Source organism: Globicephala melas, chromosome 10, assembly GCF_963455315.2.
Source record: "Globicephala melas chromosome 10, mGloMel1.2, whole genome shotgun sequence".
Classification (NCBI taxonomy): Eukaryota; Metazoa; Chordata; class Mammalia; order Artiodactyla; family Delphinidae; genus Globicephala; species Globicephala melas.
The window spans coordinates 51,957,292-52,534,007 of NC_083323.1; the positions used below are offsets into that span (position 1 = coordinate 51,957,292).

Genomic DNA, 576,716 nt, shown 5'->3' on the forward strand with positions numbered 1-576,716 from the left:
GTTCTGTACTCATACTTTGCCAGCAGTAGTGTAAATTTGTGCAGACTTTCCGGAAAACATGTTGGCAACATTTATCATGAAATTTAGAGATGCTTATACCCCCTGACCCAGTTATTTCATTTTTTTGGATTCAATGATAAATTAATGATCCAAAATGCAGACAGTGATTATGTACAGAGCTGCTTACTACAGCTCTGTAGAACATTCAGTTGAAAAAAACCCTGCAAACAGGCTCACTGAGAGGAAAATGATTAAATAAATTATGGTATGTTCATATGCTAGAATATTAATGCAGTCCTTAAAAAATCATGTTTACTGAGACTTGTAATAAGAACTGATACGAAGGAGAAAAACCTGACAAGGATACACAATTATATGCACAATATAAATTCAACTCCACTAAAAATAAGCACAGTGTAAGGATTAGAAGACAATATACTAAAATGCTGCTGTGGATTATTTCTGTCTGGGAAATTAAGGCATTGGTTGATGATTTGTAGAAGTCTAGTAACTGAGTTTGAATTAGGATCAGATAATAGACTATTGTCGTATTTGAAAATTTTCCCTCCTCTCCTAATGCATCTGCTAATATTCAGTTACTAATGCAATAATCATCCTTTGCTCACGGTCCATACCTTCTATTTGAAATCCTGACCATGTTGCCTTTAAAAAAAAAAAAATGGATGCAGTCCATCCATCAAAGGCTTAGAAAGCCAAATCTCATTTTCAAATTAGTTAATATCATATCATTGTATAATTTCGAATATGCCACCAGACTATTGATGACGCCTCCCTCTCCCCTAGCTTACAGACATGATCGTTCACTTTCATTTAGAGAGGCAATTTTTACACAAGAGATTCCTTGGATATGTCAAAGACGAAAGATTAGTATAGTGCATCATCACTGGGAGGATAATTCATCAGTAGTCCTCCCTTCAGCTGCACATCCAAGCAGCTAAAAGAAAGCCAATCATCCCAGGAGTGCACTTGACAGCGCACTCTGATGCGTAGGAAGGGGGCACCCACTATTTGCCAGAACTGGACTGCAAATATCTTAACTTCCTTCAAGATGTTAATGTTGAATAAAGAATGTTGTCTCAGGGCTCCAGGAGGACCAATCTCTCTCTCTTAAACACACAGACACACATTTTGATATCCAACCTGGTTCCAGCTCTCCGGCCACTCTTGCTAAGGACTCATCTTGATAAAATCACCATTTTTCACTGTAGGAGGCAAGTTTTCTATCTACTATATAGATGGAAGTCTACTGAAGAATGGTGAACCTCACCATGATTACTTCTCAAAGGTATCTTAACCCTATTTTCCAAAATCCAAGAGGGGATATATGGCCCATGGCACAGAATGTGCCGTAATTTTTGGCTTCCAGGACCTGTTGGGCATTTTAGATCAAGTTTGGGAATTTTCTGCTTGAGTCCCAACTACTCGAGATAGAAGCTGGAAAACTCCCTTTCCCTGCCTTCCTAATATTCTTACAGGGTGCTGGCCTGTGAACAGTGGGAGCTGACAACCATACTCACGTGGGACTCTAATTCAGGCGTGAGGGATACAGGCGCACGTGGGGAGGGTTGTGGCAGAGGCTGAGGCTCGTGGATTTGCGGATAGTAGTGAGGGAGATGCAGGACAGTGGGGCTTTCCTGGAACAATCCTATAGTCTGACTTGGGCATTTGTTCCCATGGGGCAGCCTGTAAATCCAACTCTCAGGTCCTAAAATGGTACCTACCTGCTTTTAGATAGGCGTTCCAGTCAATGGCTTCGTTCAAAGTCATTCCATCATGTTTGGGGAAAAGATTTCCTTTAACAGGTGGGTCTTTTTTTTTTTTTTCTTCCCATTAATTTGTCCATGTTTAAAGATTTCTGCATATAATACCCAAAGTATAATCAGGAAATACTAAAATAAAACACCAAGCACATTCATATAGAATTCTATACAGCCATGCATACAATACCTAAAGTTTAATTAGGAAATACTAGACTATACATATTCATATAGAATTCTATACAGCCCTGAAAAATGTAGAAAACTACCGTCATATTTAACAACATGGACTCTCCCAAACATAAATTTCAAGAAAAGAAGCCAGACAGAAAATCTACACACCACGAGTCTGTTTGTAGAAAGTTAAAATGACAGGCAAAACCAAACTATGGTGTTATTCGTCAGGATGTTGATAACTTTGAAAGCCTAGCTTCTAGGAGGCTGTTAATGTGCTATTTCTTGATCTGGGGGGTGGATAAATTAGTGTATCACTTTGTGAAATCTCTTACACTAATGATTTGTGTACTTTTCTCTATGTATTTTATGCTTCAATAAAAGTTTTTTCCCCTCCATTTATGTCATTTTTTTTTTTTTTTTTTTTTTTTTACAGCTCATCAGTATTCAGTCTGGTATATTGCTGATACAATCTGCACATTGCTGATACAGTTTTACAAAACTATATTATGTATTGCCAGTCCTCAAGAGTTAGGAAAAAAAGCTAAGTTTGGAGATAAAATATCCATACATGGGGGAATTCTAAACATAGTCTATACCTAAGGATTGCATTTCAATGGATTCAAATGAAACCAAAAATCAGCTTGACAAGGTTTACTACGTCAGAAACTCCTCAAAGGAAAGATTTCAGTCTGGAGTGTTTAGGAGGACTGTGCTCTCTCAGCCTCTTACTTAAGACTCTCCCAGCCCCATCTCTCTTATTACAGAGGGGTCTCCAAACTATGCCTCTGAAAAACCCTGGCTTCATGGACATAGGCCCTGTGCATGAGGCCTCATTTTCAAATTCACAAACCAAAATCAAAGATGAAAACTTTTTTTTTTTTTAAAAAAGGTAGTTTCATACGATTTAACGATTTAAGGCAACTCAGCTCTGGTGGTGGTGGGGGGCATTAAATAGTGATTAGAAATAGAAAGGAATGAAAACACGGCAGAGAATCAGACCATCGGAAGCCGACAAAGGCAGCCAGAACTATCTTATTTATTATAAAGATACACCATGAAGAACAGACCTGACTGTATACTGAAGCCTGGAATGGTACATGCCAAACTGTACAGTACTTATACATAAAAGTGCATTGTCACAACAGATTAACAAAACTTTTTTTCTCTTCCAGAACTAGAAAAGCATCCCCCTTTACTTTCACTTCAGAGAGGAGGGAATGTCATGGGAAGAGGCAGTACAGAGCAGAGGCGAACAGGATGGCCGTCAGCAGCACGTGAGCAGGGGAGGGGAGGGGGGCGATTTGCGGGGGACCCGGAGAGTGACTGTGGGGAACGAAAGGCACAGTCACGGCTAAGAGGAAAACAACACGTCTGATGACCATGACCTGACCATGACCGACAAGAATGCAAGACAGGACAAGGCTGAGCACCGAGGCATGAAAAGGTGCGGGGGTGGAGAAGCAGCTGGGAGAGAGGGAAGGAAATTTCAAAACAGTCAAGTGGATGCAGGAATTGGGGTGGCACTTGGGGGAGGAGGTGGGCGGGGCAACAGTAAAGAACAAGGCTAAAACTCCTCTAAAATAGAAAGGCACTTTCACATGTACATACTACGGATGTACATTGACACGATCAGGTAACAGTCACAAGCAGGAAGCCACCAATACTGCAATTAATCAAACCGACAGGAAAGGACAATACTGATTTAATTACGTGGGCAGGAGTTACCCTTAAGTCAGTAGGTAAATAGCAGTCTCTCCTGTCACACAGCCACTTACTATACTTCAAACATCTATAATAACCATCGCACTACACACTGAACTTGGATGAATGTTCTAAGGGGGGGGCATTCACAAATGCACGGTTTATATATTTTCTTTTACTAAACAGTTTCTAAGATAAGCATTATGGAACCCAGAACAATTATTTAAGCATACAAAATTCCCTACGTAATTTTAAGATACAGGTACCATTTTGATTATACTACGTAGACTTTTTTTTGTTTTGTAAAGTATACTAGGGTGGGTGAGTGAAAGCTCAATTTCCAGTTTATTTTTACTGATTTGAACAAAGCTGTGCCAGTCACCCTGCCCCATGCCTGACACCCCAGCCCAGCTGGAGGTTGGCTTTTAGCTCAGGGGCCAGTCTCCAGTCGTGAGCTCATTCATACATGGGAAGAGACTTCACTTCTAAGCTGCCCGTGCCTTGGGGCCTATGTGGCAGGTAACTCAGAGCGAGACTCAGCCCCAAGCGCATTTCCTGAATTCATGGCCCCTCACTACTGTGGTCAGGAATAAATGTCATCCCAAATCTGAAGTCTTGTAAACCCAATAGAACCACAGGCTCTTTAACCTTGGATTTCAGAGGCTGTGATTACTAAAGTTTCTTCAGTTTACAGACCCCAGAGGCTATGCTTCATTCCCAAACGCTAAGGAGACCACCGTGTCCCCCCACTTTTTTCTTAATTAAATTATAAACCCATTTTTGGGAATGGCAAAAGTACACAGACAGAAAACTCATACAATTTTGACCCTTGGCGCTCTATATCCATTGATCACTGTTCATGTTCATTGCTGTAGATGAAGTGGGACCCCGCTGTACATTATTCTATGGATTGCTCAAGGGGCACCAAAGTCAGATTACATTGTGTGAAAAACTGTTGAACAATGGCGTTTACGCCACACTTGAACATGGAGCTCTACAAAGGGCCATTCAATGGATTGAAATAATTTACAGAACACTCATCAGGAAACAGGTACTAAGAGCCGTTCACTCTATCCTAACGACCTACTCCAAGCATCCCCACCCAAACAGAAAGGCCAATTTGGTAAATCTACTTCAGTGAGTTCTGTGGATGGGACGTGAACATTCAGTTATATCAGCTGTGAATACATATTCTTGTGTAAGTGGAGTCAGGTAATCTTTGTAGAACCATAATTTACTCATCATCAAAATGACCCACTTCCCAAACTGCACATGAACCGTTAAGATCCTTGAAACTGGGGCATAACACCTCAGGGACTTATTTTCTTTCTTCTCTCCCCATTCCTTGTGACTTCCCACCTCCCCACTGTGGGCTACACCTGTGGCGGTAAAGAGGCCCACATACAGGTGAACCCTCTCAGCTGCTGAAACTTTTAAGGAACTTACTGGGTGTCATTCTGGATCCTTTGTGAAGTGGCCACTTTGTCTTATCCTTGGAATCTGAAGGCTTTTACTAAACAAAGTAAGGATTAGTGAGTCCTTACTCACTCTGAGGTCACATCCTTCCCTGGGAATTGGAAAAAAAAAAAAAGCCTCAGGGTGACAACAGAGTTATAGAGAGAAAAGACAGAGACAGGTAAAGAAAGGGAGCGATGGGAGGGTATTCGGAAGTGTTTCCTGGAAGAAGGCACAGCCTCTGAGGCTCTGAGGTCTGGAGCAGCATGTCCTCTGCCGTGCGAGGCAACAGAGTCCTGATCTGGAGGGTGGAAAGGCAGTCCTCGTTCCATCGCAGGTGTCAACAGCAAAGAGAGGAGACACTGGGGAGGATTACCAGGGAGAAGTCTGAAGAAATGAGTTTGCAGGGGTAAGATCTGAAAAGCTAAAGTTAAAGCTTGTAGAAGAACCCTTCAAAAATTAGTAAGTTCAAAACGCCTCTGCCCTTGTGACGCCCTCTGTTAACATCTTACTCATCCATCAAATAAGGAAGTGGTTTTTAAGAATCCTCTTTAATTTCTAAAAGATTTAAAGTCTCCTCCCCCATTGCTCCCACCCTTTTCTCTGTTTCTGTTTCCCCGTTAACAACAGAGAATTAGAGACCACAGTGGAATCTAGAAAGAACTGGGAGATTATCTTAAAAGTTTCAACTTCCTAGAAATTTGGGAAGGTTGTTTAAAAGGGTTCGTGCTATTCAGAGCTCAGTCCTGGCTGGGTTTCCATGGTGCCCAAAGGTGCTGAAGGACCACTAAAGCTCAAGGGGGAGAGGGTGGGGGGGGGTGTTGCACAAGATGCCGAGCTGGGTCTCTTTTTCAAAATGGGCAAGAAGGATGTTGTAAAAATTCAGAGGTTTACAATACCTGGAAATATTATATTTGAAATAATTTTTTTCACTATTTAATCCATTTGTGAAATCAGGCTGCAGGCAAGCCACCAGCAGTGTGACTTGGAAAGGTAACAGTATCTCACAAATGTCATCTCTCTTTGCATTAGAATGATTAGACTGGCAAACTGAGGTAGAGATCAAAGTAATGTCTGGATTTTAGTACAGATCCCCATTTTTTCCACATTGATGCATTCACCAATGAGCTGAGAAATCAAAGCCCATACTGTAACTCTTAGGTGGGCACGCAGTTGGCTGCCAGTTTGAAATCAAAGTGGTCCAGAGGGGTTAGTTCTGGCCACCCATTTTTCTGAAAACAAAACAAAAAACACCCCCAAACCAAAAAACAAACAAAAAAACTCTTCCTCAGTAAGTTCAACGACAGGGTAGATAAAATGCTCATAGGTTTACAGATGGTATAAGCTGCTGCTGTTAGGACAGTGGTGATCTGTACCTTAGTAAAAACAAATGAATTCAAAGCAAGCTTTTTAAGATAGAGGAGAAACAGAGCATAAATATGGGCTAAAGAAAAACTGTCTGTGGGTGAGGATGTCAGAGAAAGAGGGTGTCAGTGGAGTTCAGCTGACTGTGTGAGTGATGTAGTAGAGACCACACGGAGAAAACAAAAAAAGCCATGGTTCCAGGATGCACAACCGGGAGGAAGTCGTCCTGGAAGCATGAGGTCATCGTCCCACCTCGGCTGCTCTGGCTCTTACGCCAGTACCGTAGCTCAAAGAGACAAATGCCGAGGGGAGCTGGGGATTCAATTTAGGATCATCAGGCCTCTGTAGCACGTTTAAAGGAACCCAGGTCATCTTGTCAGGGGAAGGGAAGGCCGGCGAACCAAGGACTTGTGCGCTGTCTGCTTTCTCCGTTGCCACAGAGGAAGACACGGGGGCTTAGGGGAGCTAGAAGTTGTTTTCTAGGCAACAACAGACCTCTGAAGGGGTTCATGGAGTAGTGTAACCAGACAGTCTTTAAAATTAGACTGTTCTAGTCTGCAGTGAACGTAGGGGATGGACTTGGAAACCCTCCGGGGCCTGATCAGGCTTGGGGAAAGAGTCACAGCAATAGCTCTGGAGGACTGTCCCTTCCCAGGTTCAGTTCAAGCAGTAACTGCAGAGGTTCTACCCGCTCCCGCTGAGACTTTCACCTGGACCCAGGGAAACGACTGTTAAGAAAGTCAGCCGGTGGGCTGCAGCTCGCGCTGGGAACACCCCACTGTGACAACAGCAAGTCTGTAGCGAGAGCCAGCCCCCTGCCCCACTGCATGGAATAAGAGGTACTCACTGTCAGCTACCAAAAAATCCATTGTCACCTTTCAGCCTTACCCCGAGTGCCAGAGACCAACACTGGTTACATTCCAAGGCCTGGAACTCAGATCCTCCTGCCTTTGGATTCAGACGCTTCTGACTCATCCAGGCTACACTAAGCCTGAAGCACTGTGCAACGTGCAGGGCAGAGCGGTGATGCCTTCATTACAAATGGTGCAGCATTGGATTTTCAAGTAAGTCTAAGTGTTTCTATTGTCTTTAAAATGACACAGGATATGTCCAGTTATTAAAAAAAAGGATGAAATTACAAAATACAAATGCCCGTGTTAATTTAGCTAGTCTCAGACATTACATTCGAGAACACAGAAAAGCCAAAGGGTCTCCAGTTAAAAGCACACGACTAAGGAAAGTTAAGGATTGTTGACTTTTGTCACTAATCCGTTTTCTCTTTCTAATCACCTCCCCATATGCTCGCTCAGTTGGTTTTTACATTGTGCAAGACTTGTCTGCTGGACCCTGGGAAGGTGGGGTGGGCCCTACTGTAGGGTTTGTTTTTGGAAGAACAGCAGGTTTCGGCCGAAGGGCTGGGGGCTTCAGCTGCACGCCCATTCTGGGCGCCACCATAGGCTTGAAAGTACTCATTGTGTCACTGGAGGAGCTAGTGCTACGTCGAATCTGAGGCTCCGAGCTCCTGAGGGCAACGTTGTGCAAAGGGCTGAGAGATTCCGTGGACGTGGCAGGGGTGGGAGAGTTTTTCACTTGTTCTAAGGTATCCAGCACCACATCGGGGGCGTGCTTTGCTGTACTCTGTCTCTCCAGTTCTCGGAGTTCATTCAAAGCAGTGTTCATTGTCTCTTCAATATCCTGTTGAAAAAGAACCAGAAGTGAGAGATGGTAACTAAACTTATTCTGGTGATCATTTTGAAATGTATAGAAATATCGAATCACTATGTCATGTGACGGGAATTAGCAGTGTTGTAGGTCAAGCATACTTCAAAAACAAACTCATAGCAAAAGAGATCAGATTTGTGGTTCCCAGAGGCGGGGGGTTGCGGGGATGGGCAATTGGATGAAGGCAGTCTAAAGGGACGAACTCCAGTCATAAGATGAATTAAGTACTAGGGATGTGATGTACAACGTGATAACTATAATGAGCACCGCTGTAGGTTACATGTGAAGGTTAAGAGAGTAAATCCTAAGTTCTCATCACAAGGAAAAACATTTTTTCTTCTCTTTCTTTAATTTTGTATCTCTGTGAGATGCTGGATGTTCACTAAATCCACGGTGGTAATCATTTCATGATGCGTGCAAGTCAAATCATTATGCTGTACACCTTAAACTTATATGGTGCTGTGTGTCAATGATAACTCGATAATTAGCTGAAAAAAAAATAACCAGCAAGAGAGACAGACTAGGCTGATAATGAATACTAATGTATAGAAACCATATACTTCACTTCAAAGCAGGCAGACCAGCAAAAGCATGACGGTTTTAACACCAGCCTGTGGAGTGTGTAAACCTAATGCCATCTCACACGACCACCGTGACTCAGGATGTGCAGGAGACAAGACGTGCGATGGCACCAGTGGCTCAAAGAGCCACAGAACAAGCACTGGCCATTCTGAGGCACGTGGCAGCCCTCTGGTGGGTTTGACCTTACATGCTGACATCTTAGATGGAATTCTATTTCAATCTGTGGTAAAAGATGGCTTAAATTTAGCGCAACAATTTTTAAGAAATGCGTATAGGCATGAAAAATCAGGCTTCTTTCATTCATTCAACAGATAATTTTTGAGCACTTTTATATACTTGACTAACTCCTAGCAGTTCTTCAGAATTCATTTTAAGACTCCCCCTGACGCTTCTGTCCAGTGGATCTCAATGGAAGTGGTACTGCCCCATGGAGGGCATTTCTGTAATATGGTGTACGTGTATGTGTAGTTTTAAATGTCAAAATAACCAGGTGGCATTATTGGCATTTGGTGCGCAGGGGCCAGAGATACTGGATACCTTACAAGTGTCCTGATAATTTACATGCAATGAATTGTCCCATATCTCGTTCAACTTTTAAATGTCCTCCAGACATTTATGTAGGTGAAAATTTTTTTATAATAGTCTGAGTCTAGAACCTAACTTTCTTATATATAAACACAAAATATATTTTTCATGGTGTCTTCTAGGAATGAAACTATCATGTAAATTATACCCTGCTTTGATTAGAACTGTATGACCGAAGGTGGTCCACCATTTTAGAAAAATCATAATTTTTTTCCACAATGGGAACACCATTATGGAAACTGAGTCGAAACTAATTAACTTAATAATACTCTTATATCAACATACATTTTTAATTGTATTTATGGTAAGTCTACATGTAGGTGAAAGCATCTCACTACTTCATTTGTCTTCTAATGTAGTTAAGCATTCTGAAATACATTTCTTTTAATACTAATCTCCTTTTGTTTTTCCTTTACATTGTATTTAGGGCTTTATATGTTTTAAAAAAATTGGCATATCATCAGTTTTTCAGATAATAAAGGGGGAATTACAAAATATTTGTTTTAAAAACGTGAGGTGTGCACCATCGACAGATGAATGGATAAGTGAAATGTGCTGTATACGTACAATGGATTATTACTGGGCCTTAAAACGGAAATCCTGCCACATGCTACATTAAAGGCATTATGTTAAGTGAAGTAAGCCTGTCACAAAAAGAAAAATACTGCATGATGCCACTTATACGAGGTGGGCACATTCACAGAAGCAAAAAGTATTTAGAATAGTGGTGGCGAGGGCACGGTGGGGAGGGGAAAAAGGGAGTTGTTCTTAGATGGGTACAGAGTTTTAGTTTTGCAGAATGAAAAAGTTCTGGAGATCTGTTACACAGCCATGTGAATACACTTTACTGACCTATACACTTAGAAATGGTAAAGAGGGTCAGTTTTACATTATGTTGTTTTTTTTAGAATTAACTTATTTTTGGCTGGGTTGGGTCTTCGTTGCTGCACGCAGGCTTTTCTCTAGTTGCGGCGAACGGGGGCTACTCTTCATTGTGGTGCGCGGGCTTCTCATTGCTGTGGCTTCTCTTGTTGCAGAGCATGGGCTCTAGGCACGCCAGCTTCAGTAGTTGTGGCGCACTGGGCTTAGCTGCTCCACAGACTGTGGGATCTTCCCAGACCAGGGATCGAACCTGTGTCCCGTGCATCGGCAGGCGGATTCTTAACCACTGCACCACCAGGGAAGTCCCATATTATGTTTTTTATACACTGCCCCCCCCCCCCGCACCAACACACACACATGGTGGAGTACTGTGTGAGATAGGGTGGGTGGAGAACCACTGCCCTGGTCTCATGGAAATACCTCTTCTCCATATTCCCAGGCTTCTTCCACTCACCTGGAGCATTAGCCTGTGGCCCTGCACAGCAGCAACTGATTTCCATATCTGCCTCCTCCACTGAATTATGAGCACCTTCATGCAGCGGCTTACTGACCATTGATTTAACTCTGTGTCCATAACACCTAGCATGGGAGCTGCCATACAGTAAGTGCTCAGTAAAGACTTGCTAAATGAATAAATGAAGATCCAGTGATCACATGTGGATATGTCAATTTTTTTAAAAAAGCTCTATCAGGGATTCCACTGATTTGTTTACTAAAAGAAATTGCATGTTTTTGGTATGAACACCATGATGGCAGGCTTACTTGTCCTCATGGGAAAATCTGAAGATGAGAGATGGAAAGATAAATAAAGGACACAGCTGGAAGCCATATTGTGAGGATGACATCACTTTTCAAGTAATTATTTTCATATGTGATTTCCATTTGACGCTAAATATATGGATTTGTTTTTTTACAAGTATTTGCGCCAGAGAGAACGTGTAGAGCCTGGTTTATCTGTCGAGTTTTTGTTTTTATGATTTACAATGAAAGGATTTTGGTTCTAGAAGCAAAAGGGTTAAAACAGACCTTATTATACCTTCCCACCACTAAACTCCTACTCCCTGTCTCTCTAACCTAAATGCTGTTTCACCTACTTATTACAAGGAATGATGTTATGGATTATAGCCAAATATCATTGGTTCTAAAGAGACCTCAAAGGACTCTGCATTGCACTTCAAATAAAAAAAAAAACCCAAAAAGGTCAAGTCTTTTTGGTTTTTGCTGAAAAACTGTTGTGCACTTAAAATTGGTTTAATTTTGTAAAAACACATTAAACTCTCCACACAATCTAATTTGCTATCCAAAATTCTTTTTAGTTAGGACAATGAAAATAGCTTGGAAATTTGTCATATCAAATGCAGGTTTCCTTGAGCACTTTTTATTAAAAATAATCCATCTTTAATACTTCCCCATGTTTGTTTCATTAATTTCTCACTTCCTTTTTTGATCTATTCCATTTTTAAGCTTCAGTGATACCTGGAAGACACTTTACTGAAATGGTGAACCCTGAATCTATTCACCTCCTTTTTCACTGGCCATACACATATTTTCTTCTTTTTTTTTCCATTGAAGTATACTCGATTTACAATATTGTGTTAGTTTCAGGTGTACAGCATAGTGATTCAGTTTTTTTTCCTGTCATACTATTTTTAAATTAATTAATTTTATTTATTTATTTTTGGCTGCATTGGGTCTTCGTTGCTGTGCGTGGGCTTTCTCTAGTTGCAGCGAGCAGGGGCTACTCTTCGTTGCGGTGCGCAGGCTTCTCATTGCGGTGGCTTCTCTTGTTGCAGAGCATGGGCTCTACGTGCGCGGGCTTCAGTAGTTGTGGTGCATGGGCTTAGTTGCTCCGCGGCATGTGGGATCTTCCCGGACCAGGGTTTGAACCCGTGTCCCCTGCATTGGCAGGCGGATTCTTAACCACTGCGCCACCAGGCAAACCACTGCGCCACCAGGCAAACCCTACTTTGTCAATTCTGATCATTAGAAAAAACTACAAGGCCCTTCTCTGCAGTCACTATTGGGAAGTAAAGACACACATCCATTCAGGAGTGACAGAGGAGCCAAACTTGCTGTTCTTCAAACAGCCAACCATCATTTTCTCACTTCATTTACTGAGTAATCCACCATGTCCTAAGATGAAAGTGTCACTTTCATCATACACTACAAATGTTGTTTCAGGGCTCTCCATTCCATTCCATCTGTTTGTCTGTTTTACTAGCTCTGGCATGCACTTCGGATCTGGTAGGGCTAGTCCTTCCTCATTCTTCTTCTTTTTTAGAATTTTCCTGGCCATTCAGCAAGGATGTGTTTGACTGTCCTGGGTCCTAAGTTTCTGCCGTGTCTTTGTTTAAATCACTATGAACCTAATACACTTGGGCCCTTCCAGTATCACATGGACTTAAATTGAAGAATGGGTTAATTTCTTTTCTGTTGTCTTTAGTTGATTCTGTACAAAAGACATGGCTCCAGAAAGTAACTCCTGTACGCCTCCTTCGTCACACACCGGTACTTACCATGCAATATTCTATCCAAAGCAGCCTACCTGAGCGATTGTCTCTGGGTCCAGTGGCTTGTGGTCGTTGAAGCCTGTATATTGCCCTGATGATGTGGACCTTCTAATAGGAGGGCTGTCAATCTTCTTGAGGGAGTCGTGGCGGCTGATGTTGGTCAAGCTGCCGTGACCCGGCCGACGCCTCCTCTCGGGACTGTCATTATTGAGGCCACGGTTCTGTAGTAGGCCCCGGGGGTGACTGCCCAGGCTTGGGGACCCCAGGTCAATTGAGGAGTTGGAAAGACCATGTGGGGGATGGAGAGGGCAATGGCCATCACTGGTCCTGCCAGGACGCCTCATTGGAGGGGGTGGCTCTCCTCTTTTTCTTTGCCTAGACAGAGACAGAGCGCGAGAGGATAGGAGAGGTTATCACACAGGGTAATTCTGCAAGGCTGTGGATGACACGGCCCCTCAGAGCCCCTGGAGAAGTGGAGGTTCAGGAGCCTGGTGACCACTCCACCTACCTGGCTAAATAGCCATCAGGATGACGGTCTGTTGGGGAGTTCATGTCCTTGGATGAAGACTTGTCTTCAGTCACGGGCCCACTGCTGGCCTCACTGTCGGCTTTTTGGCTTAGAGTGTCTGAAAACGTATCATCCCTGAAACGATGAGAATCAAGAGTGAGGGTCTTTTGCTAGACGAATGGGGACAAAAGAATAAGTGATGGCATTTATGTATGTAAGTCTTTCTCTTACTAACGTCACTTTTTTCTCTTCACTATAAGAATAATAACGTTTCATGGCAGATAAATTGGAAAATTCCGAAATTCCCATAAAAATCACCCATAATATAACGTAACATCCAGAGACAACTACTGTTCGAATTCTAGAAAATATCCTTCTCTGCTTTTCTTCGCTGCCTGGGATACATATCTACAAGGATGTCCACAGGTATGTACAGTATTTATACTATAGATATTTATATGTTTATGTACTTTAGATATATATGACTGTATGTCTGCATACACACACATCATATTTCTTGCATTCTGAGAGACACATTTTAACATTTTAAAACTTAGGCTCAATCAGTCACTGTATACATTTTATGTGGTATTTTCCCCTTTTCCTTGAAGAGCTGTTCATAAATTGGTGCTGCATTGTGAAATACTGCAGTCACAAAATTAAAATTACACTGTACATGGTATTTTGTAACTTGTTTCTTTCACTTAAAATTATGACCAGACGGGAAGATGTCTCTTTAAGTATTTTTTTGAAAGCAGAGCTTTCTCATCAGCAAAATTAATAAAAAGCCTGAAGATGATTTTCTTTAGACTTGAAGTCAGCATCCTCTCTCTTGGGAATGTGGAATTGAAACAGTAGACAGGCACCAAGAGAAGAGCCACCACTGTTTCTGGAATCAGCAGGGCCACTTAAGCTCCTAAAGCCATCCTCCGCACAGGGTATTTTTCTAAGAACCTGAACGCTTCAGAAGGTGTGTCTCTCACTAGTCCTTGGCTCCAGACCTTCTAGGAGAGTTTGGGAAATGAGAAGCTGTTGGCCCTGAAGTGCTGTTAGCAAAGACCCATTAGTAAGGTGAAGAACTGTGCCCAGCTCAGAAATTTTTGCTCTGTAATCCCTTCTGCTCGCTTCTCACGAGACCAAAGTCATTTTAAGAACAATAGCTGCTGGGCTTCCCTGGTGGCTCAGTGGTTAAAAATCCGCCTGCCAATGCAGGGGACAAGGGTTTGAGCCCTGGTCCGGGAAGATCCCGGAAGATCCCACATGCCGCAGAGCAGCTAAGCCTGTGTGCCACAACTACTGAGCCTGCTCTCCAGAGCCTGTGAGCCACAACTACTGAGCCCGTGTGCCAGAACTACTGAAGCCCGTGCACCTAGAGCCCATGCTCCGCAGCAAGAGAAGCCACCACAGTGAGAAGCCTGCACACTGCAACTTCTGAATAACCCCCGCTCGCCGAAACTAGAGAAAGCCCACATGCAGCAACGAAGTCCCAATGCAGCCAATAAATAAATAAGCAAACAAATAAATAAATTTATATATATAAAAACAGTGGCTGGAGTCTTCTCTTGGGAGCGTCAGGTGATGGAAGTTGGGACTACTTACATGTCCTGCACCACTATGTACTGGTGGGGCACAAGCCCGTCGATCCCGTTGTGTCTTCCTTCCCACCAGTCCTCGGATGCGCGGTGATACAGCAGCAGGGAAGCACCCTTCTTGAAGGACAGCTCTCTGGCAGACCGCCCAACATAGTCAAACTTGGCTATTGCTTCTATTGGCTCATTTTCTACAAAGAACACACCAGAAGATGGTGAGAGCCAGGGTTCTCAGGAAGGCATGATGCACTAACTGAAAGGTCTATATGAGTCTTTAGAAATAAACAAGGTCGTTTTAATATCCAGACTGAACAAGGTAATAAAATCATCAAGACAATGAGAAAATGATGCTGTTAAAAGAGATACAGAAAAATATTCTCTTGCTGTCATCAGTTTTTCAGGCCAAGAAAAACTGAACATTAGCTCTTAGTTTCCACAGCCTCTTACTAGCGATACCATGACGGTCTAATAAAAAAATATTTAAAGTTTTGCAATATGATATATAAAATCTCTCCTTGGGTTGTAATATCTTCTGCAACAGCTCCAGTATTATCTTGACCAATATTATTTGATCAAGTTCCCTGGCAACATGTTAATACCATTTAGAACATGGAAGAATCACTATCTCAGAACATTAAGAAGTTTATGCTTTATTTGCTTATTTAAAAAAAAAATCAAGTTTACAGAAATCACCACATTAAATACTATTTGAATACATTTAATTTCCTTATGTATTTTTTTGGCACTATCAAATCTTGAAACTACTACCAACAGTAAAGACAACTTTATTTTTTCTAGTATCAAAAACAAATTCTGCATATCACCTGTGAAACAAGCATACCTACTCAAACGACCAGATTCAAAAATTATATCTTCTAGAGATCAAAAAATATTCAAGGGAACAATGGTGAGTGAAAAAAGCCAACCTCAGAAAGTTACATATTGCCTGATTCCATTGATACGGCATGCTTGAAATGACATAATAATTGAGACGGAGAATAGATTAGTGGTTGCCAGAGGCTGGGGTCGGGGGGAAGTGATGGAAGGAAACAGCTAAGGCTATTAAAGGGTAGCACGAAGGATCCTTGTGATGGAACTGTTCTTGATCTTGACTGTGGTTGTGATCACACAAATCTACACGTGTGGTAAAACTGTACAGAACTAAGTAAACACATACACGAATGAGTGCATGTAAAACTGGTGAAATGTGAAAATGGTGGAGGGAGTATATCAATATCAGTTTCCTACTTGTAACATTATACTACAGTTATGTAAAACGTTACCACTGGGGCAAACTGGGAGAAGGGTGTATGGCATCTCTCTGTTGCGTTTCTTACAACTGCATGTGAATCTGCAATGACCTCAAAATTAAAAGTTGAAAAAAGCTATCAAGCTCTGGGCCTAGAATTGGAATTTCAGCTCTATTCTAATTCTGACCACAAATATTAAAGGCAAATAAGAGGACAAACTACTCAAAACAACTACAAGAGTTGCTTTTTGTGATCCAGCTCATTGCAAAAAGCCCTGAATCGGGGGCTTTATGATCCTATCTCCCCTCTCCCACCATCACCCCATCCCTGCTACCAACAGTAGGTGAGTAGGGCTTCCCTGGTGGCACAGTGGTTAAGAATCTGCCTGCCAATGCAGGAGACACAGGTTCGAGCCCTGGTCTGGGAAGATCCCACGTGATGCGGAGCAACTAAGCCCGTGTGCCACGACTACTGAGCCCACGTGCCACAACTACTGAAGCCCGTGAACCTAGAGCCCGTGCTCCGCAACAAGAGAAGCCACCACAATAAGCATGCGCACCACAACGAAGAGTAGCCCACACTCTCCACAACTAGAGAAGGCCCGCGCGCACCAATGAAGACCCAACGCAGCCAAAAATAAATAAAATTATAATAGGTGAGTAAACTGCTAATTAGCAAGAAACAGAACAAAAAAGGGTCAGTACAAGTGGCATATGCTTAGAGAAATCTGTCTATGCAATGAACGATACCTCATTTGCTAAAAACTGAGCATGTATCACTTTCCAAATACTCTAGAATATATGCACACGTAATAGATTAAAACCTGCCTGTCAAATATTTTGTAAGGAACTTTTATCTTCTATTTCCCTTGGTAACAAACCTTTCCATTTAAGAGTTTATTGCTTCCCAAAGTTTACTGCAATATCTTCAATATCTGTTGTACTTCTATGAAATAACTGCACAAGAAATCCTTGGATAGCCAGCTAAACTTTCTCACTTGATAAATTCAAACATCCTCTGGGATGGCAAGAGCATGAAAATCAACAAACATACTGAAAAAGCTTAGGGTTTACCTTATATGAAGGGCCTGGGTGAATTTCAGCTCTATGTTTAAAATAAAGACACACAAAAAAAGCCCCATCTTTTTGCTAGTGGATAATATTTAAGGTGAATGATATTTCATATGGCAGAACCACAACACGATCTGCACATAGTATACTTCTCAGCAAAGTAGGTGTAAAAATAATTTTAAAACAATAGTTTAAGTCCTTTAATAACTGATAACTTTTAGATCGTATGTTAACACTCTGATAGTCCATCCTAAAATTATATTTTAATAAAACAATAGCAGCTTTATGAAATATCCATAAGTCTGCTCACAGAGGAGGAAACAGAACTTTTATTCAAGGAGACTGACTTTATAGTCTGTTCTAAACTTGCATGTAAAGAATAAATCCTGCTTGAACTGAAATGACAGATGCCAATTTTTTTTACCCCAGTTCTCCCTGGGGAAGGGGTCCCCAACCCCCAGGCCACGGACCAGTACCTGTTAGGAACTCGGCGGCACGGCGGGAGGTGAGCGGCAGGTGAGCGAGCAAAGCTTCATCTGTACTTACATCTTCATTGCTCGTACTACCACCTGAGCTCCGCCTCCTGTCAGCATTATGGTGAGTTGTATAATGATTTCATTATATATTATAATGTAATAATAATAGAAATAAAGTGCACAATAAATGTAATGTGCTTGAATCATCCTGAAACTATTCCCCCGCCCCTGGTCTGTGGAAAAATTGTCTTCCACGAAACCGGTCCCTGGTGCCAAAAAGGTTGGGAACCACTGCTCTGGGGGACAGAAATCAACCTGTCTGTGGTACAGGGGACACAAATAAACATCCACAGAGGAGTGAAGTCATGCCAATGAACTCATGCCAAAAAGAGCTTCGTGATATGTAGTTTGCAAATTCTTATGTGACACACCCATATGTTTAAATTGTTTTACTGAAAGAAAGTGGAAAGATAACAGCAAAACATAGCATACAACCTATGTACCTGTCAAAGGGAAAAGAAGAGAGAACTATTAATATTCTTTAATGCCATTCAGTCTTACACTGTCAACACTGGCCAAGGGCGATTTAAGACTATTTAATAGATATATACAAATTTTATCATAATTTCATCATCATGCCCTCTATGCTCATTATCTCTTTTTGTTTTTGGAAACAACTAGCAACAAGATTATCAGACTCTGCTTATATAATTCAAATGTAAAGACGTTTTAAAAGAATGACCAGATGGATCAGAAGTACACTTTACTGGTAATCCTACTACATCAACTAGTAATTCTGAGCAATTTCATTATTTTGACTCTTTCCACTCCCATGAGAGAAATTTCACAGTCAAGTGTCAATAAGCTATTTATACACATCTGAGTCTCATCATTGCAGAGCAAATCGATCTCAGGGCATGGAGACACACCATACCCCTTTCATATAGGGTTACACAGTCCTTTAAGGTCCTGCAGAGACTTTGTAGAATGCTACTGCTACCAATAACAACATTAATAAGGGTGAACACGATAACTTCATTTTCCTACAAGGCAATTACAATTTTGTGCAAAGGGAAAGAAAATTCAACAAAGCTGATTTTCTGACTGCCTGGTGCTATCAAGTCTTATATTTCCATTTCTTGTAATTTTATACAAAGTGCTAGTACATCACACTACCCCTTTGGGACCTTGCTGTCCCTGACACTTTCTCTCCTAGATCTGTTACCCACTGCCCTTGCGGACGATGATTCTGTTCTGTGACAGCCTGTCTTTTGGAAACAAAAGCTACTCTCTAGTGATACCATGACAGAGAAAAGAAAACACAATACCTAGATGATCAAAAAGACAATCAACACTCCAGTTAATTTAGTTACAGGACTTTCTGGCTGCGGGCAAGGGTCTCTGTCCTTTGTAAGCAATGCTTTTCTTTCCAGCAAAATCAGGTGAACATGATCAAAATATTATCTCAAACACAGAGCCCTCAGCAAAGCTGCTCTTTTGTAGCCAAGAGGTAAGAACAACTGCCAGATGGTGCGGTGGTAAGACAGATGCTTGGAAAGAGAGATGGCTGGGGCTTTGTCTTGGGCTTTTCCTGCCACTGGGGCAAGCAAGGAAACACTCACAAGTCATCAGTGAAAAAGGAATGAATCACAAAGAAACACAGAAACTCAAGACAGAAGAATGGAGAGTGGCCGAGGGAGGGCTCAGAGACCTTCAAAAGCAATACCACAGAAATAGAAGCTCTCACTTTAGTTTCTTCTAACTTAAGTTCTAAAAATGTCAATTTATCCTACTTTTAAAAACACAGGGGCTTCCCTGGTGGCGCAGTTGAGAATCCGCCTGCCAATGCAGGGGACACGGGTTCAAGCCCTGGTCCGGGAAGATCCCACATGCCGCGGAGCAACTAAGCCCGTGCACCACGACTACTGAGCCTGCGCTCTAGAGCCCATGAGCCACAACTACTGAGCCTGCGTGCTGCAACTACTGAAGCCCGCATGCCTAGAGCCCGTGCTCTGCAGCAAGAGCAGCCACTGCAATGAGAAGCCCGTGCACTGCAACAAAGAGTAGCCCCCACTCTCCACAACTAGAGAAAGCCCGTGTGCAGCCACGAAGACCCAACACAGCCAAAAATAAATAAATAAAATAAATTAATATATATATTAAAAAAACACACAAATAAACTTTTTTTTTTTTTTTTTTATAGCACAGGGTAGACCTAGACATCCTGAAAACCCTCCTGCTGAAATCAACTAAAAATGCTGGATTAAAAAAAAATCTTTGTAATCACATTAATTATGACTGTGAGGAATATTAAAGACCAAAAACCTGGTGAATGTGGGAACCCACCAAGGTAAACAGAACACTAGAATATGTTAAGTCAGAGTTTGCCTGGAGGGAATTTTCCCTGCCTGGTTAACTTAAACTTTATTCTGCACAAAAGACTAGGTCCAGGGGCTGCCCAGTGTGGAGAATCTAAGCCCCACCAAAGGATCAAACTCTCTGTGTCACAGTGGACTTCTAGTTCTGAAATCTTCCTCCCTTCTCACTCTCCATACTTCTCCATAGATGTAACCACACCAACTTTGGACTTAAGGAAATAATCTATCTCAAGCCTTGGGAAACAAATCACCTTAGAGAATCCCAACCACGTTTCAGTCCTCTGGCAGGTTTGCAGTTTAAGTTCACACTACCTGGGTGGTCTGAAACAATCTCAGACTAAAAATCTACTGTGGTCCCAGGCTGGTTATGCACCAGGCAGAAGTATATGAAAACCCTCTCTGGAGGGGACATACCTTCAACTCAACATAAAGGAATTCCATGAAGTTCTAAGAAATAGGTAAAAAAATTTATAAAACACACTGGAAATAAGATTCAATGAGCAAAGCCGACAAAAACAGATCCAGGAAGACTTCAGCTATTAGCATGATTAGACACATAATCTAAAACAATGGAAAGGATTAATATCGTAAGAGCAACCGACCAAGTAGATGTGAAAGTAAACTGAACAGAACTTGTAGAAAAAAAAATTAAAAATAAAAGCACAGTAAATGGGTTTAAAGCAGATTAGTCACAGCTAAAGAGAGAATAAAAGGCTTATGCATACAGCTAAAGAGGTACTAAGAAAAAACCGACCGCTTTATATGTTCACATTAAAAAAGTGTCAAAAAGTAATGTTAAATATTAAAGTTAAGAAGTCAGAGAGACAAAAAATGATTACTACAGAGAAAAGTATAAAAGTTTAATGGGAGACATTAAGTAACTAGAAAGGTGTTTGTGGATTGGAAGACTAAATATTTTAAAATATCAATTTTTTTCATATTAATGTATGTAGGATCAGTGCAATGGCAGTCCAAACCTCAACAGGTCTTTAGGTTTTTTTTTCCTTGTTTGTTTCAAGAACTTGAAAAACTGAGTTTAAAATTTAAGTGAAAAAGGCCAAGAATTGTTAAGAGGAACAAATTCAGAGGTCTTGATTTGCCACATGTTAAGATTTATTAAAAGGTATCAAAATTAAGACAGGGGTGTAGGGATAGACAAGTGGACCCATGGAAAAGAACAGAGCCCAGAAACAGATTCATGCAGAGATGACACTTGATTTATGATAAAGGTGTGGAGCAGTAGAGAAAGGACAAGTAAGGCTGGGACAGTGGGGACAACTGTGCACCCATACGGAGAAAAAAGGGAACAAATCCCTACCTCACACCATACCTCCAAATAAATTCCTGGTAGAATTAAGACCTGTGTGTGAAAAACAAAACCTGAAAGGATTTAGCAGAGGATATGGAAGAACTTCTTCATTAACCTCAGGGCACAGGATTTCTTAAAGGAGATGCAAAGTGAAACAACCATGAAGGAAAAGATTGGTAAATTCAGCGCCTTTAAAATTAAGATTCTCTGTTTGGCAAAAGATACAATAAGCACATGAGAGACAAACTACAGAGCGGAAGATATTTTCAAATCATATATCCAATAAAAGACCCGATCCAGACTCACAAAGAGCTCTTATAAATAAGAAAAAAACAAAGCCAAACTAAACTAAACTAAGCAAAAAAAGCCCAGAGAAAATGATAGTGGGCAAGTGGGCCCTAAATGGGCAAAAGATAGGAATTTTACGAAGAAGAAATCTAAACATACAAAAATTAGTATATCTGTATTAACCATGTTTTTCATTTTCTGTAGTGTGACCTCTGAGGCCTTGCTGCCCCTGGAGGGACTGTCCCTCCCAGGGTTAGCCAATTCCTAGGGACGGTCAACAACTCACCTGGAATGTGCTTTTCAAATACAAACCAACCAATCCAGAGCCTATATCCCAACCACCTTCTCTCTGGGGCTCTCACACTTTGGGCCACTATCTGTCTGCCCCAATCACTTCAGAGCCAGGTACCAGACAACCAGAGACAGCCCCAGAGCCCACTGAAGTTATTCAAACTAGGCAATCCTAACCCTGCTTACCCTGCCTCTCATGTTCCTTTCTGTGGAAACCACAATAAAAGCTCTTACCCAGTTGTTCCTCTCCCTCTGCCTCCTGACTGACCCTGGTGCTTTCCTTGGCTCCCTCAGGTGTGATGTGTCCCCTCCTCTTAGGAACTGTATCAAATTATCTTTTCAATGGCGATCATCTCCCAATCTGCTGGCCTTACCATACCTCAAATTTTCTATTAATACACTATATTTTAAAACAACATCTTCGTCAGTAATCAGAGAAATGTAAATTAAAATCACAATGAGATGCCATTACACACTGACAATATTGGCAAAGATTACAATATTTTATAAAGTCAAGTGTTGGTACTTCCCTGGTGGTCCAGTGGTAAAGAGTCCACCTTCCAATGCAGGGGACACAGGTTTGATCCCTGGTCAGAGAACTAAGATCCCACATGCTGCGGGGCAACTAAGCCCATGGGCTACAACTACTGAGCTCACGTGCCTCAATGAGACAGCCCGTGTGCCGCAAACTACAGAGCCCACGCGTTCTGGAGGCTGTGCGCCACAACTAGAGAGAGAAAACCTGCACACTACAACTAGAGAGAAGCCCCAGTGCTGCAACGAAGAGACCACACGCCGCAATGAAAGATCCCACGTGCCTCAACGAAGATCCTGTGTGCCACAGCTAAGACCTGACACAGCAAAAAAAAATAAAGGAAAAAAAAATCAAGTGTTGATGACTATGTACAACTGAAAGGCTGCGACACTGCTGGTGGGAGTGGATATCCTTACAACCATTATCAAAAATAGTTCGGCAGTATGTAGTAAAGTTGAAGACATGCTACTCCTATGTGTGTATATCCTAGAGAAACTCTACATTTGCAGTAGGATACATGTTTGAAATATTCATAGGTACACTGTTTTTAATGGCAAAAAAATAGAAAACACCTCACATATTCATCAATAATAAAATAAATACAATGGAATATAGGTAAATAAATGATTATAACTGCATGCAACAATGGATGAATTTCAGAAACATAATACTGAGTAGAAAAAAATCATGAAAAGTATATACATATGATTCCATTTATGAAACGTTAAAGAAAATAGAAAATGAAACAATAAATCACTTAAAAGTACAAACATATAGTGGTTACCCTGGAGGGGTAAAGAAGGCAATGGGTTCAGGAAAGCGCAAAGGTAATGATACCTTTTTCTTAAACTTGGTGGTGGTTCCACAAGTGTTCATTGTAATGTTATTCTTCGCACTTTACACATATGTAGTAAGTATTCTTTTGTATCTACTGAATTCTTATCATAAGCAATTCTTAAAAAATGGATATAAAGACTAATTTTATAGTAGCATGGGCACAAATGCATACCGTCTTCACTGGTGTGGGGCTCTGTACCAGCGTCCTGATCCACTTCCTCCAATGTACCGTGCTCACTGTATGGGCTGTCGCTGAGGAGCGGAAATAGAAATTCATATGAAGCCAAAGTGGAAAGCATTTCAAAGATGAACAATTGCTACTGTAAAAAAAAAAAAAATAAGACTTTGGAATGGCAAAGGAGTTACTGGACAGCCTTTCAGTGGAATGCTGGAGCCTCTAGGATTCTCTAATGCTATGGGAATGTATGTACCTTCACCTTTAACACATTACAAATCTGTAAAGACAAAATTAACTTGTAGGAAGTTGATAGTATTACAAATAATTCTTATCCATAAAAATGAAAATTTGTTGAATTCTAGTGGAATATGATTATTGCCCCATGGATACACCAGTTTTTGCAAATTCATTTCAATATTCCCTACTGCATAAAAATGGATGGCTCTTCGGTTTCTGCTTTGAATTGATTGTAGTATCTTTTTTAACTTTTCTAGACACATGTTCATTTTTGTATCCGAGAGTCGGATTTTATCCTTTAACATTACCACTATCTCTTCTCAAATGTATGCTGATAAATGGAATGCAAATGGTTACAAATACAAACCTGACATTACTGTAAAAGCCCACTTATATTGCTGGCATTGGGGAACAGGGATGACTACTATATTACTGACTTTCTGTTTAAAATGAGCGATACCCATAAAAAACACTATGTATGGGAGAAGGACATAATCAAGCACGTGTTACTGGCTGCAAGACTCTTCATTATGGGGCTTTTACCCTGTTTGTAAAAATGCAGCAACCACAAAAGTTCTAGAATACAACGCATCAAGTAATATCGACCAGACATCCACATACTTGCTTTGTGATACAATGAACAAGACAACTTACTGACATAGCTCTGAATATTTGGAAATACCAAACATGACTGACACTGGCCTTGAAACAAATACAACTAGGAAAATAAAATTCTGAATCTCACCAGGGCTGAGTTTTATTCATTTATCTTCCCAGAGCCAAGCTTAGTCAGTATGTGCATGTAGTAAGTGCTCAAGTAAATATTTTAAAATTGAGTTTCACATAAAATTGCTAGATATACTATAAAACTAGAATCTATCATGCTTTATTGTTAATTTAGCAGTACTTGTGGAAATAGTCAACTCTCAATTTTCTTAAGGCATAGGATATGTGGTTTAAGAATATACTGTCGTTTAAGTAAAAAATAAGTGTACTCTGAGTTATTTAGATCTTTCACTTACTTATTCTACTTCTACTTCATCTCCAGGAAGGCAGTGGGAAACAAAGTGTCCCGAGGAGGGTCCAGAATGAAGGACTTAGACAAATTTATTTCCAGCTTCTCCTTAGTCGGAGCTGCACAAAGCAGTTTCCGAGGTAGGCTGGGAGGCAGCTGCTGAGTGGGAAGACTCGTGTGGACTTTGGAATCAGACAAGACTTGGGCTGCGTCCAGTAACCACTAGCCATTGGACAGGCTCCTCGGCCTCTCTTAACTTACTTGGTAGAGTGGTTGTGAGGAATAAAAGAGATCATATGCACTGAGAAGCTGGCACGCGGTAGGGGCTCAAGGAGTCAAAACCACATTGATTGTATATGATTTCTTAGAAGCTAGCACTCATATATCAAACAGTGAACATAAACATTTTAGGGTTCCTTACCTTTGGGATTGTTCAATGGACTATATCTCTCATTTTTATACTTCATTGGGAGGTGACTACAATGCCATGTTAAAACATTTTTATCCCAACAATATAATAATAAATTTGCTCAGAGTGACCATAACTGGTTAGGATGACATTTATTTGTAAGAATGAAAATAAGGAAGAATGAAAACACATTTGGTTGACGGCGCTCCTTTTAAATGAGAATTTTGAAATACTTTATATAGAATCAAAACTATTTAGGAATAAAAATAAAATCTGTCAATTCAATCAGTTATCTTTTCTTGATATAATAGTAAAAATTAACAGAGCTCTATATATCAAAATCATTCTCTACAAAAGTCATGATAGGATGGATATATCTATAAAGATGTCATGCTTGGGGAAAAGAGAGGGATGAATATGAAATTCCATAATAAGAAGCCAGTGTTGTCATGGATTTTAGTATTCTAATGTATCTCAAGTGTTCTTGCTGCTGCTGCTTTTGTTTTTAAATTGGAAGCACTGGCAGCCTATAGTCAGTGTTCTTTTTCTTAATTAAGTTGATATCTGTACTTCCATAATTCTTCCAGGGGGAGAAGGACTAAAATTCTTGGACTTACCAATAGTCATCTCCAGCCATACATTTCTCATAAACAGGGCCATCCAGCTCTTTAGCATCTGGGAAAATAGTCTCATGGTGGATGATGATGGTTTTGACAATCTCATTCACATGAGCCTGGCAGGACACTTGATCCTGTATTTCTGGGACAGGCATCAATGTGGGTCCAAAGCAAATGGCCAGGTTATAAGGGTCCATCATGTTCTCATCACTGTACTGTGAAAGACTACAAAGAGAGGCAAGAAAGGAGTTAACATGAGAAAAAAAGAAAATCAATGTTTAATAAGATACTTCCTATTCTAAAAATACCGATCTAAAAGATTTTATTTGGTTTTTATTATTAGAATAAAATGATATTCCATCCTGCTTTAAGGTGGCTCAGCAAATTCCAAAGTAAGTAAAGCGACTTACCTTTCAACTTGGTAGAAACTGAAAGGGGAACATAAATCCTGTTTGCTTAAGTGGTATTTTTTAAAGCCACAAGGGAGTTTAAGATAATCTCTACTACAATGGAGACAAGGATCAAGTAAATGAGTTTCATTTGTAAACATTATGGTCCGGCTGTAAATGCTGCTCAGGTAAATCTGGGAGGGGCAGCAGTGATCTCTATAAAGCTTTATGGAGATCTTTAAAATTGTTCTCCAACGAACCGAAAACATCTCAGATTTCAGTTTTTTCCCATAAATCTTGAGGAGAGTCTGGAGGAAAACAAATCGCCTTTTCTTTGTACCCGCTGTGAGAAAGCAAGCAACTCCAGGCTTTGTAATTTGCTTTTGGGTAAGACTACCAACACTAGGTGACAACCAGTGTCATAAAACACACAAGTGCAAGAGAAGGGGAACAGAATCCTCAATTCTTGCATTCCACTTAAAGCTGGTAAGCTACAAACTCTGAGGAGATTTCCAGTTGCCTAGTACTAATTTCTAAATCCAATCCAATGGCTATTTGTGAGATATTTCCCACAGGTGACTGAAAATAAGCCAGCCCTTTACTGCTATGCCTCGTAACACATGGGCAAGGTACTGCTCCAGGGAGAATCCAGAGAATCTACCTTTCAGTGTATAGAATGTCAACATTGAAAGGAAATGTAAAATCCAGGTGAACAGATGACAAATGGAAGGAGAAAAAAAGAGACTCTATATTTGTGAGATGTTGACAGACACAAAGAAACTGAGATACCATGTGACATGATACTTCACCCTGTTTTGGAAATAAGATAGCCTAGAAAGTGGAAAATACAAAAGCATGATTTCCACAGGTAACATATGTCTTTCTCTTCTGCCATTTCTCCAACATAAAATCTTAAAAACAGTTCACAAATAACAGCCAGTGATCATGTTACAGATCATCTTGAAAATGAATGCAGGAAGGAAAAGTGAGATTCAGAATAAGAATGGTCTAATTTTCAAAAGACCCACTTAAGCTCAATGGGGAGAGTCACAGTCTTTCTGGGTCTTTAATTTTGTGCTGGCTTGAAGAGCAAAAACTTGACATAAAAACGTTACATACATGTTTTGATTTTACAATTGAAAGAGAATAGTTTCTTTTCCCAAAATTCCTGTCCCGAGCATCCTATCCTAGAGGCTGGGCCTTGCCTCTGCATGAAGGCAGATGCAGGGGACCAAGGGGCATCTTTGGGCAGAAACGCTGGAAGCAATGCCAATCGTCTGACGAATGGCACGGTGGCCATTCTGTTGAGATACACGGTGAATTAGATTCAGGTTTTGAGAACTTTCTTGGTTCATGGTCAGTCTGCTTTCCTAATCCATTGTGGTTTATTCGTTCACAGTTGGTTTCGCTCAGGTGTGTCAGGAAAATTTGGTAGGGACAGCATGGAGAGGACCAGCAGGGATGCAAGGTGCTCCATGTTGGGGAAGGAGAGGCACATGCAATCTTCAGATTTTTACAATTGCCTGGGTGACTTGGCTTATTTAAAGGTAAAAATTTACAGGATGTATTTAACCTAAACTAGATTATACCCATCTCTCTAGATACTGCTAATTTCCAGGGGTGACTTCTGTACAAATGTCATTTGTGAATGCTTTAGCTCCATTCTGTATGGTTCCTTGCCAGCATTTCCCTATTTTAGGATACTTGGCTTGCAGGGGGTCAGCCTGAATGGGTGTGACTTCAGGAAGAGTTAGCAGGGTTGTAATAAATCCCCATGGCTTTTAAGAACTTAAAACTTCCAGTGAAATAGAGAAGAGAAAATATCCTAATTTTAAGAAGGGAGAATTCATGCTGGAGTGAGAAAGCATTTGCCCAAGCTTACTCTGCCTGGATTTTAAATTTCCAGTTATTTAACTGAAACACTGAAGTGCAAGGGGGCTCTTAGATAGGACCTGGGGAAGATGTTCTTATAATGGAGCCCATGTATCTACAAGTGACACAACTGAAAATCAAGTTGCCTAAATTAAAAGAGTAAAGATTCCTTGAAAATAATGCAGTGAGTTTTAAGATTTCTGTTACATTGTTTTAGAGAATGTTTTAGAAATATCATCTTTTTGACAAGGTCTCATTATACTGAATTTGCAGAAAATTCTTTTTTGGATTTGTGTATAAATCTCACCTACACTTTCCCTCCTTCCCTGACTACAACTTTAAAAATCACAGAAATTTTCTGCAGTGAGCAGGTGGTTTACATCATTTTAACAAAACATTCATGACATTGGCTTTGTATGGAAGTTGGAAAAACAGGTAATTCACTGAAAAGTGCTCTTTTTAGTAATACTTGTATATTTTTGCAATTATGGCCACAGTTTCTGCATCTGGTGACAGGCTTATTTAAGGTAGGTCACACAATGACTTTGATCTGCTGAGGAAAAATGTACCTTCAGTCTCTATTCAATCATTTCCTCTTCAACTCTGCTGATAAATGGAACCCAACGCACATGTTACAGAATCCAAGAACAAAGAACTCAGAGGGGTGCAAATGGAATTAAGATGAGCATTTTGGCAGAGAATTATGGTACTTACTGATTGAGGAAGGCAAAGAGGTACCTCATCACTATAAGGACCGACCTGGGCAAGGTCAGGAGGAGTTTGCGGATGTGAAGCGCCCTCTCATAGAGATTATCTATTCCTATAGACAGAAGAGCACATGATCAGGATGCTTTCACTGGCCACATTTAAAGCAGAACACTCTAGCACCCAAATTTCAGGTACATATCTGAACATAAGCAATGCTTTTGCCTTTGGGTGAGATGCAGTCGTAACCAATAAAGCAAATAAGTGATCAGCTTGGGTGTACCACCATTTCCGAGGGTGTCTCCTCTGACCCATCACTGTTTTCTGATGTCCGTGGTCTTGGCCTTTAGCAACTTAGAGTCTTCTGAATTTAAAAATCCTTTTTCACCTGCTGCTATTTCTACATTTTGCATCTGATATGGTTTAAACTCCTTTTTGCTGCATATTAACTCAGGTGACTTTTTTGGGACATGACACCTCTCCCTCTCCACGATTCATTAATTCATCATATATTTGTCTTTTACTATTATTCACGCAATGTGCCAGGTTTTGAATCTCCTCTTCCTCAAAACTATCCGAATATTTTATTTATATGACCTTTTACCTTGTATTACTTCATCAAATTTTAAAAATAAATATTTTAGGAGAGCCTACTAGGTTTCAAGCACTAAGTTAGGCATTGGAAATACCTTAGTGACATGATTCCTGCTCTCACAGAACTTTTGCCCTGGTGTTTATAGTTATGTATTTCCTTATCCTGTTTTCCCTGTGGGATGGTGAGCTCCCTGAACAGAAGGTGACCTTGGACTTCCTAGTATTATTTTACCTCTTTATTAGGAATATAAATTGTCCAAAGCTTCTCAATACTAAAGTGTTGTGAATAACAGCAAAAAGGTTAGTGCTAATAATCCATTTTCTGTATACTGGTCTACATTTTACAACACATTTTCACATCTGTTATCTAATTTAATGCAAAAAACAATACAGTGGAGTAGGCAGGGCAAGCACTTAGCATCGCCATTCACTGGGCTAGCAAAATGAGCACTGGGTAAGTGGCTTACCCAAGGTCAGCTGGCTAGAAAGGTGGAACTAGAATTAGAAACTGTTTTCTATTTCATAAGTCTGGTTATCTTTCTTGGATTTCAAAGTACCTTTATAAAGTATAACTTTTTAAAAAAATTATTTATTTTTGGCTGTGTTGTGTCTTAGCTGCTGTGCGGGCTTTCTCTAGTTGCGGCGAGCAGGGGCTACTCTTTGTTGCGGTGTACAGGCTTCTCATTGCAGTGGCTCCTCTTGCTGTGGAGCACGGGCTCTAGGTGCACAGGCTTCAGTAGTTGTGGCTCCCGGGGTCTAGAGTACAGGCTCAGTAGTTGTGGCACACGGGCTTAGTTGCTCCGTGGCATGTGGGATCTTCCTGGACCAGGGATCGAACTCGTGTCCCCTGCACTGGCAGGTGGATTCTCAACCACTGTGCCACCAGAGAAGTCCCTATAAAGTATAACTTCGAAGATACCCAATAAACATACATTTGAGAGAAATATTTCAGAGACTATTTCAAAAACATTTTGAAGCTTACTATGATTTAATGTTACTACACTGTTCTTAATTGCTCTTGAGATAATCATATATCCTACTTGAAAATCTCAGGCCTCAGCTTCTACCACTACAGCCAATTGATTCTCCTCCCACTTCTCAGGTTTTTGGACCCTCTCCCATCCATGAATGTAGTTATCCTTTAAGGATCTCTTCTTGGTTCTCTTCCATGGCAACCTCATCCAGTCTCAAGGTTAGGACCATCACGTCTATGAAGATGGTATCTTTGCTTCATTTTTCTCCCTTGTCTGGGACATAAGTCCTGTTGTTTTTACCACTGAATATCTCACTGCTAACTTCCTAACTGAAGTCTTTATTATTTCTAACTTGGACCATCATAATACTCTCCTAACTCAAGTTTCCCTTTCTAATTCCTCTTAAACCAGCAGTTCTTAACCTTGACTTGGAATCACTTAGGAAGATTTTATTAAAAGGCTGATGCCTAAGATTCTTTTATGCAGCCAAGGTTGAGAACCACTGCCTGAACTACTCACGCCAAGCCTCATTTCCCTGGAATCTTGAGTGCTGACTCCAGCTGCTTTCCACTTATTATCAAACCACCACGTTAATAAGGTATTTTCATTTATTTTCCACGGGTGAAAAGATGGGGAAAAAATATTAGGAATATTCTCACTTAACCACTGAGGAGTTTGCAAAACAACAAATAGTTTATCAGAATTCCTGGGAAAAATCACTTTCATTCCCAACTTTGAGTATGCTGTAGCTGGAACTGTAGCTAACACCTTTGAGAAAATGGATTTCAGAAACTCTCAAAAAGAATGTAAGTCAACACTCTATGACATAAATCACAGTAAGATCCTTTCTGACTCACCTAGAGGAATGGAAATAAAAACAAAAATGGGACCTAATGAAACTTAAAAAAGCTTCTGCACAGCAAAGGAAACCATAAACAAGATGAAAAGACAACGCTCAGAATGGGAGAAAATATTTGCAAACGAAGCAACTGACAAAGGATTAATCTCCAAAAGATACAGGCAGCTCATGCAGCTCAATATCAAAAAAAAACCCAATCCAAAAATGGGCAGAAGACCTAAACAGACATTTCTCCAAAGAAGATATACAGATTGCCAACAAACACATGAAAGGATGCTCAACATCACTAATCATTAGAGAAATGCAAATCAAAACTACAATGAGGCATCACCTCACACCAGTCAGAATGGCCATCATTAAAAAATCTACAAACAATAAATGCTGGAGAGGGTGTGGAGAAAAGGGAACCCTCTTGCACTGTTGGGAGGAATGTCAATTGATATAGCCACTATGGAGAACAGTATGGAGGTTCCTTAAAAAACTAAAAATAGAACTACCATATGACCCAGCAATCCCACTACTGGGCATATACCCTGAGAAAACCATAATTCAAAAAGAGTCATGTACCACAATGTTCACTGCAGCTCTATTTACAATAGCCAGGACATGGAAGCAACCTAAGTGTCCATCGACAGATGAATGGATAAAGAAGATGTGGCACATATATACAATGGAATATTACTCAACCATAAAAAGAAATGAAACTGAGTTATTTGTAGTGAGGTAGATGGACCTAGAGTCTGTCATACAGAGTGAAATAAGTCAGAAAGAGGAAAGCAAATACCGTATGCTAACACATATATATGGAATCTAAAAAAAAAAATGGTTCTGAAGAACCTAGGGGCAGAACAGGAATAAAGACGCAGACATAGAGAATGGACTTGAGGACACAGGGATGGGGAAGGGTAAGCTGGGACGAAGTGAGAGAGTGGCATGGACATATATACACTACCAAATGTAAAATAGATAGCTAGTAGGAAGCAGCCACATAGCACAGGGAGATCAGCTTGGTGCTTTGTGATCACCTAGAGGGGTGGGATAGGGAGGGTGGGAGAGAGATGCAAGAGGGAGGGGATATGGGGATATATATATATGTATAGCTGATTCACTTTGTTATACAGCAGAAACTAACGCAACATTGTAAAGATATTATACTCCAATAAAGATGTTAAAAAAAGCATAAAAAAAAAGAATGTAAGTCAAACACAAGGACCTACTGTAGAGCATAGGGAACTATATTCAATATCTTGTAATAAACCATAATGGAAAAGAATCTGAAAAAGAAATAACCGAATCACTTTGCTGTACACCTGAAACTAATGCAATATTGTAAATCAACTATACTTCGATAAAAAATAAAGAGAAAAAAGAATGTAAGTCAAACATTATCATCCAATGAACATTTTTGTAACACAAGTTTTCAACATAAACCTATAACTAATAATAGTGTAATTTCAGTAATATTGAAGTAAAACATTTATATTCTGTTTTATTTGTAAAGTATTTCAAAATGGACAAAATTACAATACTACGAACAAGGTCAGTGTCACATCTATCAAGTATAAGCACTTTGTTTAATATACTTTCCAGACAACGGTCTTGACTTTTTTCTGAAAAAGGGGAATGAGACTTTAAAAGAAGTTGTTAAACAGGTGCATAAGTTTACTAAGGTCACAAAAACTCAGTAATCAAGTTATCAACATTTCCACCTAATTCAGTCTCAAGAGTGTCAGTAGGACCAAAACATGTCCCAGGGAAATTGGTTTATCTTTCATGACAACTTCATGGGACACCTGAAGAACCCACATTGTACGGAGAGGGAAGATGAAATACCCACAGATGATTTGCAAGGCATTGAGAGTTTGGTGGAGTGAATTTTGCATCTATAAATGCTATATAGGTTTAGGCATAATTGGATTATTGTTTCATATCTGAAATTAACTGGTTAAAAGTTTATTATCTAAGATAACTGACTTTTTAAAGTATGACTGTTGTTGCTGCTTTAAGTTAAAGATAAAAAGATGATTTAGCATGCTTGTATATAGAAAGACTATCTCAAAAAACAAACAAAAACTCTCAAAGGTGAAATTATACAGATTATGACCCATTATTAAAAGTAAACATTGAGATTATCATCTATTCCTTTGGTCATTAAAAAAAATTTGAATAATTTTATATCATACCTCAAGCCAAATAATTACAATGTTTAATATATATCTGTAAATATTAAATTGTAAAAAGGAACTGTCCCATTAATGGGCCCCCTGATTGGCAATGCCCTTTACTCTCTTCCAACCACATACAAAGTCATATAGGGGTTATGATTAAGAACAAAGTAGCAAAAAAGTTTTACTATTGTTTACAGAAGATCTGGAGTGTTTCAAGAGTTAAGTCTACTGATTCTCCAACTAACCCTCAGTTTAAGGTTAAGGTCAACTATCAGGGAGAGGGTTTTAGCATCTTAAAGCTAGTTTTGGGGTCCTAGAGTTAAAGCACAAAAGGAAAGGAAAGAATGCAAAAGGAACCACTCAATGTAGTATTCATCTTTAATATTTGTCAAATTCCATAGGGGGCCTGTCATTTTTAGGCTAGAAGAGAATACAGGTATTACTTCCAAGAGGCTTCATCTTAATTCAAGATCCTATTGTTTCTCTTTCTGAGTTCTAAACTCAGTTCCCCTGCTCCTTAAAGGCAGTTTTGTTTTTGTTTTTTTTGTACTTAAAAAGAATTGGGGAACAGATATTTACATACCAATTTCATAGTAGCATTATTCATAACAATCAAGAGGTGGAAATAGCCCAAATGTCCATTGATGGATGAGTGGATAAACAAAATGTGGTATGTACACACAATGAAATATTATTCAGTCTTATAAAGGAAGGAAATTCTAATATACGCTACAACAAGGATAAACCTTGAAGATGCTATGCTAAGTGAAGTCAGACACAAAAAGCCATACATAAATACTGTATAATTCCACTTATATGAGGTCCCTAGAGTAGTCAAATTCCTAGAGACAGAAAGTAGAATGGTGGTTGTCAGAAGCTAGAGGGAGGGAGGAGTTTAATGGGTAGAGTCTCAGTACAGCATGATAAGAAAAATTCTGGAGATGGATGGTGGTAACAGTTGCAAAACAATGTGAATGTATTTAATGCCACTGAACTGTACATTTAACAGTGATTAAAATGGTAAATTTTACATTATGTCTCTTTTACTGCAATAAAAAAAAGAATGGCAGAGGGGTGCTCTGTGAGATGCAAAGGAAGATTTCAGGAGAGAAAAGCAATAGGAATATAAAAAAGTGACACCAAGAAGACTAAATAAAATCATGTGAGGCAGGCATTCATAAACGAAAGCAAAACAGAATTGCTGGCATTCCTGAAGTAGGAGCAAATCAATGCCTCCCAAAGGCCAGACCACGACGGCTGTGAGCAGGACTCAGATGTTACCTGGCTGGCTGCTTAACAGGCTTGCGGCATGCATCCTACAGGAATCGCACTCTTGTGTAAATGACTCATTAACTTTCCTGAGTCCCGTTAGCGGGTCAAAATTTATGGTTGCTACAGATACTCTGATTAACGTGCATCCCCCCTGGCTCTGAGTGTGGCAATACATGGTCTTTCACAATTTTATGCTGCATGAAAAGATGGGTGTTTTCTTCTCCTCAGAAAAGTCATCAGTGAGGAAAATCAGTATTTCATCTGGATTTCTTTTATGATGGCCTTTGTTTCCACGTTTCAGCATCTCATGTAATTAGGTAAAAGTGGCATTCATCCAATTTCGGTCACATGCTCAAAGCTCCCTAGGCTAATTTATGTTCTTTCCCTAGCATTGCAAGGTTCCCATGTCAGGATGCCAACTTCACAGCATGGGGGTTTGACACGTCTATGTAAACGTGCGTGGAAAATTCACCACCAAACACAAGTGGATTCAGAAAACGACAAAAAGTTCAAATGGCCATTCCTCTGAAAATATCAGTTCTTCTGTGGCACTATCTGTAAAAGTGTGTGTCAGAAAACAAGTAAGATAACACAAGATGCAAATTTATCCTTAAGTATAAAGACAGGGAAGGAAATTCCTTGATGGCCATATTTAGAAATGGCTTATGTAAGAGCAGGTACACAGATATTTCTGAGCTCCAAAGCCCAACAAGCAGTAATCAAGGGGAATTTAACAGTTCCAGGGTATTTTTAGGTTCAGTGTTAGATGCTAATAATGTCAGGGTATCAATCAGTTGTGTGTAATAGTGTATGTGTGCGAATGAAAGGAAAAGAAAAACAGATGTTCTCGTACATGTGGATGGATCTTAGCTTAGCCTTGAGATGAGTTACCAGCTGTTCTTCTAGGTAAGAAATGAACTGCCTGTAAATCTCTCTAATTAACCATTAATAGATTTGGATTCTGTGAATTGAGCCACTGTGCTCTTTCCTAGTTAACTAGCAACACTGTAGATATAAATATATAATGTCTCTCCTTCTGCTGAATTACCATATTGAAGTTAGTGAAGAAACTGAGTCTTAGCCTAGGAAACCTTACCTGTTCAGTTCCAATACTGAGCCTATTAAACATTTTTAAGGAGAAAAGGAATCTTTGAGAAAATCATTATAAGGCATGAAACAAATTTATAGAGTTCAGAGAGAGAATTACCATGTATGGCAGTAAAGCCAAAAGAATTTTTAGCAACAAAAACACACACTGGAGCGCCAGGAAAAGAGTTCAAAAGATTTTTACATAAAACGATCAGATATGGGCAAACCAATTTATGTACCAAGAGGTTCATCATGGTATTTTTGTATAATTACAAAATCACTGGAAACAACCTAAATTTCTAAAACTAGGGGATTTGTTAAATAAAAACCATTATATGGACACTAAAAACTATGTTTTGAAAAATACTTAGTGATGTGGGAAAATGTTAATAACATCATTAAATTTAAAAAGTTTAAAAAAGCAAATATGTTATAATTTTTAATAACAGATTTATTGAGATACAATTCACGTATTTGAAGTGTATTAATTCAATGGTCTTTAGTACACTCAGAATTGAGCAACCGTAACTTCAGTCAACACTTTCATCATCTCTAAAAGAAATCTTACATTCACTAGCAGTCATTTGGTATAATACAGTTTTTATCAAAAGTATGTAGTTATGGTATATCTACATAATGGAATATTATTGGACAATTTAAAAAAGTGCTGACACATGCTACAACATGGATGAACCTTGAAAACATGCTAAATGAATTAATCCAGTCACAAAAGACCACATATTGTATAATTCCATTTATATGAAATGGCCAGAATAGGTAAATATAGAGAAAGTAGATTAGTGGTTGTCCAGCGCTGAGGTTGTTGGTGGTTTTGAGTAAACGGGAAGTGTCTGCTAATTGGGATTTCTTTTTGGAGTCAGGAAAGCGTTCTAACTAAAATTGATTGTGGTGATTTTCATAATCCTGTGAATATACTAAAACCACTGAATTGCAAACGTTAATGGATAAATTGTATGGTATGAGAATTGTGTCTCAATAAGCTGCTTTAAAAAGTACATAGATATATATATATATAGAAAAAAATCTGGGGAGATATTAAAAAGGTTAATATTATCTTTGTGCAGAAGAATTATAGATGATTTGTTTTACTTAGTTTCTAATTTTCTATAGTAATCACATATTAGTTGCATATTAAACAATTATTTTTAAAAAGCACTGATTGGCTATTTGATGATTTTAAGGAATTACTGTTATTTTTTTAAGGTATGAGAATAGTATTGTGGCTATGTTGTATAAAAAAAGAAAAGAACTGCCATTTCCCAGAGACACACACACAGATGAAATGATCGATGTTAGAGGGATGATATAAGGGGTATACGTGGGACAAGACTGGCTAAGAAATGGAAATTGTTAAAGCGGGGTGATTATATTATTTATACATAAATATATCTTTCTGTATCCTTTTGTAGATGTTTGAAATTTTCTACAATAAATAAGTCAAAAAGAAGGTAGGTTACAAATAGGAGAGTACAGTTCCACTTTGTTTTTTGTTTTTTTTTAAAGTGGTAAAAGAAGATTTTATTTAGAAGCTATTGCAATATGGGTAAAGAGACCTCAGTCTAGAACTGGGGTCAATTCCAAAGACAGCATGGGCAAGTGGGGATTTATACCACTTTGGCTTTTAAAAACAGTTGTGACCTAAATGTCCATGGACAGATGAATGGATAAAGAAGAGGTGGTACATATACACGATGGAACACTACTCAACCATAAAAAAGAACGAAATAATGCCATTTACAGCAACATGGATGCAACTAGAGATTATCATACTAAGGGAAGTAAGTCAGAAAGAGAAAGACAAATACCATGTTATCACTTACATGTGGAATCTAAAATATGACACAAATGAACCTATTTATGAAACAGAAACAAAATCACGGACATAGATGATAGACTGGTGATTGCCAAGGGGGAGGGAGGTGGGAGAGGGTAGGAGTGGGAGTCTGGGATTAGGAGATGTAAACTGTTATATACAGAATGGATAAACAACAAGGTCCTACTGTATAGCACAGGCAACTATATTCAATATCCTGTGATAAACCATAATGGAAAAGAATATGAAAAAGAATGCATATATATGTATAACTGAGTCACTTTGCTGTACAGCAGTAATTAACACAACAGTGTAAATCAGCTATACTTCAATAAAAAAATAAATTAAAAAAACAGTTGTGTGTGTATATGAATATAAACGATCAGAATGCGTACACACTATTGATTCTCTTTGGGTAGTGGCATTATGTATGACAGTATTTTGCTCTATGTGCTCTTTAAATATTTTTCAAGTTTTCTACAATGACTACATGTTGGTTTGGTGATAGGTTAAAAAATCTGCCCTCCTAATAAAAGTTTGCTTGTGTCCAAACAGTCCCCTAAATAATAACACATAATGATAACACATAATGAAGTGCAAATGTTTCCTCTGGGTTCACAGCCCCAAGGCAGTCAGGAAAAACCATGAATTGCTTGAGCATGTCTACTAGAGCAAGTCACTTGGATCTATGCCCTAGGGAACCTCAGAGCCACAGTACACGGACATTTCAGAAGCTGCCCAGACTGTGTGGGTATGATCTGGAGCATTCACAAAACCATTCACAAAGTGGATGGTTTACCAAAAAAACAAAAACAAAAACAAAATCCTTGGGTGAGAAATGGAGATACTATCAAGCTTATTTCAAATTTAGACTGCCTTTGATGTCTTCATCCAGATAAGTAATTTTTAAAAAGAAATTTATAGTGAATTGGGGATGAAGAGTGCACACTGAAAAAAAAGAAAGAGAGAGAGAGAATGCTAAGACAAATTCCCTTTTACTACACTTGCAAGCAAGCTTCCAAAGAACATGGTATTTAGGGGCATAAAAATGGCACAATAATAACTCACCACACACACACAAAAATCTTTCCCCAAACAATTCAAAAGTAGGTAAGCAAAAGGTAGTAGGTGTTCCAGAGACTTATGTAAACTCTTAGAAAAGATGAAAAGGAAAGTTTTTCTATACGATATAACTATCACATGAAATTACCTTAATAGGGAAAATCAAATCCAATTATGGTGATGCTAGAAGATGACATGGACAAAGCAATCAATCTCCATGAAACCTCTCTCTCTCTGCTAACATTTCTAAATCTTTTGCTTCTATCACATACTTAGATTGCATTTATTTGTAAATGTCTTATCTCCTGCAGTAGATTTTAAACCTCCTGAATGCAAAAATCAAGTCTTTGAATCCTGAGAAAGTTTTGCAACATTGCAGGCAATTAATCAACGGTCCAAATCATTAAAAGTCTGTAATATCAACGAAAGGATATAATCACGAATGACATATACCATTTTCAAATAATTCACAGACAATCCAAGAGAAAAGATATATCATGGTCACATGGTAAGAGAAAATGCATGCCTAAAGATAAATCAATAATAGCCAGGAACCCCCTTTTAAACAGATTAGATGTTGGAAGAAAGGGGGTTGTTATATATAGTGCCAGTAAGTGTTCTTGAAAAACATCCCATTCTGCAAAATTACGCACTAAAAATAATAGGACTTATAATAATGTAGGGTTGGGACAGACTATTCAACATCTACTAAACTCTGTAATTAGAGCATGAACAAAAACATTAAAAATACTACTTAAAGGGCTTCCCTGGTGGCGCAGTGGTTGAGAGTCTGCCTGCTGATGCAGGGGACACGGGTTCGTGCCCCGGTCCGGGAAGATCCCACATGTCGCGGAGCGGCTGGGCCCATGAGCCATGGCCGCTGAGCCTGTGCGTCTGGAGCCTGTGCTCCGCAACGGGAGAGGCCACAACAGTGAGAGGCCTGCATACCGCAAAAAACAAAAACAAAAACTACTTAAATTACTAGCAAGTTAAATCTCTACTGGTGTGTGCACCTAGCATTAGTGGCCTTAATCCCCGGGGGGACTCCTGATTCTATGAGATGTCGGTCCTGGAGGGTATTCATTTCCACTAGAGACTATTTTCATAAAAATTAGCCCAAGGATATTAACCCATTTTTTCCCATTAATCCATTGTTTAAATACAGGGGGAAATGTCTCTGCAGCTTCTTTATTTGCACCTGCAGCATTTCATATAAGGCACTCCTCGCATAAAAGAAAGATATTTCGAGAGTTTAGAAGGATGGGACTGGAGTCCCAGAGCACCCTGTTCACTGTTCCACATTAGATGCTTAGAGGGCTAAATCAAGAGTGTTGGAGGAGGAACTGTAGAGCTGGGCTTCTTCCTGGACCTGGACTTACCTCTTCAATGGCTAGGTGGCTGACAGAGTCTTGGTGCTCCAGCCGGGTGTCAGGCCTGAGCCTCTGAGGTGGGAGAGCCGAGTTCAGGACATTGGTCCACCAGAGACCTCCCGGCCCCACGTAATATCAAACGGCAAAAGCTCTCTGAGATCTCCAACTCAACGCTAAGACCCAGCTCCACTCAACGACCAGAAAGCTACAGTGCTGGACACTCTATACAAACAACTAGCAAGACAGGAATACAGCCTCACCCATTAGCAGAGAGGCTGCCTAAAATCATATTAAGTTCACAGACACCCACAAACACACCAACCGGACGTGGTTCTGCCCACCAGAAAGACAAGATCCAGCCTCATCCACCAGAACACAGGCACTAGTCCCCTCCACCAGGAAGCCTACACAACCCACTGAACCAACCTTACCCACTGGGGGCAGACACCAAAAACAACAGGAACTATGAACCTGCAGCCTGCAGAAAGGAGACCCCAAACACAGTAAGATAAGCAAAATGAGAAGACAGAGAAACACACAGCGATGAAGGAGCAAGGTAAAAACCCACCGGACCAAACAAATGAAGAGAAAATAGGCAGCCTACCTGGAAAAGAATTCAGAGTAATGATAGTAGAGATGGTCCAAAATCTTGGAAACAGAATGGAGAAAATACAAGAAACATTTAACAAGGACCTAGAAGAACTAAAGAGCAAACAAACAATGATGAACAACAGAATAAATGAAATTAAAAATTCTCTAGATGTCATCAATAGCAGAATAACTGAGGCAGAAGAACGGGTAAGTGACCTGGAAGATAAAATAGTAGAAATAACTACCACAGAGCAGAATAAAGAAAAAAGAATGAAAAGAATTGACGACAGTCTCAGAGACCTCTGGGACAACATTAAATGCACCAACATTCGAATTATAGGGGTCCCAGAAGAAGAGAAAAAGAAATGGACTGAGAAAATATTTGAAGAGATTATAGTTGAAACTTCCCTAATATGGGAAAGGAAGTAGTCAATCAAGTCCAGGAAGCACAGAGAGTCCCATACAGGATAAATCCAAGGAGAAACATGCCAAGACACATATTAATCAAGCTATCAAAAATTAAATACAAAGAAAAAATATTAAAAGCAGCAAGGGAAAAGCAACAAATAACATACAAGGGAATCCCCATAGGATTAACAGCTGATCTTTCAGCAGAAACTCTGCAAGCCAGAAGGGAGTGGCAGGACATATTTAAAGTGATGGAAGAGAAAAACCTACAACCAACATTACTCCACCCAGCAAGGATCTCATTCAGATTCGACAGAGAAATTAAAAACTTTACAGACAAGCAAAAGCTAAGAGAATTTAGCACCACCAAACCAGCTTTACAACAAATCCTAAAGGAACTTCTCTAGGCAGGAAACACAGGAGAAGGAAAAGACCTACAATAACAAACCCAAAACAATTAAGAAAATGGTAATAGGAACACACATACTGATAACTACCTTAAATGTAAATGTATTAAATGTTCCAACCATAAGACACAGACTGGCTGAATGGATACAAAAACAAGACCCATATATATGCTGTCTACAACAGACCCACTTCAGACCTAGGGACACGTACAGACTGAAAGTGAGGGGATGGAAAAAGATACTCCATGCAAATGGAAATCAAAAGAAAGTTGGAGTAGCACTTCTCATATCAGACAAAATAGACTTTAAAAATAAAGGCTATTACAAGAGACAAAGAAGGACACTACATAATGATCAAGGGATCAATCCAAGAAGAAGATATAACAATTGTAAATATTTATGCACCCAACATAGGAGCACCTCAATACTTAAGGCAAATACTAACAGCCATAAAAGGGGAAATTGACAGTAACACAATCATAGTAGGGGACTTTAACACCCCACTTTCACCAATGGACAGATCATCCAAAATGAAAATAAATAAGGAAACACAAGCTTTAAATGATACATTAAACAAGATGGACTTAATTGATATTTATAGGACATTCCATCCCAAAACAACACAATACACTTTCTTCTCAAGTGCTCATGGAACATTCTCCAAGACAGATCATATCATGGGTCACAAATCAAGCCTTGGTAAATTTAAGAAAACTGAAATCATATGAAGTATCTTTTCTGACCTCAATGTTATTAGACTAGTTATCAATTACAGGAAAAAATCTGTAAAAAATACAAACACATGGAGGCTAAACAATACACTACTAAATAACCAAGAGCTCACTGAAGAAATCAAAGAGGAAATCAAAAAATACCTAGAAACAAATGACAATGAAAACACAACGACCCAAAACCTACAGCATGCAGCAAAACCAGTTCTAAGAGGGAAGTTTATAGCAATACAATCCTACCTTAAGAAACAAGAAACATCTCAAATAAACAACCTAACCTTACACCTAAAGCAATTAGAGAAAGAAGAACAAAAACACCCCAAAGTTAGCAGAAGGAAAGAAGTCATAAAGATCAGATCAGAAATAAATGAAAAAGAAATGAAGGAAATGATAGCAAAATCAATAAAACTAAAAGCTGGTTCTTTGAGAAGATAAACAAAATTGATAAACTATTAGCCAGACTCATCAAGAAAAAAAGGGAGAAGACTCAAATCAATAGAATTAGAAATAAAAAAGGAGAAGTAACAACTGACACTGCAGAAATACAAAGGATCATGAGAGATTACTAAAAGCAACTCTATGCCAATAAAATGGACAACCTGGAAGAAATGGATAAATTCTTAGAAATGCACAACCTGCCAAGACTGAATCAGGAAGAAATAGAAAATATGAACAGACCAATCACAAGTAATGAAATTGAAACTGTGATTAAAAATCTTCCAACAAACAAAAGCCCAGGACCAGGTGGCTTCACAGGTGAATTCTGTCAAACATTTAGAGAAGAGCTAACACCTATCCTTCTCAAACTCTTACAAAATATAGCAGAGGGAGGAACACTCCCAAACTCATTCTATGAGGCCACCATCACCCTGATACCAAAACCAAAGATGTCACAAAGAAAGAAAACTACAGACCAATATCACTGATGAACATAGATGCAAAAATCCTCCACAAAATACTAGCAAACAGAATCCAACAGCACATTAAAAGGATCATACACCATGATCAAGTGGGGTTTATCCCAGGAATGCAAGGGTTCTTCAATATATGCAAATCAATCAATGTGATAAACCATATTAACAAACTGAAGGAGAAAAACCATATGATCATCTCAATAGATGCAGAAAAATCTTTCAACAAAATTGAACACCCATTTATGATAAAAACGCTCCAGAAAGTAGGCATAGAAGGAATCTACCTCAACATAATAAAGGCCATATATGACAAACCCACAGCCAACATTGTTCTCAATGGTGAAAAACTGAAACCATTTCCACTAAGATCAGGAAACAAGACAAGGTTGCCTACTCTCATCACTCTTATTCAACATAGTTTTGGAAGTTTTAGCCACTGCAATCAGAGAAGAAAAAGAAATAAAAAGAATACAAATCGGAAAAGAAGAAGTAAAACTGTCACTGTTTGCAGATGACATGATACTATACATAGAGAATCCCAAAGATGCTACCAGAAAATTACTAGAGCTAATCAATGAACTTGGTAAAGTAGCATGATATAAAATTAATGCACAGATATCTCTTGCATTCCTGTACACTAATGGTGAAAAATCTGAAAGAGAAAGTAAGGAAACACTCCCATTTACCACTGCAGCAAAAGGAATAAAACACCTAGGAATAAACCTACCTAAGGAGACAAAAGACCTGTACTCAGAGAATTATAAGACACTGATGAAAGAAATTAAAGAGGATACAAACAGATGGAGAGATATACCATGTTCTTGGATTGGAAGAATCAACATTGTGAAAATGACTCTACTACCCAAAGCAATCTACAGATTCAATGCAATCCCTATCAAACTACCACTGGCATTTTTCACAGAGCTAGAACAAAAAATTTCACAATTTGTATGGAAACACAAAAGACCCCGAATTGCCAAAGCAATCTGGAGAAATAAAACCGAGCTGGAGGAATCAGGCTCCTGGACTTCAGACTATACTACAAATCTGCAGTAATCAAGACAGTATGGTTCTGGCACAAAAATAGAAATATAGATCAATGGAACCGGAATAGAAAGCCCAGAGATAAACCCACACACAGATGGTCACCTTATCGTTGATAAAGGAGGCAAGAATATACAATGGAGAAAAGACAGCCTCTTCAATAAGTGGTGCTGGGAAAACAGGACAGCTACATGTAAAAGAATGAAATTAGAACACTCCCTAACACCATACACAAAAATAAACTCAAAATGGATTAGAGACCTAAATGTAAGAGAATGAGAAACCTAAACGTAAGGCCAGACACTTAGAGGAAAACATAGGCAGAACACTCCATGACATACATCACAGCAAGATCCTTTCAGACCCACCTCCTAGAGAAATGGAAATAACAACAAAAATAAGCAAATGGGACCTAATGAAACTTCAAAGCTTTTGCACAGCAAAGGAAACCAAAAACAAGACGAAAAAACAACCCTCAGAATGGGAGAAAATATCTGCAAACAAATCAACAGACAAAGGATTAATCTCCAAAACATACAGGCAGCTCAATATCAAAAAAACAAACAACCCAATCCAAAAATGGGCAGAAGACCTAAACAGACATTTCTCCAAAGAAGATATACAGATTGCCAACAAACACATGAAAGGATGCTCAACATCACTAATCATTAGAGAAATGCAAATCAGAACTACAATGAGTATCGCCTCACACCGGTCAGAATGGCCATCATCAAAAAATCTAGAAACAATAAATGCTGGAGAGGGTGTGGAGAAAAGGGAACCCTCTTGCGCTGTTGGTGAGAATGTAAATTGATACAGCCGCTATGGAGAATAGTATGGAGGTTCCTTAAAAAACTAAAAATAGAACTATCATACGACCCAGCAATTCTACTACGCGGCATATACCCTGAGAAAACCATAATTCAAAAAGAGTCATGTACGACAGTGTTCACTGTAGCTCTATTTACAATAGCCAGGACATGGAAGCAACCTAAGTGTCCATCGACAGATGAATGGATAAAGATGTAGCACATATACACAATGGAATATTACTCAGCCATAAAAGGGAATGAAATTGAGTTATTTGTAGTGAGGTGGATGGACCTAGAGTCTGTCATACAGAGTGAAGTCAGTCAGAAAGAGGAAAGCAAATACCGTATGCTAACACGTATATATGGAATCTAAAAAAAAGAAAGAAAAAAAATGGTTCTGAAGAACCTAGGGGCAGGACAGGTATAAAGACGCAGATGTAGAGAGTGGACTTGAGGACATGGAGAGGGGGAAAGGTAAGCTGGGAAGAAGTCAGAGAGTGGTATGGACATATATACACTACCAAATGTAAAGTAGATAGCTAGTGGGAAGCAGCCACATAGCACTGGGAAATCAGCTCGGTGCTTTGTGACCACCTAGAGGGGTGGGATAGGGAGGGTGGGAGGGAGTCGCAAGAGGGAGGAGATATGGGGATATATGTTTATGTATAGCTGATTCACTTTGTTATACAGCAGAAACTAACACACCACTGTAAAGCAATTATACTCCAATAAAGATGTTAAAAAAAAAGAAAGGTACTTCTGTAGATTTTCCTTTTTTTCCCTTATGTTCTTCCTATTTTGCTTCGTATTTAATTTTGAGAAAGCTTGTCTTGGATTGTTAGAAAACATTTACTGTGCTGGGAAAAATCATGCTGGAACCAACACAACTTCTGGGTTAAGCTAACATCATTTCTAAATGCACGTGAAGTAATTATGGCAGAGAAACACATATGTTGCTGGACAGATAGATTGGTAAATGTCTGACCCAGGTACTGGCATATGTGACCCGAGTTTGTAGTAGGAGTAGTTGTAATAGTTGTGATGGTGACAGCTAGCAACATATACTTAGGCTCATTATGTGCCAGGCATGATGCTATAAACACTTAGTATGGACTGTCTCCTTTATGCACACAGACTCTATGAAGTAGATAAAGAAACAGATATTTTAAAAGATTAAATATTTATCTCTGCCCCAGGTTACAACGTTGTTAAGTGGTGAAGCTCGGATTTGAACCTAGATCTTTCTGACTCTAAGGCTTCAGCTTTTAATAACCACAATAAAATAATATTTCTCATCGAATGAAAGTGTGATGTGATTTTGCAGTAGTAAATGACAATGCAGCCCCCTGGTCTTTATCCAGCTGGCATATGTAAACATAAATGTTGATGACGTATGTACCTAGAAAACCACTGAACATTAGAGAGTGCTTATAATTTTTGCAGATTTAGACTTCCTGGCTAAGCTGGTGAGGGAAATCTTTGCATATGGCCAAAGGAGAATTCCAGAAGTGTGACACCTTCTCAGTTCTTTCCAGCTGAGTCAGAGGCTGCTGTGATGACTCAGGCTATGCGAGGGCCTTGGAATGGACACTCAGGCACACTTCTGAATTCCACACACGCATCAGACTGTATGGGGCGGGGGTGGAGGTAATTATCACCAGGGAATTCACACTCAGTGAGATCTAGGACTTCAGGCATGGATGCCAACCAAATAATTTTGGTGGAATTTTGAATTTTCATTTAAATTCTATTTAACAACTATGAATTATTCACTCACCACATGTCTGGAATTAACTATGCCAAGTGTTGGAGCTACGAAACGGAATAAACTATCAAGACCTCACACGCCCATGGAGCTAAATGTAGGCATTTCATTGAACACACTCCATGCTGGGCACTCTTCTTGGCACTTTACATGTATTAACTCATTTAATTCTCACAACCCTATTATATACGGACTAATGTTCTCCCTATTTTATAGATGATGAAACTGAGGTGCAGAGAGGTTAAGAAACTTGCTGAGCAATTTGGACCTAGGATTTGGACCTAGGCTGTTTGAGTCTGGAACCTACGTTCTTAGCCTCTTCCCTAAACTCTCTGTAGTAGAGGGAGACAGAGAGGTTAAAAGTAATTGTAATGCGGGGCTTTAAGAAAAATTATAGACATATGTATACAATGGACTATTAGTAGAGGAGAAAGTGACTAATGCTGCCTCGGTACTAGGGAGGATGGCAGCCTGGGAGGAGTGCCAGTTCAGCAAATCCTTCCTAGTGGATGTCAAATGGCTGTCAGGGACAGCAGATGAAACAGCACAGGCAAAGGCACGGAGGTGGGAAATGGCCTGGCGTGCCTGCAGGTTGCTACTGTTGAAATCGAAAGGCAATAAGGGGGCTTCTCTGGTGGCGCAGTGGTTAAGAATCTGCCTGCCAACACAGGGGACATGGGTTCGAGCCCTGGTCCAGGAAGATCCCACATGCCGCGGAGCACGTAAGCCCATGCACCACAACTACTGAGCCTGCATTCTAGAGCCCGCGAGCCACAACTACCGAAGCCTGCGCTCCTAGAGCCCGTGCTCCGCAACAAGAGAAGCCACCGCAATGAGAAGCCAGCGAATCACAAAGAAGAGTAGCCCCCGCTCGCCACGACTAGAGAAAGGCCACGCGCAGCAGCGAAGACCCGACGCAGCCAAAAATAAATAAATAAAAGAAAGGCAATAGGGTAGACGGCAGGAGATGAGTGCACAGAAGGAGAGAGATCAAGGAGAGGAAGAATTTCATTCTGTGAGTTGGCCATACCAAGGGGTTTGTTTTCAGGTGGGCAATATTGAAATAGGTTTTAAACGGGGTGGTGAGGTGGTGGTAATGTAACACTCGATTTGCCCTTTTGAATCTAGCTGGGGTTGAGAGGTAAGGAAAGAGGGTAAAACCTACACGTAGGGTCTCCCAGTGAGAAACCAAGGCCCTGGTGACGGGAAGGGGGAAGGAAGGGTGAGTGGAGAGATTTTCTGAGGTCCACTGGACCTGTTGATTCAGGGGGGTGGTTTGGGAGAGGGGGTTTGCTCATTATGGTAAAGCTTGATTCTCATGGAAGCCCTCACTATGTGATTTAAGTCAGCTCTACACCCTTGCCCAGGAATTTGGACTTAAAGGACACTACATTTATAGATGTATGGGACGTGACTGAGGTTAAATACCGAATTCTCAGTATCATTATTTTCACCTTCCTTCCTGTAGTGACAAAAGCTCCCCACCCCCTGCAGAAAACAGCAATGCTTTACTCTGCTGCTGACTATGGGTTTCATAGTATATCATACATGGTCCCAGAGCAACTCTGACTATTAGCTGGGGATGCCCACTGACAGATAATTACCACCTGCTGTTCCTGCACTGTAATAATGATCATTTATCTCCTTTTACCTTATTTCTTTAAAAAAAAAATTACTTATTTGGTTGCACCAGGTCTTAGCTGCAGCACGTGGGCTCCTTAGTTGTGGCATGCGAACTCTTAGTTGCGGCATGCATGTGGGATCTAGTTCCCTAACCAGGGATTGAACCCAGGCCCCCCCGCATTGGGAGTGCAGAGTCTTATCCACTGCGCCACCAGGGAAGTCCCCACCTTTTACCTTGTTTCTTGAAGTAACATTCGAAGATGGATAAGTTACCCTACTCCTAAGATCAGTGGAGAAAACTAAGAACCAAAAGCCAAAAAGGAGTTATATTTCCATGCTTACAGCCTTCTCCTCACCTTCAGCTGGTTGGTACCTGCCTCTCTGCTCTATCCCACATACTAACGGGGAAGCTCTCGGGCTCTGTGGAGCCCGAGGGATGTTTAGGAGCAGAGCCCACTCAGCGAAGGGCGAGGCCACAGCTGGGAAGATGACTCACGCTGGATCCAGAGAGAAAACAAATGGTCTCAGAAATTTGGTGGTGATGGGTAATGGTGGGGGAGGAAGATACAGGGAGAGGGGCCACTGCCTTTTCCAGGAAATTGGTTAGTGAAATAATTCTAGTGGGAAAAGAATTGTTAAAAAAAAAAAAAAAGCCCACTTACTGACACAAGAAATCAGATCATTAAATCTTTCCTTAGGAAAGAGGGGGTTTTCCAGCCCACGGAAGTAGAGCTTTAGAACGCCAGCAACTGAGTTAATATCATGGTTACTCTGCTCGTCAGCCAAAGGGTTTTCACCTAAAAAAAAAAAAAAACAAAAAAGAAAAATTAGTTACATACACATTGCCTCTCTTTTTATCTCTGAACAAAAATGTTTCTATACTCACACACATTTCTATATATACATGTATCTTTTAATTATGTTTTATGGAAGATTATATGCTACTAAAATTAAAATAACTGGTTTAGATATCCTACCCCATGATTAACCTAAAAATAGTTGGTTAAAATAAAGCTTTTTTTTTTATCATATGCTACCAAATAATCCCTTACAAATTACCTAAATCTTAAAATAAAATATTGTGGGATTTATAATTGGACCCAACTTTTTTTTTTAAAGCTAAAATCTGTTATATTAGGTTGACATAAATTCAAATACTATATTCTGTGTTTCTTATTCTACTGGGGGAAAGAAACAATATAGGTCTGTCTGGCTACGCTATATGGATCAGCAAAATGTATCAGAAATACTACAGGACTCACCTAATTGTGAATACCGACAATTAAATAAATACTTCTCAAAGTGGCATGGTGGTGTTCACAGCAGACTTGAAAGCTGCTTTCAGCAGTGGGAGATTTTGAAATCAGAGAGAGGAATTTGAAAATGTACCTTAACAGTACCAAGGAATTTGCATAGAAAGTGGAAAATTTAAAAATATATCACAAACATGAAATTATATTATTCTTTATGCTAAGCACTTTAAAATGATCAGGTAACTGACCTGGCTTGTCCACCTCCCTGAGAATCAAACTGAAATAAAATCCTTAAGAAGTTCAACATGATGTGCAGCCTTAAATCAAACTCCGTCTTTTTATTCACAGGTCTGCTCTTCTAAAGTTCACAAAAATTGTACATTGAATTTTAAATTTTTTTTTTTTTTGCCTGTTGGGGCAGCTTATTTTCAGGGACCTGTGGTTCCTTTTTCTCTGCTTCAAGGGTAGGAAATCATTGAACACGAATTCACCAAAATATTTTTTTTTGGCCCACTGTGAGAAAGCCTTACCCAAAGGGATCACAAACAAACAACATACTAGGGGAATGTTCAAGGAAAAAGAATAAAGCATTTTTGCTTGCAGTGGCTGGCACAGGAACCTGAGGCTTTACTGCATTTCAATTTATCTTGAATATGGTCCATGTAAGAGACTTGGACACTTAGCCCTTGAGAGGGGAGGCTGCTCGGCTCTATGCACACTGTAAGAGGCTTTGGAAGAGGAAAAACAATCCGGCTCCAAGTTCACCTCTTTACCCAAGGTTTCAAACTGCCTCTGTGTCAAGCCTGGGTTAGGGCAAATGGGACCAAGAGGCGCTGCCTTGTCTCCAAGCCTTGATGCCCCTCCCTCTGCATCCTTGGCTTGACTTCCAAGCAGAGGCAGGAAGGTGCAGATGCATCCAGAAGCAGACACAATACAAATCATTATAACTGGAGAGCATTATTAGCTAAGACCCACTCCTAAAGAGTTAGGCATGGGCTTCCCAGGTGGCGCAGTGGTTGAGAGTCCGCCTGCCGATGCAGGGGACACGGGTTCGTGCCCCGGTCCGGGAAGATCCCACATGCTGCGGAGCGGCTGGGCCTGCGCGCCATGGCCGCTGAGCCTGCGCGTCCGGAGCCTGTGCTCCGCTACGGGAGAGGCCACAACGGTGAGATGCCCGCGTACCGCAAAAAAAAAAAAAAAAAAAAAAAAGGTAGGCACTTTCATGGATTATACCCAATTCTCACACCAGTCCTGGGATTCTGCAGATGAGGAAACCGAGGCCAGAATAAGAGATGAGTCACTTGACCCAAATCACATGATTAGTGAATGCAAGAGTGTGATTTGATTCTAGGTCCGCTTGATGCTAAAGTGTACGGTTTTGCTAATCATAATGTTCAGGAGGACTTATTTAGCCAATTGGGAATAAGAGTAAGGCACCAACTAAGGTCACAGGGAAGGAGTCTGGGGATGGTAATAAGAGGAAGGAGAGTTCCTGACAAAGGAAACAGACATGAAGCTGGGATGAGTCACCTCAAACAGCTGCTATGCAGGCCCAGGGCTGTTCTTGCCACTCTTCTAGAACCTTTCATGAGCCACCTTTGACAACGTGCTGAGGATTATCAATGCCAGTCCTAAACCAGGACACAAAACTCATGTGCTCTTCTAGACTTGATAACAAGGTCTTATGATTTTGGCTTCATTTCTTAGCTATTCTAAATAGACTCTTAACTCAACATCCACAATGAAATAAATGCAGAGAAAGGTTGTGAAGATATACAGGATAAGTATGCCACTCCACTCTACAGAAAATGATGACTTTTTAACAAGGTTTGCTTATAGGTGCAGACACGCAAGTACCTCTCTCAAATGAATTTTTAATATCATTGACTTCCACCTGGGAACCAGACACTCTGAAAATCCCCTGATGCTGAAGACCTAAAGAGAACAGAAGGGAAAGAGCATGAAAGACCCATCATGTCCTCCAGGTCCCCCTTTTCCCAACAATTAAGTATTAAAGGGAAAGACATTTACTGAAATACTCCTAGTAATTATTGTTTAAAATAAGAATATTGCAGTTTAGGGCTTACCATAGAGATTGATGAACCGAATACAGCTTTCCACAATGAGGGGGATGATCTGTCCTGAGTCCTGGGCAAAGAGATGGAAACCAGTTGACCGCAAAGAAGAGGCACAAATCACACATAACAATAAAGCTCATAGTTTAACCCTAGTTAAAGACTGACTTTTACTCTTTCAGATGATCATCTCCAAACACACTCCCTCTAAAATATTCCACAAGGGCCAAATATCAAATTATATTTAACTGAAGGTATGTTTCAGTTCTGGGGCAAACCAAATTAAATACATTGAAGGCAATCATGTTTCAACTTACTCTGCTGTGCCTAAAGATGTCAAGCGAATTCATCTTTGCTACTGTATGTAGGCTTACATATAGAAATGAATATATAAATCACTCAGTTTTTAAAAGGTTATTTATACAAGTAATTGATCTAATGGACCTGAAAAGAACTCTGTGTATTTTAAGCACAGCATCTTAGGACTGACTGACTGTACTAGTCACCAAACACAACCATTCAGCCATCTCAGGATCTTCTCTGTGGCATCCCTGAGAGTCCACCATCTAGAGGATGACAGTTATAGAAGGGCTTACGTGTTTCCAGATCATAACATGAGAATTGCTTTAGAGCTGCTCATAACGTGTCATGTATTTATTTAGTTGGCATCAGAACTTACTGATCCTTAGAGATTTTTCACTGTTATTTTTTCATGTTTTAAGGATGGAGAAAAAAATGGCACCAACGCACACCCCATTAGATTTCGTTTTCTTAGAAGGACCATCTCTTAGCCTTCTTTCTCCACATCTCATAACATAGTCAGTGCACTCTACTGAGCAAATGTGAATTCTGGAAACGTATTAAGACATGTACAGGATGACAAATGAAATGAAGGAGCTGCTTAGGTCACAGTTAAATATGTATCAATGCCATGCACCCCATGTAGTTAAAAAAGGTTACTGACTATGGAGTTATTTTTCATGTTCTTTTCAGGCTCTGCTCTTTCAGGAATTAGAGCTTTAAGGTTAACATGGAGGTTCAAAATGATTAGCTGAAATCAGGCACTAATTCATGAGGAATTTTATTCTGCAACACAAGAAGAATTTGGTTGTCTCAATCTATTAGAACAATTCAGAATCCACTAACCTTTCCAATTAATCAACAGGGCAAAGGAATAATGCAGTCCAGCAATCTAACTTTTTACCATTCCTAGAATGGGTAATATACTTCTTGAGGAATGATTTCATTTTCGGTTTTAAGACAATCTCATCAGTGTATAAACCAGTTAATGGTTCAATTACTTCTGGAGACTGCATTAAGTTTCTCTAATTAGTCAATTTGTTTCAGGAATGTAAACTTTATTAATTGTGGACCAGTTGGCTCAAGGATAGCCATATAATTATATCAAAACTTACTAAATATGAGAGGGGATTTTTCTTTAGGATACAACCTTTTTTTATGTGAACAATTCCTATAAAACTGTAATCTAAAAGAGCAACAAATATTTAAATGTAAATGATAAAAGAATATTAGTTTGCAACAGCTGAACTTAGGATTAAAACAAAAAGAAAAACCAAGATTAAAAGGTTATTAAAAGGAAAATGTTTGCATTCAGAAAGTTCTAAATAAAAATGTGTTAGGTTTGTGTATTATTTTAAAAATATTTTCGTCTTCACATTTGCTTAGGCAACTGCTAATCTTTCAGCTATCATCACTATTTCATTCAGATATCATGAATTTTGGAGTCAAAAAGTAATGAATGTGCATGTTTTAATTTAATTTCATGGATGCCAGATGCTTTGGTAGAAAATATTTTACAAGAAGTGAAGCAATGGGCTGTGCTCCATCAACCATTCAAACGAATCCCTTTGTGTCTCAGTTTCCCCATGGGAAACAGGAAAAGTGGTGTTTTTCTCGCAGTGATACTGTGGGGACCTCAACTGACTGAGCACTTTTCAGTGTAGGGATCCCTGTATCCACTGTTTCACTGCTAGGACCAAAGATTCTTTAATATGGCATCTGGGACAAAGAGGAGCTCACATAAGTGAATTTTCCACGATAAGTGGTTTACTCCCACTTTCGTGCCTAAATTTGGTTTCCTTTAACTGTTCTTAATGAAAAATCTTTTAAAAATATAATATGTGCTTTCCTATGACCTTAAGCAGTCATTCTTGTACTGTGCTATCAAATATAATGGAATCACACATCTGCTTCTTTGAGCTTTTTCTATATTCTCCTTCTCTGCCAGGCAGTTGCATAGCCCAGTGCTTTCATTTTATCATTCCCTTCTCTCCATCTAGTGTGCCCCCGCTTGTGAGCCCTGGGCTGGGAAACCAGATAATCAAATTTGACAATAATTTCATATTAAATTAGAGCCAATAAGGCTCTTCTGGGTTTAAGGCTAATGGCATTGGATTCGTGATTGCTCTGCAGGTTGTCCGGTGACTTTTCACTCAATTCCAGGGTTAGGGCTCAGTTTTAAGGTTGCCAGATGCTTTTAATCTCTGGATGTATGCATGTGTCTCTCTGTCCGCGTGCATGCGCACACACACATACATTTTTTAACGATTAGGGTACATATCCAATAAAAGATCTGTCTTTAAAGAAAGCAAGACAGCTGTAACATATTGTTAAGGGAGGTTATCAATGATGTGGTTTCCTGTATAAATTTAGTCTTCAGGAACACTGCGTCCCATGTCATAAAATGTTAGCTATGAAAGAGTAAGTTCTTCTCTTTTTTGTATAATTTACATGAGGGTCCAAAATCCAGTATTAAATGTACATTTGGTATTTAACATTGACTCTCCTTAATAAAAGCCCCTGACCCAAATTTAGTATGTTTGCCAAATACATAATGTAAAACTTAAGAGTTTATCCAACTCTTCCTAAATCAGTGTCTGAGTTCTATGATTCTTTTCTAAGTAAAGCTATTTATAAACCTGTCTAATTTCCAATTGCAAACACTTTTCTTTTAAAGACCTTAAAAAATCTAATTAAAGCCAAGCATGACTGTGATTTGAAAATGATATCAAGAGCGAAAGAGGCTGTGCCCTCGCTTCCCTCGAGCACTATACCTGATGTCTCGCGTGTGAATTCCTTCGTCCTCGGCTAGAAGCGTTATCAGAAATACAGGATGAAAAAGACAGAGTAAACATAGCAGAGATCCAGATACAGACCACAGGGTCCTACAATTTATCCAATATAATGAATTCCTCAAGTCATGGGAAATCGAAACTCGTTGTGCTTCAGAGCTAGCTTAGCGATGGACTTTAGATATATTTTGTGCCACCTCATTTGCATGAGTAGAAACAAAACATTTTATCAGGTAGCTCTTTTCCTTTTTGTACAAATTATGGCTTTTTTTTTTTTTTTAAGAAAGAGGGCTTTCTCTTTTGCCAGTATAATAATACCCACATTTATTCCCTCTTCTGAAGGCACTCAAACCAAATATTCTTTCCTCTCTCTGACTTCAGGAAATATTATATTGATTTTCTGGGAAAGCAAAGAGCCCCAGGACAGACTTGGACATAATGACCTGCCTCCTTTTATGAGAGGCTGAGACCATTATAGTAAGAAGCGTGGAGATCAGCCACCCAGATGGCTGGTGCCAGTACCTTGATGAATGTTTCCAAATCCCCATTAAACAACTTAGCATTATACTGTGAGCGGGGTCTGGACTTCCTGTGTTTCTGGGGCTTAGGGGGAACATTTGGAGGCCTAAGAGAGGGAATATAATTACTGAGCATGGCAGAAATCAAACAATAAATGAAACACCCATAGGTCACATCAAAATTACAAAACACAGGAATTCTTGTGTTCCTTCCCCACCCCTACCCACAGAGGAAAACAGTCCTCCCCTTTCCCATTTATTTACTTTTAGTTATATATCAAAACCCATACCAGCTATTCAATCAGACTATTCTTTTCTTGTAGTTGTAGTTGACATTTGTTTGCTAGTTTGTTTTAAAGCGGAATTATCACCAACAAATGGAATTAACTGTGAGCTATTTGGCCAAGAGTTACGAACCGAGGTTTGTGTTATTCGGCTTACAAGTGACACAGAAGACAACAGGTCATAAAAATTAGGACTCTGATAGATCCCAGTAGAGAAATTAAATATAATATTTTTAGTTACAACATAATTCTTCAATGCAAATAACATGACATCTGTTTGCTATCCCTCAGGTAATTAATGGGATTTTATTTTATGCAAAAGTAGCTATTAATGGGTCACAAGTGAAAAATAGAGTTTTGTTTCAGTGCTATTTCTGGGGGGCAGTGGGTCCAGGCTCACACGAATTGTTATTTCTTTAAAACAGACTAGCTCATCACCTATTTGTAGAGCATTAAGATGCACCCATTTATTATTTTCTGGACTCTCTCCATCTCCAGTCTGCTTGCTTTGATGGATAAGTCAGTCTCTCTGGCATATGGACATCCAGGGTACCAAGTACCATATTTAGAAGCCCTGCATCATCTTGCTCTGTAACTGGAGAGAGGGAACCTCTTCTGCCCTCTCCCTTTATGGCAAAGAGGGCCAGGATTACGTGACTCAACTTCAACAACTGTGCTGCAAGGAATACATGCAAGAAGAATCCCCAAACTTCTCTCTGGACATTCCAATCTAAACTCCTTCTTAAAAGGGAAGGCTGGTTTGAGGATGTACACCACACTTGGAAATCGGGTAAAGCCCTTTATTAAGCTGCAAACTCTCTAGGAAGAATTGCCTTTTCAGTTCATTAAAGTTCTGAAAGACCAGTTTAGAAACAAAAGCCCAAGAGTTTATGTAGAAGCCTGGCTAGCTTCCTAAGGTATTATCATAGCAGTCAAGAGAGGTAGGGGAACAAACTTGCTGATAACCGCCTTCCATAGCCAAATTCTAAGGCTCTCCCAACAGCTGGGCTCCTATGACTAATGGGGTATAAGGCAAGCAACACCTGAAGCTCCACGGCGCTTGAGAGGTTAAAAGGAGCCCTTGCAAGTGTCTAGAAGCAAACATGTCACCAAGCAAGTCACAGTCTGCCACTGCTGAAGTTTCTGAAATCTTGTTTATACACTGAATAAGATTTGCACTGAATTCTATGCCATTCACCGAGGAAAGGATCTGGTAGGTATAAACAAACAAAACAACTGCCCACCAAGGAATTTAACCGTATGTGCTTGATTTCATCCACTCTTTTCATTACTTTAGAAGTATTTTAAAATATAGACTTTATTTTTACTCAGATATGGTGAGGCAACAGATCAGAAGACAACTGTTATTGGGAAGACGGTTTGTTACTCACAGTTCCCAAGAGTTGGGGGCATGCTACTACACGGGGGAGGGGGGCACACGCAGAAGCACCAAGGTCGCTCAGGAGGAAGGAAAAATGAGGGAAAATGTGAGCCTTTGTTGCAGTTCCCACGGGAAGGAACAGGCAAGGCAGGGTAAGCGGGTTTAGGATTGGCTAGTCCTTGAATAATTTTGGTGGGCCCTGGGGGCACGGGAGCTGTCCCTATTTGGTACCTGGCCTTTGGGTGACTGGGGAAGAGGAATGGTGGCCCTGAGGTGAAGACTTGATAAAGGAGGTGGCTGAGAGTCTGGGCTGTGGACTGGTTGTTTTATACACAAAAGGCACACTTGTAAGCAAGCCCTTTACTATCTCTAGGAATTGACTGACTCTCAGAGGGGCAGTCCCTCCAGGGTCAGTAAGGCCCCAAGATACCAAAGCATCAAATACAGAAACTAGAAAATGTGGTTATTACAACAAGGTCCAAAGAACTTCACATTTAATGCTATCTGGAGCAGTTGATGAAGCTAAGGGAATAGGAACACAGGCTCATTTTGTTTGGTTACTGATTAGTGGGGACAAGCAAATGTTGTAGCTAGAGCTAAAGAAGCCCCCAATGGCACTGGATAATTACTCCTGCATCACTGAGAGATGCAGAGAAACTCCTGGCTGGGGCTAACGGAGACATGTCTTTTGAGTCTTCTCCCCAAAGCCTGAAAATTGCCTCTCTTGACACATCAGAAGTATGAGACAAATATGAAGCTACTAAAGCTGTGAGAGGGATCTGAGGTTAAAATAAACTGCCTGAGTGCTTATCAAGGTACTTTGCACGGCAGAGTTGGCTCGGCAGGCAGACTGGTGCACGGATGGACCTGGCTCTGCCACGTACACATCAGGTGAACAGATTCTACGTTCATTCAACATTCGAATTGTATGACTCCTTCTGGTTGCGTGCCTGCCACACAACTTCCAGATAATCTGGCTTTCTAGGTAGAATGCCCATGTGGATGAGAGGAAATACCAGTCAGGGTGATGTGAATATCAAGTCTGTTGGGCAAGTACAGCTCTCATTGCAAATATATATTTGCACTCCTTCCTTTAAAAAAACTTTTAAAAAAGTGCCTTATGTTAATTATAATTTAGAAACAGGTAAAATAGTTGATAATGCAAAGGGACACTATATGTGAAAAAAACCACATATTACTATGCAGGAGTAATATGCCTCTTTGTCACTGACACAGGGAAGAAAAACCTCAGTATTTTCATAAAGTTTAGACAAGTCAGTAGCTGTATCTTTCTAGTTGGTTCACCGAGAAGTAAGAGGGGTTTCCTTTTGAATAAACTGCCTAGCAGGAACATTGCAGAACCTTAAAATCAACTTGCCAACTACTGCAACAGACACACCAGTGTTCTAAATGCCTCCTACCTCAAAGAGAACTCAACTTTAAAAGTGTGAATTCTTGCTATGTCAATTAGAATAATTTCTGGCTGTTGTACAAATGTTGACAGAGAAAAATAAAACTTGCCACAAACTTTCCCCAACCCAAATCAGAACCTGCTTCCAAAAAGGCTTTTCCTTCTCAGCAGTAGCATCAAAGTCCTTCTAAGAATTTTAAAAAAGGGGAGAAAAAGGAGGAAAAAAAGAAAGAAAGTGCAATATGATACTAGGCATTAAAAGTTAAATTTTTAAAGTAAACCAAACAGGGGCAGAGCTAAAATCCTAAGAGTATTCAACATAGCCCTAGTTTTTATACACCATACAGGAGCAAGAGGTAACTAACACAGTAGATATTTGCATAATATTGCTTGCTAATTAAATTATCAAATCAAAAATCCTATCAGACTCTTTCTAGAAACTTAAAGTGTTTTGGATTAGATAAATCAAACCCATTCAATTTATGTCTTTTTTTTTTAAACTGAGTCTGCTCATTAAAGAGCTTTACAATTCCACTGGGAAACCCTCAGATCTTCCAGAGCAAATCTGGTTTTGTGAGAACCCCCAACACTTCATGTTACTGTTTTGTCAAGCCCAAACTATCTTCCATGTTCATTAACAAAATATCTTCATTCTTGCAGCATTTAAATGGTTGCTTGTTAAAAGAGATAAGACAGTGAGATGCAATGAGTTATGATAAAATATTTTCCTACCTTGTAGTCATATATTCAGTTCTATGACCTGCAGAAAAAAAAAATTAAAATAAGTCAACTGAGTGGCATCCGTGCAATGCATTGGGCAATCTTTTGTATCATCTGTCCCTTGATTTATGATGCTGAGTTTATAATAACTTACACATTTTATGGTGAGGAGCATGAAGACAGTATATAAAGATAGATAAAATATTCAAAGTAAATATTTCATAAAATCTATACATAAAATTTAATAAATTCTATAGATTAGAGAAACGTATTTCACTTGGCAATATGAGGCAGGGAGTTTTAATTAATTAATTTATTTATTTTTTGTGGTACGCGGGCCTCTCACTGTTGTGGTCTCTCCCGTTGCGGAGCACAGGCTCCAGACGCCCAGGCCCAGCGGCCATGGCTCACGGGCCCAGCCGCTCCACGGCACGTGGGATCTTCCCAGACCGGGGCACGAACCCGCGTCCCCTGCATCGGCAGGTGGACTCTCAACCACTGTGCCACCAGGGAAGCCCGGGGAGTTTTATTTTTTATTAAATAAAGAAATAGCTGCGTAATCTTTTTTTTTTTTTTTTTTTTTTTTAGTTTTTTGGCCGTGCCATGTGGTATGTGGGATCTTAGTTCCATGACCAGGGATTGAACCTGAGCCCCCTGCAGAGGAAGCTCAGAGTCTTAACCACTGGACCACCAGGGAAGCTCCTGCTTGATCTTAACTGTAAGTTCAAAGATGAAATACAAATAAAACACAACCAAGATTTGAATGTTAGTTATTCCCCGCCTTGACTGATACTTGTGAGAGAGAAGCAGGGGGTCACGTAGGGTTAGGAGAACTCAATTTCCTTTTCCTTTAGATTAAATTGGTGTTTATTCTATAATATGAAATCAGGGAGAGAAGTTGCATTTTATAGTCGGAAATGACATTTGCAGATATTAAAGTACAAGGACATTAAACTATGCTACATTCCACCAACTTGTAAGCTAAAAGCCTTTCACAGAATTCTCTGTCACTTAAAACATGAGTTCTTATACATTCAGGCTTCTTGATTTGTTTTAAATAACAGCTCTGTATTTTTGTGGTGCTCCTACAAACTGAGGTAATTCCAAGTTTGAATATGTCTATGGGTTGCTGTCTGTTCTCTCTTATATTTAGGGTGGAGCAGTGGGAAGGGGTGTGGGAGAGTTAAACCATTCAACTTGTTTATTTGCAAAATGATGATACGGTCCTGAAACAGCCTGAAAATACAGCTGGCAGAGAAGGGTCATGTTGCAGCACAAACAGGTGAGACCAGCCCATAGTATCACAATGCGGTGATTCAGGCTTGTAGGGCAAGGCCAATGTAACAATCCGTAGAGAGAGCCGCCTGGTTGGGAATGGTGAATGAACACTGCCAGGCTGCAACGAGTCTTTTACTCTATCATCTGCTTTTGAATAACAAGTGACATAAGGTATTTTGCTAATACCCATTTACTAAACAAGGGGCACCAGTTCATATCAGAGAATACCTTTCTCAAACAGATCCAGGCTACAGTTAAGTCTTGGTAGAATCTGTCCTTGGCCATGACTTGGGGTTGGGGTCGGGGGAAAGGAGAAAAATCTGATTTTTCCTCCATTACCCAGTTCTACCTATCATTTAACTGGAAGTCCCCTCCTTCTGCTGGCCTTCTGCTATTTTGGGGAACAAGAAAAAAGAGACGGTGGACACAGAACTCCAGAAGAATTTATAGCTATTTCTAAGTGGGAGAGGTCTATCAGAAAGCGGAGAGAGCAGACGGTGAGCTGAGTGTGATGTCTTACAGGATAGCCTTCAGCAGGAAGCTGGCTATACAGGGTTAAAGCACAAGGAGAAGACAGTGCTGGAGATTAAGATTTAAAGAGTTACCACTCTTTAGGTTGTGCTGGGGCCATGGGAGCTAGCTGAGATCACCCAGTGGGTCAGTAGAATGAACAAAGGATGGAAGGCAGAGAAAATAGCTGGCTTGTGCTGTATTATATTCTGCCATTCTGCATACTTTATTACAACATAAAAGTATGACATAAACTATATATGTATCAATAACAACAATAAAAACAGCAATGTCTAATATTTATTAGACACTGTTCTAAGCACTTTCTCTATAGTAACTCACAATTTTCACAACTTTATGAAGTAGGTACTATTACTATTTTTATTTTACAGAAGAGACTGAGCATAGAGAAGGCAAGTGACTTGCCCAAGGTCACATGGTCAGTATGTGGTGGGTCTGGCACTAAGGCTCAGGTTTGTTTTAATTCTAGATCTGAGCTCCCAAGTAATACTGGGCGGGCCAAAAAGTTCGTTCTGTTTTAAGTGAAAATAAAAGACATTTTTCATTTTGCCAAGAATTTTATTGCACAATGTAGTCACTAACCGAATGAACTTTTTGGCCAATCCAATATATTGTAAAATGTTAAGTCTTTTGTTTTCCCCAGCAAATACTCCGAAAGATGCGAGAAGACAGGTAGAGACTATGGCTTACATATCTGTCCACCTCATATGGCTAAAGCCAAATACAAAATACTGAAGATTTAATAAATTAAGTAAATTATTAAACAAATCTAATATCTACCAAATTAAAGAGAATTACAGAGGTTAATAACTTTCAAGTGATTCGATGATAAAGATGTTAATTCCTTAGAAATGAAATGCTTTATAATGTTTAAGTTTTGCTATTTTGTTAAAATATCCCAACTGAATATTCACTAGAGTTAGAAAATGATTATATAAAATGGCTTAAAATCATTTTGCTCCATCCATCCATGGTTAGTAGTATTTGATAAAAAATTAAAAACCTATAAAAGATACATTTTGATCAACGAGTCAAGAGCAAGCTTTGCAAGGACTATCATTCACAGTATAACTGCCACCACCGCATCCATCGTTTTTTTCTGCTAATAGTACTGAGTGTGTCTTAACTGGTGAATGAGGTTTTCTTTTCAATCAGTATCATCATTAATAGATCAATAACACGCAAGCTTAGAAGAATCTGTTTCCCAGAGAAATGTGAACGCTTCCAGTGGTCTGAGGATTAAATTTCAATCACTTTCTTTGGAAGGCTACTTAATTATTAAGAACAAAGAGAACTCCTCCTCCCACCCCAATGCAAGCCATTTGGAAGAGAAGAATGACCCGTGACCCAGAATTATCTTGTTCTTGGTACAAGCACCTACTTTGACTACTTTTAAAATTTTACTTGAGAATTAGTTTTCATGCCCAAATGTGTTTTATGTCCACAGAGTAAAAGGAAAAACCGAAATATTAATTTGGTTGCAATCTGAGTCCCCAAACTAGATAAAATATTTAAAATGTGCGCAGCTCAGACTGAATGGAGGTACCCTAGATTTTGTCCCTAACGAATGACGGATACGGACTCCCGGTGTTACTTTCCAGCCCTTTTTCTTCCTTAAAAATACCAACTACCTGCAGTGCTTTTCTAAAAAACATAATTATTCACAATCAGCTTCTCTTTTGAAAGTATATTTGTACTCTTACTCAAAGACAGACAAAGGATTAAGTGAGGATCATCTATTCAATTCCTTTGTCAGAAACCTTATGCCTGGGTCTAGAAACAATGTAACATGGAACTCAACTTCCAGTATTAGATTTTCTACGTTCAGCAAAAATTACACTGATATTTACACCCCCTTAACTCCAAATGCTGCACTCAAAGAAGCCAATGTGAACACTAAGGCTCATTACTAAAACAGAAAAGAAAAAAAATGTCAGTGCCTCAGTTTATATAGCTCATTAACCGTGTTCCACTGAACATCTCCAATTTAAAAACAAAGACATCACAAAATGATATAATGGTGCTGCTGAAGGATGATGAAGATGATGAGGACGATATTGGTCTTAACAACGCATGATGTGTTTCCTTCTATTTCGGTTGTGTTCAAAGATGTGGAATTCTGAATTTTGACAGCGCCACTTTAAGAGCCCAATCCAGTCGCTTTGCAGTGCTGTAAATCAAAGGACTTACTGGGCCACTGGTAGCCTGCCAAAAGTGAGCAAGACAGGCCAAACACGTGTCCGCAGTTACAGTTTCAGCTGTGTACGATCAACTGCTAAATCCCTGAGTTAGGCTCTGTTTCTTTTACTATGAAGGCAGTTTTTGTAGCAATGAGCCTAGTATAACTCGGAGATGTGATTTCTACATAAAAAGTCAGGACTGTCCCCAAACACATTGTTTAATACTGTGCTACTAACCTTAGTTGGCCAAACCCAGAGTCGGATCCCTTCTTAAGGGCTCACCATTGCATAATCTCACTGTGGTACAGGCGCCATGAACTTGCCTGGTCTCCTTTGGTGTAAGCCTATTAATGTGAACAGGGCTTGCATGGAAAGTCAAAGGGCTCACAATGGCCGAGCTAAAAGGTGGGGCACGGCCCCCATGCTCTGCTTGTCTCTGGGCAAAGCCGCCAGCAACAAGCCCATGCAGCACAACTGTGTGCTGCCAAGCCTGCATGGGGGGCAGGGCTGGGGAGCAGAGAGGTCTGCAGCCAGTGGGTCTGCCGGCACTGGGTGAGAACCATCCAGTTTCTTGCGCAGAATAAACCCAGTCCAGCGAACGCCTGGTACACGTGAACAAGCTTGTGTCGCTAGGACACCAGAAACCATTGAAAGTAATTACAAGATGAAGACATCCTGGCATGGAGCTCACAAGGTACGATACAGCTTTACACAGTTCAGCAGCTGAAGACGGAATCTGGCGTACGGATTCAGTGAACTGGCTGAAATAGAGCCCTAGCCAAAATGGCATGTAAAATAATATCAACCGGGGGGGCTTTCTCTCCAGGAGACATAAGGGAATCTACATAGAATGAGTACCACAAAAGTTTCAGAATGGGATCCCAAGAGTATTAACACGTGTCTACATGCAGTGCCAAGAATGAATTCACCCACTACTAAATTCCCTCCAACTCACAATTTCTTAAATGGTGTCTCCAGTCGTGTAGGGAAGGACTTTGTGCCTATTAAGTATTCATCTGCACTGAAGATTATTTATGCTTTGGGACTGGCAACAGACCTTAGGGCATCACTGCAATATCAGGCATTTGTGAAAAGTGGAAAAAAGAAAAAAAGACTTTACATGATATAATGAGGAGAACAAAGAAAAAAGAGGACATAATTGCTGAGGTAAGTCAACTATTCAAAGAAAAAAAAGGCTTTTTTTTTTAAGGTTCAAACTTCTGTTACAGAAGAACTGAAAGATTAGTACAGGGAACATTCCTACGCCCTTCACTTAGATTTCCCAACGGTTAACATTTTGCCATAATGGCTTTATTTCCTTCTCTCTCCCTCTCTTATATATATCTTTTCTCCTGAACCATTTGAAAGTAAGCTGCAGACATTATGACACTCAGCAAGCATTCCTTAAGAATAAGAATGTTCTCCTTCATAACCATAATACCATTATCGTATCTAGGAAAGTTAAAAATTCATTAAATAATAGCATATAATATGCAGTCTATATTTAAATTTCCCCAGTTGTCCCTAAAACGCCTTTTATAACTTTTGCTTTTTTTTTTTTTTCTGGTACGCGGGCCTCTCACTGTTGTGGCCTCTCCCGTTGCGGAGCACAGGCTGCGGACGCTCAGGCTCAGCGGCTATGGCTCACGGGCCCAGCCGCTCCGCGGCATGTGGGATCTTCCCCGACCGGGGTACGAACCCGTGTCCCCTGCGTCGGCAGGCGGACTCTCAACCACTGCGCCACCAGGGAAGCCCAACTTTGCTTTTTGATTCACAGTCTAATGAAGGTTCACATACTGTATTTGGTTATTTTATTTTTAAAGACAGTTCTTAGCACTTTAAATGTTATTTGTTTTTTTTCTAAGTGAAATTGGCCTTTTATCTTAGAGTCTGTCCTCCTAACTGCAATACACGGAGTTTCAGGTTATGATGATCTTTCTCCATGTGGACATTCCCAGAGGATAATGGTCGCTTAGAGGAAACCAGGAGATAAGGTGATGGAAACCCTGCTTTATGGCTAAGGAAGGTTCTAAAATGGTAGGAGGCAAGAGTTTAGGTCAAGGGAGCAAACTCTTTTTGGCCCAAGTTATTTACACAACTCAGTCCCCTGATTTCTCTCTCCCATCTGTATTCTCTTTCATTTTTTATAACTTCCAGCAAGATCTAGTGTGAATAAAAGATAATTAAATGTATTACAGATTATGAGGTACTTATGACAGGAACTTCATTTGTGTTTTTTTTCCCCTTTTAAATTTCATGAAGATGAAAAGGGAAGCAATAACATCTACACTGTACCCTTAACTTTAATTCTTTTTTTCCTCCTCAGTTTTCCCATCTGTAAAAATGGGGAAATTAATAGTGCCCAGTTATATATATACAGCTCAGAACAATGCCTGGCACAGAGAGGGCCTTGTGTTAGTGGTAGCTACTGTTGTTTTTGGCACCATTAGATACAGCAATATGCTTAATAGAATTCGTTTGCTTCTCAAGTAAAACCAATGCCTACTGAAAGAAAAGAAAATCACCCAAACTGGTTTAACTGGTTTCTAGAGTCCAAACAGGCATTAGATGGGACAACAAATACTAGTCCATTTAAACAAAAGGGGTGGGGCTGGAAGGATGGGGAAGTCCAAGAAGGAAAGGAAGAAGTGACTGGGGGGCGCGGGGTCAGCAGGTGGGAACAGGTGCGGCTCCTTCTGACTTCTCTCTTCCTAGGAGCACGGTGCTCTGAAGACCCTTCCTCTGGAGCTCTGTGTTGGCTAGATTTCCCTGTTCTGCTTACCATCAAGCTCATAAAGAAAACAGTTCCAGGGAGAACTTGATTCTTACACAGATAAAGCTACATCTCAACATACAGTGTTCTCTGCTTCTTCCAGCACAAATTCACAGTTCACACTCTTCATGGAATACATACATGACACAACATATAATCCAGGTCATCTCCCCAACTATGTCAGATAACTGACCTTCTCCAAGGGTCCTCTGCAACAAGTCATGCTTGGCTTGAAGTTTTGTGATGAGATTACTACCCTCCAAATATTCTCTGAGTTTCTGCAAAAGCAAAGATGTTTTTAACTTTTAAAAAAAGTACTCAGTGTCCAGGAACTTCCCATAGGATATCTAAAATCCAGCCACTTTTGTCTTTTAGATCATAGAACCTTGCTAAGCAAAGTGTTTTGGCATCAGCCTATTAGAGATATGGGCTCTCAGGTGCCTCCCTCCCCAGACCTACTGGAATCAGAACCTGCATTGTAACAAGCTCTCCTGGTGACATGTATGTTCATTAAATAATCCAAAAGTTCTGTTTCAGAGCAGTCCTCTTTAAATTTGTCTGCATATCAGTACTATCTCCGAAACCCTATCCCAGACCTACTGAATTGGAAACTCTGATCTTAGTAAAGAATCCCAGGTGATTCTGATGCAACTCCAGAAACAGTACTTGGGGCCCCCAGATCTGAGCCCCAAGAGTGGCTGGGGAAGCAGCAGGCATACCATGAAGTAGAACTGCTCGGTCTCCTGCTGGTTGGCTCTTCTCTTGGCAATACTGGGCTTACTCAGGTAGGTTTCAGAGACAGTAGACTTCACAGACTCTGTGGAACGACTGTGCTGGAAGCATTCAGAAACATCGTAGTCCTCGATGGTGACCATATCTTGTATCGTCTGCAAGGTGGCCTCAGTCGTTTTCTTAACCTGGGAATAGGAGCACATTTCTCAGGTTAGTACCTTATTTCGTGAATCCCACAAACAGTGAGAAACTGCTCTGTCAGGTACAGATGGGGGCACAGGCCCTGCCCCCACCAAAGTTCAGAGTCTATTAGGGGAGAGAGACAGGTAAACGATACCCCATGTCACCAATATAAGGAGAGGCTTTATTCAAAATTATCCTGAGGAGGATATAATTGAGTTCCTGTAAATCACATGTATCACTGAGTACTCTCTCAATTACATTTTCTGTTTTTTTTTTTTTTTTTTGCGGTACGCGGGCCTCTCACTGCCGTGGCCTCTCCGTTGCGGAGCACAAGCTCCGGACGCGCAGGCTCAGCGGCCATGGCTCACAGGCCCAGCCGCTCCGCGGCATGTGGGATCTTCCCGGACCGGGAAAGAGGAGTTGTGGAGCACGGGCTTAGTTGCTCCACGGCATATGGGATCTTCCTGGACCGGGACATGAACCCGTGCCCCCTGCACTGGCAGGCGGACTCTCAACCACTGCACCACCAGGGAAGCCCACACTTTGTTTTGAAGGACCTTTTAAACTGAAGTGAAATTACATACAGAAAAATGTGCAAACCGTAAGTGTACAGCTTTATGAATTATCACCAACTGAACACACTCATGTGACTACCACTCAGATCAAGAAATATAGCACATTATGAGTAACCTGTGCTTCTCCCAGTCACCACACACACTTTCCTGCTCCCCAGAGGTAGCTACTATCCTGATTTCTAACCTCATATATTAGTTTTACCCTTTTAAAATACTTTATATAAATAAATGGATTCTTACAGCATATATTATTTTTGTTTTGTTTCTTTTGCTCAACTTTATGTAGTAAGATTTATTCATTTCTTGTGAGTACAGTATTTCACTGCTGAATATTCATTGTAAGAATACATCATAATTCATCCCTTTTACTGTTGATAGATGACTTATTTCTGGTTTTGGGCCACTATGAATAATACTGCTAGGAACACATTTTTGTTGGGCCACACATACTTGAGTAGAATTGCTGCTTATTGGGTATTCCAGACTGTTTTCTAAAATGATTGCTCTAATTTGTATTCCCACCAACACAGGAGCATTCCTATTACTCCACATCCACAACAATTGGTATTGTCAGTTTTAAAATTTTAAACCATTGGGAATTCCCTTGCGTTCCAGTGGTTAGGACTACATGATCTCATTGCCGAGGGCCCGGGTTTGATCCCTGGTTGGGGAACTAAGATCCTGCAAGCCGTGTGGCATGGCCAAAAAAGAAAAAAAAAAATCAGCTAAAAATTTAAACCACTGTGTTGGGTGTGTAGTGGTATCTCAGTGTGGTTTTAATATGTATTTCTCTGATGGTTGAGATTGAGCACATTATCATATGTTCAAGGCAATTTAGATTTTCTCTCTTTGAAACACTCTGTTAAACCTCTTGCTCAATCTTCTGTTGGGTGACGAGCCTTTCTCTTTACAGATCTGTAATACGTATATGAGTCTTTTGTTAGTTATATGTGTTGCAAATATCTTTCCCCACTCTGAGCTCTGGTTTTTTACTCTTTCTATAGTGTCTAGATGAACAGTCTCTAATTTTAATGTAATCAATTTATTTGCCTTTATAATCAGTGCCTTTTGTGTCCTGTTTAAGGAATATTTTCCTATCTCATGGTCATAAAGATACTGTTCTATGTTATCTTCTAGGAGCTTTTAAATTTATCTTCCGCATTTATCTTCCACAATTAGGTTGTACTCCACCTTTGCTTATCAAAGTCTAATGTAAATCAATAGCTTTATCTTTTTCCCAGACAATGTACAGAGTTTAGAACACCTTAAAACCATTTACTTTTCCTGACTTATATGCTATTTTTGTAATGTTTTATAATAGGATGTATTATATATGTAAATATTTGTATACATTTAAATACAAGACATTATTATGATATAGTCAGTATTCATTTAGCTTTATCCATATATTTATTAAATTCTTTGATCTCTATACCTTATATTTTTAAGAACACCCTTTAGAAATTCTTTCTTTTAAAAATATAGTTGATTTACAATATTATGTTAGTTTCAGGTGTACAATAAAGTGATTCAGTTTTATATATATACACACACACACACACACAAACACATGTATACTTTTTCAGATTCTTTTCCATTATAGGTTATTTCAAGATATTGAATAGTTTCCTATGCTATACAGTAAATTCTTGTTGTTTATCTATTTTATATACAGTAGTGTGTATCTGTTAATCCCATACTCCTAATTTATTCCTCCCCTTCCCCTTTGGTAACTACATTTATTTTCTACATAGAAATTCTTTTTAGCATGAATCCTCTAGTGGCGAATTTTGCTTTTGTTGATTTAAAAATGTCTTTTATTTCACCTTCATTTATGAAAGATATTTTTTCCTGGTTGGTGGTTATTTTCCTTCAGTACATTTAAAACATCACTGTACTTTCTTGTGGCTTCCATGTTCCTGTTGAATGAGAAGTTTACTATCAGTCTATCACACTTTGAATGAACCCTGCTTTCTTTCTCCAGCTGGTTTTAAAGTTTTCTACAGTTTCACTATAATGTATCTAGGTAAGGATTTAAAAAATATATTCTGCCTGGAATATTTTTGGACTTCTTGAATTATGTGATACTTTTCTTAAGCTCTGATAAGATTTCAGCCATCATCTTTACAAATATTGTCTCTACTTTCTTTATCAATATTTTCTGGGAGTTTAGTTAGTATGCTAAAAATCACTGCATTCTCTGTATCTTATCTTTCTCTTCATATTTTCTATCCTTTTGTTTTTCCATGCTGCATTTTGATTACTTCCTTCTGCTTTGTCTTCTAGTTTGATAATTCACTCTTCAGCTGTGTCTAATCTGATGTTAAAACCATGCCTGATTTATTAATTTGGGTTACTGTATTTCTCAGCTCTAGAATTTCTGTGTGGTTCATTTTCAAATCTGTTATTTCACTGTTTATAGGTTATAAGAGTGCCCTGCTGAAATCTAAGCTTGACTTTTAACTTCTTGAACACAGTAAATAGCTCTTTTACAGTTTTTTTCTGGTAATCCCAATATTTAGTTCCTGTGGGTATATTTCTATTGTCTGTTATGTATTCTGGCTATCACTCATGTTGTCTTTTCTCCTTATGTACCTAGTTATCTTTGCTGGACAGTTTCTGTAGAGTTATTTGAGGTCTAGGGTGAGGTTATCATCCTGAGAGAATGTTTGTTTATTTTTCCAAGCCATTAGGGGCACTAATAGTTCAGAATCACTGGATTTTATTTCTGTTCAAAACATTTGATGCTCTTCCTTTTGGGAACATATGGCTCCGTATGTCATGGGTTTCAGGCTTGGTCATGTACCTTGTCCTGGATAATGAAATGTGCGAGAATCAGCTGAGTGACTCAGTCCACCACTACAGGAAGTAGAGATATGTTCGATTGTTTTTTTTGGTTTTTGTTTTTTTTTTTAAAACAACAAAATACTGTTTAGGGAAGAAACAATAACAATCAGTGCTAGTTTAGAGGCTTAAAGAGGTCACGTGATGGAGCAAATTTTAAAAGGAGGCAAAAATTAAACAGATTTAGTCATTATTCCTGAGGATATGCAAATTGCAAAGGACAGACACTGGAAAAAAGCACATTAAAGGTGATTTTTAAAATAACATTATAAGTACTTTGAGAAAGTCATGATTATATATCTATAGGCTGAATGAAGAGACTCACTATCCTGTAGGTGACATCAGTAAGATGGTAGAATTAGAGGTCCCCTATTCATACACTCCCACAACCACAATTTGGCAGCCATCCATGGACAAAAGTGCATTTGTGGGGGCTTTGGGATCCAGGTAGGAGCTGGTAAAACCTTGATGGAGCCCACAACTGCCAAGGACCAATTTGAGAAAGCTGGCCCACGCCCAGGTGGCAGGCTTGCCAACTTTGGCCCTGGCTACAGACCCAGAAATAGCCTGTCCGCTTGTAGACGCAGCTACAGTCCTGTTTGGCCTTGGGCCTGCCACCAGCACTATTTGCCAAGGGACGCGAGAGGAGTCACGCCCACCAATGTCCCAAGTAACAGGCCCGCTGACCTTAGTCCTAGATTTGGACCCTGTAGTAGCCCATGATGCAGTTCCAGTCCCTCTCAGCCCTGGTCTGGGAGCAGTGCTATTGCCCAGGGACATGCTGGGAGGCACACCTGTCATTGCTCCCAGAGGCAGACCTGCCGACCTTGGTCCAACTGCAGATCTTGAAGTGGTCCTGTAACCTGGCTCCAGATGAGCCCCGCTGCAGTCCAGGGGGCAGTTCTGCTTGACCAGAAACCAGGCTGAAGACACGTCTATCTGTGCCCTGGGGGCAGGCCCGCCAACCTCGGTCCAACTGTGGATAATGAAGTGGCCCTGTAACTTGGCTCTAATACCTCTTAGCAATGGCCTATGAGCAGTCGTAGCCATCCGAGGGACCCAACAAGAGACAAGCCCATTTGTATGCCCAGAGTCAGGCCTGCCAAACTCTGTGCAGTTTTGGTTTTTGAAGCAGCCCTGTAAGTTGGATCCAGTCCCTCTCGGTAGTAGTCCAAAAGCAGTCCTGCCCACCCAGGGACCAGGAGGGAGACATGCCCATCTGTGCCCCCAGAGGCAGGCCTGCAGAACTTGGTCCCGGCTGTGGACCCTACTGCAGACCTGTGACTTAGATCTAGGACTGCTCAGCTGCAGTCCAGGGCCAGTCCTGCCCACCAGGGACCTGTCCAGTGACTTGGCAGGTGCCACACCCACCCAAGTCCTCAGTAACAGGCTCACAGACTATGGCCCATACTGTGGACCCAGCAACGGTGAATGTGATTCCTTGTCAATCGCTTTTCTTTTTTTTCAACTTCCTTCTCAGAAACAAGAGTGTCATGGTTAAATTTGGAATTATCGGGAAGAATAAAGGATGTGACAGAAGCCACCAGATACAATGGCTGGGACTATGTATTATCCCATGGGACACTCCCGATGAAGAATAACACCAGCTCTGACACACACACACAAGCCATGTTCATAAGTCACAAGGGGGAACATAATGAAGCAGATATGAAACAGCTCATATGAGGCTTGCAATGACTCCCCATTAGTAGCAAGGAAACACAGTTGGGTTTGGTAGAAGGAGAGGCCAAAAACATGATAAGGAATTATGAAAAACCCAAAGAACACGCTGTACTGGAGGAGTGTCCAGGTGGCCTGGACTCTGACAGCAGATTTCTGCAGCCTTCTGTAGACCACCTCTTTTGCCTTTCTTCTCCCAGGACATTACAATTATTAGAGAAAACAAGAAGTTTCCTTCTCCAAACACACTGATTTAGTTTTCTAGGGCTGCCATGACAAAGTGCCACACGCTGTGTGGCTTAAACAACAGAAATTTATCGCCTCATAGTTTTGGAGGCTGGAAGGCTGAGATCAAGGTGTGGCCAGGGTTGGTGCCTTCTGAGGCCGTGATGGAAGGAGCTGTTCTAGCCCTGCCTCCTGGGCTTATAGACAGCCGGCATCTTCTCTCTCTGTCTCTTCATATTGTCTTCTGTGTTTCTGTGTTCAAATTTCCCCTTAGCATAAGGACATCAGTCACACTGGTTAGGGCCCACCCTAATGACCTCACTTTAACTTGATTACCTCTGTGAAGACCCTATGTTCAAATAAGGTCACATTCTGAAGTACTGATGGTTAGGACTTCAACATATGAATTTGAGGGGAACACAATTCAACCCCTAACACACACCACGTTATTTCATGGCACTGTGCCTTGTACCTTGCACCTGGTGCAGGCCTATTCATCATTTAACACTTATCATTCCATCTGTGAAGGTGACCCCAAGCCCTGTCCTCCCCTCCCCACTTAACTACTCCCTCCTTGCTACCACTGACCTTGTATGTATTTCAATTAGAGCACTGTATCCTTTCAGGTGTATTCAAAATTAGCAGAAGGAGACCACACACATATAAACTGGATTAATGCCATAGTTAATTAGCCAGGGGTACAGAAACTTCTTGCCAGCACAGGCCACAGAAGGCAAGAGCAGCGGCAGAGCACTTCCCTTGCTCCTGGTACCTTAACAGGGGGGTACAGGTGCCAGTGACCCTGTCACTGCTGGGTAAGGTGTTGCCAGATTTAGAAAAACAGTCTGATTTTTGCTGCTCTTCCCCCTGCTTTTGGGGAAGGGTCGTGCCACCATTCCAGAGGAATTCACACTAGTAACCTACACACTTGCATTTAAGGCGATGTTTACAAATACCAGGCTCTCCTGACTTCTGAACAAAATTCATTCTCAGCAATGATACAACTTAATCCAAAGAAGAGAACATCATCATTGCTTAGAGCCCTCTGAACAACATTTCTGCTTTAGTCATGTCTCAGAAAGCCTGTTTTCTTGCAGCCCATCTGGACTCTGACTTAATGACCCTTCTGGGTGGACCCTTTGCTAAGAGTGGTCTGAGGAGCATGATCCCAAATCCATTTCTCAACAGCACCTACACCACACTGTTTAGAGGGCCTCTGTTTTCTATCTCCAGCGGGAACACCTTGAGGTCAGGGGCGGCTTATTAACTAGCACAGTGCATGGAATACAGCAGATTCTTAAGATGGCGGTGAGAATGAACTGAATGAACGGTGGAAGTTGGAGTCCTCCTCCTTCCAAATTGCTGAGACGCCAGAGGAGTGCTCAGCACACACCAACAACGTGGGGTCTCCTTGCTGACAGTCATCCTGAGCTCTGCCATTTTCTTCCAGATGCCCTACCCCATCAATCACTTTTAGACACTTTCTAGAAACTCTCCTCATTCCGCTTGGTATTCTTCTGGATCAAGGCCCTCCCTTCAGTGAGTTAAGGCTTTATTTGAAACAAACAAACAAACAAACAACACACGCACGCGCGCACGTGCACACACACACAGAGCTTCTAACAACAGGCGTTTCCAGTGAGAAACAGTTGATCCTGTTTTCAATTTTGGCTGAGATGATGCTATCATTTAAGGGATAAATGGCAGTTTTCTTTTGTTTGGGATTTTACTGTCAACCTCATCAGTAGAAGGTTTCAGACAAGTAAGAAACACTTAAGTTAAAATGAAGTTAAAACCACACAAGTCATCAGACATAGCAATAATGATTAAGTGGTTATCAAGCTTCACTTCTTAAACCAACTGCCCCTAAGGGTTTGATCAATGATGTATATGACTTGAGATTCTGCCGCAGTCATCGATTGGTATTATGGGAAATTTGATGGGGGGAAATGTGATTTTTCTACCCTAAGTAGAAATGTAAGCAGATAGGTTAGCGGGTCCCTGGAGAAAGAGAACCAGGAATGGACGGCTTTCTTGACATAAGAGAAGCCATTTTAGCCTAAGCCATTTTGTGATCTAAGCTGGCCACAATGCTTGCCCTTGAACAGGTCTCAGTAACCAAGGATCTCAAGGGAACAAAGGAATGCAGGAACAGAGAAAAGGCAGCCAAACAATAGACAGTGATAAAGCAGAGTCCTAGTTCCTCCTCAAGGGATATACATAATATATCTTTGAGTTCTGCAGGAACTAAGGCCCCTACCCAGGTGGAGGACGGAAAGAGGATGTTGACCCTCCTGACCTCAATCAACTAAACTTGGACTCTGTTGACTTTTGCCCCCAATTCTATGCTGAATTCTCCTCTGCTCAAACCTCTTCAGGAATATGCATGTACCTTTAGCTTAAAAATTCCCCAATTCTCGCTGTTGGGGAGTCATTGCTTTGGGAAAGATGCCCGGTATTCTCCTTACTTGCTGCAAGTAATAACAAATCCTTCCTTCTCCTGCGCTTTGGCTTGGTTGTGTCTTTTGGCTACACTCCCACCAAGAGGTGAACCCAGTTTTCGGGTAACAGAAAGTAAAACCAAGATATCTCTTACTTCCCTCAATTACCCATGCCGTGAAAATTATCTCACATGTTTGCCTAAAATCTTGTTCATTATTGTTGAACATATCCTGTGTAAGGATTATATTTGGGAATAGTCTGCGAAATACTCCCTAGTAAACTGTTGGTGAAAGATTTTAAGTGGTGCTAGGAAAATTTATATGTTCATTAAACATTGTTACAAATTAACTGAGGAATTAATTACAGACTACTCTCTTTTCTATTTCCTTCAGGGGGATAAATCTACTATAACTTAAGAGAAATTAGTTGTTTTATGTGTGAGAAGGTTTTACTCATAGCACAGAAGTGACATGCTTACGAAAGCTCTATTTTCTGGAGCAAATATTGGGACAAATGGTCTGAAAATGGGGCAAACTACTTAAAAATAAGGCTGTCCTAAAGAAAAGAAAGGCCTAATTGCTTTACTTATGCAATTCATTTTCCTTTTCTTTGGCTTTGATAAAGGTGAGACAGGAGGGAAGGGGGCAGGGCACAACCGTTAAAAGAATGACACAGCCATTGAGGATATGACAAAAACTGGTTAGAACCAACTAGGCCCAAGATGGCAGAAGATACAACTCCCAGTAGACCTTGAGCCTCATTAGATGCTCACTGTAATACACTAGCATATGCCAAACAACACACCCACAGGCGCCATGACACTTCTGAGGGCTACCATAAAGGCCAAAAGGTGGAAGTGCGTGGTGGCCCAATTCCTGGGAATCCCTGCCCCTTCCCCAAAATAGAATATCCCTCCCACTTCTTAGCCTATGAAATTACCCAGCCCCAAAAAACTAATCATCCTGGGCTGCTTCTGAGACAACAGCATTCTGCCTATGGAATGTGCATCTCTCTAAATAAACTCTTTCACTTTACCTTGGCTCACTTTTGAATGCTTTCCTGTGTGAAGCCAAGGACCCTCACTTGGCAGCCTGTCCCAGGAACTCACCTGAAACCTGGGACATGACCATCCTCTTGCACCCCATTCTCCTCCAACAAAGGGAGGAATGAGGAACTCTAAGGAAAGGGAAATGTGATCTATGGGGAATTACTCCAGAGGCTAGCTTTGAAAGAAAGGAGCCACAGCAATGACGCCCTAAGCTGAAATCCCTACAACAACGGTTAAAAGTAAATTTTTTCCTTCCTTTCCCTTTCCTTCCTTCTTTCTTTCTTTTCCCTTGCAGTTTTATTGAGATATAATTGACAGGGCAATAACAAAGTCTACAGCATACTGATTTGCCTTAAAATACATCACGAAATGATGACCAAAATAAGTTTAGTGAACAGCCATTATCTCACCGATACAAAATAAAAAAAGCAAAAAGGATTTACTCTCAACAAATTTTACACATAACACACAGCAGTGTTAATTATATTAACCATGTTGCACATTACATCCCTAGTAATAATTTATCTTATAACTGGAAGTTTGTACCTCTTGATGACCTTCATCCAACTCCCTCTCTCCCCCACCCCCCTCTCTTTTTCTATAAATTTGGTCTGTTTTTGTAGTATAATTGACATACAGCACCATGTTAGTTAGTTCCTGGCGTACAACATAGTGATTTGAAACTTCTACACATTACAAAATGATCACCATCTTAAGTCTAGTTACCATCTGTCACATATCACAAAGATATCACATAGTTATTGACTATATTCCTCATTCTGTACATTTCATCCCTTTGACTCATTTATTTTGTAACTGGAAGTCTGTACCTCTTAATCTCCCTATTTCACTTGAACGGTAAATTTTCAGAAAGTGGACATGGCTGTGTAACATTAGGTTGGACTTTGGAAACTGTGTATAGTGAGAAAGGTATAAATGATCATTTAGATTTAGGTTGCTTTCAAAGTGTTGCCTTTAAAAATAATGTTTATTAAGGTTTCACTTCAAAGTTTTAATAAAAAGTTATACTTTTAAGTAAAAAAAAAAACAAACCGGGGGAATAGAGTTGTGTGGGCAGCAGTCCCTGCTCTAATTCTATGGGCACAATACACAGCGAACCTAGTAATATATATTTGTGGACCGGCTGACTGGAAGTTGGAATCATAAGGCTAAGGTATCACTGATGCAAGTTCACAGCATAATGAAACTGAAAGCTCATTTTAAAAGGTTTAACAGGCAAATGTAAAGTTTTTTACATTTGAACTTCACAGTTCATTTACTGTGAAGTGACAGTAAATGTCACAATCCATTATGAATCTGCATCAACCACAAATTTTATCAAGCCCTTCTCAGGCCTTTACTTCCAACTTTTACTACTTACAAGTATACTCAGGCCATTTTACAAATGCATACTGCTCTCTTCTCTTTGTTTTAAGGCAAGTGCTGCAAAATCAACTATCTTCCAGGGCCAAGTAATGAAAATAGGCAAGTGGGCTGAGTGGGGCGTATGGCAAATAGGAAGCACGTGCTCTGCGTCTAAGGGGAGTATGTACTCCTCAGCTCAAGCCAGTTATTGTCCTATAGAAATGCAGGTCTAGTATGAGAAGATCTAATTTTTTTGAAGCTGAAAATCCACATTTTTATGCAAAACTTCCATTTTTTTTTTTTTTTTTTTTTTGCAGTACGCAGGCCTCTCACTGTTGTGGCCTCTCCCGTTGTGGAGCACAGGCTCCGGATGCACAGGCTCAGTGGCCATGGCTCACGGGCCCAGCTGCTCCGCAGCATGTGGGATCTTCCCAGACCGGGGCACGAACCCGTGTCCCCTGCATCGGCAGGCGGACTCTCAACCACTGCACCACCAGGGAAGCCCCAAAACTTCCAATTTTTAAATGACAATAACAATTAAAAAAATCAAGCACTGTAGAGCAAACAAAATTTGTCCATGGCCAGACATGGTCTGTGGGCTCTTAGCATGGAAACTCCCTTCTTAGAAGGCCTCCTACAGTTTCAAGGGGTGTCCATTATTTATAGTTGTCTAAGATTTGGTGAAAAGGTTCATGTTCTATTTAGCTGCCCTCTCTATGCTTTTGTAAGCTTGGATGAAATTTTCCCTCAACTTTGATCTTTTCACTGGGCAGTCATAATTATTTTTAGTTAATTAAACTCTTTCCAATAAATGTTGGACTTTATGAGTATGTGTGTGTACACACACACACACACACACACACACACACACACATAAGTTTGTGCAGAGGCAGAGAATTACATAAATTATGCATGTGTTTCTTTACTTGTATATTTTGCTTTGACACCAAGGTGTCAATTTTCTGTCCTCCTATCAGTGGAAGATCAGAGGCAAATTCCTTATTCATGGTGGAGAAAAGTGCTACACAGGGGCTCCAAATCAGCAATGATTGCTATGTTGTTCCCAAGTTAGGTCTCTTATTTTTCACATTGTATAAACGACTTGTTATAGACTACTTCTCCACTAGACACATGCTAACTGTAACTTATTCATCTCTGTACTTTCCACACCTGGCAAAATATGTGGAATGTATAAGTTGCTCAATAAATATTTATTTTACTGAAATGAACTGACCCACAGCATCAAAACTCCTTAAGTTTGTTCTCAATGCCTCTCGTCACACAATTTCAGCTTCACCTTCAGCTCATCCCCAAGGAGAACCTGGGTGATAACCAAACTGCTCTGTTCTCCAACCTTGAAAATATATTAAAACCTCTTTCCCTCTTTCTATACCTATGAAGTCTACTGGTTGCCACAAATCCAATTTAAATCTTACTTTCCTTGGGAATCCCATTCTACTACAGTGAATCTGTTCCACCTCCCAGAATCATAAACCACTTGTCATGCTCAGAAGAAACATCAGGACAATCCAATTCATTTGTTTCTACAGTAAATTTTGAAAAATTAGTCCTCAGAAAGCACTGTCTGCCCCTATCAGGTTATAAAGATACTGTGCTTCTCCACATTATGCCCAAAGAGGAAGACTAGGGTCACAAACTCAAAGGGCTGCAGAGGCCAGACAGGTTACATAAATGGACTAGTCCAATGTAAGAAAATCAGGACTGAACGACTATGGCAAAGTGGAATTCGAGTACCCCAGCATTTCCCTTCACGAAGCAACACAGGGGCTAGAGTTCCCACACTTCCCTGTTTTTAACAGGCCCAAATTGTGTGGAGCCAAACCAAACAGGTCTGTGGGCCGCCAGTCTCGACCTTGTGTATCATACACTATTTTCCTAGAGTTTAGAGACCGTTTCCAAATAAAACCACGAGAGCCTATGCATGAAAAAAAAACTGGAAGTCACTAGGCATACAAACCCTAGGTCTAATAGGATCCAGTAAACTGCATTAAGTGAGTATTTTGTGATGCCTTGCCAGAGCCCTGAGCTCTAACGACACCTCAAAGAGAGCAACAGCCTTCCTTCGGGAAGTTTCATTAGGGGGACTTTACCCAGAGACTGAAATCGTAATCACATTGGTTGCATCTTATATACACATGTTTGAATAAGGGGTGGTTTGGTTTTTCCAGAAAGACCAGAAACCAGAAAGGCTGCAATGGGTTTTCACCAAACTCTACTGGTCTAGAAACATGACACTCTTTCTTAACAGAAACAAACACACATTCACATAATTCAAAACATCTCAGTGGAATCAGAATAAAAGAGGGTACTAAAGTGAATTTTGACCATTTATTTTATCAAGGGCAAATTGTTGTTTTTTTCCTTTCTGTCCCACACTTCTTCTTTTGGAAATTGTTTGTCTCTAGAAATACGTATTTCTGCTGGGGCTGTCAAACGGTTCTATGAATGGGCACAGGCTCTAAGCTGGCCAATGAAAAAATCCCATTTCCTGGCTATAATAGCTGGTCCAAAAGTATGCATGACTTAAGTCAGGCCAATGAAAGACCTTATTTCAGAGATAAGGATGTTGGGATGAGGTGAGATGGTAAACTGTAGGGACCATGTAGTCCTGGATCTCCCGATACAGGACATGGGGAGAGACTTCCTACCAACACACGTGAAGATACCACTTCAAAGTGATGAAAAGAGATTCCTGATAACTATCATCTGGACACAGATCCAATCACCACTGAGGCTACTGCAAACATTGACCAATACGTAAACTTTGTGACTTGACTAAGTGTGATTTGGGTTCCTGTAAATTACATTTGAGTGCCTTGACTAACACAAGAAACATTTGTGGTTCCTATTTTTATTTAAGTAGAACATGGACCCAATAAATCAATTTCAGAAACAGGCAGCTGAATTGTACGACTGCTTTCTGGCTCAACATATATTTATAATTCACATTTTATGTTCTATCCATTTAAATCCAGTAATGTCAGCAAATAAACAGTTTTATATTCCCATTCAAGTACTATGATTTTTGTACTCATAATTATATCAGTAATGCCATATTCAGTACCAAAAACCTAGAAACTACAAAAAAGCATAAAAACGGACTAATTTCAAAAGTTAGGATTAAATGAACATGTCAGACATCTCTTTCCACACATTCATGTAGATTCTTGAACACATATGTTGAATTTGATAATCTATTGGGAACTACTTTCAGTATTTAAGAATTTAAGAATAAAAGGTGTGTTTACATGTGTATGCAGTGAATGCTGGTAAAGTATTCATTTATGGTAGAATACAGAACCTTTGCATTTATCTTCTACAAGGAGTACTTCAGGAACTATGATCTAGCTGAAAATGCAGGATGGAGAGATTGCAGTTACAATGTTAAATTCCCTTAGGTCGTGTGAAACTGTCTTCCAGTTTACATTAGAATTCATTTTACTTGTGAGGGCAGAAAGCATGCTCACCTCCTCGTTCTCAATCTTGAGCGTGGCCAGTCGGGACTGCAGCTGCTGGTACCTGAGCATAAGCTCTGCCTGGACCGGCTGCTGCGCGCTGACCTGACACACCTGATGGGGAATCAGAAACCACAGTTACAACAGGGAGCCGTCCAGCCAGCCTCCAGGTGCACAGTTCTCCCATTTAAAGGCTGCATGAATCAGGCGGATCCCCTCAAGATTCCAATTACATATTTTACTTTTAACAGCCACCTCAAAACTTCAATCTTAAATATGAACTTGTTATGTAAGTGGCAAGAGCAGAATGCAGCTGCTTGGCCTGGATATGACTGGGAAAAAAGCAGCAGTAGGAAGCATCCCTCTAAGAAGGTGGCGGTTGCTGGAGATGGAGCTCTGATGCTGCCGTCTACCTGTGGAATAAGTTATTGCGCAGAGTGTGACGGATGATCCAAGTGTACGGTCGTGCAGGCCAAAGTAGGGCAGGCAGCAGAGCCTGCTGGTTACAGTCAGCTGGGTGACTACAGTAAGTTACTAAACCTCAGTTTCCTTATCTGTAAAATGGGGATAGTAAGAGTACCTATGCCATAGGGCTGTGGTGGGGATGAAACGGGATGATGTACATAAAGCACTTAGAACACTGCCTGGCACACAGTGAAAACTCAGAAAAAGTGAATAACTGTTTTCTGTATCTTCAACCATGGCTTGTCTTGCCAATTTTCAGCCAAATCATGTGATTCACCGTGAAACTGAGGAAGCCACTTGTCTTAGGCTTTGGTAGAAAGATATCTTGGCCATGATCTCAATTATGGATAAGGTCAAAATTAAGAGCCTTTTAACTATATTAAAATCAGACTAGAAATGAACAATTTCTTTTCATCTTTCTCATCACAGAAATGGTCTCAGCAAATGAGAGTTTCCTTTTATGGAGTCTCCAAGACATCGTAGAGATTATTGCTTCCTGGCAGAACTGGCCATAAAAAAGGGCAAGAGACTTACTATATTAAAATAATAATAGTTAAAAAAAAGTAACAACTTTTAACCCAAATGAAATCACTTGTTTGTGACATTTTATCATTCTGTGTTTAACACATCCATCCATAACTGAAAGATTAAAACCATGTGGTTTTAGAAACATAACTCTGGGTGGGATAAGCCACTCGCCTGTCAAATTCGTGTGCTATTGGCATAAAGACTGCTTACCATTTTTAATCAAGTAATTCACTCTATCAAATCAAGCAAAAATAAAATTAGGTTAGAAATATATCAGGTACATACATATACATCTTATAAGTCTTAACATTAGGTGTTTCAGAGAAAATATGACATTAAAGAAGATATCTGCCATGGAAATTATAAGTACGTCTATTTTTAAAAACATACTGTCACCACAATAAGCTAAAATTGAGTTTTTAATCTATGAGTACTGTTTTGCACCGCTGGGACACCAAGTGCTATAGAGCATGCTCCATTATTGGTTCTTCTTGTTTCCCCCTGTTCACAGACAATAAATATATCTCTGTAACTCATAAATGGTTTAAATGGAGTTTTTCCCTTGCATAAAATAGGATAGAAAGCTAAACTCATATAAAGAAGCTAAGATATAATACATCCTTTCTAATGCTCGTTTTACCAGTTTGGAGATAACTTGAGTCTTAAAAAAATGGTTTGTATCTTTTTTCCTGTCTTCCATTTTCCTGCCATTTATAATTATTTTTCTTTACAGAGATCTTTAAATCAGGATTATAAGAAGTCTTCAGACAGATTCTATTGGGCCAACAGAACGCTTTGTTTTGAACTTAAATCTGAATGTCTTGTGGTGGAGAAAGAATTCTTTAACTATCCTGCAACAGTTTAGTGCTTACACCCAGGTGAGTCTGCACCTCTATTTCTTTGGCCTCTGGAGGCATTAGAGTGTTTGATCATTGCTTTAAAAGGTGGTAGTGGCTGATTGTTGAGAGTATTGTGCTAAGATCCCATGCAAAGGCAGCCATGAGAAGACAACTGGGAATTTTTACAACTGCTGGGTACAGCAGGGGAAGAGTAATGTAAGTTAAGAGACAATGCATTAGTTTTAAGATAATCAATTACTGACCTCATCACCCATGTGAGACTGAAACTCAAACTTCATTGGTGGACAGAACGCAGCAGGGTACATCTCCATGAATCTCTGCTTGTCACTCCTGGGCTCCAAGTTGTCAACTGCATTCTCAATAATGTCTAAGCCTTCGTGTCTGGAGGTTTCAAGGTTATACTCCGCAGAGAGATATGTTCTCAGGGCTCTGTTTAGACTTGCATGGTAGCCAAGATCACAGCACTTAAAAAGTAAGAGAACACCACATATAAAAATTAACTCAAAATGCATCACAACTTAAATGTGACAGCTAGAACCATAAAATTCTTAGGAGCAAACCTTCATTACCTTGCATTAGGCATTGGTTTTTTGGATATAGTATCCAAAGCACAAGCAACAAAAGAAAAAATAAATTGGGTTTCATCGAATTTGAAGACTTTTGTGCTTCAAAGGGCACTATCAAGTAAAAAGATAACCCACATCACGGGAAAAATATTTTGCAAATCATGTTATCTGATAAGGAATTTGTATCTAGAATATATAAAGAACTCTGACAACTCAATAATAAATAGACATATAGCCCAATTAAAAAAATGGGCAATGGATCTGTTAGGTATTTCTTAAAAAATACATATACAAATTGTCGAAAGCATATGAAAAGATGCTCAACATCATTTGTCATCAGGGAAATGCAAATCAAAACCACATGTGATACCACTAGGATGGTTAAAATAAAAAAGACAGGAAATAACAAGGATTGGGGAGGATGTGGAGAAACTGGAACCCTCATACACTGCAGATGGGAATGTAAAATGTTGCAGTCACTTTGGAAAAGAGCCTGGCAGTTTTTCAAAGGTTAAACATATGATTTGGCAATTCCATTCCTAGGAATATATAAAAAAAGAGATAAAACATATGACTTGGCAATTCCATTCCTAGGAATATATAAAAAAAGAGATAAAACATATGACTTGGCAATTCCATTCCTAGGACTATATAAAAAAGAGATAAAACTTGTACATGAATGTTTCTGGCAGTATTATTAATAGCTGAAAAGTGGAAACTAAGTGTCCATCAATAAATGAATGAACAAAACATTTTCAGCCATAAAAAGGAATGAAGTACTGATACATGCTACAACATGGGTCAGCCACACATTGTATGACTCCATTGATATGAATATCCAGAATAGGCAAATTTATAGAGAGAGAAGGTAGATTAGTGGTTACCTAGGGCTGCGGGATGAAGGAATTAGGAAGTGATGGCTAAGGGGTGCAGGACTTTTCGGAGTAATGAAAATGTTCTAAAATGGATTGTGGCAACATATACACAACACTGTGGATATAATAAAAGCCAACTGTGGATTTTTAATGGGTTAAATGTATGGTATGTGAATAATATCTCAATAAAGCTATTAAAAAATAAAAGAAGCAAAATCAAATACAGAAAAGAAATAATGAAAAAATAGCTTTCAAGTTTGTTCATGCATACTGAGATTGATACAGTGATCTACTGAAATCCTTCTGGGATGCAAACATACTAACTGTAGTATTTTGATGTTTGTATAATTTACTGAAGACAACAATAATCTGTACTCTTTCTGAAATGGGAAAAACAGGTTTGACTCTGCCAAAATAGCCCAGTCATGCCTTCTGTCTTATCTCTAGAATAAAATTTTTCAATAAGAAATGACTGGCCAAAGTCCTTTTATCAGAGACAGAATTTTGTTTAGTATTCCTAGGAATACAAGGGCTTTGGGCTTCGATCTTCACTATCTTTAATTTGTATTTATTTATTCATATTGCAATTTAAGAGAATATAATTTTAAAAACAATGTAACTCTGGATACTAGTCAGTTATAAATTACTGACAGAATTTTACATTTGTACATAAAAGCAATATAAATCTCTTAAAGAGAAAACAAGTGGTTTTAAAGGTACAAAATCAGGTCATCCCTATATTGTTCTAATGAAGTTCAATTAATTCAATTTGATTCAATTCAACTCAGCTCACTAACTGGCCATCTACAGATGCCTGGGCATTTGCTAGGCTCCAGGAATATGAAAACTGGAACACAGTAAAATATAATCTCCATTCTCAAGGAATTCAAGTATAAGTTGTTCGTCAGTTTGCTACTAAAAGAGTAGTAGAAGGGTGCAAAGGACACAACTTGTCTTATGTTTTATGAAGGTACAGATTTAATCACTGACCTGTCCTTACAAATGCTAACACATTTAATTCCACCCTCACCCTCCAATTTCATAATGCTTAAATTTGGGATTTTTACATAAACATATTATAAAATCTTGGTTTTCAAAGTGTGGTCTGTGGACCAGCAGCAAATGCAGACTCCTGGGCCCCACCCCTGACCCACTGAATCAGAATCTGAAGTTAAAAAAGAAATAACGCATGTTGATTCATATACACGCTAAAGTTTGAGAAGCACTGCACTGAAACAATCAGGTAAAAGGGTCTTGAACCCTGTCCTTTAGGGGTGCCATTTCTCCAAACAGGCCAGAGAATCGACTTGATTAAAGATTACTTGATTTAAAAAAGCAGACAGTAGCTGCCACATCACAATTACAAATATGAGCAAAACATAGTTGCGAGATGCAGCAGTCTCCGCGTTAATACATTTCCAGCGGAATCAGCTGCACTCAAATACAGAGACTGATTTTCAGTTAATTAAAAAATTCTAGCCCCAGATGAGCAAAGTCCTCTTTTATTCCTCTTACTCCTCAAAATCCATAATGGTTCTGTGTAGCAGCTTTATACACCTCAGAGGAACTGAAAAATTATTCTTTCAGTAACACCTCATCGTATGAAAACATAAATTTGTCAAGGAAATGGCCTCATTTCTTTGAGATGTACCAGTGCTTCAAAACACCCTACTATTCTGAAAGAAGGCAGATTCAACTTGATTATAATGAAGCAGATCACACAAGCTCCTTTACTTTATGAGTACTGATCCCAATGGGACTTAATAGAAAATTGATATTGAGAGGAAACAACCCAGAGAAAAGCCTTTTCTTCCCCCCAACAAAAACCAAGTCTCTTTTCAACTTAAAAGAGAAAGGAAAAAAGAGAAGAAGAATGAAGGAAAAAGAGGAAGAAAAAGAAAGAAATTCAACCCCAACTATCCACTTGAATTACAGCTCTGAAAAATACATACCAAATTTTCATTACTTCCAGACTTAGTTCACTCCTCAAATTTCTAAGTGTGGCTTCTTTGGGGAATAAATGCCAAGATTTCAGAAGTACCAGTGCATGTTTCCACACGCAGTTCAGCCACACAAAGTTGGTGAGTCTGGTCCCAGTAAGACACCCCTTATTTCACTGTTGTTTCCTAATAATTTGGGGAGAAGCATGCATGTGGCTTCATAATCAACCCAGGGGCCTTCCCTGGGTGTCTTCTGGACTTTGAGAACTTAGTAGGTTTCTGTGATGAGCTTTGATGGAAAATTTCCTTGTCTGACCTCTAGCAATACTTTCCAGTCTGTGAGGTCATGTAACTGGCATGATTTTGTTACTTGTGATATGCAGCTTTTTCTACACTGTAGGCTTTTTAACCATCCAGAATTTTAAAAGAAACAAGAAACAGCAATAAAATTCTTTTTCAAGGTCTCCTGAGACAGCAAGACCTGTCACAGCCATTTTTTTTTTCTAAACTGGAAGCTAAAATGACACTGGATATGTTAGGATTCAAGATACTTGGTTAAAAGGCCTAAAGTAATTCTACGGAGCTTATGAATTATTAATGACAACACGAAGAGCCAGCTTCTACACAAAGAGTTGAATTATAACCCAAGTGCCCAAGTGCATTTAATGATGAAAATACATAAGAAACCAATAAAATATTTCATGAAAACAAAATAGTGTTGTTCTGATGGATGAAAAACTCTGAATGGATATATTAAATTATGGATTAAAGCTGGGGAAGGAAAGACTGTTAGAAGTCGAAGGCTGTATTTTTTTTTTAATATCCTAAGAGCTGCCAAGATAGATTCCACTAGGCATTAGTCTGTAGCACCACAGTAAGGCTAATTTCCTTAGGCAAAAGTGTTACAAATAGTATAAAAAAAATGAAGATGAAATCTAGGTACTGAGGCCAGTGACAAATACTTTTTCTTGTCCCAAAGGCTGAGAGATTGGTTCAAGTATACTTGGTGGGTATAATGTCAGGATGTCAGGTATAACTGGATCATAGCTGTTCCGGGAGACAACTTTTTTTTTTTTTTGAAATAAACTCCATGACATGAGAAGCCCTAGTGGGGTAGAAGTTTGGGCCTAGATGGGATTACCATAATGGAAAACAAGTCCTACATACATGCTTCCAGAACAGTAACAGCCAATGTCATTTGCAGGGCAGCCCAGGAAGTGGCTGGAGGGCAGCCCCAAGCCTGTATGTCACTCCAGAATTAAGTGGTTGTCATGAGAATGGAGAGGGAAGAAATCCTGAAGTATTCGGTCTTAACTTCATCACTCCTGCCTCTGTCTGAGAAGCTTCCATGATCTTTTCTTGTGGGTCCTATCCCTGGCTTTTAATAAGTTTGGCTTTGACCATTCCAGAACCATGGATATTGTGTAAAGACTCAGTCTGCCCCTTCTTTTCGGTCTTTCTGAAAAATAGTGCAACCCAAGCAAACTGAACTGCAAAATACAGCTTTCACATGACCATGGGTAGCTTTCAAAGACCAGAAATAGACACTCTCAGAGCTTTTACAGTAGATGTCAAGAAGAAAGTTGATTTCTCCTGTGTAAGTATCTTTGTCCTTCACTAATTTCTTCTCTAGCTATTCAGTACCTCAGGCAAGATACCGCAAACACATTTTGTGAGACAGAGGCATCTTGTAGAACTGAACTGTATGTCTAAATTACAGGCAACTTTTACACACCTGCTTTCACCTCTGGGCTCCTGATGGTCCCTAGCTGACAATTTAATTTTTGCTGCTACTTTAACTGCAGCTGAGCATTTAGCCAAACTTGTTTTGAGTTTCTCTTTAGCATGGAAAAGGTCAAAATGGTACATCGGTGTGATACCAATGGATACAAAGTAGGAAACAGGAGAAGGAGAACAGAGGTTGCATAGCCTGAGCCAATGAGTAGGCTGAATAATCTTTTGTTGCCTAATACAGCTCCCACCCACAGGGGCAATTATTTCCTTCAGAGGAGCTGCTACTGGACTCATTTTTTCCCCAGGCCAAATCTCTGTAACTACCCTGAATCAAATCACAAGAGAGGAGAGAGAACAATAAACCAAGCCTCAATTAATACAGGTCAGGTGATACATGCTATGGAGAAAAGAGTCAGAGGTACACGGAGTGCTGGGGGAAGGGCATTGCTCTTTTATATAGGACAGCCGGGTGTCACATGAATGTAAAGGAGGAGTATTGTAAAGCTCTGGAAGAAAGAGTGCTCTAGACAAAAACGAGAAAGGCCCCAGGCAAGAAAAAGCTTAGTGGGTCTGGGTAAGAGAAAGGCCTGTGTACCTGAAGCATGGTGACTAAGGGGAAAGTTGCAGGAGATGACACTGAGTGGCAGGTGGGTGCCAGTTCACATAGCGTCTTAGTGAATAGTTTGGATTTTATTCTAATGGAGAGTTTTAAATAGGGATTACAGGTCTGATTTATCTTTTTTAATACTTTGGTTGCTTGGGAAGAGAATGAATTATTGATTGGAAGGTCTTAGTGCTCAGTTGGACATCTTAGGAAGCTGTTGCTTCCTAAGTGCAGGCAAGAGATGAAGAGGCTTTGTCTCAGAGACTGAGAGTGCAAGTAGTGAGAAATACCAAGGTTTGGGATATTTTGGACGTAGAGATGGTAAGATATGCTGATGCGTTTATACGTGGGGAATGAGAGAACTGGGTTTTTGGCTTGGGCCACTGGGTGGAAAGTGGTACCATTTTCTGAGATGTAAACAATGGATAAGAAAAAGTTGTTACATGTGTGAAGGATGATGATGACAGTAGGGGCAAATGTTCAAGGTGTCTACAGACATCTGGTTAGAGATGTCCAGGAGGCAGTGGATATGCAAATCTGAAGCCCAGGAATATGATTAAGGCTGGTGAAAAAAAATCTAGGAACCATCAGAGAGTATTTAAGGCAAGGGACCAAGAGAAAAAGAAACACAAAGGATCACGCCTTAGGCAACTTTCACAACATTCAAAGGTACAGCCAAGATGGAAAAGCAAGCACTGGAGCCTGAGAAAGTGCAGCCTATACGGCAGGTGGATGCAGTTTCTTTAACAAAGGCCCACAGCATCTCCATTGGAAGGAATGTTTAAAGCCATCCACTTTGGTCAACCAACTCATTTCAGTTTTTAAATACCCTTTCTTCCATGCAGGGATAAAAACACGCATACATCAGTTTACATGATAACTACACTGTCCTAACCCATCTAACATCACCTCTTTATAATCTTCCTGATAAGAGTTCAGGCCTAATGGAGACTACAATATTAAAATTCGGCAGGTTTTCGTGGATAAATTTTAATACTATTATGTAGTGGGGGAAAAGTCAAACTAATTAAGAAAAATCTGAACTCTGAATAAAATGCTTTTCAAATAAAAATATGTCCCTAGAGACAAAAGGATAGCTGATTATTTAGAAGTGATAAAAAACATGGCATGCGGTATACAATGTAACCTAACTTCAATCTTATTCTGTAGAAATGGCTAATAAAACACATGACAGAAATCTCTACCAAGAAAATTAGCTGGAACAGGGGATTTTTTATGGCAATATTCCATAATAGTAACAAAGATTTATCCTTCAAGCTTCAAAGTGACCTGCAAACGTTTACAGGGAGTAATTGGAGACTGTGAAACTGTACTGTAAGGATGACAGATACTTTATTATTATGGGGCAGGTGCTCAGGGACAAAGCACTAATAGAATCTTACTGTTGAGGATTTTGTTTCTCTGACTACCTTTTGAGGGTGGGTAGGTGTGGAACTGGACTGAAAGAGGTTATATTACCAGTTCTGCAATCTTAAAACCAGTTGGTTTAAGAATTTCAGATATACAGACTAGTGAATATGATTATAGATCAGAGATTCCTAGCATTAAGACTTGTACTCTCCCCAACTCTTTTTTCTTAGCAAATCATAATCACTTGAAAATTTCAGCATTCAATCACAAATATATTTGTTGCCTGTATGATTTTTCTTCTTGTTGTAATACATCCTAATTTTTACAGAATAATAGTTATAGTCTCTTCTGCACTTAATGTTGGGAATATTTAATGATAACAGATACAAAATCTATTATTTACAAAACTACAATCTATTTTACCCTATAATTATGCCTTTATTCTCCCAAACCAATTAAATTTCCTTTGGCCAATACTTGCAATTCATATTAATTTTTTAGAATGACATAATAAAAACCTCACTGTGAAATTAACTTTGTTCACTTCCCACCTGATTCCAAAGTAAGAGACTGTTACTCTACAAACTAAAATTTACTTAAAACTTTCTTCAGAGACAGAGGAAAAGCCATCTCAACAATCTTCTGCTTAAGTGACACTCTGGATTAACTAATACTCAGTTCATTTTATAAAGCAGAGGTTGGCCAACTATGCAGCCTGTGAACAAAATCCAACCCATGGCCTGATATGATAAATGAAGTTTGACTGCCACATAACCATATCCATTTGCTTACTTACTATGGCTACTCCTGCACTATAAGGCTCACAAAGCCTAGAATATTTACTACCTGGCCTTTTACAGAGGAAGTTTGTCAACTCCTGCTCTAAAGCATAGTGACCAATGCCACTGTGAATATACACAGTTAATAGGCCCTCTCTAATACTCCTGTACAATTCTGCTCAAACAATTAGTCTGTATGCTTTCAAGAGTTGATTGTACAGGGACTTGCCTGGTGGCTTAGTGGTTAAGGATCCGCCTGCCAATGCAGGAGACACGGGTTTGAGACCTGGTCTGGGAAGATCCCACATGCCGTGGAGCAAATAAGCCCATGCACCACAACTACTGAGCCTGCGCTGTAGAGCCCGTGAGCCACAACTACTGAGCCCACGTGCCACAACTACTGAAACCCATGTGCCTAGAGCCTCCGCAATGAGAAGCCCGCGCACTGCAACAAAGGGTAGCCCCTGCTCACCGCAACTAGAGAAAGTCCACCCATAGCAACGAAGACCCAACAACCAAAAATAAATAAAATAAATTTATATATAAAAAGAGCTGATTGTATAATATCTGTGCCATTTATATTTATTATAATTTAATTAAATATTAAATAAACTGATAAAATAATTGAGAAAGGAGCTGTTGGAAGATTTAAGAGTAAACAAAATTGTTATCAAATTAGGCACAATTGCCAACTGTGCAAGACTGTGAAAACACTGTATATATCTAAAATATTTTTTCTTGTGTGTTAAAAAAAATTTTAAAGTAGAAATCATAGATAATACACAGTGGGTGTGGTTGTACATAGGAAGACTGACTATTCAAAATTCTGTACAAAAAGATAAATAATAATTTAAAGATTAGCAAGTTCAAGTACATTGGTATACTTTAGATTAAAATATCTAAGGCATGGTTTTAATCATTTTTTATAACTCCCTGCATTTTCCGTTTCTAAATACAAAACATGCCAAACTTACAGATAGGTGCAAAATATATACAGTCGGCCCTCCATATCCACAGGTTCCACATCCATGAATATGAAGGACCGACTGACTTTAAAGGACTTAAGCATCCTTGGATTTTGAAGGATGCTCCTGGAACCAATTACCTGTGGATACGAGGGACAACTGCATACTTTTAAATAAATAAAATATTACAGGTATTTCATAAGTCCTCTAACCCCGCCAATTGCAACCCCCTCCATTCTCCCTAAAGATAACTCAGTATCTGGAGTATCCAAACTAACATTGATAGGTAAAGGTGAAGTTTATCTAAAACAGATAAAATTGGAATTATTAAATAAAAAAAAACATTAGATCACCTCCAAATCTATAGGAAAGACTTGAACTAATCTATCAAATTGTTGCAGTATTAGTTTTTAGATCTGTAGTCGTTAACAAAAGAGGATTCCATTAAATAGGGTGTCAGTGATATATATGTAAATTTATACTCTGAAGTGCCTGAAAATATTTTCTTAAATTATCATTCCTGTTTAATTTACATTATTAATTTGTACTCTAAGAAGGCATTTTGCTGACCAAAAGTAAATTATCGCCCAGATGTTGCTGAGTTCCAAATTAGTAGATTTTCAATTTAATAAAATCCAAATTCAAGAGGTTTTAGAATATCCATAGTTTGTTGCAAGGGAAAAACCTTAACTATATATGATGAAGGAATCAGAGCTATATCACCATACGCTAGTGATCAATTTCAGTAACACTATCAATGGGCCAAACATACGTTGTTACATACCTACATAAGACACAGCAATACCACCCATGGTGTATTCCATTGCAAAGTGCTTAACTTGAATCCATAAAGCCTTTATGTAGTGTTTGCTTTGTAGGAAATATAAGGGATGGAGAAATGGGCTAAATAAAAACACAACAAATTATCAGACAAATTGAGAAGCTGAGATTTTCTCAGGAACTCCTGTCTCCTCAACAACTGTCTCTTTAACAAGGGACTTGGCTGGATAAAAAAAGACTAAAGGGACACATCACACAGATCCAACATGTGATCTAAATTGGATCTAGTCTAGACATACCAGCTGAGAAACATTTTGGGGAGGGGGGTCCGCAAATGGGAATGTAGCAGTTATTAGACGAGGTAAAATTTTTCTGAAATGGAAGGATGGGAGATGAACGACTGAAAAAAGGGAGTTGAAAAGCTATATGTAAAATGTGATTTCATACTCTCTGGTCTAAAAATGTGTGTGTGGACACAGAAAAAGTCTACATTTTAACAGTGACGATCTCAGGTGGTAAGAATGTGATCATTTTATTTTCGTTTGTAGTATTTTCTAGATTTCTACAATGTAAATGTAGTGCTTCTATAATAAGACTAGTTTTAAAACAAATTCTATGGAAAATTTATATGACTTTTTTATATCAATAGATCCATTCATCATCATGTATGATAGAAAAATTTTAAGAAAGGCGACAGATACTGACTTGAGTAGAAGCCAAGAGAAACTGGAGGTTTGTATAAAAAAGGTCTCAACTTGAATTCTTTGACTATTTATAATGCTTTGATTTAATCAAGATACATTTAGTATCTTCCATGTCATTTCACATATAAAATGTTTTTGATGCTGTATTAAGTGTCTTAAGACAGCATTAAAAATGTTGTCTTAACTTTTTCTCACTAGAGGTATAATAATTATTATACCTTCTAATAATTATTAGCTCAGTATAAAAGGTATTTTGCTAAATAGGCTCACACGGGAGCATAAAGGATTCTAGGTGCCTTTGCATAATAATCCGTTTCTTTTTCATCATGAAGGGTCAAGCTTAATCGTTTTTAAGATCACCCCCGTATATGTAAGTTGGATTCCTACAAAATAAGCAGCCATTTTAGAATGTACATATTCACATTCTGATTGCCTTGAAAGTGGGTCAACGAACTTGAAGCATGCTTTTCACTAAAAGAGTACTCAATTTCTTTTGAATATGACAACATACCAATTTCATAACATTTCTTTTAAAATTCATATTTAAGTTGTATCCTTTTAGAATTGTATAACATTTCTTTTAAAATTCATATTTAAGTTGTATCATTTGAGAATTGTTTACATTTTATTTTATTTATTTATTTTTGGCTGCGTTGGGTCTTCATTGTTTTGGGTGGACTTTCTCTAGTTGCTGCCAGCGGGGGCTACTCTTTCACTGCGGTGCGCAGGCTTCTCATTGCAGTGGCTTCTCTTCCTGCAGAGCACGGGCTCTAGGCGCACGGGCTTCAGTAGTTGTGGCATGCAGGCTCAGTAGCTGTGGTTCACGGGCTCTAGAGTGCAGGCTCAGTAGTTGTGGCGCACGGGCTTAAGTTGCTCCGCGGCATGTGGGATCTTCCCGTACCAGGGCTCGAACCTGTGTCCCCTGCATTGGCAGGTGGATTCTTAACCACTGCGCCACCAGGGAAATCCAACAATTTTTAGTCCATTTCTACTTTTGGAAGCTTGCTGGCCCGCGCGGGGCTTGCCCTGGGGTGCTCTCCTGAAGAAGGAGGTCCTGGCGGTGAAGAAGTCCTCGGCGTCTTCCTCCAGGCTGCTGTAGCCGCTGCTCATGCTGCTGGTCCCGTCGCGCGCGGGCCGCCTCCCCGGGGCGCTGGCACCCAGGCAGGGGGTGCCGCGCCCGCCCGCCCCGCGAGGTTCCTGGCGCACGCGCCCCGAGCCGCTGGCGGGCTGTCCCGCTGCAGCTGCGGCCGTCGCTCAATCTACATTTTAAATTTAAGGCTGATCTTTAAAAAATTCAGCTTTCTAAAAATAAAATTGAAAATACTTGGCATATTTAACTATTTATTTATATCAGAATTATTTTGATCTGGAGGTTAAAATGTCTGAGTTTGAAACCTAACGTAACAGTTGTGTAATGTTTGGCAAGTTACCCAGCTAGCTAAGCCTCCGTCAGTTCTTTTAATCTATAAAATAGAGAAAACAGTATTTACCTCACAAGGTTATGATGATTAGATGAAATTATGCTTAGAAACCTAGATGCCTGTCACATAGTAAGAGTTCAATAAATATCCACAACCATGATGGTGACTCACATAATCCTGACATGCTCTTCTTGTCCTATATATACTAACGGTACCAAGGACGCTACTGTACATCTCCACACAGGTGCCCCACAGGTATCTCAACCTTACTACGTGTAACAGAACTATTGCTCCTCTTCAGGGTCCCTATCTCAGTAAAGTGTACATCATTAACCTAGTTATTCAAGACCTGAGCCTAGGAGTCACTTTTTTTTTTTTTTTTTTTTTTGTGGTACGCGGGCCTCTCACTGTTGTGGCCTCTCCCGTTGCGGAGCACAGGCTCCGGACGCACAGGCTCAGCGGCCATGGCTCACGGGCCCAGCCGCTCCGCGGCATGTGGGATATTCCCGCACTGGGGCACGAACCCGTGTCCCCTGCATCAGCAGGCAGACTCTCAACCACTGCGCCACCAGGGAAGCCCTAGGAGTCACTTTTATCCTTTTTTTTTTTAAACCCACCACCCCAGTTTTCTTTTAGCTTTATTTTCAATATATTTTGAATTCAACCACTTCTCACAGGTCTATTGCTACCACGCCAGTCCAAGCCAGCATCATCTCTGGCCTGGACAATTGCAAAAGACCCTAGATATAGCTCGCTTTTTTCACACTTGTCCTCCTCACCTACCTCAGTCTATTTTCCACCCCATGCCAGAGTAAGTCTTTAAAATGGAAATCACGTGATGTCACTTCCTTGCTTCAAACCCCTCACTGGCTTCACACCAAACTTAGAGCAAAAGCTAACCCCTTTTCCCTGTCCAAAGGCCCCTAAGTGATTGGGCTTCTGCCCCTCCTTCTCTCCCAGAACCTTTTCCTCGCTCGCTCCTCTCCAGCCATACTGGCCTCTGCTATTCTCGAGCATCTTGAACTTGCCAAACACACCTCCACCTCTGTACCTGGAGCCTTGCCAGTGCTTCTATATGAGGGACATCTTGCTATCCTGGAGCATCTTGAACTTGCCAAACTCACCTCCGCCTCTATACCTGGAGCCTTGCCAGTCCTTCTATATGAGGGATTCCTTCCCCATTAGCAAATATAGCTCTGCAGCTCACTTCTCTGCTCAAACGTCAGGCTTTTCTGACATGCCATCAACAGAAGCACCCCCAGAGCTCTGTTTTATTTTTCTTCATGGCACTGTTACTACTACAACAATAAGTTACTACTTACATACATATTAAATATAAATATTTAATATATAAGCATATAATATATTACATATATTACATACATATATTATATATGTGCAAATGTTTTTATGGCTTGTCTCCCCAACTAGTACATAAACTCCATGGAGGTGAGCACTCTGTTTTGTTCATTGCTGGATCCCCATTATCAAGAATAGTACTTGGTACCTTGTACGTATTAAAGAAGCACTTTTCAAGATACAGAGACTTATCTATCCTCTTGTTAAATTGGCTTGGGTTTAGTGAAGTACTCCAATCACTACTAAAATAAGCCCTAAACAAAAAAAGCAAGCGGAGCTGTTACAAGAATTAGTTCTTCTATATTCCATTCATTTTGCAGAATCCTTACAGATCTAAGTTTGAAAGCAGGGGTCATAAAATTTTTTATTTTTATTCAGGAAAACTAGCAGCAATCAAGCAGAAAAAAATCCTTTTATTTCATCAGAGTGCTAGAAGAAAAAAAAAATTTTTTTTAAAGCTTCTGTATTTAAAACAATTAAGTGATTACTTACTTGGTTGAAATACTTGTAACAAAGGAAAAGAGAAAACAGTTTTCCCTGGTTTTATTTATTACTAACTGGTTTTGTATAAAGAAATTATGATATTATATGAGATAAAATTGTTTTTACACTTAAATAAAAGGAAAAAGTCACATCAGAGTGTTAATGAACTAAAAATGAACTAAAAAATCTTTTGTAACAATTCTTAGCAATTCTTTTGTAAAAGTCCCCAACTGTGGCTCTAAAATAATCGCTAAATATCTGAGACTTAATGCACCATAAAAATAGCTGTTTTAACCTACGATATGACTAAATTATGACAGACACCATAAGCCATAGAAAATAATCTTATATTATCGGCTAACTGTTGAATTCAATCACTGCAAAGCAGTATACAAGTAAAATTCCCGCAGATAACTCTCTGAACTTCCCACTTCATCTGTGTTTTCCTTATGACACATCACTTTTTATCTTCTATTTGCAGATCTTGGCGTTTTTGGACCCAGGATTTTTGTCTGTTTTATTTATATCCTACAGTATTAGCACAATGACTGGGCTACTCAGTGGATGATTTCTGAATGAAAGAATGAGTGATGCTGAGGGTCAAAGTTGGGGAATAATGGCAGTAAACACTGCACAAATATAATAGTAGACATACACTTGGCGTGTTCTAAATGAGCCTGATTAGTGCTTTTTTTATATCATATCCTATAAAAGTAAAGAGAGTTAGATAATAAAAGTGGTTTCTGTGTATCCTATTTTGCTTCACAGTATTTATCACAACTGTCATAAAGCAATCATTTGTGTCGTCATTTGCTTAACATTTTTTTTTTCCACTTTAAATTCCACGGGGTAAGAACTGTTTATCTATGGCTTCACAGAGCCTCAGCATCTCACAATAGTAGGGGTCCAATAAATATATTTCGAATCAATGAACACAGTTAGGGCTGTGCCACTGCATCATTTGAAAATGCCTGGACCCCCTTCCTAGCTGAGTCTTCCAGATACTCACAGCTTCATAGAACTTCATAATTCGTTTTTCAGTGGTTTTAGGATGCACAGTGTTTCACATGCATCTTACAATTTATTGTGTCTTAGTATTCTGTGTAGTTTAATTGGCAGCGTTTTTTTCCTGACAATTACATAAAACAACATTGTTTTAATAAATGATGGTGTTTTAGAATCAAGGAAATGAGATTACTGCTAATTCCATCTTGGTATGGAAAGTATAAAAACTTTAAGTACTTACATCAATTAAATCTGAAAGATCATGAATATAATACTTGAAAACTGAGGCATTGGTTGCTTCAAGGGTTAGGAGATATTCATTCCGTGCCTTAATCGACTTTAGCTTGTTTTCCGAATACTTTGCTTGTCTCTGGAAATGAAGAAGATCCAGGCATTGGGGGAAATCAATAAAGTCATTTTAAAACAAGACAGGGAAACATACATGAATTTCTATTCATCTAAACAATTTATTCAACATATACAAATGACCTTCGAAGTCCTTTGAGAAAAGTACATTTCGAATCTGAATTAAATAAATGAAAATTACCCAGCGATGAGGAAAAACAACAACGTATACGGGCGCCAGGCCCATTTGCAATGAAATCTCTTTGTTAATATTCAAAGTTCTCTACATTGTGTATTGGATACTTGGCATTCACCACTAAATGAGGTCCAGCTGTTACTACATGATTTTTATGTTTCTAACACATTTTTTCATTCCCGTGGGAGGAAATGCATGTCACTTCACAGTAATTTACAATGTGTGTCTATCAGCTGTTGCATCAGCGTTACTAGGTTTGTCACCTCCAGTGAGGACAGAAAGGCTCTGCAGTCTTTTACTTACTTTTTCCTTCATTTTTTCAATTTTCTTCACAGAGCTTCGCCGCTGATGTCTCTCTTCCAGTCTGATATGAAAGACTGGGTCACTGGATCTGCCAATTTGCTTCTCTTCTTGTTTCTCAGCCTCTTTCAGCTTGCTCTCTGCGCTGATGCTCTCTGCATGATACATATGGTATGTTTTCATCACCTGTGAAAATGTGACCCACATTGTTAAAAGATGTCTGTCTGTAACTTAGAAAGTGAATGGAAACCATTATATGACATAATATGTTAAAGATATCACCTTTCAACTGGCAGAGAGCCAGATTGTTAGTAAAATAAAGTATATACTATTCCTTCTACATAAAGCAAACAGAAATATGCAAATTCACCTGCCAGGAAGAGGCACTTAGGGACAGGCTGTGATGAAAAAAATGATTTACAGAGTCTTGTGTGTGCTTTCAGTGTACTTAAAAAGTTCCCTCAAACTTAAAAGTGTTTCTCTAAAATCTCCTCTGCATTATTAATTTGAAGAATAAACCCTTATGCATGGATAAATTTTAGTCAAACCTTGGAATTATAAAAAACTCCAAATAAATATATAGCCCTTACTAAAGGGACTTTATTGCTTAAAATGTACTTGTCAAAATACAAAATGTAAATATAAGGTTCATATATAGTTGTAGTTAAAAAAAAAACTTTTTATGAGCACAAAGTAATACTTTATGTTCAATGTAGAAAACACGATACAAAAAAGAAAGTAAAATATAAAGCAAGTAGAAAATAAAAAGCATAAGATTTTGGTATACAGCTATCCAGTCTTTTTCCTATGAAAATACACACACACACACACATTCATTTTAAAATGACACATATCATTTCTCCTTTTAAAAAATCTGGATTACACTATATTTACAATTTTTAATCTCCTATGTCCTTTTCCACTTAAAAATATCAACATTTTCCTATACCACAAAATAGTCTTGTAAAACATAATTTTAAGGGCTGTATAATATTTCTTTATATGACTGTGCTATAACTTACTTAACTAATTCCCTACTGTTGAACATTTTAGAATATTTCAACTTCTTGCTTTTTTATAAATAAAGCTGTGCTGAAAACCCTTCATATATAGAGTATCTTGTTTCTTCTCCTAGAAATGATACAGGTAATTTGCATTTTGATAGATTTATGAATATACAGGAGATGAAATTTTGTAATGTATCCTTTCCATATATATTGTAAATATATAATCAATCCTCAATTAGATATTGTTTAATTTAGAAAAATTTAAAGGTGTGATGACTCCGATGCCAACTGATGTCTCAGGGTTCCTTCAGGTACCAGAACTCAGCACCCAAGTAATCAGTACCGGCACATTCTCAAAAATTATGTCAAATTCTCCTCCACATAAAATGGATTTTATTTCATCTGTAAATAACTGTTATTCAGAGTCAATTTTATAACTAAGGAATAGTTGTGTTAAAGAGATTGATGTAATGTTTTAAAGTAAGGAACTTGATTTTTCTCATTTCAAAAGATGAGTTTTAAAATAGTTTGAAGACTGGAAGCAACACTGGAATAAATATATTTATTTTGGTTGAACCAAATTGCTGTTTTTTGTAGGTTATATGAAAAAGGTAGAAAATCAGCACTTATGGTTCAACTTAATACACACTCTTAAGATGACTATTTTAAAGAGTAAAACAGAGTTAATGAAGAGCTTTACTTTTCATAAAATCTGATGATGCCTTTCCTTAAAATCATAAGCTAGCTAATTACGTCAAAGGCACTGCTGAACAAGAACAAAGTGCGGGCCAAACTACGAAGTCATGGCGGCTTTCTGTGAGCTGTGTGTAACTGCAAAGTTGTCTCTTCTTAGTAATTATCAAATCTGTCTGGGGGTGTGGTTTGGTTGGCTACTCCAGTTTGAAAGAAAAATAAGACAGCATTAGGAAGCAGCTGGGGAATGAAATGGGAGTCCCCGTGCAGCTGGGCAAACAACGAGGTCAATGAATCTACTGTACACCTGGCATTTCTAGGCTTGGCTCTGTTTATATTCCCCACCTGAAGCAAACCCACAGGCTGTCTGGGTCCTGGTTCCAGTTACATCTTTAAATGAGAGGGTGAAAAAAACCAATCTCACACACACTCACAGACACACGCACACACACACACAGACACACAGATGCTCGGCTGTCTTCTTGCTAGTTGACAGGAAGGAAGAAATGAGAACACGTGCCTCCCGTCATAGTTGGATGAAAAGGCATCCCAGACAGACCTGGGTAACTGAGAAATCTTGCTTTTAAATACATCCTGAAGAAAAGACCTGAACTCCTGACTCTTGCTTTACTAAGATGCTGAGGCCTACTGTAAGCAGGTAATTTGCACAAACTAAGCTTTAGGCACTAAGGATTCTGAGCTGGCTGCTAGCATGATGTTTCTGGTTAAGTAGGCTGGGTTAAAAGGAAAACGTTTGAGTCTGACCTAACACTAGCAAGAAGAGGGTATAAATATTTCATCACAATGTGCTTCAGCACAATAGCTGAGGATTCTCCACCCGGTTCAATAGTAATTTCCAGAAAGGTAATGTCTTTGTTCCGTTTTTCCAATTTGACTTAGGGTTTCCACTGTTCTCCAAAATGTCAACAGTTACAATGAATGAATTTTAAAAGTTGGAGAGAAAAAACTAAAAGCTTCTTGAGAACTCTAATTGCAGACAATGAATGCCAGTACAAACTGCATTATTTAAAATGTACGCTGTTGACAGAAGTTAAATGTGTTTTGTATTTAAAATAAGAGACAGTTCTCTCTTTTTCAGAGAAGTAAAAGAAAGCTTTTGAATATATACTGCAAAGAAAATAACAGCTTCTCCATCAGCTTAATGCAAACACAAGCCTTTGCATACCAAATGACATGATAGGTATATATCCATTTAAATGTACTCCAATAGCATATTTTCCTATTTGAGTTCTTTTCTACTAAAACCTCAGGCATAATTCTCCATTGAACACGCTCAATTTATCCCTGCTCTGTCTTCAACTGCAAGAAGAATATAGTCAAGTAGAAAGTGACCACATCATGGATTTCTTTGTGACACTTGACTATTGCCAGAGTATTAGCAAATCATTGATTCCAGAATAAAGGGAATATTAAGCTGGACTTTGTTCAGATCCTCTGCCCTTACCAATCTCTCTTGACCTCATGTACCTCTCACCTCATGTGAAATCCTATACAAAAACTTTGGACAGAAACTGTATATTTCTTACTGACAGACCCTATATAATGGATCTGACACTACTCTTGTACTTTAAATCAAAGTAATTAAAGTATCTATAGTAAATTTCAATATTCAGTGTCAAGAAGTCATGGTGTATCTGAAAACCATCCATGTGTTGGAGATCAGTCGATTAAGGGTATAAATTCTACTTTTTGACTTCCGGCTCAGAAGTTAGAAGACATGGTTCCAGGAATGGATCTACCAGTTACGAGGTGTGGAGAGTCATTTAACACTTCTACTCACCTTACAAGGTTGCTGCGGATACCCAATTGTACATGGTCCCTGTGTGTGGGTACAACTGTATCTTTACTGAGTACTTACTACATATGTGTGTATATATATGTATATAATCTATACCACTAATATATATATATATGTGTATATATATATATATATATGGAGATATATGTAATGTGTATCTATTTAGCTAAACAAACATTATATAATTCCTACTACATGCCAGACATTGTTCTAAGCATTTTACAAATACTGGGTTGGCCAAAAAGGTCATTTGGGTTTTCCCATAAGATGTTACGGCAAAACCCAAACGAACTTTTTGGACAGCCCAATAATAGCTTATTTAATCCTTCTAAAAATGCTTATGAGGTAGGTACCTTTATTCTCCCCGTATTACAGACGAGAAAAGTGAGGCACAGAGAGGTTAAGTAACTTGCTGAAGGTCACACAGCTGATAATCGGCAAAGCAATGGGTAGTACCCCAGCAGTCTGGCTCCAGATTCAGTGCTCTGGACTGCTATGCCGTGACCTTCAGAAGGTCTAATGCATTATACAAATGGAAGGCCTCTTTATCTGGGGGATATAGTTACTCTTGGTCATATTTAGGAATGGAGGAAAAGAAGGAATGAAAGATAATTATTTATTCATTCAACATTTGCTTGGTGTTTAGCACCTGTAAGGCACTGATGGGTATAAAAATAAAGACTTGGTTTCCATCTTCTAAGAGTTTAAGTTTTTAGAATTTAAAAAATGGGCCTTGGAGATTCTCATGGACACTGATGAAGTGAGAGGGCATTTGGGCTGAGAGGACAGTATCAGGAAACATGTAATGGGGTAGGCGACCCACACAGGTGAGGTGGGCATGAGGAGACCAAGACGATGGAGAAGGTCCAGGGTAGTGGATGATGGGGTAACGGAGCTGAAGAATAAGACTGGGCCAGATGAGGAGAGCCTTGAAACCCCAACTAAGTAGTATAGAATTTACTCTGAAGGGGGTTGGTGAATCCACAGAGGTGTGAACAGTATGGTCAAAGCAGTACCTCAGCAGTAATTCGGTGAAGATAGGCAGGATGGTTTAGGGTGTGAAGCGACCTGATTTAGCATGAAGAAGAGGGAATGGAAAGGAGGAAGGAGAATCCAGAATGACAGCTCCAGGGCCTTTTCTCTGTTCTCACTCTCTCTGACCTTTTCTTAAACTTGACACGACCCCCTCCACCACGGAGTTCAAATGCTCTCACGCTCTGCTCCCAACACCAGCCCAAGCAGCACTCTATACTACTGAGTCAATCACTTAACTCCCTCCTCAAAATTTGTACTTTCCTGCCTCCGTGGCCTTTTCCCAAGACAATCCAATCCCACTGCCTGGGATGCCCTCCCCCAGCATCCCCTGCTGTTACCATTTTGACTCACCTTCCAGGGCAAGGTCAAAGCTCACCTATTGCTAAGTGTTCCCTGGGTCCCCAGCCAGAGTGGTCTTGTTCTTCCGACCTCCAAGACCTACTTACTGATAGCACTTCAGACTCTGTGCCGTGTGTTACAGATATCTGTGTACCACTCAGTATCATGGATTGTCCTGTAAGTTCAGTGAGGCCACCAATAATATTTTAGGCAACTCCAGGTCCTTAATATTGCCTTATATACAGGAGGAGTAAAATAGGCATCTGGTGAGAAACAAATGAAGGACAGGAATCCTTTTATATTCAGCTTGCCCATTCATTTATTCATTTAACAAATACTATGTGACTAGCATTGTTCCTCTCCATCCCTGGCACCCAAAACAGTACCACCAATAAATACCTGGGACAGGACTGACGGGATGGCAAACATTTCTAAATCATTTGTGAAATACTGGGATAGTATAGCACTGGGATTTATGGCATCTCAGAAAAAAAGGGTGTTGTGGTTCGCGGGTGGGCTGGTAAAAAGCAGTATGTTAGTGACAGTATTTCCTAATTCCACACACAGCCTGCTGTTTTACTAAATCCATCAATCACAAAAAGCTCTCCTGAGAAACTACATTCTTTAGGTCTCCTTAAATACCAACAACCTAAGAGAAAGATCTCTTTTCTATAATCAATACAGGAGAGGGCTCTAACTGTAACGGAGTTTCTGCCGGTGCCAGATTAACAAAACCATCAGGGTAGGACCACCACCTTGGAAGTCCATTCCCACGAAGCTCTCAGGTTCATGGGGAAGGCAGGGCTCCCGGGCCACCCTAGGCTGAGCCCCAGGAGCTGTGCTGTAAGCTTGGCTCCTTCAGGGGCTCACACAGCCTCTGTTCCTCTGTGTAGACTATAGTCTCTGCTGAGCCAAGCTGTGTCCCTGGAGCTTAGTTTAAATAGGGGCAGTGGGCAGGAGCTACTTTTCAGACAGCATCATAACACTGCATGCTGTGATCTTTACACCAGCAACCTTGAGCTTTCCCGCCCTTTAGTATACTGAGCCAACCTTGGCGACGAATACAGAGCCAGGCAGACCTGGATTTGAGTTCTCGTGCTACGCGTATCAGCTGGGCAAGTTTCTTAACTTTCCTGAGCCCCAGTTCCTCTGAGGTGAAATTGGGATTAAGTGATGCAATGCCTGGGAAGCACAGGAACAGGGTGGGCAGTTCTCTTTCTTGACAGTTTCTAAGGTATGATGTAGAAGTGAGTACACAGGCTCCGCGGCCAGACTAACTGGCTTCATGTTCTGGCTCTAAGCAGAGAGGTGCAGGCCAGTGCCTCCCAAAGACAAAGCAGCTGGAGAACTGAGTACAGCAAAAGCAGACCTGACGGAGGCCTCTCCTGCTGTTTCATATTACAACTCGGGACAGCCAAAACCTCTTAAAAATTAATCTAATATACCAGTGATGAGTACCCAGGAGTTGATGGCATAGAAACCTACATGTTCATAAAACACACCACCTGAAGTCACACTTAGGAAGGCTTCTAGCCTCTCTGCAATGTTCATCTCATCATTAGCACCCTTTTTGATGTATGCTGACAGTTACTGGAAAATTAAGTGTAATTTACTGGAAAATTACCCAGGTTTCGGGGAGCAGTGCATAGTGATCTGCATTTACTCATCCACCAAACAGCTACTGAGTATCTGTAAGCCAGGCACTGTGCTAGGCTCTGAAGCTAGAGATGAAAGACACAGTCCCTACCCGGTAAAGACACAAAGGCAGGCCTACTCTTACTGAAGACAAATAGGAGGTGGGGAGGGAAGCACCCATGGACTTCAGGGTAGGTAGGCTGAGTGCAAGTCAGGTGGAGAAGACTCCTAGGCTTCCTTTTAATCAGCTTCTATTTAAGTCTGGGAGCTCACCTGGAGAGAAAGTTGGGGTGGGAGGGGGGATATATTTTATTTATATACAGATGTAAAGACAGGAGAATCCCACCCACAACATGAATGCTACTCAGTCAATGCCCACAATGGATCTCAGTTCCCACCCCAATGCCCCAACTCCCACTTAAGGCCTGTGAGGGACACTTATCAGTATATTTTATTCTCATTTGTGGCATCAGGGCTGGAAAAGCTGCTGATCCCCGAGGTAATGAGTGGTCAATAGGACTGTTACAATGATGAACTTTCCCACTTCCTTTCCCCAGGCTTGTATGATTCACTATAAGTCAATGAAAGCAGAATTTACAAAACTTAATTATATTTGAAAAGTAAGAACTCACTTTGAGAGGTAGTATACTGGCAGTTAAGGGCTTAGACCCACAGAACAGACTGCTTGGGCTCAAATCCTGCCTCTGCACTTGCTGTGTGATCTTCAGCAAGCAACTTAACCTTTCTGTGCCTTCATTTCTTCACTGTAAAATGGGCATAACATTCTTACTCACTGCGTGCATAGGGTAGTTGGAAGGGTTAGATGTGTCATGACATGTAAAGAGCACAGAAAAAAGAGCTTGACATGTAATAAGTGCACAGTAAATGTCAGCTATTGCTATTTGAAAAAATTACCACAAAAGATTTCCTTTTAATAATAGGTAATGATTTCTCCATGACTGGAAAGACTATCATTTCCAACAGAGGTAAAGGAAAGGAAAGAAGTGATACTTCCATTTATGTGTATGGGAAGAATTTTAGCAAAGCACTTTAGAAATGAGCAGATAGTTCAAGATGAACGATTAAGTAGCATGAGATCCCGTCTTTATAGCTAGTTTATCAAAGAAATCTTGAGGTATGTTGTGGCTCCATGAAATGAAATCAGTAAAACAGTATGAGTTTATCATCGAATTATATTTATAATCCAAACAAATGCTTTGAACAAAAGGCATTGTCTGGGACTCCGGACCCTGCTGGCTGCTAACCACCCAAATGACAGGGCAACAGAGACACAGAGAATAAACAAAACAAAGGGAAAAACAGAGAACACATACGCAAAGGGAGAAAGTAAGGCTAATGAAAGTCCCCAAAATAATTCTGTTCTGTTCAGCGTGGTGTTAAAGGTTTTGTTTCAGGAGTAATTACAAAGAGCAGCATTTCGTAGGTCTATAAAATCCAACAGACCTGGAGTTTGGTCCTAGCTTTGCTGCAAAACAGTTCTGTAACCTCAGTCTTTTTGACCCGCAGTGTAACTTTCATCTATTAGAGATGGCAACATGAGGCCTCCGGACAGGACCAAAATTAGGGAACCAATCAAATAAAACTATGAACCTCAAACACTTTGAAAACTGTGGAATGAAAGAAAAAGCACAAACTACAGGTTTGACCATAGAAAAAACTGATCATGTAACTAAAAGGCCTCTTTCCATGAGAATTTTAATACATCCCCTGAAATTGAGAATATCTGATGATGCTCAGAGGAAATAACATAGGATGGCATCTAGCAGTCTATATGAAAAGAGCATCCGGACTGTCATTCATGTTTTGTTTTCTGTTGGAGATTTACTTTTTTCTTCTCCATCTTCAACAAGAACCTACAAGAGCCTGTGATAGTGGAAGGAGCTTTCAGGTCCTAAATATCCAAGAGTGTGAACCCTCAGTCTGCCAGGCCTTGACTGTGACCTTGTGGCAAGGCTCTGTCTAACCCTGCTGGCCCAGAGCATTCTCACCTATAAAGGACGTGGCACTTGGAATACATATTAAAGTGCCATATAAACTGGCACTTGGAATACATATTAACCAGGGCCATAGTGAACGCAGTGGCAGCAGAAGTGGTGAAGGGAGAGTTTCAAGCAGTTGGCAACGTTGAGGGGGAAAATACATGTATAATGAAAGGCCAACAAATTTACTAGAATTTCAAAGTCACCGGCATTAATTCTTTTCAGGGAAATGTTTCACATGTCTTCAACATTACACGTGTGTATTAGACATTTAAGTTATATGGTTTAGTATATGAAATATTTAAGCTGAGGACACCAGACACTTAGAATTTTAAAATCATAAAAGACCTGAAACCCTTGGAATTGTAGCATCAACTAAAATGGAAAGAATGATATGGAATCCTTTCCTTTTAATGGAAAATGGTTTAGAACTTGACACAAACACCTGTTTCTCAAATTCAATACCTCTCACTCCACTTATTAAAAAGAAGAGAAAAAAAAAGAAGAAAGGTGAGAGGCCTTTGTTAATCTATGCAAGAAAGATTTCTGAGCTTTCTAATTGCTTTTGACCAGATGTCTAACCATTTTTTGCTGCTTATGTCGTTTAGAATCTCATTTGGTACTCTCCTGAAATCTTTCAACTTCTGATTTTTTTTCCTTTCTCTCTAGATATGGCTCCAGAGGGAAATTCTATGAATATGCCTGTGTTCGTCCTAATTGGATGCCTTGGCTCACACTGCTATTGCCTCAAAAACCCTCCCCAACTTCTCTCCGTCTGTCCTACTCGTAAAATCCTGTCCATTTTCAGACCCTTTCCTCTCTGAATTTTTCTTAATCCTCAGGGTGGACCTCTCTCTTTGAAACTCCAAAGCCCTCTAGCTGAACCTTTCTGTTGGTACATAATGGTCTGCCTTAAGTTATAATCACCATTAAAAAGGGAGTACTGGGTCTTCCTGGGTGGCGCAGTGGTTAAGAATCCGCCTGCCAATGCAGGGGACACGGGTTCAACCCCTGATCCGGGAAGATCCCACATGCCGCGGAGCAACTAAGCCCGTGTGCCAAAACTACTGAGCCTGCGAGCCACAACTACTGAGCCCTCGTGCCACAACTACAGAAGCCCGTGCGCCTAGAGCCTGTGCTCCGAAACAAGAGAAGCCACCGCAATGAGAAGCATGCCCGCGGCAACGAAGAGTAGCCGCCAGTTGAAGCAACTAGAGAAAGACCGTGCGCAGCAACGAAGACCCAACACAGACAAAATTAAATTAATAAAATAAATAAATCTATTAAAAAATAGGGAGTACAGTGTGCGAGCTGAGCCTTTTGACTCTGCTTGGTCTGAGACTTCCTAGCTGTGTGACCTTGGGCAAAGTACTTAACCTTTCTGTGCCTCATCTACCCTGTAGGGCCATTGGAAGAATTTAAAGAGCTAATTATATAAATTGCTTAGAATAGTACCAGATATAGGTTAGCTGTTGCTATTTAGTCCTTGTTTAGCTTTTATTTGCCAGACTTCTGGTACTGTCTTGCCTAAAGCTCCCATCACAGTAGCACATACATAGTAGGGCCCTATTTACTAATTTGAATTAAAATAAAAACCTGGGTTACAGTTCCAACCTGGGACTTTAGTTAATCACTTAATCTGAGTCTCTGTGATGGTCTCCCTAAATGAAGAGGTTAAGTTGATCATTTCTAAAGGCCCATTCAGTGCTAAAATTCTATCAGATAATCAAGTGAGTTAAGATATGTTGAAATGGATCACCCGGCTCAACAGATTTAGATCTTCATTCCCTTCACATGATTTTTACTGGTCAACATTTCTAGTCCATTTTGAGACAATAAATCTAAGGAAAATGCCCATGATTTATTCTATGTATATGTATTATATATTTGGTTTTGATGAATAATGATAAACAAAGCTAAGTACCTTAATTACCCAATACAAATGAAACATTCTGATTGTCTGTTATTAAAGCATTCTAATCATTTAAAAGTCATACTACTATATTTCAGAATGTAATAGTTTGGATAAAATACTCGGAGAAGGATTCTTGATATGAAACATGCTTTAGAAATGTTTTGTTTTTACTAAACTATACTTTCTAACACTTTTTTGTTCTTTCATTTCTAAGCCAAATACTTGTTTTCGGTTCATATTGTTCACTTCTTTTAAAAGACAGTTTTATTTGTAGTTCATAAGCACCAACCATAACTAATTCTCAAATCTCAGAGAGAAAAGAAAAATTCCAAGCAGGAGTTAGCGAGCATTTCACCTCATTAATTAGCAGGGTACCCTAAAAGACATCTACATATAAAGTTCTTATCAAACGGATGTCCTGGCGGGGGTAGGGATAAATTAGGAGTTTGGGATTAACATATACACATTACTCTATATAAAATAGACAACCAACAGGGACCTACTGTATAGCACAGGGAACTATACTCAAAATCTTGTAATAACGTATAATGGAAGAGAATGTAAAAAAAAGAATATATATACTATATAAACAACTGAATGGCTTTTCTGTACACCTGAAAATAACACAACACTGTAAATCAACTATATTTCAATAACTTTTTTAAAAAAAATTAAAGAAAAAAACAACAGCTGTCTTTAGAGAGTCTTCCAATGGAAATTTTATTAATCTCAATCGTTTTGGCAGGAAGAGGAATCCAGGTTAAACTATCGAACCTGGTCTCTAAAGTCAGTCTGCGTCAAGGCCAAGATTAGAATTCAGAAGTTGGCAGGGAGTCACGTGATCCCAATACCTCTCTTCCTTTCCATCTAAGTGTCTAGTAATAAAGCCAGGGCAAGGATATATGGAAACACTTTGTCAGCCCAAGATCTCTAAATAGACTGCTTTTTAAAAGTTTTCCAGGTGGCATCACGGAGAATGTGGTATTCCAGAGAGGTTTTCATTTGGGGGAGCCTTTTACATATCCTTATGCCTTATTTTTCTTTGTTCAGTGTTTTTTTCCGAGACCCAGACCTCTTTGTAGTCCCTCTCAAAGCAATGAATTTGCATTTTCACTACAGAAATATATATTTCAAATACTTCAAATGCCCTTGAGCTAAAATAAATACTTAACCAGAACAAAACAAAAAAACCCCAAAACCTCTTGGAGGCACAGAGAAAAATCTTCTGATAGGATGTGGCAAGTATCTTGGGCTTTTTCAGAATGACCTTTCAACCTTGCCTGGGGCATGTTTCTTCTTATAGAAGAATGCATTAGCTCCTGGTTTGTGGGAGGCTCACAAAGCCAGCCAAGGAAGCTTTCCTCAGCAGTCCTCAGAGGTGGAGTTTTCTAAGAAGGGCTTGAAATAATAAACAGTGTCTTCCCTCCCATCTCCTCTAAAAATAATTAGCTTTTTATTTTAACATTTTAAACTGGTTCAAAGATATGTAAAGGCCAGCGTGGATACCTGTGTGCATTCAGAAACCCTGTTTTCCAAATAACTCCTGTACACGAGGCTCAAAAGACTTGGGTTTGTACTGGGACGGCTTCTGTTCTCTGTTTGCATTTGTTAGGCAAATTAGAGCTAGAGCTCAGAAGGCAGAAAACAAAGGTGCATGGAATAGCCAGTAATGGATACTTAGCACTAATCACCATGTGAGAACACACAGCTAAACAGGTAGTGTTGACACATAGAACACTACAGCTATATGAAAAGCTATGTTTTAAAGAGGCTGCCCCCCAAATGAACATATCCTAATGTTAAAGCTGAGTGTGCAAACCCAAAGCCGTTTGGGTTTGCCCATTTTGTAACCCACATCAACAATGTGGAAAGCTCAATCAAGTTTTTACAAGTGGCAATCAGAGCGTGCAGTAGAAAAGTTTCAACTCTGAGGTTTACCTCTTAGATCAGGCTCCACCCTTCTTCTCCCCACCTGTCCTGCACATCCTTCCCGAAGGCGGCTGTGCAGTGGGGAACTGATGGGCCTTGGGGATGGAACTGGGCTGAGATTTTGGAGCATTCATTTACTATCTGTGTGACCCTGAGCTATTTATCTGGAGCCCCGGCTCCCATTAGTAACCTTGGGATTAGGAATACCTGCCTCATAGGACTGCTGTGAGAAATGAATGGGATCCTGCATGTGCCTCACGGTAAGGGTTGGATAAATCTTCATTTTCTCAGTTCTTTCCTCTTAATTTAATGGAGTTTGAAGATGGATTATCTCTTGACTCTGGCTAGCCATGTGTGTCACTGATGTATGGAGAGAGTAATCATCAATTACACATAATTAACAATCAATTTCACGTGGATTTACCATGACATCTGTGTTAATCTCCGTTAGAATTTGCTTACTGAGGATGGTAAGCGCCTTGTTTTTCAAAACACTGAGTATAATGCTGTAAAACCTAGGCAAAGTAAAGAAATATTAATATAGGACAAATAATTGTTTTCCCCCTAAAATACAGCATAACCTTTTGAGATTTTGGTCTGAGGGGACAGGCTTAACACTTCAAACCACTGTTTTATGATGAGCCCTTTCCCAGACTGATGAAGGCCAATTTTGGTTTGAATGTTCCTTTTAACTTTTTGTGTCACCATTTTTCCATTTTTGCCTTTTCACTTCTCCACTAACCCAGTCACAGCCCTGTTCACATTTACTATTGATTTGGTTTTCTTACAGGAAGTTACCATCCTTTTTCTTTTTGTACAAAACGAATATATACTGATTATAAGGAAAAACCATGTATATATATATAAACCATCTGAAATTACTATTAATATCATCCCTGATCTCCACCTTTACGCTGAGAGGCAGACAAGGAGCTGTTGCCATCCCCACTTCACCGATGATGAGGAAGATGACAATGACAATGGGGATGACACTAACTATCTCCATTTATTAAGCATTTACTATGTGCCGGGCACTGTTCTGATTGCTTAATCTGTATTAACTTAGCTTTATTTTTTCTCTTAGCACTTACACCTGCCATACTATATATTTATTTGTTTATTGTCTGTTTCTCCTCCCTAGAATATAAATGCCCTGAGAGGAAGTAACAGGGTCTGTTTTTATTCACATCTATTATACATCCCCAGTACATCTACAAGTAGCTGGCATGGTAGGAGGCATTCAAAAACTGTGGAATAAATAAACTAGTTTTCCTAACAACATGGGTGAGCCTTATCCAATACACTGAGGGCCTGAATAGAATAAAGAGCTGAGTAAGAGAGCATTTGCTCTCTCTGCCTGTCTTCGAGGTGAGACATGGTCTTCTCCTGCTTTGGACTTGAACTCGGGCTGGAACTTACACCATCAGCTCTCCTGGTTCTCAGGCCTTTGGAAGGACTGGAACTACCTTCTAGCTCTCCAGCTTGCTGCCTGCTGATTTGGGGACTTCTCAGCCTCCACACTGCACGAATCAACTCCTTATAATCAATTTCTCTCCCATATTGATCTATCTATCTGTCTATCTATCTATCTAATCTCCTATTGGTTCTGTTTCTCCCAGACTAATACAGATGCCCAGATTGGCTAAGTGAACTGAGATTCAAATTCAAGTTCAATGAGTCCAGTCAATTCTGTTTCCTTAAAGCACAGCAGTCTCCCTGCTTTCTTAACCCTACTTTAGTTCTCTTTCACATGTTAAACTGAAAAGGAAGTTAATTAGTGGATTAGACTTAGAAAGGGAATTTGAAGATCTCGGTTCACTCTTACTTTTTAGCCAATGAGTCCCATCTGTTAGATCTTTTTTAAAAATTTTTAACTTCTTAGTTTTTTCTGTTGTTGGTTTTGTATTTTTTCATTTTATTTCTTTTTCCTTTTTGTTAGATCATTTAAATGAACATTTCTAAGAAGTGCAGGTTGCCAGTGAGACACATGTTCAATTTTTCACCTATGTTTTTGTTAAAGCAACATTAATGCCATTGATTTAAAAAAAATACAAAGGAGCAAGTGATAAATGGCTTAGGTGCTTTGTGTTGTTAGGGTGGCATTAACATTTAGAGATCTTTGTTAGAGAATGGTTTCCCAAAACTATGGCAACAGAGATAAAATGACAGACCCACAGAGGCTCTGGAGCCAGCCCTGGACTTGAGATCCCACTCTACTACTTATTGTGCAACCTAGGCAAGCCTCTCTGAGCCTTAGTTTCCTCATCTGTGAAATGGGGATAATGATAGTATCTGCCTCATAGAGACACTGTGAGGATTACATAAAATAATGCGTGTGCTTAGCACAATAACTAGCCGTATATAATAAGCATTTAATAAATGTTAGCTACTTTGAAAGGCATGTCTAGTTACCTAAAAAATATCTCCCTTTCTCTCTCAAATTAACAAAATCCTCAATTTTTAACTGGCTGTCAATGAGTTGGCCAACTAAAAGACTGTAACTCCCAGACTTCCTTGAAGCCTGTGAAACTGTGTTTCTAAGTTCTGGCCAATGAGATGTATATGAAAGTACTATATGGAACCTTCATTAAGTCTTCGTAAGAGACAGAGGACCTGCCCTTCTTTCCTTTCTCCATTCCGTTTCAGGAAAGCAGATGTAATGGCTAGAGCTCCAGCAACTATCTTGAACTCTAAGAACAAAGATACAATTATGTTTCTCTGAACAGTGTATTAGGGGGAGCCTGATTCTTTGATGGCTTTATGTAACCTCCATACCAGTCCTGTGCTGCCAACCTCTGAACTCCTTTTATGTGTGAGAGAGGTTAAACTTCTATCTTGTTTATGCCATTATTCTGAGTACCTCTGTTACTCAAGGCCCAAGTAATCCTAACTGCTGTGGCTGGCCCATGTGGTAGGTTCAAAACCACTCTGAGGCCCTGTTTCTGTAAATAAAGGCAAGGTTGAGGCAAAAATATAGAAAAGGAGATGCATGTCTTCAAAGCCTTTCCTCTCCTTCCAGACGGCACTCAGATGCCACCATCCTCTCTCTCCTGCTCAGAGGTCCAGGCCTTCATGCCCCATGGATACAACCCATTCTCAAAGAATCTGATGAAACTCAGTTCATTTTAAGGTAGAAATGATCATAAGGCATCTCTTTCTATTTGTCCTGGGCATTTGTATTTTATTTAAGACAAAGCCTTCTGATAGAATGCTTGGAATAATCAATAGACCTGTGAGAGAACTATTTTGGGGCAGGGAAGCCCACGCATAAGGCTACTGCCCACCACTAAGGTTGGACTGTAATTTAATAATAAGCATTCCTCTGGTTTAAAGAAGTTAATGTACTTCTCAAAAAGGAGCTCACCTTCAACTCCCAAGGAGTATCAAGGGTTGTGAGAAAGGGAGGAGTGAATATTTGTTTGAAAAGGCAATTAAATTGCATCCTCAATTCACTCAGGCTACATATTTTACACCTTACTTCAACAATCATTATTACGTCATCAGTTGTAAAAAAATTCTACGCATGATGCAACCCAGAAGGTAATTTATTCGTGACCAGTCAGTGGATGAATAAAGAACCTAAACCGCATTCCCCCAAACCTTGGTCCCCTGTTCAAACACTCCTCACTTTTTCTTCCTTTCTGAATGTAAACTGAATATATATAATGGACAGATTTCATTTGAACATGACAGAATTTATGTATCTGAATTTAAATTGCAAGAGAGACCATCTTTCAGAGTAAAAAGTGTGTGTGTGTCTGTGTGTATGATAAGATGGTCTTTCCCCACAGAACATGACGTCTGACCTCAAATGTGCATGCTCTCTGGTTTGGTTAAAGTAAAATTATCTCCCAAGAGCTCAAAGTGATCTACAGACTACCTAATTAAAACCTCACTGCCTGTCTCCTCTATGCCTTGATTCCTCAACTGATTCAGAGATTAAATGACTGACAGGGTTATTTAAACTCTGGTGACCTTTTCTAGAATCTGGCTCCTTCAGGCTTTCAGACTGATACTGATGAGAGGTTTGAGGAGTTATCAACTTACTTGATTCAACTATAGCGTCTCCTAGATATCTAATTCCACTTGATAGGCTGAATCCAGGAGAAATTTCTCTATACACAGCTCTCACTGAGATAAAATTTTCATGACATTCTACCAAATTTTCTTGTATTCAACAGTCAAGTTTATCTTCTCCAGTGTTGCTCTGACTAGTATTACTAGTTCCAGACCATAAACAACAGGCTCTTGTTTATGATGCCATGACAACCAGCAGATTTATTGTTTAAAGTATTAGAGACTGATTTATATTTCTAGGTAAAACAATGCCCAAGCGAAGGGAACCAGAAGGAAGGTGCCAGGAAGCCCTCATCTTAAAATAGTTCAATGGAAGAAGACAGAGTTTCTTCTGTGGAAGTCTCAGAGGCACAATGCTGATTTAACTTTTAAATGCTACATCCAGGATTTCTAGAAATGGTTGATACCTTAGGTTATCAGAAATTAATAAATCACACCAAGCGTGGGCTAATAAATGGCCTTTTATATGGATATGACCTTATAACATGAGGCTTTTGCACATAAAGTTAAAGGTTTCTGAAGGAGGAACAAGCAATTAGAAACTGTCAAGTTAATTCAAAAGCACAGGTGTAGCAAACATGCTGCATAAAAACACAAATTTATCACACATGTAGAATAAAACTGGAAAGAGGATTTTATAAGAATATCACTCATTTTATAAAGTTTAAAACTACAGGTTCTTTTAATTAGCAAGTATCAGTGGAGCATTAAAAGCAATTTAATTCACAAAACTGTACTTTACACACTTGCTTTTTAGGAACAAATGAATTTGTAAATCAAGAAACCTATTTTAATAAGTTTCAGGTTTAATTTGCCTGTAAAGAAAAATTCAAATAATCTTGTGTAATGAAAATGCAAACATCTATAGTTAGAACAAATTAACATTACTCAATTCTCATTATGTTGCTCTCTTATAAAATAAAAACTCATCCAATTCCTCCAAAAGGAATTTGTATTTAATAATATGATCATTAATTATAAAACAAAATATACATAGGCATATGACTAATCACTGATTTTGTTTTTTTAATAGTTCATCATTTAATTTCTTCTGATTATATGCATTAACCTGAAAAAACTTAAATTCAGAAAAGCAAACTATTGCCAAGAAGGAAAAATAGATACCCTTCCCCCTCAATATTCTGGAACTGAATATATGAATAGATCACATATAATCCAACCACATAAAAACATTCTTTTTGGGACAACTATAGTCCAGTTTCTTAAAGTGTTCTGACTGCATATACATATTTACTTGAAACAGTCTCGTGCCATCTATTCACTCGGTTCCACATTTCTACCAGACAAGCAACCATCAACACTCTAGCTTGGAATGAGTTCTAGTAAGAGAAGTGTTTCTGCAAACCAGAATTCTACACCAGATTTTTCCAAAAGAAAGATTACAGTGCTTACCGTATAGAGCTCGTTAAGAACCTTCATTAAGTCCTCATGAAGTTGGAATGCAATCTCTTTGCTCTGCAATGAGAAAAAATTAACAATATTAAAAACTGTAACAGAAACTTGTTTCTAGATGACTTACATCTTAAGAAGTCCACTGGCTAAAAATAGAAGAATGTGTATAGCACAATGGAAGGCCAGCACGACCCTGATACAATAAACATCTTTGATCAAATGGCCCTTTCTAAATACCAGATGTGTGCACCAATGGTTACCACTGGCTGGACAGAAGCAAAGAAGTGGACAGTGTGAATGGCTCTCCCACCATCCAAATCAGACTTTATCAAGAGCGAGAAAAAGGAGGGTGAGGCGCCATGCTTGCTCAGAAGTTGAGCTGCAGAACTTAAGGCATGAAAAGATGAATTCCAGCACCTTGCTTCCCATCTCAGTATCATCACAAGGGAATTTTGCAGTGTTGAGTCCCCAGAAGTTAAGTTAGAAACCAAAACGGAAATTTACTCTCCCTTTCCAAAATAACTATGTGACTGACTACAAAATTTTTTTTTAATTAACGCATAGTTCATTTACAATGTTGTGTTAGTTTCTGGTGTATAGCAAAGTGATTCAGTTATACATATACATATATATATGTATATATAGTGTATATATATATGTATGTATGTGTGTACATATATATATGTTCTTTTTCAGATTCTTTTCCATTATAGATTATTAAAAGATATTGAATATAGTTCCCTGTGCTATACAGTAGGATCTTGTTGTTTATCTATTTTATATATAGTAGTTTCTGTCTGCTAATCACAAACTCCTAATTTATCCCTCCCCACCTCTTTCCCCTTTGGTAACCATAAGTTTGTTTTCTATGTCTGTGAGTCTGTTTCTGTTTTATAAATAAGTTCATTTACATCACTTTTAAAGATTCTACATATAAGGGATATCATATGATACTTCTCTCTCCCTTTGACTGACTACAATTTTAATTTTAAGAAAACACTTTCACAGTAGTGAGTTGGTAAGGCCACTTATGCTCCACATACTTTTTGCCTCTGCATTTATTATTGTTATTTTTTCATTAAGACAAAAAAGAGTTTTACTTTTCCACTCAGTGGGTAAATGACAGCATTTAAGATATCCTTCCCTAGGCTAATTCTGAGGGTTTGACAGAGGAGTATTTGAATTTTTTTTTTCAGCAAAATCTGTAAGTTAACTTTAAAGGAAATCATATATCCAAATTACTTTTCTTTTCTTTTTTTTTTTTTTTTTTTGCGGTACGCGGGCCTCTCACTGCTGCGGCCTCTCCCGTTGCGGAGCACAGGCTCCGGACGCGCAGGCTCAGCGGCCATGGCTCACGGGCCCAGCCGCTCCGCGGCATGTGGGATCTTCCCGGACCGGGGCACAAACCCATGTCCCCTGCGTCGGCAGGCGGACTCTCAACCACTGCGCCACCAGGGAAGCCCTTTTTTCCTGTTTTGAGTTCAGTATTTAGTCAGGTACAGAAAATGGAAAAAAATGTGTAGCATGGCTTAATCTATAGTTTGAGACAATAACAACAGCATCCATGGTTCATTTATGTGTCTCCTACTGGGCTGTCAGGACTGGGAGTAAGGGCCATATCTGTATCAGCTCTGCGACCCCAGTGTCCTGCACAGTGCTTGGGCATGAGGCCAGAACTAGGGTGAGGCAAGTGGGGTGCCGAGGGTATGCAATTTAAGAAGACACTAGTCCAGGTCCCGCTTGGGCACAAAGGAAGCTTCCAATCAGCACTTGCTAAATGAATCTGCAAATAAGGTGAAATACTGTTGTTTGTGTGATTTGCTGAAGTAGTTACTGCCTTTGGTGAAGGCTGGCCACTGGTGAGAGGGCAGAAAAGAAAGGCCCATAGACCACCCTTAATAAAATCAGAGGATCTAGATGAAACACAGTCCATCTGCCAACACTAGGTCATTGGGTTAGGCCTCCCTTAAAAAAGGCCACATGTGCTGAAGCAAAAATTGTGAACATAAAATAGTGTGGGAAGATGACATCAGAGCAATAGCTAAACTTTGAGAAATTCAAGTTCGTTAGCTGCATTTGCCCCTGGGTTTTCTTGGAGCGATAAAGGGTGCTGGTGTTTATCGAGCTCTGAAAGATTTAAAATCCCTACACTTGAGTTAGAGATTTTTATGTTTTGCTATGTCCCTGCTATGTGAAGAGGTGGGTTAAGAATCACTGAAGGGTGAAAGGGAAGTCACAAGTGAGCAAATGAAGCCAAATGAAACTCATTTTATTTCCCTTAAATCTTGGCTATTCTGACTATATACATTACACTGCAATCTCCTATGACTTCAGCTTGGTGTTATTTTAATATCATATTTCATTCAAGGATCTGAGCTACCAATTCAGAACTCTCTAATGGGATCAAAGGCTACCAAGTAACTCTGCTCAGCTGCCCGCATTTCAGGTAGCAAGTCCAAAAAGAAAATATTTCTTGGCTAAGACTTTAGAACAATAACCTCCAAAATCCCTTAGGTCCAACTAACTGCAAGCCAAGAATATTTAGGATCATATTGAACACTTGGGTTTGGGGCGATAAGGGCCTGCTAAACCAGCCAAGTCAAATACCTTACAACAGCAAAAAGGTTCTTCGTACATTTCACATTTTATAAGATTTTAGGTAATGAGGTAGAGGAAGTCTGGCAAAACAGACATACTGTTCTCTGCTGAGCACACTCTCACATTTTTGGTTCACCTTTCCTCGGAGGCCCTGAAATATAAAACATCTGTCTGGGAGGCAGTATAGAATAACACTTCGAAGCAAGGACTCTGGAGTCACAATGCTGGGACTGAAGTCCCAAAGGCTTTGGACTCCCCTGTGCCTGAGTTTCCAGATCTATAAAAGGAATGTAGTCATGGTACCTACGTCATCCGGTCGATGAGAGCATTAACCAGATGACACATACACAGAACTCAGAATGGTACCTAACACACAGTAAACATCCCACAAATGTTATAATTATTTAATTCTTTCCCAGACACTCTAACGGTTAACTCCCTTGAGTGAAAAGCCCATATGGTATTCTTCCTTCTTTTGGTCTCTACGGACACTTATTCCATTGACTTCCACATAGGAAGTGCTTGGCAGATACCGGTTGAATTGAATTGGATGTCCTTCACCCCACTCCCCATTACCCTGGCCTTTAGATCCACGCAAGTGACCTCTGATTTGGAAGGGCCTCGAGTATTGTGCTCCAGCCCTTGAGCCCTTCTTACATCCATACACCCTTGCCGCACATGTACACTGAACTTATCTATGTTCCATTTTCGTGGGTATACTACTGGTGGTACCAGATGAATTAATCAAACATCTACTAGGAAATGGATAATTCCTCAAGCCAATGGGATAAGATATATACAACTCATGAAAGAGGCCGTTAAGGAGCCAGGCTTCAGTGGGAACTTTAAATTCTGTGAGAAGTTGGTGGCAAGTTATTTTCAGGTAGGTAGAGCCCCAGCTACCCTCATGACACATCACCGAAGTTTCCGCCTGGATGTTCGCTTTGAATGACAGTCTAAACTCTCCGTGGCCTAGTCAGTAGCCTCGAAATTAACCATTTTCTCCCCGCCCTGCACCACTCCTTTTGCCTGCAAAAACTGTTAAAAGAATTGGGCTGTGCTCTGAAACACTAGACCATGTGACTGAAGGGTGAAGCATGAATTTGCACACCCTTTTGTTCACAGATACCCGGGCCAGACAACATCAAGTCCTAGTCTGAGTGCTGGGGGCTTGGTCCCTGTCCCCATGGCATAGAAGCAACGACAAGATCACCTCATGTTATCCCCACCCCCAACTTTAAACATGTCTCCAATTTATTACAGTAACAGTGAAAAACAGTCCTTTCTTCTAAATACGACTCTGGACCCCAAGAGAAGCAATCTTAAAACAAAACACATCTGATGTGGCACACAGGATGCTGACATACTCAACTAATGCACTGAAACCCTTTAATTAGAAAATATCTGGATTATCAAAAGTCCATCAAAATTCAATAGGTTTAAGTATACCTCTGGATTCTATTTCATTAAAAATTTGAAAACAGTGAGAGCAGACCCTTGACCCTTGACCCTTGACCAAGAGCTGCTAGGTAAGAAAAAGGATACGGGTATTAAGGAAAGCAATCAATGCTCCCTTTGTACAAGAGAAAAAAATAACGTTATGAAATGATATATGCTTGAAATAAAGTATTTTTCATGTTATTTGCGATTGGCTGATTAAAATTACTTTTGCCCAGGGAAGGAGAGTCCCCTCCAACTGCAAGGTATGGAGTTGAAAAAGCGAACAGGTTTTTTCCCCCATTCTGTGGGCCTATATAAGTTCAAATGATGGTAAAAACTTCTAATGCATTGCAATAGGATTCTAGGATTCTGACCCAATAGGATTCTAGGATTCTGACCAAGGGGAAAGAAAATGGTTAGAACCTCCATTCAGTTGACATTTATTAAATGTCTCCAATGTGTAAACCCAGAGTTGAATACCAAGTCAATTTCTAACTGTTTCCTATTCATTATCGCTTTGATGTTTCAGACAATTCAAATAAGTCCAAAATGAACAGTCCCAAAGTTTCCACCTTTTTCATTATAAAAATGAATTAAGTATATTGAATAATATTGGAAAAATAGAGAACAGAAGGCCAAAACTACCACCATTATAATTTGATGGGTATATTTCCTTCAAGTTTGTTTATCTAAACAGAGGTCTGAGTTGTAATCATTCTATAATAATAAAGTATCTTTTTTCTACTCTGCTTTCTTCCAGTTATCATATATTTTCCCATGTACTTATATAATTTTCAGAACATTATTATTGATTAAAATAACTACACAGTGAATGTATATTAACCATTCTTCTATTATGGTTTCCAATGTTTCCACTATTTTCCATCAATCATTCAATTACTTACTTATTCATTCAATTTCACCAATATATTTTAATCACCCTGAACTATTATCATGAATGCTGTTCTAAAGTCATACCTTGCATTCTGTGCTGTTGCCTCAGTGTCAATTCCCAGACATGAAATTACCAGGATAAAAGTACTGACATTTTAAAGACCCTGGATTCACATTGGAAGATTACTTTCTAAAAGGGTTATAATGAATTTATATCGCTTCCAGGACAATAGTGTCATTCATGTCAGAATCTGGGGTTCATCCAAGACTTGCTTCTTCTCCTTGAAAGAGAAGCCACCAATCCTATCTATTCTGGTTGATCTGTTTTTCTGTACGTCATGAGAATTTTTTTTTAAAGATAAAGACCTAGGGAACTCCCTGGCAGTCCAGTGTTTAGGACTCTGCCTTTCCACTGCAGGGGGCACGGGTTCAATCCCTGTCGGGGAACTAAGATCCTGTAAACTGCGTGGTGCAGCACCCTCCCCCCACCAAAAAAAGATGAAGAGCTAATTATGTCCTTCCTCTGATTAAAACCCATCAAATTCTTGCTATATTTTTTTCAGGATAGAGTTACAATTTCTTAAATCACTCATAACTTCCCCTGTCAAACTAGTCTACCTTACCTTCCACAGCTCTCAAACCACATCCTTTAGCCTGATAAGATGCTCAGTCCCAGGTTCTACCTTCACATCTCTGCCTTCCCCATGCCGTCCTCATTGCCCAGACTCTGCTTCCTTCTCTGGCCTAGTACAATCCTACATGCTACTACTTTGTGAAAACTTTCTTGTAACTTTATCTTGTCCTTCAAATAAAGAAATTAGACCCTCCCTTCTTTTTGACTGTATAATACATTCATTCATTATCACTTCTAGGCTGTATGATTTAGTGGTTAGTTGTTCAAACTCTAAAACTGGATGCCTGTTTTCAAATTCTCTTGTCTGTGCATAAGTTAAATAATTTTGTGAGTTTCCTCAATGGCAAAAGAGAGATACCAACAGCCTCTACATCACAGGGTTTTATCGGGATGGTCCTTATTAAACACTTAACACAAAACCCAGCACACAGTTGAGTGTTAAACAGATGCCGCCCGTTATTATTACGCTCATCATGTTTCTTTTTCTCTTCATAAACAGAGGGTTTCTTTGAAAGCAGGGACTGTGTCCTAATCATTTTTGTGTTCCCAGGGCCTGCTGTGGTGCCTGGCACACTGTAGGTGCTCGATATACCTTTGATGAATGAATGGGACCCAGAGGTGAGTAAGGTGTGGCTTCCTCCCTCCAGAGTCCACAGTCTCATGGAGGAGCTCGATGTGCCCAAACAGCTTCCTATACAGAGCACTGTGATAAGTGCTACACTGGGTGGACCCTGGCCAGTATCTCTATTCCTGGAGAACAGCAGGCTTGCTCCCTGGAACCTCCCAGAAAGGGGAGAAAGGAAGGCAGAAGAAAGAGCATAATTAATACAACCATAATTGAGTACATTGGGCAATCGATCAAGTGATCTATATGGTTGGATTAAATGACCAATTCAGAGGGCCTCTGGCCTCTCACAGAGTTATTTTTAAAGCAAATCTATTGTGATGACCAGTCAAGGAATCCTGACCTTATGCTGAGTCAGAGTGAGACTAAGAGAGAAGAAGGAAAACCAGATTAAATATTTAATGAGAGGCTTGCAAATGATTATAGTGTCTCACGCTCAGTGAGTTTTGGATGGAAATTCTGGTTAAAAGGGTCAGGCCACACCTCTACAGTGCGTGTGCTTTCACATTTCCAAAACCTCGTGTTCATGTGTCTTTATAATAATAGATTCTCTTAATTCATGTAAACTCTGAAGACAGCAGCAACAGCATCCCTCAAAATGCCTAATGCAAAAATTGGGGCTGGGCTTAATGGCCTGAAGCAAACTATAATATTGATAGTGTAGTTGCACATTTCCTTTCTATCTGTCAAGGGACATGGATTTGTACTTATTAAAATCACAACTAAGTATCAGTGTATGGAATTAGCTTCATGATCTACTGCATTCCCAAGGCGAAAAATAATCAACATTCTTTTAGATAAAACTCCATGTCACTAGAAAATGTGGGAAAGTTAGAAAAAAAAATCATAGATACAGGGGAACCAGAGCTTCATTCTGAAACAAGACAAAACTTAACCTTAAAGGAAATATCTGGGGCATCTCCTAGAATATTTACTAATGTAACTGCTAGGCAAACGTGGCCTTCGACTGTGCTCAGCCTGTGAGCAGGCAGAAGTGCAAAGTCACGTACACCAGTGTCACTCATAACCACCCAGGTATAAAGAGCACTTGAACAGATTAAGTAACTCAAGACTGAAATGTTAAGTCCTACAGGGAATAAAGTAGATGAAACAATTATTATCATTTTCAGCTTGCACTTCCTTAACTCTTCAAGAAACACAATTTTTCATGCTAGGGATACTTCTCTACTCAAAATGGCGATACACTGGAAACACCATTTCAGTGCCTCTAAATGAATAATCACTTAGGCATAATTCTCAGTAGCGGATATAAACAAACCTACCTAATTAAAATCAGAACGTGTTATGAAACTCCGGTTAAGACTGTAACATAATTAACTAAAAACTATCAGAAATACATTTCCAGACCACTTTTCAATACGCTGAACTTAACAAAAATGTAATAACTCAGCTTTATTAACAATTCCTTAATATAATTCCTTAACAATTATCATAATAATACATCATCTTTAGTACATGAACCTGAGTCTACTAATTTATCACTAAAGACAACTGTCTTTCTCTCCTGTGACAGATGTGATTGTGCAAAGATCCAGTGTGACCAAAAGCTCACATCTATGGCACAGTGGGCTGGGGTTATGAGTATAACCTGTGGTCAAGCAAACTAGACCATATTGTGTAGGGAACCCATGACCTCAGTCTTAATGGCACTGTGGTAAAAAAAAATCCAGGGACTGTTTACAAAACTAAATAAAGTAAGTAGGAGATTTGCTCATTTATAAGTCATTCATTGAGTTAGTAAGCAAAAGGCAGAGATTCTTTGAGATACTGATAAAAGTTCATTTATTCATGTGCACACTCATGCATTCAGTCATTCATTCCACCAGTTTATATGAGTACCTTCTATGTGCCAAAGATAGAAAAGTGGTCTTACATTTTAGTGAGAGAGGTAAACAAAACAATTTCAATTCAGTCTGATATATGCTCATTCAAACAATTTAAACCAAGTGAAATTTCTCTATATAACTCTTGAACCAAGCCCAAAATTTAATAAACCAATCTTCAAGAATTTATCCTAAATCAGAGATTTCCTTTAAAGATATATATTTATCCTAATATTAATAGTACCATCTCAGAACTACAACTCATTAATTTGTCTATAGAATTAACCATGTATTTAAGTAAAGGTAGCTTACGGAATAGAAAAAAACCCAAAAAACAAATTCCCATGGGCTAAGTGTCCTGTTCACCAAGAACTTGGTTCCTTGAATACTACCAGAGAATTTGAGAAAACACCTATGGCTAGTAGGCAAATGTACATGGGGTGACAGCCTACTTGAAGCAGGAAAAAACAAACAAACAAACCCCAAACCATCAACATAGATCCAGATTATTTATCGGTCAGATTATTTAAATATCTTTACTTCCCTGAGCTGTTTCCTCATCTGAAAAATGGAGAAGATTCCAATAATATACTCCCTAGGGTTCTTAAGAGGATTAAATGAGATATCCATTGTTACGTGCGTAACAAGGTGCCTGGCACATACCAAGCACTCCATAAATGTAACTGTCATGACGCTATTATCAGCTCAGCATCATATCCTTGTTTCATTTCATGAAGTCACCCTCCATTTTTCTAAATGCTAATGTAACAGTCTACTCATAGCAACTTTCAAATCAGTATGTCTCAGATGGTCACTTCAACCTAATTCAAGATTTACTTTCTAGAATACTTGTGTTTGAGGTACTATTATACCAAGGAGGATAAAGTCTATTCCAGAGAACACTGCAAAGCTACAAAGAAGCAGAACTCTTAATTCTGAGCAAGCCCTTGCTGACTTTAGACTGTTACGTCTTGCTTAGAATAAAGTAAAACTTGTCTCCACTTAAGTTCTACCAGTCAGTCTTAACTGTTAGAGACTTGTAGAGCTAGTTAATCTAAGCCATCTTCTACATGACAGGTCTTCAAATATTTGAGACAGTTACTATGTCCTAGCTAAGGCTTACTTTCTCTGTACCAAACATTCCCACTGTCTTCAACTGTTCCTTATATGACACAGTTTAAAGAAATGAAGAGAGAATTCTCTTTGCCTCCCAGATAATTTTCACTGTCTTGGAGCCAGTGGCAATAAGGACACTTTCTTTATACTTCAAGGGGTAGAAGCTAAGATCTTGGGAAGATTAGGAGGCAACACACACCTCTCAGTGACTTGCATTTGCTTGCAATCACCCTGTTTTGTGGTGGCAGTCCAAACCCACAACTGCACAGTTAAGGTAAGCCCAAGAATCCTGGAATCACTGTTAGCTTTTTTTTTTTCTCCAACAGGCTAAAGAGCCATCAGATAAAGGAGTAGAAGCCTTACAATCTGATTAGGATGGACTGAATAAGAATGTCCTGGCTTTGAATTTCCAACAGATCTTTCATAAAACAACAAAAAGCCATTTGATTCATTCTTGATCTACATGGATGAGATCTTTTTGAAGACAATATCATTATAAGTATGGAAATAACTCATGGTAGAGCAAAAATCATCACCCAGATTACTAATGCACCAGCTTCCTCACTAGGTTCCCCAAGACTGGTTTCTTCTCATCCCAATTTACTCCTCACAACGCTCTCAAAAAACAAAGCTGATTATGCCATATCCCTGACGCAAAATCTCTCTTGGCTTCCTTAGTTGTTTAGATGAAAACATACCAGTTCCTCAAACTGAAAATCAAAATTCTTGCATGCCTGCAGCCCTCACCCCCAACCTGCCTTTCTAGATCACAGGTAGCTGTTATCCCACTATGTACACTTTGCCGTGTTATAGGCTATACTCCTAACCCCAGCCAGCTGTGTAACTGATGTGAGCTTTAGGTCCAGGCCAAAAAGAGGTGGCCTACGATGACAATTCACTTCCGTTAAGAGTTGTGAAGAGGGGGCCAAGAGCCCCACCTACCGTCATCTTCCCCTAGCATCATTTCCTGGATACGTGCTAGTCCTGATCAGAACCCCAGGCCCTGGTCCTGTGCCGTTCTCTACATACATATAGAAGGATGCACTTCCCCTAATTCCTCTGTAAAACCTCACCAAGTTTAAGACGTTGATCAAATGCCGCTCTCTCTGTGAAGCCTTTCTCCATTTTCCTAGGCAGTATGCCTTACTCAATCATCTGTGCCTTTGGTGCTCTTGGGTCCTATTTCTGTAAGAGCAGTTGCCAACTTATAACGTAATTTTTATCTCTATACTTCCTTTCGTTACTAGATTATAAGCCCCTCTGGAATACTAATTGAGGATTTGTGTCTTACTTTTGTGACCCTAGAACCCACCATTGTGCCTGTCACATAACGATAATCAATAAAGGTTTGATGAATGAATAATGAAATAGAATGTCTACTCTGTTTTGGAAAAGAGAACTGATTTCAGTAAAGCTAGGTTTCAGAAAAAAAGGAAATGAGAGGAAGAGTAGAAGTTGCAATGAATTTGTCATGACTGGTCAGTGTAATTGTAAGACCTCGCCAAAAAATGAAAGATTATTTTAGCAGCCCCTTGCAATCTCTATCTTTAGAGCTAAAGAAATGAAATTTTAATGGCCATGTTTACTCAAGCCAGTGCACTAAGCCAATTATGGTTCTGTGTTCACTTGAAACTACCAAAGTGTAAAAAGTAAAAGTGGTGCATGTATTTATTTACTACTGTTATTGAACATTAGTGGGTTTTCTCAATCCATATAGTTCATATAGCCAGTGTCAAATTTTGTTAAGTTTCTAGATTGATCTGACAAAGTATTTAGTTGGTAAAATTTCTGCTTGTTTCTATTTAATTGCCTCTCTAATAAGAAAAAAATGTTTCCCTTTGACTGAGATTTAAAAGGTACTGAAATCAATCTGACAGCCACATTCAGTATTTGTTCGCAACTGCATATTTTTGGGTTGCTATTACTCAAGGTATCACAAGTGTTTCTTAATCCAAATATTTGCTATATGTGCAATATCCCCTAATATGGCATTTCTCGCAGCTGCTGGAAATCTTTTAGAATCCTACCACATGAAATTAAACAAAGTCTTCAAATGCTAAGAAACACTGGCTAGCAACCAGAATACTGTTCTCAGGTTGCTTCAGACTTTGTTGATCTCAACTACAGACACCTCGACCTATGGTATAGGAATGTTCTCTCATCAGTTCTTTTAAGAATGTAGTTTCCTTCTTGGATGAGGAGAATGGGTAAGGATTCAGTGTTCAAGGCTCTTTGAAAATGAACTTTCTTAAGTGCTGATCTTTTATGAATGACTGAACCTAAATAAACCTGGTACTGAATATATATATATATATATATTTTAAACTTCTCTTGATGGGAGATGAGAGACTGGGTGCCTTTGACCTACTCCATATTTGTTAATTTAATCTAGAGTTGTAAACCCTGTAATTGAAATGTAAACCAAATTGGAACATTTCTTTTAAAAAAATGTTTGGAAAAATGGAAAACTCAAGTTGGATTAATGGTTCTCAACTTGGTCCAATTTCCCCCCCAGGGGACATCTGGTGACATCTGAAGGAATTTTTGGTTGTCAAAACTAATAAGGTGCTACTGGCATTTAGCAGGTAGAGAAATCCACAGTCATCCAATTGTTCTTCCATCGGTAGTGTGTCATTTTTCTCTGGCCGCTTTCAATATATTTTTCTTTGTCTTTAGTTTTTGGTTTGATTATGATGAGTGTAGGCATGTACTTCTTTGGATTCATCCAGCTTGGGTTTTGCTGGCTTCTTGAATGGGTAGGCTTATCTTGTTTGCCAAAATTTGGGAAGTTTTGTTGTAATTATTTTTTCAAATGTTTTTTCTACCCACTCGCTTTCTCCTCTCCTCAGAGACTCTGCTGACGTGAATATCAGACCTTTTAGGATTGTCCCAACGCTCCCTGAGGCACTGATTATTTTTTTCCCAATCTTTTTTTCTGTTGCTCAGGTTAGATAATTTCTGTTAATCTATCTTTAAGATGAACTGAAACTCATCTCTTTCCTCTGTTATCTTTATTCTTCTACTGAAACCCATCTAGTGAGTTTTTAATTTTGGTTACTGTATTTTTCAGTTCTAAAATTTCCATTTGGTTCTTTCTTTTTTTTTTTTTTTTTTGCTGAGACTTATCTTTCCATTCGTTTCAACAGTATTTGCTCTCACTTCTCGGAACATTTTTATCATGTTTGCTTTAAAAGTCTTTGTTAGCTAATTGCACCATTTGTGTCCTTCAGGATCGGCCATTTATTGGTTGTCTTTTCCCATGTCAGCTGACGTTTTCCTGGTTATTTGTATGCTGAGTAATTGGGATTATACTCTGGATAGTTTGAATATTATGTTATGAGACTCTGGGTTTTATTTAAACCACATGTAGAATGCTGATATTTTTGTTTTATCAGGAAATCAACCAAGTTGAATTCAGGATACAAATTCTGACCGGCCTTCTACGGGGTGTGGTTTCAATATCCATACTGTTGCCAACACCTGTGTAGCACCCTTTGGATCTGACTTGCATATGCACCATTCAGTGGCCAGTCTGGAGCCCAGGCAGTGGTCTATCCCTTAGTTCAGCTCCCGAAGTCTTTGGTAGGTATACTGCTTAAGATCAAACCCAAGCATGTGCAGGTCAGGAGAGAGCCCAGGAGTTAACAAAGAACTTCATGAGATTGCTTTTTAAACCTACACCCTCTCTGTAATCTCCCTAGTACTTTTTGGTCCCTTTGACACCCCCTTTCAGTCCTCAGCCCAGAAGCCTGGCACTTTAGTTATTCCACCCTGCCACAGACTTGCCATGACTCATTCCTCCTCTGATTTCTCTCTCTTAGGAAGTAGACAGCATGTGATAGTGCTGCTTAAATCCAGCCCTGTCAATACTGGGTCTTCTGAAATGCCTTGAAATTTCTATTATGTGGCTGACACTTACCTCTGATTTCTAATACAGATGTAAGTATTCATTATTTATTCATTCAATAAATATTTACACAGTACCTACTATGTGCTAGTCACTGTTTCAGTGAACAATACAAGATTCCTCCCCCTCAGAAACTTACATTTAAATTGAGGGGAGACAGAAAGTAAACAAATACTGAGTAAATACAAAATATGGCAGAAAGGGATAAGTGCTGGAGAGAAAAATAAAGTTAGGGAAAGGAGATGGGGGTAGAGACTTCCTTTCAGAGTAGGGTGGGAACGAATAGAGTGAGCAAAGAAGTATGGGATCTGCTTGAAGGTAAAAGGACTGTTCCAGTCTTTCCTATTTGTACATTTGATTAGTCACTGCAAAGAGAACTTGGGAGGTAAGGCTGTTGCAGCCCTTGTGCATGCCGCCATCTTGCTCAGAAGTTCCCTGATTTCATGTCTTCATTTTAAGCACCTGAATACTGTATATTCAAAGCACAGTTTTCAAGTGCACTTGGAGAATAGGCTAATTCTCCATTAATAAACAGCCTTTAGGGCTGAATTAGTTCCTGGATATAGTTCCCCACTTCTTTGTGGTAAACACTGACTGGTGTACTCGGGGCCAAGTTTCTTTAAGGTTTTAGTTTACAATGAATAATTGTTTTCTTTGTGTCTTATACAGTATGTTCATTGTACAAAAATCAGAAATTACGAATAATCAAACAGAAGAAAATAAAAGTAACTTAGAGATACCCATTTAAAATAATTTTGGTCTATATACTTTCAGATTTTTTTTTTTTTTTTTACCATAAATAAGTTTCAAGTGCTTTTTGAAAACCATTCTCAATGTAATTATGGGTTCAACTACTACATCAAGCTGTGTGACAAAACGTCCAACTTAGCTGACCTCACTGACCTCAGGTTTTGTAACATTATATCACTTTCCAGGAAGATAGACACATAACATCTGCTTAATATCATATTTAAAAGTCTTTAATGAAGCCTCTAAACTGATGGGGGATGCTCTTATCTAGTAACTCAGCTGCTAAATTTATGGCTAGGTCAATCACATATGTCCTGTTGTCACTAAATAATAAAGGCAACAACATAAATGCAAGAACAGCAGCACTGACAACTGCCATTTATTTATGTGCCAGCCATCCTGATAAGCAATTTATAAATACAAATTTAAAATAGTTTCTAAAATATTTCAGAAAAGCGCATCACTCTAAGAAACGGTAGTTTGGTTTTGATTTACTTCTAGAGAAACGAGCTAACCATAGGGTTGATAAAACTCAAGAGAACCAGCTAGTAGCATTAGCTTGAACGACTCTCACTTATTTAACCACTCCCCATCAATTATTAAGCTGTCCCTTGAGGCCACCAGAATACCATTTAATTCTTCTGCTACACTGCACTGAAATCCTTTGAAAAAGTTCCTCTTGTTATATTATTTACCACTGTCGCATCAGCATACTAAATCACATGTGGTAGCTCTCTGCTAATAAGTAGTCAGTTTATTTTTCAGGGGACAGATTGCTCCTTGGTAAATCACAGCCATGACCATCTTTACTCCAGAAAGGCAGAAAGTAAGAATTTCATCCAAAGCATGAAATTCTAATGCCACCCTCTGGCCTAATAATTCTACTTCAAGGAATGTAGCATAAGAAAAATATCAAAGATGTGTGAAAGATTTAAATGTCCTACAATGGGAAAAGCAACACGGCCGTGCTGACAGTGAAACATTATGCAGGCGCGAAGTATCCTATTTTAAAAGATTATTTCCAGACATGGGAAACGCTAACGATATGTTCCATGAAAAGGGCAGGTTCCCAGGCTATCTGCAATGAAATCTCAATTTTGTAAAATACATATGTATGTATGTTTATGTAGTATACATGTATGCTTATACATATGAATGCTGAAAAGATATAGCCAGAAATATTACCAGTAGGTAGTATTAATATGGGTAACTCATTTCCATTTTTATATTTTTTGGTGTTTTCTAAATTTCTACAATGAGTATGTATTTTTATATTCAAAAAGAAATAGACTCTCTTTTATATATAGATTTATATAGATTTGTACAATAGGAAAGACTTTTATTTATAGATCTGTAAAGTTTTCAGATTTTTTTTAAACTTAGGGACTTTTTCTTCAAAACAAGGTTAGAGCCTTAGAGATCTGTACTAGATTAGTATCATTTATTAACTCAAAGCATCTGCTTGAATATTAACTTATTTTAAATGGCCTAATTGAAAACACAGTGTTTTTTTTTTTTTCTCCCATGAAATGTCTTTGTTTTCTTTCATACTAGGGTATTTAAATAGAATATGATTAGTTTTGATAAAAATTTTAAAATGACCTCAAATTTCCAAATCTTACTAGTAATTTCTCTTTCCTTTCAGATTAGGCCATACAATCAACAATACCAAAAGTGGGTTAATTTAATTCCTGTGAGTCTGAATCTGATAACCTACGGCATTTAGGCCAAAGTGAGGTCATTCTCAGTGGCTTGCAGCCAGTCTCTGCTGCTTTGAATCTCTGCCTATAACTTGGATGACTGACAGATTTTGCTGCCTCATCCAGAACGATCATTCTTCAGGATTTTCATTAGAAATGAATGGGGCCAAGACCCACAGTGTCCCAGTCTCAGAAGTTTCTAACCTGTGCATTGTGTAACATCTCCAGTTACCACTGAAAAACACCAACACAGTTATAGTAACTACGAACTACCTAAGACGTACAGGCAAAGACAAGAAGACGTACCAGCCAGCCCAGCTCTGCAAATTATATCTGAGCCTTTTGTTTCCTCATCCCTGAAATGTGCCTTATAATCCCTGTTCATTGGGCAGCTGTGAGGGTGCATGAGTTAATGTGTGAAAAACGCTGGGCACGGTGCTGGGTGCACAGTTAAAATTCAGTTAAGTGGTAGGGTTATGTCATTATTATTGGTGAAGAAACAAAATAAATTATATTTGTACACATATCTATGCAAACCAAGAATAAAAACATTAATAATTTGAAAACAATCCATGGGGAAATGAGAGACTTGTAGATAATTTAAAACACACAGAGATAATTTAACATATTCAAAGGCTGCCATTTTATGGTGCTCCCTCTAAACTACATACTTCTGTTAATATTCGTAAACTTGATACAGAAGATCATGTGATAAGGTGCTTAAATAAAGTGATTATTGCAAGCTAGCTGTGGTCTTTCCTACATGGTGACTGCTGACGCTAATTACTTTATGTGTAACATACAAATCACACAATTTCTGGCTGCAGCGCCAACCCAGATGCAGACCACTCTTGAGTGTGAGTAATGGAAAGAAGGTGGCAAAATCTCATCACTCCAGCAGGCAGGGCTGGAGAACAGGGCAAGAGGCACCTCACTGCCTCTTGTTCTTTGGGAAGGACAGTAGGACTGATAATGAAAAACCCCTGTGTACAAGGAGTCTCCAATTTCTGACCTTCTCCTAAAACAGTAAAGCAGAAGGTATGAGAGTAAAAGCAGAGTCCTACTCTGTGCTCACATTGTCCATACCTAACAGAGGGTGTGGAATTGAATCACGCATTGTTGAATGAACGAAGAAATCAGTGAAGCCTCAAAGTTAAGACTGTCTATGTGAAACAGCTGTGGGGGACCTGAGAGGCACAGGGGGTGCTGCCCAACACAGGTATGCACTGTGTTATCCCCTAAGTTCCCATTAATTGTTGAAATGTGAGGACCAAAATTTTAATTCAGCTCCAAGCAAGGATGCTGGAGCATTTCTCAGAGTCTGTTTACAAACATGGTTTGGAACTTCATAATAAGTGATATACAAATACCATGTGATGATCTGGACGGTGTTCATCACAGTTGTGCTACGTAGTCTCTTTAGAATGAGGACACATTTAAGATAATGTCTGGTGTAATTTCACATTACATAATTATTGCAGGTGTAAGGAAAAAGTGTTTACAGTATAGATAATAACAAAGATAACAGCTAAAAATTAGTTAGACCATATTAGCATTAAATCTGGACACTGGGGTTAAGTAGCTTTCCATGCAGGACTCGTGAATCTCCACACAGGTGTCTGAAATAGGTTACTATCACAGATGCAGAAGCTGAGACTTGAATTAAGAGGTTTACAAACACTCCCAGGCCCACAAAGATAACAAGAGTGACAAAACTAACACTCATACGCAAAGTATCTGATGTCAGAGACTTAGAGATGAATCACTATATTATTCTGACCAACAGGCTTCATCTACAGCTCTAAAGACCTAAATTTGAAATAGCTGATACTTGAATAATTGGGTATTATTATTTTTTTAAAGCTTCCCTTTTTTTACCCGTTGAAAACTGGCAAGCATAGGCAACTATTTCTAAAACTGGTTCTGATGTGATTAAAATTTAAGTCTTGAAGCTGCTGCCTATACCTATGCCTGGAATTAGGTACTCTTGTAAGTGTCTTCCTGATTATTATATCCATTTGGAAACAAAAACATTCCTAGAATTACCTGCTCCGAACTCCTTATTTGATAGAACAGTCTGGGCAAAAGGATTCTTGGTCAATGACTACACTGAATACGACACAGCTGTGTAAGAGGCTGTACCTGTCAAGCACCCAGCATCTAACTGGATCTCCATACAGACATGGGGTTATTTTTGAAAAACGAGTAAGTTGCAAAATCCCCTCCCAAGAAGAACAAGCATTATGCTCACTAAGGACTCCACAGAAGTTCTAAAGGTCAATTCAGACTGGTTCTGATCATTTCCTTCTGTTTTGATAAACAATATGCTTCTGGAACCATAACAGTGGAAGAAGAGCTGGAGAAGGAGACGGCTTGATGATATATATATATATATATATATATATATATATGAAATGGGTCCTGGCTTCCTATCTTTGCAGATGACAAATGTGTCCTCGTGGGCTGATCTGGCTCCTCAAGAAGTTCCAGTCTCACCCTCTCTTATTCTTAATTTTAAAAACATGGAAAGGTGAGGCATGACATCTGCTGGGTCTGCTTGAAGAAGTGGAATTTTATACCTGTCACTGTAATGACTATTAACTTTCCAGCTGATCAGCAATAGTTAGCGGTGAGAAGACTGTTCTCCCCACTAAATGCTGAAGTAACCAGGAGTCTGCTATAAATAGGCAGCTTCCAAGGATTACAATTCTTTGAGTCCCAGAAAATCTGGATAAGAAGAGAACTTCTAGGTAGCGAACAAGCAGGCATGGTGTGTGTGTACTTACTGTACATTCCTCAGGCCCTCTTTCAAGAACATATTTCCCCAACTACTGGGAATATTGGCTGCTGGCTGTTGAAACTTACAGCTGACCTCTCTCTCGGAATCACCCTTGGGAACTACCCTCCACCAAGGGGAGCTGCATCACCCCAAGGTTACTTAGCCCCTCCCCAAGGGCAGCTCAAATCCAATGTGTGCAAAACAAAGGCGAGGCCTCCTTGGCGACAAACTCCAAAGGGCCATCCCAGCCCCAGAGCTCCCATAGGCTCACCTTCCCCTTCTGCCAGTCCAGCCTTCTCCACTCCCTTAGACAGAAGAGAGCACTCTCTTGAATCATCTCCCAAGATCACAGCAGCAGAAGAGTTGGGATTCAAGTCCAAATCCACTTGACTCTCAGCCCTAAGTTCCCATCAACTTTATGAAGCCCTTGACTTTGACATACAAAACACAAACCCTTACAGCTTCGCAAGACATGCAAAGTCCCTTTTGATATGACAGTCCTTTCTAGCCTCACACCCCATCACACACTCCCATACAACCCCTGGTCCAGTCACACCAAAATCTTTCCTTTCCCTGAATGTGTCACGCTTCTGCTTTCTACCTGGAATAGTTCATTGTTCTCATCTGCTTGATGACCACCTCCATCTCCTACAGGTCTCACTTCAGGTGTCCCCTCCTCTATGAAGAATATCCTGGCCCCTCAGTAGGGTTAGGATTTCCAGCCTTCAAGTTTCTACCACAGGTTGTGTGTTCCCTTATTGTGGTGACTGTTAATTATTGTAATGGATTCTTTGTAGGCAGGGAATGTGTCTTTTAACTCTGCTTCCCAGCCTGGCATTTTAAAGATGTTTTGCTGGATGGATAAATAAACGAAGTCAATTGAGGTGCTGGTCCCAGAGGCCCTGGCTGAAAGGTTGCCAGCATCCCCATGACTGGGAAGCATCATATAGCGTCATACAAATTTGGATTAACTGTGACCTCCTTGAGCACGGGGACTAGTTTTTCTTCATCAAAGTAACCTTTCCAAGACCTGACACCATCTCTCACTCATAGAGGACAAGACACAAAAAGCCCATTGAACCAAATGAGGTCTTGGCAGAAAGGGCCGACGTACGAGAAAATTACTTACTTTCCTGGCTCAGTCTAAACTATTTTTTAAAAATCTCTATGTTTTAAGATACATAGGATATTTCTCTACGTGGTCTCTTCTTAATATGTTCTTATTTCCAAATTTTAAAAATTTCTCCTTTGTTTGAAACTTTTTTTTTTTCCCTATTTAAGAGAGCAAAAGAAAACTTCGAGTTTGCTAAATTCCATTTCTAGGTCAGAAATCAAATCTAATGTGGACACATCAAACATGACTAAGAAGTTTCCCAGATGGCCTGCATGACACAACTTTGTTTTAAGGGGTCCCTTTGAAACATAAATGTCTTTAATCTACAAGGTGGTTTCCCCCCCCACTTTCTGAAACTAATAATTACTTACTGAATAGATGTACAGATATTGGTATAGGCACCAAACACCCTGAGTATGAAGCTGAGGAGGTGGTGGAGAACCCTTGTCCTATAAACATAAAAACCAAAAGCCAGTCTTATTGAGCAAGTAGCTGCATTCCCTACACAGGAAATGGTCCAATTTTGTTATTGTTCTCAACAAAGATGTCCAAACAACAAAAAAAATTGCTGAGAGCTGGCTGAGACTGGTAACAATGATATGAAGCCTTAAAAGCCCAGTTCCTTTTTTTTTTTTTTTTTTAAAGTGGATTTGGGAAGGAGGAAGCTCTCTGGCATGTAAGGGACTGAATTTTCCATGCCCTGGGGAATTTTTTTCCTGTCACTCTCTCACAGCTTCTGCTGCTAGTCTGGTGGGAATAAGAAAAAAACTGTGATAACATTTTCCCAAGAGAGCAGCGATTTAACTTTTTGTTCTGTGTCTTTAAAATACTTGTTCATTTATTTATTTTTTGAGCCTAATATTTATTGAATACAATTAAGTCATTAAGGCAGCAGACCCTTCTCAGTCTTGGTTATGGGCTCAGTGGTTATAGGGAAGCACACTCTGGCAGGATTGATGGAGGATACCTTTTTAAACATCCTGGTGGAATCCTCACTTATCTGCATGAAACGCATAATCACATTGTTCAGATAGATGTCACTCAAGGTTGCGTGGTCTTTGCTTTCTCGTCTCACTTGGTTCAGGAGCAAATACCAGCAGTTCACTGGAGACAACAAGTTCTGGTCTTTCCTAAGGAGTGAAGAAGAGAGAGAATTACCATCAAGTTCAAAGCTGCCCCAATCAGCTAAGGGAAAGTCACCAAGGCAAACTAGGAGCCACAACAGACGGGCATCGTCCCTGTTCTTTCTTCTCTGAGCATTGCTCATAGCAAGACACTCGAGAGCCACAGCCTTCCAGGCTGGGAAGGCACCCAGCCAGCAACTCCCCTAGGCTTGGAAGAAAAAACTTGAACCGAGAACACCAGTCAAAACCCACACTCCTGACAAGGGCATGGGACCCTAACATATACAGTACTAAGGCAGGCTTTTAGCTTTAAACACCCCATTGAAGAAAGCAGTTTATGTTTACATAAAAATCTATTGACTACTGTGTCACAGACAGACTGTGGTTTGCCACTGAACGCAAAGCGTGCTCTGAATGTCCAGTCTGCTGTTGGAAAAGAAATTTGGCTAGGTATACTTTCCATGGAACATAAATGTGACGATGATTTGCTAATCCCCTGACACTTAACCTCCAGTCTCCCAAAAAGTGTTCCTGGGAAGCAGAACTTTCCAGCATTGTCTCAGGGCTTGTGAATAGAACCAAGAAGTTTACTGGCTTATGACATGTCACATCTCCTTTTTAAACCCATTAAGTTATTTCAGATTTGTAACCACTTCTTGTTTTATTCTACATAATAAAGTGAAAAGTGAATATAAACCACAAAGGGCAACTTGTAAAAAGTTTTAAAGAAAAACTCCAAACAAAAGCAGTGACCGACAGGGATATTACTGCTTTAAAAAAAAAAAAAGTACAGTGTTTGTTTTTTTACTTTAAAAATCTAACTCTAAAATGGCAAAATGGCACAGAATGTTTATCCTAACTCAGGGACACTAGTGCTATTGTTTGTTTGTTTGTTTGTTTGCGGTACGCGGGCCTCTCACTGTTGTGGCCTCTCCCGCTGCGGAGCACAGGCTCCAGACGCGCTGGCTCAGCGGCTATGGCTCACGGACCCAGCCGCTCCGCGGCATGTGGGATCTTCCCGGACCAGGGCACGAACCCGTGTCCCCTGCATCGGCAGGCGGACTCCCAACCACTGCGCCACCAGGGAAGCCCCCACTAGTGCTATTTTATCAGACATGTTATCCTCCTAATATTCATGATGATTTATGATTCTGAATACTAATTAAATTAGAAAAATGATTAAAGAAGGACTTTCAGCCCTTACGTCCCTCGGATTCAGGATTTAACCCTGCATCAGTCAAAACCCTCTCTAAAAGAAAGAAGAAGTAGACCACAGAAGTATGGATGGGTGTAAGGGAAGAAACCCCTGATCTAGGGTCCCAGCACTTATACCCAGAAGAGAAGCCTCCCACTCTCCCAGCTGGCACACTAAGAATTACACCCCCAACCTAAAGAACCCTCCTTTTCTCTCAAAGCCATTGGGCAAGGGGCAATGGTTCTATGGAAGAATACTGAAGCCTTTCCACTGACATTCTCTAGCCGCCCAGCCCAAGAGGTAAGCGTTATCTTAACTTTTCTGTATATCCTTTATGATGAAGTAACCCATAAGTTCTTTGAGAACATTTCATACTTTTTTGTGTCCGCAGGGCCCTGCCTGTGGTCAGCATTAAATAAATGTTATTTCATTCATTGAACAAACCCTTTTTATTGCCGTAATAGTAAGTGATAACAGTGTCGACAACAACAAAAACAGCAGAGGCAGCTAAGCTATCATTTACTGAGCACCTACTGAGCACACAAGGCGAGAGCATGGAATATGGATCTATACTGTCTCGCTTCAAAGCCCGGAACAATTACCTAGGAGATCTTGGCCAAATTATTTAAATCTCTCTGTGCCTCCGTTACCTCATTTGTAAAATGGGTAAAGCAACAGTACCGACTTCATAAGATTATGAGGATTATTTGAGTTAATATATATATTTTTAGGGCTTACTAGAATGCCTTAGATTCATAGTAAGTGCTGTGTAAAGTTAGCGATTTTCATCTAGCGGCTGGTCTAAAGACTTTACACACATTAACTCTACCTAATCCTTACCACTACAACTTAAGGCAGAGATGCTTTGTATCCCCTCTATCAATAAGGGAACTTAAGCTTTAGCAAGGCACGATGATTTGCTCAAGACCAGAGCTGGTGTCAGAGAAAGTCTCTGAGTCCAGGGAGGCTGATCCAAGCCTTGGTCTTTCTACCATGCTGTGGCAACTTTAGGCCAAGGATTATCCTGCACAACAAGCATCCCAAAACTGAGTAAGAGCTTAAATGATTGGTAAAGTAAAGGTGCTAAAGATTTAACATTTGTTTCGTGAAGAGAAGGAATACTGAGTGCATACCCCATGTCAGCTATTAATCACATCAACAATTTGTTACGTTTCTCATTTACTGGTCACAAAATCTCATTTTACAAGTTAGGAAACCAAGGCTCAGAAAGGTTAAGCAATTTGACGAAAGTCACACAGTAGAGCCAGTATTCAAACCAGGTCTGTGTGACTCTTTCCTAAAGGGCTGTCTTTGATTTATTCCCCCCTAAACCTGGTTTGTCCTTTCTGTAAACTTATTACCTTATCTTCATTTCTGTAGTCAATAATAAACTTACTCAAGGAAAATTCCGAGCTGCCTACCTTTTGAAGAAAACTAGTGAAAAAACCAGGAGGAACAAAAGGTGGCAGCTGATCCACTCAGGGATCAGACTAAGGTGCATGGGTCCATTCATGTTTTCAGTTCACAAGAGATTACCGAGTATAGAACACAGAAGGAGACATTCAAAAATATTTACTGAATGTACAAATGGGCTGTCTTCTTATTTGCAATCACTTTTAAAAAGGAACAGTTTCTATAAATGAGGATCTAGTACTGGCTCCAGTCTCTGTCAAGCACATTTGATATTTGCTCACCCTGAGAACCATCACCAAAATTTATTTCTATGCTGACCAACACTAGAGGTTAAAGTCACCCAAAAATAAAAATTAAAAAACTATTCCCTACCCAGAATAGTTCTGCATTTGCTTCTGCAAAAGGACCCCTACTTCCTTTTTTCTTCAAAAGTTCCTACCTTTTCTTTAAAGGTTAGAAAAATTTTTTTTATTGACGTAGAGTTGATGTACAATATCATATAAGTTACAGGTGTACAATATAGTGATTCACAATTTTTAAAGGTTGTACTCCATTTATAGTTATTATAAAATATTGGCTATATTCCCCGTGTTGTACAATATAACCTTGTAGCTTATTTTATACGTAATAGTTTGTACCTCTTAATCCCTTACCCCCTGGTTGCCCCCCCCCCCCACTTCCCTCTCTGCACTGGTAACCACTAGTTTTTCCTCTATATCTGTGAGTCTGCTTCTTCCTTATTTATATTCACTAGTTTGTTGTATTTATTTTATTATTTTTTTTGCGGTACGTAGGCCTCTCACTGTTGTGGCCTCTCCCGTTGCGGAGCACAGGCTCCGGATGCGCAGGCTCAGTGGCCATGGCTCATGGGCCCAGCCGCTCCACGTCACGTGGGATCTTCCCAGACTGGGGCACGAACCCATGTCCCCTGCATCGGCAGGCAGACTCTCAACCACTGCGCCACCAGGGAAGCCCAGTTTGTTGTATTTTTTAGATTCCACGTATAAGTGATATCATACAGTATTTGTCTTTGTCTGACTGATTTCACTTAGCATAATACCCTCCAAGTCCATCCATGTTGCTGCAAATGGCAACATTTCATTCTTTTTTATGGCTGAGCAGTATTCCATTATGCATATTTAACACAGCTTCTTTATCCATTCATCTGTTCAGGGACACGTAGGTTGTTTCCATACCTTGGTAATTGTAAATAATGCTGCTATGAATATTGGGGTGCATGTATCTTTTTGAATTAGTGTTTTTGTTTTTTTTGATATATACCCAGGAGTGGAATTGCGAAAAAGGAAATGCAGATGGCCAACAGGCACATGAAAAGATGCTCAACATTGCTAATCATCGAGGAAATGCAAATCAAAATTACGATGAGGGGGCTTCCCTGGTGGCACAGTGGTTGAGAATCTGCCTGCCAATGCAGGGGACACGGGTTCGAGCCCTGGTCTGGGAGGATCCCACATGCCGCGGAGAAACTGGGCCCGTGAGCCACAACTACTGAGCCTGCGTGTCTGGAGCCTGTGCTCCGCAACAAGAGAGGCCGCAACAGTGAGAGGCCCGCGCGCTGCGATGAAGAGCAGCCCCCGCTCGCCACAACTAGAGAAAGCCCTTGCACAGAAATGAAGACCCAACACAGCCAAAAATAAATAAATAAACAAATAAATTAAAAAAAAAAAAACTACGATGAGATACCACCTCATTGTAGTGTCAGAATGGCCATCATCAAAAAGAACACAAATAACAAATGTTGGCGAGGGTGTGGAGGAAAGGGAACCCTCCTATACTGTTGGTGGGAATGTAAATTGGTGTAGCCACTGTGGAAAACAGTATGGAGGTTTCTCAAAACACCTACGCTTTCTTTTTTTTTAAATTTTATTTTTGGCTGCATCGGGTCTTCATTGCTGTGCTCGGGCTTTCTCTAGTTGCAGCGAGCAGGGGCCACTCTTCGTTGTGGTGCATGGGCTTCTCATTGCGGTGGCTTCTCTTGTTGCGGAGCATGGGCTCTAGGAGTGCAGGCTCAGTAGTTGTGGCGCAGAGCCTTAGCTGCTCTGCGGCATGTGGGATCTTCCCGAACCAGGGCTCGAACCCGTGTCCCCTGCATTGGCAGGCGGATTCTTAACCACTGCACCACCAGGGAAGTCCCTACCCTACTTTTTATGTAGGATCCAAGGCCACAGAAGGGTGTAAAATGAAACTGTAAAGCCAATGGTGAAAGCTAAGATGCGCTTCTCTGCAACCCCCTTCCCTTTGGAGCCCCGGCTGAGCAGACGGGCCTCCTTGTTGTCCCCTGTGTGGGTGGGCGAGTGGCTTTCTGTTCTACCAGTTCACTGAGATAGTAGTTCTGTTGCTCCTGACTTTAGGCTGTGATGCAGTGCAATAGGATTGGCAATGGGGAAGTCCTCCCTTCCAGCTCCCTACCTTGCATTAGCCTCATCTTCTGTCCCCACGTGGGACTAAAGGGTGATATAATCACCACTCAAGTTTTCAATTCCCTTTTCCTTTTTTGGCCCCTGGAAATTTCCCTTACTTTCCTGAGTTCAGTTATACATTTAAAGTGATGTCTATTATATTTTAGTCAGCATTTCCAGGAGTTTTACAGCACAAGTATTTTTCATATTATCCAGTTCATTGTATTTCCAGAAATGAAAGACTGGGGGGTCTTTTTAGTATCTCCTAAACAAGTCTATTTCTTTCTACCTGCAGTGTTGACAGTTCATGCCATTATGGTGAGGGTCCTCTACCTGGTCTCCCGCCCTTGACTGTGTCCTCCTCCAGCCCCCAATCCTATCTACGGTCTTTGTCATCATCTCAAAATGCAGGTGTGAGCTGGTCTTCTTTCTACTTAAAACTCTACGAAGGTTTCTCAGGCCCTTAGGATAACGTCCAAACTTCCTGGTATGATTCACAGGCCTCCATGATCTGGCACAAGGTACAATGGGCGCCACACAGCTCACCACCTTGCTACTCACTCCCACCGGCCTACTTTCTGCTCTGCAAAGCTACCCTACACCCCTTCCCTTCTGGTCTCTTATGAGTGATGTTCCCCTTGCCTGAACCTCTTGCTCTGGTCCCTTTACTGGCCAACTAGTCCTTCGGGTCTTCACTTACGTATCACTTCTTCCAGGACCTTTCCTGGACCCTGCTGTCCCCACCTCCACTGCAGAATGGATTTCTGTCAGGTCTGTCCCTGGCATCTACCCTGTCAGAGCCCTTGTATACTCTGTTGGAGTTGTCTGCCTACTTGTGTCTCAGATTTAAATTCTAAAGTAAATCTCATCAGAAAAACCTGCATGTATTTTTTTTTTAAACAAATGAAGTACAGTTGACAGTGAACGTAGGTTTGAACTGTGCAGGTCTACTTACAGATGTTTTTCAATAAATATAGTCCCTGTGGGACTTCCCTGGTGGCACAGTGCTTAGAAGTCTGCCTGCCAATGAAGGGGACACGGGTTCGAGTTCTGGTCCGGGAAGATCCCACATGCCGCGGAGCAACTAAGCCTATGCGCCTCACCTACTGAGCTTGCACTCTATAGCCCGCGAGCCACAACTACTGAAGCCCGTGAGCCTAGAGCCCGTGCTCCGCAACAAGAGAAGCCACCGCAATGAGAAGCCCATGCACCGCAACAAAGAGTAGCCCCCGCTTGCCGCAACTAGAGAAAGCCCGCGCACAGCAACGAAGACCCAGCGCAGCCACAAATAAAAAATAAATTTATATGAAAAAACATAGTACCTCTATTTTCATTACATCCTTAAATTAACTAGATGCGGGGGAAAGTTTCTGTTCAGTTAGAGATCACAATATGTAGAACTTGGGTTTGAGTCCTGATCTGTCCATAACTGTTTCAGCTTCCTGCCTTTAGGTGACTCATTTATCAATTCCTTTATTTCTGAGGCAGAGATAGCAGTATGTGGACTTTCGACTGTGCAGGGGATTGGTGCCCCTAACTCCTGGGTTCTTCAAGGGTCAACTGTGCAATTAATAGAAGGTTTAATTAAGCTAGATTGTACGCATTTTACCAAAAGCCCTTGTTTTAAGTCAGTCTCAACTGCAATGACCACGAGCATGACTGGGGGGTGGGATATAAATTTAAGCAACCCTCACTGCTTATTTTCATGTAAGATCACTATACAGAAATCTTGAGGTATTTGCTTGAAGAATCAGCTATTTAAAATTTGCCCATCCCAATATCTACCTGTGTTAAACAACAACTCTTAGAGTATTTATTGGAAAGAGAAACATGTCAAGAGAATACTATTAGTTTAAAATGTAATACATTTATGCTCATAAATTATAAATGCAGAGGGTTGCTTTTATCTATGGGGATATATCAATCAACAACTTTTCAGACAAAAATGGAAAATTCTAAAACCAATAAGGGTGGTAAAAAGATAGGATATCCCCTTGGAAAGGTGAATTTGAGTCAAGTCCCTCTTACTTGTACTGTTGATGATCCTTAGTGCTTCTTGTTTTTGCCATGAACCTTTCTGCTAACTTTTCTAGGTTCCGAGAATATTCCGTCTCAATTTCGGCTTTTTTCCGGAAGAAATCTTGCAGGTCCTGCAGAAGCTGAACTCGCATCTCTGTTTGCTGCTCCAGGCATTTCTGTTGTTCTACCAGTTGAGCTCGAATTTCTAAGGAGAGAAGAGAATCCATTTGATGATTTCATGAAAATCACTGAGGTGTGGTGGTATGTGCAAGATAAAAATAATGAATCCTATTATACATTTAGCTCTGTATTGGACCTTTACGAGGCTGCTGTGCTCAGGTTGGGTCTTTAAATAAGATATCTGCTGACCCTGTAAAAGAATGAGATAAGCCTCCGGAAAGAATGTAACAAATTAGAATAGAGGGCTTCCCTGGTGGCGCAGTGGTTGAGAGTCCGCCTGCCGATGCAGGGGACACGGGTTCGTGCCCCGGTCCGGGAGGATCCCACATGCCATGGAGCGCCTTGGGCCCGTGAGCCATGGCTGCTGAGCCTATGCGTCCAGAGCCTGTGCTATGCAACGGGAGAGGCCACGGTGGTGAGAGGCCCGCGTACCGCAAAAAAAAAAAAAAAAAAAATTAGAATAGAAACATGGATTACATTTGCAATGCCACAAACATGCGTGGAGTCATGAGGGGAAAAAAAATGAAAGCCTTTCAGATAACAATTTGTAACGCGTGACATCTTTGGGTAGCTGAGGACCCTGTAGTTTTTTAAACAGCATTTTACCTCAACTATCCTTTTAGAGTTTGAATGGCAAAGAAGTGAGCATCATTTCTTCCAGACTTCTGAACCTTCTCAATTTCTTTGCCAGTTGGCACATACAAACACTGACATCTGGTAATTTTTATTTAGTGCATAAATTTCTAGTTTGTAAAACACATAGCTTCAGGGTTTATAGGAATGCCACACCTAAAAATAATTTCCTTTTATATCCAAATAATCCATTCATTATGGGGCAATCCTTGGATTCCACTTTATTATTCTGATCACAAGATCAAGAGCTCTTCACTTGGCTTTCACTTTGTCCCCATTGCTCAAACTAAGCCTTATCGACACATTTATCTGAAAAGAATCCTTTGACAATTTTAATACAAACGGGAAGGTTAGTCATTTAGTGATTTAGCAGAAACACAAAAGCAAAAGTGTGTCATGCAAAACTATCTGCAAATGACTGTAACAATGATCCATGTGTGTTTTGGAAAATAAGATACAGTAACTATTAACTACTGACTTGTTTTTGTTCTGAGACTCAGGGCTAACATCCAAAGACAAGAATATTCATACTGGAAAACTTCTTTATTTCATCCTTCCCAGTGTCGGGTGCATGATTCCCTAAAAGTGAGGGCTGAATCTAATTCAGTGGAGTTTAAGAAACTGATGTCCGAGTAACAGCTCCTCAATTTCTTCCCATGCTTCTTCTCAAATAGAGACTGAGCTGACAGTACGTATGCACATACTCGACCATGTGTAATCAGGCTCATTAACAGCAGGGCCATCCAGTTCTGAATGAGGAGTCAGGAAATTTGCTCAACTTAAGAGCTAATAACAATCGAATGCTTGCTGTTCTACACCCTAATGAAGTGGATACTAGTATTATCCTCATTTTGCAAAGAGGAAACTGAGGTTTGATGAGATGACATACTTCACATAGAGACTTCAGCTTGTAAGTGGCACCCGCAGGACCTCTAACCCAGGTCCGTCCGTCAATTAATTGAACGCTTCTGCCTGCCTTTCATCCGTGCAACATGTTTTAAGTACCTACAGTGTGCCAGGCCTATATCCTGGCAAAGAAGATACAGTAACTATGAAACAAGGTCTCTGATCTCAATAAGCTCATGTCCAAGCAGCATGGTTTTGGGGGAGTCCCGGGAGAAGATAGGAAAGCATTTCTCAAGCGTCCTCTCTTGGTTTCTCCACTTGGAGATTGGGGGAGCCTATTATTAATCTCATAAAAGTGTGGTGAACACCAAAGTGAACACATTATTACAGGCTTTTAACTACCACGAACAGCAGCTGGTTTTTAGTCCATCAAAGTAAATATTTTTCAATACAGTATTATAATCAGCATGTCTGCCAAACCCCCCCCCCCCACAAATACAGACCTAGTTTTGTTTCATAAAGAAAAAAAAAATCAAGGGTGGGGGCATTTCTCATCCAGGAAGTCTTTCTTGATGAAGTAATTTTAGCACATCTTGCTGTGCTAAGTGAAAAAAAAATCAGACGTCTTTGGCTGTCAATGAGTTCTGTTTTGTTTTGTTTCTCCCCCCCTCCTTTTTAAAAATTTTATTATAAAAAACTTTTATTATAAAAACATGTGTATATTATTTAAAAGTTTAGCTCATGGTGTGTCAAAGTATTACTTGCTTTATTCTTGCCTTTTCTTATTAAATCCAGTATGTGGTGAATAGGCTATTTCCTTTTTATTCTTAGGTTTTATAACAATATGTAAAGTTACTATTCCATTGTTCTTTTTGTTTTTGTAGAAGTACACAAAAATTATACGGGCTTCCTTCTTGGATCTCATTCTTAGATTTAAAATCAAGAACTAGGGAGTTTTGAGAAGAAGGACTCTATTTTATTTTATTTTTTGGGGGGTACGCGGGCCTCATCACTGTTGTGGCCTCTCCCGTTGCGGAGCACAGGCTCCGGACGCGCAGGCTCAGCGGCCATGGCTCACGGGCCCAGCCGCTCCGCGGCATGTGGGATCTTCCAGGACCGGGGCACGAACCCGCGTCCCCTGCATCGGCAGCGGACTCTCAACCACTGCGCCACCAGGGAAGCCCCAGAGGGCCGTATTTTAAACAGTTACAATCCCATCCTCATTTTGCAGGGAGTAACTGTTATTTCACATTATCTGTAATTTTCCAGTCAAAATAGGACGCTGGCAACATTTTCAATAGTGGAAAAAGTGGAGGGACAGAACCTAGAGAAAAAGTATGCTCCAAAAATCGGAGAGAATTTGTTTGATTATCTTTTAATTTAGAAAAGTTTAGGACAAATGAGGAAAAAATCACAAGGAAGTCAAAAGCAAAATGAGATACCACTTCACATCCACTAGGATGGCTGTAATAAAAAAGACACAAGTGTTGGTGAAGGGTGGAGAAACTGGAACCCTCATACACTGCTGGTAGGAATGTAAAATGGTACAGCCACTTTGTAAAACAATGTGGCAGTTCCTCAAAAGGTTGACATAGACTTAACAAATCTACTCCTAGGTATACACCCAAGAGAAAACACATTTCCCACAAAACATATAGACAAATGGTTATGGCAGCATGATTCTTAACAGCTGAAAAGTGGAAATAATCTAAATGTCCATCAATATGGAACAGAAAAACAAAATGAGATATAGCCATACAATGGAATATTATTCATCCATAAAGAGGAATGAAGTACTGTTTCATGCTTATATTGAAAATATAAACGTAGTGAATAAAAGTAGTCACTAATGGAAAGTGTGATTACATTAATGTGAAATGTCCAAAAGAGACTAATCTGCAGAAACAGAAAGTAGATTCGATGTTGACTAGGGCTGGAGGTGTTGGGGAAAATGGAAAGGGACTGCTAAGGGGTGCAGGTTTTTTTTTTTTTGGCGGGGGGTGATGAAAGTGTTCAAAAAGTGATTGTGGTGACAGTTATAAAACAGTGAGTACACTAAAAAAACAGTTAATTGTACACTTTAAATGGGTATATTGAATGATATATAACATATCACAATATAGCTGTTATATAAAAAACAACAGACTGCCATATCACAATTCATTGAAATGTTGGTTGAGACATTTCTGAGAAGGATAACAGTAGTAACAACAAAATGACTCCTTGGGACTTCCCTGGCGGTCCAGTGGCTAAGACCCCGCACTTCCAATACAGGGGGCCCGGGTTTGCTCCCCGGTCAGGGAACTAGATCTCACGTGCCGCAACGAAGATCAAAGATCCCGCTTGCCGAAACTAAGACCCGGAGCAGCCAAATAAATAACTAAATAAAATAATAATTAAAAAAAATGAGTCCTCCTATTTCCATACCTCGTACTTTTTAGCAGTTTATCAAATTAGACAACATATGGGCAAGCCCTTTAAAATGATGTCTTCAAAAAATGGCTCTTGCTTCAATATTTTAATTTCATCCTGAATTTATCCGTGAGTCAGAATAGTAAATTTAATTACTGGCTAGCATCCTTTGTACATTAATTATTACAAGTTCTAATGGTATAGAAAAGATTTACCTAATAGAACATCAGGAGGGGCTTGTCACCATGACTCCCAGACAACTGCATAAAACAGCGCAAATTCTTTCAGGCAGAAAAATGCCATCTCTGAGGAGGCTCCAAGCAGCTATTATTTAAATCTAGGGCAGGACCTACTAAATACTAATAATGGCCATTTTAAAGGAGCTAAAATTTACTGGGTTTTTTTTATGACTTATTTAATTTCTGTTCTACCAGAGCATCACCACAGGATGAATCAACATCAATAATCCAACAAGAATAACACACAAAAAGACTATGCTTTCAAACTACTCAATTTGTTTAAAAAATTGAAATAGTTCCTCTAAGCTACAGAAATATTGACTAATACTTACCAAATAAAATGGAATTGCCTAGGAAAGGAGGAAACGGAGGCATTTCTTGCTATTGCTCTGATAAAGGGAAGTCCTAACCCTTAAAATAAATCTGTGTGAGACCACAGAGTGTGATGCATGTTTCACGGAAAGACTGAGGCCAGGCTGGGCTGTTTCTCTCGTATGTTACTGAATGGTTAGGACTAGGGCATAAAACTGATAGACTGGGTGTGATACTCGTGACCATCCAGCAAAAAATAAAAACACAGCAACACTTCTAAAGCATCACAGACCATCTCAATTATTTCATAGTCTTGTTTCGTCAGACTTTCCTTATGATGTCAAAAAAGTCTACATCGTGTGTGGATTTATCAGTACCTTTACCTGTGGGCTATAAGGAATTCTCCCAAATACCAGGTAAGAACCACTGGAATATCTTTAAAGAGAAGAACCCAATTAGACTAACTGGTTCCATCAATCGTTCACATAATCATTGCTGATGTGAATATTCATATAATCTTGCAGCTACTGATTAGCTAAACACTAGGTGCAAACTTTTGTGAAACATGCTGGGACTTCCCTGGTGGCGCCGTGGTTAAGAATCCGCCTGCCAATGCAGGGGACACGGGTTCAAGCCCTGGTCCGGGAAGATCCCACATGCTGCAGAACAACTAAGCCCATGTGCCACAACTGGTAAGCCTGTGTTCTAGAGCCCATGAGCCACAACTACTGAAGCCGGTGCACCTAGAGCCCGTGCTCCGCAACAAGAGAAGCCACCGCAATGAGAAGCCCGCGCACCGCAACAAAGAGTAGCCCCCGCTCACCACAACTAGAGAGAGCCCGCGTGCAGCAATGAACACCCAACGCGGCCAATAAATAAATTAATTAATTAAAAAAAAGAAATATGCTAAAAAGGCTAGAAATTTGGAGCAAAAAAAAAATCCATAAACGTGAAAGAACTTTATTAATTTCTTTTTGTGTGTGAATAGACTGAATAAGCAAAGGCCGTTTCTTCATTTCACTAGAAATCTGAACCCAAGATTTATGCTTCTTTTACACTCTGCACGTTACGGACCCATGTTGGAGTTACGGTGTCACCTATTACAAGTCACATGACATGGGGCAAGTTGCTTAACATCTCGAAAAATACGAGTTCCACCTCACGAGGCTGTGGTGAGAGAATTAAATGAGATGATGTAAGTGGAAAGCCTGCTGCGATCTGTAAACCACTATGAAACAGATGGAGATGTTATTATTACTAGTATCAGCAGGCTTTCACTAGAAAAATATTTATTGACTATTTCCTTGTGCCAGACTCCCTTCTAAGTGGCTCTAATAACAGACTGGAAATCATAAGCCCCATCCCTCAGTGAGAAGACAGCCAAGACAAACAGTGAGAGCTAGTGACCTTCAGGGCCTTGATCTACCAATGTCAAGGAGCAATGGGAGGAGGTGTGTCGGGAAACGAGGCAAACGCTGCGGGGGTGATCCTGAGGGGGACTCAGCAGTGTGTTGGCAGACACAAAGGGGAAGGGCATCCCAGGCTGAAAGAACACAAGCACAGGCAGGAGGAGAGCACAGGAAGAGTATCTTGCCAAGTGCTTCTCTGTGCTAAAACCTAACTCTGGCTGGGTAATGGGTCTAGTCATGGGCTAGGTCAGAAAGGATCCCACACGGTAGACTGAGGAGTAAAATGTCATCTTTTAGGCCAGTTTCCCCAACTGGCTTGATGATAAGAGCCACCAGGGGTGATTACTAAAAATACCTGTGTCCAGGTCCCTCAGCTGGATATTTTGATTCTGTTGGTCTGACAGGACCGGGAACAGAGGATCTTAACTAAGTACCCAGGTGAATCTTACCACTGGGCAACTGTAGGAAACACCAGTTGGGAGAAATTGAACAATTTTGAACAAGAGAGACACATGATCAGATTTGCATTCTAGAAAACAGCACAAATAGATGAAGAAATAAATGAAATGACAGGCTACGTGTCCTATACCTTATTAAATTGTTTCCTTTGTAAGCTATAGGGGTCCTCATTTGAAGTACGAATTACTGGGCAAAACAAACCAACACCACCGACAAAAACCCTCACAAGAATGAATGGTATCCATGTTTTTCTCTGCCTAAGCCTATTATTTTAATTAGTTATGAATCACTCATTTCTGTCATCTGGTGTGGAACTAATGAGTATGTCCATGTTATCTGTTATCGGAGAGGAGAAGCTGATTGTCAACCACATTGTAGGAAGAAAGCTGTGCTGCCCAATATGCAGCCATCTGTCACGCTGAGCACTTGAAATGGCTGCTCCAAACTGAGATGTGCTCTAAGTGTAAAATGCACAGAGGACTTCAAAATCTTGGTGTGGGGAAAAAAGGACATAAACGTGTCTCATTAATATTTTTTACATTAGTTAATGTTAGAATTAAAAATTTTAGACATTTTGGTTATAAAAAGATGTTAAAATTAATATCACCTGTTCGTCTCCTTTTTTTTAAAAAAAATGTGACTGCTAAAGAAAATTTAAAATTGGAAATGTGGTTCATCTATAGGACAATTCTCCTCTAGTACATGAGTGAATTAGCAACGAAGTTTCTCATAAGTGGAATCTGGACTGTGGGGTTACCATCAGAAAAGGTCTTTGAAGAGTTAGCGGACTTGAGATCAGAAGACAAGATTTATGCACAAGGCAAACATGGGGTAGAATACAGAGTATCAGGACGTCAGTTCCAGTTAGAAGTAGGACCTTGGAAGAGTAACCATCTCTGTGGAACTCATGTTTCCTCAACTGCAAAATGATCGCTAATCATAACTGCCATATTCGGCTCCCAAAGGCAACAGAAGGCTTCAATGAGATGAGATATACAAAGACTTCCTCATCATGTCAAACACTGTTTTGGCCAATTATCATATAATATGGATTGAGAAAAGGAAAATACAAGTTCTAGATTTGATGGTGTCAACTACACAGACTAAAGGACTTTCAGAAAAGAAAAGACCATAGGCCAGAGCTGGGGTCTTCATCAGTGATAGCTTCAGAGGTAGTTGGCCCTGCACTGCATTTAAAGGATATGTAAAATTTGGAAGGCTATGCAAATCTGCGGAATGGAAAAGTAGTTCTTTAAATAACTGAAAATGGTAATTCTTTTTTTTTTTTTTTGCGGTACGCGGGCCTCTCACTGTTGTGGCCTCTCCCATTGCGGAGCACAGGCTCCGGACGCGCAGGCTCAGCGGCCATGGCTCACGGGTCTAGTCGCTTCACGGCGTGTGGGATCTTCCCGGACCGGGGCACGAACCCGTGTCCACTGCATCGGCAGGCAGACTCTCAACCACTGCGCCACCAGGGAAGCCCGAAAATGATAATTCTTGATACCCTGGCCCAGAAGAGTAAGGTTCTAGGGAAGGAAGTTTAGCATGGCTGGACCAGGTTACTGCCTCATGGAAAATATAACTCCCTAAAGTCTTTTTCTACTTCTGACTTATGAAATCACCAACGACTTAGGCAAACTAAATACCATAGACATATATGAAACAGGTTTGCTTCCATTCTAAGCTTGAACCATGGCTGCATCCTAGAACTCCAGAGATAATTAGCACATTTGGGAGGGAGTAGAGTTAATGATAAAACCTTTGGGAATAAAATAAGAAAGTGTCCTCTCAGCACAGTTAATCCTCACCGTATGGATATGAAAGTAAAGTCAATTTCACAACATTTCCTGCACTTAAAGAGAGGCTGTGTCTGTTTTTCTAAGTTCTCATAATAATATCCTCATTTGAAGTGACATTTACCTCAGTACTATTTTAGAATAAAGCTTACTACAAAAGCATCAGTTTTCATAGCGTTTGAAAGCCAAATATTATATTTTGGTCCAGATAACATTTTCAGGAAAAGTATGGAAAACAAATTTGTACTTTTTTTTTTCCAGATGAAAACGAGCTAGGATAAAAGGCAATAAATTAAGTTGATCAATTATTGCAGTTTAACTACATTGTAGGAAAGGCCAGTTTAAGGAAGTACAGATCTGAAGGATTAGCTTTAGTGCTTTTATTTAGAATGCACAAGAGGCAGGACTTCATTACCTTCCCTATAATTAAGCAAGAACACTTAAGACCACATTAGTAGATTGATTTTTACTACTAGAAAAAGACAGTGTATGGAAATCACTGATCTACAGAGAGTCCAAAGATTTACATTTTGGAAGGGCTGTGTCACTGACAAAGGTTCAAGGCATTCTTTAAACGTTGACATTCTTTCCTGAAATTACTCAACATGGAGTCTCATGGAGTAAACATGTTACACATCTTTTTCTCTAAATAAGTTTTAAGAATAAACAACTTTTAAACTAGTTTAAATCTTCTGTATTGAATTAATTACAAATTGAGGCTTTTTTCAAATTATAATTTTAAAGCATCTACTAGAACACAGTTTAACCCCACAAGCAATTTACCATTTATGTCTAACAGCAGAATATTTACTGAGTTCCTACTATGTTCCAGATGCTGTGATAAGTACTTGATGTAGTTTAGCTCATTTCATTCTTACAGCAAACCTATTATGTAATGCCTCCATTACATACATGAGGAAATTGAAGCAGGAGGTTAAGTGTTTGGTCCAAAGTTATACAATGATTAAGTACTAGAGCTTAGATTCCCACTCAGGTTTGTCTGACTCCAAAGTTCATGATGCAAAATTATAACTCTCAACAATTACACATAGTGTGCAATTACACAAAGCAAGCCTAAGTGATCTAGGCCTAGCCTTAGAGATAAGTTATTAGAACGTATATAGATGCTGTATATAACTATTAATGTATCAAGTAAAAGTTTAAGTGTCAAATGTCTAGCATCATTTAGAAAAGCAATAAAAATTGCATTTACATCTCTTACTTAAAGAAAGCCAGGGCTTCCCTGGTGGCGCGGTGGTTAAGAATCTGCCTGCCAATGCAGGGGACACGGGTTCGAGCCCTGGTCCGGGAAGATCCCACATGCTGCAGAGCAACAAAAAGTAGCCCCCAGCTCGCCGCAACTATAGAAAGCCTGCGTGCAGCAGTGAAGACCCAAAGCAGCCAAAAATTAATGAATGAATGAATGAATAAATAAATTAATTTTTAAAAAAAAGAAAGCCAAAAGCCAAAAAAAAAACCCTAACATTTTACAAAACTAGCTAAGTGGCTAATGCTAATTAATTTTTAAAAAAAAGAAAGCCAAAAGCCAAAAAAAAAACCCTAACATTTTACAAAACTAGCTAAGTGGCTAATGCTAATTCCCTAATACCTCCTGAATGTCACAGCTTTACAGGAAACCATGTATTTCGGTCAATTGCTTTCATTTTAAATCATTACTGTACTACTGCTATTATGTTACAATGACTGTAGAGCTCTGAACTATATAGCTTATGAATGAATCCCTTGAATACCAATATCACGTCTCTGAATTTACATACAGCACATAATAGATACTCAATAACTATCTCTGATGAATGCTTGCTTCAGTAAAGATAATTAGTTACTAAAATGCTTCGTTATCCACATCTGGACATAGGACTCAAATTCTGCTCATTCATAAAATGTGTTTCCTGCCTCATCTCCCTGCAACACACCACCCCATCACTACACCTCTTCATTCTCTGCTCCATGTGGTTCTGCTGGCATCCAGCCCTACAAGCTTTCCCACAAAAACAATGTTCTACTCAGTCAACAGTTGAAAAGAACTCCAGTTAAATCCAGTGAAAATCATGTTTTAAACATCTCTCAGTTAAAGGTATCTTTTTTGTGTGTGATACGCGGGCCTCTCACTGTTGTGGCCTCTCCCGTTGCGGAGCACAGGCTCCGGACGCGCAGGCTCAGCGGTCATGGCTCACGGGCCCAGCCGCTCCGCAGCAGGTGGGATCTTCCCAGACCGGGGCACGAACCCGCGTCCCCTGCATCGACAGGCGGACTCTCAACCACTGCGCCACCAGGGAAGCCCTAAAGGTATCTTTTATATGTCCGTTTCTAACATAAGTGAAAACCTTCATCTAGGAAAATAACAAAGGAAGCACTAATCATTTCACTTAATTTTCCTTAGACTTCTATTAGAGACTTTGATTAGATTGCTATTGGCAACTTTATATCTTATTTTTATTTAACTACAGTTCAATAAATGAGAGCTCCAATAACCTCTGGCTCCAAGTGAACTACCTGAACTCTAACTCAGGAGCTGAAACAAGGAAACTGGAAAGTAGCCTAGTTACCTGTGCTTCCTTAACATTCATTTCACAGCTGAAAGCCACAATTCTGGATCACAGAATAAATACCTTTCAATCCTAGGCTACAAAATCCTTAAAGAGATGGCAATTTAAAAACTCATACATAGCTCTATACATCTATTATGGAAACACACACATATATATTATATATATATGTATATTTTTGATGATTTTTTTTAGGTCTAAGCAGATACTTAGATACAGCAAATACTGAACATCAACCAGCTTGTGAAAATGTCAGAGATAATAATTCTCTTCTTCATTTCATCTCTTCAAAGTACCACAGAAAATGTCCAATTTGATACGCAACCTATGTATTAAAGTAACATTCTTCTATTTTATCCTCAGATGAAAGCCAAATTCTATAGTAAAAGTTACTTCTGGTCCTGCACGCTCAATCTTTACCCACATAACCTGCAGAAATCGAATTCAACGATGTTCTCTCATTGTTCAACAAGCCAAGGAGTGAGTACCCTTTTCATCTGACACACATTTACTGAGTAACTTTCAGGTGCTGGGCCCTGGAGAAGAAAAGATAAACCCGTTGCTTTTTACCCCCAGGGCCTCCCAAGGTAGCTCCTGGTCTACACACATGGAAACAAGTAACTTATTTTTATAACTATCATCTCCTACAACGGCAATGTTGTAAAACCTATAATGGAAGCATGAGGAAAGTGCTGTGAGGACACAGAGGAAGGAACAATAAATTCTGCCCAGGGTAAATCAGGGAAGGCTCTGAGGTGACACTAAGGCTCTGAATAGCTCTTAGTGCATTGCTGAGTAATGCTACCCTCCTCCCTCCAAATGCCCAAGTAGAAGTGTCAGATTGGGGGTGGGTGTGGGAAGGGTATTACAGGCAAAAGGAGTAGCCTGTGCAAGGCCCCGGGGTATGAGTATCTGGAGAGTTCAGGGCATTTACAAGAACGGCGGTTTGTTACATATTGCAGGGTCTAAGGTAGACAGGGGCTGGATCAATTATTAGGGAGGGGACTTAAAAGTAAATATTCTATAATGATAAGGGGTGTTATCTTTACTCAGCTCTCATTATAGGGAATGCTTCAATTTATTGATTTAACAAGTTAAAAACAAAGGCATGTCCTCCCCTCCCATCTGGGGATGTAATGTACAGCATAGGGAATTTAGTCAATAATCCTGTAATAACTTTATATGGTGACAGACGGGTACCAGACTTATCATGGTGAGTTTTTGGTAATGTATAAAAATATCGAATCACTAGGTTGTACACCTAAAACTAATACAATATTGTATGTTAACTATACTTCAATTTATTTTTAAAAATGCATACTATTCACATTTAGAAAGGATAGCTGTAGAAATATGTTCTAACTGGTTAAATGATCAGAAAATGACATTTTCTGCCAAATCTTTGACAGATTTTTTTTAAGTGTTTAATGCCAATTTAGATAAGAGAAGGCAGTGTCAGCTATATTTAACAGAATACTGAGGCTATGGAGCAGAAGGATTTATAAGTACCACAATGTGCTCAGAATTGCCTTTTATTTCACTATAATTAGATTTGTATCTAATTTTGAGTTGAAGTAGCTTAAAATGGCAAATTACTTAAAACACCTATCTTCTACCTTTCTTATATACTTTGTGGTCCATTCATCTTGCAATTTACTTTGAAGAGGTATCATTTAATCTTTATAACAAAGCAGAAGTTTAGAAACTAAGGTGAAAATGCTAGGATTTTCTCATCTTATACCTCTTTATAAGCTCTTCACAGGATCTCAAACACAGTATTAGCTTTATTGCCTCTGCCACACCCCCTCTTACACAGCTGCTCTTATCTGGAAGAGATTCATTTTTAAATATGATCAGATGCACGAACAGCTCTTAGTGCATTGTTGAGAGATACAATCCTCCTCCCTGCAAATCCCCAGGACCAGCTATTTTCTCTGGGCTTCTGCCCCTACTATGCATCTACCATCTAAATGTTGCTTTTGACTGAAACTTCCTTCCCAGCTCTCTGCTCACACACTGTCCCCTCTGCTGTTAAGCTTCCCCAAGGCTTGGGTAAGAGGTACTACGAGAAGAATGCGGGAGACAATGGGCTGATGGGCGGAGGGAAAGAAGGCAGGCGGGAGTAGAAGAAAGATAAAGGGAAACGTAGCTTCCTGAGAAAACAAAGGAGAAGAGAATCAAGGAGAGAAGAGAGATAAGAGAGGAGCAAGGAGGGGTAGGTAAGGGAGGAAAGGGGGCGGGTGAAGCAAATGAAATAAGTGTAAAGTAAATTCCGAAGGTCTCAGGAAGTCACTGGATCAGACTTGGGCACCAGAGGGCCTTGGAGAGAGGTTCAGTCTCCTCCTGCCTGTGTTCAGGCTCTCAGATTTTTTGAAGAGTACATTTTGCTTTTAATAATGCCAGATATCAGACTTCAGTCTTGGGCCAGCATAAGAACAAACTTTCGGCGTCAAACATAAAGCACAGTTTTTTCCTTATTAGAACCGAAGTGTAGGTTGTTCAGATTTGTAAGATTTCCCCCGCCTCCACCACCCCCTTAAGCCTTTGGAAACCTAAGTGAAATCCAAATTGGTCATGACGGGCAACTTCAACTTTAGTGGAATTTGCCATAAGGCCCATCCGTGCTTTCTTCACACTACCCTAATTCTAACACAGCTCTCAGACCAAACTATAGCAATTCTTTGTGTTCATTCTATTGCCATGGTTAGGTTTAGCAGTTCCTTGAGCATTTTAACGATCTTGGCACCTCCGGGGTAGAAAGGAAAGGCCACGAAAAACAGGTAGAATCCCTCAGAATTCTTTGCGCCATCTTCCTTCTCTGTAAAAATGAGCCCAATTCAGTAAGGCCGAAAGCTTTTCCACAGCGACCCACAGTACAATTTTCTTTTCTTTCCTTTGAAGTTGAGAAGTTTCTGGCGGGAACCCACACTACTCACAGGCACAGATGATGTTCTCTTGGCTGCCGGGATTCATAAAGCTGTCTGAATGGATGGCACGGAGCCTTCTGCCACTCCACTGGATCCTTCCCTGGCACAGGTGCCAAGTCACCCTGAGCTTAGGCAAGCCACAGTCTGCAGGGCACTTCAGGCCCCGTCTCCTAGACTAGGGCTCTCCTGAACGCCAGCGGCGCGGTTCAGGATGAATAGTTTTTCTTCTCCCCTCTGGTTACAAGTTGGCAGGCCGGCATCACCCCAAAAGCAGAACACTCTGCCCAGATCCAGTGAAAAACTTTCCCTTATTCTGCAGTCCCTTCCTGAGGCTGAAATAATAGCTACTTATAGTCTTAAGACCTGCACATGAGCATTACTTATAGAGGAAGGGTCACAAACCTAAATGCCCTCAGAGCCCAGACTGGGCCCATAAATGAGTGAAGCGGGCAGGGCATAAAAAAACAAGGAGGGCTTCCCTGGTGGTGCAGTGGTTGAGAGTCCGCCTGCTGATGCAGGGGACACGGGTTTGTGTCCCGGTCCGGGAAGATCCCACATGCCGCGGAGCGGCTGGGCCCGTGAGCCATGGCCGCTGAGCCTGCGCGTCCGGAGCCTGTGCTCTGCGACGGGAGAGGCCACAGCAGTGAGAGGCCTGCGTACCGCAAAAAAAACAAAAACAAGGAAAGGTAAGGATTGCTTAAGCAGGAACACATGCCTCATCTAGCCACCAAGCTCCAGATAATGCTTGCTGTGTAGCGAAGTCTGATGCAGTTATGCCAAACCCGATCTTCTGGAGAGAAGCCAGAAATCTGATTTGGGGGTAAAATCTCCAAATTTTTAAATATCAGCAACTAATTAAACAAAATCAAACCCCGTCCAAGCCAATGAAAACCCATCCTTGTGCCAGATTTTGCCTCTGGGCTACCATTTTGTTATTTCTGACAGAGACGGCTTATTGGACAAAATCAACACCTTGTCCAACTGTCAGAAATAGAAGAGAAACAAAATTCAGATTAATTATAACTTTTGGGACCTCATGAATGAGGCTACAATGTAAATGATGTGTGGAAAACCAATCAAAATAATTTAAGGTGGCATATTTAGTGAGTAATATTATTTCTTGGCTTTTAAGTGAATTTATTTGTCACCTGGATATGAATAGTTTGACCATTCTAAAACTCTCACACTAGTTTTCTCAGAATTGAAAATGCTAGAACATTTTCTCCTCGTCATCATATCTCCTAGGGCTCAGGCTAAATCTGGAAGATGATCTGCAGTCCAATCTTATTGGAACAGTTTCTCAAGACGAGAACTATCCATGCTGACTCGGGAAATCAGAGAAAAGCACTTCTGCTTCCAGTGCTGATACAAACCCCATTAACCATCATTGCTATCAAAGGCTCTACCGGATGATCTGTGGTTCCAATTTATGTTTTGTTTCTCTCCTCTTTAGACACATGTTAGAGAAACAGAAGAATCACAGAATCTCAAATTTACCGTAAGCCTTAGAAATCATTTAGTCCTATCTACTGTCTGGTAATCAAACTCCCCCAAGTCCATGCCTGCACAGAATTCACTACCTGTCTCCCAAGAACAGTCTGTGCTACTGTCAGGCAACTCCATCCCTTAGAAAAGTCTCCTTGAACTGAAACAAGAACCCCTCCATTGGTTCAACAAAAAACATATCAAATGCCAACAATACTACTCATGCTAGTTGCTTTTACATAAAGATGAATAAACTGGGGCACCCCACCCCCTCTGCAAAGAATTCACAGAAATACTTTTTAAATTAAATATCAAACTTCCAAAAAGGTACTGTGTATGAGTCAGTGCACTTGAGAGACAGGGCAAAGTCAACCAATTAAAAAGCCCAGGATGTCAGACAACTCATGAGAAGCGAATACTTAAAAGAAAGGAAAGGTTTAACAGTTATGAGGAAATGGTTACGAAAACTCATATGAAACTTCCTTCAAAACCTAACATCTCTTCCTAACCACTCTGGGAAACAAAGGCTAAAGGAAAGACAGTTGCCAAGTTCATTACCCACTACAATAGGAGCAGATTTACCCATAACCTCCATGCTTGAAGTGGTACTATCAAAATAGGTTTCAGTATCACCACGTGTTTTCACTTAACAAACCTCACCCCTTATTGATACCTGTACTCTTGTTCTGCTATGCTCTCCCTTAAGCCTAAGTCAAGTAAAAGATATTCAAGCAACACCATTCCCATTTTTCCCCAACCCCAAGTTGCCCAATTAAAAAATTGAGGAAAAAAAATCAGTATATGGTAGTTTAAAGTTGGCCTGACAGACAGCTGCTGAGAAGACTTGGTCCTATACAAACTTGGTCATAAATTTGGTGGAAAGCTTTATTTCTCCAGCTGAGCATAAGTGAAAATTTCCTCTGTTACTATGATCATGTTACTATGATTTTTTTTTTTTCTTTGAAAGTCACAAGGTTAAATTCTGAGTCCTGAATTTGGGTAATTTATATAATCTTAAATCTCAAGTAAAACCAATCTCATTGGGTTGTTATGAGGATTAAATTAGATAATGCATGTAAAGAATTCAAATTGAGCCTCACATAGAAAACACTCAAACAAATGGTACCTACGGTTATTATTACTACATCTGTTGGTCCTAGAATATCTTCACACATTTCCAAAGAATTCATATTTTCTGTAAGTTCTAATGTACTGTAGATTCTATGTGAGGGTGGTGATCATGCATATTAAGAATGTACTTTTATTTTCTCCATCATTCATACAAACATACTCATTTTAGAAGATTATAAAAGTAGAAAGAGGGGAAAATTATCCGTCTTGGGAACACACCTGTTAATATGGTGCAGTTACTTTTTGTGCTTTTTAAAAATATATGAATGATTCTTTTAACTTAAAAATAACTGTTTATTGCTACAAAAGCAGACATGTATATTATAATGTGTTAGAAAATGTAAGTTTAAAAACCCACTTGATTTTCTATCACCAAGCGATAAATATTGATAACACTTTGTTGTATACTTCCCCAAATATTTTCTAATATGCAAAGCTCTAGGTTATATTCATTTTGATTTTCCAACCCCTAATGATTTCTTCACATGCAGTTTCTGGTGTAGAAGATACAACTCCACTTGTACACGGGTAAAAATTCCAGAGCATCTCTAACTACCATCACTTGTCCCCTCTTAAGGGCCAGGCCCTTTATTATGTTACTTCAAATCTTTACAAACGTCCTGCAAAATACACTCCAATATCCCTATTTTGCAGAGCTAGGTTTCAACCCATCTTTGTCTGACTCCAAAGCCTATATTTTCTTAAAGTTATTGTGTATCTGAAAACAATTAAATAAGCTCAATCGATCCAGATCCTTATTTTGGGAACACAGTAGTATGGTTCTCATTTTACAAAATTTTACAAAGTTACACAGTAAACAGGGATAAGGTTGGGTCTTAAAAACAGTTAAGTGTGTTGTGTGTTGAGGACACCACCATTTTAATGCAAAGATAACCCTCTGCTGTGAAATGTTTAAATTTAGAGTTCGCTGGGATTTTACATAAAATAAACACACCCTAAAGCCATCCACAAGCAATCACTGGTGTGCTGTTACTGGGTTATAATTCAAAGAGAAAACCCACAATTTAACTAGGGAGTTGCAGAGCCTCAGTGTATAAACCACAGTGTAACTTTCCCTGGGGTTTAAAAGCCTTGCTTATCGGGCTACTGGTAAAGATAAACTGGTAATCCACAGACATGGATGAGATTCCCAGATCTGTCACTAAATACTTCAGTGACCTTGGGCAAGTTACTGACCCTCTTCTGGGCTCAGGTGACTTCATCATTAAAACAGGTATAAAAAATACCCATCCTCTGGATAAACAACAAGGTCCTATTGTGTAGCACAGGGAACTATATTCAGTATCTTGGGCTAAACCGTAATGGAAAAAAATATTAAAAAGAATGTATATATGTGTATAACTAAGTCACTTTGCTATACGGCAGAAATTAACACAACACTGTAAATCAACTATCTTCAATTAAAAAAGTAAATTAAAAAAAATACCCATCCTTACGGACTCACACTATTGTCAGAAGGATGGAGGTCTGAATGTCAAAGGGCTTAGAAAATATAATGTTACATTCATATGTAAGATATTTAATAAAAGTAATGACAATAATGTATTACTATAGTGAAATTTCATTGAGTGCATATAATGTCAGGCATTGTTCTATTTTATTGATATATGAATTAACTCATTTAATTCTCATACCATTTCTATTAGGTAAGTACTATTATTACCTCAATTTTACAGACAATTAAACTGAGGCAAAAAGAGGTGAATAACTTGCCCATGGTCACTTGGCCAGTAGGTAAAGCTGGATTCTGAACCCAGGCAATCTGACTCCAGTCCAGGCTTTTAACTATAAAAAGAAGGTTCCTGAATTCTTTTTTAAAAAAATTCATTTTATTGAAGTCTAGTTGATTTACAATGTTAACTTCTGTTATAGTAGAATTCTTTACTTCCTCCTTCTCACTTCCAACAGCCCCTGTGCCAAGCCCCCCGGGGGAAAAAATAATACCAAAATATTTTCAATTGCTTCGGCAACTTTTGCTGTTTCCAATTATATAATTTTCTTTATAAAATAAATAAAACAAGTAATCTTGAAGCTACTCTGAAAAATCTGTTGATTAAAAAAAAACACAAAACAGATTTGTCTTTTCCAGCAATGTTATATATATTTAGGCATACCAGGTAATATCATTAAAAATTTTTTTTTAAGGTTTACAATTCTTTCAAATACTGAATACTGCTATTTTATTTTATTTTATTTTTTGCGGTACGCGGGCCTCTCACTGTTGTGGCCTCTTCCGTCGCGGAGCACAGGCTCCGGACGCGCAGGCTCAGCGGCCATGGCTCACGGGCCCAGCCGCTCCGCGGCATGTGGGATCTTCGCGGACCGGGGCATGAAGCCATGTCCCCTGAATCGGCAGGCGGACTCTCAACCACTGCGCCACCAGGGAAGCCCATGAATACTGCTATTTTAAAGATGGTTTTCATTAAAATCTTTCCCCAATGATCCTGAAAAATTATACACCTGCTCTGAAAGGGATGATACACACTATCTTAAATTTTCAGTTCTGGGAAAAACCTAAAAAGAGGAAAAGTATGCAGTGGAGATAAAAATCTAAAGTAGGTAACCGTCACATTTCAAAGAAACTCAATCTACTGAACAGCATCATCTACTGAGTCTTCGCTTTTAACTAGGGCTTCCTATGGAGTTAAATATTATATGAGCTAGACATTGGTCTATGGCTGTTGAACATATTCGTCCCCCCACATTTTAATTCTCTCCCCAAGGCATCACAGCCAGATGATATGCCCAACTGCAGACAAGTACCCTCAGAAAGTAAGCAGGTAGAAATTGAATATGAACCACAAATGTAGGCCACATATGTGATTTTAAATTTTCTAGTGGCTACATTGAAGAAAATAAAAGTAACAGATGAAGTTAATTTTTAAATATATTGTATTTAACCCAACATATCAAAATATTATAATTTCAACATGTAATCAATATAAAAAGTTAATAATGAGATATTCTGAAATTTCTTGTATTAAGCCTTCAACATGGGGTGTGTATTTTAACCTTACAGCACACTGCAATGGGAACTAGCCACCTTTCGAGGGCTGAATAGTCACCGATGGCTAGTGGCTGCCATATGGGCCAGTAAAGTTCTACAGAGCGGTTTTAAGAGTATAATGAGGATTAGAGAATAAGCCAGTTTCTCATCCCCAATCAGCAAAGCATAGGTCAAGGAGAAAACTCACAATAGGTTGATAATTCTGTACTGTTTAAGAGGTACACAGTGTTTTAGTGTAAAGGTCCTCTTCAACTAGAACTTAAAAAGCTTAGATTGTAAGTATGTGTATACATACAAACACACGATTTTAGTATCTAAATAATAACGATCAATAAAATAATAAAATTGTGGCCAGTGTGGACACCCAGTGTGACCGAACAAAGGGAAGCACTGGGAAAGAATGCGGGAAGTGTACTACTGGGGGACATGGAGTTCTGAATGACAGCGATTAAAACTGCACCCCATATCAAAAAACGAAAGCTCTAATTCGAAAAGATACATGTACTCCAATGTTCACAGCGGCACTAATCACAATAGCCAAGACATGGAAGCAACCTAAATGTCCATTGACAGATGAATGGATAAAGAAGATCTGATATATATACACAATGGAATACTACACAGCTATCAAAAAAGAATGAAATAATGCCATTTGCAGCAACATGGGTGGACCTAGAGATTATCATACCAAGTGAAGTAAATCAGACAGAGAAAGACAAATATCCTATGATATCACTTATATGTGGAATCTAAAAAAAAAAAAAAAAGTACAAATGAACTTGTTTCCAAAACAGAAACAGACTCAAACACATAGAAAGCAAACTTACGGTTACCCAAAGGGGAAGGGGAGGTGGTGAGGGATAAATTGTTATTATGGAATTAACAGATGCACACTACCATATATAAAATAGATAAACAATAAGGACTTACTGTAGAGCACGGGAAAACTACATTCAATATCTTATAATAAACTATAATGGAAGAGAATTTAGAAAAAGAATATATGTATATTCTTTGCTGTATATCCGAAACTATCACAACATTGTACAACTATACTTCAATAAAAAAACTGCACCCCATATTGATTTCCTCTTTTCCTTTCTTCCCATGTCCCCTGTCTCACTTCATAGAGGCCTATCCTCAGATGTCACCACCCCTGAAAGGTTTTATCCAATTATTGATATCAAGTATACCCACCAGCCCCCAGCCCCCACCAATCTATCCCATTGCTACATTTTTCTTCATGTCACTGATTATTCCCTGACATTAGAGTACACATTTATTTACTGGTTAATTAGCTATTCCTTCCCCTAGAATGTAAGTTCCACGAGGACAGGGAAGTTGTTTTATTCACTGTGAAACCCCAGCACGCACAGAACGCAGGGCATTCACTGGTTTTCAACATGTTTACTCAACACAACTGTGCATCTACCATCCATTTTAAGCCACTGTGACAGGTACAAAGAGGATACTCTTAGACTTGGGCCAATGGTGCCCCTGTGCTGGTAAGGAGTTCTGGGGACCTAGGGAGTGTTCTCACACAGATCCCGCCCTACAGGTAGAATGTGCTCTCAATTCTCTGTGCATACAGCCTGAGCCTGCTTCCACGGCCTGCTCCAGATCCAGCCACGGCCCTTTGCAGTGAAGGACAGGGTTAGGGGGTGAGAACAGAAGAGGTGAGCACAATTCTTGTCCTAAGCAGTTCAGTTCAATAGAACACGCCGCAACCATGAAAGTGTAATAGAGCTATACTGGCCAATACAGTAACCACTGGCCACATATGGCTACGGAGTACTTAAAATGAGATGTAATTAAGGAACCGAAAAATCTAATTTTTGTACCTAATTTTAAAGTGAAATTTAAACAGCCACTGTATTGGACAGTGCAAGTCTAGTGGAAAAGAAAATGAGTGATTACAGAACAGGTTTGAATCAGTTTCCTACTGCTGCTGTAACAAGTAACCACAAATTCAATGGTCTAAGAGCACAAATTTATTGTTACTGTTCTAGAGGTCAGAAGTCCAAAGAAGTCTTCTGGGGCTAGCATCAAGGGTATCAGGAGGGCTAGCTCCTTCTGGAGGGCTAGTTCCTTCTGGAGGCTCTAGGGGAGAATCTATTCCTTGCCTCTTCCAGCTTCTGGAGACTGCCAGCATTCCTTGGACCTGTACTGGAAACCCGCTCCAATCTCTGCTTTTGTTGTCACATCACCACACTCTCTCCAGTTAACCCTCCTGCTTTCCTTTTATGATTTCACCTTGTGATTTCACACTAACCCCATCTGGATAATCCAGGATAACCTTTCCCATTTCAAGATCCTTAACTCAGTCACATCTGCAAAGTCATTTTTTTTTTTTGTTTTACCATATAGGGTAACACTCACAGGCTCTGGGGATATGGATATCTTTGGAGGACCATTATTCAGCCTACCTAGTTTACTGAGTGCTACAGGAGATAAGGAGACTCAAAGAGCAAAAGAGAACCAGAGAAGGACTTTGATCAGGAAAAAGATCACTCTGGTATAGCAGAATGACTGGAGGGATGTCAGACTGAGGGCAGGGAGACCAATGACGATGCTTACTGGAAGGAAAGAGAAGAGGTGAAAAAGGAAGGCTAGAGCCAGTTAGTGGAGGTGGGCAAGGAGAAGAAAGGATGAGGATGAGAAGTATTAAGGAGGTAGCACCCCCAGAGCCCCCAGTGGGGAATCCTGGCCCGAGGGGATGTTGGAGGGAAGGACAAAGTGAGTGAGAATTTTAATGCTAACCTCTTGGAATTCCAGCTGGGGATTCAGAATATTTGTATCATTTTCCTGTCTATCAATGTTACCTTAAATTAATTCCACTAACCGACCAATATACAAGGGCATTTTCCACGATATGAGGTGTTTTAAAAAAGCTGATTCATTTTGTGAACACTATGTAGAACTTTCACTGGATGTTCAAAGATGCAGATGCATACACTGTACAAGAAGGCAGGAGGGTCAGTCTGGCCTCCAGAAGATTTTTGGTCATTTCAGCTTAATGCCAAGGCATGTTCATTGGAACTTAGGAGTTTTTCAAAGGTGCAGTATGGAGTTTTAAAGCCAGAAGATAAATCTAGTGGATTCATCTGAATACAGGAAAGCAAGCATGTGTGTGGGCTTTGATACCTCATAGACCTGGGTTCAAATACTGCCTTTACCATAATATTAGCTTTGACCTTTGAGGAACCTACTTAATCCTCTGAACACCAGTTTCTTCATCGTTAAAGGAGAGAAAATAATGCATATTATAGGGTTGCTATGAGGGTTAAGTGATATCCTCTTTCATGTCCAATACAATTTAGGTAATCAATAAAGGTAATTATTCTTTAGTAACTGATAGCACTGTTTGCAAGAATCATCATCAGAAAAACACATTGTTTCTTACTAATAAATCTGGTTAGGCTCTCCTAAATAGTAAAAACAAAAACAAAACCCAGAAAACAAACAAAAAACTCACACAAATAGAAATTTCAAATCTGGAAAGAAAACAAATCAGCAAATCCTCGTGAAATAACTATGGATAATCTAATGACATGGATTTAAAGCTTCAGGATAAATGACAGATGAATCGAAGTTTTTAGCTTCTATCTCAGCTTTAAATGATCCATCAGGCTTCACTAGTGTTTTAAGGAACATAGTAAAACTCACCTAAGTTAATCAGCACCAATACATTAGGGAAAAATTAAATATACAGGCATCCTCCATTTGTGGACTAGCTATATCCCTGAAAAAAATATACATCTTGCAGACTAGATTTTGGTAATCAGAACTTATTTTCCCAATGGTAATTTCAGGAATTTATTTCTCTGGAAATATGCAGTAACATTTTTTGGAAACCAGCCGTAGGATTAGGATAGACGGTATTTGGTATTCTGGCACAGATGAAACTAAACAGATTGCTCCACGTTAAATTTGGGGTCTTGCCAGGGTCATGTTTTGACTGAAGTGGCAAAGTAATCTCTACCTTCTGGTAATGAAAAAAACATCCCATCCTGTAACTGACAAACTGGAAGATGGTCTATCTAAAGTACGTTTATCTATATTACCTTCCTGGGGCCAAGACATTTCATTTACATTGAAGACAGCAATTCCCCTCCCCAGTTAACGTTTTAGTTGAATGGGACGACTTTATGAACAGACACACCATTAATCTGATACACAGGGACAGAAAAGACTGGGGAGGGGACATCGGAGCTTAAATACAAGAAATTGTTAAACTCAGCATTCTGTTGATGAGGCCTATAGTAGAGTGTGGTGTATGCTTTTTAAGACTGGATTCAAATTCATAGTTGTGTTTTTAAAAATAAGGTAACAGCTACAGAAAGCTAGTAAACAACTTAAGACACAGGCTGCCAAAGTAACACAATTTGCCCCATTAGCCTTCATTTGCAAACCCTAACTACCAAAGGATAGCAAATTAAATGCTCATCTTCACTGTCCACAAACAGTACTTTTTTGTTTTTGTTTTTGTTTCTGCGGTACGCGGGCCTCTCACTGTTGTGGCCTCTCCTGTTGCGGAGCACAGGCTCCAGATGCGCAGGCTCAGCGGCCATGGCTCACGGGCCCAGCTGCTCTGCGGCATGTGGGATCTTCCCGGACCGGGGAACGAACCCGCGTCCCCTGCATCGGCAGGCGGACTCCCAACCACTGCGCCACCAGGGAAGCCCCACAAACAGTATTTTTTTAATGATATCCTCTGGACCCTACTTCACCTTATTAAACACCCAGTGAAGTTGCTCATAAAGTCGTCATTCGACAAGGACGATCAATCACAGTTAGCGGTCACTGAGAAAACCAGACTGCAACTCTTAAAGACAATTTCACAGTTAGGAGCAAGCATGGGACACAGCCTTCTGAGGAGGAGGGCTCTAATTCCCCAGTCTTCTGGGGAGTGAGAAGGGAGTGATGGGAAGAAGGTGGTAAGCCGAAGTACGGCTCAAGACAGCTAAGCACGCTGGCACAGTGAGCGGCTGGAGGGTGGCACTGAGGACGGGCAAGCAGAAGACTTTCCAGGGCTCTTCAAAGTTTCTGAAAAGGAATCCAAGGGCCCCAGTGACTCCACTGGGTGCCAGGGTGTTTTCTTGGAGTTGCCACTCACCTAACCCCTACCAAGCATGTTCCGAACCGTTTCACAGTGACATTTTGGGAAAACTCAGTCCCTGTGTTTTCCTAGCATAAATTCGGAGTCAGAAAAGAAGGCAAGCTCAGAAGATCTCAAACAGGGACTCGGAGACTGCTCTGCATCCCCCCCCCCGAAACTGTACCCTCGTTGCTGTGGGGAGCAGCTTCCAATGGCACCATTCCCTTTGTCCTCTTGGGGGTTCACACTGGCCACTGCGCTTATCCTTTTCCAAGACTCAGCGCCCACTGAGTCATGGAGAATGGAGATGCAGTGCCAAGCAAGAAACCATTTCCGGAGATTTTTTTATACCACGTCTCACTCAAGATTAAATCATGCAGGGGCTTCCCTGGTAGCGCAGTGGTTGAGAGTCCGCCTGCCGATGCAGGGGACACGGGTTTGTGCCCCGGTCCGGGAAGATCCCACATGCCGTGGAGCGGCTGGGCCCCTGAGCCATGGTCGCTGAGCCTGCACGTCCGGAGCCTGTGCTCCGCAACGGGAGAGGCCACAACAGTGACAGGCCCGCGTACCGCAAAAAAAAAAAAAAAAGATTAACTCATGCAGAGGCCAAAAAAAAAAAAAAAAGCCAAGCTTCCAAGAAGAAAACTGATGAGGGAAAAAAACGAATTAAGAAGCCGGCAGACAAGTAACGAAGACAGGCAGCAGACAGGTACCGCAGCTCCGTCTCTCCCCACCTGTATGTCTTACCTGACACCCACGTGCTCACTTTCAGTTCCCATATGGTTTCTCTTTCTCAGTATGAAGGTGGGGGTGGGGTGTGGCAGGAACAAGCACACATCCACTTTGTTTCTACAGAAGTTACCACAGAATCCCACAACATGGTAGAAAGGAAAGCCCAGTTAAACAGAGGCCCCCGCCAGGCTGTGGGAAGCCCCTGACTCTGCTTCCCGCTTTCTATCTCTGCTCAGGGTCAGGTACAGAAGATGTTCTATCACAGGCACAGTTCCAGGCTCTTTGGTCCAGCTGTGGACATTTGCTCTTGTCCAAGGGGATCTCCTGCCTGAGGCCTGAGCAGCAGACTGACAAACAGCAGCTGGCCAAGGAGGAAGAAGCCCAGAAAAGTCACCAGCGCCAACTGGCCTGACGTCCAGCTCCTCACCTGAACCGGTTAGGGTAACGGCCTAACCTCCAACATGCCAGGAGCCTGTGGTTCCTAATTCTTGAGAATAACGTGACCTGGCAAAATACTGTGCCTTCAAGTGTTCAGAGCCTTGTTTATAATAACTGAAAACAACCCAAATGTCCACCAACTGATGAATGGATATATAAAATGGGTATGCATACAATGAAATATTATTTAGAAGTAAAAAGGAATGAAGTGCTGGTACATGCTACAACATGGATGGACTTTGAAAACATCACGTAAGGTAAAAAAAAAAAGTCACAAAAGGTCAAATACTATATGACTCCATTTATATGAAGTGTCCAGAATAGGCAAATCTATAAAGACAGAAAGTAAACTAGTGGTTGTTTAGGGCTGGGGGGAGGGGGACAGGATAGGAGATGATGGCTAATGAGTATAGGGTTTCTTTTTTACTTTTTTTTTTTTTTTTTTGCGGTACACGGGCCTCTCACTATTGTGGCCTCTCCCATTGCGGAGCACAGGCTCCAGACACACAGGCTCAGCGGCCATGGCTCACGGGCACAGCCGCTCTGCGGCCTGTGGGATCTTCCCGGATCGGGGCACGAACCCGTGTTCCCTGCATTGGCAGGCGGACTCTCAACCACTGCGCCACCAGGGAAGCCCTGAGATGATGAAAATGTTCTAAAATTGATTGTGGAGATAGCTGCCCAACTTCGGATGTACTAAAAACCAATGAATTGTACTACTGTAAATGGTCAAGTGTATGGTGTGTAAATTATATCTCAATAAAGCTGTTACCAAAAAAAATATTGTACCTTGTTTTTTGATCCTCAAAATGCACATCTGTATCCTATCAATATGAGAGCATGTCGAGAAGCTAGGGCTAGATGGTGGGAGCTCCCTTATATTTTTGTTGTATCAGGACATAGTTTTTAAAAAGACTTTTGTTTTTTAGAAGAGTTTTAGATTCACAGAAAAATTGAGCAGAAAGTATGGAGATTTCCTACATTCTTTCTGTCCCTACACATGCATAGCCTCCCTCATCATCAGCATCACTCACCACAGTGGTACATTTGTTACAATCGATGAACCTACATTGACACATCATGATCACCCAAGGTTCATAGTTTACAATAGGGCTCGCTCTCATTGTTGTACATTCTATGCGTTTCGACAAATGTATAATGTCACGTATCCACCGTTTTAGAATCATACATTTTCACTGCCCTAAAAATCCTGTGTTCTGCTTATTCATCCCTCCTCCAACTCAACCCCTGGCAACCACTGATCTTTTTATTGTCTCCATAGTTTTGCCTTTTCCAGAATATAATACAGTTGGAATTATACAGTATATAGCCTTTCAGGTTGGTTTCTTCATTTAGAAATATTCATTTACGTTTTCTCCATGTCATTTTATGGCTTGATAGCTCATTTCTTTTTAGTGCTGAATAATATTCCATTGTCTGGATGTACCAGTTTATTTACTCATTCACCTACCAAGGGACATCTTGGTTGCTTCAAAGTTTGGACAATGATGAATAAAGCTGCTACTATAAACATTCACATTTTAATTATTTATAAAATAATTTTCCTATTTCTCTTTCAGTTTATCTCTTGCATACGCTTCTCTACTATCAAGCACCTGATCATCTTGAGCTATCCTTTTTTTCCATTTTAAATGAGTTCATGACAGTGGGAACTGTTTTGTTCATAGCTTTGGTTTTGACTGACCATTATGACTCCTTGAATAATTTATGTGCCTGCATCTTTGAAAATATGATGCATGTTAATAGCTACATAATGAATCGAGTTTTTAATGACATATTATATTGTGAAAAATGTCTTAATGCTTTGCTCCATGAAGATCTACAAATGTCACTCTAGAGTAGATCCTTGTCATCTAAGATCTTACCAATTAAAAAAAATTATTTATTTAAATTTTTATTGAAATATAGTTGATTTACAATGTGTTAGTTTCAGGTATATAGTAAGTGATTCAGTTATACATATATACGAATATTATATATATTCTTTCTTTACACTTGCTTCCATTATAGGTTATTAAAAGATATTGAGTATATTTCCTTGTGCTATACAGTAGGTCCTTGTTGATTATCTATTTTATATATAGTAGTGTGTATATTTTAATCCCAAACTCCTAATTTATCCCTCTCCCCCCTCCCCTTTGGTTACCATAAGTTTGTTTTCCCTGCCTCTGAGTCTATTTATGTTTTGTAAATAAGTACATTTGTATTCTTGTTTTAGATTCCACATATAAACAATATCATGGATATTTGTCTTTGTCTGGCATACTTCACTTAGTATTATAATCTCTAGGTCCAGCCACGTTGCTACAAATGGCATTATTTCATTCCTTTTTATGGCTGAGTAATATACCATTGTATATATGTACCACTTCTTCTTTATCCATTCATCTGTTTATGGACACTTAGGTTGCTTCCATGTCTTGGTTATTGTAAATAGTGCTGCTTTGAACATTGGGGTGCATGTATAAGATCTTCCCAATTTGAAGAATGTCTTCGTGTGATTTTCCCATTAACCTTCATTTGGATCTCTCTGAAGGCCCATCTTGAAGCCACTGTGGGTTGAAATGAATGTGTGTGCATCTCCTCTCCTGAATTCTAAGCTCCACAAAGACAAGAACTGTATCTCAGTCATCTGTGTATCTTCCCTATCAAGCACAGTGCCTGACACATAGCAATAAACCAGCAAATGCACGTTATACTGACATGGCCATGCCACTGCTGTTCATGAATGATGCGCATCCTACTTAAAAAAAAATTTAAGTTTTTTAAAAAAACTTCAAAAAAAATAAGCTCTTTTAACCTACAAAGAAATTGTGGAGGGCTTCCCTGGTGGCGCAGTGGTTGAGAATCCACCTGCCAATGCAGGGGACACGGGTTCGAGCCCTGGTCCGGGAAGATCCCACATGCCGCAGAGCAACTAAGCCCGTGCACCACAACTACTGAGCCTGCGCTCTAGAGCCCGCGAACCACAACTACTAAAGCCCGTGCGCCTAGAGCCCATGCTCTGCAACAAGAGAAGCCACCGCACTGCAACGAAGAGTAGCCCCCACTCGCCGCAACTAGAGAGCCCGTGCACAGCAACGAAGACCCAACGCAGCCAAAAATAAATACATAAATAAATTGTTAAAATAAATAAATAAATTGTGGACTCTTCACTGACTAAACCTAATAAGCAAAGACCTTCAATTTTATTTTATTCTTCGGCACTTCACTTTTAGAAATGGTAAATCTGCATTTCAAAAACTGGTGAAATTTCGTTGAAAAGAAAACCTTCCAGGAAGTCCTGCAGTCAGTCCTTCCAGGAAGTCAGTCAACCTCAACTCTTAAATCTTCTCCATCTGTCATATCCATGAATATCTTCACAGGTTAATATAAAAACCTGAACAAATGCTTGATGAACACTGGGTCCAGGCTGATCATCACAAGGCACTGAAAATTTTATTTTTTTTAATGCACTATTTTTACAAAGACACTTCACTAAAACAATTGACTGTTATCACTATAACTGTATTTAGTAAATCAGGAAAGGGTCCCCTTTCTAGTCTCTGCTCTACAGAGTCCAAAGTGATCAAAACACAAAATCCAGAGTGATATTTTCAAACAGAAAATAAGATCATGTCACTTCTCTGTTGAAAGTCCACACCACTCAGGGTAAGAGCCAAGATTTGTCTCATCCACTGTCCTGATACACCATTTCCCCAGGGCTCCTTCTCTATAACTCTCCGACCTCATTCCCTACACTCCAGCAAGGCCAGGCATGCTCTGACCTTTGTACTGGTCATTCCCTCCTCCCCTGGAAGGCTCCTCCCTCAATGTCCCAACGACTTGCCTTCTCACCTCCTTGACATCTCAGCTCAAACCTACCTTCTCAGTGAGATCTTAACTGATCATCATATCTAAAAATGCACCAACATGCCTGCCTATAGGAACTCCCTCTCCCTTCCCCTTCTGCTCAACTTTTTTTTTTTTTTTTTTGCGGTACGCGGGCCTCTCACTGTCATGGCCTCTCGCGTTGCGGAGCACAGGCTCCGGACGCGCAGGCTCAGCGGCCATGGCTCAGGGGCCTAGCCACTCCGCGGCATGTGGGATCTTCCCGGACCGGGGCACGAACCCATGTCCCCTGCATCGGCAGGCGGACTCTCAACCACTGCGCCACCAGGGAAGCCCCTGCTCAACTTTTTTCTATAGCACTTAGCATCATTTGACACACCATATAGTTTACTTATTTAACTATGTATTGTCTATCTTTCCTCCTCTGAAATACAACCCCATGAAGGCAGGAATATGCGTTCTGATACATGAAACACATTTTATAAAAAAATGTCAACAACTTAAGTTTTCTGGTATTCAAGAGAGATTTCTGGTTAATCTCCTGGTCTATAATTAAACATTATTGTCAAAAATTTCAAAGCATATTGCATGTTTGCGAAATAGCATACCATTTTTAGTGGTTCCCATTCCTTACAAACCTAGGTTGCCTAAGAGTATGAGTCATTCCTATGTCATGCAAATGGGGCTAAAGACAGCAGTAACTTGTCAAAGTCATGTTACACAATCGGTGGGTCAATCATAACAAACCCCGAAGCACATGTTCGCGTTTGCACGGGGTCTTTTTAAAGAGGCGCACTATCTTGGCTAGGCCTCTGCCTTCTTTAGAGGGAGAACACAAAGTTCTTTAGGGCAGTGATTTGTAATCAGACCTATACATCTTCAAGTGATTTTAAATAAATGAATCCAGGCAAACTAATAATTACCAAAAGAAATGAATTTGCTACTATTCTAAGTTTTGTTTTTTCCTTACCCCAAACTGACATGTCCATGAACAGTTCATTATTTTAATTCAAAGACAACTCAGTTTCAGGTACCTCTTAATAAATAAGTAACTAAATAAATAAATAAAAAAGAAGCAGGACTGTCACCCTTTCTACCATCTGGTTTTATTTTATATTTCAATGGAGTTTCTCTTAAAGTTACATTTTAACTTATTCAATTTAGCAGGTATTTATTAAGCCTCTTACAAAGAGCGGCACATGGGGTGTTAAGACCAACTAAATTAAGTATTTAGAAAGAAGAGAAAAGGGAAGGAGTAAAAAATATTAACAACTATTGACATTTGACATAAATGACCTCACATATTCTTGTTTTTTTTAATTTTTTTTTTTTTTTTTTTGCGGTACGCGGGCCTCTCACTGCTGTGGCCTCTGCCGTTGCGGAGTGCAGGCTCAGCGGCCATGGCTCACAGGCCCAGCCGCTCCGCGGTATGTGAGATCTTCCTGGACTGGGGCACGAGCCCGCGTTCCCTGCATCGGCAGGCAGACTCTCAACCACTGTGCCACCAGGGAAGCCCTAAATTTTTTAATTTAAAAAATTTGTTTACTAATACAATCTAGGAAGCTACCTCACATATTCTTTTAAACAACCTTGGAGGTAGTTTCTATACTCATTTTAGAGATTAAAAAAACCAAGGATCCAAGAGCACAAGTGACTTGCTTCAGGTCCCCACAAACTAGAAAGCAGCAGAGCTGGGTTCAAGCCTACATCTATGTAGCTTGAAAATCTTTCCATGGCAACAAACTGTCTCTGCTAACACTGAATATTGCTTTTCTCTTTTTAATGAGAAAGATGGGGGCAAGTCCCATCAAATAAAGCAAAAAATAAAAGAAAATTACTCAAAAAACTGCTAGTCCAAGAAAAGTTTTTTAGGAAAAGCAATTAAGTAAACAAAAAGGAAAAATATTAAATTTCCTGGGACACTAATATGTTGACCCATTAAAACTGCTTCTTAATAGAAATATATAGAACTACCTCCTTTTTTCCTAGGCAGAGGGGGAAAAACATTTCATATGGAGCTACTCTCAAAGCACAGCTTGACGAACAAAATAAAACAGGAAAAATTTTTTTGCAAGATTTTATAGAACATTCAGACTCCATATATCGGGGCCTGTGCTAGCAAGAAGACACGTCTGCAACATATTAAAAAGAATTAGTGAAATGTCTTAAATAACAAAAATGGCTGACAACGAAAAAAAAATAATTTTCTCCCGTATTCATACATGAGAAAGGCTGGTCAGTGATATAGTTTAGGGCTCAGAAATAAGCCAATGAAAAAGTCCCCAAATGCATTCATGCTATTAACAGCAGCACCATTGCTCGAAGTGCCACCACAAAGCCAAGTTCCTGTTATTTTAAATAAATGCTGGGATGGCAGCTGTAAGGATGAAAGTCTTGGAGGAACAGGTTCTCTTTAACTTCATGTGGAAGAGTATAAACTAGACCAATCTTTACAAAGTGATAAGGCATCTTTTCCTTCTTTACAAAGATGGAGAGATTGAAGTTTAAAGAGATTATGTACAATGTCAAATTCTCTACTTCTGGTTCACCCTTGGTCTCCCCGAGCCCTGGGGCAGACATCACTAACTGATGGAGGCATCCTTTCTCGCACTGTAAACAGCCGCCAACCATAAACCTTAGGCAATGTGGTGTAATGGAAGGAGTACAGGCTTTGCTCCCATGGAGATGTAGGTCTGAACGTCACCTCTGCCACTGACTACGTGACTTCAGGCAAATTACTTATCCTCTTAGTGTCTGGGTTTTTCTTCTGGAAAATGGGAACCTGCCACCAAGGTTGTTTTAAAGATTAAATGAGATAATATATGCAAAGTGTTTTTAAAATGTTATCACCTTTATCTCCTTTTCCTCCCCCTCTTATCCCCTGTTAAACACTTAATTTAGCTTTACTCAATACCCCAATAACTCACACTGGGGCTCTCTGTAAAGGCTTAATCAATACATTTCCATTCCCAAAGTCACATAAGACAAATTGATCACCCTGGGGCTAACTTCCATTTGATATTCCAAATGCATTATGCCTTTTTTTCTCATCCAGAAATCAGAAGGCAGGCTCAGTAGTGTGGGTTTTATTTAACAATCCCAGTTCACACATTTTGATCCACAAGGGCAACAGAAAGCAGAATAGTGTGTGTGTGTGTGTGTGTGTGTGTGTGTAAGAGAGAAAAAGAGGAGAGTGTGTGTTTAAAGTCAAGAGGACACAGATCCTAAAACTGCCACATGTCCTAGATCAGGGGTTCCCAACCCCGTTAGGAACCAGGCCACACAGCAGGAGGTGAGTGGTGGGCAAGCTAGCAAAGCTTCATCTGCTGCTCCCCATGGCTCGCATTACCGCCTGAACCATCCCCTCCCCCAACCCCTGCTGGTAGAAAAACTGTCTTCCACAAAACTGGTCCCTGGTGCCAAAAAGGTTGGGGACCACTGACCTAGATGATAAAGATGCTGAAACATCTGGGTCAACAAAGGTCATTCTCTTCGTGAGCTATACGATAGCAGCTGCCCCCTTCCTACTCCCAGTGACATGCAGAAAAGTTGGCTAAATCACACGTAACTTACCAAAAAAAAAGTTGGATTCACTGAATAAAGGTATAGTCTCTAAGAGATAAAATGTTTCTAAAATTTCTATAAATAGGTACACATGTTTATCTGTTACTAAGTCCAAAAAACAGACTCCTTTCCCCTCCCCCAACTGCAAGAGTCTTTAAATGAGAAACTACGGAGCATGCCTGAGGAACTAAAGTGTCTGTAAAAAAGTTCATCTTCATACCATCAACATAAACATTCTGAAAGTCAGGTTAAAAAATAAATTAAAATTCTGATAAAATGAAGAGCCATGGTGGAAGAAGCTTTCTTTTTAAGTTTAATCTGTTTTTGTAAATAAGATGTATAACACTCTTAATATCTGCCAAAATTGCAGTAAGAATGCTATACGAATTTGAGAAACAGAATCATATTTTTCAGATAAGGTTCACTGTTATGGCTGCTGGCACATATAATTAACCCAGCATATCAGGTGATGGCAACAGTTAAACTAGTTCTAAATGGAAGGGACTGGTCCATTCACAAACATGGATTAAATACCTACCATGTGTCAGGTACTTGGATAAGACACCTGAGATAAAATAAGAATGTGAATGGCTCCTCTCTGACCTCTAGGAGTCCTCCTAATTAAAAAAACATCAATCCGACAACAGGGTAAGCACCACAGCAGCAACAGGCAGAAAAGGGTAAGAAAACACAGATGTGGGACACTTAACACAGAAGGGAGGGATGGGGGATGCAGCATAGGCAGGTGGGTCATTCTAGAGGAGATGACACTGTGTAAGGAACATTCAGGAACGGTTCACTGTTTGAAATGATAAATCCCAGACAAGGCTTCCAACACACCTCAAATGTCTCTGCTACATTGATAGAATGTCAAAAAAAAAAAAACACCCCTCTATGGAATGTGAAGGTTTGTACAGCCTTTATCCCTACCTCACTTAAACGCCAAGACTTTGGTTAAGACGGTGAGCCCTGGGGTGAAGGGAGAGGATACAGAAAGGGGTGAACCTCTCTCGAGACTAACAATGCTGTCCCAAAGAACCGCTGTGGGAGAAACCACGTGCATGTCGTGAGCGGGTGATATGGGGTCACCCGAGGAAGCATGTACTGTACATACGCACATTAAAGCCATGTCATGTGAGGAACCAGAGATGGAACCGAATAAAAGTCAAAGAGAAACAGCAGAGCTGCAAAAAGCACAAAGGCTTGCAGTATTTGCACGCTTCCTGAAAGAGGGAAAAGTCAGAAAGAAAACCACACTCTTGGTGCGGGGATTTCACAAAGAATAAATCTCTCAAGTTGAGGATTACAAGGAAGCAATAACTTTCTAGTTCCTTCCTGAGTTTCTGAGAATCTAAAAACATCCCTCTAAAAGAGACTGAAACATTAAAAAAAAATAAAAAATAAACAATAAATAAAAATATCCCTCTCTGACACTTGAAGAAAAGGTAAGCAGAGGCTGGGGGTGGGCAGACAGAAAGGAGGACATTAGTAGGTTGAGGATTTTATTTGTCTCCTTCTTTGAGACGATATGTCTCTCTTTTAATAGGAAGTTTATTCACATTCTAGCCAGCTGCAAAACAGGGTTGAGAGCCAAGTTCTCATTGCCAAAGTTCACTCTTCAAACCGGCAGCCTGAGGTCTGATAACCAGTTAAAATGCTCAACACAATCACTGCCTTTTGGTGGAAAACAGAGGCTCCATTGTTTAGAGATACATTTTCAAGTCTAACTCTTCTAGAATTATGAAATTCAAAACAAGAGCTATTAGGTTCAGTCAGTATCAGTGGGAAGGGAATATTTTTTGTGCTGTAGTTTGGATTCCTTTCTTCTTTTTTCCCCGCCCCAAAGAATAATTGGATTACTCTGATAATAGTCAGAAAAATAAATTGTCAGTAACTATGAGTACTTTATAAACTGAAAAACTGCTTCAAAGTCATAAAATTCCATTTATGGGACCCATCACATTTCTAGAATACCTTATATCCTTTAAAATGAAAACATCTGATTCAAGACTCTAGGATTCCTAAACACCAATGGCAAAAAATCCCCCCCCCAAAAAAAAACCAAAAACAAGAAACACTGACCCAGCAGCTATTACAGAATTAAAAAACACTTAAAAAAGTGGAAGTGGGAGGGCTTCCCTGGTGGCGCAGTGGTTGAGAGTCCGCCTGCCGATGCAGGGGACACAGGTTCGTGCCCCGGTCCGGGAAGATTCCACATGCCGCGGAGCGGCTGGGCCCGTGAGCCATGGCCGCTAAGCCTGTGCGTCCGGAGCCTGTGCTCCGCAACGGGAGAGGCCACAATAGTGAGAGGCCCGCGTACTGCAAAAAAATAAAAAAAAAAAAAAAGTGGAAGTGGGAAAATAGTCTCCGTTTGTACTAACGATATATCCTCTTATTTAGTATTAAATATGTATTTGTGGAGATTAAATGTTATGTTCATCTATTCATTCAATAAACACATGACGTGCCTGTCACAAGGCACTATATCAGGGAGGCGCTGTGGGCATACAAAAACAGATACAACATACCTTGTATCCTCAGCTGTCTACAATCTTGGGGAAAATATGAAATATACACAGATGTGGAAAAAAGTGTGATAAGTGTCCTATGGTATAAGAACCCAGATATGGGAGATGACCATATTTAGACTGGATCAAGAAGTGGGGGAATGGGCTCTTCCTAGAGAGAGATGGATTGTGGGAAACACTGACCTCCTTACTGAGCAGGTGAATCTTATCCTGAGGGTAACGAGAATCCAGTGATGGTGTTTGTTAGGAGAACAACTAACACCATGACCAAAGGTGTTCTTTAGGAAGGTTTTTCCCAGATCAAGACAGGAAGGGAGAGAGACTGGGTGGGAAGAACAGTTAGAAACTAGTCTACTCATCCAAATTAGAGGTTATTAAGGCCAAAATTAGGATGGTGACTATGGTAACCAAAGGAGAAAATGGAAGCTAGGTCTTTTCCATTTTGTTAGTTATTCCTGGTTTTACATTAAGATAAACTCCATTTCATTATGCAATTTACGGCAAAAGAAATCAGGTGGTATTTTCAGTTGAAACGATTCCTTATATTGCTAAGGTGATGTCTACAGAATAAAGCAGAAAAACTGTATCATCATCTTAATAAATGGAGAAAAAAATCATTTGACAAAATTTAAATCCATTCATGATAAGAACTCTCAGCAAACTAGGAAGAGAAGAAAACTTCCTCATTCTGATGAAGCATCTATGAAAAATTTACAGCTAAAACTATTCTTAGTGGTAAAAGACTGCACGGTTATTCCCTAAGGTTAGGATCTCTTGCTGTTCTCACTGCTTTTATTCAACATGGAACTGGAGGTTCTGGCCAGTGCAATAAGCTGATTCTAAAACTAATGGGGAAAAATAAAGTAACTAAAATAGCCAAAACAATTTGCAAAAAAGTTATAACAAAGTTGAAGGACTTACACTACCTGATTTCAACACTTAATATAAAGTTACAGTACTCTGAAGTAAGGAATCAGCAAATAGACATAAAGATAAATGAAACAGAATAGATTCCAGAAATAGGCACACACGTAGAGTCAACTGATTTTCTATAAAGGTTCAACAGGTAAAGAAAAATCTTTTCAGCAAACAGTGCTGGAACAATAGGTATCCACATATAAAAAAAAACTAAACCTTTACCCCAAACCATAAACCAAATCAACTCAAGATGGGCCACAGACCTAAAGTAAGCACTAAAAACATACAACTTTTTTTTTTTTTTTCTGGTACGCGGACCTCTCACTGTTGTGGCCTCTGCCGTTGTGGAGCACAGGCCCTGGACGCGCAGGCTCAGCGGCCATGGCTCATGGGCCCAGCCGCTCCGCGGCATGTGGGACCTTCCCGGACCGGGGCACGAAGCCGTGTCCGCTGCATCGGCAGGTGGACTCTCAAACACTGCGCCACCAGGGAAGCCCAAACATACAACTTTTAAAAGAAAACTTAAGAGAAAAAAAATGTAGTGAGCTTGGGGCTAAGGAAATGCAAGTTAAGACCACAGTGAGGTATCACGACAGACTTAGCAGACTGGTTAAAATTTAAAAGACTCATACTACCAAGTGTTCATGATGTAGAACAAAGGTAACCCTTACACTCTTGGTGGGACTGTGAAATGGCACCACCATTTTGGAAAACAGCTTGGCAGTTTCTTGTAAGTTAAACACAGACCTACCATGTGATCCAGCCACTCCACTCCTAAGTGCCCAAGTGACAGTGGATGTCCACATAATGACTTGTACACACATGTTTACAGCACTTTTATATGCAGTAGTCTAAAGTGGAAACAACTTAAATGTCTATCAGCTAGGTCAACGGAAAAACAACCTGTGGTCTATCTATACAATGGAATACTACTCAACAATAAAGAGAAACTATTGATACATACCAGCAACATGAATGAATCTCAAAATAATTATGCCAAGTGAAAGAAGCCAGAGCCTCTACTTAAAAAAAAAAAAAGGCTATATGATTCCATTTATATAAAACTCTAGAACAGAAATCTGGTGACAAAAGCAGATGAGTGGTTGCTTGGAGTGGGTAGAGCCAGGAGAGGCCAAAGGGAGAATTACAAAGGGGCATGACAAAATTTAGGGGTGGCGGTGATAGAAATGTCCACTGTCTTCACCTCACTTCATAGGTGAATGTTCACTTCATAGGTGTGTGCATATGTCAGAACTCTTCAAACTGCACCTTTTAAATACGTGCAGTTTATTGTATGTCAATTATATCTCAATAAAACTGTAAAAAAATTTTTTTAAAGAAGGTGGTAGAGGGAGAAGTTAATCCATGAATCTGAAGAGAGGTAATTAAGGCCAAAATTAGGATGGTGACAATGCTAGTTAATAAAGGAGAAAATGGAAACCAGATCTTCCCCATTATGATGTTGGCTTGTTTTTATTGTTCATTACAAAGACTTCCAGTTCATAAGGCAGTTTAAGGCAAAAGAAGATAGGAGGTATTTTTTAGTTGAAAAGACTCCTTATTTTGCCAAGATAATTTCTATAAAAAAGACGTCAGGGGGCTTCCCTGGTGGCGCAGTGGTTAAGAATCCACCTGCCAACGCAGGGGACACAGGTTCGAGCCTTGGTCCGGGAAGATTCCACATGCCACGGAGCAACTAAGTCCGTGCGCCACAACTACTGAGCCTGCGCTCTAGAACCCACGAGCCACAACTACTGAGCCTGCGCACCTAGAGCCCATGCTTCGCAACAGGAAGAAGCCACCGCAATGAGAAGCCCGCGCACCGTAATGAAGAGTAGCCCCCGCTCGCCACAACTAGAGAAAGCCCGCGCGCAGCAACAAAGACCCAACCCAGCCAAAAAAAAAAAAAGACGTCAGCGCCTGAAGAGATCAGGGTGTGATGACTGGACAGAAAGGCTGTTGCAGAGGATGCTGTGTTTTTGTCCAGATCCCCACTCTCGGGTGAAGTGCTCACCCCTCCAGCTGCCAGGAGTGTTGGCTGTGGATGGCCCACAGCTGAGCCCCTCCCCAGTCACTGCCCTTGGCTAAAATGGAGCCACCTTGCCCAAGAAGCTACCCCCTTCTGACGGCCATCCCAGCTCCTGAGCTCCCTGTGGGATCAGGGCAAGTTTTCTTAAAAGGTGCTTATTCCCAAAGCACTACCCAGTAAACTACCTGCATACAAATCTCCATCTGTTTCCCAGGGAGCCACACCTAAGACAGCAACCCAAAGTGGCGTGAAAGGAAAAGCTGAAATATGGGCGAGGGCTTAAGATGGAAAGGAAGAATTTTTTTAAGTTGGTCAGAGAAAAGGAAGAGCATTCCAGAAAGCACCCTTTTCAACAGAAAATCTGAACGATCCTTATTACAACTGACAGACAATAACAGTGAAGCCCATAAAACGGAACACACGTGTACTACAGTGACAGTGTCCTTCAACAGTTAGAGATCCCTAGAGTAATAATGAGTGTAACAACACTCTGCAGGTGGTGGGTCCATAAGCTGAGTCAGCAGAGATGTGGCACAGCAAGAGTCCTGGGGAGAAGATGGCTATTAGGAACGCGGCTGAACACCAGAAATAACAAAAGGGGCGAGGGAGAGAGAGAGAGAGAAGCCTTTGGCCCCCAAGAAGAATCCCCCATTAATATTAATGTCAATAAAGAGTTAGAAGTGCTGAATCCAAATTTCTGCTGTCTTGCAGGGAGGGGTGGGCAGAAAGAGGATGTCAAAACAGGGGAATAGGAAGAGCTCTGTTTGTTTTGTTTCCTGGGGCCCGGGTCGGGGAGGGGGGCTTTCCTGAGGGCTCTGCCAGGAAGTCATCCTTTCTGCCTGAATAACTGGGAAGTGGGTCAGTGGCCCGGCCACGTCACTGCACAGTCAGGGAAGGCGAGAGGCAGTCTGCCTAGGAAATGGCGCTCGCTGCCTGGGTGGGAGGCCAGCAGCCTGAGGACAGGCAAAGGAGCTGGGCAGGGGGGCACTTTGTGGTCGCTCACCCAGCAAGCACCTGGGTTCTTGCCCTGCTCCAAAGCACATTTTCCACTACCATGGCTGTTGTAGGGTTCTTTCGTGAGTGTGACGGAATGCTGGTAACACTAGTCCTCAAAATCTTTTCAGATGGACTATTTCTTCCATGTACTACCAAAGGCAACTACAGGCCTTCAACGGCATGTCTGGTTGCATGTCTGTCAGGAGAGCCACACCTGTTTCCCCAGCAAAGCTTTCACACCCACTGCTGTTCTTGGGACCCCACTCTGTGCAGCACAGGCGGAAGCACAGAGCAGACACGAAGCCCTGGCTTTAAACCCTAGCTCTACCACTTAGTATACTGGGCAACCTTGGCAGTAAAAGGGGGATAACAGCACCTTCCTGGAAAGCATTGGGAGACCCAAGGTAACATGTGCCCCCAATACATTGTTGGCTATTACAAGATGAGAAAAATGCTTACCACTCATTCTTAGCTTAGAATTAGCTAAGCTCAGTTCTAGCACCTAACATATATACATCCATCCAACTGCCAGAGGGTTACAGATCTTCACCTATATTACATGAACTCCTATTAGTGGTATCTTTACTGAGCTGTAATTTATGTTCTTGGACTTTTCTTCTGAGGGTAGATGTTTAAATGTATTCATCTCATAGGCTTTCTCCTTATGGCTTCGTATGCCAACCATGTGCTGCTGGCACTTAAAGAATCACCTAAATGTTGGCCCAGATCTCTCTGTACACCCCATGGCATCTACGTTTTTGATACTGTCGGACAGCTCAGATGCAACACATATTCCAAACCAATCATCTCTACCTACCTCCAGTCCCCACAAATCTGTTCCTCTTCCCTTTCCTATACCCCTAGAGAAGCAATATAGAATAGTTGTCAAAAAGTGTGGGTTCAGGAGCCAGTCAGCCTTTACATAGGTTCAAATCCTGGCTCTTATCACTTCCAGGTAATAGGATCTTGGGGAAATTATTTAACCTCCCTTTGCCTCAGTTTCTTCAATTGTAAACTGGAGAAATAACAGTACACATAGGATGTTATAAGAATTAACAGGCTAGGGCCTCCCCGGTGGCACAGTGGTTGAGAGTCTGCCTGCCAATGCAGGGGACACGGGTTCGATCTCTGGCCGGGGAAGATCCCACATGCCGCGGAGCAACTGGGCTCGTGTGCCACGACTGCTGAGCCTGTGCTCTGGAGCCCGTGAGCCACAACTACTGAGCCCACATGCCGCAGATGCTGGGGCCCGCGCGCCTAGAGCCCGTGCTCCACAATGAGAGAGGCCACTGCAGTGAGAGGCCCGCGCACCGGAGCGAGGAGTGGCCCCTGCTCGCCACAGCTAGAGAAAGCCCGCGTGCAGCGGTGAAGGCCCAACACAGCCAAAAATAAATAAATAAAATTAAAAAAAAAAAAAGAATGAACAGGCTAATACATGTACACACTCAGGCGCCTGGCACACAGCTCACAGCTCAATGAATGCTAATTATTATTACTATTAACTCACTCTGTGGAACATAATAAAAGAAAGACCTTCCTTTGATGGTAGAGACCAGGCATTTCTCATTCACCTTTGTATGATTAGTTCCTGGCACTGTACCTTGCATGTATTAAATGCTTGATTCATTTCTTTTAACCGAGAAGAAAAATGTCTGCACCTTATTGTAAAATTACAATGAGACTGTCAATTATTTTGCTGAATGAACAACCATATATACAGAAACAAGTTTTCAGGAAAAAAATTGTTTCTCCTGGTACACTGGCATGCTTCCTTCCACCAGACAATGAGTGATGACCAACTCACTGTGCTTCCCTTTCTGAAACCTTCAAGAAAGACAGAGTTAAATCTGGGACTCATTTGTAGTAACCAGATTTAGTCTAGATTTCCTGGTACCTATAATCTCCCAGTTACTTTGCAGGGCTCCTCTTTTTCTTATTTTAATGCCTTTATTAGAAGGTGGCTAAAATAATTTTTGGATGTATCCATTCATTTAAAAAGATCTGTCTGTCCATCTATCTAATGATCACTTTTATACGTCAGGCATTGTACTAAGAAGAGTAACAAATGGATGAAAATGGAAAGAGTGCATGCTGGGAGGTGGCATCAGGAGAAGGAACACATGGAAGGCAGTGTGGAGCAGTGCGGAGGATGGGAGGAAGGATGGGCTTAGAGAAGAAAAAAGCACAAGCAAAGAGCACTACTGATGCTCAGTGGCAAGCTTCAGTGATGGTAATAATGGTTCATTAAGATACTTGCTGAGGCAGCTAGTGCGTAACTATGACACTCATTACAAAGTGGAAAAAACTACTCTGAAGACCCAGCCCAGCTGAGCCAACCAGAAAAATCACCATGGCCCGACTAGGACTGAAAAAGAACAGCAGCATCTGGTCAGAAATCGGAAGCAATGAGCAAGGAAAGGAATGTCACGTTACCTAAAAACTAAAGTTGACCCTTGAACAACACTGGTTGGAACTGCGAGGGTCCACATCTATACACAGGTTTTTTCTTCCAATACTACAGTAGTGCACGATCCACAGCTGGTTGAATCTACAGTTATGGAGGAACCACAGGTACTACATATGTGGGTTTTTGATTGTACAGCGGGTCAGTGCCCCTAACCCCCCGTCCCCATTGTTCAAGGGTTAACTGCATTACTAAATTTTCCAAATAATTTGAAATTGCTTACAATAAAAGGCAATTAAAATTTTAATTCACAGTTATATACTTTATTTAGACATGTATGTCATGAGCTTAACTGTTTGGAAAGTCTACATGTAAGTCATACTGTATATAGCTATTTTCAAGTATGTCCTTTCTATTTAATTAAAGAACTACAATAGGCGAGGTTCTTTTTCTTATTGTTGTTATAGTGTAAATGACAGTCTTGGGGTCTGCCAGAATTCTCTGGTCATTGTACTGATGTCCATAGAAAATCTTTTCAACGAGGCTACCTTCAGTACTTTCTTACTTCAGGGCGAGTAAAGGGAGCTAAGAAGGGGAAACATTTGCAGAACTGATGGAATGGGTTATAAATGCACAGAATTGCAGAGTCTTTATTCAGAGGAGTTCCCACGGGGTTGCTATTAACATACACCTACTCTTATTTTACAGAGAATTCTAATACACTCATCTGATTTACAAACCTGTAATGGAGGCAGTAAGTTAACTGTGGAAAAAGTCAAGAAGTGCGAACACAGAAAGATAACTTAATAATACATTTCCTAAAAAAAGCAGACAGAAAAGCTCAGAAATCACAGCCAGGTGGAGTCATTCCGTTCAGCAGAATCTAGACTCACTGGCATCACGACACTAGAGAACAGAGTTAAATTGTTTTCAGCAAAACAAGATATTAGGCAAGAAAATGGCTAATATGCTAGAAAGGGCTTTCCACTCAAAGGGGTCAACTCTTGGGACTTCCTTAGTGGTCCAGTGGTTAAGACTCTGTGCTCGCAATGCAGGGGGCCCGGGTTTGAGCCCTGGTCAGGGAACTAGATCCCTCATGCAGCAACTAAAAGATCCTGCATGCCGCGACTAATAAATAAATAAATTCTCGTGCAGTCAAGTAAATAAATAAATAATTTTAAAAGGGGGGGGTTGTCAATTCTTTTTCTTTTTTTTCTTTTTTAACTGGTGTGTTGGGAAAAGGAGGATTAAATCCTTCACTATGAAAAAACTGGGCCATATTGAGGGTTTTGCAAATAATGTTGACACATTTTACTGTTAAAGGCCAGATTTGATGAGATCTAGGTAAAATTCTGAAATAAAATCCCAATTATAATTTTAGAGAAAACCATGTGCTTCACCCTTATGTAGTTAGCTTATTAGTATTAACTACAGATCAGCACTGACATTCTTAAGATAAGTCACTAGTTGAGCTGACAGTCAAATCCAATGGGCTTGCCTAATATTTTTTAACCCTATCATCCATATCTCCAGTTCAAAAAGAATAATTACTTCATTTTTTCGCATGTTGGCAAGAGCTAATAACAGCCATTCCTTTTTTTATTCAAACAGGCGGACAAGGGATTATAGTTAATCTGGGCAGATGCACCAAACTGCCCAAGTGCAAACAGTAGAAGAAAATGTGTTTGAGGGGAAGAAAGCAGAATAATTTAATGTGTATTTATCACACCTGAACTAGACCTCAAATATCTTATTTACCACAATGAACTTATCATTTATAGACCAGCAACACTAAATGATACCAAAGCCTCACCATGCAGAAGCCATTAAGGTTCTGACAGTCTCTACAGAGCACATGGAAGAAACAATCACAGCCCCCATCTAGCAGAAAACTGCCCCAAGTCAGGTCATAGGAAAGCAGCACAACGATGGCAATGACAACAGTCTGGTCGCTTCCTCAGGCAGCCCCCACTCCCCGTAAGTCGATGGTGCATAATTGGTAGGGGATGCCACATGCTGTCTAAAGCGGGTGCCCTTGTGAGCCTTATGGTGACACTTCGAGGCATGTTGCCTCCAACTATGAAAATACTGGGACATGAGAAACAGAGGCACAAACAACTTTCCTAAACACTGTTTTTAAGCTGATACTGTGGTTAGTGGTCTGCAGACACAGAAGAATGCAATCAAGGACAATTAACCATTCAATCACGCTACCAGAGACAGTGCTCCTTGTGGCCTATATTTTAAACAAAAAGCTGAGCTTCCAAGCGCAATACCCAACCATCCTGCAAGTGAAGGAAGCATAAACACTGCTTCCTGTTTCCTGGCCGACCTCAATTCCAGACACTGACACATCGCTCACCCCCTTCCTCCCTCGACACATAACACTCTGTGGTCATAGCTCCTCTGCTCAGTTTTGTGTTTTTTTTTTTTTTTTTTTTTTTAAGTAGGGAAACTAGATAAGCAGCTGTCGAGAAGACAAGTTTGATAGACTGTCAGGTTAGGCAACAGCAAAAAGAGGGTTGGAGAGGAGGATGGAAGGACAGTGTAAGTTCAGGACAGTGTAAGAAGAATGTTTCGCTCTCTAGAAGAAAAACTGATCAGGAGTAAAGAGAGCACACTCTTTGGACTTGAGAGTTGCAGGGACTTGACAGATCTTTTAGTTCAAGCTTGCCACTTTATAAAAAGGAAGTAAGAGTGGAGAGCCATTCAGCTGCCTTCCCAGGGTCACAATGTCAGGCAGTTAACATAATTAGGGCTCTTCTAACTATGAGCACCCTTGGGAGAAAAATGCTGTCTTAACAATGAATATTCTTCTCCTGAGAAACAACATGTTTTTCACTTCACGGCTGCTGTGAAGTGTTTAACAGACCAGTTTTCCCTGTTCACTGGAGGAGACCAACCTTCATGGGAAGCCTGGGTCCCTCGTTAATCAGGCAGAATGGGCATTTTTAACTAATTTCTAGCTCTCTTTCATGCCTTCTTTTCCCCCCCTTTCTTCTAGGCCTTCCCTTCAATATCTTTGTTTTCCTGTATTTTATAGATCCTTGCAAACTCCCTTTTTGCTCCTTTCTGAAACAAAATATATACATATATATATTATAAATACTTTATAGAATACTTGCCCTTCCAAGGAACTTGGTGTGTTTCACAGGCATGTGTTCATCTATTCTCACTGGAGTTTGTAAGGGACGGAGGTCAAGTATTACTGTTCCACTTTACATGGTCGTATCAAGAGTCTGAGATCAGTCTTGGGATTGGCACGCTCAGACCTATTCCCTTAAAACATACAGGTGACCTTGAACAATGCAGGTCTCAGGGTCACCAACGCTCCACCCATGGCTTATGGTTGGCCCTCTGCATCTGTCCTTCCTCCGTATCCACAGTTTTGCATCCAGGGACTGTGTAGTATAAACTATTGGAAAAATCCACGTATAAGTGGACCTGCATAGTTCAAACCCATGTTGTTCAAGGGTCAAGTGTAATTCCTCCTGAGTAATAATTGTTGGCATATTAACTGAAAACTCAGTTCCTATTTTTATATATACATTTTTAAAGTTTATCGTATTTTACTTAGATTAGATTGAGAAGTACTTTAGCAAACCTTGCATTTAAGGCACATTTTCACTCAAATTAAAGACATGTCAGGCTGAAAAGAAAATGCAATACACTTCTAAAGGATTTTCACAAACAGTATCAGAAGGTGCCAATGTGTTTCGCTCCATTTCCACAAATAGCATAATAATTTATACCACCTTCCATCTGTTCGGCTGCCCACGGCAGCATCATTTTTATTTGTACAATACTACCTAGGGAGGAAAAAAAATAAAGTTCAACAGAGAAAGTAACCAAGTATTCTTTTCTACTCCATTGCTCATGAAGATGGGCTTGGGACTGGATTTGAGAGTCTCTATCAAGCTTCAGGACACAAGCAACCAAAGAGTAAGAACACACTACGGCTCAGAGTAACAGGTGACAGGTGAGCACAAACAGACACCCTTCCAAGCCTGGATGATTCCACCCCAAAGGAGGGTGGTGGCATCTGCTCTTCCACACCTACAAGGGCTCTAAAGGGCCCTACATTATTTATGTGGTTTGAGGAGAAGTGAAATGTGAACTGACTTAAATGTAAGCATTTAAATTTAGAAGCAGAGAAGGCACCAAGCCAGGCTTACACATGTAAACACTATTAAAGGCCAGGCCTCCACGAGGCCCTGCAGCTCCCGCCTCTCATTGCCTGTGCATCCCCACTGTTCTGGTTCCTTTAAGAAGGCTGTCTTCTCAGGCCACACAGCCAGCTTTTGGTCCTCCTGGTGCACTCATCTCCTTAGAGAGCTTCCAGCATCCCTTTCTGGAGACTATTATACATTGCCCAGTCCACATGTGTGCTATGCTAATGTGCAAAACACTCATCTGACTTTTTGGCTGACCTGGTAATCCAGGGCAGCCTGCTGCTGTGTGGGGAGATCATTGGAGATTCCAGGCTAACCGTGCCAAGGGGTGCTTCTGGAACTAGCGTGCTGTTTCCACATGCTGTGAAGGGGGACTTAACATCGGGGGAAACAGAGGCTGCCGATGTGGGTGGAAAAAAAAAATAAAAAGAAATGCTATGGTTTTCCACTTTGTGCTCATTTTATTAGTTATTAATGAGGAAGCACAGTTTTAGGCGAGCTCCTGGCTGTTCCTATAGCATGCGACACCTCTCATTAAGAAGTTACAAATTCCTGGGCTTCCCTGGTGGCACACTGGTTGAGAATCTGCCTGCTAATGCAGGGGACGCGGGTTCGAGCCCTGGTCTGGGAAGATACCACGGGCCGCGGAGCAACTGGGCCCATGAGCCACAACTACTGAGCCTGCGCGTCTGGAGCCTGTGCTCCGCAACAAGAGAGGCCGCGATAGTGAGAGGCCCACGCACCGCGATGAAGAGTGGCCCCTGCTTGCCACAACTAGAGAAAGCCCTCGCACAGAAACGAAGACCCAACACAGCAAAAATAAATAAATTTAAAAAAAAAAAGAAGAAGCTACAAATTCCTGTTTATTGTCCTCATGCTAAAGGCCCACAGAGAAATCAAAATGTCAGGATTTTCCCGTGTTGGTCTTAAGGGCGGTCAGTCTTTGAAGAAGATATCAAACCATCCAAGTCCAGCATTCCTGCTTTAATTAATCTACCATATGGGGCCCAGGTGTCATAGGAAACTTATATTTGAACTAAGTAATCCATAAAATAATAATAAATTTCTTTTGAGGTATGGATAATGCTAAAACTACCCACATCCAAAAAGAACATTCTTGATGGTGTCTGGATTTTCTTTATTTCAAGTTCTATGGCAAATTGTATATAAAATTGTATGTAACAATTTAGTAATTGTCACCAAGATAAAAGGACGTTTTAAGATCCTCCTCTCTGTTTTTGGTTCTACATGATTCTGGGACGTTATCATCAATATCACAGTTTTCCCACCATACAAAAGACATCAACTAGAACTCTATTACAAGTAAATTATCCTTATATAGTCATTCACAGTTAACATAAGTATGCTTTATAGTTTTAAAAAAGCACATCATATGCATAAAGCTAAAAGTCTTGTCTGCTGTATCGAATCACAGAACTGCCTCCCTCTAAAACAGAAAAGAGGTTATCAATCACTTGTATCATTATAATGTATTTGCTTTTGGATGTTTTTCTGTATAGAACAGAAAAAAAATTTTTAAAGAAAATTTACTCTTTAGCCTGGAATTCTTAGGTCTCCACAATCTGGTACCAACTTAACTTTTGGATCCAGTAGTCATTAACCACCAACATGCAACACCCGCTAAAGCCAATGCAAGACATCATGAACCAAACACTGAGCACATTCTCACTCTTCACTGGTTGTCTTTTCCTTGCCTCGTCCACTTTGAATCCCTGGCTCCTAGAACATTGCTTGGCATAGAGCAGGCATTCAATCTGTAACTGATGGATTATAAGAACCACATCTCTTATTCACATGAAGATGCTTTTCCATTTGAAGAGCATAAAGAAGGTAGAAAGATTTAAAATTACTAACTTGGATTTGAACCCTTAGGCAAGTTGCATCCTCTTAACTTTAGTTTCAACATCAGTATATGGGAATAATAATGGTTAATTCTGTGTGTCAACTTGGCTGGTCCATGGTGCCCAAATATTTAGTCACATACTATTCTGAATGTTTGTGTGAAAGTGTTTTCTGGATGAGATTAACATTTATATCCATGGACTTTGAGTAAAGCAGATTACCCTCCACAGTGTGGGTGGGCTTCATCCAATTAGCTGAAGGCGCTAACAGAACAAAGACTGTTAGAACAGAAGACTTGCTTCCTCCAAGCAAGAAGGAATTCTGCCATCAGACATCCTTAGGACACAGACCTCAACTATTTCCTCAGCCTGACAGCCTACCCCATCTGATTTTGTACTCTCCAAGCCTTCACAACCACATGAGCCATTTCTGTACACTCAATCAACCTGTCTCTCTCTCACACACACACACACGCACATGCACACCCTGTCGGTTCTATTTCTCTGGAGAACCCTGACTAACACATCGACTTACCACTTCACAGAGTTGTTGTTCAGATTAAAATCAATATTGGATATGAAGAGATTAGCAAATTATAGAACTGTATCAGTGAGGATGGTTTCAGCCCAATCCAAACTGGTTTTAAACAATAAAGAAATTAGTTAAGTTATAAACCCATAGGTAGAGAAGAAACTAGTTCACCCAAGGCACACTGGCTGAGTAATGGGATTCATGACCTTGGTTCCTTCTCCTTCTACATTCCACTGTCCTGAATCCGGTTCCTCTTGTGGATGTAAAGAGGTTCCCCTTATGCAGCAGCTCTAGGTGTCATATCACACACCACAGGCAATGGTGTGTCCACAGGCAATAAAGGATCATCTCTTTCAGTGTCTGAAGAAACTTTCCCTGGAGCACCTGAGCACACCACCCTTCACCATCTCATTAGCCAAAACTGGGTCACATGACCAATTTTAAACCAACTGATCCTTGACAACTAGAAAAAAGCCATCACGAGTGAAAAAAATTGGGACTCTTCCAACAAAGGAAGAGAGAATGCTGACGGAGGAGGCAACCAGTCTGATCTAAAAGTAGCACATAAGTTCAAGATATCATGATTGTTATGCTATTATTTACTCTAAGACCCAGCTCAGGCCTCAACTCTTCTGGGAAACCTCACTACACAAGCCCGAGGAAGCTCACTCTCCTTGCCCCTTCTATTCGTGTCTCTTATTTGCTTTCACTGCACGTTTTTGGGCAGTTTCTTTTTAAAATAATTTTTAAAAATTATACCAGTAATATATGTTCACAGAAGAAAATTCAGAAATATACAAATAAAAATCACTCCTAGTCTCATTGAGAGAGAACCATTATTAATATTTCAGAATGTTTTCTTCCACTTTTTTTTCCTATTTAGGTGTGTTTATATGTAAGAGAAATATCTTTTTTTTTTTGGTATAACCGTTCCTGGTTTTCCCAAATGAAATTTAAACTTACTGAGGACTGTGATTCTCTGTGCTTCCTTCCATCCCCCATACAATTACGGGATCTTAAAAGACAGTGATTCAGATTCTATGGATCGTACAAAGAAAGTTTAAATAAGCTGTTCTTTTTCTTTGGGGGACTAAGAAGGAAGATTTAATAAGACAACATTCCAAAACGTGTCCACTAATTTTTCAGATGCTCATTTTTCACCAAGACATGTAATAAACTTATTAAACTTTCTGGCAATAAGATTTCTAACAATAAAATATCTAGCAATAAGATATACTGTTTTCTGTGAGTAAATGTTGTTTTTAGACCAGAAACTATTGGGTAATTTCCCTGATGTCTAGAAATTTCCTTTATACCTCCATTTAAAGATACAACAGCAAACAGCAAACTAGGTAGGATAAATATAATTTTAGGAAGCATGAGTCTCAAATTCACTTCATAAAAGATAAGATCACTAACACGTTTGTGTAAAGCAATGTTTCTATACACTTAAATCATATTTTCAAAGCACTGGAGTGGCTATTTGAAGGAAACATAGCATAAATATATAAATATTAAAAAAATAGTCTACTAATTTATCTGCTTTTCGGTCTCTGATTTTGTCAAAGGATTTTCTTAAATTGAGGCACAATTCTATGTGGCATAAGAACCATATGATAAACCTTCTATTGCTCAAACCCACCATAGGATTGTATGGTCCTGTTTTCATTTAACAAGTATTTATTGATGTTTACTGAATATCTACTATGGGCCAGGCCACGTGCCTGGCGCTGGTGATTGAGTGGTGTGCCGAAACAAAGGCACATCCTGTTCTCGTGGTGCTCACAGGGTGGTGGAGATCCAAGGACACTGCTGAAAGGGTTTACAGGAAATTTAAGTCTTTTTGTCCCAGTAACAATCTCCAGTGACAAAGTGTCTGATCTTACCATCTTCATTTTGCCTTTCTAGTCTCCATCGTCACTAACTAAACAAGAGCAAGCAAACAAGTCTGAACTAAAACACAAGGAATTTAAATTAAAATAGTTCCTGGGGAAAAGTGGGGGTGAAGTGGATGAGTTACAAATGCTTGGGTGTGTTGTAGGACCTCTTCGGGAAATGCATGAAAATATGTGGAACAACCTGAAAGCCCAGGAGGAGAGGGACGTGCAGTGGCTGAGATGACCCCTCAAGTCCCCTTTTACCCTTGTCAGTTAACTTACTGCAGTTAGTATCTTCAAGGTATCCAAGGAATCTGTCAGCCTACAGATACTGATTGAGGACAGGGAGGGCTTTGTGCCCAGATCTCGGAAGAATCACAGATGATAAAGCAACAAAGGGCAACAGAAGCTTACATTATAATGCATGGGAACAGACAAAAATATAACTTTTGTCACAAGGTGGGTCAAGAACTAGAAAAAAATGGAACAGTAACGAATTCTATGAGTTCAGAAGAAGGAAGGACTCCAGTGGGCCAATGCGTATTCCAACGACTTAACGTGGCAGGAGAGCTACTGGGCCTCTTAACGATGGGGCAGAATGGAGGCAGGAGAGAGATGGGGGAAGCCACTCCTAGTAGGTGGAATGGCCTTGGGAGGCCAACCCAATGGAACAGACTCAAAAGCAGCTGACAGTATGGGAGCAGAGCTCAGTCAGGAGGTCTGCGTTGACTGACTCAGGAGTCACGGGCAGAGAGATGACAGCTGAAGCAGCACACTGGATGGACTCTGAGTTTATAAGCCTTGACAAGAACTGAACTTCAGTGAAAGCAAAAATTAACTGAAAGAAGTAGAAAAAGTCTTCCCGTCTTTTCAGGTTAAAATTTCTACCCTCATGAGGGTTGCATCTTAGGGCAGAAAGACAATATTTCTAAGAGCTTTGGACACAACTTCTGTACCTTAAGCTTTACTTTTGCAATAAAAAGCTTATTTAAAGTGACAGTTGGACTTCCCTGGTGGCGCAGTGGTTAAGAATCCGCCTGCCAATGCAGGGGACACGGGTTCAAGCCCTGGTCCAGGAAGATCCCACATACCTCGGAGCAACTAAGCCCGTGCGCCACAACTACTAAGCCTGTGCTCTAGAGCCCGTGAGCCACAACTACTGAGCCCACGTGCCACAACTGCTGAAGCCCGCACACCTAGAGCCGGTGCTCTACAACAAGAGAAGCCACTGCAATGAGAAGCCTGTGCACTGCAACGAAGAGTGGCCCCCGCTCGGCTCAACTAGAGAAAGCCTGCGCGCAGCAACACAGCCAAAAAAAAAGTGACAGTGATGGTTTGTTCCTTGGGTGCCTTCCCACATATGCCAGAATTACTTATATTTACAGTACGTGGCTTGTCCTTTGTGTTAACATTGCTGTAACACCACTGATTTCCATTTTATCCTAGGTAACACTAAGAACTTCCATGAATTACCACTGGTTCACTTAAAACGGCAAGACTGCCTCATGAAACCTGGTTACCAAAGTTTTATAAGCTCCATGAGTTTCCCCACATTAGATTCAAGCTCTAACTACTCGAGCTTTTTGTTCTAACTGGTTTACTTTTAGTGTACTTGTGCATCCTTTTTAACAAGTCATGGAAGAAAAAGATGGCTTTTTTCAGAGTCCTTTATATATAGACCCAAAGTGTAGCAGAATGTTGTCTTTTTTTCTATCGGTTCTCAATAGCACTGACTCGATAGGATATTCTCAGTACTAGTTAACTAGCTTTTTGTTTCTGCATGCTTCTGATCCCAGTTAGGTATCTGATGTGGATCAGATGTGGATGTGGATATGTCTCCAATTTGCTGAATGGAAAATGGTTTCCTTCTCCCCACCCCTTTCCCCTCTCTAACACTTATAATGTAGGTACGTGTAGTACCTGTATCATCCCTCTACTCTTGCATTTTTTGGGTGCCAATGAATGAACCCCTCTTCCAAAATATGGTCTCCCAAAAAAAGCAAAACTATTGTCTACAAGTAAGCATGATTCTTCCTAGCAATAACATAGAAACATAGTTGGCTGCTAGGTGATTATCCACTTCTACCAGGCTCATGTCAGAATGGAGGAAAAAATGCAAAAGGATGAAGGGAAGTGAACAGGGGCCAGGAATGCAGGCTCTTTTCCCTTGCATACCCAAGAAATCACAGTATAAGTGAAATCTTAAACACCAATGGTAAAATCAAGTTGCTTGGGTCTTCTGCTGACTAGTACACTACTAACATTCAGTGCATTGGGTGCCTATGAGTATATTTCAAGGACTTTGGAACACAGTGCAAAAGATTCATTAAAAGAATTTTATATATTTGTTTATTTTTTATTAAAAGAATTCATGATAAATATTTCTTGGTATGACCACCGTACGTATCAGCAAAAACTTGAAATTTCAATTTGCGTAAGATATGAATATGAAAATATTCATATCTGCATTACTTTATTCTTTGCATGGGCTTTTTACAAATCTAGAAAAAGTTTAAAGGAGCTAAAGACAAATCTCACAACTATATATGGTTAGAATAGAGTATGTGTCTGATTTGACATCGTCAACTCTTTTCAAACTCAGAACTTCTTAACATTTGCTAGTACATGTCCCTGTGCCTTCACTTAAATCTCACATGGACAGGTAGATATTTACGCAAAGTCTTTGGACTGACAACATTCAAGGCATTCAATAGCCTGGCCTTATCTTATTTTCAGACTTAACCCTACATTGTGCGCGCGCGCACGCGCGTGCGCGCGTGCGTGTGTGTTCTATACAATGTATACTCTAACCCCCAGTCAAGCTATACCTCCTGATCAGGGCCCTGTTTTCCAGCCCTCATTCCTTTGCTTATGCTATTCCTTCTTCCTAGAATGTACTCTCCACGTGCACCTGTTAAAAATCTCATCCACCCTATTTAAGGCACAATTTAAATGCCTTCTACTCTGTAAACTATTCCTTGATCTTGAGCCCTCTCCAATATAGCATGCTCTTCATTTTTTCTGAACACTCAGAGCATTCTGGCCTTAATCATCTTGATAAGACCCACAGTGCCTGGCATCACGTCTTGTCTATTGAAGGCTCAATAATATCTGCTGAATAAATAAGTGAACAATTCTGGCGAGCCAAGTAGAAGCCTCTCAATTGACATGTCTTGTTCACAGCATTAACACAGCACTTCGTCCATACGCATTAGTGACCATTCAATAAGTATTTGTTAAAGGAAGGAGAGAAGACAGAAAAAACTTTATCTTTTAACTGCAGAATGGAAATGCAATCGAACAGAAGTCAACAGTTAATTGCAGGAGAAAAAAAAAATGAAAGCAACTGGTTTCACCAACTGATCAATGGTACTTTGGCTATGACCTTCTTTTGCTCAAAAGGAAAGCCAGGGCTTCTCTGGTGGCGCAGTGGTTAAGAATCTGCCTGCCAATGCAGGGGACACGGGTTTGAGATCCCACATGCCACGGAGCAACAAAGCCTGTATACCACAACTACTGAGCCTGCGCTCTAGAGCCCGCGAGCCACAACTACTGAGCCTGCGCGCCCAGAGCCCATGCTCTGCAACAAGAGAAGCCACCACAATGAGAAGCCCATGCACCACAACGAAGAGCAGCCCCCGCTCGCCACAACTAGAGAAACCCCATGCTTAGCAACGAAGACCCAAGGCAGCCAAAAATAAATTAAATAAAATAAATAAATAAAAGAAAGAAAAGAAAAAAAAAAGGAAAGCCATTTTAAAGATGTAGTAACCGAGGCCCAGAGTGGTTATGAGACAAGAAAAGCAGAGAAGAACCACTAGGCTCATTTCGAGTGTATTACTCTACTGTCCTCTATCACCTCTTGCCCATTACTGATGGATGTTTGAGTCTACCCAGACACAGTGCAAATGTAAATCATCTGCCAAAAACTACAAAAATAAAGCTACCAACATTACCTCGTCATTCATGAAGAAACACACTGCAGTAATTACAAGAGACTTCCTCTACATGACTGGGGGTTCTTTCTCACTTACAAACAAAAGGTGGGGGAGGGTGGAAATACACTGGCTGTATAAATGCAGTGGGATTGAGAATCATAAACCAGTCCATAACTGGACTGATTATCAGTAAGAAGCATGCAAGTATAAACAAAGAGCAAACATTCATAAAGGGAACAAATCAGACATTTATGCAAAAACTCAGCTGGCTAGATTCATCTTCAAAGGTAAAAATAGCATTGCAGTAATACCTGAAAATGGTTGTCTATTCGTCTAGTGCCATATGTGGCTTTTTCACTGGCGATACTCTTGACACTTCTTGAATTTTTTCCTTCTTATCTCAATGACTATAAATCATCTTTTCCATTAATGCAATCCCAAACAATTCGCTCAGTCACTCCCAACAAAAGTAAGGTACTTTGATTTCTTTCTTCGGAGACACTAAAAAGTTGATGTAACCTATCTCCTCATATTAATCAGAGACTCGTGTCCTTCCAGCCCTGCCTGCATTCACAACTACAAAGAGAGAAAAGTGACACCTAACATTTATAGAGCTCTGAACAGAAAGGGCAAGGGCCTCACAATTTGCATTTTGAGTGTTTTAAAGTGCCTATGCCTTATCTCAACTTTGAGGAGTGATTTTTCCCCTCAAGCCCTTTAGATATTTAATATTTCATTCTGAGAAAGAAAAAAAATGATTTAAGTAAAAAGAGGAGGGATTTCAGGGCTCCCCCTTGAATGTTAGGATTTTCTGTTATTTCTCCATGGCAATATAATGAAGTGATCAATAATTCTTATGGAAGTTCGTTATTAAATTGGTCTTTTTAGTTTTCTCTGGAAAGGCTTCCAATGCTACTGGAAATGAAGCAAATAAGTCCACCTGTTACACAGTGCCGTAATTGTTGGAAATAGGTAATATTATTATAACATATAGCATTCCTCATCAAGATATAGTTTTTTTAAAAAACTAATGGATTGCTATGGTTTTCACTTAGCTATATATTAGAATCACCTAAGGAGGCGAGGTGCAGGGAGGAAGGGAAGAAGGAAGAAACCCTACAATGCCCAGACCCCAGCCTAGACCAATTATAGCAGAATCCCTGGGAATGGAGCCCAGGTATTTTTATTTTTAGAAACCTTCCCAAGTGATTCTCATGGGCAACTAGGGATCAGATGATTAGGGGTATTGTCATGAAGGTCAGAGTGTTTAATTTTTAAATTTCATTTAGCAAAAACCTAAAGAGCACTGACAAACAATCTAACTCATTTATTCTGTTACAACTTTATAAGGTAGTTACTAATTTCAGTCACATTTGACAGATGAGGAAACTGAAGCAGATATTTAGGCGATTCACCAAAGGTCCCAGAGACAAGGAACGGTAGAACCAGGATTTGCATCCCTGCCATATGGCTCCCAACCCCAGGCTCTTTAACTGCTGTGCTGGCCTGATTCTCCCAGAGATAACTTACCTACAATAAAACCTGAGGCATTCAGTTCAATGAGTTTTGACAACTGTATACAGCCATGTAACTACCACCCAAAACAAGATTTCAAACACTTTCATGGTTCTGAGATTCATCCATGTTGTTGCGTGTCTGAATAGTTCTTTGTCTGTCTCAGGTCAAGGTAGTATGAATACAAAATTTGTTTATCCAGTCACCTGGTTCATGAACATTTTATATTCACTGTTTCCATTTCTTGGCTATTATGAGTAAGGCTGCTATGAATATTCTCGATCAAGCTTTTCTGAGGATCTATGTTTTCTCGTGGTTAAATGCATAGGAATGAAATTGCTGAATCATATGGTAGATATACATTTAACTTTATAAGAAACTGTTAAACTATTTTCCAAAGTGGTTGTACCATTTTACACTCCTATCAGCAATGTGTACCCTAGAGTGCCCTTTTTTTAAAGGTCTACATTTTTATTATTTATGTATTTATAAATTTATTTATTTTTGGCTGCATTGGGTCTTCATTTGTGTGCGGGCTTTCTCTAGTCGCGGCAAGCAGGGGCTACTCTTTATTGCAGTGCACGGGCTTCTCATTGCGGTGGCTTCTCTTGTTGTGGAGCATGGGCTCTAGGCGCACAGGCTTCAGTAGCTGTGGCTCGCGGGCTCTAGAGCACAGGCTCAGTAGTTGTGGCACATGGGCTTAGTAGCTCTGCGGCATGTGGGATCTTCCCGGACCAGGGCTCGAACCTGCATCCCCTGCACTGGCAGGCAGATTCTTAACCCCTGAACCACTAGGGAAGTCCCTACAGTGCCTTTTAGGAAGAACATTCTGCAATTTTCATAGTGCAGTCATCCAGGAGAAGGGGAAGTTTGGAATTTGACAATGATTCACTATTTGACCAAAAAAAAGGAAAAATAGAACCTAAACACCACCACAGGTATTTGTCCTGTAGCAGCATGTTTACAGGTGGGCACTTGAAAACATCGGTTCTGTTAGACATCAAGGGAGACAAAAGGGGGGAAAGCCCACTATAAATACAGCACGCTCCTCACTGAAAGATTCACAATGAATCCCAGAATATTAAATGCCCACTGGCTCTGAGCAGTCCAGTAATAAAGAAACAGTAAGGAAATCAGTAAACTGATTAGTCATGTTAAACCCAGCTGATCAAGGGTCCCCCAGTTCTCTAAGAAATACAAGGCAGATTATGGTGTTCCCAATGTTCTAGTGTTTGGGAGACACAGTTAAGAGCAATTACCTTTGTCTGAAAACACTGGGTCTGAGTCCATGGAGGAGATAATATTTTATACAGGTCTTGCTAGACAGTAAGGTTTTAGACCTGTAGAAATGGATGGAGAGAGCAGAAGGGCTCTCATTCTGGACTCAGGATAGAATGTAAACTAAAGAACAAATGAGAAGTGTGAAGGGCATAAATGAAAATTCTGCCGAGAGGACTGGGTCACTCTGGCTGAGTTAGGATATAGTGGGGTCAGACATGAGGGAATCTACAGTTTCCCACGAAAACCCGAGGATGCTATCTCTACGCACTGGCTGGCCGCCTGCTGGTTGGCAACAGTATAAGGGTAACAATCAGTCTGTCAACAAATATTTACCAAGTACCTAATCTGGGCCATCCAGGGACCACACTCAGCATCAGGGTACAGTGATAACCTGCCAGACACAGTGTCTGCTCTCATGGACCCTGCAGTATAGTAGGGGTGTGCAGCTGCTTACAAATGCCAAGTTCTAGAACTCTAGAATAGGAATGGATGACATCCAAAGTCCCCTGAGCTTTAAGAGCAGAATCCATTCAATTCAAGAATTTCTGAAGAAAACAGTAACAGATATAAAAATGAAATATGTATATATTTCATCATTGATCCCTCATTACTATATATTTGGGGCAGGGAGAGTAGGGTGTTGAGATGAGGATTTGGAGGTACTGGAAAAAATATCCAGGTAGAGATGCTTGGGAAATAGCATAAAGTTCTAGATGAGAGGTTTGGGCTCATTAATATGCAGTATGACAAATGGAATAATTTCAATACTGACAACTCTTTATTTAAATCGTATGAAAACCGTGAGGATGTTAGACTCTGTAAATAAAAAGAGACATAAGCCTTACCCACAAAGAAGGCAGAGCTCAGTCTCAGGAGGTAGACAAAGTGGTCCAAATCCCAGCTGGACCACTTGCAACCTGGGTGACCTTGACCAAAGAACTTAACCTCTCTCTGAGCCTCACTCTCCTCGTGTGTAAAACTGGGATGATAACTCCATTCACATCCCCCTCCCAAAGATGGTATGAAGGCTGGACGACATCGAATGGCACAGTGCCCAACACCCGGCACCACCTCAGCAACTCTTAGCTATTATTATTTTTTTTTATCAAAAAAAATCCAGGCTTCCCTGGTGGCGCAGTGGTTGAGAATCTGCCTGCCAATGCAGGTGACACGGGTTCGAGCCCTGGTCTGGGAAGATCCCACATGCCGCGGAGCAACTAAACCCATGCGCCATAACTACTGAGCCTGCACGTCTGGAGCCTGTGCTCTGCAACAAGAGAGGCCGTGACAGTGAGAGGCCCGCGCACCGCGATGAAGAGTGGCCCGCGCACCGCAATGAAGAGTGGCCCCCGCTCGCCGCAACTAGAGAAAGCCCTCACAGAAATGAAGACCCAACACAGCCAAAAAAAAAAAAAAAAAAAAAATCCACATTAGCTTGCTGTTAAGAGATTAAATTAGAAGGATTTTTGAATATCAAAAAAGTCTACATAATTGATGGTGTGAAGAAGAGAGAATTATAGTCCTTAAACCACTGGTACAATAACAAAGGACTGTAAATATACATTATCCAATAATTTTTAGAACATGAAATAAAATTGGATTTAGAGGAAAGAGAAATCCCCTTGAAACAGGCCAAGCTGTGGTCCTCTTCGGTTCAAATTGATTTTTCACTTGCCACAAGGGGCCATCTTACTAGTGCATCCAGTGCTTCATACAAAAATTATTTTTACTCCTTTCCTTCTCCCTTAACTTTCCTCCATTCTCTTTTCTTCCTTGCTGGGATTTTTCTGCTTTGGATACTAACATGCTGGTGACTGTGAAAATTCAGTAACATAAATGCTCAGTAAATGTTAGCACTTTGCTCGGTTTTTCTTTGCTGTAACACCTCCTAGAAATTTTGAATTCTAGGACGCTGAGAGTGACATAATGATGTCACTTATACATTTTAATTTCCGCACTGCAGGGATATCCTAATTGACATAATTTTAATAATGAAGCTTTTTAACGTACGCAAATATTCGCAATTTTTCTTCCTCTAATTTAACTTAAAACTCATCAAAATTAAGATGCTATACAACTCACTTATTTTTCCAAGTGACCATGAAATAAAAACATAAAGGCCAAGCATTCAACTGCCTTGGTGAGAGACTGAGTCATTGATACTGGAAGCTAATAGTTCATAATAAAGAAAGAATGATGTCAACAATAGATTCACCTTGAATATGAATGCTGGTATGATATGCATCTAAAGCTGTCTGTCTTTGATTCTAGGCTAGAGAAGGTGGGCCACTTATCCTGTAAGGGCTTCTGCTGCTAATCAAGATCCAGGCAAAAAATTACACCTACTTTAAATCATCTGTTCTAGTAAGCACTATGGACACATAGGATAACATCAAGCACGGTGACAGTCACCCCTCCTGTACCATGTCAAAATGATACTGCTTAAGAGCTATAAATAGCCTTCAACCACATGGCATGGCTTGGCTTAGGTTCTTAACTCATTTTTTTAAACAAAAGTTTTAAAATAATTCATTCCTTAAGCAAATGTTTATCATCCCAGTACTATACTGGAAAGGCAGTGGCTAAACGTGAGAGGTCTCTTAAAGACATTTGTACATTTTATAAGCTGGTTCTCAAGGACCAAACCACAAGGCAACCAAATGACCCTCAAGAGGACGATCCCTCTGGGATTTCACCAAACTGCTCCCTCCTCGATCCTCAACAAGAGGTGGCACCATCCAAAAGAATAAAGACAAAGGAACCCCTAGTCATTTAAGAAGTGAAGGTCCTTAAGGTAGGAATTTGCTCGGTCCTGTGATTATCAGAATGATGGCAAATATTCCTTTTGAAAATCATACAATAAATCAGATATTGCTTCTCCAAAAAAACTGTTCATGTCACACCTAAATTAGAGGATCTACTGAAGTATGGAATCAGGGAACACAGTATAATCATGGAAAGTTATATAGAATCTATTTGTGATCTGCTTAACTCTTGATCAAATGCAGCATAAGGTTGGGGTGGGCAGTGCCTTATAAATGCCCAGCTCATCTATAACAGACCAAAAGAAAGATGGTACCCACTTTCTCTGAAACTGAATCGGAACAATCTAATAAACTGAAGATCCTCAGGTAACATTAACATGGCAACGAAAATCTCAGGACAAAGGAGCTCATACTTTTATAGAGCTCACACTTTTTTTTTTTTGCAACATATCAACATTGTATAAATGTTTGAGTGTTCAAGTTAACAATTAGTTCAGTGCCTTAAGAGTCAGTGGTAAAGGGGCTTCCCTGGTGGCGCAGTGGTTAAGAATCTGCCTGCCAATGCAGGGGACACGGGTTCGAGCCCTGGTCCGGGAAGATCTCACATGCCGCGGAGCAACTAAGCCCGTGCGCCACAACTACTGAGCCTGCACTCTAGAGCCCAGGAGCCACAACTGCTGAGCCCATGTGCTGCTTCGACTGAAGCCTGCACGCCTACAGCCCGTGCTCCGCAACAAGAGAAGCCACCACAACGAGAAGCCTGCGCACCTCAAAGAGTAGACCCCGTAGAGAAAGCCGGCGTGCAGCAACGAGGACCCAATGCAACCAAAAATACATAAATAAAATAAATTTTTTTTAAAAAGAGTCAATGGTATATAGACTATAGCCTTTTCTTAAGTGACTTCCTCCTGAAAGGAACAAAATTTTGACAGCCATCTCGTATACTTCTTGTACAAAACTAAGAAACTCAAAGGAGACTATTATCAAAGTCTTACTTAGTCTAACAAGGGAGGAAATTATCTTGATTATATTGTGCAGTGACGGAATTTTAAAAATCAGTATTCGGAGGTAGATAATTTTGATTAGAGAGACAGAATGAGGCTAGCTATTAAATACCATCTTAATTATGTACCCAAGAAGCTATAATCTCAAATTTTCTTTCCTTCATATAAAATCATGTGAAATTTCTTTGCTATGACTGGATAAAAATATTAAGAGAGAACTATTTTCTTACCCTAATCATCCCTTACATAAAAAAGTACAAAATTATTGATAAAATACAAAAGTATGAACAAAATATTTAGAAGCGTTTATAAAATGATGTTGTAAGCATGTAAGAATAATAGTAACACGAATAAGATCTATATCTATAAATATATCTCTATCTACCTACCTATTTATCTATATTATATATAAAGAGAGAAAAGTATGTTACCAAAAAATGGCACAGTTTGATCCCATTTTAGGAAAATGATACATATAGGCACAGATGAATGGCTGATAGGGTATTAGAAAATATTAAGTGTTTACCTCTGAGTGATAAAATTAGCATTTCAGTTTATGGATTGCTCAGTGTATGATTTCAGACTTAAGTAGGTGAGTCTTCAAGAAGGGTAGTGGGAAGCACAATGCAGACAGATGTCCTAGAGCAGATGCCATAAAATGTTCTACCATTACCCAGTTACCCTGTGGGTTACCCTAGTTGATCAGCTTTCTACACAGCAACTCACTGAAGTCTATTTAGTCCCACAGCCCAGGCCAAAGGTTAACCTCAATGACGTCAATGAGAGGAGCAGACACAGACAGAGGAAGTTCTTGATGATCAAGTAAGTCTTCAGTGAAGTATTGATCAAGTGGCTAGTCTTAGGGTGCATGCCCCCTTTTAGTCATCAAACAGATCTACTCCTATGGCTGTTGACTACAAGCAAATTCATCAAGCATTGACTGAGTCCCTACCAAGTTCTGTACTACTGGGGCTGAGTATAAAAAAGAAATGATGGTATTTCTTCCCTCTGAGAGCTTGCAGTCCACTGGAGAGACAAGCAAACAGAGCCCACCGTGCAACGCATGCCCAGAGTATTACAGGAGCACAGAGGAGTAGCACCTGATCTAACCTGGGGCAACTGCTAACAGTCCGGTGTTGCTGGAAGGTGATGGATAACTTGAGAAGTGGTGATAGCTGATCCTGGAAAAGTAGGTTAGGATAGGATCCTGGAGGCCTAGTTTACCCGGATAAAGAATTAAGACTTTGTGTAGATAATGGAAAGTATCTGAAAGATTTTCCTGGTGAAGTAACATGCTATACAAAGAGAAACTTCATTCACTTCCAGATATCTTTAATGCAAAAATACTTTGTAACCTGTAAATGTTACTGAAATACTGTTTACTACTATCCTCCATTATACCCAGGCATTTGCTCAGGAATGATGAACAAAATATTCTCAGCTGAGTTAAAATTCGTCCACAAATTCCTTACTCTAAATTAGATTAGGGACTTCCCTCGCAGTCCAGTGGGTAAGACCTCGTACTCCCAATGCAGGGGGGCCCCGAGTTCAATCCCTGGTCAGGGAACTATATCTCGCATGCATGCCGCAACTGAGTCCACATGCCGCAACTAAAAAGAAGATCTCACGTGCTGCAACGAAGATCCCGTGTGCCGCAACTAAGACCCGGCACAGCCTAAATAAATAAATAGATAAACAAATAAATATTTTTAAAAAGAGCAGCACACCTCATTTCTCAAAAATTAAAATAAATAAGATTAGAAATCAAATTTCTTAGTGGATAAACAACAAGGGCCTACTGTATAGCACAGGGAACTATATTCAATATCCTGTGATAAACCATAATGGAAAAGAATATGAAAAAGAATGCATATACATGTATAACTGAGTTACTCTGCTGCACAGCAGTAATTAATACAACAGTGTAATTCAAATATACTTCAAAAAAATACATTTAAAAAAGAAATCAAGTTTCTTAGATTAGAAATAATCAAGTCTTTACTTCATGTACAGTACACAGTGAATGAAAAGCTGAGACTGCTAAGGAAGTCTAAAACAGAACTAGGATATTCCCAAGCAAGTAAGAAAGAGTCTATCATAGCTGAAAATGTCTTTCTCTTAGAAAGGCCTACAAAAGTCAATTCAGATACTGAGCGTGGCTTCCTCCTTCCTTCACTGATTCACTCAGTAAATGTTCATTAAATGCTTTCTATGCACCAGGCACTGGGCCAGACCCTCAAGATACAATGGAGTACAAGACAGAGTCTTATGGGCCTCGTAGAGTTCACCTTCCAGGGAAAGAGAAAGATATTAATAGCTATGCAAATATATAAATATATACTGTATAGCTGCTATGAAGGCAAAGCAAGAAATTATATTCTTTAAGAACATGAAACAAGGAAACCTAAGCTTGTTGTAGCAGAGCAGGTGTAGGGGTGTGTGTGTGTGTGTGTGTGTGTGTGTGTGTGTGTGTGTGTGTGTGTGTGTGTGTGTGTGTGTGTGTGTGTGTGTGTGTGTGTGTGTGTGTGTGTGCGCGCGCGCGCGTGTGTGCGCGCGTGCGCGCGCGCGCGCTGGGGTGGAGGGGTAGTACATATGGCTTCCTTAAAGAAGTATCATTTGAGGTAAAATCTGAAGGATGACATTACGGGGGGTGAGAGGCAGTATTCTAGGAACAGTCTGTGCAAAGGCCCAGAAAGGGAAAGGAACAGGGGCCTTCAAGGAACTAAAAAATACCCATGGGGCTGGGGGCGTGGGGTGGAGTGAGACAGCTAGAGATGGGACTAGAGAGGGGCCTGAGCAGGGCCCTGCTCATCCACAGGTCATATTATAGATTTGGTCATATTATAGATTATAGATTATAATCTATATTATTATTATAGATTATTATAATAATATTATAGATTATTATAGATTTGGTCATATTATAGATTTATCCTAAGAGCAATTATAGATATATAATTAGATTTATCCTAAGATTTATCCTAAGATTTAGGATAAATAGATTTATCCTAAGAGCAATAGGATTTATCCTAAGAGCAATTTATCCTAAGATTTAGGATAAATAGATTTATCCTAAGAGCAATTATCCTAAGAGCAATTATAGATTTATCCTAAGAGCAATAATCGTTTAAAAAAAAGACTTTGAAGGGTTTTGAGCTTGGGGGTTCAAAGTAAGCTGGTTGCAGAGTGGACGGTGGATTGGAGGGGGACCAGAACCAATGCACTGAGGAGGCTACGGCAGCACTCCAGGTGAAAACCGATGGTAGCCAGGACTGGGGTGGCTGTGGCAGAGATGGAGAGAACGGCACAGATTCCAGAGACATTTCAGAGGTAAAGCTGGCAGGCTGTGGAGATGGAGTGATAATGGTGAAAAGCCAGAGGGAGGTAGCAAAGGTGACTCCCCATTTCTGGCTTGTCCAACCAGATAGATAATCTACCACTCAATGACACAGGGGAGAGGTCCAAGAGTGGGATGACACAGCACCCATGTTTTATTGGAGACACTTCTGAGACATCAACAGATGACACATCAAGTAGATAGCTACCTATGTAATAAATATTTATTCTCCATATGAAAAATCTTTGTATTTTCACCCCAGCACACCCCATGTGCTGCTTCTCTCCACAGTGTCTTTCCCATTCCAGTTAATGGACCTACATTCTCTGTTATTCACTCTCAGATCAAGGTATCATCCAATAACTCTCTTCCTCACACCTCTATCCAGCCATCAACAAGCCTCACCCAGCCTTAACTTCAAAATATGTCCTAAATCCAACTTCTCACCATCTTCTCCACCAACACCCTGGTCAAAGGACCATCTCTTAACTTCTGCATGCCTCCAACTCATCTCTATGCCTCTGTTCTCATCACCCCCTAGTGTCTATCCACACAGAAGCCAAGGGGATCTTTTAAAAGCATCAATCAAATGTTTGTCCCCTCCCATGTCTTCCCGTAACGCTTAGGATAAAGTCTAAAGTACTGTGCTTACCTGTGTGTTTCCAGGCCCTAGGAGTCATGCCCCTGCCTTCCTTCCAGACCTCATCTCTTCTGGCTCCCTTCTGTCTCATCAAAACCTCTCTCTTGCTGCTCCTCGGACACTTCAAGAAAGTCTCTGCCTCTGAAACGTTGTCTTGGAACGTTCCATCACAGTTTTGCATTGGTTGTTCCTTCACTTCCTTCAGGTTTCTGCTCAAAAATTACCCTCTCAGAGGCTCAATCTCATTACTTACCAAGGAAATACCAATGAAGACCACAATGGAACATTATCTTATACCCAACAGACTGCCAAAAAATTAAGATGTCTCATAAAGCCAAGTGGATCAACTCTTTTTTTTTTTTTTTTTTTGTGGTACGCGGGCCTCTCACTGTTGTGGCCTCTCCCGTTGCAGAGCACAGGCTCCGGACGCACAGGCTCAGCGGCCATGGCTCACGGGCCCAGCCGCTCCGCGGCATGTGGGATCTTCCCGTACCGGGGCACGAACCCGCGTCCCCCGCACCGGCAGGCGGACTCCCAACCACTGCGCCACCAGGGAAGACCCCAAGTGGATCAACTCTTAATCACTTCTGGGTGGGAAGGTAAATTGGCACCACCCCTTTGGAAAACAATTTGATTTTATCATGTGAAGTTGAACGTTGACCCAGCGATTCCAGTCCCAGGAATGTCATGGAGAAACTCCCATACATGTGCATTAAGAGGCACACACAAGAATGTTTAGCAGGACTGTTCTAAGAGAAGAAGGCTGGAAACAACCCAAATATCCATCCACAGGGCAATGAATCAACTGGCTTTGCTCATTAACCCACCAACCGTAACTCAGCTGTTAAAATGAATCAACTGCAGCTACATGCAACAGTGTGGGACAATGATGCTATTTTTATAAGGCAAAAGGAACAAGCAAAATCAAACAATATGGTACTAATGCATATAACCATAAGTGATAAGTATTATGTTTTTTTAAAGGCAAGAGAGAAATAAACAAAAAATTTAAGAAGTGGTCACTTCAAAAGACAGGCAGGTAGACGGGTTAGGACAGAGCACAGGAAGATGAAACAGAACTGGTAATGCTTACGTCTTAGATTAGACGGTAGGGTCACAGGTGTTACACTGCTATGCTTCATAACTTACAAACATGTTAGCATGTATATATTAAATGTTAGGCAATATAAATTAAAATACAAAGTAATGGCTGAACCAAAATGAGGGGAAAAGTTACTATTTTAGGTAACTTTTTAGTTTGTTTTCCCTGACTATGTAAAATGACTACTGCACCTCTTCTCTGGATTTTATTTTCCTCCATAGCACACATCGCTCCCAAAGGTATACATGTGTATATACATACATACCATGCACATTCATTTTCTTGTTTAAGTCTCTCTAGAATGTAAGCTCCATAACTGTGGAGTCTTGGACTTCTTGTCCATCACAAAATCACCAAGGCCTAGAAGAGTACCTGGCATACACTATAAATATTTAAGAAATACATGGATAAAAGGATGAAGGAATGGCCGAGATAGCACTAGCAGAGCAATAGGGCATAAAACATTTAGTGTGTGCACTCTGCAGTCAGACACCTCTGGGCTAAAATCCAGGCTCTAGTCAATCTTAGCTGAGTGACCTTGAGTGAGTTACTGATCTTCGTTGGGTCTCAGTATCCTTACCTATAAAACCTGTAATGGGAGTGGTTCTGACGACTAAAGCAAAAATTTAGCACTTTGTCCAGCAGAAAATTATTATTATCATACAGTCACAACGTAATTTCCCCACAAAAGATGTCCATCTTGGTGGCTGCAAGCAATGTGAATTCTTTAGGCAGTTCTTCTATGACCAATTTCCTCCACACTCAATTTTAAACCGTGGACCAATCTGGAATCCTCTAGTTATTTCTGTGTTTGGTCAAACTAAAGAGATGTGCTAGGGAAACCTTGTAACCACCAAACCTCCAGTGAGGATGGCACGATATAATCTTGCATCTGCCCTAGCCACCAGCTCAGGAGATCAGCCAGATGTGAAGAAGAAAAATAGCACCTGCTGTTGATTGAGGGCTTTCTCTGTTCTAAACAACTCAGATACATCATCTGGCTCATTCTCCACAACTAGCTTGGGAACTTGGTATGTACAAGAATTCCACAAAGCGGGCATATTGGAAACTGTTTTCCACTTTGGGCCCGAGCAGATTCTGGAGTGGATAATATTCAAATAGTAACTCACCGTTCTTGTACTATCAGCTGTAATACATCCTTTTAAAACCAAACCAAACCAAAACACAAAAAGCAAAATCTGCTTTCACATCCTAAATAATGTCTCATTTTATAGCAGTAAACCCAGGGCTTCCACTGCTGTGAAACCCATGTAAAAATTACTATCAACACCGCTCCCTTCAAAAAGGACCAAATTCTACAGGGCTGTTGGCTCACAGCACACACACGATAAAGATGAACCTTTCAGTGAACTCCCACGTTTTCCATCTGGTTACAGCCAAGGACCAGGGCTTCCTTCCCCTTGGAGGAACCATCCCCTTGTGGAGAGCTCTAGGTCCTTCTGGGAGATCTGCTCCAGCTCTGTTCAGGCTGCAGATCTAGAGCCCACTCCAAGGGTTCCAGTGGCCTGGGAGAACCGCAGATTAATAATAATAATGACTCATAACAATAACAACCCTTTATCCAGTGCTTACTGTGGATCAGGCAGTATTTATCTGAAGAGTTTTACATATATTTGTTCATTTAATCTACTTAACTACTCCATGGCTTAGGTATAAAGCTTGTAATCTGACTAAATCCCTATAAGTGAGACCAGAAAAATGACCTGACCTTGCCGAGCAAGGTGAGACCCAGACAGAGCAGAAATCCCAAATGGTCCCCAGTAGTAAGAGACAGCAGCTCCCAGTGGCCTGACCTCCTGGTTTTGATCAAGGGAGGGTATCCCCTCTCCAACCCCTAATGCTATTTCTGCAGAATTAACCAAGTAGAAATAAATGAGGAGGGGGCGAAAGGAGAGCATACTTACTTCTCATCAAGTCTGCAGACTGGCACGCAATTCCCAGACCTATCTTATATCCCATGACCTTTACATCATCCTGGGTACCTTACCTTCCTTCTTGGCTTTCAACACAGCCAAAACTTCCTCTTGGAATTTCTTCCTGACTCAAATGTCTCCCTGTCATCTTCCTCTAGTCCCTCTCTGCTAATAACACTCAGTACACATTTCCTGTGACATGTAATTACTGTTTTCATTTTTATTTTATTTTGCCCATTTCCCCTTTAAACTTCTAGCATCTTGAGACCACAGGTGACATTTGGTTTCCCAGTGTCTGATATAGAGCCAGCTGGGCTGCTGCAGACAAGCAGTAAATGTTTACTGACTGAGTGAACTAAGGAAACCACTGCTCTTGGTGAACAGCACAGCGTTTCTCACCATCCACCTAAACAATGCCCTGGCAGGACCAGTGGGATGGAAGGGAGGAGTCCCTGCACAGGCAGGGAGCTGCCTGATTAGTAATGAAGGACTTACAAGAGACCCCTTTCTGGGAGCTTTGATTCCAGCCCTAGAATTGAAACTTGCATCTTTTTCAGTGAAACAATAACCATCACGACCACCTACAACCAAGGCTTGCATTTAATCCTTGGGACTTCTCACTTCATTAATATCCAAGTTTCTGAATAGCTTTTGAAGCTTAGTGAAAAGCTGCTCACAATGTTTTGAGCAGACTTTCTGTTCTGAGAGTTACTTTTTCTCTGCAGGGCAAATCACATTTGGTTTTCCTTTATCCTTCTGATAAATGCTGTTTAAAAAGCTGGAGGCATGGAAGGTGAAGAGAGAAAGATACATCTAGAAGTTGTTCATCAATATGGAATTTCTCTGCGCGCCTGTGTGACCTCAGCGTTTTCTCATTTCCACAGGTCTCCTTGGAGATGGTTGCTATGATCACTCAGTGTCCCCGGCTAAAAATCTTCAAAATGTGGATGGCTGCTTTTATTCTCTCTCATCTCCCCTTTATTTGCTGGTTTTCCTTCACACACAGTTTATTTCTTCATGAATGCAATCTGCTCATAATTTTTTTTGATTGTACAATATTCCATACAAACAGAACACCCCCATTCTTCTGGTTCCTCTGGAAATGTCTTTGATTTGGTTTATAATATTAGGCAGTCCATTAGGAATACCATTTATACTTTTATGTTTCTTGGTTCCCTGAAAATAAATTGACCATATGGCAGTCCACCCTGGCTACCTCCTCTTTTTCAGAACTACTGATCTGCACTGGAAGAAACTGAACACTGCCAATAAAAATATCCAACCTGCTGATTCTTCTCATGCTATTTACTTAACAAGCTCTTGGCTTGGAATATCTCAAGATTAATTTTAAAGTGTATGCAATTTTCTATTTCCCCCTTTGACTAAAGATAACGTAAATATACTTTTATTTGATTACACACATATTATTCACATTTCCAATACCTAAATGATTTCATGATGGCTGCTTCTTACAAATATATAAGAGGAAAAAGAACTTGAAATGCTGAGTAAACTAAAACAAAATCTAAGTATTGCACTAAGTATCCTGATAACTGGAGAAAGCTAAAATACAACATCCAAAAACAATCTCAGCATTCTTCAAGCAGGGTTAGCTGCCTTGTTGAAATCTAGGCTTCCAGTGTAAATTATACAACAGATCCTTCAGGGGGTTTCCAAAACCCTAATTAGGTAAATCTGCAGAGAAGGGAACACTTCTAGAACACACACACACACTCGTAAATGGATCATAGGGAATGGTTTCTAGACAGAAACCTGTAAGATTTTACTTTGCAACTCAGGGACAAGGACAAAAATTCACATCTTCAAAGGTGGAGATCTGCACAGCAAGATTACAATCATGTGAATCAGTGGCAATGTAATACAGACGCCTTTTATTAGCACAAGTAACAGATAAAAGAATGTAAAGCTCATTTTGTTCATGTGAAGAAAAAAAAGTGCTACTTAAATTTAGGCCAGTAATTTTGATTTTTAACAATATTATAGAAGTAGATTTTATACATGGTTAAACATTAGAAATTAATTCTTCTGAAGCTGTTTTAGACATTTCCTTAAGATACAGGGTTAAATCATCAGGAATCTGCAGAGCCTGTGAATTTATGAATCAAGTGAGGTCACTGAAAACAGAAATAAATAAATTCATTTGTTCATTCAATCAACAATGCTTATCGAACATTTACCCTATGCTAAGTACTATGGTCGGCATTTGGGATGCAGAAGCGATTAAGACCTGGTGTTAATTATCTTTGAGGATTTGGTGGAAAAGATAGAACCATAAATAGATAATTACAATGTGATACTATAAGTACAATCATTGGGGCATAAAACAGTATAATTCAGTCTTTTTTATTTTATTTAACATCTTTATTGGAGTATAATTGCTTTACAACGGTGTGTTAGTTTCTGCTTTATAACAAAGTGAATCAGCTATACATATACATATATCCCCATATCTCCTCCTAATTCAGTCTTTTAAAAAGGACAAGTGTCTGGTATGAAAAAACATTTTATGAGAGTGGCAGTTTCATTGTTCTACATGTCAAACACATTATTGTTGACACAAAATACTGTCATACAAAGATGAACCTTCTAGCACAGGGGACAGGTAAGAAAAAAATGACAACTACTACTTCTCAAACTATCATGGTGAAGGACCAGTTTTGTAAAAATTTGAATCCTTCACAGACTGATACTTTTGTAAAAAAAAAAAAAAACAACAAACAAAAAAGCTAAAAACAGTAATAAAAGCTTGTTTCATGGAGGAGCAGTAACACATTTCAGTCCACAGACAAGCACTGCAATGAAGTATTACAGGTGCTAAGAGCATGTAAGTTGCTGTCACATAGGAGGAGGTGATGTGATCAGTTTGTGGGGAGAGGGATAGAGTTAATCTAAGAAAAAGTTTTATAGAGGATGTGACCCTTCAATTGGGTCTTTAAAAAATGGAGTAGGATTTGCCAGTAAAATGCAGTGAGGGGTAGAAAGAATGGCATTGCAGGTAGAAAGAGAAACACATAGAGGAAGGAAAAGCAAGACTGTCTATACAACTGAGTAATGAGGGAAGAGAAAGGCCAGTGGAGGAGGGTCTTATAAGCTGAATGTGAGCTTTGTAACAGCCCTCTCCCCATTTGGTAAAATTTCATACTGAAGACTGAAAAAAGAAGGCAGTTGATTCTCTTCCTCAGTATTTAAAATACTGTTACAAAAACAACAATAACTCCAGCGACAGTCACAGTGAATGTAATACCTCTGGCTGGAGCTCATTTAAGACCACCTTATATTTATATGACCTCCTCTTTCTTTAGAGCTAGTATGCAGCTAATGAACCCTTGTCATAGCATCTAAAATACTGGAAAAGAATTCCTACCATGCCAGACCTAGAGTGCTTTCGGATGGGAGGGGCAAAGTTTATATTCCTCCTACTGGTTTTTTGTTTCATTCTGTTTTTGTTTTTCTTTTGCCATCTCTCCTTGCAGATAAGAAAGCCGTCAAGAGGATGGGCTCTGCCCAGGGCTGACTTTTACTTGCTCCATGACCTTGGACAATTTATTTACCCTTCCTGTTTCCTCAACACTGAAAGAGGGGCATGACAGTCCTACCCCACAGGGTTATTGTACTGTAAGGACTGGATGAGTTCATACAAGTAAAGCACACATAAGAGTGCCTGACAAACTGTGGGTGATCAATGAGTGTCACTGAGTTAGTCATATCATTAAAAATAAAAGGAAAAGGAAATGGAAATGGAAGGATAGATAATATCCCTCTTCTCCTCCCAACCCCAGCAGTGTCACTCATATCAGCTTCCGAAAGTAAGACTGGGAATGACACATATACACTATTGATACTATGTATAAAAGAGACAACTGATGGGAACATACTGTATAGCACAGGGAACTGTGCTTAATGCACTGTGGTGTCCTAAATGGGAGGGAAACCCAAAAGGGCGGGGGCAGATGTATATGTACGGCTGATTCATTTTGCTGTGCAGTAGAAGCTAACACAACATTGTAAAGCAAATACACTCCAATAAAAATTAATTAAAAAAACAAAACAAAAAACCAAAAACCAAAAGTAGGATGAAGTAGGCTCCCTAAATTCTAACCCTGTAGATCCCCCACTGTTTCCCCAACATCACTGTAAAGCTAAACACGTATTACAGGTGGTGAAAACAGAGCTAATTATAGGCCTCTAGAGTAACATGACTAAGGAAAAATCCATAGAGAAGAGCTTATTTTCCGTCCTGATCCTACCTTAGTTATCCCTAAAATTAGAAGCCAGTAGTTTTGGGTTATTGAAAGACACTTCCTCTGTGAGAGAAAACCGGAATGAGACAACACTGTTTAGGCAGGCTTTATTTAAAACATTTAGCACCTCTTAGCAATGTAAAGCAATCTAGTCGATGCTTAAATATTTTAAAGTCTGAGATGGCTGTCCGGAGTTCACTGAGAGTTTGACGACAACTGGAGACTACGGAATAAGCATCGTGGTGCCTCTTCAAGCAGAGGCTTAGCAAGGGGATGTAGTAATTTTGGGTCAGGAATGTAAGAGTTTATCTTAATTTAGCAGCTGTAGAGCTGGTAGCAGCCAAATCGAGTGGAGTCTTTTCAGGAAGATCAGCTGAGGGCACAGCCGCCTAGACAAAACACCACCACTACATGGATGGGCGCAGCGGCCCCCCTAGTAATGGCACACATTCCAGAGATAGAACCAAGGTTGTCTTAGATGTGGCGGGCACATCAGTAGAAACATGAAGGAATCTAGAGGCCCAAGTGTTCTGGGGGTCACCTTCAGGATGCTAAAGGCACTTGTGCAAAGGCATCCAGCAGGCTGTTAGTATCCTAGATAAAGTTATTAAGCTTTTTTCCTCCTTATATTTCACATTTATTGTCAAGTATATTGTTTCTGCTATTCCTTTCTCCTCTCTTCTCCAAACAGTTCCGCATGTTTACTCTGTAGCTGTCAGGACAAATGGAAGACCTCTTCGAACGTGAAGGAGGCCCTGTAAGACCAGGATGGGCTGACCTCTTTACTGCTCCCACTTGCCAAAAGGCTGACCTACAGGAACTTAGTATAAGCACTGTCTCTTAAAAGCAAAAAACTATTTAATTTTACTGTCACTTGCAGAGAGACTATAAAAGGTCAAGAGAAAATATTATTATGGTATCTATAACCCACAACCTCTGTACCCCATATCTGCTTTCATTATGTTTTAACCTCTGAATTCTGCTTTGTTTCCATGTCTTACAGCTATTACTAAAACACTGCTGTCAGGTTCTATGTAATCTTTTTCTTAACAACAATGTATCATGACTTCAGTGTGTTTCAAAATACCCAGTATTATTGTACCTACAGAGAGAGGAATATGGGCAGCAGCATCTCAGGGCCTGCGAGTCAAACATGGAGCAGAGGAGGGTGGGAAAGGAATTGTGCTGCACTGTGTTACTCTTGAATGCGGAACTTATTTAACAGTCAAGCAGACTCAGAAGGATAGTCAAGTAAAGAAAATAAAACAGTAGTTTAGTGTATCAGCAATGTTGAAGTAGCAAAAAACCCAAAACAGAAGGCACAGACATACTTAGTTAAAATAATTAGGCTGCCAAAGATTGAGGAAAACAACTTCCTGTTAATATCTTACAATACAAAACACCTGCTAAGCAGCAATAACCTTACAAAATGACAACTCGCCATTCTTCAAATTGGATTTTGGACTTAACACTGTTCATGCCATTCAACCATCTAATCCAGCATTTATAAAACACCTACTGATTATTAGCATTGCATTTGACTCCCTGGAGCAAATAAAAGATAAAACGGAAGACACAAACCCTTTCCTACAGAAATTTATACTCTGATGATTAATTTTGTGGGTTAACTTGGACAGGCTTATGACAACTAGTAATTTAATCAAACACAAATCTAGGTGTTGCTCTGAAGGTCTTTTATAGATGTGGTTAACATCTACAATCAGTTGTCTTTAAGTAGATTACCCTCCATAATAAAGCTGGGCCTCAATCACTTGAAAGGCCTTAAGTGCAAAAACTAAGGTCTCCCAGAGAGAAGGAGGAATTCTGCCTCAACACTGCAGCATCAGTTTCTGCCTGTGTTTCCAGCCTGTTGGCCTGCTCTACAGATTTTGTACTACAGATATACGAACTACATCCTATTTGTTCCGTTTCTCTGGATAACTCTCATACACACTCTTTTTTTTTTTTTTTTTTTTGCGGTACGCGGGCCTCTCACTGTTGTGGCCTCTCCCATTGTAGAGCACAGGCTCCGGACGCGCAGGCCCAGCGGCCGTGGCTCACAGGCCCAGCCGCTCCACAGCATGTGGGAATCTTCCCGGACAAGGGCACGAACTCGTATCCCCTGCATCGGCAGGCGGACTCTCAACCACTGCGCCACCAGGGAAGCCCCTCATACACACTCTTATAAGCAATTCTAAGCAAATAGTAATGGGAAGAACAAATCGGTTCAAAGATGCCTTGCAAAGGTCATGTCCAAGAGTGCAGAGACACTCAGATTATTCCAATATAAAAGTAAATTTCTGGGACTTCCCTGGTGGTCCACGGGTAAAGAATCTGCCTTACAACACGTGGGGGACGTGGGTTCGATCCCTGGTCAGGGAACTAAGATTCCACATGCCGCGGGGCAACTAAGCCCACAGGCCATAACTACTGAGCTCACGTGCCTCAACTAGAGAGCCCGCATGCTGCAAACTACAGAGCCCATGTGCTCTGGAACTTGCGCACCATAACTACAGAGCCCACACGCCCTGGAGCCTGCGTGCCACAATTAGAGAAGAGAAAACCTGCAGACCACAAGTAGGGAGAAGTCTGCGTGGCGCAACGAAGGATCCCACATGCCTCAACGAAGGTTCTGCCTGCCGCAACTAAGACCCGATGCAGCCTAAAATTAATAAAAAAATAAATCTTTTTTTTTTAAAAGTAAATTTCTATACTGAAGCCAAGTGCAAAAGGCAGTAGGAACATAGAAGGAGTGTCTATATTTGTCTGGGGCAATCATGGAAAGTCAAAAATATCTGAGATTTGAAAGAAGGATACAGAGGGAATTTGTTACAGGAAAAGGAAAAACACAATTGAAAAGAGATGTTAGAATACAGAGTATGTCTGTTGGAGCATAAAGTAAAAAGGCAGGACGAAGGTCAGGGGATAGAGCAAGTGATGTGGTAGGAAATAAAGTGAGCTGCAAATGGAGGACCATGTCTGCAGTGAGAAAGATCAGATCCTGGAGGACAAGGCTACCCTCATAAATTTCACAGCTATTCAATTAATTTTTCTTGATATTATAAATGCATAAATGAATGTTATTGGATTAGCATTATTGTTATTGTAAAGCTATGTAGTTAAGAAGAGAAGTAGAATAAGTTCAGCAATATGGCAGGATATAAGATCAATGTACTAGGATCAATTTTATTTCTATATACTAACAACGAACAATCTGAAAATAAAATTAACAATCCCATTTACAATATGATGAAACAAAAAGAATAAAATTTAGGAAAAGCTTTAGCAAAACAAGTATAACAGTACACTGAAAACTACACAACACTGTTGACTTATTAAAGAGATCCAAATAGTGGGAAAATATCTCATGTTCATAGATCCAAAGACATACTACTGTTAAGAAGGCAAGAGTCTCCATAATGATCTATAGATTCAATGCAACCCCTAAAAGTCTGAGCTAGTTTGATTTTTTTTGGTAAAAACTGACAATCTTAAACGTCATATAAAAATGGAAGCAACCCAGGATATCAACAAGAAAAAACTTGAACAAAGTTGGAGGATTCATGCTTCAAAAACTTACCACAAAACTACAGTCATTAAGACATTGTGGTACTGGCATAAGAATATACATATAGAGACTACCCTGGTGGCGCAGTGGTTAAGAATCTGCCTGCCAATGCAGGCGACACGGGTTCAAGCCCTGATCCGGGAAGATCCCACATGCCGCGGAGCAACTAAGCCCATGCGCCACAACTACTGAGGCTGCGCTCTAGAGCCCACGTGCCACAACTACTGAAGCCCGTGCGCTTAGAGCCAGTGCTCCACAACAGGAGAAGCCATCACAATGAGAAGCCCGTGCACCGCAATGAAGAGTAGCCCCCGCTTGCCACACAGCTACAGAAAGCCCATGTGCAGCAACAAAGACCCAAAATGGCCAAAAATAAAAATTAATTAATTAAAAAAAAACATACATATACACCAACGGAATAGACCTGGGAGTCCAGAGGTAAACCCATACATTTATGGCTAATTGATTTTCACCAGGGGTGACAACAGGGGTGACAAAAAAAAGTTAATGGGTAAAAAATAGACTTCTCCACAAATGGTGCTGGGCAAGTGGATATCCACATGCAAAAGGATGAATATGAACCTCTACCTCGCACTTTATGCAGAAATTAACGTAAAGTGGATCACAGGCCTAAATGTAAGAGCTAAACCCATAAAACTCCTAGAAGAAAATATACAAGTAAATACTTATGACCCCGTGTTAGGCAATGCAGATATGGCACCAGAACCACAAGTGACAAAAGAAAAAAACAGGTAAGTTGGACTTCATGAAAATTTAAAACTTTTATGTCTCATAGAACACCAAGAAGAAAATGAAAGGACAGACCACAGAAAGGGAGAAAATATTTGCAAGGTATATTATCTTACAAGGGATTTATATCCAGAATATATAAAGAACGCTTACAACTTAACGGTAAAGATGAATAGCTCCATTTTAAAATGGGCAAAGAATTTGAATAGACGTTTATCCAAAGAAGATATACAAATGGCCATGAAGCACATGGAAAGATGCTCAACATCATTAGCCATCAGAGAGATGCAAATCAGAGCCACAAGATACCACTTCATACCCATTTGGATGGCTAAAGTAAAAGAGTCAGATAATAACAAGTGTTGATGAGGATGTGAAGAAAATTAGCACCCTCGTATATTGCTGTTGGGAACATAAAATGGAGCAGCCACTTTGGAAAACAATTTGGCAATTCCTCAAAATGCTAAACATAGAGTTAGCATTGTGGAATCTCAGCGATTCCACTCCTAGATATATGCCTAAGAGAGCTGAAAATATATATCCATACAAAAACTTGTTCACCAACATTTATAGCGTATCATTCATAAGAGTGAAAAGATAAAGAAAAAAGAACAATCCCAAATGTCCATCAACTGATGATGAATGGATAAACAAAACTGGTATACAATGGAATATTATTCAGTCACAAAAAGAAATAAAGGACTGATCCATGCTACAACATGGAAGAACCTTGAAAACATACGCTGAGTGAATGAAGCTAGTCACAAAAGGCCACACATTGTATAATTCTATTTACGTGAAATGTCCAGAATAAAACTAATCCATACAAACAGAAAAAGGATTAATGATTGGCTGGGGCTGGGGTGGAGGTAGAGGGTGGCAGGGAGGAGAACAGGAACTGGGGTGACTTCTCATGGGTTAGGAGTTTCTTTTTTGGGTGTGAAAACAATGTTCTAAACTGAGATTGTGCTGATGGTTGCACAACTCTGTGAATAAACTAAAAACCACTGAATCACTTTACCTCTGTGACCCTTTTGGAATCTGGAATAAACCTCAATAAAGCTGTAAAAAGGGGAAAGGACAGGAAGTAGCTGGATAATCAAACTAGCTTAAGTAGAGGACCTTTCCAAAACAGAGAAGATATGTTAAAGGTAAGGTGCTCCCAGAAAAGGAGAGACGTAAGCGTGGGAGCTTGATGTTTCCTCAAGGTGGGTCTCTTGCGGCCCGTCCCCATGCTCCCCGCTTCAGGAATAAACAGGCAGTCCAACCTCCCAGGAATTTGATATTTAGCATAGTCACACAGGGACTGAAGGCCTTTGGAGTTGAAATATTAGAATGTCAGCACTCCAGACACTGTCCTTGAATCCTTTTAACTTTGCTCCCCAGAGCTACCCTGGATACTGGTTGTTCAACACTGCTTCAATTCTGTCTCCCATTATTAGAATTAATTCCAATAAATGCCCCCTTTCTTAAGTTATCCCAAATCAGTTTCTGTTGGGAAGAGGTCAGAAGAGATTTTTGATATTCAGGGAAGGTCAGAGGATAAGTCCCAGGACCATGAGATTTACAGAGGCAAAGGGCAGGATATAAACTAATTTCCCTTGAACAATTTCTGATACAGAATAAATATTCCTCTAGGCATCCACCTAATGTTACTGATAGGTTACTCTAACAAACAGTAGTTCTAACTTTAGGAGGCAGAGATCAAAGAGATTCTTTTCAGTGATATAGTGTTCACCATGCAGTTAAGCAAACCATATAGAGAGATATAAGTATTGTTATGTCTAACACTTTAAAAGGGGAGAAGTCCTGTCACTAGGATACTGCTCATAAATCTGATATGTCTAAACAGTGTTTCTCCAGTTTGAATAACGGAGGGACCCTTTTAATACCAGAGTCCTGGAAAATCTAAAAACCTCAAACTGAGAAATCCTATATCGTGATTTTTAGCTTCATGATGGTTATTTGTTACCAATTTGATTGTAAACATAAAAGTGAACGTGAATGGAAATAATCCAATGCCCATCAGCGGAGTGAATGAACAAGCCACCTGTGGACTCCATACAATGAAATACTACTCAGCAAGCAAAAGGGATCAACTAGTGACACATGCTACAAAGTGATGAGCCTCAAAGACATAATGCTAAGTGAAAGAAACCAGACACAAAATACAAGAAGAAAATATTGTTTGATACCATTTATCATATGAATATCTACAAAAGGCAAATTTGCAGAGACAGAAAGCACATCACTGGTTGCCTTGGGATAGGGGTGGGAACAGGGATTCACAGCACAAAAACCTGAGGAAATAACTTTTGGGATAATGGAAACGTCGTAAACCTAGACTGCGGTGATGTTTCCATACCTCTAGAAATTTACTAAAATCATTAAAACATACACCTACAGCAAGTGAGTTTTATGGTATGTAAATTATACCTGAATAAAGCTGTTTAAAAAAAAAAGAAATGTGAGGTAAGAATCTGAAAGGAGGTCGTCATCATATAATCCAAAATATGCCTTTTTAGGATCACAAAGAAGATTTTTAAGGCATCTAAATTAAAACTTCCATAGAATTCAGGGACTTCTGAGAATGCCTTCACAGACCCCTACATGGTTATTAAGAAAAATTGCCCCAAGGGTATAAGATATCCTTGGCAAAGTTTTCTGGGGACCTAAATATTCTTACCCTTTTTGCATGTACACACAAAGACAACACATACCAGAAGTGTCTTATACTCATTTTGACAACAATCTTTCTAGAATGCCTTGTACAAAGTTCTGTGCCTTTTCTACTTTCATTTATCCTCATATGCATTTATTAAAAAGATCATAAAAATACATGTTTTGAAAAGTAACCAACAGTTCTACACCCTTGTACAAACTTTTTCTTTTCTTTTTTTAACCTATCAGCTGCATGAACTCTCCCCTCTTCTAGTAAAAACTCTGGACCCCTCTCTAGGTTATAATATTAACCCCGTTTACCTGATATAAACAGTAGAACTAGTTTCCCCAGTCTGTTGTTGTCTTACGGTTTGTTTTGCATGTGCGTGGAGAGTTATTAATCTTGACATAGTTGCATCTGTTAGCCCTCTGGTTGTCTATTCTATGGTTTCAAGGCTGCAAGTTACCATTCCTCTACGGGTCTGATTCAATAAAATAACTTTTTAAAACCCAGTGCACTGGACACACCGTCTTGATGTGATGACTCAGGCTCATCTCTATAAACACTAAGTGTTGTGCTTCTCTGAGTATAGCTCCAACACGGCAAAAGGGCTTACAGAGGTATGTGGGAGTGTCTGTCCCTCCATTAAATGGCCTCAGACTGCTGTGTCTTATGTCCTTCCTGTGTTGTCATCCTGTCTGCTGTTATTTCTTGCTTCTGTCTGTGGGCCTGCTTATATATAAATAAGCACCCTTTCCCCTCCCCGCTTTTCCCATGTACTGACGCCATTGTTCTAGGAATTAGGAAGCAGATTTATTTAAGCTTGCTAGTTTAGGGATGTGTATAAACCAAAGCTGGCGTTTGAGGGTTTTTTTTTTAATTGGAGTATAGTTGATTTACAATGTTTCAGGTGTACAGCAAAGTGATTCAGTTTATATATATATATATATTCTTTTCCATTATAGGTTATTATAAGATATTGAATATAGTTCCCTGTGCTAGACTGGGGTTTGAGGTTTTGAGTAGAACTTTTAGGCTCCCCAGTATGTAAAGCACATGAGCTTTGGTACATGCACTTGGCAATTAAAAAAAAAAAAAAAAAAAGACCTAGTGCTTTCCATGATGCTTGGGCCGCCCACTACTGTGCTGGAACTCCTCCTACTTGCTCAGTTCTCATCGTCAACTCAACTCTTAAGGAATTTGAAGAGAATGACAGCTTAATCTGAACACATGCAGCTACTATGCCTAGACTCTGATAAATGGTCATAACCTTTTGTTTTTTAATTGAACATAGCATGCTTCAGAATTCTTTGGCAATCCTTTAGTAAGACACTAGCAATATCAGAATTGTCACTTAAGGTAAAACCTAGAACCATGGCCCAAAGCAGGGGTCCTCAGATACTTCTTGCTTAGGAACTGTAGCTATTTCCAAATTCTTATAACTGAATTATATTTAAAATACATAGTACTATATAAATTTCTCTGGAAGGATGTAAAAGAAACTGGTGGTATTTGCTTTGAGGGGAGCGTGGCAGAAGTGAAATTTTTCACTCTATACCTTACTACTTGTGGATTTTGAACATGTGACTAGTTTATAAAATCCTTTTTAAAACTGCATAGTATAAGGGAAACTCACCAGGGCATATTCAAAGCCAAATGAACAGGGAAGTGTCCTGCACAGCCTGCTCTGGGCTGGGAAGAACAAAACCTACTTCAATCTTTTTGCTTTCTATCCTCAACACCCAGATTCTATCTCATGGTCTCTAAGATGCTGCTTCAGCCAACCAATAAAAAGGGAAGGAAGAAAAGAGCACAATCCTTCCAGGAACACAACACAGAAGTCGCACATATCATTTCTGTTCACATCACAATGGTCAGAACTTAGTTACATGACACATAAATAACTGAAAGAGAACATGGGAAATAGTCTTCAGAAGGCGTATGTCCAGCTAAAACATGGGAAGCTGTATTACTAAAAGAGAAGGGAGCACAGGTGCTGATCCACAAATAACCGTGGCAATTTCAGCCTCAAATGATGAACATAAAATTCAGTACAGGAGTTATCTTTGGAGGGAGGGGAAAAAAAATGCATTCCAGGGGCTTTAAGGGCAATAACATTTATTTCTTAAGCCACGTGATTACAACATGGGGTTCAATTTTTCCTTGTTATTTCTTATACATATATATATAATAATAGAATATTTATTATGTATATTTCACAATTTAAAAAACATTAAGATTTGTTGAAGCTGGATATGGGTGCATGGGGATTTATCACTATTTTCTCAACTTCTAAGCATACTTAAAAAATTCTAGAATAAAAAGTTTACACACATACACACACTCTTTATATACATATACTTTCATCTTAATACCCTCTCATATACACAATACTTATTAAAAACCCACTCTGTAAAAAGTACTGTCCTAAATGTTGTGTTACACACATACACTATATGTATATGAAAAATAAAGGACGGGGCTTCCCTGGTGGTGCAGTGGTTGGGAGTCTGCCTGCCACTGCAGGGGACACAGGTTCAAGCCCTGGTCTGGGAAGATCCCACATGCTGTGGAGCAGCTAAGCCCGTGCGCCACAACTACTGAGCCTGTGCTCTGGAGCCCGCGAGCCATAACTACTGAAGCCCGTGTGCCTAGAGCCCGTGCTCCGCAACAAGAGAATCCACCGCAATGAGAAGCCCGTGCACTACAAGGAAGAGTAGCCCCTGCTTGCCACAAGTAGAGAAAGCCTGCGCACAGCAACAAAGACCCAATGCAGCCAAAAATAAATAAATAAATATTTTTAAAAAAGAAATAAAGGACTATGCTATCCTTAAAATGTTTATAATCTAATTGGGATGTTGAGACTAAAATAATGCAGTGTGTGATGGAGTGACCAAATGAGAGGTATGGACAGAATCTAGAGAAAGATCAGTTTGGTTTAGGAAGGATGAGATTGCCATAACCCCTGGAATTAAGCAAATGTGACAAATAGAGTAAGCATTAATAAAAACAATAATAAACATGCAAACTAATTTTAAGCAATCAGATCTGTGCAGGTCTCTTCATGAAGCTGTCATTTTGTTTCAAAGTTTAGAATTAAGTTAAATGAAATCTAAGGAAACAGAAAAATAAACTGCTGTTCCACTTTCACACATTATAACCAACTTTGTTCCTTTATAACCAAACCAAGGCAATCATTTTAGGGTAGACCTTTGAGCAGGTGCCTTCAGTCCCTCTGAAGAGGCAGTAAAGCATACATCTGTAATCTGCCTGCATAGGTTTGGGTCTCCCAGCCACTGTCTGCAGGCTGTGGGATTGTGGAACTGGTTGCTTAACCTCTGTGCCTCAGTTTCCTCATCTGTAAAATCGAGATAATAATAGCACCTACTTACTAGAGGCACCGTGAGTTCGTACTGTCCTTGGAACTGTGCATGGCACAGAGTAAACACCCAATAATACGTGCCTGCTGCTGCTGTTGTCATCTGCCTTTGCCATGACTATGAAAACGAGCTAGTTAGTTTCCCTTAGAGTTCACTAGGGTGGGAGAGGTTATTTCAGACAAAGTAGGAATCTGAATTTTTGTAAGATTTCCTGAGTTTTTCAAATACCATGAAGGTCAAACAAGGCAGCTTGGCGAGCTAAATCTAGTGAACAATGTTAGGTAACTTATTGCATAAGAATGCTGTTAAAATAAATTCAGGCAAGTTCTAGGGTTTAAATTATTCTAATTTAAAATTCTAATTTACAGTTGGTTATTCCTCCTATGGGTTACATTCCTTGAGGATAATCCAGTTAATTTTTAATCTCAGGCTTTCTCTTGCCACCCCTCAGAACCTTGAGTCCAGCTTTCTCCTAAAGTAGCTGGGAATCCAAGGTGTGGTCAGGAATAGCTCCCAGCAAAACCCAGACAATCAAGTTGGGGATGTGTGACTAAAACCCCACTGTGCAAACCAACATGTGATTTAAGTGCTAAACTGTGAGATGCCAACTATGGACAGTCCAGGATTATGGAAGCTCAGTGTGGGCAGCAACGACCAGAAAGAAACAGCCTTATGCATGAACAAAGGAAGATCTGGCTCAGCCTTAAAGCACATGTACAATAGAGACAGAGGGGAAGAGGGACAAGGAGTCGTATAAACAGAAAGACAGGGTGAGCTCTGCACGTGCTGCGATGAGACCAGACCAGGTAACTCAACAAGAAGAGTGGACACTGTGGAGATCTGGGGAAGATAAATTCACATAGCTAAACACGGGCCCAGACTATGAATAGCTCATTTTTTCTTTAAGAATGTACCCACTACTGGAATTATTTGCTCCAGGGTTCCTCATCACTTAGTGTGGAGAAGAAAGAACAAACCACGTTAGGAATAGTGCTTCTGAAGAACAACTGTGAGATTTCTCCAGGACAAGCTTTCGTTGTGTTCATCTGGGAATTCTTAGCACCTAGGATAGTATCTGGCACATAGTGAGTGTTCTAAAACTGCTTGGCAAGTAAGTGATTGAACAATAGCCTCATAGCAATAGCCCAAAACAGCAGGCCTGGACTGTCTTTAACAACAAAAAAGGATGTATGAATCTGGTTGAGAGCTCACAATCTATAAACACCATCAAACAGATCTGTTTTATCCCTTCCCCACTCACTCCTGTTACCTTTAACCGTCCTTTTACTATGCACAATTTCTTATTAAGCTTGATGGTGCAAAATTCTAAATAACAACTTATTCTTTGTAATTTATTTATTTATTTGTTTTTATTTTTGGCTGTGTTGGGTCTTCACTGCTGCACGCGGGCTTTCTCTAGTTGGGGCGAGTGGGGGCTGCTCTTCATTGTGGTGCGCGGGCTTCTCATTGCCGTGGCCTCTCTTGTTGCAGAGCATGGGCTCTAGGCATGTGGGCTTCAGTAGTTGTGGCACACAGGCTCAGTAGTTGTGGCTCACGGGCTCCAGAGCACAGGCTCAGTAGTTGTGGCACAGGGGCTTAGTTGCTCCGCAGCATGTGGGATCTTCCCAGGACAGGGATCAAACCCATGTCCCCTGCACTGGCAGGCAGATCCTTAACACTGCACCACCAGGGAAGCCCTGCAATTTATTTTATTTTTATTTTTTTAAAAGGCAAATGGAGATATGAAGCGTTGCTTAGTTCATACCTACAGACAAGAGTTGTTCCCATCAGCATTATTTACCAAACAAGAGTGAGAATGGTCCATTGCAGGTAACCAAGAATCCTATGGTAAATCACTTTAGACCATGATTTATTACATATCTTTTTTTCCCAACCTGTTTCCTAATACTCAAAATAAAATAAACCTGCCCTGTTAAGAACTCTATCGAGATCCTAGAAAGTCCTTTAACACTAACTTCCCCTTGGCACTGAGTTCACTGCCTCACGTTTATTAATGAGTTCTTTCTAAAGTCTAATATACTGGAACAAAGCTAGCTTAAATTTATTATATAAGGAGACACTTCATAGTTACTTATTTAGACACCTATGAACACACAGAATAAGGAGATTAATAAAAATCATGTGTACACACCAATAAAAATATGACTTGTAATATTTCTATTATGTAGCAAACCTGGTCCTGTTTTTGAGAAAGCGAACTTCATTCTTGAGGAAGTTTTAAGGTATAGCATATTATACATTATACACAGCTGGTTCTAAATAAGTTGGCAAAAACAAAAGTGAAACTCAACCACTGACATGGTCAATGAGGAAAACAATGAAATACATATAGAAAGACTCTTCCAACTAAACTAGTCCAATCTGAAGAGAGTCAAGTGGCTAAGGCTTCCTTAGCATTCCTTTTGCCAAAAGGTATACCTGCATTCCAACTTACTTATATATTTTCCTCTTTAAAAAAAAAAAAGATATCTAACAATGGTAAATATGAAGATCCCAAAAAGATTAACTACAATAATATCAATATACACCTCGTAACTATTGCTTTGAGTCTTGATATATACTACTATTTCAAATGATTCCGATTGAATGATGTTTTTTGGTGTCTACTTCAATTCTGTAATATTCATGTAATGTACATCTTTTAAAAGTGTTAGCAACACATCGAGTTTAAAACTCAGCATGATTTCAATTTAATTTGAGGAAATTTCTCATATTAAAACAGAGACTAAGGAGCCCACTAAAGTGTCCGTTACATCTGGCAAAACTACATTTTAAAATTATCAAAAAAGAATACATGAAATGTTCAAGGAAAAAGTTCCCATACAAGATATCATGATTGTTTAGAATGAATATAGCATGCATAATTTTCTTATAAATGAGAAATGGGATGTACTGAGCTGACTGTATTATATTAGATTAGCTTCCGTAACTGCGAAGCCAAGCTCTTAACGGCCATTATCTAGTCTCCACGTTCCTGAATGAATTAAAGGTTTCCACCGAGCTTCCTTTCCAACACAGGAAATCCTGTTGGAGTCCCCCCTGCAAGTATGCGTCATGCCCACAGCTTTTCATTTTGCAACCTCTGAAAGGCCAACATTAGCTGTATTTTACAGGAAGTTCTTCCTTTATTCCCCCAGTAGTTTGCAGGGTAAACTTTGGTTAGATACAAGATCAGCATAAATTGAGCTCTGCTTTCTTATCACAGTGAAGCAGCTGTGCTGAGGGTGAGACTTTCCCCCCAACCCCATGTGCCCAAACCTTTCTTTTTCTCAGCATTTGAAATATATTCAGCCTCAGGTGCGTGGGCCTGCTGTGCCCTCTTGTTTCTCTGATTTCTATATTAATATCTAGAAATACCTTTGAAAAACATCAAAGAAAAAAAATCTATTTCCCTCCCCCAAATCCAAATCCAAACCAAAATGAAATCCCCAGAAAGACTTGTATTAGTTAACTGTGCTCCCAAATTGAATTTAAGACTCAAAATAAAGACACATGAAAATGCAATTAAATGACATCTAATGCAGAAACATTTTACTAGGTGGAGAACACCACAATTTTAAGAGGACTGTGGGAAATCATGCTATTTTAAGACACATCTGAAATAGCAGGCAAGATAAATTGGGGTTGGTACCCAAGGAGTTCTTGAGAGCACGTCCAAGAGTTAATGCCTAATTAGAAAGCTCATTGAATTCCTTTTAGAGGAATTTTTTTCACCTCCTCCCACAGACAGTGCACAGGTGTCACTGATGAGAGTGAAAATATCCCTTTGTTCCAAATAACCAAACCATTATAATAAAGTAGCAGTAGGAAAGTTGAGAGCACATATGGTATGTCCAAACGTGATTCTCCTAAGTGTTGCTGCAGTAGCCTTGGTTCATATACTATTATCTCCCCCAAATTTGGCTGCACAAATCGTTACGGAGCACATTAGAGCCTAATTCCCAAACAAAAGTATTCTTCTCAATTTTATTCCTATCGAAAACACATCAAAATAGCACATATGTCCTAGTAATAGGCTTTAGGGTGATGAGATCTTTTATTTAAAAACAGAAAATCTGACCCAATTCAAGGATTCTATTTACATTACAAAAGAGTTAATTAGTAACATGATGATGATCTCTTCCTCAGTGTTAATTAAGATTCTATTTACATCTATGGTCTAAAGAGAGGTCCACCAGTTCAGTCCACCCTTACCACCATTCCCCAGAATACTGCCACCCACACTGTATGGTGACAATGAAAGGTTCATACAGTTCATGGGGAACAGGGCTCTCAGATCAACTAAGTCTGGGGAATCAAATCCAGTGTGAAGTATTTTCTAAACATTTTTGGTCCTGGAACCAAGGTTCCCCAAAGTTATTTGACTACAGAATCTTCTTTTCAAGTAGTAATTCCAAATTTAACAACTCCAACTTAGCATTCTTGGGAAGATATTAGAAAATGTTGCTTTTTTGAAAAGATCATAAAATAGTGGCCATTGGCCAATTAATTCCTACCCATGGCCGTATTCTATCTCGCACGTATAAAGTTGTAAATAAAACTTCAGCCAATAGTGGAAATTTGGAGATTTCACATAAACATCTAGGTTTACGGATACTCCACTCCCGCATGGTGATGCTGGCTGAAGCTTAGCAGTGGATTGAGACCCTTTAGACGGAGTACAACACGTTCTTCAGTTTGATAAAGTCCTCTTCATTCTCCACAGTCTCTTCGAATTCACAGTCTGCTTTGCGCATGGACGTTACCTGCCTGCCGCTCCCAGGCATTTATCTGCCTTGGAGACTCAGTGAAGAAGAAAGGGGGACATGACGAAGGCACCGGAAGCCTGCTCCCCTGAGTCGATCAAGTGTAGGTATAATGAGAAAGCTCATCCCTTGTAAACTTCGGAACTTTTCATGTCACACCTTCTCTCCTCCAGTGCTCAAGATCTGTACCTAGACTGTGTACTCCCACCAGATAGTTCAACCAGAATGTCCTGCAATATATCTTCTATGCTAAATTCTCAACGTCATCATGCTGTTATTAACAAGAACAAATTATTGAGCACTAAGTTCTAGACACTGGGCTAATAACCTAGTACTATACCATTTAATTCCTATAGCAACTCTATGGCCTAAAGTCCTTTCATTATCCCCCCATTTACTGATGAGAAAACAAGGTTAGACTGGCCAAGGCAGAGCAGAGCAGGCCAACTGTTGCCGGAGCTCGTGGTCTTAACCATTACACATTACACAGCCTTATTGAAAAAACTGGCTCCGGTGAAGAGCAGACCTGAGGAAGAAGTCTGGCAGAAGGCAATGCCTTATGGTAGACCCCGGAATAAAGAAGACAGTTACCTGCTGTTGCAGGGTCAGAATTCACTCACAGGTGAATCTGAGACACCACACATGCTTGAATTCCCCATGAAGCAAGCAAAGAGGCAACACCCTCAACTGCAAATACTTTTCAGTAGCAACCAAGCGAACAGCTCTAAGTTAACAATTTCTTTCTACCTTTATATGAGCTCTTCAGGCATAACGTGAAGCAATTCACAGATGTTGCAGGATATGTCTCATTTTACGCAAAATGAAACCAGAGCTCTGTTCAGCTTAAAGGACTTGTCTTAGACCTTATAGCTTATGTAACCGGGTAAATGGTGAATGTGGAGTTCAAGTTCAGATCTCTGGATTCCAGATCTAGATTCATAGTAAGTAACTCTGGCATGGAAAGGGGTAGAAAAGCATTGTCCAATAGACCTTTCTATGGTGATGGGAATATTTTATATCTATGCTGTCCAATTCGTATCCAAATGTGGTTGTGTGACTGAGAAACTGAATTTTTAAGTATACTTATTTAAAATTAATTTTTATTTAAATTTAAACAGTCAGCTATCTATCTAGAGATAGCATCAGACCCCACGGGTTAAGGGCTCAGTCCTACAAGACTGCTCCCACTTCAGATGCCAACTGCAAATCCAGGTTGTCACCTGGGCTTCTGACCAACCAGCTGTCAACAGGCTACTCCCAAGACCCCTATACATTTAAATTTAAATACTAATTAGTTGCTACTTGTGATATTGTGATTTATAATAATATATATTTTGGTCCTTGTCCAGGGTTCCTGACATGTAGCTCCTAAAACCCTTGGAATTTCATACGTGATAAGAGCAATAAACTGAAATGAGAGTCTTTTGTTATTCGTGAGCCCCTTTCAACCACACCTAAGTTTATGTTAATGAGGTGACTTCTGTAATGCTCCCATGGTGGGGACTGGTAGCAGGGGAACCAATCTTGTGATCAGTGGGTTGAAACTTTCAATCCCACCCCGCTCCTCACCTCTGGAGGTGGGGGGCAGTGAGAGGGATAGAGGTTGAACATTCATTGGCATCTGGAAGAACCGCCAGCTTGGATGTTTTATACATCCAATTACAATAACAATCCAACAGCGGAATGTTATTAGTAGTTAAGGTCATCTCCTTCTCCCCCCACCCCCCGCTTGTGTGCTTGTTTTAAATCAAGGGCTAAAATCTTCCCCTCTTTTGGACGTGAGAGAAGTAACTGAGAAAAGCTATTGCCAATTATAATTAGCTTTTGAGGACAATTAAATGTTGTTTACAAGTTAAAGAATAAAGGTATATTATGAACTCTTAAAAAAAAAAAAAAGGCCAGTGATTTAATCAATCATGCCTATGTAATGAAGCCTCCATAGAAACCCCAAAGGAAGGGATTCGGAGAACTTCCAGGTTGGTGAACACATGAAGATGCTGGGAGGGTGACCCACCTGGAGGGGGCTCATAAACGCTGCACTCCTTCCCCCTTACCTTGCCCTCTGCATCTCCTCCATCTGGCTGTTCCTGAGTCGTACCCTTTTATAATAAACCAGTCATCGAGTATGTACACGGTTTTCCTGAGTTCTGTGAGCCATTCTAGCAAATGGTTAAACCTGAGGAGGGGGTTCAATGGAACCCCCAATTGATCGCTGGCTGGACCTAGCCCAGGTGACTTGGAATTGGCAGCTGAAGTGGGATGGGGGCAGACTGTGGGGTCTGACGCTATGTCTAGGGAGTGTCAGAATCGAGTTAAATCGTAGGACACCTAGCTGGCATCTGAGAATCGCTTGGTGTAGGAAAAACCTTCACACATTTGGTGACCAGAAGTATAGAGAGCAGAGCGTAGAGAAGAAAAAGCAGAATTTCCCCTTACATTGCTGAACTGTATGACAGAGGGCTAAAAGTTCTATAGATCTTTTTAACCACAACTACTACTGTGTGTGGACCATGAAATATATTTTCATGGAGGCTCTACACCTCCCATATGGGATAAGCAAATGATCAGTCTTGGTTTGAACACTAAGTTTTATATTATGCTATCAAGCCATATCTTAAAAAGCAAGAGTGTTGTGAACACAGTGAGTGCTCAATAAATGTTTTCTTCAGTAAACAAATGAAGCCTTTTGTTTCCTGGTGCACAAAGAACTCAATAATATCAAATGCAGCTTCAGTAACAAAGTTCTAATGAATATTAAAATGCGTTGAAATGTTCAGAGCTAATAAAAATTAACATAGCTGACTTACATGGGGATTTGCCCAAGGTCACTTAGCAAGGGACTTTAGGCAAGTCACCTGGCCTCACCAGTTTCAGTTTTCCCTTCTGTGGAATGAAGGGGTTGGCCCATTGATTCCTAGTCATTTTCAGCTGTCACATTCTGTCACACATGTCATGAGCACTCAGTAAACCTTTTCTATTTAATAACTGTAGCTGAGTACACAGCTTAAAGTGATAAAATCAGATCTAGAACCTTTTTTATTCTTTTCACTGAAACCCTTTGCCACCTTGCAGTTATTAATGCAGGAAAGTACATTTTGATCTCTTTTTAGCCAGAGATGCCCCCTCTCCCCGCTGCTACCTACCATACATATAATGACTTGTAAGCCCGACATTTGCCGAGCCTCATTTTCTTATGATAATGGGCCCAGCATTGTTCTTCTCAGTTCTTCAATTTCCTTATTCATTCAATTCGGCTTGAAATAGAAGCCTCCTCCATTTAAGCCCCAAAATGACACCCTGTTTTTAGTTGACATATACAACATGCATTTTCCAATAAACTAAACAACGTCTGATCGGGGAATGGGTCGGGAAAGCAGAATAATCGCAGTCCAAATAACTACAGCAGCAAAAGACTGGATTCACTAGGCAACAGCTCGGATGTACAGCACGGGGGCTCCAAAGATCCTAATTTTGTACTTGGGTTTACTATGTTGCTCTTCTTCTAAATGCCTACGTAACTGGCCAGCCAAGCTTAGTCTTAGACGGCATGCAATCAAAGTTACTATGTTGCTCTTCTTCTAAATGCCTTCGTAACTGAGCAGCCAAGCTTAGTCTCAGACGGCGTGCAATCAAAGTTACTATGTTGCTCTTCTTCTAAATGCCTTCGTAACTGAGCAGCCAAGCTTAGTCTCAGACGGCGAGTAATCAAAGGAAACAACGGGCCACAGCAAACAACTTCAAAGCCTTGGCGCCACTTAGGTTAATAATATATAATTGCTACACTTTCTTTTAGCACGGTACTTTTAATTAAATGCACTGAAGACTCTATCTACCGACTTATTTTCAACCATAGGCAGCCATTTTGCACTCTGAAATGAGGCATCTACAATGTGCCTTTTTTCAAGAAGTATTCCTCTCCTCATGACATTTCCTGTAACACTCACTGGCTTTGAGGTAGGAACAAGCCTCTAGTTTCTAAACCCACCTTCGGAGATAGCATTCAAAGACAGAGCGAACGGTAGCTTTAAAGAGCTACACAAAGCCCTTATCAAGGTGGTATAAATCAGGTGCTATCAACTTGCCATACTGTATCCCCAGGGGATGAAAACAGCAAAGAGCCACAAGAGGCAAAAACACATGGAAAAGAAAAAGGGTTGGGAAAACATCACTTTTATTCTATTAAAATATACAAAAACTATACAATATACCCCAAAATATCAAAAAATCTTCCATTCCTAACACTAAACAGAGACAAGTGAGAGGTGAAAACTTTGATTCCACAGCATCATGATTTAAGACTTTTGTCTAGAATATTTTTCAGTAATTTTCATAATGAAATTGGTAACAATGATTCAGCGTGAACAATAATTCAGTGTTACATAGTCTAGGACTTCATTAGTTTTAGGGGCTGCTCTTCACTAGCCCTATTTGAGATTAAACCACAGCATTTAGAAATTTGCCAGTAACCACCAGATAAACTAAAAACCGAAAATTTAAAAATGGTTGACCCGGGGCTTCCCTGGTGGCGCAGTGGTTAAGAATCCGCCTGCCAATGCAGGGGACACGGGTTCAAGCCCTGGTCCGGGAAGATCCCACAAGCCCATGCGCCATAACTACTGAGCCTGCACTCTAGAGCCTGCGAGCCACAATTACTGAGCCCACGTGCCTAGAGCCCGAGCTCCGCAACAAGAGAAGCCACGACAATAGAAGCCCGTGCACCACAACGAAGAGTAGCCCCTGCTGGCCACAACTAGAGAAAACCTGCGTGCAGCAATGAAGACCCAATGCAGCCATAAATAAATAAGTAAACAAACAAACAAAATAAAAATGGTTGACCCTATAGTTCAAGACTGGAGGTAGGGAGAGGATGGTTGATTTTCATTATAAGCTAGTTTGTTCTACTTCTTTTTTAATTATGTGCATAAACTACTTTGATAATTGTTTTTTTTAAGTTACAAGACTAAATTTTGGAAAAGAGAGTCTACAAGAGAACTTCCAGAATACTTTTTTCCCCTACCATCTCCATAGCTATACCATACTTTTCGGACAGGAGGAAGGCAGATTTACCTCCTTTGCCAATATTTTTTCCTGAATATACTAACATCCTTCACATGTTAACAACCCATCAACAGCTTCAACCAGTTCAACAACTTCCCTCCACGTCAGCTCTAGGTGAAGAGATGTACCAAGTGCTAGGGATCCAATGATCACTGGAACGAGAGTAATCCCACTCAGCTGTAAGGTCTTCCACTGACGAAGGGAACTATGCTGCCAGACACAGGAGGGATTCAGAGGAGGGCGTGATCAGCTTTGATGGGGGTCAAAATCAACCTCCAGAGAAAGGGGTGAGTGTGGAGATGACGGAAAGAACAGTGGGGAGTCAAGTGGCTGGGTGGGCGCATCACCTACGGAATGGGTGGGCTGGGGGCGAGCAAGCAATAACACTGGAAGAATGAGGGGCGGCAAGAGAGCAGCTGTCTGGCAGCAGAGGAGTTTCCTCTGGTAACAAGGACTCAGGCATGGAGGTGAAGGCCCCTGGACTTGGGCAGTGAGGACTTGCAGAGAGGTATTGAAGGCCCCAGTGACTGTGTAGGAGCGGCCCAGAACCAAGCACAGGAGAGTCCCGAGGAATGACAGAGGGAGGGGTCTAGCAGGCGGCCTGACCTCCGGGAAGAGGGAGGCCTTCTGTACCAAGAAGGAAAAGAAGGAGTCTGGAATCAGCAGTGTGGAGCCAAGCAGGGCCTTTCCTGCTTCCCAGGCTGGGAGAGTGCAGGGCTTCCTCTAGAGAAGGCCACGGAGGATAACACGGAGGATGTGTTATCCTTGGAGATGAGAGGAGATGGCAGAGACAGAAAGTTCTGGACGAACAGCCTAAGAGGTTCCCGAGGCTGGGGCATTTACTTACAATGCAACTGCCATCAGTTTTCCACAGGGCCCAGCAGAAGAGGACGGGAAAGGGGCAGAGCAGAGAGCCACGCTGGGAGGACGGCATCCTGCCTTCTGGGGGGAATGAAACTCACTGGTCACGTGGACGTGCCGTAACCCAGGTGAAAAGCTTTCGTTCTGCCAATATGGGTGCTCAGGCAGGCGGGTCCTGCAGGAGCGCAGGTGGTGTTACTTAGGTCTGGTCTGTTCTCCCGCCTCATCCTGGATACAGCTGAGCATCAGAGGCGGGATGTCAGTGAGGGGCTGTGGAGGCAGGGGCCACACCCCCAGCTTCACCATACACTGCTCATAGCACAGTCCTCTTAAAGAGCTCCAATTTCAGGGCTTCCCTGGTGGCACAGTGGTTGAGAGTCCACCTGCCGATGCAGGGGATGCAGGTTCGTGCCCCGGCCTGGGAAGATCCCACATGCCGCGGAGCGGCTGGGCCCGTGAGCCATGGTCGCTGAGCCTGCGCGTCCGGAGCCTGTGCTCCACAACGGGAGAGGCCACAGCAGTGAGAGGCCCGCGTACCACAAAAAAAAAAAAAAAAAAAAGAGTTCCAATTTCAATGGTCAGCTACTCTCACAAATTCCCACAATCGGAAAATGCAAACTTTTGCATTAACATGGATTATTTTTTCTACTGTGGAAACAAAACTCAAATTTGTGCTAGTAGCCACTGCAGCAAGTGGCATGAAGGAGGGAAAACACACACCTCAGGAACATTCCCTCACGCCGTCCACTTACATACACCCTTTCTACCGGCTTACTCTCCCCTGCCCTTTGGCCTCTGTCAACATCTGTTTCTACAGTGTTAAGTGTGGCTCTCAAACAAACCCGTCTACTCCTTTCCAATAAAAACAGCACTGGCCTCTTGGGGTTGGGGAGGAGAAGGGTGATCTAAGATTAACGCTGTTATTCTTCCCCTTCTCTGGGGCAGGTATCAGGGCCTGGAGTACTCCAGAAGTACCTGCAAAGTCAAGAAACCTATTAAATGTGAACCTGCAGCCCTCTGAAAAAGAGACCGAAGGGAGGGAAACTACAGGCCAGTTAGGAAGAAATACCATGGAAAGACCGCATAAAGCAAATGAAAGATTAGCTCGTCGTAAATGCACAATAACCTCAGACATTCTCGTACAACCTATAGCTAAGCAGTATTTAGTCTTTACCGTACTAGTTCATTCAACAAATAGGTATTCTGGGCCTGCTGTGCGAGAGGCACCAGTTAGGTGCTTGGGCTAAGACACAACTATCTGGTATGACACAGGCATGACACCCACGAGGATTCAGGTTCTTTGGAGGGAAAAGCCCGTCTGGTTGTTACCTGTGTTCTTCCCACACTACCCACTCACGCCCAAATAACAAAGGTCTTCAAAAAACAAAAACAGAAAACTCTGAAGCCATTGTTATTTATTTTTTTTATAGCACAAGCTCTTGCATTGCATTCCATTATTTTTACAGAGCAAATCTCTCAAAAGCTGCACGGCATTACATTTCTTAATAGTAGCCGCAGCTGCTGCGTGTCTCTTTATTTGACTGGGCAATTCACACGTGATAGGCTGTTTGAAAACCTACTTGAGAGGAGGAGATCAGGAGCCCAGTCCAGAACTGCCACCACCTCCTCTACTCTCTACATCCCAGTTTGGAATTCTGAAAGGAGTTTAAAGTTTTTTTTTTTTTTTTTTGCGTTACGCGGGCCTCTCACTGTTGTGGCCTCTCCCGTTGCGGAGCACAGGCTCCGGACGCGCAGGCTCAGCGGCCATAGCTCACGGGCCCAGCCGCTCTGCGGCATGTGGGATCTTCCCAGACCGGGGCACGAACCCGTGTCCCCTGCATCGGCAGGCGGACTCTCAACCACTGCGCCACCAGGGAAGCCCTAAAGCTCTCTTGCAGGGGCCCGCCAATGAGTCAGGGAATCTTCAGGGATGGCAAACGTGTCTCTGTCCCTCTGTCATTCCCTCCCTCCCTCACTCCTTCATTCCTTCCACAAACGTGTGGGGCACTGAGCATCCGCTCTGAGCCTGGTCCTGCCCTAAGCACTTGGGTCGCAGGCATGAGGAGGTTATAAGATAGATGTTGTTCCCATGCACACAGGGAGGGGAAGGGCTTTCAAGGCAGAGGGCATGGCAAGTGCAGAGGATGGGGGGAGGCTGGTAGGGCCACAGGAAGCAAAGTTTAGGAAAACAAGACGCTGTGGGCAGGGTTGAGGGTGTGTTTTTCTTGGACCAGTCCTGCACCCTCCACTGGCCCTCTCCATTCATGGTCCATCCCAGCCACCAGGTACAAGCTTGGTGCCAAGCAGAACCCTGCCTGGTGTTTGCAAGGGCCTGCTGTGGCCCAGGTGCCCATGAGGACCACGGGGGACTGGGTGGCAGGTTGGGGGTACCATGGAGGGGCTTCGCCCTGTCATGAGCTGTACTTTTGGCCAAAATGTAATTCTGCTGTTCTGCAGCAGAATTACCTAACAATGTGGGGCCAGTCTCATCCTCACGGGGTAAAAATGGAAGAGAGTGACATGTGCCTGGATAGTTGGAAGTGGCCCATTCTCTTAGTTTTAGGCAGAATTTTTCAGTCAGTGAAAAAAAAAAGTCTCTCTAATACAGAGAGACAAGAAACATGCCATTAAAAGCTCAGCATTTTTCTAGTTTTAGAAAAATGTCAAGGAGTAGTGGGCAGGGTTGAGGGTGTGTTTATCTTGGACCAGTTCTGCACCCCTGCTGGCCTTTTCCATTCATGGTTCATCCCAGCTGCCAGGTGCAGGCTTGGTTCCAGGCATAATCCTGCCCCGTGTTCACCATGGTTCTACCCTGTGGTGGAAGAAGATGAAAGCCCAGAAGTGCCTGATGCCTTGGACATGTTACCCTGTGATTTGGTCCATCTTGTGCTTTATGGCAAACCAACTTGGAAAAGAAAAATCTCCTTGTTCCAAACAAGATGAGTCAATGTCTGATGCTGCAAGGGCCAGTCTCTATAAACAGAAACTAAATCCATAGACACGGAAAAGCCACCACAAACTCAACACTATTCAGGGCAACAGATGAAAAAGTCAGGATCTCCACACAGGGCTCTAGAGTCTCTGTGGAAATTCATATCAGAGCTGGAGGAATGCGTGTGAAAGGTTAAAGACGTGGCAGCATCTGGAGACAGCTATGATGCTAATGACCAGGCAAGAGGAGCTAGGAGGGAACTGACTGATGTTGCAAAGTTAAGTGTATATTTCAACAACCAGAATACAGAGAAAAATCAATTCTACACCAACATTTCTAAAAAAAGAGGACACAAAGCAGACTTGACAGATCATCTCAAATGTCTTCAGATGGTGTGAGCCTCAAATGAAAGTACAGTTTGAAATCTTCAGGAGAAGGGAAAGGAAAAGGCTGAACTTTGTCAAGAACGAACAGAACTTTTCAGGCTATTATTACCTTCGAGGCAGATCATGAAATAAAGCAAGAGTAGGAAAGTTCTGGAGCAGATGACAGGATGAGTCACGTGGATAAAGAGCTGGAAGCCTTAAAAAGCCATTCAAACACCTTGAAGGAAGGCTGGAAAGAGCCACTTCTTCTTCTCAAAGCAAACTCTGTTCCTTGAACTAAAAGTTCACCATCACGGGGTGAGGGTGTGGGAGGATATTCTCATCTCAAGACAGGAGGCTACAGACCTGAGACTACTCAACAGCGATTAAACTCGAGCTCCTGAAGTGGATCCTCGTGCATCTGATGAGCCAGGTGGCACAGCTGCTCCCACCCCTGGGCACCGGCTGCTACTCCTTTTGAGACAGGAAGGTCTCAAACCCTTCCCTCTCAGATTCTCTCCTTGGATGCCAAACCTTTTGCTGCCTCCATTGCCAAATCCGAAGTTTTCAGTGGAGGGACTTCCCTGGTGGTCCAGTGGTAAAGAATCTGCCTTCCATTGCAGGGGACTCGGGCTCGAGCCCTGGTCAGGGAACTAAGATCCCACATGCCGCGGGGCAACTAGGCCCGCGCGCCACAACTACTGAGCTCGTGCGCCTCAACGAGAGAGCCCACGTGCCGCAAACTACAGAGCCCACACACCCTGGAGCCCACACGCCACAGCTAGAAACCCACACGCCACAGCTAGAGAGAGGCCTGCGCACCGCAACAAAAAAGATCCCACATGCCTCAATGAAGAGCCCGCACCACAACTAAGACCTGATGCAGCCAAAAATAAATAAATAAATAAATTTAAAAATAATAATAACAAAGTTTTCAATGCATCCAAAGGTGGCATTTATGGGAAGAGGATTTCCTCTTCCTCTTCCTCCTCCAGAAAGCATGGATAACCCCTGTCTACCACCTGCCACCCTCCACGAGCACAGGCTGGCTTTCCATCAAGGGGCTCTTGTCCTTATCCTTCTAGTGGTTAGGGACACCCCCATGCAGAATATGGAAGTCTGCTCCCTTCTGGGGGATGGGGGAGGGAGGTGGGGTCACTGAGCTACCCCATGACCCCACTGGTCAAAATTCTGACATACAGGACTTTGAGTCATTTTGCATCTTTTTCTTCTGATGTATGATTGAGTTATTTACACTGAGTCAAAACACAAAACAAAACAAAACAAATCTCTTTTACATAGTGGTTATGCTTTTGCCCAATTGCAATGTGATATGATGTTTACACAGTATTTGGTGAAAAGAGATAGTTTAAATTATTCTCTAGTTTAAATTATTCTCATTATTATACATTCTAAAAAATATAAGCAGCAAAATTGAATGTGACGAGCCAGGCCATTACTCCCTAATGATTTGTTCTCCACAAGCAGTTCAGCCACAGGGGACATTTGAAATAGGAAAGTGCTGCTCTTCCTGTCAATGGCTCTACAGGCCACAGTAGTAAGAGAAAGGTCAAAAGTTCCCTGTTGGCCTCTGTAAACTTTAGTTGCTTTAAAAAAATCTACTTGAATAATGTAGGAGTCAAACCTAACAATGATATTCAACTACAGCATGTAAAAATCTCAGTGACTAATGCTCTCCATACCTTTTGCTGTATGCATTCAAAAGGATTTCCCTTGAAAGGAAATGTCAAAATCAAAGGATGTCTTGTTGAACGGTGAGCAAGCCCTGGGTGGGGTTGTCAGCGTGAAGACTGTATTCTGGTACTAGAGGCATTTATACACGTTCAGCAATTTTGTATATGCAAAATGTCATCTACTTCTAGTCAGAATATATATTTTTTTAAGCTTCCAATTTAGGAAGATGTTTGGTCATAGGAGCAAGAGCATTTGCAATGAGATACGTGTCAGAGTGCACCATATGGAACACTTCAAACAACAATGAAAAACCAAGTTTCTTTCTAACTTCCCGTTAAAAGATGTACTTTGGTAAATTACATTTGCTACTATAAAAATGTGTTCTGTTTCAAGAGAAGCTTTGGGAATAGCCTGGGATGGACAAAGGGCAGGTCCATCTGTGACCAAGAAACAGTCCTATCATTTAATAAACTGAGGCAGGTTCAATCACACCACCATGTGCCCTGCTGAGTTGTTCATTCTCCTTTGAAAACTTCGTGAAAATGAAGACATTCAGGGCTAAATGGGAAAGATCCCTGCTGGCCTGACCCTAAATGGGGATAATGGTGTTGGCAGGTGGGCCCACACGCCCTGCTAGACAGATGTCAGCTTGGCAGCCTGTCACCCTGACTGGGAAGGATACCTCTCTGATCGCATGATGAACCAGATCTGTACTTTCCCTGGGTTGTAATTGGATATCTCCACACATGCTTCAGGAGCCAGTGATGGTCTCTAGGTAGCCCTTTAACAGATCACAGAAGTTTCTGCTGCTGACTGCCCACTGGCCTTGGAAATTTCCTCCATGAAATGTCTACAAAATGTCATGGACTAAGAGTTTCAAGAGAATTGTTCCTGGTCCTGTGAGGCTATGCCATTAATATTTGGGTACCTAGTAAATAAAACAAAGACACCCTGTTTGTTTTTAGCCATCCAGAAAGTTAGTTAATTTGCAAAGCAGTTGCTTGATTTTAGCAAACATTCTGTGAATAAACTGAATAAATTTGCTAGCTATAATAAAAGACTTAGATTCAATGTGACTTTTTAATGTCTGTCATTTTGAGCAATTAGAGTGAATAACAGATGTTTGGTCTTTAAATTTTTTAAATGATAAAAGCCTTTTAGCAGAAACAGACTCATAGATAGAGAGAACAAACTAGTGGTTATCAGTGGGGCGAGGGAAGGGGGTAGGGTAAGAGAGGGATAGGGAACTAAGAGGTACAAGCTATTATGTATAAAATAAATAAGTTACAAGGATATATTATAAAACACAGGGAATACAGCCAATATTTTATAATAACTATAAATGGAGTATAACCTTTAAAAGTTGTGAGTCACTATGTTGTACACCTGTAACTTAGATAATATTTGACATCAACTATATCTCAGTTAAAAACAATAAATTGAAAAAACAAATACCTTTTAGCAACATTATAAGCATTGGAAAGTGAAGGGAAAAAGAGGCATCCTTAATTCCAACACTATAGCATAGTGATTATTCATCTTAAGATGCATGATTTACTTAATTTTATATTATATATTATATAAATTATACTCATGCTATACATATAACTCTATATTCTGATTTTTCATTTCATTTCTTTTTTTTTTTTGCGGTACGCGGGCCTCTCACTGTTGTGGCCTCTCCCGTTGCACAGAGCACAGGCTCCGGACACGCAGGCTCAGCAGCCATGGCTCACGGGCCCAGCCGCTCCGCGCCATGTGGGATCCTCCCGGACCGGGGCACAAACCCGTGTCCCCTGCATCAGCAGGCGGACTCTCAACCACTGCGCCACCAGGGAAGCCCCTCATTTATTTTCTATATTGCTAGTTTTCATATATTGTATTCCACTGAATTAGCAGAATTTGTTTAATGGTCTGCTTATTATTTTTGCTAGAGTTTTAGCAATTTGTTTTAATAAACTATAAATCACCTCTCAATGTTAAGTGTTAAAAAGTTAGATAACTTTTATTACAAGAATTCCAGAAGAATAAATTAACATATATAAAATAGTTAAGAAGGGCAGAAATATGTAAATTAGTACTCTGCACATATAAATAGTTTTCAAATACAACTGCTATTGAAGGCTGTCATGTCTTTTCAAAAGTGTAACTACACCAACAAACAATCTATACACACTTAAGCGGTAATAATGCATGCTAAAGAAATACTGACACCACTAAACACTGTACATGAATTGTCACATTTAATCTTCATAATCATCTATGCCTCCATACTATTATTACTCCCATTTTACAGATAAGGAAAAGTGAGGCTCAAAGAGGCTAAGTAACTTGAACGAGGTCACAGAGCTAAGATGGGATTCAAGCATCCTCATCCAAAGCCAACATTTAGTCAAGATGCTGTTAACTTTACTGGTCCCCCAAAGAAAACATAACTGCCAAAAACCTAATCTATTACTGTAAGATATCAACTGATTTTTAAGTTCTTTTTCCTTGAAAATGATTGTTACCATACAAATGATTCTGATCCCCTTTTCCATCCCCATCACAGTGATATTATTCTGTATACATATCATAAAAGATCCATAAGTGGTTTACTGTAATGTGTCAATGACCCATAATAGCCCATGCAAGAACCTGGGTATATTCCAGCCCAGTTCACACACCATTGTGTCTACTTCAGAAAAATCACTATCTATAATCTCAAGAGCTCAATGCCACTGAATTTCAGCTAGGGTAAGGTGTGGCCCTGACAGCTTCCAGAAAGTCACTGTGACAGTTTTGAAGGTGGTAGCATCACTGTTGACTAATTTCCTACAACCTTGTTACACAGTCAGCACCAAAAAAATGAGGAATGAGAAAAAGATGACTTCCCAAAATACACAGTCCATGTTCTTCTGGGTTATGGGCATGAAAAAAGTGTTGGCAGCTGTGTGCTGCTCTGGAGTGACCCCCTTCTCCTCCTCCACCCCTCCCAATCTGGTTATGTTTTTGAGAGGAACCCTAGCAAAGTGAAGAGCGTGCAGATAAAGGATGTCAGCCTGGTGAGAGACCTGGACAGCATCGCCTACTCATCCATTCACACATCAGTACATTTTCAAGGTACACCTAGAGTGTGTCAGGAGCCAGGGAGCCAAAAAGAAAAGAAAATAGCTCTTATCCTTATAAAGCTCATAGTTCTCTGGGGGAGTCAGAGAAAATAATGGTGGTATAATAAAATATGTGGTTTAATATAAGTAGTGGGAGGTGCTGTCAGATCGCAGAGGATGGAGGGGAAAGTGAGGGGCTGAGATTCCTATATCCACACTCCACGAGGTCTAAGCTCTTAGGATCAGCACTGGAGCCACTGGGACCCTCCTGTGAGGGAGATGCGCCAAGGGAGTGTCATCCTGACCTGGAGCAAACCATCAAGGCCTATTCCCTGATGAGAACCTCTGGTTACCTCAAACCAAACCATCTGACTGGGCAGTGGAGAGGGGTTGTGTTGAACAAAGATTTGGGTAAGTAAATAACGTTCACTTGCAGTTGGTGACTACTTTTTAGGAAGGGGGAAACTCACTGTTGTGGCCTCTCCCGTCGCGGAGCACAGGCTCCGGACGCACAGGCTCAGCGGCCATGGCTCATGGGCCCAGCCGCTCCGTGGCATGTGGGATCTTGCCGGACTGGGGCACGAACCCGCATCCCCTGCATCGGCAGGCGGACTCTCAACTACTGCGCCACCAGGGAAGCCCTGGTGACTACTTTTTAAGAAGGGGGAAACTCACTGTCTATTTAGTGGCTAATTCTATTCAAGAGAGACTGATGCCGGTATTTTAAAAGAATTCCCATGAACTGGCTTCCTCCTAAACCAGTGATCCTAAAACTGTGGCCAGTACAGATTTACTAATTATTTATTATTTATTAATTTATTATTATTTAATAATAAATTATTTATTAAGTAATCTACTAATTATTTCCCAAAGAAATAAGCAGGCAAATTAGAGTAAGCATTTAGAAACTTGATGTATTTGTTGGATCTCATTTAAAAAAAAATAGGGCTTTGCATGTGTTCTGTTTATTTCATTTTTATAATAAATTCATTTTATTATATTTTATGAAAGCATTGGTTCATGACAGATAAGAAAAAAAAGTCTTTCAGCACAAATAGTTTGAAAGGCACAGCTCCAAATAAGTTTGAGTGCTTAAGTACACAGAAATGCATCTTCCCTTTTAAAAAAGAACAAGGAATGTAAAATAACAATGAAGTTTTTAAAAAGCATGTAGCCTTCAGGATAAGATTCTCACCCAAGTTTTTAAGAACTGCTGTTTATTTGTTTTATCTTTTTCAAGCACTGGGCCCCGACACTTTAAATGCATGGGCTCATTCAATCCTCAGAGCAACCCAGCAAGGTAAGAATTATTATTTTACCAATGAGTAAATCGAGCCTTAAGAAAGCCACGTCACAAGCCAGTGACCTATGGCTAGGAGGGGGCAGAGCAGCAAGGTGAACCTATCCAATTGCAAAGCCAAACCTGATACTGTCCAATAGAACTCAAAATCTACTCAGTTACGAATAAAATGGTGTAATGTCTGTCTAATCTCTTAGGCAATCAAGGTATTCCCCATCACCCCACCTGTTCCTAGAGATGTGAGAGAACTAGCTAGAAAACTCAATTGCCATACAGCTTCAGAGATCAAAGGTCGACAGTTTATCCTTTTAGGATAAAATTATAAACAAAAAGAATAGAAAATTATAATGTGTATTTATTTTTTTGGCCAAGCCGGCTTGCAGGATCTTAGTTCTCGACCAGGGATCGAACCCGGGCCCCTGCAGTGGAATCTTGGAGTCCTAACCACCGGACAACCAGGGAATGCCCTGTAATGTTCATGTAGATTTGGATAAACTAAATAATGGACAACTACAACCCTGACAGCAAGAATTTATCTCTGGTTCTAAAAAATGAGACACCAACTTAACGCTCAACTACCTGTGCCCAGGGGTTGGCAAACCACAACCCATGGGCCAAATCCAGCCCACAGGCTGTTTTTATAAATAGAGCTTTATTGGAATACAGCCATTCCGTTAATTAAAGTATTGTGAATGGCTGGTCTTGGCTAAAATGGCAGAGCAAAGTAGTTGTGACAGAGACTATAAAACCTACAAAGCCTAAAATGTTTACTTCCTGGCTTTTAACAGAAAACGTCTGTCGACCCCTGTGCCAATAAGACGGGCAACAGCACAGAGCGCAAATCAATAATGTGAGCCTCCATCTCACGTTATGCGTTAGGATCAAGAGGCTGATATATCAAAAGTTCTCCAACATTGTTATTAGGCATAGAGAGCTGACTTGCATTCTGTGTATGTTTCCCTTGTCAACTTTTTAAAGGAGAGTGTACCCACTAGCTAATTCACCCAAATAAGGATGGTGGAAAGACAGAGGGTTTTAAGAGACCCCCAGCATAAAGAGGCTCTATCATCAACTGGGTAATAGCAGTGTATAAGAACTACCACTGACTCCAGACACACATTTTTAGCACGTTCCACATAGTTGTGAGGATTTCAGGTAATCCTCCCAACAACCCCATGAAGGCGCGGCCACTGAGACCCAGCGAGGTTCAGAACCTGATTAGAACAACAGTGTCTAAGTTAAGTGAGTGCTTGACCTAGAGTTTGGTCTCAACATAATCTACAACTCTAGGACTTCCCTGGTGGCGCAGTGGTTAAGAATCCGCCTGCCAATGCAGCGGACACAGGTTCAAGCCCTGGTCCGGGAAGATTCCCACATGCCGTGGATCAACTAAGCCCGTGTGCTACAACTGCTGAGCCTGTGCTCTAGAGCCCGTGAGCCACAACTACTGAGCCCGCATGCCTAGAGCCCACGCTGCGCAACAAGAGAAGCCACCACAGTGAGAAGCCCGTGCACCACAACGAAGAGTAGCCCCCGCTCGCCGCAACCAGAGAAAGCCTGTGCACAGCAACGAAGACCCAACACAGCCAAAGATAAATAAATAAATAATAATAAAAAATATATTTTAAAAACATAATCTACAACTCCAAAGTTCACTCTCAGAATCACTTCTCTGTAGTGTTGCAAAGACAGCAACACCCAAATTAACCTAAATTAATCTAAATTCACCTCAAAATGTAAAGTAACCAGATATGCCCACATTTTATGAAATGAGAATTTGTTAATATTTTAGACAATCAAAATGAGAAGAAAGAGACATTTGTAACCTTGCTATCGCCTGTGAAAACAAATGCTTTACCCACTGACAATTTTATTTACTTAAATGAATCCATGTTTCTGTTTTAACAAAAGACAGGAAAAAAATGTGACTGAGACACATCTTAATTACAGGCTTTTCTGGTTCTAATATGAACTGTATCTTCCTATTAGATTATACTTTCCAGAAGAACAATGCGCATTTAAATCCTTCTGAAGGGAAAAATACCTTTTAGTGGGTTTATATTTGCAAAGAAATAAGAAAGCATTGGCAGAGAGTCAATATACATACACACACACCAAATACATACACACACCCCAAATAAGTACAGATTACAAAACTAAATAGGCATTTACATCCATTATTTTCATTTCAATATTACTGCTAATTTAGGAGGAGTTGCTCAATTCCAGTCTGGTTCATATAAAAAAAGGTTCATTAATTATTTCCAAACAGATATGGATGCAGTCAACCAAATTGATATAAACTATAGTGAGAAAATAAATTGTACTTAATCCTAAAAAGTTAAAATACTCCAGTTGGTCATCTATTTTTGCATAAATGATAAATGAACTGAATCACGTGTGTCTTCAGAGTCAATTTTGACATACATCATTCTGCTTGTCACAGAATTTTAGTCAGAAATACATGTCCCATAGTATACAGACAACTGCTAAATGGCAAAAACATCCTGAATTTTATAGTATTTAAAGATAATTCTTCTCCATCAAAGGGTTATATGCTTTTTGGAATTTGAGTTTCATAAACACTGTAATTTCACTGTTAAACATATTTACAGGGTCATAAATATTCAAATTATGTAACAAAGATAGTGCAAGCGGCTGATAAAACGTGATTAACATTCATTTACAGTAGCGTAGCAGGCTTTGCCAAATGCTATTTCCCATAACAGGCTATGAGGTTCTGATTGCATTAGGCTTCCTGATTATTCTTTTCTATCCTGTGGTATTTCAACACTATTTCTGAGATTCCAAAAATCATCAACAAGTGGATTTTAATGTTTTTTGAAGTTCACAAGGTCTCTGGTTCATATTAATATTTTCCCTAAATGCCTATGTTTTCTGAGTTCATACGTCTGAATTTCTCGTATCCAAAAACAATACTTTCCAATTCTGCAATCTTTCCAGTTTAACTCTGTAAAACTGAGACCTCCAACAAAAGATTCTTCAAGCTTTTCATGTTGGTTTCATGTAAATAAAGGCACTTTTTTTTTAAAAAAAAAGCACATTACTCTCAATTTTCTCTGGTATATTTATGATATATTCTGTCTCAGAGAGATACAATAAACATGATTATTATGTTTTAAACAGTAAACACTGCTGTCAGCACATTACTTTCATTAAGTGAATTCTATCGTTTGGTTTCATAAACAGCAGCTGGTAATTCTTGCTGAGTTTCATTACTTCTTCAGAGCCATCAGCAAGCCTTGGGATGTGACTATTTACAATTAAGAAACTTTGTATATTACAGAGACCTCTAAGCTTGTAATCAACTACAGATTCAAATTATGTCCTTTTATAGAATCATAGATCTTTGTATAACCAAATATACTCCTATTGTCCCACCAAAATACCTTCTAGGCTATTAAAAATGTGCCTATTCTTGCCTAAACTTGTAAACTTAGGGCCAGTCTAAAAGGATATGGAAGCAGCTTTGTCATAGTCTTATTCGAGTTCTTTGTGTTCTAAAGTTTGAAAACAACTTTTGGAAAAATTTTAAAGAATCTTGGCGCCAATCTGTACATAATATATGCCAATAAACATATTTCTGGTTCAACAACATACCATTTAGCACAGTGCAATCTCCTCGTTTACATATCTTTCAGCACTCATAAGAATATAACAATTCTCAGTTGGAAACAACTAACATTTTAACAGCTTTCACGCTGGTGACCTTCCTGCTAAGAAACTGAAATAAGAGAAAACATTTAAAAAATCTGATTTTTGAGGGTCCATACAATTATTTAATGAGCACTTACTCCATGCCAGGCACCACACTATGTGCTGAGGCAGAACCCATACGCGACAGATAATGGGTCACAGTCTATGGAGGACAGATATTAACAAGTGGTCACGCAAATGATCAATTACAATTAGAGTGGGCTTAAAAATTTCCTTTTATTATAAAAGTAATTATCACAGCCACAGTAAAAGCTCATATTTGGGAGTACATGATGGGGCCAGGCGTCATTCTAGTATTTATACATATTCATTTAATCCTCAATGTAACACATACATATAGAAAATTTGGAAGATACAGAAAGATTTTTAAGTTGTCCCATTTACTCAGAAATAATAATGGTAATATTCTGAGGTATATATATCATATTTTATTCACAGTAGATTTTTTTCCCTACTTAATGAGACACCTTGAATAGTTTCCCTTGTCTTTTTTTATTTTTATAAATTTATTTATTTATTTTTCTTTTCGGCTGCATTGGGTCTTCCCTGCTGCGTGTGGGCTTTCTCTAGTTGCAGCGAGCGAGGGCTATACTCATCATTGCAGTGCGCAGTCTTCTCATTGCAGTGGCTTCTCTTGTTGAGGGGCACCAGCTCTAGGCGTGCGGGCTTCAGTAGCTGTGGTTTGCAGGCTCAGTAGTTGTGGCTCGCGGGCTCTAGAGCACAGGCTCAGTAGTTGTGGTGCACGAGCTTAGCTGCTCTGTGGCATGTGGGATCTTCCCGGACCAGGGATCGAACCTGTGTCCCCCGCATTGGCAGGCGGATTCTTAACCACTGTGCCACCAGGGAAGCCCTCCCTTGTCTTTAAATACTTTTCAGAGTCGTAATATTAGTGCTTGCATAACATTCCAATACTTATGCATACCATAATCAATTTATTTCTTGACTCTTGGATATTTATGTGGCTTATAATTTTCATTAAAAAAACAAAACTGTGATTAGCATTCTTATGCCTAAATCCTGATCTCTGATTATTTCCTTCGGATAGATTTCTAAAAGTAAGATTTGCAGGGTCCAATTATACTCCAGAAAGAGTTGATCAATTTACACTCCCTAGTGAGGAACTGGCTGCATCAAATATTATCCTAAAAAAATATATATATACATTTTCCGACTGAAAAGTAAAATCACATCTCATTTGTGTATGGTCAACCTGTGTAGCAAACATTCCTCAGTTCTGGTGACATGTTACACATTTTTTTTAAGAAGACAATTTAATCATATTAAATAGCATTAATATTCAGCAAACCTCACATGACAAACATTACACACATATTTTCCTAGAACTCAAGGAAAAGTCAGTAAAAACTGGAGTTCCCTAATGTAAATATTTCCTGCCAGAAGTCAGGACATTAGGATATTTTCTCAGATTAAATTCATGTTGAGGACTCTAAATGCCAAAATGGTAGAAGAAAAGAACTACGATTCAGCACACAGAATCTACTGATTTAGAAACAGTGACTAAGATAAAATAAAATGAAGAGTGAAGCATTTACCACCGAGAAATGACCGTAACAAAAATGAGGTATGTGAGCAACTCCACCACGGAGAGAATACACAGAATGCATAATGCATCTTTCCCAAATGATTCATTACAACTTCTGGAAAAAAGTCAAAGTCATAACTGGAGACACCCTCACCCACACTGTATCTGGCCTTGAATTCTTTTCTCCTAATATCCCTCAAGAGCCCAGGAAGTTGCTAGAAAATGGATACAACAGATAACAGACTCACTGCACAGATGAACTTACTGGGGAAAAAAAATGAAAAACAAGAGATGGGGAAAGATTTCTTCTCTGTATAAATGTGCTACTGGACTAAATTTGAAGAGGAGATATAAAAAGAGAAGAAAGAAAGAGAGAGAGGGAGGGAGGGAGGGAGGAAGCAAGCAAGCAAGAAAGAGCTGCTCATTGTTGGTTAAAGGTGGACTGCAGGGCTAGACTTTTGGATGAGAGACATCTCATATGTACCCTGGACTGGGTAAGTTCAGCTAGTGCCCACAGCACCACCCCCATCACCAAAGTGTTAGAGAATATGCATTCTTCAAGAAGGAAAATTCTAGGGAGGTCCAAAGAAAAATAACATTGACAACAAACAGACTTCTGGCTGTCAAGGGGGCTGGGGGCAGGGATGGATTGGGAGCTTGGGATAAGCAGGTACAAACTATTGTACATAGAATGGATAAACGACAAGGTCATACTGTAGAGCACAGGCAACCATATTCAATATCCTATGATAAGCCATGATGGAAAAGAATATATATATATATGTATAACTGAGTCACTGCTGTACAGTAGAAATTATCACAACATTGTAAATCAACTATACTTCAACAAAATAAATTTCTAAAGAATTGATAAGAATGTATTTCCAACATTTCTACTGTCTATATAATAGAAAAAGGCACTCATTATAATTCTATATATCTGTGAAAAAAAATTGATGTCATATAAAATTAAATGTTTTTAAAAGTGTCAAGGCAGGTTTAACATTTTTTCTCAATAAAAACAGATTAAATTTCTTTCTGATAATGCATCTTTTCATGACTTTGAAATAATAAACTTCTTTTTTAAAATATTAAGATAACATTAATGATTATTATGAGACAATTAAGAAGACAAATGAGAGGATTAAGTTTCAAAGTAGGGACTTCCCTGGTGGTCCAGTGGTTAAGACTCTGCGCTCCCAATGCAGGGGGCCTGGGTTCCATCCCTGGTGGGGGAACTAAGATCCCACATACCACAACTAAGCCCGCACGCCACAACTAGAGAAGCCCACGTGCTGCAATGAAGACCCAGCATAGCCAAAAAAACAAAACACCGAAAAACAAAAAAAGCAAAGTAGCCTCCATTAGCTCCTCAAAAAATTAAAAATAGAAATTCCAAAAGAAATGAAATCCCTGTCTCAAGGAGATATCTACACCCCCATGTTCATTGCAGTATTATTCTCAACACATGGATACAACCTAAGTGTCCATGGATGGATAAATGGATGAAGAAAATGTGGTGTATATATACAAAGTGGAATATTACTCGGCCACAAAAAGGGCAATTCTGCCATTTGCAACAATATGGATGAACCCTGAGGACACTATGTTAGATGAAATAAGTCAGACAGAGAAAGACAGATACTATATGATCTCATGTACATGTGAACTCTAAAAAAAAAAAAAGTCAAACTTACAGAAACCGAATAGAATGGTGGTTGCCAGGGGCTGGGAGGTGGGGAAATGGAGTGATATTAGTCAAAGGGTACAAATTTCCATTTATAAGAATATAAAACTTAACACAGATAAACATCATGCTGTACACAGATTTTTAAAAACTTATTTCAAACAAGATGGGAGAAGCAAGTAAATTCACATCTGTTGCACACCTAACTCTGAGCCAAGGTTTTATAATGACTCTATAAGAGTCATCTAATTTCATCTTCCCAACAGTGCTCTGCGATGGATAGCATTATCCTTATAGACAAGAAAACTGAAGCTCAAAAAGGCAACATAATTTGCTAAAGGTCTTGTTATTAGAAAGTGATAGAACCAGAACTGAAACTTAGGTCAGATGGCTCCTGGTACTTCAATGTCTTCTATAGAATATGCAAATAAGGCATGACAAATGTTTATAGGGAAAATAACTAGGATGCTTTTCCATGGGACTATAATCTCAACTGCCTCATTTCTTCAATCAGAACAAACACATACCTGCCCACTCCATAGAAGAGTTGTGAGCATCAGGTGTGACTGTGCATGTATGCATGCTTGGTAAACTGCAAAGCACCAGGTACGGTTTTACTGGCTCTGTAACTTTTTTCAATAAAGGAAAAGGACCAATGTGTAGAAGTTGCATATGGGGAAGCAAACTGATCCTTGTAAAAGGAAGAACTTTCCTCCAATTACATCTGCCCAAACTTCCTTATGAAGGGTTGAGTTGCCTACCACCTTTCAAAGGGTTCAAGCACAAGCCCAATGACTGACTACTTGTCTGAGATTCTGGATGGGTAGGAAGAAGATGGATTAGACAACCTTAACATCCGGTCCACTTCTCACATTCTCCAATGCTAACAACATCTTAGAACAGACTCTTTTCCAAAGGAAAGGAATACCTTTCCCCCTTTAGCACCTCTATCCTGATTATTGGGGGTTATTCTGAAATGCAAAAGACAAATGGCTGAAAGGGAGAGAAAGAACTTAAAATGATCACCTGCAGAAGTAAAAGTACAGGTAGTCATCTTTTCGCCTCCCCTATTCAATCTTTCTTGCCCCAGTAGCTGGCTTACTTTGTGATCTCTTGGATAAATGTGAATCAGGAGCCTCCAAACGTTTTTAATGGTACACTCCATAAAGAAAAAAGTGAGCATACTCTCAGTGTGCTTCCATTTCTACATTATGCGCATTCACTACTGTACTAACATATATTGGGTATTGTATACAAAACCAAAAAAACACGAAGTCTAAAAGAAGACAAAGAATATATATGACATTTTCTTCCAGAGCATCACTGTGTACCTTGTTTTCCCCTTTGTAAGCCTGATCACTCACTTCTTTCTCCCAAGGGTCATCAAGGCCTCTTTTTTTGGTTGTTTGTTTGTTTTTGATTTTAATAAATTTATGTATTTTTTAAAATTCATTTTTGGCTGCGTTGGGTCTTCGTTGCTGCGCGCAGGCTTTCTCTAGTTGTGGGGAGCGGGGGCTGCTCTTCTTTGCGGTGCTCGGGCTTCTTATTGCGGTGGCTTCTCTTGTTGTGGAGCACAGGCTCTAGGTGCGCAGGCATCAGTAGTTGTGGCATGCAGGCTCAGTAGTTGTGGCTCGCAGGCTCTAGAGCGCAGGCTCAGTAGTTGTGGCACACGGGCTTAGTTGTTCCGCGGCATGTGGGATCTTCCCAGACCAGGGCTTGAACCCGTGTCCCCTGCATTGGCAGGCGGATTCTTAACCACTGCACCACCAGGGAAACCCCATCAAGTCCTTTTGATTCCACCTCTCATATCTCCATCATATTTCAACATTTCCACCTCCAAGGTCAAGGCCAGAACTGAGGCCTTCACTATGCCATGGTAGAATACGAGAAGACTTTTAAATTTGCCTCCCTCCACTCAGGGTCTTCCACCCTTACATCTGACCACATCACCCTCAATGGCTCCCTACTGTCCACAAAGTCTAAACTGCTTTAATGACTTAAAAACATAAAACATAATGATCATCATCTCACTAACTATGTCATCTCTCACAAAATAAACTTTCCTCAACTTTCTAATGTGGAAAATGGTACTAGTACAGTCTACTTCATGTGTTTCTTGTGCGATTCAGACAAAATAATGTGTGCAAAGTACACTTACACTGCCAGGCACATAATACACAACCAATAGCTATAAGCTATTAACAGCATTACCTTCCTATTCTCATCTTGTTATCCTGCTCAAAGTATTTAAAACATTAAGCTAATGATTCCTAAAAAGAAAAAACACAGGACTTCCCTGGTGGCACAGTGGTTAAGAATCCACCTGCCAATGCAGGGGACACGGGTTCGAGCCCTGGTCCGGGAAGATCCCACATGCTGCGGAGCAACTAAGCCCGTGCGCCACAAATACTGAGCCTGCACTCTAGAGCCTGCGAGCCACACTACTGAAGCCCGCGGGCCTAGAGCCCATGCTCCACAACAACAGAAGCCACTGCAATGAGAAGCCTGCACACCTCAACAAAGAGTAGACCCTGCTTGCCGCAACTAGAGGAAGCCCGCGTGCAGCAAGGAAGACCCAACACGGCTAAAAATAAATAAATTTGTTTATTTATTAAAAAAAAAAAAGAAAAAACACAGAATCCTTGGAGGAGACTTTCCTTTACCTGGAATGCCCTTCCTTTCCTGGAGAACTCCTACTCATCCATCAAAGCTAGCTGAAACGTCTCTCCCATGACTCTGTATTAAACTCTCCCAGGCAGAACTAATTTCTTCCTGCATAATGTTCCCATAAATTTAAAACACCTCTAACATACTATATAGCAAATCTCTGTTTACTTCTCCATCTCTAAATCTAGGACACAATCCATAAAAAGACATGGGTGTGTGTCATTAGTTATCAATTCAATGAACACCACCTAAGCAACTACTATAAGGCAAAGCAGATGTCTTGACTAAAAAAAAAACTGCCCTTGGGGAGTCTACAGTTTGATGAAGGAGGTATTTAATAGCTGTTTGTTGAATGCATGAAGAATGAATGAATGATATTTAATTCCAGCATGACTGTAAAAGAATTTAAACCAGAGACCCAGAATCAAATGTTTCAATTATCTTAACAGATAATGCAGTCACATTATAAGCACATTTATTAGAATTTAACTACAAGTTCATAGTTATTAGGAAGGGTCCAAGGGAGGGAAGGAAAATCTTATTTTCCCCAACATCCTTTCAGTCTTTCAACTAGACCTTAGCCTCATGGAAGTGTGAGGCCACAGTCTATGAGCAAAGAGAAACACAATTTCTGCCTTCTGAGCTTTGATGGAAGCAGTTCTTGGTAACACGGTGACTTGGAGATTTTCAAGAATAATTCTGTTTAATTTTTCTCCTTATGGTTTGACTTGAGATCCTAACTTACAGCAAAAATTGAAATTGCCCTGTAACTACTGCTATAGCACTTTCATGAATTGTCAGTGGACCTAGGGTTTTAAAACAATCAAATAAAAACTCTCATGAAACATAATAAAATTTCCTATTTATAGAAAAAAATCCCTTCCTTACAATAACTTGAATTAACCATAACCCACAAAACAACATGCACTTCAGCTGCTCCAGAGTTAGGTGTCAAGGCTCCTGACGGTCCTAAGAGCTGGCAGTGACAGTGGAAAATGGAAAGGTGCTACAGGAGGTCCTAAAAGGGGTACCTTGCCTGGTGCTCTTTCTCCTTAATTCAAAAGCACATGCAGATGTGCAGGGAAATCGAAGCTTTATTCCTCCAGGGCTCATCATGTTCCCACTTTAGTTTTCAATTTACTCAGGTGTGATGTGAACAGACTCTTTACAGTTTGAGAAACTAACAAATTACGAAGATTGGGGGTGGGGGGATAGAAACTAAGTAAGAAGCTGGGGGCGGCATGCATTTTCTATACTCTTAGTTTAAAGTGCCATGATTTGATGTCCATTTACAGGAATTGAGAGCAATTGCAAGAAATGTAAAGATTTTAGGGAAATTTGGGAGGAAAATTAGCATCAAAACTGGCTCATTTAAAGAAGTTACAAAATTGCTTTGATTTTTCCAGCAATGGTTCCCAAAGTGTGGTCTCTCATCCACAGCGTCCACCTCCCCTGGGAACTTGTTAGAAAGGCAAATTCTAGGGCTTGGGGCGGGGCCCAGCAAACTGCTTCCACAAGCCCTACAGGTGATTCCGATACAGGCAGTCCTAACACCACTCAAAAAGGAACAACAGCAAGAGATAACCCAAATCTAATGTAAATTTAGAGAACCAGCTAAAGAGCTACACCTCCTTTCTCAGGAGAAATCAAGACAGGTCAGGGCCTCTTCACTGAGGGACCAGTGGGGCGGGGCACGGGAACGACGACAAAAGAGCTGAGGCAGCAATTCTTATCCCCAAGACTAGGGCACTAAATTTCGCAAGAGTATTCCAATTTAGGACTTAAAATTTTTTTCTCCCCCCAAACGCCTTCTCTGCTGCATACAAAGAGGCAGCTCCACCGTGAGTTTTCTTACCAAGTAATCCACTAAGAACAACAAAAAAACGGACTTTTTATCTGAATTGATACAAACTCTGCTTATTAAGATAAAAACGGCAATCATTCTTCCTGACTGGAAGTTTTAAGAGAGTCTGTGAAATGAAACTAAGCATTTAATCTTTTATAAGGCATTGTCCTTATGTAGCTCTACAGAACTAGAACAGAGGTTTGAACGTCGGTGGCTCCACCGTTTAGTAGCTGTGTGATCTTGGGAAAACTATTTCAAGTTTCTAAGTGTTCAGTTTCATTTTTCCCAACCGTAAGGTAACAACAATATAACCTCCCTCAAAAGGAACACACCACAGATGTTAGCTGCTAGAACTGTAGGCGCTAACAGTAATAATTGCAGGCAACATTTATAATATAACCAGTCATTTTGCATCAGGTCGCAAGCAAAAGTCTGGACCCAAGCCTTATTCTGATTCATTATGAGGGGAGACTAGATCTTAGCTTAAAACGATCAAATGATAAAAGACTTGAAGGGCACAGTGAATACCTGTAGGGGAACACAGAGGAGAAATCAGACCGAAGTTTTGAAAGACTTATAAACAGCTGACGAGGGACATTCAAGGAGTCTCTATCTTGGGTGTCTTTAGGAAGGGCGCTGCTCTGCTTAAAGAGAGGAGAGAAACAGACATGCATACACACACTGTACAGATATATCCCATTTGGAAGCAAATGAGAGGAGTATGCCTTTTACAGCAGCTAGAATAACTATGGTTCTCTGCATTTGTTTGGCAGATTTATTTTTGGCAACCCTTAACGAACAACGAGCACAGGTTAATGGTAGAGCAATCTACATCTACAGCTGCAATCATACACAGGAAGAAGACAGAATTCATTATCTCTCAAGGTTCTCCAACGATGACGATGAAAGGAATGTAACAAAGTGCCTCTGTAGCTAAATGTCCTAGGAAGCCTACCAACACAATTCTTTTAAGATTGGGTCCAGTATAGCTTCTGGTGATTGGCTAAATGTCTCCCATTGCTTTTCTAAAGAACCATTAAAATCCCCATTTTTAGTGTTTGCTTTGTAAAACTGAAGTCTGTTTAGTAATTTTAATCTCTCTGGAGATGAGTGAGTTTTAAATTATTTAAGAAAAAAATCCGTTACTAATAAAGACAATAGCTTCAGGTACAGTAGTAAATAATAATCATTATTATTATAGCAGCTCATTTTTATTGAGCCCTTACTACTTGCCAAGAGCAGTGCTAAACTCGTCACAGGTATAATTTCATTTAATCCTCAAAACAATTTTATAAAACAGACATAATCATCATATCCATTTTCAAATTAGAAAATTGAGTTCCAGAGGAACCATAATTTGAATTGGACTTATCCGAGATATTAACCTCAACAACTGTGTTGCCCTTCTAAAGGAAGCACACTGGTGATTAAAGTACATAGGTGGCCACTGGTAAATGTCACCACTGTTCCATCTGAAGGGCAATCTTGTCTCTAAATCAACAAAGAACAACAAGTAACAGTAACAGCCATTAAAGGAATAAGGCAGCTCTCTATATACATCTATGGAATGGTGCGGACCAGCATTACTCAAAAGCAGGCCACAGAACTGCTGGCTGCAGATGCACAATGAGATAAAGAGCTTGTGCCAGAACCTAAATCAGCACATCACTAAGCACTGTTTAGTTTAGCTGACATTTGTGTGTAGCAAGACTTTCTGGATAAAGGAAGCAGGGCCATGATTTACCTTATCTCCTCATGGACCGGTAATAAATAGCTCTGACCAGCCCTGGTCTACGAACCAGTTCTGAGCAGCATGGGTGCAGACAATTTATTGTTGAACAAAAGCGAATCTATAGTAACGATTCTGCAAATGACCACGTTTGTTCAGTTTATAAACAGATAAGTAGATAAATGTTATGAATACAAATACCAATGATGCCACTGGAAGGATATACTCCAAACTATTTGAGAATTGCCATTTTTTGCCTTACCAATGCTGTACTTTACCCCCCAAAATTTTGAAAGTTAACATGAGTGGGATTTTTTAAAAAGATAAAATGTTTTCTTTTCCTATTCTTACTAAGTATTTTTAAAAATTAACTAAAGCCCATACTTTATTTGGATTTCCTTAGCTTTTTTTAAAAAAAATAATTAATTTATTTTGGCTGCGTTGGGTCTTCGTTGCTGCGCACGGGCCTTCTCTAGTTGCGGTGACCGGGGGCTACTCTTCGTTGCTGTGTGCAGGCTTCTCATTGTGGTGGTTTCTCTTGTGCATGGGATTCAGTAGTTGTGGCACGCAGGCTCAGTAGTTGTGGCTCACGGGCTTAGTTGCTCCACGGCATGTGGGATCTTCCCAGATCAGGGCTTGAACCCATATCCCCTGCATTGGCAGGTGGATTCTTAACCACTGCGCCACCAGGGAAGTCCCTTAGTTTTTAACTAATGGCCTTTTCCTGTTCCAGGATCCCATCCAGGATTTCGTCCTCATGTCTCCTTAGGCTCCTCTGGGCTACTAAATCTTTTATAACTTAAAGTTTATTATTATTGCTTCCAGAGCCAGAGTTCATAAAAGTGGCAATACACTAACATTTCTTGAGCACTTCCTGTGTGCCAGACAGTTTGTTTGTTCAATACTCTGCTTGTCTTACCAATGCTCTGAGTGAAGTACTATTATTATCTCCATTTTACAGGCAAGGAAAATGAGGCAGGATGAGAGTAAGTAATTTGCCCACAGTTCAATAGCTGGAGAGTGGCGGAGCCAGGATTTGGAGGACCCCAGGCCAGCAGTCTGATTCCTGAGGCCACGCTACAAACTACTATGCTACACAAAACACGTATAAATTTATATGAGTATGCTTATTTCAGAGTGTTACCTGGTACCTGAAAATGGGATGTGACATTATGAGAATGTCAGAAACTGGCAAAAGATGACTGACCACAAACACAATCAAACTCATTTTTATTGTGTTGACAGTGCACAGCGCTTTCTGTACATTATTTCACAATTTAATTCCAAGACCGACGGAGGAAATGAGATACGCAATAGAAAAGAGACTAAAACATTAACCTGACTGTAGGAAGTAGAGTTCCCAGTTTCAAACAAGAGATATTTATTTGTATATTAGGTATTTGGAGAAAAACATGTATAATTTAAACTCTATAAAAATACAGTCTGGGGGACTTCCCTGGTGGCGCAGGGGCTAAGACTCTGCGCTCCCAATGCAGGAGGCCCGGGTTCGATCCCTGGCCAGGGAATTAGATCCCACATGAATGCTGCAACTAAGAGTTCTCATGCCACAACTAAGGAGTCCCCATGCAGCAACTAAGACCTGGCACAACCAAATAAATAAATAAATTAAAAAAAAAAAATACAGTCTGGAAATCTTTCAAACATACTTTTGGTGACACATTTGAGAGTTTCCATAAACATTTTTAATATAATTGCAATGGAAGGTCAATTAAAAATGGAATGGGCATTTGAAAAGGCATTTATTACCTCTCTCTCTTTTTGTAGTAGTGCACTCAGAAAACTCTCTTTTCTAAGGGACATGAAATCTAACAAATTCTCTTTTCTAATTTCTCGGAATTTACCAGCTTTCTGTTCCATGTTTTTTTTTACCAGGGAATGCATCCACTGTTGTAATGATGAAAAGAAAGGTGAAAACTGAGCACAGCAAAGAAATGAGAGCAAATTATTCGAGTCAGGGGTCAGCCCAGAAAACATTCCTCCACGTTCTAGGGTTGCTCAACCAGTCTTCTAAAGAGCTGCTCTTTTTACCTACCCGTCCTTATCTCTCTGTCCCCTAAAGACACGGAGCAGGCAGCTCCCTGAAGCAATGGGCACACCTTTGGCTCTGAGTTCCAGAATTTCTGCTGGTGCTTGGGGGTTATAATTTGACTGAACTGTCCTAGAAGTGTAGACCATCAATACGAGCACAAGGAAACGCCAACAATGATCCTCAAGGAGAACTTCTGTTCACTGGACATTGACAAGACATCAAAATATGCCACACCGCCATGATACACGGAAAACGAGATGAGCAGAATGACTTCTTCCTGCTCTCTCTTCTTTGGTAAATAATGTTTGGAGGCTTAATTCTATTTTTCAAACATGCTACTTTCACAGCCAGACTAAAACTTGGACGTCCTCAGAAGTGAAAAGTGCCTGACTTAAATAAGATTAGCAGACACCTATTGTTCTATCTTAACTGCTGGAGGTCTGAGGGAGGGAGCTGTTTTTGTAAGCCGCACCTTCAGAATAATAAAAGCAAAGGGCCAAAGTCCAGAGGTCTTCCACAGACCAGTTGAGAAGGAGTTGGAAGTGACAGCCCAGAAACTGGGACATCAAGCACTTTAAGAACTGCTGGAACCTTTGTAAATACTGCTTATGCTGCATCGGCTATTCTGCTGTGATGCCAAGGCTAGAGGGTGCTGCTACCTCTTCTAGGAGGTCACTGCAGCCAGCTTTCGAGTAGAATTTCAAGGGATAAAATGGTAGAAACAGCTCCACAAGAAAACAAAAGTCCAAACTCCAAGAAGGAAAGACAGGACTCTGGATGATTAGCAACAGAAGCAGAACTCCAGATTTCCCAACAGCATCTCAGACTATTCAGAAAAGTGTGGATGTTTTCACGCTCTGCCCATATCAAAGCCTTTCACTGATCCTCACTACACATTTTCATCCCTAAAATCCATATATCCTGGATTTTTCCACGCGTAAACATAAACCTATATATGAAGAACTTGAAACTGTTAGGGTAACGTTATTTGCTCTCATCTATGTGTATCCTCTTCAGTGTGTGGATCTTGGGTTATAAACATCATCCTGGAGAGCAAGGGACTAAAACACACAGACTTATTCTTCCCAGTAACTTGAACTGTATATACTTTTGGGTTCTCTTGCTAAAACAGAACTTCATATTGGATAAATTAAATAATTTTATGAAAGTTACTAAGAGAGTAGATTTTAAAAGTTTTCATCACAAGAAAAGAAATTCTAACTGTGTAGTGATGGATGTTAACTAGACTTACTGTGGCGCTCATTTGGCAATATTTACAACTATCGAATATTATGTTGCACACCTGAAACTAATATACTATTATAACATTATTATGACATATAATGTTATAATATATGTCAATTATATCTCAATAAAACGATGTAATATACTGATGGGCCCCCATAAAAACCAAAAACAAACTACTGAATATTAGACTTCTGTTTCCTACAGTATAGTAAATTTAAATAGAGTAAATTTAAATATTTTGGATCATCTTTCTTTGAACATCAAAACCATTTCCTTTCAAATTCCTTTAAATTCATTATCATTTTGGTCTTAACTCATACTTATTATATATGTCAGTAGTTCTGACATAGATTTTGAACCTGACTTTTCAGGTTGAAACTAAAATGCTGGATAAAATATTTTTAAAATATAATTTTAATCACATCACCAGCTTTCACATAAGTAATGAACTTTAAAAGTCCCCAAACAAGATAAGGTCAGTATAAAGCAGATCAAATGATAAGAGCGCTATGGAGAGATAGAAAGCAGGAGAAGGAAGATGGGAAGAGCCAGGAGAGGTTGAGGCTTATAATCTTAAATAACATGGTCAAGAAAAACATTTCAAAAGATCAACATAATCAGACGATGTTCTATGATGACAATGCAATTAAGTTAGAAATCAGTAATAAAACAATAAATGAAATAACTTCGTATATCTGAAAAATTTAAAACACACTTTTAAACAGATTATGAGTCATAGAAAAAAAACATAATGGAAATTAGAAAATACACAGAACTGAAAGGTAACACAAACACTACATATAAAAATTTATAGAGACTTCCCTGGTGGCGCAGTGGTTAAGAATCCACCTGCCAATGCAGGGGACAGGGGTTCGATCCCTGGTCCGGGAGGTTCCCACATGCCACAGAGCAACTAAGCCCATGTGCCACAACTACTGAGCCTGCTCTTTAGAGCCTGTGAGCCACATCTACTGAGCCTGTGTGCCACAACTGCTGAAGCCCGCGCGCCTGGAGCCCGTGCTCTGCAACAGGAGAGGCCACTGCAATGAGAAGCCTGCGCACTGCAAGGAAGAGTAGCCCCCGCTCACCACAACTACAGAAAGCCCGTGTGCAGCAACGAAGACCCAACACAACCAAAAATAAATAAATAAATAAATTCAATAAATTAAATTGATTCTTTAAAAAACAAATTTATAGAAATACACGTTACTATATATAAAATAGATAAACAGCAAGGACCTACTATATAGCACAGGGAACTATAGTCAATATCTTATAATAACCTAAAATGGAAAAGAATCTGAAAATATATATACATATTACATATGTAATATATATATTCAGTTATATATATAACTGAATCACTTTGCTGAATACCTGAAACTACCACAACATTGTAAATCAACTATACTTCAATTAAAAAAAGAAGAGCTACATTTGCTATGCCCCCAAATTAAACAATAAACATGTAAAAAAAAATTTTTGTAGAATGCAGGTAAAGCAGTACTTAGAGAAACTTTTATTACTTACATGTTTACATTAGAAAAGAAGAAAAGAACTTGGAAAATAAGAATTTTAAAAAGGATCAGCAAATAATGCTCACAAAGAAGTAAAAGGAAGGGAATCACAAGGAGGAAAAACTAACAAAATAGAAAACAAACATACAACACAGTAACTCAAAGAAGCAAAATCTAATTCTTTGAAAAGACTAATAAAATAAACATACCTGTGGCAAAGTCAATCAAGGAAAAAACGGGAGAAGGCACACATACAAACAATTGTTATTAACAGAAAAGAAGTATAACTGCAGACACCGCAGAGACTAAAAAGATACAATACTATAAACAATTCTATGTTAGTAAATTAGAAAATTTGTGGGGCTTCCCTGGTGGTGCAGTGTTTAAGAAGCTGCCTGCCAATGCAGGGGACACGGGTTTGAGCCCTGGTCCGGGAATATCCCATATGACGTGTAGCAACTAAGCTGGTGCACCACAACTACTGAGCCTGCGCTCTAGAGCCTGTGAGCCACAACTACTGAGCCTGCGCGCCACAACTACTGAAGCCCACACACCCTAGAGCCACAACTACTGAGCCCACGTGCTGCAACTACTGAAGCCTGTGCTCTGTAGGGCCCATGCGCCACAACTACTGAGCCCGCAGGCCACAACTACTGAGTCTGTGCTCTAGAGCTCACAAGCCACAACTGCTGAGCCCGTGTGCTGCAACTCCTGAAGCCCGTGTGCCTACAGCCCGTGCTCTGCAACAGGAGAAGCCCCCGTAATGAGAAGCCTGCATGCTGCAAAGAAGAGTAGCCCCCGCTCACTGCAACTAGAGAAAGCCCATGCACAGCAACGAAGACCCGACGCAGCCATAAAAAAAAAGAAAATTTGTAAATTTGAAAGCAATGACAGATTTTTTTCTTTTTCTTATTTAAAATTTTATTTATTTTTTGGTCATGCCACGCAACACGTGAGATCTTAGTTGCCCGGACCAGGGATTGAACCTGTGCCCTCTGCATTGGCAGTGCGGAGTCTTAACCACTGGACTGCCAAGAAAGTCCCGACAGATTTTTTTTCTTGATGAAAATACTAAACTTGGATAACTTTACTAAACATTTAAGAGTGACATAATTCCAGTCTTACATGAACTCCTCCAGAGAACAGTAAGAGGAAATAATCCCCAACTAATTTCAAACACGATTACTCTCAGATTGCAATGTAGTATATATTTTTAAAAAAAGATAAATATCTTCACTTAAAAATTTTTTTAAAATTAATTATTTATTAATTTTTGGCTGTATTGGGTCTTTGTTGCTGTGCACGGGCTTTCTCTAGTTGCGGCGAGCAGGGGCTACTCTTCGTTGCGGTGCGTGGGCTTCTCATTGCGGTGGCTTCTCTTGTTGCAGAGCACGGGCTCTAGGTGCACGGGCTTTAGGAGTTGTGGCACGTGGGCTCAGTAGTTGTGGCTCGCAGGCTCTAGAGCTCAGGCTCAGTAGTTGTGGTGCACGTGCTTAGTTGCTCTGCGGCATGTGGGATCTTCCTGGACCAGGGATCGAACCTGTGTCCCGTGCAGTGGCAGGCGGATTCTTATCCACTGTGCCACCAGGGAAGTCCCTTCGCTTTTTTTTTTAATGTAAAGTCACACTCCTATATACCTCATGGGGCAAAGGAGAAACCATTATAAGAAATTCAAAATACTTAGAAGTTAATTTTAATAAACTTTACACATCAAAACTTTCTAGATGAAGCAAAGATGGTACTCTAAGAGGAACTATCACAAATATTTATTAGGGGAGAATATTTATTGGGGAGAAGAACAGATGCCTTTGTTAAGAATGATGCTTTTATTAGAAATAACATTTACATTAGAAAAGAAATTTATTGCCTTAAATGCTTACAGTAGCAAAGAAGGATAAAAACAAATGAGCTGTATGTCCAACTTAAAAAAAAACAGATAAAGGACAGAATAAATCTGAAGAAAATTTAAAGGATGAGAGTAAAGATAAGAGCAGAAATCAATAAAAAAAAACAACAAAAAGAGACAACCCCCTTTTAAGATTCAGCAAGAAAGAGATAAGGCAAAAATAAATATTCTAAAATAATTTTTTATTTTTATTTTCTGGCCCGACTGCATGGCTTACAGGATCTTAGTTCCCTGACCAGCTGCCCCTGCAGTGAAAGCGCCAAGTCCTAACCACTGGACCACCAGGGAATTCCCTACAATAATATTTTAAATTAAATACAGATCAGCCCATATTTTTAAAATATACTATCATCAACATTATGTCAATATATTTGAAAACTTACACAAAACAGAGACATTTCTAGAAAAACATAACTTAACAAAACTGACTTCAGAAGAAATATAAAGAATAAATAATCCTATCAGTAGTAAAACTAATGATTAACTGCTGATTAGCAGTTAAAAGTTCTTCACACAAAGAAAATAACTAGGCCCAAATAAGCAGTTTTACCGACCTTTCAAGAGAAGGAATATTCCAAAATTTCAAACTCCTTTACAAAATAGAAAGAGAAGCAATGCTCTCCAATGCATTCTGTTAGGCTAGTATAACTGAAATATGAACCCAGACAAGAACATTATCTGAAAGGAAAGCCATGGGTCTGTTTCATTCAAGAATTTAGAGACAAAAAACAAAAAACAACAACAAAAACACCTGAACTAAATATTGGCAAACTGAATCCAACTATTTACATATATAATACAATGATGAAGATAGGTTTAATTCTGGAATACAGAGATGGTTCAATATTAGAAACTCTGTAAATATTTCTCATTACATTAACAGATCAAAGAAGAAAAAATAATATCAATAGATGCAGGGACTTCCCTGGTGGTCCAGTGGTTAAGAATCTGCCTTCCAATGCAGGGGATGCAGGTTTGATCCCTGGTCCAAGAACTAAGGTCCCACATGCCGGGGGCAATAAGCCCGCATGTCTCAACTACTAAGCCCACATGCCACAACTACACAGCCCACATGCCGCAACTAGAGAAGCCTGTGTGCTGCAACGAAGAGCCCATGCGCCACAATGAAAGATCCCATTGTGCCACAATTAAGACCCAATGCAGCCAAATATATAAATAAATAAATATTTTAAAAAATCAATAGATGCAAAAAGAAAAAAGGATAGCTTTCAACCAACTATTAATGATTAAAACTTCAAGTAGGGCTTCCCTGGTGGCGCAGTGGTTGAGAGTCTGCCTGCTGATGCAGGGGACACGGGTTCGTGCCCGGTCCAGGAAGATCCCACATGTTGGCGGAGCGGCTGGGCTCGTGAGCCATGGCCGCTGAGCCCGCGCGTCCGGAGCCTGTGCTCTGCAACGGGAGAGGCCACAACAGTGAGAGGCCCGCGTACCGCAAAAAAAAAAACTTCAAGTAAACAGAGAATACATGAAACTTAACCTGATAAGAATATCTATAATAAACTGAAAACAATCATTATCCTTTATGGTAGAAGAGGCTTGAAAACACTCCCTTTAAATCCAGAACAAGAAAAGAATGACAATTCACTACGTTTATTAACTTCATACTCAAAATTCTGCCTAGGGCAAAAATAGAAGAATAAATTAAAGCCGTAAGGTTTGGAAGGAGGAAATATAATTGTCTTTATATTTGCAAATAATAAGATTTTTTTAACCAAAATATGAACAAATTATTTGAAATAATAATAAACTAGCAAAGTGGCTGGATATAAGACCAATATGCTAAAGTAAACTGCATTTCTGTATACCAGAAAGAATTAGAAAACAATTTTAAAAGAGATCTCATAGGGCTTCCCTGGTGGTGCAGTGGTTGAGAGTCCGCCTGTCGATGCAGGGGACGCGGGTTCGTGCCCCGGTTCGGGAGGATCCCGCATGCCGCGAAGCGGCTGGGCCGTGAGACGTGGCTGCTGGGCCCGCGCGTCCGGAGCCTGTGCTCCGCGACAGGAGAGGCCCGCGTACCGCAAAAAAAAAAAAAAAAAGAGATCTCATAAACATTAGTAACAAAAGTGAAATAAGTCTAACAAAAAACAGAAAATATAAAACTTTACAGTAAGATATTTAAAAACAACTAAATAAATGGAGAAATATTCATATTCATGGGTAAGTAGAACTTATAATCTAACATACAGTTGCCAATTCTCTGCTAATTGCTTTATAATTTCACGCAGTTTCAATCAAAATGGCTATGGGCTTCCCATGGAAGGAAAACTGATTCTAAAATGCACATGAGGGACTTCCCTGGTGGTCCAGTGGCTAAGACTCTGCACTCCCAATGCAGGGGGCCCGGGTTTGAGCTCTGGTCATGGAACTAGACCCTGCATGCATGCAGCAACTAAGAGTCCGCATGCCGCAACTAAGACCTGACACAGCCAAATAACTATTTTATAAATAAATAAATAAAATGCACATGAAAGAGAAAGGACCACGATCACCAAGATACTTCTGAAAGGGTATAAGGAAGTAGAATTTGGCCTACCAAATATAAGACTTATTATAAAGCTATAGTAATTAAGATAGTGTGGTATGTGCAAGAATTTATAAATTAACCAATGGAACACAACAGAGTGTCGAGATAGACACATGTATACATGAAACTCTGATCAAGACAGAAGTAGCTAGTAGATTACTTTTTAAAAGAAGAAACTATTTAGCAAGCGGAATGAAAAAAGTTGGTCATCCACATGAAAAGAACTAAAAATATATCCCTAGTTCACAATATGAAAAATAACTTCAGATAAATTAAAAACTTTTATGTCAAAAGCAAGATTTTAAAACATTTCTAAGATAATATAGACAAATATCTTTCTGACCTTAGAGTAGGGAAGGATTACTTAAACACCAAATATAAATAATTGATACATTTGAACAAATGAAAACGAGCAACTTCTCAGAGATATCTTTTTAAAATATGAAAATACGAACTACAAACAGGGAGAAGATATTTGCAACAGATATAATTGACAAAAGATCAATATTAAGAACATACCAAAACCAAACCAAAACAAAATGCACAAATCAATAAGAAAAAGACAAACCAACAGATAAATGGGCAAAGGTATGAATAAGCATTTTAGTGACAAAAGCAAATGGCTCTTAAATATGTGAAAAGATGCTCTATCTCATCAGCAATCAAAGACATACAAATTAAGCCAAAATACCATTTTACCCCAGTAGACTGCCTCTCCAGAAAACCTTGTCTTCATGCTGACTACTGGTTGTCCAAATCTGTTCTCTCCTTTCACGGTCATGAAGTTGTAGCTGAAAACAGGGCTGCCCCGGGAGACTACATTTGCCAGCCTCCCTTGCAGCAAGCTGTTGTCCTGTGACTAAGTTCTCACCAGTTAAATGAATGGAAATTCTCTGTATTATTTCTGGCCTGGATTTTAACACATTGGCCATATGCTCCTCAAGACTCATTTTCCTTCCTGTAAGTCAGAACATGGATATACTTAAGACCCAGTTTCAACCAGGCATACAAGTTCAGTTCCCTAGGTGATGGCAGAGGAACGAGATGGAGAAAACTCAAATAATTTAAGGAGGCAAAACTGTCCTGGTAGCCTGGACTGCACACCTCCAGACTGTTATGTGAGAAATTTCTACATTTTTAGGTTATTGTCTTTCAAGGTTCTCTTTATTATTATAGTTTAGCCTTTACCTTAACTAATACATTGGCCCATACTAAGTGTTTTTCAGGATGTGGAATTCTCATTCACTGCTGGTAAGAGAATAACTACCAAGCACTTAGAGAAAAGTCTGACATTAGTAAAGTTGACCATGCACACTCCCTATGACCCAGCAAGTATACATAGAGAAACTCATGTACACGAGGAGACACTCACAGCATTTTATATATTATTATTAATCATGATGGCAAAAAGTGCAAATAACCCAAATGTCATAAAGAATGAATAAATAAATAAAGAATAAATAGCTTCCAGGATTTTCATGCACTGGAATACTATATATCAGTGAAAGTAAACTAATGATAGCTACACACATTAATGTAGATCAATCTTAATATAACATTGAGTGAAAAATGGAAGTCATAAGAAGGCATACTTACTTTGAAAATTTTTTATTAGAGAAAATTTTAAACATACACAAAAGTAAAGAGAATAAAATAATGAACCCCATGTACCCAACAATTATCAATTCCTGGCTAATCTTATTTTACCCATATTCCCACCTACTTCCTCCTTCCCCCAGATTATACTGAAGCAAATCTTAGCCATCCCCAAATACTTCAGCACATATATTTAAAAGATAAAGATTTGTTATACATGCCAAAATACTATTATTTTTAAAAATTAACATCAATTCTTTTTCTTTTTTTTTTTTTGCGGTATGCGGGCCTCTCACTGTTGTGGCCTCTCCCGTTGTGGAGCACAGGCTCCGGACGCGCAGGCTCAGCGGCCATGGCTCACAGGCCCAGCTGCTCCGCGGCATGTGGGATCCTCCCAGACCGGGGCACGAACCCGTGTCCCATGCATTGGCAGGCGGACTCTCAACCACTGCGCCACCAGGGAAGCCCAACATCAATTCTTTAATATCATTAAAAAATCTGGTATGTGTTCAAAAGGGCTCTGTATTTTTGATGCATGTATATAACATACATCAAAACTATAAAGAAAACTATAAAACTATCATAAAACTTTAAAGAAAACAAGGGAATGATTAATACTAAATTCAGAATTGTTATTGAGGGGGCAATAGGATGAAGAGAGATCTGTTAGAAAGGGGACAATGTGGGGGTTTCTAGACACTGCTAAAGTTCTATTTCTTAACCTGGGTGGCTACTAACCAGGTATTCATTTTATTATTATGCATTAAATTGTAAATAATTTTCTGTACCCACTTGTATATATATTTCACCCAAGAAAAGAAAAGAAAAAGAGAGGCTGCTTCTCCCACCCTCCCACTCCCCAACCTACGAACTGTTAGCTGAATTCAAAGCAAGAAAAAACCCAAAGTATATCACTGAGCTGTAGGCAAACAGGAAGTTTGAAATTGTCCTGTGAACAAACCTGATCAGCAGAGGTTCAATCTCGCCTGGATGCACCTTGGCCCACCCCCATCCTGAAGGAGGGTGCGTCTCAAAGTGAGATTCCTGCGTTAGGCCAGGAAATTTACCAAGGAGAGGATGTACTGAGGTCCAAAAGTACAGGAAATACAACCTATACCAAACAGGAAAAATAACCGGAAACTCCTCCCACCACGCATTATAGTTTGGTATGTACATAGAAAGCTGAGTCCACCCATGCAAAGCAGCTATGACAGTGACTGGCACACCCCGAGCGCTCAATAACTGTTAGCTGCTGTTACGATTATTTTTCATTATTATTATTTCATCATCCTTTTTTCCCCCCCGCCATGGAAGTTAACTTTAATTATAAACTTTTGACTTCACAGAACATCTGACTTGGAGGGAGTGATGTTTTATTTCATTTGTTGGTGACATATAGACTGAGGTCCAACTACGGTTTCTCCTCATGCTGAAATCCCACTACCCAGTATGGCTGACACACGTGTATGTACGTACCTATACATCAATTTAGCTCTGTTTTAGCTTGTCCTAACCATGCTTTTTTTTTTTTTAATGGTCTCTCTTTTTCCCAATTATTATAAAATATTTCTCCATACCATAAAACGTTCTTCAAAAACCACTGTTAATGACCCCATAACATTCCATGTGCACAAGTTAGTTAACCATTCCCCAGTGGAATTTAGTTAACTATTCTCCATTGTTGGACACTCTGACTGTTTCCAGCTCTGTGACTTTCTAAATGTGTGTAACTTACACATTTGAATTCAGTTTAATTTTGTGGTAATACTTCATTGGACACCGTAGATAATTCTGAATGATCGCCATGTTAGTTTATACTATAAAGGAATGATAATTCAAAACAATTACTCTATTCATTCAATTAATGTTTAATGAAGCCCTATACCAGGAGGTGTGGGAAATATATAGACAATAGTTTTTTTTTTTTTTTGCGGTACGCGGGTCTCTCACCGCTGCGGCCTCTCCCGCTGCGGAACACAGGCTCCGGACGCGCAGGCTCAGCGGCCATGGCTCACGGGCCCAGCCGCTCCGCAGCATGTGGGATCTTCCCGGATGGGGGCACGAACCCGTGTCCCCTGCATCGGCAGGCGGACTCTCAACCACTGCGCCTCCAGGGAAGCCCTAGATAATAATTTTTAATATCAAAGTGCTTTCTGTTATATGTCAAATATATCTCAATAAAGCTGGAAAAAAATCAAAGTGCTTTCAAATGAAGCAAAAGCAAATTAGCAGGTACAAGTGAAATTTTTCATTTCTATATTGATTTTAAAACAAAATATTTTGCTCAAAACTATGATATTAAGTCAGAGACTTTATCTGACATCATAAGAATCCTTTTCACCATGGGTAAATAAAATCAATTGATTGGACTGCAGTTTTCATTTTCCATTTGGCATCATTAAAGGTAGAGAAAATGTAAAACAAAAGTTGTAAGCAAACACATGGCAGCCCAGGAAATGTGCTTTTCAGCTGTTACTTGTACTTGGATAAAAAGGAATGACACAATAAAAAAAAAATCCACCTTATAAGGAGCTGGGAATCTCTCTGGTCTGCCTATCACATATCCCTTTTTAATCCCACCATGAAACTCACTCCATTCTAAAAGTACAGAGGGCTTTATCAGGATGATTTAAGAATCGTCCACTTTTGCTATTTAGGCAGCAGATTGGTGATTATGTATTTGAATTTCAAAAAGCTTATCTAAGTCAGAATATAACAAGAAGCAGTTGAAACGTAAAGAAAAACAAAATGAAACAGATAACAAGGCCTAATTTTTATAGACTATTTATCAGTGCCAAGCGTGTGATAAAGGCTTTCCACAAATCACCTCACAGAAGTCTCACAAAGGCAAGGAAGTAAGTACTATTATTATCCCCATTTTACAGATGAAGAAGTTGACTGTTAGGGCTCAAATATATTATTAGTGGCAGGGCTGAATGGCTAACACCAGTTTCTGCTCTTAAACACTATGTTCTGTTTTTTTCCCATCCTGACATACCAACAGGTGAGCATATATATGTTGTCAATAAATTAGAAAGTAATTTGGGTCCAACGAATAAAAATACCTTCAAATAACTAAAAATGTCTTCTAGTAACTGTCTCTATTCCCAGCTTCTGCCTTCAAACCACTAAAACAAAGGTAGACTGAGTGATTAGACATACAGTTTACTCCGTATTTTTTCTTAATCTTAATTCTCAGTTATGTAACTTGAAATAAAAAGAGTTAGCATAAAAAAGGGTCTGCTCAGTCCACAAAGTAGACTCTCAAATTGGACCAGAGCTGAGGATGTGAGGTTCCTGACCTGGTCATCACACAGCACAGGAGTAAGCAAAGCAATCTAGACAGAGCTCAGATTTACCATCCCATAGCATACTCCAACCCTCACTGTATTTCGGAGCATGCTTTGCTTAAACATTTCTCCAAAACTATTTCTTAAGATACTTTGAAGTTCATGAAACAAATCAGGTTTTCTGGACAACATAAGAGGGCTTATTGCAGTAGCTTCACTTAGTATGACCAAAATTTCAAGTGCGTTACATTTGTACATATTCACCATATTTTTTTCCCCTTGATCTTTAAATCACCTTGTGAAGCTGCTGCCTGGGCATTGTGGTTTCTTGAAATGATCTTGGTGAAAAAACAACTTAGTTATGGTTAATCAATTTAATTAACTCCTCCTGTTAACGGACCAGAGTTGCCGTTCTCTAGTCCATCCAACTATGATTCCTTCAACGAATGTAAAGTCTAAACAGGTAAGTGTTCTATCTCCTACTCTTCTTTGTGAGGAATCTAAAAGTAAACCACTGTTACCAAAAAGCAGAGGACCTGGGTTCCAGTCCCACATTTGTTACAGTTACTTGTGTAACTGACATTATGCCTCCTTGCACCGCTGAAGTGGGCTGGACAGGAAATGTTTAAAGTCCTTCCCAGCTATAAAGTTTTAATTCGTAATTTAAATTGTTGTTTTCGATTGCAAGTTAAATGAAGAACATTAGAGGTAGACACAGGTTCCCTATGAGTGACAGTAGCACTTTTAATTTCCCTATTGAAACCTATCACATGACGGGAGGTCATATTAAATTGAACTGGCATTTCCTTATGCTCCATCTGCTACCAAAATGTACTATTTGTAGTTCAGGCAGCAGAGCGGTTGAAAAACACCAGATTTTCTTGGCACTTCCTGCACGTATGGCACATAGATGAGTATGAGATTATCCTCAGGAAAATACTGCAAATAATAGCTGTCAATTCTTAGCAACTAACAACACGCATTATTAAAAATAAACACAACCTCCCATCCATGAGTTCCACCTCACAAAATGTGTCTTTTGTTTCTTCTGACTCTTATATGTGAACCAATATTTTTTACATGGGCTCCATAATATTTCTGCTGCAGAATTCAAAAATTACTAGATCTCTAAAATCTACAGATGATCCCCAAAACTTCTGTTAGCCACTTGCTACGATCTTGCCAGAGATGCTAAAAGTAGTGTAGTCAACTGGTTTGAGTTTCATACACTTTTCCAGACAATCTTGCTGTTTAAGGGTCCACACAAATAAGAGCTTAATTTCTCTGGATTCTAAATCTTTGGGAAGTTGACCAACACGCATGAAGCAGTCTTTCTCCTCCTATAGTTAACACATTACCTAACACATTAATCTTAAATTATTGCTTGGGGTCCTTTTGTCCTCGATTTAAACCTATCTATTCCTTTAACTGCTTGTATAATTCCCAATTCTTCCCCCTCTTACAATTCTATGCTCTACTTTTCTGAACGTGGTTTTATTATTTTTCTGTATTTTCTGTGGTATCACATTTTAATTCCTTGAGAAATCAGATAATACATAGTGTTTGTGAATTATGAAAAAAGTTAAAGCAAAGGTAACCCTCCTCAAGACAGGGCAGCCAAGAGAAAACGCAAAAAGCTTGAAAATTTTACTGCATAATTAATGTGAACTGACATGACATCTTCAATTAGACTCAAAGACCCTTAGGACTGAGAGAATCTAAACTCCTTATCTTACAGATAAGAAAACCAAAACCCAGGAAGAAGCTAAGTGACTCGCCCTACATGATACATCTAACTGGATACATTTATGGTCTTACCCATAAAATTACAGCATAAAATTACACGTTACACCTAGGATGGTTCTTTTCACACTGAAAATAGCCCCATGAAGTCTGTTTCCTAAACACATGCAGGCAGCCACAGTGGCTAAATCCCACATCTGTGGAGTCATTCTTTTAAATCAAACCCTTACCTCAGAAATTCTGAGATAAATGCAACTGGTATTAGGGGAAATGGGAGAGAATAAGAAAGGACAATACTCCAGAATGTTAGATTCAAGTCAGAAGGTAAAAAAGTCACATATAATCAAAAATGACTCTTGATACATTTAAGTGTATCACAGATACACTTAAATCACGCAGAGAGTCCAATATTTACGTCTTTATTCATTGGGAAGAGACCAACGGCTTCTCTTAATGAGTCCAGCACAGCTAGGTTTTCCTCCAGCAACAGAATAAGCCACTTTCTTTTGTTTACCGTCAGATGAAATACCTGTTAGAATTGAAAGAGTTGGTTGCTCCAAAACCACCTACCTTTAAGCAGTGGACTAGCATCTGCCAGGGTGAGATACTCACCTTTAAAGAGGGGCTCAGGAAAAGAAACGGAAAACCAGGATCCTACCTCTGAAACTATCCTTAAAAAGGTACCTATTCTCACTGCACAGGACAGCGGGCCTCATGCTCTATTTAACTATTTAACTCATTTCTCTTCCACTGCCTTCTTGATTTTGCCTAGTAAATTCAGGTGAATGTGTGCCATTCAAGGTGTATATGATCCAATTCCATTGTATTGATATTTCCCTCTTCCCATATTTGCATATGAATAGAAGGATCTGGGTTAGACACAGGATGTGTAAGTATTACAGGGGAAGTAGATGAAGTGTGGACACAGGCTCTGATGAGAAGGGCAGGTCAGGTGTAGTAAAGAGCCATAAAGCAGCCTGAGGACTCACAGGTAAGTGAGGAGGGTTGAAGGGAATAGACAGATCACTTTCTATGGGACAGAATTTGTTCCAAAAGTAATTTTTACTATGTTTGTGATTTTTCCTTGGATTGGATTTGATGGACACATTTTAAGCATTGCAACACATCCCATTCTATTGATTTTTATTTTTTTTATTTATTTTTGTTGTTGTTGTGCCCCACAGCATGTGGGATCTCAAGCTTCCGGACCAGGGATCGAACCTGCACCCCTTGCATTGGAAACATGGAGTCTTAACCACTGGATTGCCAGGGAAGACCCCATTGTATTTATTTTTAAATCCATATAGACGGCCTATACCCTCAAAGCATATAAGTAAGCGTATAACTATAAAATTCATACTCTGAAAGAGATTAATCATGAGAATATTTTTCAGATAAAGACTTGATCATGGACAAATGACCTTAGAGCAGAAATACCGAAACCAATACTTGGAAATACATTCTACAAGTCAGTGCTCCAAGCAGCAGGAAAACCAGACTGCTACCCCTTGAAGACCTGCCACAAAGAGCCATGTGGAAAAACCGCACAGAGAAATGGTGATTGTGAACAAGAGTTCTACCTCAGTATGAAAGACTTTTGGCTGTGTTGGACCGTTAAGAAAAGAAAGGTTATGCTCATTAGAAAGTTTACCTGTCTCGAAGCAAATAATTACTTCTCTGCTAACATAACTTCCATGTCAGTGTAACCAGTTCCTACAAGTATAAATTATCTTAACTGCATGCAGATAAAAATCTGTGTTTCCTGAACAGTGTTCATCTTAACTCCATTACTGGAGTCAACCTAAAGGAAACTTAAGTCTCTGGGCTTGCATAGTGTGTTTGTCTCTGGCCATGATGAGATGGTCCAGATTCACACTGATTGACAGAGGGTTTCCCCACCAGGTCCTCTCACAGGACTCCAAGCATTTTCACAACTTGACCACACAAAAGAACCCCCAGTCTGCTCCTGCTATTCCCAAGACAAGTACAGGAACGCCTTTCTCTGCAGTCCTTTCATAAGATTGTGTCTGTACAAACACAGGTGTCTACAAAGCAATTTTTATCAACTTTGCTTTGAATATTCCAAAGAACAGCAGTGATCTCAACACTCCATCCATTGTCTCAATGGATGGGAAAAGCTACCCATGAGAGACCATAAAGGAGGGAAAAAAAAAAAACCCAAATATATGTTTATTAAACTCTTCAACAGCAACACAAAATACTTGTACTGGAGAGAAAATATATTTTTTAAACCACAAGGCACGTTAAGTAAAAATGCGTAATCAACCTTAATTAGATTCCTTCATCAGTTGACAATGTAAATGGATGGAAACTACTACTCAAATATTCAAACCTTCATTTTACATGCAAGTGGCCTCCAACAAATGATAAAGCAATATTCCCGTGTGAGTGTGAGAGATTAAAAGGAGGAGTCAGATTCCACTAGTCCTTGCTTGGTTTAACTGCCCAGCTTTTAGGGAGCTATTTTATAAAAGCGGGACTCGCCCTGATAAATTAGTGAACAGTGCGAATGTCAAAAATTGCCTGCACTCAATGAAGCTCTAGAGCACTTCGGAGCCAGACTTCAAAAAATGACTCCTTAAAAAAAATTACGTTGTGACAATGGTATCGTTTAAAAAAAAAAAATAAGGATGACGGTGATGATAACTGGGCAGGAACCACTGCTGCTGCCTGCCTCCTATGTAAGTTGCCCGGCTGAAGGTGGTTAAGTTAAAGCCAGTTCTCCCCTATTGGAGGGGCGCCCTGGCAGCGGCGGAGAGCCACCCGGTTTCCAGCTCCCTGTGGGCTTGACGGGACTGGGACTGGGATTGGCTTCCACGAAGCCCCGGGTGGCTCAACGAGGCGCTCTAGCTGTCCCTCACCACCTCCCTCCAACACAGACCCCAAGTGAGAAATGCAACTCCCAGAGCACAATGACAAGAAAGCACACAAAAGGAGCAAGGCAGCCGCTCCCTTCCTTACCTTTGACTTGACTTTCATACTCGGCTATGATCTCTTTGTCCTTTTTGAATCTGCTCGGAGTGGACATTATCCAGCTGTTCTGGGTTTGCTCTCAGCGGGCAAGTTCTGTTCGAGGGTCACCGACCAGTCTCCTCGGAGAGGCAGAGAGTTGTACTCCCACACGCCGGGAACCCAGAGGCAGCACCGACAGGAGGGAAAGGGGGAGGGAGAGGAGGAGGAGGAGGAAAAAAAGGAGCGAGCCGAGGACTAGATTAACCCGGGCGCTGGCACCATACTCTCCGGATCGAGCTGCCGTCGGTGATGCTGAGGGGAGCCCAGGGCTCGGGGCCGGAGAGGCCCGGCGCGCCAGCAAACTCCAGCAAGCGAGTGGTGGGGGGCGTCTCCCTGCCCACCCCACCCGGAGCCCGTCCACTTCCTCTACGACCGCTGGGCGGACGCGGGAATCGCGCCGGCGCTCCGCACCATTGTTAGCAACCCGCACGGGGCGCGCGGGGCAGGGCCAGCCGGGGAGGGCGGGCGTCGCGACTCTCCCTTCCTGCTCCAGCCGCCGGCTCCGGCGCTCGGGTGTCCCGCCCGGGCTGGGGATGCTACTGCCGCTCCTCTGTCGGCACACACGGTTGCTACTGCCCCGGGCAGGCAAGAGGAATCGCGATCCTAAAGCAAGTCCCGGGCGCCGACCGCAAGGGCGTCTGCCGCACCGTAAGAACGCGTCCTGGGCACAGCCCCGGCAGAGTTTAGGTCTCCACCGCCGGCGCCTCGCGGGGCCTCTGCCTCCTGGGCCACCGTGCGCCGAGGCTGCCTCTTTCTCCCCCGACCCCCTTTCCGCTGCTGCCCCCAGGAGGCCGCCGGCGACAGACACACTCGCACACGCACCCGGAGGAGCCGCGCCCCCGGAGGCCGCAAAGTTGCCGGCACGTTCACGGCCCGCAGCTCCCCGGCACCTGGGGAGCGAGCTACGGGCGGCAGCGGCCGGGGCGGCCGCGCGGGGCTCGGCGAGGCGGGGCAGGGCTCACGGGAGGGGTCGGCTCGGCAGCGCGTTCCCTTCTCCGCCCTCGCCCCCTCCCGGCGCGGTGAGGAAGCGCCGCGCTCGTCCGGGAAGATGGACGCCTCTTGTGGCCAACCACAGCCCGGCCCTGCGCGTCGAGCCCGGCGGCCGTGGGCAACGCCCCCAGCTCCTCCCCGAGCTGCGCAGCCCCAGCAGCTGGGAAACCCCTCCCGACCCGGCGGTCTGTCTTTGGCCGAGGGCGAGCGCTGTGGTGGGTGGGGCTCTTTTAAGTGTACAGTGGGGAAATCCAGACTTTGGATGTCTCCATGGAAGAAAAGGATGTCACTCCAAGATGTCACTCCAAACCCCAGAAGGAACACTGGAGACTGAATTGTGAACGTCTTGGCTGTTAAGAATCAAAGAAGAGCTAAGCTGCTTGATCAGGCAGAGAAAAATACCCATCTTGAACACCATTATTCTCCCCATCCTAGAAGCAGCTGGAGGGGGCTAGGATGGCGGGAAAGGCGTGGTGGGGAAACAGGTCACACTTAGGATGTCACCAGGTTTTGACGGACACATTTAGCGTTTGGGACCTTCCTTCTCCAATATTATGGGCCTGATTTACCAAAGTGATTTGTCCAAAGGCGTGTCCAGTATCAAATGTTTTCCCTGCTAGATCTAAAGAAGAGTAGGGACTTCGAGACTTTAATCATTCATTCATGTATCCAGTGATAACATTTCTTACTGCGAACCAAACACCAAGTAAGAGCTAAGGCTTCAGAAAGTAGAACCCTGCCCTAAAGGATCTCACGGTCTATTGTTTTACAAAGTAATTACAAGCGGTACTGTGATGCTATAAGAGAGGTACTGCCGGCTTTGCGAGCCCTGAAGAAAGAAAAGTGGCCTGCGTAAGAGGTTTGGGGAGAAAGGCTTCCCACAGAAGTGGTATTTGAACTGCATTTAAAGGGTGAGTAGTAAGTAGTTTGCCACCTTAGAGAGGGAAAGTGTTGCATTCCACGGAGAAGAAGGAGAATCCTACTCTGGGAGAATTGCAAATGAGTTACAGGATGCCCTCCTCTAAAATACCAGATCTCTGATGGGAGGTGAAAAATATTTTTAAAATTTAAATATATGTGTGTTTCAAGTGGTAGTGTGTGCACGTTGTTTTAAATTATATGGCCTTTTAAAATTTAATTAAGCAAATCTTTTTAGTTTATAACGACAGAATAGAATGTACGGAAAAAATGTAAAAAAAAAAAAGTTTTGTTTCCATTTTGCCACACAGGAGGTTAACTACGGAATCGCAGACTGCCCTAATTTCACGTGGGGCTGTCTTATGTAAGAGTGTAGCGTGAAGAGCCAGGATATTCCAAAGCAGAGGCTGAGAAGGAAGGTCAGGGCCAACTGGGAGAGGCCTCCTGTGCTGAGCTCTAGGACACAGTTCTGCAGACAGCAGGGAGCCTTTTAAGTAGAGAAGGGTCATGATCACATACATGTTTTATGAAGATAACTGTTGGCAGCATGGAAGGATGAGTTGGCTATGGGGGTGGAGAGACCAGAGGCAAGCAGCACACTCTGGCGATAATTGTAGTCAAATCTAAATGTGATTCATGTCATCCATCCATGGTGCTACTGGGATTTATTTCATATTTGCACTTGGGAAATACAACTTGGTGCAGAGAATGCAGCCCCTGGGAATGAATTGTTGGCTGAGTTTAGACCTAAAGCACCGTGGTAGTTACAAGCCCCAAAGACAGTGTACCCAGAGGTGAATCATATATCTGCGGCTTCCTAAGTGAGCGGATAAAAATTACTGCATCTCTTGGGGCCTCAGTCTCCTTATCTGTAAAATGGGTTAATGCCTAGTTCCTGGGACTGTTATAAGCACTTACTGAGATAATCCTTAAAAATTACAAGAACACCACATCTTTGTACCTACTCAGTTATCTTCGTTACTGTTATCTCAGTTTTAATCTTGGAGAGAAAGCTATTTAAAAATTGGAGACAGTATCTTAATCATCTCTGATTTTATCATAGTGCCCAACAAACCGTCAATAAACTTTTTTTTGAATGTTAATGTCTTAATATTAGTAAGCCACCATTTTATTGTTGTAGAAGGTTGGGTCCCAAATAAAACAAAGCATTTTGCATACATTCTTATAAGAACCCTACAAGGTGAATACTATTGTCCTCGTTTTACAGAGAGAATCTGGAAAGTTCAGTAAATGTGTAAAGTCCTGGCTGGGCCAGAATTCCAGCCCACATCTACTTGCCTCCAAATTGGGTTTTCCCAATTTGCTGTTCTTCTGCCTACGAACTTATGATTCCTTTAAACTTGTGAAGCAGGATCACATACAGTGAACTGTGTATGACTGATCGATGGTTTTCCCTTGGTGGTTTTCTTCTGATCCAGCCAATCAGTGTGATTCACAAGTCAGTTCTTCTTTTCATAGTTTTATCTCTTCAGGTTATCCTTATCTTTCCCATATTTTGCCTCACAAAGCTTATATGGAGAATGCCTATGAGTTAAAATCCAGAAAGCCCCCAAAAAGTCCAATTTGGGAGACAGTCAACTGAGTCTAATTCTGTGACTTTGCTCTCCCTTGTGGTAGCTGTTTTCTTAGCTATACAACAGGGATGGCTGCACTTTGCCCCCTAAAACCTACCCCTCCCCTGCCACACTGTCATTCTTTAGGGGCAAGTGGTGAGAAATTTGGAGCGCCTGAAAGTGGGACCCATACTGCAGATTAATCCACTCCATTATATAATATTCTCCTTTTAGGACCACTCCAAATTTCCAGAAGTAGAAGTTAATTCATTATCTGATCATAAACCCTGGGAGTAGGTAGGAGAACGTACCTGGCGCCTTGCAGCCACAAAATAAATCATGCACCTTACTGCAGCATCACTTTGTCCTAGTGGTAAATAATTTAAGTCATTTAAAAAGTTAAATACAAACACATTAAGGACTCAATGCCAAATCGACACAATTTTTTTAGTTATGGTTTTAGTGTCTAAGAATTTCATGTCTGAGGTGGACCAGTCTGCTACTCCTCTTCATATAAGGAAAACGTTCTCCTCTGCCCGTTGGGATGAAAAAGTTGATGAAGCCCGGCCAATATCCTAGGTTTTATTCTTGGATCCAGCCTGAGTATCAGAACACCAGCTGTTGTGCATGCATATCTTACATTGTCTTGACTCTGGACCCTTTAGCTTCTCAAATTGCTTGCAGTAGTGCTTTCCATGGACTGCATTTTGGTATTGTGTCCTGGGGCAGAGTTTTATAAAGTATGAGCTCACCCTTGATCACCTACATCAGAATCACCTTGGGAGTCTGTTTGGAATTCAGACACATGGGAGCTCTTCTACACTTAAAGCCACACTTCTTGACTTCAATGTGCATACAAATCACCTGGCAATCTTGTTAAAATAAGGTTCTGATGCCTTCTGGAGTGACACCTGAGATCCTGCACGTCTAATAAGCTCCTAAGCCATGCCAATAATTTTGTCATAAAGACCATACTTGGAGGAGCAAAGACCCATAAGGTCCAAATTTTGGCTGAGGGGAAAGTCCTCCGGTGATTCTTATGCTTGAGAATATTTGCCCAAGGCCCAAGAGCTATTTTAAAAAAAGAGCATCCTTATAAAAGATTTGCTACATTTACTCAAGTGATGCCGATGACATTAAGATTTTTTTTCAATTTAATGTATCTCTAAGAAACTGGACTGTTTTCACCTTCAAGATAATAAAACGTTTAACTTCTTCATCTGTAAAATGGGGATGGATAATAATTTCCCTAATAGGTTTGTGGGTTTCGTAGGGATTAAATGCAAAATGTACATAAAGCACTTAGCACCAAGCCAGGCACAGAGTAAGTGCTACATAAATGTTGCTTGTCCTTGTCATTGCCATTATTGTTTTGGTGCAGAAAGTTAACTTCCAAGCTTACACCAAACTGTTGTAATTGTGGAGGACCTTATAGTGTGTTTATCTGTGTCTTATTTACCTCCCTGTTTAAACCTCCTATGCTAATTGAGAATTTCTTTGTTCTTAATAGGTTTGTTTTGTAGTTTATTGGTTTACTGTGTGTCTGTATTTCTGATACACTACCTCAAATTTTTATAGAATGATTTCTATAGTCTATTCAGTTCTAATCAACAAATATTTATTGTCTATTAAGCTGAACCATATGACAGTGCGGATATTTGACCATTTTTGACGTAATAAATGGCAATGCCGTATGACTCAACCCAATACTATCAGCTCAAACTCTGCAATTAGTGTAAACAAAAGTCAATAATAAAAACCCACTTCCGAATATCCAAGTGAAGCCTCTGTTGAACCCTGCCCAGATCTAGGGAAATCCCATTCACTCATAGGTTGGATTAGTCCAGTGCAGTCTGCCAGGTAGTCAATCAAGAAATATTAACCACTGTTGTAAAAGAAACTTGGCCCATAATTTAACAGCAGCTTGTGGAAATGGACCATATAAATAGCCATTTTCCCTTTTCTGGCAACAGAGTAGTAAAGACAAGCTGTTAAAAGATCTTGCCAATTTCATTCTGATGCACTTTCCCTGGCAGGGAAGAGGGTAGAATGTTACAATAAAGATGAGTTTAGATGAGGCCCTGGAGGGGTCAATGCAAGAGATACTAAGGACAGTAGGAGAGAAAAGATGGAAAAGGAAGAGGTAAAGACACTAGTCACAGGGAGAGAAGCTGCAAAAGAGAACAATAAAATGAATGATTCTTCTAAAATGTTCATTTGTATAATTTAGCTCCCCTCCCCTCCAAAAAAATTCTCCGATTTTCAAGAAAACTAAAGCTAAAATAAATCAGGACTTTTAAATGTCTGTAATTTTCTTTGAATAAAACTGCTTTATAATATTTTTAACCATCTGCTTAAAATCACATTTCCATTTTGCACAGATCGTTAAAATAGAATTTACTTTGTTTAATCTCATATTCATAACTTCCAAACACCCACACATAACAGTCTTCTCATCAGAGTTACTATTTTCTGCTTTGAAATCCTACTACGACTTCCCATGTGGCTGCTGCACAATATAAGCAGAATATGAATATTCAACGAGCCCATTCTGATGAAAGTATTAAATCCCATCACTTAGACAAAAGAAAAAAAAAAAGGTATTGTTACTCAGAGGAAAACAGCCAAAGTTAGGCGAAAAATGGCAGCTTCAACTCAGTTGTCAGATTCAGAGATGGATTAATATGTAGAGCAAATGCTCATAAAAAGGTTGACTGTACCGAGAAATACGTGCATCTCTAATGCTTATATTTTAGGAAATGAACGATAGACTCCTCCCCTTCTTGCCATTATACTTTGGCAGCAGACATTTTAAGACTGCCTAATTTTGTCTCGTCTTCTACAGAGAAACAAGTCTGCATACAGTTATTCCTCATTTTAGATATAGATATGCTCCTGGTGAGTATACCAGGGAAGTAGAAGGTTGGTAAATGGAATCTTATTTAAATATAATGGAGACCCTTGCTATTTAAAAGAATCTCAAGGTATAGCCTTTTGTAAATCAAAGAATATTTTTGGAAAACAATTATCATCTGCTCTAATTTTTTAATATAAAATTGAATTTTTATGTAGTAGGCCTTTCTTTAAAGCAGTGGTTCTCAAACCAATTGGAACCAGTGTTGCCTTTAAACTTTTAAAAATTTATTTATTTAAAAAAAATTTATTTATGTTTTGAGCAGTTTTAGGGTTACAGAGGGCAGAAAGCACAGAGAGCACTGGTATACCCCCTCACCCCTGCCACTTCCCCTTTATTAACACTTCCCTTATTATTAACATTTTGCATTTGTGTGGTACCTTTGTTACCATTGACTAGCCAATATTGATATATTATTATTAGCTAAAATCCATAGTTCACATTAGGGTTCACTCTTTGTGTTGTACATTCCATGGGTTTTGACAAATGTATAATGACTGCATTCACTAACATAGTAGCATACAGAATAGTTTTACTACCCTAATTGTCTCTTTTTTATAATAAATATTTTTGTAACACCTCACTTAACTATCCTAAAAGAAAATAAAATTTACCCACACTCATAGTTTTCTTTATGCAGTCAGTGTATTATCCTACCTGTAAAATGAAGGAGAAATAAAAACAAAGTAAATCATAATGAAGTGATATAAATTTCAATATGTAAATACTTGGACCCAACTACACGAGAGGGATTGAAGTAGTCAGATAAATTTAGATGTAAGAGAAGTAATAAGACCAGAAGATATTCCATACAAGATGTACAAACTTCATGTCAATTATATCTCAATAAAGCTAGGAAAAAAGATTTACAAGTCAATGAATACAAGTCAAAAGTATGCATGAATGTTAGAATAAAAACTAGCATACTCAATATATATAAAAAAATACTGTGTGTTTAACAAGTAAAATGGAGTAAGACTAAAGTTTCAGATAACTTAAATCAATATTTCACATATATGAACGCCTGGTGGGATAATTCTTCATTGGTAGGAGACTGAGCTGGGCATTGTAGGACATCCAGCCTTGGACCTGTTCACTAAATGTTAACATCATCTCTCCTCTCTGAATATGAAGACAAATCAACTCCTGACATATCCAGAAGCTTCCTATGCATCAATTCAGCTTCTACTGAGAACCACTCTCTTAAAAATCTAATGCGATTACAGGACCTGGTATCACTACTGTCTCCTTGGGGCTTTTCTTCTGGAAAACTTTTCCTGCCTCATCTTCTGAATTTTCCTTAAAAGAACTCAGAATTAGATGCATGTCTGAAGGCAGGCATTCTTGACTGTGAGGAACTTTCACCCCAAGAGGTGTAATATGATCTGTTCTTGGGGTTTGGAAAAATATTATAATGTCTATATTCTTTTAAAATTTCCTTTTTTGTGCATTTTATATTTTGTAAAGTCTTACTACAGTAGTATATGTATATAATTTATTAAAAATAAACAGATATTGAAGTTGAATGCTCAAATATTTTTACTGATGGGGTTAATAATAAAAAAAAAAGTTTGCAGATCCCTATCTATAAATACAGTCAGATACAAAGTAGCAGATAGCACTTGTCTTCAACTTTGGTCATATCTGACATCCTTTCAGAATCCTGAAGTACTAACAGTGATCCTTACCTATTACTTGGTTAAGGTGCATTTGGGACAGACCTAGGATCCTTCATGATCAGCCTTCATGGCAATATAGCTTCACCTCTTACCATACCCCATCCCTTCCCTTGCTTCAGCTGCACTCCACCTCTCACTGCTCTTCAGATGCATTTTGTCTCTCTCACACCTTCACACTTCTGCACGCGCTGTTCCTTTGCTTGAAACTGTTGGGGAGGAAAACTTTTCCTCCACCCTCTTAGGTTCAATTTCTGAGGGCCTGTGAATTAAACTGACATAAGGCAGATTGATAGGAGAAATAAGGTGTATTTGTACGCCTACAGAGACTAACAAAAGAAGTAGCTAGCTTGCTAAATGGTTAAAGTTAGAGGCTTATATACCTAACTTAGTAGCGGAAAAAAGAGGGAAGAACAGCCTTCTATAGAAAGAACAAATAAATTTCTTTAGGAAAGACAAATGGGTTTTTAGAAGAACAAACAAGAGATGAAAAAGTCTGTGATAATGTTTGGTTAGGCAGGTGAGAGTGGTCTTTCTATCTTCTTCATGGCCATGAAACCCCCTGGAGAGGGGGTTTATGGCAGCCTCATTTCCCAGAAGTTTCTGCTTTTAGTCAGGTAAGTGAAGCTCCAAGAAGGCTTCTTTCTGCATCTGTTGAATTTCAAATGTTTTCAGCTTAAAATAATCTTCATATCAACTCTGGGGTTGTGAGTGGGTCGCCATAGAATACACACAGTCATACACACGTGAGCACACTGTACCTGCCCCTCTCCCATCCTTTGCCTGGCTAACATCTCAACCTTCATAACTCACCTAGAGCATCATCCTAGAAAAACCTTCCCCCCAACACCTTCTCCCAGGCCACATTAAGTCCCCTTCTCATGTCCCCGCACCTCACCCTGAACCAGCACCTTGTGCTTTCTTTGGGCAGAGCACTTACCACTCTATGTTTTGATTTATCTATTTGTCTGATCACCCTTCTGATCTGTATGGTAATGGAGCATGCTTGAATACTGTTCCTGGCATATAGTAGATGCTCAATAAATGTCTGTTGAAAAACGTGAATGAATAATGACATCATTTGACAAATTGCATAATTTGGACATTGTGTTGCTCTTCAGTGGAAATTCCTTGTATCTGAGGATCTTCCTTCATTAATTTTGATGAAGTCAAATTATCAAAATGAAGAATGATGAATGAAAATAAAAGATGGAGCTATGACACCAAGAATGAAAGTAAGAAGATTGCGTTTTAGCTGAGACACCTTTAGGTGAAGTCTCTGAGAGTAAGATCTGCTAAGTTTGAGGCAACCACGGTGTAATGGAAAGAGCCCTGGATTTAGAGGAGACCTGGGCTTGGGTTCCAGTTCTGTTGGTTTGACCTTTCTGACCTTTTGTTTTCTTGCTTATGAAATGATGGAAAGAATATGTAATTTAAGAGCTGGAGAGAGAGAGAGAATGTATTTGAAATGATGTCATAAACTCTAGAGCTCTGTACAGTGTGAAGTGACCTGTGAAGGCAGCCCAGGAGAACCTGACTTAATCAGAGACAGAGATTCCAGTGTGTTCAGACAGTGGGAGCATCTCCTGTGGGGGAACATGGTGGGACATCAAGACCTCCAGCCATCCACTCGGGCTGGGAATGAATTCTTCAATTTCAAACTGGGTTCACTGGCTTCCTGGAAACACCAGCTGAGTTGCATAAACCCAGGGCAGCCTATCTGGGTGGAATTGGGGTTCCTAGATCCACTTGTTTACCCAGTTTGGGCACAGCAATAAGCTGTGGATTAGTACTACGGATCACAGTGGGGTACAAGGAGGCAGAACAAGTAACTGTCCAAGTGGTGTGACTCAGGGGAACCCCCGGGAAGCTCTCTGGCCAAAATGGCTTCCCTACTGGTCTCTCCCGTGCTTGAAATTCCTATATTACTCCATCTCTTTGATGGGGTCTGGCAGTCCATTTGGAATAAGAAAACTGTGACTAGAGTCTGTTATTATTAACTAAGTCTCCACAGAGATCTTTGTTTCCCTTCCCACAATAGCAATAACGATAGCAACAACAGCAACAATACCAACAACAGCAACAACACAGCAGCAGCAACAACAGCAACAACAGCAACAGCAACAACAGCAGCAGCAGCAACAGCAACAATAGCAGCAGCAACAAGAGCAACGGCAGCAACAAGAGCAACAACAGCAACAGCAGCAACAACAGCAACAACAGCAGCAGCAAAAGCAGCAGCAACAACAGCAACAGCAACAGCAGCAACAACAGCAGCAGTAACAGCAACAACAGCAGCAGCAAAAGCAGCAGCAGCAACAGCAGCAACAGCAGCAGCTACAGCAACAACAGCAGCAGGAACAACAGCAGCAGCAGCAGCAACAACAGCAGCAACAGCAACAACAGCAACAGCAGCAGAAACAACAACAGCAACAGCAACAACAGTAGCAACAACAGCAGGGAACACTCGTTCAGACTTGTAATAGTGCAGCTCCAAGAAGTTTACACGCATAACTCATTTAATCCTCGTCACAGCCTTGTAGGCTTGGTGCTATCATTATCAGCCCCATTTTATAGAGGAGGGTATTAAGACACAGAGGGTGACAAGTTTTGTTTTGTTTAATATTTACTTACTTATTTTTGGCTGTGTTAGATCTTAGTTGCGGCACGCGGGAACTTTTCACAGGGGCATGCAGGCTCTTTGTTGTGGTGTGCAGGCTTCTCTCTAGTTGTGGCGCCCAGGCTCCAGAGCATGTGGGCTCAGTAGTTGCGGTGCGTGGGTTCAGTAGTTGCGGTGCACAGGCTTAGTTGCTCCGCAGCGTGTGGGATCTTAGTTCCCTGACCAGGATTGAACCTGTGTCCCCTGCATTGGAAGGTGGATTCTTAACCACTGGACCACCAGGGAAGTCTCAAGGGTGACAAGTCTTTCCCAAGGACATATAGCTAGTAAGTAGCAACGCTAGAATCAGAATCAGGGCAGTCTAGCTCCAGAGTCTAATACTTAACCACTAAGCTGTTGCCTATATATTTGTGGCAATGGAACACAGTATGCAACAGTTTCCTAGTTCCCTGTTAAAAACTGGTCCCCAATCCCCACTTTTATTGGAGAGATTGTGTTTGCTTTCTTTTTAATGTTATTATTATAGAATAGGGGGAAATAACCCTCCCCTCAGTGCTCCCAGGGAAATAGTGATTAGATGTCATGATTTAGCCCATAAAGTCTCCTCTGAAGAAAGCAAAAAAGAGGCCAAACCTCTCTTCCCCTTCCCCCCAAAACACTTTGCCCTCTTTTCAGTGGTCACCCACTTGTGTGGACAGCAGCTCAGGGGCAGGTAGAAGATGGCCCCTGTCTCATCTGCCCCCAAAGACCCGTGAATGGAGCCAGTTCTGAGCCCTGGGCCATTTATATCATTGAAGGCAGAGGGCGAGGGAGAGCCAGGAATATCCAGGATTCTTGGTGGTCTTGTTTCAAGAAATAAAAAGAAGCTAAAGACTTTGGGCTAGTCTCTCCCTTTTTGTGTCCCTTAATTTCTATCTAATTGTAATTGAAAAACATCAAAATAAAGTGGCTCTGCAGGGGAAGGCACGCCTAAATCTGGCAGATTCTGAAATACTTGGTCCTTGTATTAGTTAGGGTTCTCCAAAGAAACAGAGCCAAAGTATATGTATTAAAAGGTACTTATTATGAAGGATCAGCTCATGTGATTATGAAGGCTGAGAAGGCCCATGATCTGCTGTCTGCAAGCTGGAGACCCAGGAAAGCCATGGTATGGTTCTAGTCCAAACCCAATGGCCTGAGGACCAAAGGAGCAAATGATTTAAGTCCCAATCTGAGTCCAAAGGCCCAAGAACCAGGAGTGCCAACTTCTGAGGACAGGAGTAGAGGGATGTCCCAATTAAGCAGAGGGAGCAAACTCACCATTCCGTAGCAGGCCAGATCTGGAATGCAGCCTTTTGCTTGGGAGAGCAGCTATGGGAGGACTTTGGCTGTGATGTAGAATTCCATTGCATGTGTTCTTTGCCGACTGCCTCTTAAAATTACATTTAAGAAGTGCAATCGTGTAGCTGCAGGTTCCTGTAGTCTGTGCAGTTTCATTAGTTTCCTACTGAATGACTACACCATATTTTATTTCTCTGTTCTCCTGTTGATGGACATTTATGCTGTTGGACAATTTTTTGCTGTTATAAATAATGTTGCTATGAATATTTTTGAATTTGTTTCCCGATGCACATGTGCAAGTTTCTTATAGGGTGATGGGTTGATAGCCCACTGGGATAATGAGTTTAAATGTGCAGCCAGTTTTTCAACTTAGGGAATAGAATTGCCGGATTGCAGGGTATATGCATCGTTAACTTTATTATATGTGCTAAATTGCTCTCCAATGTGGTTTTACCAGTTTAAACTCTTCCAGCAGCGCATGAAGGTACCCATTTTCCAACAAACTCAAATTTTACATTAAAATTTTTGCCAATATGATGAGTCTAAAATGCTGTCTCCTTTTTATTTCAATTTGCATTTCCCTGATTACTGGCAAGGATGAACATGTTTACATATGTTTATTGGCCATTTGTCTTTCCTCTTCCTTGAATTGTCTGGAAAATGTAAAACAATATAGGAGACAGTTCCCATTTGCACAGGACATGCTGCATATGAAAACATAATTGGACCCCGATAGGCCTTGATGGTTATTTAAGTAGGATTTATTCAATTTAAGTAAACTTAAGTGAAATTTATGAGGAACTAATAAATTTATTACATTTAATAAAATATAAGTAATCATATTTGTCTTTTCACATTAAAAAGAATGAAAAACTACTAAAGTTCTGAGAAACTTGAACACTGATTTTTTTTTTTTTAGAAGATGTTGGGGGTAGGAGTTTATTAATTAATTTATTTACTTTTGCTGTGTTGGGTCTTCGTTTCTGTGCCAGGGCTTTCTCTAGTTGTGGCAAGCGGAGGCCACTCTTCATCGCGGTGCGCGGGCCTCTCACTATCGTGGCCTCTCTTGCTGCAGAGCACAAGCTCCAGACACGCAGGCTCAGTAGTTGTGGCTCACGGGCCTAGCTGCTCCGTGGCATGTGGGATCCTCCCAGACCACGGCTCGAACCCATGTCCCCTGCATTAGCAGGCAGATTCTCAACCACTGTGCCACCAGGGAAGCCCTTGAACACTGATTTTTGACAAAAATTTCCTACTCTTTAGATTTCTGATTGTACAGTCAGACTTCAATAACACAAACCCATTTTTCATTAAATGAACACATTCTAGATTCTAATCATTTCACGTAAAAAGAATGGAATGCTTCTAACAATAAGGATATAATCTTAATTTTTAGGTTGTAAAGGAAAGGGACTTGACAGATAATCATGCCTGGGCACTGGTGGCTGGGTGTTCTGCTCAATGGTTCCGAAGCTTCAGTGTGGGATACAGTCGCTCACTCCAAAGACTTATTTGTCCAAATACCAACAGCCCTCCTTTATCCAGTCCCAGAGTCTCCTAAGGCTCCTTAGCTCAGAAATATCCGAAGCAGTCAGAAGAACCATGATGCTATTTGTGGTTTTAGATCGCCCTCTTCTGGCCAAAGCCTAAACTTGCACCGTGAAAGTAATTCACTTTCCACTGCATAATATAATTATTGATAAAATGTTTCTCTATTTCTACTTTTGTAACCTAAACTTCCCCAAATATATATAACATGTAAAGATTCATAATGAACATATTTTATCTATCTATTATCTATTTTCCTGTCTACCGTCTAATCCAACTGTCACAGGCAGATAGGCACAGATAGTAGGTGATAGAAAAAAGGAAAACAAACCAAGCTAAGTCTTTATGACATGGAAATCCCCTCAATAAGGTATTTTAAAGTGTTATCAATTGATAATTTACCCTTGACCTTGATGTATTTACTTATATTCCATTTATTCTGTACCTTTTAATCCTGATATTTATCTAGTTCTCTGAAGTGATTTTTTCCTCCTGAAAGTGAAGTTGGCTAAGCCCAAATCACAAAATTTATTATATCAGCCCATGTTTCTTTCCTTTCCTTTCCATTTATCCCTCCACTCCTTCCTACCATTCCTCCTTTTTTCCCTCCTTAAAAAAAATCTCTTATAATTGCTTAAATGAATTTTAGTGCAATGCAAGGAATATTGGGGAACCCCAATATGGGGAAGATGATAGTCATCCATAATATATTCAGAGGGTTTCTCTATTTTTTATAATTGAAATATAGTTAATTTACAATGTTGGGTTAGTTTCAGGTATATAGAGAAGTGATTCAGATATGTGTGTGTGTATTCTTTTTCAGATTCTTTTTCATTATAGGTTATTAGAAGATATTGAATATAATTCTCTGTGCTATAAAGTACATCCTTGTTGTTTACCTATTTTATATATAGTAGTGTGTATATGTCAATCCCAAACTAATTTATCCCTCCCTCCCCTCTTTCCCCTTTGGTAACCATAAATCTGTTTTCTATGAGTCTACATCTTTTGTAAATAAATTCATTTGTATCACATATGATATTTGTCTTTCTCTGTCTTACTTCACTCAATATGATAATCTCTAGGTCCATCCATGTTGCTGCAAATGACACTATTTCATTTCCTTTTTATGGCTGAGTAATATTCCATTGTGTGTGTGTGTGTGTGTGTGTGTGTGTGTGTGTACCACATCTTTATCTATTCATTTGTCAATGGATATTTAAGTTGCTTCCATGTCCTGGTTATTGTAAATAGTGCTGCTATGAACATTAGGGTGCATGTATCTTTTCAAATTGGAGTGTTTGCTGGATATATGCCCAGCAGTGGAATTGCAGGATCATATGTAACTCTATTTTTAGTTTTTTAAGGAACCTTCATACTGTTCTCCATAGTGGCTGCACCAATTTACATTCTCACTAACAGTGTAGGAGGGTTCCCTTTTCTCCACACCCTCTCCAGCATTTGTTATTTGTAGACTTTAATGATGGCCATTCTGACTGGTGTGAGGTGATACCTCATTGTAGTTTTGATTTGCATTTCTCTCATAATCAGTGATATTGAGCATCTTTTCATATGCCTGTTGGCCATCTGTATGCCTTCTTTGGAGAAATGTCTATTTAGATCTCCTGCCCATTTTTTGATTTTTTTTTTTTGATATTCAGCTGTATGAGCTGTTTGTATATTTTGGAAATTAAGCTCTTGTTGGTAGCATCATTTGCAAATATTTTCTCCCAGTCCATAGGTTGTTATTTCATTATGTTTATGGTTTCCCTTGCTGTGCAAAAGCATTTAAGTTTAATAAGGTCTCATTTGTTTATTTTTGCTTTTGTTTCCTTTGCTTTAGGAGGTGGATACAAAAAAATATTGCTGCAATTTATGTCAAAGAGTGTTCTGCCCATGTTTTCCTCTTGGAATTTTATAGTATCTTGTCTTATAGTTAGGTCTTTAATCCATTTTGAGTTTATTTTTGTATGTGGTGTTAGAGAGTATTCTAATTTCATTCTTTTACCTGTAGCTGTCCAGTTTTCCCAGAATCACTTATTGAAGAGGCTGTCTTTTCTCCATTGTGTATTTTTGGCTCCTTTGTCATAGATTAATTGACCATAAGTGCATGAGTTTATTTCTGGGCTGTTTATCCTATTCCTTAATCTATATGTCTGATTTTGTGCTAGTACCACACTGTTTTGATTACTGTAGCTTTGTAGTATAGTCCTAGGTCAGGGAGCATGGTTCCTCTATTATTTTTGTTACTCATTAAGTTGAGCTAAGGTTTTGTTGGATTTACTTTTAATTAATTCATTTGTTTGTTTATTCATTTGGAAATAATTGCATATGATGAAAAATTTATGCAATACCAAAATGTATACAGTGAGAAAAGTCTTTCACTTGTCAGCTTTCCTGCTGGGGGAGCAATCTCTAATGTCAATTCCTCAACACATGTATTTTATAAGAGAAACTCTCTGCACATGCTTAACAAAATAAAGAAGAATTTCAGGGTGATGACATATTACTTTCCTCATTTAATAAGAGAAAAAAGCATATGCCCTCAAATGCCCTTCTGGCATTTTCTACTAATCCTTCCTACACACACTTTGAGTGGTTCTTCAAGTGGGTAGGAACCCAGCAACCTCATCACCTGGGAAACTGTTAGAAATGCAAATTCTCAGCCCTCTCCCAGACCTACTGAATCAGAAACTCTGGGGGTGTTTTCCCAAACTCTTCAGGTGATTCTGATGTTTGCTAAAGTTTGAGAACAATGGCATTAGAATATCAATGCCTGAGCCCCACCCCAGACTACTGAACAGAATCACAAAGGTGGGTAGTTTAAATTTTCCTCAGGTAATCCTAATGTACAGCTAGTATTAAGAACTTGGGCTTGCTTAACTGAAGACATCCTGAGTTTCACCTCACCTCAAGCTTTTCTGATTCTTTACCTTTTCATCCTGTTATCATCTGCCTTGGGTGCCCAGTCTTCATTCCCATTTTACAGATAAGAAAGCTGAGAGTCAAAGAGATTGAGTTACTTATTCCAGAAAAGTAACTAGATATTGGTAGAGCTAGGTCTCAAAATCAATGTCCTTGGAATCCCTTGTCAGCGCATTTTCTGTTTGTCATGCTGCCAGCTCTAGTTAATTTGTACATGTTTTCTAAGAGGCTGTAAGCATTTAAGTGACTTATAAATGTCAGTTAGGAGATGACATCTAAATGTAGGGTGAATGAGTGAATGAATACAGGCCCTCTGCTGCTTCAAGTGGGTAAGAGTTCAACCATTTATCACAGACATGCTGATCATGCTGTAAGTCAATCACTGAGCAACTAAACAATGGAAAACCAAAGCTACCAAGTATTCAGAAAAGATGGGGTTAATGGATTTGATGTATAATTACAACATCTGGCATTTCACACTTTTTTGAATGGATTTGAATCTCTAACACTATAGTGTTTCTAAGAGACTTCTCATAATTACCTGTAGGTGCTGTCAATTTTAATTGGCTGTGTCCATCCTGGGTCTTCCTGACAATTACTTCCTTTTTTTTTTATCTATAAAAAAGAACAATTGGTCCTGTTTTTATTCACATCAAAGGCATGACTTTGGGATAGAGGAAGACTCCTCTAAACATGAAAAACTTACCCTTTTACTCCATAAATATAGCAAACATTCAGCTTAGAGTTTTCTTTCTAGTCTAATCCAAAAGTTGCTCTGTTTTTGAATTTGCATCACTTAGTTCACTTAAATAAAAAATAGATTTCAAGATTGTGGATTTGTAGGACCCAGGTAGGGTATCGTGATTGAGCGTAAGCTCTGGAGCCCAACTTTCTGTGTCTGAGTCCAGCTCTTCCAGGTAATCATGGTGAACTTTTGGGCAGGACATGTAGGTCTGTCAAGCATTGCAAGACCTGATTACTAATGAGATTTATGGGCCATTTATCTTTTTCTTTGGGGCTAATACCATTTCTTTCCTTTGCCCATTTTTCTATTAGATTTTTTTTTCTTTTGAATCACAGTTATTCATATATTCTAAATCCCAATCCTTTGTCAGTTATATTATTCACTACATATAACTTCTATTTGTAGATTTTCTTTTGCCCTCTCCTTATGGAGCCTTTTGATAACTGTAAAATTTATCAACTTTAAAAGAAATGGCTTCTGTTTATTGTATCATTTTAGATGAATCCTTCCCTTTCCTGAATTTAGAAAGTTATTTTTCCTATATTTCTAAAGAGTATGTATTGGTTAATAATTTTGCTTTTTCATACTTTCATCTTTAATCCACCTGGAATTTATTTTTGCATATGCTGTGAGATATAGTTTAATTTCATTTTTTCCCATGGGGATAGTCATCCCAAAACTACTTATTGAAAAGTACATTGTTTCCAATGATCTACAATGTCCCTATGTCACATAAGTTTGCATACCTTTCACTTCTTATTCATTCTTGCCTTGGCTACTCTTGATCTTTTACTGTTTTGAAGAATGTCTCTCAATTTGGTTCTTTTTAATGTTTCTTCAGGATTAGATTCTGGGGATACATTTTTGCCAGGACTACTGCAGAAATGATATGTCCTCAATGCATCCTTTCAGGAAGCACATGATATTTATTCCTCCTGTTACTGATAATATAAATATGATCACTTGGTTAAGTTGCTGTTTATCAGGTTTCTCAACTATAAACTACTATTTTTTCCCCTTGTAATTACTTTGAGAATATGTAAGTCTCCTGTTTCTTACCAGACTTTCACCCACTAGATTTAGAAGGACTGGTTTAACCTATGAGGGAAGAGTGATTATCTTTTGTTTCATAGCAATGCATATGTCAGACTATAAGAAGGGGAACCATCAGTGAAAGCCAAATGTACTAGTCAGGATGGGCTAGGTTATGCTTCTACAACAAACAACCCTCAAATCTCAGCAGCTTAACATAACAAAAGTTGATCTATTTTGTTCTCCATGTTCCTTTGGTTGTCAGGGGGTTTCTGCTCACTCGGGGACACCGTCTGACTGAGGTTCATCTTGACACAGATTTTCATAACTGCTGAGGTAGAAAAAGGTAACAAGGTCAGTTGTGCATTGCCTCTTAAAGCTTCTACCTGGAAGTGAAACATCACCTCTACTACACGTCACTGACCAAAGTAAACCTTCAAGTGGGGGCAGTGAGTACAATCCTATAATGTGCTCAGGAGAGTAGAACTGGAATGGTTGAACAGGCCCCAGGACTCTAACACTATATATCCCAGAGTTCAGGTTTTAGCTAAATAGATTGCAGTAAATTGAACTGTTCTTCTCCATTTTTTTCTCTCTTTTGGAAGGCAAAATGTGTTGATATACTCCCTCCTCCCCACCCTCCCTGACTTCAGGCTTGGCCCTATGACTGCTTTGACCAATAGAACATGAGCAGAGTGACAGGATTTCAGCTCTGGGCAGAAGCTTCAAAATCTAGGGCAGGGGACTTCCCTAGTGCCCCAGTGATTAAGAATCTACCTTCCAGGGTCTTCCCTGGTGGCACAATGGTTAAGAATCCTCCTGCTAATGCAGGGGACACAGGTTCAAGCCCTGGTCTGGGAAGATCCCACATGCTGCAGAGCAACTAAGCCCGTGTGCCACAACTACTGAGCCTGCACTCTAGAGCGTGCAAGGCACAACTACTGAGCCCACATGCCACAACTACTGAAGCCCACGCGCTTAGAGCCCATGCTCTGCAACAAGAGAAGCCACTGTAATGAGAAGCCAGTGCACTGCAACAAGGAGTAGCCCCCGCTCACCACAACTAGAGAAAGCCTGCACATAGCAACAAAGACCCAACACAACCAAAAACAAATAAATTAAAAAAAAAAAAAAAAAAAGAATCCACCTTCCAATGCAGGGGACGCGGGTTCGATTCCTGGTGGGGGAACTAAGATCCCACATGCTGCGTAGCAAGTAAGCCTGTGCGCCACAACTACCAAGCCCGCATGCTCTGGAGCCTGTGCATCACAAGAGCCCACGTGCCGTAACGAAAGATCCCACATGCTGCAACGAAGATCCCGTGGGCCGTAACTAAGACTCGATGCAGCCAAATAAAATAAAGAAATTAAAAAAAACAACAAAAAAAATCAACCTTCAAACTAAACTAAACTAAACTAAAATCTAGGGCACAATTCATCCCAGTGTGTGGAAGTAATCGCCCCTTTGCTATGGACTGAATGTTTGTGTCCCCACCTCCTGCTCCAAATTTATATGCTGAAGCCCTAACCCTCAATGTGATGGTATTTGGAGGTGAGACCTTTGGGAATAATTAAGTTTAGATGAAGTCATGAAGGCAGGGCTCTCATGATAGGATTAGTGTCCTTATAAGAAGAGGAGGAGACTGGAGCTTACTCTCTCTCTGCCATATAGGGACACAGTGAGATGGTGGCCATCTGTAAGCCAGGAAGAGAGCTCTCACCAGAAGTTGACCATGCTGGCAACCTGATCTTGGACATCTAGCCTCCAGAATTGTGAGACATAAATTTCTATTGTTTAAGCCACCCATTTTATGGTATTTTGCTATGGCAGCCCAAGCTGATTAAAATATCCTTCCTCTACCCTCTACCATGAGAATACCCCAGAGAAAGGCCACTCCTTTATCTTCCATGGGTTCTGGAAAGGGAAGACACGTAGAACCAAGCTGAGCACAGCCCATCTGAGTCCATCAAAGTTGAAGCTGACCTGTAACCCCAAAGAAATATGAAGAAGAAATAAATATTTTTGTCCTTGTAAGCCACTAAGATTTGAGGTTGGTTGTTATCTAGGGTGATGGGAGTAAGACACTCTTTTTGAGTGCAAAATTCACAGGGTTTCAAACAACTCAGTAATCAAGATGAGTGATATTTTTATGCAGTGTTTTCAAAAAGGTCACAATTAATGCAAAAAGAATCCATGATGAACAAAATATCAAAAGTTTGAATAAAGACAAGATCAAAAGTGCAACCTGGCCAAAGCTCACTAAAGGAAAGAGTTTTGATGCAATGAAAACCCAAGTGGAATTTCAGCAAATGGTAATGGACAGAAAACTGGTAAGACATAATATATAAAATGTCAACATCAGTTAGAAACATGTTTCTGAGTTAATGATCCATTATCACATTTCCTGCTTTGTTTTTAGTGAGTTTTAAAAAGCTTTAAACAAATCAAACCTTTTAAACAACAGATTGCAAAAGAAGAGCAAATCAAAAAGAGAAAAAACAAACAAGGGACACATTAGGAATCTAGGCCCAAACTCTACCTCCCTGGAAAGGATTAGGAGCCAACATGGAGGGGAAGGGTGGTATAGGGATGCCCCTCCCCAGCCTGGCAGGGGGAATTCCTTTTATGCTGTATGTTTTTCAAAAGCAAGGCTTCTGGACACAAATATAATTCAAAAAGATACATGCACCCCTATGTTCGTAGCAGCACTATTCACAATAGCTGACATGGGGAAGCAACCTAAATGTCCATCGACAGATGAATGGATAAAGATGTGGTACATATATACAATGGAATACTCCTCAGCCATTACAAAGAACGAAATAATGCCATCTGCAGCAACATGAATGGAACTAGAGATTATCATACTAAGTGAAGTCCAAGAGAAAGAGAAATACCATATGATATCACTTATATGTGGAATCTAAAACACGACACAAATTAACATATCTACGAAACAGAAACAGACTCACAGACATAGAGAACAGACTTGTCGTTGCCAAGGGGTGGCGGTGGGAGAGGGATGGAGTGGGAATTTGGGGTTAGCAGATGCAAACTATTATGTGCAGAATGGATAAACAACAAGGTCCGACTATATAGGACAGGAAACTATACTCAATATTCTATGATAAACCATAATGGAAAAGAATATATACAAAAAAAGAAAAGATATGAATCACTTTGCTGTATAGCATAAATTAACACATTGTAAATCAACTATATTTCAATAAAAAAATTAAAAACAAAACAAAAAAACAAGGCTTCACTGTAGGCATACCCAGGTACACTATGTATACCCATAGTATGCATAGTATATGTTACAAAATATCTAATGTATGAATGTATTCTACTGCCTGGCTACTTCCTGAGATGGAAAATTCTCTGGTACTGACAGACAAGCAACCAGAAATAGTGGAGTCCCATTCCAACATTGGCCTTAGACTGTATTTCTGGGTTAGTGAAGCTTTGAATTCAGATCTTGATAGGTTCTGGAGCTTGAGACTTTACAGACTCAACTTTGTCATGCAAACCTCCAGAACTATGTAGGGAGACTTCCATCTAACTCTAGAGGCAACGGATAGCTTAGAGTTTGCCTCTAGGTAAGTTACCAACAAACTCCATGTGGTAAGAAGGGATGTTGATGGATATTGGCAAATTTCTTTTGATATGATTCACTTGTGTCTTGCTCCATGGTCTTGACATTTCAAAGGTTTTGTTGGCAACAAATACACCAATGCAGAAAGCACTCTTTGAAAGGATTATGGACAATAATAGCAAGTACCACATTAAGAGAAAGATGGTCTAGTCTTGTTCGTAAAATTTAGTACAGAGACTCCTTTAACTTAGTCAAAGGAGAATTCTGTTACAACCTTGGACCTGGCATGCACTTCTGTTCAAGGCAAAGGCAAAATGGGGGCTCTGAAAGATGAAGCATCTTGTCATTGTTTTGGGTAGGCTCTTTTGGTTTGGAAGTCAGCTCAAGTAACCAGGGGCAAGGAGGGATGAAAGTTGAAGAAAGAAGATAATTCTGAGGATATACAATGGGGAAATAAAAAAGAAATCTCGAAGTTCATGGGAGCGGGAACTGAGAACCCATCAGGCAACATCGCAACAGCTCTGGGGTCAGGTTTCTCTCTCCTTGAGCTTGTTCTCAGCATCTCTGCTTCCCTCATAGCCCCGACACTAGTTTATATAGCTTGTATTCCACTGCGTCCTTTCCATTTCTGCTCCTGTAGCTGACTCCCAGTTTCTCAGTATTTCCTAGTCTAAAAAGGTTTTGAACTAGCTGTTTGCCTCAGTTATTATTCTTATCTTTTGGTATCAACGTCCAGGGTCATCAGGAAGCCTATTAAAAGGGTGCCCTTGAATAAAGTGCCCATAGCTGTCACCTGAAGTGTGGGACAAAGAGGAGAGACACATGGTATAAAATGGCTCCCTGTGTGCAGTTCCTTTAGCAGGGGCTATAGGAGGGGCAGTTTCCTCAGAACTGGATAGGGTTGTGGCAGGCACCATGACGATTCTCCAATATGGTGCAAAGATGAGGTTCTTTATATCGAGGCTGCCAGACCTTCTGGTGATGTGGACACCCCTGTGGGAGCTCCAGGTATAAGAAAGTGTGGGTAGCTTACACTTGTTCAGTATCTATGGCCATTCATATAATGAGACAAAAAGCTCCTGGAAGGAATAATGATGTTAATTCCCTGATTTCACAGGAGTTAAGCCATAGGATTCCTGAGTAAATAAGAAGCCAGGCAAAGCAACTGATTGAGCCCAAAGTCAACTGTATCCTTTCAGGAGCCCAAGGTCCTGAAGATACAAGACCACTCTCTCAGCCTTAATCAAAGCCACTGCTCCCCGAGGGCATGAGACAGCCTTTGCACCAAGCACTCTCCTTTGAGTTGGCTAGTCCTACTCCATACTTCAACGACAACTTCTGTTGAGTTTAGATAGTAATTTTCTGGCTCTTGACTGCCCCCAGTCCATGTTTTGTATGGATTATGACCAAATTCTGTATCTAGGCACCTACCTCAACATATGTGATCCAACAAAACTTGAGTAATCTAAAAGTCTAACTCTGTAAGATTTGTCCACATACATTCCTATCATGACATGATTACTCCACAATTGTGGAAATGATCATATGTTAAAATATTTAAATTTAACCCTATTATTAACTAGTAAGGAATGAAAAATGAATTGGAAGTTATTACAATTATTGAGTACTTTACATATTATTTCATTTCATATTTACAACCAACCCTATGAGGTACCATTATCTCCGTTCTACATGGAAAGGAACCAAGACTCAGAACAATGAGGTGGCTTTGCTCAAGGTCCCCAGATAGTAGGTGCAGCGGTAAGGTTTTAACCCAGGTTTTGTCTGACTCCAAAGCCCAGTCTTTCCACTATCAATGCTGCTTCTCTAGAGCGGGTTTAAATGAATGAGAAGAGTTGATTATGCTGAATCACTCAACTTCATGCAAATGAGTTTGAGTAACATTTTAACTTTATTTTCAGGAGTGGCCCAATAAGGCTGTACTTGGTCAATACTACAGACATAATCTAGGGTCTAGGGGTAACTTAAAGAACATTAATAAATACACAAGCACACACACACATACCCAGTATTAGAAATGATTTAAAAAATCAGATCTTAGCTCAAAAAGATGAACTACAATTAACCTTTATTGTTCTTTAGAAATGAACTTTCCACAATATTAATAAATCTCATTTTTAGCTCTGCTTTGAAGTTTTGATACCAGTGAAGTAACCTTTTTCTTCTTTGAATCTTTTCTTGTAAAATTATAGTTTTCTCTTTTTCTAAAATAGCAGGAAGTTCCTTCCAGTTCTTAATAAAGATAAAGGGAGCATTCATGGACTTGAGTAACTGCAGAGGAGCATTATGGTAAACAGATGAATTTCCACAGCTGCCAGCTGTCATTACGTCTTCTACCACAGGAACGGAGCCATAGGAGCAAGCCTCATATATTCTGTAACACTCCGTGTTTACTCCTGCTGGGCACAATGTGAGATCACTCTGACGCAGAGCATCTTGATAATTCTTAAGGCTTTCATTTGTTTCTTGAGGCTGCCACCTAGAAAATCAGAAGAAAACCTGAAGTTTTCACTTTACTAAGCATATCTTTTGTGGAAGAAAATATTTTATCTTTTAATGTTGGTTACAAGAAATGGTAAACACATTATAGAGATGGCAGGCAGAAGAGATGAATAAAATCTTGCCCAAATAGATTTCTTGAAAATATTTAAGAATTTGAGAAGTTTACAGCTACACATTAAAAAAAATCTAGTGGCCATACAATTTCTGAATGAAATTGTAATCAGCCAAAATTTTGTGAGTGCTCGTCTTCTCTCTCTACCTCACCCTCCATCCAAATTCCTGCCCTTATGGAGCTTATTATCACAGTTCTAGTGGTGGAGACAGATAGTAACCAGGTCAAGTCAGTAAATTATTTAGAAGGTGTTAAGTGTTGTGTGGAAAAATAAAGCAGAGAAGTGAGGAGGGAGTTTTTGGTAGGATGGTATTGCAACTGTAAACAGGTGACCAGGGAGTGTCTCACTTCATGGGCATCTGAGAGGGGAGCCAGAGGAGAGGGAGCAAACCACACAGATATCTGGGGGAAGAAGAGAGCATAGAGTAAGCATAAAGGCCATGACATGGCATGTGCCAGGCATGCTCAAGGGACAGCAAGGAAGCCAGGGTGGCTAAAGCAGGGTAACTGAAGGGGAGAGGTGTAGAAGATGAAGTCAGAGCACCCATCACACAGGGTTTTGATCAGAGGGGTAACTGACTTCATCTATGTTTTATCAGAATCTATCTGGCTGTTGTGTTGAGAAGAGATTGTATGGGGCAAGGGTAGGAGCTGAGAGGCTAGTTAGAAAACCAGACGTTCCCTCCTGACTGTTCCTATTTTCTCAGTGAAATAAGCAATAGAGTCATAAGGTAAGAGCAGTTGGGAAGAGAGAAGAAGGTATGAAACAATCTTCCAGGAGAGAGGAAGAATACATGGACAAGGGAGATGGATGACTGCTGGACACTCAAGGGTCAGGGTCATATATATATATATATATATATATATATATATATATATATATATATTTTAATAAATTTATTTATTTTTATTTTTGGCTGTGTTGGGTCTTTGTTGCTGTGCACGGGCTTTTCTCTAGTTGTGGCGAGCAAGGGCTACTCTTTGTTGCGGTGCACAGGCTTCTCACTGGGTGGCTTCTCTTGTTGTGGAGCATGGGCTCTAGGCACGCAGGCTTCAGTAGTTGTGGCACGCGGTCTCAGTGGTTGTGGCTCGTGGGCTCTAGAGTGCAGGCTCAGTAGTTGTGGTGCACGGGCTTAGTTGCTCCACGGCATGTGGGATCTTCCCGGACCAGGGCTCAAACCCGTGTCCCCTGCTTTGGCTGGTGGATTCTTAACCACTGCGCTACCAGGGAAGCCCAAGGTCATATATTTAAAGTGAGATCAATTGGCACCTTTCTCCAAGTGTGTTTGGCTGCATGGGTGAAGGTATGGAGCAGGTAAGAGAGCTGGATTTAACCAGAGTTAGTGTTTGCTAGATTAAGGAACTAGGGAGCTGAATGTATATGTGGTCATGATTGATTATGAAATTTAAGTGGGTAAAGAATAAAGTAAAGATGAGGTGGGTGAAGGACAATGAAATGGTATTAGGAACAATGAACTGTAAGTCCCAGCTAAATTGCTGAAGTCAGATTATTACAGGGAATGAGCTGGAATGATAGAAAATGACGTTTACAGAGAAAGAGATGCTGGAATTTGAGATCATGCAGTATGTGTAATCATAAGGTCCAGGAAATGACCATGACAGTGAATGGCTGAGGTCAAGTGGAGACCCAGATTGCTGGGGGAGAGGAAGTAAAGGAACTGCAAGACCAACGTGATGGAAAGACCATCTATGTGGATTTGGGAATCACTAAGAGTGAGGCTGGAAAAAATGTCGGAGAGACTGAGAGTAGGCCAGGAACTAGACTCTTCAAAGAGTTAAGGGGATAAACCCAACGGTCAGTATATGATTTCTCTTTTCTTTTAGGAGTTTTCTTAAAATTAATTTTGTATTGGAGTATAGCTGATTTACAATGTTGTGTTAGTTTCAGGTGTACAGCAAAGTGAATCAGTTACACATATATATACCTCCACTCTTTTTTTAAGATTCTTTTCCCATGTAGGTCATTACAGAATATTGAGTAGAGTTTCCTGTGCTATAAATAGGTTCTTATTAGTTATCTACTTTATATATAGTAGTGTGTATATGTCAATCCCAATCTCCCAATTTATCCCTTCCCCTTATGATTTCAAAGAGAAAGAATAATGGATAGTTTTGTCTGCTGGTATGAGATTCAAAACTGGAGGTTTTAGGGAGGGAAAAGGGAGAGTGGTCTGGAAGCAGCAATGAGAAGGAGGACACCTACTCCACCTCCTGGCTCAATGGTAGGAGAGAGATTTCAAGAATAATTCTGTTCCCACAGTAAGCTTTGTTATTTTGCCCTCACTCATTCCATTCTAGGCACACTGTCCCTTGTTCCTCACACATGGTAAGCATGCTTCCACCTTAGGCCTTTATATTTGCTCTTCCCTCTGCCTGGGCAACTCTTCTCCCAAAGAGACATGAGGCTCACCCCTCTGCCTTTTTCAGTCCTGTGCTTAAATGCAAACTTCTAACTAGCACTTTCCTTGGCTATTCTAAAATATCAAATGCTCCACTCCTGACCCCAAGTCCTCTCTACATCCCCCTCCTCTGCTCAATTTTTTTACATGGTATTTATCATCGTCTGACACTATATATGTATGACACAATATATTTTATTCGTTTGTCTCCTCCAATAAGCATTTAAGTTCTAAGAGGGCATGGACCCTTTTGACTGTTTTGCTCACTGCTGTATCCCTTTATGGCTAAAATAGTTTTTGGCATATAGCAGTTGCTTGATAAATATTTGTTGACTGAATGGATATAATATGATTACACTGGCCATTAGAGAAATGTAAATCAAAACTACAATGAGGTATCACCTCACACCAGTCAGAATGGCCATCATCAAAAAATCTACCAACAATAAATACTGGGGAGGGTGTGGAGAAAAGGGAACCCTCCTGCACTGTTGGTGGGAATGTAAATTGATACAGCCACTATGGAGAACAGTATGGAGGTTCCTTAAAAAAGCTAAAAATAGAACTACCATATGACCCAGCAATCCCACTACTGGGCATATACCCTGAGAGAAGCATAATTCAACAAGAGTCATGTACCACAATGTTCATTGCAGCTCTATTTACAACAGCCAGGACATAGAAGCAACCTAAGTGTCCATTGACAGATGAATGGATAAAGAAGATGTGGCACATATATACAATGGAATATTACTCAGCCATAAAAAGAAACAAAATTGAGTTATTTGTAGTGACGTGGATGGACCTAGAGTCTGTCATAGAGTGAAGTATGTCAGAAAGAGAAAATCAAATACCATATGCTAACACATATATATGGAATCTAAAAAAAAAAAAGTTCTGAAGAACCTAGGGGCAGGACAGGAAAAAAGACGCAGACATAGAGAATGGACTTGAGGACACAGGGAGGGGGATGGGTAAGCTGGGACGAAGTGAGAGAGTGATATGGACATATATACACTACCAAATGTAAAACAGATAGCTAGTGGGAAGCAGCCGCATAGCACAGGGAGATCAGCTCAGTGCTTTGTGACCACTTAGAAGGGTGGAATAGGGAGGGTGGGAGGGAGATGCAAGAGGGAGGGGATATGGGGATATATGTATACATATAGCTGATTCACTTTGTTATACAGCAGAAACTAACACAACAGTGTACAGCAATTATACTCCAATAAAGATGTTAAAAAAATATATATATGACATGGACCTGCTGGGGAATGGACTTGGGGATATGGGGTGGGGAGGGGTAAGCTGTGACAGGGCGGGAGGGTGGCATGGACATATATACACTACCAAGCGTGGAATGGATAGCTAGTGGGAAGCAGCCGCATAGCACAGGGAGATCAGCTCAGTGCTTTGTGACCACCTAGAGGGGTGGAATAGGGAGGGTGGCGGGGAGAGAGACGCAAGGGGGAAGAGATATGGGAACATATGTATATGTATAACTGATTCACTTTGCTGTGAAGCAGAAACTGGCACACCATTGTAAAGCAATTATACTCCAATAAAGATGTAAAAAAATATATATATATGATTACGCTAGCAATACTGAATGGATATGATTACACTAGCAATAGAGTCAGGATTTCTTTTTTTTGTATTTCTATGCCTGATTGATTGGTTGATTTTTTACAATTTCCAACCCCTTTTCTTTGAATGAAACATTTCTTAAATTGTATAATGCTTTACAATTTTCAAAAGTTTCACACACATAATTTCATATAATCACAAAATAACCCTCTTCCCCCTCTACCTCTAAATTGCCTCTCCTGCTTCCCTCTCCTCACTGGTAACCACTAGCTTGTTCTCTGTATCTGAGTCTGCTTCTTTTTTGTCTTATTCACTAGTTTGTTGTATTTTTAAGATTCCACATTAAGTGATATTAAACAGTATTTGTCTTTCTCTGTCTGACTTATTTCACTTAGCATAACACCCTCCAAGTCCATCCATGTTGCTGCAAATGGCAAAATTTTGTTCTTTTTTGTGGCTGATTAGTATTCCATTGTATATATATGTACCACATCTTCTTTATCCATTCATCTGTTGATGGATGCTTAGTTTGCTTCCATATTTTGGCAGTTGTAAATAATGCTGCTATGAACATTGGGGTGCATGTATTCGTATCTTTTCAAATTAGTGTTTCTGGTTTTTTTCCAGTTTTTTTGTTTTTGTATATACCCAGGAGTGGAACTGTTGTGTCATGTGGTGGTTCTATCTTTAGTTTTTTAAGAAATCTCCATACTGTCTTCCACAGTGGCTGCACCAATTTACATTCCTACCAACAGTGCCCTTGTCTCCACATCCTCGCCAATATTTGTTATTTGTGTTCTTTTTGATGATAGCCATTCTGACAGGTATGAGGTGATATCTCATTGTGGTTTTGCTTTGCATTTCCCTGATGATTACCAATGCTGAGCATCTTTTCATGTGTGTGTTGGCCATCTGCATTTCCCCTTTGGAGAAATATCTTTTCAGTTCTTCTGCCCATTATTTAATCAGGTTGTTTGCTTTCTTGATGTTGAGTTGGATGAGCTGTTTATATATGTTGGATATCAACACCTTACCAGTCATATCATTTGCAAATATCTTCTCCCATTGAGTGGGTTGTTTTTTCGTTCTGTTGATGGTTTCCTTTACTGCGCAAAAGCTTTTAGGTTTAATTAGGTCCCATTTGTTTATTTTTGCTTTTGCTTCCTTTGCTTTAGGAGACAGATCCAAAACAATACTGCTGTGATTTATGTCAAAGAGTATTCTGCCTATGTTTTCTTCTGTATCTGGTCTTATATTTAGGTCTTTAATCCATTTTGAGCTTATTTTTTTTATGGTGTTAGCGAATGTTCTAATTTCATTCTTTTATGTGTAGCTGTCCAATTTTCCCAGCACCACTTATTGAAAAGAATGTCTTTTCTCCATTGTATATTCTTTCCTCCTTTCTTCATAGCTAAATTGACAATAAGCGTGTGGGTTTATTTCTGTGCTCTCTAGTCTGTTCCATTGATCTATGTGTCTGTTTCTATGCTGGTACCACACTGATTTGATGACTGTAGCTTTGTAGTATAGTCTGAAGTCAGGTAGCGTGATTCCTCCAGCTCTGTTTCTCTTTCTCAAGATAGTTTTGGCTATTTGGGGTCTTTTGTGTTTCCATACAAATTTTAAAATTATTTGTTCTAATCTGTGAAGAATGTCATTGATATTTTGATAGGGATTGCACTGAATCTGTAGATTGCATTGGATAGTATGGTCATTTTAACAATATTAATTTTTTCAATCCAAGAACAAGGTATATCTTTCCATCTGTTTGTGTTATCTTCAATTTCTTTCATCAGTGTCTTATAGTTTTCTGAGTATAGATCTTTTACCTCCCTAGGTAGGTTTATTCCTAGGTATTTTATTCTTTTTGATGAGACGGTATATGAGATTGTTTCCTTAATTTCTCTTTCTCATAGTTCATTGTTAGTGTACAGAAATGCAAGTAACTTCTGTATATTAATTTTGAATCCTGCTACTCTACTGAATTCACTGATGAGCTCTAATAGTTTTCTGGTGGCGTCTTTAGGATTTTCTATGTATAGTATCATGTCATCTGCAAACGTGACAGTTTTACTTCTTCCTTTCCAATTTGGATACCTTTTGTTTCTTTTTCTTCTCTGATTGCTGTGGCTAGGACCTACAAAACTGTGTTGAATAAAAGCAGTGAGAGTGGGCATCCTTGTCTTATTCCTGATCTCAGAGGAAATGCTTTCACCTTTTCACCATTGAGTATTATGTTAGCTGTGGATTTGTCATATATGGCCTTTATTATGTTGAGGTATGCTCCCTCTATGCCCACTTTCTGGAGAGTTTTTGTCATAAACGGATGCTGAACGTTATCCAAAGTTTTTTCTATCGAGATGATTATACGGTTTTTATTCTTTACTTTTAAATATTTATTTATTTTCTTTATTTATTTTCTTTATTTTTGGCTGTGCCAGGTCTTAGTTGTGGCACATGGGATCTCTGTTGAGGCACGTGGGAATATTTTGTTACAGCACACAGTCTCTTCATTGTGGCGTGTGGGCTTCTCTCTAGTTGTGGTGTGTGGATTTTCTCTCTCTAGTTGTGGCACGTAGGCTCCAGAATACGTGGACTCTGTAGTTTGCGGTACACGGGCTCTGTCGTTGAGGCACGTGAGCTCAATAGCTGTGGTGTGTGGGCTTAGTTGCCTCGCGGCATGTAGAATCTTAGTTCCCCAACCAGGGATCAAACCCATGTCCCCTGCATTGAAAGGTGCATTCTTAACCACTGGACCACCAGGGAAATCCTCCCAATTACTGTTTTTGATATCATGTTTTACATCTAATTGTTTTGTGTATCCCTTAACTCAGGGGTCCCAACCCCCAGGCCACAGACCGGTAGTGGTCCGTGGCCTGTTAGGAACCGGGACACACAGCAGGAGGTGAGCGGTGGGCAAGTGAACAAAGCTTCATCTGTATTTACAGCCCTCCCCACTGCTCGCATTACCACCTGAGCTCCACCTCCTGTCAGATCAGTGGCGGCATTAGATTCTCATAGGAGGGCGAACCCTACTGTGAACTGCGCATGTGAGGGATCTAGGTTGCACGCTCCTTATGAGAATCTAATGCCTGATGATCTGAGGTGGAGCTGAGGCAGCGATGCTAGTGCTGGGGAGTGGCTGCAAATACAGATTATCATTAGCAGAGAGGTTTGACTGTACAGAGACCATAATAAATCAACTGCTTGCAGACTCATATCAAAACCCTATCAGTGGGACTTCCCTGGTGGCACAGTGGGACTTCCCTGGTGGCACAGTGGATAAGACTCCATGCTCCCAATGCAGGGGGCCTGGGTTCAATCCCTGGTCAGGGAACCAGATGCCATATGCATGCTGCAACTAAGAGTTCACATGCCACAACTAAGGAGACTGTGTGCTGCAACTAAGGAGCCCTGGAGCTGCAACTAAGGAGCCCGACTGCCTCAACTAAGGAGCCCACATGCTGCAACTAAGACCCAGCACAACCAAATAAGTAAATTAATTTAAAAAAAAAAACCCTATCAGTGAGTGGCAAGTGACAAGCTGCATCTTATGGAGTAGACTGGACATAAGCAACACACCTCGGGTGTCACTGTCTCCCATCACCCCCAGATGGGACCATCTAGCTGCAGGAAAACAAGCTCAGGGCTCCCACTGATTTTATATTATGGTGAGTTGTATAATTATTTCATTATATATTATAATGTAATAATAATAGAAATAAAGTACACAGAGTAAATGGAATGAATGCGCTTGAATCATCCCCAAACCATCAACACCCCCACCACCCCAAGTCTGTAGAAAAACTGTCTTCCACGAAACTGGTCCCTTGTGCCAAAAAGGTTGGGGACTGCTGCCTTAACTGCTTATCGTGGATATGGATGATTTTACTACTTTTGTATTTTAACCTCCCTACCAGCTTTGTGTGTGGTGATTTCCTACTTTCACTGTATGTTTGCCTTTACTTCTTTCATTTTGTAATCTTCTTCTTTCTAGTTGTGGCATTTTCTTTTTTTCACTTAGAGAAGTTCCTTTAACATGTGTTGTAAGGCTGGTGTTGTACTCTTTTAGCTTTTGTTTGTCTGTAAAGCTTTTGATCACTCCATCAAATGTGAATGAGAGTCTTGCTGGGTAGAGTATTCTTGTAGTAGAGTCAGGCTTTCTAAAAGAGAGTATCTGCTCCAATTAATGTTATTTCTAGATCTAAAAGGACATTTTTGTTTAGGCATTACTTCTCTGATGACTCTGCTTTACACATGAGACTCCATTTGTTTATCTAAAAATAAAATGAATGATCCCCAAATTTCTTCCTTCAGTCCAAGAACACCTGTTTCATGATTACCATGTAAAGGATGGAAGAAAGTCAATGCAGTTAAATCCATCCATCCATCCACCCATCCACTCCCCACTTATCCTGGCCTACTTTATTCAAGGTCCTATGTTACATCTGGGGATTCAAAGAAGAATAGTACATGGCCTCTGTCCTCAGGGCGGTGTCAGGTTCCTGAAGCTGTGAGGAGTATGGCATGCCAGTCTTGGAACACTGAACTGGTTTGCCGAACATCTCAGAGATGAACCTAAGACCATTACTGTCATTTACAATCTCCTGTGTTCAAACCTGACTAACAAATATTATTGAGGAAACCTGAACAATTGACATTTGCATATGATAGTTACCAGCATTCCCCTTCAAGATGGACTACAGGAGAGTCTCTCTATTTTTAATGTATATAACATAGTTTCTTCACAGCTTTAATTACTCATGCATCTTCTGGAGAAAGACTGGTATTAATGGAGTTAAAAATGTCTGTGAAAACCTGTGCTGTCACACAAAGCAACTCTCAGATTGGAGACAAAATGGATGAATCAAGTAGACACAGAACTTACTGTTCTCTTGCTGAAACCCAACAAAGCTTATCATTCCCATCTTGTTTCAAAATGTTCATTAGTGCTTGTCTGGATGAATTTTCATAAATGGTTCCTACGAAATTACACAAGTATGGCCTTTCATTATGCAGCATTGACCAATTCGCCTCCACCACAGGAAAATTCCTGTATCTATAAAAATAAGTACATGTGAGTTAATAATATATGACAATAGGGCTAGCAAAATTTCCATAATCTAACATCTTAGGTAGCATGATGATGTAAAGAAAAGAGATTTAAAATATGATTTTCTAAACCCCAAATTATAATTTTCCATGCTTACTTTGGAAAAGTTCCTAAATCTATTGACTTAAAAAAAATTCTCACTTTGACATCTTTTACAAAATTGCTATAGAGACTATGTGCCTAAAGTGCTTTGTTTTTTATATTCTTCAACTTCCATTACTTACCTGAAGTTATAAGACAGGTTGAATTTAAGACCTTAAAGGTATAAAGAATCTTCTACATTCGTAACAATCATGATTTAATTAATGTTTTAGGCAGGTGATGGAAAGATTACAGAATACATACTGCTATAGCAAAGAACTCCAACTCCAAAGGCTTATCAAGTAGATAAAAAAAAAACAACCTTACATCCCACACAGGAGAGGCCTGTTGCAACTGGCCCATTCTAATAGGCATTTGGTAATTCCAGGCATCAAATTATGTGCCTGAACTACAACCTTCACATAAGAGAAAGCTTAACGTAACAGTTAGTCTGTAACAGGTTTTCTCGATTTCGGCATTACTGCCATTTGGGCCAGATAATTCTCCATTGTGGAGGCTGTCCTCTACATTGTAAGATATTTAGCAGCAGCCCTGGCCTCTATCCACCAGATGCCAGTACAACCTCCTCTCTCCACTTGTAACAACCAAATATATCTCCAGACATTGCCAAATATCTCCTGGGGGTGGGGGTGGGGTGAAATTGCACCTGGTTGAGAACCACTGCTCTATAGGAAAGATACTGGCTTTGTCCAACATTACCAGAGTTACTGTGAAGAAGTAATTCTTTTGTTTCAAAACATTTTACAAATATGGGCTCTACACAAGGGATAGATTTTTCAGAGCACCTTTAACTTGGCTATACCTAACAAACCTTTTTGTCTGCCCTACCCTAAGCCTACTGAGTCAGAATTTTGTTGTGGAAGGCCAGGGAATATGTCTTATTAATGTGCTTCCCTGGTGATATTTGTGTAGCCAACTGGGCAGCAGTCTAAGGTCACATTTTGTAACCAGTGATAAAATAATGCATAATGAACATCTGATTCAAATACAGTATCATATTACTGAGCTATTTCATAATTCATCCATTCAACAAATATTTATTGAATGACTACTCTGTAGGAACTGTTTTAGGCTCTACAGATAAAGTAGTGAACAAAAGAGACAAAAATCCCTGCCATCAGGAAGTTTATGTACTAGTGGCAACTTAAAGTCAACTTACTGTTATTCAAAGGCTCTCTATTAACAGAATGATACAAAATAAGTTTCCAGTTCTATAGAAAGACTTTACATATATTACATACTATTTAATTACCCTTTCTTTTTACACAACAGATTTGTGCAAATTCTATCAATCTTAGTCGGAGACCTGAGCATATTATAATCCTCCCAAACCCCAGGGTCAGTGTGCTCTTCATTTAATATTGGATCTAAAGTAAGGATTTAAGGGGAGTTCGCTGGTGGTCCAGTGGTTAAGACTCCACGCTTCCACTGCAGGGGGCATGGGTTCAATTCCTGGTCAGGGAACTAAGGTCCTGCATGCCATGTGGCATGCCCCCCCTCAAAAAAAAGAAGAAATAAAGTAAGGATTTAAGAAAACTCTATATCTATATAGTTATATAGGTATAGTTATATATATAGATTCTATAATTGTTTTAGGAAGGTCTGTCTGTCTGCCATCCACCGCTAAACATTTCTTTAAGGTACTAGTGATAAACTTTAAAATTTATCCTATGACTTGGGGTTCTAAAATACAAAAATGTAACTCATCTGCTCTCCTCATAAAAGTCTAAAATACTCTAAAAACATCATTATTACCAAAGCATGAGACCAAACCATATTTTTGCCCATACAAAAGGTTGTACACAGCCTCAATGAGCTCAGAAGAACTACATTTATTACAAATTTAAAACACAATCTTGCTGATACAGAAATTCAGGTCTTAGAGTCTAAAAACATGTAAGAATATTTGGTACTTACGTTGCTACTCCTAGAGGCCATTGAAAAACATCCATGTTATTAATCCAGGGGCTGTCATATATTATGAAAAGTAGTTCCACAGAGCCTCCATTTCTTTTGAGAAACTGGTTTATCCACTCATTATTACAATGTTCATTTCCAAGCAAAACAACAGCAAGATGCTGGAGTTTTTGAGTTTGCACTAAATTTTGTGCATAAAGTAACCACTGGGTGGCATAAAAGACCTTTGCTTTTTCTCTTCCATTTAGAATGAGTACCACATTATTCTCATCAACAGAGAAGTACCCTGGGACCACAGCTGGACCAGTGATGAAGCTGTTAAAAACAAAACAAAAACAAGAGACAAACAGAAAGAGAACAAAAGTATTTGGTATCAGAAGTTTTAAATCATTTTATATAAAGTATATAATGAAACTTAATCCATGTTCTTTATAGAAATAATTTCTATAACATGTTTTTTTGAACAACTCTGGATGATGGGACATAGATGTAGATTAGTGGGAAACTTTGGTTGTAGACAGATTAATTATATGCAAATTTGAAAGTACCCACAGGAAAAAATATTTACCTTATATATCTAATAAAAGTATAAATATAAAAATTTGAATGGGAAGATATATATAACAAACTCACGATAGTTAGTGGTTGTCTCTTAGGAGGAAGGAAGAGGAAAGGGCCTGAGGAACAATACAAAGAGAGCATTTATTGCCTTTACTGGAAATATCTAATTCTTTTACGAGGAAAGTTAAATATCTGAAGCAAGTATGACAGAGAGCCAGAATTTGTTAGTTCTAGGTGGTGGGTAAATGGGAATATACTGTATTACTCTCTATTCTTTAAGGTATTTAAAAAATATCATAAAAGGAATAGATACATGTCATAACTCACATTTCATATTATGTGCTGCTTCGAACAACCAATACCATTGAAATATTTTACACAAATATGCATTAAATACAAAAAATACCATTTAACCTATCGTAAACTTAGTTACAACGGTCCTAGATTCTTTGCAAGCTGCTCAAACAATTCTTTATAACTTGCTAGAATCTTTTAATATTTAGTACAAATATGCTGAAATCCTGCTTTTTTTGCTTATTGTTGGGGATAAAAACTAACATTATTAAATGCCTTTTATATACATGATACATAGGCACTCTGCACAGGTTATCCTTTAACCTCCACAACAACTCTGCAGAGATTAGTCCCCCATTTTGCATTTAGGAAATCAGGCTTAAGTTGCACAACCTGTGGTGGCAGCATCAAGTTTTGAATCAAGATCTAACTTCAGCAAAAAAAAAACCAACAAAAAAAACAAAAACAAAACAAAAGATCTAACTTCAGAGCTTGAGTCATTCCCATGACACTATGGTTAACAAGTACTCAAATTAGTAGATATTAGTTAAAAGACAAAATATAAATATGTATTTTGTCTGTATATGTACTGTATGAATTCTATGACATTATTCTACAGTGATAATAAGCTACACGGATCAGAGCTGCATTTTGAGTCTGCTTTGGACAGGAAGATGATAAATAATTCAGCAATCATTTAGTAATTTAAGAGAACGGGCAGAATCTGAGGGGTTAGGAAGCACTTTAAAGAGAATGATGATACTTATGATAGGTTTAAAATACTTATTATTGGTAGTACATGAACACTTTTTCTCTCCTTTAAAATTATAGGTGGGAATAGTTCTAATTTTATTGATCCACACAAATTAACAAAAGCATGATTCATTCAGGGCACATTTGACCCATCTTGGAATCTCCACAGCTCTCTTTTTGTAGAATGCTCTCACATTCCAGCAAGCAGGCATGTCAGCTCTTATGCTCTGACTAATTGGTTTTCTAGACCTTAAGGCCATGTTCAAATAATAGTGAAAGCCCTGGGGTCAATGCTCTGGAGCTAAGGTATAGATCGGAGGTTCCCAAATTTTAATGGTTCCCAAGACTTTCAGTGTTTTAGTAATTTTTTCAAGCCAGAAGAAATGAGTAATGGTTCAGTTTTTTAAGTTGTTAGATCCAAATAACTTAGTATTTATGTCCTAAGAGCTTAGAAGCCACTTTAAAAATAATACACATACACTGAAGGAAAAAATAATATTCCTATTTCATTCTTAACTAACCACACACACTTAATAATGGGATGTGTGCACCCGTTGAGCACTACACAACTTCTCAAACCTTGGAATCAGAGAGGACACTGCCTCAGTCGCTGCCTGTTCCACTTTGATTTTTGCACAGTACTTGGATTTGATCACAGCAACCATAGGAAATCCAGCTCCTCAAATGTTTGACATCTCTGAAGTGGATGTAGGGTGATCCAATGTTGAAACTTGAACTACCTCAAACTAGTTTGCATGGTGTTTGACAGATATGAAGTATAATTGTGATTCCTACAATATTTGTGGTGCCCCAGGGTGCCTCAGTATACAGTTTGGGAAGCACAGATTTAGGTAAAGAAACTTTAGGGGTAAAAAAAAAATCCCATAAGATTCAGATAGTTGTGTGTGTGTTGGGAGGTGTGTTAGTCAGACTGCAGTGGGTTGAGAAGTGAATGAGAAGGGGACAGTAAGAAGTAAGTGGGGAGAAATGCAAATCAAAACTACAATGAGATACCACCTCATACCAGTCAGAATGGCCATGATTAAAAAGTCTACAATTAACAAATGCTGGGGAGGGTGTGCAAAAAAGGGAACCCTCCTACACTGTTGGTGGGAATGTAAATTGGTGCAGTCACTACGGAAAACAGTTTGGAGGCTCCTCAAAAAACTAAAAACAGAGTTACTATATGATCCAGCAATCCCACTGCTGGGCATATATCCAGATAAAACTCTAATTCAAAAAGATACATACACCCCTATGTTCATAGCAGCACTATTCACAATAGCCAAGACATGGAAACAACCTAAATGTCCATTGACAGATGAACGGATAAAGAAGATGTGGTATACATACACAATGAATATTATTCAGCCATAAAAAATAATGAAATAATGCCATTTGCAGCAACATGGATGGACCTAGAGGTTTTCATACTAAATGAAGTCGGAAAGAAAAAGACAAAAACCATACGATATCACTTATATGTGGAATCTAAAATATGACACGAATGAACTTATCTACAATACAGACTCACAGACATAGAGAACAGACTTGTGGTTGCCAAGGGGCATGGGGAGTATGGGAGGGATGGATTGGGAGTTTGGCATTAGCAGATGCAAAGTATTATATATAGAATGGATAAACAACAAGGTTCTACTGTATAGCACAGGGAACTATATTCAATATCCTGTGATAAACGATAATGAAAAAGAACATGAAACAATGTATATATATGTATAACTGAATCACTTTGCTGTACAGCAGAAATTAACACAACGTTGTAAATCAACTATACTTGAATAAATTACAAAAAAGAAGTAAGTGGGGACAGTAAGTGTAGACAACTCTTCTGAAAGTGTGGATGAGAAGGTGAGAACGCAATAATGAGTGAAAGGTTGGAGACAAAGGAGAGCAAGGAAGTAACCGATGGAGCAAGGTCTTGGGATATGCAGAAGGGATGCACAGGTGGAGGGAGTTAATACTGAACACAGGTGAGGGAGATCACCTCATTGTCTGAGAGCTGAGGAAAGAGAGAATGTTAGGTGAGGGATCACATAGAGATCTTGTAAGTAAATGTTAGAGGGGCAGCTAGTTAAGGGAGATAATTGTGGATATCTTGAGGAAATAGAGGCAGGGTTGTCTGCTGAGAAAGAGGGGGTTAGGCAGGTGTTGGGTAGTGGCCTAGAGAAGAGTAGAAAAGTCTGCTTTTATTCTTTCTGTATTTTCTATCTTGAACGCATACTAGCTACCCAGTCATGCAAGCTAGAAACCAGGGAACTATCACATTCGATTCTTGCTCTCATCTAATAATCCTTAAATTCTGATAGTTTTGTCCCCAAATTTCTAAAATTCCTGGCTCTGCTGGAATACCACTTCCCAGTTTCATCCCTTATTTATATCTCTGCTGGATACTTATAGTTTCCTAATGCAATGTCCTGGTCTGCCTGCATTCAGCTGTCTCCTTCAAATCATTTTTCCACATGGCTACTGGAGACATCTACACAAAAAACATACATGACAATACCACTATCTAGCTTAATCATCTTCAACTGCTTTTCACTGAACGAGAATAAAGTCCAAGAGTTTTAATGTGGCAAATACAAGGCCCATGACGATCTGGCCCTTGCCCTCCACTCCCAATATGAGCTACCCTACCCCATCTTCATGCTCTAGGGATTCTGAATGGTTTGCGATTCTATGCACAACCCAAGCTGTTTATCAATTCTAAGGCCCTGATATTGCCTCTGCTGGGAATATCCTCACTCCTCTCACTGCCTTCCTAAATCCTACTAATCTTTTAAGACTTAGCTCAGCTATCACCTCCTCTAGGAAGTCTTTCTTGATAGGCCCCATATCCCCAACTCTACTCATATTGAGTTAGTGGCCTTCCCTCTATATTTCCCTAACAACTAAGGAGTATGCACGTCCTTACCATTATGCTTTGTATAAGGTATGAAAATTATTTATGTGTTTATCTCAGCCACTAGTGTGTGAACTCCCTGAGGCTAGGGAAAAGTATTTTATTCTCTTTGAAATCCTCAGAGCGTACTAGGAACTAACTAGCAGGCACTCAGGAAACGCTGAATGAGTTAAGCCATAATTCTCTTTAAGGGAGTTATCTGCTCTACCAATTTATTTAAGTTCTCCTACTGCATTTAAAATATGAATCAAGTTACAAAAATTCAATTTATTTATAAATTTCTAGCTATACATTTATTACATAAAGTAGGGCATATGTATGAGATACTATAGTATATTTATGCATGATAAAAGATGTATTTTAGTTTCCTGAAGTTATTCATCATGCATCAGTCACAAATATCCATTAGCTGAAAAATGAACATATTTAAGGAGCTCATACACAGAATTTTAAAACAGTGACTTGCTCTTCTAGATTTCTTAGCATATATTTAATAGTCAGAACTTCTAGTTTTCAATATTTATTATTTTTCTGCTAGGTTCGGAAGAAAACTTTCTTCTCAATAAGTACTTTCAATACTTACAGAGTCCAGAGAAATCATTTGAATATTGAGTTCTAAGCTGAACGTGAGCAAAATATAGTTTTTTAGAATCCAATATAATTATTGTTTCATTCTTTCTAAATTCAGTGAGTGCTACTGAACAAATGCTATATGCTATTACATTAAGTGAGTTACAGATAAGATTAATAATTGCCAGCTAAGAGTCTGGCAAATGCCTTGATAAAGAATAAGCACACAAGCTAAACCATCCACACAGCTCTCAGCCATCGAATTCTACATCATTTTTGGATAATACATAGTTTTAGAAAATAGGTATACCGATCCCATGAATGGCCCTTACTTTTGAATAGCTGTTGCAATTCACCCTACTTTTGTGGCCAGCATCACTGCCATGACTCCACACCTTCTGAATTCAGTGTTTATGATGGAACACTCCCACCCTCATACTAGCTTGGCTGGAGTGGGAGAATGGGCATTATGAAAAATTAACTATATTGTCTTTCTTTACCAATGAAAATTTTATTTGAGATCTGTATTGATCTATGGTCCAGTATATGACTGAAACATAGTATAGCCATTAATATTATCTATAAAAGCTTTCACTCACTGTAATGAGTAATGAGCTCACTAAATTCTTATAATAGTAATATCTGGAAATTCTAAAAATAGGAATCAGACACATTTTATCGTGATCTTCAGAGAAAAGTTCAACTTTTTCATAAGGAGCAGATGCTCATTGAAAATATAATTGAATTTAGGACTTCCCTGGTGGCGCAGTGGTTAAGAATCCGCCCGCCAATGCAGGGGACACAGGTTCATGCCCTGGTCGGGGAAGATCCCACGTGCCATGGAGCAGCTAAGCCCGTGCACCACAACTACTGAGCCTGCGCTCTAGAGCCTGCGTGCCACAACTACTGAAGCCCACGTGCCTAGAGCCCATGCTCCGCAATGAGAGAAGCCACCGCAATGAGAAGCCTGAGCACCACAAGAGGAGCCCCCAGTCGTCGCAACTAGAGAAAGCCTGCGCGCAGCGACAAAACACCCAACGCAGCCAAAAATAAATTAAAAAAAAAAGAAAGTATAATTGAATTTAGATAACAACGAATTAAGTAATTTAGCATCTAACTTTTGTTTTATCAAATGGGTAGACATTTATATATCTTATGATAATGCCTGCACATGCACATTACAGAATTCTGAAGGCAGTCTTTTGGGGATAATCAAAGGTTATGATAAGCAGAAGACTCCTCCTAAGAAATTAAACATAAAGTTGCCCTTTGAAATTAAACTATAAATGAACATATGACAGATATGAGCTGAGACAGCCAAAGTTCCTTCAAGAGACGGAATGGGTGCCATGCTAGCTTGTAACCTAATTGAACACATTAACAGAAAACATGTATCAAAAAGGTGTTTACTGGGAGGTATGTGAATGGAGAGATAATAGACAATAATGGAAACACAGAAAAAAAGGAGAACTGAAAGGTAGGGAGATGTTGCAGTACCTATTTAAGTAACAGTAAAAATAATAAAACTAATAACAAGACTTCTATTAGTGATTACCATGTGCCAGATACTGGTCTAAGCACTGTATATCTCTTAATGCGTTTAATCTTCAAAACAATCCTGTGAAATAGAAACTAATATTTACCTTAATAATTATTTTAAATTATTATATTATATTATATATTATATATATATATATTACATTATAATTATTTTAAACTCAAGGAAATCCAGGCACTGAGAGGTTAAGAAACTTGCCAAGGTCAGACACTAATAAGAGGTAAAGCTGGAATTGGAACTGAGATATTCTGGCTTCAGAGTCTGTGCCCTTAACAACTCAGTCACATTGCTACACTGCCAACAGGTGACTGGACTTCACCAGCCTGCCTCACAAGTTCAGTCTGCCCTGCATGTATTCATCTATTCACATCCTGAGCACAGCCTATGTCTGGTACTGACTCAGTGGTGAACATGGAGTCATTCATTTCTTCCCTTCTGAAACACACAGATTTGGAAGTGCTATATATAGTTATAGCCCACATTTTGATTCCATATTTAATCAGACAACTCTCAAATATTTAGGTATCATTTGTAGTCTGCCTATATGGAAAGAATGTGCTGGTCAAGCCAATACAAACATGTGGACTGACTGATAGTTCTATTTCCATTCTGAGTTATTTACTTGACATTCTGGATTACATTATTTGGGCCTATGAATAGATAAGAATCAGCATTCAGAAGCCTGATCGACCCTGGAACACTGAGGATACCCTTTCTATTTTCTGTATCGGAAGTGCTGTGAAATTAACGTTAAATGATATAAGCTCTTTGTAAACTTAAAGGTTTATTTAAATAGAATGTATTTATGCTTAGTTAAAGGATTTTGATAGTATTTAGAAACTCTTTCTGTATCTTCAAGATGACCGATTACTGCCAATTCACTTTTGGTCAAATAAAAATGAATGTGTTGGGACCTCCCTGGTGGCGCAGTGGTTAAGAATCCGCTTGCCAATGCAGGGGACAAGTTCGAGCCCTGGTCTGGGAAGATCCTACATGCTACGGAGCAACTAAGCCCGTGCACCACAACTACTGAGCCTGTGCTCTAGAGCCCGCGAGCCACAACTACTGAAGTCCATGCGCCTAGAGCCCATGCTCTGCAACAAGAGAAGCCACCGCAATGAGAAGCCCGCACACCGCAATGAAGAGCAGCCCCCACTCGCCACAACTACAAAAAGCCGGCGCGCAGCAACAAAGATCCAATGCAGCCAAAAATAAATAAATAAAATAAATAACTTAAAAAAAAAGAATGTGTTGAAACATTTAAGTTAATACCCATGTAGCCTGATTCAACTCAAAACTTGCAATTTCATAAAAGTTTATTAATTTTGGATAAATTATGTATGCTACTTTCCATAAGCCTAAAACTTCAATAAAATGTTTAAAAAAATCTTTTACAACAGTGAACTTCCTTGAATATACAGTTCTCTTAAATTCTAAAAGGAAGTAGCATTGTTATTTAATCATAATATAAAATCTCAGGTAAAAATTTCAGAAGGAAACAGGAAGTTAGTTTTTCTTTTGGGAGTTAATGCCATTTGCTCAAAACCTTTGCTGTAGTAACACTGTATATTAACTTCTCTATGAATTTCAAATAATTCTTTTGAAAATGCTAATATATATTGTAGGTAGACCTAATAGACTAATACTCATAACACGTTTACTTTTAAAACAGCAAAATGTTACATTTATATGCATAATACACATTTACTTTCAAACACCCAAATCCAACTATTTTAAGTTTAGGATTATGTATAAACTCTTCAATGGGATTAGATCAATAGAAGCCTGGAGATAAAAGGAAAAATAATCATTACCAATGATGATTTAAAAGCCTGTTTACTTTTCAAGAATGATTACTTTGAAAAGATACATGCAATGAAATTGCTTTCCAAGTGTGTATACAGTAAATAAAGAATTAAAAGAGCAGCGAAAATTCAAATGAAACTGATATTAACTACAGCTCTTCCTCTTGATTTCTGTGAGAAATAAATGGAAACCTAAAGGAAACCATAACCTTTGGTTCACATTTTTTCCCTTAATAATATAATTGTAAAATGAAATAAGCATTTTAAAATAATTATTTTTGTTTTTTATTTCAATAAGAAAGCAAAATCTAATAGAAAATAGCATTCTTTCATTGTCACAATATTTCTAAATAAAATGATCTTAATTCTATTTAAAAATCTTCAGAAAATATGCAATCACAGATAAAAAGTTTTATAAAAATAAGAGTGCAAAAATGTCAGTAATACATTGGTTTTATTGAATTAAAAAAAGATTTCTGAATATTGCAGTGAAATGGTAATCTATACTATCAAATCATGATAGAATTCATATATGAAATGTTTTGATAAAAATTTCAAAACTAATAGCAGTAGCTTTGCTACCACGTGAATATATAGAAATATGTGAATCTATTACATGAAGGAGAAAAATAAAAATACTTTAAGTTTTCATATTATTCCAACATACAGAATGTTACATGTTTATCAACAACCAAATGTTGCAAAATTTAGAGCATGAACTTTTCCATACAATCAGACATGTTTTGATTAAAATGAAATAGACACATGATTCCAAAAAACCCGTATTTTGTAACATCCAATTTTGTAAGAAAATGTTTAAGGTAAGCTTTAACTACAAATATATATACATGAGGTTTATCTCTCCATCCTTCACAAGTTGAAGTGAAAATATTTTCTATAAATATTGATATATTTTCCTTCTAGTATTTACATAAAAAATTGTACAGCAACATATCAAAGGTTAATGCTGCACAATTAATACCTGTAATGTGTTCTTCCAACAACTAAATTTCCTTCTCTCCGCTGAGCAGTCACATCAGTGGGCTCAAGTAAACCTTCAAAAATATGCTCCCAGAGATACAAACCTGGTAATTAAAAAAACAAAAAATGAAAGCATGTACCTTCTGGTGTACTCTAGTGTGTGAGATGAATTTATGTTCTGCTCTTTCATATCATTTGATTAGGAAACCAGATTCTATTCCTCTTTGGGCTCAAAATCATCAATATGGCAGCTAATGTACGAGAGACTAAACTCAGAGGTTGTCAGTGTAAAATGTGGGTTATATTAAAGACAAAAAACTCTCTTACTCTATATTTGAGAAACCCCTAATCATCACTGGACCTTTACTACCTATCTTATCCTGAAATGTGTTTATTACAGTGTAAGTTACTATATGATTACAGTGTAAGTTACTGTATGATTAGGACTGTTTCTATATTATAACAGAAGGAGGGGGGAAATCACCATCTTGTGCCAAACAGAACCAGAGAAGCTCATGTGTGTACATATACATTCAATATGTCAAGGAGATATTACCTCCTCCCCACCTGAACACACATCCTTCACTGCATGATGCCCTCTGCAAACAAATGCCACTGTGTCTTTTCTCCTTAGGCTGGCCCCTACGTTTTATCATGATTTCACCTGAATGAAAGCTCTGTGAGTAGAGGTCTCAGAACTCTGTGTTGTCATACAATGAGGTAATCTGGAGATGAGGAGGTAATCAGGGAGCCCAATTACGTAAATGTAACTAAAAAGTTAGATTGAGAGATGTGTTTTGTTCCATTCTCATTACACCGTGGTACTAAAAGACACACACAAAACCCATGTTTAAAGACTTGGCTAATCAGATAAAGCTTTCCAAATATGGTAGGCTGAGTAATGCTTTCCTCCAACCCAAGAGGTCCAAAGATGAAATCTCTAGCACCTATGAATGTTAACTTTACAAAGCAAAAGAGACCTTCTAAATGTGATTAAGATAAGGATACTGAGGTGGAGAGATTATGCTGGATAACCTGGGTGGGTCCTATGTAATCACAAGGGTCCTCAGGAAAGGGAGGCAGGAGACTGAAAATGAGGGAAAGAGATGTGAGGAGGAAGCAGAAGTCAGAGTGAGGTGGGGCCGTGAGTCAAGGAATGCAGGCAGTCACTAGAAACTGTAAAAGGCAAGGAAGCAGATGCTCCTCTAGAGCCTCCAAAGGGAATATAGCCCCGTGGACACAGTTTAGATTTCTGCCTTCACAAATGTAAGCTAATAAACTTACGGTGACAGCAGTTAATAATACTGTACTGCATATATGAGAGTTGCAAAGAAAGTAGGTCTTAAAAGTTCTCATCACAAGAAAAAAAATTGTAACTATGTGAGGTGATGGATGTTCACTAGACTTACTATGTTGATCCTTTCACAATATATATATCAAATCATATGTAGTACACCTGAAACATATTTATATAATGTTATATGTCACTCACAGATCAATTAAAAAATGTGTTGTTTTAAGCCACTAAATTTTTGGTAGTTGGTTATGGCAGCTAAAGGAACCTATAGATTATGTAGCAATAGATTATGGTACCTGGAAATGGGGTGCTGCTGTAACAAATACTTAAAAATCTGGAAGTGCCTTTGGAATTGGGTAATGGGGAAAGGCTGGAAGAATTTTGAGAAGCATGATTAAAAAACACCTAGAATAGATTGCTTTGAACAGACTGTAGGTAGAAATATGGATGTTAGTGACTCAGTTCTGAGAACTCAGAAGAAAGTGAGGAGAACAATAGGAAAAAACCTGTATCATCTTAGAGAATACCGAAATCACCATAAACTGACTGTTGGTAAAACTATGCACATTAAAATTGCTCTTGGTAGGGGCTCAGGAGGAAATGAGGAACATGTCATTAGAGACTGGAGAAAAGGGGATCTTTGTTACACAGCAGCAGAAAGTTTAGCTGAATTATGTCCTGCAGTTATATGCAAAGCAGAACTTGTAAACGATAAACTTGGATAGTTAGCTGAAGAGATTTCTAAGTAAAGTGTTGAAGTTGTGGCCTGGTTTCATCTTGCTGATTACAGTAAAATATGAGTTGAAAAGAGAGACTGAGGAAAAAACTGGTAAGCAAAAAGGAACAATGACTTGATGATTTCGGAAATTCTTAGCCTATTCAGATTGCAAAAGAGGTGAAAAATTAGGAGATTCACTGTCAAGAAAGCATGCTCTGGAGAGAAGGCTAAGGATGTAGGTGACATCCCTTTGCTAATGCCTGGTCAGAATACTCAATCACAAAGAGGGTTTTTTGAAAATATTAGGTGTTAATTTATGGATCTCCTTAACCATCTCAGTAGAAGCTAGAAACAGAGATGGGATTATCCAGGAACTCTCCAGGAACAAGAGTTCCTGTGGAGGAACTCTTGTCTAGAAAAGCAAATCTTTGTGACATAAATGGGAGACCCACAAGGTTCTTGAGAATGTTATATTAGCAGAAATACTGCCAGCTTGGACTAAAAGGGACAGAGACAGCCTGAAATGAAACAAGCTTATTGGACTCCCAAAATTCTAACAGCAGGAACAGGATGATAAAACTACTGAGCTGCAAACACATGCTAACCTTCCTGAAAATGGAAGGATGACTTCCCAAGCACGGAGCTGAAAGTCCAGAAGTAAAGCTCTGAGCCAGAGTACAGAGTACTCCCAGGCATTGAAACCTAATGGAGTTTGCCTGGCTGGATATCAAAATTGCTTAAACCTGTGACTCCATTTTCCTCCCATCTTCTCCCTTTTGGAATGGGAATTTCTATGACTGGTATCCTATGACTGTGCCTAGAGAATAGGCCGATGAATGAATGCAGTGCTTGATAAAGCTCATCTGGACACTTTGTGCCTATTGGATTGAAATGAGAAAAGTCTGGAAACATGAAACTTGTTAAGAAGTCAATATAATTAAAAACTAGAATGGGGAAGTGGAAATTTAAAGGAAGAAATTAATATTAGAGATTTTATAGAGAAAAAAGTTGCTAGAAGTTGATGATTGGATGCCTGGGTCTGGGTACTAGAACTTCAGAGGTCAGTAGTAGTTTTCAAGGATGTATATATGTATGTATGCAAGTGACTATGAATTTATGAAACATCATGGGTCAGGCACTACTATTCTGTTTACTTTCCTTTCACCTGGTACCTTCTATCCATATCCCTTACTGTACATAAATCTAACGTTTTATGGCCAAAGAAAGCCCCTTCTAACTCACTAAATTCTTTCTGACTCTTCTGTCAGAGTCCCCCATTGAGGGTCCCCCATTCTCTAATTGAGCATATCATATAACTTAGAACACTACACTCTCATGATACTCAGAGCAAAAATGCTTTTGTGGGCAAACAAGTTTAATCAACTACATACTATATCCCCTTCTTAGACATTCACAATGAACACTGTCATATTAAAGGCTCTGACAAAGCCCTGTAATAAAGAACCTTGTTTAACTTTGTTCAGTTCAATGTTTCCCAAACTTGTTTGGCCATTAAGGGCAGGGGCCACATCTTGTACTTGTGCATCAAGTGTCCAATAGACACATAATTCCATGAAAATTCAGTTGACATAGGCATTTCAGTATAATTATGCAAACACAACCCACTCTTTGTATTGACAAATATAGCTGTGCTCTGCTAAAGACCAACAATAGAATATATGTGTGCATGTGTGTGTTTGTGTGTGTGCATTTACACAGATGTTGTCTAACAGAAAAGAGAAATGGAATATTGAGAAAAAGTGAAAAAATGCATCAGGATGTCTTAACAAATGATGAAATAAACTGTAAATATATTAACAAAGTGCTTTTTACATGTCTTAGCTTTAAACATTAATTTACCAATGGCAGCTTTGCCCCAGATTTGTACATGGAAGTCTTTTTTCTCTTTTGTGGACTTATTTAATATCTGCTGTCTGTGTTTTTGCTCATTTTTTTCATCTTCTTCCCAAGGATTCCATTCTTCACTTCTCAAAGTAGATTGTTCTATGTTATAAAAAGAGCAACAAGTGTTATCAATAAGATAGAGCTGCAGTTGTAGATAAATTCAAGCCATTTAAATTAGATGTTAGGGAGTTTTAATTGCATCCTAACTTCAATTTTTCAAAGAGATAAAGCAACAGAATTTGAACTGGTTAAACACTGTAAAAATAAAAAAAGGAAATCATAACTTAAGTTTGATTGAACCATTACCCTGAAAGAGCTTGATATAAAATAATAAAATGTTAACACAAGGCAGGAAATTCTCTCTCCCAAATAAAGCCTTCTAAAATGACTGGGTACAGTAATATGCATCAAGTTACAAGTTTAACTTTTGCCAGTTCTTTACAGATCGTATATATGTAACGCAACCTATACATAAAAACTTGACTTCAACATGAAAAGTGTCCCACAGTTTCAGATACTATTGTGCAAAATTCTGAAAGAAGGGAGAAATAAGCCTGAGTCCGATCCTGACATAGGTCAAAATACAAGAGAGGGGATCAAAACTTGGAGATGAAGCGCTCTGGCCTTCAGAAGTCACAGCAGGATTAGAGCAGGCTCTTTGTTTCAATATGGGAATAGATGTCCTTAAGCCAGCGGCATTCCAGCAAATCTCTGGCATTTTGTGACAATATCTTGGATATATTTTTTAACATCTTTATTGGAGTATAATTGCTTTACAATGGTGTGTTAGTTTCTGCTTTATAACAAAGTGAATCAGTTATACATATACATATGTTCCCATATCTCTTCCCTCTTGCATCTCCCTCCCTCCCACCCCTCTAGGTGGTCACAAAGCACTGAGCTGATCTCCCTGTGCTATGCGGCTGCTTCCCACTAGCTATCTATTTTACATTTGGTAGTGTATATATGTCCATGCCTCTCTCTCGCTTTGTCACAGCTTACCCTTCCCCCTCCCCATATCCTCAAGTCCATTCTCTAGAAGGTCTGTGTCTTTATTCCTGTCTTACCCCTAGGTTCTTCATGACCTTTTTTTTTCTTCTTAGATTCCATATATATGTGTTAGCGTATGGTATTTGTTTTCCTCTTTCTGACTTACTTCACTCTGTATAACAGACTCTAGGTCCATCCACCTCACTACAAATAACTCAATTTTGTTTCTTTTTATGGCTGAGTAATATTCCATTATATATATGTGCCACATCTTCTTTATCCATTCATCTGTTGATGGACACTTAGGTTGCTTCCATGTCCCGGCTATTGTAAATAGGGCTGCAATGAACATTCTGGTACATGACTCTTTGAATTATGTGGAGAAAAGACAGCCTCTTCAATAAGTGGTGTTGGGAAAACTGGACAGCTACATGTAAAAGTATGAAATTAGAACACTCCCTAACACCATACACAAAAATAAACTCAAAATGGATTAAAGGCCTAAATGTAAGGCCAGACACTATAAAACTCTTAGAGGAAAACATAGGCAGAACATTCTATGACATAAATCACAGCAAGATCCTTTTTGACCCACCTCCTAGAGAAATGGAAATAAAAACAAAAATAAACAAATGGGACCTAATGAAACTTAAAAGCTTTTGCACAGCAAAGGAAACCATAAACAAGACCAAAAGGCAACCCTCAGAATGGGAGAAAATATTTGCAAATGAAGCAACTGACAGAGGATTAATCTCCAAAATTTACAAGCAGCTCATGCAGCTCAATAACAGAAAAACAAATAACCCAATCCAAAAATGGGCATAAGATCTAAATATCTTGGATATTTAAGATGTGTTTTAAAGGTGTGCGCACCTGTCAGCCCCAGGGGTAGGGAGTGGGGACGGCGTGTGGGACTTGGGCGAGGACGGGGGCATTCATACATACATCCTCCAGTCCCGAGGTCTGGGCTGGCTACCCAGAGCTGAAGGAGGAAAAGCGCATACCGGGGCCCGGGGGCAATCCCGGACCCGAGAGCGGGACCGGTGGCCGCGCGGCTCCGCTAGCCCAGCCCCCACCAGCCCGCAGCCCCGAGTCCCGGCGCGCCGCTGAGGAGGGAGGCCGCGGGCCGGTGTCCTACCTCGGCCTCGCCTCTCCCGCGCCGGGGCAGCCCCCTTCCTGAGGCCCCGCAAAGACGCGTCCTGCGTCCGGCGGCTGCGCCCGAAGAAGACGTGGTAGGCGGCGTAGATGGAGAAGAGGCAGTACAGGGCGATAAGAATCGAGCAGAGACGCTTCCGCGTCAGCCGCATCCCACTCAGCCTTCCCCTCAGGCCACCACCACAGTGGAGATGGGCCGGAGGCGAAGCCGCCACTCAGCTCCGCGGCCCTAGCGTCGCCGGGTGCAGACGCAGGCTCTGCCAGAGGGAGTAGTCATCCGAAACGGACCCGCCCGCCGCTTCCGCCCCGACGCGCCCCGACCCCGCCCCTCGCCCTCGCCCCACCCAGGACTCGCCCTCGGCCCCGCCCTCAGCCCCGCCTAAGCCTCTCTGAGGCTCCTCCGTCCCGCCCTGCCAACGGCCCCGCCCTTTCGGGGAGCGCTAAGATCCTTCTTGCCTCGGACTCTGGAATCGGGCGTTGGAAGACCGCCCCTTCGCCCGCGCCAATCCATGACCTCTGCAGTGTATCCACGGCCACTTTCAACCCTGCCCATCTTCCGATGTACAGAAAGACTTCACCATCATCTGACCGCAAAGAAAAAAACCCCAAACAGCACCTTAGTCCATTAAGGCCACATGAAGGCATGGACCATGGCAGTTTTTGTTCAACATGTGATCTCCATCCCAGCCTGCTGTATTGACAGACGAATGAATATAAATGTCCATTAAAATATTTAAGTGGTGGTAGTGGCACAACATTGTGAATGTAATTCCCACTCAACGGTACACTTAGAATTGGTTAGAACGGCAAACATCATATTATGTATACCTTGCTACAATAAAAATATGAAAAAAATTGAGTTTAATTACTATGATGTGACTTGAACGCACATAGGCATGCAGTCTTTTGTCAAATAGAGGCTGTAAAATTGAATGTTGTCTATCCATTTTCTATGTCAAGCCTTGCTAAGTTGGGCTACTATTTTTTTTTGGTCAGTTGTATCTGGTTTTGCTGTTCAACTTGTCTGGCAGTCTTCTTAGCTGGAAAGCTTGTAGGACATGAGTGTGGAGTAGACTGTTAGTTAGAGCTTTAAGTTGTTGTGTTCTGACAGATTCAACTCTACCCCGATGCAGTCTTAACATTTCTGGATAAAGTTTCCAACCTCTCCGTTGGTAAAAGCTTACCTTTAATGAATTGGGTTTTTTTTTTTTTTTAAGATTTTTATTCCTGTGGACCATTTTTAAATTCTTTATTGAATTTGTTACAATATTGCTTCTGTTTTATGTTTTGGTTTTTTGCCAGAAAGGCATGTGGGATCTTAGCTCCTCAATCAGGTATCGAACCTGCACGCCCTTCATTGGAAGGGGAAGTCTTAACCACTGGACTGAACTTCATTTGAAACAATTTTGCTAGATTGTATGTGACAGCTGTTATATCAGCGTACATTTAAAAAAAAAGACATCAGAATTGGTGAGTTTTTGTGTAGCCATTTTAATATTGAAGATGGAAGAAAAAAGCAACATTTTCGGCATATTATGATTTATTATTTCAAGAAAGGTAAAAATGCAACTGAAACACACAAAAAGATCTGTGCAGTGTATGGAGAAGGTGCTGTGACCGATCAAACATCAAAACTGGTTTGAGAAGTTTCGGGCTGGAGATTTCTCGCTGGACGATGCTCCACGGTCGGGTAGACTAGCTGAAGTTGACAGCGATCAAATCAAGACATTAATCGAGAACAATCAGCATTATACCACGCGGGAGATAGCTCACACACTCAAAATATCCAAATCAAGCGTTGAAAATCATTTTCACCAGCTTGGCCATGTTAATTGCTATGTTTGGGCTCCACATAAGCAAAAAAACCTTCTTGACAGTACTTCCGCATACGATTCTCTACTTAAATGTAATGAAAACATTCCTTTTATTTATTTATTTATTTTTTGGCTGTGCTGGGTCTTTGTTGTTGCGTGCAGGCTTTCTCTAGTTGCAGTGAGTGGGGGCTACTCTTCATTGCGGTGCGTGGGCTTCTCATTGCAGTGGCTCCTCTTGTTGTGGAGCATAGGCTCTAGGTGCAGGGGCTTCTGTAGTTGCAGCACGCGGCCTTCAGTAGTTGCGGCACGTGGGCTAAGTAGTTGTGGGGAGCAGGCTCAGTAGTTGCGGCTTGCAGGCTTAGTTGTCCTGTGGCACGTGGGATCTTAGTTCCCCGACCAGGGATCGAATCCGTGTCCCCTGCATTGGAAGGCGGATTCTTTACCACTGGACCACCAGGGAAGTCCCGGCTTCTCTCTCTCTTCTTTTTTTTTTTTATGTATGAAGATATTTATTTGAAGCATTGTCTGTAGGGCCCAAAAAACTAGAAACTAGGTAAATGCTTATTAATAGGGAAATTAGTAAATAAATTATGATCTATCCACACTGTGAATTAGACAGTATTTGGGCTTATTTAATCTAGTAGTGATTATAAGAGAGAGGGTGTGTGGAATTTTAATTACCAAGTGGTAAAGATTTGATATGGTTTTTAAAGTTTTACCTATGTGATGGTTGAAATGACATTCTGTTGTTTTAATTATCATTTCCCTGGTTAATCGTGAGGGTAAGTACTTTTTAATTATATTTACTGTTTTTTTGTTTACCTCTTCTGTAAATTGTCCATATTTTTTGCACAGTTTTCTATTCATTGTTTATCTTTTACTTTTGATTATATGACTTTTAAATTTACTTTCTATAGTAATCATTTGTTGTTTATTGCAAATATATTGCAAATCTATTTTTCCAATTTTTGGCTGGTCTACTAGTTTTATTTATATTATCTTCTATTGTAAAGACATTCTAAATTTTAATATAGCTAAATTTATCAATCATTTTTATAGTTTGGTATGTGTGTGGGTGTGTGTGTGCATGTGTGTATTCTTTAAGAAAAATTTACTTGGCACTAACAACAAAAGATCAGAAACATAAATTAAGGAACAATCCCATTTACCGTCACAACAAAAAGAATAAATTACCTCGGAGTAAGACTACCTAAGGAGGAAAGACCTATACTCAGAAAACTGTAAGACACTGATGTAAGAAATCAAAGACCACACAAACAGATGGAGAGATATACCACGTTCTTGGATTGGATGAATCAATATTGTGAAAATAACTATATTACCCAAAGCAAGCTACAGATTGAATGCAATCCCTATCAAGTTACCAATGGCATTTTTCACAGAATTTGAACAAAAAATTTTACAATCTGTATAGAAACACAAAAGGCCTCGAATAGCCAAAGAAATCTTAATAAAGAAAAATGGAGCTGGAGGAATCAGTCTCCCTGACTTCAGACTATACTACAAAGCTACAGTAATCAAGACAGTATGTTACTGGCACAGAAACAGAAATATAGATCAATGGAACAGGATAGAAAGCCCAGAGATAAACCTATGCCCTGTGGCCAACTAATCTATGACAAAGGAGGCAAGGATATACAATGGAGAAGACAGTCTCTTCGATAAGTGGTGCTGGGAAAACTGGATGGCTACATGTAAAAGAATGAAATTAGAACACTCCCTAACACCATACACAAAATAAACTCGAAATGGATTAAAGGCCTAAATGTAAGGCCAGACACTATCAAACTCTTAGAGGAAAACATAAGCAGAAGACTTTTTGACATAAATTGCAGCAATGTCTTTTTTGACCCACCTCCTAGAGTAATGAAAATGAAAACAAAAATAAACACATGGGACCTAATTAAACTTAAAACTTTTACATAGCAAAGGAAACCATAAACAAAACCATAAAGTCAACCCTCAGAATGGGAAAAAATATTTGTAAACAAAGCAACTGACAAGGGATTAATCTCCTAAATATACAAACAGCTTATGCAGCTCAATATCAAAAAAACAAACAACCCAATCAAAAAATGGGCAGAAGACCTAAATAGATATTTCTCCAAAGAAGACATACAGATGGCCAAAAAGCACATGAAAAGATGCTCAACATCATTAATTATTAGAGAAATGCAAATCAAAACTACAAAGAGATATCACCTCACACCAGTCAGAACGGCCATCATCAAAAAATCTACAAGCAATAAATGCTGGAGAGGATGTGGAGAAAAGGGAATCCTCCTACACTGTTGGTGGGAATGAAAATTGATACAGCCACTACGAAGAACAGTGTGGAGGTTCCTTAAAAAAGTAAAAATAGATCTACCATATGATCCAGCAATCGCAGTCCTGGGCATATACCCTGAGAAAACCATAATTCAAATAGACACATGCACCCCAATGTTCATTGCAGCACTATTTACAATAGCCAGGACATGGAAGCAACCTCAATGTCCATCAACAGAGGAATGGATAAAGAAGATGTGGTATATATATACAATGGAATATTACTCAGCCACAAAAAGAAATGAAATAGTGCCATTTGAAGAGATGTGGATGGACCTAGAGACTGTCATACTGATTGAAGTAAGTCAGAAAAAGAAAAACAAATATTGTATAATATCACTTATATGTGGAATCTAGAAAAATGGTACAGATGGACTTATTTGCAAAGTAGAAATAGCGACACAGATGTAGAGGACAAACTTATGGATACCAAGGGGGAAAGGGGGGTGGGATGAATTGGGAGATTGGGATTGACATATATACACTACTATGTATAAAATAGATAACTAATGAGAACCTATTGTATAGCACAGGGAACTCTACTCAATGCTCTGTGGTGACCTAAATGGGAAGGAAATCTAAAAAAAGAGGGGATATATGAATACATATAACTGATTCACTTTGCTGTACAGCAGAAACACAACATTGTAAATCAACTATACTCCAATAAAAATTTTAAAAAAAGAAAAATTTACTTGGAGTCATTTAAAAGTGTATTGAATTTATAGAATAAATAGAAACGACATGTTACAATATTGAGACTTCCCACCTATATGTGTTACAAATCATGCCATTAACAATTATTACTAGATCATTGTTTAATGACTAATCTGCAATACTCCCTCTGCCAACATCAGGATTTCTTGTATGTGTGGATCTAGTCTTATTTCTCTGCCTTTCCTGCGTCAGTTACTATAACTGTAACTCTCTTAGTTACTATTCACTGTTTCAGTTACTAAAGCTTTACAATAAGTCTCATATATAGAAAGGCAAGTCTCCCTAACTTGTTCTTTTCTTTTTTTTTTTTTAAAAAAAAAAAACTGCCTTGGCTATTCTTGGCCCTTTGCTTTTCCCTGTACATTAGAATTAATTTGTTAATTTCACTAAAAACCCCTCTTGAATTGGAATTTGGAATCAGAATTTTATTGTATTTATAGAATAATTTGGGGATAACTGACTTTTAAAATATCAAATCTTTTAATCTATTTATGGGCATTCAAATTGTGCCTAATATAATTCTATACAAGCAAGGAACACGCTTATGTTTACCTCCTGTGGCCATGTGTGATATCCTCCAGGGCACAGGCCCTGATACACTCGTGTCAATGGAAAAATGTAAAAAACATAACATTGAGTGACAAAAACAAAGCACAAAAGAAAATGGATAGTAAGATACCATTTAGGTCTAACTTAAAGTCTTTCAATAAAGCTTTATAATTTTATCCATAATGTCTGCAAATCTTTTATTGGATTTTCTGTAATAGTTAGGTTTGGCTACATGTAGCAGCGACTCAAAATAACAGTGACTTAAGAAATTTATTTTACGCTGAACTGAAGTTTTGAATGAGGCAATGTCTTCACTTATCTCCATAATCCAGAAGAGGAGGAAGAAACAATAACTGATAAAAGTTTCTATTGCAAGAGTAATCTGTATTTTTTTTTTTTTTTTTCCGGTACGCGGGCCTCTCACTGTTGTGGCCTCTCCCGTTGCGGAGCACAGGCTCCGGACACGCAGGCTCAGCGGCCATGGCTCACGGGCCCAGCCGCTCCGCGGCATGTGGGATTTTCCCGCACCGGGGCATGAACCCGCGTCCCCTGCATCGGCAGGCAGACTCTCAACCACTGCACCACCAGGGAAGCCCGAGTAATCTGTATTTTAATCAAAACTTTCTGAGCAAGAGTATTAACATGACAGAACTGAAAGTGATCCTAGTAACTGAATTGGAATCTTTTTTTTAAAAACAAAGTTTATTTATTTATTTTGCTGCACCAGGTCTTTAGTTGGGGCACGCAGGATCTTCTAGTTGCAGCATGTAAACTCTTAGTTGCAGCATGTGGGATCTAGTTCCCTGACCAGGGATCAAACCTGGGCCCCCTGCACTGGGAGCGTGGAGTCTTAGCCACTGGATGACCAGGGAAGTCCCTGACTTGGAACCTTAATCATTTTATAATGAAACTAAGGAAGACAAAGGTAAGCCAGAAAGGCTTTCTTTGAAACAAATTATAGCTCATTACCTATAAAAAGGTGCACTCATTGAATCTTTTAAAAATTTAATTTAATTTTTGTTTTATTTTATGTTTAGATTTAAAAACATTTTTATTTTCATTAATATTATGTCAATAATTTGAATAACAGTTTTAACATTTATTGTTAATTTATATTTTTATTTACTATGTTTATAAAAGTTTTGTATTTGAAAAAGTATATATATATTTTGTATTTGAAAACGTTTTTGTATTTAAAAATATAATTTTGTATTTATCATTTCAAATTTGAAAAGATCATTTTTGTGTTTGAAGATATAAATGCATACCACTGAAAACACCGTACTTTCCTGTCCATGTGCTGACCAATTCTGGACTAAATCATTCTTTCCTGTTTTTGACTAACCAGAACTGGGACCAGGGAAATCTAGCTTAGATAATTCCTCTAGGAAATACTTGCTCCTGGTTGTAAACCAATGAAAATATCTTACTTATCAAGAACTTGCTTCAAGACCTTAGTTTGTCTCTCAAGCAGCATACAGTTGGTTTTTACCTTTTAATTAGTATTTGCCTCATTATGGGACTCCAAACCTTTGTGTATGCAGTGGTAATTGCTATATGCAGTCGTCTGCTAAACTTTGTTAAGCTTTTCATCTCTTGTGCATGTTTGCTCTTTCTTTTTTTTTAATTTTTATTTTATATCGGAGCACAGTTGATTAACAATGTTGTGTTAGTTTCAGGTGTACAGGAAAGTGATTCAGTTATACATGTATCTATTCTTTTTCAAATTCTTTTCCCATTTAGGTTATTACAGAATACTGAGCAGAGTTCCCTGTGCTATACAGTAGATCCTTGTTGGTTGTCTATTTTAAATATAGAAGTGTGTACATGTCAATCCCAAATTCCCAATCTATCCCTCTGCCCAACCCTTTCCCCCTGGTAACCATAAGTTCCTTCTCTAAGTCTGTGAATCTGTTTCTGTTTTGTAAATAAGTTTATTTGTATCATTTAAAAAAAAACGTCATATAAGCGATATCATATATTTGTCTTTCTTTGTCTGACTTACTTCACTTAGTATGATAATCTCCAGGTCCACCTATGTTGCTACAAATGGCATTGTTTCATTCTTTTTATGGCTGAGTAATATTCCATTGTATATATGTACCACATCTTCTTTATCCATTCATCTGTTGATGGACATTTAGGTTGCTTCCATGTCTTGGCTGTTGTAAACAGTGCTGCAATGAACATTGGGGTACATGTATCCTTTCAAACCATGTTCTTCTCTGGGTATATGCCCAGGAGTGGGATTTCTGGGTCATGTGGTAGTTCTATTTTTAGTTTTTTAAGGAACCTCCATACTGTTCTTCATAGTGGCTGTATCAATTTACATTCCCACCAACAGTGCAAGAGGGTTCCCTTTTCTCCACACCGTCTCCAGCATTTATTGTTTGTGGATTTTTTTGATGATGGCCATTCTGACTGGTGTGAGGTGATATCTCATTGTAGTTTTGATTTGCATTTCTCTAATAATTAGTGATTTTGAGCATCTTTTCATGTGCTTCTTGCCCATCTGTATGTCTTCTTTGGAGAAACGTCTATTTAGGTCTTCTGCCCATTTTTTGATTGGGTTGTTTGGTTTTTTTTTTTTTTCTTTTTGCGATATGCGGGCCTCTCACTATTGTGGTCTCTCCTGTCGTGGAGCACAGGCTCCGGATGCGCAGGCTCAGCGGCCATAGCTCACGGGTCCAGCCGCTCCGCGGCATGTGGGATCTTCCCGGACTGGGGCACAAACCCGTGTCCCCTGCATCGGCAGGTGGACTCTCAACCACTGCGCCACCAGGGAAGCTGGGTTGTTTGTTTTTTTGATATTGAACTGCATGAGCTGTTTGTATATTTTGAAGATTAATCCCCTGTCAGTTGCTTTGTTTGCAAATATTTTCTCCCATTCTGAGGGTTGTTTTTTCGTTTTGTCTATGGTTTCCTTTGCTGTGCAAAAGCTTTTGAGTTTAATTGTTTATTTTTGTTTTTATTTCCATTACTCTAAGAGACGGCTCAAAAAAGATATTGATGCAATTTATGTCAAAGAGTGTTCTGCCTATGTTTTCCTCTAAGCGTTTTATAGTATCTGGTCTTACATTTAAGTCTTTAATCTATTTTGAGTTTATTTTTGTGTATGGTGTTAAAGAATGTTCTAATTTCATTTTTTTACATGTAGCTGTCCAGATTTCCCAGCACCATTTATTGAAGAGACCATTTATTCCTCCATTGTATATTCTTGCCTCCTTTGTCATAGATTAATTGACCATAGGTGCGTGGGTTTATTTCTGGGCTTTCTATCCTGTACCATTTATCTATTTATCTGTTTTTGTGCCAGTACCATTCTGTTTTGATGACTGTAGCTTTGTAGTATAGTCTGAAGCCAGAGAGCATGATTCCTCCAGCTCTGTTTTTCCTTCTCAAGATTGCTTTGGCTATTCGGGGTCTTTTGTGTCTCCATACAAATTTTAAGATTTTTTGTTCTAGCTCTGTGAAAAATGCCATTGGTAATTTGATAGGGATTGTATTGAACCTGTAGATTGCCTTCGGTAGTGTAGTCATTTTGACAATATTGATTCTTTTAATCCAAGAACAAGGTACATCTCCATGTGTTTGTGTTGTCTTCAATTTCTTTCATCAGCATCTTATAGTTTTTGGAGTACAGGTCTTTTGTCTCCTTAGGTAGGTATATTCCTAAGTATTTTATTCTTTTTGATGCACTTGCTCTTTCTTTTGTTTTTGATCTTTTGCTGTATGAATTTTCTTTACTTTGCTTTTAGCTTCTCCAGTGATTTGAAAAGAACTCTGTAACTGTTTTAATTAATTTTATAATTGTTTTGGTAAGTTTCATTTTTAGCAAAAAGAACTTTTAGTCTATATTTCTCCAGTCATTAAAGTAAAAAATACAATGGTATATTTGATCTCTCCCCCAACTCCCACAAGTCATTGTGAGGATAACCTGGGTTTAGACCCACATGCCATTAAGTGACTGATTAGACATTCTACATTCTATTTTTCAGTACATGGTGGTGGTAGAATATATTACTGTTTAGTAATATTTGCAGTCTTTCCTCAGAGGGGGATTACACACTCTTGGCCTGTCAATTGATTTCAGGTGTGACCATATGACTTGCTTTGGCTAATACAATTTTGAGCAGAAGCATCCTGTGGCACTCTCAGGCAGAAACTTAAGAGCCAGCATGTGCTCTGCCATCCTCTTTTCCCTCTGTCACTGTGACTGGCATGTTCTGGATAGTTTCTGTCCCCTCAGCCTGTGTGCTGCTGGACTGAGAGTGATTATTATGCACAAAGTCCCACTGCTGATCTGCTGTGGACATATCCTGTGAGTGAGAAAAACTAACCTCAGGTTTTATAGGCCACTTAGAGTATAGGATTATTTGTTACCTCAGCATTACTTAGCTTCCCCTGACTGACACAAGGATGTTTGGAGAAGTGTCTGACAAGAATGAGTTTGCCCTCAGAAAATTAATTTAGTAAAATCTATCCACAGTGTGGTAATTGTCTACTTTGGTAGTCAAGCAAGAGACCGTAAATGTGTTCTGGAATGTCCAAGAACTGTCCTGGGACAAAGCAGTTCTGCTTCACAGGACAGAAATTAGTGGTCTCCTCAAGAGATACAGTTAGAGAGACCCTTGAGAGCCAAATATTCAGTAATGAAGGGTTTTGTCCTTGTCCTGAAGGCAGCAAGAATCTGGTAGATGGTCTTAAACACTCATTTCTTCATTCCACAAACAAGTACTGAACAATGATATGCTCATCATTAGTTTTAGTAATGGCACCAGCTGTGAGCAAAATAGTGTTCCTTCCTTGAGGCAAGATGACAAGCCATGTCCCTGACCCTGTGGTGATGCCAGCATAGCCAACTCAAAAGTCTCTGACAGGACTACTCTTGCTTGTTGCCTTAAAAGTTACTATGAGAAATTTTGGATCAACAGTTGGTGGCATAATTCATTCCACAGGAAAGTATGGAGCTACGTGCAAGACGTGTAACACAGTCAGCTTAGAAAAACAAGATCTGAACGATTCGGGCCAATGTTCCAGTTTAGACAAGAAATATTGTAGGCTTGAAAGCTATCTTGTGATTAAAATAAATGTTGGGGTTTTGATGAGAGGAATTTAAATAATCTTTGTAATTGATTTTGTGTTCCTGGTCCTGACATTGTAGCTGCTTAAGTAAAAAGAAAAATTCTAGTTATTACAAATGGAGTTGTCCAAAGAAAATCCCCTGAAAATTCTGTAATAAAACAATACTGTCAAGATGACCTATTCAGTTAAAAACTGTATTACACATAAAATTATATGTTTCTGTATCTATGAACTGGGAATGTTTGATTGAGGGGAGAAATAATGTCACAAGGGTAATTCTAGATTTGTCATTAAAGACATCTGTGTTCAGAAATGAAGTCACTATTTTATAAGTAAACCATGTTTCTCAGGTTACTCCAATCTTGGGGGCAAAATAGAATAATAATGACAATTAAAAAGAAGAAATATGTCTCTGGCTCTGCCACTATTCACTGTGCATGGACACTTATCTCTTTGATATTTCTGTCAGAAGTGTCTTACGTGTGATAAGTCGTCTGTTATTTGCCTCCTCTTTCACTCTGGTTTGCCAGTGATGTCTTCTATGTGCAGTACTTAGATAAGACCCAGTGCAGGTGCCATCACTACTGGTTCTGGGAGATGTGTACGCTGATACTGCCCTGACATATTGACATAGGTGGTACTGATATCTGTGCCAAGGTTCTCTTGACACTGTCAATACTGCTGGCATAGTATGCATTGACTATACAAAATACTGTCACCAATGCCACATATATAGCTCCTTTATCCTCTACTCATTTTTCTTCCCAAATAGATCTCTTTAGTCTATTTCCATTATGCCTCAAAACATGCTCAGTCTTGCTTATGTTCTAGAATAAAGGCAGTTTAGAATCACGCTTGGATCTCAAAAACTTTGAGAACAATTGTATTGTTATCATTTGCAAAGGTCAGCTATGGATGGGGACCCCTATCACTGAGTATATCTGAGCTAACATAATCTAGTCTGAACTGCCTCATGGAGGTGAGGATGAAAATATTTCCAGCAGCCTCCTCAAATAACCCATTATCTGTGAATGTTCTTGTCATTCAAATAACACAGTTGTACAGTACTGCTCTCTGGTCTAACACCAATTCTATTCTGTACATACGAACAAGCTTAATTTAGGCAACATTTACCTCTAGAGGTAATTTGTTCCCTTTGGGATGTATATAAAAATCTTTCAGGGACTTTCCTTGTGGTCCAGTGGGTAAGACTCCGCGCTCCCAATGCAGGGGGCCCGGGTTTGATCCCTGGTCAGGGAATGAGATCCCACATGCATGCCGCAACTAAGAGTCCGCGTGCCGTAACCAAAAATAATAAATAAATAAATATTTAAAAACATCTTTCAAATGCTGAACTCTATCTCTCCCTCCCTTTCTCCTGCCTTTTCTTTCTTCCATTTCTTTTTTCCTTCCTCCCTCCCTCCCTTTCTTTCTTGCTCCCTTCCTTCCTTCCTTCCTCCCTCCCTCCCCTCCTTCCTTCCTTCCTTCCTTCCTTCTCCTTTATAAGACAATTCTCTATGAGTCTCTTATGTTTCTTCATGTCTTGTGAGCAAAGGCACTGACCATCTCTGGTCTGGACTATCTTTTCAAGGATGTTTGTATAGCAAACAGCATTGGAAAATGGAGATAGTGTCTTTCCCTGGAGCAAGAAAGTAGGTTGTTTACTGTGCAGTATCATAAAGGTAATGATTTAATTTGGGGCAAAGAATTCAGGCAGGTTTACTGCCCATTACAGAAGATTCAAGTTCCCTAAGCTCAAGGTTTCTGTGCTTGATGAAGACACACTGCCTGTGCAACATCCACTTGGACCCTGTGCGGTGTCCCTGTGAGACAGCAGGAACAAGGGGAACTGGCACAAATGTGATCCGCAGGCTACTTGCTGTGCCTTTGTCTCTGACTCAGGATCTTATGCCTTCTCCCAGCACTCATGAAACTGTGCCAGGCTAAGTTATTAGCTTCCAAGTAAGGTAAAATCTCAAACTCATCACAGTTCCTGACTCTTAAAGAGAGAGATGTAAGCTTCCCAACATTAAGATTTCTTTAAAATAAAACCAAAGGCAGAGGAAAGAATCTCTGAACTAGAGATATATCAATAGAATCCTCAAAACCCCAAAAGCAAAGAGAACAAAGACCAAGTAAAAAAAAAAAAAAAGAACAGAATATCCAAGGACCGTGGGACAACAACAAAAGGTGTAACATACGTGTAATAGGAATACAAGAAGGGGAAGAAAGAGAGAAAGGAGAAGAAATATTTGAAACAATAATGAGTCCTCAGTACACCTGAGTCCTCCTGAAATTCTGACTACAACTGTGAGATAATAAATGAGTAGTGTTTTAAGCCACTAAATTTGTAGTAAATTGTTACAGTAGCAATAGAAAATGACCATATGTGGAGGTTGGAAGGATCGCCCACCAGAGGTGTCATGACTAAGATGCCTCCTGGGAATGAACTGGGCTTAAGAGAAGAGAAAGTTGGGGTACTTAGGGTTTTCCTTTGAAAATGTGTTGGGCTCAGAAGACTGAGACAATTTGGAGCATACAGCTTTGTGTATTTACTCACATTGCTCACTAGTCAGTCCCTTGGACTCATGCTTAAGCCTTAGCTTTCAATAGAGAAGGAGTTAAAAAAATAAAGAGCTATTTCACAAAAATTTATGTAAGATCCTGAAGCTATCAGATGCTGCTTTTTTGTTTTGTTTTTTTAAATAGCATATGTAGCAGAGTTTAACAAAGTCGAATTACTGTTGCTTTCCTCACAGGAAGGTTTCTACTGAAGCGTATTGGCATCCACAATGTTCAGAGTGCCTTGGACAATGAAAAAGCCACTTCTGAGAAGACACAGTGGAGGAACATGTTTCTAGACTTCCTACTGAATCCAAGGCAATCTCAGTAGCTTTAGAATGACAGCATTTTTATGTTGCTGACCTTTGCTTTAATTGTATAATTTTCTCAGATACACTAGTTGCCTAAGATTACTGAACAAATCTGTATTTCCAGATCTTAAAATATATGACCTAAATGAAGACTGGGGACCATACCTTAACTCATATAAAAAAGTGTTGAAATTAAGCGTTACTTAGATATTTTAAAACTTGAAGCACTTACATATTTTGGTCCAAAATGGATTTTTAAAAAATTAATTAATTAATTAATTAATATTTGGCTGTGTTGGGTCTTCGTTGCTGTCTGCAGGCTTTCTCTAGTTGCAGAGAGCGGGGGCTACACTTTGTTGCAGTGCACAGGCTTCTCATTGTAGTGGCTTCTCTTGTTGTGGAGCACAGGCTCTAGGCGTGCAGGTTTCAGTAGTTGTGGCGCATGGGCTCAGTAGTTGTGGCTTGTGGGCTCTAGAGCGCAGGTTCAGTAGTTGTGGTGCAGGGGCTTAGTTGCTCTGTGGAATCTTCCTGGACCAGGGATCGAACCCATGTGCCCTGCATTGGCAGGCAGATTCTTAACCACTGTGCCACCAGGGAAGTCCCCAAAATGTACTCTTTTGATTCAAAATCTTGTATTTCCCAAGGGTAATACAACTTAGCTTAATGCTATTTATATGTTGAACTTGGGGCTATAGAAATTTCTTTTCCCAGAATTAAGAGATGTTGAATAGATATTGAAAAGCCCTACAAAGTCCTGAGAAAAAGATCTCCATGACACATTATGACTTCTATGGAAATCTGGAAATGATTCATGAAATCTTCTTGGCTAGGTTGTGAGTATATGTTTCTGAACTTTCCTAATCCTTATTTTACTCTTGTGGGTTGTTTTTGCCAAAAGTTGCAAAATAAAAATTGCTTATATTAGAGCTATAACTGAATATGGACCAAGGAGCTTTCTAAAATTGTAGTTTCAAATAGAAGATTTGGGATTATAGGAGTGATTCTAGGGAGGAGGTGAATGGGGTAGAAATGGTATAAGAAAAGTGGGGAGGGGAAGAAAGCATGGAGTAACTGGGAAGCAGGGAGCACCCCAAATGGATTGCAGAGTTTAGGCTGGGAGAAATGAAAGCTAATACTGGGGTCTGTTAGCTTGTTATTTAGGGTTCATTGCAGGAGAGAGAAACCATCCTAGATAGTCAAAGCAGTAAGGAATTTAATACAGGGAATTAGGTGCTTACAAAATTTTTAGAATGGAGAAGGAACAGATTCCAGGCTGGGCCTCCAGAAACGTCTTCAGAACAATAAAGAGCTGACCTATGGGGGAGCTACCGTGCTTGAGGCCTCATAAAGGCTGTGCCAAAGTCAAGGCTACTACCACTGCCTCTATTGCCACTGTGCTTTTACCTCTGGACACCCATGAAACTGAAGAATGGATACTCATAGCTGCTCATAGCTTCTACCTTTAGGGAATCAGCTCAAAACGATGCTTTCCAATACCCAGGAATCTGAAATGTAGTCACTTCCAAGGTGATGTTTGCTAGCAAGGACTGCCAAGATGATGACCTCTGATTGATATCTGCTCTTCTTGCCTGTGGGTATAGCTTGAATGAAGAACCTTAGACCTGAGGGAGTCAGAGTCATATTTTTAACTTTCTAGTTTTTCCAAATACAAGTGGATGAGACTTTGTGAGCCAATTCACAACTTCCACACATTTGAGTAGGTCATGGAAGGCTGGGACAACAAAACTAAGGAATTAACTTACTCTTAGAAAGAAAAGTAGCTCACATATACTGAATGCTTACAATATTCCAGGAATAGTTCAAACCACTTTTATATATAGTATCTTGTTCATTTTTCTCAATAACCCTATGAGAATTTATCTCCAATTTACACATGAATAAATTGAGGCACAGAGAGGCTAAATTACTTGAAGAAGATCACAGAGCCATTGTTTGAACACATGAACTATGTTCTTTAAAAAATTTTTTTTAAATTATTTTTTTATGGTGGTAACATTGATTTATAACATTATATATTTCATGTGTGCAACATTATATTTCTAATTTTGTATACCGTACAATGTGCTCACCACCAAAAATTTATTTTCCATCTGTAACCGTACTGTTGATCCCCTTTACCCATTCCCCCAACCCCCGTTCTTTCCTCTCTGGTAACCATTACTTTGTTCTCTGTATCTACGTGTTTGTCTTTGTTTGGTTTGATTTGTTCATTTATTTTGTTTTGCTTTGTTTATTAGTTTTTTTATATTCCACATATGAGTGAAATCATACAGTATTTGTCTTTCTCCATCTGACTTATTTCACTTGGAATAATACCTTCAAGTTCCAATCATGTTGTTGCAAATGGCAAGATTTCATTTTTTTTTTTTTAAGATTTCATTTTTTTTATGACTGACTCGTATTCCATTGTGTGTGTGTGTGTGTGTGTGTGTGTGTGTGTGTGTGTGTGTGTGTGTGTGTGTACCACATATTTATTCATTCATCCATTGATGGGCACTCAGGCTCTTTCCATATCTTGGTTGCTATAAATAATGCTGTGATGAACATGGGGGTACAGATATCTTTTCGGATTAATGTTCTTCATATTTTTTGGGTAAATACCCAGAAGTGGGATAGATGGATAATATGGTAGATGAACTATGTTCTTAAATATCATAATTGCTTCTTGGGGGCGGAATCAAAGTAGGCTACCTGGAGGTGGTAATGCCTCAATTAAGCTTTAGCATGAATAGTAGTTTTCCAGGTGAGGAAGATAGGAAAGAGCTTTTTAGGGAAAGTTGTGGAGATACGATGGAACATGACTCATTTGGTAAGTTGCTGGTGGTTTTGTTTGGCTGCTATCTAGGTCATGGGATGAAGCAGCAAAAGATGGCATTACAGGGACAGTCATGGAATAGATTCTAATAGGCCTCTGATTTCCTGCTAAGAGATTAGAATTTTAAAGTGATCAGATTTTCATTTTCAAAAGATTAATCTATTTATATCATGGAATATGAGTTAGATGGGGGCAAGGCAGTAGTTATTCAAGAATTGATATAGACCAGGTGAGAAATGACGAGAGGGAGGAAGAGAAAGAGGATACAAGAAACATGTAGGTAGTAGGACCACAGTTACATAGTGACCAATGGGAGGGAGAAGAAGGAATGTGGGATTACTCCCAGATTTCTGGTTCCAGTACCATCCATTTGGTCATTGAGAGGAAGGGAGGCAGGTTCCATTTTGAGCATATTGAAATTGAAGTACCTGTGGAATATGAATGGAAATGGTGGGTAGATTCCAGATTCCAGCTACTGAAAGTGAAAAGTAGAACCAGAAACATTCCGACTATAAAAGCCTCTGCTCTGGATAGCCCCAGGAGGAAAATACATCTGTGGCTTAAGGGGAGGTTAGTGGGTTAACATTGTTAGACATCCCTCATATATGTTTTCTCATTGTGGATAAAGAGAGATATTCATCATACCTTTGGAGAACTATGAAGACTAAACAGAGTCATTATTTTTTAACTGATAAGGGCCTTGTGCCTAACATTCTCGGGGAACGTTTCTCTATACTGTTTTGCTTGAATGAGAACTATCCTCTAGTAATGGACTTGAGGTAGTCATTCCAAGTCTGTTGCTCACAGGGTTTTCTAAATGAAGAAAAAGTTTCCCCACTCTCTTTGCCATAAAATAGGGTTAGAGTGGTATATAGCTGGTGTTTCGTTGACCACTGAAAAAACCAGAAGGAAGTTTCATTTAGCTCTCGGTAACAGAGAACTGATTATAGTGATGTGAACACATACAGATTCCTTTTTTTATGTAAAAAAGTCCAGAAATAGATATTCTAGTGCTGGTGAGGCAGCTTCATGAAATCTTCAAGGAGTCTGCTTTCTTTGACCTTCTTTTTCCCCACTATAATAGCATGTGGTTTTCTTTTTTAAAATAGATATATGGTCCAGATGGCTGTTGGATCTCTAGCTAGCATATCCACAGTTCCTGGAAACAAGAAAGATGAAGGGTGGAGGGGCAAAAAGGGCCTATCCAACAACCTCTGTTTACACGTCATTTACTAAACTTGGTCACACAACCAAACTAGCCACAAAGAAGGCTGGGAAATTAATTGCACCTGTTACTATTCTAAATAAAATCAGAAGAAACCGAGAGTGGATATTAGGTAGATAATTAGCAGCCTTTGCCCCAAAAGGATCCCAAAGATCAGTAATCCTTACAGTTATGCATTGATAAATCAGAGACAGAGAAAGACAGAGATGACAAGACTTTTGAACAAGAAATAAACAATAAAATTTCCTTGCATTTGATAACTCCTTTTTGCCTGAAAAATAGATTATTAACCCAAGGGTCTATGAACCTACTCCGTAAATGGGATTTATGGGATATTTTGAAACTCTTGGAATTTGGGGGACAGCTTTTTTTTTTATTTTGGCCATGCCATGCAGCTTGTGGAATCTCCGTTCCCCAACCAGGGATTGAACCCGGGCCCTCGGCAGTGAGAGCATGGAGTCCTAACACAGGACCCCCAGGGAAATTTAGAAATGTGTATAATTTCTTGAGAAAATGGTCAAAATACCATCTCTCCTGAGAAAACCTTTCTCAACTCGTTAGAATTGTCCTCTCTTCTGGGATTTTAGAATAGTGACAATGCCTAAGATAACAACTTGGGATATAAGGGTGCCACCATTAGAAGGCCAGATGGAGGAGGTATGGGGTTGGATACGGAGCACATGGAAATGAATTGAGGTATGCATGCAGAACAAAGTTTATCCTTGGGGGTGTAGGACTCTGGCTGCTAACAGAATGTGGCTTATAAGGCTGAAAGCAGTCTGATAATTTTTTAACCTACTTCCCATTTGGGCATTAAAAAAACCTCACTTTATTGAGGTATAATTCACATACAAAAAAACTGTATATATTTAATGTATACTGGGCATTCTTAATCCATTCTACCAAGACCCTATATTTGAAATAATGAAAATAATATTTCTTTTTTATGTGTAAGCATGGTTCAATTCCATTATGTGAACTGTAATTATGCTCAAGATTCTCTTCTAAGCATCATAAAAGAGACAAAGTTAATGAAGCATAATATATTCTGAACCACAAACAGAGATGGCAAAAATAGGAAGACTCTGAATTCACCTCCTCCCATGGACACACCAAAACAATAACAATATACAGAACAACTCTCTCTCAGAAGGACCTGAAGACCTGCAGAAGAGCAGGATGTAAAGAAAAAATTAAGGATATAAAGAAAAAAACTACACCAAGGTGGGTAGGAGGGGAAAAGAAACGATCTAGTCAGGACCTGCACCCCTGGCGGATGACCCAAAAGAGGAGGGAGATATCACAAACTTGGAGGTCCTCCCTAAAGAGTGAGGGGTTCGAGCCCCACATTGGGCACACCAGACCTGGTGACTGGCACTGGGAAGATGAGCTCCCTTAACTGGTTTTGAAAGCCAATGGGGCTTATGACTGGGAGAGCCAGAGGGCTGTAGGAAACCAAGACTCTTCTCTTAAAGGGCTCGTGCACACATTTAACTTGCTCTGAGTCCCAGCTCAGAGGCAGCAGATTGAAAAGCTCCTGGCACTCTAGATGGCCTGCCAAGGCTACTCCAGCATGTCCCCCCAGCCCACACCCAGCTCCAGCTCCAATCCCCCTGCTGAGAGGGTGGCCCCCTGCATGCCCTGAGAGAGGCGCTGGCTTGTGTGCTGAGCTCTGGTTCTAGCCTGTCTGGTTCCAGCGCCCCCTCTATGCCCCTGCAAGGCAGTGGCCCCCAGAGCGCCCCAGAAGAAGCCTTGGCCTGCACGAGACTCTGGCTCTAGCCCTTCATCTCCAAACCTCCTGCCAAAGGGGTAGTCTCTGGCACACCACAGAAGAAGCTCTGGCCTGTGCTAGGCTCCAGCTGTAGCCCCTCTAGTTCCAGTCCTCCCGCCCTTCCCACCAGGCTACAGCCCCTGGCACACGCTGAACTCTGGATCAAGCCCACCCTGCCAAGATGGCTGCATAAGCACGCCTCAGAAAAAGTCCCAGCCGCACTTATTACAGCTTCAGTCACAGAGACAAACACAGAAAGTCAGACAAAAGTCAGACACAGAAAGAAGACAGAGGAATATGCTCCAAATGAAAGAACAAGAAAAAGCCTGAGGAAAAAAACCCTAATAAAATGGAAATAATTAGTTTACCTGATAAAGGGTTCAAAGCAACAGTCATAAAAATGCTCACTGGAGGTAGGAGAAGAATAGAGAGACACAGGAGAACTTCAACAAAGAGTTAGAAAATATAAAAAAGATCTAATCAGAGTTGAAGAATACAATAAATAAAATAAAAAAATACCTAGAAGGAATCAACAGCAGATTAGGTGATACAGAAGAATGAATAAGTGACCTGGAAGACATAATAGTGGAAATCACCCCATCAGAACAGCAAAAAGAAAAAAAGAATTTTTAAAAAATGAGGATAGTTTAAGGGACCTCTGGGACAACATCAAGTGTGCTAGCATTTGCATTATAGGGGTCCCAGAAAGAGAAGAAAGAGAGAAAAGGGCAGAAAAAGTATTTGATGAAAAAATAATGGCTGAAAACTTTCCTAACGTGGAAAAGGAAACAGATATCCAGGTCCAGGAAGCACAGGGAGTCCCAAACTAGATGAACCCCAAGAGATACACACCATGACATATATATCATAATTAAAATAGCAAACGTTAAAGAGAGAATTTTAAAGCCAGCAAGAGCAAAACAAAAAGTCACATACAAGGGAAAAAGGTTATCATAAGGCTATATAAACCCAACAGCCTATCAGCAGATGTTTTAGCAAAAACTTCACAGGCCAGAAAACAGTGGCATAATATATTTAAAGTGCTGAAAGGGAAAAAACTTACAACCAGGGATACTCTACCCAGCCAGGTTATCATTCAGAATTGAAAGAGAGGTAAACAGTTTCCCAGACAAGCAAAAACTAAAAGAGTTCATCACCGCGAAACTGGCATTACAAGAAATGTTAAAGGGTCTTCTTTCGGTGAAAAAGAAAAGGTCATAACAAGAAATAAGAAAATATATGAAGGGAAAAATCTCAAATCTCCCTGGTAAAGGCAAATGCATAGTAAAGGCAGTGGATCAACAACTTAAAAAGCTAGTATGAAAGTTAAAAGACCAAAGTCATAAAAACAACTATAACTATAATGAGTAGCTAAGGGATACACAAAAAGATGTAAAATATGATGTGAAAAACAAAATGTGGAGGGGGAGTAAAAATGTAGAGCTTTTAGAATGTGTTTGAAGTTAAATGACTATTAGCTTAAAACAAATCCAGTTGACTCTTGAACAACTCAAGTTTAAATTGTGTGGGTCCACTTATATGCAGATTTTTTCCAGTAAATGTATTGGAAATTTTTTTTGGAGATTTGTGACAATTTGAAAAAAGTTGCAGATGAACCATGTGGCTTAGAAATATTGAAAAAATTAAGAAAAAGTTAGGTATGTCATAAATGTATAAAATATATGTAGATACTAGTCTATTTTATCATTTGCTACTTTAAAATATACACAAATCTATTACAAAATGTGAAATTTTACCAAAACTTACACACACATACACACACACACACAGACTGTACATGGCACTGTTCACAGTTGAGAGAAATGTAAACAAACGTAAAGATGCAGCATTAAACCATAAATGCATAAAATTCACTGCAGTGTGTATTGTAATCCTGTAATAATTTTGTAGCCACCTCCTGTTGCTATTGTGGTAAGCGCAAGTGTTGTGAGTGTCCACTTGAGACATCGTGTGATGCTAATCATCTCTATGTGAGCAGTTAGTCTCTTTAGTAAATTGTGTATTGCAGTAACAAGTGATGTCTAGTGGTTCTAGCATATATTTCATCATGTTTAGCCCAATACCATAAACCTTGAGTAACACCATGGGACACACATAATGTGCCACCAGTGATGCTGGAAGTGCTCCCAAGAAGCAGAGAAAAGTCATGACATTATAAGAAAAAGTTGAATTGCTAGATATATACTGTAGATTGAGGTCTGCAGCTGTGGTTGCCTGCCATTTCCAGATAAATGAATCCAGTGTAAGGACCATTGTAAAAGAATAAAAGGGAATTTGTGAAGCCATTGCTGCAGCTATGCCAGCAGGTGCAAAAACCTTGTACTTTTTGTAAAATATCTTTTTAGCTCGAATTGAAAATGCAGCTTTTATGTGGGTACAGGATTGCTATAAGAAAGACATACCTATAGATTCTAATATGATTTGAGAAAAACCAAAGTCATTATGTGACAACTTAAAGCAAAAGTGAAGGATCTAAAGGTGGAGAAGTTATGCCAGCAAAGGATGGTTTGATAATTTTAGAAAGAGTCTTGACTAAAAAAAATTAAGATAACAGCAGAAGCGGCTTCTGCCAACCACAGATGCCATTAAGAAAATCATTAAAGAGAAAGGATATCTGCCTGAACAGGTTTTTAGTGCATATGAAAGTGCCTTGTTCTGGGGGGGAAAAATGCCACAAAGGACATTTATCAGTAAGGGAGAGAAGCAAGCACCGGGATTTAAGGCACGAAGGGATAGGCTAACTCTACTATTCTGTGCAAATGCAGTCAAGTTTATAAACAGGACTGCTTCTATCTATAAAGCTGCTAACACCTAAGCCTTGTAGGAAAAAGACAGACACCAGCTGCCAGTCTTTCATTTGTACAACAAGATGGGCTGGACAATGAGAACACCTTTTCTGAATTGGTTCCATCTATGCTTTGTCTCTGAAGTCAGGAAGTACCTTGACAGTAAGGGTCTGCCTTTTAAAGTTCTTTTGTTTTTGGACAATGCCCCTGGCTACGCAGAACCCCATGAGTTCAACACTGAAGGTGTCAATGTGGTCTACTTGCCCCCAATCACAACTTCTCTAATTCAGCCTCTAGATCAGGGGCTCCTAGAACATCATGAACGTCTGGAAGGATTACATCATTGAAGATGCCACCACTGTAATAGAAAAAGCTGTGAAAGCCATCAATCCTGAAACAATAAATTCCTGCTGGAGAAAAAACTGTGTCCAGGTGTTGTGCATGACTTCACAGGAGTTACGGCAGAGCCAATCAAGGAAATCATGAAAGAGATGGTGGATATGGCAAAAAAAGGAGGGGGCTGAAGGGTTTCAAGGTATGGATCTTGGAGAAATTCAAGAACTAATAGACACCTCACCAGAGGAATGAACAGAGGATGACTTGATGAGTGCTTCCAAACCAGTGCCAGACAATGAGGAAGAAGACATAGAAGAAGCAGTGACAGAATAAACTGACATTAGAGAATCTGGAAGAAGATTTCTGATTACTCAAGACTGCTTTTAACTTCTTTTATGACATGGACCCTTCTATGGTATGAGCACTGAAACTAAAGCAAATGGTGGAAGAAAGACTGGTATCATATAGAAACATTATTAGAGAAATGAAAAAGCAAAAACGTCAGACAGAAATTATGATGTATTTCCATAAAGTTACACCAAACGTACCTGCCTCCCCTTCCACCTCCTCCAACTCTTCTGCCTCTGCCACCTCTGAGACAGCAAGAACGACCCCTTCTCTTCTTCCTCCTCCTCAGCTTACTCAACGTGAAGATGATGAGGATGAAGAACTTTATGATGATCCACTTCCACTGAATGGGAACACTCCAAATTAGAGTATAACCTTTAAAAATTGTGAATCACTATACTGTACACCTGTAACTTATATAATAGTGTACATCAACTACACTTCAACAGAAAAGAATAATAAAAGACACAAAATCTTTGGGATGTGGCCAAAGCAGTTCTAAGAGAGAAGTTGATAGCGATACAATTCTACAACAAGAAAAAAAAAGTCTCAAATAAACAACATAGCTTTATATCTAAAGGAATTAGAAAAAGAAGAACAAATAAAGCCCAAAATTAGTAGAAGGAAGGAAATAATAAAGATCAGAGCAGAAATAAATGAAGTAGAGACCAAAAATCCAATAGAAAAGATCAATGAAACTAAGCTCTGGTTCTTTGAAAAGATAAACAAAATTGATGAAACTTTAGCTAGACTCATTAAGAAGAAAAGGGAGAGGGCCCAAATAAATAAAATTAGAAATGAAAGAACAGAAGTAACAACTGCTATTATGGAAATATAAACAATCATAAGAGAATATTATGAATAATTGTATCCCAACAAAGTGGGCAATCTAGAAGAAATGGACAAATTCCTAGAAACTTACAATATTCCAAGACTGAATCAGAAAGAAATAGAAAATCTCAACAAATTACCAGTAATGAAATTAAATCAGTAATAATAATAATAAAAAACTCCCAACAAATAAAAATCCAGGACCAGACAGGTACACAGGGGAATTCTACCAAACATTTAAAGAAGAATTAATACCTATTCTTCTCAAACTATGTCATAAAAATTGAAGAGGGAACACTTCCAAATTCATTCTAAGAGGCTATCATTACCCTGATACCAAAACCAGACAAATACACCACAAAATAAGAAAATTATAGCCCAATATCCCTGATGAATATAGATGCAAAAATCCTCAACAAAAAATTAGCAAACCAAATTCAACAATACATTAAAAAGGTCACACACCACGATTAAGTGGGGTTAATTACAGGGATGTAAGGATGGTTCAATATCTGCAAACCAATCAACATGATACAAGACATGAGCAAAATGAAGGATGAAAATCACATGACTATCTCAATAGATGCAGAAAAAGCATTTGACAAAATTCAACATCCATTCATGATAAAAACTCAATAAAGCGGGTATAGAGGGAACATACTTCAACATAATAAAAGTCATTTATGACAAACCCACAGCTCATATTATACTCAATGGTGCAAAGCTGAAAGATTTTCCTCTAAGATCAGGAAAAAGATGAGAATGTCTATTCTTGTCACTTTTATTTAATATAGTATTGAAAGTCCTAGCCACAGAAATCAGACAAGAAAAAGAAATGAAAATCATCCAATGTGGAAAGGAAGAAGTAAAAGTGTCACTGTTTGCAAAGGACATAATACTATGTATAGAAAACCCTAAAGATTCCATCAAAAAACTATTAGAACTAATAAATGAATTCAGTAAAGTTCCAGGATACAAAATTAATATACAGAAATCTGCTGCATTTCTACATACTAATAATGAACTATTAGAAAGAGAAATCAAGAAAACAATTTTATTTACAATTGCATCAAGAAGAATAAAACACCTAGGAATAAATTTACCCAAGGAAGTTAAAGACCTGTATTTGGAAAACAAGATATCGATGAAAGAAATTGAAGATAACACAAATAAATGGAAAGATATTCCACGTTCATGGGCTGGAAGAATTAATATTGCTAAACTGTCTGTACTACCCAAAGCAATCTACAGATTCAATGCAATCCTTATCAAAATACCCATAGCATTTTTCACAAAACTAGAACAAATAATTTAAAAATTTGTATGGAACCACAAAAGACCCTGAATAGTCAAAGCAATCCTGAGAAAAAAAAGAACAAAGTAGGAGGCATCATGCTCCCTGATTTCAAACTATAACAAAGCTACTGTAATCAAAACAGTATGGTGCTGGCACAAAACAGATGCATAGATATATGGAATAGAGAAATAAACCCAGAAATAAACCCATGCTTATAATGTCAATTAATCTATGACAAAGGAGGCAAAAATATACAATGGAAAAAAGATGTCTCTTCAATATGTTGTGTTGGGAAAACTGCACAGATGAAAGAATATAAAAGAATGAACTAGATTATTTTCTCCCACAGTGTACAAAAACAAATTCAAAATGAATTAAAGACCTAAATATAAGACCTGAAACCACAAAACTCCTAGAAGAAAACACAGGCAGAACACTCTGACATAAGTTGTAGCAATATTTTTTTGGGGGGGATCTATCTCTTTAGGCGAGGGAAATAAACGCAAAAACAAACAAATGGAACTACATTAAACTAAAAAGGCTTTGTACAGCGAAGGAAACCATCAACAAAACCAAAAGGCAACTTAGTGAATAGAAGAAGATATTTGCAAATTATATGTCCATAAGGTGGTAATTTCCAAAATACGTATAGAATGAATACAAGTTGATATAAAAAAATGGGCAGAAGACCTGAATAGACATTTTTCCAAAGATGACATACAGATAGCCAACAGGGACATGAAAAGATGCTCGATATCACTAATTATTAGTGAAATACAAGCAAAAGCCACAATGAGATATCATCTCACACCTGGGCTATCATCAAAAAGACAACAAATAATAAATGTTGGTGAGGATGTGGAGAAAAGGGAACCCTAGCACACTTTTGGTGGGAATGTAAATTAGTACAGCCACTATGGAAAACAGAATGGAGGTTTCTCAAAAAATTAAAAATAGAACTATCATATGATCCAGCAATTCCATTCCTGTGTATTTTTCAAAGAAAATGGAAACGTTAATTTGAAAAGATATATGCGCCCCAATGTTTCTTGCAGCATTATTTACAATTGCTAAGGTATGGAAGCAACCTAAGTGACCATCAACAGACAAATAGATAAAGAAGATGTGGTATATATATACAATGGAATATTACTCAGCCATAAAGAAGAATGAAACCTTGCCATATGTGACAACATGGATGAACCTGTATGGTGCTACGCTAAGTGAAATAAGTTAGACAGAGAAAGACAAATACTGTATGTTTTCACTTATATGTGGCATCTAAAAAAACCCAAAAGAACAAATATTACAAAACAGAAATAGACTCACAGATACAGAGAACAAACCAGCGGCTGCCAGAGGGGAGGGTGGTGGAGCATGAATGAAATAGGTGAAGGGGATCAAGAGGTACACACTATCAGTTATAAAATAAATAAGTCAGAGGAGTAATATACAGCACAGGGAATATAGTCAATAATATTATAATAACTTTGTATGGTGCATAATATAAAAATATAAAATCACTATGTTTTATACCTGAAACTAATATTGTCAGTCAACTGTATTCAATTAAAAAAAAAACCCAAACCAAACCAAGCCAAACCAAAACAAAATACAAAAAAACTAGTATTATAAATTGGGTGGCTTAAACTACAGAAATTTATTTCCTCCAAGTTCTGGAAACTGTATATCTGAGATCAAGATTGTCGGCAGGTTTGGTTTCTTCTCCCTTTGGCTTGTAGATGATTGCCTTCTACCTGTTTCCCTACATAAGTCTTCTCTGTGTTTTTGTGTCCTAATCTTTTAAAAAATTTATTTATTTATCTATTTTACTTTTGGCTGCCTGCCTTGGGTCTTTGTTACCATGCGCAGGCTTTCTCTAGTTGCGGCGAGTGGGGGCTACTCTTCGTTGTGGTGCACGGGCTTCTCATTACGATGGCTTCTCTTGTTGCAGAGCATGGGCTCTAGGTGTGTAGGCTTCAGTAGTTGTGGCACGCGGGCTCAGTAGTTGTGGCACACGGGCTTAGTTGCCCCGTGGCATGTGGGATCTTCCCGGACCAGGGATTGAACCCATATCCCTTGCATTGGCAGGCTGATTCGTAACCACTGCGCCACCAGGGAAGCCCCTGAAATCTTTTAAAATCTTATTTATTAAAAATAAGTGATGTATGTTCAACTTATTAAAAGTTTAATTTATTAGATATATTAGTACTATTTAGCACTTAGGAGGTTTTAGTTGTTTGAGCAGAGTACTTAACAAAGGGAAATTAATTAAAGTAGTTTAAAATGCTGCCGTTTTTAATTAAGTTTGCAAGTAGGATCAAACATTATTCAAAGACTCCTTGAAAGTTATTGTAAAAATTTGTTAATAGTTTTATCCATTATCAGAATAAATTTTGCCGATTAAACTTAAATGGGAACCTTCAGGTTCTCACCTCCTTGTGGCAGCTCAAGGGAAAGGGCATTCCTCTTGGCATCTGTACAGACACAGTGAAGGCACAGACGTAATATTGGAGAATTACACAGAAATTCTTTCAAATAAATTTATGGCTTATGACATAGACTCGGAAAATTTTGTGGATCTGACTTCTCATGTTCTTCTCTCCCAAGCTTCTTTTGCTGTGATGATGAACACCAGTAGATCTGGTAAAGCGGGCGGAACCCATGTACACATAGGTGTGACTTGGGTAGTCTCAGAGGATGGGTGAAAAACCACCTCTAATTCCCTCAAAACAGAAGAGTTACTAGACAAGACATAGCCTTCCAGTTGGAGAAATAAAGTAAGTCTCAACAACCGGTCCCTTATGTTTTACTGGACAAACACAATGGCCATTTTCAACTGTTAACAGTACCCCTTGAAACGGATTTTCGATATTTGCTCACTTATGACCATCCTTTCCTCTTCTGAGTATCATGGTATTTCCACCTTAGTAAATGAACCCCCTCTCCAAGGCATAAGTGTGATAAGACCCACTTCTCCAGTGAATACCAATCACAAGGCAATCTTTTCTGAGGGGCCTTAGCTTGTACCTCTACATAAAAGAAAACCTGTAATTTTGAGGTTTTTAAGGCATTGGATATGCTAGCTATCTAGCTACTGGTTGGTGAGTGTCTTCTCTATTTTCTTTATGCAGTACAACTGTTAAACTAAATTAGAAAGACTTATTTTAGACTCTGAGTCTGTGATGTCTTTTCCACAGTAGCAGAGGATAATATGAAACTTTTGTCTACTCATAAACCTCTTTGTGGTAGAGAGAATAAAACCTTATTACACCGATTTTTAAAAGCATGTGTGTTTTCATTTTTATTGTAAATATTTTTCAGTTTTATTATTCTCTTTCAGTAAACAAGTTTTGTTCATTTTGCTGCTTTGCATTTCTCACTATTGAGTGTACAAAGTGTTACAGCCTCTTACTCTAAAATTATTTGATTTCATATTTAGTGGTGACTTTATTTCTAGGTTTCTGTGTTTTCCTAAATACCAACCAAGTATGAAATCTGATTGTCAGATACATTTCTGCCCCTCTCTTCTTTGAATTACTAGAATTTAAATACAGCTCAGCCTGCTAAACCAGAAGTGTTTTGTGAAATCCCTGACTTAATACATATTCAAATATACTTAAAATTTTAATGTAGAAATCACATTATAGTTGGTCAAATTATAGTATAATTCAACCAGTTATTTGACAATTTTTCAAAACAAATGGAGACCAGTTCATTGCAGAATGGTAATTAAATGTGCAACTGAAACCTGTGACTTAATAAATGTTTTGAAGTTTAATTCAAAGCCTCCATATGCTCTGCAATTATTAGCAAGTTCTCTTGTCAGTTAGAGTGGCATTTTTATTTTTATACTGGCAAACTGGATTCAAGAATATAAATTTTCTTCAGACTCATCTAGTCAGCAGAGAAGCTGAAAAGAAATCTGCATCTTTTGGTTTCTAATTTTGTTTCATAAAATTTTTCTTTTCGCAGTTTTTTTTTCAATCAATAAACCAAAAAAAATAGTGTTTATTGAGCATCTATGTTGAGGCCTTATAAGAAGTAGTACACATTAAAATTGTTTTATTATTTCAAATAATAACTAGGGGCAATCTGGAGTGTGGCCAGGAATTGGGAACAATTGATAAGGGGAAGATCAGGCAATAGGCCGTTGCAATGGTCCTGCTAGACATTCTGAAGACTTGAAATAAGGTAGTGGCAATAAAGATGGGGAGAGAGACTGTATAAGTTAGTTCCATGATAAAATTGACTTAATTTGGTGCCTTGTGAGATACAAATATTGAGGCTGAAATAAAGGTTGAAGATACTATTGACCTGTTAATATGGGTGACTAAGCGAATGCATGCCTTTTACCAATATTTGGACGCCTCAATAAACATTATATTTTCCAGCCTTCCTTGCAAATAGAAGTGGCTATGTTACTAAATTCTGATCAATAATATTAAACAGAAGCTATTGGATTGAACTTATGGGAAAGATCCTTAAAAGAGATCAGACAGCTTTTGCCCTTCTTCCCTTTCTCCTTCATTTCTGATTGGCCTGGAATGTGGATGTGATGACTAAAGGTCTAGGGCCACCTTGGGCAAAAAAGCAACCATGAGGATGAAAACCACTCACTGATGATGGTGAATAAGAAAAATGGAAGGAGGTCAAGTGTCTGATGACTATAGAGCCGGCCACAGTCCTAGACTACTCACTTCCTGATACCTTTAATGTGAAAGAAATATAAACCTACATCTTGTTTAGAAATTTCTTTCTGCTGCCAAACCTAATCTTAATTGATATAGGATTCTTTCATGAATTTACTTTTGAACAAGTTAAATATGAGGACATCCAGATGTAGATATCAGTTGGATAGTTAACAAATGCACTGTAATTTCCTCAAGAGCCTGAGACAAAGCAGATGCTCAAAATATATTTATTTAATGAGCTCAAGAGAGCGGCCTGGAGGTGAAAGCTTTTTGAATTATTGGCAAATGAATGGTGGTGGTAGAATAACTCCACTTAATGGATATTATGTAGAATAAAAAGGCTAGCAAAGATAGAACATATATCTATATTTATATATCTGTCCTACTGAAGTTCCATAATAAGGAAAAGTAGTTGTAGCACACTACTTATGCCAACATTATACAACTGATGATAATGTGAGTACCAACTATGACCCCATTGGGATGATGAGGGAAGGGTAATAAAGTGAAGGAGATCATATCAAAGAGTCAAAGAATAATGACAAAACCAACAAAGCAAGAAGTGGCATCACACACACATTTAGGGATACAGAGGAAATGAAAAAGAAACAGCCCAAGAGTTGAAAATGGTTGCCCCTGGGGGCACTAAGTGGGAGTGATATGTGGTGGAAAGGAGAATTGCTCTTTTTGGATCTACCTTTTGGTAGTAGTTGATTTTTGAAAACGACGTGCAACTATTAAAACAGTTGCAACTATTTTTGATAATAAAAAGATATCTTTGATATTATTCTACTGTCTATACAGTGGAAAGCTATTTTCAAAGATATAACAGAGAGGAATATAAAGGAACCAAAAGAGTAAAAAGAAGTAAGTATATCAGAGGCCATCCTATTAACTTTATTTTATAAAGGGACATGAAGATGAAGGAAAATGCAAATGACAATAAACCTCAAAACAGATGGAAGAAATAAGATTAGAATGAAGATTGCTTTTAAGTTTAATACAGAAATCCAGTTCTAAGCATTCTATTGCTGACATACAATGAACACTCCAAATATTTTGTCTCAGCAAAAACAATTTGTAGAAAAGCTGCAATTCTATATTCTTCAAGTGAGTAGATTAGATTTTAAATTTGAGGAAAATAGAATTCAAGAGATTAAGAAAAAGGATGGACAACAGTTACAAGAAGCTCATCAAAATATTGCTGATAAAATTGACATGAGATGTGAAATCCAATAAAGGGTCATTATTTGGAAAAGGAATCATTGTCAAATATCTCTAGAATAAAAAGGCCAGAAAACAGAAGAATAAATAAATAAATAAATAAATCAGAAGCAAAGGCTCATTGATAAGTGGGGTGGACCGAAAGAAGTAACTTTTAATGACAACCTTTGGTAATTATTGATCTGTTTTGGCTTAAAATCATGTATTTTTGTGCTTATGTACCACTCTCTTCTAGTTTCCTTTTGTCTCCTTTCTTGCCTTCTTCTAAGTTTATTCCTTTTTGCCGTTCCATTGTTTCCCCTTTATTTGTTTGAATTTTAATTAAAGACATCTAAAAATAATGGTGATATTAACATTTCTTTTCTGCCGTTAACAAAATTGATAATATTAGTTTGAAGTACAAGTTATTTGGCAATTAATTCATTTATGTGCTGTCCAAATACACGTTAAAAATTGTAGTGTATGTTCAAAGTCAATTTATCCTATATTGACTTTGGGTTATTATATATGCATGGAAAAAAGAAAAAACAAACAAACAAAAAAACGTAAACCCCATAAACTTCTTCTGAAGTAACACTGAGCAAATAAAAACCAATAACACTATATCTGTACTGTCTCTAACTTACGTTCATACTATCACTCTGAAATTGTCCAGATATTACTATTATTTATAGAGCCTGAGGTTAATACATCTGGATTAGTCTTTTTTCATAGTGAGCATTTTATATGAACTTCTATGGACTAATCTCCAAATAATTTGAAACAAACTGTATTACACATTACAATGTAATTTGGATGTGGAATGGTTTTAAGGGTGTTTATATAGGTTTGAGTAACTCCAACTTTATGAGATAAGTCTGTGAACTGAAAATCATATACCTTGAGAGGGTTCTTAAAATCTCATTTGATCCAGTTCTATGCCTCTATACAGATGTCATTATTGCCATTTTGTTTCTGGAGGAAATGAGGCCCAGATTAGTTAAACCGATGGCTTATGCGCTCACAATCAGTAAGTGACAGAGGGAAAAGGGAGCACTGAGAGTCTTACAGTCTTCCAGTAAAGTACAGTAATCCTCTTTCTGGTGCACTTTAGATCAGAAATCAGGATGGGAAGCAAATAATCCTGGGTAGGCATTTATTTATTTATTAAGATAAATAAATTTATTTATTTATTTTTGGCTGCATTGGGTCTTAGTTGCTGCATGCGCGCTTTCTCTAGTTGTGGTGAGCGGGGGCTACTCTTTGTTGCAGAGCATGGGCTCTAGGCGCACGCATGGGCTTCAGTAGTTGTGGCACACAGGGTCAGTAGTTGTGGCTCGCAGGCTCTAGAGCGCAGGCTCAGTAGTTGTGGCGCACGGGCTTAGTTGCTCTGCAGCATGTGGGAACTTCCCAGACCAGGGCTCAAACCCATGTCGCCTGCACTGGCAGGTGGATTCTTAACCACTGTGACACCAGGGAAGTCCCTCTGGGTAGGCATTTAGGTATCTGTTTTTCCATATCTTCAAAGTCAGTTCATTTCTGTCTTTTCCCCAAAATCAAAGTGAAAAGAGAGATTTACACTCTTTAGTGGAACTGATTTCATTCAAAGTGAGGATTTCATAATTTTCCATTTCTTTCTGACCTTTACTGATCCATTAGCTAGAAGAAAAGAATAAGATTAGGAAGGGTTCTATTTTCAGATGTCTTGACAAAATTCCAGTGATTCCTCTTTCAATCTCTCGAGTGGGACTCCCATAGTCAAATCCAACAATGTGCAGCTTAATACTTCAACACGTACTAATATACATGTGCTTTTAATAGATATTTGATTTAGTGGATACTATTTATAAAATGCTCTGAAGGACAAGTTAATTGTCTTAATCTCACCACATATATTTGTCATTCATTAGTAAATGGATACCCAGTTTTAATGTATCATTTCATTGGGTCTTCTTCTAACCTATAAAAATTCAATTTAACAAGAAGACAATGCAGTTCAAGATTTGGGGATGAGTAATACCCAATTTCACTAAACTTATTTACAAATGAAGAAATCTACCTGGATTTCAGCTCCATTCTGCATTATGCTACTCTTAGGAAATTTGCTTTAAAAGTTCTGCTCCATTAGGCACTTTTTAAATTTTTTAATTTTTTTAAAATAAATTTATTTATTTAATTAATTTATTTTTGGCTGTGTTGGGTCTTTGTTGCTGCATGCAGGCTTTCTCTAGTTGCGGCGAGCGGGGTTTACTCTTTCTTGCGGTGCGTGGGTTTCTCATTGTGGTGGCTTCTCTTATTGCAGAGCATGGGCTCTAGGCTCACAGGCTTCAGTAGTTGTGGCACACGGGCTCAGTAGTTGTGGCTTGCAGGCTCTAGAGCGCAGGCTCTGTAGTTGTGGCGCATGGGCTTAGTTGCTTCACAGCATGTGGGATCTTCCCAGACCAGGGCTCAAACCCATGTCCCCTGAATTGGCAGGAGGATTCTTTTTTTTTTTAAACATCTTTCTTGGGGTATAATTGCTTCACTACGGTGTGTTAGTTTCTGCTTTATAACAAAGTGAATCAGCTATACATATACATATATCTCCATATCTCCTCCCTCTTGCGTCTCCCTCCCACCCTCCTTATCCCACCCCTCTAGGTGGACACAAAGCACCGAGCTGATCTCCCTGTGCTATGTGGCTGCTTCCCACTAGCTATCTATTTTACGTTTGGTAGTGTATATATGTCCATGCCACTCTCTCACTTCGTCCCAGCTTACCCTTCCCCCTCCCTGTGTGCTCATGTCCATTCTCTACGTCTGCGTCTTTATTGGCAGGAGGATTCTTAACCACTGTGCCACCAGGGAAGCCCGGCACTTTTTTTTTTAGTGACCTGCAAACTTACATGTGCCAATAGTTTTCATATTCGTTTTGTCCTAGAGCCAAATAGAGTTATTAATAACTTTGTGAAATGTTTTATACAAATGTTAAAGATTAACAAACGGTGTAGTGGATGATTTCATATCTCCATGGTACATCAGCATTTAGGACAGAACATCAGCATTCCAGTACTGTGCACAGCCATTCCCACAAAGTCTATTTCAAGCATTCTTCACACTTTGGCTTTGGCTAGGCTGCAAGAGTGTCACTAATGGATGCAATAAAATATTTTAAGATTAGCCCTTTCCTGGCATGACCTAGTATTGTATTTCTTAAACTAGAATCCCAGACCACTGTGATCCACAGTTACATTCTTACAAGAATTTTAAAATTTTATATTTTATTTCAATGAAAATCTTAAAAAAACACAAGTATATTTGGGGCTGTCTACATGCCTACTTTATAACCAAACGTGGTAGTTTCAGATCTCACGTTTGGTTTTGTGTTGTTCATGGAATAGTCTTAAGTGAGGTTGTTTAAATTTTAGTGGGGGAATAGACTCTTCTGATCACTGGGGTCAGTGAATGTATTCTCAAGGTCAAAGAATTCTCTGACCTGGTCTGGCTCATTAGAAATGAAGACAAAGCTATTGCTTTCTACAGTGCTTTGGAGAGAAGTCTGTGAATTGATAAATGTTTAATCACACATTTTTTTGGGTGTTATCTTTTCTAATAATTTTCTCAGACCCCTATTTTTATTAGGCCATGTAAAACTGCTTTGATTAAAAGTGTGGATATCCACTTGCAAATAATGTTATACTTTTCATACACCATACTTTAAAAGAAATACACCAGACACAAAAATCAACTCAAAATGGATTAACGACTTAAACATAAGGCCTGCAAAGTCCTGGAAGAAAACATAGGGAAAAACTTTATGACATTGTTTTTGGCAGTGACTACATAGATATGATATCAAAAGCATAGACAACAAAAGCAAAAATTAACAAGTGAGACTACATCAAACTAAAAAGATTTTGCACAACAGAGGAAACAATCAACAGAGTGAAAAGGCCAACTGATGGAATGGGAGAAAATATTTGCAAACCATGTATTTGATAAGCAATTAACCTCCAAAATATATAAGGAACTCCTCCAACTCAACAACGACAACAACAAAACAAAACCCAAACTCATAACCTAATTACAAAATTGGCTAAGGATTTAAATAGACATTTCTTCAAAGAAGACATATAAATGGTCAATAGGTATATGAAAAAATGCTCACTGTCACTAATTATCAGAGAAATTCAAATTAAAACACAATGAGGTATCACCTTGCACTTGTCAGGATAGCTATTATCAAAAAAAAGAAAAGACAACAAGTGTTAGTAAGGACATGGAGAAAAGGGAACACTTGTACACCGTGGTGGGAATACATAATGTGCAGCCATTATGGAAAACAGTACGGAGGTTCCTCAAAAAATTAAAAATAGAACTACCATATGTTCCAGCAATCCCACTTCTGGGTATTTATTCAAAGGAATTGAAATCAGGATCTTGAAGAGTTATTAGCACTCCCATATTCACTGCGGCACTATTCACTATAACCAAGATGTGGAAAAAAAACATAAATGTCCATTGACAGATAAATGGCTAAAGAAAATGTGGTATATACACATAATAAAATGCTACTCAGCCTTAGAAAAGAAGGAAATTCTGCAATATGTGACAACAATGATGAACCTTGAGGACATTACGCTAAGTGAAACAAGCCAGTCATAGAAAGACAAATACTGCATTCAACTTTCATGAGGTATCTAAAAGAGTCAAATTCATAAAATCAAGGAGTGGAATGGTGGTTCCAGGGGCAGGGGGGAAGTAGAAATGGGGATTTGCTAATCAACGGGCATAAAACCTAAACGACTTTGAGTAAAAAATGATCTCTCGACAACTCTGTTCTGTAACCATTTTCTTGATATTCTGAATTCCATTTCCTTTGAAATCAAAGGGTAATCTACTAACTTAATAGTCTCCACTACCATAGTAATGAATCATGTTCTGACTAGTGGCATATATTCATGAATATAATAGCTGGAAATGATTCAGCAAATTGTTTGCTGAGGATATCTTAATAATGTTTGTTGAGTTCACTGTCAGGTTCCTGGTCTAAACAGAAGGAATAAGGAGTTTGAACATCCTTACCACAACAGTTAACATTTATTGTCACTTGCTGATGTTGACACAGTGAGCATAATGCTTCTGGGGTATAATCAAATCTAATACAACAACCTATGAGAGTTGATACTCTTATTATCTGAATCCATTGTAAATGATTCTAATCCCCCGATTTCCTACAGTTACCACTTTGTCCAGGGAAGTCCCTCCACCCTTCCTCCTAACCTCAGCTAATAACTTTGCCTTTATTCCACATCATTACAAAACCTAAGGCCATAAGATGCCAACTCCTTCATCTTGCAACCACCAACTCTACAAACTTAACCTGCAACTGAGCTCATTCTCCCTCTTTCTACCCATTACAACTAACAAAGAACTAGTCCTTCCATTTTGTAGAACCCATCACCTGTATCCTTTTTGGTGTGTGTGCATAAAAAATTTTTTTCCCAGTTTTATTGAGATATAAGTACATACATCACTGTATAAGTTTGAGGCATACAGCATGATGGTTTGATTGGCATACACTGTGAAGTGATTACCCCAATAGATTCAGCTAACATCCATAATCTCAAATAGATACAATAAAAAGAAAAGAAAGTAAAAAAAAGAAAAAAGGGAAAACTTTTTCCTAGTAATGAGAACACTTAGGATTTAACTGTACCCTTTTTAAGAATATTAAACCTTGGGTCTCTCTCTTTCTTGCATTATCAATTTTCTCTCTCTATCATGGATCATTCCCATCAACATGCAAATATGTTTTAGAATCTTGATTATTTATTGGTTTTTCCTGATGGGTTGTTGGCTTTCCTTTTACTTTTAGAAGTACTTTATATTTTATGCATAATTACCTTTTCTTAGAAATGTTACAGATATATTCTGGTTTTTGTTTGTCTTTAACTTTATTTATTATTTTGATATAAATTTTCAAAAACTTTTTTTAAATAACCAGAGCTTTAGTTTACTCCCTTTATTGTTTCAGGGATTTGTGAATTGCTTAATAGGATCTTTTTCCAATGCAAAATTTTCAAAATATTTTTCTGTTTTCTTCCAGTATTTTTTTAGTTTTATGTACACACTATTTAGAATTTATCTTTGTGTATGATATGTTAATGATCTATTTTTACATTTTATTTTCAGATCTATAGCGAAGTACCTTAATGATATTTGCTAAATAGTTCACTACTATATGCCAACTTTGTCATGTACCTGATCTCCATACACATGTTTTTGGGGTTTTTTTAAAATTTTATTTATTTATTTAATTTTTTGGCTGCTTTGGGTCTTTGTTGCTGTGCACGGGCTCTTCTCTAGTTGTGGCGAGCGGGGGCTACTCTTCATTGCAGTGTGCGGGCTTCTCATTGTGGTGGCTTCTCTTGTTGCAGAGCACAGGCTCTAGGCGTGCAGGTTTCAGTAGTTGTGGCTCGTGGGCTCAGTAGTTGCGGCTCGCAGGCTCTAGAGCGTAGGTTCAGTAGTTGTGATGCATGGGCTTAGCTGCTCCGTGGCATGTGGGATCTTCCCAGACCAGGGCTCGAACCCATGTCCCTTGCATTGGCAGGCGGATTCTTAACCACTGTGCCACCAGGGAAATCCCCCATATGTGTGTTTCTGTACACTTTTTTTCTCCATTCATCTAATGTCTATGCATAGACAGATTTCTAGCTTTGCGGTATGTTTTAACATCTAATAGGGCCAATTCCTCTTCATTATTTTTCACTTTTCAGAATTTTCTAAGAAATTCTTGGATATTTACTTTTTTTTTTGTTTTTGGCTGCCTTAGGTCTTTGTTGCTGGGCGTGGGCTTTCTCTAGCTGTGGGGAGCAGGGGCTACTCTTCGTTGTGGTGGGCAGGCTTCTCATTGCAGCGGCTTCTCTTGTGGAGCGTGGGCTCTAGGCACACAGTCTTCAGTAGTTGCGGTGCATGGGCTCAGTAGTTGTGGCAAGTGGGCTCTAGAGTGCAGGCTCAGTAGTTGTGGCGCATGGGCTTAGTTGGCTCACAGGCTTAGGGAAGCCCTGTCATTATTGATATTTATAACATGCAAGCACTGAATATCTGACTCTCATGCACAGAAACTGACATTTTGCTTCTCACTCAAAAGTGACTAAAAAAAGTGACAGAGTAAAGCCACACAGAACCATGTGAAAAAAATACATCAAACTGGATACCAGAGCACTCTACTCTCTGCTGGACACCTGAACTACCCATATCTCCCTCTCTAATTGTTAGTGAAACTCTTGTGTTCAGCTAAACTAAAATGCTATTAGCTGAGGGATGGATTTAATGAGTGTTAATTAAGATGAGTCATACTTTTTCAAATGTTAAGTCAATAGCCCAGAATAATGAATTTGGAATAGACAAAATTTAAAGTTTTCTCCTTAAAAAAAATTGGAAGCAGTTCAAAGGAAACCTGGGAAATAATGGCAATAGCAAACCATGAAAAGGAAGAGAACCTAGGTGATCCCTGTCACCCAAAAGTAGGATCTGGTTTAGGGGCCCTAAAGAAGGACTCTGCCTGAGAGACAATGTTACTCTCCCAATTCTACTCTCAGAAAATGCTCTTTCAAAGGATGAGTTTCTCAGCAATTCATGTCTCAGTGGAAATTATACTGCAATCTAACTCTAAATTAAATTTGAGTAATCTAAGTTAATGAATAATGACAGCAGAAGTGAGAGTACTATTAAAAAGTTCTTTCTTCTGCATCTTTCTTCCTGTAATCTATAAAAAATTTATTAAAGGATATAAGTGTATACCTGAATGTGGAGACATAATGAATTTATATTTCTGGATGAGAAGAGTAACTACTGTAAACGTCAAGTCTTCTCAAAGTTATAGTCAATGCAACCACAATAAAAACTTGATAGGATTTTAAAATGGAATAAAAGCTAATGTTAACGGTCATCTTTAGGAGTAAGTATCCAAGGGACTTCCCTGGTGGCACAGTGGTTAAGAATCTGCCTGTCAATTCAGGTGACACGGGTTCGAGCCCTGGTCCAGGAATATCCCACATGCCGCGGAGCGGCTGGGCCCGTGAGCCATGGCTGCTGAGCCTGCGCGTCCGGAGCCTGTGCTCCTCAATGCGAGAGGCCACAATAGTGAGAGGCCCGCGTACGGCAAAAAAAAAAAAAAAAAAAAATCATCTGGAAAAAGAAGTAGATGAGAATGTCCAAGAAATTTTAAGAAAGAAAACTTTGTGTGGGAACTTTCACTACCGAATATTAAAATGTACAAAACATCAGTAATTAATGCATCATAGTAGTGACAAATGAATAAGTTATAGACATAGAATAGAAAGGCAAGAAATCGACTCATATACATAGGAATTTATACCAAGATAAAGGTCGTATATTGAACTAATGTGAACAGCAAAATCTTTTAATGAACAAAATAAGAAATGTATTATTTGAACAACAACAAAAAAGAATTTTCTCTCCTCCTTCATTAAAATGAACTCCTGTGGGCTTGAAGAGTTCAAAGTAAAATTAAGAATTCCTAAATATAAAAATATAAAAGATTTTCCAAGCCTAAAAGCAAGGAAAAACCAAAAGTAAAATACTGACAGATTTTTCCTCATAAAAATATTTTTAAATTAAAAGGCAAATTTGAAACCAGGAGATGGAGCCATGCAGCTTAAGACACTCTAGCACCCAGTTTCTCTGGGTGTTTCTGAGCAAATGCTTCCCACTATTCTAGAAGTAGCATTTAATTTACAAACTTGCAAGGAGAAAAGAGGTTTATGGCAGTGTCTCATTCTCCTTCCAAATAGATTAATTTATAATAGACATAAAAGAAATGTATAGTTGGCCATTAAGTTCAGGAATTATTTTGCAAGAATAGTTTTTTTCCATAACAACTTCTGTACTCCAAGCCACATGTTTTTATATCTATTTCACGCTTATTTTATTCTGTTTAGTTCCATAGAAAGTGTTTATCAGTTTCTATTAAACATACGGATCATTAAGTCTGAATCATAACAAAATCTGGTATTTGAATCAAGCCTTAAGTCAAGGGCAGGTAACCCAATGCCAATAAGAGCCAGGTATGTACAGTGATGACTGACATAGTGTATGAGCATGTGTAGTGGTGACTGTTATGCATGTCTCTCCAATTGTGGCTACAGGGAAATGCAAATTCTGTACTGCTAGACTTTCTTATTTCTATAGAGAAACCAAAACCCTAAACTTTTATGTGAAATATCCAGATTTTTATCATTTTAAGCTATTCTAAAAAATTTACAAAACTCTCCAGGCTAAATAAACACCTTGAGACTACCAGTTGATGACCTTGCCTTAAGTAGTTTAGAGACAATTTTACATTTATTATCTCATTGGATCCTAAAAAGAGTGCTATGAAGTACTTTTTATTATTGTCATTTTATAGTTATGGATAATGAGGTTGAGCACAAGCAAGTAATTTGACCAAAGTCACACAACTAGTATGTAAATCTTCTGATTCCAATTCTGTCTAGAACATTTCCACTTTTTAAGTTTTTATAGAAGATGTTTTCTGAATATTGAAATGGACTTGGAATCAGACACTTGTTTATCACTATTCTGGTGCCGGTTTCTGCTGTTTCAATGTGACTTTGATTTTGACCTTTCTTATTGCAATTTATCTTCTGTCAGATGGGGGGCGGACACTATTAGACCTTGTGGTTTCTATGGCCACTTCTAGTTCTGAAATCTCATGGTCTTCAGTCAATAACTTCATTGCCATTACCATTCATATATAAATATATATATGACTTCATATGACCCCGTGAGAGGCGGCTCAGGTCACCAGATAACATTATGGCCATGATAATCTGGCTTACCAGGATTAGTCAGTAGATACAGGGCACCCTTCTTGCCCGTGCTATTTATATTTTTTGCATCTCTTTCTTGTCTCCACACAGTCTAAAAAATACTAGATCTAATACCCTGAATAAATCAATCTGGTCCCTACTTTAAACTTAGGATTATGAAATTGATCTTTTATTTCTTCCCAGATACCTACATTTTTGTAATGTGTAGCTATAAATTCAGTGGGCAGAGCAGAGATAAAGGGGCAAAAGGCAATTCTTGCTTGGAGTTCTCCTTTAATTATAATTTATAATTTATGACTCTTTCACACTTTCAATGAGTTTCTCTGTTTTTCTTTTTTTTCCCCCGGCTGAATTGGGTCTTCCTTGCTATGCGCGGGCTTTCTCTAGTTGCGGCGAGTGGGGGCTACTCTTTGTCATGGTGCGCAGGCTTCTTATTGTGGTGGCTTCTCTTGTTGCGGAGCACGGGCTCTAGGCACGTGGGCTTCAGTAGTTGTGGCATGCAGGCTCAGTAGTTGTGGCGCATGGGCTTAGTTGCTCTGCAGCATGTGGGATCTTCCCGGACCAGGGATCGAACCCGTGTTCTCCACATTGGCAGGTGGATTCTCAACCACTGTTCCACCAGGGAAGTCCCTCTCTGCTCTTTAATGAAATGGGATGCCATTAAATCAGTAACTCTAAGTTTTATATATATATGTATATATAAATATATATATATATAAAACTGAATCACTTGCTGTATAGCAGAAATTAATACAACGTAAAACAACTATACTTCAGTAAAATAAATTCACAAAATCTTTTAATTAAGCACTATCTCCTAATTGACATTGAGGTATATATAAAATATTAGAAGAGTGCCTGGCTCATAGTATGCACTATATGTGGTTAGCTATTTTACTATCATTATTATTGTTATTCCCAAGAAACGCTCTACATTATGCAGTCTCGGTGTCTCTCAAACATGTTATGTGCATGCCTAATTGCAAGCATTTTCTAATACCATTCCCTCTCCTAGGATTTCCCTCCACTTTCATCTCGGCCTGCGTAGATCCTATCTGTGCCATAAGGCCCACCCCACATTCCAGAGCAACTTCTCCCTCCTCTGAACTCCAGTAGTACTATGATTCAGACAGCCAAATCACTACTTAGCATAGCCCATTCATAACTTCTTTGCAGACAGATCAGGACTTCCGCATTTCTGGCATCCATCACATGCCTGTCACATGGCATCTATCACATGGCCTAGTGGGGACTGGATACATCTTTCGTGTGTGCTAACTTTGTCCAGGCTTCCGATGTAAGATAAGGATAATTGTCTCAAACTTGTATGTTTTCTATTCATCTCTCATATTGCTTGGTATTTCTTACTGTGCTCAGTAAGTACTTTTTGCATGTAGAATAACAATAGCATGTTTAGGAGTTTTGTTACATCAAATGCAAAGTAGCTGGTTTGTTGACCACAATTTGGAATCTATCATTTGGACTTGACTCATTATAACCAGTCAGAGGTCTTTTTAACGTAAGTTGGGCATATATTTAGAGTATGATGTTCTTAGTTTATTGAAGTCAATTATTTAAATTTGATACATTGTTGACATATACCTCTGCCAGGGATATATCTATTAGTATAATCCATAGCAATAGAGGTAGAATAAATTATTGGCTCCAATATTTCACCTCTCTCTGCATCCACATCCTTGCCATGGCCTCTTAAAGGGTGTGATATACTTCCCTGCCCTTTGGCTTTGAGTTTGGCCACATGACTTGCTTTGGGCAATGGAATGGGGCAGAAGTTATAGTGTACCAACTCTGCCAGGACTTAAGAGGTCTCCCATGTTTCTTATTTCCCTCTTGTACATTTATCATTGCCATGAGAAGAAAAAGCTCCCACTGGTCCAAGGATGAGAGACATGCTAACCCTCATCTGTGAAAATAAATCCTTGCTGTTATGTATTATTGAGAATTTGGGGTTGTTTTTATACAAATTGAATGTAGCAATAGTAGACTGATAAAGCAGTCATGGTAATTTACCTTCCAATTCCATTATTATCATTAATTACCATATATAATATGTCCCTAATATCTAGCAGCTTCTTTTCAGTATTTTAAACTCCATTCCAATTTATTATTAATATTGCATAAGCATTAACAAGATAAAAGATGTAACATTAAAAGATAATAGAGGAGAAAAGTGGTTGATAACTCATTCTTTAAATTTCAGCTTAAATATCACTTCTTCAAAGGGGCCTTCCCTGATCCTTCAATTTATATTAGGTACCTCTTCGATCCTCTCACATAGAAGACAGCCCTTTTCCTTTATACCTTGTCCATATGGTAATTATATGATTGATTTTTATTTTTATTATTATTTTTATTATTATTATTATTTTTGCGATACGCGGGCCTCTCACTATTGTGGCCTCTTCCATTGCAGAGCACAGGCTCCGGACGCGCAGGCTCAGCAGCCATGGCTCACTGGCCCAGCCGCTCCGCGGCATGTGGGATCTTCCCGGACCGGGGCACGAACCTGCATCCCCTGCATCGGCAGGCGGACTCTCAACCACTGCGCCACCAGGGAAGCCCGATTTTTATTTTTAAAATAATATTTATCACCCTCACTAGACTGTAACTCACAAAGGTGAGACCATGTCCTTTTTATTTACCACTCTACCCCTGCATCAAGTACAATACTTGCCAAAGAGTAGGCACTCAATACATATTTGTTAAATAAAGAAACAGAAACAATAATCAGATCTTTAAATTTAAAGATCTGATTATTACTGCAGCATGTTTGATGCTGTTCATCTGGTTAAAATCTCTTATTTTAAGCAGTTCTCTGACAGGTTATTTTCTGTCACTACCTCTGTAAGGTAGAAATAAAAAAGTCTTTATATGCTAGTATCTCTAGGTAGTTATAAAACTCACATGTTCATTCTCTACAAAGAACATCTTCAACTGCAATTTGCCCCTTACCACATTATGGTGTGTTCTCCATATCACACAACGCTATAATACCTTATGGTTTTCTGTTTTCACTGTTGAAGGTTTCCCAACGATCTGGGAATCCAAGTTGTATGCAGGTGTATTTTTATATGAGTACAGACGGAGCATACCATATCAATAGAGATTCAGAATGATTCAGTGGAAAAAAGTTTGGCTTGGGGAGTCAGAAAAGGGAGGATTTGTGTTTAAGTCCCAAATTTACATCTTCCTAATTAGGTTATTAACCTGAAAAACTGGGATGATAACTCTATTCCATGGAGCTGTTGTGAGGGGCAAATAAATTATGAAAAAATGCTCTGTAAACTGGACAGCATTATATAAATATTAATAATGTCAGTATCTATGTATACTTTATAAAATGCATGTGGAAGATGTTGCATCAATCATTAAAGTTGTTCATAACCACTGCTAGAAATGCCCACTGCCATGCATTCTGGCCGACCTGAATGTTTATTTTTTTCTATTTTATTTAATTTTTAATTTGTCAAAATTAATTTTTACTGTAGTATAGTTGCTTTACAATGTTGTGTTAGTTTCTACTGTACAGCAGAGTGAATCAGCTATACATATACATATACACCCTCTTTTTTGACTTCCTCCTCATTTAGGTCACCACAGAGCACTGAGTAGACGTCCCTGTGCTATACAGTACGTTCTCGTTAGTTATCTATTTTATACATAGTGTCAATAGTGTATATATGTCAATCCCAATCTCCCAATACATCCCACCAGTCCCCTTTCCCCCTTGGTATCCATACGTTTGTTCCCTATGTCTGTGTCTCTATTTCTGCTTTATAAATAAGATCGTCTATACCAATTTTTTCAGATTCCACATATATACGATAATATATATTTGTTTTTCTCTTTCTGACTTACTCCACTCTGTATGACAGTCTCTAGGTCCATCCATGTCTCTACAAATGACCCAATTTCATTCCTTTTTATGGCTGAGTAATATTCCATTGTATATATGTACCATATCTTCCTTAACCATTTGTCTGTTGACGGGCATTTAGGTTGCTTCCATGACCTGGCCATTGTAAATAGTGCTGCAATGAAGATTCGGGTGCATGTGTCTTTTTGAATTATGGTTTTCTCTGGGTATATGCCCAGTAGTGGGATTGCTTGGTCATATAGTAGTTCTGTTTTTAGTTTTTTAAGGAATCTCCATACTGTTCTCCATAGAGGCTGTATCAATTTACATTCCCACCAACAATGAACAGGGGTTCCTTTTTCTCCACACCCTCTCCAGCATTCACTGTTTGTAGATTTTTTGATGATGGCCATTCTGACTGGTGTGAGGTGATACCTCATTGTAGTTTTGATTTGCATTTCTCTAATGATTAGTGATGTTGAGCATCTTTTCATGTGTTTGTTGGCCATCTGTATGTCTTCTTTGGAGAAATGTCTATTTAGGTCTTCTGCCCATTGTTTGATTGGGTTGTTTGTTTTTTTGATATTGAGCTGCCTGAGCTGTTTGTATATTTTGGAGATTAATCCTTTGCACCTATGGTGACCTAATCTATGACAGAAGAGGCCAGAATATACAATGGAGCAAAGACAGCCTCTTCAATAAGTGGTGCTGGGAAAACTGGACAGCTACATGTAAAAGAATGAAATTAGAACAACTCCCTAACACCATACACAAAAATAAACTCAAAATGGATTAAAGACCTAAATGTAAGGCCAGACACTATCAAACTCTTAGAGGAAAACATAGGCAGAACACTTTGACATAAATCGCAGCAAGATCTTTTTTGACCCACCTCCTAGAGTAATGAGAATAAAAACAGAAATAAACAAATGGGACCTAATGAAACTTAAAAGCTTTTGCACAGCAAAGGAAACCATAAACAAGATGAAAAGACAACCCTCAGAATGGGAGAAAATATTTGCAAAGGAAGCAACTGACCTGAATGTTTTTAAATTTAGCTCCTACAATTAATAACTACAATGGGCCAGGGGATATTTTCTTTAACTATTTCCAAAAATTGGGGATTGTTAGCATTTACACTTACCAAAGGCATTCCCACAAGCTAGAGGGGGGATGATTTTTAGTTTAGAAAATATGGTGGTCAAAGGCCACTGATCATAATATGGTACCTGAAATATATTCTGAGCATTTCAATGTTAAACCATTTCACCTTGCTGAATCCATGAATCATGTTATCGTGTCATTAATAGGTTTGTTAAATTGATTGAAAGAGATGTTGGTCATTTTCAAAATTTAGAACTGTTATGAAGAACAGGTGGGTTTACGTATGGACTCTAATTTGTCTTAGTGAAATTGATGGAGTGAATCTTTATGTCAAATACAGAGGTTTTCTATAGCACAAATCCATTGATTCATCCATTTTATCCATACACATAAAATCAAGCTTCAGCTGAGAAAAACACCATGACTAAAAATTCCTGACTGGTTTTATAAATCTTTGAACTCAGCATGAAGTTTATATCTAAACTCCTCTTGGCTTCATTTAAACGATTTTGAAGCAAAGTATTTCTCACAATAAATACACACTGCTGCTTTATGAAAGACATGTTTACCACTATGATTTCTTGTAAAAGGAGCAAAGTGCTTTATCCAGAGCAACGAAGTCACATAGAATCCTCATTTCTCCATTTTGTTGCCATTTAAAATTGTAATAGCTGCAGAGATATTAAAGTGAAACATGTAATATGCCATGCAATGTAGAGGAACTTATGCATGAATTATCCCAAACAACTCAAGTCCCTTCTATAACAAAGCAGATTAAGCTAAAATTTTTATGTGGGGAATAATGGTTCAAATAGTTAGACATTTTTGACCTCTCTATATGCTTCTTTGGGTAAAAATATCTGTAGTCTTTTCACAATAGTTAATTGAGTGAGTTGATTTACACATTTCCATAATAAAGAAAAATGCACATCAGACTATACTTTAGTCTAAATGTTAACACTTTTCAGGAGCAAATCCAGTTTTCGTACCTGGTGAGATGCACTTTGAGTAATAGCCTTCGGAGAGTCCTGTTAAAAATGCTTGACTAGTGCCTGGAACAAAGTAGGCGCTTGCTAAATGTGAGTGCTTTCCCTTTCCCCATTTTCTCCTGCTTTTTGAGAAATGAATCACATATTTTCCCTGTGGTTTAGGATGGCTTGAGGTAACAGTCATTTAAGTTAAATCATAACTAAAATTCGTTTTTTTTTGTTCAAAGCATCCATAAGAAATTAAGGCTGAAAAATCTACCTTATTTCATGAACATCTTATGTTGTTTTTCTCAAGTGGCTTTGTTTCATTTTATACTGCTTTTTGAGAATTTCCTCCTGCTTCTGGAGAAGGGAATCTCATATATATTTTTGGTATAGGGTTGTTTATTTGAAGTAAGAGTCATTTAAATTAAATTATCAGTAAAATTCATTTTTTCTTCATAGCACCTGTATGAAATTAAGGCTGAAAAATTAGCTTTATTTCACAAACACCTTAGGGTTTTCTTTGAGATGATTTTGTTTTCATTTTATACTTCATTTTAATCGTGGCTTGAATTCAGTTTACAGACACTCACACTCTTCCAACAGATTGAAGATTTGAAAATATCAATGTTTAACATAAACTAGGTAACTATATATAAAATTAAGAAGCACTTATGAATATAGCTATCCTTTAAAATTCCTTTTTAGTCTTTGTTTTTACTCAAAAGTTAAAATCAATGTAAATCTTCCATTGATGTAACAGAGGCACTCACAGTTTTAGGATACCTGAGTTTAATATTTCTTCATTAAAAACAGAAACAGCAGTTGAAAAAAAATGGAGTGGGGATGACAACTAGTTAAGTTAGTCCATTTAATATAAAGGTAGACAGTAAAATTGGCTTACCATGTAACTGAGTAATCCATTAAGGCAAAATTATTTTATGTGAGAATGCCCAATTTATACCTAAAACAACATGTGATCTAGGGCAGTTAAACGTTGTTGGAAAAAACTACAAAACTGTGCATCACTAAAATTTATGAGCACTAATCTCAAAAGGGTCTAAAAGGCTGATATTCTTCTAATAAATTTACTTTTATATTCCCACATGATTATTTTACATTTTCTCCTCTATCCTCGAATCTCACACATTCTTCTCTCTCTCAGCTGAATTCGTCTTATGCTTTACTGAGGAAGACATATTCAGATGAGAAATTACATCATGTTTCCAATGATAAATATATCAACCTACCGGCACGTGGAGTTGCTTACTGTAACTGCTCTCCTGTTACAGTGGAAAATCGTCCCCCCTCTTATCTAAACTCTCACCCTCCACTTAGACCCATCTCATCTTACCTACATGAAATAAATGCTATCTCTTCCTTCATAAAATTCTCCCTCTCCTTCTCTCATTTTCATCTTTCCCCATATCTCTACTCTCCTATACAGCAATACTTCTCAAAATGTGGTCTGCATTTGTTGTCTTTCTGGTGACTTCCTATTTTCTTCGTGACCCAGTCTTATTTGGATTTCATCCTTACCATTCCACTACCAGTTCAACATTCACACTTGTTCCTCCAACAGGTATCTCAAAGTTAACACATCCATATACAACTCTATTTGCCCCATGGAAAACATGTTCCTTAGATGCTGCTTTGAATTCTCATTTAAAATTGAGACATGCTTTATAGACAGTAAAACTGACATGTATTAATTGTATAGTTTGATATTTACCTACACATAGACCTTTGTAACCTCCTTCCTGTACAAGCTGCAGAACAGTGTCATCAACCCAGAAAGTTCCTTCATGCCTCTTTTCTTGTCTATACTGCCACATGTAATAACCTCCACTGTCACTTCTATTATGATACTTTAGCCTAGTCCTGAATGTCATATACATAGAACACTATATGGACTCTTTGTGTTAGATGTATTTCAATCAAACAGTATTTCTGAGAGTTATCAACAGTTCTTTCTTAATGCGGTATAGTATCCAATTGCATGAATATACCACAATTTACTTATTCCTTCTCCTCTTGATGGACATCTTTCTACTTCATTAATTTCTGTTCTTATCTTTATTATTTTCTTCCTTCCGCCTTCCTTGCGTTTAATTTGCTCCTCTTATTTTAGCTTCTTGAGGTCAAATTTTATCACTGATTACACACATTTCTTCTTCTCTAATACATGCATTTAGAAATAGAAAATTTCCTCTAAATCACTGTGTTGGCTATATCTCACAAGTTTTGATATTCTATATTTTTATCGCACTTTAGTTCAAAATATTTTCTCATTGCCATTGTATTTTCAACTTGACTCATGGATTATTTAGAGTGTATTACTTAGTTTTAAAATATTTTGGCATTTTCTAGTTATCTTTTTGTTATTAATTTCTAATTAATTTCATTGTGATCAGAGAACATATTTGTATGATGTTAGACCTTTGAAATTTATTGAAAATGATTTATACAGCTTTATATAGCATTCTAAATATAGCATACAGCCTATTTTTGTTAATGTCTCATGTTCACTTGAAAATAATATGTATTCTGTGGTTGCTGGATATGATGGTGTATAATCGTCACTTAGGTCAAGTTGGTAAACAGTGTTGTTCAACTGTCAATATGCCTTCTGATTTTTGTTGGCTTCCTCTATAAATTACAAAATGACCTGTATTAAAATCTCCAGCTATCATAGTAGATTGTCTATTTTACCTTTTGGTTCTGTCAATTTTGCTTCATATATTTAAACTCATATTTAAAGAAATATACATGGGATTTTTATCTCTTTCTGGTCAATTGGACCATTTATCTATATGAAATGCCCCTCTTGGTCTTGTATACAATCATTTGATCTCATATCTCATTTGATTGATATAAATAGTTCCAGACCACCTTTCTTTAAAAAAAAATTTTTTTTTAATGTTTCAATCACCATTCACACCAGTTTTCTTATGGTTAGTGTTTACATGATGTAGTTTTTCTGAATCTTTTACTTTCAACTATTTGTATCTTTATGTTTAAAATATGTCTCTTGAAATGGCAAATAACTGGGTCTTTTTGGAGGTCCCATCTGACAATATCCATCTTTTAATTAGAGCATTTAATCTATTTATATAGACTTTAAGTAATAACTGATATGGAGTTTTTTGTTTTTCTGGGGTTTTTTTGATATGGATTTAAGTTACCTAATTTGCTATATGTTTATATTTGCCCCATCTGTCCTTTATTCTTTTTTAAAAAATAAATAAATATTTATTTATTTTTGGCTGTGTTGGGTCTTTGTTGCTGTGGGCTTTCTCTAGTTGTGGGGAGCAGGGGCTACTCTTTGTTGCAGTGCGTGGGTTTCTCATTGTGGTGGCTTCTCTTGTGGCGGAGCACGGGCTGTACGTGCGTGGGCTTCAGTAGTTGTGGCACGCGGGCTAAGTGGCTGTGGTGCACGGGCTTAGTTGCTCTGCAGCGTGTGGGATCTTCCCAGATCAGGGCTTGAACCCATGTCCCCTGAATTGGCAGGCAGATTCTTAACCACTGCGCCATGAGGGAAGCCCCTGTCCTTTATTCTTTTATTTCTTTTTACCTCCTTGTTTTGAAATAATCAACATTTTTTTCTCACTCCATTTCTTTTTCTCCATTATCTTTTTAGCTATAGCTCTTTGTATTACTTTTTTACTGGTCACTCGAAAGCTGCACTGTCCAATATCACAGCCACTAGAAAAATGGGGCTACTTAAATTTAAATTTACATTAGCAAAAATTAAATAAGTGTAAAAATTCAGCTTCTACTTGTGGGCAGTTATATAGGGATTATAATCTGCAAGGGGGTATGTGAGAGCAGACATCAATAGCAAGAGAAATTTTGGTGTACACATGGGTTTAGTGTCAATTCCTACAAACCTGGAAGGGGGTAAAACCTGTCCTCACCTTCTGCAGTTTACCTTCTGCTCTTCCTTCTTTGGTCTCCTTTGTGAACTCTTCTACATGTCACAAAGGATGAACCTCCTCAGGGTTTGGTCCTGTGCCCCCTTCTTTTCTCACCTGACATTCCCTGGGTGCTCTTATTTACCCCCATAGGAAGACTGTGTATTATATTTATTCAGAGCCTGTTGGCCCAGGGTCTACTATCCACTGGCCAGAGCCAATTGAATGTCCTACTATCAAAAAGTCCCAAATAAAATATGGATAATCATAATATCTAAAGTATAACATTCTTGTCTGATAACTGAATGAGGGAATCTATACGAAGAACGACAGTTGTCCTAGTAAGTACTCAATAAATAGTAGCTGCGGCTACTATAATCATATTATCTTTCATTGCTATCATCACCTGACAAGTAAAGAAATTAGAGTTCAGAGATACTAAGTTTAGAGATGACAAATCCAAGTTCACATAGCTCGACCTCACGAATAAGAGAGACCTCGTCTCTATTCAAAGTAGACCCCTTGTTATCCCTGAAAACGTAATGAATTTGCTCCCACATTCCTTTGCCTCTGCTGTTCTCCCTTGCCTTCAGATTTGCCCAACCCTTGAGGTTCAACGCCACTGTCATCTCCTTGGCTAAGTTGTTCTAATATCTCCCTTCTCTCTGCTGCTTCTCTGTGCTGCCACCACACACCCTTAAAAGTATGAGTTTATCTTTCCAGCTCACTAAGATTCTCCAGTATTAGAGTTTATTAATTTTTAAACCTCTACGATCAGGTATATAATGACACTTATTGTGTGTTTCTTGAAAGAAAGAGTAAATGGATTAATGAAAGAATGAATGTAATGTAAGCCCTGACAGTTGGGTTTTCTTTTTTTTGCAAGTGCTGACTTAAGCTTTGATTGCCGAGGCATCCACTTCAAAGAGGCATCTTCCACAAAGATGGCTATACTGAATAAATGCATTGCCAAACATAGGACTAGTTAAAGAGACAGGACCCCTGCCCCTCCCACCTATGTTTTAAAGATCTTGGTTGGTTTCCAGATAACTGACCGGTGGGCTGCTTGTTTTTTCTCTTCCTGCACATTAAATTCCCACTCTTATATTTAAATTCACCAATAAAAAGGATCCTGCAAACGCCTTGGCTCCCCGACCCTGGACTCCAATAAAAGCAGAACCCTAGGCTCTCATGCTCATGCCCAGGCCCCCTTGCGCTCTCTCTCTCTCTCTCTCATCCTCTCTTTTTCTCTCTCTCTCTCCATCCCTCCCTCCCCCCGACCTCACTGTGTGGCCCCAGGTGTGCTGTGTAATTTCTAGGACTTGTAGGTAATAAACCACGTCTCTTTCAAAATTTCCTTATGATTATTGCTGGGGGTGTCTTGCAATCCTAATAAGAGCCACAAGGGCCAGTCCCACCACAACACTGGTTACAGATAGGCTGAGACCTGCACAGAACAATGAATGAGTGAAAAAAACACGTGTTTAAAGGCATTTGAAGTTAAGAGGTGAAGAAATGGGAGGTATTTCATCACTCCCTGTGCTTCCTGTGGGGGAGTCTTCCCCCCGGGTTAGGCTGTTCAGTGAGCCCTGCAGGATTATCAGCTCAGTCAGATAACGCCAGTGCTGTGGGTTACACAGGACTATTTCTGCCTTCATTCATAACTTGGATGACTCAGGAAGTTGGGGTAGCCTTCCTGGGTTGACCTTACTGTGCATTTTATTCTATTTTTCTAGCTGACTGCATTAGTTGCTGGGAAGCCAGTTGGAAAAGGCAGAGCTTTTGGGGTTGAGTGCCCCACATGCCCTTCAATTAATTAGAGTCTAAAACCTTCGGGGCATATATATTCTTTTCCCTGGACATGCACTGAAGTGTGTCTTGTGACCAGGGACATGCAAAAGAGGAACACTGGGCCATGGGACAATTTTAAGCAATGAAGAAGAAAAATGGGTCAAGAGAAAAAAGCTCTAAAGCTGTCATCATGAATAGCACAGGGGACATCAGCCCACACTACTGAGGACAACTCAGTAATATGAAAATAAAATGAAAAAAATGCAATCCACATGAAGGCAGTTCAAGAGGGATTAAACTAGACAACACAAAATTAAGGAAATTGATTTTCCAGAAGTGGCAAAACATAAGCAATTTAATGGAAACAGTTTGCGCAAGTGACCTTGTACCCCTAGCACTATAGTATATGAAAGGAAATTCAGAAATGTTACTATCCTTCTTACTGCTTCTCTCTTTTTGGACAGTAATTACTAGGCAAATCATAAAGGAAGGGGCTAACATTTTAAACTTCCTGTAGGCAGTTTACATAAAACATTTCATCAAGTCTTCCCAACAATTTATGAGATACGTATTATTATTCTCTTTGGCTCAGGGTTGGTCAAATAATGTATCTAAGGTCACGTTGCGCAGGAGCAGAGTCAGAATTAAAACGCATATCTGTCCTTAAATTATATCCATTTATCTCCCTGTGCTGCCTTACGGAATAACCCCCTTATAGAACGATCTTTCCTGTGACTTGGTGCCACTGCACTGAATCCAAAATTAGAGTGACAGTGTTCTTCCTAAGTAGTAATGTAGTCACACTGGCAGTTATAGAACATCTTTTTTTTTTTTTTTTTTTTTTTTGCGGTATGCGGGCCTCTCACTGTTGCGGCCTCTCCCGTCGTGGAGCACAGGCTCCGGACGCGCAGGCTCAGCGGCCATGGCTCACGGGCCCAGCCGCTCCGCGGCATGTGGGATCTTCCTGAACCGGGGCACGAACCCGTGTCCCCTGCATCGGCAGGCGGACTCTCAACCACTGCGCCGCCAGGGAAGCCCAACATCATTTTTTCTTAAAGAAAATTTTAAAATTGAGAAAAGTATCATGAATATTATAACAATACTCATACTCCATATGAGAAATACAGAATTTTAAACATTAGAAGAAAATATAGAAAAAATGTGTAACACTGGTGTTAAGGAAGGTTGTCTTACATAAAAAACGAAAAGAAAAATGATAAAACATGCTTAATAAATTTTACATCAAAATTTTAAATGTATGTTCAACAACAACACATAATCAAAGTTGAAGGTATGGGGCACAAAAGATAGAGGATAACCAAATTCGTATACAGAATATTTTTGTAAACCACCAAAAATCTATTTGAAAAAGAAAAATAACCTCTCTGAAAATGGAAAAAGGATATGAACAGGTAATAATCATAAGAGGAAACCGAAATGGTATGAAAAAATGCTCAGCTTTTTGAAAAATATAAATTCAAGCAACAAGAAGATATCATTTCTAGTCATCAAATTGCCAAGAACATTAATTTATTGACAAGGATGCAAGGAAATAGGAACACTATATGTGGCTGTGGAAATGTAAACTGGAACAACCATTTTGGAGAGCAATTTGGCAATATCTCATAAAACACTGAAGTGTAATGCTAAGTATAGGCATATATTCTGGAATGGTTTTTGCATTTATGCTCAAGGAAACTGTAGAATGCTATTCATTGCAGTGGTGTTTATAACAGCAAAATAGAAGGACAAAAAAGAAAACAACCTAAATGCTCATTAGAAGTGAATAGATACATGGCTAGTGTTTCTAAACAAAATTCTATATAACAGTTAAGAGAAATTATCTATTTTTATACAGATATATAGATATAGATATAAACCTCTTCTGTGGAAAAAATAACTCACAGATCAATATTCACATTATATTTGTCATGTACAGTTTCTTTTAAAAGACACAAATTTAAAAAGTATCCAAATTGGAAAGGAAGAAGTAAAACTGTCACTGTTGGCAGCTGGTATGATACTGTTTGTAGAAAATCTTAAAGACCACCAAAAAACCATTAGAACTAAAAAATGGATTCAGTAAAGTTGCAGGATAGAAAATTAATATACAGAATTATGTTGTGTTTCAGTACACTAATAATAAACTATAATAAACAGAAGCTGAGAAAACAATCCCATTTACAACTGTATCAAAAAGAATAAAATACCTAGGAGCAAATCTAACCAAGGAAGTGAAAGACGATAAGACATTGATGAAAAAAGTTGAAGACCACACAAACAAATGGAAAGCTAAATCAGGCTCATGAATTGGAAGAATTAATATTATTAAAATGACCATACTACCCAAGGCAATCCACTACCCAAAGCAACCCCTATCAAAATTCCCAGTGGCGGGACTTTCCTGGTGGTCCAGTGGATAAGACTCTGCGCTCCCAGTGCAAGGGGCCTGGGTTCAATCCCTGGTCAGGGAACTAGATCCTGCATGCATGCCACAACTAAGAAGTCCGCATGCCACAGTGAAGATGCCAAGTGCCGCAACTAAGACCCAGTGCAGCCTAAATTTCATTTATATTGGCTGATCATGAACTCTGCCACAGCCTGAGCTTCCAGGCAGGCGTCTACTTTCACAATGACACAATCTGCTGCCAGTCCCCTATAGGAGGCCAGTGTCATGAGCCGGTCATACTTGTCTTTTAAAGCATGTCTTGGAGCCTTTTGCTTTTTTTTAAAAAAGCATGTTTAGAAACTGATATCTTTGGGTATTTCCAGAATTACAATTTTGAAATATGTATAATAAAAGCTGTGGCTATTTAGAAAAGCAGTTGTTAGCCATAAAAATAATAACCTTACACGTAGAAAAAAAAAAACGACAAACTACGTTTCAAAAGCCCTTCTTGTTTCTGAAGGACAGTGAATAAAAATGCACATACACATTTAAGGCTATGGAACATATAAATATATATTTGATGATTTTTCTGAAATCGGTTTTCTGAGAATTTTTAAACTTCATCAGACTCCCCCAAAAATTAAATTTCCAAGTCTGGAGAATCAAGTGAGAAGAGAGTGTCTAAAAGTGGTTTGGTGCCGCCAGAGTGCAGGCGCTGTGCTTCCCCAGTCTTCTGCCATGGGCCTTGCTCCAATAATGGTATTTTGGCTTCAGCATCAAAGAACTCAGTTCACCTGTGAGATCACAAGCAATTATCCCCTCTTGGATATCACAGAGTTAATCAAATGCCCATAAGCATTGATTATCTAGGTGGGAGTGTAGGGTGGCTGTAAAGGCTCATACTTAAAGCTTTGTGTAAATCTAAAGGGAACTGAAAACAAAAACAAGTATTTTTCTGTGTAGAAGTCATGGAAAGTATACAGGAGGCTGGCTTTATGAAGGTAAATTTCACATGCCCTTTTATGTAAGCTTAGGTTTAACTGGGCAATTCTTGCTTTTAATTATCCGTAGGGTTACTTTTAATTTTTCAGTGGTTTTGTTCACTTTTCCCACTCTATTTCAATGCTATGAACAAACGTAGGAGTGAATTTTTTTAATGGACATTGGAGCTATTTCCTAGACCATACCAGTTGGGGTTAAAACTAAGATTCTAAAGCAGAAAAAGAGATCTCTCAAGGTCAAGATTCACGCCCCAATTATGAAGCCTCTTTGGCCGGCCAATGATTTATACCATAATCATGCCTCCCTCTGCATTTCTGCATTTTTCTGAAACATCTTGGGGGGAACTCAGTACTCTGTGGGGATGTCTCATACCCGCTGCATGGACATCACAAATCAATATTTCTTTTGCTCCTAAAACATTCAGGGCCTGGGGGAAATTCTTTCCTGTGCCTTACCCAGGAAAGGGGCATGGCCCTCTTATTCTCCTAGATCTCCAGATCTTTCTAGGATCCTATAATCTCCAACCCTCCACCCTAGCTTTGTCTGGGAGAGGAATAGGAACACTGCAATTTTCTAAAATTTTTGTTTCCTCTCTAATCCTTTCCTTTCTCATCAGACCCAACAACTTTCTAGGCATTTATCCCTATTTGAAATTATCTCGTTTTTTATTTTTACATCTTTATTGGAGTATAATTGCTTTATAATGTTGTGTTAGTTTCTGCTGTACAACAAAGTGAATCAGCTACATGTATACATATATCCCCATATCTCCTCCCTCTTGAGCCTCCCTCCCACCCTCCCTATCCTACCCCTCTAGGTGGTCACAAAGCACCAAGCTGATCTCCCTGTGCTATGCAGCTGCTTCCCACTAGCCGTCCATTTTACATTTGGTAGTGTATATATGTCAATGCTCCTCTCTCACTTCACCCCAGCTTCCCCTTCCCCCATTGTGTCCTCAGGCCCGTTCTCTATATCTGCATCTTTATTCCTACCCTGTCACTAGGTTCATCAGTACAGTTTTTTTAGATTCCATATATAAGTGTTAACATACAGTATTTGTTTTTCTCTTTCTGACTTACTTCACTCTGTATGACAGACTCTAGGTCCATCCACCTCACTACAAATAACTCAATTTCGTTCCTTTCTATGGCTGAGTAATATTCCATTGTATATATGTGCCACATCTTCTTCATCCACTCATCTGTCGATGGACACTTAGGTTGCTTCCATGACCTGGCTATTGTAAATAGTGCTGCAGTGAACATTGGGGTACATGTCTGGTTTTGAATTATAGTTTTCTCAGGGTATATGCCCAGGAGTGGGATTGCTGGGTCATATGGTAGTTCTGTTTTTAGTTTTTTAAGGAACCTCCATATTGTTCTCCATAGTGGCTGTATCAATTTATATTCCCACCAACAGTGTAAGAGGGTTCCCTTTTCTCCACACCCTCTCCAGCATTTATTGTTTGTAGATTTTTTCATGATGGCCATTCTGACTGTTGTGAGGTGATACCTCATTGTAGTTTTGATTTGCATTTCTCTAATGATTAGTGATGTTGAGCATCCTTTCATGTGTTTGTAGGCAGTCTGTATATCTTCTTTGGAGAAATGTCTGTTTAGGTCTTCTGTGCATTTTTGGATTGGGTTGTTTGTTTTTTTGTAATTGAGCTGCATGAGCTGCTTATAAATTTTGGAGATTAATCCTTTGTCAGATGCTTCATTTGCAAATATTTTCTCCCATTCTGAGGGTTGCCTTTTGGTCTTGTTTATGGGTTCCTTTGCTGTGCAAAAGCTTTGAAGTTTCATTAGGTCCCATTTGTTTATTTTTGTTTTTATTTCCATTTCTCTAGGAGGTGGGTCAGAAAGGATCTTGCTGTGATTTATGTCATAGAGTGTTCTGCCTATGCTTTCCTCTAAGAGTTTGATAGTGTCTGGCCTTACATTTAGGTCTTTAATCCATTTTGAGTTTATTTTTGCGTATGGTGTTAGGCAGTGTTCTAATATCATTCTTTTACATGTAGCTGTCCAGTTTTCCCAGCACCACTTATTAAAGAGGCTGTCTTTTCTCCATTGTCTATTCTTGCCTTCTTTGTCAAAGATAAGGTGACCATATGTGTGTGGGTTTATCTCTGGGCTTTCTATCCTGTTCCATTGATCTATATTTCTGTTATCTTGTTTATTTTTATGTTGACTTATATAATGTTAGTACCTGATCACTGGAAACTAAATTTGAGATTGAGACTTCTGTCTCATTCATTTCTATATTCCTGGTGCTGAGAACAGTGCCTAACACACAGCAGTCACCCACTAAATACTTCCTGAATATGTGAATAGGATCAAGGAGACACTTTATTTAGTCATGGATAGAATTGCCTAAAAAGAGTGAACAGAGTAAGAAAATTAATCAACTGTCCAGATGAATTTCAGCATCAATAACAAGTTCCTTTGGTGCTGGTTTTATTTCAGAGAGAGAGAGACACTGTAATTTTCATGGATGCAGAGAGCACAAAGGTCTTTTTGAAAAGGGAACATCCAAGTGACAAGAATGTTCCAAGAGAATGCGAATGGACTGAAAAGTGTTAAATGTGTGTCAATAAGGGAAGGAAAGGAAGAACATTTAGGGAAAAACAACTCTGGCTATATTTGAAGATGAGAGGCCTCAGGTTCTCACTTAGCACCCAGAACAGGTTTCTGAATTATGAGAAACTCTGTTCTCAGCTGAATATTGTGCTATATTGTGCTATACTAAGGAGGGCATACTGACTTTAAATATTAGGGTCTTTAGTGTAGAGAGTTGAGGGACCAAGAAAGACTAAGGAAATACGAATGAAGCCAAAATAATGATAAAAGGAAAAAGAAACTTATTGAGTACTGATTAAAACTGTAAGATCCATAGAGAGGGTGGGAGGGAGGGAGATGCAAGAGGGAAGAGATATGGGAACATATGTATATGTATAACTGATTCACTTTGTTATAAAGCAGAAACTAACACACCATTGCAAAGCAATTTTACCCCAATAAAGATGTAAAAAAAAAAAAGTGTAAGATCCAAAAGATCCAACTGTATGCTGTCTACTAGAGATACACTTAATACAAAACACACGTAAGTTGAAAGTAAATTGAGTGGATAAAGAAAGATATGCCATGCAAGTAGTAAGCATAGGAAAGCTGATGACTATATTAATATTAGATGAAGTAAATCTCCAAACAAAGAATATTAAAAGATTAAAAAGGCATATTGGGGTCATCAGTAAGATGAGAAAATCATCAATTTGTATGCACCTAATAACAGAGCACCAAGATACATGGAATAAAAATGGACAGAATTGAAGGGAGACAGACAAATCCGCACTACAGTTGGAGGTTAAATAAACTCTTTTTTATAATTGATAGAACAATTTCACAGAAAATCAGCAAAGGCATAGGATTTTTGAATACACTATCAACTACTTTGACAGAATTGATATTTATAGAAGACCACAGCCAGCAATGGCAGAATACACATTCTTTTCAAGTACACATGTGATATAAACCAAGATAGATAGACTATTTAGTATAGACTATATACTGGGTCATAAAATAAGTCTCAATAAATTTAAAAAGACTAATAAAATCATACAGAGCATATTCCCTGGCCACAATGGAATTATACTAGAAATCGATAACAGTAAGATATGTGTTTCAAGTACACATGTGATATAAACCAAGATAGATAGACTATTTAGTATAGACTATATACTGGGTCATAAAATAAGTCTCAGTAAATTTAAAAAGACTAATAAAATCATACAGAGCATATTCCCTGGCCACAATGGAATTATACTAGAAATCGATAACAGTAAGATATCTAGAGGAAATGCCAAGCATTTCCTCTAGATAATATACTTCTAAACAACTCATGGGTCAAAGAGAAATTACAAGGGGAATCAGAAAATATTTTTAACTGACTGGTAAAGAAAATACTTCATATTAAAATTTGTATGATGCAGCTTAAACAATGTTTAGAAGAAACTTTATAACTTTAAATGCTTATTCTAGAAAAGAAGAAAGTTTTAAAATAAATTATCAATGCTTTCACCTTAAGAATCTGGAAAAAGAGAGTAAATTAAATCTAGGGTAAGAAAAGGAAAGTAATCGTAAAGATATGCGTACAAATAACTGGAACAGACAACTGACAAGCAGTAGAGAAATTAGCACAGTAAAAAATAGGTTCTCTGAATGAGCAACAAAATTGCTAAACTCCCAACTCAACTGATCAAGAAAAAAGAAAGACACAAATTACCAATAACAAGCATGAAAGAATGGTACTCACTACAGGTCTAACTGATATGAAAAGAATAGTAAAGAAAAAGTATGCATAGCTTTTTTGCCAACAAATTCGATCATTTAGATGAAATAAACAAATTACTTGAAAACTGTAAATTATTGATTCAAGATGTAATAGAAAATTAAATAGCACCTTCATAACACCCTGAGGTAATAATTAGTTACCTTTTACATAGGTGAAAGGGTTTTTGTTCCTGTTTTATGTGTGCATGTGTATATGTGTGTATATAAAACCTGCTATATTGTAGTACAGTAATCTCATTTGTGATATAATCTCCCCCTGAAATACAAATGTAAGTCTCTGGATATTAGGCTTAGTTAAATGAACAATGGTAAGGATTCTCACCACTTACTGACAATAACTAAAAATCGTGTGTTCGAGTTCAAATGTGAAATTGTTCTGTCATATTTAACACTTTTTCCAAGACATTTTGTTTCTCTATTTTAAAGTTCACTTCTCAGTAGGTATGTAATTTTTATGCCCTTTACCAGCATAACAGCTGAGCTCTGTTTATGCATGTATGACTAAGCGAAAAACAAAAACTAAAATATAAAACTCAGCTACAGTTGCAGAAATTTATGTGAAAAAAGATTCAAGCTGGTTACTTTCTTCTAAAATTTTTCTTAGAGGTCAGTGTCAGTAAACTCAACCCAGAAAAGAAATTGATGGGCAAATGGTAAATTTCAAGATCTTATATTCTTTTTGCTCACTGGATCTGCCCCAACAGATACTTGTAATTGTTTAAGGAGAAGTCAGAGGGATTAAAATACACCAGGGAGTGTGAAGGGTATAAAAATCATCACATGGTTCTGCTTTTCAAAAGGGTCTGCTAGGGTCTCATATTCCATGCATTCCAGAGAGTGTGAAAACCATAAAAACCGTGTTTTACTGGTTTTCTTGTAATGCAACCAAAGAATGGTAAGTTTCCACTTTTGATTCTAAATAGAAAGCAAATGTGTCTGTTCCTAACAGATCTCAGGCTCCTCTTTGATTTAGGTCTAAATATGGCCCTGGTCACCCCTAGGGCAGATCCCGCAGTCCATCACTTGGTGGGTATTCCCAGTACAGAGTTGTGTGTTGTTGTTCTTATTCTGGGAGTGACTGGATAAAAACTATGCAGTACAAGAAAAGCCTCCCTGAAGAGCCAAGCAAGAGTTACTTTTTAAGCCGCACTGTTTACAGAACATATTTATACTGTTGGGAGGCAGGAAACACAAAAATGCAGAAATAAATCATAATGCACATATCAACTTGCACATTTATGGGAAGAAAGTGCTAAAATCCCAGAATATTGTGAATGTAACAGTGATAAGAATAATTTAATATTAGTTCAGGAAATTGAGGGTGTTGAATAAGAAGGAGTAAAAATAGATTTGTCCAACTAAAACGTTCAAGAATATAAGGCAAGGTTTTAATGGTAAAGAGCGAGAGTTGATGGACAGGACAGGTGGGGAAAAGGAGGACAGCGGGACAATGGCACCCCACTAACTTGAGTCCTTAAGGGCGCGTGTGAGCCCAGGGCGTGTCTCTTCTCTTCCTCATTCCTCTCTGTGACAGGCCCTGGAAAAAGTCTCAATGAATCTCTAGTTTACGTTTCCCTGAGGCTTCCCATCCTGCTTTCCTCTGCTCCCTCATAAGCTGTGGAAGGAAATGCAGTCTCCTAGTATTTTCCCAACTCTCCAGTACAGGATGCATGCCCCCGGACTTATTTGAGTTTGCTAGGGATTTTGACTGTTACAGGGAAACTTAATGGTTTAACCATCCCATATTTTTCCCTCCTTCCCTGTTTTCCTTCCCTCTCTCCCTCTCTCTCCCTCCCTCCACACCCACCCCCAACCCCTGCCCCAGTGCCCTTCAATGGTTGGAAGGAGATGAGAGTTATAGATCTTCCCCGCCCAATTACCTCTTTACCAGGCAATATGTTACAAAGAAATAAAGTCTCAGACAGAATTCCACTGTGCCAACTGTGACTTATTAGCCAGCAAGCACAAAACAGGCATCAAACTGTGCCTGCTTGTTCAGTGAACTTGTAGCTCTCTCTCCTTTCCAGCACCTGATGGCCCCTTGCATGAAACGCTCACTCAAAGCAAATGCAACAATATCTTGGCAATAACCTAGCAGCAGGAGTAGCAAAACCTCTAAAATGTCTAAACATCTAGCCAGGTGGAATCCTAAACCTGAGGTTCCATTTTCAAAGATATAGACGGCTGGGATTACTGAGTTATTATACTTGTTCTTGCAAGAATGTAAGTACAAACAATAAGAGTAGAAAAAAATTCCCAAGTCAGGGAAAGCCTCCAAAAGCTCACAATAAAATCCAGAAATTCTTGGAATTTAAGTGGAGAAATCCCAGAATATTTGTCCCCATGGAGAGATAAATAATAAATAGTTTTGAAATGCATAAAATACCATGGTGGAGCTTCTTTGGAATAGGTTTTGTTTTAGGGAATGGCTCAATCTCACTATTCAGTCCAAACAGTTCTTGCACAAAAGACAGAAACTGAACCTGTAGTGAAATAGCATTGGGGTCTTCACAGACTACAGAGCTGTTGGAATCCTTATAATGACGTTGTTCTCAGTCATCAAGAGCCATGAAATATCATTCTAAGAGTGTGAGACCACATTAGGTGTAAAGAAAAGGCTATCATGATTTATGAGGTCTCAGATGAACACACACTTCTTATTCCTCATTCAGAGAAGGGAGAGATGTTTGGAGAGGCCTAGAATTCCAGGGATGAGGTGGGTGTGGGTAGGTCATGCAGGTCAGGATTTATGAGAAACATGTATGCTGATTTAATCTCAAAATTTATTGCACAAAGGGCAACTGGAAATTAGCATAGGTCTCGGTCTAGACAGAGGTAACCTATTATTTTTATATCAAAAAGTATCTTGACTATTTGTCGCCTCAGTTACAGACAGGGGTCATAACCTTGTCCCAGGAGCCTCTTCTGACTCCATTCAAAGGGGAGGAGTATTGCTCAGCTTGACCCTTCAGTAACATGAGCCCCATTTCTGGCCCGATCAACAAGTCATAACACCAGCGTCTCCAAAACCGTAACTACTCTTGTCCAGGTGTCTTTTTAAAAAAGAATCCAGGCGGCAGTCAATTATTCATATTAAGGGGATGTGTAGGGTGGGAACCATATAACTGAAATCCACAGCTATATTAGTTTGCTGGGGCTGCCACAATAAAATACTACAGACTGAGTGGCTTACACAACCAATTAATTTTCTCACAGTTCTGGAGTCCAGAAATCCGAGTTTGCGATATCAGCAGCTTGGTTTCTTATGGGACCTCTCTCCCTGGCTTGCAGATGACTGCCTTCTTGCTGTGTCCTCACATGGTCTTTTGTATGTGTCTATGTCCAAATTTCTTCTTCTTACAAAGACATCAGTAATACCGGATTAGGGCCCACCCTAAGGACCGCATTCTAATGAAATCACCTCTTTACAGTCCTTAACTCCAACTGAATTACAGTCCTTAACTTCCATTCTGAGGCACTGGGGGTCAGGGCTTCAACGTATGGATTTGTGGGGTGGGGGGAGGAGGAATACAGTGCAGCCCGTAACAACCAGTATTTAGGAGCATCTTTTAAGTCAAATGTTTCTACTTTTTGTTTTTCTGAACTTATTAAAACTATTAATAAGTTGCCATAAATATTTGGTTTGAGGTGGAAATGTCTTATCTGCTCAGTCGGCTGTGAAAAACTAGAATTATGGTCAGGAAACAGACAGCTGGCTTCTTAAATGTAACCAGCTCAAGTAAAAATCACCAAAAACACATATTCATCTTATACTTTTGATGTTCTTTAGTTGCGCTGCAGCTGTCTCTTAAAAAGTGTGCAATATAACCAAACTTACATGTTGCCTATGTGAACCATAATACATAAACTTGAAGGATTAAGTTTCAAATATATATAAGGCCTCCAGTCAGGTATTTTTATCTCTTTTTAAGTGAAACATGAATTTTAAGGTCATTCCTCTTCTATGGAAAAATCAATATTTTAATACATAATGGACCTATGAGCATTGAATGTTTTTGCCTTAACAAATGCTGTGCCAATCCTGACACCCTGAGTGATTTATTTCTACTCGATGTGCACAGCTGCAATGGTGAGAACAATAACACAGAAAATCGCATTGTTCAAGATATTTTGAATATTTCAGGAGACTTTAAGGTTGGAAGCCCCATGCCAGGATTTGTTTCTTAATGTTAAGCTGGAAAAAAAGTGAATATGTCATTATAATACGGCAATTAATTTGCTGTGACTGAAATCTTCCTGCCATTTGGGTTTCTCAAAAGAGAATACTGAAAATCAGGATCTAATCATTAGATGCTAGCCTCAAGTATCTTTCCTATGGAGTTTTATATTCGTGGGCACAACAAACTGGACAATAAGTGCATAATAGGGACTACCTGTCTCTTACTAGACGCTGAGAACTCTGTATACTGTGCACAGTGAAGGGTTTGTGTCAATAAAATTTCCATTAGTTTTGAGGTTCATAAACACCGTTCCTTAAAAGCATGTGTTGGCTCACAAACTATATGTATAAGGTGAGATATCTTCCATCACAAGAAACCTCTACAACACATTGGTTTTCCTTAAGGTACTTACCACCTTATACACTTATGCCTTCTAGTGTAGTTTTCAGGTACATGTCTTGCTTCTCCTCCTTGCTTAGCATAACTCACCAAGGCAGAGATTTCTTATTCATCTCTCCATGCTAGCCCAGGGCATTACGATGCGTCCCCAACACAGCACTGTGTGCTCTTCCCACTGTAGCAATTAACTGTTTCACAATTCCCTATTTAAATACCGATCTCTTCTACTGTACTACAAACTCTTGAGGACAGACTTGTTCACTCTTGCATAGTGCCTGCTATGGGGTAACAAACAGTGAAAGCCAGCATTTGTTAAGCACTTACTGCTAAATGCTTTTTCCTTGACAACTTGGAGAAAAGATTTGTTATTATTCTCAACTTACAAAGAAGGAAAGTTTAGGGTTAAAATTTGCCCAAGGATATATAGCTAGTACAGTCAGAACGAACATTGAAAACCAAGTATGTCTGACTCCAAAGACTGTGTTCTTAATTAAGGATGAGGCTAAATGCCAACAGATAAGAGGGCCGGGGGTTGAAGGAATTTTAAATTGGCAATTTAGATTTAACAGCCTATCACACAAGTATTCTAAACTTGGTACTCCAACCAATTCATTTCAGTTCATAAATACAGACTAAAGTCTCACTTTAACACTTAACACCTTGTTTTTCTCTTAAAATAGAAATGATTTTCCCTATTTTCTGACATAGTAATGATTTGCAAAGATTTTTTAGTTAAAATAATTCATAAAACAACTCGTGATAATTCTATCAGCTGATGATAGCTACTATGTGTTAAGCCCCTACTGTACAGCATCCTATACCTGTTCTGTTATATGCATGACTCTTTAAATTACTTGTTTAATGTTTGTCTTCGAGGATAGAGACCATGTGTTTCTCATTTCCCTCTATTTCCCTCACCTTTCCCCCCCATCCAGCATGGTGAGATTAGTAGATGATCAATAATTATTTGCTGAAAGCAACTGCCAGGCATTTAAATGTATTTCAGCATTTGACATTCACAACAATGTGAGGGCATTATTGTAGATAATTTAAATAACTTACACCGTAAATGCCCATAGTAAATGCCAGAGCTAGCCTCACCTCTATCTGTTTCATCCTACAGCTCACTCATTCTGCTGGAGCACATTGCCTCTTACTTGTGTAAGGTCTTCCCCTATGGTGCCTTTTAGATATAGAATTACATTGTTCTACGAGTGTATACAGCATATAGTGTCACAATACTAGTTGCATACTATTATCTTATTCCTCAGTTGATGAAAATTGCTATGGGGCAGCACTGTTTTTGAATAGCATATTGCTGGAGCTACGTTCCCTAAGGCTACCTTTGTTGACTTGTCTTTGAGAATCATCAATACTTTTAGAAGTTATTGACTATAAGTAATTCTGTTTTGCCACTGTTGCTAACAAAATATTTGTTTTACCAGTTAATTCCTTCCAAGTTATATTTTATTAGATGGCAAGCAAGTAGAAGAAAAAGAAAAAGGAAGTGATGGATAACTAGGATCTGATTTTTTTGGACTACTTAAGCAAAGCAATAACCCTATTTTACCACATATCAGGATTTTTATAGAAATTTCCGGGAAGAAGGAAACTACAGAATCCAAGACAAAAGATGATGGCCCCAAATGGGCCAAAACACTAAAGCCAAACTGGGGCTGCTCTGATGTCTTGCTTGCTCTGAGACGGTGCTGACCTCTCTGACTGAACGGCATCTGGATAAGGCTGTGGTAGGGCTGACTGCACCTCCCTCCTGTCCCATACGTAGCAGCTGTCACCCAAATTCTCAGCAAAAGCTTTGCTGAGCTGATTTTTAACAGCACACCCCCTGACACGTGGAGAAATCTAAGTAAATAAACAGTAAGTTAAAGGTAATACTGTCTTTTGCTTCTTAAACATCCACAGGTTTTTCTGGAAGCATAAAAAAGAACCACGGAAACTGGAAGAGATCTGGGGACAGATTTCCCTCTGTCTACAGTCAGTCCCAGCTAAAACAAGCTTGGCTAAAGGGGAGACTTTGAAGCAAGAGTAATGGAGCTGAATGAAGGAAACATTTCCTTATGCTTCTAACAGGGAAATCAGACTTAGGTTGAGGAATGCAGCCATAGGAAATAGATTGTCACATATACAGCCTTTAGGAAACAGCAACTAACTCTCTCTGCTGTATGATGATGATTGTCTGAGGTTCAATTATTGGCTTATTTTAGGAAGAGATAGTAGAAAGAAAATGTCTTACTTTTTTTTTTTTTCCAAGCAAAGAGCAATTATTTATGCTTACACTGACCTTTTTTTCCCTATCACCTCAATGGGATAATAATAATTTTTTTCTTGGAATCTATGTTCTGTATTTCATTTGCTCTTACTGTTTAGCTTTAAGTTGAGAGTTTCCAAATTTCTATCTGCAGCCCTGACCATTCTGCTAAGGTTCAGATTTCTATTTTTAACACACTAACTGACTTGTCCATCAATATATTCCACTTGATAAACTTATCAAGTCCAACACTGAATTCCCCATCAGCCACCCAAACCAGTTCCTCCTCCTGACTTGCCCACTTTTGTTAACTTTACCACCAAAATGAATCAGGCTGACAACCTGGGCCTCATCTTTTACTCATCTTTCCTTTTCAGCCTGGCATCCAATCAGTTCCCAAGACTCTGTTCTACTTCCATCAGGGCTCTACTTTCTGAGCTGGTGACACTGGGTAAGTCATTTAACCTCTTTGGGCCTCAGATTCCTAACCTGTAAAAAGAGAATACTACTACTAACTAGCCCATTGGATTAGCTCCTTCTTCCAAGCAGTAACTGCTGAAGTCAGTTATACATGTATAATATGTGCTGCACTGCTTGGAATAAAGAAAAGAGCTTACTAATTTTCTTTTTCCCTTTTGCAATCCTCTCCCTAAATCTGACCCTGCTATTTCTCGACTATATTAATTCAGTGTTTCCTAACTGGTCTGCTTGCCTTTTACTTCTCCATATTCAGATCAGTCCTACATTTTACAGATGAATATAGCCCACATTATGTCACATCCCTATTCAGTAATCTTTCATTAATTCATATTGCCTGAGGATACAGCCTAAGCTACTTTGCCTGGTATTAAAGACACCAAAAAGAATGGGCAAACTTCTCTGTATTCCTAAAATGCTTTGAAAGAATTAATTTTTGGTCATTTTATTTTCACTCACCCCACTTTCGACCTTATTAGCAGAAAAATAATTTGGTGTTTCCTACTGGAGATGATAGCTAGGAAATTGTCCAGTATATTTATTTGGCTGTTTGGTTTTCATTTCCCTTTCATCCAAAAACTTTTCTCCTTTCCTGGGTTTAATGAAAGAAATGCAAATCTGAAGCTTTGGCTATGAGCCACAACTAATTTTGAAATTATTCATAACAAAAAATAAATAAAAATTAAAATAAATAAATTTATTAAAAAATAGATTAAATCTTTTAAAAACGTCATGGAAATAAATTTGAAAAGTGAGAGAAAATTTTTAATTATCTAGAAAAAAACAAATTATCAAAATGGACTGAAGAGGATCAAAAAATCTGAGTAGACTGATAACCATTAAATAAATGCATTAGTATAGATATCTTACTCCAACCCATATTTCAGACAGCTTTATAAGCTAGTTTTGCCAAATCTCCAATGGATATAATTTATTTATGAAAACCATTCTAGAAATGGTAGACGAGGAGAAACTACCCAATTTATGAGCCTGGTGTAACCTTGAAACAAAATCGGGTGAGTACTGTGTAAGTAAAGATTATTACAGGCCGACTTCATGTATAAACACAGAATATATCCTGGATAAATTAGAAGGAAGTTGAATTGAGTAATGCGCTAAGAATTCATTATGAACAGGAATGGTTTATTCATGTTATGTTAGGATGGTAAACATTGGTATGTATTTTAATGTAATTTCCTATATTAATTAAAGGAGAAAACCCATACGGATCATTTCAATAGATGCAGAATAAGCACTCAATAAAGTCCAACATCTAAATGTTAAAAAATAAAACAAGATGCTGCTTTCACTCTTGTCCCAGTCACCATTCTATTCTCAACCTGTAACTAATGTGTTTAGTATAGAAGTCATTAAGGTGATGTCATTCCCTTGCTCAGAACCCTTCAATTATTTCTTATTACATTTAGCAAAAATCCTCAAGATTCTTGCTGTGACCCAAGAGGCCCTGCAGGGTGTCGCCTCTGTCTACCTTTCCACCCTCACTTTATGCTAATATGCTCTCATCTCAGGACATTGGCACTTGTGATCTCCTCTGCCTAGAATGTTCTTTCTTATGGTATCTACATGATTTGTTCCCTACTTTCATTCGGGTCTCAAATGTTCAAATGCTACCTCTTCAAAGAGGCCTTTCAGGACATCTTATATGAGTTAACTATTCCCCCCCCACCCCCAACCTCCCCAATCCTTTTCCTTATGCAGCTTTGGGTTTTTTGGGAGGGAGGGGATAACATTTATTGCTACATGATATTCTATTAGATGTTTATTTGTTCTCTCTCTCTTTCTTCCTTTCATAAGCTCCACGAGGATGGGTACCTTCCTCCTCTCCACCCCTCAACTGTTTTATCCTAATGTACTCAGAACCGTATCTGATACCTGGTAGGGTCCCAATAAATATTTACTGAATGAATGACAGATGCATGAATAATCTATTTCTAGGGTTAGTTTTTGTGAAGACTGAATAAGATAATACACAGTAAGTGTTGAAAGAAAGTTGCTTTTATAAAAAGACTAAGACTATAAGGAGTTTAAAAATATTCCTCAGGGCCAGTTCTCTATTTATATTGTACATGTACATAATACTCTATACCATAGAAGACTTATCATTAAATTTTCCAGACATCTTTATAAAGGAGTTAACCTTTTTTGATTTTTCTCCAATCCAATAAATTGAAACAAAGTGTTAAATCTTATGAACTTATTTCTTCGAAATAAAATGTTACGTCTTATGATGAAGAGTATAATATCAGGATAAAAAATAAGCCATTAGTGTAATAAATAATTATATTGGTATTTCTTAACCATTAGAAAATCATGGTCCTGAATTTTTAAATTATCCTAGATATAACGAATCTCAGGATAGACTTTCTTCTCATTTTTCGATCATAATTTATCATAAGGTATTTTATTAGGCTTATGAGGCTATACAAATACATTTTGATCCCTCAAGGCATTTATAATCTAAAAGGGAAGATATGTCATTATAGTGTGGGGTAGAAAACCATATATACCCTAAGTGGTTAGAGATAAAATGCTCTGGTTCACACTGGATAGAGACATTTCCTGTTGGAAGGATGGCGTGGGTGTGTCACTATAGTCACTTGCAAGAGGAATCAACTGGAGTTAATATATGACAAGTAACTATGGAATACCAGGGAAGGAATCACTATAGTGCAGTAAGAACCACCCTGCCCAACCTCTCTGAAATCGCTGGTAAAGGAGTTCAAACAAGTGGGACTAGGAAACATGGGGGCTGCCCAAGGATGCTAGGACATAGGCATGGAGCTTTCTGAGTAACTAGAGTAAATCAAAATTCATAGGTGACAATCCCGTGCAAGTTTGCAGCTTAATGATTTCACAGAACACATACAAACAGAAGTTTAAGAATTTTAAATGAAATTCATGCATAATCACAGAGAGTGATTCTGCAAGTAGATGTGCTCTGGCTATAGACTTTATCATTATTAATGAATATTTCATTTGATTAAATGACTTCTTAAAGGGCACTACAGAAGTCGGCAACAGAGCCAAAATTAGAAAGAACTCTGGGTTCATAGTCCAACGTTTAGACTTATGTTTTGGTCATGAGACTTCTTTGCAAACAGTGCTACTAATGAAGTTGAATTATTTTCCAAACTTTAAAACAAGCCATCTTAGATAGACTCAGACCATGATAATAACAGCTACCATTTACTAACAGGCACTATTGAGCACTATGCAAATAATATTTTTAACTCTTACAACAGTGCAAAGTAGGCATTGATCGTATTTTGGCTTAGAACCTAACCTACTAGGTCTGTAGGCTGTATGATGCCAGGGGCCGTGCTGTCCACCTGGATCTACTCACACCTGGGTTGGCTTCCAACACAACCTTCTCTCCTTGTATTCTAAGCAAGGAAAACGAGCAGTGCTCTTTCATGTTACTCTCAGCCAGAAAAGACAGGGGATGCCCATTGGTACTGATAGTTAGAACTAACATTTATTGGGTGTCTGCCACGTGTCATTGTTGTTCCAAGGATTTATGCATTTAATCTTTACAGGAACTTCGTGTGGTAGGTGTTAATATTTTCTCCCCCTTTCACATGAGAACACTGAAGTACAGAGAGGTCTAGTAACTGGACCAAGATCATATATCTGGTAAGGTAGAGTACACTTTAATCCAATAGCCTGGTTCTAGAGACTGGGCTATGAATCACTCTGCTCTACTTCTCTTGGCAAAAGAAATTTAGGTGAAGGCAATGAGACTCCTCTAGAATAAATCATTATTAAGGAGCCCAGATGCTTCTTAACCTGACAATTCAGTGCCTGATGAATGTAGAAGTTTTACTTCCCATTCCTTCCTTTCCTCTCCCTTCCCTCCCTTCCCATCTTTTCCCTTTTCTTTCCTTTCCTGCATTGTTTAATGTCTTCCTCAAATTTAACAATTATGTATAAATAACATAACAATACTTCCGTGTACATATTCATTATTACAAATTACCTACACAGTTAATGTTCCCTCTACCTCCCCTCTCATTCTAATGTAACTTGCTTTTTGCAAGAGTCCTAGCCCACCTGGGAGCTCTTTCCATGTAGTATATTAATTTTCCTCATTCCTTTTAATTATTGTGCATATCCAAATATAGATATACCATAATTTATTCAAATATATATAATTTTATATAATTATATACATTTATATAAATTTATTTGTATACTTATATAATTTTATATTATATAAAATATAAAATTTTAACATAGTAAATATATTTTATTATATATTTATTTACTTATTTAACATATATCTTATATATTATTTTTAGATTACATACTTGTTATTTCAGAGAATGCGGAAATAAACATACTTGCAAAACTTTGTGTATGTGTATGAATTGTTCTTTGGAATAGATACTTGGGAGTAGAACTGCTGGGTCCAAGAAGGCAACTGCAAATTTTAATTGAAACCACTAATTACCCACCAAATAGGCAGTAGCAATTTAAAGCCTACCAATTATATCTGAATGCCTATTTCCCCATATGCCAATACTTGATATCTATTTTTTAATTTTGCTCCTATGATGACCAATAATACATAATCTTCACATGATTTTATCAAGCTGAATATCTTTTCAGATGCTATTGGCTATTTCTTTTTCTATTTTTGCATCATTTCTTTGTATCTTTTTCCTATTCTCTGTTAGTTTGTATACTTTCTTACTCATAGACTCATATTTTCTAGGTATTAAATGTGTATTTATTAATACACTGGCAACATTTCTCCCTATCAGTTGCTGGTCTTTTAATTTTTTCAGCTTTATTGAGGTATACATGGCAACTAAAATCACAAAATATTTAAAGTGTATTTTAATTTTGCATATACTTAAACACACTTTCCTTATTTTTTGTACAGAATTTTTCATAGGGTCAAATCTGATATTTTCTCTTAAAATGTTGGGGTTGTTTGTTGCTTAGAAGAACCTTCACTATCCCCAATCATTTTTTAGAAATTCCAATATTTTCTTCAATATTTTTATAATTCAGTTTCTTTTCGCATTTATTGATAGATTTTTTTTCCCCCTTTTTTAGTGAGGTCAAGAACAGTCTCATGTAGCTCTTATAGTCTGTCAGAAACCAATGCGAACACTCCCTTCCTGACCTCCGCACTTAGAAGTACAGTACGTGGTGGAGCTAAGGATCTTATGTGCTCATGGGAGCCCCTCTTCTGCTGCAGGCACAGATTTTCGTTCTTCTAAAATCAGCAAGTAAAATATAGCGATATGTGGATTGGCTTTTCTCATGTTATTTGAACATTGCCAATGACTGCTCTCTGGAAGTGGCCAGAAATACTTTCCTGTAGAAATTGTTCTCTTTTGATCTGGGAGCCGTGGGAAGGATCACATCTCAGGGCAGCTGTCACGGTTAAATTGACCTGAGGATGTTCATGGAAAGGACCCGATTAATGAGTTCAAGGGGAAAATGGGCCCAGGTCCCTATGCTGGTGGATGTATTACACACAGTTAGCACTGGAAGGAATTTTCCACATCTTGTTCAACGTCTATAATTCTATGTCTGTATATCTATAATCAAAAATGAGGAAAGCAAGGTAAGAAAGTATCATTTGCCTAAGGTCACTCAGAGAGAAGGACAATGAGTAAACTAATATTGTACAGAAGACATGAAAAACAGAGAGCTTTGTTAGTAACAAGCTCCGTGGCTTGCTGTGCTGACTTTTCAGCATTTCTGATGTTTGTAAAATATTCCAACCTTTGAGGCTGTTTAGAAACTCATCCCAAAATATGAAAATAAATATAACCTTGTAAATGTCCCCTCTAACTCATTCTGTGATAGAAAAGTCCTAATTTTCCCTAAACCCTAAGGGACCACAGACCTCTGAGGTTTTCCCTTACATTAAAACTGTATATTGCTTTTCCTCATTTTCAAAGTACTTTCCCCTGAATGACTGCATTTGATTCTCACTTCAACCTGCATCAATGAAATAAAATAAAATACATACATACATACATAACATCCCTCTGGGTTTTTTGGGGTTTTTGTTTGTTTGTTTGTTTTTGTTTTGCGGTACACGGGCCTCTCACTGTTGTGGCCTCTCCCATTGCGGAGCACAGGCTCCGGACGCGGAGGCTCAGCGGCCATGGCTCATGGGCCCAGCTGCTCTGCGGCATGTGGGATCTTCCTGCACCGGGACACGAACGCGTGTCCCCTGCATCGGCAGGCGGACTCTCAACCACTGCGCCACCAGGGAAGCCCCCTCTGGTTTTTAGTATCACTAGAACATACTAAGATCATCACATAGTACTGCTTTTTCACCATCCCAACCTTAGACTTTTAATGATGCATTTTCTTTCTTGTGGCACTTTGTTAGCTCTCTCAGTAAAATCCTAAGGCAATGCCTGCCACACTGTAGGACATCAATAAGCTTTAAAAATTTTTGTTTGCCCTTTTGTAGATATGTGTTTAGTTATTTATTTATGAATAGTGATATTTTTACCAAAGTATATACTATAAGAAGTTACCTTGAACCTCATCCCTGACCACCCAGTTCTCCTCCCACAGGGCTAATCCCAGGCCAGCACCTAGCAGTTGATTTAGAACTAGTGTGTATCTGGCTGTTTCCCAGGCCCCCCCCCCCACCCCGCCCCGATCCAGAAAACTGTCAGCCTCTCTGCACCTGGAGGCCCCATTCTGGCCTTTGGGAGCTATGTTTAAGTGAGCGTTTTTCACACTTAAAAAAAAAAAAAAATCACAACCCACAATAAGAACCATATTTAAATAACACACACATTTTGGGAAACTACTTACTACTGCTATATGATATACCCTAATATTTTCGGTTCTGTTCCATTTTTTAACAACCCACTAAACGTGCACATATACATTTTATCTCCCCGACTTAATTTGATTGAAGAATATTTCTTATTTTTCTTGCTGTAAAAGTTAGAGGCTTTGGTCACCAGGTGACTGAATGTTCAAGTTTGCCGGAGCTCCCCGCGCCATCTTGCTCCCACCTCTCCATCAAGATAAAGGAATTTAAATAAAAGGGCAAGACCACAGGGGCTAAGAGGAGAAACTAGCAGCTGCATTCTGAAAGCTGGACAGTAGACTGGCAAACGATAACAGATTTAACTGAGGCCTTTCCCTGGGAAAAGAAAGCCTAAAGGTGTCCGGCTGCAGAACCTCAGAGAGACTCGGGAGATGGAGGTCCTAGCTCCCCGTGAAAGAAGCTGCGTTCACCAAGAGGGCGTGACTTTTCCATCCGGTAATTTTCTACGCTGGTGGGGGGGGGGGATGGGCGTGGAGTGGATCAGACTTTTAGATGCAGATGTTCAAAGAACCTGCCTGCCTCGCCCTTCGCTTCTGGCCCCCTGCCTCGGTCACATTCCACGTTGCCTGGGGCTAAGCTCCCTGTGGGCTCCGTCCCTCCCCAGCCTCGAGCCTTCCTCCGCGCATTCTGACTACCGCTTCCTCTGCCGAGCTCCCTCAGCAGCCCCCTCCAGACACTTTCTGTCTCTCAGAAGCGGGTAGACAGCCCTGTTAGCTAATGGTTCTTCTTCTTCCGCTTGGTGCTTTAGAAAAAAAGCCTTTGTTATTATTATCAGTTTTTCCTTCAACGAGGGTTTATGAAGGAGATCAGGTAAGATCATGCGCTCATACTGAATAGGAACTCGCCGATAAATGTTTGGCTGGTTAATATCTGCACATCCACATGAATATAGATAATGCAACATAGGTAATATGCAAGTTACACAGCACAACAGTAACCCACTCCCTGACCTGGGACAACGCCAATGAAGCTTCCTGATGCCCCTCCTCAATTGCATCTCCCTCCTTCATCCCAGAGGAAATCGCTCTCCTAGATTGTGTGTTTACTGTGCTTTTGCTCTCTTTTATGGCTTTATCACATCTGTATATATTATTTTGCTAGTTTTATGAACATTGGATTGCATATAATCTCTTGAGACAAATTTTCATTTACCATTTTGTTTCTAAAATCATCTCTGTTGACGTGAGTACTTGTATTCTTTTATTTTCACTGCTGTGTAGTGTGAATATGCTGCCATTTATTTATTCATTTCCCTGATAGTGGATCATTCCAACCGTTTCTTTTTCTCTTTTCTTTATGCTTTTATTCATGAACAATGCTTCTATGCATATTTTTCTACATGCTTTTTGATACAGATAAGCAAGAATTTCTCTGGCTTAGGAATGGAATTACCGAGTTGTAAGATATGCACATGTCCAGCTTTACAAGATAATGCTAAATTGTTTTCCAAAGATCTTTTGCCACTTTACACTTCTAAAAACAATGAGTTCTCATTTTTGCACATTCTTGATAAAAATTTGCATTGTGAGACTTTAAACTTTTTTCCTATTCTCCTGGGAATAAAATGATTTCCCATTGTGGTATTCATTGTTTAACATTACATTCTGTATTGTGTATTGTATAATACAGAAAAGCACACAGAACATAAGAGTACAGATAAATGTTCACAAAATGAACCTGCAGATCAAGAAACAGAGTATCACAAGCACCCCAGTGACCCCCCTCCGTACGTTCCTTTCGACTCACTCTGCCTCTAAACAACCACTATCCCAACTTCTAACAGCACTGACTAATTTATGTGTGGGACTCGAGGGACATTGTTCCAGCTAATGATTAAGAACTCTCCAGACAATAGGGGCTTCTTAGACAATGGGTGAATTTCCAGGATGTCCGGCCCCCTTCCGAGAAGGAGGGGAGATAACAAAATGTAAAAAAGGTGTCTGTCAAAGACCAATCAGGCAGCTGGGGACAAGTTCCCTCTCTGGTCCGAGCCTAAGCCGGGACCAATCAGCAGGAGAACACAACCAAATCTATAATTTACATACGGGGAAGTGGGAACCTATAAAACTGACATATTCGCGCCCAAAAGGGTTCCTTCTTCGACCTCCTGCGTGAGGACCAAGGAACCCCGGTGCACCGGCCTTCAATAAACCTCTTGCGTTTTGCATCGACTTCCGACTCTTGTTGTTTCCTGGGCGAGTCGAAACTCCTAGGAGACCACGCAGGTCTAACATTTGGGGGCTCGTCCGGGATTCCACTCGCCCCGGACCACAAGAACATCGGGAGTTGGAGGTACCAGGTAAGCTCGAGCTTGATTGTCTGTTTGTCCCTTGTTCTTTGTGGGCCATTATCGGAGGAAAGCCGTAAGAATCGGCTTATTATGGAATCTGTATCGGACCTCTGGCTAGGCAGACGTGCTAATAGCCGGCGTCCATGAGCCCTAGGGGACGCCCTAGTGGCTCATCTGGAAGGAGAGGCAAACTCTGTCTCCCCTTCACTCGGCAGTTCCCTTGGTGATAACTGCCATCTGAAGAAGTTTCGGTTTTGAAGCGAGCTCGCGGTGGCCCATACGTATATGTGTTTCGTGGAGTTTTAACTGTTTCTGTATTGTGGTCTATTCTTCTTCTCTGACGGACGACAATGGGACAAACTATGACGACTCCTCTTTCCCTTACCCTAAGCTATTGGACCGAAGTTCGGGCCAGAGCCCATAATTTTTCGGTAGAGGTAAAGAAAGGAAAGTGGCAGACTTTGTGTGCCTCTGAATGGCCAACATTTCAGATAGGATGGCCCCCCGAAGGATCCTTTTTATTAGACAAGATTAAGCTGCTGAAGTCTAAGATATTTAATATAGATCCCCACGGACATCCAGACCAAGTACCATATGTCTTGGTCTGGGAAGATTTAATTCTCTCCCCACCTCCGTGGGTCCGGCCCTTTGTTTCCTCAACAGGTACGTCCGCGCATACATCAGCAGCGTCGGAGATATTAGCCTTAAAGAAAAACCCCAACACGGAGAAGCTACCCGACGCCCCGGATCTACCGAAGGCGATTTATCCTGACCCGCAGTCCGATTTGCTGCTTTTGGATTCCCCACCCCCTTATCCTCCGGCCCCGAATCCCCTACCACCTAGAGGACCCCCAGCTCCACTGCCCTCGGCACCAAGGGAACCATCCATGATGGAAGAAGAAAGGGGTCCCTCAGTGGGCACTAGGAGCCGGAGGGCTATCTCCCCGGACTCCACTGCCCTACCTCTTAGAGAATATGGCCCCCCCGATGGCCAAGGGAATAGACCTCTCCAATATTGGCCCTTTTCCTCTGCAGATCTTTATAATTGGAAAATGCATAACCCAACTTTTTCCGAAAATCCACAGGCCCTTACCGCTTTAATAGAATCTCTTGTTTTCTCCCACCAGCCCACATGGGATGATTGTCAGCAGCTGCTCCAGACTCTCCTAACAACTGAGGAGAGGCAACGGGTTCTTTTAGAAGTCAGAAAAAATGTATTAGGCGCCAATGGGCAACCTACCCAGCTGCCTAACGAGATTGATACTGGTTTCCCACTCGTCAGGCCAAACTGGGATTTCAATGCCCCGGAAGGTAGGGAGCGCCTGAAAATGTATTGCCAGGCTCTGGTGGCGGGTCTCCATGGAGCGGCCAGACGGCCCACTAATTTGGCTAAGGTAAGGGAAGTAACTCAGGGGCCCCAGGAATCGCCAACTGTGTTCCTGGAACGTTTAATGGAAGCCTTTAGACGCTTTACCCCTTATGATCCAACTTCGGAGGGACAGGGCTACTATAGCAATGGCTTTCATAGATCAAGCGGCCCCTGATATTAAGAAGAAATTACAGAGGCTAGATGGCTTGCAGGGATTTTCGCTTCAGGAGTTAGTAAAAGAGGCAGATAAAGTATATAACAAAAGAGAAACAGAGGAAGAGAAGGAAGAAAGAAAGCAGAAAGAGCAGGAAGCCCATGAAATAAGACGGGATAAGAGACAGGAGAGGAATTTAAGTAAGATACTGGCCACTGTGGTTGGAGGAAGAAATATAGGGGATAGAAATAGGCAGGAAGGGCGAACGGCAGACAGAAGGCGGCCATTAGACAAGGACCAATGTGCCTACTGTAAAGAAAAAGGACATTGGGCGAGAGAATGCCCTAAGAAAAAGAATGGAGGAAGGCCAACCAAAAACAAAATCTTAACATTGAAAGAAGACTAGGAAAGTCAGGGCTCGAACCCTCTCCCCGAGCCCCGGGTAACTCTTAAAGTGGAGGGGGAACCTGTTCAATTTTTGGTAGATACCGGAGCCCAGCACTCCGTCCTTCTCCACTCAAAAGGTCCTATCTCAGCTAAAAGGTCATGGGTACAAGGAGCCACTGGGAATAAACAATATTCATGGACCACACGAAGGACAGTAGATCTTGGGATTGGACGAGTAACCCATTCATTTTTGATTATTCCGGAATGCCCCTATCCTTTGCTGGGAAGAGATTTACTCTCCAAAGTAGGGGCTCAAATCCACTTTCAGCCAGAAGGTCCCACCATAACTGATAATAAGGGAAGGTTACTTCAAATATTGACTATGAAATTAGAAGATGAATATAAATTATACGAGCAGCCTTCATCCTCACGAGTTAATGTTACTGATTGGGTAACTCGGTTCCCTCAAGCCTGGGCAGAAACTGCCGGAATGGGGATGGCCAAAAATCGGCCCCCGGTGCTAGTGGAACTCAAGGCAACTGCCACCCCAATAACGGTCCGTCAATACCCCATGAGTAGAGAAGCCAAAGACGGTATCCGTCCCCATATACAGAGACTACTAGACTTGGGCATCTTAATAAGATGTCAATCAGCATGGAACACCCCTCTCCTGCCGGTAAAGAAACCAGGAACAAATGATTATCGGCCGGTGCAGGATCTACGAGAGGTAAACAAACGGGTGGCAGACTTCCACCCCACAGTTCCAAACCCTTACAACCTCCTGAGCACTCTTCCACCTCAACATATGTGGTATACTGTTTTGGACCTTAAAGATGCTTTTTTCTGTTTAAGACTCTCTCCCCTGAGCCAACCCTACTTTGCCTTCGAATGGAAAGATCCAACATCGGGAATGTCTGGTCAGCTGACATGGACACGGCTACCTCAGGGATTTAAGAACTCCCCGACCATCTTTGATGAAGCCCTCCATCAGGATTTGGCATTATATAGAGAATCAAATCCCCAGGTAACATTACTCCAGTACGTTGATGATATTTTATTAGCTGCTGAGACCCAAGAAGATTGTATCAAGGGTACTGAAAAACTGTTAACGGAACTTGGAACCCTGGGATATAGAGCCTCAGCCAAGAAAGCACAAATATGCCAACAACAGGTCAGTTACCTGGGGTATCTATTAAAAGGGGGGCAAAGATGGCTCACGGAGAGCAGAAAGGATACGGTGGCCCAAATTCCGGCTCCCAAAAACGCCAGGCAGGTTAGAGAATTTTTGGGGACGGCCGGATTCTGTAGACTATGGATTCCAGGGTTTGCTGAGCTGGCAGCCCCATTGTACCCCCTAACCAAAAACAGCACTCCTTTCGTTTGGGGCGATAAGGAACAACGGGCTTTTGACCAAATCAAACGAGCTTTACTTTCAGCTCCAGCCCTAGGACTGCCAGATGTAACCAAACCTTTTCATTTATATGTGGCCGAAAATAAGGGCATTGCAAAAGGAGTATTGACTCAGAAATTGGGTCCCTGGAATCGCCCAGTTGCTTATTTGTCAAAAAAATTGGACCCTGTGGCATCAGGATGGCCCACCTGTTTAAAGATAATCGCTGCAGTGGCCGTTCTAGTCAAAGATGCTGACAAACTAACTTTAGGACAAAATCTAACGATAACAGCTCCTCATGCCCTGGAAAATGTAGTCCGTCAACCACCGGATAGGTGGCTAACTAATGCCAGGATGACTCATTACCAAACCCTGTTGCTAAACTCAGATCGCATCAAGTTTGCTCCAGCCACAGGACTCAATCCAGCCACCTTGCTACCTGATCCTGACTTGGAAGGCTCCACCATCATACATGATTGTCAGGAAGTACTAGCCGCAGCACACGGCAGTAGGCCAGATCTGATGGACCTGCCCCTCCCTGATGCTGATTTCACCTGGTTCACGGATGGGAGCAGTTTCCTGGAGGAAGGTAAGCGTCGAACTGGGGCAGCCATAGTAGACGGAAAACAAGTCATATGGGCAGTGGCGCTACCACAAGGGACCTCAGCCCAACGAGCTGAATTAATTGCCCTGACGAGGGCATTAGAGATGGCAGAGAATAAAAAAGTAAACATCTACACAGACAGTAGATATGCGTTTGCTACCGCTCATATCCACGGTGCCATTTACCAACAGAGAGGGCTACTAACTTCAGGTGGCAAAGAAATTAAAAACAAAGACGAAATCGTGGCTTTGTTGACTGCACTCATGCTTCCTACTAAAGTCAGTATCATCCACTGCCCTGGACATCAAAAAGGAAATACCCCAATAATTAGGGGAAATAATATGGCTGACCAAGTGGCCCGAGAAATAGCATCGGGAGAAGTCATTTTAGGACTGTCAGATAAAGTTCCTGAAAAACCAGGCCGCGATGAAGAAATCATCCCGGCCACAACAAAAGGAACTTTGTCCCCTCAGCAAGCAGAATCCATGTTACAACAGATGCACAGATGGACACACTTGGGGACTAAAAAGATGGTAGCCTTGTTACAAAAAGCCGGGTACGAAACCCCTGGAATGACAAAATTAGCTGAACAAATTGTGCAGGAATGCGTCCCATGTCAACAGGTAAATGCTCACAAAGGGAAACTTGAAACTGGAAAGAGACTCAGGGGGGACCGCCCAGGAACTTACTGGGAAGTGGACTTTACCGAAGTGCGTCCTGGAAGGTACGGTAATAAATACCTTTTAGTTTTTGTAGACACTTTTTCAGGATGGATAGAGGCTTTCCCAACAAAGAAAGAAACAGCTGCTGTAGTAGCCAAGAAGATTTTAGAAGAAATTTTTCCTCGATTTGGAGCATCAAAGGTAATAGGGTCTGATAATGGTCCAGCCTTCGTCGCCCAGGTAAGTCAGGATGTGGCCAGATATTTGGGGACTGATTGGAAATTACATTGTGCCTATAGACCCCAAAGTTTAGGTCAGGTAGAAAGAATGAATAGGACTCTAAAAGAGACCCTAACTAAATTGTCCTTGGAGACTGGCGGTACCGATTGGACGGTGCTCCTTCCTTTGGCCCTATTCCGGGTTAGAAATACACCTTCCCGATACCATCTTACTCCTTTTGAAATATTATATGGTGCCCCGCCTCCCCTCCTCACTTTAGGAAAAGAAATAAAACCTGATTGTCAAAATAACACTGACTTATATGCTAGGCTACTGGGACTCCAATTGGTCCAGAAAGAAATATGGTCCCAACTCGCCAAGGCCTACCAACCGGGAACACCGGGAGAAACTCATCCTTTCCAAGTCGGAGACTCTGTATACGTCCGTCGGCATCGAACCCAGACGTTGGAACCTCGATGGAAAGGACCATACACCGTCCTCCTCACCACCCCAACGGCCATAAAAGTGGACGGCATCGCTGCCTGGATCCATGCTTCACATGTGAAGGCTGCACCAGCGACGGCATCATCAGGATGGCGGGCCCAAAGAACCGACAACCCGCTCAAACTCAAGCTTCTACGAAGCTAAGACTTATAATTTTGGTTTTACTGCCTTTACTGACTGTAAGTGATTTTAGCCCTCACCTCCCCCAACGTTTAAATTGGCAGGTAATTTCTCAGACTGGAGATGTAACCTGGTCCATTAGTCATACTGCACCCCCCTGGACCTGGTGGCCAGATCTTTTTCCTGATGTTTGTAAATTGGCTATAGGAGCACCTTATTGGGATACAGAAGATTCTCATGATATGAACACTGCCCCTTCCAAAGTTTCGGAAACTGATTGGTTTGGGCCGGGTTGCAAAAATGCAGGCAAAAGAATGATGCTTGGTATCCTCACTTTCTACGTATGCCCCGGGTTCCACCGCCCTTGATCTCTGAATTATAAATGTGGTGGAACTGAAAACTTTTATTGCAAAAGCTGGGGATGTGAAACTACCGGGGATACTAATTGGAAACCCACCTCAACTTGGGATTTTATTACTGTAACGGCTAATTATTCTCATAATGAGGATACCGGACACCGGAGTAAATGTTCAGGATGGTGTCATCCCCTTAAAATTTCCTTTAGTAATCCCGGAAAAAGAGATAAAAAATGGATAAATGGTCATTCTTGGGGCGTTAGATTTTACATGAGGGGATATGATTTAGGAATATTAATGACCCTTAAGCTAAAGATTGAGACTCCTGCTCCTATATCAATAGGCCCAAATCCCATACTTGGCCCCCCTTTGCTTCCCCCGGCCCCTTCAACTACATCAACAAAGAATGAGGCTAATGAAACCTCTGGATCCAAAGAACCCACAGTTAAGCCTGGGACTCCTCAGGATAGGATGCTTTCTTTGGTGCAGGCAGCCTTTACGGTTCTCAATGTTACAAACCCAGAGGCTACAAAATCATGTTGGCTTTGCTATGCTGCCCCTCCCCCTTATTATGATGCTATAGGATATAGCTCCAACTATACTAATTCTACCTCCTCAGACCAATGTCGATGGAAGCAAGAAGGGAACAGTAAATTAACCCTGTCCTCGGTTTTTGGAAATGGTACTTGTATAGGAACACCTCCCCAGTCCCATAGACACCTTTGTCATGATTTTAGCCTCCCTTCAGGCTCAGGATATCTTGTACCTCCTCAAGATGGATGGTGGACATGTAACACGGGGCTCACCCCTTATGTCTCTTTAGAGGTTCTTAATACTTCAGCTGACTTTTGTGTGTTAGTGCAATTAGTCCCTAGACTTATCTACCATTCAGACTCATCCTTTTTAGATGAATATGTAGGAAAAACAAAAAACAAAAGAGAACCTGTAACCCTCACATTGGCTGTCCTTCTAGGACTAGGAATATCTGCCGGGATAGGAACAGGAACCACAGCCCTCATACAACAACCCCAGTATTATGCAAGTTTAAGACAGGCTGTAGACATCGACCTTCGAGCATTAGAAAGTTCCATAACTCAACTAAAGGAATCACTCACCTCACTTTCAGAAATGGTGTTGCAGCCTAGATTTGCTGTTTCTTAAGGAAGGGGGATTATGCGCCGCTCTAAAAGAAGAATGTTGCTTTTATATTGATCATTCAGGAACCATTACCAAAACCATGGATAAACTAAGGGAACGCTTAGATAAAAGGCAAAGGGAGAGAGAGAACGAAAAAGGATGGTTTCAATCATGGTTTGATAAGTCCCCCTGGTTTACCACCTTAATCTCTACTCTGTTGGGACCTCTTATTGTTTTATTGTTGATTTTAACTTTTGGACCATGTGTTCTAAATCGCTTGATAGCATTTATTAGAGAACGTATCAGTACTGTACAAGTTCTAATGTTAAGACAACAGTACCAAAGTTTACGAACAGAAGGTTGAGATTCCATGATTGGAATCAATAGTCACAAGAAAAAGGGGGGAATGTGGGACTCGAGGGACATTGTTCCAGCTAATGATTAAGAACTCTCCAGACAATAGGGGCTTCTTAGACAATGGGTGAATTTCCAGGATGTCCGGCCCCCTTCCGAGAAGGAGGGGAGATAACAAAATGTAAAAAAGGTGTCTGTCAAAGACCAATCAGGCAGCTGGGGAGAAGGAGGGAGATAACAAAATGTAAAAAAGGTGTCTGTCAAAGACCAATCAGGCAGCTGGGGACAAGTTCCCTCTCTGGTCCGAGCCTAAGCCGGGACCAATCAGCAGGAGAACACAACCAAATCTATAATTTACATACGGGGAAGTGGGAACCTATAAAACTGACATATTCGCGCCCAAAAGGGTTCCTTCTTCGACCTCCTGCGTGAGGACCAAGGAACCCCGGTGCACCGGCCTTCAATAAACCTCTTGCGTTTTGCATCGACTTCCGACTCTTGTTGTTTCCTGGGCGAGTCGAAACTCCTAGGAGACCGCGCAGGTCTAACATATGTACGTACGTCTTTGTGTGTGTCTGGCTGCATGCCTCAGTGTTATGATTTTTGAGATTCGTGCATACTGTGCATATGGTCTTAATTTTGAATTCCCAGCAAGGTCACTGTAACTCTACCCTGTCCTCTCTTTTTGTTCTATGACTCAACACATTTGGGACGCAGAGGTTTAGAATTGCTGCCCTAAGCAGCTTAGAGATCTAAGTTCTGTTGTCCTGTCCAGAGGGAAAAAACACAGAGTGGGAGAGGAGAGATGGATCAAAAGACATTAGAGGCCAGAAAGACAACGGACCAGAGTAAGAAGGAACAGGGCAAAAAGTCCTAGAATAACTTCTATCAATGGTCAGGGAGCCTCTAAGTCTCCTGGCCATGTTGGTGGTCAGCTTGCTCTAAGTAGACTTTAGTAGGCTTACATTCATTCACTATGTGAGGCGCTGAGGATTGAATGGTACACAGACCTTGCCCTCAAGAAACTCAGAATGCGAAAGAGAACTGATACATAAACAAACAAGTAATTGCAATATAAAGTGATAGGAACTATGCTGGGAAGGGTAGTACCTAGAGGGAATTATGAAAGAGATGACCCTGCTTGAGAGGGAGGGGTTCAGGAAACAGCCCTTTTGTTTTATCCAACAAAGAGCACTTTGCCTTAGTTTTGAAAGGATAAGCAGGAGTTTGCTAGGTAAACAGAAGTATAAATACAGAAGAGTTTCCAGACACAGAAAATAACGTGCAAAGGAATGAGATCTGAGGAAGCACAGTTTAATTATGGGACCTGAAAGTCTTTCACTAAATACACAGCAGAGTATGTATGTAGGCATTGAATGTTGAAGACTTAGGAAGAATTTTGATCATGAAGCCCCTTGTATGCCATGGTAAGAAATTAGGACTTATCTACTAAACCACTAAAGTATTTTGTATAGGGAAAAACAGTGGATCAGTGTTTTGGAGGGAGCGAGGAGAAGTGATTGGTGAGTAGAAGATTGGCCAGAGGGTAACTCTAGTCCCATTTGTAGCAAATTTCTTGCTTACTCCATTCTTACTCTGTTCTATTGCCCACCTGCTTCAGACTCTTTACCTAAGTGTCCTTCCCACTGGGTGCTTTTACTAGACAGTAGAAAGTGGCTTCTATGATGTGGGGAGATGAAGGAAAGGGAATGAATTCAGTTTAAAGCCTCGATGGGAAGGTCAGCCCTAGGATGTAGATTGGACTGCTGAAGAGGCGTGGAGTCCTCAAGGGTGGCAGCGTGGTGAAGAAACTCTTCATTTAAGGATGAGTCAGCACCGTGGGCACTGAGGTCAACTCAATGGTAGAACTGAGTTGAAGAGGAAATACTGTGAGTTTGGTGTGAGAACCCTTGATGAATGTAAGGGATTGATCAGCAGGAAATTGACAGTGGCACGACAGCAGACATAACCTATAAGCACAAGCTTGAAGGAAGATGGCTTTCTGCAGAAAGGGGGAGAAAGGATCTGGAAGTGACACTGGGTGGCTAAGAGAATGACAGCATTGTTCTGAGTCCCATGGCCATGGTGTATGGGAGGATGGCTTGTCTCCATAGAAGAGGGTTCAACGAGAGTAATTTCATTGTGGGAAAGCCAGGTCCCATTAAGGGAAGGAGAGAAGAAAAATGGAAGAAGATATTTTTAAAAAACAAATATTTATTCTTTTTCTTCATTATGATGGTTAATTTTGTGCGTCAACTTGGAGAGTGTTTTTGGTTGAGATTAACATTTAAATTGGTGAACTATGAATAAGCAAATTGCCCTCCATGATGGGAGTGGGCCACATCCAATCAGTTAAAAGCTTGAGTAGAACAAAAAGACCAGTCTCCCCAAGCAAGAGTGAATCCTCCAGCAGAAACCTTTGGATGTCCTGAACCACTGGCTCTCCTGGGTCTCCTGCCTGTCAGCCCAGACTACAGATTTTGGACCGGTCGGCCTCCATCATGGCATGAGCCAATTCCTTATAATAAATCTCTATCTACACGTCCTATCGGTTCTCCTTCTCTGGGGAACTCTGACTAACACATCTATCTTTCAGATTTTTCCTGTATAGTATTTCACACCACATCAAGCTATGGAGAGATTGGGGACTTAGGAGAGTTTGTTTACAAAGCAGCAAAAGTTCCAGAGGGCAGAAGGCAAAAATTTTAGAGGGAAAACAACCGTGGGTGGTCAATTACGTCTTTGGAATAAGTGACGACGCATGGAAACTAGGAAGTTTGTGTGACGAGAAGCCCCATGATATCTAACTAAATTACTGATCTTCACACTAGAAATTGCAAACCCCAGGAGAGCTTGGAAAAATTCCAAAGCTGTGCAATTGAGATGCTGCTTGCAGCCTCTTCTGATGCATGTCAGGAAGCAACTCCTGTCTGCCTTTTTAGGTCACTTCCAGAAGCCATGGGGCTGAGACCTACTCTCTCAGCAAAGGGACTGTGGTGCATCAGGGCCTAGGTCTTCAAAGACCTTTGACTCCTCCTTTTCTTCTCTGAACAGCTTGTTCAGATGTGTTCATCTCTGTGGCATTGTGGAAGAGAAGGTTCTTCTTCACGCTTCCTAAACATAACACTCCAGTGGTGTGCATCCCTGCTTAAATCTCTCAGGGAGAGGAAGCCACCTTGTGGTGTCCATATCTTACAGCCACAGGAGACAACTGCCCCTTTCCTCAGTTGGTCTGCAGCAAGGCTGTGTCTACCATCTCCTCTTCCATCAGAACTCAGCTACCTGGAAAACGTGGCTCACTGTGACCATCCACCGGCACACTGGTGATTAGATGACTTGTCTTTAGGATGCCTAAAGGACTCTGCTACCCCCTGATTTTTCCTGCATAGACTATCACAGCGTTTGAAATTTCCACCATTAGTAGTCACTTTTCAGTGACAGCAAGAAAAACTCCTTCTTGGTCTCTATTCCCCAAGCCTATAATATCAGGAGGGGAGCCATGAATTAGGGATGATGTTTGATTACACCTAATTATCTTCTTTTCTCCTTAGGCCCATTCAGAGACAAATCAAACTTATTATTTGCCTCAGTTGCTCTGTTTTCTTTTTGATAAAAAGTTTAGTAATGCTTAGTAATAAAGATGATGTTTTATCTAGGTGTCTCTGGTATTAACAAGTTGTCTATTATTCACATTCTTATAACGACATATTTTATCAATAATACTTCTCAAATATGCAAGTGTAGAGCACCATCAGCAATATTATATAAAACCTTCTCTATACAAGGATAATGCAGTTCATATATCCCAACGGGACTTAACTTTTTTTTTGGGGGGGGGGAACTTACGTTTTAAGAAGCCTCCTATGAACACCTTCCCATGTACACATGCCATTGCTCATGTCATCATCATTATCACCTCAGTGCCCTTCCTGTTGCTTTGATGCTGGGCCATCATCTTCAGGGCCAAGAAGTGCAGGTTACTATTAAAATGCAAAAGGTGAATAATCAAGTCATTATCAATTACTAAAACCTTAGAAGTAATTAGGCTTATCAAATTTGATCAGGAAGCAGTCAGGAGTTGAGGGACTAGGACCCAAGAATGGTGAGTACACTTTGCTGAGGAATGGAATAAAAGGACAGCGAAAAGACTTCATGCCTGGAGTTCTTCCAGTGGGGATGGATGTGGTGATGCCTCACAGGAAGGCCTCTCTGGAGCCAGAGCTACATGAACACCCAGGTGTAAGTGGGGTTTCCGTTTGGCAAGCGGGCCACTTGCACTGGAAGAGATAGAGCTAGACCTGGAGCTGGGAAAAATGAGAGTCATCTTCTTCCCTGTTCTGCCTGGAACCAGAAGCTTCATTAACTTAAACGAAGTTTTGCTGTCTGGGGCAGGGAAGAGGACAGCAAAAAGTGTCAATATAGGCACTATGGTTGAACACAGAAAATATGCACTGTTTTTAAAGGTTTGAGTTGGAGGTTTCTGAGACAGAGTAGAATAGAAATTGAGAAATAAAAATAAAGTGGTAGAAAGGAAGGAGACAGACATAATAATGCTAATGGTTAGGGGTACTGTGAATGGGGGCCCAGGTGGTGGTGGGGAGAGAGAGAGATTCATCACCACAGGCCTAAAGACTTCAGATAAAATCCCAGCAGCTCAGAAGCTTCTCAGGTATATACACAAAATGGAAGTCTTAGAAAAGATACATTTATCTGAATGGAAGACCAGAATTGACATGGTGGTCATTTGACTAAATGAGAGCACCGCAGGGTATTTTGTGGTGTATCGGCCCAGCAAGAAAATAAACATCGATCTATCTGATGTTCCCTTTTCTGACTCATCTAGGTCTCTGATAAGACATCTCTTCATGGAAAAATAACCTCATGGCTAAGAGTGCATCTCAAAAACATTTTCCTAACTTCATATAATTTCTAAGTGAATTTCCCCAATCTATACACATAAAGAATAAGAGGGATGGGAATAAACTACTTTGATCTGCTGCATTTAATGGTGATTCAATTGATTCTACCATCTCTGACTTAGTGCATATATTTCTTTGGTTTTATGTACCCCCAGCACCATCCCTTTTAGCACTAATAAAAATTTTAGAATAGTTCAGGAAGGTATTCTATTCCTTGTAATTTGGAGCCATGAACACTAATTACAGCTATTATATTGCATATATTATTTTCATGCAATGATACAAATGATTATCTTTTATAGAACATTCCTTTGACTTAGACAGCCAAAGCACTGAATTAGCTGAATTAAACATGCATGCAAAGATCTAACCAAAAGGAGACTCTGGAAGGGTTTATACTAGAAAAGGATTAACCCTCAACCCCACTCCACAAAAAGCGTGGTAAATGTGCCCATCAAAAGTCGGCATAACCAGCTTAATGCAGTTGGGAAATAGCTTAGACTTAGTATCATAGAGAATCCATAAACTAGAGGAAAAAATAACTTAGAAAGTTAGAAAGAAGTTGGGAGGTGATCTGGCACAGCTGCCTGGCTTTATGAAGATAAGGTATTAATATTCATACTTGGCAGATCAGGTGACTGAGGTCTGAGCCCACACAGCTAGTTAATGGCCAAGAATGAATTCAACCCTATGTTCTCATCTTTAGTACATGTTATCTAGAGTTAATAAAAATTTTTTTTAATTTATGATATTTTAGAAAAGCAGAGCCAAAGCCTCAATATATTAAATGAGAGAGTTCAGAAGGGAGATTCAGGGAAAAAAAAAATACTAACTCTTACCGAAAGCATAACATAGGAATGTATGGCTATATGACCTAGCATAGGAGACCCTGGGGAAAGAAAAGTTTTCTTCAATTATGGTGTAGGAAGAGGAGGTAGAAAATATTTAAAAACTCAGCTTTCCACGATCTGTGTTCATCTTTCAAATTCTTCTTCTATATTATTTCACCTAACCACAAATACTTTCACAGCACAACAGAGCTCTTCGCTAAGAGATCAAACAATTTGGCATTGTTTTTCTCTATTACAACCACATTGCCACTGAAAGTTTCCCTAGGCTGTCGAGAGAAAGTATGTTTCCCTCTTTCCATATGGCACAAATATATTTAATCCACATCCTACTATTTATTATATGTTTTAAGATATAATTGATGTTCAATAGGATGAAAGAATTATGAACAAAATGATATATCTCTTTCCTGTTATACTGTGATAGATCACATTTCTTCTTTGCTTAAAAAATTTTTAATATATTAATCAAAACAGATGGGATAATTTTCTACTTTGTTTTAGGATGAATCTCATATTTCACTTTTCCTTTGGGAAGCTTGAAAACTGAAATATGCTTTGGATAAACTTCGCAAGACTTACTATGGAGAGGACAAATTAAATTAATGTATAAGACTTTTAATAAATTAATTTTTATTGAAATATAGTTGATTCATGATATTATATTAGTGTCAGGTGTACAGCATACTGAATCAGTATTTTTGCAGATTATACTCCATTATAAGTTACTACAAGATAATGGCTATCATCCCCTGTGCTCTACAGTATATCCTTGTTGCTTATCTATTGTATACATAGTAGTTTGTATCTGTCAATCCCATACCCCTAATTTGTCCCTCCCCACCTCCCTCTCCCCTTTGGTAACCACAAGTTTGTTTCCATATTTGTGAATCTGTTTCTATTTTACATACGCATTCATTTGTATTATTAGATTCCACATGTGATATCATATAATATTTGTCTTTGTCTATTTCACTAAGCATAATATTTTCTAGGTCCATCCACATTGCTGCAAATGGCAGAATTACATGCTTTTTATGACTGAGTAATACTCCATGTTTTACATATACTACATCTTCTTAATACCATCATCTCTTGATGGCACTTGGGTTCCTGCCATGTCTCGGCTATTGTAAATAGTGCTGCTATGAACACTGGGGTATAGGTATCTTATCAAATTAGTGTTTTTGTTTTTTCTGAATATACACCCAGGAGTCGAATTGCTGGGTCATACAATAGTTCTATTTTTAGTTTTTTGAGGAACTTCCAAATTGTTTTCCATAGTGGCTGCACTAATTTACACTCCCACCAACAGTGTGCAAGTGTTCCCTTTTCTGCACACATTTCCAACATTTGTTATTTGTGGTCTTTTTGATGACAGCCATTCTGACAGGAGTGAGGTTATATCTCATTGTTGTTTTGACTTGCAGATAAAGTACAAATCTTTTATCTTCACAACTTAAAAGGTCTGAACTGACCAAATATTATAAGACTAAGAAGACATGGAATGGTCTTCTGGACAAAAAGAATCAAAATTATAGGACTTGAAGCAACTACAAAGATGATCTCCTTTCCCTTACATAGAATTATAACTGAATGTGAGGCTTTTTGATTTAAATGCAGAAAAATATATGCTACTCTGAGAAAATTTTCTTGCATTTCCAGTTGGAAATGGAGCACCTAAGCAAGTTTTAAGCAGTTGAAGGAAATAAAAAGTGCTCATCAATGGAAATTTTAGTGGACTAATAAAGGATCTCCATGAATAATTTACATAAGCTGCCTATTCAAGATATCTTTGAACCAAGGTGATACGCTAGGTAAAAATTTTCTTCTCCTCAAATGACTCTAATTATTTTAGATTGAATTGAATACGTTTTGCTTCATGATAGAACATTGAAGAAAACCAGAATCTGATTCTCAACAACATCTCAGACATGAGTTAATACAGCTTGCATTATTACATTATTTACATTTAAATTCACAAAGCATTTCTTTGAATTTTTATGTCATTTCATTTCAAGGCATTGCTCTTCTTGACAATCTTATCTTGTTAAGGTACGAAGTGTATCATTTCATCCATTGCGTAGGTACAGAGAGTTGAGGCAATTTGCTATAACTAATTCTAGATTATAATGTTCTCTTCTTCCTAACACATCATGTCTTTCTAATAAGGAGGGTTTTTCAAACTGGGGACATGAAGGTCATAGGCTAATCTAATACACACATATAAATAAAAATATACATTCTGGATCTTTTGGGTGACTACTTTGTAGCTGAACACTCTGATAATGTTTCAGGGCTCAAAATTACCTTGGTGTTATCATTTATGCTGAGAGAAGGTCAAAAGATTTTAAGGCTTGTTGTAGCAAAAAGGCTTGTGATAGTTGAATCAGAGGCAAGCATACAGAGTCATCACAAGGTCAGAACTGTCAGAGCTATGTCACATCAAGATCCTACATTATAGGAATCTGTATCACATGCATTTTAGGAGCTGATGTACTGGGCAGCTTATAATTAACAGCAAGTAGGGTAGTAAATAAACAATGAGCAAATATTCTCATTGTGATTTCAGCAACAACTGGATCAAATATCAGTGTAATGCAGATTTTAATAACACAACAAAGCTAAGTTAAATTGAACTAAAAGCATTTATATAATTTGAGAATAAATTAAAATCGGCATTTGAGGAATCAAGGTTGGCAGGGTAATGTATGTGAAGTGATGTTATTCTGAGCTAGCCAATGACATATTTAAAGACAATTTTGTCTATTCTACTTTTGTGAACAAGTATCTCTGTATTGGTATCATGAAGTTAAAATACAAATATGGATTGAATCTAGAAGTGGCCAAGACAGACAATCTTTCTGTTATTAACTTCAACATTGTTGATTTGTTTTCAGCAAACTACATTTATTACATTAATCTTTGAAAGTTGATATACAATGAGTAGAGCTCTTGAGAAGCAAATCAACTATATTTTGTCTTCCATTGTTCCTTAAAATATGTTTGGTGGGGATGAACGTTGCCTTCTGTGAGATGATGCATGAGACCAGGGCTAGCTCCATAGCATATTGTAGTTCATCCACTCAATCAAAATAATAAAATACCATCTGGCCACTTTAAAGTGCAAACACAGTCTTAATTTTGTATTTACAGGGGGCTTCCATGGCTTCTTAGTTCAAGAGGAATTTCTTCTGTTTTGTCAAGAAAAGGCAGTTTCTTTAATAAATGGTGACTACTTTGTGGGAGAGGGAATCTCTCTTCTGCTGGTTGTTTAATATTATTTTGTTTCATTAGGGTCCTTATGCTTGCCTGCTTTCTTCCTCTCTTCACAAAGCTTACAAGGGCCACCACTTGAAGATCCTCCCTTTTCCCTAGAAGTGGAACCTTCCCAAGGGTGCCCTCTGTCATCCTGAACACTTTCAGCCCCTTTCCTTTACCCTCCCCTCCTCCCACCCCCACCCCAGTGGCCAGAACTTTGATCTACCAGACCACACGCCAACGCAGGGTTAATTCTCCCTGAGGGAAGGACTCTCCCTGTGGGCGTGTCCTCATTGGTGTTACCCATGTTCCAGCATGACTGCAACCCCAAACCTGCTGCAGTGGCTTCTACGTTCTGCAATCCCTACAATCTTATTCCAGCTGTGGGCTCTAGGACAAAGGCTGCTCGTCTCTGATGTTGAATTCCTCACTTAGGTGTACAGTACACTGAATAAATCTCTAGTATTTTCTGTCTCGTAATTGGGCAGGAGGCAATGGGTGATTTTGTTTGCTTTCCTTGTTGATCTGTGTGGTTTTTGAAAGTTGTTTAAAAGAGATTAAAATTTATGTGACTGCCATTATCCTGTGGAAACTCAAAGGCTCCAATTATCTTTGAGAAGAAAAATAACCATAGTTTAGAAAGATCAATTGTTAAGAATGTATGCTTTCTCAAATCATTCCCACACCCTTTTATTTAATCTTCAGAGAAAATTAGTCACTTCAACATGAGTAAATCAAAACAGATGGTTTTATGGGGTTTTTTGGGGTTTTTTTTTTCTGAGGTACGCCGGCCTCTCACTGCTGTGGCCCCTCCCATTGCGGAGCACAGCTTCCGGACGCGCAGGCTCAGCGGCCATGGCTCACGGGCCCAGCCGCTCCGCGGCATGTGGGATCCTCCCGGACCGGGGCACGAACCCGTGTCCCCTGCATCGGCAGGCGGACTCTCAACCACTGCGCCACCAGGGAAGCCCTATGGTTATTTTAAAATGATACTTCCTTCACCCTCTGTTTTACACGTACTTTAAAATTTGGATCTAATCTACGAAATGCTGAAAGTAACCTGGTGTTAACTGGTTGTGATACAGTGTTTAATGAATTAGGGGGTCACTCATTTGGAGAAGATCAGGAATAGAATTCATGGAGCTTTCTAAATTACTGACTGCCCTTGCACAAAGAAAAGAGATAGAGACCCTCTTAAAAGCATCTTTTCTCCTGGTTGTCTGAGAGATGTAGAAAATCCAAAGACTCCATCAAAAAACTATTAGAACTAATACATGAATTCAGTAAAGTTGCAGGATACGAGATTAATATAATGAAATCTGTTGCATTTCTATACACTAAAACAAACTATCAGAAAGAGGAATGAAGAGAAAAACCCCATTTGCAAAGGCATCAAAAAGAATAAAATACTAAGGAATAAATTTAACCAAGGAGGTGAAAAACCTATACTCTGAAAACTGTAAGATACTGAAGAAAGAAACTGAAGACAGCACAAATAAATGTAAAGATATACCATGTTCATGATATTAGAAGAATCAATATTATTAAAATGTCCATTCTACCCTAGGCAATCCATAGATTCAATGTAATCCCTATCAAAATGCCAATGTTATTTTTCACAGAACTAGAACAAATAATCCTAAAATGTATATATAAACACAAAAGACCCTGACTCGCCAAAACAATCTTGAGGAAGAAGAACAAAGGTGAAGGTATCACACTCCAAGACTTGATGCTACAAAGCTGTAGTAATCAAAATAGTATGGAATTGGCACAAGAACAGACACATAAAACAATGGAACAGAACAGAGAGTACAGAAATATACCCATGTTCATATGGTCAATTAATCTACAACAAAGTAGGCAAGAATATACTGATACAATACAATGGGGAAAAGACATCCTCTTTAATAGTGTTGCAAAAACAGGATAGCTACATACACAGAGAATGATACTGAACCACTTTCTTATAGCATATACAGAAATAAACTCAAAATGGATCAAAGACTTAAACGTAAGACCTGAAACCATAAAACTCCTAAAAGAAAATAGAGGCAGTATGCTCTCTGACATTGGTCTTGGCAGTACTTTTTTTTGATCTGTCTACTCAGGTAAGGGTAACAAAAAAAAAAAAAAAAAAAGGGACTACGTCAAACTAAAAAGCTTTTGGATAGGAAGGAAACCACCACCAAAGTAAAAAGGCAACCTACTGAGAATACATGCAAATGATATATCTGATAAGGGTGTGATATCCAAAATATAAAAAATGTATACAACTCAATATCAAGAAAAAAAACAGCAAAAAGTGGGGAGAGGACCTGAATAGACATTTTTCAGAGAAGACATACAGATAGCCAATAGGCACATGAAAAGGTGCTCAAAATTTCTAATCATCAGGGAAATGTAAATCAAAACCACCATGAGATACCACCTCATAACTGTCAGAATGGCTATTATCAAAAAGAAAAGAAACAATAAGTGTTGGTGAGGACATGGAGAAAAGGGAACCCTCGTACACTGTTGGTGGGAATGTAAATTGGTGCAGCCACTATGAAAAACAGGACGGAGGTTCCTCAGAAAACTAAAATTAGAACTCCCATACAATCCATCAATTCTACTTCTAGGTATTTATCCAAAGAAAATGAACATTAATTTGAAATGGTACATGCACCCCAATGTTCATAGCAGCATTATTTACAATAGCCGAGATATGGGAGCAACCTAAGTGTCCACTAATAGATGAATGGATAAAGATGAAGTGATATATATATAACATAAGGTGATATTACTCAGTCATGAAAAAGAATGAAATCTTGCCATTTGTGACAACATGGATGGACCTAGAAGGTATTATGCTAAGTGAAATAAGTCCAACAGAGAAAGACAAATACCATATGATTTCACTTACATGTGGAATCTAAAAGACAAAACAAAAAAACAAACATAATAAAAAGAAAACAGATTTATGGATACGGAAAACAAACTGGTGGTTTCCAGAGGGGTGGGGGTAAGGGGATGGATGAAATAGGTGAAGGGGATTAAGAGGTACAAACTTATAGCCGTAAGGTATTTAAGTCATGGGGATGTAACCCACACTTGCAAGTACAGTCAATAATATTGTAATAATTTTGTATAGTGACAAATGCTAACTGGTCTTAACTGTGGTGATATTGATAATGTATAAGTACCAAATTTCTGTTATACACTTGAAAATAATATAATATTTTATGCTAATTACAACTCAATTAAAAAAGAGGGATGTAGGAGGATTAGAGTCACAGGAGAGGTGATGATAGACATATAGGTATATAGAGAGAGAGACAGAGAGAGAGAGAGAAGGAGGGAGGGAGACTTGAAGCTGCTATATAACTGGCCCTTGAGAGAGTTGGAGAGAACTGGGCCAGGAGCCAAGAAATGCAGGTGGCCTCCACAAGCTGGAAAAAGCAAGGAAACATAGTTTTCTCTAGAGACTCCAGAAGGAAGGTGACTCTGCCAACATCATCATGTAGCCTGTAAGTCCCATATCTGACTTCTCACTTCCAGAACTGCAAGATAATAAACTTGTGTTTTTAGGCCCTTAAGTGGTAATTTGCTGCAAAAGCAACTGGAAACTAATATAATAAGAAAATACAGCGTTTTAGGAAATAGTGAGCAGCTCAGTTTGGATATGGTTTGTAGGGGAGTAATGGGAAATAGGACTGAATCTGTAGGCTGGGGAATGGAGCAAGCATCTTGGCATATAGTGAACATATAAATATTTGCTAAGTGCATTTTTTTTTTTACTTATAATTATAGCTTCAGTTGTCTGTTCCTCAAATTCATATATTGAAATCCTAACCTCTAGTACCTCAGAATGTGACCTTACCTGGAAATAGGGTTATTGTGGATGAAAGTAGTTACAATGAGGGTATAGTGGAGTGGAATGGGCCCCTAATTCAACAGTACTGGTGTCCTTATAAAAAGAGGACATTGGGACACAGACTCACACACAGGGAGAATACCATGTGAAAACGAAGGCAGAGATTGGGGTAATGCTTCTATAGGCCAAGCTCTATGAGCCAGCAAACCACGAGGAACTAGGTCATGGGCATGGATCAGATTCCTTCTCACAGCCCTTAAGAAGAAACAAACCCTGCTGACACCCTGATCTCAGACTTCTAGCCTCCAGAGCTGTGAGATAATAAATGTTTGTTGTTTAAGCCACGCCATCTGTGGTACTTTGTTATGGCAGTCATAGGAAACTAATACACATATATTTAGGAAAAAGTGGGGAGACATGGATGGGGTCAAAACTATAACTTAAAAGACCGACAACAGTGGTATGTGACATGGTCTGGAAAGTGAGAAAAGTCATAAGGGCTAAAATGGGAATGCAATAGAAGGAAGAGAATCGAGAGTTAGCAGAGCAGTGCATTTTGGTGATTAAGATGTTCAAAGCTAAAATCATGGCACACAATGCTTAAGTGGACAACAGGACAAAATATTTGAAATCATGGCTGTCCTAGAAAACCCAATCTGTGTCAGCAGTTCCCAAGGGTATTACACAGAACACTAGCCCCACAAAATGCTCTGAAAGAAAAGCATTTTTCAGTCAAATAAATTAGGAAAACAATATTTTAGAGTAATAAAGGCTCTAAGAAGTTTTGCAAAAAAGGAAATAAATTCAACTTCCTATAATTCAGCACTTCTCAAACTTATGGGACCATGCAACCCTTTCTTCATAGAACCCCTATTCATATACATGGAACATTCTTGGGACATCTTGCTCTAGCTGTGTCTCATTCTCTAAGACCCATACTGTCCAATACAGTATCAGTAGCCACATGTAGCTATAGAGCTTCTGAAATGTGGCCTGTGTGAACTGAAATACACTGTGAGTGTAATTATGCACTAGATTTCAGTCTTAGTATGAAAAAAAGAATGTAAAATACCTCATTAATAATTCTTATATTAATTGCTATGTTAAAATAACAATACTTTGGATAGACTGGGTTAAATAAAATGTTATTAAAATTAGTTTTACCTACTTATTAAAAAATTTTTAATGTGACTACTGGAAATTTAAACTTATATATATGGCCAAAGTATATTCCTGTTGGCAAACACTGCTGTTGACTATCCTATTTGCTTAGTATTCTCTCTGATTTCTAGGTTCTTTTTTAAAAAGGTCTGTTTTATTCTATTTGCAAACTATGAAGTTGGCTTACCACAGTTGCAGGGATGCTACTACAAGATATGGAACCCATGGATCAAAAAGTAAAGGATAGTTTACTACTCACAGTAACATTCACCAGAGTACCAACCTTTTATTTTTTTCTTTTTGCACTAGTTCCCTGAGACCCAGTTCCCTTTGGCAATATGAAGATACATGCCTAAAGGGTGTCATTACAGGAGAGGAATTCTGAGTTTAGGAAAACTTAATCTGTAGTAATCTGTTAGCATGCCTGTAATTTGCCCCAGAGGAATGCACTGCCTTTATTATACTGAATGATAAGTATGTCTGCTCTTTGCTCTGGAAGAAGCTACTATCTCTATCCTCCAAGACTGTAGTAAGTCTGCCCTTTGCTGTGAATGAAGACACTAATATTATCTTTGTTATACAAATGTCCTTGAAAAGATAATCAGGAAAAGGCAAAATGTGCAGAAATATAAGAATTGTCTCCTGGGACTTCCCTGGTGGCCCAGTGGTTGAGAGTCCGCCTGCTGATGCATGGGACACGGGTTCGTGCTCTGGTCTGGGAAGATCCCATGTGCCGCGGAGCGGCTGGGCCCGTGAGCCATGGCCGCTGAGCCTGCGCGTCTGGAGCCTATGCTCCGCAACGGGAGAGGCCACAACAGTAAGAGGCCCGTGAACCGCAAAAAAAAAAAAAAAAAAGAATCCGCCTGTCAATGCAGGGCACATGGGTTCAAGCCCTGATCTGGGAAGATCCCACGTGTCGCAGAGCAACTAAGCCTGTGCGCCACAACTACTGAGCCTGCGCTCTAGAGCCCAAGAGCCACAACTACTGAGCCCACGCGCCAGAGCCCGTGCTCTGCAACAAGAGAAGCCACCGCAATGAGAAGCCCGCACACCACAACAAAGAGCAGACCCCGCTCGCCGCAACTAGAGAAAACCGGCGCTCAGCAACGAAGACCCAATGCAGCCAAAAAAAATAGATTTATTTTTAAAAAAAGAATTGTCTCCTAACAGTTGTCTTCTCCAAGTCCTTGTGACTGAGAAAATACATGGAAATGAGGAACACTCATTGTCTTTCCAATCTGCGCTTAAGAGATTAAAGATGAGGAAAACCCTTAAATGGATATTCAGGAGAGAATCTCATTCTCCAGTGCATAAGAGAACGTCAGAGTCTAGAAGGGGTTATGCTCTTCCTGCCACATTTTTGCCCTCCTGGATGTTGTCTTGGGAGCTAGATGATCATCTCTACTCAAGCTTCCTGGACTACTGCAATGTATCTATCAGAGCCTGATGAGAGCTCAAGCAGGCACAGTATCTGACACTCCTACCATCTGTCTTGGATGATATTTTGGTTGGTGCCTTAATCACGTGTCTTAATCACATATTTCCTGAATAATAATAAAATATAATAATCATAAAGCATTATATATATAAACATGTGTAGTCAAATATACAATAAAGTACAACATTTATAGGACTTATGTGATCAAACACATAGCATCCACCTTCAAAAATCCTTTCAGTAATGCAGAAGACAAAAAGATATGTGAAACAAGATGCCTTTCCTCATAGACTTTACAAACTAGTTGGGAAGCAACCACTAAACCCAGTAATAATACCACTGAATAAAGTACCTTTTGCAATTATCTTCTGCATTTTCAGGATCTTGTTTTGATTATTCCCTTTGGTGGAAAAATGTTTCTCCTTTGGCAAATGATTAGATTTCTGTAAACATATCAAAGTCATTCACAGCCAAGTCTTGTAAGTTGACTACAACAGTAGGGTATTACTACTTTTTATTATCATTATTTTTTTTGGCTGTGTTGGGTCTTCAATGCTGTGCGTGGGCTCTCTCTAGTAATGGCTAGCGAGGCTGCTCTTAGTTGCAGTGCGCGGGCTTCTCATTGTGGTGGCTTCTCTTATTGTGGAGCACAGGCTCTAGGAGCCTAGGCTTCAGTAGTTGTGGCACGCGGGCTCAGCAGTTGTGGCTCCCAGGCTCTAGAGCGCATGCTCAGTAGTTGTGGTGCGTGGGCTTAATTGATCCGCGGCATGCGGGATCTTCCTGGACCAGGCTTGAACCCGTGTCCCCTGCATTGCAGGTGGATTCTTAACCACTGTGCCACCAGGGAAGCACTATTACTAGTTTTAAAAATAAGTAAGATATGATTTTAAGATTCTGTCTTATTGCTTTAAGTGGATCATAAAGTAGTTTTACAGCAATTTCAAAAGAGGAGTTCCAAAACTATTTTGAGTTAAGGCAGCATTTCTTGAATAATTAAATAGTTACATAAAATGACTGATTTGAAAGTGTATGCTCCTTCTGACTGCATAAATAATAGCAATAGTGTTTTAAAATCATTCTTTTACTCGATAGCCATGCCCTATTCCTTTGTGAGCATATTAATAATAATAACTTTTAATTATGGATCACTTACACTGTACTAAATACTTTATATTTATTCTTCATCAAAAAATTCTATTTAGGGGCTTCCCTGGTGGCGCAGTGGTTGAGAGTCTGCCTGCCGATGCAGGGGACACGGGTTTGTGCCCTGGTCCGGGAAGATCCCACATGCCGCGGAGCGGCTGGGCCCATGAGCCATGGCCGCTGAGCCTGCGCGTCCGGAGCCTGTGCTCTGCAACGGGAGAGGCCACAACAGCGAGAGGCCCGTGTATCGCAAAAAAAAAAAAAAAAAAAAATCCTATTTACATGGAGGAAACAGGCACAGAAAGACTTAGTAACTTATCCAAGACAACTCAGTTACTTTGTAGCAGTTTCAGATTTTGATCAAAGGCATACTTTGTATACATGCTGTTTCATCAAGCCAAAACTAAAGAGACAAAGTTTGAAATATGTGTAATTATATGTCAACTTCTGTGTTTTCATAAACATTTAACCAAAGATTAATACTTATTGTGCTGAAAATTATTTTATTGACTTTTATACTCTACATTATATTGGTTCCATTCAGTGTCAATAGCTCATTTTCATATTCACTGTTTCCCCTGACTACAAAAAGGATGTGAAAATCTCATGAAAGATGTAAATCTGGTTTTGCTTTTAAATGGGTTTGCAATCTGTTATATTTATAGATTCAAAATAATAGACTGGGGAGTCAAGATGGCAGTGTGGGAAGATGCAGAGTTAGCAGCTCCCTGCAACTAGGGCAGCTGCCGGCCGCTGGTGGGGGGCTCTGATGCCCAAAGAGACGGGAGGGACCCCAAAATGAACCAGTAGGACGCAGGGGGACTCAGGGGGGAGGAGGAGTGGAGGCCAGGCAATATCGGCGCCCCTGAAGCTGGGGAGATCAGGAGAGGCAGGCAGGAGGGACTCTCTGGGAAGAGAAGGAAAGGAGCAGAGGGCGATTGCCCTGCCCACTTGGGCACAGGGAGCCTGCTGATCTCCCAAGCCAGTACCCTATGCTCCAAAGCCCCAACCAGGCTGCACGGGTCCCTGGGGGCATAAAGGGAGGCCAGGGAGCTCAGGAGAGGCAGGTGGGAGGGGCCCTCCCAGATCGGAGGAGCAGGAGGGGAGAGGAGGGCATTTGCTCCATCCACTCGAGCCCAGGAAGACTGCTAGGCTCCCAGGTGAGGTGCCACGCCCTCTGAGAACAGGTGTGGTGGGCATGCCTGGGCCCCTTCTGTTCCTTGAGCCTAAGGCCCACACCCAACGGTCCCCAGGGCTTTTCTAGCCCTGAGGGTCCTGAGCGTTGGCCCACCCACTGCCCCAAACTTGCACTTGCTTAGGCCTCGCCCTCCATAGCCAAGGCCTCCCCCCGCCCCCTTTATATTTTTTTCCTTCTCCCTACTCCTCCTTTTTTAAAATTGTGGTACTGATGTACGCTTCAGTTGTTGATTCATCTATATTTTCATTTACATTCTTTCTAACATATCGGTTAGTTTCCTAGTCTAACCTTATTTTTTACTTTGTTATTGTTCCCTTTGCTTTTTTTTGTCACCCCATGCGGTTTGTGGGATCTTGGTTCATGAGGCAGGTGTCGGGCTGAAGCTCCTTCAGTGGGAGCTCTGAGTCCAAACCACTGGACTAACAGAGAACCTCAGACCCCAGGGAATATTCATGGGAGTGAGGTCTCACGAAGTTCCTCATCTCAGCACTAAGACCCAGCTCTATCCAATAGCCTACAAACTCCAGTGTTGGAAGCCTCAGGCCAAACAACAAGTAAGACAGGGACACAGTCCCACTCATAAAAAAAAAGAGATAGCAAAAAAATATGTCACAGATGAAGGAGCAAGGTAAAGATCTACAAGACCAAATAAATGAAGAGGAAACAGGCAGTCTACCGGAAAAAAAATTCAGAGTAACAATAATAAAGATGATCCAGACTCTTGGAAATAGAATGGAGGCACGGATTGAGAAAATACAAGAAATGTTTAACAAAGGTCTAGAAGAACTAAAGAACAAACAGAGATGAACAACACAATAACTGAAATGAAAAATACACTAGAAGGAATCAATAACAGAATAACTGAGGCAGAAGAACAGATAAGTGACCTGGAAGACAAAATGGTGGAAATAACTGCTGAGGAGCAGAATAAAGAAAAAAGAATGAAAAGAATTGAAGACAATCTCAGAGACTTATGGGACAACACTGAATGCACCAACATTCGAATTATAGGGGTCCCAGAAGAAGAAGAGAAAAAGAAAGGGTCTGAGAAAATATGTGAAGAGATTATAGTCAAAAACTTCCCTAATATGAAAAGGAAAACAGTCACCCAAGTCCAGGAAGCACAGAGAGTCCCATACAGGATAAACCCCAGGAAAAACACACCAAGACACATACTAATCAAACTGACAAAAATTAAATTCAAAGAAAAAATATTAAAAACAGCAAGAGAGGGCTTCCCTGGTGGCTTAGTGGTTGAGAGTCCGCCTGCCGATGCAGGGGACATGGGTTCGTGCCCTGGTCTGGGAAGATCCCACATGCTGCGGAGCGGCTGGGCCCGTGAGCTATGGCCGCTGAGCCTGCGCGTCCGGAGCCTGTGCTCCACAACTGGAGAGGCCACACAGTGAGAGGCCCGCGTACCGCAAAAAAAACAAAAAAAAAAAAACAAAAAAAAAAGCAGCAAGGGAAAAACAAAAAATAATATACAAAGGAATCCTCATAAGGTTATTAGATGATTTTCCATCAGAAATTCTGCAGGCCAGAAGGGAGTGGCAGGATATACTTAAAGTGATGAAAGAGAAAAACCTACAACCAAGATTACTCTACCCAGCAAGGATGTCATTCAGATTTGATGGAGAACTCAAAAGCTTTTCAGACAAGCAAAAGCTAAGAGAATTCAGCACCACCAAACCAGCTTTACAAAAAATGCTAAGGAAACTTCTCTAGGCAGGAAACATAAGAGAAGAAAAAGACCAACAAAAACAAATGCAAAACAATTAAGAAAATGGTAATAGGAACATACATATCGATAATTACCTTGAATGTAAATGCATTAAATGCCCCAACCAAAAGACAGAGACTGGCTGAATGGATACAAAAACAAGACCCATATATATGCTGTCTACAAGAGACCCACTTCAGACCTAGGGACACATACAGACTGAAAGTGAAGGGATGGAAAAAGATATTGCATGCAAATGGAAATCAAAAGAGCTGGAGTAGCAATACTCGTATCAGATAAAATAGATTTAAAAATAAAGACTGTTACAAGAGATAAGTAGGGACACTACATAATGATCAAAGTATCAATCCAAGAAGAAGATATGACAATTATAAATGTTTATGCACCCAACATAGGAGCACCTCAATACATAAGGCAAATGCTACAACCATGAAAGGAGAAATTGACAGTAACACAATAATAGTAGGGGACTTTAATGCTCCACTTACACCAATGGACAGAACATCCAAACAGAAAATACATAAGGAAACACAAGCTTTAAATGACACAATATACCAGATAGATTTAACTGATATTTACAGAACATTCCAACCAAAAGTGGCAGAATACACTTTCTTCTCAAGTGCACATGGAATGTTCTCCAGGATAGATCACATCTTGGGTCACAAATCAAGCCTTGGAAAATTTAAGAAAACTGAAATCATAACAAGCATCTTTTCTGACCACAACGATATGAAATTGGAAATCAATTACAGAAAAAACTGTAAAAAACACAAATATGTGGAGGCTAAGCAGTGTGCTACTAAATAACCAAGAGATCACTGAAGAAATCAAAGAAGAAATAAAAACATACATAGAAACAAATGACAATGAAAACACGACACAAAACTATGGGACACAGCAAAAGCAGTTGTAAGAAGGAAGTTTAAAGTAATACAATCTCACCTCAAGAAACAAGAAAAATATCAAATAAACAATCTAACCCTACACTTAAAACAACCAGAGAAAGAAGAACAAAGAAAACCCAAAGTCAGTAAAAGTCAATAGAAGGAAAGAAATCATAAAGATCAGAGCAGAAATAAATGAAATAGAAATGAAGAAAACAATAGCAAAGATCAATAAAACTAAAAGCTGGTTCTTTGAGAAGATAAACAAAATTGATAAATCCTTAGCCAGATTCATCAAGAAAAGAAGGAAGAGGACTCAAATAAAAAAAATTAGAAATGAAAAAGGAGAAATCATAACTGACACTGCAGAAATCAAAGGACTATAAGAGACTACGACAAACAACTATATGCCAATAAAATGAACAACCATGAAGAAATGGACAAATTCTTGGAAAGGTACAATTTTCCAAGACTGAACCAGACAGAATTAGAAAATATAAACAGACCTATCACAAGTAATGAAATTGAAACTGTAATTACAAATCTTTAAACAAACAAAAGTCCAGGACCAGAAGGTTTCACAGGTGAACTCTATCAAACATTTAGAGAAGAGCTAACACTAATCCTTCTCAAACTCTTCCAAGAAATTTCAGAGGGAGAAACACTCTCAAATTCATTCTACGAAGCCACCATCACCCTGATATGAAAACCAGAAAAAGATATCACACACACAAAAAATTAGAGGCCAATATCATTGATGAATACAGATGCAAAAATCCTGAACAAAATACTAGCACATAGAATCCAACAGCACATTAAAAGGATCATACACCATGATCAAGTGAGATTCATCCCAGTGATGCAAGGATTCTTCAATATATGCAAATCAATCAATGTGATACACTACATTAACCAATTAAGGAATAAAAACCATACGATCATCTCAATTGATGCAGAAAAAGGTTTTGACAAAATCCAACACCCATTTGATAAAAACTCTCCAGAAAATGGGCAGAGGGAACCTACTTCAACATAATAAAGGCCATATATGACAAACCACAGCAAGCATCATACTCAATGGTGTTAAAATGAAAGCTTTTCCAGTAAGATCAGGAACAAGACAAGGATGCCCACTATTGCCACTCTTATTCAACATAGTTTTGGAAGCCCTAGCCACAGCAATCAGAGAAGAAAAAGAAATAAAAGGAATGCAAACTGGAAAAGAAGAAGTAAAACTGCCACTGTTTGCCAATGACATGATACTATCCATAGAAAATCCTGAAGATGCCACCAGAAAACTACCAGAACTAATCAATGAATCTGTTAAGGTTGCAGGATACAAAATTAATACACAGAAAATCTCTGGCATTCTTAAACACCAACAACAAAAAATCAGAAAGAGAAATTAAGGAAACACTCCCATTTACCACTGCAACAAAAAGAATAAAATACCTAGGAATAAACCTGCCTAACGAGACAAAGACTTGTACTCAGAAAACTATAGAACACTGATGAAAGAAATCAAAGATGACATAAACACATGGAGAAATATATCATGTTCTTGGATTGGAAGAATCAATATCGTGAAAATGACTATGCTATGCAAAGCAATTTACAGATTCAATGCAATCCCTATCAAACTACCAATGGCATTCTTCACAGAATTAGAACAAAAAATTGCACAATTCGTATGGAACCACAAAAGACCCTGAATAGCCGAAGCAATCTTGAGAAAGAAAAGCGGAATTGGAGGAATCAGGCTCCCCCACTTCAAACTATACCACAAAGTTACAGTAATCAAGACACTATGGTACTGGCACAAAAACAGAAATATAGATCAATGGTACAGGATAGAAAGCCCAGAGATAAACCCACGCACATATGGTCACCTTATTTTTGATAAAGGAGGCAAGAATACAGAATGGAGAAAAGACAGTGTCTTCAATAAGTGGTGCTGGGAAAACTGGACAGCTATATGTAGAAGAATGAAATTAGAACACTACCTAACACCATACACAAAAATCAACTACAAATGGATTAAAGACTTAAATGTAAGACGAGACACTATAAAACTCTTAGAGGAAAACATAGGAAAAACACTCTTTGACATAAAACACAGCAAGATCTTCTTTAACCCACCTCCTAGAATAACAAAAATAAAAACAAAAATAAACAAAAGGGACTTAATTAAACTTAAAAGCTTTTGCACAGCAAAGGAAACCATAAACAAGACACAAAGGCAACCCTCAGAATGGGAGAAAATATTTGCAAATGAAACAACAGACAAAGGATTAATCTCCAAAATACACAAACAGCTCATGGAGCTCAATATCAAAAATACAAACAATCCGGTTAAAAAATGGGCGGAAGACCTAAATAGACATTTCACCAAGGAAGACATACAGATGGCCAAGAGGCACATGAGAAGATGCTCAACATCACTAATTATTAGAGAAATGCAAATTAAAACTACAATGAGGTATCACCTCATGCCAGTCAGAATGGCCATTATCAAAAATCTACAAACAATAAATGCTGTAAAGGGTTTGGTGAAAAGGGAACCCTTCTGCCCTGTTGGTGGGAATGTAAATTGATACAACCACCATGGAGAACAGTATGGAGGTTCCTTAAAATACTAAAAATAAAACTACCCAGCAATCCCACTACTGGGCATATACCCTGGGAAATCCATAATTCAAAAAGAGTTATGTACCACAATGTTCATTGCAGCTCTATTTACAATAGCCCGACATGGAAGAAACCTAAGTGTCCATCAACAGATGAATGGATAAGGAAGATGTGGCACATATATACAATGGAATATCACTCAGCCATAAAAGGAAACTAAATTGAGTTGTTTGTAGTGAGGTGATGGACCTAGAGTCTGTCATACAGAATGAAGTAAGTCAGAAAGAGAAAAACAAATACCGTATGCTAACGCATATATATGGAATCTAAAAAAAAAAAGGTACTGATGAACCTAGTTTTAGGGCAGGAATAAATAGGTAGACATAGAGAATGGACTTGAGGACTTGGGGTAGGAGGGGAGAGCTGCGGCAAAGTGAGAGTAGCATCAACATATATACACCACCGAATGTAAAACAGTTGGCTGGTGGAAAGCAGCAGCATAGCACAGGGAGATCAGCTCAGTGCTTTGTGATGACCTAGAGGGGTGGGATAGGGAGGATGGGAGGGAGGCTCAAGAGGGAGGGGATATGGGGACATGTGTATGCATATGGCTGATTCGCTTTGCTGTGCAACAGAAGCTAACACAGTATTGTGAAGCAATTATACTCCAAAAAAGATCTATTAGAAAAATAATAGACAAAGTGAGATATAGAAAAGCCTTTGTATTCTATTAAACCATGTGTTTATAAACGCTGCATACTCCTAAGAAGCAAATAGCCAGCTTCAAAAATCAAGGAGTAAGGTTGGGGCAGGGCACTCACTCAGGGGCAATGGAGTCTGGTCAACCTTACCCTCAGGGTTTCTACTTCAACAACTGGGTAGCAGACCCTGCCCCGACAGGGCAGTGTTAGCCATGGAGTCAAGAGGATGCCTGCCCAAAATCCAGTGCAGGCTCTGGATACCACAACACCAATCATACTTCTTATCAAGGGGATAAGGGGCAGCACACTCTGAGGAAAAACATGGCTGGCATCCACAGCAAAACCAGCCCTCACACCAAAAATACTGGACTCACACAGTCTACACAGGGAAGCTCCCACATAAAAACACCTCTTCAAGACCACAGTAGATAACAGTTTCTCTTAAATTCAGAGAGACAGAGAAAGCTAAGTAAAATGAAAAAGTGGAGGAACTACTCCCAATTAAAGAACAAGTGAAATGCCCTGAAAGAATAAATAATGAAACATGCTTCACCAGTCTACTAGACTCTGAGTTCAAAAAGGAGGTAGCTGGATACAAGATACATATACACAAATCAGTTGCATGTTTTTACACAAAAATGAAATATCAGAAAGAGAAAGAAAAGAAAATCCTATTTAAAATCGTGTACAAAATACCTAGGAATAAACTTAACCAAGGAGGTGAAAGACCTATATGCTGAAAACTATGAAATATTGATAAAGGAAACTGAAGTTGATTCAAAGAAATGGAAAGATATCCCATGCTCTTGGATTGGAAGAATTGATATTATTAAAATGGCTATACTACCCAAAGCAATCTACAGATTTAATGCAATACCTATCAAAATATCCATGACATTTTTCACAGAACTAGAACAAATGATCCTAAAATTTATACAGAACCACAAAAGACCCAGAATTACTAAAGCAATCCTTAGGAAAAAGAACAAAGCTGGAGGCATAACCTGCCCAGACTTCAGACTATACTACAAAGCTACAGTGATCAAAACAGTGTGGTATTGGCACAAAAACAGACATATAGATCAATGGAACAGAATAGAAAGCCCAGAAATAAACCCATGCACCTACAGTCAATTAATCTATGGCAAAGGAGGCAAGAATATACAATGGAGAAAAGACAGTCTCTTCAACAAGTGCTGTTGGGAAAGTTGGACAGCTACATGTCAATCAATGAAATTAGAACACTCTCTCACACTGTACACAAAAATAAACTCAGAATCGTTTAAAGACATAAATATAAGACATGACACCATAAAACTCCTAGAAGAGAACATAGGCAAAACATCTCAGACATAAATCATAGGAATATCTTTTTAGATCAGTCTCCCAAAAGAAATAAAAGCAAAAAAACCCAAACAGGACCTAATCAAACTTAAAACCTTTTGCATAACAAAAGAAACTATCAAAGTGAAAAGACAACCTACAGAATGCGAGAAAATATTTGTAAATTATGCAACCAACAAGGGGTTAATATCTAAAACATACAAACATTTCATGAGCTCAATATCAAAAAAAAAAAGAATCCAATCAAAAGATGGGCAGAATATCTATATAGACTTTTCTCCAAAGAAGACATACAGATGGACAACAGGTACATGAAAAGATGCTCAATATCACTAATTATTAGAGAAATGCAAATCAAAACCAATGAGGTATCATCTCATACTGGTCAGAATGGCTATCATCAAAAAGTCTACAAAAAATAAATGGTAGAGAGGGTGTAGCGAAAAGGGAACCCTCCTATAATGTTGGCGGGAATGTAATTTGTACAATCACTGTGGAAAACAGTATGGAGGGTCCTTAAACACTAAAAATAAAGTTACCATATGATCCAGCAATTCCACTCTTGGGTATATACCCAGAAAAGATAAAAACTCTAATTCAAAAAGAAACATGCACCCCAATGTTCATAGCAGCACTATTTATGATAATCAAGACATGAACACAACCCAGATACTCATTAACAAATGACTGTCTTACGAAGACGTGATTTTATATATATATATATATATATATATATATATATAAAATGGAGTATTACTCAGCCATAAAAAGAATGAAATTCTATAATACCATTTGCAACAATGTGGATGAACCTAGAGAATACTATGCTTAGTGAAGTAACTCAGACAGAGAAAGACAAATATTATATGATATCATTTATATGTGGAATCTAAAAAATAATACAAATGAATCTATATACAAAACAGATACAGACTCACAGACACAGAAAACAAACTTATGTTTACCAAAGAGGAAAGGGAGAGGGGGAGGGATAAATTAGGAGTATACGATTAATAGATACAAACTATTGATACTATACATAAAATAGATAAGCAACAATGATTTATTATATAGCACAGGGAACTATATTCAATATCTTGTAATAACCTATAATGCAAGATAATCTGAAGAAACCATATATAACTGAATCAATTTGTTGTACACCTGAAACTCACAATATTGTGAAGCAACTATACTTCAATTTAAAAAAATGCAAAAAAAAAAATTAACAAGGAGTAAGTACCAGTCTTCTTCCATAATCTAATAGGCTGCTTTGTGTAGAAACTTCTAGGTATAGGAAAATTGTAACTGAAGTCATTCTTTTAAGTCTCAGAAATGGAATATAAGTGTTTGTCCTTAGCTTTGAAGAGCAGCATAAAAATATGTCCCTGAAAATGGCTTAGTAATAAGATTTATTCATTCAGTTATTCATTCATTCATTCACATTTTAAATTCAACAAATAGTTATTTGGGACCTTCTATGTGCATAATACCATACTAGGGGATGTGGAGGATACAAAGATGTATAAAACAAGATGTCATCCCTCACAGAGTTTACAATCTAGTTGGGAAAATAAAATTTGTGCACAATTAACTAGGCTGCAATGTAATATATGACCCAAGGAAATTTCTTCAATTTGATACAACTAGTTTCACTGAGCACTTGTGTTCCTATGTTTTACTAGGTCCTAAGAATACAAATATGAATACAACACTTGTAATACAGAAAAAGTCTTGGATTCAAGTTGGTCTTTATAAGGAATGACTGCACAGCACTTAGAGCTTGAGGAAGAAGCAAGTTTCTTATCATCAGAGGCATGATTCATAGGCTGGTGGTGACATTTGGGGAATATAGAGAGAAGGACTTAAAACAGAAGCTGATTGGTCACAGTATTTGACCGTTACATTCTTTCCAATCTTGAGACCTTAAAATTTTTTGCTTCTTTCAAAGGTAGACAGGTGTTTCAGAAATTCTCAAGTCATCATGTGTCTGCTCCAGATTTAGATGGACTCTTCCTCCTATAGTGGAGTTGAAACATTTCTTTAGAAGTACTAGTGTTTTTTTTTTTTTTTAATATAAATTTATTTATTTATTTTTGGCTGCATTGGGTCTTCGTCGCTGCACGCAGGCTTTCTCTAGTTGCGGCAAGCAGGGTCTACTCTTTTTTGCGGTGTGAGGGTTTCTCATTGTGGTGGCTTCCCTTGTTGCGGAGCACAGGCTCTAGGCGCATGGGCTTCAGTAGTTGTGGCTCATGGGCTCTAGAGCGCAGGCTCAGTAGTTGTGGCGCACGGGCTTAGTTGCTCCGTGGCATATGGGATCTTCCGGACCAGGGCTCAAACCTGTGTGCCCTGAATTGGCAGGCGGATTCTTAACCACTGTGCCACCAGGGAAGTCCCCTAATCAGTGTTTTTAAACATAGCAAGTCCCATCAGCCCAGAGGACACTGTGGTCATTTTCTTTTCTTTTTTTTAAAAGCCTCATTCAAAGAGCATATTTCTTCACTTAAAAAGCTATGAAGTAATCATAAAGATTGATCCAAATTCAGTACATAGTATTGATATTTGTCCCTTTTAGTAATGGCTTCCCACAGTTTGTCCAAAAATCAAAACTTTTTTCTTCAAAGTATTTGACTCACTTCAAATAGCATGCAGAGTACTGTATTTGGGGCCAACTAACTGAATTTACCAAAAGTGAAAGGAAAATAGAGATCTATTACAGCAATAGCATGACTAGGCTACAATGCTCATTTTTAAAATATATTTTGAAGTATGGTCCTCTAAGTTGGTCTGCTCCCTTATTTTGGTTTAAAGGCTCAAGAGCAATGAAAATGAAGTATTTCCACATCCAAAATAACAATGTAAATTTCCATTTTTCTTTTTTCCTATAAAATTAGCCAAAAATAATTGGATTAAAAAGTTTGAGATGTGGAATTTTAATTGTTAAATTTTACTTCTGAGTCTTTCTCCTAAAGCTTCTCTTATAAAATTTTATCTCTGAAAGAAGAAGAATTTTCCAGTGATTCTAGAACTGTCATTGCACAGGTTTCTAATCAGGAGGTTTGTTCTGTCATGAGCCCTGACCAACCATCTACTATAGTAGATGGTGTAAGTTCTGGTGGCAGACAAAGGGATTTCGATGAATTGGAGTTATAGAAATCAAACTGATGTTTGAGTTATTACATAATCACAGTGTGTGTGGACAGAACACCAGGGCCATCTGAATGGCAAACTAGGTGTGGTTTGGCCCCTTACAGACAGAAGGTCAGAGTGAGAAACCACTGGAGAGCATGCTTGCATTTAGAAAGTGGGTTTGAAAGTTTGTTGTTGTTTTAAACTAATTTTTAAAAAAGGCAGCACATAGCCGTGCCTAAGACTGCAGATTTATAACCAGATTGGCAGGGTTCATATCCAAACTCTACTGCTTACGAGCTTTTTGTTTTCTCTTTAGACAACTTCCTTAACCATTCTGCGCTTCAGGGTCCTCATCTTTAAATTGGAGATGATATTAGGATCTCAGTAGTTGTGAGGATTGAACGAGTGAGTGATACATGTTAAGAGCTTTGACCAGTGCCAGACATAGTAAGCACTCATTAAATTCTCAACCCCACGAAATAGGTGTGACAGTTAATTTTATTGGTCTGCTTAATTGGGACAAGGGATGCCCAGATAGCTGGTAAAACATTTTTTCTGGGTGTGTCTGTGAGGGTGTTTCTGGAAGAGATTAGCATTTGAATCAGCAGACTGCCCTCACCAATGCTGGTAGACATCATACAATCATTGAGAGCCTAAACAGAATAAAAAGGCAGAGGAAGGGAGAATTTGCTCTTTGCTTGGGACATCCATCTTCTCCTACTTTCATAAATCAGCACTCCTGGTTCTTGGGCCTTCAGACTTGGACTGGGACGAACCCCACTGGCCACCCCCTGGTCTTCATGTTTGGACCAGCTGCACCACTGGTTTCCTGGGCCTCCAGCTTGCAGACAGATCATGGGATTTAGCTTCCATAATCTCATGAGTCAATTAAATTTCACCATATATCTAGGTATATCCTATTGGTTCTGTTTCTCTAGAGAACTCTGATTAATACTAATATCAAAATCCCTACTTTACAGATGAAGAAGTTAAGGCACAAAACAATTAAGTCATTTGCCCAAGAGTACCACCTGGTAAGTGGCAGAGATGGGTTTTGAACCGAGGCAGAGTGGCTTGAGATTGCATATGATGATCCCAGTATAAATAAGAAATTTTAGTTAAATTTTAGTGGCACTGTCAAGATCAGGTCTTGGTTTGTTAAAATACTGAATACTACATAAGAAAAATGCCTTTAAAGTATGAGTATTGCTAATAAAAACATTTAAGGCTATTAAGCCTCAGGGGAAAAAGAACAAGTTTCCTACAACTATGTAACTGAACCCTACTTTAATAGGTAAAAGGAGAATGTTATCATAAAGGCTGTATTTAGATGAAATATGAACCAATGGGTAAGGATAAGAGGTTTATTGTACAGCTCACTCACTTAGGAATATTAATCTAATAAAATTGAATAAATTCCTTCCATTATTTTTCTTGGCCTACAGGGAAGTCAGTAAAAGCTAAAGTATGATAGAGTCACGTTAGGTCAGATTCAACTCAGAGTAGGGGTCTTGAGGAAGTGGTCTGAATTTTTTACAAATCTTTTTGGCTTCTCTGGCCTGGCTGGAGTCGTGTTTATACTGAACTATCTACAAGTTGCAGTTTGAAGTGTTTGCTTCCTGAAGCCACCAGCTTTCTGAGCACCTGCGCATTACACGGGAAAAGTGGGCAGTTGCCATGCTGACACTGCGGTACAGCCCTGGGATTTAAGAGCACAGATGGTGGAGTCAGAACAAGGGGATTTATAGTCCAGGTCTGCCACTTCCTTGCTACACGACATTCGACAAGTTACGTACTGGCTCTGCACTTTGTTTTCTTCATGTACAAAAGGGAGATAGTAATGAAACCCACTTCATAGAGTTTGTGAGGATTAAGTGAGTTAATATGAGTAAATCTTAGGTGGATGACCAACACATAGAAAGAATAATGGAAAGGTTAGCTCTTCTTAATGTTATTTGTGGTGGCTCACAGAGTTGCCTCGTTAACTTGGCTGATGTGTCCACTGGGGATGGATGTGCATACATCTATGCTCTAGTCACAATGTAGTAACAGAGTGAAACCTCGTTTAAGAATCAGGAAGCTAATCAGACCTCTTAATTAACATAACTTAAAAAACACGTTGATGTTATAAGGAAATAGTAAATTAAAATAGCACCATACGCTTTGTGACCACCTAGAGGGGTGGGATAGGAAGGGTGGGAGGGAGATGCAAGAGGGAGGAGATATGGGGATATATGTATATGTAGAGCTGCTTCACTTTGTTATAAAGCAGAAACTAACACAACATTGTAAAGCAATTATACTCCAATAAAGATGTTTAAAAAAAAATAGCACCATGATGTTTTAAGAACTGAGTAAAGAGAGAACAGTGTTTAAACAAAATACCAGAAAACTCCCAATCTCAAATTTTTAGGATATCAAGTTCAGTTCCATTTCTAATAGGTTTTAAATCTATCACATAAGGCACTCATCACTGATAAATCCTGCCAATACTCCTCACGTGTCTTAGGTTAGTCCTGTAACATTTCTGAACCTCAACATTCTCATTTATAAAACCAAAGTACTCTTTGCCCTGTTTGATTCACTGGACAGTTGGGAGAGAGGTCAGATGCTATACCTAAAAGAAGCCCACTATCATAAAATATCAAACTGTTATAAGTTGGGCAAAATACGGTGTTACTGTAAGAATGATTCTTAGGTGTCACAATATCCTCAGGTTTAGAAAAGCAAATTAATCCAATCTCCTAAAATCACAAGGACAGAAAAATAGACTAAAATTTTATAAAGATCCTTACCAAGTGTTGAAAGGAAAAGATGTGCTGATTATACGAGATATGTAAATTCCTGCAATATTTCAGCCAGAGAGGATATTGCCACTCCCAAATCAGTAAGGCCATCACTCCACTACAGAGAGGATGCAGAAGGCTGCTGAGAACTCCAGGCTTTTGAGCAGACCAGGAAAGGGATGAGTTCTGGCCAGGAAGGCTTTTAGGGATTCTCATACCATATCAGAAGGGTAGCCCCCTACTCTGCCTGTGTGTCCTGAATTCTTCTTCTCAGGTGCTGGACCCTGGAGAGGTAGAAGAAATCAGGATGCAATTGCTGCTTCTATCTTTGCATTCACCATATAAGAGAGCACATTGACCCAGCAATTCTTGTAAGAACTGGTCCTACAGAAATACTTACACTGGTATGCATTAATATATGTTTACCATGCAACATCGCTTGTGACACTGATAGCTAAAAGTTGGAAACAAGCTCAATGTCCACCGATCCGGAGTTTGTTAAATAAATTATGGTACATACAATCTATGGAATATTTACTCCATGTATGCAAAGCATTAAAAAATGAAGTAGATTTCCATGTAAGGACATGGAATGGTGTTCACAACGTACTAAGCAAAAACAGAAAGCTACACTACAGTGCGTGCAGTATGATACCACTTTTGGAAAGAAATATAAAGCTCTTTTGCCCTCTCCTTATCCATATATAAACGTGTATACATATATGTAAAAGCTCAAAAAAATGCTTGTGAGAATGTACAGCATAGGTTAATAGCGGTTTCTTTTGGAAGGAGAACATGGGAGAGAGGACAATTTTTTACTTTATGCATTTCTGGATTGTTTGGATTTTTTATAGTGGTTGTTACTTTTCATTTAGGAAGACAGTCAATTAGGAAGACAGATTAAATACACACACAACCACGCACATGAACTAAAGTCCAGGTAAATGTTGTAACCTCTCTCCTTAGCACCTTTTTATTCCTTCCTCCCCATTATCCTCACCTTGCCTAATTAATTCAAGTGCCACTCTGGACTATGTGCAGAGCTTCAAGGTCTAAATATCAAACCAGGAGGGTCCTCAGACTGTGTGGGTGACCATGCCCACTCCCTCCTTCTGGGACAGATTTTATTAGTAGCAGTTTGTGTTAATGGTGTTTGTGGCCCACGCCAAGCTGCTACCAACTCATCTTGTATTTATTACTTCAGGGCTCCATTCAGAATCCCTTGCACCTGCTGAGATTCTGCTTTTAATTTTCCATTGTTATAAGTGTTTTTCCTCAAATGTAAAAGTTTGTTGTTGGGTTGGACTTTATATTTTTTAACCAAAAAAGCAATGTTTGTATATTTTTCCCTAAAATGTTCTTAGTATCAATAATAACATGTTCTCTTGGTTCAGATGATTAACTACATTGATCTGTAAGTCCTGTTAAATTCATTGAGCATCTGTTGAAACTGGAACAACTGTTCTATTTACTGGACCGTTGCCAACATTGGATAGCCATGTGGCAACTGAATGTACCAGATTGAAAGCTTCCCTACCAAATATACTTACAGGTTGCCTTTATCATTTTCCATTTTAATGCATGTTTAAAAATTTTCTGATGATAAATGAATGCCTTTTGGGGTCTAGAATCAAAAAGATTTCCTGACATTTAAATAAATACTAGCACACACTCCTGATGTTTGTAAGGAGTACATGTTTAGAACGATATAATTCCCAAGCACTATGACAGCAAACAATTTCCCCTATAAGATGCAATACAGCATTTTATACTAAATTTTTAAATAATTTCTTCAAATCTCTAATAATTTTATAAATACAATACTAAAGTTATATTTGAACTTCTTATTTATGGAGGTTTTTATTTGTGTTTGTTTTTGATTGTTGTGCATTTTAGAATCAAACCTTTTCTCTTTCTTTTTTTTTTGGTGGTACGCGGGCCTCTCACTGTTGTGGCCTCTCCCGTTGCGGAGCACAGGCTCCGGACGCGCAGGCTCAGTGGCCATGGTTCACGGGCCCAGCCGCTCCGTGGCATGTGGGATCTTCCCGGACCGGGGCACAAACCCGCGTCCCCTGCATCGGCAGGTAGACTCAACCACTGCGCCACCAGGGAAGCCCTTCTTTTTTTTTTTTATCATTTACTAAAAGTCCCCATGTACAAGAAGACAAGTAGAAACAATGAAACCAACTTGAGATGTGGATACTCTGCAGACAGCTAGGTCCATTCACTAGTGGAGAGACTCATTCTCCCCTTGATGCCACTTTGTAACCTTAGCAAGATCACAACCTATCATGGGAATCAGTCACTTATAAATGGTTAAACAATGAAGGTTAAATGTGTGCATGCTAAGTGCCATATGATATCACTTATATGTGGAATGTAAAATATGACACAAATGAACTTATCTATGAAACAGAAACAGATTCACACACATAGAGAACAGACTTGTGGTTGCCAAGGGGGAGGGGGCACAGGGGAGGGATGGAGTGGGAGTTTGGGACTAGTAGATATAAAGTATTACATATAGAATGGATAAACAAGAAGGTCCTACTGTAGAGCACAGGGAACTATATTCACTATCCTATGATAAATCATAATGGAAAAGAATATGAAAAAGAATGTATAAATATGTATAACGGAATCACTTTGCTATACGGCAGAAATTAACACATTGTGAACCAACTATACTTTAATAAAATAAATTTTAAAAATGGGTGCATGCTTAAGTCCACTATATTTAAAGTGAATTAGCCAACACTAATAATCCCTTCTCTGTGTTGCTACTTGTCACTTTGTAGAAGAAAAGTTAGCCACCATTAAACAGTTCTACCCTTCAGTCTCCAAGTTACCTTTCCAAAGCTTTACATGTAGCTTAGTGGAAAAGGGTACAAATGGGACAATATATTTTCTTTGCTTTAGGATTCATGTTTCTGTTGGAAAGAGCACTGGACTTAGAGTCTGAATATCTGCCATTTCTAAGCTACAATCTTGACCAAGTCACTTAATCTCCTTGATCTACAGTTTCCACATTGCCACGTGACATGTTAGGGCAGCAAAGATCTATAAAACTCCTAAGCTTCAGATCTAAATTTCTACCTGCCTATTACACAATTCCAACTGGGCATCCTTTGCATATCCATTAAATATCTCAAAGATTACACGTCAAAACAGAACTCTTAATTTTTCCCATCATATTTGTCCCTATCTTTATCTTTACCTATTTCAGTTAAGGGTTTCACCATGTTTCCAGTTTTTCAGGAAAAAAATCTAGTGGTCAGACGTCAGCAAGATGGCATAGAGGAGACCCTAGCCTCCATCCCCCAATGAAGATCAACAATTAGACAGCTATCCACAAACAAGAATAGCACTAGGAGAGCTCCAGAGTGCAACTTAAGAAAATTCAGCAACACAGCGGAGGAGAAAATCTGAGAATAACTGTACAAAGAAGGAAGAACGGTTTCATTTTGATTACTTCTTCAAATGGGCAGATATCTATGCACAGCTACAAGGATCACAAAATCAGGGAAACATGACTCCACCAAAGAAATACAGTAAACTTCCAATAACTGATGCCCCAAAAATGGAGATCCAGAAATTGCCTGACAAATAATTAAATATAATTGTTCTAAATATGATCAGAGAGCTACAAGAGAACACAGATACACAATTTAATGACAACCTACGGGATGAGAAAAATATCTGCAAACCAAATATCTGATAAGGGGGTTAATATCCAAAATATATAAAGAACTCATGCAACTCAATAGCAAAAAAACCAAATCACCAATTAAAAAATGGAAAAAGGACCTCAACAGACGTTTTTCCAAAGAAGACATATGAATGGCCAACGGGTACATGAAAAGGTGCTCGACATCACTAATCATAAGGGAACTGCAAGTCAAAAGCACAGTGAGACGTCACCTCATGTCTGTTAGAGTGGCTGTCGTCAAAAAGCCGAGAGAGCAAATGCTGGCAAGGAGCCACCATGTGACCCTCTAAGGAACAATGACATGGTCCAGCGATGCCACTTCTGGGAATACACCCAAAGGAAACAAGACCACTATGCTGAAGAGATAGCTGCACCCCCATGTCTACTGCAGTATTATTCACAACAGCCAAGACATGAAAATAACCTGTGTCCATCATGGATGAATAAACAAGATGTAATATACATACATTATTCAGCTACAAAAAAAAGAAGGCAATCCTGCCATTTGTGACAACAGACAACATGGATGAACCTGGAGGGCGTCATGCTAAGTAAAATAAGTCAGACAGAGAAAGACAAACACTATATGATGTCACTCAAATATGAAATCTAAAAGCATCAAACTCATAGATACAGAAAGTAGAATGGTGATTATCAGGAGTTGAGGGGTAGGAGAAATAGGGAAATGTTGGTCGAAGGGTACAAACTTCCAGTTATAAGATGAATAAGTTCTGGGAATCTAGTATACGGTGTGGAGACCAGAGTGAACAATGTTGTATTATATACTTGAAAGTTACCATTAGACTGGAGCTTTAATGTTCTCTCCATAACAACAAAAACAAAATGGCAACTATGTGAGGTGAAGGATATGTTAACTAACCTTATTTTGGTTATATTTCTATATTCACAAAATATACTTGTATCAAATCATCACATGGTGCACCTTAAACGTACACAATGCTATATGTCAATTATATCTCAATAAAGCTGGAAAAAAAAAACCCCTAGGTGTCATATCCAAACCCACCTGTTAATCTTATTAGCTTAACCTCCAAAATACATATGATCAGTTTTCATTATCTCTACTTCTCATCGCCTCCAGTGCTATCACTGTTTTATTAGCCTCCTCTTTATTTCATTGGTGAGGGAGGGAATTCCATCCTAGGGTTATGGGGATGGCCAAACACACCCAACACTGGACAGATGAAAGTGACAGCAGTTTATTAGTCACGTATACTTACAGCCCAGGGGACACTACACACTATGCAGGGCCAAACAGAAGTTATACTCGGGAACAGAGCGAACAAGCAGAGGCTGAAAGAGACAAGCTTTGCAGTAGCAAGACGATGGGGTGTGCCCCAGTTCCTGCAGGAGGATGTGATTGTCTTGTTTCAATAATCCTGAGTGCTGCTCAGAAGAACCAAAATTTGCTACTCAGGGATGAGCAAGAATTGTACCCAGTCTGCTTGGTAAGGAGGGTTGTCTGGCTAGGGGACCTTATCTATGGGGCAGAGGGGGAGGGGAACTCGTGGTTAGGCAATTTGATGCCCTTCTGATTTTAGCAGATGTCAAAGCAACACATAATATTTATATTAGTTCTTTCACCACAGTCACCCTAGTCCAAGGCACTATAATATCTTACTGGAATTACTGCAGCATTCTACTTCCTTAAAATTGCTTTCTTACGATCTTTCTACAACCTATTCTCCCAACAGCAGTTAGAATGATCTTTTACAAAAGATAATCAGATTATAATTCCCCCTACTTAACATCCCTCTATGACTTCCTGTGACATTTAGAATAAAACCGAAACTTCCTGTGAAGGTCCACAAGTTTCAGATGATCTGGTTCCCACTTCCCTCTTGTCTCAAATACCAAACTCTTGGACTCCCTCCCACTACCCTCACTTGAGCATAACTTCTGTCCTTTGAAAACACCAAGTTCATTGTAATCTTAGGGCATTTGTACCTGTGGTTATTTCTACTTAGAAAGCTCTTCCCAAAATCTATGTTTAAATTCCTCCTCTTTATCACCCAGGTCTTTGTCAAATGTCACTTTCTGAGAGAACTTATCTTGTGACTCAGCAAACACACCTTCCCTGCCACTCTCTGGCCCCGTACCTTGCTTCATTTTTTTCATAGCACCTATTGCCACTTAAATGATCTTAAGTATTTATGAATTGAGTTATTTTTAAGTTTTCCAAGGGCAAGGATTTTGTTTTGTTCACCATTGTACCCCTAATGCCTATAAAAGTGCCTGGCACATAGTAGATGCTTAATAAATATTTACTGAACAAAAGAATACAACTTATGTGTCTTTAAATCTGTTTAAACACTTCAGTTTGATACTGTCCTGCAGCCTAGCATGATCTTAGGAACTCAAGGCTTCTAGGAATTGCAGCCTAAGAAAATAACCTTTTCTATTATTCTCCAAGTATCTATCCTCATACCCTGAAGCTAAGTCTATCAGTGGCTTTCTGAGGGCTAAAAAAGGATTTACTTTGATGAATCTCACTGTTGGTTCTTTCAATATGAGAACAGTCCAGTCCTGGCATCACACTTGTTTTTATGTTGTAGGAACCCTGACTATCCCTGCTGGCTTGCTAATGCTCCTCATGGATTGTGATGTGAGAAGTACCAACCAAAAGGAAAGTTGCTTCTCAATATCTTCTCCTCCTTTTTGTATCCAAATATAAAACTAACCACATCATTCTCCGCTGAAATACAACTTTGCTGGCTTTCTTAATTATCTGTAGTATACCACCCTCAGAGAGCTTGAATCAGCCTAAATTTATGAAGAGACCAGGCAGGATTCAGAATTTTGCTTCACCAAAGGTATGACCAAAGACTTGAGAGAAGGAAAAAAAAAAAAAGATGATTTGTCACAGAACTGAATTTGCCTTGGGAGAAAAAATTGCTTTCCCCTAAGAAGCTGAGAGCTCTTCAATAAGCCTTAGGTCCACTGCTGACAAATTGGCTTTCCAATATTGTTTTCTTATGAAAACACATGCTAAATGGTATACCCCCTCCCACTAGCCATGATGACTTAACAAATAAGGAAAGAGTTATTTTCAACCTTCTAATTCTCCTTTGTTAAACAATAAAGGATGAGAGGTGAAAGTAAGGTTGAAATCCAATTTTTTTCCAAAGGCTGTATGTCTTTATTTTCACATTCTTACATATTCTTGCCTGAAGCAATGGTATTTTATGACCATTTAATTTCAAAAGTAAAGAGAAATGGCCCAGAGACATTCTTATCAGTATTAGGACACAATGTCTACATCTCTTTTGTGACAATATCCACTTAGTATTTACTTAACACTTCCCTCTCAACCATCTTCAATTACTATACAAATTGAGCTGGTGCCGAGTCAAGCAGAAATACAAATTTATGGGTGAAAAATTAAAGCAGAGATTATAAAAATGGCCCGTTACAAATATAGGCAAAAACTGATCTAAGGAAGCAAAATAATTGGACAACTTTTGTGTCTATAGTGTTGTTGCTGAAGAGAGACAATTTTGGCTCAATACTTGACATATTGAGAATTCAACCTGTAGCTAAGTCAGTTTCATAGTGATTAAAATAGATGAATACTTTAGCGCTGACTCAGTTCACCCCAAACTAAAACAAACGACGAATGAAACAAATAACCAGCTTGATGTCTGGCTATATCGGTTACCTGCTGCTGCCATAAGAAATAACCACAAACGTAGCTGTTTAATACAACACACACATTTATTACCTCTCAGGTCTGTAGGTCAGAAGTCCAGATGAGTCTGACTGATTCCTCCGCTCTGGGTCGCAGAAGGTGAAATGAAGATGTTGGTTAGCCTGGGCCCTTATCTGGAGTCTTTGGGGGAGAATTCACTTCCCAGCTCACTCAGGTTGGTGGTGGAATTCAGTTCCTTGAGGTTGTAGGGCTAAGGTCCCCATTTCTTTCCTGGTTGTCAGCTGGGGGCCTCTTACCTTAGGGCTGCCTGTGCCCTTTATCACGCTGCTCACCTCACGAGGCTTTCAGTCTCTCTGCCTTCCCTTCTGCCTTACGCCTTCACTCACCAGCTGGAAAAAACATTCTGCTTTCAGCAGCTCATGTGATTAGATTGGGCCCACCTGGATAATCCAGAACAATCTCTCTCTCGTTAGGCCTGTAAACTTGATTATAGCTGCAGAGTCCCTTTTGCCATAGTCCAGGGTTTTATATGGACATCTTTGTGGGACCATTTTGCATACCACACTGGTTTATAAAGCTCTACCTAATATGGATTATAAATGTGAATTATAAAACTCTTGTTTTGCGTTACAGTCCCACTAACCTTCCTTCTCTTTCATGAACATGCTATGTCTATTTCTCTCCTCCGTTTTTGCACATTCTGTGCCTTTTGCTGGGAATGCTGTGCCCCAGATCCTCCTAAAGCTGATTCTTTCTCTTCATTCAGGTCTAAGTGTAAATGTCACCTCCTCTGAGGTGGTCTTCTCTGCAAGTTGCCTCTGTCCCTCAGTCACTCTGTTCCATTACATGATTTTATTTTATTTATAAGTTATCTTTATCATTTGTTTGTCTACCTGTTTATTGTCTGCCTCAACCCATATGATTTAAGCTTCCTGAGGCCAGGGGCTGTAGCTGTCTAGCTTATTACTGCTTCTCCTATGTCAAGATCAATGCCTAGCACATGGGAAGATCTCAATATTTGTTGCCTATCCTGTGTTTTAGTTCTTCCTTTGAATAAATAGAATGATTGTGTACCACTTTATCTTTTAGTTAAAGCCAATACATTATTTTAATGAAAGATATTATAATAAATATATTTCACGTGCTGTGAAAATAGGTACATGTCTAAGCCTAAAACAAAGCCAGATTGCGAGCAAACCGGGCAGCGGACGTTCTGTAAGGCTTAAAGTGGGGCTTCTCCACCCTGGCTGTACATTAAAATCACCTGGGAAACATTAACAAGAAATTGACTCTCAGTCCTCACACCAGACCAATTAAGGCAGAATCTCTGGAAAGGGGGCTCTGGTATATTTAAAAATCTTCCCAGTGTCCTCCTGTAACGACCAGCAGCTGTTGCAGGAGCGCCAGAGCTTGAAAGCTGAGCTGAAGCTGGGGAAGTGGGTGCAGGGCCTACCCAGAATGCCCCAGAGGAAGGGGCCCACAAGCAGAGTCAAGAAATTCCACCGAAAGCAGAGTTACTGGTACTGGACTTAGTCTCCTACAACAATGTATTCGTTTGCTAGGGCTGCCACCATAAAGTACCTCAAACTGGGTGGTTTAAACTACAGAAATTGTTGTCTCACAGTCTGGAGGCTAGACGTCCAAGGTCAAGGTGTTGTCAGGGTTGGTTCCTTCTGAGGGCTGTGAGAGGAAGATCTATTCCAGGCCTCTCAGTTTCTCGTGCTCGATGCCTTCGCTTATAGAGCTCTGCCTTTATGTTCACGTGGCATCCTCCTGTGTGCTTGTCTGTCTCCAACTTTCTCTTCTTTATAAGGACTAGTCATATTGAATAAGGGGCCCACCCTACTTCAGTGTGACCTCTTAACTAATTACATCTGCCACAACTTTATTTCCAAATAACATCACATTCTGTGGTGCTGGGGGTCAGGTCCTCAACATATGAATTTGAGGGGGGTTACTGTTGGGCTGCACCCTGCAAACCCAAGCCTTTTACTTGCCCAGCCTCAAGACTGAAGAAAGAGCCCTGCGTCAGTGACAGACATCGATGGTTAACAGATGGGTATCTTACATACCTGAAGCTAAAGGGTCCCGGAGCAACACCCTACTGTGGACATCAGATGGCAGGCAGAACAAGGCAGCAGCAGTCTTTGCTGTTGAGGGGGGTGGGCGGCTGGGGGGTGGATAGGGAGACATCAGTTATAGGGAGAATTGACTATTGAGGTCAGATTGGCTCATCGGTTACCAGGGAAACCAGCAGAGAGGCACAACTCTCTTAGCTCCTCCGGCTAAGTACCTTCAAGAGGCAGAGGTCTTCCCTCTGTTAAACTATCCAAGGGGAGCCATTCTGATCTAAAGATTAGAACAGTCTAGCTGCGGGTGGGGGATAGGGCAAGTACGTCGGTATTTCCTCATGTGCGTAGGGTGTAGGTGAAGCAGGGACTGGTGGTGCAGGTGGTGCAGGCTGGGAGGTGGGGGCAGAAGTCCACCTGGAGGTTCCCCGCAGGTGCTGGTCCAAGGGCGCAGGGCAAAACTCCATGAGGTATTGGAGGGTGGCCATTGCAGAGCTGAAAGCCCAAAGCTGAATTTGACCAATGGTGCTCCTGTAAACTGCATTTTAATGGATAACACTAGGGTTTTTGTACAAAATAGTAATGATATGGATGTTATACCTTAATCTGTGAGGAATGTTCTTACATTTATTTTTGGGTCTAAATTAAGGATTAGTGGAGTTTTTTTTTTTTAATGAATGAAGATAAATTGTCCCAGGATCCTGTATTAAGAGAAATCTAAGGGTATTTCAAGTGATCTATCAATGGAATTAGATGAGAATATTTGGGTCTTTATTTTCATCACCACTTAGGTTCCAGTGGATTTTGTGAATTTTTGCATCACCTGTTCCTAGAAGTTATTCTTCCCTGGCTCTGTGTCACCTGTCATAAGAGAGATACAAGAGAGAGCCCAGTGCTGGGGACATATGGGTGCCAGCTTGGCTACTGTGTTGAGAACAGATGGAGTACCTCTGACATTCTGTGAAGACCCCAGAAAGTTCATACCTGAAGAGTAAGGGCTATCCCCTAGGATTAAAGACAAAAAGTAAAATATGTACTAACAAGAAAATAAATAAAACCAAGCCTGCTCAAAAGGATTGACTTAACAGATTAATACACAACACGGGAATTCCCTGGCAGTTCAGTGGTTAGGACTCCGTGTTTCCACTGCCGGGGGGCCCGGCGTTCAATCCCTGGTTGGGGAACTAAGATCCCACAAGCCACGTGGCATGGGCAAAAAAAAAAAAAGAAAAAAAAAGATGTTTAAAGAAATACACAATACCAATTGAAGGAAGACAACCAACCCAGATTCTCGACCATGTATTATACGTGACGTCCAGTGTATTATAAAAAAATGACTGGACATGCAAATAAGTAGGAAAATGTGACCCATAATCAAGAGAAAAGAGTCAACAAGCCTTGACTCCTACACTACACGACACAAAAATCAATTCAAGATGCAAATGTGAAAGTTAAAATTATAAAACACCTAGAAGAAAAGGTAGGGGAATATCTTCATGACCTTGGAGGTAGACAAGGATTTCTAAGAGAGGACACAAGAGGCACTAACCATAAAAGGGAAAAAGTGTTAAACTGGACTTCATCAAAGTTAAAACCTCCCACACATCAAAAGACACCATTTAGGAAAAGAAACTGCAAGCTACGGATTGGAAGTATATATTTTCATTTCATATAACAAACATATACACTTATGACCAGGATGTATGAAGAACTTCTATAAATCAATGAGAATAAGACAAATATCTTAAATGTTTTTTTTAAAACAAGGCAAAGATGTCTTTCACACAAGAATTTATACGATTTTTACATGAAAAGGTAAATCAAAAACACTAGGACCGGGCTTCCCTGGTGGCGCAGTGGTTGAGAGTCCGCCTGCTGATGCAGGGGACACGGGTTCGTGCCCCGGTCTGGAAAGATCCCACATGCCGCAGAGCGGCTGGGCCCGTGAGCCATGGCCGCTGAGCCTGCGCGTCCGGAGCCTGTGCTCCGCAACGGGAGAGGCCCCAACAGTGAGAGGCCCGCGTACCGCAAAAAAAAAAAACCAAAACACTAGGACCATTACACATGTATTAGAAATGGCTAACATTTAAAAATAGACTGGAAAAAACAAATGGTTGGTGAGGATGCAAAGCAAATGTAACCCTCATGCATTGTAGATAGTAGTGTAAAACTGTACAACCACTGAAAAACCGGCAGTGTCTTACACAAACATCTCCATTCCTAGCTATTTTCCTAAGACAAACGGAAACTTAAAATTCTATCAATAAGGAGAATAGATAAACAAATCATGGAACATTTATATGATGGCATAATAGAAAACTAAAGAGTGAACTACTGTTCTACTCAACAACATGGATGAAATTCAAAAGCATTGTATTGAGTGAAAGAATTCAGACATAAAGATTACATTCTGTATGATACTATCTATGGGAAGTTTAAGAATGGTCAACATTATATGGTGATAGTAATCAGAATGGTAATTGCTTCTGGGGAAGGAGACTGAGGCACGAGGGAATGGAAAGAGGCACAAGAAATTTCTAGAGTGATGAACATGTATTGGAGTGTTGGTGTTACAAATGTCACCTGTCAAAAGTCATCAAGTTGTACATTTTAGATGTGAATTTCACAGTATATAATTGACTTTAATAAAAATGTTTCATAATTGAAAAATGAGAAAGAGAAAAGAGAGGCCACTATGGCAAAACGTTGTACCCGTCTTTCATTTTGACCAGCTCCACTGGCAGCCAGCTTAGCTTGCCAGATGTGATTGGGTTCCAGGTGGAACACTGCAGGGTTCTCAGCAGTTTGTTGTAGGCTTTGGGAGCCATGACTACCCAGTGGAACTCTGGGGTGGACTTCAGTGCCACAGAGCGGGTGTGAACCACTATGGAGCTTGGTTTTTGGCTATTCCTAGGGAAGTCACGAGAAGTGGTAGCAGTGCTGCTGCCAGATGACACGAAACCAGGCCTTGTCCACAACAGCCTCCGATGGGAGTCAGTGGTGTGTGTATCTGTCATTGTCTTTTTGGTGGGTCTCTTATATTTGTTCAGACTTATACATTAGGTTAGAAGCTCATTTTATGTGCAAGGCTGGCTGCACACACACTGGCTGCACTGATTCAGGTGAAGCGTCAATTTTTTGACATGTGTAGTTCTGTTCAAGAGGAATATTTACATCCTGAGTCATATTTAGAAGATACCAGCCTAGGAAAAGAGTCATCAAAAACACAGGGCCTGGTGGACACATGTGGAAAGTTGAAGAGAACCAACTCAATCCCAAAGGAGGAAATGACTTCTCTAGTAAAAGAAATAAAGAAAGATAAGTCCAGACCCTCAAGACAGAAGATGATGGATGAAATTATAAGAATGATCCAGTCACCAGAAAATGACTTAAGAGACATCACATTACAAGAAGACTTTTCAAACACTGCAGTGGCTGGAAGCCTGCATCCTTACTGTCCCTCACTAAGGATCTGAAAGCAGAGCTCTTCACTTCCCTCCACTCAGACACCGCGTGCCACCAGGTTTGGTTCTCTACCTCCCCCCTCCAAAATGAGGTCCGTCATTGTCTGTGCTTCTGGGAAGCACTTAAGAACCTTCCTTCACAGGCTGGAGTTTATTTTGTCCACCTTCACATTCTGAAATCAGATGTGAGTTCCTTTAAGGCTGATTCAAACTTCAAATGAACCAACTTTGGAATGCCAGAAATACACCAAGAAACTTGGGTCACTTCAGAAATGTCTCTTTTCAAAAGGAATCTTGTTCATTATTTTAAGAATGGATGATACTTATAAGACTCAAACTTGTGCTCAAAATAAAGCTTGATGGAACTTAGTTCTCAGAATAGTGTTCTGTAACGATTATTTCCATATAAATTTTTAAGTGAATTAGTTCTATTATATTTTTGTATCCTATACATATTATATTTATTTAATATATACAGTTTATAGCAAAAGGAGATATTTTAAGTGCAAAGGCAATTTGGTTTGCCCAGACCTATATTTACTACAGTTATAAATCAATGAAAAGTAAAGTTCTTTTCTTCTTAATAAATAGTGCTTAGTTAAAAAGTTTGTTTTTTTAAATGAATATACCACATATCATAATTGTGGGGTGTAGCTAAAGTGCTATAGAGGGAAATTTATAGCATTTAATGTTTCTATTCAATAAGAATAGATATTTATTTATATAAGAATAAAGCCTAAAAAGGAAAAATGAAGAAAAGCCATTTATAGTGCTTTACAGAAGTTTTTAGCAATCCCAGTTCCTAGGCTACTCCCCAGACGATTTAAATCGGAATCTCAAAGGGTGAGGCTAGGCACCAGTATTTTATAAAGCTGTCCAGGGGATCCTCATGTGTGGTGAAAATTAAGGATCACTGATTTTAATGGTATGCAGAGCATTATATATAATTTCATTGTAAACCCATATAAACCCTATCTTACAGCTACTTTATCTTAATTATATAATGGAATACTCTTAACTACAAAAGAATAGTCCCATATAAACAGAAGAAAAAAAATTGTCAACAAAAGAATACTTTCATATAAATTGATAATGAGATGGTGTGATATAGTAGAAAGATCACATTTTTAATCAGGAGATTTATTAATGGATTTATAATTAATTAGTCAAGATTAAAATTTTTTTCTAATTTGATATGGTGTGGTTTCTTATTTTGTCTTCAGTTTCCTTATTTCTAAAATGATTGAACTAAAATGTTTCCAGTGAGTCCCAAGATCCTTTATGGCTATAAAATTCTTTGGTTTTAGAATAAGTAGAAAATTTTGGAGATAAAGGGATTAAGATAGGATTTTGACCTATTAAGAACTACACTTTGTAATTAACCTTAAATGCAAGGAATGATGACATCTCCTACAGACACATCTTTATATATTTTTCATCTCCCTTTCTAATTCCCTGTCACCCTCTTTTCTGGCTGGAATTTCATTTCTTCCTGATGTTATTATACTCATTGACCCAAACCTTTGTTCTGAATAAGTTACCTACTATCTGAGTATGAGCAATCTCCTTTTTATAATATTTATCAATGCTAGTATGGTGTCCGCCAAACTGAAAATTTCCCAACTTCAGTTCTTCAGATCATGAACATAAATTATTTTCTTATTTCATCAATTAAACGAAGTACAAATTTATATACAGATATAGAGAGAGTAAGCTATTGCTATAATATATAATCAGTAAGCTATTTCTACAATAATGCTGTTAAACTGCTCCATAATGCAGAGGCAAAGCCCAATACAATTATTTCCTGCCCTCAGTTATATGGTGGGTTAGGGCTTACCTGGGGTTCAGCTGATAGAGGCTGGGATTGGTTGGGCTTGGTTTTAGTCTATGGCTTGGGCCCAAGTCTGCTCCGTATTCTCTCATCCCCTATGGTCTAGCAGTTATCTGAGACAAAAGGCAGAAATGCAAGAGAGTTGAATGAAAACACACAATGCCTCTTAAGCTCTTAGCTCAGAGCTTACACCTCATTACTTCTGCCTACATTTCATTGGCAAAAGCCCATGGCCAAGCTCCATATCAATGGGGACTGGGAGTGTAATTTACCACACTGAAGGAGGAGTAAATATTTATTGTACAATAGTCCATACTATCATATCTATCAATCTACACATAAAATGAAGGATAACCCTATTCTACATGATTTCTCTTTGCAATTTTTGTTTTCTTAGGATGGCTCATCTGCAGAAAATCCTCTTCACATATCTGCAGATCTGCTTCAACAAATATTAACATCCTCCTAGCTTCAAAATGAGCAAAGCATTAGCAATGTGATTGGCCAGAAGTTGAGGGCAAAGCCAATAAAAGTTTTACAGTTAAAAATTTTAGACCTAACTTTGAAAAAACTATGATTTTTGTCTCTAAAAATCATAATCCTGGTGGAAAGAGCTGATGATTTCTAGCAAAGCACTTAACCTCAAAGCAAATGTGGCAATTCAAAAAGAATAATTTAGGTTTTCTTTCAGATGGCCTCTGAATCAGAACTTCTCCCCAGAAGGCAAAAAAAAGTTTCTCTCATTAGAATGATTTTTATTCACAGAGAAATAAAGAAGAGAGGACATATAGGGATTGGTTGGATACTGGTTTCCCACAGCCTCAGTAATTATTATACTTGTGAAGTAAAACAAACAGATGTGATTGGGTTCCAGGTGGAACACTGCAGGGTTCTCAGCAGTTTGTTGTAGGCTGGTAGACAAATTATCTGTTGATTGAAAGCAAAATAAGATTGACACTGAACTACTTAACTGTCAGGCACAGAAATGGTTTAAAAATCAAAACAAAAACATCCTGACTTCATGGTGTTAAAATCCCTTGACCCTGTCTTAAATTTCTTCCCTGTAAGTTCAGACCTGAGCTGGAGTTCTGGTTTATCATAACGGGGTCTTTCTCAGCAGAATGAAATCTACCACATGATGGGGTTCAGAATTCGTCTTGCTGCCATAAACCCACTTCTTGTATGTCGGGATGATCTCCACGTTCTCGAGGTTTCCAGATCCTGGAACTCTCTCTTCTTTCTCCACTTCTCTGGAGCAACCAGTTTAGCCCACCCTGTCCAGATGGATTTCTTTGTTGTTGACTTCCTGCCAGTAACCCAGCTCTCTTTTTGATAGCCTGTTGTGCTTCATCTCTTGTCATTCTTCATTTGGAGCTTGCGGCTTGATCTCCATGCAACCCTGGGTGAAAGAACTGGTCTTCTGTCCAGCTCTCAGCTGCTAGGCTGTACCAGCCGACGTGAACACCTATCCACTACGCCACTTACCTTACCAAATACCTGACACGTGTCACCCCGTGGCCTACCGGTGTTAGCTTCTGTACCAAGGTTAACTCCCCTACGGCTACCATACTGATTCCAGCTTTCTTCTTCCTCCCCCATCAATCTACACACACAATGAGGGCTGCAAGCTCCTACAGGCAAAGTATCTGAGAAGTTGGGTCCTCAGTTAAATTTGTGTAGAAATGACAACTAGACAAATGAAGTAAGCCAGGCGCTGTGCAGCCTCCAATGAAGAAACTAGACATCAACTGTATTTCTAAGTTATCTTAGTGTTTGTTTTGAGGAAATGAGAGTTATCTTAGGATCTGCATATGAAAGGTGGTTATTTACAAAACAACTCTCAATAGTAGAACCTTGCATATTTATATTTGAATCAATAACTTTTTAAGATAAGGTTAAATTACATGACTAGTTTTATACTGATCTTTGAAATGTTCACTTCCCATAAATGTGCCAGTGCTTATATTGATTGTTATTATTGTCTTTTCATTAATTGAAATAATTTAAGATACCTTGGATATAAGCATGGACTGGGCAATGTTAATAAAGCCATAGCCAACCATGTCAATTGGTGCTCTGCAAAGTTCAAATTTCTCTTTCTAGATGAATATAACAAAAGTCTGAAGTTCTTGTGCCAGGTGAACATATAACAAAGGGATATCTTTGAAAATGTAAAAACAAACAAACAAAAGCCCCAAACAAAAAAAAAGGCAAAAAATATATATATGTGAGAGGGTTTACAAATTTCCATGGCTGTAGGTGGCTGTAGCTCACCACATCTGTCAGGAGCTAAGAACTGGCCAGAGTGAAGCCATGCATAAAGCACCACTCCTAACTCAATTGATGGGGCCTTTGCAAATAGAGTTTTCTAATTATCTCAGGAGTCTACTAGAATTTGGGCCTCGCTTTTTGGTGCCTTCCATGAACCTGTAATTTTGGGGCCTAGCACAACCATGTGGCTAAAATCTGTCTGATAATTGCTCACTCCAATACATCATTATCCCTATATCCCTATATCAAGAATAGCAACAAACTTTCAGAACCGCAGCCACGGAGAGGTTCCTGCCTCCAGGGCAAGGGCTTGGAAAGGCAGGTGAGAAAGGACTGTGCTATAATCTCAGTTTTGTCTGCTTTATGCCTTTAAATAGACTTCTGTTTTTAAAAGGATTAGCTCACATAAATGCTTGTTTAATTGGTCTCATAGAGGTTGGGAAGGACTTTGGGAGTCTCTGAGAGCTCTGAGAGTGCTAAGTCTTTACCAAGAAATCCAATCTAGCCTGGAGCAACTCTGGAGCAAGTTTCCCCAGGATCCCAAGGTAATTTAGTCATGACCTAGACTTATTTATTATTCTATACCCTTCTTCCCAACATGAATAAGGTTTATGGATCTCTTCTCTCTCAGGGGGCAGAATATACTAAAAAGTTATTACCTCTGCTTTTAATCTTGTAACATGGAAAACCCATAGATGCCTCAAGTCCCATAAAGCTATAAGAACATTAAATTTTTATAAGAATTATTATGACTTTTCCAGACCCTGTGTTACAGCCTCATAAGTATTATCTCCAGTCTCAAAAAAAAAAATAATAATCCTAACAAAAACATACCACCACCATCACCAACAAAACCCCTGAGAGGCAGGTATTATTCCTATTTTACTAGATGAAAGAAAAGTGAATTGAGAAAGTCTAAGTGAGCTGCCTAATGTCACAAAGCTAAGAACAGAATTTGAACATAAGTTCTCCTATACCCAAAGAATGTGCTCTCCCCTGGATTGTAGAAATGCAGGTTAGGAGTGACTATTAACCATCTCAGTGGAGTTTCCTTGGTAACGTTAATAAGGTAACATTAAAACTCATCTGATTACTCATTTCAGAGTAACAATTACAGATCGATGATCAGTCCAAGAGTGTTTAATAAATTGGATTTTCTATGTAATTGAAAAGTTGGCATTGTCTATGTTTCATGACATTATATATCCTGGAAGGGAGCTTCATCAGTCATTTGTCTAAATTGGAAGAAAGACTAGCTCTTTTGTCTAAGAAGCAATTACAATGGCCCTGCTTATGAACTCCCCTAAGCAATTCTCATAGAACAAATACAATTATTCCCCCTTTGGGATGTATACAATTTTGGAAACTACAATACATTTTAGGCTCTGATATATTATTGCTATAGGCCAAGAAGATACACTTTTGGGCTTTTTAGAGAGACTATATTAATAAAAGAAAATGTTATATCTAGTCTGACTTTCCTAGGGAGCACAGTAATTTCTGAAATATTAAATAAAAAGTACACATGCAGGAGGAATTAAGTGCACTACACATCTTCAGTAACAAATGCTTGGGATTCCAAATTTAGTTGACCAAGTGCCAATTATCAAGTGTCTCTAGATAAATTGGCAATTTTCTTAATATTGTTAAAAAACGAACAACCAAAAAAATATATACGTGAATGCACATGATGTAACCGTTAAGAAAAACAGCAATGCGTGATTGTTACATTTTTAGACTTAATGTTTGAACTGATCCCAATAAAGGTGATACAACTTATCCCAGTTCACATGACTGTTAAATAAAAGAGCTGAAGAAGGGACAGTTATTTTGTAAGTAGTTCCTGGTGCAGCAAATGTCAGAATCCCAATTGTCTGATCTGGGAGATATTAACTAATATTCAATGATTAAAAAATAGAGGCAAAAGCAGTATCTGAATGAGAATTTTGTCAATATTCCAAAGAAAAGGAATTTTAAAAGGTCATTTGTTAGTGGTTAATGTTATGTTAATGAATGACACTAGGAAAGAAGCCAGCAAGTCAATTGTTAACATATCCTTTCCCACGAGATACTATGGCTAACTTGATCAAGACCAGTCTCTTCAGTTATTGCAAAATATAATTAAATAAAGTAGGGCTCCCTTCCCTGCTGTGAGTCTTTTATTGGAATCAAAGACAGATTCCCAGAGCTCCCTCAATCTTAACTCTGGCTATCTTCACGCAATCCCATCATATCACTCTTGTAGAACTAGCATTTCCTGATATTTCACCCCAGAGCTAGGACAGCAAAGTCTCTTTGGTTGCACTGTGGTACCATCCGTAAGAAAAGTACCATATTCTGGGTACAGAGTATTTAACTGTATTGGGAAAACTGGATAGCAGAGAAACCTGGAGTTTAAATAATCTTACTGGAACAAGGCAGACTTCTTAGCAAGGGATTTTAAAGGCAGTCAAGTGCTGCAGACAAAACAGTATGCTATTAAAGATATTTTTCAAAAAAAGCTAAAACTGGACTCTCAAGCAAATGTAAAATGAGGACATGTAAAAAAAATTATTTATATCATTAATTAAATGAGAGAAGCAGAAAAGATGTTGGTTCAAAGGAGAATCCAAAGAACAGACACATTTATGATCAGGAATATTGAAATGAACTTGCACATGGATCCCAAACTTCCCACACATGGGAGCGTTGTCTCTCTACTGGACAGAAGCCATTTGCATGTTCACTGACAAGAATCATTTGCATTGTCATCAATTCTGGACAAGTTCATTTTAACTTCTACAGATTCGTAAAATATCCACGTCAAAGACAAAGGTAGATATCCTTATGGTTCAGGTAATTGCTCAAGGCTCCAGCATTCCACTGCAAGGACATCCAGTCATCAGAGAGGGAAGGTACGCAGTGGTGTGTCAGTAAATTCTCAGAAATAAGCTCTCCAAAAAGCCCTCAAAAATCCAAACCTTGGGATTCCCTGGTGGCGCAGTGGTTGAGAGTCCGCCTGCCGATGCAGGGGACACGGGTTCGTGCCCCGGTCCGGGAAGATCCCACATGCCGCGGAGCGGCTGGGCCCGTGAGCCATGGCCACTGAGCCTGTGTGTCCGGAGCCTGTGCTCCGCAACGGGAGAGGCCACAACAGTGAGAGGCCTGCATACCGCAAAAAAAAAAAAAAAAAAAATCCAAACCTCAATTTGCAGCAGCTGTCAATACCCATAGTGTAAATGCTCTCCCCATGCTGGTTCCAAGCTACCAGTGTGTCATCACTGAAGATGAGTGGGGGAAACGGGTACAGCAGTGCTGTTATACAGCATTTTCTCTGTGCAGATACAATAGACATGAATAAGCTCAAGAACATGATGACAGCAAAATGTAGTAAAATAATTGGAAAGTGATAGGGTTTGAGTATTTATTACCTCTGCTTATTTAGTTTGCTTACTGGTGTGCAGTTCTATGAGTTTCAACACTTGTGTAAATTTGTGGAACTACGATCAGTCAATAGAATAGTTTTTTAAAAAACCCTCATTCCTGCTGCCTCCTTACCATCATACCTCCTGCAAACTCCTAGCCCGTGGCAACCACTGATCTGTTGTCTATTACTATACTTTTTCATTTTCCAAAATATCAACTAAATAGGACCCTGCAGGACGAAATCATCACAGACTGGCTCCTTTTTCTCAGCATAGCACCTTTCAGAATCAGCCAAGTTCTTGCATGTATCCACAGTTCCTTTTTATTGCTGAGTAGTATTTCATCGTTTGCATGTACCAGTTGGTCTGTCCATGCACCTGTTGAAGGATATTTGGGTTATGTTCCATTTTTAGCTTAGATGATGAATAGAACTGCTATAAATGTTCATATATAGGTTTGTGTGCGAACATGAGTTTTCATTCCTCTTAGGTAAACACGCAGGAGTTGGATCGCTGGGATGGGGTTAACATATATATATATTTTACTATTAAGCAGTTTTTAACTATTAAAAAGATAGCTTCTATGAACATCCATGTACAAGTCTTCATATGGACACATTCCTTTCTTTCTCTTGGGAAACAGCTACGAGTGGAATAGCTGAGTTATATGTTTTGCGTATGTTTAACTTTGTAAGAAATCGCCAAACCGTTTCCCAAAGTCATTGTGCCATTTCTCATTCTAAACAACAGCCACTCCTCGTCACCACCAAGGCCTGGCATGGTCAATATTTTAAATTGTAGACATTCTAATAGGTGTGTAGTGGTACCTCATTATGGCTTTGTGTTTTCCTAATGATTACTGATAATAAACATCCTTTAGTGCCTTATTTGCCGTATGTATATCTTTTTGGTGACGTGTCTGTGTGTCTGTTCAAATCTTTTGGCAATGTTTCATTGGTTTGTTTTCTTATTCTGAAATAAGATAATGATTTGCAAGTATTTTCTTCCAGTGGGTTGCGCTTTTTGTTCTTTTAAGAGTGTCTTTCAAAGAGCAGGCATTCTTAATTATGATTGTCTAATTTATTGTTTATTTTATGGACTGTGCTTTTGGTATTGTACCTATGAAATCTTTGCCTGAATCAAGGCAAGCCAGTAAATGACTTCTGAGTGTTAAAATTGCTAGGAGACAATTCTCCATAGGCCTCTCACGTTTCAGCACCTCTTGGGAGCAGGGGCACTACAGTGCCCTACTGTTCTGGACTATCTTTTCAAGGATGTCTGTATAGAAAATCATCTTGGAAGATAGAGATAGTGCCTCCCCCTAGAGCAAATGAGAGGTTTGTTAACTGACAATGTTTTTCTCTGGCACATAGGTTGTCTATGTTTACTTATAGACAATTATAATAGATTAGTGTTCCCTAAGTTCAGGGTTCCACAGGTGTGATGTAAACCTAATTCACGCCTATGGCCCTCTCTGAAACACTCCTGTAGGACTTGAGAAACAAAGGAAATTGATGCTACCATGAAGTTTATGATACTTGCTCGGCAATGAGTATTTTTATTTTTACATCTTTATTGGAGTATAATTGCTTTACAATGGTGTGTTAGTTTCTGCTTTATAACAAAATGAATCAGTTATACATACATATGTTCCCATATCTCTTCCCTCTTGCGTCTCCCTCCCTCCCACCCTCCCTATCCCACCCCTACAGGCGGTCACAAAGCACTGAGCTGATCTCCCTGTGCTATGCGGCTGCTTCCCACTAGCTATCTACCTTACGTTTGGTAGTGTTATATATGCCCATGCCTCTCTCTCGCTTTGTCACAGCTTACCCTTCCCCCTCCCCATATCCTCAAGTCCATTCTCTAGTAGGTCTGTGTCTTTATTCCTGTCTTACCTCTAGGTTCTTCATGACATTTTTTTTCTTCAATTCCATATATATGTGTTAGCATAAGGTATTTGTCTTTCAATGAGTATTTTTTTAAATTAATTAATTAATTTATTTTTGGCTGCACTGGGTCTTCGTTGCTGCGTGTGGGCTTTCTCTAGTTGCGGCCAGCGGGGGCTACTCTTCTTTGTGGTGTGCGGGCTTCTCATTGTGGTGGCTTCTCTTGTTGCGGAGCACGGGCTCTAGGCACATGGGCTTCAGTAGCTGTGGCTCGCAGGCTCTAGAGCACAAGCTCAGTAGTTGTGCCGCATGGGCTTAGTTGCTCCGCGGCATGTGGGATCTTCCTGGACCAGGGCTCGAACCTGTGCCCCTGCATTGGCAGGCGGATTCTTAACCCCTGCGCCACCAGGGAAGCCCGGTACATGACTCTTTTTGAATTATGATTTTCTCAGGGTATATACCCAGTAGTGGGATTGCTGGGTCATATGGTAGTTCTATTTTTAGTTTTTTAAGGAACCTCCATACTGCTCTCCATAGTGATTGTAACAATTTACATTCCCACCAACAGGGCAGGAGGGCTCTCTTTTCACCACACCCTTTCCAGCATTTACTGTTTCTAGATTTTTTTGATAATGGCCATTCTGACCCACGTGAGGTGATACCTCATTGTAGTTTTGATTTGATTTCTCTAATAATTAGTGATGTTGAGCATCTTTTCATGTGCCTCTTGGCCACCTGTATGTCTTCCTTGGTGAAATGACTATTTAGGTCTTCCGCCCATTTTTTAACTGGATTGTTTGTTCTTTTGATATTGAGCTCCATGAGCTGTTTGTGTATTTTGGAGATTAATCCTTTGTCTGTTGTTTCATTTGCAAATATTTTCTCCCATTCTGAGGGCTTTCTTCTTGTCTTGTTTATGGTTTCCTTTGCTGTGCAAAAGCTTTTAAGTTTAATTAAGTCCCTTTTGTTTATTTTTGTTTTTATTTCTGTTACTCTAGGAGGTGGGTCAAAGAAGATCTTGCTGTATTTATGTCAAGGAGTGTTTTTCCTATGTTTTCCTCTAAGAGTTTTATAGTGTCTGGTCTTACATTTAAGTCTTTAACCCATTTGCGGTTTATTTTTCTGTATGGTGTTAGGTAGTGTTCTAATTGCATTCTTTTATATGTAGCTGTCCAGTTTTCCAAGCATCACTTATTTAAGAGGCTGTCTTTTCTCCACTGTATGTTCTTGCCTCCTTTGTCATACATTAGGTGCCTATACGTGCCTGGGTTTATCTCTGGGCATTCTTTCCTGTACCGTTGATCTATAATTCTGTTTTTGTGCCAGTACCATAGTGTCTTGATTACTGGAGCTTTGTGGTATAGTTTGTAGTCGGGGAGCCTGATTCCTCCAACTCCATTTCTCTTTCTCAAGATTGCTTTGGCTATTCGGGGTCTTTTGTGTTTCCATATGAATTATGCACTTTTTTGTTCTAATTCTGTGAAGAATGCCATTGGTAGTTTGATAGGGATTGCACTGATCTGTAAATTACTTTGGATAGTATAGTCATTTTCACAATATTGATTCTTCCAATCCAAGAGCATGTTATATTTCTCCACCTGTTTATGTCATTTTTGCTTTCTTTCATCAGTGTTTTATAGTTTTCTGAGTACAAGTCTTTGCCTCCTTAGGCAGGTTTATTCCTAGGTATTTTATTCTTTTTGTTGCAGTGGTAAATGGGAGTGTTTCCTTAATTTCTCCTTCTGATTTTTTGTTGTTTGTGTATAGGAATGCCAGAGATTTCTGTGCATTAATTTTGTATCCTGCGACCTTACCAAATTCATTGATTAGTTCTAGTAGTTTTCTGGTGGCATCTTTAGGATGTTCTCTGGATAGTATCATGTCATTGGCAAATAGTGACAGTTCTACTTCTTCTTTTGCAATTTGTATTCTTTTTATTCCTTTTTCTTCTCTGATTGCCATGGCTAGGACTTCCAAAATTATGTTGAATAATGGTGGTGAGAGTGGACATCCTTGTCTTGTTCCTGATCTTAGAGGAAATGATTTCAGTTTTTCACCATAGAGAATGATGTTTGCTGTGGGTTTGTCGCATATGGCCTTTATTATGTGGAGGTAGGTTCCCTCTATGCCCACTTTCTGGAGAGTTTTTATCATAAATGGGTGTTGAATTTTGTCAAAAGCTTTTTCTGCATCTACTGAGATGATCATATGGTTTTTATTCTTCACTTTGTTAATATGGTGTATCACATTGATTGATTTGCGTATATTGAAGAATCCTTGCATCCCTGGGATGAATCCCACTTGATCATGGTGTATGATCCTTTTAATGTGTTGTTGGATTCTGTTTGCTAGTATTTGTTCAGGATTTTTGCATCTATATTCATCAGTGATATTGATCCATAATTTTCTTTTTTTGTGATATCTTTTTCTGGTTTTGGCATCAGGGTCATGGTGGCTTCATAGAATGAATTTGAAAGTGTTTTTTCCTCTGCAATTTTTTGGAAGAGTTTGAGAACGATCGGTGCTATCTCTTCTCTAATTGTTTGATAGAATTCTCCGGTGAAGTCATGTGGTCCTGGACTTTTGTTTGTTGGAAGATTTGTAATTACGGTTTCAGTTTCTTTACTTGTGCTAGTTCTGTTTATATTTTCTAATTCTGTCTGGTTCAGTCTTGGAAAATTGTACCTTTCCAAGAATTTGTCCACTTCTTCATGGTTGTCCATTTTATTGGCATATGGTTGTTTGTAGTAGTCTCTTATAATCCTTTGATTTCTGCAGTGTCAGTTATGATTTCTCCTTTTTCATTTCTAATTTTATTTATTTGAGTCCTCTTCTTTCTTGATGAGTCTGGCTAAGGATTTATCAATTTTGTTTATCTTCTCAAAGAACAAGCTTTTAGTTTTATTGCTCTTTGCTATTGTCTTCTTCATTTCTATTTCATTTATTTCTGCTCTGATCTTTATGATTTCTGTCCTTCTACTGACTTTGGGTTTTATTTGTTCTCCTTTCTCTGGTTGTTTTAAGTGTAGGGTTAGATTGTTTATTTGAGATTTTTCTTGTTTCTTGAGGTGAGATTGTATTGCTATAAACGTCCCTCTTGGAACTGCTTTTGCTGTGTCCCATAGGTTTTTAGTCGTCGTGTTTTCATTGTCATTTGTTTCTATGTGTTTTTTTATTTCTTCTTGATTTCTTCAGTGATCTCTTGGTTATTTAGTAGCACACTGCTTAGCCTCCACGTATTTGTGTGTTTTACAGTTTTTCTTCTGTAATTGATTTCCAATTTCATAGCGTTGTTGTCAGAAAAGATGCTTGATATGATTTCAATTTTCTTAAATTTTCCGAGGCTTGATTTGTGACCCAAGATGTGATCTATCCTGGAGAATGTTCCATGCGCACATGAAAAGAAAGTGTATTCTGCCACTTTTGGTTGGAATGTTCTATAAATATCAATTAAGTCTATTTGGTCTATTGTGCCATTTAAAGCCTGTGTTTCCTTATGTATTTTCTGTTTGGATGATCTGTCCATTGGTGTAAGTGGAGCATTAAAGTCCCCTACTATTATTGTGTTACTGTCAATTTCTCCTTTCATGGTTGTTAGCATTTGCCTTATGTATTGAGGTGCTCCTATACTGGGTGCATAAACATTTATAATTGTCATACCTTCTTCTTGGAATGATCCTTTGATCATTATGTAGTGTCCCTACTTATCTCTTGTAACAGTCTTTATTTTTAAGTCTATTTTATCTGATACGAGTATTGCTACTCCAGCTTTCTTTTGATTTCCATTTGCATGCAATATCTTTTTCTATCCCTTCATTTTCAGTCTGTATGTGTCCCTAGGTCTGAAGTGCGTCTCTTGTAGACAGCATATATATGGATCTTGTTTTTGTATCCATTCAGCCAGTCTCTGTCTTTTGGTTGGGGCATTTAATGCATTTACATTCAAGGTAATTATCGATATGTATGTTCCTATTACCATTTTCTTAATTGTTTTGCATTTGTTTTTGTGGGTCTTTTTCTTCTCTTGTGTTTCCTGCCTAGAGAAGTTTCCTTAGCATTTGTTGTAAAGCTGCTTTGGTGGTGCTGAATTTTCTTAGCTTTTGCTTGTCTGAAAAGCTTTTGAGTTCTCCATCAAATCTGAATGAGATCCTTGCTGGGTCGAGTAATCTTGGTTGTAGGTTTTTCCCTTTCATCACTTCAAGTATATCCTGCCACTCACTTCTGGCTTGCAGAGTTTCCACTGAAAAATCAGGTAATAACCTCACGGGGATTCCTTTGTATGTTATTTTTTGGTTTTCCCTTGCTGCTTTTAATATTTTTTCTTTGAATTTAATTTTTGTTAGTTTGATTAATATGTGTCTTGGTGTGTTTTTCCTAGAGTTTATCCTGTATGGGACTCTCTGTGCTTCTTGGACTTGGGTGACTATTTCCTTTCCCATTTTAGGGAATTTTTCGACTATCATCTCTTCAAATATTTTCTCAGACCCTTTCTTTTTCTCTTCTTCTTCTGGGACCCCTACAATTCGAATGTTGGTGCATTTAGTGTTGCCCCAGACGTCTCTGAGACTGTCTTCAATTTTTTTTATTCTTTTTTCTTTATTCTGCTGCTTGGCAGGTATTTCCACCATTCTGTCTTCCAGCTCACTTATTCATTCTTCTGCCTCGTTATTCTGTTATTGATTCCTCCTAGTGTATTTTTCATTTCATTTATTGTGCTGTTCATCTCTGTTTGTTTGTTCTTTAGTTCTTCTAGATCTTTGTTAAACATTTCTTGTATTTTCTCAATCCGTGCCTTCATTCTGTTTCCTAGATTCTGGATCATCTTTACTATCATTACTCTGAATTCTTTTTCAGGTACATTGCCTATTTCTTCTTCATTTATTTGGTCTTGTAGATTTTTACCTTGCTCCTTCATCTGTGACATATTTTTTTGCTGTCTCATTATTATTATTATTATTATTATTATGAGTGGGATTGTGTTCCTGTCTTACTTGTTGTTTGGCCTGAGGCTTCCAACACTGGAGTTTGTAGGCAATTAGGTAGAGCTGGGTCTTGGAGCTGAGATGAGGAACTTTGTGAGACCTCACTCCCATGAATATTCCCTGGGTTCTGAGGTTCTCAGTCCAGTGGTTAGGACTCGGAACTCCCACCCCAGGAGCTTTGGCCCAATCCTCTGCTCATGAACCAAGATCCCACAAGCTGCATGGGGCGGCAAAAAAAAAAAAAAAAAAAAAAAAACAAGAAAAAACAAGGAGAACAATAACAACGTAATAAATAAAATTAGACTAGGAAATTAACAGATACGTTAGAAAGAATATAAAAATAAAAATATAGAGGAATCAACAACCAGCAGCTACATCAGTAACACAATAGTAAAAAGAGGAGGTGGGAAAAGGAAATAAAAAGGGGGAGGGGAAGGCCTTGGTTGTGGAGGGCGGGGCCTAACAAGGGCGAGGTTTGGGTGGTGCTCAGGGCCTATGCTTAGGACCCACAGGGCTGGAAAAGGCCCTGGGGGCTGTGGGGAGTGGGGCTTAGGCTCAAGGAAGAGAAGAGGCCCAGGCGTGCCCCACCACCCCGGTCTCAGAGGGCAGGGGACCTTACCTGGGAGCCCAGCAGGTTTCCTGGGCTGGAGTGGGCGGGGCAAATGCCCTCCTCTCCTCTCCTGCTCCTCTGGTCTGGGAGGCCCCCTCCCACCTGCCTCTCCGGATCTCCCTGGCCTCCCTCCTATGCCCCCAGGACTAGTGCAGCCTGGAGGGGGCTTTGTAGGGCAGGGGATCGGCCTGGGAGCTCAGCAGGCTCCCCATGCCCGAGTGGGTGGGGCAATCGCCCTCTGCTTCTCTCCTGCTTCTCCGGGATGCCTCCTCCCGCCTGCCTCTCCTGATCTCCCCAGCCTCCCTCCTATGTCCCCAAGGACCCACGTGGCCTGGATGGGGCTTAGGAGAGGGTGTACCCGCTTGGGAGCTCAGCAGGCTCCCCGGTCCGGATGGGCCAGGTGATCGCCCTCCGCTCCTCTCCCGCTCTTCCTGGATAGTCCCTCCCGCCTGCCTCTCCTGATCTCCCCAACCTCAGGGGCACAGATCCTGTCTGGCCTCCACTTCTCCTCCCCCATCAGTCCCCCTATGTCCTACCGGTTCGCTTTGGGGTTCCTCCTGTCTACTTGGGCATCAGAGTATTGCACCAGCGGCCAGCAGGCGCCCAAGTTGTGGGGAGACGCTAACTCCCCATCTTCCCACACCATCATCTTGACTCCGCCTCTCTTTTAGCTTTTTCTTGTCTAAAACTCCTTATCTCTCCTTCAAATATGAATGATAGCCTTGATGGGTAGAATATTCCTGGTTGAGGGTTTATCCTTTCATCACTTTGAATATACCATGTCACTCTCTTCTGGCCTGCAGTTTCTGCTGAAAAGTCGGCTGATGGTCTTATGGGAGTTCCCTCGTACATAACTACTTGATTTTCCCTTGCTGCTTTTAAGACTCTCTATCTTTAATTTTTGCCATTTTAATTATACTGTGTCTTGGTGTGGACCTCCTTTGGGTTGATCTTGTTTGGGACTGTGCTTCCTGGACCTGGATGTCTGTTTCCTTCCCCAGGTTAGGGAAGTTTTCAGCTATAATGTCTTTAAATATGTTCTCCATCCTTTTCTGTCTTTTCCTTCTGGGAACCCTATGACAAGAATGCTATTACACTTGATGTTGTCACAGAGGTCTCTTAAACTATCCTCATTTTTAAAAATTCTTTTCCTTGGGTGATTACCACTCTATCCTCCAGAGTGCTGATCTATTCCTCTGAATCATCTAATCTACTGTTGATTCTTTCTAATGTATTTTTTGTTTCAGTTATCGTACTCTCAGGTCTGTTTGGTTCTTCTTTATATTTTCTAACTCTGTTCAACTTCTCCCTGTGTTCATCCAGTTTTCTCCCAAGTCCATTGCCTCTTACTTCACTTCCTGATTCATGCACATTCTACCGATGCTCTCTACTTTATGCTTATTGATGAGTAAGGAAGAACGAAGTGGAAAAAGAAGTTCAAGTTGCCTGATCTTTCCTCTTTTTCTCTATGTCATCATTTTTAGCATAAGCGGTCGGCTAATACAGGGAAGTAATGTGAATAAAAAAGGCATGATAGGGTTCCTTGATTGTTTGTGTTTCTTAGAAGGTTATTCCCTTCTTTCTGTGTTCAAAGCAAGTTCTGTCTCAAACGGAAAGCAAGGCCTTTCAGGGCTGCCAGAACCCCTACTTACTTAGATACAGACATAACATGATTACCTTGCGCTTAGGTACTCTTTGTATCTTGCTGAACTCCCATGCATCGGCGGTCCACCAGAATTCTGTGTTCATGGGCATGGCAAATGCTACATGCAGATGAAGTGGCAAAGAATGGGATGGACACCCATATTGTACATATCTCCTCTGCTGACATGCATGCTCATTGTTCCCTGGACTTCACATACAAAACACAAATTCAAAGATAAAAATGATTAAGAATTAAAAAAACCCAACAACAGAGCATTAAGCTAAGTGCAGGGCCTTTTTGAATGTGATGCCCTGTGTGACTATAGAGATTACATAACCCAGAAGCCAACCCTGATTCATTGGAATACATTTTAATAAATATTGTTCCAACTCAGTATATGGTTTACTCCTTTGTAAAATAGTAACATTACCCACTTCTTAGTTTAATGAGCTAGATGAGTTAATATGTGAATTAGTCAGCAATTGTCAAAACAATGTTTCATAACAAGCTACTCCAAAACCCAGCGACTTACAGCAGCATTTTTCTCTTACTTAAAGGCCTGTGGGTAGGCTGAATAGATGGGTTTCAGGCTACAGATCAGCCAGGTTTGGGTTTGGGTTTGCTCCACAATTCTCACCTTCTTTTTGAACCAGCAACCCTGGGGCATGTTCTCCTTATGGGGAACAGTAGGAGCACAAGAGGGGCAGACTACACAGCCCACTGAGAGCTACTACTCACTCTACACCTGCAGCCATTTCATTGGTCAAAGTGAGTCACATGGCCTAAGTAAGTGGACTGGTGCAATATTGAGATTTATAAGAAATACATATTTCATCATTCAAATATATATTTTCATATATATTTGGTCTTCATCCTAAGTTCCTGGCTCACAGCTCTTAAAATGCTTGAAATTTCCTGAGAGACCTGAGGTCTCTTGTCCTTAGTTCCTGAAAATGCTTTAGGGAAGGTGAGTTTTGGGTCTCACCCAATGGTGGGGGCTGGTTGCCAGGAGAAACAACCATGTGATTAGAGGGTTGGAACTTTCTGTCCTACCCACTGATTTCCAGGAAGAAGATAGGGGCTAGAGGGTGAATCAATCGTCAGTGGCCAATGAGTCCATCATTACTATGTAATGAAGCCCCCATAAAAACCCAATAGGACAGATTTTTGCCCTTTTTTAGAGAGTTTCTGTCTGCCACAGTGCAGGGCTGCATGCTCCACTAGGACAAAATTACTTTTGTTCATGACCTTGCTCTGTGTACCTCTTCATCTGGCTGTTAATTTGTATCCTTTAATGTGCTTTTATAATAAATTGGTAATCTAGTGAGTAAATGGGGTTTCCTGAGTTCTGGGAGCCGTTCTAGAAAATTAATCAAACCCAAGAACGGTTTGTGAGAACCTCTGATTTGTAGCCCATCAGTCAGAAGTGCAGTTAACAACCTGGACTTGTCTGAAGTATCTGAAGTAGAAGGCAGTCTTGTGAACTGAGCCCTTTTCCTGTAGAATATGATTCTATCTCTGGGTGGATAGTGTCAGAATTGAGTTGAGTTCTCAAACACCCTGCTGGTGTCTGAGAATTGCTTGTTGGTGTGGCTGAAGCCAACACACACACACACAAATTGGGTTCAGGAACCCTTTGCAGCAGGAGTGTCCACTCTACCATGAGGGAAAGGACCATGAATATTTGCTAAATTGTAATCCAATCTATCTTGGTGCTATTTTTTGGACTCAATTTCCTAATTTATCTTTCTGATTCCATATCCTTTGTGGAGCTATGAGATGAATTTGAAGTTGTTGCCAAGTTTTCTGAATCTGGACACTACTAGGAGATTTTGTGTCTGTAGCTCTATAGTACAAAATACTGGGAGAACCTCTTTGGAGACCTGGCAGACTCACCATATGCCCTTATCTCTAGGGATCTTAGGAGGCCAGTGAAGAAGACACTGTGGTATTCTTGAGTGCTGGACCTGAAAGGGGTCACTACCAGGAACCTTGATATTGGCTCCTGGGGATGCTGAGAGCACAAGAGCCACTGTCAGACTCAGCATGCTGAGAAGGAGACTTTGCCAGCTCCTGACACCCCACAAGAACCACAAATACTGATGCAGTGCATTCACTGTGCAGCATGCCAAGATAGGTAAGTGTGGGTCTAAGAAGACTTTGCTATGTAGATGCCTCTAGGCACACCATGTCAAGAGTCATCAAGAGATGTTAGCCTTTTTAAAATAAATATTCTAAAAAGAGGATAGATTTTTGTTTGATTTTTATTTATTCTAATAAATGCTACAAACGTGGGGAAGGTAATGACTGCCTATGAAGAGATGTAAACTTTATATTCAGAAACCCTTGGAGAGGGTTTGCTCTTACAATAGTAACTCTTTTTGGCTCTCAGATTCCTAAGAGAAGAGAAATCTATAAAAAGAGAGTTACATAGTTAACATGCTTCATCGTATGTAGTTTGACCCAGACTATAGGCACCACTGATTTATAAACAACTGAACTGCTGCACAAATGTCTCTCTTGATTTAGCACCTTCTCAAAGAACAGTAAGAGTCCTTCAGAAATAAGGCCAGTATCTGCTCCAGCTACAAAACATACACCCCTTCTACCCAACCCTGTAAAACCACAGATTCTGGCTTGCATCCTGATGAGGTAAGAACACTATCATGCTACCACCCCGTAGCTTAACCGTGGCGGCTGCCAGGGATGTTAATCTGGTGCGCTAGTCTCCAAAGACGTAATTACAAGTGTATTGTTTAGTATGTTGTTAGAAATGGTGGCTCCAGCTCCAGACCAGCTATTTAATTCATCCTGTGGCTATGGATTTTTGAGCTACCCTGGTGCCTGAGAAAAGAAGTTCTTAAATAGAACTGTGAAGCCACTGAGAGTGTACGAAAAATTAGAGTACACATGCATATGAGAATTTTTCCAGGAAGTGTGTCTATAGCTTTTAGGCTATTCTCAAAAGGGTTCATAACACAAAGCCCAAGAACTACTAATTTAGAACATTGTTTATAAGAGAAATGGCTTTTCAGATCCAGAAAAACAAACTTACAAACAAACTTTTGGAAGCCAGCCTGCTGGGAAGCTGAGGGCTACAAATATATCTTGTAATGATGAATCATACTAAAATACGATTTTATGAATTTTTTAGTAAATGCTTGCTTTGATTTTGCTTTTAGTCCAAACTGATCTTAAAGTGTTCTTATACTTCTTATCCACTCTGTCATTCCCTGAAATTACCCAAGGTACATAGGAACTCCAATATCAGATATTTCTATGAAATGGCTTATCTAGGCTTTTGTATCTCTTCTTTTGCATTTAAAATATATCTAAGTCCCTAAGGAGCCTTTGCTCTGGAGAATCAATGGGTCAGAGGTGAGAGAGAGAATGCAAGGCTGTGGTTGAACGTGAAAAATAGAAGTTTGGGGTTAAGGACACCTTGTCAAAGAGTGACACTGTTGATCTTCAGGGACTCGTAAATAATTCTGAAAAAACTCAACCCTGACCCAAGCCTTTTTTTTTTTTTTTTTTTTTTTTGTGGTACGCGGGCCTCTCACTGTTGTGGCCCCTCCCATTGCAGAGCACAGGCTCCAGACGCGCAGGCTCAGCGGCCATGGCTCACGGGCCCAGCCGCTCCGCGGCATGTGGGATCTTCCCGGACCGGGACACAAACCCGTGTCCCCTGCATCGGCAGGCGGACTCTCAACCACTGTGCCACCAGGGAAGCCCGACCCAAGCCTTTTTAAGGTTCAAAACCTCAGGGCTAATTTTGTGTCTCCTTGCTGAATTTTCACATGGTCCGCAGTGCCTGCTTCCAGCTGGAACTGGACGTGGAAATACTAACACTGAAATAACGTTAGGAAGGGAGCCCTGTGAGGTTTCTGACCTCACAGGACCCAAGAAAAACTGAAAATCCCAGGAGACTGTCTCATTTATTATTTTCGTCTCTTCTTCTACCTCATCCTAAGAAAGTCTCTGGGCTGACAAGGATCTGTATATAAGAGACATTTTGTGAGATGTATCAGCCTTAGATCTCTTCGGAAATCCCAGCTTTAAAGAAACTTACAATAAAGTGAGTTTATCTGCATGTGAATTGCTCAAGAAATCATCCTTCACAGTGTTGGCATTACTGGAGGCTGCCATATTTTTTAGTTAAATATTTTTTCTTGATTTCTGACGAATTAAGTGAAAGAACGAGAAATCTCCTAGTTCTAGTCAGGTTATGTTTCTAGTTTCTCTCAAAAAGCAATTTATGTATTTATTTTTGCATAGAGTACACTAAGATTACTAAGAAGCATAACATATATAAGTCAACATTTAAATATTGATTTATATGACCCAGATTAGACATCTATGTTCTACTTATCCATGTATTATGCACTATAGCCAATAATCTCATACAAGTGTACCTGTGCTGGCAAGATGGGTGACCCTGCCTGCATGTGTAAGAGCAACATGTTTTAACAGGGGCAACGGGAGCAAAGAAGACACATCTGAGCATCGGAGCCCTGAGCTCTTTGTTTCTGCATTTACTTGGCAGGAGTGGTGGGTCTCTTCAACAACTTGTCCGCAGACCCAAGTCATGTGCGAAATGACGAGTGCCCCTTTCTCAGCTCTGAAGTCTACTGAGAGTTGGAATCAGTTTTGTTTTCAGCTAAAGGGGGCAGGTTTACATTGTGCATTTTGCTTATGTTTCATGCTAGATTGTTTATATAAAATACAAAACCAACTGACTACACTTTCACATTTTGTAGCAAAATTGTACTCTGAAAATATAACACTTCTAAGGGAAGAAATAGGAATAGAAGGATGTTCCCAGGATTCTCAACAAAAAGAGAAGTCTCAAATCTTAGCTCAGTTGGGGAATATCTTTTCATACCTTCATTTTCCGAACAGATAATAAATTAATTTTTAAAAACCCTTTCTGAGTGATCTCAGGTAAACAAATGGAATATTCTTTCTTGAATGTTTCCAGAGTTGAACTATTATGTCATATTATGAGTTCCTCATGGGCAAACACTGTGTCTTGTTTATCTTCGTATTATTACATTTTTTGTTTTCTGTTTTTAATTCGTCAGAGCCTGGCATGGTGACTGGCACACAGGAGAGACTCTGTAATTACAATGTGTCTTTCATTTGCTCAATTTGGTCAAAAGGAGTACAGAATTGTCAAGTAATGGTTCAAATTTTAAGCAAGAAATCAAGCAAAATCATTAAGTGGAAAAATGTATCTCCAGAATCCATCTACTTTCCCTTTCACTGCGTACATCACAGGTTCCACTGTAATTTTGCTGTTCTCTGGTTGAGATTATGAATTTCCACAGTGACATGCTCACCCAGACTGTTTCTCATGATTACATGGGTTCTTCATAAAATAAGAGTAGGTCATGGTGATACAGTGGGGGAGATCCCCACATAACATATGCTTTGAGCTCCTGGGAATGATATTCATAGTAAGAGGAGAGATATTTTAGGGTGTGGTGCCCCTGTAAGACCGCTGGGATTACAAATCACATCAAACAGGAAACAGACCTAGTTTCAGGCTTGGTTTTAAGGACTGGAGAGGAAGCAACATAATATCCCCCTGAGACAACACAGTCTTTCCCCTCATTTTGCAGATGGGAAAATTGAAAAATAGAGCATAAATGACCGCTCAATTTGACATTATGAGTTAGAGCTGGAGTTGGGAATAAAAACAAATGACTGGACTATACTTTTATCATGTTAAGCATTTGTTTACCCAAAAATGTATATATTAACTTGGTCTACAACTTTGACTCTTTCTTTAGAAAGTGGTATTTATAGTTCCCCAGCTGTAATTAATACATGTAACAAACATAAATCCTCCTCATGGTATCCTGACATATCCAGTTTTCTAGCTCAGTTTGTATTTTTCTCATAAAGTTCAATAAAATTTTAAAGACTATTTTGAAATAATTTAAATATAGTGACAATTTTTTTCTTTTTAAGGGAAAGCATATTTACTGTGTGCTAAATTTAGATGAAGTGTTTTTCCTCCACATGTCTCTCATTTAGCTAGATGTTGAAGATTGGGTAATAAACTTTTTTATTTGACTGTGGCACTATTTCTATATTGGAAGTCTTGATTTTTAAAAGCTATTTCAAGGGTATATTTTTGCAACAAGCTGCAATTTTTGTTAAATTCTCTTCACACGATTTTAATGTTCTAGTTCTTCCTTAAAAGCATAGAGTGGAACAAAACAAACTATTTAAGTTTGGTTTTTGTTTTTTGTTTTTGTGGTACACGGGCCTCTCACTGCTGTGGCCTCTCCCATCGCGGAGCACAGGCTCCGGATGCACAGGCTCAGCGGCCATGGCTCGCGGGCCCAGCCGCTCCGCGGCATGTGGGATCTTCCCGGACCGGGGCACGAACCCGTGTCCCATGCATCAGCAGGCGGACTCTCAACCACTGCGCCATCAGGGAAGCCCTCTAATGATATTTTGAGTGTGTGAATAAAATACAGAATTGATTTCCCCTAGTCCGTCCCACATAGCTGTGGCAATTGTTCTAGGGAAGTGTGTTAAATATTTGGGCAAGAAAAATATGGTATTGAGATCTGCATTAATAACAGAAATATCCAGGTCACCTTTAGAACCTTTTATTCATGACTCTGTCTGCATGCCCTGATCACGCTCAATCAGTAGTTTTGGCCATTTTATAATCGGAAATTCAGAACAGAAAACAGTTTTCTCCAGATGTCTTGTCATATGGCAATTCCAGGTGAGGTCCCGCACAGTTTATTTAACACATAATATCCTAGTAATTATGGCACATTTAGAATAGATAATTTCTAAGACAAATCTGCAAGTACTTAGAAGGTAAATCCATACCTGAAGACTGATCCGTCACTGAGGTTGGCTATTTTATGCCTCAGAGCAGTGGCTGACACTTCTGTTTCACACAACTTTCAGAGATGCCAAATTACACTTTTGGAGTGCATGGAACCTTTGGGAAATTAAGGTATTTTTCTGCCTTTAACCTTAGCCTTTAGTTAGAAAACCATTTGTATGCTTTGTTCCATTGGATTTTTTATTAATGAACCCCATATGTGTCAGACTATATATGACTTCAAAGGTAGGCAGTGAAAGAACAATTTCTGCTAGTGCATGTGCTCTTAGTTAACTGAAAATATGATGATTTTTATATGCTGTGAATTATAGCACCGTTTTGCATTGACTTAATGCAAGTTTGTCATTCTCAATATTCATTTATGGTTTCTATGCTAGGATACTGGGGGAACACAAAAAGTGAGGAGGAATATTTATCTGGAAAAATCTATCATAATAAATCTTCCATGTAACATATGTAATAATTGTTATCTTATTCTTTATAATACTTAAAAACATTAAGTAGGAGGTAACATCCATTGTCAGCAAACAGGCTTAAGGTACTAACTTTATGAACTCTAAATTTGAAAAATTATGAAGCCTATTTTGGACATTAAAACATGTATTTAAAAATTTTTGAATTCATCTCAACAAATTTAAAAGGATAGAAATTATATCAAGCATTTCTTCCAACCATAATGGTATGAAATTTGAAATCAATTACAGGAAGAAAAATAGAAGAAGAGCACAAACACATGGAGACTAAACAACATGCTACTAAAAAACCAGTGGGTCAATGAAGAAATCAAAGAGGAAATTAGAAGATACCTCAAAAAAAAAAAAAAAAGAAAATGACAACAAAGCTTTCCAAAATCTATGGGATGCAGCAAAAGCCATTCAAAGAGGAAAGTTAATAACAATATAGGCCTACTTCAAAAACAAAGAAAAATCTCAAAAAACCCCAACCTAACCTACTATCTAAAGGAATTAGAAAAAGAAGGACAAACAAAGCCCAAAGTCACCAGAATGAAGGAAATAATAAAGATCAGAGAAGAAAAAAATGTAGACACCCCCACCAAAAAAAACACACAATAGAAAATGTCAATGAAACCAAGAGGTGATTTAAAAAAAATAAATAAACAAAATTGATATACATTTAGCTTGGCTCATCAAAAAGAAAAGAAAGAGGACCCAAATAAACAAAATAAGAAATGAAAGAGAGAATAACAACTGATACCACAGAGATACAAAAATCATAAGAGAATACTACAAACAGTTATATGTCAACAAATTAGACAACCTAGAAGGAATAGACAAATTTCTAAAAACTTACAACTTTCCAAGGCTGAATCAGGAAGAAATAGACAATCTGAACAGGCTGGTCACTAGTAGTGAAATTGAATTTGTAACCAAAAAAACTCCCAGCAAACAAAAGTCCAAGACCGGATGGCTTCATGGGGGAATTCTATCACATGTATAAAAAAGAGCTAATACCTATCCTTCTCAAACTATTCCAGAAAGTTGAAGATGATGGAACACTCCCAATTCATTTTACAAGTCCATCATTACCTGATACCAAAACCAGACAAAGACACTACAAAAAAAAAAAAAAATACAGACCAATAACTGATGAATATAGATAAAAAAATCTTCAACAAAATATTAGAAAACTGATTTCAACAGTAAATAAAAAGGTCCATGCACCATGATCAAGTGGGATTTATTCCAGGAATGCAAGGAAGGTTCAATATTTTCAAATGTGAATCAACGTGATACACCACATTTACGAAAGGAAGCATAAAAATCACATGATCATCCTAATAGATGCAGAGAACGTCTTTGACAAAATTCAACATCCACTCATGATAAAAACGCTCATTAAAATTGGAATAGAGGGAACATATCTCAACATAATAAAAACCATTTATGACAAACCCACGCTTAACATCATACTCAATAGTGAAAAGCTGAAAGCCTTTCCTCTAAAATTAGGAACAAGGCAAGGATGCCCACTCTCAACACTTCTACGTAACATAGTATTGGAAGTCTTAGCCACAGCAATTAGACAAGAAAAAGAAATAAAAGGCATCCCAACTGGAAGGGAAGAAGTAAAACTGTCACTGTTTGCAGATGACATGATATTTTATACAGAAAACCCTAAAGTCTCCACCCCAAAACTATTAGAACTAATAAATAAATTCAGTAAAGTTGCAAGACACAAGATCACTATACAGAAATCAGTAGCTTTCTCTACACTAATTATGAACTATCAGAAAGAGAAAGCAAGAAAACAATCCCATTTAAAATCACATCAAAAGAAAATTACTTAGGAATAAACTTAACCAAGGAGGTGAAAGACCTATACTCTGAAAATTATAAACCATTGGTGAAGGAAACTGAAGATGATACAAAGAAATGGAAAAAATATCCCATGCTCTTGGCTTGGGAGAATTAATATTGTTAAAATGGGCACACTACCCAAAGCAATCTACAGATTTAATGCAATCCCTATCAAAATACCCATGACATTTTTCACAGAACTAGAACAAATGATCCTGAAATTCATAAGAACTACAAAAGACCCCAAGTTGCCAAAGGAATTTGAAGAAAAAACACAAAGCTGGAGATACTATGCTCCATGACTTCAGACTATATTACAAAGCTACAGTAATCAAAACAGCATGACCCTGATACAAAAACAGACACATAGATGAATGGAACAGAACAGAGAGCCCAGAAATAAACCTACACACATATGGTTAATTAATCTATGACTAAGGAGACAAGAATATATAATGGAGAAAAGACAGTCTCTTCAACAAGTGGTTCTGGGAAAACTGGACAACTACATGTAAAAGAATGAAATTAGAACATTTCTTCATGTCATATACAAAAATAAACTCAAAATGGATTAAAGACCTGAATGTAAGACCTGAAAGCATAAAACTGCTACAACAGAACATTGGCAGAACACTCTGACATAAATCACAGCATTGTTTTTGCTTGTTTGTTTGTTTGATTTGTCTCCTAAGGTAAAAGAAACAAAAGCAAAAATAAATAAATGGGACCGAATCAAACAAAAGCTTTTGCACAGCAAAAGAAACCATCAATAAACCAAAAGACAACCTACTGAATGTGAGAAAATATTTGAAAATAATATGACCAATAAGTGGTTAATATCCAAAATATACAAACAGCTCATACAACTCAATTTAAAAAAAAACCTGATTAAAAAATAGGCGGAAACCTGAATTTTTTCAAAAATATATACTGATTGCCAACAGATACATGAAAATATGCTCAACATGGCTACTCATCAGAGAAATGCAAAGCCAAACCACAATGAGATACCACCTCACCTTGTCAGAATGACAGTCATCAAAACATCCACAAATAACAAATTTTGGAGAGGGTGTGGAGAAAAAGGAATATATTGGTGCCACCACTGTGGGAAACAGTATGGAGGTTCCTCAAAAAATTTAAAATAGAACTACCTTATGATCCAGCAATCCCACTCCTGGCTATATATCCAGAAGAAACAAAAACACTAATTCAAAAAGTATATGCACGCCAATGTTCATAGAGCGTGGTTTACAATAGCCAAGATATGGAAACAACCCAAGTGCCCATCAACAGATGAATGAATGAATAAAGAAGATGTGGTATGTATATTTAATACATGTATATAGAATGGAATTATATGTATATAAGGGAATATTAGCCATGAATAAGAATGAAATTTTGCCATTTTCATTTATGTAGATGGACCTAGAGAATATTATGCTAAGTGAAATAAGTCAGAGAGAGAAAGACAAATACTGTATTATATCACTTATATGTGGCATCTAAAAAAATAAAAACTAGTGAATATAATAAAAAAGAAAAGCAGAAACTAACACACCATTGTAAAGCAATTATACTCCAATAAAGATGTTTAAAAAAAATTTAAAACAATAAATAAATAAAAAAGAAAAAGATTCACAGATATAGAGAACAAGCTAGTGGTTATCAGTGGGGAGAGGTTGGGGGAGGGGCACGATAGGGGTATGGGATTAAGAGATCAAACTACTATGTATAAAATAAATAGGCAACAAGGATATAGTGTACTACATATTTAAATATAGCTATTATTTTGTAATAACTTAAAATATTTTTATTCTTTAAAATAACTTTTTTTATTGAAGTATAGTTGATTTACAATATCGTGTAAGTTCCAGATGTACAGCACAGCGATTCAGTTATATGTTTATAAGAATATATATATATAAGAATATATAAATATTCTTTTTCACATTCTTTTCCCTTATAGGTTATTACATAATACTGAGTATAGTTCCCTGTGCTATATAGTAGGTCCTTGTTGGTTATCTATTTTATGCATAGTAATGTGTATATGTTAATCCCAACCTCCTAACTTATCCCTCTCCCACCCCTCTTTCCCCTTTGGTAACCATAAGTTTGTTTTCTGTGTTTGTGAGTCTCTTTCTGTTTTGGAAATAAGTTCATTTGTGTCTTTTTTTTTCCCTTTTAGATTACACATATAAGCAGTATCATATGATACTTGTCTATCTCTGCCTGGCTTACTTCACTTAGTATGATAATCTCTAGGTCCATCCATGTTGTTGCAAATGACATTATTTCATTCTTTTTATGGCTGAGTAATATTCCATTGTATATATGTACCACATCTTCTATATCCATTCATCTGTTCGTGGACATTTAGATTGCTTCCGTGTCTTGGTCCCTTTCAATTATACTGATAGAGGACAGGAAGAACTCAGCATCCTGAGGGAAATGTAGAGCTGAGTTTTATTTATTTATTTGGAGGGACTAAACAAAACCTGGCCTTCTTTTAGGTATGCAGAACTCTGAGTAGGGAGTAGGCGAAATGAATCTATTTGTGTTCAGGAGGCTAGGGGTTTTATATGAGAGAAGTGTTCAGGAACCCAAAACTTGTTCCCTAAGATTCAAAGTTTGCAGAGACTTACTGGAATAAAGCAGGCTAGTCCTAATGGAAGTAAACAATACCACCCATAAGGTCACTGTACATACACACCCCAAAAAAAATCCAACCTGAATCTAATCAAGCCTCTATCAATTTCCCAACTACACAAGAGGAATAAAGAACATGTTAAGTGACACCACTGGGATGCAATTAGCAAAATCCACAAAAGGACGAATCACACAAATTCTTAAATATATATATATATATATATTGCAAAGGATAAAGAAGAAATATAGAGGAGAAATCTTTAGAGTAAAATAGACTTAAGGGACCTGTTGCAATGTATGAACTTTGGATTCTGATTTGAACAAGAAAGTTATAAAAAATAAAGAATTTTTGTGAGACAACCATGGAAATTTGAACAATGACTGGATATTTGATCATATGAAGAACTTGTTTATATTTTAAGTGTGATAATGGTACTGAGTTTAGATTTCCTTTGTAATAGTCCAGATCTTTTAGTGCTACAAACATTATTACAAATGGAATATTATGATGTCTAGGATTTCCTTCAAGACATTGGGGATGGGGAGGGTAAGTAGGAAGAGTACTGATGAAAAAAATTGCCCATAACTTGAAAAAAATTGTTGAAACTGGGTGATAGGTATACTATACTTTGGTATTTGTTTGAAACATTCCATGATAAGCAGTAAAGATATAATAATAATAATTATTATTATTATGGCACTGGCATACAGCATGGGCACCCCAAAGCCTGGGTTAGGACCTGAATTATCATAAGTGTGCCTCAGTGGTGAGTGGACGGCATGGTCTGATCATGTGTGCCGGACTCTTCCTCAACAGTGTTACCATGTGGCATAAATGAACAGACCAGGCTCCAGCTCCTACCCATTTGCTATTTTGGAAGCTGGACTAGTACAGTTTGGACGGGGTTAAGCTCCTGGTGTTCTTGGATAAATTGAGGGGTAGAAAAGAACTTCCAGCAAAATATCCTGAAATTTTGGCCAGCAAGAAACAGTGAAGGCCCCAAAGGAAACTGGCATCATAAAAGAGATGAGTATTTCGGACATAGGGACTTAGTAAAACAGTTACATAAGCTTCACATCACCAACAGATTTTAATCCTCTGTTGATTTTTCCCCTACGTACTAGAAAACACATTTTCTAAGACTTTTGGAATTCTAGGTCCCAATGCTGATCAAGAGATAAAATAATTTTAATGCAATTACTGTTTGAACAAAAATTGAATTGCATCATTTGCTGACCAAAGAGCTTTCCATCACTCTTAAGATCACATTTAAACTTATTAACACAACCTAATAAGCTATTTTCCCCCTTCACCATACTCCAGCTTCATTTTCCTTCTTTCAGTTTCTTAACCCTCTTTAATGTCCCAGGTTTCTTCCACTTAGTATTCCTTCTTCCCAAAGTCCCTTCTCCATCATCTCCATCATCTTAATCAATTCCTACTCATTGTTAGGACCTAGATTAAATATCTCTCAGGAATGTCTTCACTGATAGCTCTGTGTAGGATAGGTCCCCCTGATGAATGTTAGAATAACATCCTGCCCTTCGCACTTATAGAACTTCTACCTATAATTGTGTAAGCATTTGCATTCTTTTTGCTCTTTGTTCAGCTCTGTAACAGGAATGAATGCTCTATGGGACTGGAACCATGTCTATTTTGTTCACTGTTTTATCCCCAGCACCTGGAGTGTGTTACACTGCTGCCTAATAAATATTTGCTGAATGAACGAAGGAAGGAAACCATGGTGTTTTCCTTATTAAAAATTCTGAAAGCCATTTCCTCATATTTGGCAGACCACACTTGGGCTACTTATCAAGATTTGTTTTATTTAAGTTCTTAGCTCTGTGTCATTGACAAAAACCACATTCCTAACAGTCTACTGTTTTGCTTCATCTAGTGACAATGTTTTCATCAAAATGTCTATTGTGTGAGTCCTATTTTCAGTTTTAAGTAAAATGAGAAGGGAAACAGAAGTTTTGCCTTTTTGAAGACAGGAATGACAAACAATAAGATTGTCAGATATTTAAACACAAATGTGTTGGCTCCAAATTTAATCTCAATGTCTTCAGCCTCCTAGACCAACAGTTATGCTAGCATTTCCTACCGTAGTCCAAAGTCATCAGATCCTTACTTCTAGGTTTGTAGGACAACTTGGTTGTTTTTTCTTTTTAAAAAAATCTGTCTTTAAAATTACACAAAAACATATTTATTATTGAATAATCAGGAGATATGAAGAAACAAGATGAAAAAAATCCCTAACATGCTCATTATCCAGAGACACCCTAAGTTGATATTTTGTTCTATCACTTATATAATTTCTATCTTCTCAAAATGGCTTCTAGTGTATGTACTGTTTGTAATATGATTGTTTTCACTCCAAATGTTTACAAATATGAGTCATATGGTGTTTGTTAAGCAAGGAAAACCCACCTTTTATTTCTAGGAACAGAGGTTCTGTTACGTGTTCCTCAGATTAGCACCATGCTCGCTGTGGACACCTAGTGGACGACTGTTGGCTGAGTCATGCTCAACTGCTGCTTTGTTTATGTCCAACAACATGAAATGTTTAAAAGAGTAACTCTGATGGTGGATATGTGATATACAGCACTCTGCTCTTTGTGGACATGTAAAGCTTACTGTTCTTACCCTTGGACTGACTGATTCCTCAGCGAGTTCCCATGGGACAGATCTCAAACTCTACCATCTGAAATTCATTCTTTCTCAGTATAACTGTGTTCAAAGTTAAAAGGTTTTGTACTCTAAATTTTCTCTTGGAATGCTTCAACACTCAAACTTCCCAGTAAGTTCAATGTATTCTAATCTTAGTAATCCGAAACCTACTTAATATACTTCAGTTTGCCAGACCATGTAACTTCTGGTTGTAGTTATTTCACTAGACTTGTGAGGAATATCCCATCACCTGCTACTTTGCTTGGAGTTAAGCATAAGCAAATATAAATGCATTTTTACATCAACAATACTAAGAGGTACCCCTGCTTTATCGCATTAGTATATATGAAGGCTCATCTTCTCCAAGCCAAGCCAAAACCAAACAAAACAAGAACAACAATTTTTCCCTCACTAGTGTCCTTGATTATTCCAAATTGTTGAGGAATTACCAGTAAATCATTTATGTATTTTCTCATTTCTTGGCTCGACATTCTAACATCCTTCCCGTGTGATAGGCTTATCTTCTCACTCTTCTCCAGATAAACCATGTGACTCAGAAGTAAACACATGGTCTTATAAAAACACAATGACTTACGTTGTATAATCACTATGTAACTACAGGAATGTAGAAAATACTAGAATAAATGCGCAAAGTGAGTTCATTCGTTCTGGAGTTCTTTGTTTATTCGTAATCCTTGGACACTGGCCTCCAAATTTTTAAAAAGGTACCTTTTTCCATATCTTCTTAATCTATGTCTTCTGAATATTTTCTGATGTGTTTCACTAGACCAAAATCCCTAACGCAAATGCTCAGTGGAAACTACAGACATTGTACAGGCACCAAGTAATGGAAATTTCATTGCAATCACATATTGGCCCACTGTGCATTTTAATTGCTTCCACAGTTCACAGAAACAATGCAGACGTAAACATGTACTCAAATCCTGAAAGCTTTAGAAGAATGCCCCTCTTTGTCATCTGAAGGTACTTTTGGTTGCCACAGAAAAGAGAAAGAAGGTTTGGCACTACCAGAACTGAAAGACCTTTTCATGATACTCTTTGCTTCTATTCTTCCGCCTGCAGTCCCAGAATGCTGCCAACAAGGGTGGTTGCCAATCATGGGGACAGAAAAAAAAATTGCTTGACTGATATAAAAGGGAGCACGGTCAGCCTTGTGTGCTCTCCCTTCCCTCAAAGGCTTGGCCACACTGCAGATGAGAATTGCACAGAATTGAAAGGCACGTTGATAGAAGGACAGAATAACAACTGACATCTAACAAAGAAGTAGGCAAGTTTCATGGAAACTATTTTGAATAAATAAAAATTGTCAAGTGTACATGTTTCCATGGCAACCTCTCCTGCTGTGTTGAATCTCATGAGATAGAAATTATAAAAACAAATGTAGCTAGGTACATATGCAAAGCCATTCCGAAGACCTCCAGGTACCTACCTAGAGGATATAGAGTACGTTTTCTGGGCTCTTCTGTTCCACATTTATTGCTCCTCCTATCCTAGGAAGCCTCTTATTTATTAATTAGTTTTGGCTGTTTGTGGCATTCATGACACCACATATATGAATAGTTTTAGTAAAAACCAACAGTAAGGTGGGAATGTGAACTGGTACAGCCACTATGGAGAACAGTATGGAGGTTCCTTAAAGAACTAAAAATAGAACTCCCATACGACCCAGCAATCCCACTACTGGGCATATACCCAGAGAAAACCATAATTCAAAAAGAGTCACGTACCACAATGTTCACTGCAGCTCTATTTACAACAGCCAGGACATGGAAGCAACCTAAGTGTCCATCAACAGATGAATGGATAAAGAAGATGTGGCACATATATACAATGGAATATTACTCAGCCATAAAAAGAAACAAAATTGAATTATTTGTAGTGAGGTGGATGGACCTAGAGTCAGTCATACAGAGTGAAGTAAGTCAGAAAGAGAAAAACAAATACTGTATGCTAACACATATATACGGAATCTAAAAAACAAACAAACAAAAAACTGGTTCTGCAGAGCCTAGGGGCAGGACAGGAATAAAGACGCAGACATAGAGAATGGACTTCAGGACACAGGGAGGGGGACAGGTAAGCTGGGACGAAGTGAGAGAGTGGCATGGACATATTTACACTACCAAATGTAAAATAGATAGCTAGTGGGAAGCAGCCACATGGCACAGGGAGATCAGCTCGGTGCTTTGTGTCCACCTAGAGGGGTGGGATAGGGAGGGTGGGAGGGAAATGTAAGAGGGAGGAGATATGGGGATGTGTATATATGTATAGCTGATTCACTTTGTTATAAAGCAGAAACTAACACACCATTGTAAAGCAATTACACTCCAATAAAGATGTTTAAAGAAGAAAAAGAATGCTGGAGCAAGAGATTATCCATACAGAAAAAAGTAAACCTTTCCCCATATCAAACAAACAAACAAACAAAACCAACAGTGAAGTGATATTATTTGCTAGGCACTGGGCTAAACCGTTCATCTTCTTTATACACTCTCACAATAAGCATATGAGGATAGATGATTTTATTATCTGCACTTTACAGATAAGGAAAGTGAGGCAGAGAGATGTTAAATAACTTACCCAAGATTAGTCAGCTAAGAAAAAGCAGGGGCAGGGCAAAATCTTGATGTCAGTTCCAACTGGCTCAAAATTCCATGCTTTATACTGATAAGTTCAGCAATTGAGAAGTTGCTTGCTTCCTCTTAGATATTTTGACTACAATTTAGGAGTGCCGTCCATCAGAGATGTTGCCTCTGTTGAGGTGATACTGTCCAAGGAGCAGGTTTGTAACTATTCATATTTGATTATTAGAGTACCCTCTTTAACAATTTGAGCCCTATGTATTTTAGGTATTTTTTACTCATTTTACTTTTGTTTTGTTTATAAGTATTGATAGGAAATAACGTTAAAGGGGAGGACCTGGGGAGAGAAGCATTGATCCTTTTCACCCATCTGCTGCCTATGCCTGTCTTGTGCCATAGCTGTATCACAGCCAAGGGAGCTCTGGAAAATTTCAGAGAAGGTACAGTAAAGTGACCCAATAGCACTTTCGCATTTTAAAGTGCGAAACATGGTGGGGCTTTGGAACGAAAGCAGGACTCCGACATCCTTGGTTGGAGCACTCTCCAAGAGATGTTAGAGAGAGAGAAAAACCAGGAGGGACTGAGTTGCTTCTAATCTGTCAGGTCCGGATGTATAGGTTTGATTTTCAGGTAATCAATACATATCTAATCTCACCTGCATTAACTGGCCAGAAAAGCCTAGACATTCCTGTTACTCTTGTAAGTTCTCCCTTTTGAAATAAGACAGAACAGAACTCTTCCCCAAGCAGATTAACTTAATGTGGAACGCTAGTTTTAAGGATATTTATATAACATGGGTTGTAAAGAAAACAAAGTCTAATTTATAATGCAATACCTTTGTCATCAAACTACAGCTACTATCAATCACTTTTTCTAACCCTGGGTCCAGGTATTTTTGGCAGTTATAAAACCATACATACCAGTGGGACCAGGATTGGGAATGGAGCCAGAATAATCGCGGGCAGAACAATTTAAGCAGTACACAGGCTAGAGAACATACCAGCTTATATAAGGAAGCTGAGAAGTTATCAAGAGTCCTGAAGGCAAGCCTAGGTCAAAGTACAGTGTGCCAGTTCTACCAGAAAGATGCAAGAATGTCTGAGTTTGACCAGTTGGCCTGTGGTGAAGACTTAGCGATCTAAGCTGAGTAGAGAACACAGGCTATAGAAGGGTCATGGTATAAAAACTAGAGTCAGTATCCTGAGTTCCAAGCAGGGCACTGACACAGGTAGAAATTCAATTCAAGCATAAGGCTTGGGCTAGAAATGAACTTGAGAAAAAGGGAAGAGAGCTCAGCTAGGGAAAAAATACACTGGAGAGATAATTTTATTATCTCCAGCAAAGAGATATTACTATACATGAACCTATAATCAAGACTGTTGATGTTTAGAAAGGAAATATTTGCCTTCTGAATCGATCTGCAGCGGCCTTTCCCTTATGGGCGGGTTTACAGACACTCATCAAGTTTTGGTTTGTGTTCACCCTGAAATAATTTTGAAAAAATGGCAATTGCTCATATTTTTAAATTGATAGCTGAGGTTTTTTCCCCTACGTTTAAATACTTGCAATGGAGGGAATTCCCTGGTGGTCCAATGGTTAGGACTCCATGCGTCCACTGTTGGAGGCCTGGGTTCCATCCCTGGTTGAGGAACTAAGATCCCACAAGGTGCATGGTATGAGCAAAAAAAAAAAAAAAAAAAAAAGTCATGGATATAATTCCCTATGCATCGCAAAGATGGACATTTTAAAATAAAATTGTTACATCACAAATGCAGCCAATGGAATATAAACAGCTAACAAAGTAGATGTTGACCATAACCCACTTTAAGGTGACATGAATAACTTCTATGAGTCAGAAATTTTATATTGTTCCTTTTTCTCACTGAACATATATTTCCATTTCACTTCCTCCAAAGAATTTCATTTAATTTGTTTTTATGTTTGAAAGTCTTTTTATTAATTACTCTATCATACTTCTCTATAAATATATATAAAATATAAATTGAGATTAAATGTTTTAAAATTTTATTACTTTACAAAATTTATTCTGAGTTGGATTATAATTATTTTTAGCACAAAATTGATCATGAAATAAATAAATTACACATTTCAGTATTATTAACTATAATAAAAATTTATCAGAAAAATCCCTTAGCTAGATTTCATTTATGATAAATAATAAATGCTCTCTTAATAGTTCATGTATTTTTGGATATTACTTATTGCTTAAGACAGGATTCAGCATCAAGTCTATTGCAATATTTCATTTTTGTAAGCATTGAGAAACTTTATTCAAGAAATGGATTTAAATGCGGAATTTTGTGTATCATTCTCACTCAAATTTTTAAAAGTATTTTTGAATTATATGGCAAAAATCATGTATTAATCTACTAAAAAAATCATTTTAAAAATATCTATCAGCTCACCACTTGGCTAGGTCTTTCTTAAATTTTGTTGAGAAAAAAATACTGTACACTCACGAAAATATTTGTTACCTAATTTTTAGTCATTCCTTTTCTCAACACTGAGGTTTTTATTTCCAGGTGACTTTTTTTTTTTTTTTTTTTTTTTTTTGCGGTACGCGGGCCTCTCACTGTTGTGGCCTCTCCCATTGCGGAGCACAGGCTCCGGATGTGCAGGCTCAGCGGCCATGGCTCACGGGCCCAGCCGCTCCGCAGCATGTGGGATCTTCCCGGACCGGGGCACGAACCCGTGTCCCCTAGCATCGGCAGGCGGACTCTCAACCGCTGCGCCACCAGGGAAGCCCTCCAGGTGACCTTTTTTTTGACACTATGGAGCAATACAGCACATTGACATTAGGGATGGGTGAGAAGTGTGTCTTTTATTAATTAAGGAAAGGGCAATTATGCAAATGGAGGTGGGAAAGGAGAATCTAATCGCTCCTCCATCAGAGGAGGATTCTCAAGCAGATCAGCTTTAGAAAAAAGTACCTGTGCAAGTTGAAAGTACTTATGAAAGTATGAAAGTTGAAGACTGGGAATTGGTTTACCTTAAACTATCCATGGCCACAAACCTTTTGGAAAGCCTTCTCATACCCCAGGGATTTCAGTAGTCCAGGTTTGAGGCACTTTTTGGGACTACATCCAAGGGCAAGGTCCTCTGGGGGAGCCCTTTACTTTCTAGTACTCTGCTCTTATCTCCAGGTAAATTCTCTTACAACACTACTTCAATCTTTTGTTGGAGTAAAATCCTTCTAACTAATATAAAAATTTTGAAAATTCTGTCAAGTTGGTAGCTGAATTTCTTCCAGAAATTTAGCTGAGAGGCGAGTATTTTCCCTTACTTAGTCTATTACAGAGTGTCTTTTCAGCTAGCAAATCAGTGGTTAATTCTACTGGGACCAAATATAAGTTTTCAAACAAAGGACCAAAGAATGAAACAAAATTGATCCACAGCAGCAAAGTTTCATCAAAAGCACAAAAATCCCCAAGAGTGGTTGGCCAGGTGCAGCTTCTTTGTATCTAACAGTATTATTACAAGAGTTGAGCTCAGAAACTCTTAGGTAGAGCTTTTGGAAACAAAAATTATATTTAATATAACTTTCTATAAAGAAAATTGCATGCTGAAAACTAAAAATATTAGAGACGTAAAATGGTTGTGTTCCAGGATTTATGGATTCCATTTTGTATCACATATTTACTCTCTGGCAGATTGACAGGGATAGAATAAGATACTTACACAGCTAGAAATCCACTAGGGGAAGAGAGATCGAGGGAGACTTCAGGGGATCACCAGAAGCTAGACACCAAGCAGAAAATGCCCAGAACATCTGGCAGCTAAGCAACCATCAGAACATTTTGAAACTAAGCAGACTTACTTAGGCCGCTGTCACACAAAAATGAATACAAGACCTGCATTTGGCCTTGGGAGATCTGTAAGATTACGGACCCTGAAAAAAACCCACATTCCTGCATATAGCTAAGACAGGAATACAGGTGAAAGGGGAAAGATACTAGGTGAAAGGGGACATTCTACTGAAACCTGAGATGAGTTACCATAGTTTAGTATATGTTACCACTCTTTTGCTAATATACATATAGTACCATGACAGGCCCAGTTAGATCATATAGGTTTAAAGGAGGAACTAATGATGTAAGCCTTGATGTCTACCCAAAAATGAAGGTGATCTTCTCCCCTCCCACTTTTTCTTTGATTATAAAAATGTAGCCCTCTTTGTTCTTGCAGCTGCGCTCCCTTGCCTGCCAGCTTGTATCTCTCACAAGCGTCCTATGATAATAAACTTACTCTTTGCCTGTCACTTGGCCTCTCACTGAATTCCTTCTGCACTGAGACAAAAGAACCTCAGCTTCAATAAGTCCTGAGACCAAGTGAGTGATTTCAATTAGAAGACAGTGGGTTCAGGGCCTGCCCGCCTCTTACTCTCACGCGCGTACACAGAGCCCCTCTGGCTCGCTCGCATTCAAGCAGCCTCACTCTCGGTGGAGCCACAGCCCAGACGTCCGGAACTACTGCACCAACTGCCTCCGGGACTGCAGGAGATGCCCTGTGGCCCGGCATGACCCACCGCTGGCCTCCACGCCCGGGGCTCCCGCCCACACTGCCGCCGCCAGGGATGCTGAGGTAATTAGGTACCCAGAAGCTTCAGCATTGATATCTTCCCTTCTCAATGGCGTTTCTGGTGTCCACCTCAGGAGTCTCCTTGGCCAGCCCTGAAACACTTGAAAATTAAACAGAGAATCCACTGCATATATTCTTCTTGAAAATTTCCATCGTATATGTTCAAAAGTTTCTGAATAAGAATAAGGATTTGAAGTATTAAAATAGGGGGGAGACCTTCAAGATGGCAAGGAGTAAGACGTGGAGATCACCTTCCTCCCCACAAACACATCAGAAATACATCTACGTGTGGAACAACTCCTACAGAACACCTACTGAACACTGGCAGAAGACCTCATACTTCCCAAAAGGCAAGAAACTCCCCACGTACCTGGGTAGGGCAAAAGAAAAAAGAAAACACAGAGACAAAAGTATAGGGACGGAACCTGCACCACTGGGAGGGAGCTGTGAAGGAGGAAAAGCTTCCACGCCCTAGGAAGGCCCTTCACTGGGAGAGATGGGGGTTGGCAGGGGGAAGCTCCGGAACCATGGAGGAGAGCGCAGCAACAGGGGTGCAGAGGGTAAAGTGGAGAGATTCCTGCACAGAGGATCGGTGCCGACCAGCACTCACCAGCCCGAGAGGCTTGTCTGCTCACCCACCGGGGCGGGCGGGGCTGGGAACTGAGGTTAGGGCTTCGGAGGTCAGATCCCAGAGAGAGGACTGGGGTTGGCTGCGTGAACACAGCCTGAAGGGAGCTAGTGTGCCACAGCTAGCCAGCCAGGAGGGAGTCTGGGAAAAAGTCTGGACCTGCCTAAGAGGCAAGAGACCATTGTTTCGGGGTGTGCAAGGAGAGGGGATTCAGAGCACTGCCTAAATGAACTCCAGAGACGGGCGGGAGCCGCGGCTATCAGCGCGGGCACCAGAGACAGGAATGAAACGCTAAGGCTGCTGCTGCAGCCACCAAGAAGCCTGTGTGCAAGCACAAGTCACTGTCAACACCTTCCCTCCCGGAAGCCTGTGCAGCCTGCCACTGCCAGGATCCCGTGATCCAGGGACAACTTCCCCGGGAGAACACACGGTGTGCCTCAGACTGTTGCAACGTCACATCAGCCTCTACTGCTGCAGGCTTGCCCCGCATTCCATACCCTTCCTTCCCCCAGCCTGAGTGAGCCAGAGCCCCCTAATCAGCTGCTCCTTTAACCCCATCCTGTCTGAGCGAAGAACAGACGCCCTCAGGTGACCTACACGCAGAGGCGGGGCCAAATCCAAAACTGAACCCCAGGAGCTGTGTGAACAAAGAAGAGAAAGGGAAATCTCTCCCAGCAGCCTCAGGAGCAGTGGATTAAAGCTCCACAATCAACTGGATGTACCCTGCATCTGTGGAATACCTGAATACACAACGAATCATCCCAAAATTGAGGCGGTGGACTTTGGGAGCAACTGTAGACTTGGGGTTTGCTTTCTGCATCTAATTTGTTTCTGGTTTTATGTTCCTCTGATTTTAGTATTTAGACTTTATTATCATTGGTAGATTTTTTTATTGATTTGGTTGCTCTCATTTCTTTTTTTGTTGTATATAGATCTATGTTTTTTTCCTCTTTCTCTTTTTTTGAGTGTCTATGTGTATGCCTCTTTGTGTGATTTTGTCTGGATAGCTTTGCTTTTACCATTTGTCCTAGGGTTCTGTCTGTCCTTTCTTTTTTCTCTCTTTTTTTTTTTAGTATAGTTTTTAGTGCTTGCTGTCATTGGTGGATTTGTTTTTCGGTTTGGTTGCTCTCCCTCTCTCCCTCCCTCCCTCATTTCTCTCTTTCTTTCTTTTCTTTTTTTCTTCTGTCCTTCCTTCCTTCCTTCCTTCCTTTCTTCCTTCCTTTCTTTCTCCACCCTTTTCTTCTGAGCCATGTGGCTGACAGGGTCTTGGTTCTCTGGCCGGATGTGAGGCCTGAGCCTCTGAGGTGGGAAAGCCGAGTTCAGAACATTGGTCCACCAGAGACCTCCTGGCCCCACATAATTTCAAAAGGCGAAAGCTCTCCCAGAGATCTCCATCTCAATGCTAAGACTCAGCTCCACTCAACGACCAGCAAGCTACAGGGCTGGACACCCTATGCCAAACAACTAGCAAGACAGGAACACAACCCCACCCATTAGCAGAAAGAATGCCTAAAATAATAATAAGTACACAGACACCCCAAAACACACCACTGGACGTGGTCCTGCCCCCCAGAAGACAAGATCCAGCCTCATCCATCAGAACACAGGCACCAGTCTCCTCCACCAGGAAGCCTACACAACCCACTGAACCAACCTTACCCACTGGGAGCAGACACCAAAAACAATGGGAACTACGAACCTGCAGCCTGCAAAAAAGAGAACCAAACACAGTAAGTTAAGCAAAATGAGAAGACAGAGAAACACACAGCAGACGAAGGAGCAAGGTTAAAACCCACCAGACCAAACAATTGAAGAGGAAATAGGCAGTCTACTTGAAAAAGAATTCAGAGTAATGATAGTAAACATGATCCAAAATCTTGGAAATAGAAAGGAGAAAATACAAGAAACCTTTAACAAGGACCTAGAAGAACTAAAGAGCAAACAAACAATGATGAACAACACAATAAATGATATTAAAAATTCTCTAGAAAGATTCAATAGCAGAATAACTGAGGCAGAAGAACGATTATGTGACCTGGAAGATAAAATAGTGGAAATAATTACCACAGAGCAGAATAAAGAAAAAAGAATGAAAAGAATTGAGAACAGTCTCAGAGACCTCTGGGACAACATTAAGTGCACCAACATTCCAATTATAGGGGTCATAGAAGAAGAAGAGAAAAAAAGGACTGAGAAAATATTTGAAGGGATTATAGTTGAAAACTTCCCTAATATGGGTAAGGAAATAATCAAGTCCAGGAAGCACAGAGAGTCCCATACAGGATAAATGCAAGGAGGAACACACCAAGACACATATTAATCAAACTATCAAAATTAAATACAAAGAAAAATATTAAAAACAGCAGTGGAAAAGCAACAAATAACATACAAGGGAATCCCCATAGTGTTAACAGCTAATCTTTCAGCAGAAACTCTGCAAGCCAGAAGGGAATGGCAGGACATATTTAAAGTGATGAAAGAGAAAAAGCTACAAGCAAGATTACTCTACCCATCAAAGATCTCATTCAGATTCAATGGAGAAATTAAAGCCTTTACAGACAAGCAAAAGCTAATAGAATTCAGCACCACCCAACCAGCTTTACAACAAATGCTAAAGGAATGCCTCTGGCAGGAAACACAAGGAAAAGACTTACCAAAACAATTAAGAAAATGGTAACAGGAATGTACATATCAATAACTACCTTACATGTAAATGGATTAAAAGCTCCAACCAAAAGACACAGACTGCAGAGGCCTCAACCAAGATGGCAGGGTAGAAGGACGTGCTCTCACTCCCTCTTGCAAGGACACCAGAATCACAACTAACTTCTGAACAATCATCGACAGGAAGACACTGGAACTCACCAAAAAAGATACCGCACATCCAAAGACAAAGGAGAAGCCACAATGAGATGGTAGTAGGGGCGCAACCACAATAAAATCAAATCCCATAACTGCTGGGTGGGTGACTCACAGTCTGAAGAACACTCATACCACAGAAGTCCACCCACTGGAGTGAAGGTTCTGAGCCCCACGTCAGGCTTCTGAACCTGGGGGTCTGGCAATGGGAGGAGGAATCCCTAGAGAATCAGACATTGAAGCCTAGCAGGATTTGATTGCAGGACTCTGACAGGACTGGGGGAAACAGAGATTCCACTCTCGGAGGGCACACACAAAGTAGTGTGCACATTGGGACCCAGGGGAAGGAGCAGTGACCCCAGGGGAGACTGAACAGACCTACCTGCTAGTGTTGGAGGGTATCCTGCAGAGGTGGTGGGTGGCTGTGGTTCACTGTGAGGACAAGGACACTGGCAACAGAAGTTCTGGGAAGTACTCCTTGGTGTGAGCTCTCCCAGAGTCCGCCATTAGCCCCACCAAAGAGCCTGCAGGCTCCAGTGTTGGGTCGCCTCTGGCCAAACAACCAACAAGGAGGGAACCCAGCCCCACCCATCAGCAGACAAGCAGATTAAAATTTTACTGAGCTCTTCCCACCAGAGCAACAGCCAGCTCTACCCACCACCAGTCCCTCCCATCAGGAAACTTGCAAAAGCCTCTTAGATACCCTCATCCACCAGGGGGCAGACAGCAGAAGCAAGAAGAACTACAATCCTGCAACCTGTGGAACAAAGACCACATTCACAGAAAGATAGACAAGATGAAAAGGCAGAGGGCTATGTACCAGATGAAGGAACAAGATAAGACCCCAGAAAGACAACTAAATGAAGTGGAGATAGGCAACCTTCCAGAAAAAGAATTCAGAATAATGATAGTGAAGATGATCCAGGACCTCGGAAAAAGAATGGAGGCAAAGATCGAGAAGATGCAAGAAATGTTTAACAAAGACCTAGAAGAATTAAAGAACAAGCAAACAGACATGAACAAAACAATAACTGAAATGAAAAATATACTAGAAGGAATCAATAGCAGAATAACTGAGGCAGAAGAATGGAAAAGTGACCTGGAAGACAGAATGGTGGAATTCACTGCTGCTGAACAGAATAAAGAAAAAAGAATGAAAAAAAATGAAGACAGCCTAAGACACTTCTGGGACAACATTAAACGCAAAAACTTTCGCATTATAGGGGTCCCAGAAGGAGAAAAGAGAGAGAAAGGACCCGAGAAAATATTTGAAGAGATTATAGTTGAAAACTTCCCTAAAATGGGAAATAGCCACCGAAGTCCAGGAAGCGCAGAGTCCCATACAGGATAAACCCAAGGAGAAACACGCTGAGACACATAATAATCAAATTGGCAAAAATTAAAGACAAAGAAAAATTATTGAAAGCAGCAAGAGAAAAATTACAAATAATATACAAGGGAACTCCCATAAGGTTAACAGCTGATTTCTCAGCAGAAACTTTACAAGCCAGAAAGGAGTGGCATGATATACTTAAAGTGATGAAAGGGAAGAACCTACAACCAAGATTACTCTACCCTGCAAGGATTTCATTCAGATTCGATGGAGAAATCAAAAGCTTTACAGACAAGCAAAGGCTAAGAGAATTCAGCACCAACAAACCACCTCTACAACAAATGCTAAAGGAACTTCTCTAAGTAGGAAACACAAGAGAAAAAAAGGATCTACAAAAACAAACCCAAAACAATTAAGACAGTGGTCACAGGAACATACATATCGATAATTACCTTAAACATGAATGGATTAAATGCTCCAAGCAAAAGACACAGGCTCGCTGAATAGACACAAAACCAAGACCCATATATATGCTGTCCACAAGAGACCCACTTCAGACCCAGGGACACATACAGACTGAAAGTGAGGGGATGGAAAAAGATATTCCATGCAAATGGAAATCAAAAGAAAGCTGGAGTAGCAATACTCATATCAGATAAAACAGACTTTAAAATAAAGAATGTTAAAAGAGACAAGGAAGGATACTATATAATGATCAAGGGATCAATCCAAGAAGAAGATATAACAATTATAAATATATATGCACCCAACATAGGAGCACCTCAATACATAAGGCAACTGCTAACAGCTATAAAAGAGGAAATCCACAGTAACACAATAATAGTGGGGGACGTTAACACCTCACTTCCACCAATGGACAGATCATCAAAGATGAAAATAAATAAGGAAACAGAAGCTTTAAATGACACAATAGACCAGACAGATTTAATTGATATTAACAGGACATTCCATCCAAAACCAGCAGATTAAACTTTCCTCTCAAGTGTGCACGGAACATTCTCCAAGAGAGATCACATCTTGGCTCACAAATCAACCCTTAGTAAATTTAAGATGTGATTTAAGAGATCACATCTTGGCTCACAAATCAACCCTTAGTAAATTTAAGTAAAATCAAGTGCGCACGGAACATTCTCCAAGAGAGATCACATCTTGGCTCACAAATCAACCCTTAGTAAATTTAAGAAAACTGAAATCATATCAAGCATCTTTTCTGACCACAATGCTATGAGATTAGAAATGAATTACAGGGGAAAAAAACGTAAAAACCACAAACACATGGAGGCAAAACAATACGTTACTAAATAATCAACAGATCACTGAAGAAATCAAAGAGAAAATTAAAAAATACCTAGAGACAAATAACAATGAAAACACGATGATTCAAAACCTACGGGAAGCAGCAAAAGCAGTTCTAAGAGGGAAGTTTATAGCTATACAAGCCTACCTCAAGAAACAAGAAAAATCTCAAATAAACAATCTAACCCTACACCTAAAGGAACTAGAGAAAGAAGAACAAACAAAAACCAAAGTTAGCAGAAGGAAAGAAATCATAAACATCAGAGCAGAAACAAATGAAATAGAAACAAACAAAAAAAACCCAGCAAAGATCAATAAAACTAAAAGCTGTTTCTTTAAGAAGATAAACAAAATTGATAAACCATTAGCTAGACTTATCAAGAAAAAGAGGGAGAGGACTCAAATCAATAAAATTAGAAATGAGAGAGGAGAAGTTACAACAGACACCGCAGAAATACAAAGCATCCTAAGAGACTACTACAGCAACTCTATGCCAATAAAATGGACAATCTGGAAGACATGGACAAATTCTTAGAAAGGTATAACCTTCCAAGATTGAACCAGGAAGAAATAGAAAATATGAACAGACCAATCACAAGTAATGAAATTGAAACTGTGATTAAAAATCTTCCAACAAACAAAAGTCCAGGACCAGGTGGCTTCACAGGTGAATTCTATCAAACATTTAGAGAAGGGCTAACACCCATCCTTCTCAAACTCTTCCAAAATATAGCAGAGAGAGGAACACTCCCAAACTCATTCTATGAGGCCACCATCACCCTGATACCAAAACCAGACAAAGATGTCACAAAGAAAGAAACCCACAGGCCAATATCACTAATAAACATAGATGCAAAAATCCTCTGGAAAATACTAGCAAACAAAATCCAACAGCACATTAAAAGGATCATACACCATGATCAAGTGGGGTTTATCTCAGGAATGCAAGGATTCTTCAATATACGCAAATCAATCATTGGTTAAACCGTATTAACAAATTGAAGGATAGAAACCATATGATCATCTCAACAGATGCAGGAAAAGCTTTTGACAAAATTCAACACCCATTTATGATAAAAATCCTCCAGAAAGTAGGCATAGAGGGAACTTTCCTCAACATAATAAAGGCCATATATGACAAACCCACAGCCAACATCGTTCTCAATGTTGAAAAACTGAAAACACTTCCTCTAAAATCAGGGACAAGACAAGGATGTTCACTCTCACCACTATTATTCAACATAGTTTTGGAAGTCCTAGCCACAGCAATCAGAGAAGAAAAAGAAATCAAAGAAATCCAAATTGGAAAAGAAGAAGTAAAACTGTCCCTGTTTCCAGATAACATGAAAGTATACATAGAGAATCCTAAAGATGTTACCAGAAAACTACTAGAGCTAATCAATGAATTTCGTAAAGTAGCAAGATACAAAGTTAATGCACAGAAATCTCCTGCATTCCTATACACTAACAACGAAAAATCTGAGAGAGAAATTAAGGAAACACTCACATTTACCACTGCAACAAAAAGAAGAAAATACCTAGGAATAAGCTTACCTAAGGAGACAAAAGACTTGTATGCAGAAAACTAGAAGACACTGATGAAAGAAATCAAAGACAATTCAAACAGGTGGAGAGATATACCATGTTCTTGGACTGGAAGAATGAGCATTGTGAAAATGACTCTACTACCCAAAGCAATCTACAGATTCAACACAATCTCTATCAAACTACCAATGGCATTTTCCGCAGAACTAGAACAAAAAATTTCACAATTTGTATGGAAACACAAAAGACCCCGAATAGCCAAAGCAATTTTGAGAAAGAAAAACGGAGCTGGAGGAATCAGGCTTGCGGACTTCAGACTATACTACAAAGCTACAGTAATCAAGACAGTATGGTACTGGCACAAAAACAGAAATATAGATGATTGGAACAGGATAGAAAGCCCAGAGGTAAACCCACACATATATGGTAACCTTATCTTAGATAAAGGAGGCAAGAATATACAATGGAGAAAAGACAGTGTCTTTAATAATTGATGCTGGGAAAACTGGACAGCTACATGTAAAAGAAAGAAATTAGAACACTCCCTAACACCATACACAAAAATAAACTCAAAATGGATTAAAGACCTAAATGTAAGGACAGACACTGTAAAACTCTTAGAGGAAAACATAGGACGAACACTATATGACATACATCACAGCAACAACCTTTCTGACCCACCTCCTAGAGTAATGGAAATAAAAACAAAAATAAACAAATGGGACCTAATGAAACTTCAAAGCTTTTGCACAGCAGAGGAAACCATAAAAAAGACAACCCTCAGAATGGGAGAAAATATTTGCAAACGAAGCCACTGACAAAGGATTAATCTCCAAAATATACAAGCAGCTCATGCAGCTCAATATCAAAAAAATAAACAACCCAATCCAAAAATGGGCAGAAGACCTAAATAGACATTTCTCCAAAGAAGATATACAGATTGCCAACAAACATATGAAAGGATGCTCAACATCACTAATCATTAGAGAAATGCAAATCAAAACTACAATGAAGTATCATATCACACTGGTCAGAATGACTGTCATCAAAAAATCTATAAACAATAAATGCTGGAGAGGGTGTGGAGAAAAGGGAACCCTCTTGCACTCTTGGTGGGAATGTAAATTGATACAGCCAGTATGGAGAACAGTATGGAGGTTCCTTAAAAAACCAAAAATAGAACTACCATATGACTCAGCAATCCCACTCTTGGGCATATACCCTGAAAAAACCATAATTCAAAAAGAGACATGTTCCACAATGTTCATTGCAGCTCTATTTACAATAGCCAGGGCATGGAAGCAACCTAAGTGTCCATCGACAGATGAATGGATAAAGAAGATGTGGCACATATATACAATGGAATGTTACTCAGCCATAAAAAGAAATGAAATTGATTTATTTGTAGTGAGGTGATGGACCTAGAGTCTGTCATACAGTGTGAAGTAAGTCAGAAAGAGAAAATCAAATACCGTATGCTGACACATATATATGGAATCTAAAAAAAAAAAAGGTTCTGAAGAACTCAGGGGCAGGACAGGAATAAAGACGCAGATGTAGAGAATGGACTTGAGGACACGGGGAGGGGGAAGGGTAAGCTGGGACGAAGTAAGCGAGTGGCATGGACATATATACACTACCAAATGTAAAATAGATAGATAGTGGGAAGAAGCTGCATGGCACAGGTAGATCAGGTTGGTGCTTTGTGTCCACCTAGAGGGCGGGATAGGGAGGGTGGGAGGGGGATGCAAGAGGGAGGAGATATGGGGATATATGTATACATATAGCTGATTCAGTTTGTTATACAGCAGAAACTAACACACCATTGTAAAGCAACTATACTCCAATAAAGATGTTAAAAATATATAAAAAATAAATAAATAAAATAAAATAAAATGGCAACAAGATGATAAGACAGTTGGAAACAAATTGTACAAGAAATGTATAAAACCTTTACAAGAAAAACATTAAAATATGCCTAAAGCACACACAGACACACACACATGCAAACACACATGATTTTTAGTATATCATGTTTTTGAATAAAAAGATTCAGAATTGTAAAGATTTCAGTGCTACCTGGGGTAATTTGTAAATTAATGTGGCTCCCATTAAAATATTAGCAGTTTTTTTCCTTTGAGTTGCCTTTCTCCTGACCTCAAGCAAATTGAATTTGTCTTGACAAGTAGGACAATGGCTTTTTGAATTTTTTCTTTCTCCCGCTACTCAGTCAGAACTTGGACTTATTTGAGCATGAGGTCAAGAAGATTAACACACTTTTAATGAAGGATGAAAAAGAAATAAGGGAGGGAGAGAGAGAGAGAAAGAGAAAGAATGACAAGGGAAAGAACAAATGGATTCTAGAGTTCAAATACAAATTGAAATAAGAAAAACCAGCCAGGAAATCTCTTGGAAGAACAATGAAGGCATCAGATACTGAAACGCATTATAAAACCTCAATAATTACCACAGCATGGGGTGTATATATAATGTTACATAGAAGAGAATAGAAAATCCATGAACGGACCCAAATATATATAAGAATTTAGTATATAATAAAGATGGCATGTCAAATCAGGCGGGTAAGGATGAACCTTTAAATAAATGAGACACTTGGTTGAATTCTGATACAACTGGAAGCCTCTGCGAAGAGTTACCTTTCAAAGCAATATTACTTAAAATGTGTTTCTCAGGCCATGTCATCAGAAAATTCAGTGACATGTTGCAATGCAGATTCTGAGGCTCCATTTGAGTCATCCACTGAATTAAATACTTTTGAGGTTGCTCCTGAGAACTTGCACATTACCAAGTTTCCCAGATGATTCTGACGCACATAAGTTTGGGAACTACTGCTGTAAAGGGTCAGACTTGGCAGAGGGTAGCATAACAATGACACAGTCTCTTCACCTTGTGGGCAGCTGTATCTATCCTGCTACCTCAGCTCACCCTCCTTTCTTCCCACTAGGTCTACAACCATTACATCTGGGCAACTAAAGGCAACTGAAAAGGGCATTGAGGACTTCCCTGGTGGGGCGGTGGTTAAGAATCCACCTGCCAATGCAGGGGACATGGGTTCGAGCCCTGGGCCAGGAAGATCCCACATGCCACAGAGCAACTAAGCCCACGTGCCACAACTACTGAGCCTGCGCTCTACAGCCCATGAGCCACAACTACTGAAGCCCGCACGCCTAGAGCCCGTGCTCCGCCACCGCAGTGAGAAGCCCGCGCAGGGCAACGAAGAGTAGCCCCTGCTCGTGGAAACTAGAGAAAGCCTGCATGCAGCAACGAAGACCCAATGCCGCCAAAAAAAAAAAAAAAATTAAATTAAATTTATAAAAAGGGCACTGTCCCCACCTATTTTGTTTGAATGAAATATATAAAATCCTCTTTCAAATCCTTAGTTTAGCTAAGGTTGGAATTTCTTTAAAGGAATGTTCAGTAGAAAATAAAACAAATGCAAAGTTAAACAAATGGTTTTGGTTACTTAGTGCTGATTTCTTATTCTCACTTATCTAAAAGCTGAGCGTCAGGATGACTAGGGCTGGAAAATGCAGGTGTTGTAACTAGAACTCATCACCCATGGAATTTAACATTTATTTGTGTGGTTTTGTTTTTAATGAGTGTCTCCTTCACTAGAATGTAAGGTCATAAGGATGGAGACCATGAGTGCTTTGCTCATCCCTGTATCCCAGCATCTAGCACAGTGACAGCCACAGAGAATGGGCCCCTGGAAAATACTGGCTGTATAACAAATAAACTTATTCCCAGTTCTGTTAATTTTTAAGGTTGTCCACGGTGGGTATTTGAGTGAATGCTGGGGAAAGATATTCAATAAGACAAATAATAACAGCTAGTATTTACTGAGAGTATTTTGTATACCTATATATTACAGGCATACACATTACATGCATTATCTCAGTTTAGTTTCATACAATCTTAGAAAGTAGATACCATCATTTTCCTTATTTTAAAGAGGAAAAAAGCAAATATCTAGTTCAAAGTCATTTGGCTTGGAAGTGGCAGAGCTGAAATTCAATACTTGGTCTTTTCTGACTTTTAAGAGTCTGAGCTCTTAAGCACTAAATTCGACTGCTTCAATCTTCTTATTGACGTTTGTTTGGACTGACTTCACGTTCATGTCTGGTGGAATTATGTCCTGCTAGGACCTTCTTAGTTTTTCTATCCTAGCTTTTGGGCTTCCAGATGATCTTTTCTGGACCCAACTGGGCTGTGTTTCTTTGCAGCTACCTGGGCCCTCTTACATCCCTACCTTGTATCCTGGACCTTGAACTGTAGGATGATGAAGAAGCCTATGATCTGGCCTCCTCCATCCTGCCCTTATCTTGTGGTTAGTGCCTTCACCTCTTCTGGGCAATTCTGGGTTTCTGAAAATCCAACAGCTACCTTTATTCCATTTGTTTTTTGATTCAGTTACGCATAGGCTAGTGGAATTTGATTTCATCTTATCTAGCATTTGAGCCCTGTCTCACGGAGCACCTAGGTAGCCTTGATGGGAAGACAACCCTCTTTCGCTGGAGCCTACCTGTTCCTAATAATGTGCCTCTGAAGGCCAGAAGCAGATTCCCCATGTCTTCCTAATTTGAAGACTCACCCTTCTTTTAGGAATGCCAATGAGGTTTCTACTCTCTGAGGAAAGCTTCAGGATCTCAGTCTGTGTAGGGAACAGAGATGACTAACCGATACTGTGTCTAATAAATTTGCCTTGAGATTAGGTACCTCTACAAGATTCTCTTTGATGGTTTGCCATCTAAGGAAGTGGTTTCATAGAGTGTCATCATTATTCAAAATTCTATCAACCTTGGAGAGCAACAACTAATTAATTCCCAGGTTGGAAAATGGGTTATTTTTTTCAATGTACTTGTCAATTTTCATCATTGGACTGATAAACTGATTCATACTGTGCTACAGGTGATAGATACTATTTCTGCCAACACAATATTCAGTCATAGCAAATATTTTAAGCAAAGGAGATAATTTCAATTATTAATTAGGAAGGAGTGATTTACATATTTTGGGAGGAAGTTGTTAAATCAGCTTGCCTATGATCCATGTACTTCCTCTACGGGGGCTGGGGTGGGGTTGAGGGACTATTCCAGGGAAAAGAAAAGAAGGCAGTTGACTGATTTAGCCCCCTTGTCAATGGACTCCAGACCAAGAGACTGATGATATTTGCTAGGAGGGAGAGCCCTTGACTATAATATGTTCTTAGTATATATTCTTGGCTAAAGGATCACTTAAAGTAAATAAACCCAGAATCTATGGATTTATGAGACAAGACTCCTTGGACAACGTCACATAGGCCAAATAACTCTCAGGCATATAAAATGAAAGTGTTTCATGGGAAGAAAGGGCTCGGAACCACACAGTCTGCCCCAGACCGCTTTGTGCTTTGTCCCTCCGTATTGCTTGTATTCTTGAAATGGTTAGCAAAACGATACTAGACGATATTTCTGCTTCATGTGACTCGATTGGAAAATTTGATTCTATATAGTAGTACATTTATCTATTCTCACAACCACCAAGTTGGATATTACTTATTTCATTCTGTAAATGAAGAGTCTGAAACTTAGAGAAGTTAAGAAACCTCCCCAGAGTTACACAGCTAGTTAATAGGGGTACATGCTCAGTGCCATTTATTTCTAAAGCTTATTCTTTCTATCATAACTTTTTCTAGTTTAAATACACTATTAGTTTGAGTTTTAAATGCTACTGCCTTTGGAAAGAAGCCAGATGATTCAAAAGTAGAGATAATGGGCCTTTAAGTCATTTTCAATGTCAAATTATTTCTTTCTTCAATGGTAAAGTTGCTACGGTGGTGGCTAGAAATCGGGTTTTACAGACAGCATGTGAAAGTGTACAATGAAACAATACATAGTAAGACCTCAAGTGGCTGTCTCAGAGGGTATGTTTAATAGTGTGAGATAATATCAAAGAATTGATGGCCTTTGTGCAGAGAGAAGATCACTTTCTCACCTGAACATATAATGGCTTAGCAACCTTCACCGCTGTGAATTTGAAAGCACCTGAAGCAGTCTAGACAGGAAAGCCATTCCAGGATAAAATGGGCAGCAGGGATTTTGGAGGTAGATTCAGCAATTTGCCTAATCCTGCACTGTAATATGAAAAAAAAAAAAAAGAGTCATGTAAATAGAGTCAAGAGGGGAAATCTGCTAATATGAGAACTCTGAGAAGTTATGCTTAGAAGGACTAGAGAGACTCTACAATGGAGCTAAAATTGAGAGTTTTAGTGCAAGGACATGGAAGATTAGCTGCAAACTATGCATAATGAGGAACACTAAATATAAAAAGGAAATGCTCTAAAGAAAAATCAGGTTCTAGTGCTGAAAAGAACAAGAACAGACAATTCTCAGAAAAAGAAATGACAATGGATAATAAAAGACGGAAACTCCAACCTTTCTAATAATAATTTTAATCAAATTATCAACAATTAAAAAAAGGAAATAATCAATTTTGCTTTTCAGGAGGTAAAACTCACAGTGGAGATTTAGGTCCTAGTGGGAGTTTAAATAGGCATCATCTTTCTGGAAAGCAACTTAGGAATTAAAAGCCTTAAACATGTTTATATTTTTGATTAAGTCTGGCATTAATTTATCTGAAAGAAAAAATATATACCAGGATATGTATTGTGATTTATTTATAATAGTAAAAATTGAAAATAGCTGAAAGGAGCAATAAAAATGATTGAACCTAATCATGTGGCAAAAACATATTTTACAGGCATAAAATACATGTTCTCCTTAATAAGGTGTGAAGATGTACCCAGAGTATTATTTTTATAATAAAAATGGTACTCTACAAAAAAATTTTGGTAGCTGAAATAAGCAGACTGGGAATATAGTTTTCTTTTAAAAAGCCACTTTTAGAATTCCTTTCGGGCAATAGATCTTCCAAGATTGCCTTCCCAGACAGTGTTCTGATTGCCAAAGGAGACTAGGGGGATCATGTTCCTAGAATTCAGATTTAGAAAGAATAACAGGCAGGACTAAAAAGATTCTTCAATAAAGGAGACTTTCCAATAAAGCACAATATGGGATTGCTCCTTTAGGTAAGGCAAGGAGAATAGATTACTCAAACTTTCATTTATATTGTAAAAATGACTTTATTAATAATGGCAACAACAAAATAGTGAAATCCCACATGACAATAATTGGAGTTCTAATATCCATTACTTAAAAAATGTATGATGACAAACAGTTTCTGTGAATTCAGTTATACTTTAAATTATTGACATTTTGTCAACCGCAATAACATCTACATACATTTGAAAATAGAGGCTTGCATATGCATGAGACATTCTGCTTATTCCGCCTATAATCAAAGTTTGTAGTAGTATATGCATTCACAGATTCCTTACAATAATCCCAGGACCTCCCAGAGGGAATGGGAAACACTTGTATAGATTGGTGTCAAGATAAACTGGAAAAATCCTCTTGGCCTTCTTCTGTTTAGAAGCACACTAGCGTCAAGATAATTTAATCATGATTGGTATATCAGAAATGGCATAATTTCTGATATCAGCAGAATACTGGGAGAACAAACTTTGGCAACTAATGTGGTAACTAATCATTTTAGTTGCTCTGTGGCTCTCTTTCCATCTAGTGAATCAATGGCAGTGCTTGCTTCTGAGGACAGGGAAAAACGGTTAGCCAGACCGATGGACTGAGAGCTAATCTGAAGTGCTTAACAGATTTTTTTAACTTACAGAAGGCACACTCATCTTAAATGAAGAAGCTTTTGATTTATAAGAACAAGTTTAAAGGCAAAGAGGTTATGTTTTGAAATCCAGAGGGACCTGGATTGGAAAATCAGGCCAGAGCTTGGACGACTAAAGCACAGAGTTCATAAAATATTAAATACAACATAGGAAGGGATGAAGGCTACGTATGAGGAGTTTATAGTACAGAAAGGTCAAGAAGCAAAACACCACCGCTTTTCTGGGCTAGAGGGAGGATCCTGAAAAGAAAGAGAAAGGAAGTGTATTTGTCTGTGTGGGCTGCCGTAACAAAATACCACAAACTGGACAACTTAAGCTAAGAGACATTTATGTTCTCACAGTTCTGGAGGCTAGAAGTGTAAAAGCAAGATGCCAACACAGTTGGTTTCTGGTGAGGACTCTCTTCCTGGCTTGCAGAGAACTATCTTCTCAAGGTGTCCCCATATGGCCTCTTTTCTGTGCATACACACAGACACACACACACACACACACACAGATCATTGGTATCTTTTTGTCTTCTTATAAGGACACCAGTCTTATTGGATTAGCACTCATTTAACCTTAATTAGTTTTTAAAGACCGTATATTCAAATATAGTCATAGGGTTAGAACTTCAATGTATGAATTTTGAGGGGACACAGTTCAGACCATAACAGGTAGAGAAGAGAAAAAAGAATTAGGTGTAGATGGAGTACCTCCATCTACCTACTCCAAGAGAAGACCTGGAATGAAGTGTTGAGGGTATCAGGGTGAGCAGTCAATCAATCATGTCTATGTGATGGAGCCTTGATGAAAGCTCTGGACACAGAGACTCAGGTGAGCTTCCCTGGTTGGCAATACTCCATGCATATTGTCACTCTTCAGGGCTGGGAAGGTAACACACCATGACTACACAAGGAGAGAACAATGGAAACTCCAAAACTGGTGCTCACTCATTCTTCCCTTGCCTGTTTTTAATTTGTATCCTTTCCTTGTAATAAACCATAACTATAACTGCTTACAGCGAGGTGTGTGAGCTCTCCTAGTGAATTACCGACTTTGAGGGTGGCTTTGGGGACCCTCTGAACTTGCAGTTGGTGGTAGAAGAGGGGTGATTTGTGGGGTTCTGCTGCTCCCTTTAACGCTTCATTTGTCTAAGTGACGTAGAGGACCCAAGAAGAAAGGTACAGATTCGTAGAGGAGGGACAATTTATTGGATGACACACTCCTTCAACATTTTAAGTCTTACAGAGTTTCCTCTTGTGCTTATGAGAGTGTGTTAACTAGAATCTCAATATTTGTCCCTTTGCCATTGTAAAACTTCTGATATCCCCCTGGTTCTTCAATAAACACACACACACACACACATAAACACACACACACACACACACACACACACACAAACTTCTGTCTGTTTATATAGCTAATGTTTGGTCAGACCTGGCCAACTGGCTGTGTTGGCAAAGGGAGAACAAGGCCACATTGTTTCTATTACTTTTCAAGAGAGTGAAGATGACATTGGCTCCTTGAGGTAGGACATAATACAAAAATTCACTAATGGCAAGAGGTGGAAGTTATCATTCAGAAATGGGAGAAGAGAGTCCTTGTCCCATTTTAAACTTAACTTTTATGACAAGGTCAAAATAATTTTTTAAAGGTTCTAGCTTTCAATTTATTACACATTCCAAAATAATTTTAAAACTAAAGTTACATTTTTTAACTCTCCCTAGAGAAGAGTTTAAATATATTCTTTTGCTCTCCTTAGAATGGTAATATTTGTATATTTTTCTTTAAATTAATGGCCTAATTTTTATGTCCCTCACATTCTAGCAAGTTAAATATATTGCTTTTAGTCTTGCTAAAAGTAAATAATATTAGCATCAGGCTAAATTATGAATTGTGATGGCATAGTTCTGGATGAAGAACTCTATTTACTGATTTTCCCATGTCTTAATACAAAACAGTGGGAGAAAGAAAATAATAAATAGATATATTATGCACATAAAAATAAACACCAGTAAAAATGTATGAAACATGATAGCAGTGAACAGAAGATTAAAATTTAAAGAGACTTACTAGATAAGCTTTAGTATCAGGGAATTGTAGTCAGTCAAAGGACACATACACAAGCTCTGGAACATTACTATTAGCTTTCATACTCAATGGCCTTCATCCTTTCATTAACCCATGTTAGAGCATTCAAAGATTGGCTAAGAGCTGAGAGCATTCAATGATTAGTATCTATGAAAGACAAATGCTAGCTATTTTATAATAGTAATGGTAACAAAATATATAATAGCTGGTGTTGTCAGCTAGATGCCTTTGTGCTAGATGTCATTGTGCTAGATGCCTTTCCAGGATTACCTCAGTAAATATTTATCAACCAAATCCTTCAAATCAGTCTAATGATAGAGCCTGGTCTTTTAACAGATATGCTGTATACATTCTTAGGAACATGAACAATAGCTGATAATAATACTTTTATTATCTCATTCAATTTTTACAGCTAGTTGTAAAGACTCTCTCTCCTGTTACTTTAATCTCTGGGCTCAGAGATTTTGATTTTTGAGTGACTAGTCTAAGGTTGTAACTGGCACAGTGTAACTTGAATCCAGATCTTTAAAATCTATTTCAAGTGCCATTTTCATTGCACCATAACTGGCTTTCTATGTGGCTACAAGTCAAGACAATATTAACTGGTTTAAAATTAGTATAGGTAAACTTCACATGTTTAAGTATATAAATCAACGTGTTAACAAGTGCAAAAATAACTAAGCTTCCACTAGTTATTGCTCACTAGACTTTCTGAATTTTTTTGTTAATCTTCAGTTGGATTCCCAGTGAAAAGAGTCAATAGGAAAATGGAGAGAATAACATTGACCAGGAATTGGTAAGCTTTTTCTGTAGTGGACTAGCTAGCTAGACCATAACATCTCCAGTTTCCATTGAAACTTCTCAATTCTGCTGTTGTGTGGAGGTGACATAGATAATATGTAAATGAATGGGCCTGACCATATTCCAATAAAACTTTCTTTACAAAATCAGGCAGCTGGCTAGATGTAACCCACAGTGCACAGTTCGCTAACCCCTAAGAGCTAAGAGGCTGAAAATAATCTCGAGTGGCTGCCGTTGTGGTCCTTAATCACCCACAACATATTCCTGAGAACTCTAACTTTTTTCTAATGTTGTCATCTAAAGATTGCATTCAAATAAATCTTCAATCACCCAACTCTTGCAAAATATAGCTACCAATTCTAAGAAAAAATGTATCTTACAAATAGAGAGCTAAATTACCTAGCTTCAAAACTGGACTTCTGCTACAGAATTTTCCTTTAAAAATTAATTAGGACGTAGTACATTCATTCTACTTCTCTTTTTTTCTTTCTCCTGTGATCTAAAGTTTTCTATTGCTTATATATGCTTTGGCTTGGCATATTCTAAAAGTGACTTAGTAACTCATCACCACACTCTGCCCATTTCAATTCTAATTGGGCTGTTCAAGACTCTGATGAACAACCCACGTTATTTTTCAATAACTGCCCTCAATCTCTCTCCCTGTTTTCATATTCCCTATTCGTGTTCCATAATTGGCCACTTACAGGGAGGATGCATCGGTCTGCAGTCAGCGATAAGGACCTCTACATCTCTCAAGATAACATGTGCTGAGTTGTATTAGATAATACTGTATTTCTAATGTGTACATATCTTATTTCCAGTATTATACTGTAAGCTACTTTAGGGCAGGATTCATTTCTATCTTTATATGACAAAGCCTTGGGTAGTTTTACTTAATAAATATTCGCTGAATGAATGGTTCGGTTTAATTTAGAGACTGCTATGTGAAATAAGTCAGAGAAAGACAAATACTGTATGATATCACTTAAATGTGGAATCTAAAAAGTAAAACTAGTGAATATAACAAAACAGAAACAGACTCACAGATATAGAGAACAAACTAGTAGTATCAGTGGGGAGAGGGAAGGACGAGGGGCAAGAGAGGGGTAGGGAATTTTTAAAAAGGGTTACTATGGGATTATATGAAATCATGTGTGTGAAACTTTTCAAAATTTTAAGGCACTATAGAATTTAAAGAATCTTTCATGCATTAAAAAACAGGAAAAAAAAAAACTATTACCCTGAAGAAAATTTCACTGTTTAAATCTAAAAAAACCCCAACCCTCTCCCCCACAAAAAACCAAAAAAACAAGAGATTGTGGAGAATGCTTTTAAGATAACAGACAAGTATTTTAGAATGTTCTATGTCCTCAGTGCAGGAAAATGAAATGGGTCAATCAGTGCAGGCATAATCTTTATTAACGGAGATGTAAGAGACATTAACTCGACTCTACCCTCAAAAAATTCTTTAATGGAATTGGAGAGGCTAAGCCTACAAAAATGCTGAGAATAAAAAATAAACATGGTATGTTCCCAGTGGTTCTTTCAAAATAATGTTTCTAGGGTAAACTAATGTGAAACGTTAAGCTGCATTTTCAACGGCTGCTGAATAATAAATGTTTATTAAGTCATCCAACAAATACTGATTGAGAATTACTGTGCACCGATGACTGTTTTAGGCACTGGTCTACGGCAGTGAACAAAAGATAAAGATATTTGCCCTCATAGATCTTACATTCTTGTAGGAAAAGAAAGACATTAAAAAAAGATAAGGACAGTATGGCATGAAGGGTACCAGAATATGCCACCCCAACATACGCCTATTAGAAATGTGGATTATTTTGAGCCAAAAGCCATTAAGAAGCAACAGATACAAGAAAAGTTCTAAAAACAGAGCACAAGTTTTCCTTTTGTAAAGGAAATTTACATTTATAAAAGAAATTTCTATTTGTAAAGATGCCTCCCTCTCCTGTACCTGAAAGAGGAAGACTCTTAACTTCTATAAATGGAGAAGGCACCGACTTAAGTCTGCATAATAAACCTTACTAAAACGCCCTTGTTTACCCTACCTTTCCTGGTGACTTTCCCATAATTTGTCTTAGCCATGCAGAAGCCTGAGACACCTTTTCCGTTGTTTTAGTGTGAGATGGTATATAAGCCCAAGTTCTAACCACCTCTTTGGGTCACTCATTGCTGGTTGCTCCCATTTGTACATGCACCATGCACATATTAATTAACTTCTGTTTGTTTTTCTCTTGTTTATTTGTCTCTGGGCAGTCTAACTTACAAGGCCCTTGCTGGAGAAACTAAAATGTTTTTTTCCTCTCCTAGAGTTGTATGTCAGATAGTGACAAGTGCTGCAGAGAAAAATAAATTAAAAAAAGTAAAAGGCAGTTTTAGGGGAGGGTTGGAATTTAAAATAAGGTAGCCAGGGAAAGCCTCACTAAGAAAGTGTCATTTCATTTAAGACTTGAAAGAAGTGAGGAAGTGAGCCACGCAGATAACTGCAGGGAAGCATTCCAAGCAGAGGGAACAGCCAGTGCAAAGAGCTGAGGTAGCAGCTTGCCTAGCATTTTCAAGGAATGAACAGGTATCCAGGGTGGCTGAAGAGTAGTAAACAAGGAGGTAAAATCACAGGAGATGGAGTCAGAGAGGCAATGGGCTTTGTGAAGTCCGTGGCTTTTTTTTCTGAATGAGATGGAAAGCCACTGGAGAGTTTCAGGAAGAGGAGTAATGTGACCTAATAACATTCAAGGTCATCAGGAGGGAATTATGATGTAGGAGGGGGCATTGGAGGTATGAGGGGAAAGATGGAGGTATGAAATAGTCATCTAACAGAATGCGAGAGTGAATGAAGCAGGATTCCTCAATAGGATCACTCTGGCTACTGTGTTAGGGCAAATCTACCAAGAGGCTATTACCATAGCCTACGTGAGAAATATGATGGTTTGGACCAGATTGGTGACACTGGAGGTTATGAGAAGCAGTTGAATTCTGTATTTATCTTGAAGATAGAACCAATGGGACTCGCCTACAGATAAGATATGGAGTGTAACATAAAACCAAAGATAATACCAAGGTTTTTTGTTTTGTTTTTTTACCTAAACAACTGGAAGAACGAAGCTGCCATTTACTGAAATAGCACAGGGGAGATGTGAAAATTGCTGGTTGTGGAGAGGAGTATATCAGGAGTTTCATCCATGTTAAGGTTGAGATATCAACTAGGCATACAAATGGAGTTGCTGGATGTACAAACTGATAGAGATGAAAAATGAGATGGAGATTTAAATTTGGAATCGTCAGCATACAGATATTTAAGATTCTGAGGTTGGATGTAATCAGCAAGGGAGAGAGAGTAGGCTAGAAAAGTTAAGATTAAGAAGTAGAAAAATACGACAAACGTCAAGCAGGAATTCAAAGGCAAGTCCAGCGTGGCTGTAGATAAAGCTGTGAGAGTTTCGAGGACAGGAAAGAGCTGGCCATAGCAGCCAGGAAGCACAGATATCTTACATGAGATATTTTCATTCTTTCCTTCCTCTTCCTAATGGACCCTTGCTGATTCTGGGTTGGAGGCTCTTATGACTTTTCTCAGTACAGGAGTATAAGACAATAATCATGTCTTCCTCAGGTCACAATGTTGCAAAATCATTTTGTTTACTTGATTCAGAATATGCTTATCGATTCAACTGAGAGAAATGGTCACAGGAAGAAACAGTACCAGTATGGCTATGCTTCTAAAACCCAGTCCTGAAATGTCTGAAAGCTATTACCCAGCCTACATCCATATATTTTCCCACCTTAATTCACGATTCTAGTGTTCCAACAACCTTAGACCAGTTTTTAATAAAATTATTTGATTTCTTTCTTTTTTCTTTGGAAAGAAGGTTTATTCAGGGAGATAAACACTCCACAGACAGAGTGTGGCCATCTCAGAAGGTGACAGTCCAATTATTTGATTTCTATTCATTGGTTATTTTCACAAAGTTATATGCTCTATCTCAATTACACTTCTGTATATTTTGATGTTCTGTGAATATTCTAGAAAAATTATACTTTAAACATCCTCCCATGATATGCTGAGAACTTTTTTAGAAGTACGTGAGGGCAGAGTGAGGTGCCCCTGAGAACTTAGAGATAAAGGAGATGAGTTTGTCTTCTGAGAAACAAATGACTTAAATCAGCACAAGATGGGAGGAGACGGAATGTCTTCCAGCCCCAAAACAGCTCCCTGACCAGGGACAGCTAACTTGGCTCAATCCGAAATATTTATATCTAAGTAAAAACAGTATCAAAAGAACTTGGGGACAAGCAGAGAAAGTGAAGCAGTGATTGAATTTAGGAAACTTGAGAATTCTAGAGCCATACTTTGCTGTGAGGTTAGCATACTTCAGTTGGTCAAATCCTCCTCAGGAATATCCACCTCCTTTTACCTTATTCCTTGCTAAGACAGCCACATTCTGATTAATATTTGGGGGGAAGGAGGTGCTTTGAGTAGTGTAATTGATCATTTTAGTGTAATTGATCCGTCACTGATAACAGATTACAAGCCTCTCCATGAAAGAAACAATTGCATTGAGGCTTCCATGGAAGTCTGGAGTGAGGTTAGCATTAGTCCATTGACCACAGACTTATTATCAACGGGTGCTGAGAAGTCAAGTTTTAGAGCATGTAATGCTGGGGACCACACACAAGACTCTGATAGCATCATCAGGTTCACCCCACGCAGTAGAGGTCTTACAGGCGGTCAGCAAACCCTCTCCAGGTGACTCACCTTCAATTTCTCCCCTGTGGCCTTTCTTCCACATATAACTTCTATCCACACCTTTATAACCACTAGGTTAGTAATTAAGCCACACAGCATTCTGTGAGAAAAGTAGACCACAGTTATTAGTAAAGACTTAATACTATGTGTGTGGATAAGTGAATTAATAATTAATTTCTATTTTACATTTGGCAGTGTATATATGTCAATGCCACTCTCTCACTTCATCTCAGCTTACCATACCCCCTCCCCGTGTCCTCAAGTCCATTCTCTACGTCTGCATCTTTATTCCTGTCCTGCCCCTAGGTTCTTCAGAACCCTTATTTTTTTAGATTCCATTTATATGTGTTAGCATACGGTATTTGTTTTTCTCTTTCTGACTTACTTCACTCTGTCTGACAGACTCTAGTGGGAAGCAGCCGCATAGCACAGCAAGATCAGCTTAGTGCTCTGTGACCACCTAGAGGGGTGGGATAGGGAGGGTGAGAGGGAGACGCAAGAGGGAGAGGATATGGAGATATATGTATGCATATAGCTGATTCACTCTGTTATACACCAGCAACTAACATAACAATGTAAAGCAATTATACCTCAATAAAGATGCTAAAAAAATTAGTTTCTTGTTGGAAAATAGAGATTAAGACATTAGGTCACACAGGCAGCCAATCACAAAGGCATGATTTAATAATTTCATATTCATGGACTTTTTGATGGGTTTCCCCATACCCCCTCAGTAGAACGGCATATCAAAGGCACTTTCCTGTAAACCCTATGAGAATGATCTCATGTTTAATGCATTCAAAGAGACCCCCCCCCCACCAAAACACGTTTGAACTTATTGATTCTGGATCATTTCTCCTTTCAATCCTATGCTACTTAATGATGATTAATAGAACACTTAAAAATGCATAAAGCAAAACAAATATCATATAATATCGTTTACATGTGGAATCTAGAAAAATGGTACATATGAACTTATCTGCAAAGCAGAAACAGAGTCACAGATGTAGAGAACAAACTTATGGCTACCAAGGGGGAAAGGTGGGGGGTGGGATGATCTGGGGGACTGGGATTGACATATACACACTACTATGTATAAAACAGATAACTAATGAGAACCTACTGTATAACACAGGGAACTCTACTCAGTGCTCTGTGGTGACCTAAATGGGAAGGAAATCTAAAAAAGAATGGATATACGTATACAAATAACTGATTCACTTTGCTGTAAGGAAGAAACTAACACAACATTGTAAAGCAACTATACTCCAATAAAAATTAGCTAAAAAACTTAAAAATTAAAAAAAAGAATGCATAAAGCAATTTCTTCCAAAAAAATAGAATTAGGTAATCCAATAATTATGCTTAGGAATTTTTTCATTTTAATGTTTTCTGGTGAATCTTAAGAGAGGAAAATAGGTAAGTTTTTCTGTTTTGTTTATTTCCAAAATTCACTGACTCTAAAATGTATTAATGCAGATATGGCAAAAGAATAAGAGGTACACCAACAACTAAGCCCACATTTACTAACTACATCATCAATCTTTAACTTTTGTGAAGGCATAAAAATATAAAATGGCCCTTTCTCTAAGTGTTTTAAATGCAAAGTGGTATATTTAGGGAAAACATCAGAATACATTTACTATCATGCCTTGTAATTTAAATATTTTTTCATACTTATTTTAGTAACATTGACTTATATTTGGACAGTGATGGAATATTTGCATCTTTAAAGTGAAGATAAATCAATGCAGAAATGAGTAGGAAGATATAGCCTTTAAGATGACAGTTTACTCAAGCAGAAGGATGTTTCAAGGTGAATGGTACATTTTAGACACACAATTGAACTGATCTTTCCTTGGTTTGCCATAGAAATCTAAACACTCATTCATGAAATGGTCTAAAATTTTTCAAGTTGTTTGAGAAATTGTATATGACTCAAATATGCAACTAATCTCAAATAGCCATTCTCTAAACCACATGCTTGTGCAAGGAATTATGAGAATATTATTGTATTCTAATTGTATTATTTATTTTTTAAATGAAGATTTTCTTTATTTTCCGGAATAGAATGAACATATATTTTAAATTATGTTTCTATTTATTCCCAGCCTCGTCACTAGATTTTGGATGAGTCCAGATGAAATTTTAGTAAATTAAATTATGGTGTTTTGGTTTCAAGTCTAATCATATCTACTGACCACAAGACTTAAAAATGTGTTTTAAGGGACATCCCTGGTAGGGCAGTGGTTAAGAATCTGCCTGCCAATGCAGGGGTCACTGGTTCAATCCCTGGTCCAGGAAGACCCCACATGCCGTGGAGCAACTAAGTCTGTGCACCACAACTACTGAGCCTGGGCTCTAGAGCCCACAAGCCACAACTACTGAGCCCACACATCACAACTACTGAAGCCTGTGCACCCTAGAGCCCACGCACTACAACTACTGAGCCCACGCACTGCAACTACTGAAGCCTGCGTGCCTACAGCCCATGCTCCACCACAAGAGAAGCCACTGCAATGAGAAGCCCACACACCACAGCAAAGAGTAGTCCCACTCACTGCAACTAGCAAAAGCCCATGTGCAGAAACCAAGACCCAACGCAACCAAAAAAAAAAAAAAATTGTGTTTTAATTAGAATGATATTTTCCAGTTGTTGAGAAAATTTTAAATTGTATAACAAAGTGTTAACATTAAAAAGGACCTCTGGATCTATTTCAATCCTCTTATGTAAGAAAGAAAGAAACAATATCTAACAGAAGTCTAGCAAATTATTCCACATCACACTAACTCAACTTAGTTTCATGACTGAATTTAGACTGTTTGACTCTAAGTATCATGATAATTTCATCATAGCATATTTGTAAAAAAATATGCTCTTTAATTTCCAAATACAGGATACTATATTTAATTTTCCTTACCAATTCTTAACTGAATGTTACTCCTAGGAATTTCCTTACCATTTTCACCATCAGAAGCTATTTAGTAAGCTCTGTTTGATGAGTTATCATGATGCTTATATTACAAGGCCTTGGGGAGAAACAACTTCCAGGATCTAGGGATCACCACCCACAACACCGCTTATGGGTGAGAACTATTCTGTAGCATTGCAGTTAACTCGCTCAGTCTCAACACAGAATCAAACAGATGAGCACGAGAGTATTAAACTGATTATTGTGTAGGCTTGGTCACCAGAAGTGTTCCAAACCATGGTTAGAGCTTTGCCATGGAGCTGAACTGCATGTGTTCTAGCCCCAACTCAGGGATCTTAGGCTAGTTATAGAATGTTTTGGGGTCTCAGTTCCCTCATCTTTAAAATGGAGTTAATAAGAGTAGCTACCTCATATGTATTTCATAATAAATATGAATAAATATATATAAATGACTTAGGTTAACTATGTGTTGGGTATAGTATAATTGCTCAGCAAATGTTAGCTTGAATTACAATCATTATTATTATTACCTGATTTTTATTGTGAAACTTCACAGATAAGTCACTTACTCTCTGTAGAAAATCTGTCCCACCCTCAATCACAGAAAAATCATAGACTCTCAAGAAAATAGCTTTACAGAATTAGAGTCAAGAAACTGCTAGAAAAAAGTGCAAAAGTATCCCATTTCAGTTGTATGAATATAAAGTATAGATACCAAACCCTTTTCACCATGAAACAGAATATACAAAATGAAACATATATTTTATTTTCTTACTCAAAGTAATTCTTCTAGATACAATTTGCTACTACTAGCCTGGTCCCAGGCAAGTAGTTTACTACAAAGCTAAATTCTGCAATATGCATTAATAAGAGAATCTTTATGGAAAATATACGTATTGACTTAACCCAGAATGCTGACTTTTTTTAAAAAAAACTTATCCCATGTATTGTCATTAGTTATCTATTCAAAATTGACTTGGCGATGTCCATTTGGATGAAGTAAGAAGTAATTTCCTCTGTAAGCTATCACATGCTCTCAACATACAGACTAAATAGTATAACTTTAAACTGCTCAACTGTCATTAAACAGTTAGGTATCTGATAATAGTTTTAACTTTTCTATTGAAATGGGAGTAATAAGGGGATCTTAACCTTAGAAAAAGAGGTAGAGATTGATGAAACAGACATTTTTGCATAAGATAATGAATAACTACAAAATGAGAGCACTATCTCGTATTAGAGATAGATTAATGGACCAAGTTTTCCAAAGTTAATAGAAACAAGAGGGGAAATATGTTTGTGTGTCTAAGTGGAAGTAGGTTTTAAATTGGGAGAGACTCTCACAGTATCATTAATCTATGACTTCATGTACTGGAGATCCAATTGACTTGAGGAGAAGTTGCTGGAATTGATACAATTGAAGCAAAAGTAAATATTTTTTCATCTTTTGTAATATTATTTTTTCTGACCTCAAAACATACATTTTCTTCTGTTTCAAATTTAACAATTAGGAAAATATTTATATTAAAATTCTGTTATAGTAGTCTCATTAATAAGTTTTAAATTACCACAAAAGAAAAAGGATCATGATTGACTATGTATTCAAATTATTAACAGTTAATCAAAGTAAATTCACCAGTGCCACTTAACAGTCTGATGAAAAGTGCATGAACATCTTCCTTCTCTGTTTCAGGTCAATCAAATATCCCAATGAAAATTGTCAAAAGGAAATGAGCTTTATCCACATATTGGTCTTGCTTGAGAATAATCTCTAAAATTTCATAAGCCTCACTAAATTTTGGATCATCAGATGCCCCCTATTCTAAGTATTTTCAAATATAAGTGAAAAGGTCTACATGTAAGAAGTACTAATTGAATCTTTGGATTCAATTATGAGTAATAGGTAATAAAGTAATTTCCATTTAGCATTTCTTAAAAGTCAGGTTTGTTGAGGTAAAATTTACATACATTAAAATTCATCTTTTATAGTTTTGTCACTTCTATAAGTTTTGCCAAATGCATACAGTTGCATAAATATCACCACAATTAAGATATAGAACAGTCCTTCCTCCTCCAAAGTTTCCTCTTTTCCCTTTTCAGTCAACCATTTCCTCCTTCTTCTATTACCTGATAACCACTGATTTGTTTTCTACCCCTATAATTTTTCCTTTTCCAGATTATTACATAATGGAATCACAGAATATGTAGCTTTCTGAATCTGCCATCTTTCACTTAGGATAATACAATTGGGATTCTTCCTGTAGTTGCATGTATTAGTAGTTCATTCCTTTTTCTTACTGAATAGTATTTTATTGTATGGATGTACTACAGTCTATTATTTGTTTGGGTTTGAATAATTTTTCCATTCCCATTTGATCATATGTTTCTCTAACGTTTTTGAATTATATAACATTTGAATTAAAACAATGGAGGGACAAAGAAATTTGACTTATGAAGAGGAATCTTCTCTTGCATCTTTCTTTATCCTGAGGATAAGGATTATCTCTGCCTCATCCACTCTTGAAGGTGCACCCAAGGTCTCACATGCACTGGGACCCAGCACAAAGCAGTAACTCCATAGGAACCTGGGCTAGACCTACCTACGGGTTTTGCAGGTCTCCTGGGGAGGCAGGGGTTGGGTGTAGTTCACTGTGGGAACAAGGACACTGGTAGCAGAGGCCCCAGGGAATACTAATCAGTGTGAGCTCTCCCAGAGGTCTCCATTTCAGCATGAAAATCCTGTCCCACCCAACAGCCTGCAGGCTCCAGTGCTGAAACACCTCAGGGCAAACAATCAGCAAGACAGAAACATAGCCCCACCCATCAGCAGACAGGCTGCTTAAAGTCATACTAAGCTCAGAGTCACCCCAAAGCACACCCCTTGACATGGCCCTGCCCACCAGAGGGACAAGACACAGCTTCACCCACCAGAGGGCAGGAACCAGTTCCTCCCACCAGGAATCCTGCAGAAGCCCCTGGACCAACCTCATCCACCAGGGGGCAGACAACAGAAGCAAGAGGAACTACAATCCTGCAGCCTGAAGAAAGGAGACCACAAACACAGTAAGTTAGATAAAATGAGATGACAGAGAAATATGTTGCCGATGAAGGAGCAAGATAAACACAAAGAATAACTAAATGAAGAGGAGATAGGCAAACTACCTGAAAAAGAATTCAGAGTAATGATAGTAAAGATGATCCAAAATCTTGGAAATAGGATGGAGGTACAGACCAAGAAGATAAAAGAAATGTTTAACAAAGAGCTAGAAGATTTAAAGAACAAACAAATATATATGAACAAGACAATAACAAAATGAAAAATACACTAGAAGGAATCAACAGCAGAATAACTGAGGCAGAAGAATGAATAAGTGAGGTGGAAGACAGAGTGGTGGAAATCACTGCCACAGAACAAAGAAAAAAGAATGAAAAGAAATGAGGATAGTCTCAGAGACCTCTGGGACAGCATTAAACCCACCAACACTTGCATTATAGGGGGCCCAGAAGAAGAAGAGAAAGAGAAAGGGCCTGAGAAAATATTTGAAGATATTATAGTTGAAAACTACCCTAACATGGGAAAGGAAATGGTCACCCAAATCCAGGAAGCATAGAGAGTCCCATACAGGATAAACCCAAGGAGAAACATGCCAAGACACATATTAATCGAACTCTGCAGACCAGAAGGGAGTGGCATGATATATTTAAAGTGATGAAAGTGAAGAACCTACAACAAAGAATACTCTAGCCAGCAAGGCTCTCATTCAGATTTGAAGGAGAAATAAAAAGCTTTGCAGACAGGCAAAAGCTAAGAGAATTCAGCACCAACAAACCGGCTTTGAATCAAATGCTAAAGGAACTTCTATAAGCAGGGGGGAAAAAAAAAGAGGCCATAACGAGAAACAAGAAAATCACAAATGGGAAAGCTCACCGGTAAAGGCAATCATACAATAAAAGTAGGAAATCATCCATACACAAATATGATATCAAAACTAGCAACTATGAGAAGAGGAGAGTGCAAATGAGTAAATGGAAATTGCATTTGAAATTAAGAGACCAGAAACTTAAAACAACCTTGTATATATATAGACTGTGATATCAAAACATCATGGGAAATGCAAACCAAAAACTATAATAGATACACACACCAAAAAAAAAAGCAACCGAAACACAACACTAAAGATGGTCATCAAGCCACAAGAGAACAAAAGAGAAGGGAAGAAAAAAGACCTACAAAAGCAAACCCAAAACAATTAAGAAAATGGCAGTAGAAACATACATATCGATAATTACTTTAAATGTAAATGGATTAAATGCTCCAACCAAAAGACACAGACTGGCTGAATGGAGACAGAAACAAGATCTGTATATATGCTATCTCCAAGAGACCCACTTCAGACCTAGGGACACATACAAACTAAAAGTGAGGGGATGGAAAAAGTTATTCTATGCAAATGGAAATTAAAAGAAAGATGGAGTAGCAATACTCATACAGACAAAATAGACTTTAAAATAAAGACAGTTACAAGAGACAAGGAAGGACACTACATAATGATCAAGGGATCAATCCAAGAGGAAGATATAACAATTGTAAATATATATGCACTCAACATAAGAGGACCTCGATATATAAGGCTAATGTTAACAGCCATAAAGGGAGAAATCAACAGTAACATAGTAATAGTGAGGGACTTTAATACCCTACTTATACTAATAGACAGATCATCCAGACAGAAAATCAATAAGGAAATACAAGCCTTAAATGACACATTAGACCAGATAGACTTAATTCATATTTATAGGACATTCCATCCAAAAGCAGCAGATTACACTTTGTTCTCAAGGGCACATGGAACATTCTCCAGAATATATCACATCTTGGACCACAAATCAAGCCTTGGTAAATTTAAAAAAACTGAAATCTTATCAAGCATCTTTTCCAACCACAACACTATGAGATTAGAAATCAATTACAGGAAAAAAAACTGTAAAAAATGCAAATACATGGAGGCTAAACAATATTTTACTAAAAAACCAATGGATCACTGAAAAAATCAAAGAGGAAATCAAAAAATACCTAGAGGCAAATGACAATGAAAACACGACAATCCAAAACCTATGGGAGGCAGCAAAAGCAGTTCTAAGAGGGAAGTTTACAGCAATACAATCTTACCTCAGGAAACAAGAAAAATCTCAAATAAACAACCTAATCCTACAATTAAAGCAACTAGAGAAAGATAAACAAAACCCAAAATTAGTAGAAGGAAAGAAATCATAAAAATTGGAGCAGAAATAAATGAAATAGAGATGAAGAAAACAATAGCAAAGATCAATGAAACTAATAGCTGGTTCTTTGAGAAGATAAACAAAATTCATAAACCTTTAGCCAGACTCATGAAGACAAAAAAAGGGAGAGGACTCAAATTAATAAAATTAGAAATGGGGCTTCCCTGGTGGCGCAGTGGTTGAGAGTCCGCCTGCTGATGCAGGGGATAGGGGTTCGTGCCCCGGTCCAGGAAGCTCCCACATGCCGCGGAGCGGATAAGCCCGTGAGCCATGGCTGCTGAGCCTGCGTGCCCGGAGCCTGTGCTCCACAACGGGAGAGGCCACAAGAGTGAGAGGCCCGCGTACCACAAAAAAAATAAATAAATAAAAATAAAATAAAATAAAATTAGAAATGAAAAAGGAAAAGTTACAACTGACACCACAGAAGTACAAAGGGTCATAAGAGACTACTACAATTAACTATATGCCAATAAAATGAACAACCTAGAAGAAATGGACAAATTCTTAGAAAGGTACAACCTCCAAGACTGAACCAGAAAGAAATAGAAAATATGAACAGACCAATCACAACTACTGAAATTGAAACTGTGATTTAAAAACTTCCAACAAACAAAAGTCCAGGACCAGATGGATTCACAGAAGAATTCTATCAAACATTTACAGAAGAGTTAACACCTATCCTTCTCAAACTCTTCCAAAAAATTCCAGAGGAAGGAACATTTCCAAGCTCAGTCTCCAAGGCCACCATAACCCTGATACCAAAACCAGAAAAAGATATCACAAAAAATGATTACAGACCAATATCACTGATGAACGTAGATGCAAAAATCCTCAACAAAATACTAGCAAGCCAAATCAAACAATACATTAAAAGGATCGTACATCATGATCAAGTGGTATTTACCTCAGGGATGCAAGGATGCTTCAATATCAGTAAATCAATCAATGTGATACATCATATTAGCAAACTGAAGAATAAAAAAAATCATAAAATCATCTCAATAGATGCAGAAAAAACTTTTCACATAATTCAACATGAATTTATGATAAAAATTGTCAACAAAGTGGATATAGAGGAAACATACCTCAATATAATAGAAGCCATATATGATAATCCCACAACCAACATCATACTCAATGGTGAAAAGCTGAAAGATTTTCCTCTAAGATCAGGAACAAGACAAGAATAACAACTAATGCCACTTTTATTCAACAGAGTATTGGAAGTTCTAGCCACAGTAATCATAGAAGAAAATGAAATAAAAGGAATCCAAACTGGAAAGGAAGAAGTAAAACTGTCACTCTTGCAAGACACTACCAAAACACTGTTAGAACTAATAAATGAATTCATCAAGTTGCATGATACAAAATGAATATACAGAGATATCTTGCATTACTATACACTAATAATGAACTATCAGAAAGAGAAATCAAGAAAACAATCCCATTTACAATTATACCAAAAGACCTATACTTGGAAAACTATAAGACATTGATGAAAGAAATTGAGGATGACACAAATAAAAAGATACGTTGTGCTCATGGATTGGATGAATTAGTATTGTTAAAATGACCATACTATAGAAGGCAATCTACAGATTCAATGAAATCCCTATCAAAATACCAATGGCATTTTTCATAGAACCAAAACAAACAATTCTAAAATCTGTGTAGAACAACAGAAGACCCCCAATGTCCAAAATAATCTTGAGAAAGAAGAACGAAGGAGGAAGTACCACACTCCCTGATTTCAAACTATACTACAAAGCTACAATAATCAAAATAGTATGGTACTGGCATAAAAACAGGCACATAGATCAATGGGACAAAATTAAAAGCCCAGAAATAAACCACATTTATATGATCAATTAATCTATGATAGGGAATCAAGAATATACAATGGGTTAAAGGCAGCCTCTTCAATAAATGGTGTTGGGAAAACTGGACAGCTGCATTCAAAAGAATAAAACTGGACTACTTTCTACACCATAATCAAAAATAAACTCAAAATGAATTAAAGATTTAAGTGTAAGACCTGAAACTGTAAATCTCCTAGAAGAAAACATGGTCAGTATGCCCTTTGACATGGGTCTTAGGGATATTTTTTGGATCCTTCTCCTCACACAAGGGAAACAAAAGCAAAAATAAACAAATAGGAATACATCAAACTAAAAAAGATTTTGCACAGCAAAGGAAACCACCAACAAAACAAAAAGACAGTCTACTGGATAAGATATTTGCAAATGATATATTTGATAAGGGCTTAATATGCCAAATATACAAAGAACTCATACAACTCAACGTCACAACAAACAAACAACCCAATTGAAAAATGGGCAGAAGAGCTGAACAGATATTTTTCCAAAGAAACATACAGATGGCCAATAGACACATAAAAAGATGCTCAATGTCACTAATCATCAGGGAAATGCAAGTCAAAACCACAATGAGATATCATCTCACACCCATCGGAATGGCTATCATCAAAAAAGACAACAAATAATAAACGTTGGTGAGGATGTAGAGAAAAGGGAAACCTTGTGCACTGCTGTTGAGATTTTAAGTTGGTAAAGTCTCTATAGAAAACAGTATGGAGATGCCTCAAAAATTAAAAACAGAACTACCATATGATCCAGCAATTCCACTCCTGAGTATTTATCTAAAGAAAAAAACTAATTAGAAATGAAATTGCACCGTATGATTATTGCAGGTTTATTTACAATAGCCAAGATATGGAAGCAACCCAAGTGCCCATCAATAGATGAATGGATAAAGAACAGGTGATCACACACACACACACACACACACACACACACACACGTAATGGAGTATTGCTCACCATAAAAATAAAAAGGTGACAACATGGATGAACCTAGAAGGTATCATCCTAACTGAAATAAATCTGACCGAAAAAGACAAATACTATATGATCTCACTTATATGTGAAATCTAAAACACAAAACAAAGAAAACAGACTCACAGATATGAAGAACAAATAGATTGTTGACAGAGGGGAGGGGTGTAGTGGATTGAATGAACTAGGTGAAGGGAATTAAGAGGTAAAAACCTCTAGTTATAAAATATTTGGCTATAGGGATGTAATATACAGCATAAGGAATATGGTCAATAATAGTGTAATAACTTTGTATGGGGACAGACTTATTGTGGTGATCATTTCATAATCTATATAAATGTCAAATCACTGTGTTGTACACCTGAAATGGACATAATATTGTATGCCAACTACACCTCAATAAAAAAGAAAAAAGAAAATGTTCACTTTTCAACAAAAAATTTTGAGACACATACAAAAGAGAAAGTATGGCCCATATAAAGGTAAATAAAAGATAGTCAGTAGGTACTGTCCCTGAGAAAAAAACAAACATTGGACCTAGTAGAAAAAGACATAAAATCAGCTGTTATAAATATGCTCTAAGGACTAAAGAAAACAGTTTCTAAAAATTAAAAGGATATATGAGAAAAATCTCTCACCAAATAGAGAATATCAGTAGAGATAGAAATTATTTAAAAATAACCAAATAGGGAAGCTGGGACAAAGTGAGAGAATAGCATTGACATATATACACTACCAAATGTAAAATGGATGGCTAGTGGGAAGCAGCAGCATAGCACAGGGAGATCAGCTCGATGCTTTGTGACCACCTAGAGGGGAGGGATAGGGAAGTTGGGAGGGAGACACAAGAGGGAGGGGATATGGGGATATATGCATACATATAGCTGATTCACTTTGTTGTACAGCAGAAACTAACACAACATTGTAAAGCAATTATACTCCAATAAAGATACATATTAAAAAAAATAACAAAATAGAATTTCTGGAGTTGAAAAGTACAATAGCTAAAATAGAAAATTCATTAGAGAGTCTCAACAGCAGATTTGAATAGCTGTAAAAAAGAGTTAGATGGGTCAATTGATATTTATCCAGTTTGAGGAACAGAAGAAAAACAACGATGAAGACAAAGGAACAGAGATTCAGAGACCTATGGGATACCATCAAGTATATCAACAAAATGTGTAGCCCAAAAGGAGAGAGAGAGAATATCTGAAGAAATAACAGCTGAAAACATCTCAAATTTGATGAAAAGCATTAATCTGCACATTCAAGAATCTCAACAAAATCCAAGAAGTATAAATGAGACGTACTTCTACACACATTGTAGTCAAACTGTCAAAAAAAAAATGGCAAAGAAGACAAAGAGAGAATCTTGAAAGCAGAAAGAGAAAAGTGACTCATCACAAACAGGGATACTAAGAAAAATCAGGCTGAGATGAAAGGATACTAAATAGCAATCTGAATCCACAAAAATTATAAAGAGTACTAGTAAAGTTAAGTACATAGGTAAATACCTAAGACAATAAAAACTTATTTTTGGAAGGCTCTTCTTTTCACATCCGATTTAAAAGAAAACTGCATAAAGAAATAATTACAAAATTCTGTTGATAGGCTTTAACATAAGAACTTAAATTGAATGGCCATAATTGTACAAAGGAGGAGAGAAGGGAAAGGTACTATATTGGAACAAAATTTATGTATAATAGTAAAATTAAGTTGGTATTAATCTAAACAAGACTGTTTCAAATTAAGATGTCAATTGTAATCTCCAAGGCAACTACTAAGATAATAGTTAAATAAAATAAATAAATAAAGTAAAGGGACAATAAGGAAATTAAAATGGAACCCTAGAAAATATCTGTTTAGCACAAAAGAAACGGTATTAGAGAAACAGAGGCACAGAAAAGACAGGACATAAAAAACTAATGGCAGGCATAAATCCTACTTTACCAGTAATTACATTAAATGTAAATAGACTAAAACTTCAATCAAAGTTCCTAGTATTTCTAGAGCTGTAGGAGAAAATACTGCCACTATTTGAAAAGCTGCAAGGGAAACAGTGTCCTCAGGGAAAAGCCAAGTTTCCAGTGAAGAAAAAAGATGAAGAGAAGCACAGTGAAATGGTTTCAAAAGTTGAGAAGGAGTGGAAGAATGGGATAAAACTGGGGATGACAGAGCCTTGTGGAGATTAGAGTATGAAAGATAAAGAAGGTGGAATTCTGGGGCTTCCTTTGGCATCCCAAGTAATTGAGATAAAAGGCATGAGATTAGTCTTGGTGGATGGACTCAAGGCTGTGAGCCTTGGTGGAAGGGGCAGCTGTCTGCGGCTCCCTTCTGAAACTTGTTAATTGGATCTGCAAAGAGACATTTGAGAATCATGAACATATGGATGATATTTAAGGCCACAGGGGCTAGAAGAAATATAGAGGGTGAATATAAACAGAGAGAAGAATATGAGCCCTGGGGCATTCCAGCATAGGAATATAAGAGGGGTCTAACAAATAGTGGAAGGAAAAATAACAGCTAGTAAGGCAAGACAATAACCAGGAGTAAGTGGTGGCCCAGAGGCCAAGTGAGGAATGTAGTTCAACAAGAATAAGTGGTTAACTGGATTTAATGCTGCTGCTAGGCAAGTAAGATGAAGACTTAAAATTTACCACTGGTTTTGATAATATGAAGATTTTGATAAGACAGTCAGTGAAGTTGGGAGCATGAAGAAAAATGTAATTAGAAGGAGGCAAGAGAGAATGGGAAAGGATTGTCGAAAGAAGCAACACTGAGAGAGGGTTGATTTAAAAAAACTGGTCTTCATCAATTTGTTCAAATAAATTATTTATTCAAAATAATCCATGTATTAAACTAGCTAGCAGAAACGTGATCTTTTAACCTGGGCTTATGCTAAAGCAGAGCCTGAAATAAAGACTTAATGTCTTAGTCATTTTTAGCTGCTATAACAAGATACCACACACTGGGTGGCTCACACAACTAACGTTTATTTCTCACAGTTCTGAAGGCTGGGAAATCCAAGATTAAGGCAGATGCAGTGTCTGGTGAGAGCTTGCTTTCTGGCTTGTAGACATCCGCCTTCTCACTGTATCCTCACGTGGTGGAAAAATGAGAGATAGGAAAGGGTTGGCTGGGGAGGGGAAGCAAGCTCTCTGGTGTCTTCTAAGACCACTAATTCCATCCTGACCTCTCAAAGTCCCCATCTCTAAATACAATTACCTTGGGGATTAGGGTTTAGTATATGAAATTTTGGAGAACACATTCAGTTCATTGCCTTTGCATACAGATAATTTATTTGGGAATTTGATTCCAGGGAGCAAGAAGGTAGAAGAGAGAAGCAAAAAGAGATGGAGGAAAAGTCAACTCAATGCAAGGATGAGATTTCTCGTCGGCTGTGGGTGCCTAGTTTCAGTCCTACTAGGATTTTTGAGAACGCATATAATCCAGGTAAAGTGCCCACTCTCACCACTTCTATTCAACATAGTACCGAAAGTCCTAGCCAGAGCTATTAGGCAAGAAAAAGAGATAATATGCATCCAAATCAGAAAGGAAGAAGTAAAACTATCTCAGTTTGTAGATGACATCATCTTACATGTAGAAACCCCTAAAAGAGTCCACAAAAAACTGTCAGAACTAATAGAGAAATTCAGCAGTGTTGTAGGATGCAAAATCAATGTACAAAAATTAGTTGCATTTCTATACACTAATAAAGGCATATCTCATTTTATTTTGTTTCGCTTTATTGTGCTTCCCTGATATTGCATTTTTTACAAACTGAAGGTTTGTGGCAACCCTGTGTCAAGCGAGTCCATTGGCACCATTTGTCCAACAGCATTTTCTCACTTCATATCTCTGTGTCACATTTTGGTAATTCTCACAATATTTCAAACTTTTTCATTATTATTATATTTGTTATTGTGATCAGTGATCTTTTTTTGAAGAACTTTTTAAAAAGATAAATTTATTTATTTTACTTATTTATTTTTGGCTGCGTTGGGTCTTTGTTGCTGAGCAAGGGTTTTCTCTAGTTGCAGCGAGCCGGGGCTACTCTTCGTTGTGGTGTACGGGCTTCTCATTGCGGTGGCTTCTCTTGTTGTGGAGCACAGGCTCTAGGCATGTGGGCTTCAGTAGTTGTGGCATGTGGGCGCAGTAGTTGTGGCTCTTGGGCTCTAGAGCGCAGGCTCAGTAGTTGTGGCACACAGGCTTAGTTGCTCTGCGGCGTGTGGAATCTTCCCGGACCAGGGCTCGGCCCCATAACCCCTGCATTGGCAGGTGGATTCTTAACCACTGCGCCACCAGGGAAGCCTGATCAGTGATCTTTGATGTTACTATTGTAATTGTTTTGAGGGCACCACGAACTGTGCCCATATAAGACAAGAAACCTAATCACTAAATGTTGTATATGTTCTGACTGCTCCACTCACTGGCCATTCCCCTGCCTCTCTCTGTCTCCTCAGGCCACCCTATTCCCTGAGACACAAAAATATTGAAATTAGGCCAATACATAACCCTACAATGGCCTCTAAATGTTAAGTGAAAGGAAGAGACTCTTGCCTCTCGCTTTAAATCAAAAGCTAGAAATGATTAAGCTTAGTGAGGAAGGCATGTCAAAAGCCAAGATGAGCAGAAAGCTAAGCCTCTGGCTCCACACAGTTAGCCAAGTTGTGAATACAAGGAAAAGTTCTTGGAGGAAATTAAAAGTGCTACTCCAGTGAACACGTGAATAAGAAACCGAAACAGCCTTATTGCTGTTAAAATAGGACGCTACCAGATGATATCATTGTGAATAATACCAATCTGTAACAACAACAAATTGAAATTTACAAAGTTGATAGTTGACACAATACTCCAAATTATTAGTATGAATTTCATATAACACATAGCCTTGCAAGTCCAGAGACTTAATCTTATCAGCGCCCAGGGTTTATCTGACTTGGAAGAGCTGCCATACTGATCTAATTCACATAAGACTGATAGGTAAGCAAGAATGCCACACACATGCTCTGGAGGAAAACTTAACTTTGGTTCAAATTACACCTCCACCACTTGTTAGTATCACTTTGAAAAAGTTTTCCAATCTCTTTGAGTTTCCATTTCCCTGTCTTTAATATGTAGGTAACGATGGCTAGTTTATAGAATTGTTATGAGGATTATGCAAAATGACATAATAAGAAGAGGCAGGGCAGCATAGTGGTAAAGAACAGGGACTCTGGAGCCAGACTTGTTTGAGTTCAAATCCTGTCTCTATTACTTACCAGCTGTGTGACCTTGGGTAAATCATTTAAATTTTCTATGGCTCAGTTATTCAACCAGAAATGGTGAACAATAATAGCTCCTTATCTCACCAAGTTGTTTTGATGATTATACTAATCAACAGGCATAAAGTGCTTAGAACAGTGTGCCTGGAACATACTAAGTTCTGAATAAGTATGATTACGATGATATAAAGTGCTTAACCCGGTGTCCAAAATATAGGAGGTATTTTATTTTATTTATTTATTTTTTTTTTTTGCGGTACGCGGGCCTCTCGCTGTTGTGGCCTCTCCTGTTGCGGAGCACAGGCTCCAGACGCGCAGGCTTAGCGGCCGTGGATCACGGGCCCAGCCGCTCCGCGGAATATGGGATCTTCCCGGACTGGAGCACGAACCCGTGTCCCCTGCATCGGCAGGCAGACTCTCAACCACTGTGCCACCAGGGAAGCCCTATAGGAGGTACTTTAAAAAATGGAATTCTATCCATTGACTATATAACTCAAGATCCTAAACTTATAATGAATTACCACAATGATAGATCATGCAGAAGGGAAGAGGAGAGAATGCAGATATTTTAGAAAATAAGTTTTCTAAGTGATTCTTCCAAAAACTCTCAACACCTGTTTCCCTAAAAACCACTGCTAGAGAGATACGGTCTTTATCATCCACTGGATCAATGAACAGTTTATAGTTAACGGGCTTTGAGATCAGCTAGATCTGGGATGGAATCAGCTCACTCTTAGTTGCTCAAAAAGTGGTAGCTATTACAATGAGAAATAAAGCTGTCAAGGATACCCAGATAATCTAGCTGGTTCCTACTTACTCATGGATAAACTAATACACAGAAATCAGGTTTAAATCTAAAAGGTTGCATGGTGCACCTGGGTTCAGAACATGGGGAACTGTTTGGAAGAATCAAAGTTTTCATGTCCCTCACTAGAATGTAAGCTCTATGAAGACACTTTGGTGTCTGTTTATTTCACTGTTGCATTTATGGAACCCAAACAATGCACATAACAGGCACAGCACCTAAACAATACACAATTATATTGACTATATAATTTATAGTCAATAAATTATTTTGAATGAATAAATGAACAAAAGGATATGGACAGATTTTACTCTTGGGTCAGGACAACTTTGTCCCTGGAAAATGCTTAGGTAAGGCACTGCCAATATGTGCCTTTTTGACTACAGTTTTTCTTGTTTCCATTGCTAGCTTAACTTTCTTCTGATTGAGATATTCTTTTTTAAAATATTTTAGTATAGTCAGACTGATTACTATCTTACTTGACCTAGTATTCATGCAATATATTTAAGAAGGGTTTGCAAATATGTACCATGATCAGTTCTCAGTTAATTGTATAATTTAACCCTCAGAGTATAAACTTAGTTGTAAGTTTATCAGAGGTAGAACTTGTAGGAAAATTACCCTTAAGCTCATTTATAAAATAATCTACCTTCAACAGTCTAAACCAATTTTTTTTCTCCTTGTACAACATTTTCGTATCTTTGGTTATGCCTTGAAAAGTATCCCCAAGTTTCTAAATGCAAGCTTTTTCAGATATTTTTTTAAAACTTCTATGTACAAAATGGGCTACCTTTTACCGTCACCTTTAAATATGTAACAAAAGAAGAATTTTTGATTTTAAGCATAGTAAAATTTGTAACAAAAGTGTTACAAAAAACTGATATAAAGAAACATCCTGGGCTTCCCTGGTGGTGCTGTGGTTAGGAATCTGCCTGCCAATGCAGGGGACACGGGTCCGTGCCCTGGTTCGGGAAGATCCCACATACCGCGGAGCAACTAAGCCCATGTGACACAACTACTGAGCCTGCGCTCTAGAGCCCACAAGCCACAACTAGAGAAAACCCATGCGCAGCAACGAAGACCCAACTCAGCCAAAAATAAATAAATAAAAATTTGAAAAAAAACCCATCCCAACTTAGATATTCCAAGATAAAAATAAGTAAAAGTAAATATGTAGCTAGATCATTTGTTATTAATGCTTAACGTACTGAGATAATTTATAGCAAATGTCAGTAAAATGTGGTGAAGGGGAACCTGTTGTAATTCCATCAGAGATGGCTAATACAAGGTTAATATGTGCCGCCAGGAAGGCAATCAAACAGCAGTGTAGTTATTGAAGGGGAAGCCCTCAAGCTTACATAACTGATTCATATTTATAATTTTATATTTAACACTGTTTATGGAGGCAATGACTCAAAGGAAAAAACAATGTTATTTAAATTTGAAACGGCATGCCAATGGTTTCTAAGCATCAAGGTTGAAAATTTCAGATACCTAATTTAGCAAAACTAAATCACTTTGCTGTACACCAGAAACTAACACAACACTGTAAATCAACTATACTGCAATAAAAAATTTTTTAAAACCTTCCTTGTCTCTGCTCCCCAGACCTCTCCACACACAGACACGTTAAACTGCCACTGAACGTGCCACAAAATAATGTAAAGAGGGTCATTTGGCGAATGTTGAATATTTGATGTGTTAAATATTTGCTGAATACTCAGCCCACCTACTCTGCCCAGACTGGAATCTAAGGGAAATGTACTAGGAGCCGGTGGGGAGGCAGGCAATGTGTTAAGTTCTGTGGCATAGAAAAGTGACTCTGATTCAGAGATTGCCCTCAAGCAGCTTGCACTCTGGAAGAGGTCGATGACATACATGCTCATTAAAACAACAACAAACTTTTAACCTTGACTCATGAGTTACAGGTTCCCTGATCACAAATTGTGAGCTCCGAGTAGAGAGATTTTTTTTGGTGTGAGGTATGGTAGAATCAGAAAAGAGTTCACAGAGGGATGGCAGGGAGTGAAATTTGAGGTAGACTTTGAAAAAATATCAGGAAGGGACAGCAATCTTCTATGGTACCTAACCTCACTATTTTCTCTCCATCCCTTTTGTCCTCTCTGCTTCCCATGCTAGTCTGTACACAATAATTAGCAGCATCAATTGCTTGTTTTTGCCTCCTTTCCCATTTCTCTGCTGTCCCATTGGTTTTTTAAGTCCCCAACATAACAATATTGTTTTCCTGTATGCATTTTTTACTCCACATAATTTTTATGAGACTCATTCATATAGGTACATGTATCAATATTTCATTTTAACAATTGTTGAATAGTATTCTCTTGTAGGATACACCACAATTTGCTTATGCATTCACCTGTTGATGAGCATTTGGGTTGCTTCAAATTTTGAGCTACTATATATAAAGTTGCTATGAACATCCACATGTAAATCATTGCATGAGCATCTGCTCTCTTGGTAGGTGTGTGCTTAACTTGTTAAGAGACTGCTTTCCACAGAGGTTGTACTGTTTTACATTCCCATCAGCTGTATATGAGAGTTTCTCTACATCCTCACCAAAACTTGGTATGGTCAGTCTTTTCAATTCTAGCCATTTAAATGGTGTGTACGGAGGTTTCATTATAGTTGTAGTTGCACAGTGATGTTTTTGCATCTTTTCACGCACTTATCTGATATTCACACATCTTCTTTGGTGAAGTGTTTATCCAAATATTTTGCCCATTTTATTAATAAATCATATTAATTTTAAATTTTGAGAGTTCTTACATATTCAGAATACAAGTCCTTTATCAGATATACGCTTTGCAAATATTTTATCCCAGTCTGTGGCTTATTTTTTAAGTTGTCTCAGTAATTTTTTAAGGTTTTCACTTAGGGAAGTATTTAATTTTTTTTTCTTCAGTTGCACTAATCACATCTCAGTGCACAAAAGCCATATATGGCTAGCGGCTGCCTTACTGGACAGCACAGATAGAGGACATTTCCATCACTGTAGAAAGTTCTATTGGACAGTGTTTCTCTAGAATGTACATATGTATTTAATGCACTGTGTATAAATATTTCACACATCCACACACACCACTGAAAAAATACCTATGACTATTTTTGTGGTATTATTTAACATGGTTTTGTAAACAGTATTATAAGAAATTGGATGTTTTTCAAACAGAATAAAAGCAAAACAAATCTGGAACTCAACCTAGAGTCAGTTTTCCTGTTTCAGGTCATTCAGTTATACTTTAGAACATACGCACCTCCTTAGAACGTAGGCACCTCCTTAGCTTAAGCAGAAAGTCAAATTGAAAAGTTTCAAGGGGTTATTTGATAATGAAGCTAAAAGGGATGATTCCCGCTTATGTTTTTAAATCAGCTAACCCAAAACTACCAAACTGCAATACAGGATAGGTATAATGAGAAAAAGAATTACTAATTTAGTAATTTTTCTGAAATACTGAGAATACCCACTTAATTTTCAACTTAATGCTGTAAAAAATAATTATATGTGAAAAATTACATATCCTTCTGATAGCAACAGGCATTATGTACACTTAAAATTTTTCTTACTAATTCATACTTTTCCCCGTAAACTACAACAATATCTACTACCTTCTTTCTACTGTGTAAGAGAAGGAAGGTCTGTCTGAGGATTGTTCATCTTCAGAAACCTTTTCTCAAGGAATAATCTCCGGGTACTTCCCCCAACACCTGGCTCTCTAGTTATATTTATTGACTTTAGTTGAGTTTTAACAGGTTGCAGTTAATAAGCAACAGAATCACTTGTCCAGAATTTCCATAAAACCAAAAGCTACTTCTTATGTAAAACTGTCCAGTGTTAATCATTTGTAAGAGATAAAATTAATAAGCTGTAATAATTGACTTTTGTGGTATTTTTGACCTTTCAACTAAATAGAGTGAACTGAAATTGTGAAAACTGTTTTTTTTCTGTTAAACCTCCCATATGGAAGGCTTAATGGCACAGTCCTGTTCACACAAATGAATGGACGAATGAATGAATGAATGAATGAATGAATAAAACAAGAACCTGGTCAATCCAAAGCTTCAATCTCCTCCACAACATACCCAGGCTCTAATTAAAAGTCCACTAAGGGGCTTCCCTGGTGGCTCAGTGGTTGAGGGTCCGCCTGCCGATGCAGGGGACGTGGGTTCGCGCCCCTGTCCGGGAAGATCCCACATGGCGCGGAGCGGCTGGGCCTGTGGGCCGTGGCTGCTGGGCCTGCGCGTCCAGAGCCTGTGCTCCGCAACGGGAGAGGCCACAACAGTGAGAGGCCCGCGTACCAAAAAAAAAAAAAAAAAGTCCACTAAGGACAGAGGATTTGCTGCCTCCTGAGAAAACCAGTTTGCTTTTGCACACTCTAACTGCACAGATAGCTCCCTTCGTGGACCTGAAATTATTCTCCTTATGCTTTCCAACTACTGGGTTCTAGTGTAGTTCTCTAGGTCCGCAAAGGACAAATCCAATTCTGCCTGCCCCTATATCCTTCAAATATTTGAAAATAAAGTATGAACCACTCCATCTCTCTCTCTCTCCCTCTCTCCTCTCTCTCTCTCTCACACACACACACCCCACAAGCCAATTTTTATTCTTTTTGTTAATCCTTCAAATTGTTTTCATCCTTTCTTTAAATGACAGACTCTCATTCTTTTGCTATCCTCTGAACACAGGTTTATTGTGAGTCTTTAAAACTGTAGTGCACAGCACAGACGGAGGCAAAACGCAACTCTGGAAATGGTAGGTTAAGGCAGGATTACCTTCCCTTTCACTATCAACTCTGTCTTTATATTATGCTGGCTCTGTTTTTGAGATCATACTTGCTTTTTTGGCTCCCACATCACAGTTCTGATGAATATTCTCCAGAAAGTTCTGAGTCGTACACTCCTGAGGTTACCTTCTATTCAGCTCTCATCAGAAGCACACAACAGACTTATGGACTCACTCGGGGCCCTGTCACTCACACTATCCAGTCTTTCTCATAAGAATTGTGGGGAAGCCATGCCTGCCTCATCTGTGCTATTGAATTGCTGTATGGAATTTTAGGGCCACTTAAGAAAACTGACGTCCAAAAGGGGGAAGTCACCTGCTAATTGCCACACAGCTAGATATCAACAGAGTCCCTTCCTGCTTTCTTTCCACATACAACATCTGGCTGTATTTTGAACTAGTGGGAAGCCTATATTTGCCCCTATTACATTTATTTTCATGGGAAGTTTATCCTTACCAGAGTCCCTTGGGTATGTTTTTTTAATAACCATAGTTAAAAGTACTCAATCTAAAAACATACACAGAGACGCTAACTCATTTTACTCACACTTTATGGTTTTAGTGCACTTGCTCATCCGTCATCATTTATTGTCTTGGGTTCCATCCCAGCTCATCTTAACTGCAGATTTTATAAGAATTTCACCCATGTCCTCAACTAAATCATTATTAAAACTATTGAACTGGACAGAATCAAAGATGGAGTTCTTCAACAAGATTCGAGAAACCTTCATAGAAACATCAATTCATTAATAACAATTATTTGGATTTGGTCAATCAAGCCATTACAAATCTTTCCAGCCACCTCTTCCTTTCATATCTGCCTCACTCACCATGCCACATCTATTCTTCCAAAAAGAATCTCAAGAATCTGTCCAGCATCCTGCTGAAATCCAGTGATACTGCCCACACTGCTATATCAGCTTCATGGTAAAAGGAAATTAGGTTTTTCTGATGTAGTCAATTTAGTAGTTTAAGGACTTCATCTAAAGCCTTGTACTGGAAGTGTGGTGCTAAGACCAGCGTCAGTAGTGTCACTTAGGCGTGTGTTAGAAATGCAAGATCTGATCTGAGATCTCCAACTCAAATTCATAATCTTTATTTCAGTGAGATCCCCAGGTTTTCGTGTTCATGTTAAAATCTGAAAAGCATTTCCCTAAAGATGTTTTACTGTATGAAATAACTTCAGATATTATGCCTAATTTCTTTATTGTTATTTTTCTTGAATGTCAACAAGAAACTACCATCAAAATATTTTAAATGAAAAATACTTATTAAAATACTAATTCTAAAAAGCAGGATACAAAATTACATAGATAGATAGAAATATATACTAGAATAACAACTATTTTATAACAACAAAAAAATGCTTTAAAAAATGGGAACTAATGGACCAAAATAGGTCTGGTTGTCTTTGGATACTGAAATGTAATTTGCACGGTATAAGGCATGACCTGGTTAAACAGAGCAGTCACTGAGGTTCTGCACCATGAGGAAAGTAGGAGATTAGTGGTCCTACATGAGAAGTCTTAAGGACTCCACGTATTTGTCCAGTAGAGAAATCTATTTTCAGCTTATGCCTCCACTAAGAAGTGGCTCTCTCTATGAAACAACAGCTCACAGCATCCTGTTCATCACTGTCTTAGAGAAAACAACAAAAAGTGATCCGTTCAGGCCAAAACTCATGCTACTTGAAGCTATGTAGTAGGGCTTGTTAAACAGAAAGTGTAGCTATTCCCCAGGAACTATTATCTAACTGTCTGAAGGCAGGAATTTTGCCCAGTTTATTGTGGGGACTCAAGGCTCCCTTATCAACTGCTTGCTAAGTGGACTCTATGTCAGGTTCTAAACAGAGAGTGACAATAAGTAAGTACACTACCACGCTGAAATGACCCACACCAGTTGAGACCAGCAGAGAACCCAAAAGAGGATGAGTAGAACTTGAAAAATAAGAATTTTGGTCAGATGGGGCTGGGCTCCTCTCATAATCACATGCAATATTAGAATCTGACAATATATCTTTTGTATTTTGTAGCATGCATTAAGTTCAAGTTAACATGAAATTCTTATCCAAAGCATGTATTACATCATTCTCAAAAATCCTTTTTGTTGTTTCCTAAAGGTTTATGTTAAACAATAATATGTAGATGAATTTGGGTAGATATTTGACCTCAGTTGTTTGTACTTGACTGGTGCTGTCAAGACCTTGTGTAAGCAAAACCAAATGCCACCTCAAACAAAATTGTCTTTAATTATTAAACAAAGGTTGTTAGACTTAATGAAATATAAGTGATTTCCTGATTTTCTCTTATTTTCATTTTTCTGAATGTTGCAGTTTTCTAAAATGAGTTCATATTACTTTTATTTATTTATTTAAATAAATTTATTTATTTTATTTGTTTATTTTTGGCTGTGTTGGGTCTTCGTTGCAGTGCGCGGGCTTCTCATTGTGGTGGCTTCTCTTGTTGCAGAACACGGGCTCTAGGTGCACAGGCTTCAGTAGTTGTGGCATGCAAGCTTCAGTAGTTGTGGCTCTCAGGCTCTAGAGCACAGGCTCAATAGTTGTGGCTCATGGACTTAGTTGCTCCGCAGCATGTGGGATATTCCCGGACCAGAGCTTGAACCCATGTGCTCTGCATTGGCAGGCAGATTCTTAACCACTGTGCCACCAGGGAAGTCCGTATTTTATTTATTTTTTATTGTGGTAAAATAAATGAGATCTACCCTTTGGAAAAATTTTAATTTTTATATCCATCAAATAGCAACTCTCCATTTCCCTGTCCCTGAAGCCCCTGATAACCACCATTCTACTCTCTGCTTTTGAGTTTGACTATTTTAGATTCCTCATACACATGATCACATGTATTATTTGTCCTCCTGTGTCTGTAGTGCTTCATTTAACATAATGTCCTCTGGGTTCACTCATGTTGTCACATATGACAGGATTTCCTTCTTTTTTAAAAAAATTTATTTATTTATGGCTGTGTTGGGTCTTTGTTTCTGTGCGAGGGCTTTCTCTAGTTGTGGCAAGCGGGGGTCACTCTTCATCGCGGTGCACGGGCCTCTCACTATCGTGGCCTCTCTTGTTGCGGAGCACAGGCTCCAGACGCGCAGGCTCAGTAATTGTGGCTCACGGGCCCAGTTGCTCCATGGCATGTGGGATCTTCCCAGACCAGGGCTCAAACCTGTATCCCCTGCATTGGCAGGCAGATTCTCAACCACTGTGCCACCAGGGAAGCCCGGATTTCCTTCTTTTTAAAGCTAAAGAATATTCCATTGCATTGTATACCACATTTTCTTCACCTATTCCTCTGTTGATGGGCATTAGAATGTTTCCATATCTTGATTAGTATGAATAATTGTGCAGTGAAAAAATGGGAGTGCAGATATCTCTTTGGGATCCTAATTTCAATTATTTTGGATATATACCCAGAAGTGGGATTGCTGGCTCATATGATGTGTCTGTTTTTAGTGTTTTGAGGAAACTCCACACTGTTTTCCATATTAGTTGCACCATTTTACAATCCCACCAACAGTGTATAAGAATTCAGTTTCTCCACATCCTCACCCAAACTTTTTGTCTTTTTTTTTTTCTTTTTTGAAGAAAAATCAATGAACCTTGCATTTAAAAGTTCTGCCACAAGGGAATCTACAGATTTAAAGAAACTTAAGAGACATACTGAACAACCATAAATATATACCTTATTTGGATCCTGATTCAAATAAACTTTAAAAAGCTAATAACATTAATTGAAAATTTTAACATCATCTGGATTTTTCATGATATTGAGATATTATTGCTAGTTTTGGTGTAATGGGCTTTATGTTTTGCTAATGAATATCATAGAAGATACATACACTGAAATATTGACAAATATCTAGAATCTGCTTGGAAATAATATGGAAAAAAGTGGTTGGAGAAATAGATAAAACAAGATTGCCCAGGAGTTGATAAGCAATGAAGGTGGGTGAGAGGTACATGGGAATTTTTTACACTCTCCTGTTTTGTATATGTTTCAAATTTTCCATTAAAAAAGTTAAATAAAATCCTGCCATAAATTTTCATGCCAATTGAATCCTTTTCAATTGTGTCTTTTTTTTTTTCAATAATAACCATTACTTTTTAAAAAGTGCAACTTGTTTTCTCAGACTCATTCCCTTAGTAATCTGAATCCTGGCTTAACATCCCAGTGAATTAAGTCCTCTTGGCTTACAATAGAGATATTTTGGCTTGGAAAATCCTTAATCAACCTTATCCTTGATGCACTGAAAAGTACAAAAAATGTCCTGATTTTTCTGGTGACTTTTCAGGGACTTAGCACAAGGTTCTTGCTGTCGAGTTCATTATTCAGACGTTTGTACTAACACTTGCATCTAAAATATTAACTTCTTTGGGTAGGTGTACAGAGCTGAAAGAAGTGTGCACCCTTAAAAAACATGGAGAGACAGTACTTTATCCTGAAAATTCTCTCCTGCGACGTCCTTCTTTGCTTTACCTCTAATCTGCTTGCTGGTCTTGACCATTTTGAGAACTTTTCTTAGGTAAACTGCATAAATAGTTTTGAGGTGAATGAAGACAAAATTGTTTGTAGCCTACTGAGAGGTAAATGCCATAAAAGGCAAGAATCTGGTGGTAGCCACTGTTTCAAATTTCAAAATTAGTTCCTACTTCTCTACCGGCAGGATCTATTTTTTCAGACTAAGTCAAATAGTTTGCATCTTAATGTATAGATGACTGACGCCCTACAGTATATTCAAGTGATGTGTAAATCACTTCAAATATATGTTGAAAGAAGATGAGAGATAATTAGAAAGACTGTGGGAGATAGGAAAGGAGAGCATTACTATAACACAATGTGTATTGTTTTATTTTAAGCTAATATGTTTGGTTTCGAGGTCATCTTCCACTATTGCACAAAATTTATTCATGTACTTTGTTGCTTATTGCTAAGTGTTTCTGAATTTGTAAATGCCCCATAACACCAAAGATGTCCATTCTTTTTTTTTTTTTTTTTTTTTTTTTTTTTTTGCGGTACGCGGGCCTCTCACTGTTATGGCCTCTTCCATTGCGTAGCACAGGCTCCGGACGCGCAGGCTCAGCGGCCATGGCTCACGGGCCCAGCCGCTCCGCGGCATATGGGATCTTCCCGGACCGGGGCACGAACCCGTGTCCCCTGCATCGGCAGACGGACTCTCAACCACTGCGCCACCAGGGAAGCCCATCCATTCATCTTTGACCAAGGTCCATTTGGAGACACAAGTTAATTCAGGTGGCAAAAAACTTTTCAATTATCTCTCAGTATAACATTGTAAATGTTCATTTTGCCACCAAATACCAAATCATACACTTTCTTTTCCTTAAAATAACTTAAACCAAAACCAAACAGTAAAATAAAACTAATTGAGAGTTTCAGGTATGTGAGTACTGTTTTTTAAAAATAAAAATATAATTAAAAATTCTGAGCCAAACAAGAGAGACTAAAATAGGCTGGAGAGAGACAGGTACTGAAATATACTTTTTCACCTCTGAAACCAAAGGTTCAAATTTGCATAATCATTAACTGTACCTATTTCTGGTCTTAACTAGTCCTTTGAAATACCCATTTTGTTTGATGTGGGCCCCGAAACATGTTTGGGCAACAAGCATGATAAATGTTTACCCTAACACCACACCAGCCTTCTCTGGTACAAGCTTTAATAACCTTCAATGACCTAATTCATTCAAAAGTATGCTTCTTGTTGAGAGTGCTTTAATTACTCCATCACCATTTGCACTTCCCATAGATCTAAGTACTAATTTAACACCATATGAGCTTTACATTAAGCGCTAAACATGATTTCAAAATAGGACACCAACATTTTTTTCCAATCTTAATCTGTATCATGTTTCAGTTTGTGTGGGCATCTTTGAAATTATTGATCTGTTTTTCTGTGTACTCTATGCCCTTGCTGAAGTCTGTACTTACAAACTGTTTATTGTGCCCTGCATGACTCTGATTTTGAAATTCCAATTTGGAAAGCTGTAGTTACTCAGATTCCATAAGGCTGATCTTGTGGTCAAAAAGAAGATTTCGTTCCTTCTCATGTGAGCCATATGAAGAAGAAGGCATCAAAATGTGTTCTCTTCTAAAGAGACCCTTCATATTCCCATTGGCTTTGGAGTAGTCAGGAAAACAGAACAAAAAGAGAGGAACAAACTTGCCTCCTACTTCGTTTTTGCTCATCTGTGACACTCCCCTTTATACCCTATGTTGAGGCACCAGGAATTTTACGGAGTCAATAAGTCATTCAGCTTGAAGCCTCCTACCACCAAGATTTCTAGTCGAGCTGACAGTTTAATGGTGGGTGTGTTGTGACAGTGACCAAGGCTCGTCCAGGCTTCTGGGCACAAGATATGGTCATAAGCATGAAGTACTCTGTGTCTACTCCCGGACGGTAAGAGGGTGGGGCACCATCAAGGGGCTCCTAGAAAGAGAAGAGCTCACTGTGGGCCTCACTGACCTCCACAATCACAGCAAGCAACACTTTCCCAGTATATATTGGTAATACCATTCTTACGTGTCAAGTATTTAGCACTTGGTGCCCCATGACATGTGGTGTTTTCTCCCCAAGATTTATTTGTTTGAGCTCATCATAACATATTGCAGATAATGAACTAAGTTCTTTTTATTATGTAACTAAAATTTTCTTATGGTGAAAATATCTTAAACAGCTCAGGACAATACATAATGAAAAATAAGTTTCCCTTCACCTATTCTGAAATTTTCTATGTAATATACGTAGATAGATAAACAGATATAGATATATCTGTAAACACAGACGGTAAACCTTATTAATATAAAAGGATATTCTAAAACCATTTAAAAAGAATCAAGTGGATCTCTAGATGCTGACATGTAAATTGTGTCTAACAAATATTAGTGTAATGTATAAATGTTTTTTTCACCTAATTATTTTTTTACAAATTCTTATTCCAACTCTAATTTTTTTAACCAATTTTATTTTGATGAACATTTAGGTATTCCCAATATTTTAGAGTTAACATCCTTGTACAATATCTTTGTATGCCCATAGAGTATTGGTTTCTGGAAGCTGAATTACTGGATCTAAGAGCAGAGATTCTGATAGATGGACCAAATTGCTCTTCAAAGAGATCCTATGAACAGTGTAGGAATTGGTCTGATTCTCTACATTCTTCCTGGCGATTGGTATTATCAAATGTTTTTGTTTTTGCTAACTGACAGGGTAACAACACACTACCAGTCTTTCTTAACTATGAATGAGTTTGAAAAACATTTCTTATATTTATACACCATTTGAATTTGCTTGGTGTGAACTCACTTATCTTTTGCCCATTTATCTACCTGGTTGTTTATGTTTCTTGATTGATTTATAAAGCTCTTTACTTTTCATATGTAAAGGAAATTTGCTGCAGTTAAGGAAATTAATACTAAATGTTTTTCCCTTTTGTTGTTAAACTTCGTTATGGCTTTTTTTCCCTTTAATGGTCAAGCAGAAAAATTTAATTATCATGCAGTCAAATTTGCCCATCTATCCTCTGCAGCTTCTAAGTTTTTGTGTTTTGCTCAGAAAGACCTTCTCCAATCCAGAATTATGAAAATATTCGCCTGTTTTAATAATATTACAACTGCATATTCCTACTTGAATATGTGAGTCATCTGGAAAATGTTGTGTGTAAGGAGTAAGGAGCAGTTTTATTTTTTGCAAACGGCTAGACATTTGCTCTGACAAACTTTATTATTTTGTCTGTTTTACCACTGACATCTGATTCCACTCTTTTCATATACTGAATTCCAAAATGAATTTGTCTTCATTTTTGAACTTTCTATTCTATTCCATTGATCAAATCAATCTTCATGAACAAAGTATCTTCTAATGAACACTTGAATGTCCTTTATATCTCTGGCTGTTCCACTCGTCTATTGCTATTCAATAAATCATTTCAAAACTTAATGGCTTAAAACAACAGTTTGTTGTTCAGCATGATTCTGTGAGTTGCCAATCAGGGAGGTCCTTCTGCTGGTCTTTACTGGGATCACTCATGTGGCTGCAGTCATTTGACCACTTAACGGGGAGTCGAGGGTCCAGATGGATTCACTCACACATCTGAAAGTTGATGCTGGCTGTCCACTGGGACACCATGGCTCTCCTCTCATGGATTTTCATCCTCTAGTAGGTTTTCCTGGGTTTCCTCACATCCTGGTGGTCTCAGAGTTCCAAGAAGGCAAGCCCCAAGGCATAAGCACTTAGCAAGTCTCTGATTCCCTCTGTCCCTCAACACATGTTCCATCGACAGAGTAGGTCATATGGCCAAGCTCAAAGGCCATGTTTAAGAGGACTTAGACTGCTCCATTGATGGCAGAAGTGACTAAGAATTTGTGGTGTTTTTAATCCACCACACTGGCTATTAACTTAATTTCATTTCTAATTTTGCATGTTTGTACCGTTTGTGCTTTCTTTTCCTTATTCTTGACTGAGATTCATTGTGGTCTATATATTTTACCATTTCAGGGATTTTCTCTCCAGAGAACTGTGTTGGGTACATTTATTGTCTAAAATTTTTCTCTGTGTATGTGTGCATAAAATATATAAGTATTCTACTTATTATATATTATTATGTTTTCTTTTTATAAAATTACATATTACACATAATACATATTCTGCCTTCTAAGAGTACTGCTTTATCTTGATGATATTTTCATTCTCATTATTTTCTAAATATTCTGCAATTGCAATCCTGATTTTATATTTTGAATGGTGTTAAAAGAGAGCCAATTTTTGTATATTTATTACAAATTTTTTAAAAAGAGACTGGGGCTTCCCTGGTGGCACAGTGGTTAAGAATCCATCTGCCAATGCAGGGGACACAGATTTGAGCCCTGGTCCGGGAAGATCCCACATGCCGCGGAACAGCTAAGCCTGTGCGCCACAACTACTGAGCCTGTGCTCTAGAGCCCACGAGCCACAACTACTGAGCCCAAGTGCTGCAACTACTGAAGCTCCTGCACCTAGAGTCCGTGCTCCACAACAAGAGAAGCCACCACAATGAGAAGCCTATGCACCGTAACGAAGAGTAGCCCCCGCTCACCACAACTAGAGAAAGCCAGCACTCAGCAACAAAGATCCAACACAGCCAAAAAAATAATAAAATTAAAAAATAAATTAAAAAAATAAAAAGAGACTGACCTTTGTAATACATTTAAATTGTAGCAATTATTGAGCTACTAATTGTGACCTAATTTACATTTGTATAAATTGGAAACATAATGAATAAAAAAGGGTTATTCTGTGTTGTCAGGTTACAGCCTTCCACGTGTTTGTGTATGTGTAATTGATGAGGGAAATGTTATCAATACATAGGTATGCATAGACATATTTGCCTATAAAATGTTTTCAGAACACAGACTTTGATATTTTATAGAAATGGGTGCAGATAAGTCATAAGAGGATTTGTATAAATGTAGTATTGGCCATAAATTAGTCCACAAAGATTACCTCAATAATTTCTAAATTTAAATGAAGTACAAAGTATAACTTCTGAGTTTAATTAACAAGTAACAATAAAAATAAAATGCAAAAGAATCCCTCTCTTAAATAACCCTTTTCAAAATGAAAGTCAAAACTGAAATTGAAAAATATTTAGAAATAGAATGAAAATAGAATGAATAAGATCAGGCTAAAGCAGTTCTTGGAAGATAGATATACATATATCATGTCCATATACACATCATTTCTTTAATTTTGTTTTTTGGATTCTTTATGTCTTTACTTATATTTTGTCTACTTGATTTGTGTATCTATTCATCCTAGTACTTCCTGCAATCTTTGCCTTAATAATTTTAATAATGGCATTTCATAAAGATTCTTAAGATTTCATCTTCATTGTAGATTGTACTTTTATCATTATAAAATTCCCTTCTTCATCATCTTTACAGCTTTTTGCCTTGAACTCAAACTTTTCTGATATTGATATATGTCCTTTTTTGGGGGGGGGAAGGGAGGGCAATTTCCTGGTATATGTTTACTTTGGTGTTCTTGATCTATGAAATTCAAAAACTTAATTTCCCCCCCAAGAACAAAATATGTTTCAAGTCTCAAAATTAAATTTGTTTCTCAACCCAGAGACATTTTATCTTCCACTTGTGGGGTTCTCTACTTCCCAAACATTATGTGTCATTGTTTTGGTTCCTCTTTCACTGAACGTACATTTATTATTTTTTCTTCTGTTTCTTTAATCTTATGGTCTTTTGCATTTTCATACACTGAAGCCTTTCTTCCACATCAATCATTTTATTTTTGTTAGATATTTTGCCTTATTGTTTCTAATTTGTGTTCATTATATAATAACATTGATTTGAGCCTTAATTATTTCCTTAGGTCTACACTGTTCTTTTTGTCTCATTCTGTTATTTTGTATTGTAGGGGAGGAAAAAGTTTTCCTCCACCCGCTTATGGTCCCTGGCTAGGTCTGAAAATTAAACTCACAAACAGATTAAAAAGAAAAAAAGCATACAGATTTATTTAATATAAAATTCACGTGACACAGGAGACTTCATAAGAAAATGAAGATCCAAAGACAGTTAGACCTGAGTCTTTTTATGCTAGGTTTGATCAAGAGTACACAGTCATGGGATAGGTCAAGGAGTAAGAGGTAATTATAGTCAACTTGGGGAAACCTAACAAGGCATGCTTGTTCAGATTCTTCCAGGTATCCCTTTGTCTTTGGAGACAAGGATGTTCCTCTCACATGAGGGTTTTAATGCTTGTTTCAAGGGAGAAGGGCAAAGGAAGGTCAGAGTGACCTTCTTGCTTCCGTCATTTTCTCAAATTTCCTCTTAAAATATACAGTACACCAAGATGCCATATTTTGGGGTAGTGCGTCCTGAACCCCATCAGTGTCTACTATTTGAATGCTCAATTTATTGACTTTGTCTTTCATTCATTTATTCCAAAGCATGAAGCACCTGTGGGAAACTTTTTGTTTCTTGGGGCATATTTTCCTTCAAACTGGATTCTTCCATGTATCCTTTCCTTGATATGTTTTTCCTTTCTTGTGTATATTCACATTTTTGATGACGTGACTCAGCAGTGGCTGTGATAGAAAACTCTGGTGAAAATTGAGACACCACAAAAGATTTGAAACTCTTGATTTTTGTCTTCTCTTAACCTAAATCTGTATTAGAAGATACTCTATATATCCCATAGTACTCTGTGCTTATTGCTACTGTTGAACTTATATTTTATGGTAATTGCTTATTTGCCTGTATTTCCCATTAAATCATTGCTGCTCAGAGAATAGTTCCAGTCAGTCTGCATCACAGTCACCCCAGGGGCTTATTGAAAATAAAAATGCTCGGGTCCGTCCCCACATCTACTGAATCTAAACTAGTGATGGTGGATCTTAGGAATCTGCATTGTAAACTCAAGTCTTGGTAAGCAATTTTGCATTAACTCTGAGCTCCTTGGAGGTATTTGCTCATCATGGTATTTCTAGGCTTATTATAGTGACCAACAATAAAATACGGGCTCAAGATATCAGTATTGCAGTACCAAACGTAAAATAGATAGCTAGTGGGAAGCAGCTGCATAGCACAGGGAGGTCAGCTCCGTGCTTTGTGACCACCTAGAGGGGTGGGATAAGGAGGGTGGGAGACGCAAGAGGGAAGAGATATGGGAACACATGTATATGTATAACTGATTCACTTTGTTATAAAGCAGAAACTAACACACCATTGTAAAGCAATTATACTCCAATAAAGATGTAAAAAAAAAGATATCAGTATTGGACAAAGAAGTAAATGAATAAATTTACATATCACATGTACTCTAAAGTAACATGTGTTAACGAAAGAAGGAGACAACAACAGTTAAATTTCGGTTTTCTTTCTTCACCTTAGCCTAGTCTAGTAAAACAGTGTAATGTTTTATGAAGTCTTCCCATGATTTTTTCCTCTAGTTTTTCCATCATCAGAATCCTAAAAAATTATTTCAATGAAACATAAGAAAATGTCTCATGCAATGAAAACTCTGTACTGAAAGCACTTGACTTGGAATGTCATTTAGTGATTGAAAACTATTTAGTTCCAGAAGTAGCATCACCAGCAATCCAATGTTGATAAGCTCTAACAGATTTAGATTTGGCAAAGACCTTTCCCCTTAGCTGGAACAGAAAGGACTTGATTGCAATAACATAACATTGTGAAATACACTGGCTTTGGAGTCTTTCAGACCTATGTTTGAGTCTCATTTCTGTCTCTTACTATCTTAAACTCCATACCTTTTCAAGAGCTGTTATTATGATAATACATGTGATTACACATGTAAATAATTAAGCATGAACATGTACCAATAAGTTATAATGATTATTTTAAAAATTATAAATAATTTGAGAATAAAGTATGAATAAATAATTATGTCTGAGAGGTACTGTAGTTTACTAATTGTAGTTATAGGCAAGGATAATTTCAGTATAAAATATTAGTTATGTAGAAAAATATGTAAAATTTGTAAGTATGACCTATATAATAAAAAATTGGGAAAGTGGGTAGAAGTATAATAGAGTATAAATCCACATTTACCGGTGTTTTTAATTAAAAGGATTCTGGGAAGTAGCGTGCAGTTCATTCCAAGTGCCTGAGCAGTGATCATGAAAGAAAGGAGGGTGTTGCTTAACTTTGGCAGAAGATCCTGTTCTCGTCAACAAGAACAATCAGAACATCAATCAAAGCATTTGATGGCATATGTTGAAAGTTCAGAAGTACAGGGCTATAGAAGTCCTAGCAGCTTGAGCAAACATGACAATGAAGATCTCAGAAAGGAGCCAAGACAGACTTTGGAGACAAGCTCCACATCACTATGAAGATGAAATTCTGTGATCCATCTTTATTTCAGTTTGGCTGGGAATCTGGTTCCTGGCTAATGCTGCCATTTACAATAAATATAAGAATCAAACATAAAACTTGGGAATAAGTTTAATGGATTGTGTGATGGAATTAGAACATCCAGTGAAACTGTGTATCTCTGGTCAAATCTGTCTAAGAAATTTAGCCTTATAAATACCACATTTTCAAAATTTCTAATGGATGTGCTTTGATCAATTTTACCTCACCATGAGATTTTAATGCCAAAGCCATTATATAGTTGGCTGTTTGATGAGATAATCATTTTTTTATTCTCTGAGGGAAAGCGAGTATTTTTAGCTTTCAGCTGAATTCATACAGAGGCTAGATGCAGATAAACTTTTCTTCTTCTACCATGTACATTTCCATTTCCTCAGAGAATGCTGTACCAGATGCAATATATTGGTCACTCTTTCACATGTCTGCTATGTTGTGCTGACTTTTCACCTTCCACTAACATTCATTTTAGAAAGTACATCAATCCTATGTGGAATAGCTCCCACAGAGGACTTTTTTTCTCTCCTCTTCCTCTCCCCACCCCACCCCATGGTTTACCTGCAAAAATGACATAAACATTTAGCACTGCAACAAATAAATATGTCCTTTCAATAAACCATCATATTTCTTTCTCAGACACACAAAGTTTCTCCAAGCTTGAAATCCATCAACTTGATTAAAATGTACATTGTGCTTTAATAGCTGAGCCAGAGAGCATCCACTGAGATGCAAAGTTTCTTAGCATCACTGAATTCACACCTCCTCCAGGTCCAAGTTTGTTCTAAAATAAATTTTGACTTAGAAGAACAATTTTTAATTCACACTATCTGTAATCATGATTATTTCTAACACACATTATCTATAATTTCATAATAATCACAATGTCATTTATTGAGTATAAGCACCATGTTAAATTCTGTACACACATATAACCTAATTTGTGTTGTTTATCTTCTCTTAGCACCGAGCAGAGTACAGTGCTTGTTGAATGAATGTCTGCATGCATGACTGCACGGATTAGGACATATAAACTTGATTCCAAGTTGTTTATATTTCCAAAGGTACAACTAAGAGCAGGTTCTTTCTCTTCTAAAATTAACATTTGGTGTAAAATAGATAGCTAGTGGGAAGCAGCTGCATAGCACAGGGAGATCAGCTCGGTGCTTTGTGTCCACCTAGAGGGGTGGGATAGGGAGGGTGGGAGGGAGAGGCAAGAGGGAGGGGATATGGGGATATATGTGTATGTATAGCTGATTTACTTTGTTATACAGCAGAAACTAACATACCATTGTAAAGCAATTATACTCCAATAAAGATGTTTTTTAAAAATAAAAGTAATATAAAAATAAATAAATAAAATTAATATTTGGCTTTTATTAATCATTTATTAACAGTAGGCACTGTTCTATACTCTTTACATGCTTTATCTTATTTCGTCCTCAGAACAACCTTATCAGGTAGATGCCATTATCACAATCCCTCATGAGACAATAGAAACACGAAGTGGCTGTTCCGGTTAAGCAGTTTGCCTGTGGTCATAACATTTATGTGTAGTGAAACTAGGATCATGAACGCACGCGACCTGGCCACAGAGAACACTGGTGAGCCAGAGTACATTACCCTGCCTCCCAGAGGTGTCATGGGTGGGATTTACACAAGAACACCTTTCTCTGATGCCAGCGCCTATTATTCCTAGGCCAGCCCTCTCCCCTCTGGGCAGGTTGGCCATGCTGCCAACAGAGAAAAGGAGAGAATATGCATTCCCCTGAGTCCTTGAGAAAACTGGATTCTGGTCCATCTGATCAGAAAACCAATAGGCAGTAGTTGTGGAAACTGGTAAATGCACATGTGTTTCCTTTTAAAGAACTGGTATCAAGGTACCCCAGAGAGAAAAAAAGACTTTTTTAAAAAAAATAAATTTATTTTTTTGGCTGTGCTGGGTCTTCATTTCTGTGCGAGGGCTTTCTCTAGTTGCGGTGACCAGGGGCAACTCTTCATCGCGGTGCGCGGGCCTCTCACTGTTGCGGCCTCTCCCGTTGCGGAGCACAGGCTCCAGAGGCGCAGGCTCAGTAGCTGTGGCTCACGGGCCCAGTTGCTCCGCGGCATGTGGGATCTTCCCAGACCAGGGCTCGAACCTGTGTCCCCTGCATTGGCAGGCAGATTCTCAACCACTGCGTCACCAGGGAAGCCCCAAGACCTACTTTTGAAGGGGTTAATTGAGTGTCATCTTGACTCTTCATAAGATTGGCTAGGCATTCAGAGACCAGGCACAAGTACTACCAACGTTTTTAAAGCATGCTACTACATCATTCACACCCTGATATTTTATTTTATTTTATTTATTTATTTTTTTGGCTTTTTATTTTTTTACATCTTTATTGGAGTATAATTGCTTTACAATGGTGTGTTAGTTTCTGCTTTACAACAAAGTGAATCAGTTATACATATACATATGTTCCCATATCTCTTCCCTCTTGCGTCTCCCTGCCTCCCACCCTCCCTATCGCACCCCTCCAGGCGGTCACAAAGCACCGAGCAGATCTCCCTGTGCTATGCGGCTGCTTCCCACTAGCTATCTACCTTACGTTTGGTAGTGTATATACATCCATGCCCTGACATTTTAAATACAACATTTGAGAATAAATTTAAACTGCTACATTATAATCAAGTTGTATAAGCCTGATTCATCTTTAAGGTCTATAGGCATCAACTAATTTGGGATACAGTCAGTTGAGAAAGCTCCAGTGTAAAGAGGTGACCACAAAGGGAACCTAAAATTCATAACGGATTTTTTTCCCTTGGGTCCCCTTAGCATTATAATGCCTTTGTGTAGTGAATTATCCAAAGCAGAAACCCTTCAGAAAGAAAAAAAACACACAGAAACAACTTCTATATGTGTGTTCTAAGCTAATACGTCATTCATTAATCAATAATTATTTATTTATACTTTATTTTATTTATACTATATTTTATTTTATTTATACTATTTTATTTATACTATATTTTATTTATTTATTTATTTATACTAGTAATTTTACTCTTAGGACCTTTCAGGAACATCACATAAAGAAATCATCAGAGCCATAAAAATTTGTATTCAGTATTACACACTGCAGCACTATTTGTAATAGAGAAAAGTTAATAATATGAAAAATTTTAGTAAATTAAAGTCATTTATTCAATGAAATATTCTACAGCTATTATACCAATGACTAGTGACAACAGAAAATGTTTCTCTTTTGCACAGCAAGGGAAACCATGAACAAAACAATAAGACAACCTACTGAATGGGAAAAAAATATTTGCAAATGATGTAGCCAATGAGAGGTTAATATCCAAAATATATACAGTTCATACAACTCAATATCAAAATAACTAACAACCTAATCAAAAAGTGGGCAGAAGACCTGAATAGACACCTTTCCAAAGAAGACATGTACATGGTTAACAGGCACATGAAAAGATGCTCAACATTGCTAATCATTAAAGAAATGCAAATCAAAACAACAATGAGATATCACTTCACACCTGTCAGAACAGTTATCATTAAAAAGTCTGCAAGTAGAGGGACACAAGAAGGATTTGTACTTGGGAGGGCCCCACAGGGTCCTGCTTGGTTTCATGCCTGCTTGAGTTAGTACGACTAAGCAAAAGTAATCAAATACAAAGGTTAAAGTAAAAGAAACTGATCCAGTATGGAGTCAAATTTGTTCTTCCCGATTACACACTGAGTTTCTGCGATGGACCAGACATTGTAATAAGCACTAGAGAAACAAGGATATTCCCTGTCCTCAAGGATCTTCCCTGCTGGTTTGCGAGGAGATGCTTTAAGTACATGTTGAAAATTTTACCCCATAAAACAAAAATCTAGGTCTGAGTTCATGTTGAAAAGAATTCCACAGAGAAGAAATTCCTGGAGCATTTTTTAAAAACAATGGCAAGAGCATTCATCCTTACTGCAGAGGAAAGCTTTGTGCCATTCATCAAAGAAAAAAGTCACATAGCTAAGACGTGGGAGTGTCCCATTTCCTGGAAGCAGTCAATAAAATCAATCTGCGGTTCTGGAGGCTGGGAAGTCTAAGATCAAAAGTGCCTGCCAATTCAGTTCCTGTATAAATTCCATGAAGCCAGGCATTTTTGACCGCTTTTCACTACTGAAATCCATGGACCTAGATTAGTTGCTGGTTCATAATTTTCAGAAGGACTGGAGAAGTGAAGAGATGAGAATTACTCTCAGAACTATAGCAGCTTGGAAATCCTGAACAAAAGCCAGTCTGACAAGGTAGAAAGGTATAGAAAATGAATATTTTGAGATTGGTTCAAGATGGTGGAGGAGAAGAACGTGCGCTAACTCCCTCTTTTGAGAGCACCAGAATCACAGCTAATGAACAATCATTGACAGGAAGACACTGGAACTTAACCAAAAAAATACCCCACAACCAAAGACAAAGAAGCCACAATGAGATAGTAGGAGGGGCACAATCACAATAAAATCAAATCCCATGACCACTGGCTGGGTGACTCACGAACTGCAGGACAATTATACCACAGAAGTCCACCCACTGGAGTGAAGGTTCTGAGCTCCACGTCAGGCTTCCCAACCTGGGGGTCAGGCAATGGGCGGAGGAATTCCAGAGAGTCAGATTTTGAAGGCTAGTGGGATTTGATTGCAGGACTTCAGTAGGACTGGGGGAAACAGAGACTTCACTCTTGGAGGGCACACACAAAGTAGTGCACACATCAGGACCCAGAGGAAGGAGCAGTGACCCCATAGGACACTGAACCAGACCTACCTGCTAGTGTTGGAGGGTATCCTGCAGAGATGGGGGGTGGCTGTGGCTCACTGCGGGGACAAGGACACTGGCAGCACAAGTTCTGAGAAGTACTCCTTGGTGTGAGCCATCCCGGAGACTGCCATTAGCCCCAACAAAAAGCCCGAAGGCTCCAGTGCTGTGTGACCTCAGGCCAAACAACCAACAGGGAGGGAACCCAGCCCCACCCATCAGCAGACAAGCAGATTAAAGTTTTACTGAGCTCTGCCCACCAGAGCAACACCCAGCTCTACCCACCACCAGTCCCTGCCATCAGGAAGCTTTCACAAGCCTCTCAGATAGCCTCATCCACCAGAGGGCAGACAGCAGAAGCAAGAACTACAATCCTGCAGCCTGTGGAATGAAAACCACATTCAGAACGATACACAAAATGAAAAGGCAGAGGACTATGTACTAGATGAAGGAACAAGATAAAACCCCAGAAAAACAACTAAATGAAGTGGAGATAGGCAACTTCCAGAAAAACCATTCCAAATAATGATAGTGAAGATGATCCAGGACTTCGGAAAAACAATGCAGGCAAAGATCGAGAAGATGCAAGAAATGTTTAACAAAGACCTAGAAGAATGAAAGAACAAACAGAGATGAACAATACAATAACTGAAATGAAAAATACACCAGAAGGAATCAGTAGCAGAGTAACTGAGGTAGAAGAATGGATAAGTGACATGGAAGACACAGCAGTGGAATTCACTGTCGCAGAACAAAATAGAGTAACAAGAATGAAAAGAAATGAAGACAGCTTAAGAGATCTCTGGGACAACATTAAATGCACCAACATTCATATTTTGGGGTCCCAGAAGGAGAAGAGAGAGAGAAAGGACCTGAGAAAATATCTGAAAAGATTATAGTCAGAAACTTCCCTAACATGGGAAAGGAAATAGCCACCCAAGAAAGTCCAGGAAGCGCAGAGAGACCCAGGCAAGATAAACCCAAGGAGAAACACACTGAGACACAGTGTAAAAAAACTGACAAAAATTAAAGAAAAATTATTAAAAGCCACAAGGGAAAAATGACAAATAACATGCAAGGGAACTCCCATAAGGTTAACAGCTGATTTCTCAGCAGAAACTCTACAAGCCAGAAGGGAGTGGCATGATATATTTAAAGTGGTGAAAGGGAAGAACCTACAACCAAGATTACTCTACCTGGCAAGGATCTCATTCAGATATGACAGAGAAATCAAAAGCTTTACATACAAGCAAAAGCTAAGAGAATTCAGCACCACTAAACCAGCCTTACAACAAATGCTAAAGGAACTTCTCTAAGTGGGAAACACAAGAGAAGAAAAGGACCTACAAAAACTAACCCAGAACAATTAAGAAACTGGTAATGGGAACATACATATTGATAATTACCTTAAATGTGAATGTATTAAATGCTCCAACCAAAAGACACTGGTTCACTGAATAGGTACAAAAACAAGACCCATATATATATACTCTCTACAACAGAACCACTTCAGACCTAGGGACACATACGGACTGAAAGTGAGGGGATGGAAAAAGATATTCCATGCAAATGGAAATCAAAGAAAGCTGGAGTAGCTATACTCATATCAGATAAAATAGACTTTAAAATAAAGACTATTACAAGAGACAAAGGAGGACACTACATAATGATCAAGGGATCAATCCAAGAAGAAGATATAACAATTGTAAATATTTATGCAATACATAAATCAATACATAAGGCAAATGCTAACAGCTATAAAATAGCAAATTGACAGTAACACAATAATAGTGGGGGACTCTAACACCTCACTTACACCAATGGACAGATCATCCAGACAGAAACTAATAAGGAAAGACAAGGTTTAAATTACACAATAGACCAGAGAGATTTAATTGATATTTATAGGACATTCCACCCAAAACCAGCAGATTACACTTTCTCTCAAGTGCACATGGAACATTCTCCAGGAAAAATCACATCTTGGGTCACAAATCAAGCCTTGGTAAATTTAAGAAAATTGAAATCATATCAAGCATCTTTTCCAACCACAATCCTATAAGATTAGAAATCAATTACAGGGGAAAAAATGTAAAAAACACAAACACATGGAGGCGAAACAATACATTACTAAATAATCAAGAGATCACTGAAGAAACCAAAGAGGAAATCAAAAACTACCCACAGACAAATGACAATGAAAACACAATGATCCAAAACCTATGGGATGCAGCAAAAGCAGTTCTAAAAGGGAAGTTTATAGCAATACAATCCTACCTCAAGAAACAAGAAAAATCTCAAATAAACAATCTAACCTTACACCTAAAGGAACTGGAGAAAGAAGAACAAACAAAACTCAAAGTTAGTAGAAGGAAAGAAATCATAAAGATCAGAGCAGAAATAAATGAAATAGAAACAAAGAAAATAATAGCAAAGATTAATAAAACTAAACGTTGGTTCTTTCAGAAGATAAACAAAACTGATAAATCTTTAGCCAGACTCATCAAGAAAAAGAGGGAAAGGATGCAAATCAATAAAGTTAGAAATGAAAAAGGAGAAGTTACAGCAGACATCGCAGTAATACAAAACATCATAAGAGACTACTACAAGCAACTTTATGCCAAAAAAATGGAAAATCTGGAAGAAATGGACAAATTCTTAGAAAGGTATAACCTTCCAAGACTGAACCAGGAAGAAATAGAAAATATGAACAGACCAATCACAAGTAATGAAATTGAAACTGTGATTAAAATTCTTCCAAAAAACAAAAGTCCAGGACCAGATGGCTTCACAGGTGAATTCTATCAAACATTTAGAGAAGAGCTAGCACCCATCCTTCTCAAACTTTTCCAAAAATCTGCAGAGGAAGGAACATTCCCAAACTCATTCTACGAGGCCACCATCACCCTGATACCAAAACCAGATGAAGATACTACAAAAAAGGAAAATTACAGAGCAATATCACTGATGAATATAGATGCAAAAATCCTCATCAGAATACTAGCAAACAGAATCCAACAACACATTAAAAGAATCATACAACATGATCAAATGGGATTTATCACAGGGATGCAAGGATTCTTCAATATATGCAAATCAATCAATGTGATATACCATATTAACAAACTGAAGAATAAAAAACATATGATCATGTCAATAGATGCAGAAAAAGCTTCTGAAAAAATTCAATACCCATTTATGATAAAAACTCTCCAGAAAGTGGGCATAGAGGGAACCTACCTCAACATAATAAAGGCCATATGTGACAAAACCACAGCAAACATCATTCCCAATGGTGAAAAACTGAAAGCTTTTCCTCTAAGATCAGGAACAAGACAAGGATGTCCACTCTCACCACTATTATTCAACATAGTTTTGGAAGTCCTAGCCATGGCAATCAGAGAAGAAAAAGAAATACAAGGAATACAAATTGGAAAAGAAGTAAAACTGTCACTGTTTGCAGATGACATGATACTATACATAGAGAATCCTAAAGATGCCACTGGAAAACTACTAGAGCTAATCAATGAATTTGGTAAAGTTGCCGGATACAAAATTAATGCACAGAAATCTCTTCTATTCCTATACACTAACAATGAAAGATCGAAAGAGAAATTAAGGAAACAATCTCATTCAACATTGCAACAAAAAGAATAAAATACATAGGAATAAACCTACCTAAGGAGGTAAAAGACGTACTCAGAAAATGATAAGACACTGATGAAAGAAATCAAAGATGACACAAACAGATGGAGAGATATACCATATTTGTGGAATGGAAGAATCAATTTTGTGAAAATGACTATATTACCCAAAGCAATCTACAGATTCAATGCAATTCCTATCAAATTACCAATATAATTTTTTACAGAAATAGAACAAAAAAATCTTACAATTTGTATGGAGACACAAAAGACCCTGAATAGCCAAAGCAATCTTGAGAAAGAAAAACGGAGCTGGCGGAATCAGACTCCCTGACTTCAGACTATACTACAAAGCTACAGTAATCAAGACACTACGGTCCTAGCACACAAAACAGAAATATCAATCAATGGAACAGGACAGAAAGCCCAGGGATAAACCCACACCCATATGGTCAACTAGCCTACAACAAAGAAGGCAAGGATAAACAATGGAGAAAAGACAGTCTCTTCAATAAGTGGTGCTGGGAAAACTGGACAGCTACATGTAAAAGAATGAAATTAGAACACTCCTTAACACCATACACAAAACTAAACTAAAAATGGATTAAAGACCTAAATGTAAGACTGCACACTATAAAATTCTTAGAGGAAAACATACGAAGAACACTCTTTGACATAAATCACAGCAAGATCTTTTTTGACCCACCTCCTAGACTAATGGAAATAAAAACAAAAATAAACAAATGGAACCAATGAAACTTAAAATCTTTTGCACAGCAAAGGAAACTACAAACAAGACAAAAAGACAGCCCTCAGAAACGGAGAAAATATTTGCAAACGAATCAATAGACAAAGGATTAATCTCCAAAATATATAAACAGCTCGTGTAGCTCAATATTAAAAAAAAAAAAACCCAATCCAGAAATGGACAGAAGACCTAAATAGACATTTCTCCAAAGAAGATATACAGATGGCCAAGAAGCACATGAAAACCTGCTCAACATCACTAATTATTAGAGAAATGCAAATCAAAACTACAATGAGGTATCACCTCACACCAGTTAGAATGGACATCATCAGAAAATCTACAAACAACAAATGCTGGAGAGGGTGTGGAGATAAAGGAACCTTCTTGCACTGTTGGTGGGAATGTAAATTGATACATCCACTATGGAGAATGGTAGGGAGGTTCTTAAAAAACTAAAAATAAAATTACCATATGACCCAGCAATCTCACTAGTGGGCACATACCCAGAGAAAACCATAATTAAAAAAGAGACATGCACCCCAATGTTCATTTCAGCACTATTGACAATAGCCAGGTCATGGAAGCAACCTAAGTCCCCATCGACAGATGAATGGATAAAGATGTGGTACATATAGACAATGGAATATTACTCATCCATAAAAAGGAACAAAATTGGGTCATTCATAGAGGTGTGGATGGACCTGGAGACTCATACAGAGTGAAGTAAGTCAGAAAAAGAAAAACAAATATCACTTATTAATGCATATATGTGGAATCTAGAAAAATGGTATAGATGAACTGGTTTGCAAGGCAGAAATAGAGACACAGAGGTAGAGAAAAAATGTATGGACACAAAACGGGCAGAAGCAGGGTGGGGGTGTGGGGGGATGAATTGGGAGATTAGGATTGACATACATAGACTAATATGTATAAAATAGATAACTAATAAGAACATGCTGTATATAAATAAATAAATAAATAAAAGAAAATGAAAAAAAAAAGTCTGCAAGTAACAAACATTGGTGAGGATATGGGAAAGGGGAACACGATGTAAATTGGTTCAGCCACTAACAGTATGGAAGTTCCTCAAAAAACTAAAAATAGAACTACCATACAATCCAACAATTCCACTCCTGGGTATATATCTGAAAAGATACATGCACCCCAATGTTCATGGCAGCACTATTTACAACAACCAAGTCATGGCAGCAACCCAAGTGCCCATCAACAGACAAATGGATAAAGAAGATGTATTATATATACATACAATGGAATATTACTAAGCCATAAAAAGAATGAAATTCTGCCATTTGCAGCAATGTGGTTGGACCTAGAGAATATTATGCTTAGTGAAATAAGTCAGACAAAAACAAATTCTGTATATTACTGATAAGTGGAATCTAAAAAATAATACAAATGAATGTATATACAAAACAGAAACAGACTTACAGATATGGAAAACAAAGTTGTGGTTACCAAAGGGGATAGTGAAGGGAGAAATGACAAATTAGGGGTAGGGATTAAAGTTACAAACTGCTATGTATAAAATAGATAAGTAACAAAGATGTATCATATAGCATAGGGAATTATAACCATTATCTTGTAATAACTTCTGATACAGTATAAGCTGCAAAAATAGTGAATCCCTATACCACAAACCCAAAACTAATATAATATTGTAAATCAACAATACATAAATTTAAAAAAGAAAATGTTTCTGATATTATACCAAGGTAAAAAAAAAGATATAAGTATGATTTCAGTTTTGTAAAAGAAAAATATACATACACATAAAAGGACTGAAAAGAAAAAATATTAAAATATAATATTGGATATCTCTAGATGATGGGCTTATGGATGATTTCTATTTCCTTTATACTTTTCAGTCTTTCTCAATGTTCCTACAGTGATGATATATTATTTTTTATATATGAAAAAATGCTTTGGGACTTCCCTGGTGGGGCAGTGGTTAAGAATCTGCCTACCAATATAGGGGACACGGTTTGAGCCCTGGTCCGGAAGATCCCACATGCCACGGAGCAACTAAGCCCGTGCGCCACAACTACTGAGCCTGCATGCCACAGCTACTGAAGCCCGCATGCCTAGAGCCCGTGCTTCACAACAAGAGAAGCCACTGCAATGAGAAGCCTGCACACCGCAACGAAAGAGTAGCTCCCGCTCGCCGCAACTAGAGAAAGTCCGCTCACAGCAATGAAGACCCAACACAGCCAAAAAATTAATTAATTAATTTTAAAATAATAAGAAAAGAAAAAATGCTTTAATACAGTGGTTTCATGATGAGTTGCTAGCTATAGACTTCCAGAGGCAGGGGCAGAGTCAGCTGTAGGGACATGAATCAAGGTTTGTGTGGTGCTTGGAAAAGGTAAGGGGACTGTGTTCATTCTGTCTTTTAGGGTACTAGGTATCATGGACCCAAAGATTCAAATGTGACCAGCGAATATGTGTTAGAAGGGAGGAGGAAGAGAAGCATTTCTGTCGTTCCTGCCACATGAACATTAGCATCACTACGTTTTTCTTCAGTGAGTCTTGCTCCATCCAGAACAATAGCTTCGTATTTTATTTTTATACTTTATTATATGGTTGATATTTTAAACATTTATCCCTAAAAGTAATGCCGGTTTCCTCTGATTATGTGTTTCTTTTTACTTAATAGCCAGAATTGGCTCAATGGAACTGAATACCCTGGACATCAATTACAGGTGACAGAAATCAGTTGCTTCCTTACAGAATTTATTGCAACTTCCATGTGATGAAGAATAGAAGCTTCTACTGTTCGTTCACCACCAAGCTTCTAGCAACATCAGCTGTGTGATCATGGTAACTGCTGGGCCTTACAACTTTGGCAAAGATTTTGGAAAGAAAATATTGTGGAAGCAACATAACCAGCATAAATATGCATATTGGGTTATAATTCATGAATAGTGCAGCAAACTTTGCATTTTTGGAACTCCTACATCTAATCAATGCATAACATCGACTCTCAATTGTTTAGGCTTTATTCTTATGGCTCATAAATGCCATAGTTTCTCAAAGTGGCATTTCTCTTAGTCCTTGAATCTGCCAATAAAACATTGGCACAGCTCCTCCTCTCTTGAGCAGGAGCTGGTATGTGTGCAGACTAAGTTAATTACGTAGGGTTATGATTTCCTATCTTTCAAAAAAGAATATAACCAAGAAACAGCTTTATAAAAGTATATATCCGGGCTTCCCTGGTGGCACAGTGGTTGAGAGTCCGCCTGCCGATGCAGGGGACACGAGTTCGTGCCCCGGTCCGGGAGGATCTCACATGCCGTGGAGCAGCTGGGCCCGTGAGCCATGGTCGCTGAGCCTGCGCGTCCGGAGCCTGTGCTCCGCAACGGGAGAGGCCACAGCAGTGAGAGGCCTGCGTACCACAAAAAAAACCCAAAAAACAAAAAACAGTATATATCCAAGAAACAGCTTCCAAGATTTCATTTACAAGTGATAGTTTCACAGACCTTTCTATAGGCTGTTTAACATGCCAAATTTGGTTCACTGAAAAGAGCTGTTCAAAAATGTCTCCATGAATGGCACATTCAAAGTTGTATGTTACCATGTATTTGAGAAATCCCCAGATAAATGGCCTTGTTTTTCAAGATAAACTTTGATTTTTGTTTAATGAACCAGCCAACAGTCTTTTAGTGGGAGCAAAACTACTTAAGATCAACCCCTTTCTAAATCACTGCAACAAAATCCACAGGACCTCCAGAATGAATCACATGACACTGTACCATTTAGTCTCTTGGCATATCTAGCATGGATTATAGCTTCTGTTTCCCTCAGGACAGAATTTATGGCTTCACATGTTTTTTGCCCCATTGCCTCATAGAGGCTGCATTATCTCCCCGTCCATTGATCTTCCCATTTTCCTGTTTCTCCATTTCATCTATATATCCCTGTATATATTTTAGACTTAGGCAACAATTAAATCAATGATATAACTTTCTTTTGATATTTCATAATCCTCAACAGAATAATTAGTCTAGAAAATATAATTACACATAGCATATCATCTTTGTATGCCAGGCAAATTTTAATGACAATGAATACTGTTAAAATAATAATTAAGGAACAAAAAATTTATAAATTTAAGGCAATGGATTATTTATTTAAGCTTCATATCTCACACAAAGTTCTCATAAAATAAAAGTATTAAGACAGTCAGAAAAAAGGATTTATGGATTCATAAGAACTATTATATACTGAGTGCCTGCCACTTGTCAGAATTTACCTACACTAAACTCATTACCATATTTCGAATTTAATGAATTTGCCCCTAAATCACACTATTATGAAGAGGAAGCTCCTCAAAATTGAGGCCTATTGATTCCAAAGTCTGTACTCTTTAAAAAAAAATAGCTTTATGATTTCTTATTTACTATCTCTGTATTCAAATAATTCCTGTAAGATTTGGGGAGGCAGAGGGAGGGTCACTTTTACCAGAACTAAAATCAAGGGGGTTGTTTAGATTATTTTAGGGAGAAGGGACAATCATTCACTTAATTCTCTCAATTATTGATGCTTTTATGCAGGTGGAAAAAATGGTCTTGTAAAGTCCCTGTTTGCATTAGTAATATGAAATTGTTCTCAAATATTTTTTCATTAAAATAACATACAATCATGAAGTCAAATCAGTTGTTGGACTGTTTACACAACAATGCAGTGAATTAGGTATTGGTATTAGCCTCATTTTACAGATAAGGAAACTCAGACACAGAGTGAATTAAGTAACCTGACCGTAGCTAATGACTGGTAGTTTTGGGGTTAAACCCAGGTACCCACCTTACTGACTCCCACAGATGATTGATGAGAACTAACCCCAAGTTTTAACTGCATGGCAACCCTAACTTTCATGTGAACTTTAAAAATACACTATGTTGGGCTTCCCTGGTGGTGCAGTGGTTAAGAAGCTGCCTGCCATTGCAGGGGATACGGGTTCGATCTCTGGTCCAGGAAGATCCCACATGCTGCAGAGCAACTAAGCCCGTGCGCCACAACTACTGAGCCTGTGCTCTAGAGCCCACGAGCCACAACTACTGAGCCTGCGTGCCACAACTACTGAAGCCCGTGCACCTAGAGCCCGTGCTCTGCAACAAGAGAAGCCGCCGCAATGAGAAGCCTGCACACTGCAGCGAAGAGTAGCCCCTGCTCTTCACAACTAGAGAAAGCCCGTGCACAGCAATGAAGACCCAAAGCAGCCAAAGATAAATAAATTTATTAAAAAAATACACTATGCTAATGAATTTATGCCATAGAACATTTTAAATAAAGAAGTGAATAAATTATGTACACAATCCTTTAATTTGGGCTACATGTAAATAATTATTGAAACATTGTGTAATTATATAAATATTATGTGTTCCAGCTTTGAAAATATTTCAACATTTATCATCTGAGTAAAAATAAGTATGTTGACTTAGTGATTTTGAATTTCTGGTATTTCTTATTTCAAGTTTCTTTAATTAATTCTGTTTGTAGGTACAACATAAAACACGTAAGGCAAAATTAATATGCAATGATTTTGGGGGGATACCTTGATTATGCACAATTAGAATTAGGTTAAAGTAGATTCTGAGAATACAGTGTGTGTGCATATTACCAATTGGTAGTAAAAGTAGAAGATATATTCTGAAATTACCTAGAAGAGTATAAGGACACAATTTGCAAAAAAGAGTTAACTTCAAGTTCAAGCTGTGTTCAAGGATGGTATTGACAAAGAATACCAAATAGTGACTAATTCTCTATCATTTTGGTTGGTTCTGGAATGCATGATATGAATTTTTTTGCATGATATTTTCTCTCCTGATTTGGGTTTTCGAAGATCAGTCTAAAAATAAATTACTATTTTCTGGATCAGATAAACTGATGGTAAGGAGAAGCAGTCCAGTTGTATTAAAGAGCGGCAGGAGATCAACTGTGTATTTACATTGCAGTTATCATCAGTCTGTCTTGAGACAGGAATGAACAGGATGGAGAGGTGTTGGTTTATAACCTAACTGACCCAAACTGCAATAATGAAATAGACGGAACAGAAGTAGCAGTTCTTTTGGTTGTAGAAACCTATTCTTAATTTTTTTCCACCCCAACACATCAAAAGATACGACACATCTCACCATTACCAGTGGGTCACCCGAACAGGGATCTCATGATGGATGAGGGGACCTGCTAGGTGTATAAAGTCCTGGAGGAAAGCTATACATGTTTTTAAAATCCTACCAAAGGGATTCAGATACCCTGCCCAGCTCATCTTAGAAAATGACTCAGTGACAAAGGGAATTCTAAGGAGCAAAATTCGGTACATTCAGTGAACAGTCTATAAGTATTTATCATAGATAATGATGACAGCTATTATTGCCACTAATAACACTTACTGCATCCTCTAGATTATTTTTCAATTTAGTACTATAATCATTCTGAAGAATTGTGCCCTTGTTCTATGTTAAAGACTGTTTTTGCTTTTAAGTTTATGAGGGCCTTATAAAATAAGAACCTATAAAACTATTAAAAGATAATTCCTTTCATCTTGTTGAATTCTTGCTTCTATTAGAGATCTGGAGGCCCAAATGGTGTTTTTCAATTATTCTACATGCACTGCCGAAGAAAATTGTCTTAGTCAGTTTGGGCTGCTATAACAAAGTACCATAGACAGTGGCTTGAACAGCATTTATTTCTCATAGTTCTGGAGGCTGGGAAATCCAAGATCACCATGTGGGCAGATCAGTGTCTGGCAAGGGCCCCTTCCTGGCTTGCAAATGGCTGTTTCCTCACAAGGCAAAAAGAGGGCACTGATCTCCCTCTTCTTCTAGGGTCACTAATTCCATCATGGGTTGCTCCATTCTCATGACCTCATTTAACCTAATTGTCTCTCAAAGGTCCGTCTCCAAATACCATCACATTGGGGATTAGGCCCTCAACATATGAATGGGGGGGATGCAAAATTCAGTCCATAGCAACAATAATATACAAAATTCAATATGAATGATAAGTTATTTGCCTATAAAATGCCATGGATAAAAAAGCTTCTATTTGTACCTCCATTATAGTTTCTCCTATCATTTGTGATAGCATCTTCCATAAGGCCCTAGCCAGCGAATGTAAAAGGAGGAAAAACTCCTAAAGAAAGATATTCAGAACTGAGAAACCAGAAAACTATAATACATTCTGTAGTTTGATTCTAACTAGGTCATTGGAGTCTTTAGCAAAGTTCCACATTATGACGGTGACTGCCCTTTCAGTGAGGTCCTTTTGAAATTCAAGTAACTAAATGACTTTAAATCCATCTATTGATAAAATGGACTAGACTTATTAAATAACTCCAAAGAACTTTTCCATATTAATTAGAATTCTCTCTCTCTTATTCATTCTTCTTCCCTCCTTTCTTTCTTTCTTTTCTCTCCTTTTTCTCTTGCTTGTTTTTTACTTTTCTGGGGAGATAATAGAACTGATGTGTCTGGTGTGGATGAACACACTTCAGCAACCTCCACGTGGAGCAAGCCTCTCTCTCCAAAGTGAAACTGCAGTGGTTTCCAATGATACATTAGCTACTGACACCACATTTTTCAGAAGGGAACACAAGGAAGTTAACTTCAATTTAACTGCCTCACAGAAAAAAAATTCTATCTTCTTGTTTCCTCAACTAGTCTCTCAGCAGTTTCTGTGAAGAACAGGGAAAATTAAGGGATGTGAGCAATGGATCACATGACCATGTGACCTAATGTTTTGTAAACCAAGCTGAGGTTTCCCAACCTCTCAGGTCTCTCACAGGGTGGTATCATGTTCAAGATCATTTCAAATGTCCTTCAGACTAAAATGAGGGGTGGAACCGCAAAAGAAAAATGTAATTATTTAAATCTACCCAATATTTTAGTTTCTCTATACAGAGATGAAAAGAGCATGCATATGTTATTTCAGGAGTTCCTCAGGGACAATTTCCTTTGGGACCAATGTAAAATGACTTAGAGCAAGTAAACAAACTTTCCGACCTAAAACTTGAGAGACTCAAGAAAAGGTTAATTCGAGGAGACAAATGCTGTAACTTCTTCAAACAAAATATCTCCACTGATAAAGCAGGTGACATGCTCAGATCTCTTGTCCCTTACAGAGGCGCCCTTACTTTCTGCCCAGATATTTTCTTCATTATAATTCTAAAAGTCACATACTATATCATTGTGAAATTACGGGAGAATTCAGCATCTTCTTTGATATCCAAGATATTGTACATAATCCTAAATTTTTTAATTTTTTGACTGCTACACTGTAAATAATTCCCTAAATCTACTAAATAATTCACTGAGACTATAAACCCTGTTCCTATATAAAGAAGGAACAATCAAGACCAAAATTAAACATACATAATTCTTGTTTTAGTACACTTCCAATGCAGCCTTATATTTAATTTTTCTTATCCTAAGTGTCTTTAAAAAATTATTTAGTGATTTGATAGAAGTTCTTTTATCTATATTATTAAATTAAGCAGTACTCACCATGCCTGGGCCAAGGATGAATCTAAAGAATGCTCTTTCTATATATGTTCAGAGATTTATTTGGATGTTACAAAGAATTCATTAACACAGAATTCATTAACCGTTCATTCATTCAAAAATACCTAGTGAGCACCGATATATGCAGGCACTATTCTATACACTGGAGATACAGTAATGACCCTGGTCCTTATTCTCAGAGGGAAAGACAGACAATAAGTGAACAAATATATAATATGTTGGGTGGTGAGAGGTTTAGGGAAGAAAAACAAAGCAGGAAAAACTGGGAGTTTGGCTTGGACTGGGAGTGAGGTTTTTTTTTTTTTTTTTTTTTTTTTGACAAGATGAGTCAGGAAAAGGTCCTGTGTTAAGGTTACATGTGCACAAAAACCTGAATAAAGTGAGGGAAAGAGCCATGTGGATATCTGCAGAAGCAGTGAGCCTGACAGTTAGAACAGCTTAATGTAAGACCTGAGGAGAGGATGCACATAATCTGTTTAATAAAGAGCAAAGAGGTAGTGTGGGAAATAGAAGTGAGAAAGAGAGTGATGGGAGATGAAATCAGAAAGGCAGCCTCCAGGATTGTCCCACTAGGACCCACCTCTGATCCCTACACTGTTGTGCTAGCCATTCCTACAATGAATAGAGGGACCTATGCAGCCAGTAGGATGCTGCGGAGATAATGGTGTTTGACTTACAATAAAAGACGTTGAGGTTTTCACTTGGCTCACTGTGGAAGCAGTCTCTCTGGGGAAAGTCGGTGTCACATGATGAAGGCAATCAACAGTCCCAAGGAGAGTCCATGTGGTGAGGAACTGAGGCCTTGGTCAAAAGCCAGCTTTAACTTGCCAGCCATGTGAGTGAGCGTCACATGACTGCAGTCCCAGATGACATCATGACTGCCTCTCATGGGAGATCCTGAGTCAGACCCACCCAGTGAAGCCCCGCCATAATTTCTGACTCACAGAAACTGTGAGAGATAATAAATGGTTGTTCTTCTTTAAAGGCAGTACATTTGGGGAGTAATTTGTTCTGTAGCAATTGATGACTAATACAATAGAGCTTTGCAGACCATGGCAAGGATGTGAGATTTTATTCTAAGTAAGATGGGAAGACATTGGAGGGACTTAGTCTGATTTAGATTTTTAAATAATCACTTTGCGTACCATATAGATAATAGACTATAAAAGAGATTAAAGCAGAGAGACCAAGTAGAAGGTTTCAGTAAGGATCTGGGTCAAAGGTGATTGTGACATGGACTGGGATATGAAAGCAGCGGAAGTAGTCAAAAGGAGTTAGATTTTGGCTATATTTTGAAGGTAGAGCCAAAAAAATTTCCTGGAGAATGGTTCTGAATTTACCACTACAATTTATACGTATAAAATAATTTCTCCAAAAGTTCAAATGCAGAATTCTTCAAAACGCAGATCACTCACAATTCATCCATAATAAACCTCTGCTCATTATCTTCATCTTATTTTTCATAAATTAAAGATAGGTACGTTATAAAAGGATTTAATGATAACTGCTGCCTGCTAGAGTATCTGGTAGAAAGTTCATCTCTTGATTCTGTGCATTAATGTAGTGACACTTGCATGGTTTAATAGAACACCTCTGAATAACAACTTTGCATGCAATGGAATAGAATCACTTTTCTAAAAATATGCCAATGAATCTGGATTACCAATGTAAAATAAAGAAAATAATATCAATTAATTACAGTAATTTGCATGGTTTAAATACATTTAATGGTGGCAATCATTTTAGTATGTATATATGCATATTTTAAATTACTGTAATAGAAAAGATGAATATCAGTTTTTAAGAACAGTGAGAATTTAGCCTATAAATAAAATTCGCCTATAAATCACCAGGTAAATATTACCTGCCCAGGGATTGTTTGAAAAAGAAAGAAAGAAAACATTTAGGGAAAGGGATGGAGAACCAAGAATAAATGAGGAAAAGTCTCTTTCATTTTAATTTACTGCTTCTGGGATGGAGAAAAGATTGCTGCAGAGTGTCCCTCAATATCCAGTCTTAGTAATAGATTCCCCCACCTTTTAACTGGGCACATCTCGATCAACCTTATCGAGGTATCTTATATCTTTCCTTGCAGTTGAGTGTGAACATGTAACGTGTGGACAGTGATATGTGGATGGAAGTGATGTATGCAATTCTGGTGCCACCTCCTTGATAAGCTTGCCTGCCAGTTTATTCTTCCCACCAGCTAGAATGCTGACAGGAGGCAAGCCAGTACCAACCACATGGCCAAGAAAGACACCAGACATGGCAGGGCAGTAAGATGGGAGAAATCTGGGCGCTTTCCAGCCCAGGAATGCTCACCTCCGTTTTGACTATTTTGGAAGAGAGGAAAAAGATTTCTCTCCTGGGTAAACCACTATTATTTAACTCTTTTTGTTATAACAACCTATCTTGTACACTAATTCCCACAGTTGAGGATTAAAAAAAGATCTCGTTCAGTTCTCTTTTTTTGAGTGGCTCCTATTCCTGTTAGGCACCAGGGATAAAATGGTGACCAAATCTGATCTCTGCCATCATGAAACTTAAAGAACAGTGGAGGAGAAGCACAGTAAAGAAATAATCATACAAATAAATGTGAAACTACAAACTGTGGCACTAGTTTCATCATTTAGGGACATTCAAGGCAAGTTAATTCCCTTTCCACATGATTACTTTCAAAATATCTGAAATCTCAAAATTCTCACAGCTTCTTAAGTAGAAACAATTATTTCCAACATTCCTCTCATGATATGGTTTGGAGTTTCTTTGTAATTGAGTCACTCCAAAAAACTTACATCCTTCTTGATATGCAGTGACTCAAATGGAATTTATTAATTCAGACGTGATCCAACTGGAACAGAATTTGAGTCCATATTAGTTTTATAGAAATGCTATAACAAATTGCCACAAATTTGGTGGCTTAAAATAACACAAACGTATTCTCTTACAGCTCTGGAAGTCCAAAACCTTTTGGTGTTAAATGTTCCTCTAGACGTTACTGTGCATAGGTTCTTGGTGTGTTTACATAATTGCTATTCTACTGTATATACAATTTTATGTCCCTTTTGTACTTATAAACATTTTTTCCTTGCTATCGGTCTTCTTAAAAAGTCCAAAATGAGTCTCATAGGGGTGAAATCAAGGTGTTGTCAGGGTTGGTTCCTTCTGGAGGCTCTGAGGTACAACCTTTTTTCTTGTCTTTTCTAGGTTCTGGAGACCACCTATGTTCCTTGGCTAGTGACCCGTTCCTCGTATCACATTGCATTTCTCCCCATGCTTCTGTTGTCACATTGCATTTTCTCTTTTTCGTAGTCAAATCTCTCTCTGTGTCCTTTTTATAATGATACTTCTTGCAATAATTACATTTAAGGCTTATCTCAGTAATCCAGGATAATCTTCCCATCTCAAGATCCTTAATGTAATCACATCTGTAAAGTCCCTTTTCCATATAAGGGAACACTCACAGGTTCTAGGAGTTAGAACTTGAAAATCTCTGGGAGCCATTATGCAGTCACACTTCAGACTAGAATTAAATTTATTGGCAGATAAAACTTCAAAATGCTTTATACATGTTGTTAACAGGATCTCCCTTACCCTGTATTTATGGACTTGGATTTTTAGAACTGAAATGAAAGACTAGATTCTCAATACCCTTAGTAAATTCTACTTGTTGGATTGAATCCATGGAGATGGTCATGAAATTTTTGAATCCATACTCTTTCATGTGGCATGTTTAATCTATCCATTTAATTTCTAAGGTATCAAAGGATTTCAACACATATATTGTCTGTTTTTAAAAGTCTGATATGACGATGTTTCAGTGTACATGTGCAGGGGATTATCATAGCTCAATAGTCCTGAGACCAAGGCTGAGGAAACTAACCAAGCTAGCAGGAATGCTGCTTAAGAGTAGGCTAAAAGCCCCTTCACAGTCTCCCTGGGGGACTATGGAATGGAAAAGAGTTCTCAGCAGGGATAGCTGAGGCCAGTGATTTCAGGACTTCATCTATTTCCAGCAGAACCTGGTGTGAGGTTGAAGGCATAGGTAACAAAGTCCAACCTTCTCCGGGCAAAGAGCTAGCAAAATCTACATGAAGAATCAATTCAGTTGAGGTTCAGACTAGAGCTCCTAATCCAGTGAAGAAGAGTGCTCACCAGAAAACCAAGGCAGGAGTCATCATGTTTACTGAGCCAACTTGCAAGAAGGCTGAAGCTTAGCTGACAGGCAAATGCCCTTCCCTGTCACATACCAGGCAGAGGTCGAGAAGACTACCTCGAGATTTTACTCTTTGATGTATTGGTCAGGACTGAATCAGAAACCAGAGGACTGAGACTCTGGGTTGGAAGGCCTCTAGCCTGAAGAGTATCTGGGGAAGAGAGGGACTCATGAATTACAGAATTCCAGCCCCGGAAAAGGTGTAGTAAAGGCTCTAGTTTAGTATTTTATCCTTTAAAATTCATCTGCTCTTAATACAAACGCTGTTATCAGAAAGTTGCCATTCTGCCCCTAAAGGGGAAAATTCTGGCAAGGTATTTAAGATGTTCCAGTGAATAGTGATGACTAATGTATGCGGGGTGCTTGGCCTTCTTCTGAGTACTTTGAAGTCCATTAACCTGTTTAATCCTCACAATAAGCCATGAAGATGAAGAAACTGAAGTGTAAAGAGACTAAGTAACTTGTTCAAGATTACACAGCTAGTGAGGATTTGAATGCACGCGCTCTTCTCCTGAGGCTATGCTTGTAATCACCAGAATGTGCTGCCTCTTCTGTGCCATACCCTTTTAGTAGCCCTCACTTTGTATGGTGCCTTGCATATAACCAAAGCCCAATAAATATTGTTGGATTCACAGATAAATGAGGATGGATGTGTTTGTGAATGGATAGCTGGAGGAAACCCCACATGGGAGAACACAGCTTTATTTCATTAAAAAAAAAAAATCCTGGGGCTTCCCTGGTGGCGCAGTGGTTGAGAATCTGCCTGCTAATGCAGGGGACACGGGTTCGAGGATCCCACATGCCGCGGAGCAACTAGGCCCGTGAGCCACAACTACTGAACCTGTGCATCTGGAGCCTGTGCTCCGCAACAAGAGAGGCCGCGATAGTGAGAGGCCTGCGCACCGCGATGAAGAGTGGCCCCCGCTTGCCACAACTAGAGAAAGCCCTCGCACAGAAACGAAGACCCAACACAGCAAAAATAAATAAATTAATAAACTCCTACCTCCAACATCTTCAAAAAAAAAAAAAAATCCTGAGAATCCTCCTATTATAGACTGTTTCACAAAGCAGAAAAGTGTCACTTTGCTAATAACCAACTTGTCTCTGTCTTTTATTACTACATGCTTTCTGTGAAGCTTCCACAACTCAAATAGGACCCAAACTGGCTAAGTACCATAAACAGTATGTGCAGCTTTTTTTTTAAATTCAGAAATAAAAGGGAACGTGATAGTAAATGGAACAAAGATATTCTGAGCCAAACATAAGAAATTGCCTACACTCTTCCATTACTCTGTTTTTGTGTCAAAAGTAGCTCTTTAAATACTCACTATTCATATTTCTAGTAAAAGACATAGTATTTGTTAGACTCTGACTTGAATGAAGGTGAATGGCAGGAAAGGGAGCTTTGTCATCAATATCTTCCCTCCTGGTATAATTTTCTCTTCATTATAGTGTAAACTTAAGGCTAAGATTATAAGTGATCTTTCTGGCGTTTTAAAATGCTTGGACAGCATTGCTACTATTCTTGATTGTCTCATTTTAGTATTTTGCAGGTTCCGCACATTGAGTATGACTCTATTCTTAACAAATAAAGCATTTTCCCAGGTATTTTTTAGACTGTGATGTTTTAAGAACACATTTCTGTTTAAAGTAGCAATTCTAATCCCAACAAATATTATCCAACTGGGCCTGAGTGAAATTTTTCTTTCTACTTCTTCTGAATCAAAATTCCTTTTTACATAATGTGGGAAGAAAAATTATAGGGAAAAATCCGCCATTTCCTTAAGCATTTAGGTTTTCATCCAAGTGTTGTTGACCTAGTCACTTAATGCATGCCAGATTGTTTGAACATATTGAAATTTGGGGGGTTGGCAGACTTTCAAAAAGCTGAAAGCTGAATGGTGTCCTTGATAAAAATTACTTTCTACGGAGAGCCTCTGTGGATTGACTGTTAA

At 39.2% G+C, this 576,716-nt stretch overlaps 2 protein-coding genes across 6 annotated transcripts; both read right to left on the reverse strand.

Annotated features, from left to right (window-relative positions):
- Window positions 1-2,531: 2,531 nt before the first annotated feature.
- On the reverse strand, window positions 2,532-278,680 carry SRGAP1 (SLIT-ROBO Rho GTPase activating protein 1). 3 transcript variants are annotated; one of them, XM_030866395.3, is made up of 22 exons: window positions 277,725-278,680; window positions 143,017-143,212; window positions 135,804-135,966; window positions 115,436-115,498; window positions 97,577-97,759; window positions 96,974-97,102; window positions 82,389-82,610; window positions 80,306-80,407; window positions 66,443-66,640; window positions 65,917-66,001; window positions 58,974-59,001; window positions 55,170-55,272; window positions 51,568-51,628; window positions 51,338-51,415; window positions 48,890-49,024; window positions 28,720-28,825; window positions 25,745-25,969; window positions 23,461-23,540; window positions 14,865-15,045; window positions 13,266-13,400; window positions 12,793-13,132; window positions 2,532-8,171 (listed from the first exon to the last, which is right to left on the reverse strand). In XM_030866395.3, exons 1-22 carry the CDS (start codon window positions 277,789-277,791, stop codon window positions 7,794-7,796), a joined length of 3,258 nt encoding a protein of 1,085 aa, XP_030722255.1. In that variant the 5' UTR covers window positions 277,792-278,680; the 3' UTR covers window positions 2,532-7,793. The 3 variants fall into 3 exon arrangements, with proteins under 3 accessions (XP_030722255.1, XP_060162499.1, XP_030722257.1); XM_030866397.3 differs by lacking the exon at window positions 55,170-55,272 and adding an exon at window positions 54,630-54,663 and having other exon boundaries at window positions 2,533-8,171; XM_060306516.2 differs by lacking the exons at window positions 135,804-135,966; window positions 143,017-143,212; window positions 277,725-278,680 and adding an exon at window positions 135,208-135,266.
- Window positions 278,681-301,540: 22,860 nt separating this feature from the next.
- Window positions 301,541-329,210, reverse strand: RXYLT1 (ribitol xylosyltransferase 1). Of its 3 annotated transcripts, XM_030866411.2 has the most exons (6): window positions 328,897-329,210; window positions 326,724-326,867; window positions 322,850-322,952; window positions 313,407-313,721; window positions 311,163-311,333; window positions 301,542-302,132 (listed from the first exon to the last, which is right to left on the reverse strand). In XM_030866411.2, exons 1-6 carry the CDS (start codon window positions 329,063-329,065, stop codon window positions 301,715-301,717), a joined length of 1,320 nt encoding a protein of 439 aa, XP_030722271.1. In that variant the 5' UTR covers window positions 329,066-329,210; the 3' UTR covers window positions 301,542-301,714. The 3 variants fall into 3 exon arrangements, with proteins under 3 accessions (XP_060161877.1, XP_030722272.1, XP_030722271.1); XM_060305894.1 differs by lacking the exon at window positions 326,724-326,867 and having other exon boundaries at window positions 301,541-302,132; XM_030866412.2 differs by lacking the exons at window positions 322,850-322,952; window positions 326,724-326,867 and having other exon boundaries at window positions 301,541-302,132; window positions 328,897-329,027.
- Between the last annotated feature and the right edge of the window lie 247,506 nt (window positions 329,211-576,716).

Coding starts and splice junctions, on each gene's coding strand:
- SRGAP1 (XM_030866395.3), bottom strand. CDS start 277,791: ATGTCCACTCCGAGCAGATTCAAAAAGGACAAAGAGATCATAGCCGAG. Junction 97,103..97,576: donor TTGAAAAAATGAAGGAAAAA/GTAAGTAAAAGA, acceptor CTTCATTTCCAG/AGACAAGCAAAGTATTCGGA. Junction 28,826..48,889: donor TGATCTGATTTCTTGTGTCA/GTAAGTGGGCTT, acceptor TTCTGTCTATAG/GAATAGATAATCTCTATGAG.
- RXYLT1 (XM_030866411.2), bottom strand. CDS start 329,065: ATGCGGCTGACGCGGAAGCGTCTCTGCTCGATTCTTATCGCCCTGTAC. Junction 326,868..328,896: donor GCGGGAGAGGCGAGGCCGAG/GTAGGACACCGG, acceptor TTTATAACATAG/AACAATCTACTTTGAGAAGT. Junction 322,953..326,723: donor CTGGGGCAAAGCTGCCATTG/GTAAATTAATGT, acceptor TTTAATTACCAG/GTTTGTATCTCTGGGAGCAT.